This window comes from Schistocerca americana, chromosome 2 (genome assembly GCF_021461395.2).
Source record: "Schistocerca americana isolate TAMUIC-IGC-003095 chromosome 2, iqSchAmer2.1, whole genome shotgun sequence".
NCBI lineage: Eukaryota > Metazoa > Arthropoda > Insecta > Orthoptera > Acrididae > Schistocerca > Schistocerca americana.
Window position 1 is genome coordinate 371,640,036 of NC_060120.1, and position 576,716 is coordinate 372,216,751.

Consider the following 576,716-nt stretch of genomic DNA (forward strand, 5'->3'; position numbering starts at 1 on the left):
TGTCCACGGGACTGTTAACTAAGGTTCGACAAATCCCAGATTCATATCCCCGTTTGTTAGCTGCCATGAACGTATGTTGGGAGAGGAACATAAATGGAAGTTGACTCGATTTTGGTGTTGTGGTCAATTGGTCGATCGCACACCGCTGCAAAATAGTTCTTTTTTTAAACTACAAATTTATAAGATCTTTACAGACTGTTAATTTGCAGTTGTGTACGTGTAGTTGATTATATGAAATGGGTTAGAGACTGCATGGAATACTTTTTATATACGTGGTGACTGTTCTTCCTGACATGTCCGAAAGAGCAGAGACCATTTTAATACTGTAACCGTTACGAATCAAGACATACAGAAATGACTGACATAAGCTGCGAGTGGGCATTGATTTAAATCAATGGGGAAAGTTGAAAATTAGTGCCTGACCGGGACAGCACGTATATAATTAAGGCATGAGCGACCAGTTGATGACTTCAGTGCAGATGCACACCATGTTCGAGCTCTTGCGGAAATCGACGATATTCCGCGAATAACAAGATTAATGATGAAGGGCACTACGTTAATAGTGTGTGGGTAAGTTGAGGATTTGGGTCTGACGGCAGGCGTTCTAAGATAGTCCGTGCGTTGCGACTACTGTGTCTGGTTGTCGCAATGGTCAGTGCATCTATCCAGTAAGCCGGAGACCCGCATTCGAATCCTGATCCGGCACAAATTTTCAACTTTCCCAATTATTTAAACTAATGCCCACTAGCAGCTAATGTCAGTCATTCCTTTTTGTCTTGAAAAATTAATCAAAGCATAGCCCTTTGTAGTGGCATTAGGTGTGCCAGCAACTAGCATAAGTCGCATTGCGGCCAGGACTCACAAAAAAATTGAAGTTTCAACAGTTGCTCTACGCAGCCAGTTATCGCGTACAAATTAAAACACACAAACCCTATAAACGCGCATCCTGGAGACAAGCTCGTCTCTCTTTTAAGTCGCAAAACAAGATCCTGGACAGTCTTAATACTGAAGACCAGCTTTACCCACACTGCTTCTTCCCACTTGCTTCCTATTGGCTACCACTACCGTCTCGTCGCTTCCACACCATTCTCTCGTAGTGATCTGCATTATACTACAATCTAACGCATCATCCAATATTGATAAAAAGGATTTCATAAGAAGTCATTCTCAAGTGCGGATCAAAATTATATGAAACACTATATATTTAAAAATAATAGCTTATTATAAAATATTACTTTAACATCAATATTCTATGGCTAATCTAGGATATAAATAATCTGTGCATTTTATATATGAAACGGGATGGAACTTTAGAAAATAATGTGATCCATGTTATTTTATCCATGACGGATTTCGTGAACCTCATGGCGTTCAGTGAATGTTGTTGAACAACGCGGACAGCCACAAATACTTTTAAAATCTTTTTTTTCAGCACCATAACCGTTTCGGGGTACCGTGCCATTTTCAGATTACGAAAATATTACTGTAATCAGAAACGGGTTATGCCTCTGAAACAAAAGCAATTTAAAAGTATTTATGGCTAGTTGCGTTATTCACCAACTGTAATTTGATATAGTTTTGCAAGGAGTGATGTGTGGATTAAATGTATGTAAGTACGTTTCGATGGAATTTCCACCTCAGTAGCTTGTAACGAGAGTTCATCTGTAAACCAACGCCGGCCGAAGTGGCCGTGCGGTTAAAGGCGCTGCAGTCTGGAACCGCAAGACCGCTACGGTCGCAGGTTCGAATCCTGCCTCGGGCATGGATGTTTGTGATGTCCTTAGGTTGGTTGGGTTTAACTAGTTCTAAGTTCTAGGGGACTAATGACCTCAGCAGTTGAGTCCCATAGTGCTCAGAGCCATTTGAACCATTTTTTTGTAAACCAACGAAGACGTATCGGTGCCTGCTGGCTAAACCTCGTGGACAGGCCCTGCTTACCTGTCCGTATATCTAGTCCAGCCACTAAATATCTTGACTGCTCTAAATGATATACCAGAGGGCTTACAGTGCAACAGCGCCTCTTTCAGCTGGAAATAGTGTGGTCCTAGTTACACATCTTGTACTGCAACATTTCGGGAGGAACTGTCGCCCAAGTTTTCTAAGCCCAGGTGCGAGGCCATGGCTTAAAATTCTTTGTCTTGTAGTGTTGTATATTCATCTTTTCAAGCTGGAATTCTGTAACATATTGAAACACACGCTCGGGAGTTCTTCAGAGGCTATTTGCGCGGCTACGAACATCTGGCCAAGTTAATCAGCACATTGCCCTCCACACAGTAGCTACAAGTCAGCTCAAACCAAAACACTATTAGATGTCTATATAAAACAGCATAAATGCTCCTCATACAATATTTGCTAAAGCTATCCACCATTTACCCCAAAACAGACCACATTACTCAATTAAATGCAGACAACATATTTCAATACAAATAAATGCGATGTCCCCCACGTTGAGCGCCAAAAAATGGAACAAATTAATTCAAAAATGGTAAATACACGGAAACATTTGCGCCTATTAGTGTAATCTTTCACATGTCGTTAATATAAAACAAAATTAAGGCCATTTTGACTGGATGTAGACAAGATTCACTACTACATCTACATCCATACTCCAAAAGCCACCTGACCGTGAGTACTTCTATCGGTTCTCTCTTCTATTCCAGTCTCGTAATGTTCGTAGAAAGAAAGACTGTCGGTATGCCTCTGTGAGGGCTCTAATCTCTCTGATTTTATCCTCATGGTCTCTTCGCGAGATATACGTAGGATTCGTTGACAGCCAGCAGTCTTCACCTTCCATTTTTCACGACCTCAAGTGTCGCTCTGGGCAGCTCAACTGCTTACCTCTTCCATACTTCCAGACTAATGCTTTTACAGGGTGAGGGCGCCCAGCAGCCAAACCGGTGTTCACTTCTGCAGTGACTAGCTCACAGTAATATGTCAGTCTCCTGAAACGATTACTTGTGTGATTCTAGAGCGACCAGAGTTTAAGCTTGTAGTCATCTTGAATCTTTGTCTCACATCGTGAATGTGTAGTACAGCTGGTCGATTCATCTAAGTCTCCAACTGGCTGTATCTTCAGTGCTGCCTAACGCGAAAATAATCAAATAAATAAAAAATACTGGCTGATCCTTTTGGAGTAAAGAATGCCACTCAGTCCTCATTCTTCACTGCTGTCTAAATGATCGTTCTTCGATCATTACTCTCAATGAATGCTCTCACTGAGCCATCCCACACCCGGGTCTGCCCTTGCTCGGTAGTTTTGTTCATCTTCCCCAATATGTCTTTCAGAGCGCTAAAGTCCTCGTCATATCGTGTATGTTCTTGGTGGGTTCCATTCGCAGTCTCAATGAACAATCGACACAATCTGAAATTTCGACTTTTGCGAGTCGAAAAGTCCCTGGGCGGAAGCTGGTATGTAGTATGGTAACTCCCACATTTCACGCTGTTTCAAGTCGCGACAGTTACCACCATTGTTGCTGGTTTCCTAGCGGCTTATGTGTTGGGTTTTCTTTTGAAAACTGCGAAGAATTCTTCTAGGCGTTTATTTCCATTTCCGAGTTGTTGTAACAGCTGCAGCCAAGTAAGAAGCTCCGTTGTGCCAGGAATGCCTGTAAGCCTCCGCTCAAGTGCCTATGTGCTCCGGGCTCGGTGGCTGTCAGTCTGTCTTTAAACGGACAACCCTTTCAGAGCGAAGCAGGCACTTAAGTTAAAAATCACCTGTGTCTTCTGCGACTTTCACGAAAGTCTCATTATTTCCAGGTGCATACTCAATGGAACCTTTTTGGCCTAGCCGGCAAGAGTGGCCGAGCAGTTCTAGGCGCTTCAGTCTGGACCCGCGCGACCGCTACGGTCGCAGGTTCGAATCCTGCCTCGGGCATGGATGTGTGTGATGTCCTTGGGTTAGTTAGGTTTACGTAGTTCTAAGTTCTAGGGGACTGATAACCTCAGCAGTTAAGTCCCATCGTGCTCAGAACCATTTGAACCATTTCTGAACCTTTTTGGCCTTAGCGCCATACTACAATAAAAGTGGTGTTTCGAAGTATTTCCATCAACCGGTCACGTCCTGGGGAACAACCTATGATAGAGACAAAATGTTCACTGATGTTTCCTGGTGACACTAGACCTCTTTTACTGTTGGCTATACCCCTGAGAGGCAGCCGGGCATAGGCGCTCTGTATAAATGGAAATGTCGTGTGGTTAGGGCCTCCCGTCGGGTAGACCGTTCGCCTGGTGCAGGTCTTTCGGTTTGACGCCACTTCGGCGACCTGCGCGTCGAAGGCGCTCTGTGAGGTACATATGCAATGTATTTTGCCTCTGATCCAGTACTCCGTGGGGAACAGCGTAGGCCGTGCAAAATTAAAGTTCCTGATTCGCTTCTAAAATATCTTTCTCTGCTTAGAGACACTCATTCTTAAGGATTTCTTATTGAAAATCAGTCTAGTAATTTTCTTAGGTTGAGAGTATACAGACGCAGCACACCTTGTTAGTAGACCCTACTAGTTCGGTGAAATCTCGTCTTTCCAGGGCCAACAGATTGAATAAATTGACGGCTAGCGTTGCCGTGAAACGTTGTCTCTGACAATAGTTGTTTCCCAAGACGTAATCTGTCACGCTTAGACGTTTGATGCAATGACTTTGAAGCACCTTGTATTACGTTAAGGGCGTAGCCCTCTTTGAACGCATTAAAAATGTGATATCTGTGATTTCTTTTTAAAAAAAATAAACTAATGCGAAATATCATGATATAATTTTATTCCTTACACTTGTGTCTTTCAGAAATGTTTCTTGTGTTCAGAGCGGACGCTCCCTATAACCTCTACAACAGGTGGAAGGACCACTTGCAGCCAGAACATTGGTCATCGGCGGGAATGCCTAATAGACCGGTATCAGAATAATTTTGCGTAAGTCATTTTCAATATACAAGGGTCGCGAAATGGAAACTGCACTGAATATCCGATGAAGTTTTGCACAGATGTGTTGGGCAGTGTCTCTAGTATGCCCGTCGATCGCATTACGTCGTTCTTGCTAGTTCTGAGCATTCAGGGAGCGCATAAAGATACCTAGAACAATAGTGTCTCCCGCCAAGTACGAGGGCCTGGTGAGAAATTTCGCCTGAAGCTGTGCAGCCAAAATTACATAACTGTCATGCGCTTTCTCCGTCAAGACAATTCTCAGCCGCATTCTGCAGGGGCAATGAAGATGCTCCTGCTTCGTTTTCAATTGGAAATGTTTGATTATCCACAATACAGCCCGTAATTGTCTCCCTCTGAGTTTCATCTCTGCTCACATGAACTGCTGGCTATGAAGACAACATTTTGGCACAGACAACGAGTTGCAGGCCAGCGTAGAGAATTGGCGGAATGCACTGGCGGCTGCCTTCTATAACGAGGGTACTGGAAAGTTGGTACAAAACTACGACAAACGTCTAAGTCGGATCGACGACTATGGAGATAAGTAGCTTGAAGTTGTAGCTAACTCTTGCAAATAAAACAGTTTTGGTTTTCACTGTGGGTTACATTTCGCGACCTATCGTTCCTTACATTCTGAATATCCCTCGTATTTTCTATCAGTACAGACAGGATAACTGAAAATTAATAAGTTCTAACAAAAGGTCGATGTGTTACAAAAACATCACATTTTTCGCCGAAACAATCGAGACAAAAGAGTGCACCAAAAATAGAAATTTGAAGATATCCGAAAACATGTATGTATCTGACAGGTAATTCACCTTAGAATGCCGGCATCAAATTCATATCAAAGTCGTATGTACCGACCTAAAGCTATGTGTCCCGCTAATTTGAAAAATAGTGTTTCGATAAAAATTAGTTTAAAGTTTTGGGTTGTATTTTTGGTAGTTAGGTTGAACATACCTCTAGTTAGTGATTACTGAACCATACAGCGATTCTTCCAGATCCAAAAGAAGATCGTCCTGCATCTTCTTCCTGGACATGGTGGTCCTGTGGCCTCTTTGGCGGCTTTTTACATCCGCTGCATTGCTCACCCGATACACTTTTCGTCCGGTTTTGTGAAGAAGTTGTAACAGGATGGTCTGATCTCAAGTTCAAGCACTTTCATAATTCCCATTACCCCTGTCAGCCGTCGTTGAAATTACATACTGCCACATTATCTGCGATTATCCAATGTGAATGGTTTTGGGGGACACTTTTATCACAAATCGCTACGTGACTTGATAACACAGTTTTTGGCGAACTTGAGATGAACACCGCAATAGACAACTTATAGAAGATTTTAAGCCAAAAAATCGATTTTCTGATATTTTCAAAGAGGGGTATTCCCTACAGATAGCTCATAGGCACATTTTCATGTATATTCATAAACATGTCAAAATAAAAGTTATGTGTTCTCATTTTATGAAAACAATAAGCTGTTTCATATTCTCTGATTGCACGTGTTTCTGGTTCCTTTAACCATAGTTTATCGTGACCAACTCCATGGTAACTTGGAATCCAGTTGATTAGTAAGTCGATTAAAGGTATAAAAGTCACTTAAGATTCCTCACACGCTTATCAAACGATGGGTATACAGCGACCGTGGTCTATCATATTAGACCACAAATGTCGATATATTGTAATATTTATAGACGCTGGAAGATCATTGGCACTTTTGGAAAATCGTAAGTAATCTTTAGGTGGCATGTATAGAGAGAAACAGGCATAACTTCGTTCATGAAGAAATTATAGCAAACTATGTTGGTCCTCTGGTTTGGAGTCGCTGAGTGGCAGACTTGAACCAGAGGCTGAGGTAATAATATTGGATACGGATTTATCGACCTCGGGTGGAGAATTGTGAAACAACCGTTAATAGGTCAAGCGTGCATTTCACACGCAGGAAGCGGCTACTAGGGTAGCAGAGTACATATGACGTGCCCAAGTGGGCTTTCTGGGAAAGAGAAGTCCTTTCACTGGCCCAATAACATGCGCTCTGATTCCATCCAGGGCATCATTCGTCATACGAATTCGGTGAAAGCAAATATTAATACAGAATTAGCTACTTGCAAGAATGTCTGTTAAAGATCTCGGAATTAGTTTCGCTAGTGCAATGATCACATTCTACTAGGGACGGAAGTCTGGCTGAAACCAGATGTCAATAGCTGTGAAATTGAAAACTACGACTGGAATGAGTATCTCAAAAACAGGTTGAACGCTGTTCGCGGAGGCGTGTTTGTAGCAATAAAAATATACCATAACATCTAGCGAGATTAGTACAGATTCAGAATGCGAAATAATTTAGGAGAAGACAAGTGTTGAAGGTGGATCAAATGGTATCATCGTATGCTTTTATAGATCCCCTAGCTCAGCAGCAGTAGTGGCGGAACATCTGAGGGAAACTAGGAAAACATTTCGCGTTAATTCCTAATGTTACAATTTTAGGTGGAGATTTTAACTTACTGATAAATAGCATGCCTTCGCATTCAACATAATAACCAGAAGATGCGACGTACTCGCTAACACAAAAGGGTATACAATCGAGTTTTTGACCGGTAACCAAGTGAACGAATGAACTAGGAAAGCAAAAAGCACCGACAGTACTAAAGTCACGGAACTCTGCTATGCAGCAAGGAGAAGGTAAAGCTCTGTATAAGGGAAGTATGGCCGTCCTTTTCCCCCACGTTTGCCACTGCCCGCTGTTCAGGACTGGCTGAAACCGCGTCAAGCGACATTAGCAGCCACTGTGGGCCCAAGCGTTGCGTATGAAGCATTGAAGTGTTGTCTATCTTCGAAGTTTTAAGGAGAACAATGCCTCAGTGTTCAACTTTTGGCTGTTCATTTCGACGTGAAAATGGGGGAAAACTGCACAGAATTCCTTCCGAAGGGAGATATCCAACAAGAAGGAGAAGATTGGTCGCAATGGGAAAGGTTGCAGAACTCGACTAAATCATTCAGTTAATTTTATTCATTTCTGGCCTTTTGTCTTTGAATCCTTTTTACATTTCTGTTATTTAGCTTCCATTCCACTCGAACAATAAAGAAAAGTCAGAAGAGCTAATAGGATGGTTTAATAGTAATTTAATTACAAAATAGAAATCTTATAGATAAAACTGCCACTGTTAGCACATAAAACGAAAAATTGTAAGTGGGACCGTACAAAGTTACCATGACCGGTAAAAATTTGACCTGGTTGACTGTACAGTATGGTTCAAAATTACATTTTCGATGCTCACAATAATAAATTGTACTTTGTTCCACACAATATAATGTACAAAAAGATTTTTTTTTTTGTACTAAGTGACTACTGAACCTACGACATTTCATTCAGTAACCATTAACGTTACCAGGAGATTGTAATTACTGCTGCCACCTGGCCCCTAATCTACAATACGAATACAGTTGTTACTGTTTCCTACAGCCTGATTTCGATCGTAGGCCTAGTTTTATTCGAACACATTTTAAAAATATTGTATTCTCTTGTACTTTCGTAATAATTCTCCTAATGTCATAGAACAATTTACAGACAAAATTTTATGGGATAGATCTGACAAAAATACAAAGAATCCGTAATCATATAGGCACGTTCATCAGTTCCATTTACTAAGGTACCGCGCACATATATTTGAATCCAGTGTTTTATTTTGTACAACAAAAGAGACACTGGGCGAATTTTCGTAGTGCCTATTAGCAGAAACAAGAAGTAGGCCGATATAGAGCTTTAAATTAGCATCGGCCGGGGTGGCCGAGCGGTTCTAGGCGCTACAGTCTGGAACCGCGCGACCGCTACGGTCGCAGGTTCAAATCCTACCTCGGGCATGTATGTGTGTGATGTCCTTAGGTTAGTTACGTTTAAGTAGTTCTAAGTTCTAGGGGACTGATGACCTCAGAAGTTAAGTCCCATAGTGCTCAGAGCCATTTTAACCATTTTTTTTAAATTAGCGGTGGATTTTTCCTCGCACTTGCGAAATAATGTTGGTTCCCTTTTGTCCTGCTGATTATTGGATAGGACTAATTTAAAGCTAACTACGAAAACAGGTGTTCAAACTCGATACCGCAACAACAACTGCAAAATCTGTTTTCGCTATTCATAAAGGATAGCAGCGAAAAAACTGTTTCATGTTCGCCATAACAAATGCCTTTCGACTCATTTACCTTAAATTCGTTGAGATTTTTTGTGGTAAATGTCCGACATTTTCCGTTTGAAGCCACTGATCAGTTTTAGCAGTGCATTAGACAGCTGAGTGCATTTCTTTAATATACACGAATAAATATTCTGCAGAAGTCAGTGTATCACCAGGGGTGTAGTGGGCCCAAAATTGCGGCCACTGGTGAGTCGGTCATCCTTTCCCTGTACAGAGCTTTAAGGAAAAGGCATTTCACAGCGCTCCTGGCTGCCAGTGCGTGAACCCTGTTGACGTCTGCCAAACGATCAGCTGCCGCTTGTCGCAACTTCACGACACAGCCCCTCTTTGGGACGAAGCTATGTGTGTTCTAGTTATACACGAAGTGCTACTGGGCTGTGCCCATCTGACTTCGGAATGCGCTAGGGGTTATTTGAAATGAGGGACTGGGGATGTGTGTGTGTTTTCTGTGTGTAAGTTCGTGCTTGGTGTTTTATATGTCTGTTATAAGTCTCTAAAGAGGCGTGTAAGGATTAATTTTGGACGTTTATGAGAAGCTTCTGGTGGTTCGTTTCCTAAATTTTGTATGAGAAAGTGGGGCGAAGTTTGTGTTGTTTCATAAAATTTTGTAGATTTTTCAGTTCCGTTTCAGCCGCGCTCGCGAGTGGCCGCTGTTAACTGTTGCGCTGCACTTCAGTGTTTACATCGCTGTACTTGTGCTCCGCCGAGCGCCGTCCGTCCGTTAATCTCCGTGTTCGTTCCTGCTCCTTCTGATCTGATCGCTCTTTCTGGTCTTGCTGCTGCTACTTGGAATTTCGGTTGTTTAACCGAAATTGCTTCGCTGGATTAACCATGGCTACAAACCTCAGGAAGAATACTCTGGTATTTGCTTTTGACAAGGAATCCCGTCCTGTTCAGCCGACATACCTGGAAATAGATGACTGGATTACACAGGTAATTGGTCTAAATTCTGAAACCGTTCATACCTGGCAACTGGATCAGGAAAAATACTGTGTTTTTGTCAAGTTAATCGGTGCTTCGACTGTTGATAAAGTGTTACGAAAGTGGGGCTATGAAGTCGATTTTGTGCATAGAAATGGTTATAAAAGTAAGGTGTCCATCTATAGAGCGGAAAACCGTTCGTGTCTTGAATCTTCCCATTGAAATTGAAAATGATAAGATTAAGGAAGCTCTTTCAAACTACGGAGACGTTAAATCAATTGCAAATGAAAGAAGGTCGTCTCGCTTTAAACTGACGTGTTTTAACGGGGTCCGCTGTGTAGAGATGGACGTCAAGACGAATATTCCGTCTCACATAACTGTTTGTGGGTATAAGGCACAAATTGTTTATACAGGTCAGGAAGCTACATGTCATATATGTAACGAAACCGGCCACTTCAGACAGGAATGTCCGCGGCGAACTGTTGTTCTTAAAAGTAATTTGATACAGCGTCAGAAGCTTACCTTAAATGCTCTGTTACCAAAGAATAGCCCGGAACAACTGGTTGAGAATGTTAACGCAGCGTGCCAAACTGATGTCTCCCTTCACGATAACAGTCAATTTCCCCCGTTAACAACAAAAGGAAACCCTGTTGCCACTACTCGTGAAACTGAAACGCAACCGAAAAAACGACCTCTGGAGATAACTAATAGTTGTTCAGAGGACGAGCTGTCTTGTCCCACTCCCTCACTTCGCAAGCAAAAACAGTGCGATGAGGAGGCAGAGGAACCTGAAGGAAAATGCGAATGGAAACTAATGAACAGAAAGATAATACACATACGGTACCAGAAAATGAAGGGGGTGTAAGCAGCATTAATTTGCAAGAAACAATAAGTGCAGTAGCCGATTGCAAAGATCAGAATCTATCTCTTAATAAACAAATTCAGGGAGAGATTGCAAAACTGCAGTCTCCATTTGTTTCCTTCGATCAGAAAGTGACTGAAATTAGTAAAGAACGAGGAAGTGGTGGCCAAACTGAAATCACGGTCAACACCACAGGGCAGGCGCCGGCAACCGAAATTGCTAAAGCGTCTGCTGCTGCTCCAGATAAGCCGCGAAGTAAAATACCGACACAACCAAATGAGAATGTAGCTCTTAACCAATGGAAGGGAAAATCCGGTAGCGGCGACCCAAGCCCAAAGAATGTTCAGTCCGAAACGGTCGTACACGAATCACTGGAGGAAAAATCAGAAAGTTTACCAGGAAATCAGTCTGCTTGCGGTACGAGAGAAAACATCAGAAGTAGAAAAAAACGGGACAGTAACTAATAAACTGATTGAAGTGTTATTCCATGTTCAGCCTTCCGAGAAAACTGTTGCAGCTTAACTGAACCCTGAACCACAGTAAACTAAATTAGTTCATCAAAACAACTACATAATGACAGCACAATAACGCAGTCTTATTCTGTCATCACTATAAACATAAATAAAATCACGACCGGTTTGAAATTATCGGCTCTTAAGGAATTTTTGTACGAATCCGCGACTGATATTGCCCTCTTACAAGAAGTTCTAATTTCGGATTTGGTAATTCTCGGTTTTGTCAGTTACATAAGTGTGTCTCTCGAAACAAGTGTTGGAACAGCTATTTTGGTGAGGGAAGGGATTACAGTAAGCAAGGTGGAACGACTGGAATCCGGAAGGGGAATAGGACTAAATATCTATGATGTGACTATCATCAACTTGTACGTCCCTTCAGGAAGTTCTCATCGAGCTGACAGGGCACGTTTCTTCAAAGATGACTTGATATACTTGTTAAGGAAATCGCCAAGACAGTTATTACTTGGAGGTGATTTTAATTGTGTTTTAAATCGAAAAGATCAGTTACCTAATTTTAATTTCTCAGGTGAACTAAAACAATTAGTTACTGGTTCAGAATTAAAGGATATATGGGAAATCAAATACCCATCCACTGTTGAGTTCACTTATGTCACGGCAACATCACGTAGCAGGATTGATAGACTATATATTTCTAAAAATTTTGTAACTTCCGTGACAAAAGTAGAAATCATTCCTACGTACTTTTCAGACCATTCAAGTGTCTTAGCTTGCATAAATCTAACAAGACAGCCGGTTCGCCGATTCAAGAATCAGTGGAATTTGAACACTTCCTTGTTAGTAAATCATGATTTATGATTTAGAAGATCTGATTAAAGAAACATGGGCAATATGCCTGGGAGCCCTTAGTAGAGATGACACTGCTATTGACTGGTGGGTTAAAATGGCAAAGCCAAAGTTGAGGAATGTTCTTATTCAATACAGTGCCCAGAGCGCAAGGGAAATGAAATGCACTATAGAGTATTACTATTCCGTTTTGAGAGATCTATATGATCAAGTCTCAGCAGGTTGCTCACTTCGGATAGCAGACATCAAAAAAAGTCAAAGCCAAGTTACTTAATATCAAGAGAAGTGAAATGGAAGGGTTGAAAATAAAATCGAAGGCAAATTCGGTGTCAGAAGATGAAACTACTTCCCTATATCATTTAGTGAAGCATACGAAAAACGGGAGAAGGACTTTTATTGAAGAAATTCGAACAAAACACGGCACGATTCACAGAACCCAGCAGGATATCATGAACGAGATTTATCGCTATTATTGCGAGCTATATTCTGTACATCAAAGTAGTGATGCTTCCTTGGAACAATTCCTTGACATCCTAGCCCCACAGCTGACAGAAGATGACAACGAAAATTTTCTCGAGGTTGTCAGTGAAGAAGACGTGTATGAGACTCTGTGCGCGTCACCACCAAAAAAATCCCCAGGACCGGATGGTCTGCCAGCAGAGTTTTACATCCGTTACTGGCCAATAGTAGGTGCGAAAATCACGGACATTGTAAATGAGGTTATTCAGGGTAAAATGATTCCGGCTGAGTTTAAGGAGAGTAAAATTGTTCTGGTGCCAAAAAATAATGGAAACAAAGATTTAAATAATTTTCGCCCAATTTCACTGCTGAATTCTGATTATAAATTAATAGCTAGAATAATAAACAAGAGAAGTTCATGCCTTACAGATAAAATTATTAGTCAACATCAGAACTGTGCGTAAGGCAGAACCATTTTTCAAAATCTAGCGGAATTTGAGGGATATCATTGCAATAACTTCTGTAACAAAGATAAAGTGTGCTTTATTGTTTTTAGATTTTTATAAAGCGTTCGATGTAGTAAACCATGAATATCTTCTACAGACATTGAAGAAAATAGGTTTCAACGATAGGATCATACAGTTGATTAAGAACATAGCAACTGGAATAAATGCTAAAATAGCGGTGAATTGTCAACAATCCAGGCCGATGCAAATACAACGAGGTGTTCCTCAAGGAAGTCCTCTGTCCATGTCGCTCTTCGCCATTTCGCTGGAACCTTTCCTCCGACATGTCCATGCTACATTAAAAGGCTTAACATTATCAGGAAATAAAACAGTTACAAGAGCCTATGCTGACGATATAGGGGTCATTATAAGGAATAATAACGAGGTAACCACGCTAGCAACAGTGATTGATTCGTACTGTAGAGCATCTGGAGCCAATGCAAACGGAAAAAAAGTAAGATGTTAAATCTCAGAGGTTTTGATAATATCAGCGTCGAGTGGGCAAAATTAGTCCGACAACATAAAACACTTGGGATCACCCTGACAGTATGCCCTATGAAAATGACGGCTTTAAATTGGAAAGTTGCAGCAGACAAAGTGCAAGGAGCCATTGTAGAGAATTTAACTCGATATATGAACCAAGTTCAAAGAACACAGTATATCAACTCATGCATCCTTGCTAAGGCTTATTATACTGCCCAGCTGTTTCCAATACCGAGAATGATAGCGAGGAGAATAATGTCCAAAATCACAAACTTTTTGTGGAGAGGTGAAGTGTTCAGAGTACCTGCTAAAGTAGCCACTTTAGATCCTAAAAATGGTGGACTGGGATTAACTGATATAACGGATAAAGCCTCTGCTCTTTTTATCAAAAGGCAAGTTAATTTAATAAGATACTCGCGAGAAAGCATAACCAGCCAACTTTTCGAGATCATTAAACCTCCAAGCCTGCTTCTCCCGATTGACGTGCAGAATATCAACAGTCGCTTACAGCACGTGAGGATTTTCTATGTTGAGTTTAGTTATGTCAGTGTCGAACTCAGGCAGTCCCGACACTTAACATCGAGAGCCATAATGCGGGAACGAAAGAAAAGCGAAGGAAGAAACAAAATAGAACGACAGTTTCCAAACATTGAGTGGACTGAGATTTGGAAAAACATTAGTTCTAATGTGCTCACGTCTAATATAAAAACGTCATGGTACAAGACAGTTAACAACATAGTTAGCACCAATGAAAGACTGCACGCAATCGGACTCTGTGAAACAAATTTATGTCAACAATGCCATCTAGTTGACGCAGTAATTCATAGATATACTTGCAGTGGTCACATGAATAGTTGGAAGTGGATCCGGGAGCAAATAGCTCTGATTACAAGAACATCCCCTGAGTATATATCGTTGTCATTGATACACAGGTCTGAAGCACGCTATTTACCAGAAGCAAAAAATAGCACTGTGTACTGGTTGCTGGGAAATTTTGTTAACTACGCCCTTAACAAATTAGGATCCGATAGGATTATAGAGTTCAAGGTACACATGCTGTGTGAGTTCCATAAAATTAGAAGCTATTCGAATCACGAAAAAAAGTTCGATAATATGCTAAAAATTGTATTTGAAAGAATGGGCATTGGTTAATATAAAATAGAAGACTGTGTAGACAGTGATGTATTGTAGTTACCTTAAGGATACTATTTAAGATTTTACAGTATATTTATGATGTGTGCTTTTTCTACTTCAGACAGTAGTTTTTTGAAATTTATAAGCTAATGTACAGAACTTATGTGACATTGAGATTGTGTGTCTAATAGTGCCAACAACAAAACTTTAAAGGTGCATTATTGGCTTATACTAGAAATTTGGAAATAGACAGTTTTTATAGAAATGTCCTTATCGATTGGTTAAAACCATAAGATTCTAACTGATAAATGTAATATTCAATGGCTGGCACATTGCCCTGTTCATTTTTGCAGTGAAAGACTGATTATATAGATCTGATCACTTCAGATAATTAGATTCAATTAATGTCCAGAAAGTGTAGTTGGAAGGCTAGTCAACTTTATTGTATATCTCCTTTCCGCCATTCTCAAATATTTCAGAAATTGTCTAATATAATTATTAAACTGCTTTATACGTAAAATTATCCCACCAACTTGCTGATATCCATCATAAAGAACTAATTATGCTTCTGTAAATATTGCAGCTCATAATTCAAAGTGCAGATTTTACTTTTTCAGGTTGAAGTTTGAATGTCTTTAAAATTTTTTCCTTGATGTTTAATTTCATTCTATCTGGTAATTTAGTCAGTAACACAATCTTATGTTGTCTTTCCTTAACGTCAGCGTAATTGAAATGATCAAACCGTTTTGTTTAAATAACTTCATGTATGCATAACTTAGTATGTATTTGGAATGTGTAACATTGTTTTTTTAATAAAGGTTTTTATAAAAAAAAAAATCGGTTCTAGGAGCTACAGTCTGGAACCGCGCGACCGCTACGGTCGCAGGTTCAAATCCTACCTCGGGCATGTATGTGTGTGATGTCCTTAGGTTAGTTACGTTTAAGTAGTTCTAAGTTCTAGGGGACTGATGACCTCAGAAGTTAAGTCCCATAGTGCTCAGAGCCATTTTAACCATTTTTTTTAAATTAGCGGTGGATTTTTCCTCGCACTTGCGAAATACTGTTGGTTCCCTTTTGTCCTGCTGATTATTGGATAGGACTAATTTAAAGCTAACTACGAAAACAGGTGTTCAAACTCGATACCGCAACAACAACTGCAAAATCTGTTTTCGCTATTCATAAAGGATAGCAGCGAAAAAACTGTTTCATGTTCGCCATAACAAATGCCTTTCGACTCATTTACCTTAAATTCGTTGAGATTTTTTGTGGTAAATGTCCGACATTTTCCGTTTGAAGCCACTGATCAGTTTTAGCAGTGCATTAGACAGCTGAGTGCATTTCTTTAATATACACGAATAAATATTCTGCAGAAGTCAGTGTATCACCAGGGGTGTAGTGGGCCCAAAATTGCGGCCACTGGTGAGTCGGTCATCCTTTCCCTGTACAGAGCTTTAAGGAAAAGGCATTTCACAGCGCTCCTGGCTGCCAGTGCGTGAACCCTGTTGACGTCTGCCAAACGATCAGCTGCCGCTTGTCGCAACTTCACGACACAGCCCCTCTTTGGGACGAAGCTATGTGTGTTCTAGTTATACACGAAGTGCTACTGGGCTGTGCCCATCTGACTTCGGAATGCGCTAGGGGTTATTTGAAATGAGGGACTGGGGATGTGTGTGTGTTTTCTGTGTGTAAGTTCGTGCTTGGTGTTTTATATGTCTGTTATAAGTCTCTAAAGAGGCGTGTAAGGATTAATTTTGGACGTTTATGAGAAGCTTCTGGTGGTTCGTTTCCTAAATTTTGTATGAGAAAGTGGGGCGAAGTTTGTGTTGTTTCATAAAATTTTGTAGGTTTTTCTTGAATGAGTGCGTACATGGTGGGTTGGCCTAGGAGGTCTCTAATGTGTGTGTTAGGGACGTATCTGCCAGCGCCAGAGATGACGCGGAAAACTTTGTTTTGGAGACGTTGCAGTCGGGAAAGTGCGGTATCCGACGCCGTAGACCACACATCCGAGCCATATAGGATGACCGGAACTATGGTCTGGCGCCAGAGAAGGAGTTTGCATTGGATGGTGATACCATCACCTTTCAGGAGGGGATATAGCTTACAGAAGAGGGCGCAGCCCTTACTTGCTGCAGTAGTTAGGTGCCTGTTCCAAGTTAAGCGGCGACCTATTTCGACCCCTAGGTAAATGAATGAGTTTCGCCACATGAGCTCTCGGCCGTCAGTTGTGAGTTGTCAATCCGGGAGTTTGATCTTAGGGGTGAAATAGATCGCTTGGCACTTAGCAGGTTTGATTTTAATCTTCCAGCGGTTGTTCAAATGGTTCAAATGGCTTTGAGCACTATGGGACTTAACAGCTATGGTCATCAGTCCCCTAGAACTTAGAACTACTTAAACCTAACTAACCAAAGGACAACACACAACACCCAGTCATCACGAGGCAGAGAAAATCCGTGATCCCGCCGGGAATCGAACCCGGGAACCCGGGCCAGCGGTTGTACCACTGGGTAATTTTGTCAAGATGCTGCTGTAGAAGACTGATTCCCGGGTCGTCGTGCCGGGAAGTGTACCCATCGTTCAGAAAGCGTTCGGTGTTGAGTGAGAGTTGCTGAAGGTTGGAGTGGAGGCTGCTTGGTTACGGGCGGAGGTTTCGTCTGGTTGTGTGGTAGATGCGGGCGTGAAGATTCTTGTGTGAGCTTTCACTCTGTCAATGAAGACAGTGTTGATCTTTCCGTTTACCAGGATTTCAAATGTTTTCTCGCTTCTATTAATGATGCGATGGGGGAGAGCGTAAGGTGGTGGCAGTGGTGGTTTAACACCATATCTTCACAACGTTATATGCGTACAGTATTGTAACACTCGATGAGCGAAGAATTGCGGAGTACCGTGGTGTGTTGTTTGTCGCGCCGGATCTGCGTCATCCATTCTCTGAGATGAGCGGTGAATTGTGGTGCATTAGCGTCATCCATCGAAAACGCGTGTGGATTGACGAACTCGCCGGGAAGCTGTAGGACCTCGCCGTATACTCTCCCTGTTCGTCAGGCTTCCAGCTCCGGATTGCACACGTTGCATAGACCGAGCAAAACCAATGGCAAGGAAGATGTCCGTTGTGATTCACGGCAACTTAGTGCGGCTTTAAGGGACCGGTGCCAGCGTTTGACCACTACCTAACTTGCAGAATGGGAACTTGTTCTGAGCCACAGACAAGGGAGAAGTTAAAGTAACTAAATAATTGAACGTATCTTTTCCATTCATGAAATTATATTTTCCCATAAATTATTTTTCTAGCTACATTTCAGTACACATCACCCTCTTGTATGAGATGAAATGTTATCACAGTTAATCAAATTTCATTTTGTATTAAAGATGGAGCTTATAACAATGCCGCTAATTACAATTCCACTGCGATTCTACTCTCCGCAATTCTAAATCAGAAGTAAGTTCCTTATACACGTAATGTTCCACATTATATCCACAGATTTCTTATATCACGAGTCGGAGTTAATTTGCCTTTAGCAGATGTAATGAGTCTTTGAGCCATATAAATCACATGCTCGATTATGCGTAACATCTGTGCCACACGCGAAAAAGTGATAGGAAAATAAGTGATACTAGGTTGGCATTTTACATATGCGCGAGCCCATGTTCGACAGTCCATTTGTATTTCAGGCCACACAAAACAGCTACGTATTAGTTTAATTGTTGCCTTCACGCCGGCATGGCACAAACTATGTAAGCTTTCAAAATATTGTTTGTGTAGCGCCGAAAGAACGAATGGACAAGTTTTCCCGTTTGAAACCTCACAGTACAACTTGGTGCTCCAGGCTGGAAAATCGACAGGCTTAAGTTGAAGATCACATGCGGTGCTTTAAAAATCCTGAAGTTCTCGGTCATAATCTTGCTCTTGGGCTAGCTGCATAAAGTCAACTGTCTTCATGACACTGCTCACCTGGGACAGGCAACCTTTCACTACATTGTCAATTCCTGATATATGCCTCATATCAGTGGTGAATCGAGCTATGAATTCCAGATGATTGTGTTGCGTCGAGGAACATCTGTCGTTATTTTGTCGAAAGACATAGGTTAGGCATTTATGATCTGTATAAATGACGAAATCTCTCGCTTACACCTGTGTACGAAAATATTTTAATGGACTCGATAAACCGCTAACAACTCGCGATCATACGCACTCCTTAGTTGCTGTGCCGGAGAGAGTTTTCGTGTAAAGAATGTGAAAGGCTGCCAGGCCTTGTCTACGTTTGTTACAATGCAGCACCAGTTGCCGTTTGGCTACTACGAGCGTGAGAGATGCTTCTAAAGCCGGATGTGCAAGAAGGCCTGCAGCTGCTACACTTTTCTTGGTGCTTCAAACGCATTACTCATTGACTTTGTCCACAGCACTGGTGTTTTGCCTTTTAACATTATGACCAGCTAAAGCTGCGGTAAGAGACTCTTGGAGTTCTGCCACATGAGGCAGATGACGTAGACAAAAGTAAGAACTCCCAGGGATCTTCGCAAGACTCTAGCAGTTTCTGGCCATGAAACATTTAAAATAGTCCCAATTTTCTCCGGTAATGGCAGTGATCCAGCTGGTGATCGGAGGTGATCTAAAAAAGTAATCTCTGCCTGGCCAAAAACGCACTTTGAGGTGTTCCACACTACTCGCTATTTGTCAAGGCGCTTAAATATCGCAATCAGGTGGTGTTCCTCTGGGGTTGCTGAAAAAATGAGCATATCATCAAGACATGCAAAGCAATACAGCAGGCCATGTAAAAGTGAATGCCATGTCTAGGCAGCATTTCTCAGCCTGAAAATTATAAACAGGCTTTCGAATAGGCCGTTTTCGGAATATCCGTTTCAGCTACAGGAGTCTTCGTGCAATCTAGTAAGCGAAACGCCTTTTTCCCACATAATGGATAATTATAATCCCTCGATAGAGGAACAGGATAGCGATTCGGTATTGTTCTAGCATTCAGGGTGCTATATATAACATGACGGCCAAGCATCTTTCTTCTTTGGTATTAAATGTAGAGATGATGACCAAAGTTTTCTGACGGGCGAATGACGCCTTCCTTCAAAATGGTATCAAATTCCGCCTTCGTCCCGCATGAAGTCGATGGGCCTGCGGTAGTGTCGATATAATGTGGAGTGTTGTGGCATACTCTTTGTGTGGTCCCAGGAGGCCTTGTGATACCAGGAAATTGTTTTAGAACTTTGTCGTACCCATCGCCCTCCGACTGGAGCAATTTGGCGTCGTGTACTGTCCGTACGACAGAATCCATCCCAGATAGTCTGGTGACGTTGTCTATTATATGAGCCTTGGCGACGCCCGGCAGCAGACGATAATGCTCTCAAAAATCGGCTCCGATAATAGACTCGGTTACATCCGCTACTGCAGCATTCCACACCGAGGCGCGTCGTAGGCCCAGGTCCTACTCGGTGTGCTGAGTTCCATACGTCGCGCTTGTTGAATTATTAGCCACAGAAAGACAAAACAAGATGGCTGGTCGGTATTTGTGTCACTGGGTCCACGGAAAATTACTTAGGTCAGAACCTGTGCATCCTGTCTGCGATGAAGAGGTGCAAGGACGACTACTGACTGTCCGGAGCGATTACTTCCGCCTGCCGTTTACCACTGACGAAGGTACACGGCAAGGTATAGTCGTGTGTCTGGTCTTTCAAATTCTTGTGATACCAGCACAGGTTTGTTCAGGCTGAATCGTTAACTGCTGAGGAACGACATCTCAACTTCTGCGGAAAAGTCCTCAATCGCTGCGGTCTGAGAGCACTTCGCCCATCTGCTTGCTCACTACATCGGAGTTGTTCACGAGCCACAACGCCGCGTGACGTAGCGCAGGCTCGTGTCGTACAAAAATGCGCGCTGCGCTGCGCCGTGCCACACGCCCTATACGCGTCTCGATTTGCGCCTAGCCTTATAATCAAATTGTGTTACCACCGAGGTCCGTTACGTCGTCGAGTGACATGTCCCTTTGTGATGCAACACTGGCCTTTTTCTTTGCTGACAGACGTGTGCTTCACAATGTGCGCGGCAATGGATCAGGTACCGTGATCGTGTCAACTTCGCTATTTAAATAACGGAGGCACGGGGATGGTTTTCTGTCATCGATGTCCTCATGCGCGAGAATTTGCTGCACTCATTAGTGGACTCGGCAGTCACTCCGGCGCAGAGGAAACTTGCCTCCACCTGTGCGAACCACAGCGCCGGACTGTGTGGACAAAACGCGGTAGCCGCATTGCAAGTCTTGATACTGCTGACGTGTCCGTCATATGACTAATTTCCGATTCTCGAAGGTTCACCGCAATACTTCCGTGTTGCTGGTTTATTTTCTCTAGATGTTATTACGCTGGGGTCACCACTATCGCAAATCTGCTGGTTGCTACACTCGTGAACTCGATATTGTGTTCTAGTTACAGCGAGAATCAGATACAAACGAATGTGTGACTTGGAGTAACTATTCTGATAAATAAGAAGCCTTCACGTTCAACATAATAACCGGAAAATTCGATGTATTCGCTAACACAAAAGCGTATGCAATCAACTTTTTTTGCTCGGTAGCCAAGCTAACAAGTAAAAAAGGAAAGCACCGCCAGCACTGATGCCACGGAACTCCGCGCTGCAGCAAGGAGAGGGCATTTCGCAGCTCACCTGGCAGCCAGTGCGCGAACCCTGTTGACGTCTGCCAAACGGTCAGCTGATCGTCTGATGTCTGCCGTAGCTGCCACTTGTCGTCGCTATAAATCTTTGTGCTTAGCGAGAGCGGCAAGAAACAGATTCGTAAGCGGACGGCATGCAAATTTCATCCCCAGCACTAACAACGTTGGGTTGCATTGCACAACACGCTTTAGACAGATATGCGCCGTGTGAAATTGTGAGGGATGAAAAAGAAGCCTCGCCGTGGCTCGACAGCCGTGTTAGCAAATGGCTACGAAAGCAAAGAGAGCTTCACTGCAAATTTAAAGGTGGCCAAAGCCTTACAGACAAACAAAAGCTAAACGAAGCCAAAATTAGTTAATGTGTGAAGCATTCAACGATTTCGAAACTAAAATTGTGCCTACCGACTTGACAGAACATCCTAAGAAGTTTTGGTTTTACGTTAAGTCGGTAAACGAATCGAAGTCATCTGTTCAGACACTCTGTGACTATAATAGAAATGAAACGGAGGACGACAAATAAAATGTCGTTTTTCAGAACTGTTCCACAGAAGAAGCTCGCACTAAAGTTCCTCTTTTGAATCGTCGCACGAACGACCAAATGACTGCAATCGAGATAAGTAACCATGGGATAGGAAAGCAACTGAAATCACTCAACAGAGAGAAGGCCATTGGACCTGACAGGATACCAATATGATACCACATAGGCCATGCGAAAGAACTTGCCACTCTTCTAGCGGCAGTATTCTGTAGGTCTGTGGAGGAGCGAAGTGCTCCTTATGATTGGAAAAAGCACAGGTCATTGCCGTTTCCAAGAAGGATCGCCAAACAAGCGCAAAAACTATAGGCCCACGTCACTGACGTCAGTCTCTTCTATAATTTTGGAACATTTTTTTGCTCATGTACTATGACATTTCTGTAGTAACTAACATGGGTGCCGAAAACAATGACAGAGTGAAATACAGCTTGCTCTCTTCGTCCAGGAGACCCAGAAGACGGTAGATACAGGCGGCCAGGTAGATGCCAGGATCCTTGACTTCCGTAAAGCATTCGATACAGATCCGCGCTACGTCCTATTGAGCAAAATATAATCATACGGAATAGTACAACATCTCTGTGATTCGATTTTGGAGCTTCTAGCAAAACTGAACACAGCATGTAATTTTCAATGGAAGGAGTCTTCAGACGTAAAATTAATTTCGAGCGTAAACCAAGAAAATTTTATAGTTTCCTTACTTTTCACAATATATATAAATAACATAGTAGACAACATAGGAAATTCCATGAGGCTCTTCGCGGATTATGCTGTTTATACAGTGAAATCCCAAGCCGGAGAATTGTAGTGAAATGCAGGAAGTCTTAATAGGATCGACGCTTCGCACAGGAAGCGGGAATTGACGCTCTGAATGAACAAATGTAACGTATTGCGCGTACGTTATGAACCCCCAATAGACTAGCTGTGGTAATGGAGTGATAAATTAGCCGCCGGCCCCCAAGTTTCGATCGTTAAAAGTCGCCACCATTCGGAACACTTCGTGGCGATTTCTGTCTCAGATACCTGCCACCCGTAGCAAACCAAAGTTCTGCCACTATAATGCCTTGACGAAGTATTGTGTTGTCTGTGTGAGCGGATGATTAATTGATTAGTAACAGCAATTATATTTAATTGCATTATACAATAGACATGATTACAAATTAAAAGTTTGTCTGCGTGGCAATCCTTCACAGCAAGCACAGAAATACTGGCTTCGTAAATAAAACAGCCTTTTCTTGCTGCAACTTAATTTCTTTTCCCCGGACGAGTTTCACCTTTTTCTTGCTCTAAAGCGTCTTCAGTGGGCTCTATAACGATACAGTTGAAAGCGCAGTGTTCGAACAAATAGCTATATGTAGTGGCAAAAGAATAACAGTACACCACACAAAAAGGAGAAACATGGTGAACAGTGTGAAAAAGTTCGCAATAAAAAATTGTGCTTATATTTCGGAAATAAAGTAGTAGTGTGACCACCAGATTAGATGAGAGGAAATGCAGATCACATAAAACTGTAAGTAATTACTTATCTACATAAAAAACGCGACGTAAACTGTTTGATAATCTAAAAATAACATAACTTTATCGTTATAGATCCCACCGAAGATGCCTTAGAGCAAGAGAAAGCCGAAACACGTATGAGAAAAATAATTGAAATGGTTCAAATGGCTCTGAGCACTATGAGACTTAACATCTGAGGTCATCAGCCCTCTAGAACTTAGAACTACTTAAACCTAAATATCCTAAGGACATCACACACATTCATGCCCGAGGCAGGATTCGAACCTGCGACCGTAGCGGTCGCGCGGTTCCAGACTGAAGCGCCTAGAACAGTTCAAGAATAATTTAAATTGCCTTAAGGAAAGGTGGTTTTATTTACAAAACAAGTATGATTACAAATGTTTACCAAATGTTTCGAATGTCAGTTTTCTTCTACTATACCGATCAACTGCTGTGGTATAAATCTCAAACTGATACAACATGGATTCGTGAATGCTCATTAGAGAGACGGCTATCTTATATAGTGCGATTCCGTGATGAAGCTACAAACTTTAAGGGATGTTGGAGAAGGGTAAATGTGTCAATTATAGGTAAGGGACCCTAATCTGGGAATAACCGAGTCGAAAGTTTTAAGCGAAAGTCGTTCTAAGACTTCTGACAGTGGAATACATGTACAGATATTGTTGTTGCTAAGGCTGCTGGTAGACATCTTTTAGAGGAGTCAGTATGGACCAAAACAAGATAAAACTCTTCGGTAAACTTGAGCTCTAAGATGTATATCTTAAGAGTTAAGCGTACTTGTTCACCTTCGCTTAAAATTTAGAAACCAAAGATCTTGCATTAGAAGAGATGTTTCACACTATCGAAGATGAACAAGTTCCCATAGCTCTCAAGATAGGTATTTCAGATCTGATGTTCACTAGACTTTTTTTTTTTTTGGTTCACGGTACCAGCTCCGAAAGTTGCGTACCCTACAACAAGTATACCGATGCATTTATTCCATTGTTGTCAGAAGTATTAGAAGGATTTTATCTTATAGCTTTCGTTTCGATCGTTCCCGGAATAGGGTCCATTACCTCAAACTGATACATTTACTTTTCTCCTACTTCCCTGAAAGTTTGTAATATCATCACGGAATCATCCTGTATGTGCCGCATTTGAAGATAAACGTACCTCTAAGGTGCATTCACGAATCCATGTTATTTCAGTTTGAATATAGCATCTGATCGATACGAATGTCGCGCGCCCTTGAGTTTTCAGTACTGAAAGACACACAATAAAACATCCCCCCTTTCACATACTTTAATCCCGCAGTGGCCGTGTTACTTACCCCATGTCGCTCAGGTACGAACGCTAATTAAAATTAATCACATGTGTAAATATTACTGTTTGTTACTGAGGAGGAAATCTACACTCTTAAGAAGCTCTTAACAGTGGTTGACGTTTTTGGTTCGGCTGTTAGTTGCTAGTTGTATCCTAATATAAAATACGTCTGAGAACCGCGAGACGCACAAGAACACACAACAAAAAAGTTTTGCATTACCCCGGTTCCCAGAAGATAGACTTTGACTGTGGATATTGTATCTCAGACACAGTTCCTTTGACTGTTCAGAGATGTCACTAAGCCGGCCGCTGTGGCCGAGTGGTTCCAGGCGCTTCAGTGTGGAACCGCGCTGCTGCTACGGCCGCAGGTTCGAATCCTGCCTCGGGCATGCTCGTGTGTGATGTCCTTAGGTTAGTTAGGTTCAAGCAGTTCCATGTCTAGGGGACTGATTACCTCAGATGTTAAGTCCCATGGTGCTTAGAGCCATTTGAGTCATTTGAGATGTCACTAAACCAGCCCAAAGATATAAACAACTATGCATAAGCAGCGCCTATTAGATGGAAGGGGTCCGACAGCCGGTCAGTTCCAGCCATTCCACCAGAAAGGAGGTACACGTCTACCGCTGTTCTATCGCATCCGCATTGTTACTTTGTGCCAGGAAGGGTTCTCAACAAGGGACGTGTCCAGGTGTCTCGAAGTGAAGCAAAGCGATGTTGTTCGACGTGAAAGAGATGCAGAGAGACAGGAACTGTCGATGACATGCCTCGCTCAGCCCGCCCAAGGGCTACTGCAGCGGCCGCGAATGATGGCTCGGAAGAACCCTAACAGCAACCACGCCACCATGTCTAATAATGCTTTTCGTGCAGCCACAGGATGTCGTGACACGACTTAAACTGTGTGCAATTGGCGGTATGATGCGCAACTTCACTCCAGACGTCCATGGCGAGGTCCATATTTGCAACCAAGGCATCATGCTGCGCGGTACAGATGGGCCCAACAACATGCCTAATGGACCGCTCAGGATTGGCATCACGTTCTGTTCACCGATGAGTGTCGCATATGCCTTCAACCAGACAATCGTTGGAGACGTGTTTGGAGGCAACCCGGTCAGGCTGAACGTCTTAGACAACACTATCCAGCGAGTGCAGCAAGGTGGAGGCTCCCTGCTGTTTTGGGATGACATTATGTGGGGCCGACCTACGCCGCTGGGAGTAATGGAAGGCTCTGTAACGGCTGTACGATATATCAGTGCCATCATCCCATCAATAGTGCAACCATATCGGTACCATATTGGCGAGGCATTCGTCTTCATGGACGACAATCCGCGCCCCCATCGTGCACATCTTGTGAATAACTTCATTCAGGATAACGACATTGCTCGACTAGAGTGGCCTGTATGTACTCCAGACATGAACCCTATCGAAGATGCCGTTGAGGAGTCGGACAATATGGATCAACAGTGCGTTGATGAACTTGTATGCCACTACGCCACGACGAATACAGGCATGCATTAAAGCAAGAGGACGTGCTACTGGATACTAGAGATACCGGTGTGCACAGAAAACTGGACCACCAGCTCTGAAGGTCTCACTATATGGTGGTACAACATGAAATGTGTGGTTTTCATGAGTAATAAAAAGGGCGGAAGTGATGTTTATGTTGATCTCTATTTCAATTTTCTGTACACGCTCCGGGACTCTCGGAACCGAGGTGATGCAAAACTTTTTTTGATATGCGTACTTGAACCAGGTATCATGTGGCTCGTGAGTCACAGTTTAACAACCATTGCCCTAAAGCTCCTTTACCATTAGGGACGGTGCCTAATGACAAGTAAGCTTATGGTATGTTATATTACAGGACGATATAAATATTTTTACATGGTTGTGCATGTAGTATTACGATGTGTTGATTGGTTTCCTTGTTCTATACTACTTGAAAATGGGATTACGTAGACCCGAAACATGTTGTGATATAAATATCACACATTTCACAACTGTTGCTGTAACATTATCAGTACCAAATAAGAGCTCCATCTCATATACTATAGGATTACTAAAATTTTGGTCACATCAGCTCTAATCTCTTCGTATTTCACTGAAGTCCACGAAAGCATGCAGTTGAATGAAATTTCGTCATACCAAGAAACTCAGTCTTTGGTGACCAAATAAAAGTGTGTGACTTGGTATTTTCCATGCTATTATGACAGGTGTATGACGGAAGCCAGTGACAGAAAACTTTAATGACTATCGAATCGTGATCTGTTTGCCCCTTTTTCCGGGTTACGGCATCGCAATTTTAGCTCGACGTTTCGCGCTGCAGTTATATACAGTAGCACTCAGGAACAACAGACGTGTTGCGTTGACTCCGTCTGGCAATGGCGAGAGGTATTCGGGCGGGCGACAAGCTGGCTGGGTGTGTTAGCCAGCTGGCGCTCCTGTCCTCCGTGTCGCAATGTGCGCTCGCGACAATAGACGCACTGCGCATGTCACGTGCCGAATGTGCTGAAGTGTCCTCTGTAACACCGCTCCCGATATTATGAACGTGGAACGTACTCAGTGATTATTGTACTCCGTCCTATTTCTTCACCGCATTGTTGAGCGCAGGTAACTGTAGGGGAGAGTGTTGTTCCAGGGAACATTTTCTGTCCTTCAGTTCTCATTTATCATACCCCATAACCTGAAGTCACAGAGTGTGAGATCCGGAGATTGGGGAGGCCATAGCAACGTTTCGTCGCGACCAATCCAACGGTTTGGGAACGTTTCATCAACATAAGTACGAACGGAACGAACAAAAAGGGGTGGTGCATCATCATGTTGGAAGTATCCTTCTGATCTAAGTTGTAGGAGCATGTTATCAACGGAAAACACTTTCAGAATTTGCAACTAGTCATACACATTCATCGCTGATGCTGTAAAGAAAAATGGGCCAAATAAACCAGTAACGGTCACGGCACACCACACATTTATCTTCGGAGATGCATGTTCATGCTCACAAACGATATGCGGATTTTCAGTACCCCAGATATTTCTGTTATGACGATTAACATGACCATTGGTGTAGAAAGGTAGCTTCGTCACTGAAAACCATTTGCCTGGTTGCTTTCGTGACATTACTGCCAGAATCTCTCAGCGTTCTGCTCACACCGGTTTCTGCCGAGCACTCAGACCTTTAACTTTTTATAGGTGATATGGTCACATGTCAAGATCCTTGGATAGAATTCGGTTCATTGTCCTTTGTGGAATCCATTTTTCCAGACTGCAACGTCTCGTCGATTTTCATGGCTTCCGTAGTATGGCCTTCCGCACCATAAGCAATGTTTACTTCACTTCTGCCAGTTCTAGGTCGCCTCGCATTTCTCATTTCCGTGGTAACTATCTGTTACTGATCCAGTTGCTTCACACTTCTGGTACAGGCGATAAATTGTTAAACAAGTTGCTGGCCGTCTATTTGGAAATCGGTCTGCAAACCTTCCACACACTTCTGTCGGCGACTGCTTAACATCCATTAATCTTTCAACCACTCTTCCCAACTCCACTGTGAGTCTGTCAGTCACGGGGACTAACAACCTGGAATAGAAAACGAAGCAAAATTTAGATTAGATTACATTAGTACTTGTTCCATAGATCATGAATGCGACACTTCGTAATGGTGTGGAATGTGTCATATAGTTTCGACCTATCCTTTATTTTCTTGTTGTTGTTTTGGTCTTCAGCCCTAAGACTGGTTTGATGCAGCTCTTCATGCTATTCTGTCTTGTGCGAACCTCTTCATCTCCCAAAAGTACTGCAACCTACATCACTCTGAATCTGCTTAGTGTATTCACCTCTTGGTCTCCCTCTACGATTTTTACATCCCACTGTTCCCTCCAATACTAAACTGGCGATCCCTTGGTGTCACAAAATGTGACATCTCAACCAACCCCTTCTTTTGGTTAACTTGCGCCACATTGTGAAAGACATTCTTCTGATTCAAGGTACAACATGGTGCACGACCGAAAAGTGTGGTTTATGCGTCCACGCGTTATATAACTAGTTTTAAAAATATATAGAATTTTACTTGCAATGAAGTTTTTAGCTGAAGAATAAACATAATATTTCAAATAGATTTAATATATTATACCACAATTAAATATACAGAGCTCGAAATATTTACAAATGCCACACAAAACACAACGGCATATCTAGCAACAACAAAAACTGTAGAAAACTGCTTGTGGCTGTCTCTAGTGCACATTCGTTCGTGTGAGTCTAAAATCAGTTCCTAGACTGAAATAGCAACCAAAAGACATCACGTGTTCCGAGGTACACTAACCTCCAGGTACAACACTACACTAATCCTTTTCTTCCCCACTTTTACGCCCTTACTACTGGCAAAATTGCTCTCCTGCTTCTAATCTTTATTACAGCATAAAACTAATTTCATAACATATCTATTAAATTAACACAAATACGCAACATTGACATATACAAAACTTTATATAATAAGAAATAGTCTCTATTAGTCTTATTGCTGGCTACAAAAATTTTGTTACTAACATGCTGCCAAGTACTAGGCTGTTTGACGCTTCTTGATGTGGATTGTTACTGTTAAATATCATTCGCTGCATAATGACAAAATATATACAATAAATGTTCCCATAATTTCGCCTTTGCGAGTGCTTCTAAATAGTTTGTTTCATTAAAGAAGAGAACGAAGTCTGTAATATGTGTGTTGGTTCAAAACATTAATGTTTGCTGCACTCCGAAAGCCCACGTGTCTCAGTCTGCGTCTAATGTCATGGTTCTCGGTGATCAAAGATGTCTGTAAGTAAGATACACTTACCCCGTCGACGGCCGGTGTGACCGAACGGTTCTAGGCGCTACAGTGTGGAACCGCGCGACCGCTACGGTCGCAGGTTCGAATCCTGCCTCGGACATGGATGTGTGTGATGTCCTGAGGTTAGTTAGGTTTAAGTAGATCTAAGTTCTAGGGGACTGATAACCTCAGCAGTTAAGTCCTATAGTGCTCAGAGCCTCCCTCGTACCGTATGGAGATGGCGAGTGACCTGCAATCTCTAGATCAGCGGTCTCTACTTATTCCAATATACCAACTCCTCGTCCTTAGATATCACCAGTGCACCATTACAATTTTAGATGGTTAGTACATCAATGACGGTCACCATAATCATGCAGTTCATGAGAATCAAATCTGTGTAATACAGTTGGTTGTTGTTGTTGTTGTTGTTGTGGTCTTCAGTCCTGAGACTGGTGTGATGCAGCTCTCCATGCTACTCTATCCTGTGCAAGCTTCTTCATCTCCCAGTACGTACTGCAGCCTGCATCATTCTGAATCTGCTTAGTGTATTCACCTCTTGGTCTCCCTCTATGATTTTTACCCTCCACGCTGCCCTCCGATACTAAATTCGTGATGCCTCAGAACATGTCCTACCAATCGATCCCTTCTTCTAGTCAAGTTGTGCCACAAACTCCTCTCCTCCCCAATTCTAATCAATACTTCCTCATTACTTATGTGATCTACCCATCTAATCTTCAGCATTCATCTGTAGCACCACATTTCGAAAGCTTCTATTCTCATCTTGTCCGAACTATTTATCGTCCATGTTTCACTTCCGTACATGGCTACACTCCGTACAAATACCCTCAGAAACGATTTCGTGACACTTAAATCTATACTCGAAGTTAACAAATTTCTATCCTTCAGAAACCCTTTCCTTGCCATTGCCAGTCTACATTTTATACCGTCTCTACTTCGACCATCATCAGTTATTTTGCTCCCCAAATAGCAAAACCACTTTACTATTTGAAGTGTCTCATTCCCTAATCTAATTCCCTCAGCATCACCCGAGTTAACTCGACTACATTCCATTATCCTCGTTTTGCTTTTCTTGATGTTCATCTTATATCCTCCTTTCAAGACACTGTGCATTCCGTGCAACTGCTCTTCCAAGTCCTTTGCTGTCTCTGACAGAATTACAATGTCATCGGCGAACCTTAAAGTTTTTATTTCTTCTCCATGGATTTTAATACCTACTCCGAATGTTTCTTCTGTTGCCTTTATTGATTGCTCACTATGCAGATTGAATAACATCGAGAAGAGGTTACAACCCTGTCTCACTCCCTTCCCAAACACTGCTTCCCTTTCATGTCCCTCGACTCTTATGACTGCCACCTGGTTTCTGTACAAATTGTAAAAGCCTTTCGCTCCCTGTATTTTACCCCTGTCACGATCAGAACTTGAAAGAGAGTATTCCAGTCAACATTGTAAAAAGATTTCTCTAAGTCTACAAATGCTAGAAACGTAGGTTTGCCTTTTCTGAATCTTTCTTCTAAGATATCTCGTAGGGTCAGTATTGCCTCACGTGTTCCAACATTTCTACGGAATCCAAAATGATCTTCCTCGAGGTCGGCTGCTACGAGTTTTTCCATTCGTCGTAAAGAATTCGCGTTAGTATTCTGCAGCCGTGGCTTATTAATCTGGTAGTTCGGTAATTTTCACATCTGTTAACACCTGCTTTCTTTGGGATTGGAATTATTATATTCTTCTTGAAGTCTGAGAGTATTTCGCCTGTCTCATACATTTTGCTCACCAGATGGTCAGGACTGGCTCTCCCCAGGCTGTCAGTAGTTCTAATGGAATGATGTGTTCTCGCGGGGCCTTGATTCGACTTAGGTCTTTCAGCGCTCTGTCAAACTCTTCACGCAGTATCATACCTCTCATTTCATCTTCATCTACATCCTGTTCCATTTCCATAATATTGTCCTCAAGTACCGCGCCCTTGTATAGACCCTCTATATACTCCTTCCACCTTTCTGCTTTCCCTTCTTTGCTTAGAACTGGGTTTCCATCTGAGCTCTTGATATTCATACAAGTGGTTCTCTTTTCTCCAAACGTCTCTTTAATTTTCCTGTAGGCAGTGTCTATCTTACCCCCAGTGAGATAAGCCTCTACATCCTTACATTTGTCCCCTAGCCATGCCTGCTTAGCCATTTTGCACTTCCTGTCGATCTCATTTTTGAGACATTTGTATTCCTTTTTGCCTGCTTCATTTACCGCATTTTTATATTTTCTCCTTTCATCAATTAAATTCAATATTTCTTCTGTTACTCAAGGTTTTCTATTTGCCCTCGTCTTTTAACCGACTTGATCCTCTGCTGCCTTCACTACTTCATCTCTCAAAGCTACCCATTCTTCCTCTACTGTATTTCTTTCCCCCGCTGTTGTCGATTGTTCCCTTATGCTCTTCCTGAAACTCTCAACAACTTCTAGTTCTGTCAGTTTATCCAGGTCCCATCTCCTTAAATTCCCACATTTTTGCAGTTTCTTCAGTTTTAATCTACAGTTCATAACCAGCAGATTGTGGTCAGGTTCCACGACTGCCTCTAGAAATGTGTTACAATTTAAAACCTGGTTCCTAAATACCTGTCTTACCATTATATAATCTATCTGAAACCTTCCAGTGCCTCCAGGCCTCTTCCATGTATACAACCTTCTTTCCTGATTCTTAAACCAAGTTTTAGCTACGATCATGGAAGAGGCCTGGAGACACTGGAAGGTTTCAGATAGATTATATAATGGTAAGACAGGGATTTAGGAACCAGGTTTTCAATTGTAAGACATTTCCAGAGGCAGACGTGGAATCTGACCACAATCTGCTGGTTATGAATTGTAGATTAAAACTGAAGAAACTGCAAAAATTTGCAAAATTCTACCAGGTGGCTTCCTCTTTCATTCCTTATCAAATGGTTCAAATGGCTCTGAGCACTATGTGACTCAACATCTGAGGTCATCAGTCCCCTAGAACTTAGAACTACTTAAACCTAACTAGCCTAAGGACATCATACACCTCCATGCCTGAGGCAGGATTCGAACCTGCGACCGTAGCGGTCGCGCGGTTCTAGGCTGAAGCGCCTAGAACCGCTCGGCCACACCGGCCGGCCCATTTCTTTTCCCCATTCCACATTCCCCTACTACTTTTCCTTCACGTCCTTTTCGTAGTATCGAATTCCAGTACCCCATGACTATCAATTTTTGTGTCGCTTCACTATCTGTATGATTTCTTTTACCGCATCATAGACTTCTTCAATCTCTTCATCATCTGCGGAGGTGGTTGGCATATAAACTTGTACTACTGTGGTAGGTGTGGGCTTCGTGTCAATCTTGGCTACAATAATGCGTTCACTATGCTGTTCGTAGTAGCTGACCCGTGCTCCTATTTTTTATTCATTATTAAACCTACTCATGCATTACCCCTATTCAATTTTGTATTTATAACCCTGTATTCACCTGACCAGAAGACGTGTTCCTCCTGCCACCGAACTTCACTAATTCCCGCTATATCTAACTTTAAACTATCCATTTCCCTTTTTAAATTTTCTAACCTACCTGGCCGATTAAGGGATCTGACATTGCACATTCCGATCCGTAAAACGCCAGATTTCTTTCTCCACATAACGACATCCTCCTGAGTAGTCCCAGCCCGGAGATCCGAATGGGGGACTATTTTACCTCCGGAATACGTTACCTATGTGGATGCCATCATCATTTAACCATACAGTAAAGCTGCAGGCCCTCGAGAAAAATTACAGCTGCAGTTTCCCCTTGCTTTCAGCCGTTCGCAGTACCAGCACAGTTAGGCCGTTTTGGTTAGTGTTACAAGGCCAGATCAGTCAATCATCCAGACTGTTTCCCCTGTAACTACCCAAAAGGCTGCTGCCCCTCTTCAGGAACCACACTTTTGTCTGGCCTCTCAACAGGATACCCCTCCGTAGTGGTTGCACCACAGTGAATTTGGAGTAGGATACCCTCACAATTTAACCTCTGCTACGTGTTCCTCCTTCCAAACAGTGTATGCACACGACCAGAAAAAAATTAGGTTCCCAATTCATTCAAGATTTATTGTTGGAACAGTGAAAGAAGAGTAGATGAAGTGATTACATTTACAGATGACCAGCACAAGCATTTCTGAGGATGAGGTGTGGACCCACGCTGAAACAGCCAATTTAGTACGTGGTGTAGCTTCCACAGACGGCGATGCAGGTGATGCCACTGGCACCCAGTCGATCGTACAGGTGGGAAATACTGTCCTGGAGTGCGTATACCACGCCTGTTCGACCTATTCGCGTAGGTCTGTAAGAGTTGCTGGTTGACAAGTCATACGAGTCACTTCTCCTTCATTGATACCTCACACGTGCTCGATTGTAGACAAGTCCGGAGATCGTGCTGGCCGGAATAGTTGCTGCAGTTTGACGAGCAGTGTGTAGGCGAGCGTTATCCTGTTGGAACAACACCTTCTTATTGCAAGAACGGCAAAAGAACTGGTTTAACAACATTCAGCACGTACCGAGCGCTGGTTAGCATCCCCTCCAGAAACACCATAGATGAACGAGAGTTGTAGCTTATCGCTCCACACACCACAAAGCCTTGTGTGGCACCAATCTGTCTTGGACGAATGCGCTCTTCGAGACAGAGCTCACCACGTCTATGTCGTACACGCAAACGGATATCACTTGCATGCAGGCAGCATATGCTTTTATCGCTGTAGACCACAGTGCGCCATTCCATCTTCCAAGTGACCCTCTGACGGCACCACTCAAACCGTGCACATCGATGCTGTGGCGTGTGTGGAAGACGGGTAAGAGATGTGGGTGTCCGTAGTCCCACTGCTAATAACCGGTTCGCAACAGTTTGTGTTGACATGTCTGGACCCTCGTACCTGTGCTGTGGTAGATGTACGATCTGCCACTACTGCCCTTACAGTAAGATGAGTCTGGCGAACGTCTGTGCTGCGTGGACGTCCAGAACCTCGTCTACGGCTGTGAGAATGTTCACGTGACCACTGATTGGCTCAAATGGTTCAAATGGCTCGAGCACTATGGGACTTAACTGCTGTGGTCATCAGTCCCCTAGAACTTAGAACTACTTAAACCTAACTAACCTAAGGACATCACACACATCCATGCCCAAGGCAGGATTCGAACCTGCGACCGTAGCGGACACGCGGCTCCAGACTGTAGCGCCCAGAACCGCACGGCCACTCCGGCCGGCCCGTGACCACTGATACCAGCATCGTTGCACAACAGACGCAGCATGTCCAACTAGTGCGGCAATTCTCCGAAGGGAGCCTCCCGCCACTCGGAAGGCCACAATTTGATCCCTTTCAAACTCACTCAGTTGGCTGTAAGAAGCACGAGTGCGTCTCTGCGGCATGGCTGCCTGCTTGCCGCACACGTTTGCATCACACTGTGCCGTCTGTCTGTGAGCGTTCCGTCTTAAATGATAGACACAGATGGCGCTCTGGTAGCTGTGCCACTACTCTGTTGGTCGATGACGTTGAAACCGTTATCAGTACATCTACTATCCCCAGGTGACACATGCCGTCATCGGATCAGAATCGGGGTCGTCTTTCCAGGTGTACTAATTCGTTTTTCACGGCAGTTTACAAATGTCTTTTAAGAGTAGCACACCAGATACATACGCTCTGTATCATATCATTTTAAACATTACCCTTCTAACTCCAGTAATATGAACTCACTTCCCACTACATTCCACACAGATGATTAATTTTTAACACCTACCATTGTAACTTAACGTGTGTCTCGCTGGACACGTCACCAGCTATTCTCACAAAAGCCACCACTTTTCTCTCGTGCAACACTCCCATTCAGTGGTCTACAAGTAACTTCATTCCAAATTATTCACTGATAATTCATTCTTAGTATACTTTTCTACAACCTTTTCTCCTCGCACGTCGTACAGCCAATCAGTCCAACAAACACCCCTCCACACATGTCCTTCAGCCGTCTCCCTCTCTCTATTCTTTTGATTTCACATCGATATTAATTTCTCTAGTCATAGTACTTATACAACAGTAAATGTATTTCTGGATTATGTAATACATAGGTTTACGTATTTCAGATAGCATAAATAATCTTACATAAAATATATAAATAAATGCTCGAAGGAGAATTCCGCCATTGTACGCGGACTAATTTCGTCTGCTGCCATGTGATATCACAGAGCCCTGCAGTTTCCTTCATCTGACTGGATGTTTTCTTTGCGTAGACTGGATCTGAATATTTCCGACGTCACTAGGCTCGCTCTAAGTATACCCTTACTTGGATCTGATGTGGGTCTCGTCACGGCCGTCTTCACCTTCCAGGCAATCACTCTCCTTCTCTTAAAATTCATTGTGTCCATTTCTACACTAAAAGTCGTTTATTCTCCACTAATGGTACTGTCTGTAATATATTAATCTCATGGTATATAGCTACCTAATGTGGGGCGGAAGTGTCCGACAGAGAACTCAAGCTGAATCCGAAAATTATTTCACAAAACTTGGTTACACCGTTCTTTTAGCATGTCTCCCGGGTAAGTCGGAGCTCTTCTAGGGTGGTGGCATCATTCATGGAACTTCTGTAACTGCGTTCGGGCGGGTATTTTCGTCTCAGGGCAGCCTCTAACGTTGTGGCCGGCGTCCTGCACTAAAGACGCACGTAATCCCCCAAAACGCGCGCGCGCGCGCGCACACACACACACACACACACACACACACACACGTATGGTGTTTCAAAGTCTTTACATCAAAAGTCTAGGGGTGGTTGACCACGTCATGGGAACAACATTTTTAAGAGACAAAATGTTCGCTAACGCTTCCTGGCGACGGCAGACGTCGTTTAGTATTCGTCAACCCGGGGACGACGAGATTTCACCGAACTAGCAGGGGCTACTAACAATATGCCTGCATACTACCTAACCCAGTAAATTTCTAGAGCGATTTTCAACAAGAAAATCTTAAGAATAAGTAACTCTATATCAGCAGTTGATATTTTTTGCTATCTCTACAAGGCATTGATTGTGTGGGTCATGATACTCTCTTAGAAAAACTCAAGATTTATGGATTTGTTGGTTTAACACACAACTGGTTTGCATCACACTTGAAAAACAGAATGCAAAAGGTTGTGTTAAATAGTTCAGGTACTGTTGGAAAGGCAGAAACTTTTAGTGACTGAGGTAAATTCACAAAGGAAATCCCACAGGGTTCAATTCTGGGTCCACCCCTATTCCTTGTATATGTGAATGACCTTCCACTTAACATTAAGAAGGAAAGCTGGTACTTCTTACAGACGGTACTAGTGTTATAATAAATTTCATTAGAGCGAAAACAACAGGCGAATTGTTAAATCATATTTTCTAAAGAATTATTAAGTAGTTCTCTGAAAACCGACTCTTCCTAAATTTTGAAAAAGCGTACTAGTCGTACATTCACATCTGTACAACAAATAAAGTCGCACCAACAACTGATTTGGCACATGAGCAGGAGTCAGTAAATAGAGTTGAAAGATCCAAATATTTGGCCGTACATATTGATGAAAACTTGATCTGGAAGAAGCATCTTACTGAGCTTCTCACACAATTAAGGTCAACTACTTTTGTTCTTCCTATAACTGATAATCTTGGAGATTGACGTATCAACCTCCTAACATATTTTGTATATTTGCATCCAGTAATGTCGTACAGAAAATTTTTTGGGTAACTCATCACTTAGAAATAAAGTATTTATTGAACAAAAGCTATCAGTAAGAATAATATATGGTGTTCACCCACGGCCATCCTATAGATTCCTCTTCAAGGAGCTAGGCATTTTAACTGCGCCGTCACAATACATATATTCGCTAATGAAATTCCTCATAAATAATCCATCACAATTTTAGAAGGTCAGTGGTGTACAAACCTGTTACACTTGACGTAAAATTGATCTTTATTACTCATTATTAAAGCTTTCAGGAGCGTAAAATATCTTAAATGTAACATAGCAAGTTTTAAACCTGATATAAAATCATTTCTCCAGGACAATTCCTTCTATTCCATTCACGAATTTCTACTCAAAAATCTGTTGGCCAGTAAAAAAAAAAAAAAAAAAAAAAAAAAAGTTTTTGAAGTGCAGTTGGTTGAATAGGAATAAAAGACTAATGTGTTCATTAATGTTAGCAATAATTATTTATATATACTGTAAACTGACTCGTTCTACATTGTCTCGGTAAAAGAATCGTTCAAATTATCTGCGGAACATGTAACTAACAAGTGAAGAAAGATATTTTAGAAGAAAATCAGGAACTTTAATTTTACTGGGCCTACTGCCTTTCACACGAAGCAGATGACTGGATTACAGGCAGCACACAAGGCATACGCACGCCACAGATTGCGTATGCTCCGACGCCTCTCAGGCGCATAACCATTATGCTACAAAAGGTCGACATGCGACTCCTCGAAGTTTCAGCAAACATTGTCTCTCTAACAAAGGTTTTTCTCCTTGACGTGGTCTATCGTTCACAGACGTTTGATGTAGCGACTTTGGAACGCCCTATCTCTATATTTATACAGGAGGTGGGCAAAAATATGGAAACATCGAAAATACTACACGTGTCCGTGCCCGATACGGTTTAGGAAAACCATTGCCATTCGAAGCAGCTGCATGTCTAATCGAAATGGATAAATACAGGACCAGAATGGTTTTCAAGACAATCTTATACCACTCTTCCTGCAATATAGCGCAAATTCAGGTAACGATGATGGAGGTGGGTAGTGATCACGCACTATTTTCCCCAAAATAGATCACAAAGGGTCAATAATTTTCGATCAGGTGACCGTGGAGCCCACAGGAAAAGCGACAATTCATCCTTGTGCTCACGAAATCAGCCCTGGACAATGTGAGCTATGTGAACAGGGGCCCTGTTCTCTTTGAACGCAGCATCACAATTTGGGGAACAAAAATTGTACATTGGGGTGGACGTGGTCAGCCAAAATGGCTTGGCAGTCATGCGACTTTCCCGAGTAGCCATGGGACCCACGGAATACAGCTATATGGCTACCCAAGTCATCGTCAAAACCGTGCCATGTTCGACTCTTGGCAGTAAGCAGTCTGCATCGTAGGCTTGGGACGGCGTACGCCAGACGTAAACTCGTCCAGAAGTTGGCAAAAGTGTGGAGCAGGACTCACCCGGCCATCTGACTTTCCTCCATTGATCCGCAGTCCATGTTTTATAGCATCGGCACCACTTTTTCCTGTTACGTGGACCTGCATCGCTGGTGAGTGGTTTTGGAATTCCAGATCGCCCTGCAGTTCCCTGACTTTGGAACTCCATTCCTGTCTGTATCAGCGGAGTTCGCGGGTGCGACATTCAATTCCGTAGTGACTTTTGCAGCTGTCGTCATTTTATTTTTTGCCACAGCCCACTTTAATGAGCGTCTGTCACGATCACCCAACTTACATTTTAATCCACGTTGTAACTTGGTGGATTATGTTTCTTCCGCTTTCTCTGTATGCGTATAAATATTTGATATGGTGACTTGAAAAAACAAACGCTTCAACTACTTTGGTTAAGAAACCACACACCATACGAAAACCAACAGTTTGCCCACTTTCTAATTAACTTTTATCTGATGTTACGGCAGATATTTTCTATTTCGTTTTTACAATGTGTTGCTGAAGCCAGGCTAAACAAATCCTGCTCATCACGTCATTAATGCGACGCCCGCTGTCGACTGAAAGCATCGGTTTGTTTCCCAGTATAAACAATATGTTTTTTAAAGCGAAAATACACACATCAAAAAACGTTTTGCATCATCTCGGTTACGAGAGTTCCGGAACCTGTACACAAAACTGGAGTAGAGGTCAACATAAACATCATTTCCGCTCTTTTTATTGCTCATGAAAACCACAGATTGCATGTTGTACCACCATGCAGCGAAACCTTCAGAGGTGGTGGTCCAGATTGCTGTACACACCGGTACCTCTAATACCCAGTAGCACGTCACCTTGCATTGATGCATGCCTGTATTCGTCGTGGAATATTCTCCACATTTTCACCAAGGGACTGTTGGTCCATATTGTTCCACTCCTCAACGGCGATTCGGCGTAGATCCCTCAGAGTGATTGGTGGGCCACGTCGTCCATAAACAGACTTTCCAATCCATCCCAGGCATCTTCGATAGGGTCCATGTCTGGAGAACATGCTGGCCACTCTAGTCGAGCGATGTCGTTATCCTGAAAGAAGTCACAAGATGTGCACGATGGGGGCGCGAACTGTCGTCCATGAAGACGAATGCCTCACCAATATGGTGCCGATATGGTTGCACTATTGGTCGGTAGATCGCACTGAAGTATCGAACAGCCGTTACGGCGCCTTCCATGACCACCAGCGGCGTACATCGGCCCAACATAATGCCATCCCAAAACAGCAGGAAACCTCCACCTTGCTGCAGTCACTGGACAGAGTGTATAAGACGTCCAGCCTGACGGGGCTGCCTCCAAACACGTCTCCGACGATTGTCTGGTTGAAGGCATATGCGACACTCATCGGTGAAGAGAACGTGATGCCAATCCTGAGCGGTCCATTAGGCATGTTGTTGGACCCATCTGTACCGCGCTGCATAACGTCGTGGTTGCAAATATGGACCCCGCCATGGACGTCGGGAGTGAAGTTGCGCATCATACCGCCTATTGCGCACAGTTGAGTCGTAACACGACGTCCTGTGGCTGCACGAAAAACATTATTAGACATGGTGACGGTGCTGTCAGGGCTTCTCCGAGCCATAATCCGTAGTTAGCGGTGGTCCACTGCCCTTGGGCGGGCTGTGCTATGCATGTCATAGACAGCTCCTGTCTCTCTGTATCTCCTTCATGTTCGAACAACATCGCTTTGGTTCACTCCGAGACGCCTGGACACTGCCCTTGTTGGGAGCCCTTCCTGCTAGAAAGTAACAATGCGGACGCGGTCGAACGCGGTATTGACCGTCTAGGCATGTTTGAACTACAGATAACACAAGCCGTGTACCTCCTTCCTGGTGGAATGAGTGGAACTGATCGGCTGTCCGACCCCCTCCGTCTAATAGGCGCTGCTCATGCATGGTTCTTTATATCTTTGGGAGGTTTTAGTGACATCTCTGAACAGTGAAAGGGAGTGTGTCTGTGATACAATATCCATAGTCAACATCTTCAGGAGTTCTGGGAGCTGGGGTGATGCAAAACATTTTATGATATGTGTATCTGTGAACAATCGATAGAGCGGTTCCATATTAGTCTAGTGCGATATCTGCTTTATCGAAATGTATTAATAGGGACAACAAAACAAAACACGTAGGATAATCAGTACTCTAGCAGCGACTGAGCAGCACTACTGCGTGCCGGTAGCAGATAGCGTGGTACAGGCTGCTGGAGTGCTGGTTATTCTTCGGGTTCTACCATACTTCCCCAAACCTATGAAGTGTATCACGTGCCAAAAGTTTGGGCACACCACTACAGAATGGAGAAGTAAAGCCTCGTGTGGTAAGGGTGGTATGGCCACCCATGCCGAAGCACATTTATGTCAATTATTCAAGCCCGCATCCCGCCTGGATCAGACAGTGTTTGATGGTCAAGGAAGAAGAGGAAACCTGGGAATTAAAAGTGACTAAGCACATATCTTGCGCTGAAGGCAGTCATGGAGAAACCTGCAATAGTAAATGTTTCCACTGAGATGTCACCTGTGGATCCTGATACCAAGAAAGGCATCTGCGGAAGCAGTGCTTCAGATGAAACTGTTGTTGTCACTGTTCAAACTCCAATGGTAAGCGCCACTTCCGCCCTGCTGTAGATGCCGTATATGAAGGGAAATTGCTGAAAATTAGTTTTCCTCAACCGAAATCCCTTTCATCATATCTGGAGGAGGAGATTAAGGCGCAGCGTACTGTTAAGAAGGCGGAATCGAAGCAAGTGGACCGTTAGTTACAGGAACACTCGGAGGGTGGCGACTCGATCCTGGACTTCGAAGGCTGCTTAACTGAACCCTCGACTCCTCTCAGTTCTCCGTCTTTTGAAGTGGATTCTCCCACAGGCAGGAGAGCAAAGGAGAAAATTTAAAACCTCACCAGTCAGTGGAACATGAACGAGTACAGAACACGTATGGAGGAGCTTAAACTGTTGGCTCAAGGGAGGCTCATGTGTCTGCCTCTCCAGGGAACACATTTTAAACGTAGCGACATCCCTCTGCTCAGGGGATACAGCCGAAATATAAAAGATGGTCTAAGTGGAGACAGGGCTAATAGCGAGTGGCTATCTATGTGAATGGCACTCACCACTCCACTTTATCGTTCTCTCTATTAAATCAGTTGCTGCTGTAGTGCACAATCCATACGCTGTTGGAATTTATAATGTCTATCTACTACCAGAAGAAATTCTGCATAGAATGGCTCTCTCTGACCTGCTCCCACAATTGCACAGCCTGTCCTACTTGTAGATTCGTAGGGGACTTTAATACACATAATGTGCTACGGGAATGTACATTGTCCTGCTCCTGTGTCGATTGTCGAAAGCCTCATTATATCAGAAGAGTTATGCTTTCTCAGCTCTGGTGGTAGCACACGCTACAGCACATCCACGGAGTCATTCTCCTCATAGACCTTGCTTTCTATTCCGCTAGCGTTAGAGACACAGCTCACTGGGACATGATCGCTGCTTTGCATTCAAATGACCCACATCTTGATCAACCTCTCTTATAGAGCTGTCCCTGAAAGGAAGCCACCGTGGTGGATATTTAGCAGACCTAACTGTACGCTGTAAAGCGATTGAATTGGTTTTGAACATCGCGATAGTGTCCACGACTGTGTGAAACACATCACTTGCGTGATCCACTGTGCTGCTGGTGCATCTATCCCAACATTCTAAGGCTGACTTCAGAGGCGACATGACCCATGGTGGCATGAGCGTTGATCCGTAATTAACGTTAGATGCATGGCCATGCGTCGGTTCAAATGCCAATCATCTGCTACGAACCTCGCAGCCTTTCGGGTCGTGAAGGCAAACGCGTGAAGGTCAATCAAAAAGAGCAAGAAGAGGTTTTGGCAAGTGTTTCTGGACTCAATAAATTTTTCCACCAGCTTTTCAACAGTATGGGAAGGATATCTGCCAAATATGTCAGAGCGCCTATAACTGCTGTACTTAGACAGGGGTGTGTACCGTCTACGCATGGTGACGTCGCGCAAACAATGGCAGAGCAGTTCGGTTACTGTCACAGACAACCTGGATCCTTCTTTTCGCCGCTATCGGGCATTAATGGAGAGGGTTGTTGGAATTTCCACTCAACCAACACTGAGGATTACAGTTTCACCTCTTCTGTGTTGGAGCTTGAGTGCGCATTGTCTTGGGTCAAGGAGACTGCACCAAGTAAGGATTGAATCCCTTTCACCATGTTGCAGAGCCTCAAACGGGAGGCAAAGGAAACCCTTCCATCCATTTTTAACACAACTTCGTTGATTAGGAACTTTCCGGATTCGTGGAAGGAGGCGATTTTAGTGTCCCTTGTGAAGCCCAGGAAAGCCTGCACATTGCCTAGTAGTTACTGTAGTGGGGCCTCACTAGCTGCATTGGAAATACGCTAGAATGCATAGTCAACCCTCGTCTGACTTCTGTATTAGATTAGCGGGACCTACTTAGTCGCAGCCACTTGAGGTTTCGGAGGTGTCACTCAACCCTCGTAACCTCACTATGGTGGAGGTGGATATACAACGATCTTTCCTGCACCGACAACAGTTCATTGTATGCGGCGTCGGTTGTGGTGTTTTCCATACCCCTATATGCTAAAGCCCGATCTCTGCTGACCTGCACAGAAGGAAAGCACTACATATGTTCATGAAAATTAATAGTAATACTGCAAAAAGGAAATGCCTCACCGAATCATAATTAATCGGGGTGGCCCAATCAAAAGCGACAATATGGATGCTTCACCAAGCGCATAGACATATTAATGAGAGGATTATCTAATTTGTAACGGGAAAAGGTGATCACTGTAACAGTCAGATTTACAATCACAATGTAAAACACATGGGTCAGACAATGAGATAAATAATTTAATATTAAATACTTGGCCAAGGTGTTCTAATGCGGAACTGTAATCGTGGCAGAGGTGGCATGATAAATGCAAAGTTATGTTGATTATACAGGAATACAACCAGTGACTGCAAGCAAGGTTAATAAATTACAGGAAGATCACGGAAAAATAGCATCGAACACCAATAAGAATGCTAAAGTACGTATTGAAAGCACACTGTCTGGCTGCAATTTATTAAAACAGAATAACTGGCTCCTGAAGGGAGTGAACCTATATTGCGTCCTACAAAATTGCTAATCGCAACGACGGCGCATCTTACCACACTCTTAGCGTAATGCAGGAGGCAGTGGCGGCAGCGACTGGACACTCAGAAGTAAGCACTCTTTCTACCCCCAGAACTCGAGTGTAAACATCCTTCTCTGCGACCACAAGGCTTCCTCATCAGTCATACAGCAGCCTTGTCATTACTCTTCCGTAGCCTGGTATGAAGTCATAACTTTTCCGTTGTCTAGCGTCAAGTGTTCTCTTCCTGGGTGATCTGTAACTTGGCTGCTTTTCGCCAGAGCAGGAACTCGCCAGACAGTTCAGTTCAGTAAAACTCAAGTAAAGATAAACTATCTCCTCTTCACCTCAGAGCACTATTGGTTGGAAACGGGAAAAGTCCACAAGAGCAGAAGATAGTTTAGCACCTTTACTTGAGTTTTACTGGACTGAACTGTCTGGCGAGTCCCTGCTCTGGCGAAAAGCAGCCAAGTCATGACGAGTAGTTCACTTCTTGCAGTCGCATTCCGTCAGTCAGGAACTCACTTTGGACCCGCCGCAACAACGATGTTTGTCCCCCTCCCCTCTCACTACATGACACACTTTTGAAACAGATCATGAGACGGGTGACATGTAGGCATAACACTAAGAATCAACCAAAAATCTGGCTCATGAAGATTCATATGCTAAACTCTGGTAAGTAACATCTGGTTAGAAATCTTTTATCTTTCTGAAAGGCTTCTATGAACAATAATTTGCCTTTTTTGACAGAAAGTGGCTATCTCATGTCTCGCCTGGAGGGTGTGGGGTGAAGGTACTGAATGCTTGTTCGTCTATCTGAATTTGTGGCTTCGCCTCGGATTCTGAACATTTTTATGATGAAGAACTCCTCTTCAAAGGTCTGTCATGTTTTACTAGCCAGCCTGCAGGCTTCCAACTGTGCAGTCCCCTCATCGTACTGAAACGAGAAATGAACAGAAAGCAATAAAATGGGACAGTCGTTGGAGGTACTGACCCTCGACTGCAATATTATTATGAAGTGTCAGTGATCGACTACTTGTTAAGGGAAATGAGCATAAAATATTCTGAAATATGTTGGGTGACAGTTTCAGAAAAAACTGGCCACCTAACAATTGATATCTTCTTCGACCTTGAGACTCCCTGCGACATCTTTTGGAAACATCACATCCTGTGATAACTTCACAAATGGGGTTTCGGAGGACGACTACAAATATTCACGCGCTCCTTCTTTTCTGCGCGTTTCTTTTTCGATATATTGATCGGTGATGATCTTTCCGAGCGATTCTGACAAGACAATGGTGACCCTTGCTATTGCCATCAATGGTGCTACGGTGCCAGTTAAGTCTCCAACTCGATGTTCGCTGTTTGTGGACGACTTTGTCATATTTTTCTCCTCCTCCAACCTTGCGATGACCACTCGTCAGTTGCAACAAACGGTATGACAGTTGGAGGAGTGGGGTGATAGGACAGGTTTTAAATTTTCCAAGATGAAATCGTTCTTCTCACCATTTTAATCTGCCTATTCTTAAAATAAGGGACGCTATTTTAAATTTTAAAAGTTCTGCCAGTTTTCTGCGACTCCCATTTGATGAGCAGCTCACGTTGTTACCACACACTAAGAATATCGAGGCCAAAGGTTTGAAGGCAGTGAATATAGGTGATGGGCAGCAGACTGAACACGTCTGCTCCAGTTTTACAAGGCGTTTCTGTAATCCCATCTTTAGAATTGGTGCACTGTTTCTGGCTCAGCTAGGCCATCTTATCTTAAGATTATCTATGCTGTTCACTGTTGTGTTCGTCTGGTTTGGCACACGAGAAGTTCTTACAAATACGGTAGAGCAAAGTTAATTAAATAAGAGAGAATACATCTTCTCTGACGTGTATTAGTACACCATAACAATTAATCACTTGGCACGGACAATTACTTCTTGAATAAGGAATAAACAGCATTGAAGAGAAAGTCCCTTCTCAAGTAGTAAAATAACAGTAATATTATTAGGAAGGTAAAGGGACTGAATGAAAACGGCCACTTTTTGGAAGAACGAATAAAAATCAATATTGTCTGAAAGTTGAAGGGCTTTAGGAAGAAAACAAACACTGCCAAAAATGTCACTAACTAGTAAATACACTGTGCACTGTACTAGTCAAAGTCCTAGCCCCCGTGGGAGCATCCAAACTTAAAATTTTGCACACTTAGACACAGTATGAGACAAAAACACAGAAGGGCACTTCAGTTTCAGAGTTCCAGTATAATGAAACACAGTCAATTCCGGGTTGTTGCGGCGGGTCCAAAGTGAGTTCCTGATTGATGGAATGCGACTGCAAGAAATGAACTACTCGTCATGTCTTGAGCGCCGGCCTCAATACAGCCTGTGTACCAGGATATCGCAGATACTACTTTCACGCATGTGGCCCATGGAGCAGAATAGGTCCGTGGGGTCAGCGACCTGAATCGTCATGGTCCATCCCGCCTGAGCGAAGCCGATGTGCGTCTGTCTACAGGACGGCTGTCCCCTACGAGTTATGTAACCGCTTCCCACGGGTGTAATGTTGACTGCGGGCTGGGTAGGCGCAAGGCCTACCCATAGCATTCACCATGAGGGCATTCATGAAATGTATTCGTAACTGCGAACATGGACGACCATCAGCTGTGTAATAGAATGACGACAGGGAAAATTTGTGGTGGATCGGGACTCGAACCTGGATTTCTCCCTTATCGGGAGTGGGCACCTTACCATTAGACTGTCTTAGCACTACTCACAGCCTCACCGAAACTTCCATATGTCGTCAAACATGTATCTACAACCTCTACTCGTACATCCATATTGTACGATAGTGAGTCAAATGAAAACCTTAAATCTGTAATAACAAATCGAAATTTCGCGCCTTTATCCTGTAAGTTGGTAATCGTGCCACAAACAGCCTGCAGAATGGCCTGTAGGTTGCAGCATAGTGCAGAGGTACACATACCGTCGCAGTATCAGTATAAAGATGGCCGCCCCACTTGCGACTTACACCAGGGAAGAACAGCGTTCTGTTATTCGGTTTTTGCGTAGTAAAGGTATGAAACCTATTGAAATTCATTGAGGAATGAAGGTTCAGTACAGTGATGCATGTTTGTCGCAGCAGCAAGTCTACGAATGGAGTAGGAAGTTCGCAAATGGTGTGACTTCAGTGGAAGATGCTCCTCGTCCAGGTCAGGCACAACGAGTTGTGACTCCACAGAACACTGCAGCAGTTGAAGCCATAGTGAAGGAAAACCGCCAAGTGACACAGAATGACATTGCAGCATGTTTACGGATTAGTAATTGGTCAGCACACCACATTGTGCATGATGTGCTCCAGTTTCACAAAGTGTCTGCAAGATGGGTGCCACCGCAGCTGATTCATGAAATGAGAGAACGACGTGTTCATGCTTGTGAAGAACCTCTTCGGCTCTTTGAATGAGAAGGTGATGGATCCCTTGCAAGAATCGTTACTGGGGACGAAACCTGGGTCCACTTCCACCAACCGGAAACGAAAAGAGCGAGCAAGGAATGGCGCCATTCCTCATCACCAAAACCAAAGAAGTTTCGAACAGAACCATTAGCAGGGAAGGTTATGCTGACTCTCGTTTTGGACGAAAAAGGCGTCATTTTGGAGAATTACATGCCTGGAGGGACCAATGTCACCAGTGCATCATACACAGATCTCCTAAAAAATCGTCTGCGGCCTGCAATCAAATCAAAGAGACGTGGATTGCTGTTAGCAGGTGTCCTTTTACAACATGACAATGTAAGGCCCCACACTGCCCGTACAACAGTTGCAACAATCACAGACCTGCATTTTGATTGTCTTCCTCATCGGCCGGCCGCAGTGGCCGTGCGGTTCTAGGCGCTTCAGTCCGGAACCGCGGGACTGCTACGGTCGCAGGTTCGAATCCTGCCTCGGGCATGGATGTGTGTGATGTCCTTAGGTTAGTTAGCTTTAAGTAGTTCTAAGTTCTAGGGGACTGATGACCTAAGATGTTAAGTCCCACAGTGCTCAGAGCCATTTGAACCATCTTCCTCATCCAACAAACTCACCAGAGCTTGCCCCAAGTGATTTCCATATCTTTGGACCACGCAAAGACGCAATGGGAGGAAAGAAGTTCCGTTGTGATGAAGAAGTACGCCACACGGTGCATGAGTGGTTGCGAGGACTACCAAAATAATTTTTTTCTAAAGGAATTTATGCACTTTGTAAGCGCTGGAGGACTTGCATTGAGCGTGGGGGAGATAATGTTGAAAAGTGATACAGCTTTGTACCACTTCTGCACAATAAATAACTTTTTAAAAAAATTTAAGGTTTTCATTTAACTCACCCTCGTATATTTCCATACAGGCGTGACATTTTACTCAGAAGTCGGAGGATAAATACGATGTTGCAGTGCCTGTGTTATTCCAAATTACAAAGCAGTGTTCCTTTGGACATTCGGGTGGCGACAGGAACATATAGGACAAGTCCATCGGAGAAGCATCTTCAGCTGATCGACGACACCCTGTTCCACTTACAGAGGCAGGGCAACAAGGTATGATTCTGCTGGGTACCAGGGCATCTGGGCATTCAGGGTAATGAAGCAGCAAATGACGCAGCTAAGAATACCTGTTTCGATAACGCGATTTATGAATGTGGTGCCCCTGTACATGCAGTTAACTCGCTGTTGAGGCAGAGGGTCAAGCGTCCGTGGGAGGGGAGTGGTTAGGCTCGAGCATTAACAACCTGCGGTGGCTACTTCATCTTTTATTCTCGTATTGCTCAACCAGGCGAAGTTCCCTGTTACACTACTTGAGATCTTGTGTAGGTATAAATTGTGAATTTTAATTACAAACAGCATTGAGGCATACATCTATTGGTGTTCTGTGTCAAAGTGTGAGTGCGATTTGGAGAGAGTGTCCCAGGGTGGCTGAGGATTGCACAATTTTGCACGAAACAAAACCACATTCGTCGCCCATTAGGTGAGTACAGGCGCTTATGATCTCACTGTTGAGTGCTGTATACATACCAACACCACCGCCACCTACTGGAAAACATGGGAAAAAATCGGTCGTCTGCTTTTCGTAGGAGCTTTTTGCTTTGAGACTTTTTTCATTTGGCGGGTGCTTGTGGATGATTTTCGAAGTTCATTGACACATGCTCATCTAGTGCAACCGTACATGGACGGATGGTATGCGTTTTGATACCAGTCAAAAATACAGAGTAACTGGTAAAGCATTTAGCTGTATAGTAACTTTCTCAGTCTGCTCCGTACTGGTACTGAACACAAGAAAACATACTCTCCTTTGTGCAAGAATACGCTAAAATTTTGGGAGAACTTCAGATGTAGAATACGATAATTACTCGCAACTCTGTGAGCTGTCTTAGTCTTATTAATATAATGTTACTACCTCGTTGATTTTTATTTGTATACCATACAAGTGCAAAGGCGGTTGCTTTGTAGCTAGCTTCTTTCACGCATCGCTCCAAGTGCTCACTGGCTTAAATCATAAATGCAATATACACTGAATTTTTTCAACACAAGGGGTTTAGGTTTGAGAACCCTTTTGATGTCACCAAAATCAGTTCAGAACTTTAGCCGTTACTCTAGCTGCGCGTCCACACACCAGCAGTCAGCATTTGTCATAAGTAATAAATTCTATTAGCAACAATTTTCCTAATTAGGGAAACAGGCCAATAACTGGATTCTAAGACAGTTTTCTTCGTCTCCATGAAGCCAATACACCAAAAATAGAGTTTTGGTAAAACATAGCTGGCAACATGATGGCGAAAAGATGTTGGTGAGTATTTATCACTATTAAATCAAAAGCATTGGTGTTGCTGTTATCTTCAGTCCGTAGACTTTTGTGATTTCAGCTTTCCACGCCAGTCTGTTTCAGCTCAAGCCTCTTCATCTCTGCGTAACTACTGCAACCTACGTGCTTTAGAATATGCTTTCTGTGTCCGATCCTTGGTCTCCCTTCATCATTTATACATTTCCTCCATTCTAGAATGAAATTTTCACTCTACAGCAGTGTGTGCGCTGATATGAAACTTCCTGACAGATTAAAACTGTGTGCCGGACCGAGGCTCAAACTCGGGACCTTTGCCTTTCGCGGGCAAGTGCTCTACCGACTGAGCTACCCAAGCACGACTCACGCCCCGTCCTTACAGCTTTAACTTCACCAGTACCTCGTAGCTCAGTCGGTAGAGCACTTGCCCGCGAAAGGCAAAGGTCCCGAGTTCGAGTCTCGGTGCGGCACACAGTTTTAATCTACCAGGAAGTTTCATATCAGCGCACACTCCGCTGTAGAGGGAAAATTTCATTCTAGAAATATCCCCCAGGCTGTGGCTAAGCCATGTCTCCGCAACATCCTTTCTTCCAGGAGTGCTAGTTCTGCAAGGTTCGCAGGAGAGCTTCTGTGAAGTTTGGAAGGTACGAGACGAGGTACTGGCGGAATTAAAGCTGTGAGGACGGGGCGTGTGTCGTGCTTGGGTAGCTCAGTCGGTAGAGCACTTGCCCGCGAAAGGCAAAGGTTCCGAGTTCGAGTCTCGGTCCGGCACACAGTTTTAATCTGCCAGGAAGTTTCGTTTCCTCCATTACCAAACTGATTATTCCTTGATGCCTAGGAAGTGTCCTGTCAACCGATCCCTTTCTTTAGTCCAAGTATGCGATAAATTTATTTCTCCACTTAGATTCGGAACCTCCTCAATAGCCATTCGATCTACCCATCCCATCTGCTGCATTCCTGTGTAGCACCACATTTCAAAAGCTTCTATTCTCTTCTTACCTGAACTGCTTATTGTACACCTTCCCCTTTCGATTACAGCTAAACGTATATTCCATGCTACCAAATTTTTCTTTCGCTAAAATTCTTTTTTTGTTACTGCCACTCTTATTCGGCCATCATCAGGTATTTTGCTGCCCAAAGAGCTTAATTTACTAATCTAATTCCCTCAAAATCGTCTGGTTTAACTCGGCTACATTCCATTACTCTTTTTTTACTTTTGTTGATGTTTAATTATAACCTCTTTTCAAGGTACTTTCTGTTGCTTTCAACCGCTATTCCGTCTGTGACAGAATTCGCTTTCCATTAGTGCTTGCTCATTGTGCAGACAGAATAACTTGGACCGTAGGCTGCCAAGCTGTCTCACACCATTTTCAATTACCACTTCCTTTAGAGGGGGTCCGTAGCTCGTGGTCTTGTGGCTAGCGTTGCTACCTCTGGATCACGAGGTTCCGGGTTCGATTCCCGGCCGGGTTGGGGATTTTCTCTGATCAGGGATTGGGTGTTATCCTCATTATTTCATCATCACCATCATAATTCGCGACAGTGGTTGGATTGGATTGTGTAAAAATTAGACTGCGTAAAAATTGGGACTTTGTACAGGCGCTGATGACCGTGCAGTTGAGCGCCCTACAAACTAAACATCATCATCACCATCCTTTGGAGGGGACTACTGCAGTTTCCTTAAATGAGTAAGTCGATCGTTGATGAGAAGATGGATTTCACCTTAACGAAAATTACAGAAAATCCTGAAACTAGAAGAAATAGCACAACAAGAACCTAAAATAACCCAAAAAAGAAATAAATGCCCTGGGTCTAATAATATTGAGTAGCCAATTAGAAATAAACTAGAAGAAAAAAACGTTTCTTGGCTATCAATATACCGCTTCTGATGTATGTAGTCCTTTGTTATTGTCAGTTTAGTGGCACTAAAAGCCACATCTTCAGGTGAAAATAATGTTTTAGTTACATGTTCACCTGAAGATGTGGCGTTTAGTGGCACGATACTGGGAGTGATTCAATAATAAACGACTGAATACAGAGGGAGCGATTTATTAATACCCAAGATGACAACTCATAACTACACCTCGGATTTTAGGTAAAAACCTATTTTGTTCCTGAGTTCCTATTTGCACAAAACTTTGTATTTATGCGTTTCATGACACTTAATAGCGTTAATTCTATAGGACCTAAAGAAGCCTATTTCGACGTTAGTGCCTATTTTTGCCTATTTCGGCTTTGATATCCTAAGAAGTGCCTATTGCATCATATAAGACAGTGGCTCCAAGTTTTTCCACACTGTACAACAGATGGAAAAAAATATTTTCTGCCCAGCGTGCAGCAGGGTGGCGCTATCCGTGTTAATACCAAATACTCTTTATAGGTGTTTCATTATTCATATGTAAAAAATAGATCACGGGTCTTTAGGTTAAAACCTATTTTTTTTCCTAAGCTCCAATTTGCATATAAACTGGTACTTATGCGTTTCATGACTAACTAAACTGAATACCGTTAGTTCTATAGGACCCAAAATTGCGTATTTCGACGTTGACGCCTACTTTTGCCTATTTCGGCATCAAAATCCTAAAAAGTACCGATTTCGTTAATCTGACACAGAGTTCTTGTGTTTTCAAAGATTAGAAAAAGGAAGTAACCTTAGGGCTTTAAGCCTCGTCGAAGGCGAAGGTCGTTAGAGACTGTTTACAATTCCTTGCTTGCCTTACTACCAACAGCACTCGGCACGGTTGAATGGTCATCCGTTCATGTACGCGCGGAGCCCGACAGTGCTTCGGTGAGTGAATGGGAACCGGTCAAAGATTTGAGTTACACATTAGAATCGAACGTGGGAGTACTAAATGTTATATTTGAAAATATTTCGTTCGTAGGATTCTGACCAACTGTGTATTTTCGCAAAGAAACGGTTTCATAGGCCTTAAGCTGAGCACGGATTAAAAAATCACAATGTTAATTGTAGACGCCCTCTATAGCTAAATTACTGCCCTTCGCGCATTTTCTCGCTGCTGTCTACAGGCAGTCCTACCGAACTACTCTGTTCGTGAAAGGTAATATACGTGAATTTTCCGGTGTGAAAAATAATTTGCCAGTAGTGAGATGTTTTCATCTGAAGCACCGGTAGATTCCATTCGCTTGTTCAGAAGGGGCGGCCATCTGTCAGGTGCCATATGTCCAGCAACGAGTACGGTACTTCCCCTACCGCTCCCACGCACCGCAGTAAAAAAAAAAAAAAGTCATCGTTCACTTTTTTCCAGCGAAAACAAATCAGTACATTGTGTAGCGACCGACGTGTTATGTGTTACTGACGTTCTAAGTGCAAAATAAATTCTAGTTTCTGTGTGAGAATACTACGCCATGCCGAAAACAGCTAGTTCAAAGTCTACTCATATAAGGCAGTGGCTGCAAGATTTTCTGCATTATACAACAGATGGGAAAATTATTTTCTGCCAAGCATGCAACAGGGAGGTTAGTTTTTCTTAGACTTCTTATTTTCCTGTCACGTAGGATTCTTTTTTATCGCTATCCTTTAGTAATACGAAATACTCTTTATATGCGATTCTAAACTGCATTTCCCTTTTCTCTCGTATTAGGTTTCGAGTGTTAAGAAATCTCACTTAACTCAGCATGCAGATGGAATCGCACATAAAGCTAATGTTGAACGAAAGGCAAAATTGAAGCAAACTATTTTAACCAATAAATCTGATGAATCCGCGACAAAAAAAGTTCTGCAGTGATTTGTGCCATGCACTTGTGGCAGCAAACATCCCCTTTCGGAAACTAGAAAACCCTATTTTCAGAGATTTTCTTGAGAAATACTGTAGAGTCAACTTTACGTAAGAATTATGTGGATTCAGCTTACAATGCTGCATTGCACAGAATCCGAGAAGATGTTGGAGAATTTGGTATATGGATTTCTGTGGATGAAACTACTGACAGCCTTGGCCGTTACATTGCAAACCTATTAGCAAGCTAGATCCAGATACTCCATCCAGGGCTCATTTGATTTACTCAAATCAGCTTGCAAAAACTAACCAACAAACAATAGCACAGTTTGTGAACAATGGGCTTAAGGTGCTATACCCAAACGGAGCGGATGAGAATAAGGAGCTTCTGGCCGTCACTGATGCTGCTGCATATATGATAGCAGCGTTTCAACTATTAAAAGCATTCTACCCATTGATGCTGCACGTAACTTGTGTAGTGCATGGAATCAACCGCATAGCAGAGCAAGTAAGGCTACAATTACCTAAAGTAAATAAAGTAATATCTATGGTGGAGAAAATTTTTGTTAAGGCAACATCAAGAATACAGGCATTCAAAGAACAGCTTCCACATGTCCCATTGCCGCCAGAGCCTGTTGTCACCCGCTGGGGCACGTGGCTGATAGCAGCAGAATACTACAGTACGCATCTCTCAGCTGTCCAGAAGGTGGTTTAAAATATACCGGAGGATGCTGCATCCGTAACTGCAGCAATGGAGTTACTTAAAGATTCTTCTTTAAAACAGGACTTATCTTACATTATTGCCCACTACACATTTATGGCAAGAATAATTTCACAATTAGAAGGCTCAGGGAGACCTATCTACGACAATATATCTTTGCTTGAAGAAGTCAAAATGAAAATTTATGAAGCGCCAGGTGAAGTAGGGGAAAAAGTATGGGTAAAAATGGTTTTGCAGAAGAACACTGGCCAGAAGGAGTAGTGTGCCGGTGTCGACATAGTGGAAAATCCAGCACTCCTGACTGCAGCATTCCTGTCCAACATGTGCCGAAAATGAAGTACGCCCCGGTCACATCTGTTGACGCAGAACGTTCTTTTTCAGCGTATAAATTGATTCTGACTGACAAGCGCCACAGTTTTTCACTAGAAAACCTAGAAAAGATTTTGGTTATTTATTCTGAAGCCAACTATGGTCAGAATATGTGAAACCTCGAATGCATTAATTAAACCATTGCCACATCTTTTTTACGGAGATCTTTATCTTGCAGGAACTCAAAAATATTTGGGGTTATGTTCAACATTAATGTTGTAGATTACCGTGCTCTGTAACTTTTTAAATATTCATTCTCCTTGTTTTAATAACTAATAAGATATTCATACTGTCAACACTGCGTATTTTAATTGATTTTTATTTTCTCTGTATCATTTTTATTAGAGCCTATTTTAGGTTTTATATAGCCTAAATGAACTACTGAAGGAGCTTATTTTAGGTGCCTAAAACACACTTTTTTACGACCTAAAAATCCGTGGTCTACTCATAACTGTGGTTGCCCTGTCTGCAAAATATATACGAGGGTTGGAGCTTAAATAGTGGCAACTATTTATTCACAACCGAAACAAAAGAGTTACATATTTGCGCCTGTTACTGTCGTAGAACCCGTTGCCAGCGATGTGGAAGGCGTAGTATACCGTTAGCAGAGCCTGTTCTGTTGATAGTACGAATGGAGCGGTCTACTGCCTGTCGAATCTCTGGAACAGTTAGTTCTGAAGCGAATGCCACGACGTGGTTCCTTCATCTTCGGAATCAAATAAAAGTCACAAGGACTAAGTCTGAGGAGTATGGTAGTTGGTACAGTACTTCCCAGTCCCATCGACCGAACAGAGCAGCCACAGCTTGCGCTGTATGCGCCCGCGCATTGTCGTGCAAAATGATTGGTGGGATGCGCAGTAAGTGTCGCCGCTTCTTTCGCAAAGCTGGTTGCAGGTGATGCTCCAAAAACGAACAGTAATACTGTGCATTGACCGTCTGCCGTGGAAGATGGTAATGCGTTAGGATAACACCATCACAGTCGTACACGAGAATCACCGTAACTTTCACCGTACTGGGGCTCTGACGCACTTTCGACTTCCGCGGCGACCCATAATGACGCCATTAGTTGGATCGGCGTTTCAATTTTGGTTATTACGATGTGGCCCATGCGTTCAAAAATGTTCAAATGTGTGTGAAATCTTATGGGACTTAACTGCTAAGGTCATCAGTCCCTAAGCTTACACACTACTCAACCTAAATTATCCTAAGGACAAACACACACACCCATGCCCGAGGGAGGACTCGAACCTCCGCCGGGACCAGCCGCACAGTCCATGACTGCAGCGCCTGAGACCGCTCGGTTAATCCCCCGCGGCGGCCCATGTGTCATCCAGTGTTACGATACGGCGTAAGTCAAAGTGGCCGTGCGGCTAAAGGCGCTGCAGTCTGGAACCGCAAGACCGCTACGGTCGCAGGTTCGAATCCTGCCTCGGGCGTGGATGTTTGTGATGTCCTTAGGTTAGTTAGGTTTAACTAGTTCTATGTTCTAGGGGACTAATGACCCCAGCAGTTGAGTCCCATAGTGCTCAGAGCCATTTGAACCATACGGCGTAAGAAAGCCTCTGCTTCGCGCTCATAGCGCTCCAAATGCTTCTGAGCAGCGTCGTAACGCATCCATTTCCGCATTTCCGCCAAGTCATGCGGAACCCATCGTGGTGCAATTTTTCGCAAGTCCATGCGTTCCTTCAGAATGCGAAGCACAGTCGTATGCGCTAATTCGGTTTCTTAGGCGAGCTCCCGAATCGTATGGCGTCGATCACTGTCCACTAAGGCGGCAACAGCATGCACTTCTTCTTCAGAAGCGCTAGGACGACCTGCCCGATGCATGACTGCCACAGTTTGCCGACCATTATTGAAGGTTTTTATCCAATGTGCCACGGCATTGCCAACTCCCTGCACGCCTCTTGAAGACCTATACGACACTGTCGTGCTGTACGACCTCTGGCACATTCAATCTTGATCCAACTCCGTTGTTCCTGTTTCGAAAACATAGACGCCGTTACGTTAGACCTCTCGCTCACAAATAACTCCGTTTCCCTCGATTGCGTGCACGCCGGTGACGTGGGACGGGCGAGTCCATTTGCTCGGAGGTAAGGTAGGTATGTCAACAACGTGTGCTATCAGCGACAATTGTAGATTCCATTGCATAGTGTCTCCACAGCAGTGTTGCCACTATTTAAGTTCCAGCCTGCGTATATGTGTTTGACCTAGAACTAAAATCTCACCAAATGCTGTGGAAGAAGCACCTTTGAAACTGACAGTACACAGTGTGTAATACAGCAGATATAATGATGTGTGCTATTCGACACAATGTAAAACATGAACACATTTAACTGCGTGGCATCTCACTCAGAACATTGGCAGTCACGAATGTATGCAGTATGATAACGAGATTAACTGCTATATTACAGAGTTCAAATACGTTTATGTTTTTTTATTATGGAAACAGGAAGCAACTGAACTAATGTAAACAATCGGAGATTGGAAGCAACTAAAGGGGCAGAGCTATGAATCAATAGCTGGCGGCGACTGGCACGTTGAGGATTAATGGCAAGGGGTGACCACTGACCAAGTGACACAGCTAGGCCATTCGGGGCCCGAGACGGGAAAGGGTTTTTTACCCAGAAATGTAACATTTTTCGATGGAAATGAGCTAAAATAATAGTAATAAAAGGCTAATTACCTATTTTAGTACTCTAAATTATGCAATGAATATTTTACTGAAGAGAAAGACTATTAAATTGCTGGAAAGGAAAATAAAATTATAATGCTCGTGGCTCAAGTGATCGTATTGGAATTTAGTCAGAAAACAAAAAATGTAGTGAATATGTGAAACTGTGAGTCTAAGCGAGACAGAAAAAGCCCAAAACTATATGTATAAAATATAATGGACAAGACGACAGAATTTTTGTGCCAACAACTGAAAGATACTTGTTTGGATTGTTCATGACAGATGTTTTTATTCTTGGCGCAAAAAATCATAAATTGCATTTGTGTTCTATTGATGTGTACCTTGTTTGGATAATGACAATCTTACTGAAAGGATTGCTTGCTACTCACCATATAGTGGAGATTTTGAGTCACAGACTGGCACGACTAAAAGAGTGCTAAACAAGTAAGCCAAAAGGCGTTCTACTGAATTAGACAACATACACACACGCACACATTCACCCAAATCCAACTCACACTCACATGACCACCGTCTGTGGCTGCCGATCCCAGACTGCAAGCCGTCTGGGTGATGGGCGTGAGGAGGAAGATGGGGGCAGTAACGGAGAGGGATAGCAGGGTAGGGAGTGGGGGGACGGTAAAGTGCTGCTTGTGGGGGCATGCAGGGATGAGGTGGAGAGAGGATAGGGCAGCTAGGTGCAGTCAGGTGGTTAGATGTAGGGCGGGGGGGGGGGGGGGGGGGGAGCGGAAAAGGAGAGCAGTAAAGAGACTGTGGGTACACTGATGGAATAAAGGGCTATAGAGTGCAGGGGTGGGAACAGGGAAAGGGATAGGTGGGTAAAGGATGGTGACTAACGAAGGTTGAGACCAGGAGAGTTACAGGTACATAGTATATATTGCAGGAAGAGTTCCAAATGTGCAATTGAGAAAAGCCGGTGTTGGTAGAAAGGATACAGATGACACAGGCTGTTAAGCAGTCATTGAAATAAAGAACGTCATGTTCGGCAGTGTGCTCAGCACCTGGGTGGTCCAGCTGTTTTTGGGCGCAGTTCGTCGGTGGCCATTCATGCAGACACGCAGCTTTTTGGTTATCATGCCCACATAAAATGCAGCACAGTGGTTGTTGCTTAGCTTGTAGATCATACGACTGGTTTCACAGGTAGCCCTGCGTTTGATGGTATAGTTGATGCTTGTGACTCAATTGGAATAGGTCGTGGTGGGAGGATGTGTGAAACAGGTCTTGCATCTAGATCTATTATAGGGATATGAGCCATAAGTCAAGGCACTGGGAGTAAGGGTTTAATGAGGATGGATGAAATTTAGTGGGTGGTGGGATACCACTGTGGAAGGAATGGGAAGGATAGTGGGTAGGACATTCCTCATTTTAGGGCACGATGAGAGGTAACCGAAACCATTGTGAAGAATGTAAATCTGTTGTTCCAGTGCTGGGTTGTGTCGAGTCATGGAAATGCTCCTCTGTGGTTGGATGGTGGAACTTTTGGAGGTGGCCCGTGGCTGGAGATATAAGGCACAGAAGATATGTTTTTGACAAGGTTAGGAGGGTAATTATGGTCTGTGAAGGCCGTGGTATGTTTCGAGAGGGCTGCTCGTCACTGCATATGCGACAGCGACAGGTGGGTAGGCTGTATGGAAGGGACTTCTTGGTACGGAATGGATAGCAGCTGTTGAAGTGGAGGTACTGCTGGTGGTTAGTATATGTGATATGGATGGACGTACTTATATAGCCATCTTTCAAGTAGAGGTCAACATCGAGAAAGCGTGGCTTGTTGGGTTGAGGACAATCAGGTGAAGCGAATGGAGGAGAAGGTCTCAAGGTTCCAGAGGAATATGGACAAGATATCGTCATTCATTATCCAAATCACAAAGATATCATCAATGAATCTGAACTAGGTGAGGATTTCGAATTATGGGTGTTTAGGAAGGATCCCTCTAGATGGCCTATGAATAGGCTGGCATAGGATGCTGTCATTCAGGTGCCCATTGTCATGCCCTGAATTTGTTTGTAGGTGATGTCTTCAAAGAAGAAGTAATTGTTGGTGAGGATATGTTGATCATGGTGACCAGGAAGGAGGTTGTAGGTTTGGAATCCATCAGGCTTTGGGAAAGGTAGTATTGTACTTGAAATATAAAAAAATATTTATGTGCGCAACATTCTCTTGCCAACAAATTTTGGTGGTATTAATAATGGTAGTAAAATGTGAAATAAATCTTTTTAATTAACACTAATATGTCAGTATTTCTCATATGTTGAGAGATATTCATTATATTCAGTAAGTCTACTGTGACTGTGAAGATAACTCGTGATGTCCGAGCTAATCACTGGGGCCAAAGCTGCTTTTTTTTCTTTTTTTTAAAAATTGAAACTTTATTTAGAAAACCACCAGTTTTGAAAAAGGACCCACATATCACTGAGAGTAATAGGTTTGTGACATATCCTCGTTACAGTGGATATTTTGTTAAAAGTGGGCTATACTTTCTTCCAAATTATTTTGCCGGCGTGATATTCGTTCGCAACAATGGGCGCAGTTATAACTAACGTATTCCATAGCGCCAGGGGGTGTAGGACATCCTTCAGCACGAGAAGGTTAGATAACAAAAGATGAAATATCATGGGAAAGACTTGTAATTCAGGCGTGAATAATACTAGATTTGTTAATTATCTGTAACATAAAATAGTAATTGTTAATGTGGAGAAAGAGGAGAAAAATCTAAATGCAAACAATGATTACTGTTCTGATACCTTCAAAGTGCAGCAGACAGAGTAATTTATAAGACAATCGACGCCGCTGTCGTCGACTAAACGTGGTCGAATAGCTATTGAAGGTGAATGATAGCAGTCAGATAGCTTTCCAGTGTGTGAAAGTTTGTCGACTTCTGGGAACAGTTCGAGTTAATACTTCTGTCTTCGACAATGTTGATAACGTCCAAAAATGTTCAAGATTTTATTTCTTGTGCAGATCAATAAACTAGATTCAACTTTTAATTCTTAGGTAAAGATTGTATCCCGCCTTGTAATACTAACCGGGGCCCACAAGAAATACTGGCCCGACAACGAACTTGTGACGTCACACTAGACGGCTTCCACCGAACGACCCAATCTTCTGCAGGATATCGTGGGTAAGACAGACGCGTGAATGACTTTAAACACTACTAAAGTGGATTCAATGAGTTGCAAGTCAAGACAGTGAACAACCACGACGAAGTCCCTCGTGTCGCGACTACAGCGTAGGGAATTCAGCCTACAAGGTTGTGGATCGTCCCGGTTTAAATCACGACCCATAAAAGGAGACGTTCTAGTAGCTCCTCAAGGTCAATATAATTTACCGCTTTGCTGCCTACCGTTAGCAACCAGCAGGATTGCCCCTCTATGGCCTAGGCGTCAAGCTAAATTTTGCTGTTTTGATATTTCTTGGGAATTAATCAGGCCGTTAACACATTGCGAACAGACCCAGAGTATACTCACGTTTCGCGCGCCATCCGTTACGGATGGGTCTCGAGATAACTCGTGCTCTCTAAACGCTGTCTGTACATGCCATTTGCTGTGATGTAGTTCAATTACGTCGCCTGTTTAGCTGTTTACACCAGAAGTCAATGCATCAGACTTGATCACGTTCATGTACCGGTACTTATCACTTATTTAGCATTTTGACTGTACTTTGATATTTCAAATAGTTATTGTTTTCGTCTTGAAGATCGTCCTGCATTTAGAGATAGAAGGAAATTAACGAATCCGAAATACTTTCGGAGGTTTCTGACGATAATTATTCAGATGCTCCTAGTGAGAATGAAGATCCGAATGACTCTGTGAATGAATGTTTTTATGGTTCTGAGGACGATTCCTGTGACAATGGTATGCAACAACATTAGACCTGTAAAGAAGCGTGAGATGTCAGTGCTTTCAAGTGATTCTGACAGTGACGAAAAAGGTGATTCTATTCTTGTAAATGATTCGTTTTGTCATAATGTTAATTCTTCGAGACGGCGCACGACTCTCACTCGGGCACTGACTAAGCAAGCCCACAAATGAGAATCGGGCACCGTTTCGAATGTGTTAAGATCTTTCCGGGCTGTTTTATGAAACTAGTTTCATTGTTTGTGCAATGCGACATAGTGAAGAACAAGAACGGACACGGAAACTAGAAAGAAAATAAATTAGGCAAAAGTATGAGAGCGCCCTCTGTTACCGAAATACTGGACCAATGCCTCGTGCAAGGGACGTGACGGTAGAAGCGCCTATTGGTACGGTATTTAATGAATAAGTCTAGAAATTAACTTCTACATCTCGCCGAGGAAGTGCTAACTAACGCTTCTGGTGTGCAGATAACGTTGCGGTGATCCAAACTGGCCATTTTGCTTTGTAATCTAGTAATACAGATTTTCTCGCACGGCTAGCCGCGCGCTCTAACGCGCGGGAAGGCGTGCCGGAACCCGGCACGAATCTGCCCGGCGGATTAGTGTCGAGGTCAGGTGTGCCGGCTAGTCTGTGGATGGTTTTTAAGGCGGTTTTTCATGTGCCCCGGCGAATGCGGGCTGGTTCCCCTTATTCCGCCTCAGTTACACTATGTCGGCGATTGCTGGGCAAACACTGTCTCCGCGTACGCTTACACCATAATTACTCTACCACACAATCATTTGGGGTTACTTTCGTCTGGTTTGAGACGTTCCCGCGGGTGGGGTCCACTTGGGGCCGAACCGTACAATAACCCTGGGTTCGGTGTGGGGCGGCGGTAGGGTGAGTGGACTGCTGTAGCCTGTTGTGGGCTTGTAAACCACTTACGGCTGCAGTGGGGACAAAGCCTCTCCGTAGTTTCTAAGTCCCCGGTTCAGCACACAATACAGGTTTCATTTTATGCTGTTTCAAATTAAAGTGGTAGTAACACATTTCATGTGTAGGTGACAAACAATTGCTAAATTACTCTCTCAGCAATTATGAGAAATGAGAGATTTCTCGCCGACGTGTAAAATAGTAGTGATCTTTACTTCTCATTTTATGAGTGGGAACTATGTATATCGAGATCTCAATCTACTGAAAATATTGCTGGTGATACCTGAAGTAAAGAAGACTAATTTTTAGATGTAACTAATGTGGATGGTCTACTTACTTAATGTTCTCTGCCAATAAAGTCTGCAGCGGTTTGGAGCGCTGAGCTACGCATTTGTGATGATAATGTATCCAAAATCTGTTGCAACAGAATATTAATAACTCAACACGAAATTTGTTCATGTTTTATGCATGTGGATTTGATGCTACTTAAATTAAAATATTTTCAATGTAATCAGTTACCTTATGACGCTAGTTGTATTAGTCACGAAATGCCATCTGTAGTTTCGGATGTAAAAGATGTCGGTTTTAGCCATCACTGATGCCATTAAGCTAGTATTATATCGTTAGAAACGTGTGGCATATCTCTTTCTACGTCTTGTGTAGTTTTATGAAGCAATCAGCTAGGTCAGTGCGTTATACTAACGTTGAAACTGCGTCCAGACTATGTGTTCTGCATCAGAAAGAGAGCGAAGGGATGTTCGGTTCCTCGTAAGGAAACTGTAAACATCAATTACACTTTCTGACTCACTGGAGAAGATGACAATTTTGCTTAACTTCTTAATTAACACTTTCAGTTGCGACAAAAGTATAGATTATGAAAAAAAGAAAAATAATCTAAGAAATTTCATTGGTAACGATTCTTGTACGTAATTTAACTTTCGATATTAGGGACACACCGAAGCGTGGATCTTAATAATCGCCCGTTTTTGGCACTGACTAGATGATTTTCCAACTAACATATTGTTAGCTTTCCCTTTAAGAGGAGTAGCCCCATATACACTGAAGCGCCAAAGGAACTGGTATAGGCATGCATATTCAAATACAGAGATATGTAAACAGGCAGAATACGGCGCTGCGGTCGGCAACACCTATATAAGACAAGTGTCTGGCGCAGTTGTTAGGTCGGTTACTGCTGCTGCAATGGGAGGTTATCAAGACTTAAGTGTATTTTAATGTGGTGTTATAGTCTGTGCACGAGCGAGGGTTCACAGCATCTCCGAGTTAGGGATGAAGTGGGGATTTTTCCGTACGACAATTTCTCGAGTGTGCTGTGAATATCAGGAATCCGGTAAAACATCAAATCTCCGACATCGCTGCGGCCGGAAATAGGTCTTGCAAGAACGGGACCAACGACGACTGAAGAGAATCGTTCAACGTGACGGAAGTGCAACCCTTCCGCAAATTGTTGCAGATTTCAATGCTGGCCCATCAACAAGTGTCAGCCTGCAAACCATTCCACGAAACATCATCGATATGGGCTTCCGGAGCCAAAGGCCCACTCGTGTACCCTTGCTGACTACACGACACACAGCTTTACTCCTCGCCTGGGCCGTCAACACCGACAATGGACTGTTGATGACTGAAAACGTGCTGCCTGGTCGGACGAGTCTCGATTCAAATTCTATCGAGCGAATGAACGAGTTCGGGTATGGAGACAATCCATAGACACTGCGTGTCAGCAAGGGACTGTTCAAGCTGATGGAGGCTCTGTAATTGTGTGGGACGTATGCAGTTGAAGTGATATGGGACCCCTGATACGTCTAGACGCGAATCTGGCAGGTGATACGTACGTAAGCATCCTGTCTGATCACATGCATCCATTCATGTCCATTGTGACAATGCGACACCCCGCACGCCCGGAATTGCTACAGAGTGGCTCCAGGATCACTCTTCTGAGTTTAAACACTTCCACTGGCCACCAAACTCCCCAGACATTAACATTATCGAGCATATCTGGTATGCCTTGCAACGTGCTGTTCAGAAGAGATCTCCACCCTCTCGTACTCTTCCGGATTTATGGACAACCCAGCAGGATTTATGGTGTCCGTTCCCTCCAGCGCTACTTCAGAGATTAGTAGAGTCCACGCCACGTCGTGTTGTGGCACTTCTGCTTGCTCGCGGGGTCCCTACATGAAATTAAACAAGTGTACCAGTTTCTTTGGCTCTTCAGTGTATTACCTGCATTTATCATAAATGAGTTCTGTTTTCGCGTTTGCTAACAACTGTAATTAACCTCATAACTTTTTAGGAAAGTAGTAGTTTTTGCCACAGGTTTTAACAGGAATCTCTCTTTGTGTGTTTGCTTGTATTATATTATACGTAGTTAGCATCTTTTTAGCTCAACAAATAGTCAGGGGCTTAATTTAAAGTTATTTGTTCACTGCCTTATAATACTTTGCACCAGCCAAAACGCAGCCCCACAGTGAATGCTGTTCTCGAACCTGGTATGAGTTGACTGACTTTCGTAAGCAGCTGGAAATCTCCCTGACTACTGTCAAACGATTTGCAGCTGCTGTTGAAAGAGCTCCCGAGAGTTTTGGGGAAACCTGTTTTCTTCGGTGTTGGGAGAAGGCAAACACAGAAGGGTAGAGATCTCTTAATTGTCAAACGTAAGGCGAATGATGGTACCCCTTAGGGAAATGACAGCAAGGGACAGGAAAGGACACCAGGTGCACTCTGTGTGTATGCCTGCAGGACTCATTCAGCATATTGACGAGGCTATGCCAGGAGCCGCTGAGGGAACAGGGTGCAGCCAACTGCAGAGTGTGGCGCACGTTGGAACAAATGACGCCTGTCGTCTGGGCTCTCGGACCATTCTTCTGGCAGAGAAGGTTGAGGAGACCAGCCCTGCGCATGGAGCTTCAATAAAGCTCACAATTTGCAGCATTGTCCCTGGAACTGATCATGACCCCCTGTTTTTGAGTTGAGTGAATGACTGAACCAGAGACTTCAAAAGTTTTGTGAAAAGGTAGGCTGCAACTTCCAGCACTTGTGCCACAGAGCTGAGAACTGTAGGGTCCCCCTAAATGGGTCAGGTGTACACTACACATCAGAGGTTGCTAGTCAGGTAGTTGACTGTGTGTGTGGTGCATACAAGGTTGCATCTAATCCTGATAAAGATATCTGTTGGAAACCCAGGAGTATCAGTGTAAGATCGAAAGAGATGTTTTCCGCGGGAGAGAGTATTAAAATCCAAATGGTATACTGCCGAAGCATTTGCAACAAAGTGCCATGGAAAGCAGTGAAGATCACGTAATACTAGGTGCAGAAAGCTCGTTGAAACCTGAAACTGATAGGAGTGAGATTTGTGGGGAAAATTTAAGTGTATATAGAAAGAATAGGCAAATGGGAAATGGAAGTGGTGTATGTGCCTCAGTAGATGCGAAACTCAAATCCATTAAAGAAGAAACCGAAGCTGCATATGAGATTGTTTGGGCAAGACTCAGTATCAGGAGTGGGCATAAAATGATAATTGGATGCTTCTATCACTCAGCAGACTCATCTCATGATGTAAATGTCACATTTAGAGAAAACAACAGATCACTTGTCCCTTTATTCCCCTGGTATCTATATTCACCAGTCATACTGTAATCATTGGTGGACGCTTTAATCATCCAACAATTAATTGGGAAAATTAGTTTTCTTATTGGTGGGCGTGATAAGACATCCTGTGAAATTTTACTAAATGCCTTCTCTGAAAACTACCTATAAAATATGGTTAGGAACCCCATTCATGATGTCCACCCCTCTGCCCCTGAGGTAAGCAGCCACACTTACGTAGCTCACGGCCGAATCCACCAACGTCAGTTAATGTTCAGCACATCTTAAGATATTATTGTCCCTCTAAGTATTTTAGTTTGTTGCTGAGCAGGGCAACTACACTCTTAAGAAGATCTTAACATTAGTTGCTAGGTGCATATCGTTACACTGAAGAGCCAAAGAAGCTGGCACACGTACCTAATTTCGCGCAGGGCCCCCACGAGCATGCAGAAGTGCCGCAATATGAGTGGCATGGACTCGACTAATGTCTATAGGGACCTGACACCATGAATCCTGCATGGCTGTCCACAAATCCGTAAGAGTACGAGGGTGTCGAGATTTCTTCTGAACAGCACGTTGCAAGGCATCCCAGATATGCTCAATAATGTTTATGTCTGGGGAGTTTAGTAGCCAGGGGAAGTGATTAAGTTGAGAAGAGTGATCCTGGAGTCATTCTGTAGCAATTCCGGACGTGTGGGGTGTCGGATTGTTCTGCTGGAATTGCCCAAGTCCAGCGGAATGCACAATGGACATGAATGGGTGCACGTGATCAGACAGGATGCTTACGTACGTGTCACCTCTCAGAGTCGTTTGTAGACGTATCAGGGGTCCCATATCACTCCAGTGCACACATCCCACATCATTACAGAGCCTTCATCAGGTTGAACAGTCCCTTGCTGACATGCAGTGTCCGTGGATTCATGAGATTGTCTCCGTGCCCGTACACGTCCATCCGCTTGATACAATTGAAACGAGGCTCGTCCGACCAGGCAACATGCTTCTAGTTATCAACAACCCAATGTCGGTGTTGACGGGTCCAGGTGAGGTGCAAAGCTTTGCTGTGCGTCCATCAAGGGTACACGAGAGGGCCTTTGGCTCCGAAAGCCCATATCGATGATGTTTCGTGGAATGGCTTGCACGCTGACACTTGTTGATGGCCCAGCACTGAAATCTGCAGCAATTTGCGGAAGGGTTGCACTTCTGTCAGTCTGAACTATTCCCTTCAGTTGTCGTCGGTCCCGGATCTTTTTCCAGCCCCAGCGATGTCAGAGATTTGATGTTTTACCGGATTCCTGATATTCACGGTACACTTGTGAAATGGTCGTACAGAAAAAAACCCACTTCATCGCTACCTCGGAGATGCTGTGTCCCATCGCACTTCCGCCGACTATATCACCACGTTCAAACTCACTTAAATCTTGATAACCTATCATTGTAGCAGCAGTAGGGCCTAACCGATCTAACAACTGCACACTAACTTATATAGGGGCTGCCGACCACTGCGCCGTATTCTGCCTGTTTACATATCTTTGTAGTTGAATATGCATGCCTATACCAGTCACTTTGGTGCTTCAGCGTATAAAATATGGCTGAAAACCGCAGCTTTGAGGAGATGCGGCAGTCAAATGTTATTTTAACTGGAACTATGCATGGATGGACTCATATCTTAACAACAGAATATAGGAGTCATATTGTCAAACGATACTATAAGAATGAGGATAAATTCAGAGTGATGCAACATCAAATACGATTCCTGGCAAGGATCGGTTTTCTGCCCACATATGTTTATCAGCTCCATAAATGATTTGCTCGAGACAATTGAGTATCTTCAAAAACTTTGTTGTTAACGAATGATAGAAGCATACTAGAAATGGAACAAACACATGTACACTAGACATAACCAAAAAATGATGGAACAGTTTTACAACTGATTTACAACAAATAACAAACCCTTCATTTTACAAAGATTCTTATTATTCAATTAATCGATTACATACAGAAATGACTTACCAGTACTAGGACTAGAGATCAATGGACTTATACTTGATGGAACTCCTCGTCTGAAATTCTGGGGAATCCAGATGGATAATAAACTGAGGTGGCACCAGCTTGTGGATAAGTTAACCAAAAATTTCAGTTCTGCCTGTTTTGCACTTAGAAAACGATCTCATTGCATCGGTTTGCACACGTGATCGTTGGTCTACACTGTAGCGTAAACTTCTGGAGCAACGCCATTCAGATTAAAAGAAATAAAGAAGACATTCTATAGAAATTTGCAGGAAGACTATTGTGTGAAGCTAATAACCCAACATTTTTAGGGAACTAGGCAATTTTACTCTTCAGTGCCAATTCATTTACTCCGTAATGTTATCTGTGATTAATAACAAGAGATCTGTAAATTACCTCCAAAATGTATAATGGTTAGCTTTGAGAGATGAAATAGTGAAGGCAGCAGAACAGAGGATCAAGTAGGTAAAAAGACAAGGGCTAGTAGAAATCCTTGGGTAACAGAAGAGATATTGAATTTAATTGATGAGAGGAGAGAATATAAAAATACAGTAAATGAAGCAGGCAAAAAGGAATACAAATGTCTCAAAAATGACATAGACAGGAAATGCAAAATGGCTAAGCCGGGATGGCTAGAGGATAACTGTAAGGATGTAGAGGCTTATCTCACTAGGGGTAAGATAGATACTGCCTACGGGAAAATTACAGAGACCTTTGGAGAAAAGAGAACCACTTGTATGAATATCAAGAGCTCAGATGGAAAACCAGTACTAAGCAAAGAGGGGAAAGCAGAAAGGGCGATGTACTTGAGGACAATATTATGGAGATAGAAGAGGACATAGATAAAGATGAAATGGGAGATACAATACTGCATGAAGAGTTTGAAAGAGCACTGAAAGACCTATGTCAAAACAAGGCTCCAGGAGTAAACAACATCCCATTAGAACTACTGATAGCAATGGGAGGGCCAGCCATGACAGAACTCTACCGTCTGGTGAGCAAGAAGTATGAGACAGGTGAAATACCCTCAGACTTCAAGAAGAGTATAATAATTCCAATCCCAAAGAAAGCAGGTGTTGACAGGTGTGAAAATAAGTCACAGCTGCAAAATACTAACACGAATTCTTTAAAGATGAATGGAAAAACTAGTAGAAGCCAACCTTGGGGAGATCAGTTTGGATTCCGTAGAAATGTCGGAACATGAGAGGCAGTACTGACTCTAAAACTTATTTTAGAAGACAAAGGAAAGGAAAACCTAAGTTTCTGGCATTTGTAGACTTAGAGAAAGCTTTAGACAATGTTGACTGGAATACTCTCTTTCAAATCTGAAGGTGGCAGGGGTCAAATACAGGGAACAGAAGGCTATTTACAATTTGTACAGAAACCAGGATGGCAGTTATAAGAGTCGAGGGGCATGAAGGAGAAGCAGTGGTTGTGAAGGGAGTGAGACAGGGCTGTAGTCTATCCCCAATGTTATTCAATCTGTATATTGAGCAAGCAGTAAAGGAAACAAAAGAAAAATTTGGAGTAGGGATTAAAATCCATGGAGAAGAAATAAAAACTTTGATGTTTGCCGATGACATTGTAATTCTGTCAGAGACAACAAAGGACCTGGAAGAGCAGTTGAATGGAGTGGACAATGTCTTGAAAGGAGGATATAAGAAGAACATCAACAAAAGCAAAACAAAGATAGTGGAATGTAGTTGAATTAAGTCAGGTGATGCTTAGGGAATTAGATTAGGAAATGAGGCACTTAAAATAGTAAATGAGTTTTGCTATTTGAGGAGTAAAATAACTGATGATGGTCGAAGTAGAGAGGATATAAAATGTAGACTGGCAATGGCAAGAAAAGCATTTTTGAAAAAGAGATGTTTGTTAACATCGAGCATTGATTTAAGTGCCAGGAAGTCTTTTCTGAAAGTATTTGTCTGGAGTGTAGCAATGAATGGAAGTGAAACATGGACAACAAATAGTTTAGACAAGAAGAGAATAGAAGCTTTTGAAATGTGGTGCTACAGAAGAATCCGAAGATTAGATGGGTAGATCACGTAAATAATGAGGAGGTACTGAATAGAACTGGGGAGAAGAGGACTTTGTGGGACAACTTGACTAGAAGAAGGGATCGGTTGGTAGGACATGCTCTGAGGCATCAAGTGATCACCAATTTAGTACTGGAGGAGTGTGGAGGGTAAAAATCGTAGAGGGAAACCAAGAAGGGAATACACTTAACAGTTTCAGAAGGATGTAGGTTGCAGTAGGTAGGTGGAGATGAACAAGCTTGCACAGGACAGAGTAGCATGGAGAAATGCATCAAACCAGTCTCTGGACTGATGACCACAACAACAACAACAACAATATTGGAAGTAAGAATAATTTCTTTGTAGAAATGCAATCATGTATAAGAATTCTAAATTGTGTTTTATATTCTAACACAAATGTCTGTAACAGGTTGCTAGTAGATATAGGGCAGAAAATTGAAAATCTTCAGAGAAACAAAGAAAATCAAAAAGCATTAGCCACTCTTTCTATAATTTATAAGAATATTTAGACTCGAGGATGTAAATTGTGCTCAGTTCTAATAATCACATTGTACACATTTTGATTTCCTCAATATACACAAGGCCTAAGTGTACTGTGTAAAATCTGGTAACCAGTTAGTATGAACCTGGCGGTAGATAAAACAGCAAGTGAGTGTTGTAAGAGGAGGAACAGTAGCTTTTACAAAGTACAGGTACCTGCTTTTGTTTTAACATGCAAGTATAAAGTAGTGTAGAAGTAATTAAGCGTGAGTAGACTAACACCGATTATAATTATGCTGTTAGTATACTTTACACAAGTAGCCTGAAGTGACTGTTTCTTCTTGTTAATGTGAAATGTGACTCTTTTTAATGTCACTCTTTTTTTTTTTCTTTTTTGGAGGCAAGGAAGTAGTTGTTAAGCCAATATTTATATTTCTTCAATCTTAAGTACATGATAAACCAAAGTTAACACAGAGCTATGCATTTCAATAGTCACATTCTCATCATCCGGCTGCCCATGTTAAAATCACCAATCAGAAGTACTTGAACATGCAGGGTGATACTCATAATAAAATATTCATCTGGGAAAGAAAAATCTTCATTTTATTTTAAAATTTCAATCTCGAGTCCCTGTGTTTTATCCCATCACACTACAGTTCGTTCACCAATGTGCCTCCTGTTCTGCAACAGGGACTCGGACAACAGCCATTCTTGTGACATCAGCTGATTTACAGTACAGCATTGTTTTCTTTTCTCCAGTGAACAGAATACACACACCATCACATGAATCCAACTACTTGACAGCTTTTCTTCTCATCCCATGAGTAACAACATGTGGTATTAGAAGGCACATATTTACATAAATTGCATGAAAATTTTACTGCATGTGTGATATTTGTTCAAATATCATAAAAAGTCCATAAAATTGTTAAGGAATCCGTCCTGGCTCATACATTAAAAATGTTATTAAATCTGTTCTACTGAACTGCTATTTTGAGACCTTCAAGTAGGTAAAGTTTTCTTTCCTTCTTCTGTAGGAGCAATATTTCTAGTTTCTGTTCATTTCCTTTTAAAGGATGGTTTATGTGAGATATAAAGGTGTCTCTATGTTCTTTATATCTAATCGAGAATGTTTCCCTTGTTTGATGTATCTTACACTGCATGACGTAGATTGTTTTTACAAACTCCAAGTTAGTCTACAAATTACCAACAGTATGTTTGAAGCTATGTTTTACCAAATTTTCCACTAGGAATGCTAATATCATATTGTATGGTTAAAACGTATTCCTCAATTTATCAGATTTTTTTCCATAATATGGCACACTGAGCATCATTCTTTTGTCCTTATCGTGTGACACATCTCTCCTTATGCACAAACAGATACATCATGTTTACATAATAACTGTTGTTCATTGCTGTCTGCCTAGTAACGTTTAGCTCCCTCAATCTGTACCCTTTGCCCTTTGTAGCATTTGCTGTCCTGAGTGATAAACTTTTGAAAGCAGCTTATTTATAGGTTTATAGGTGATTCATTGGGAATCACATAATCTATTTGAAGTAAGCTGTGCACTCTTGAAAGCCGCATTAGCAGTGTGTTGTCATCCAGGAGAGAGTGCCGCGAAAGAGCACTACTGTGAAGTTCTGATAGAGCCCGCCACGGGCGACTGCCTATTTTAAACATTGCTGTCCTAGACTCACGCACAGTTCTCATGTTGTTACTGCTTACATACATTTGTCTTATCTTGGTGATAGGAGTACATGCCACAGTCTAATGAAGTTACATTAACATTCTTGGTTGTGTTGTGTGCCCAAGTCACAACACAAGTGACGACGAGAGTGAGATTGTTCTCCGTGATGTTTTTCAGTTTATGATGTCTGATGCTACTACTGATGAGGATTTACATCAGCTGGTTGGTCAGCAAATGGTTCTTACTGTGGCATTGCAGCATTTGAGTCAACAGCAGGAGGTGTCACCAGACATTGCAAACGCTTGCTTCTGTTTTGGCCAGTTCAGGACTGTCTCAATCAGCATCGCATGTCACGTAGTTCCTTGAACCTCCTGTCGCTACTCTGGTTATTTATACCCACCCTTTCTGGCTTATGATGAGTCTGTCGAAGAACAGGAAGCCTGCAAAAAAAAGCTGCAGCAGCATTTTTGTGCATTTGGATTGACTGATGTTACCTTACGTCATGCTTCCTTTTTGTCTTGGTTATCGCCTTGCGTGTATCAACTCCTTTGCCAACTGCCCCCCCCCCCCCCCTCCCTCAAGGATCTGTCTTTGCTCTCTTCTGATAACATGTGTGACCTTCTTTCGAAATACTGTGGTAAACGGCTGCATGTCATTGCCGTTTGAGTTGGTCCTGTCGGTCTCATAAGAAACTGGAACATTCCTATCAGGCGTAGGCAGCCGAGCTTCACGATTTAAGTGTCGTTACTTTGTTACTGATGTTGGTTTACATAAGGAGTAGTATGCTGCCCAAATGGTTCATGATGCAATCATTCGGTAGGCCCCCAACTGTGAGGTTCATGAGGGGGCCCTTCAATGTGAAAACCCCTCCCATGTGCTGACTATTGCAGACTCATTTGAGATTTCAAGGGCTGTGTCATAGGTGTTCCCCTCCTTCTGCAATGCCCACAGAATACCAACAAGCTCTATCTTATTTGGACCCCTTACAAATTTGGATATAACCTAAATAAGGTTGAAAAAGCCACACTAATTAAAACACAAATAACCAGCAGAAGAAAATTTAAAACGAATATAAAAAATCTACATAAATGAATTTAAATTCAACACAATAATCTGTCAAAATACTGATAAATTAATATCAATCATTAATATAAAAAATATTTTACCAATATGGTCGTTTCGTACTAATATCGGTAAATAATCTCAGGATGCATACCAACCTGGCTCACACAGTCTGACTCATGTAAGAATTTATAGGTCAAACAGACTACTGTACCCAAAACTGTTCTTAATCCAACACTGAGGTTGTGATCTGCTTTGTCAATGTGAGCTCTAGAAGACAATTAAGCTGTTATCCCTAGGTAACTTAATCTTATGATCGTAAATAATGGTTCAAAACAACAAACATAGATCAATGATATAATAATGAAGAGTTTATTTACTCTTCATGTCACTCCAACAAAAAACCATGTAAAAATAAAATGTTAAACTCTATAAAGTCTTCTCATCCTAAAGGTAAATTTAAGCCTTTTGACTTAAAAGTTAAATTCAAAAATTTATTAAGGGACAATTGATTTCTCATCAAGCCATTCATTCCAGCCACTAATTAAGAGACTAATGATTATGCTACCTTTGCACAGTCAAAATATGCGGCTCTTTAAATATTAATCAGTGAGTAACCAGACATCAAAATATTTTCAAGAGGACATGCTTTTGATAAACATGTGGAAATCAATTTTGCCTATTTCCTTATAATAAGTTGAAAACAACAAACTTATTAATATCTTTATCTCACAGGAACTTGAGATAAAATCATAATAATATAATTCCAACCACCAAAATTTAACATTCTAGCAATTGAAATTAAAATAACATCACCGATTCCAGTAGACAAAGCAGTTAATGTACGTGCACTACAAGACTTTACATTCTGATAGTAAGAAACCAATCCCAAACCATCTCAATCTAATAAAATTCTAATCAAATTAGGACTAATAATTAAAAACTCTATTGAAGGAATAAATATTAAAACAATAATAATAAAATGATTTATATTTTTTCACCAGATAAATAATCCTCTGTATAATAAATTACCATGGAAGAAATATAGATAACATAAAAATAAGATACATTCAATCCGCAATCAAAGTCATAACAACCATAGAACCACTTCAATTAAAAAGCTCCCACTCCACAAAAACTCTATAATCAATTATTAAATAATAAATACCTAAGATAAAGATTATAGTTCTCAAAAAGAATAAAAAAATAACTCAGTGAACAAATAGAAAACCAATACATGGCCTAAAATGAAAAACTTCATATCATTGTTCCCACAAAGTAAAGTTCTTAGTTACAATACTTAAGCAATTTAAAAAAAGAAATATTCACCCTTCAGACGAATAATATTTAAAGGCAATCAATGTAAAAGTAAAAGATGATACTCCCAAAAATAGCAGAGAACAAGTATAAACTCCAGTATAGTAAGTACCATGTTGAGAATAAGAATACATACCGGTATACGAAAGCAGCTACATTCTGTATGTACTGGCTCACTAGCTCACTCACAAGTTCGTTCGCTAGTTCACCAAAAGTTAGCCAGAACCTACAGAATGTAGCTATTATAATACATATTTTTCAGCTTAAATTCAGTATATTTTTAAAAAGGTGAATGTAAGAAAATAAAGTTAATGTAATTTTTGTATAAAAGGTGAGCATAAGAAAATAAAAGGGTGAACGATTCATTCACATTAAAAAACTGGAAATTATTCACTTTCTGCTTTAGAAGCCATGAGATTTTTTATGAACAGCTGTTTGTAAATGTTTTTTTGGGATAAGGTCTGTTCACAGTTTTTTAACATTTGCATGTAACTTTAATTTCCTGGTATCTCTCATATAGGTAATAAAATCACTTCACTTTACTTTCAGCTATCCAATTTCAACTACTTTTGACTTTATATATTTTTTAAATCTTTTTTAATCCTAGCTACTTTGTAGCAAACCTAATAAATTTTTTCTTCTATAAATGAAAGCTGAAAATAAAATGTGCACTACAAACAATAAAATTCTATAACAGAACTGCTTGGAAATAAAGTAAAACCAACCAACGAAAGATTTGGATTATGGTTACTTACAGAAAATTTAAATAATAGTAATCTTCTTTGAGATGTTTAAACCAATAACCAAAGCATTTTGCTGTAACATTACGGTAGTTAAAATAACTGATTTTGTAGACTGTGAAGGAGAAATGAAAGAATGGAAAATTTCTTGTAATAAAGGAAGCATGTGGTGGTTTCAACAGCATTTTTAGATCTAGATTTTCTAAATTTAATGTGGCAAGACATGAAGTTAAAGCAAAAATACCATATTTATTAAATTCCAATACACAAACGATTAAAAATACTAAAAAAATTATAAGCAAAAGATATAAAATTATAAAGCAAAAATATAAAAATCTTGTAGTCATTCCTTACAAAATAGGCCATAATTACAAACAGCAGTCCATCCTATATGCAGCACATGTTTACTTATTTCACACAGTCAACAGTGATGTCACAATATGCAACTGAAATCCTACCATTCATTCTGCCAGATCCTCTATGTACATCTAGGTGTAAAAATTGATACATTTATTACTTTTGTGCTCTTTAGTGAAGCTAATTCTCTTACAGAACCCGTTAAATTTACTGCACAAATACTATAGAAAACTGATGCGTGGATCACAGAAACGCATAACAGAAAACGTCATTCACATCAGTTCTTGAGCTCTTACTTTTTTTCAACAAAATGACACATACAGCCCCACAGACACCAAACACACACTTCAGTGACCATGGCAAACTAACATGAATGCTGCTTCTTGACATGTGTTTGTGCTCCACACATTGGTCCACTATAGGTTAGTGGCTGCCTTTAGATTATTTTACATATTGCTCCACCCAGGAATATCCATTATTGTTGCACCAAGTACTATTAAATAATGCAATTAATTCAGTCTCTGTATGTCCATGTTTTCAGAGATTGTTGTGGGACTCGGCTGTTCGCTGCAGGGTGTCAAATCAAACACTTTTCAGCCGTCTTATTTCCAAACTGTTATTTTATTTGGCTACCAGTTTCAGTGATTTACTACACTGTGGTGTGCAGATTACTTGTCTGAGAGGTTTTTCTTTTTTACCTGCCCCAGGCAACTAGACATTCTCTTTCTTGGTAGGAGCTACAGAACATGATGAATGAGCGAGAAACTGTTCAAATTTGGTTTTATTAGTGAGAGTATTTGTATGATTTTTCTGCTGTGATCTTAGGTTGATCTTTTCAACTTTTATTTATGTTTCTATTTTTCAGTGTTGTTATCACAGTATAGTATATATAGTATATAGGTGATCTACTTTTCAGTTTTGGTAAGAAAGTGGCATATGCTTATAGTTATATTAGGTGATTAATCTTATGCAGAATCTTCAAGTAACAGTTCTGTACAGTGAATTGCATATGATGTAACACCCAAGTCTTTGCCCCTACAACAAATGGAGTTAACTGTTCTTCAGCATCTGAACAGACATTGAAACTCTTGATAAAGGAGCATGCTTTAGCAGTACATTTGATATTCACCCATTTGTTGTGCGCACTTTATGATTTGGCTTCAGCACAGTGTGACACTGAGATGATATGAGGATTCTCTCAGCCATAATGATACCCACAGATAAATAACTAGTTAGTTTTATTCATATAAGGCAAATACTCAAGAACAGATGCAGTTATCTATAATGAAGTAATGTCTGAAAAAAGCTGCACAAATATTGAGTTAGATCTTGATTAGATCTAAAAGTGGTGCAAAGAATGTCAACTAGGTTTTAAATTCTCAGAAATGTAAAACTGCCCACTTTACATAACAAAAACTAAATATCCAATCACAACATCAATGAGTCACAACTAAAATAAGTCAACTAATAAAAATACCTAGGTGTAGTAACTCATGGTGATATGAAATTTTGTTAAAGTTTAGTTGTAAGTAAAGCAGGTGGTACGATACTAAGGGACTGCAGCCAGTCTATGAAGGACATTGTTTACAAAACACTTGTGTGATACATACTAGAATATTGCCCAAATATGTAGGACATATGCCAGATAGGATTAAGTGAGGATACTGAATGTGCACAAAAAAGGTGGCAAAAATTTGTACAGCTTTGCTTGTCCTATGGGTGATCAATAAAAATCTGCTGAAAAACCTAAACTGGTAGGTGCCATAATGTAGATGCCAGTTATCCTGTGAAAACCTACTTACAATTTTTCAAGCACTAGCTTTACATGGAGAAAATACTACAATGCTCTGTATCAGTCCTGTAGGACTGTGAAAACAAGATTAAATTGATTAAAGAGCACACAGATGCTTACTCAATTATTCTTCCGAGGCTTCCTACTCAAATGAAATGGGAGGAATCCCAAATAAGTGAAACAGTGTGAAATAGCATCTGTCATTCACATCACTGATGTTTGCAGCATATCTACATTTGTACTCTGCAGAAGTAGTCAAGTTTTTGGCAGAGGGAATGTCCCATTGTACCAGCTATTATGGTTTCTTCCCATTCCATTGAATGCAGAAAGACTGATTGTTTAATTACCTCTGTGCATGCTATAATTAATCTTTGTTGTTCTCACGATCCTTATGTGAGTGATACATTAGGGCTTGTAGTGTATTCCTAGAGTTATAATTTAAATACAGTTCTTGAAATTTTGTAAGTTGGCTTTCTCAGGATAGATTATGTCTATCTTAAACAGTCTTCCAGTTCAGTTTTGTCAGCATCTCTGTGATACTCTCCAATTTGTTAAACAAATCTGTGACAATTTGTGCTGTCTTTTTTTGCATATGTCCAGTACCCCTGTCACTCCTATTTGGTATGAGTCTTGCACACCTGACACTTAAGCAATATTCTAGAGTGGGTTTGATGAGTGATTTGTAAGCAATCTCCTCTGTAGACTGATGGCATTTCCCCAGAATTCTACCAATAAACCACAGACTACAATCTGCTACACCCATGACTGAGTCTATGTGATCATTCTATTTCATATCCCTACTGCAGAGTGTTGCACCCAGGTATTTGTATCAGTTGGCCAATTCCAGCTGACTCATTGATATTAGAGTCATTGGATACCATGTTCTTCATTTTGTGAAGTGCACAGTTTTACATTTCCAAACATTTAAAAGAAGTTACCAATCTTTGCATCACTTTGAAATCTTATCAAGATCTGGCTGACTATTTATGTAGCTTCTTCCAGACGTTACTTCATTATAGATAACTGCACCATGAGCAAAAAGCCTGAACTTTGTCCGCAAGATCATTAATACAAAACACGAACAGCAAGGATCCCAACATGCTTCCCTGGGACACATACAAAGTTAATTCAACATGTGACAATGATTCTCCATCCAAGAAAACATGCTGCATTCTCCATAACAAAAAGTCCTCAATCCAGCCACAAATTTCACTTCATAACCCATATGATGGTACTTTTGATATTACGGTATTATGAAAAGGATAGATGCTGTCACAGATAGGCACAGCAAAAAAGACTGTCGGAAAGTGAGTTTTGGCCAGCAAGGCCCTCTCCAAAACACACACACACACACACACACACACACACACACACACACACACACACACACACACACAATGACCAGTCTCTGGCAGCTGAAGCCAGACTGTGAGGAGCAGCGCATGATGGGAGAGGCAACTGGGTGGTGGGAGTAAGGAGGAGGCTAGGGTGGGGAGGGGAAGGGAGAACAGGTCATAGTTGGGGGATGGTAAAACGCTGCTTGTGGGAGCATACAGGGATGAGGTGGAGAGAGGGTAGGGCAGCTGGGTGCACTCAGGACGTTAGACGGTGGGCAGGAGTGGGGGGGGGGGGGGGGGTTGTGGAAAAGGAGAGAAGTAAAAAGATTGAGGGTCTGTTGGTGGATAGAGGGCTATGTAGTGCTGGAATGGAAACAGGGAAGGGACTACATGGATAACAACAATGGCTAACGAAGGTTGTGGCCAGGAGGGTTACAAGAGCACAGGATATACCACAGGGAGAGTTACCACTTGTGCAGTTCAGAAAAACTGATGTTGGTGGGAAGGATCCAGATGACACAGGTTGTGAAGCAGTCATTGAAATGAAGAACATCATGATGGGTGGCATGTTCAGCAACTGGGTGGTCCAGCTGTTTCTTGATCACTGTTTGTTGGTGGTCATTCATACAGACAGACAGCTTGTTGGTTGTCATGCCCACATAGAGTGCTGCATAGTGGTTGCAGCTCAGCTTGTAGATCACATGACTGGTTTCACAGGTGGCCCTGCCTTTGATGGGATAGGTCATGTTTTTGATCAGACTGGAGTAGGTGATGGTATGTAGATGTATGGGACAGGTCTTGCATCTAGGTCTCTACAGGGATATGAGCCATGAGGCAAGGGGTTGGGAGCTGGGGTTGTGTAAGTGTGGACGAGGATATTGTGTAGGTTTGGTGGGTAGCAGAATACCACTGTGGGAGGGGTAGAAAAGTTAGTGAGTCGGATATTTCTCACTTCAGGGCTTGTCAAGAGGTAGTTGAAACAGTGGCGGAGAATGTAATTCAGTTGCTCTAGTTGTGAGTGGTACTGAGTCACGAGGGGAATACTCCTCTGTGGCTGGAGAGAGGGAATTTGTGAGATGCTGGGTGACTGGAAAGATGAGGCATGGGAGATCTGTTTTTGTACAAGTTGGCAGGGTAAGTATGGTCTGTGAAGGCCTCAGTGAAACCTTCGGTATATTTTGAGGGGAATTGCTCGCCACTACTGATGCGATGGCCACGAGTGGCTAGGCTGAATGGAAGAGACTTCTTGGTATGGAATGGGTGGCAGTTGTCGATGTTGAGATATTGCTGGTGGTCTGATATGGACAGAGGTACTGATGTAGCCATCTTTGAGGTGGAGGTCAACATCAAGGAAGGTGGCTTGTTGGGTAGAGTAGGACATGGAGTGAATGGGGGAAGAGCTGTTGAAGTTCTGGAGGAATGTGGGTAGGGTGTCCTCACCCTCAATCCAGACCATGAAAATGTCATCAGTGAACCTGATCCAGGTGAGGGGTTTAGGATTCTTGGTGCTTAGGAAGGATTCCTCTAGATGACCCATTAACAGGTTGGTAGAGCCATACACCAGATTTATTTGTGGGTAATGCCTTTAAAGGAGAAGTAGTCATTGTTGTTACCAGTGTAGCCCCTTCCCTGTACCTACTGCATCACTACACCGCTCTCCATCCCACCAGTGCAGCCTCCAGTGTTTTACTTCTCTCCTTTTCCATAACTTCCCCATTACCCCACCCTCCGTCTAACCCCCCAATTGCACCTAGCTGCCCTATCCTCTCTCCCCCTCGTCCCCGTACACTCCCATGAGCAGCACTTTCTGTCCCCAACTCTCACCCTGTCCAGCCCCCTCTTTACACCCATCACCTGGTTGCCTCTCCCATCACGTACTGTCACTCTCAGTCTGGCTTCAGCTGCCAGAGGCTGTTATCATGTGTGTGAGTTGTGTTTGCATGAGTGTATGTGTTGTCTAATTTTGAAGAAGGCTTTGTTGGTTGAAAGCTCACTTTCTGACAGTCTTTTTGTTGTGCCTATCTGTGACTACCGCATCTCCACTAAAAAGTGAGTAGCAACTATCTGTTTCATGATATTCTTACATTCCATCCTGAATTGTCCACAGCTTATTTTTTACATTAAGTGTAGATGTGGTACAGAGTCAAATGCTTTTTGGAAGTCAAGAAATACTGCATCTCCCTGACTGCCTTGATATAAAACTTTCAGTATATAATGTGAGAGTTTTTTTTCACATGATCAATGTTTTTGGAATCCATGCTGGATGGCAAGTAGAGGGCATTTTGTTGAGATGTCTCATTAAATTTGAGCTCAGGGTGTGTTGTAAGATTCTACAAAAAGCTGATGTCGAGCTTATTGGATGGTAGTTTTGTGGAGCACATCTAACCATCTAACCCTTCTTGTGAACAAGTGTGACTTGTGCTTTCTTCGAACAACTGCGCATAGTTTTTTGTTTGAGGGATGTATGATAAATTATAGTTAAAAGAGGAATTAGGTCAGCAACAAAGTCAGTGTAGAATCAGATAGGGATTCCCCTGGCACTTTGTTCAGTTGGAATGAGTTCAGCTGTTTCCCAAAACCACTGACTCTAACACTTACTTCACACATTTTGACAGTGATACGAGGAGTAAACTGTGGCAATTCTCCTGGGTTTTCCTTTATAGAGGAACATTTGAAAACAGAGTTAAGTATTCCAGCTTTTGCTTTGCTATCCTCAATTTTAGTTCCTGTCTCATTCACGAGCAACTGGACACTGACTTTGGTGCCCCTATTTATTTCACTTTTGTGAAAGATCATTTGGCAGTATTCTACTTCAGTAGTCATTGAAGGCTTCACACATTGCTCTTTTGACAGCCAAACACATTTCATTTAGCATCTCTCTACCTATAACCCTGTGCTTTGTTTTATACTTACTATGCAGTAGTCTCTGTTTCTTTAGAAATTTGTTTATAGTGACAGTATACCATGGAGGAACCCTCCCGTTATGAACTGTTCTATTGGGTACATATGTACTCAGTTCATGGTCAACTACTCTTTTAAACTTAATCCATAGTTCCTCTATATGCTCCTGTCCTGCGTTGAAAGTGCCAAGTTCCTCATTGAGATATAACTCTACTGCTTTTATATCTAGTTTACTGAACATATATATCTTTGTACTTGTTTTAGTTGCCCTTTGTACTTTGAAAATCATTGTTGCCACAACTCCCTCATGGTTACTGATACCAGTTTCATTGTAAACATCCTCAGTGAGGTTGATCAATGTCTTGTCCTGAAATCCAATATATTTCCAACTTTTCAGACAAGGCATTCAGTAATGTTTCACAGGAAGTCTTGTTGTGGCAACCACTAACAAAACTGTAATTTTCCCAATTGGTTGTTGCGTGATATAAGTCTCCACCAATGAGTGAGTCTCATGGGTGGTGGAAGGATCAAAATACCATTTTATGCCCTTCCCTGATGCTGAGCCTTATGCAAACTGTCTCACATTCAGCTCCAATTTCTACCTTGATGGTCACTTGCATTTCCCATTAGCCTAGCCTTTTGATATATACTTAAGTTTTCCCCAAAAATCTCACAGCTACCAGTTCATATTTCAAACAGCTTTCTGTGTCTAGTATTATGTGAGATTCACTGCTTTTCAGGGGCACTTCAGATTCCTGCAGTTTGTTGTGAATGCTTCAGCAGTGAACTACTAGGTTTTTAATACTCTCACCTGTGTGCAGCATTCTTGTAGATCTTACACTTATAATTCTGAATCTCCTAGAGATGTTGTTATCTACAATGGATGAAGAGTCGCCTAATGTAAAAAACCTTTGCATGTACCCCACATACAACTGACTATCTGAGTAGCAGTCTCTGATGTATAGTGCATACCTAACACATTTATGGGGACCCTACAGTTCTCAACTACATGGCACAAGTGCAGAAAGTTGCAGCAGAACTTTTGAAGTCTCTGGTTCAGTCCTTCCACTCAACTCAAAATAAGAGGGCCATGATCAGTTCCGGGGACAATGCTGCAAGTTGGGAGCTTTGTTGAAACTCTGTGCACAAGGGCTAGTCTTCTTAAATCCCCTGTCAGTTGCTGGAATGGCCAAAGTATGACCTTGGAGCCCAGACTGTTTCATTTTCAGTGGAAGACGGCACCTCAACGTTGTTGGTTAGGGGAGGATCAGGGGGTCCTCCCTGGTCCCCCTCTACCCTGTACAGGATGGCTATATCTACCACTGAAATGCCATTCACATTCAAGTGGTCGAGATCCCATATTTTATGCAGAGCAGACAGGATCCACAGGAGATGATAATAAGTGAGGTAACACCAATATACAATTCTTGGGATCTCTTCCAACACACTGATTCACAGCAGGTGCCAATCATCTGACAGTAGCCATGGTGATTTCCAGTTGCTTCCAAGTGTCAACTAATTCATCCTGTGCTACAGAACAGCATTCACAGTGAGGCTACACTGTGCATGGTGCAGTTTTTTGCAGAGCAGTGAACAAATGACTTAGAACTAAGCATGTTGACTATCTTTCAATCTACCAAGCTAAAAAGTTACTAATTCCCTATAAGAATTGAAGCAAATATATGAACAAAGATTTGTGCTTCTCTACAGCCAGAACTTCCGTGTCGGCGAATTTTATTACGTGGTCGGTCTCATTCAGTGCGTGCTCTGCCTCGGCCGATTTCTCCACCTGCCCCAACCTGCAATGTCGCTTAATTTTTTTTTTTTACACCAGATAAATTGTTTCTGGTACTGTTTTGTGGATGACATGAAACATCTTTCATCTGTGGATGATTCAATATTTCAGTATTGTGGCGTCCTGTCTAATAGTTTTGTTGCTTGTCTTCTTTCGATGCAGTGATAGGATAAGGAATTCGCTTTTAGCAGGGGTATTGGGCAAAAAAGAACACACACACAACACACACAGACACACAAACAAACAAACAAACAAACTTTTTCCAGCAGCAATTTAAGAACATGGTAAATATTCCAATTTGCAGTTTAGATGAAAATTTTTTTCTTGTTATCACTGAATTACATGAAAACAAAAATAAATTGTGGGAAAATAAAAATGTTTTGTCATCTTTCTTACATTGTCTCAAGGCAAAATATGTAGATCAATGTAAGATTTAGAGAGATATGATCATAAATCAGCTGATTTTAATGAAATCAGTTTTTTCAATTAATACAAAATTGTTAAGGCTTTCGTGGCCACTTGTTGACAAGCTGCCTATTGGCTTCTGTCTCGGGTTCTTCGGCCGACATTCATCTAATGATTTTTCTGACATTTCGCCAGCACGAGTGGCTGGCATTGTCAAAGCTTCACCCTCCATTGCGTACTAATCATGCCTCTTTTCTGGCTCGGGTGGTGCACAAACTGTCAAACCACCACCCGAGCCAGAAAAGAGGCATGATTAGTACGCTTGTAACGAGAGCAGGACGAATATGTGAGCCGCAACACCTCAAACGAGAAATGCAACACCTGGAAACTGTCCTGAGGAGCAATGGGTACTCCAAAAATTATATTAGAAGTGTAACAGAGCCAAACACTCAGCGAAGTAAGGAACCAGAAAAAGAAATGTCGGATACGGCCTTTCTGCCATACATTCCCAGAGTGACGGACAGAATCGGCCCTATATTGCGTAAACATGGTGTAAAGACGATTTTCAAACCGACAAGGAAGATCAAAGAGTGTCTTAGATCAGCGAAGGAGAAAAGAGACCCACTTGCAATGTCGGGAATATACCGTATACCATGCACATGCGGAAAAGTTTATGTCGGAATGACTGGATGATCCATCAACACCAGGATCAAAGAACATAAGTGACATTGCAGGTTGGGGCAGGTGGAGAAATCGGCCATGGCAGAGCACGCACTGAATGAGACCGACCACGTAGTAAAATTCGCCGACACGGAAGTTCTGGCTGTAGAGAAGCACTATCACATGCGCTTGTTCAGAGAAGCTGTAGAAATACAAAAACACGCGAACAGTTTGAACAAGAAAGAGGAAAGCCTTAAGGTCAACGGATCCTGGCTTCCCGTACTGCAATGAACGACCGTCGCAGGTAGCAAGAGGAGAACCGCACCGGAAATGACCGTGGAGAAGCCCTCGGACGTTGACGCACCAGGTACATATAGTCTGCGCCCGCGAGCTTGGCTCCAGTTCACCACTGGCAATGGACGGTGAAGCTTTGACAATGCCAGCCACTCGTGCTGGTGAAACGTCAGAAAAATCATTTTTCAATTAAATTTCCACAGTCATGAATTGCTGTATGTTAAAAGGTGACATCACTTTAATAAATAACTATACTATTTATTTTTACAAAACATACTTCAACAATGAGTATCCTCTTTTGTACATTGTTTACAATATTTACAAATTTTTACATGATTTTTGTGTCACATAGAATTCAATGAACATTACTGTACACAGATGATATATGGTATGATGCAAAAAAATTGCCCTCTAGCAAAGAAAGAACACAATAAAATCATTTACACTCAGCCAGTTTTATATAAAGATAAAACTAACATTACATTTCGGTTTGTTCTTATTATAACATACACATTTTTATATATTTTTAGATTGCCATACTTTGTACATACAATTTATTTGCTGTCATTATATCAACCATTATAAACAATTGGCAGTGTTATGCAATAATTATACATCTAAGTTGTTAGGTTTTACTAAATTCAGAAATAAACTGATCAGAGAGGAAAAGAGAACAGATACGAGTGTAAAGGAGGAAGATAGAACACTTAATGTAAATTTTGAGAGCTCATGGCAAGATTTCAGAATGCTTCAATAGACCATTCTCAGTTTATGTAGTTTAGTATCTCAAAGTTCAGCATTAAATCAGTTCTCTCTGTTACTGAGAACTGACTTAAAGAGACCACATAAGATACTGTTAATTGTGTGGACATATTACTTGCTTTTGCACTGTAGACTGAACGAAAAACATCTGACTGTAGTATAATTAACTGCAAGTTCAAATCAATCCAGTGCCTAGTAGATGGCTCCTTCAGTGTTTTCCATTCTCATTATCTCAAATTCCACAGTCTCTCATTATCTCTTTTTCTAGTATATATATTTTGTTGTTTCAGTCTTTTTCAGTTATCTACCATTTGCATAGGCCTATTTAATTCTCCTTTCAAGCTTATGATTTTCTCCCTCATATAGTCTTTAATCCCTTCTTATTGAACTTTTCATTACAGATACCTCGAACTTGAATTAAAATAATGTTATCAACCTAAGAACCAAACTATTGGAAAGCCAACTGTAACTAATCATTTAGTCTTCTCTATATTGTAACAGTCTCTCTCAAATAAATGCTTTAATTTTTTATGTTTATTTCACTTCTCTTTTACAGTCTGTGTGTATAACACGCAGAAATGTTGATTAAAAGGCCAGGAAATTTAATTTAATTTTCATGAGTACTGTATATTGCCAGACATCATTTCTCTGTCACATATCATCAAATATTTTATATCACTTCTTGATTTTTCATTACAAGATTCTGTGTAGCTGTCTCATTTACAACATACATTTTGAAACCTTGCTGTAACTACTGGAAGAAAGAGTAGAATAAGTTTACATCTAGTAATGCAATGAACACACACACATTGATTGTAGCATCTTCTATGGCACATAACATTTTAACACATTTACTGCACTTCCACACTGTCCAGTTCCATTCCTTCACTATCACATTACAAAAATAATACAAGGAATTGAAAAAATGGAAATATTTTGCAGTGAAACATTACATCTTATTTAAATAAATATATACTTTTTCCTAACATTTAGAAAAAAGCTCCCTTTATGATATAAAAAACCTGTTGCTGCTGAAACAAATCCTTCTCTTTTCTGATATTTCTAAGATAGTTTACTCATTTGAAGCTGTTACAGGGAAACTGTCATCTCTCAGAAAATCTCAATTTACTCTTATTGCATACTGACAGTATTTTGAATGAGAATCACTTCCACAGAAACTGGGTCTCTCACTTCAAAACTGAATTTTCTGTGTATTTTAAAGTCATAAAACTGATTCTACTAAATTATGGAACAGGCGAATTAAACAAATTTCTGCATGTATAATCTTCTTTGAAAGATTTTCAGAGGACTTTTGTGGGTCATTCAAACACCAAGATTAATTACACCAATAGGCTTAAGATTCCCTTCAACAGAAGGAGCCAAAATCTTAAACTATTTAGTTTTCATCCACTCTGTATCTATTTCCAGCCCTTCAAGATCTAACTGTGTAACTTAAAAGCGTGGTTTCTGAGAAATGCGTACATTTATTTTTTACATTAGATTTTGTTTTGCAAATGGAATGCCTATAAATATTCAGAAATCACAAGAATGGAAGTTTCATAGTTTCCGTCATGTTCCTTCTGTTTTCATAATACAAATTTGTACAGCAACAATCAAATCTTCATAAATGAGCAATAAGAGTTCATGTCATCAGTAACTACAAATATTGAGCTCATATAGTGAACACCCTGAGGAAATATATGTTCTGTTAGTAAACTTACAAAACAGTTTCTTCAGATTTATCCTTCTCATGTCATGCCAGATAGTTCATCTGAGTAATTTGCTGTCATTCTTAATAGTACATTTTGGAGACTGTTTTAGGAACAATGTTTCTGATCATATAGCAATAAACATACTCCAATGGTACATGAATCTCAGAGACTGTTCATGCTATTGCACGATCAAATGGTTACACATCATGTCACAGACATGAAGCTGAAGCATGTGTTACGATACAGTGCTGAGGCAAAATCGTAAAGATGACTTATTGTCTGTAATGTAGTCTCTAAAGTTTATAAACCTATCAGATAGTTTCACATTACTGATGCACCCTTGAAAGCCAGTGTAATAGCTGGGATGTAGTCCAGTGGAAGTGGCTGGAGATCCTCCTGTAAAACAACAAGAAATCCTGCCTGTAGTTTTGTGTAAGAAGTAATCATAATGTCACATTGACAGTGAGCAGCATTACATAGAATTTGAGAAACACAATTAGTGTCTGTTACAAATTTCACTGACAAACAAAAAGGCATCCTTGAACAGACAGTCAACTATCAAGAAAAAGAGTCTTGTGATTATACTATCTACATCTACATCTATACTCCGCGAGCCACCTTACGGTGTGTGGCGGAGGGTACTTATTGTACCACTATCTGATCCCCCCTTCCCTGTTCCATTCACGAATTGTACGTGGGAAGAACGACTGCTTGTAAGTCTCCGTATTTGCTCTAATTTCTCGGATCTTTTCGTTGTGATCATTACGCGAGATATATGTGGGCGGTAGTAATATGTTGCCCATCTCTTCCCGGAATGTGCTCTCTCGTAATTTCGATAATAAACCTCTCCGTATTGCGTAACGCCTTTCTTGAAGTGTCCGCCACTGGAGCTTGTTCAGCATCTCCGTAACGCTCTCGCGCTGACTAAATGTCCCCATGACGAATCGCGCTGCTTTTCGCTGGATCATGTCTATCTCTTCTATTAATCCAACCTGGTAAGGGTCCCATACTGATGAGCAATACTCAAGAATCGGACGAACAAGCGTTTTGTAAGCTACTTCTTTCGTCGATGAGTCACATTTTCTTAGAATTCTTCCTATGAATCTCAACCTGGCGCCTGCTTTTCCCACTATTTGTTTTATGTGATCATTCCACTTCAGATCGCTCCGGATAGTAACTCCTAAGTATTTTACGGTCGTTACCGCTTCCAATGATTTACCACCTATGGCATAATCGTACTGGAATGGATTTCTGCCCCTATGTATGCGCATTATATTACATTTATCTACGTTTAGGGAAAGCTGCCAGCTGTCGCACCATGCATTAATCCTCTGCAGGTCCTCCTGGAGTACGTACGAGTCTTCTGATGTTGCTACTTTCTTGTAGACAACCGTGTCATCTGCAAATAGCCTCACGGAGCTACCGATGTTGTCAACAGCCGTGTACCGCAAGTCTCTAGAGGAACGGAGGGTTCCAAATGATTGGAAAAGAGCACAGATAGTCCCAGTCTTCAAGAAGGAAGGATCGTCGAGCAGATGCGCAAAACTATAGACCTATATCTCTTACGTCGATCTCTTGTAGAATTTTAGAACATGTTTTTTGCTCGCGTATCATGTCATTTCTGGAAACCCAGAATCTACTATGTAGGAATCAACATGGATTCCGGAAACAGCGATCGTGTGAGACCCAACTCGCCTTATTTGTTCATGAGACCCAGAAAATATTAGATACAGGCTCCCAGGTAGATGCTATTTTTCTTGACTTCCGGAAGGCGTTCGATACAGTTCCGCACTGTCGCCTGATAAACAAAGTAAGAGCCTACGGAATATCAGACCAGCTGTGTGACTGGATTGAAGAGTTTTTAGCAAACAGAACACAGCATGTTGTTATCAATGGAGAGACGTCTACAGACGTTAAAGTAACCTCTGGCGTGCCACAGGGGAGTGTTATGGGACCATTGCTTTTCACAATATATATAAATGACTTAGTAGATAGTGTCGGAAGTTCCATGCAGCTTTTCGCGGATGATGCTGTAGTATACAGAGAAGTTGCTGCATTAGAAAATTGTAGCGAAATACAGGAAGATCTGCAGCGGATAGGCACTTGGTGCAGGGAGTGGCAACTGACCCTTAACATAGACAAATGTAATGTATTGCGAATACATAGAAAGAAGGATCCTTTATTGTATGATTATATGATAGCGGAACAAACACTGGTAGCAGTTACTTCTGTAAAATATCTGGGAGTATGCGTACGGAACGATTTGAAGTGGAATGATCATATAAAACTAATTGTTGGTAAGGTGGGTACCAGGTTGAGATTCATTGGGAGAGTGCTTAGAAAATGTAGTCCATCAACAAAGGAGGTGGCTTACAAAACACTCGTTCGACCTATACTTGAGTATTGCTCATCAGTGTGGGATCCGTACCAGGTCGGGTTGACGGAGGAGATAGAGAAGATCCAAAGAAGAGCGGCGCGTTTCGTAACTGGGTTATTTGGTAACCGTGATAGCGTTACGGAGATGTTTAATAAACTCAAGTGGCAGACTCTGCAAGAGAGGCGCTCTGCATCGCGGTGTAGCTTGCTCGCCAGGTTTTGAGAGGGTGCGTTTCTGGATGAGGTATCGAATATATTGCTTCCCCCTACTTATACTTCCCGAGGAGATCACGAATGTAAAATTAGAGAGATTAGAGCGCGCACGGAGGCTTTCAGACAGTCGTTCTTCCCGCGAACCATACGCGACTGGAACAGGAAAGGGAGGTAATGACAGTGGCACGTAAAGTGCCCTCCGCCACACACCGTTGGGTGGCTTGCGGAGTATCAATGTAGATGTAGATGTAGATTTATGTATATTGTAAACAATAAAGGTCCTATCACGCTTCCCTGCGGTACTCCCGAAATTACCTCTACATCTGCAGATTTTGAACCGTTAAGAATGACATGTTGTGTTCTTTCTTCTAGGAAATCCTGAATCCAATCACAAACCTGGTCCGATATTCCGTAAGCTCGTATTTTTTTCACTAAACGTAAGTGCGGAACCGTATCAAATGCCTTCCTGAAGTCCAGGAATACGGCATCAATCAACTATTAAATGCACATTTTATGGACTCTGTTATATATAATTGAATCCGTACTGTTAACAACGCTGTATTAAAACCACTACACATTAGATCTAAAATTAGTCAGAACATTAGTGTCAGTAACAGTACAGTACCATGTACCTCCACTTATGAATTACCTGTATTGTTTATTTTTCTTCAATGGACATCTGTGATGTTGGTTAATCATAGAACAAGTCATTATACATGTGGAAAATTTTTCAAATAAAAACATCAAAATTATGAATTACTGTATTCCATAATAAAAAACATTGATAACAAACATTCTACGCAAGAATTTATTTTATTTCGTAATACTTGATAATCAGTAAGAAATGAGATAGGAGCTGGCTTGTAAACTAGAATAATTTCAATATTCATCTAGAATGCTTCAGGAAAAGCACAGAAAAAGCATATCACACTGGCTGGCTCAGGTAAACAAACATGAACCATCCTATAATACAGTTTCTTATTACTTTTTACTACTTTGAAGAGAGAAACTGTCAGAGAGAGAGAGAGAGAGAGAGAGAGAGAGAGAGAGAGAGAGGTGGGGGGGAGGAGGAGATAATCTGTTGAAATATTGCTGCATCAGATATATTACTGATCTATCAATTTTTGTGTTAAGAGTTTCTACCTGTTCTTTCCAGTATATTATTTTGCCTTTCTCTGACCACTTTATAATTAGAATTCTTCTGCATTTAAATACTTCTAATGTATTCCATTTTGTTCTTACCAGTTTCCCTATTCTACTTTACCTCTCCCTACTAAGTCACTGTTTTCTTTTCTGTTACTTTTAATTACTGCATTGTTTATTTTTAAAACAAATTGTGTGATAAGTAGGTGGTTTGTTTTTGTCATATTGAAACTGATTAGTTTGATTTTATCATTTTAGTTATCATGTTAAAAAAGAAGCAGTAAAATAGTCCGATTGTGTCAAATAAATGGTAATCCACAGAATATTTCAATTTCATTTATTACATAAGACTTTCCCAAATGTGAGATGTGGCCATAGAGAGACAATATCTATCAAGATTGATTTTAGCATGAACTGTTGAAATGCATAAACATGCTGTCTCAGTAATGAAGTGCCACATCAGGTAAAAACTGTTAAGCACAAGCAAGAAATCTGTATATTTGAATATGAGGGCACCAAATGATGAGTTAAATCACAAATAATGGCAGAAATGCTGGGCTACAGGTTAAGTGTTTCATAAAACACTTTTTGGCAAATGCTAAGCTTAAGAGCATTCCAGTAGTCACATACTGTAAAAAAGACATTTTAGCCCAGCAAATTGTATATATATGTGTAATTATATACAACAGAATGACTATGGGTGACAAATGTACATGCTGCTGCAAGTTAGTTAATAGTTCACGATTGGTTTGTGGGTGTGTGGGGGCAGTGAGTTGCAGTTTCACTGCAGGTGACTGCAGTGGGACAGAAGAAGGAATTCCCAATGAGGTCCTCCTACAGATATACAGGTTATATTTAAAAACAGGAAGATGACAGAACCAAAGGAGAGACAGAGGCCTTGAACCCTGAATTAAAGCAGTAGGAGGGAGGGGGGGGGGGGGGGGGAGGGAGATAAGATTACAGGAAAGAGATGAAAAGGGTGTAGTTTGCATACTTCTATTGCTATCGCTGAACTCGAGAACAGATAAGCCTATTATTTTTCAGCTATAGAAGGAAGTATGACACAGCAAATCATTATAATAATTTAAGATATGGATCAGAAAAGATGTTGAACAAAAAAAGAAATGTTTTACTGCTTGGTACCAATCATGGGAGAGGTGTAGGCTAACATTTGCAGGAAAAACTTGAATCAGGGTGCCAGACCACAAATATTGTAAAGTCTTGTGCTACACTTGGCAGGTATAGATGTTTTATGGGCACTAAGGATTTGAGTAAGGACAAACTGGTATTAATACTTGGAGGAGCAAGCAACTGGCTGGTGGAAAATGGAGAACATAGTATCAGGAGGGGCCTGGATAAGCTATGTGCAGCAACTTCACACATAAATACAGATTTACTCAAGTTCTGCAGCAGCAGGATCAACCCTCGATGAACAAATCCATCAGTCAGGTTAAGCAGGGACTGATGAGACTGGTACTCAGTTCGAGCAGGGCTCGCAGCTGTGCTGCAACAGTTGCTGCTATTGGGAGGCAGGGATACATAAAGCATGGTCTATACCTTGACATGAGTGAGAAAAATATATTAATTCAACTCATAGGTGAAAAGATAAGGGAGGAAAGTTAGGGGATTGTTACAATGGTAAAATTCCTGTTGTTTGGATTCAGATTCTTTATTTGCCATTGGCCACATGTAGTGAAATGGGCTTTGCAATTATGATATGAAACAACAGCAAACACTATATTAATTAATATTCATGTTACATGTACAAATGATTAATCCTACTTTAATCAGTTGTACAGAATTGCAGTTATAACCTCAAAACTCAACTTCTATACTAAATGTATCCCAGAATTCTCTTCAGCTGCAGAATGGATTTTTTATTAACCAATTATACAACTTTCTTGTAAAATTATGAGAGGCATATCGAGTGCAGAATATGGCAGTTTATTAAATAATTTCAGACAGTTCACTTTGTGAAAGTTGCCTATTTTCATCAGCCTATGCCTAAGAATGTCAATACTCTTTTTGCTTCCAGTGTCATGACAGTGTATATTCTTTCTGGTGTTAATTCTGTTATGTTTTTTCTCTTTGGTGTTAACTCTGTTACTCTGTTTTTAGCATCTATCAGTGATGCATCGATATAGAGGTTTACCACTGTCAGTATTTTGATCTTGGCGAATAAAGGACGGCAGTGTTCCCTTGGACCAAATTTATACATTATTTGTGACCTCTTTTCTGAATAAGTACTACATCACTGACATGATATGGGTGACCACATAGCAACAGCCCATAAGATATGTGAGACAGAAAAAGCACAAAGTAAGCTGTCTTAAGATAATTATTACTCACTATATCAGCTAATTTCCATATGAGAGAGGACACCTGTGATATCTATTTGCAGACATGGTTGATGAGGTGTTGCCTGATTACTTTGAAACCAGTGGGTATTCCAAGCAGTTTCACAGATTTTGATTCTATGTTATTAGCTAGTCACAGTTGAAAATGTTGAGTTTTCTCTGGATTACATAATAGTTTATTAGATAAGAATCTGTTTAGTGTTGGAGGGTAGAATACTGTAATTCTGGGGTAAGTCTGACATATCGCTATTTGTGGTGATTAAAGTTTTATCACCCACATAGCAGATGACTGACAGAATGTGGCAAATCATTAATTGCAACAAACGAAGAAGGATTGTCCGAGGACAGAGACCCAAGGCACACCAGATGTGACTTTCTTCTAGGAATAATGTCTATTTTGAAATGACAGCGCGTGTACGCTATAACGCCTGCCTGCTCGCGCTTGCAGAGCGCTTGCAGAGCGCGTTACGTAATCAAGGTCACTTGCTCTCTATATAAGCGGGCAGTGCACGCCAGCAGAACCATTCCGCTGTGAGCTCCATCTGCAACAGCATTGAAGCACTATGCCTCGTCCCATCATCAACGCCGCTACCGCATGCCTGTCTACAAACATATTATTAGCTTGGAGAATAAACTAGGAACAAATGGAACAGCCCACTCAGTGGTATTAAATGGACCTATATTCTTTCTTGGGTGCAGGGTTAATTTTACTCTCGATGTTGCTACTGGAAATTCAGGTAGTGGTTGGTTTACTCTAGCCATTGTTCATTGTGAAAACTCCTCCCTACCTGGACTTGAATCTTTTGCTGATCGAGATGTCATCGCCTACAAGACCTGGCATTGTGGAATCGACCCGAAGACTCAAAGTAGACCTAGTTGTGTGTATAGTAATATGCCTTTTACATTGTGTACCCGCTTCTGAAGAAAAGTTAGAAATGATGAGAAAATACATGTATGGATGAAAGTACTTGGTGTACTTGCTGAAAATGTAACTGTAACTGGTGATATTAATTTGTAATATAATTATTAATAAAGTGTGATCCTGGGCTCCTGTAATTGGATAGCGTCAGCTGAGAACCGCTAAATGTATATCTGGTAATCGGGGGCCTCAAGGATGCAACAGTTTGAAAAACTTCGAAAACATAGTGCCGCACTGCCCGCTGAGCACCTAGCGAGTCGGTGACACAACCCGTCCGACTTGGCTCGGCACTCCAAGAGACGTGCGCTGTCAATTGTTATTTATATAAGAATTAATTATAACACAAATGTTTTTTTGTTATTTAGATAAGAATTAACTATTTCTAATGCTGTATTATTTATTTCATAATACTGTAGTTTGGCTAGTGAGATGTAAAAGCAGACACATTCAAATGCCTTACTCAAATCAAATAGTTCAAGAGAGACCATATTCTTATTTTCAAATGAAATTACTGTCTGATTAACAGTTTCCATGTCTGCAGAAGTGGCATTTTTCCCTTGTCAAAAACCATGTTGTCTGTTACAAAAATCATCATGTTCTTCAAAATAGTTAGTAAGCTGTTGGTGAAAAATTGCTCAAATATTTTGGAAAAGATAGGAGTGGCAGACACTGGTCTATAGTTCTGGTAGATGCATTTCTCCCTTTTCGTACATAGGTATAACTTATGAAATTTTGAGTTGATCAGGAAAAACTCCAAATTCTAATTCATAATACAAGCAGACAGTTTGCAAATATGATGTTATGTCCTTTTTTGTTGTGTAGATAGACAGCCCACACCTTTTGACTATGGAAATTTTAAAACAGCATGTACTATATCTATGTGTGTGACAAGATCCTGATGGAATTCATGACCTCTAAGAAACTGATATGATTGGCTGTTTAATTTTTAATCTTAATTTATTTACTGTAGTAATAATGTAGTTACTGAGTATTTCTGGCTCAAGCAGAAGTCTTCCGTTTGGGTATATGTGGATTTTTGTGTTGTAAGACTCCAAGTAGTCTTGCATTTGTTGGGAGCTCCTTCTCTGTTGTTTCCATAGGCAATCAGTTTGGAAAATTTAAGCTCAGCTTGTCAATGTTTTTTTATACATATCCCAATGCTCTGTGCCACATTTGCAATTATTTATTTTTACACATTTTGTTCATTGAAAGCACCTATCCTCTGATACCGGAGAAAGATTTAAGATTTTTCCCTTTTTCGTTGGTTTAGTAATTTCTTTTCAGTAATGAGAAAAAGTACCATAAGTCAGTAACTGACTTAAAGAAATTATTAAAGGGAGTTTCAACAGTTGATCTGAAGACATTGTACTCATAAATATATCGCCCATTTGCTTTTCTAGGGCAGTCCATGAATAACATAAAAACATTCTTGTTTTTGACTTTTAACTCGTGTCATGTGTGGCTCCTTATTTGCAGCCACATAATCACTATCTGACTGTGCATAATGGTGTGCCAGGATCATGAGCTGTGAAACATTCATTTGCTGTATAGGTCTCGTGAGAAATTAACTATAATATTGTTCAAGCAGGCATTCCCATGTGTTGTGAGTACAACATAAATTTAATGATCTGAGTAGGTTTAAAAATGTTTTTGAGTTGTGATCATCTGAGCCTTGAGCCTAACAATTCTATGCTGAAACCACCACATACTGCAACATTTGTTTTGAGTTTTAAAATTTTTCTTATCATTTGTTCAAATTTCTCAATAAATAAACATCACATATTTTTATCTTACAAAAGAGTTCTAACTCTAATAATTTACTCCTGATATAGTGAATGTTGATTTGCATGAGGGTAAGTAATTCATGTCTGTTTTTCTTTCTCTCTAAACCATTGGGGTCCTGTTTTTTACATGATTGTACCAAGTAATGATTCTGGAACTGAAGGCTTACAATTTTCTCTATGTGATGACTCTGGAACTAAAGGTTTACAATTTTCTTTCTCTAAGACACTAAAATTCTGATGGAATATGGTCACTTGATGCCTTCCAGAGGCAGTTGAAGTGTTTTGTCTAAAAATAGAGTGTGTACTGATTACAGGTATTGGAGGTAAACCTTTACAGGCTAAATACCTACAGTCAAACAGTGAGGCTGAACGACTGGTCCACACATTTAAGGCTCAGATGAGGAAACTTCTGACTTCTTCTGCTGCTGCTGATGCACTTCTCCAATTTCTGGCTTCTTACCGTTTCACCCCCATGGGCGACCACATCCTGGCTGAGCTCTTACATGGCCGACAGCCCCGCACGCTACTTCATCTTCTGTGGCCTTCCACCTCATGGCTGCGGGTGCCTTTGCTTGGCCGGTTCACCGCCGGCAACCTTGTACAGGTACAGGGATATGGCAGGCGGCCAAAATGGAGTCCTGGCCGCATCTTACGACACCATGGATGACGCCTGTATGAAATCCAGACAGACAAGGGTGTTGCAGTGCATCATTCGGACCAGCTTCAGCCTCGTGTGCCGGCAATGCCTGTTCCGAATGCTGCTACACCACCTTCGGCTCTATCTGATGCTTGGGATCTTGGAATCTCTCATTACTCACAACGCAGCCCTCTCACCATCATCTCAGTGCCAGCACAAGAACTGACACCACCAGGAGACGTGCCCATGCAGGAACCAGATGACCATTATCTGTCGGAGCAACTCTACTCGCCTCCTTCTCCTACGGATGCCGACACATCACCCATGTCTCCTGTTATAACAACTGGACTTGCCACAATGGGCAGATTGGGGCACGGGGCCCCAGCAGATTTGACCCCCATGTCTCCTGTCATCTTGACCCGTTATCATCGGGGACACTTCCGTCCGTACGAGAAGACTCCTCCTTGAGACTTTACGGCCAGTCAAACAAAACCTATGGGCGTTTGCAATCTACAGGCCACCTCCATCAAGACCAGTGCAAAAAATTCAAAGGGGGGAAAAGTGATGTGACTCGCTGATCTTTCAAAGTGCTGTCTCACAGTTACGCGTGTCCTCTACATGCGGCGTTGTCTGCCAGCCATGCAGCAGCCGTGCCACCTAAGCGGCCAGTCAGCCAGCGGCTGCTAGACTTGGACTCAGTGCTGATTTGACAGTTACAGTGTGCACACGTCTTACTTTGTTTACTTGATCTGTGACTTACATGTATTGTGTTGTCCTTGAAATATATTTGTTTAACTTGAAGTTGTAACAATATCTATGTAACAATTTTTTACAAACTATTGATATAATACATACCTTATGCACTACACTTCAAAGAATCTCGACCATCTGCACAATATATCATGTCACATAAAAAGAAATTTCAAGAATATGTAAGGTTTAATATAATGCCATATCATAAGTAAAACTCATACATAAAATATCATGCATATTACACTGGGTATATATGCTCATGTTTGCTGAAGAGCTGAATGAAGATTGAGATATTATGATCAACCACCAGGTGTCACCGAAATAGTATGAAACAGAATACATCATCGTATGACATAAAGCATAAATACAAACATATTGTCACATAAAAGAAGGTGTATTTAGATGAATGACAAACACTACTTTCACTTAATGAAGGTTTATTCAGCACTTGCACACACAAGAGTGTGGAGCGAACTGCCTCTGGCAAGAACACATACAGTATATATACAGCTACAGAACATTCCAGTAAAATGATTCTTGACATTTGTGGACACTTCTAGAATTTACTCAAACTGAATATAGAAATTAAAATGGTACACTCCAGATGAGCTCTGAACTCACAACCCTACATTCAACAGTCTAGTAGCATAATCACTACACCACGGTACTACTCAGCTTCTTCTGTGACATTGCTCCCTCCTTAACAAAACGTCCTCCTAGTCTGGAAATAAGTCATCAGTCCTGCATACTCCAACTTCTGATGACTGATACTTGCCCTGGCGGTGATCTTCTTAGAACTTCTTTTGCTGCTACACTCTTCGTCACCATTCCGCTTGTTGCCTGTTGCCGAAGCTTCGAATTTACTCTGGGTGGCAGGATCCTCATGGGGCTTCATACAAAGGACATGGACCATATCTTCAACTTCATAAGTAACATCAGACAACTGTCTTACAATCTTATAAGGTCCAAAGTAGCACCTGAGGAGCTTCTCAGAGACACCAACCTTCTGAACAGGAGGGAAGATCCAGAGGAGGTCACCAGGCTGGAAGATAACAGGGCGGTGACCTGTGTCATACCTTTGGTGATCATTTTCTTGAGCCTGCAGCATGTGGAGTCGAGCTAACTGCCGAGCTTCCTCAGCTCTGGTTAACACCTAGCCGATGCAGTCGTCATCCACATCATTGGGATGTAATGGAAACACAGTATCCTCATCGTAGTCACCTCACATCCATGCACCAGGAAAAATGGCATAAATCCTGTGGTGCCTTGTTTGGCGGTGTTGTAGGCAAATGTCACGAAAGGTAGCACCTCATCCCAGTGGCTCTGCTCAACATTGTCGAACATTGATAGCATGTCGACCAAGGTCTTATTAAGGCATTCAGTAAGCCCGTTAGTTTGCAGATGGTAGGCAGTCATTATGTGATGAGTAATGTTGCATCAATGGGTTATCTCTGTCACAAGATTCGACTGAAAAACTTTCCCTCAATCTGTAATTAATAACCTTGGGGCACTTTGTCTTCCATGATGAATTTGGCTACATTCAATGCTTCAGCTACTTTCATGGCTTTTGTAGTGGGATAGCATGTCAGATAATCAGTGCAACAATAATCCGTCTATTGCCACTAGTAGACAATCATCTGAGGAGCTCAATCCCTGCACGCTGGAAAGGCATTTTGGTTGATGGAATTGGTATGAGTTGGCCAGGTGATTTCTGAGGAACTGCCTTTCTCCTCTGGCACTATTTCCAGTGCGACACATAATGACGGACACTCCTAAATAAACCTGGCCAGAAAAATCTCTTGTGGATTCTATCATAGGTCTTAATAAATCCTAAATGTCTGGCCTCAGGTGTGCATGGAATTTCTGTAGAACATCTAAGCGCATGTGTTTAGGAATCACTGGTAGCCAGTTCTTTCCAAACGGATCAAAGTTTTTCTTGCAAAGTAATCCATTAACTACCTTAAATTGTCCTTCCACATCATCTGACTGATTTGAGGCAGACATAATTTGAGATATCTTGCTGTCCTTCTGCTCAGCAGAGAGATCCTGGAGTGCAGTGAGACAGTCACTATCTTCATCAAAGTCTTGATGGTCTTGCACAGGGTTTATTGAGAGACAGTTGACAACTTGGTGTTTTCTTCCACTCTTGAACAGTATGGTAATGTCATACTCTTGAAGACATAGCACCCACTGGGTGAGTCATCCTATTGGATCCTTAAGACCTGTCAACCAACAAAGTGAATGATGGTCTGTAACAACTGTGAATGGCCTTCAATAGAGATACTGTCGAAATTTGCACATGGCCCAGATCACAGCAAGACATTCTCTTTCTGTAGTTGAGTAGTTTCTCTCAGCTTTTGTAAGTGTCCTAGAAGCATAAGCTATAACTTTCTCTTTTCCATCTGAAATTTCCACCAGAACAGCACCAAGCCCATACCCACTGGCATCTGTGTGTAGTTCTGTAGGTGCTTTCTCATCATACAGACCAAGTGCAGGGTCAGTCGTCAGAGATTTTCACAGCACATTGAAAGAATCTTGTTGAGCACCACCCCACATAAATTTAGCAGCAGCTTATAACAACTCTTGGAGTGGCCTTCATTTGACACAAGATGTCCAAGTATTTTGATTTCTTTTGCTTCAAAGAGACACTTTCTTGGATTAAGTTTCAGTCCGCCATGTTGGAGACAGTTAAGAATGGCCCTCAGTCTTTTTATATGTTTAGCAAATGTCTCTGAGAACACTGTAATGTCATCTAAATAACAAAGACACATCATCCACTTCAGGTGACATAGAAGATTATCCATCATCCGTTCAAAAGTTGCTGGTGCATTACACAAACCGAACTGCATTATCTTAAACTCATATAGGCCCTTGGAGTGATGAATGCAGTTTTCTCATGATCAACCTCATCTACTTGGATTTGCCAGTATCCCGAGTACATGTCCATGGTTGAGAAAAATGTAGCCCCCTTCAGGCAATCTAGTGTATCATCAATTCGTGGAAGACGGTAAATGTCCTTTTTAGTTACCTTACTAAGCTTCCTGTAATCAACAAAAAAGCGCCAACTGCCATCCTTCTTCCTGATGAGGGCCACTGGTGACAACCTTCAGCAGAGATGTTTTGTTGTTGACAAATACTGTTTTCTGCAACTGGCGATGCTACTTCTCTGAAATGACTGAATATGATGCTCCAGAGTCCACAAGAGTATGGGCTGGTTGGCCATCCATGAGATATCAATGTAGTTTCCTATCATTTTTGTAGTGATCGACGGTGGAGTATTTTTCTCTTCAGCAGCCTCACCTCCAAGGAAGGTCGCACCCTTTAGTTTTCCATGTTGCGGTGGCTAGGTGATTGGCTGGAGCTTCTAAACACCAATAGAGACCTTTATCGGTGTGTTAGGGAGCGTCCTCTCCAGCGGCTAGCTGGCAGCGATTGTGGCCTACGTCGTCCTGCACCCACATCTTGTTGTTCATCTTCGTCATCCCAGAGTTGGTGTCGGCTAAGATCAGTCTGCTGTCTTCTGGTGCGGGTGTCATCAAATATCCGCTGCCTTTCTCACCAATAGCGCACCACATGTCCCGGTAGTGCGCAGTGGAAACATACTGGTTGGTTATCCTGGGTCCTCCAGACGTCAGTCTTCCTTGGAGCCCAAACAGGTTCCTCATGCAGCATTGTAGGAACTTAACTCCATCTGGGTCTCGACTTTTTCACCATTTTAAAGGGAAATGAAGGTTGAGAGATTGGGTTCAATGTCTGTTCCATTTCCTCCCTTACGACCTCTTGAAGCCTCTCGGTTTTTTGCTCACCGTGCAATCCAAGTGCCTTCTGGACTACCTCTCTCACTATCTGATGAAGAACACTTACGAAATCATTTGCTTCCTCCATCAGAGACATTGATATGATGTTTGGAAGCTGATCAAACTTCTTGCATGTCATTCTTTTTTGATGCATTGTCTCGATATACTGGCACCATTTTCTGAAGTCGTCTGCTGTCGAAACCTCCACCTCCTTCAGGAGAAGGGCTTTATACATGTCCTCAGTAACACCCTTCATGAGATGTGCAACCTTATCTTCCTCCTTCATTCTAGGATCCCCTATTTTACACAGCTCCAAGACATTTTGTATGTAAGATGCTGTAGTTTCTCCTGGACGCTGTGCCCTGCACTTTAATTTATCTTCAGCCTGGCACTTCTGTTGTTGTGTGTCGCCGATGGCCCGGTGGGGGGGAGGGGGGCACTGTGTTGTTGATAATGTGCGCTATCACAAATTCCAATACCCAGCATCTCCACCAGAATAATGTCACGTAGAAGAAGTCATCCTTAGATGAATGATGAACACAAGCTTCACTTAAGAAAGGTTTATTCAGCACTTGCATATACAAGAGCACGGAGCAAACTGCCTCCAGCCAGAACATGTACAGTATACATACAGCTACAGAACATTCCAGCACAGTGATTCTTGACATTTGTGGATACTTCTAGAAAGTACTCGAACTGAATATACACTCCTGGAAATTGAAATAAGAACACCGTGAATTCATTGTCCCAGGAAGGGGAAACTTTATTGACACATTCCTGGGGTCAGATACATCACATGATCACACTGACAGAACCACAGGCACATAGACACAGGCAACAGAGCATGCACAATGTCGGCACTAGTACAGTGTATATCCACCTTTCGCAGCAATGCAGGCTGCTATTCTCCCATGGAGACGATCGTAGAGATGCTGGATGTAGTCCTGTGGAACGGCTTGCCATGCCATTTCCACCTGGCGCCTCAGTTGGACCAGCGTTGGTGCTGGACGTGCAGACCGCGTGAGACGACGCTTCATCCAGTCCCAAACATGCTCAATGGGGGACAGATCCGGAGATCTTGCTGGCCAGGGTAGTTGACTTACACCTTCTAGAGCACGTTGGGTGGCACGGGATACATGCGGACGTGCATTGTCCTGTTGGAACAGCAAGTTCCCTTGCCGGTCTAGGAATGGTAGAACGATGGGTTCGATGACGGTTTGGATGTACCATGCACTATTCAGTGTCCCCTCGACGATCACCAGTGGTGTACGGCCAGTGTAGGAGATCGCTCCCCACACCATGATGCCGGGTGTTGGCCCTGTGTGCCTCGGTCGTATGCAGTCCTGATTGTGGCGCTCACCTGCACGGCGCCAAACACGCATACGACCATCATTGGCACCAAGGCAGAAGCGACTCTCATCGCTGAAGACGACACGTCTCCATTCGTCCCTCCATTCACGCCTGTCGTGACACCACTGGAGGCGGGCTGCACGATGTTGGGGCGTGAGCGGAAGACGGCTTAACGGTGTGCGGGACCGTAGCCCAGCTTCATGGAGACGGTTGCGAATGGTCCTCGCCGATACCCCAGTAGCAACAGTGTCCCTAATTTGCTGGGAAGTGGCTGTGCGGTCCCCTACGGCACTGCGTAGGATCCTACGGTCTTGGCGTGCATCCGTGCGTCGCTGCGGTCCGGTCGCAGGTCGACGGGCACGTGCACCTTCCGCCGACCACTGGCGACAACATCGATGTACTGTGGAGACCTCACGTCCCACGTGTTGAGCAATTCGGCGGTACGTCCACCCGGCCTCCCGCATGCCCACTATACGCCCTCGCTCAAAGTCCGTCAACTGCACATACGGTTCACGTCCACGCTGTCGCGGCATGCTACCAGTGTTAAAGACTGCGATGGAGTTCCGTATGCCACGGCAAACTGGCTGACACTGACGGAGGCGGTGCACAAATGCTGCGCAGCTAGCGCCATTCGACGGCCAATACCGCGGTTCCTGGTGTGTCCGCTGTGCCGTGCGTGTGATCATTGCTTGTACAGCCCTCTCGCAGTGTCCGGAGCAAGTATGGTGGGTCTGACACACCAGTGTCAATGTGTTCTTTTTTCCATTTCCAGGAGTGTAGAAAGTAAATGGTACAGTCGAGATGAATTTTGAACTCACGACCCTCTATTCAAAAGTTTAGTATCATAACCACTACACCATGGCACTACTCAGCTTCTTCTACAACAATATAACCATAAAATTGTTTACAAAGCAATTGTACAATTTTACCATACAAGGAGTCATAGTCCAGGTGAGTTTTGAACTCATGACCCTCTATTCAAAAGTTTAGTATCATCACCACTACACTATGGCACTTCTCAGCTTCTTCTATGTAATTTTTGCATTCACAAATTATTGGATTTATCACATAGACTACAGATCATTATATACACTTATGCATCACTCTGTTGACTGTATATGAGACACTATAGTGGTGTTCATACACTAACATATTAGCTTTGTGATTTCAACTCTTTATTGGGGATTTATATTATATTGTTCTGTTCATGATATTAAGAACTTACATTCTTTCTGTGTTTCCTTCATACTGTTTGAAGGATCTGCATTGGTGTCTTTTATGTAAAAAAAAGTTTATATTTATGTATTATGCTTGGCATGGACTTCAAATATTATATAATGCAGTACATGCACTTAATGTGTGCTGTGCACTGTATTCCAATTATCGGTGGTTCCTTTCTGCCCTTTTCTTCTTTGTATAGTTATGTGCTGCACCTAGATATTGACCACTATGGCTCCTAGACTTTGAGTTTCATGCTAATATATTTGAATCAATATGATGGCCTAATGATTTCACAGTAGTGCAGTTTTACTATACACTAAGAGATGTATATGGGATTTTATCGTGAAACTACTGATTATCCTTCTGTGTTTTATTAAAATATACATAGGCACTGAGTGCTAGCTTTATGTAGTACCTGAATTTCGTGCTATAGTATTTATGAGACAGAAATCAAACAGGGACCCCATGTCGGAGAAGTAAAATTTTCAGTACGTGAAAAAATGCTCGATAATGTCTAAAATACTTATTTCCAGTTTTCTGCATATTGTAATAATTTACTTCATTCTGTACACATTCATATTGATTTTAAAGTTGTTTGAATCTGACAGGTGTCAGTAATACATTAAAAGCGATCGACGACAGTCTTCTGGAAAAGATCACTTGCCACTGTGGGGAAATAACATTGGCCCCTTTTCTAAAACTCACAGCTGCTTACGAAGTACTCCACAAAATAATATCTTCTAAATTTTACAGACTTTTTAAGGAGCTCAGAATAGCTTTGTATAAAAGAAGAATGTTTTCTGAATACAATAATGCCAAACAAGACAAGTGGTCCCTTCTTATACAAAAGTTATATTGCCTACAGATGTTTCCAATTTGCAGTTTGCACCCCTAAAATGCCACCTGACAGCTGGCGCTACTGTAGCAACAAAAACATTCACCTACAGAATATATTAAATCTGCTATTGCTGCTAGAAACGAAAACGGTGAAGTTCCTGACAGGCTAAATGTCTTTGTGAATAGTAATTCAAACAAAACAACTTAAAGAACCAAATATATCTACTTTGACTTCATCATTAGCTACAAAGTTAGTGTACATTGTAGAATGGATGCTCATGGAAATGATTTTGCACACCGCATCTTTCCCAAAGAAAATGGACCTGGTGGGTTTCCTGGTGCAGTAATTCCAGCAGGGATGACAAGACAATCAAATGATTTGCTTTTTAAAAACATCTGGACCTATTACAAATAAGAATGAAAAGACATTCTGTGCCTCAAGTAGAACCTGAACCAGAAGCTCAAGTCAGTGGCAATGAGGATCCTGAGAAAGACCTGAGCAGCCAGCTATTCAAGAACCAAAGAAGAAGAGGCAAAAATGCTATTTGTGAGCAGACACCTTCAGACAGTATTTGAGAAATAGAAAATCAAATCCCTTGGCCACTATAAAATCTCAGTAATCAATTTTTGCGGGTTCTTTGAATTAAAAATTTTAGGTCATTTTGGTCCAATTAAGGGCTTCAAAATCAAAATTTGGTCTAAGAGATGCCATAACATACAGTAAAAATAACATATTTTGGAGAAAAAAGACACAGAAAAACGAAAGAAAAGAAGCTGTGGAGTGTACACTAATTTTTATCAGTTTGGGGCCAATTTATTTGGTTTTAATGTTTCATACCCTATAATGTGCTACAGGTCTGAATGGTTTAACCATTTAATATGTAAATTTAACTTAAAAAACTCTGTGCCATTTGATAAAGGACATTCTAGGGGCATATATATGCAAAATTTGTTTATAAAATATCTAAAATTAAGCAATGGTAATAAAGGTAAACTTTAAAGTGCTTTATCTCAAAAAATATACTTCCCACCACCAATATTTGCCATATCATAACTCACTCAAATTTAGAGACAGAAATCAATTTGTTTTTCTTTACAAATTGCACAGAATTTAATGTAGAAAGTAAAAATTGCAATAGCTCAAAATCCAAAATTTTTGACAAGAGATCCCTTTTCGCTTTCCATCTCACATTTGTTGTATTTCATATAAATGATTCCATACAATGGTGGAGGATATATCAGGTAATTCTCATCACAATGCTGTCCATACTTGACGTGTGCTGTCTGTATTGTATTTACATCCTTGTTTCTAATCCTTAAGTGAGCTCCTGGAAAATGTTTGTTAACATAAAATTCAACCATATATGGCGTTGCACTTATACTTTAGTGTGTATTATGCTTTTAATGCTACTATTTGGCTTACAAAATTCTTTACTCCCTTATTTCCTCTTATTACACCTAGGCCTCGTTTACCATGCTGGTGCCTAAACTTACATCTCACCAGCTCAGTACTGAACGGTGTGTACAATAGCTTATATGATTCTCTTTGTAAAACTAATGATTAAATTATTTGAACATGTAACAAAAATAGTTTTTTGTTTTCCCTTTCAGTGTCTACACACTGGTTAAATTCACCTAGACATCAAGCAATATTTTGCCTTGTACCTTGACTTCATATTTCATTTCTGGTAGCATGTAATATAGATTACTTACATATAGCAGTTAATTCTTTTTATGTTACCTTTATCATTTTTTTTTAACTTTTAGGGGAGCTATTGCATCTATTTCTTGTCTTTTAAACGTTAGGTGGACTTTTGTGACTTGTTTGTCAATGTATTTTATTTGTACATGACATATGTTTGGCTTCATTACAAATATATTAAATGATAAATATGAATATACAAAACTCTCTCTTACATTTGACAAAGAATTACATAAATTTAAGATATTTAAAAAAAAATTATAATGTTTTTCCTTATGTACTCTGATTATGATGACTCCTTATACAGCAAAATTGTATAATTGCATTACAAACAATTTTATGGACCTATATTTGTACTTATGCTTCATAAGATACAATGTATCCTGTTTGTTATTACTACAGTGCCACTGCTTGATGGTTGATCATAATATCTGTAATGTCTACGACATGCCAAGATACTATGCCTTGCATGTTCTTGAAATGTTTTTTATATGAACTGACACAATATATTGTGCACATGGATGAGAGTCTTTGAAGTGTTGTGTATTAGGTATGTTAGACATACATATTTTGTAAAAAATGTTATGCACATATGTCATACGTGCTTTGCATATCCACACTGTGCTTCAACTCGGTCTATGTTTTGCAGATCCAAAGATGGCAACATAGTTTGCCCAAACCAGTAATCCAAATAAATGCTCTACACAATTGTGGATATTAGAAGTTTTTCCTTTTGTATTTAGAGCATACAAATAACTAACTAATTTACCATAGTTAATATTGTAGGACATGCTGGCCCTAGGAGCCCACTGCCTAGCTGAGTGGTCAGTGCAATAGAATGTCAATCGTAAGGGCCCGGGTTCAACTCCTGACTGGGTCGGAAATTTTCTCCACTCAGTGACTGGGTGTTGTGTTGCCCTAATCATCATCATTTCATCTCCATCAACACACAAGTCACCAAAGTGGCATCAAATCAAAAGACGTGCACCCAGCGAACGGCCTACCCGATGGGAGACCCTAGTCACATGACATTTACATACAGTCTATACTTTTTTTAATTCTTAGAAAAAAATATTAGTATGTAAAGTTCATTACCAATCCAAAAACTGCCCTTTAATCTTGGGATAGGCTTGCTGATCGTAATTGTTACAGGGTCTTCTTCATCCACCTGCAGGGCTGCATGATACATTCGATGAGATGCTGTGAGGCGATGCCAAAGACCATCAGCCACTTTCACCTGGGCACAGTTGTGAAGATGATTATGATGTTAGCAATAATGGAAATTCCTGGGTGATGAAGTACAAAAAATAAGCGAAAGGCAACAACTCACCTATAACAGATCAATGCGTGGATCACAGAAACACAACAGAAAACAGCACTCACACTAGCTTTCAAGCACTGGCTCTTTTTCTAGCAATAGTACACACATTCACATATGTGTGAGAAAGTGTGTACTACTGCTAGAAAATGGGCTAGTGCTTAAAAGCTAGTGTGAATGTTTCTGTGCTCCTTTCTTTGATCTGCTTTAGGTGAGTGACTGTGACATAATATTTTGGTATTTATGTACCAAAATAAGTCTAACAAAACGGGTAGTGCTGTACTTAACTGCTAAGTACATGTGTAACATTTGGCAAATTCCTACATTAATACCATAGATATACAACCACAAGAAATTGTTGTATCAGTGTCTATCCATTTATTATTTCTGACATGACCACAGTCACAGTTTTGTGCCATTTCTGTTTTATTTTAGACATACAATAAAGACAAGAGATAAACATTGGCTTAAATATAACACTCCAGATGTTGTTTTCTTCATACTGAACTTTGGTCTTTAATAGACCACCTCCCTCAACACAGCCTTCACTGTACATAATTACCCCAACAGCCTAGTTCAAAAGCAGATTTCCTGGACCATCTCATCCAATCATGGGATTGATGACCCCTTTAAAAAGAAGCAACTTCAGAGCACACCACTTGTTACCAAGTAGTATCCTGGCCATGAATGTATTAATCAGCTACTTCGACATGGCCATGACTTCCTAAAATCATGCCCTCAAATGAGATCCATTCTGTCTGAGATTTTCCCCACCACACCTAGAATAGCTTTTCATTGCGCCTCCCCACCCCCCAATCTTTGCAATATCCTTGCCAGACCCTATGCTATTTCTGGACCCATCTCCCTACCTTATGGCTCCTACCCCTGTGACAGTCCCCATTGCAAGACTTGCCCTATATACTCTCCTACCACCACCTATTCCAGTCCTGTAACTGGCAAAACATATACTATCAAAGGGAGAGCCACCTGTGAAATGAAATGTCATATACCAGCTGCTATGTAAACACTGTTTAGCCTTTTACATTGGCATGACTACCTCCCAGTTATCTATCAGGATGAACAGACATAGACAGAGGGTGTGTACTAGTAACACACAATATCGTGTTGCAGAACATGCTCTACAACATGACAATCATGACCTCAGCGCCTGCTTCTCCACATGCGCCATCTGGATTTTCCCACCATACACCAGCCTCTCAGAACTCTGCACATGGAAACAAGCACTACATGTCCGTGGTTGTTGTCACCCATCTGACTTAATTTACGTTAATTTCTTCCATTTCAGCACTACTTCATAGTAATGCCTCCTTTCTTCACTCCATTTTAGTTTTCTACATTTTTTCATTTTCCGACCTGTCTATTTTTCACCATCCCCCTTCCCACCTCTGCTACATACCATGCACTTTGCTTTTCACTCTTATTAACTTTTGCATGATGTTTTAGTAGTAATTTCTGTCTTGCATAATATCCTGTCTTCCACCTTTAAGCTCTCATGATTTCATATCTCATCCGGCGCAGTCCCCACCAATCAGTCTTTCCTTCTCATCCCGTCTGGTAAGTCTTCTCTGATCAGGGGTACTTGGTCACTTTTCTGAACTGTACCCCTTTCCCTGAGCCTCTCCAGTGCTTTTCCTTCACCCCTCTTCCTTCCCCTTCAACCCTTTCATCAGAAGAAGGAGCCATTATATCTGAAAGCTTGTGAAAGTTAAATTCTTTTGTGTGTGTGTGTGTTCCCCTGCAGCCACTTGATTTTTTGTCTGCCCATGTACATTACATTTACGTTATATGGTCTTTCATCATTGATAGAGTACAAGGTAACTTTAAAGTTTCTTAAGTTTCTTCCCTGTAGAAGTGTAGTACCTGTGTCTGTAACATTAGTTTGTTCTTGACTGATACTTTATGAATTTCTTTGGCTTTTGTCGTTACAGAAAACTGAACCTTCCATTAAATCCTGTACCAATAACTGAAATCATAACTTTTTTCTCGTTGACATTTAAAAAAAATACCAAACCAACCACATACGAATCCAGTTGAATTTTAAAGCTCAAAATTTTCCTTTAGGGTACTGTCATATACTGCTCTGCTTCATGAAAGAACATCTTTCTAGTGATCCATATAGTAACAAGGCTGGCATATTTTTGGTTTAAAGTCTGATACCAATGCTAAGAAGAATAGCAGTAGCCATCATGAAGCAATTGAATTTTCTCCATCACAACCACTCAGGACAATATTCTTTACATCAAAAAATTTATTCACCTTGAATAATGATGTTTTGTGTATTAGAAATTTATTTTACTCATCTTGCAGCAGGCAGTTTTGAGCAGAGTACTGGGAAGGATCCATATTACTTAAAATCAACTATTATAAACAGGAAAATGAATATTTTGTGATCAAGATTAGAAATCAACATGTATATGCTAACTGAAATTAGAGTGTGTTTGTATATACAAGACACAACAATACATATAAATTACACGTGACAATTTTAATAAGTTTTATGTAGATATAATAATGGAAAGTCCTTGATGGAATATAAATATTGGAAGAAGTGAAGGTAACGACTAACCATGCAGTTGAGATGGTGAGTTGCTGATAGGCACATAAGCTAGACTTAGTACATTGCTAGCTCCAAGAGAAATCCTTCTTCAGAACTAATAAAATACACACATACTTACCTAGATACATACGCATACACCAGCATGGCTACATTGTCCCAACCGACTACACTGTGCCAGCACTGCACCTTGACTAGGTGAGGGGTTCTGTCAGGCCGAGTGGACAGTGGGAAAGAAGAGGCCATGAATGAGAGGGAGGGTTGGGGAAGGGTGACTGGAAGGGAGAACCAGCAGGCACACTGGATGGGAAAGTTGTACAAATTAGCTCTTCCAGCTGAAAGTGGAGATTGTGTGCAATGAACAGTGACATGAGATGTGGATTAGGAGGGGGAGATAGAACAGAGAAAGAGGGAGAGTTTGGAAAGGAGAGTGTGACTACAGGATGAGCAAAGATATGGGGTGTGAGGCAGGAGTGGAGGTGGTGTGGGGCACAGCCAACTGGAGACTGAGGCCATGGAGATTACAGGGCCACATATCACTTCCCCTACCTGCATCCAGAACAAGCTCATCAGTGCCACATTTCTATCCCATCAGCCTGCTAGCTCTGTCTTCCAGCTGTCAATGACCCTTCCCCAAACTTTTCCACTTCCTGCCTCCTTTTTCCCTATGTCCACTTCATCTGATAGAGCCCCTTCCCCCCACTCAAGCTGCAGTGTTGAAATAATGTAGTCACCCAGGACAATGTAGTTGCAAAGGTGTATGTGTATTCTGTTTGCCCTGAATAGGATTTGTCCAAAAGTTAGCAACATTCTCAGTCATGTTAATTTATCTATCAATTACTCAGTGCCTCAAATACATAAGGCCTGTCTAAAAAGTATCTGACCTTTGGCCGGGAAAAATATTTTGGATGCCTGACGGGGTTGGGACCCTAATTCCCTTCAAAGTAGGCCCCTTGTGCTTGCACACACACTTAGCCCATCAATCCTTCCACTGCTGGAAACTCCTTTGGAAGTCTTCTTTTAGAATGGTGTTCAGCTGCGTCATCGTATTCCACATTATCTCTTCTCTACCCTCAAAACCGGATCCTTTCAGTGGCATCTTCAATTATGGAAACAACCAGAAGTCACAAGGAGCCATGTCTGGAAAATAGGGAGGTTTGTGAATGGTTGTAATTCCATATTTGGCCAAGAAATTTTGGATCAAGTGGGATGAATGTGCAGGGGCGTTGATATGATGCAGTTGCCAGTTTTTCACCATCCACACACCTGGTCTTTTGAGGCGAACTGTGCCATGGAGTCACTGGAGAACATCTTGATAGTACTCCTTTGTCACTGTTTGTCCTTCCAGTGCATATTTGTGATGCACAATTCCACAGACTTCAAAGAAGACAGTCATCATCACCTTGATTTTGCTTCGCACCTGCCACACTTTCTTTGGCCTCAGAGGTTCTGGACACTTCCATCGCGATGATTCTCTTTTTGTTTCTGGCTCATATCTGTACACCCATGACTCATCTCCAATTGTCACAGTGTTCAGAAACCTAGGATCAGTGTTGGTGGTTGCCAGAAGGTCCTGTGCAACACCAAAACTGAGGGCTTTTTGTTCTGGCGACAACAACTTGGGCACAAATTTCGCAGCCTCTTGGTGCATGTTCAAATCATCATGCAAAAGTGCATGTGCAGAACCTTTACTCACTCCAGCCTCTTGGGCAACCTCCCGCATGGTCAAACAACAACCTGTCATCACCAGATTTTGCACCCTCTCAACAACAGCTGCCAGAATGCTGGTCACTCTCCGCTGATGTGCGGCCATTTTTGAATAGGTTGAACCACTCCTTAATTTTCGGTACACCCATTGAATCTTCTCCAAACACCTGCTGAATCTTGTTTTGCTTTGAAAATCACCAAGCTTTTGACAAAATTTGCTGCAGTATCTTTGCTCAACTTGTTCAGTCATCTTGAGAGAATCGGTAATCCGACAAACACATTGTGTAGCACCTCGCTAAGCAACCGACAGGCAGCAACTGATGTGCTGGAAGGTGGGGACAAAATTCACGTGTGTGCATAAAGATCTCTTCCTTTACTGTGTACAGTGGTGCCACGCTATTGTCTCTATTTTGCACTGGAAAATTAAAGGTCGGATACTTTTTAGACAGACCTCGTATGGTGACAGTGCAAAATTTGACTGGAACTTGATGTGTCCATAAAAATTAAAACAGTTATTCCATATCTGGTAAATATTTTAGGGTAAACAGCGTATGTAATGATTGATATAGGAACAAATCTTTAACTCATATGAAGAGTACTCAAGGGGAAATAGTAAATATTTTAGAAAAATTCACGTTACTTCACATATTTAGCTAAGCAGCCAAATAATATCACAAATAACAGGTGTATATTTGATACCATACACAACATCCATTTACTGATTAGTAAACAATAAGAGGTAATTTTAGGTAATATAAATGCTTCCTAGACAACTTTATTCTGTACAGGTACAACATGAAAATGAGCTCTGCTTGAAACTAGCAGTAGAAAAATAAATTGCAGCTGCTGTTAAATAAAAAGCAAGTAATGAAAAATATTACTTAAGTTTGATCTTAATAAATGGTTCATGGAATGGCTTCAGCAATTTTAGAAACATTGGTGTAAGTATGTTAACACAGCAATAATGACTTTAAAGGAAATATAGCTAAAAATTCAGTAACAATTTTGTTTTTAAGTAATTTGTTTTTGATTTTGTTCGTGTCCGAGATATCAGAAACTATAATCAACGTTGATACAGGGTTCACAGCTGCAGTGATATTTTAAAATGCTTTTGTGATGTATTTTAAAATGATTTTGTGATGCCTTCAGATGACATTTTCTATCTTTGATGTACAGTTGTACAACCACAGCCTTAGGCCATTTTCAGGTATCTAAAACAGAAGCATTATACATTAAATGAATTAACATGTAACACATGAACAAATTATATCCCAAGATATACTAAGAGGATTATAACTTACTTTACAGAAGATCTGTTAATGGTATATTTGCCATACACATATTTGCTCCTATGTTGAAATTATGATAGCATATTCACTTTTTTTTCTTCTTTTTCTCATGCTTTTGTCCTGCATCACCACAGGGTCAGCATGTTTATTAACAGATGTGTGACACAACTGTCTATGTCTAGTTGTTAGTCATATGAAAGTGAGCAAAAGTTTTTCTAAATGTTTGAAAATCATGTAACTGAGGCATAACTTTGGTACCAGTCTGGTATTCACATAGGGTCAATGTCCAAGAAGTTAGTGCAATGGGTAGTGCAGGATCAGGTGAAGGAGAGGAGAGAAAATGTATTGAGGTTGTGACAGAATGTGGACAGAGTGTCTTGGCCCTACTTCCAGATAATGAAGATATCAATGAACCTCAATCAGTCTAGGGGTTGTGAGTTTTGAAAGTCTAAGAAGGTTCCTCTAGATGGCCCATATACAGGTTGGCGTGGGAGGGTGCCAAATGGGTGCACATGGCCGTGCTGTGGATTTGTTATGGGTCAGGATATATGAGGGTAATAACAAAAGTAAGGTCTCCTATTTTTTTTATAAGTACAGAACTCTGTTTGTGTGGCAGTTGATCACACTGTTATGAAGAGTGCTTGACATTCTGTGTGTAAACATGAGCATGCTGTGCTGAGGCGCTCAGTCTTGGCTTGGCAGCCGTTGAGAATGGAGCTCCTGATGGATGTTACCGCCAAGTGTGACTTGCGTGCATTTATTCCATTTTTGAATCCAAAGGGCACTGCGCTGATTGAAATCCATCACCAATTGACAGAAGTGTATGGTGAGCCATGCATGGATGTCAGAAATGTTCGTATTTGGTGTAGAGATTTTGCAGCTGGTTGGACCGAAATTCACGATGAACAATGGAGTGGGAGACCATCAATTTCTTAGGAGACAGTGTTGAAGGTTGAGCAAAGCATGCGTGAAGATCGGCAGATTACCCTGGATGATCTCTGCACATTGTTTCCTGAGGTTTCCCGAAGCACCGCTCACAGAATTTTAACAGAAACATTGAACTACCAGAAGGTGTGCACAAGATGGGTGCCACACATGCTGACTGAGGACCACATGTGGCAACGAGTTGAAGCTTCCTGTGCATTTCTTCACTGCCTTGCAGCCGAACAGGACAACTTCCTGGACTCAATTGTCATGGGTGATGAAACCTGGGTATACCACTTTACACCTGAGACCAAGCAACAATCACACCAGTGGCAGCATCCTTCTTCGCGAAAGCTGCGGAAATTTAAACAAACACAGTCTGCTGGCAAAGTCATGACAACCGTTTTTTTGGGATCGGAAAGGGGTATTGATGGTCGACTTTATACCCAAAGGGACCACAATTAATGCTGACAGGTACTGTGAGACTCTGAAAAAACTCAAACGGACAATTCAGAACCGGACAGGAGGAATGTTGAGCAAGGGCGTACACATTCTCCATGGCAATGCTTGCCCACACATCACTCAGCAAACCGTTGCTCTCCTGAAACAGTTTCAGTGGAACATAATCACCCATCCACCCTATAGTCTTGACTTGGTGCTCAGTGACTATCACCTGTTCTGTAAGTTAAAAGAACATTTGGCTGGAAAGCGATTCAGCTGCAACAACAAGGTGAAAGAAGAGGTTCATTACTTTCTGAACAGCATAGTGGTGAGCAGGTATGACATGGGCACACAAAAACTGCCACAGCATCTACAAAAATGCATCAACAGAAATGGTGATTATGTCGAAAAATAGCTAAATGTTCAAGCTGTAAACTGATGTAAACCATTGTAGAAATAAACAAGTCTACGTACTTATAAAAAAATAGGAGACCTTACTTTTGGGATTACCCTCATAGCTGTGTAAGGAATGAGGTGGTGGATTTGGAGTATGAAGGGCATTTGGAGAGGTAGTGATTGATAGCAGCAAGGTCTTGAGTGTGAGGAATGTTGGTATATTGTGTGATGAGAACGGACCCAGAAGGATGGTGGAAAGTCAGTGAAGGAAGTGGTTAGTGTCTTTGATGTTGGAGACTAGGTTCCAGGCAATTATTTTGAGGTAATGGTCAACAAGAGCAGAAATTCTTGCAGTAGGAGCATCCAGGATTGTTGGGTTTGTGGATTTTGGGGGGCACATAGGAGGTGTGTGTGTGGGGTGCTGTTAAGTTCTGGGAAGGACCTATGCATTTCAGTAGGGACTGGAGGTTTGTTCAACTTCCAAGGTGGGAGTACTGTGGCAGAACTTGTAGATGGAGGTATCAGACAGTTGGAAGAGGCTTTCCTTCAAGTAGTCACCATGACTCATCACAACAGTGGTAGAGTATTTGTCTACAGGGAAGATGATTATGTCTGGATCTGTTTTCAGATTGTGTATGGCTGTCTTTTCTTCTGCTGAGATATTACTTTTCTTAGGAAGGGACCAAGAGCAGGGTGGTTGCTCCAAATCCACCCATCCCTCCTCACACTTTCCTCCTGTCAGAACTTTACATCTTTCTTTCTTCTTTCACATGCATGATGATAACTTAAATATCATCATGTCACAAAACCACATTATTGCTCCCAGCACAATTTCTTCTGTACTTTTCACTCCATGAACTCACACTATATTATCCAATCCTCCCTATAACTGCCTAATGTTTTTGCTTGTCCATTTCCTGCATAATTTCCTATTTTGTATCATCATCTCTACCCCAAAGGGCCCCTGCTCCAACTTCCTGCACCAGTTCAGAAAAGTATTCCTTTCCCCAGCTAAAACCCTGTCCCATACACTGTTCCTTAAATGCTGTCTAAACTGTGGAATACCCCCCCCCCCCCTCCCCTAATCCTAACCATAAAGAAATCCTTTCTCTGGATCCCATGCCTCCTTTTTCACAATGATCTTCAATCTTCATCTTTTCAGATTCCACCATTCCCTATACCTCAAAAACCTGGTACTGCAAAAACACCTCTCCATGACACAAATATCCCAGAACCATCCTCCAAAATTCCCTCCCAGCATCCCACAAAACCAAGAACCCAAGCAAATCCAAGAAGCTGTTGTTAACCTCTCCACCCAAAACCTCAGTCCCACAGCAGTTTCAGTTTTATCTAAAGGCCTAACCTTCAGCCATACACCCAGATTTAATCATGTTGAACTTCTCAAACACCTTCTCCCAAACCCTACATGGAAACACATCTTTGCCATCAATCCCTCCAATCAAATCCAACCTGATCCCAACATTGAACCTTGCCTCTCACAGTTCATACAACCATTCAATCATGACCCTCCCCCCCTCCCACCTGACCACCTCTTAGTCAGCTTCCAGGAATTACACACCTACAACTTGGCCTCATCATCCTTCTCCAGTTTCCTTTCTAAGAACACTAACCTGTCAGCAGAAGAAAAGACAGCCATACACAAAATGAAAAAAGATTCAGACATAATCATCCTTGATGCAGCAAAGGCTCCACCACTGTCATGATAAGTCATGATGACTGCCTGATGTAATGCCTTTGCTAACTGTCTGACTCCTCTGTGCCATAGCGATCCCATCCCAGAACTCCAACATAACCTCCAATCCATACTGAAATCTATAGGCCCTTCCCTAATCTCTTCCCTGTCTTCACTCCAATGCATCCCACATGCCCACCTTTTACATGCTGTCCAAAATCAACAATCACAACAATCTTGGACACCCCATTGTAGATCGCTATTGCACCCCCACTGGAAGAATTTCTGTTCTTGTTGACCAACACATCCAACCAATTATCCCAAACCCAGACTGCCACTTCCTTCACTGACTTTCCACCGTCCTCCTGGATCCCCACTTGTCACAGTTGATGCTGCCCTCCCTATACGCCAACATCTCTCACGCCCACAGTCTTGCCACTATTGAAAACTACCTCTCCCAATATCCCTCAGACTCCAAATCCACCACCTCATTCCTTATGCACCTTACCAGCTAGTCCCTAACCCACAACTACTTTTCTTTTGAAGGGAAGGATTATAAACAACTCTACTTCACCATGGGCATGCTCAGGGCACCCTCCTATGTCAACCTGTTTATGGGTTATATAGAGAAAACCTTCCCAACCTCCCAATACTGCCAATCCCTAGCCTGGTTCAGGTTCACTGATGCCTCTAACCACACCTCTGTCCACATTAAACCCACTAACCATCAACAGTACCTGCATTTCAACAGCTACCATCCCTTCCACACCAAAAAATCTCTCCCATACAGCCTAGCTACCAATGGATGACATATCTGCAGTGATGTGAACTCCCTTCCCAGTATGCTGAAGGCTTCACAGATAAACCAAGTCCACAAACAGATTTCCTGTGCAATATACTCACAACCCCATAATTCTCCCATCATCCCCAACAATCAGCTACTGAGGGGTCCACTTCACCACCCAGTATCACTCTGGACTGGAACAACTGATCCATGTCCTTTGTCAGAACTTTAATTACCTCTCATCCTTCCATGAAATGATGGACATCCTACCCAAGATCCTTCCACCTCCCCTAGACTTATCCTATCCCATGAGAGGCTTGGCCACCTGTGAAAGCAGCCTTGTCATATACCAACTCTGCCACTGCACAGCTTTTTATGTTAGTATGACTACCAACCAGTTGTCTACCAGGATGAATGGCCACCACCAAACTGTTGTCAAGAACAAAATTGACCAGTGGGTGGCACAACATGCAACTGGGCAAAACATGCTCAATTTCAATGGCTACTTCTCAACATGAACCATCTGGATCCTTTCTTCCACCACCAACTTGTTTGATTTACACAGATGGGAATTATCCTTACAACTCATCCTCTGCTTCTGCAATTGTCCTGGCCCCAATCTCAAGTAACCCTCTGTCCCCGCAACAGCAACCCAACAGTTTCCCCTTCGTCTGTCTTGTCACCTCTTCCCAATTCACGTCCTCACATCACACACAGTATTTACATTCTGCAAGGGCTGTCTACAACATTTAACATATATTACAGATCCACATAAAAGAATGATAACCATTATCCACTGTCTGTACAGTTTAAATACATCGCCTTTATGTATAAGTACAAAACAAATATTTCCAACTTATCGTATGGAAATTAGATTCATATTTATAACAATGATAAATGATAATTAAATATTATATAAGCACAAAGACTTATATGGCTAGGCTTACCATACTTTTTTAGGTCCAACCCACAACATGTTACCACCTGGTCTTTCCACACTGAGACATTTATACACAATTAAGGCAAGGATGGCCATTTACCTCTTCAGAGCAGATATACACCAGGTTCGAACTCTTACAAGAATCAGTGAAATGCCACAGGCAAGGAGGATGATGGGCAAGGAGCACTACATTAGTGGTGTGTGGATAAATTGAGAAGTTGGGTCTGACTGGAGGTTGCTAGGGTAGTCCGTGCAGTTGCGATGACCACTGTGTCTGGATGGCTTAGTGGTCAGAGCATCTGCCTGGTAAGCAGTAAATCCCGGTTTGAATCCCCATCTGGCACAAATTTTCAACTTTCCCTATTGATTTTAATCAATGGCCACTGGCAACTTATGTCTTTCATTCCTTTGTGACATATTTTTGCAATTACTGAAAGGTCTTAACAGTTTATTATAGCATAAACTTTATTTACTCAGCTGCATTTTTCTCTATACATCACTATTTTTCAGAAATTGTTTGTCTGTTTTAAATGCATCATAAAATTCACAAAAAGAATTTTCTGTATTAGTTGCAATAGTTTAGGAGTAAATACTGAAAGTCTACCCCTTTCTGCAGACCAAATGCTCCCCATGATTGGAAAAACTTCAGCTGGATTTTATGTCTCAGGTAAAGGCATTGCAAACTCAACCATTTTAAAAATATTGCAACATGGTATATCAGTCCTTTGACACAGCCATAAAAATTGCTCTTATTTTTGGTGAAGCAGTAGCATTAAGAGCACTCCTGTGTTTATCTGCTTTCATGTGGTCTTCAACATCACCCCTTTTTTATATGCACCAAATATTCTCCAGTGCTTGGAGTGCAATAAACATGTTCATTGTGACTGTCATAATACCGTTTCAAAGATTTGTATTCCAGTTGCCAGCTAACGTTAAACACACACTTTCTTTTGCCCATTGTTAAATGATAAGAAAAAAATTAGTATAGATGAAATGATCAAGAATGTGTACACACACACACACACACACACACACACACACACACACACACAAAGGAACATCATAAACACACTGCCCCTGTTGTGCTGCCAAATGACTAATTGAAAAGTTGTGTTGCAACTGATAGCCATGCCTCCACATCGTCAGCACTTGCTCCAAAATCAGCTGAAAGAGGCACAGCCATAACAGAATGTTTAGAAATAAGATTTTGAAATATAGATCTAAAGTTTGAAAAAAAAAACCAAATTCAAACTCTGGATTTTTGCAACTCCATATATTACCCAAGGCAGTGCTAAAAAACCAGGACTGTCTGAGCTAACCCCAGATGTATAGTAAGCCTATATATGGCATAATGTACCACTAAAGAATTTCTGTAAAATAATTTACAATCTTCCTAGTACATGTATGTTAAAGACATCAACTCTATATATAAGATATTTGCAACAACTGCTCAAAAGTAACGTGCTTCCATATAATGAAAAAATATTTCCAGTTTATTTTATGACAATTATATGCAGCCATAATTACAATAAAGGATCAAGATGTATGCAGCATAATTTACCATTGATGAGTCTTCTGTAAAGTAAGTTATAATTCTCATAGCGTATCTTGGAATGACTTGTTCTTATGTTAAATTCATAATTGATGCTAATACATTCAACATATACAGCTTCCACTTTAGATGTTTGAAAATTGCATTAGGCCCAGATTGCAGACTTGTACATAAAATAAGAAAAATGCCAGCTGAAGGCATCATAAAATCATTTAAAAATATGGGAAACTGCAACTCTAACCTGACATGCACTATTTTTAAATTTCCTAATGTGATCTTTCTTATAATTTACCAGCTAAACTTAACTTGTTAATGTTTGGTTCTTCCAAACGTCTTATTCTTTGTGTATTGTTCTGGTGATAATTACATTTATAGTTTATGAAGAAATTAATTAAGAATGAGACTGACTAATAAAGTGTAATCAGAACTGATAAACAAATAACACACAAATTCTTAATAAAAGTTTTTTTAGTCATCACAGATTTAGTTTTTAAGGCTATAGGAAATAATTATAATGAAATAAATTAATGATGTAAACATTATAAACTTCTCAAGAGACATTTGGCAAGAGATGTTTGGCAAGAATCTCTTTCGACAAATGCAAAAAATGTGTTGAATTTTTTTGTGGTAAGCAAATATACTTTCAAGCTTTCAAAAACTTTTATTTGATAATATTCTGTTACACACCTGTGATTTAGCTATGACAAAACTGTGGTGACTGATGCTGAGCTGCATGTACCCTCCAACAACAACTAATGCCCAGTGGCCACTGTAATCTTCTTCCAAGCTGTGCCACAAAAGTAAACCTTCAGTCTCTTCTGTTCGAAATGAAACCTCATAGTGACTCCTTTGTGAAGCTTCATGCCTAAAAGAAATAAAACCGAAGTGTGTTATTTAAGAATATCTGTTTAATACTACATCTGCAATGAAAACATGAACATTTCCTGTGTTGTTTGAATATTGCACTATCTTGTGCGACAGGGAGGGGTCAGACTCAGAACAATTTCACATTACAGAAATTCTGATATACTGGCCACCTTAAGTGTGGTTCTTAGGTCATTCTCCACACTTCTTTACGCAAATGTTTGGCTGCACCTAAGAAAACACAAGGCACAAACAGCTCAAATATGGTAACACACAGAATAAAGCTTACACAGTTCAAAGGGTGATGTCACACATGCCTTCCATTCCTGAGGTTAACTGACAGCTCTGGTGACAGGAAGGGCAGAATTAAACAGTGGGTCTATAACAGCTGGTTACATACTAGGAAAGAGAGAGAGATATCCAGGTGAACAATTTTATTTGTGGTAGTTTAAAAATATCTTTTTTCAGCTCATAAATATTAGCAAAACATCTCTTTTTTACTATCTCTGGCAGCACTCTAGCAGTATAAACTACAGTACACACAAATACAACTGTCCGTCATAGCACTCACACATCATGTTCTTCTGATATGTCAGGTGGTGGATAAGAGAACATTTTCCACCTAAAGGTAAATGCAAATTATGGCAATGTAGTACTATCATGATCCTTGCATGTCTTGGTCATAACATCACTAACAAATATGCATAGTTTGGAACTTCTAAAAATTCATAGAGAGGTTGTACTTTTAGCTGGCACTGGTTGCATAGCTGTAATTATGAGGTCTGTTCAAAAAATTTTGAAACTTTACTAATTTCACACCAATGGTGTGTTGGAGTGAAATGCAGTTGACATCTCTGCAAATGCAGGCATGTGATGTGTAACTGCTGGAAGTTTCATTGTTGTATGTCTTTTAGTTATTGTTCAGGGCTGCATTGAGTAGAATGTTGTGCTGCACAATTTGCAAATTTCGAGCTGGTATAGTTAGAGGAGCAACATAGCTGCATTAAACTTTGTGTTAAACTCAAGAAAACATTTAAAGAGGCACATCAAAAGATTAGGAAGTCTATAGTGACGAGTACTTAAGCCATATTCAGTGAAAAAATGGTTCACGAGAATTAAAAGTGGCTGGACTGAAGTTAAAGATGACCCCCTTTGATGTCTACTGATGTCTACTGATGATGCTCATGTGAGGAACATCAGTGAAATTGTGCAGACCAATGGAAGCCTTGACTGTCCAAGAGATTGCAAAAACATGTAACATTTTGGTTGGATCATGTCTGAAATCCTGCACAGCATCTTGAAATGTAGCATGTTGCTGCCAAATTCGTCACACAGCTCAAGAGTCACAATCTGTGAAGAGCTTTTGGATTGCAGAAATGAGAACAAGATATTCCTTAAAAAACTCATAACTGATGATGAGACATGGCTCTATGGTTCTGATGATGTTAACAAAGTGTTGGGAAAGGCCATTCAAGACCAAAAAAAGCTTGTCAGGTCACATCAAATGACAAAGCCGTGCTGAAGTTTTCTTTAACTTTGAAGGATTAGTTCGCCATGAATTCATGCTACAGAGACAAACTCTTAATCAAAGGTACTATGGGGATGTGTTGTGATGCTTGCGAGAAAATGTGAGAAGCAAATGGTTCTTGCATCAACATAATGCACCTGCAAATTCATCCCTGTTGGTGTGTGACTACTGCACAAAAAAACAAAACCATTGTCCTACCTCCTACTCCGTGCTCTCCAGATCTGGCCTCTGTGGACTTTTTTCTATTTCCAAAGTCAAAAACCCCATTGAAAGGATGAAGATTTGCAATGACAGCTGAGATAAAATAAATTCTGCAATGGTGCTTTGTGTGATCCAGCAAGAGGCGTACCAAGATTGCTTCCAGAAGAGGAAATGGTGTTGGGAGTGTTGTATCAGTTTTGGCGGAGAGTATTTCAGAGACTGTGCACAATAAGTAAAAGGTAAGCATAGAAAAATTTTGTGACAAAGTTCCAGAATTTTTTGAACAGACCTCATACATGGTGAGACTCAGCAGTATACTGTTTCATAGTCACAGCTTGTATGCTACATATTCATAAACAAATTTTATAACAGTCAAACAGAGTTGGAAAAGAAAGATAATGTTGAGAGTCAAGGACTGATATGATAATATGACTGCTTTTCTAGTGAAAAATTCATCAATTGTTGAAACCACAGTGTCAAGCAGAGGAAACAATCCAAAAACTGCTTTGGAAAAACAATCACTGTAGTTTAGGCAAAACCAAATACTCCACATGCAAAGGAGTAAAATTGTGCAATCCACTAACTCTTTTGGGTAGAATATGCTTTTTAGTGCACAGCAGGATTTGCAGACTTATTGCCGGTTCTACATCTACATCTACATACATACTCCGCAATCCACCATACGGTGCATGGCGGAGGGTACCTCGTACCACAACTAGCATCACCTGCAATCAAAACACTCACCATGAATCAGTACAAAACTACTACATGGACTAATTACTAAAATTACTATCTTACATTTATTAGATTGTAGTAAATGATGATTTATAATTTCTTCTTCTTCTTCATTTAATGGAGTGCATTTACAGCCTGCTCCATCTTCACTGACACCATCTGCTCCTCAGTCATTCTACATCTCTCTTTGCTATTGGTTTCTATAAATGATTCCTTGTTTTATTATTCTATCTTCCGGTATTCTGTTGTTATGCTGTTCCTGTTTTATGCAATCTTGATGTATTTTTTAATTGATATAGTTTAGTGTCATGAGCTTTTAAAGCCATGTCAGCAATACTGTGTAGTGTGCAGTCAGTTCTTTGCTAACATAAAACTGTTGTACAGCATGTCTTGTTCCACAGCATGTAAATAGTCCATGTTTTTTAGTTGCTCTCATACATTTATTATAGTCTGATTGTAACAATCTGCAGTGCACTTAATAAAGTGACATACGTGAGTTAAGCCAGTACTCTTGTGCTGGAGGAAGAAAAGCATTCTAGGTGTACAACTGGAATGTGTAAAGGGACACCCTCCTCTAGCATAACTTTTCCTCAACAGAAGTAATCGATACCATAAGAAGAAATTACTTTATTTTCTTTATTACAGTTGATATGTACTAGCTCTGAATGCACAGTTGAAATTAATTTCTTTTAGAAACATTTGAAATTATGAAATATTTGGTATGCTTAAAATTTCTATTATTAATTACACAATTTTGTACTGTTTATTTCTGGATTCATTTATAAAATAATAATATAAATTAAAAGAAATTCATTTGTCAAGAGAATTTGTAAACCCTTTGGAATATTGTTACTACCACAGAGTGAGGTTGTGGTGGGCATGCCTCTGATGTGATCAGATGTGTTTTTAGATTTTGGAATAACAATGTAATTTCGGCTTTGTTAATGTGAAAATTCAAAAGACAGTGTGATATAGAAAAATGTGAGAGAATATGATATTCGTGAAAACAAAAAATACAGCGTAGGCTTACTTCAAACTTATGTCAATTGGAACCATGAGAACCTATAATGTCAAAAATTTCAGCTTCAAGAATCAGCCCCTAGATGTGAAGAACTGTATGCAACTACGAGAAAAGAAGATAGGTAAAAAGTTTATTGTAAATCTTATTCCTCTCAAAACTTATTAAAAGAGTTAACCATAAAGCCAGCGACAATCAACGAATTTGAGGGAGGGGTAGTTTACAAATGCTTAACATATAACCCAAAAAAAGCAGATCTAAACAAAATTTGCAGAAATTCTAGTAGGATTAATGCTGTAATGATACTTTTTACTAATGTGTCTGACTCTACACACTTGTTTTTAGAAACTGCTTCTAATCATGGGACATACCAGTGGAGGCTCTATAGTGCAAGTACATTAAATAATAAAATGCAGCAAACTGCTTCCACATAGTAACACATACATAATTTGTTCACAAGTTGCCATTTGATGCTATAAATTTGTGTGTTGGAGTGTTAGTGCTGTCTAAAAGACTCTTCATTATGAACAGATTTGATTATCAGATCCAGTTAACTGACAAGTAAGTTGGAATTTAGACTTCCAGCAGAGCCTTTCTGGAGCAAACGAAAGGGGCAGACATGTTGCTGCAATATACCTTACTAGTGAATAAATGACAGTTTTTGACTAGTGCACTCTCTCTGATTATGTGTAGTGCTATCACAAGATGCAATGAGGAAATGGATGAAGCAATTATTTGAGGTCATCCATATTAGAAAATAGTTCATTTAATTTATGCTTTTTGTAAAGTATTTAGTGTCATACCACTGTTTATTTGCAGAAGTTTTGTAGGTCTGCAATGACTTTTTAGTTAAGTAGAATTAGCTAACAATGTTATAACACGTGGAAATGCATAAAAAAGAATTGTTCGATATCTCATCTTGAAGGTTAATATGATTATGATAGCAGTTTTCTTAGGTCATTGTGACTATTTGTCAAAGTGCAAATAAATTATCAATATCTATAGCATATAAAAAAAGTATCTAAAGTGAAACAGATGTGGCACCTGTATTTTGAGACCACAGAGGCCAGCTGTTTGTAATTCCTTCATTCCCTATTGAACTGGTACATCCTGAGCCTCCATCTGAAATGGCACACAAGCTCAACCTCCAGAAAAACCATTTTGTGACCAACAGTAGTTATGAAACTTTTAAAATCACTTTTGGTGATCATCTGATTCACATAAAGTATTGGTTACAAAAGTTAATGCATGATGACAAATTCTTGACAATAATTGTATCTGATTTAAGCTAAGTTGTAAAAATGGTAAAATCTGTCCTCTTAAACAGAAGTAACCATAAATAAAATATATTCAATCTTTCAAAACAAAAGCAAAACTTTTTCCCTTACCAGTGGAACAGCTGGTTCCAAGCTGCATTTTCAGTTTGAAACATTATTTTCATGATATTCTAAGTAATTTTAAATTACCAGAAATAAGGTGTACTAATAACTGTGGCCTAAATTTTATGTCAAGTATCCCTAACGGAGATGTTAACCGGAATTATAACCATACGGTTTTTGTGAAAGATCATTCCAGTCATCTAATCTAGATTCTAACCTTACCAAAGGGCTCTAATTGTCCAGCCACAGGTTCAGTATTCCAAAAACTTGAATATATGGAATTTAATTTTACAATTAAATATGAAGGACTATATTCCGTGAACCTGACATGTTCCACATCATTACAAAGTGTCGTATTCGTGATCTATGGAACAAGTACTGATCTAATCCGATCTAATCTTCAGGACAAACATTAGATGAACTCACTTCAATAGAGCCCCCTGCATGGGAAGGTCCCTTTGGCAAGGCAGTTTATTCTGCAAAAAGCAAAGTTGCTACATTGAAAATTAAACGCTGAGGTAAGAAGTTTTAGGCCTTAGGTGAGACATTTCATACAATGTTGTAAGAGATGCCAAAATCAATAATTTTTTTTTTTTTTTGCCTTTTTGAGTGTAATTTGCCATTTCATATTTTGTTTCAAGAAACTAGTTGAAACTCAGTTAAACACAACAGAAAATTTTATGTGACTAATATCTTGACTGCTGTTTGCACTGTGTATGAAAAACCAGTTTTGAGGTTTAATACAAAATTGTCTGACCCTTGGTCTAGGAGTAGCATCTTTGACATTATGGTTCCTGGATCATTTCAACCACTGCTTAAATTTTGAAAAAATTCATCCGCAATGGCAGTTGAGCACTTTCAGTATAAGGAGTCCTGCTCTTTCTGCCAAGGGTTTTTGTCCATGAGGGGAGAGAAGTGTTTCAGGGTAACATCTTGCCAGTGGAGTGGGAAACTGTCTCTAAAACATGAAAGAATCAGCAATAATCAGTGGGGTGAGGATACAGAAGACAATGGAAACAACTGCATTGCAGACACTTAACGTGTATTTGTAGAACATGTGGCCTTTAACTGAAAGAAATGTCATGTTGATTTCTCCAATGACAAAATATTGTGGATTAGTTCCTCATTTGGATCTTGAGAAGGTGACTGTCAAGAAGGCTGAGATGGCCACAAGGAGGGGGAAAAAAAAAGACTAACTAACGAAGTGGTAACCTTCTACAAGTTAAGTTGGAGCTTGCTTGTCAGAAGTTTGAATGTGATAGGAAAATTAGAAAATCTCAACAGGGATATAGGGAAATGCAAAGGCTTAGTCTAGATACAGTGGAGGTCTTTAAAGCAAAATGGAAAGACGACCATTCCTGATTAAATGAATGTAGGAGTAATATCAACAATTGAAGAAAATTGTGTAATGGTAGTAGGATTTACTGTGAATGAATGGCAGAGAGTGAGTTACTCTGAACAGTTCAGTGATAGGGTTGTTCTCATCAGAATTGGTACAAAATGAACACTAACAATAATAGTTCAGGTATATGTGGGTTCATTATCATGCTGCAAGAGTCATGAATTGTCTTGCCACACTTCAAGCCATTTGCTTCTCGCATTTACTCGCAGGTGTCTCACAACATCCTTGTAGTACCATCGATGAATGGTTTGTCCCTGTGGCATGAATTAATGATACTTCAATATCAAAGAAAACTATCAGCATGGGTTTTGTCATTTGATCTGATCTGACAAGCTTTTTTTGGTCTTGGAGAATCTTCCCTGACCCTCTGTGAAGAGTGAACCATGGTCTCAACATCATAAACATAGACCCACATCTCATCACCAGTTATGAGTCTCTTCATCTCGTTCTCATTTTTGCAGTCCAAAAGCTCTTCACAGATTGCGAGGTGAAGATCTTTCTGGTCTTGACCTAGGAGCCATGAGATGAACTTGGTGGCAACACACTGCATTCAAAGATGCTGTGTCAGGATTTCATGACATGATCCAACTGAAATGTTACATCTCTCAGACAGACAGTCTTCAATTGGGCTGCACAATTTCATTTATGTTCCTGACATGAGCATTGTCAATAGACATCAAAGACGGTCCTGAACGAGTGTCATCTTTAACTTCAATACAGCCACTTTAAAGCCTTTCGAACCGTTTGTAACACCAAGTACAGCTTAAGCACTCATCACTGTAGGTTTTCTGCATCATTTGGCGTGTCTCTGTAAAGGTTTTCTTGAGTTTCATGCTCACACTGCTCCTCTAACTCTACCATCTCAAAATTTGCAAACTGTGTGACACAACATTCTACTCAAGACAGCACTGAACAATAGCTAACAGACACTACTATAACAAAACTTCTGGTAGTTACACATTAAACACAGGCGTGTCAACTGCATTCCATTCCAACACACTATTGGTGTGAGATTATGAATTTTCTGGAATTTTTTGAACAGATATTGTACACTGTTTGAAAATAACAAGAGGAGGAGGTATTTTTGGAAAACTGCTGGACGTGTGGGAAGACTCCATCTGGATTACATCAAGGTGAAACCGACATTCTAAAAGCAGATATTGGAATGTAAGGCATGCCTAGGAGCAGGTATAGATTCAGACAACAATTTAGTAATGATGAAAAGTAGGCTGAAGCTGAACAGGATCATCAAGAAGAATCAAGATGAAGAGAAGTGGAATACTAAAGTACTGAGGAATGATGAAATGCATTTAACTTCTCTCTGGGTGTAGATACTGTGAAAATGAATACCACAGTAGGCTGTTCAGTTAAAGTAGAATGGACATCTGTACAAAGGGCAGCCACGGGAGTTGGAGACACAAGTATACCTGCAAGGTACATAACCATGAAGAAGTCTTGTGTACCATAAGAAATACCCCACTTGATCAATGAAAGAAGTAAATACAAAAATGTTTGCAGAAAGACAGGAACACATCTACATAAGTCACTTGGGTATGAAATGAGTAACCCCTGTCCTTTGATTCTTTCAAGAATCACATTCTACTGTATAAAACAGCTTCAAGCATCTGACTACTTAAGCTAGCTTTTCAAACATATCAGTGCTAATGATGTCATATCTCCTGAACTATGTATTGCACAATGATACAATTTTCCAGATACATTCAGTGGTATATGTGGATACTGTCTGGCAAGACATTTTGTAAACAGAGAGAGTACTGAAAAAGTAGTAAATTAAAACGATATGCCAAATGTTGAAGTTTTACTGCTCGAACAGCAAAAATGTAATAAGTGATAAACATTTTTCCTTTCCCAATGTTGTCAGGGATGTCAGTAACAAAGAGTTTCATAAAGGTTTGATATTATGTATAAAGTTAGTTGGGAGTCATAAAGTGCTATGACTCCAAAATACTGGATGAATATAGTCTTGATAATTTTCACACTGAGTTATGCTGCTTCAAGACATATACACAGCTTCTAACTGTAATATTTGATTTACTGCCTTAAACTTTTAATGTAAGATTATACCTCTTAATTGTGTAGATCAAAACAGTACTTAATATTCTTAAATTCAGGCAGTAACTATATGACAAAACGAAAATCAAATTGTTGTTGTCCCTGCAATCCATTAGGCAGGTAACTGGCAACTGGGACCATGCTCCTTGTACTGGGTTAGCCATTTAGTAATACAGATAAATAGGAAATACAGGGAAGCCAAGGTGAAATGACTGCATGAAAAAAGTGAAGAAATAAAAAAGGAAGTGGCTGTCAGATGGGCAGATTCAGCATACAGAAAAGTCAAGACACTCTTTGGTGAAATTGAAAGAAAAGGTGTCAATACTGATATTGCAGTAGGAATTCCACTGTTAAACATAGAGGAGAGAGAGGGAATGAGTGGAAAGAGTACACTGTCACAGCCTCTATGAGAGGGCAGCAGATTGGAGGGTGGGTGGGATGAGGGGGGTGGGATGGCAGGGGGGGTGGGGGTGGGGGGGTCTGTCTGATGACATGAAATGATAGAAAAAGAAATGCAAGTCAATATGAAAAGACATAGGGAATGCAGTATTAGAGTCATTATCTATCAGAGCTTTGGAAGACCTACACTCAGATAGGGCAGAAGGGGTAGATAATATTCTTTTGAACTTTCTAAAATGACAAAATGTGGAAGTAATTGACTATTCAAGTCGATGTGTAGAATCTATGAACTGCAGACATGCCATCAGATTTGGGAAAATATTATACACACAAACATGAAGATAGCAAGGACAGATAAGAACAAGAACTATCGCACAATCAGCTTAATAGCTCATTCACCCAAGCTACCAACAAGAATAATACAACACTAGAATCGGGAAAAAAGAAAAAAAAATTAAGGAGCTGTTAGATGACAATCAGTTTGGCTTTTGGAAGGATAAAGCCAACAGACAGGCAGTTCTGACATTGTGCTTGATAATGAAAGCAGGAGGAACAGCACTTCTGGTCACATGAATACTGTGTTATAAATGCAAAATCAAATATAGGTAATGTAGGAGTAAATTTAACAATGAATAAGAATATAGGAACGCAAATAAAGTACTATAAACAGCATAGTGAACACTTTATTGTAGCCAAGATGGACACAAAGTAAACACCTACCACACTAGTACAAGTTTATCCGATTCAAGAAATGTATGATGAGATAAAAGAAATTATTCAGATAATTAAGAGAGTCAACAGCTTAATTGTGATGAAGGACTGGAATTTAATAGTAGGAAATGGAAGAGAGGGGAAAATAGTAGGTGAATATGGACTGGGTGAAATGAGTGAAAGAGGAAGCCGCCTGGTAGAATTTTGCATAATTTAATCATAGCTAACACTTGGTTCACGAATGAGGTTGTATGTGTGGAAGAGACCTGGAGACACATATATAATAGCAAGACAGAGATTTTGGAACCAGATTTTAAATTGTAAGAAATTTCCAGGGACACATGTGGACTCTGACTACAATTTATTGGTTACTGACTGTAGATTAAAACCGAAGAAATTGCAAAGACGTAGAAAATTAAGGAGATGGGGCTTAGATGAGTTGAAAGAACCAGAGGTTTTTGAGAGTTTCAGAGGATGCATTAGGAATTGTTGACAAGAACAGGGGAGAGGAATACAGTGGAGACGACTGGGCAGCTTTACGAGATGAAATACTGAAGGCAGCAGAAGGTCAAATAGGTAAAAAGACAAGGCCTAGTGGAAATCCTGGCTTGATGTGGGAGATCTTGAACTTAATTGATGGAAAGAGAAAATACAAAAATCCAGCAAAGGAAGCAGGTGAAAGGGAATACAAATGTTTAAAAAATGAAAATGAAGTGCAAAATGGCTGAAAAGGAGTGGCTACAGGGTTTAGAAGCATATTTCATTAGAGGAAACATAGATACTGTCTACAGGAAAATTAAAGCAGCCTTTGGGGAAAAAAGAAGCAGCTGTATGAACATCAAGACCTCTGATGGAAAACAAGTCCTCAGCAAAATAAGAAAGCTGAAAGGTGGAAGGAATATATAGAGGGTCTATACAAGGGTGAATGTGAAACCAGTATCATAAAAATAGAAGAGGATGTAGATGAAGATGAGATGAGGGATATGGTACTGCAATAACAATTTGACACAACAATGAAATGAAGGTCTAACTCTTGGGGGGGGGGGGGGGGGCGGGGGGATGCTGGGAGTAGACAACATTTCATGAGAGCTACTGTGGTAGCCTTGCGAGAACCAGTCGTGACAAAACTCTTCAATCTGATGTTCAAGGTATATGAGCATGTAATAATTCCCATTTCAAAGTAAGCAGGTGGTGACAGACGTGACAATTACTGAACTATGAGTTTAATAAGTCATTGTTGCAAAATGCTAACACAAATTCTTTACATATTGGTAGAAGCCAACCTTGGGGAAGATCAATTTGGATTCAGAGAAATATAGGAACGTACACAGCAATGCTGACTCTATGACTTACCTTAGAAGGTAGGTTAGGAAAGGCAAATCTATGATTATAGGAATTGTAGACTTAGAGAAAGCTTTTGACAGTGTTGACTGGAATACTTCCTTTGAAATTCTGGAGATAGTAGGGAGCGAAAGACTACTTACAATTTGTACAAGAACCAGATGGCAGTCATAAGAGTTGAGGGGCATGAAAGGGAAGCAGTGGTTGAGAAGGAAGTGAGACTGGGTTGTAGCCTATATCCAACGTCATTGAATCTGTGCACTGAGCAAGCAGAAAAGGAAACTGAAGAAAAAATTTGTAGCCACCAGAAAGATCGCGGGAGGTGCACATTGGCACTGCGTGTCACGGACGGTAGTTACTGCAAGTAGAGTCCCGTCCACCAGACGGCACGCGAGAATTCGGACGTGACCTCTGCCGGCATAACAACAACAACAACTCCGGCAGCATGGGCCGGGCCCAGTCAGTTCACATCGGGCAGGTCTAGCAGTCAGTTCCCGGTCTACACTAGGTGAAGTGCGACGGAAACGTGCATCGTGTTACTACACAATTGGCGACGAGTAGGGTCGTTCTTTCGCGTGTTGCGTCGTTGTTCTGGTTTCGCAGCTTCTCCACGGCATGGAGGATTTGGTGCGGGTTTTGGTTGCGCAGCAGACGGAGCTCATGGCCACCATGAAACAAGTGCTTCCGGCGTTGCTCTCCACGCTGTCTGCTCCGGCCCAGTTCCCTCCTCCCTTTCCCCTGTATGACGAGACGGCGGAGGATTGGGACGCATATGAACATCGCCTTCGGCAGCATTTCCAGGCGTTTCATATTGCCGATGCGGAGGTATGTCGTGCTCTCTTCTTGTCTTGGATATCTCCCTTGCTGTACCACGTTTTGTGGCAGCTAGCGCCATTGCAGGAACCCTCGTCCTTGTCTTTTGACGCATTGTGTTCCTTGCTGTCTTCATATTATCGCCGCCTCACGCATGTTGTGGCGGCTAGGGTCGAGTTCTATCAATGCAAGAAACAGCTCCATCAGTCTTACCTGGCGTGGGCAGCTACCCTGCACGGTCTTAGTCGCAAGTGTCATTTTGTCACGGAGCAGTCGCGAGAGTCATATGCCCACGTTATGGTACGCAATGTCATTGTTCGTTCGGCCCCTGATAGGGAGGTCCGGCAACGGGCCCTGCAGTTAGGAGACCCTCCCATCGAGGAAGTCCTGTCCATTGCTCAATCATATGAAGTTTCTCACGCAGCAGGTCAACAGCTGGAAGCGTGGTGCGACGTCGCGGAGGTTCAGGGCAGCGCGGCCGCGTCCACTGTGTCCGGGGTCGACGACGTGTGAGCGGTACAGTCCGGCCGTTATGGCTGCTCCCGCACGGCGCGTAAACAAAATTCCGGCCGCTGGCCCCTGTTGCCGTCCTGTGCGTCGTGCTATATACATCATGATCGGTCAGAGTGCCCCCAGCGTTGGGCCGTTTGTCGCAAATGTAATAAAAAAGGTTACATTGCTAAAGTTTACCGCTCAGCCTCAAAAGAATCGAAGGAAGCAGGTACAGCGGTCATGGACGTTGACATTCAGGAAGTTTCATCGGGCCAGGCTCCCGATGCATCGGCACGCAAACTCTTTATCGAGGTGTCGGTTCGGTCGCGCCGGTTACAACTGCAAGTAGATACGGGCGCGGCAGTTTCGTTGTTGAATGCACAAACTTTTTCCGACCTTGGATCGCCCCCGTTGGCGCCAGTTTACCGGCGTCTACGCGGTTATGGTAAACAGTTCATTCCCCTGTTGGGTCAATTCACTACCGACGTGACTTACAAATCAGTCACTCGGCCTATTACTTTTATTGTTGTCAGTGATGCGAGCTCCGCTAACCTTTTTGGCCTGGATGCCTTTCAAGCTTTCGGTTTTTCTATCGCTGACACCATACAGTTGGTCTCCGAAGATGTTCCCTATCAATCATTGGAATCTTTGATCTCAGACTTTCCAGATATTTTTGAGGAGGGCCTGGGGCGTGTTTCAGATTTTGAAGCTCACTTAATGTTGAAGGCGTCGGCTCGCCTGCGTTTTCTACGCGCGAGGCAGATCCCCTTGGCTCTCCGCCCTCAAGTCAAGGAAGAGCTAGACCGTCTGACAGCCCTAGGGGTCGTTCTTCCCATTTCTTCCAGTGAGTGGGCTTCGCCTCTCGTTATTGTAAGGAAGCCCTCGGGAAAATTACGTCTTTGTGGCGATTTCAAGGCCACCATTAATTCACAGTTGGTGGTGGACACCTATCCTTTGCTTCGTGCTGATGAATTGTTCTCCGCTGTGGCGGGAGGCCAATATTTTTCGAAAATCGATCTGTCGGAGGCTTATCATCAGATACCACTTGATGAGGACTCCAAACGGCTGGCGGTCGTCAACACTCCGTTTGGCCTTTACCAATACCAGCGGTTGGCCTTTGGAATATCCAGTGCCCCGGCGATATTCCAGCGTTATCTTGAGCATGTCACGTCGACAATCCCTCATTGTATTAATTACCTGGATGACATAATTGTCACAGGCCGCAGCACGAAGGAACACTTGCACAACCTTTGCACCCTCTTTCTCAAATTCAGGTCTGTGGGCTTGCGTTGCAACCTGCATAAGTCAACCTTCTTCCAACTGTCCATTGAGTATGTGGGCTACACCATATCTCGGCACGGCATCCAGCCACTAGGAAGTTTGGTCCAAGGTATCGTCAACCTTCCTCGGCCCGCTTCGCTGAAAGATCCTGTGCAAGCTTCTTCATCTCCCAGTACCTACTGCAACCTACATCCTTCTGAATCTGTTTAGTGTATTCATCTCTTGGTCTCCCTCTACGATTTTTACCCTCTATGCTGCCCTCCAATGCTACATTTGTGATCCCTTGATGCCTCAAAACATGCCCTACCAACCGATCCCTTCTTCTAGTTAAGTTGTGCCACAAACTTCTCTTCTCCCCAATCCTATTCAATACCTCCTCATTAGTTACGTGATCTACCAACAACAACAACAACAGCCTATTACCACCGGTTCATTCCCAGGGCTTCTACTATAGCCCACCCCCTGTACTGCCTTCTGCACAAGGGTGTTCCTTTTGATTGGTCGCCTGCATGCGAGCGAGCGTTCACCTCGTTGAAGGGCTTCCTCACGTCAGCCCCTTGTTTGGCTACTTTTGATCCCCATAAGCCGTTGGTCCTGGCTACAGACGCTTCGCAGTATGGGGTGGGGGCGGTCCTGGCCCATCGCAACGCAGATGGTTCCGAGCAACCACTGGCGTTTGCGTCTAAAACGCTTAGTCCCGCGCAGGCCCATTACTCACAGGTGGAAAAGGAGGCTTTGGCCATTGTTTACGCTGTTACCAAGTTTCACCCTTTTTTGTATGGCACGTAGTTTCAGTTAATCACTGACCATAAGCCGTTAATATCGTTATTTGGCCCCGCCTCTCAGATTCCGGATAGGGTGGCCCACAGACTACAGCGCTGGGCCTTGTTCCTCTCTAAGTACCATTATGACATTCATTTTCGCCCTACAGGACAGCATGCCAACGCCGACGCTCTTTCCCGTCTTCTGGTGGGCCCGGATCCTATGTTTGATCGAGAGGAGGTTATGTGTTTTCATTTGGATGTGGCATCCTGCCAAGCGGTTGATGGCTTTCCGATCACTAGTTCTCGAGTCGCCAGGGAAACGGCTGCTGACCCGGTTCTCCGGCAAGTAGTTTGCCTCATTCAGCAGGGGTGGTCTTCCCGCCCTCCGGGCCGGGCCTCGGACCCTCTTCGTAATTATTTTCTTCTACGAGACCGCCTCTCGGTCTTGGAAGGAGTTCTCCTTCTGGCTACCGATGATACAACTCCTCGCGTGGTTGTTCCTGCAGGTTTACGAAGGGAGGTCCTCACGTTATTACATGCAGGGCACTGGGGTGTTTCCCGTACTAAAACCTTGGCTCGCAGACATGTGTACTGGCCCGGTATTGACAGAGAAATTGAGCACTTGGTGGGTGCCTGTTCCCAGTGTGCGAGCCAACAAGCATCTCTTAGGGCAGCGTTCTCTTCATGACCACCGGCAACCCAAGCATGGGAATGTGTTCACATCGATTTTGCGGGCCCGTTTCTCAATGGCTTTTGGCTCATTGTCATTGATGCTTATTCCCGATTCCCATATGTGGTTCGCTGCTCCTCAACCACTTCAGAAGTTGCAATCCAGGCACTAGCAAAAATCTTTTCTGTGGAAGGTCTGCCAATCACCCTGGTCTTGGACAATGGACCGCAGTTTATTTCGCAGACCTTCCAGGATTTTTGTAGGCGCTTCGGTATTCGGCACATTTGCTCTCCCCCCTTCCATCCACAATCGAATGGGGAAGCCGAGCACATGGTGCGCACATTTAAGACGCAGATGAAAAAGTATGTGCATGAATTTCCTGCGGAGGAAGCATTGACGTTTTTCTTGATGGCATACCGGACCACACCAATGGGAGAACGCAGCCCCGCAGAGCTCCTCCATGGGCGTCAACCTCGGACTCTGCTGCACCTCCTCCGGCCTGGTCCTCACCAGTCTTCACAAAACGGAGTGCCTGGCTTTCCACTGGGTACGTCAGTCTGGGCCCGTGGGTTTGGTCGCAATCCACGTTGGATACCAGCGGTGGTCCTGCGCCGACATGGCCGCCGGCTCTATACCTTGCAGGCAGGGGACCGGGTGGTACGTCGTCACCAAAATCAGCTACGTCCACGTTCGGGCACCCACCCTCCGACCTCTCGGACACCGGCTTCCCAATTGCCGGCACCTGTGTTGGTTTCACAGGGGACGTTACCTCCTCTCTCCGCTGTGACTCTGCCGCACTGCGATGGTTCTCAGCCTTGGCAGCCTCCAGTAGCTCCAGCACCGGCATCACCATCGTTCGAGATGCCACAGCGAGAGCCAGCCCCCCTAGCAGGCCCGGTTTCTCAAGAGGCTGGTTCACCTGGGGTCGTCCCATCCCCTTCGTCCTTGCCACTGGGTCTTGACCCTCCCGAGGTGGAACAGGCAGGATCCGGCGTTCGACAGCTTGTCGCCCGTTCTGTCCCGGGCTCCGGTTGTGGGACGACAGGGGCCTCTTCGTGTGGGTCACTTCCAGCCGTATTCGAAGGTTCCGGCTCGAGGGTTGGCAGATCCCCTCGACTCCGGCCATCCAATGGATGTGGAGGTCATCGCTCCGGCCCGACACTCCACCTTCCGAAGCAGTGGATCACAGTGGCTGCACCCCCCAAAGGAGGAGGAGTGCTGTAGCCACCAGAAAGATCGCGGGAGGCGCACATTGGCACGGCGCGTCACGGACGGTAGTTGCTGCAAGTAGAGTCCCGTCCACCAGAGAGCACGCGAGAATTTGGATGCGACATCTGCCGGCATAACAACAACAACAACAACGCCGGCAGCACAGGCTGGGCCCAGTCAGTTCACATCGGGCAGGTCTAGCAGACAGTTCCTGGTCTACACTAGGTGAAGTGCGACGGAAACGTGAATCGTGTTACTACAAAATTGCAGCAGGAATTAAAGTTCAGGAAGAAGAAATAAAAACTTTGTGATTTGCCAATGACATTGTAATTCTGTTAGAGGCAACAAAGGACTTGAAAGAGAAGTTCAGTAGAATGGACACATTCTTCAAAGACAATATAGGATGAACATCAACAAAAGCAAAACAAGAATAATGGAATGCAGTCAAATTAAATTAGTTTGGACTGAGGGCATTAGATTAGGAAATGAGACACTTGAAGTGGTAGACAAGTTTTGTTATTTGACCAGCAAAATAGCTGATGATGGCCATAGTACAGAGAATAATGTATACTGGCAATGGCAAGAAAAGCTTTTCTGAAGCAGTTAACTTGGTTAACACCAGGTATACATTTAAGTATTACGAATTATTTTCTGAAAGCATTTGTATGGAGTGTAGCCATATATGGTAGTGAAACAAAAACAATAAACAATTTAGACAAGGATAGAATAGAAACTTGTGAAATATGGTGCTACAGAGGATTGCTGAAGATTATATGGGTAGATCATGTAACTAGCGAGGAGGGACTAAATAGAATTGGGGAAAAAAGAAATTTGTGGCACAATCTGACTAAAAGAAGGGAGCAGCTGATAGGATACATTCTGAGACATCAAGGGATGACCAATTTAGTATTGGAGGGAAGTGTGTGGGGTATGAATCACAGAGGGAGACAAAGAGTTGAATACAGTAAGGAGATTCGGGATGTAGGTTGCAGTAGTTATTTGGAGATGAAGAGGCTTCACAGAACAGTGTAGCATGGAGAGCTGCATCAAACTAGTCTTCTGGCTGAAGACCACAACAACTGCAGCAATGGAAGTGTGACTTAAGGAAAATCAAGACATGCTCATAGGATTTGTCAAACTAGAAAAAGCATTTAACAGTGTAAAATGATACCAGATGTACAAAATTCTGAGAAAAATAGGAGTCATCTACTGGGAAAGATGAGTAATATGCAACATGAATAAAAATAAAGAGGGAACAAAAAGAATGGAAGATCAAGGATGAAGTGCTTTGAGTAGGAAAACTGTAAAATATAGATGCAGTCTTTCACCCTTAGTGTTCAATCTACATACCAAAAATCAATGTAGGAAAGGGAGGAGAGGCCCAAGAGTAGGATTAAAAATTTTGGGTGAAAGTATGTCAATGATAAATTTGATGATGGCATTGCTATCCTCAGTGAGAGTGAAGGAGAATTATAGCATCTGTTGGATGGGATGGACATTATGACTACAGAATATGGATAAGTGGATGTAGGTTGCAAGTGTTCCTTTGAGATGAGAGTGTTGGCACAAGAAAGGAATTCATGGAACGCCACATCAAACTAGTTCAAAGGCTAATGTCTTAAAAAAAAGGATGTAACCTTAAAGAATGTTCAAAGGAAAGCTTATTATAGCCATCAACCATACACATTCAACTTTATTCTTTATCAGTTTTGGTTATTATGACGATTATCACTGGAAGAAAAGCAGTACATGAGATGAATCTAAGATGCATATTATTCATAAACGGCTCAGCAGTATATAAAATACAACAATATTCCACAGTAGTATGTAAACTAGCCATAGTGGCTAATGTCATAAATCACACAAGTAGCCTAAATTCCAATGTATAACAAGTTCCATTAAGACTGCTGACAGTAAATACCTCTTAATTGTCAGCAGTCATTATGCAACCTGTTATATATTGGAGTTTAACCTACTTGTGTGATTTATGACATTAGCCAATTATGGCTTTTTTGTGTACCACTGTGGACATCATTGCATTTGGTACATTGTTGAGTCATTTATGGGCAGTGTCCATTTTTGATCTATCTGATGTACAGCTTTTCTTGTTACAATAACTGAAACCAATAAAGTGGAAAGATGAATGTGTACAGCTGACGTCTACAAAAATGCTTTTCTTCAGATACACCGGGCTGGGGAGGAGGAGTGGGAGTGGGAAGATACAGCATGAAGGAATCATCTGAAAGGAACAGAAATCAGTAGATGTGATGTACGTATACAGACAAACTATTGATTACAATTTCAGAAAAATTGGTTATTCAAGAGATAGAGCTTCACAAATTGAGCAAGTCAATAATGTGTTGGTCCACCCCTAGCCCTTATGCAAGCAGTTATTCACCTTGACGATGACTGATAAAGCCATTGGATGCCCTCCTGTGGGATATCATGCCACATTCTGTCCAACTGGTGTGTTAGATCATTAAAATCCTGAGCTGGTTGGAGGGCCTGCCCATAATACCCCACATGGCCTCAATCGGGAAGAGATCTGGCAACCTTGCTGACCCAGGAAGGGTTTGGGAAGCACAAAGAAAATCAGTAAAAAATCTTATCAGTAAAAAATCTTATGGGATGTGGGTGGGCATTATCCTGTTGAAATGTATACCCATGATGGCTTGCCATAAAGGGCAACAAAACATGGCATAGAATACTGTCAACATACTGCTGTGCTATAATGGTGCCAATGATGGCAACCAAAGTGATCCACCTATGAAAACAAATGGCACTCCAGACCACCACTCCTGGATGTCAGGCTGTATCATGGGCAACAGTGTGTCCGCCCCGATAGCTGAATGGTCAGCATGACGGACTGTCATCCTGCCCGAGTACGATTCCTGGCTGGGTCAGGGATTTTCTCTGCTCAGGGACTGGGTGTTATGTTGTCTTCATGACCATTTCATCCCCATCTGGTGCACAGGTTGGCCAATGTGGTGCAGTAAGACCTGTACCAAGGTGGCCGGACCTGCCCTGTAAGGGGCCTCAAGGCCAATGATGCCAAAAGCTCATTTCCAGACACATCTTCATCCTGAAATCTCCTTGGCTGGTGCAGAGCTGTCTTCATTGATGAGTCCTGCATTACACTGAGCCACAATGACCAATGAAGACATATCTGGAGATACCCTGGACAGTAGTGGGTTACTCACCTGTGTGTTACCTGACAACCTGGAGTGATGGTCTGGGGTGCCATTTATTTCCATAGCAGGATACCTTTGGACATCATCCGCAATATCCTTACAGCACAGTGGCATGCTGATGATATTCTACACCCCATTTTGTTCCTCTTCATGGCAAACCATCCTGGGCTTACATTTCAGCAAAATAATGCCCACCTGCACACAGCGAGAGTTTCGACAGCTTGTCTCTGTGTTTGCCAAACCAAACCTTGGCCAGACAGGTCTACACACACACAAACACACACACACACACACACACACACACACACACAGTATCAGCCAACGTCAAACCGAATAACCGTTCGCGTAAGGGCCAGAGATGGACTAACACATTACTGACTTGCTCAATTAGTGAAGCTCTTTCTCTTGAATAAATCATCCAAGTTTTTTGAAACTGTAAACAGTTGTTTGTCTGTACATGTACATCACATCTATTGATTTCTGTCACAAATGGATAACTCCTTTGTAGTGCATGTTTCTTTATTTTGTCTCAGAGTGTTTTCAGCAGCTGTAGCAAGTTATCTACATTATGTTGGCTTAAAAAGAAAAACTCATATCTGAAAAATAAAACAAAATTATTTTTGTTGGATTATTATGTTGAAAACCTTGTATCTCAATTAGTAACTGAATGAGAGGTAATGGCCAATATGCCCCTTCTTGTAGCGGTGTACCGTAGGTCTCTAGATGAGCATAGCGTTCCAAAGGATTGGAAAAGGGCACAGGTCATCCCCATTTTCAAGAAGGGACGTCGAACAGATGTGCAGAACTATAGACCTATATCTCTAATGTCGATCAGTTGTAGAATTTTGGAACACACATTATGTTGGAGTATAATGACTTTTCTGGAGACTAGAAATCTACTCTGTAGGAATCAGCCTGGGTTTCGAAAAAGACGGTTGTGTGAACCCCCAGCTCGCGCTATTCGTCCACAAGACTCAGAGGGCCATAGATATGGGTTAACAGGTAGATGCTGTGTCTCTTGACTTCTGCAAGGCGTTCGATACAGTTCCCCACAGTCGTTTAATGAACAAAGTAAGAGCATATGGACTATCAGACCAATTGTGTGATTGGATTGAAGAGTTCCTAGATAACAGAATGCAGCATGTCATTCTCAATGGAGAGAAGTCTTCCGAAGTAAGAGTGATTTCAGGTGTGCCGCAGGGGAGTGTCGTACGACCGTTGCTATTCACAATATACATAAATGACCTTGTGGACGACATCGGAAGTTCACTGAGGCTTTTTGCGGATGATGCTGTGGTATATCGAGAGGTTGTAACATTGGAAAATTGTTCTGAAATGCAGGAGGATCTGCAGCGAATTGACGCATGGTGCAGGGAATTGCAATTGAATCTCAATGTAGACAAGTGTAATGTGCTGCGAATACATAGAAAGATAGATCCCTTATCATTTAGCTACAATATAGCAGGTCAGCAACTGGAAACAGTTAATTCCATAAATTATCTGGGAGTACGCATTAGGAGTGATTTAAAATGGAATGATCATATAAAGTTGATCATCGGTAAAGCAGATGCCAGATTGAGATTCATTGGAAGAATCCTAAGGAAATACAATCCGAAAACAAATGAAGTAGGTTACAGTACGCTAGTTTGCCCATTGTTTGAATACTGCTCAGCAGTGTGGGATCTGTACCAGATAGGGTTGATAGAAGAGATAGAGAAGATCCAACGGAGATCAGCGCGCTTCGTTACAGGATCATTTAGTAATCGCGAAAGCGTTACAGAGATGATAGATAAACTCCAGTGGAAGACTCTGCAGGAGAGACGCTCAGTAGCTCAGTACGGGCTTTTGTTGAAGTTTCGAGAACATACCTTCACCGAAGAGTCAAGCAGTATATTGCTCCCTCCTATGTATATCTCGCGAAGAGACCATGAGGATAAAATCAGAGAGATTGGAGCCCACACAGAAGCATACCAACAATCCTTCTTTCCACAAACAATACGAGACTGGAATAGAAGGGAGAACCGATAGAGGTACTCAAGGTACCCTCTGCCACACACCGTCAGGTGGCTTGCGGAGTATGGATGTAGATGTAGATGTAGATGCTGGACTCTAGTGAGGAAAAAAAGAAACAGTGTAATGGGTGGTTACAATTAAGCCAACAGTGTTCTGAGTACTGAAGTGCAAGCTGTACGCACTGCAGGACACCAAAACGTGGTAGGTATCTTCACTAATCAATGTGCTCACAGAGTATGCTGAAAAAAATGATAGTTCCACTATCTGTCAGCAGGTGAAAATAATGGTGCTGAAAGCAGTCAGAATATGAAATGTTTCTGGTTTTAATGTCAGTAGTCTGTTTGCCACTTGGTGACACATTTTGATTTCTTTTTTGAAGTGATTGTAGGTGTAAAGTGTTAAGAAGGCTGAAGTTTGCTTTACAAGATGTAATGGCTATTGATAAGAGAGAGTGTATCATTATAAAACACAAAACGTAAAAATAAATAAATAAATAATACAGATTATAAAAATTGAAGCTGCCTGTTACTGTTTCAATAATGACATTAACAGATTGAAGACAAAATAACAGATGAACTGAAATGCACCATCTCTGTAACAAAAAGAATCCACAAATGTGGACATGAGGTATAATAAAGGAAGAAATCTCTCCAGTAAATTCAGTTCAGAGAATAGTGTCGTAACAAATTCTCTTTTATCACCTTTATCTAAAAGATATTTGAAACTACAGAGTAAATATGTTTTATTTTAGAAGAGTATTTTAATTTAATTTATTTTTGTTGTAAGAACAGGGGGGGGGGGGGGGGGGGGATAAAGGGGTGCCTAAAGACACATAAAAGGAAAACTACATGACACTACCATTGCCAGAGTTGAGACCTCTCATCCTGGAGTCTGAGTGACCTGTCTGCCCTTTTTAACTGTTCTCAACCTATCTCCCTGGGAAAGGGAAAGAAAGATAGGATAGTGTCATGTGCTATCTCCTTGCCACGTGTCTTTTGGCAGTACTAAATATTTTGTCTCTGGTAGTAAATGCTGGTCAGAAATTCTGTCTCATAAGTTAATAGTTTTCATGAAGGAACTTTCCTTTTGATAGTGTAGGTCAACATGTACTAGTCACAGGAGCAAATAGAAGATAATGGATGAAAACATCATGTATGTTTTGTACCATGGCCATCCACAAAGATATGGGCCAAGTGAAGTGACAATTAGCTAGAGTGAGAGAACAATGTACTAGGATTCTTACAAGTTGTCTGGGTGGTGGTATATCTTTTGGGAGTGATAGAGACCATTTTAGGAAGGATATTACTCACTTCAGAGCTTGATGAAAGGGTTTCTGAGTGTTGACATAAGCCATTGTTAAGCTTGCCCAGTCTGGAGATGCTTTTTAACAGATGTGGTTGGTATAGGAGCTGGGTGTATGTGTATATGACACATTAGATGTGCTTATAGACTGCATGTGGGACTAGGTTCTTTTGTGCATGTTTGTAGAACATTATGAAGGGATTCCTCATCCCCACAGATTCACTATATACATGTTGCAAGATAGTATGGGAAATACTTTCTGATCTGGAAGTGGCAGCAGTTGTCATCGTGGGAGTATTATTGGTTCTTCAGTGTTGTAATGTGGATTTAGTTTCTTATAAATTCATCCCCTAGAGAGGTAGAGGTTGATACTGAAGAAGGGGGCACATATATATTAAGATCCATAACTGAAACACATTGGTGGTGTTCCCGACAAGTGTGCCCTCACTGGACGTGGAAGACGTTGCACGTACTGATACATCTGTGTTTTCCATTCACATGTCATGGAATTACTAGAGAGAGGACAGAAGGTTAGCTGAAAACAAATAGGAGAAGTATCAATCTAAGAAAGAGCACCATAACATTTGCCTACAATTTTGTTGGAACTGCTCACTGTGTTGACAAAATTTGAATATCTGGAGATAGTATTCGTGAAAAAGGGGGGGGGGGGATATATAATAATAATAATCCAAAAAACAGAATGTGATGGTGTCTTCCAGTGAGAGGTGTATACTGTCAGGCAAAAAAGAGCTTCTTTCAGATAAAACAAGCAATGTGGACTAGTGGTTCAGACATTTGAATTTTATTTAGGAGGAGTATGATTCAAATGATAATCTGACCATTTAGTTGTACATATTCTGTTGTTTCCCTAAATTGATTTAGATGAAAGCAGAAATGGTTTATTTGAAAAGGACACAGCTGATTTCCTTCCTCATCCTTGTTCTATCTGAGCTGGTGATCTGTCTGCAATGATCTCTTTGTCAGTCGGACATTAAACACTAATGTTCTTCTGACATTTGAAGGACTGCTCAAGAAAAGTGAAGCTTAAGGGATAATGTTCCTAGGTTACATATTATATATTAATGTTCTGTATGTCAGTCACTAAAAATGTACAACAAAGAGCTTCACATTTTATGGAGGGAAACTTCTGTGCTGTAATAGTTAAATGACCTGAAATAGGTTTCATCCACCAATTGCATGAAAATATTTAGCTTGAAGAATAGCTTCAGTGCATGAGTGCGTAATGAAGAAAGCCAGTGTGGAAGAATGGAGGAAAAGTGAGTAGCTAGATTATGCTCATAACATAACTGAAAGTATGCAAAATGATAGAGACCAGTGGCAATGTATAAGTAGAATCTGTGTATTTATTTGTATATATTATGACAGAAATATGAAAGCTTCACTATAGTACTGTATAGTTAATTATTATGTAAAATAAAAAATGTGCAAAAAAGAACATCATTAAATTGAATTATATACAAGAACAAAATTTTATAAAGGACTTACTCTTCACTAAAGTATTCAATATCTTCATAGTATGCATCATATTCATTGCTTATATCATAGTCCAGGCTCTGTAGGATTCCATGGAGGCCTGTCAGATTTTCTGTGATACTTCCACTAGTAGTGTTGACTGTTTTATCTCTAGTGTAGTTCATGGAACTAGAAGAGAAGAAATAATTCATCCTTTCTTCAGTTACATAATTTATTAGACTCATCTGTAATTTTGAGGTTAAATTCTAATGGAGCTTGTGAATTGTGGTTTATTGGTCTCATAAAATACATAATCAAAATCATTTGATTCAGGTACAGGAGACACGTCAGAAGTTTGGTAAAATTTAACGTAAACACATAAAGCTGATGTTTACATACAACATCATAACAATAATACAATTTTGTTTTATATACACAAAAGGCAGAGATCATAATAATAACAATAATAAAAAATAGTATCTAAAAATCTAACACTAAATTACCCTAGCTCAAATTATCATGTCATCCTCTAAAAATTCTTCTATCAAATAGTAACATTTTCCCCCCAGAATGTGATGTAGCCTTATTTTTAGGATCTCTGGGCTTGTGTTTTGATACAAATGGATATGCTGATTGTTGGGACACAGATGCTGTTATAAATATTATCAGGTGAGCACCAGCATATTTTTCTCATGTATTAATTATGGTATATACAAACAATGTTTTCATAGTTTGTTCAGTCATTTTATTGATGGGCTTAGTTAGGATCTTTTCTTCAGCATCCACTTACCATAGCAATTGTCACTTTTTTTTAAAGGCTCACAGAATATCTGGACATAATTTCAAGAAGAACCATTAAAATAAAACTGAATCCGAATCAAGTAGCAAAACTACCAGTTTTAGAGAAATAGATGTTCTCTATGTTGTTATTTGGTTGTTATTATTGTTTTCAGTCTGAAGACTGGTTGCTCTTCTACATAAGTACTGTAATGTACAGTACAGTAATCACACAGAAACAAAAAGACTTGCACAGGATAAAACGGTTGGAAGAGCTTCATCAAACCAGTCTTTGGTTAATAGAGAAATATCTGACAACGCAAGCCACATACCTGATTAACTAACAAGGAACCCCTTGAGTGGGAGGTTGCAAAAGGTCAATGATGTTTACAGCATTTGACACCCCACATATTGTCTACCATGCAACCATAATATTAGCTGCTAATGGCAACAGGGGACAAGAATGGAGGTATCCAATGGTGAGCACAGCATGAGGCTATGGAGCGTGCTTGAACTACTTACTTGACTGGTAACTCACAACGGTGTTACAGCGCTAGTGGTGTTGACACAAAGCAGAGCAGTGGCAAAGATAAACACAGAGAACATTGCATTATATCTACAATAACAGTTGCCGAGGTTGGAATTTTGCGAAGTGAGAAAGACGTGTCACATGAAATATTAGTGTTTCTGCAACGCATATGCTCAACTGCATGGACAATGTCCATGGGAGTACAATGATGACAATACATGTTTAACAAGTGAAAGTGATACTGAAACAGGTGTCAGGCCATGTAATTCATCATCCTTGTTGGACTGGGAGCCACAAGTCACGTCTCCTATGAAACATAGTTCAGGAAAATCGTTGTCTAAGGAGCAGGTACTAAACATAGCTACATACATGGAAGATTATCCAGTTAAAAAACAATTACGAACAGATTTTGAATAAATCCACAGCAATACAACTGTGTGTATTCAAGGGAGAAGAAGGTGCACTTGTTACAAAAACTTGTGTTTGTGCATTTCAAGAATGCTCAATACAATTTAAAGGATGTGCACGATAGTGACCTACTATGTTATGCACATCAAATTGCATATGATACAGATTACACTGATTTCAAGGGAAACAGTGGGTAGTTGCATAACTTCAAACAGTGCTACAGAATTGTTGGACATAAAATAACAAAATTTCAAATGAAACGTCAACTTGACAATGCAGAGCAAACTTCGAAAATTAGGGACACCAAGAGAGTTGTATCAAGGTCAGCTAACATCAGTGCCTTGACACATTTGTATAGTTATGCCAACTGTAAATATGGGCGTATGTCACAGCAAGCAAGGGTGGGAAAATGGGCATAAGAGTATTACATCCATGATATGAGCACTATTTTTGGCCATAGCTGGTCAAAATAACTTGCTTTTCCTTGATTACTGGTCTGCATATGAAAATCATACTCCTTTACAGCAAACTATCCCTCCTGTAAAGTGCGCGACATTTCAATTCATACCACCTGGATCACTTACCAAATTCAGCCTCTGGATATTTTTTCCCATCTCTATAAACATGTTATCTCACTACCTTCAGTTATGATTTAAAGGATAGCCAGCTTCACGATAAGCTCTATCACAAACTGTTTCACATCCAGTTGCATATCATCACGTTCCATTAGTTCTCATCACCCCATTACACCAATGTGATTATGTGATTCTACATGCCTTCTTTAAGAGTGGATACCTACCGGAATATTGAGGACTATCAGTCTTGATGATGTGAACCTTTGTGATTACTGTGGCATGCCATTTTTCATTCGGTGTTCATGGTGCTAGTTAATGGCTTGTTTTGAACATTTCTTGAATCTCAACAATGTCCATTTTGTGAAGTGTAATACACACATCTGATAGAAGGTTGATCTCTGCACCTCCCAGACACTAATTTTCTGTTGCCCTCCAATCATTAGCAGCTAATATTTTTCCTGTCATAATTGTTAACACAACACTTTCAAATGAGCCTGAACATGCAGCCCTGCACTCAAGGAAACTCATTTGTAATTACAGACATTAAATTGATGTGCTTGGGAGATAGTATTACAATTTACCCAGATATGTTTCGAACTTGAACAAAGAAGTGATCTAATATATACATGAAAAAAAGGTTGTATGTCATAGTTGTATTTTTGCACTTGACAGTTTGCTAAGTAATTTACAGTCAAAGCACAAATCAGATGCTAACATTCATATATATTATAATTTTCAAGATGCTAGTAGGAAATAATCATAAGCTTCTTGTGAAACTGGAAACATCTAAAAGTAAGTGATGACTCATAAACTGATTTTCTGGCAGAAAACTGATCAATCTGAAACCATTAGTCACTGAGGTTTCATTTAAAGTGCTTTCAACAGTGACACTTGCAATAATAGTTGTTAATGTTATTGAGAAAGGCACTGATGATTTACACTGGTTGCCATAAATTGGGGAAAAGTTATGACAACTAACAACTACTTGAGCAAACTTAAGGAAGTGACACAAAATTGAGTATCTTGATATGTGAGTAGTACTACACGAAACAACAACATGTAAACCAATAATACAATGACCAATTCATTTCTTCAGTGCAGAACACAGATCTGCATGGGATAATAGCAGTGTTACATGAAAAATAAAATCAACTCTGTTGAACGGCAATAATGTGTCACTTACCAGGTGAAAATTACGGGGAGCCACTGGCAAACTGGAGGCAGATAGAGATGGTCCAGAGGTTAAATATTCACCATTATCTTGTTCATAAGCTGTTGGGACGATGTCTAACTACTGGTTCAGCATCCAAAAGGTGCTGAGGGTGCTATGCCTTGCATGACTAGGATTGTGACATCACCCAACTTACACCAAACTTTGCTAAAACTAAACTAAACTCCACCCACACAGGCCATGAAGGCCCAATGGCACTGATCAGCCACTGTTTGATCTGGCATGTGGTCAGCGCACCACTCTCCCAGCCGTATGTCAGTTTACAAGATTGGAGGCACTACTTCTCAATCAAGTAGTTCCTCAGTTTGCCTCACAAGGGCTGAGTGCACTCTGATTGCCAACAGTATTCGGCAGACTGGATGGTCAACCATCCTAGATCTAGCCCAGCCTGACAGCACTTAACTTAGTCTGACAAGAACTGGAGTTACTACTGCTGCAAGGTCATTGGCCACCAAACTTTGCTACACTGTCCATAAGATTGATATCTCTGTCTACTATGCACAGAGAAGGGTTCATGAAAACGTAGGTGATCAGCTACAGGTGTGATGCTCGCCCGTCATATTATGAGTGAGCTCTTCTAGAATGCACTTTGAAATGTACCCAGTGATGTAAATAAATGGATAGCAGTTTTTTTTCTGGAGTAAGTTATGGGTTTAACTTGTAAAGTGACAGTGGGCATGGTCTGATTTGCATGATTTGTATTTATCTAAACATTTATAAAAAATGCGTCTTCTGACAAGGCGTGTCTTTGTGCATGGTGGTGTGTCTTCACATGTGGCAATGCAGACCTCCATGTTCTTCATCACAATACTGCGGTAATGCCTCTGTAGAGAGATTATTATGTATGTAATGATTTTATCCTACTAGATTACAATTCTCAACCACTCAGGTCTTGTCTTGTGATAGAATATAGTCTAGAAGAAACAATCTGTTTATCTGTGTGTGATGAAGCAAGCTGGGATATTTTTACTTCCCCTCTTGTTTTGCCATCTGCCTATTAATTTTTTTTTTCTTTTTTGACTGATTACCATTAACATATGTGAGTATAATCTGCATTTTCATAAAAGAGAAAGGTTGGCCCTCAGTTTTAAAGAATATAACACCAGCTCTAATTTTGTGCTTAGTTCTACATACATAATTTATTTTCTAATTTATTTTGACTATTCCTAGTAAGTATCTTTTGTTATAGGGTGAAATCAGTAATTGTTTTTTGACTTAAATTCTATTGTTGAATTATAAACAAAAATAAATTCTGTACTAATTATAACATTTGGAGGAACAACTAATAGTTGTCTTAAAGGATCTATTTGGCTCTATTCGAAAACATGTTAGCAAAGCCAGCCCTTAATTAATTCCAACATAATTACCAGTCTTGTTCAAAGTATTGTTTGAGTAACTATATTTGTTGATTTCATCATTTAAACAAATAATTTGACCTAACTCTTGTAGTAGAAGAAACTGTTAAAAAGACAGAATTTTTTGTTGTATTCAGTTAATTTAATGAGTTATGTTTTAATTGTAATTTCTGTAAATTAAACATCAAGCAATGTGTAGTTTAAGTGCCTGTTATTGTGATGATATATAAGGACCTGATTTTTGGTCCCAAGATAGTCAGTCCACGGCCGAGTTTCAGGCAAGAAACCTGTGTTGGTCAGAACAACAACAATGCATCAACTTAACTGTGAAATAAGTGTTGCATCAATAGGCCATGTGTTAAAACAATGACAGTGTCTGTTCAATTTATGTGAAATATTGTGAAATGTGTGGTTAGGTTTTAGCAGTATGTTGATGTTTGCCTGCAAACTATTAATGAGGCTTATTGAAAGTTAAACAATAGTGCACTGGCCATATAACTGTGTAATATTGGGGGGGGGGGGGGGGGGGGGGGGGGGAGGAGGTTGTGATCGGTGAAAGTACAGAACTGTGAAATGCAAATGTGTACCTGTCAGCTACATCATTTAAAGTAGTCAGTGTTGTACTTCCACCCAACATTTTTCAGAAAGTGTAACATTGTTGCTGTATGTTGATACCAAGGACAATCAATGAGAAAATAAAGCAGGCAGACATCACATGTAGGAACATTAACAGTGTCATAAGCTGTTATTCATATGTAACCCAACTCAGTACTGGCTCTGTTGTCACTGTTATTCAGAATAAAACGTAATAGTACGTGAAGACTTTGAAAATTTAATTATTTTGTTGGAGGTGTGGTGAATGAGAAATCTTTTCAGTTTATCTTTTACAGACTTTAAGTTATTAGCTATGTCTCTGTGTATTCTTGACAGACAGTGCTTTGTATTGTTGTAGCTGATGCTTAGTACAACAAAGAATATGAGAGAGAACGACAACAGAAATAATTACATTCGATCTGTGTGAGATGCTAAAACCTGTGCAGCCTAGTTTACTGCCTGCACAGAGGACAATTAACCAGCCAGTAACACTGTGGAATTTGCACACTGTGATAACCAGGTGGGTTAGGTGTTTTTAGATCTTCTGGGACTCTCCACTTTCTTGAATCATACATGGAAGGATTTGCTAAAATCTTTTACTCTAGAGACAGCACACATAAGTAGAGTCTTTTAATGTGAAGAGAATATTGCCATTTCACTGCAAATGCTTCATGCAGATGAGTACAAAGTATACTAAATACGCTAAATTCAACTGCTGAAGTTAATTTCATATCCTAGATTTCAGGTACTTGTCAGTGATTCTCAGTTTTCTAATCCCACGAACTATTTACATTGCTGGCTATTAAAATTATACCATGGAAGACAGCAAGCAAGAACATCAGTTTGGCATGAAGTGTACTACATGCTTAAATATGCAAATGATTAGCACTTTAGTGCAACTACACTGTTTGTAAACAAGTAACGATTAAACAGCTGGTTTCTTATGCAGAAATAGCATTTGAATGTTGTTTGTTTGTGAAAATGTTGTGTTATGCCTCATGTAAGGAGAAACATCTGCCAGCATGTGTCAGAATGTGATAGGATGGTGGCCTAGTGAGATTGAGGTTTATCATTTTGCGATAATGTTGCCCTTGCTGATAGGAGACCCATGGCTGTCATGAGAATATGGTATCAAAGGAGTTCACAACAGCCAAATATAGTGATGTGCAGCATCACAATGGGTCCACATGCCTAGAGAGGCGTATTGTTCACCTGGTTAAGTGGGATTGTAGAACTGTATATTTACTGTATATTAGTCCCTGTGAACCATTTATAGCCTTTATTCTTCATTTTTTATGAATCACCTTACAATGCTGTACCAAGTAAGATGGTCTGCATTGGTGTTAGAATACTCACAAACAGCAATACAAATTTAGTGTCATAAAACTTGTCATCTCTTTTCTTTCACTGGATGAATACTATTCAAATATACTGAAAAACCTTGGTCTGCATTTTGAAATTTCTTGCCTCGCTCCAGGCCAGAGGGTCACATCAGTAACAGTGGAGTAAAGTAAGAAAAATAATCTTTTCATATTTTTGGGCCATAGTCAAGTAATAATGTTTGAATGATATTCTGCCATATTACTGTACTATTTCTTTATTATATGTTACTATCATAATTTCAGCCTTAAGCCACTACCAAGTTGAATTGAATTTGAATTGATTTTTTTGAATTGAATTTTATTTGATCCTGTGAGATTACATTGTGTACAGTAAATGTACGTGTAATATAGGACATGTCAAAGTATTAACATTCTTTATCACTTATTTTTCTACACCTATAGCTTACATTTGTACATCACTGATAATGGGTAACAATATATACAAATTTAATGGCATAAGTATTCTGCAACACTGTAAAACTCTTTTTCAATGAGGTAGTCTTTAAGTTTCTTTGGAAAGTCATTATGAAGTACACTATCTTGCAGGTTTTTGGGCAGACTTCTTAATAGTCTGATACCAGAGTACTGGGGTCCTTTTTCTAGCATTGCCAGTCGGTGGGGTATGCTCCGTACTTCATTCTTCTTTCTTGTATTGTGGGTGTGTACACTAGCATTTGTAATCCAGTCCTCACTACCTTTTGTGATGTACATTATTGTATTGTATATATACAACGATGAAAAAGTTAAGATACCTAAATTCTTGAAACAGTTTCTGCATGTTTCAGAGGTCTTTCTTCTTAAAATGGTCCTAATTGCTTTTTTTTGTAATGTGAACACTCGTTTTGTCTCTTGTTTGTTTGAGTTTCCCCACACAGTCACTCCATACTGTAAGTATGGTTCGAAAAGTCCATGATACACTGTACACAGAAGGTTCTTGTCTGAATACTGTGATAGCTGCATCATTAAGAATATGACAGAGCTCAGTTTCTTACAGACATTATTAATATGTTTTTTCCATTTCAGGTCATTATCCACAAGAATACCTAAGAATCTAGCAGAGTCTACTTCTTCCAGCCTTGCTCCATCAACCTCTAAATCCATGTCTACAGCCTTTTCCTTGTTTTTAAACACTGCAAACATAGTCTTTTTTAGATTTATAACCAGTTCATTTTCCAACAGCCATTGAGCTGTGACATTTGCAGATATGTATGCTCTTCTCTCAAGCTGTTCCATATTTTGGTCACTATTTAGTATTGTCATGTCATCAGCATACAATATTTTCTTTTCGTCCTCCTCAACACCTATATCATTAACAAATACATTAAATAACAATGGCCCCATTACCGAACCCTGCGGCACTCCATATTTGATGGATTTGGTTTCTGATTGGTACGAGTTTCCTAATGATACATACTGCTTGCGGTTGCACAAGTATGATTTTATCCATTCACCTGGTTGCCCCCGAATGCCATAGTTGCTTAATTTTTGTATCAGCATTTCATGGTCAATGGTGTCAAATGCCTTTGAAAGATCCAGAAACATTGCAGAGACAACCTTTTTCTCATCTAAGGACTGTAAAATGTATTCTGTTAGACTGACAATTGCTGATTCTGTAGATTTACCCTTTCTGAAACCATGTTGTGAGGGCATGAGAATGTTATGTTTGTCCAAATAGTTAACTAATCTGGTATACATAAGCATTTCTAGGATTTTTAAGAAACCTGATATCAGTGAAACTAGTCTGTAGTTGTTGGGATCATCCTTACACCCTTTCTTGTACACTGGCACTACCTTCACTATCTTCAGTTTTTCTGGAAAAATTGCATCTCTGAAAGAACAGTTTACTATGTTCAGCAGTGGTGTTGTTATCTCCTCACATACCAGCTTTATTACATGATTTGATATTTCATCATCACCAGCTGATTTCTTGGACTTCAGTTTCTGTATAGTTTTCCGCAATTCATCTTCCGTGACTGGTCTTAAGAACATAGTACTGCATGATCTTTTTGGTACCTTAATACCCTTCTGTTTTTGACTATTTCTTTCCAATTTTAGGTTTTCTACTACACTGATACAGTTATTATTCAGTATGTTTGCTATTTCCATACCATCTGTGACCACTGTGTTGTCTATTTTAATTGACCTAATACCTTCTTCTTTGTTTGACCCATCTTTTTCCTTTCTTTCAGCATTGATTGCATTCCAAGCTGCCTTTGCCTTGTTTCTTGAGTTCGCTATAGTGGTGTCAATTGCTCTTGCTTTCGCTTCTCTTATTGTTTTTCTATACTTCTTTTTTAACATTTTATATTTTTCAGCTTCGCCCATCCGTCTCATGTCCTGAAGTACAACAGTGTTGGATATAATTAGACTTTGTTAAGTGAAGTCATTATCAGGTTCTACTGAACTAGGTGTCCCAATGTGTAGATGAGAACCAAATCAACAAAATGTATGGCAGACAGGTAGCAAACATGTTTTCCAGACATAAAACAATTGAAACACAGAAAAACACCAATACACTGGTTACATGTGCAATGAACCATGTTGATTTCACTAAACCATGTTAACAGCACGTGAAACTGCCGTATTGGTGTTCATTCTGTGTTTAAGTTGTTTAATGGCTAAAAAACATGTTTGCTACCCATCTGCCATACATTTTGTTGACTTTTTACTTATCTACATGCTGGGACAGCCAGTTCAATAGATCCTGATGATAACTTCACTTAACAAAATCTAACTGTACCCAACACTGTTGTTGTACTTGATAATGACTTATGGCCAAAATCATGATAGTAATATAAAATAAAGAAGTTGTACAGTCAAATGGCAGAAATATCATTCAAACAAAAAAATAATTCTTGCTTTTGTTATTTTTTGTTTGCAGCTTTAACCAACAATATGAAAGTAAATCATTTGACAGTGAAATAATTTTACTGCATTAATAGTGAACTTCCAGGTGTTCAGTCAAGTTGTTGTTACCATTTTCTGCACAATATTTTTGATGACTGACCTATCCATCTTCTTCAGATGCTGTGGGTCTTGCTATTATGTGTACTTGCTGCCTGGACTCCAACCATACTGTGAGATATTGTTGCTCTCATGCTGCTATTTATAGCCAAGTTCAATTCCTAATGTCCACTCCACCCTTGAATGCACTTTTGTGTTATAGAGTATGCACTGATACTCTCCAAAATGCCAATTCCCTTCTATAAAACAAAAGAGCATCAAAGGGTGAAGTGGACATTAGAAAACAAATTTGCCTGTAAATAATGGCATTAGACCAACAGTAGCTTGCAGTCTAGTTGGAGTCCAGGGAGAATGTACACATAATAGCAAAACTCACAACACTGGAAGAAGATGATTAGGTTGGTCATCAAAATACGGTGCAGGAAATGGAAACAACAACTCAGCTGGATACCTGGAAGTTCACTATTAATCAATCATGCAGAGAAAACCTAAAAGATTACAGTTTTACTGCAGATAAATATTCCTTTTAACATCAGTGTGCAATGTAGAAAAGGGCTTGATCCTTTTATCTGTTTGTTGATAAAGCTGAAGACTGCCATTTCTACAAAAAAGAGAAACTCAGCACCACCACATGCAATTTTTATTGTTTATGACCATTGCCTATTTTTGCTTGTATGTGATGTCTGTAAGAGCATTGCAGAAAATAAATTACAGGAGCATATCGCTTCTCAGGTTTCCCAATTCTAAATTCCAGTAACAAACACAGGATTATTTGACATAAAAAACAGTACTGTTCACCAAATTCTATATATTTTTTAAAGACACAAACAATTAGAATATTCACATAACTCCTTTCATAACATTATATATCTGTATGTGTGTGTGTGTGTGTGTGTGTGTGTGTGTGTGTGTGTGTATGTATGTATGTGTGTAGGAGGTAGCTTTTCAGCATGTAAAAAATAAAAAACTTAAATGAGTAAAACTGAATGTGAGTGGAATATACTGGTCCCTACAATGGCACATTGATTAAAGCCATCCTTACTTGGGGCGTATTCACCATGAAGCATGCCAAATGCGGTTTGCATAATGGTTGGTGTGCACTTACAAACTAGCTGGTACATCATATTACATTTTACATAATGTATCAGGTACATCAAAAGAAATTTGGATGCTCAAATGTGTACACATAAAACCAATAAATTAAGAAATAAACATCAGGATACTATCTTTAACATTTATGCTTATGTATCTTTAAGATGTTCAGTTTACATTCTCGTGAGTTAAAAAAGGAATCAAAGGTTTCTAATGAACTGTAATTCAACTGTGTTTGCAATGTATAAATATTAAAAAATAATATACTGAGAAGCAATTTAACTGAGGCTAGCACTTCATTTAGTTTGATAATGAGCAAGTGTAAAATGCTGAAGAACCACTCAGTCGCAGACTACAAACTGAAGCATAGTCTGAAAAGACATTTATCTTCGAAAGTTAGATATTCGTATAATGTCATTGCATGTCAATAATTTACAGCTCATTAGAAAGCTTAGAGGACAGAATTAACACAATGCACATTGATGGAATAGGTCACAAGTGAACAGCCAGATGCCAGTGTCCAATGGACACAACATTTTGGCAAGCAAGCTGATGAGGAGACTGCCTTGTAAGAGTTGCCTCACAGGTGTCATCTACAATCTTGCTCCACCTGTCTCAGAAGTCAGTTCATTTTGCAATACCTCCTTCCTGTTCTGAATCACACTAAGTGCAGGCTCTAAAGCCTTACTAAGGATGTAGCCAATATCATTAATGATAAATGGTTCCATTAACTGAATCAAGATACATTCTTCAGTGACACAGTCTAGAAGTTAGGCATCTGTGTCAGAAACATACGATGGTTGTAATCCGTTCTGTGTAATTCTCATAGACAGTGTTCTGTGACTGCTGGCTTGTTAAACTGCTGCTGTGTAGTGTCACTGGTGTTCTCAGCAATGATCTCTGACTGTATGCACCATCTGACCTATGTATGACATGCCACATTTATAAGGAATCTGACGGATCTCAGATTTCCATTGCCAAAGACTGTCTTTGACACTATTGTTTTAGTAGATCACATGGCTGCTTTCATACATGGCCTTGCCTTTGATGGGGCTGGAGATGCCTGTGACTGGACTGTAGTAACTGGGTCCAGAAGTATGTCTGGAACAGGTCTAGTGACTAGGTTTGTTGCAAGGATATGAGCCATGTGGCAAGGTGTTGGGAACAAGGGTTGAACTGTAATGGACAAGTATATTACACAGCTTGAGTGAGCAGTGTAATACCACCATCAGGAGGAAGGGGAGGATAGTGGGGAGTATATTTCTCATTTCAAGTAAACAACAAAGCTAGTAGTACAAGACGTGAGGGCTATGAGAGGTGCAGTGTGCGGATCAGACCATTTCATGCTAATGTCTAAGATATTATTCAAGTTTATCAAAGACACAGAAATTCAAGTGGAAGCCAAACCAGAGAAAGCCAGTAATATTCAATATAATTTACAAAGCCTTGACCATAGTTCTACCCGCTTCTTGTACCAGCAAAGGCTAGCAGAAAAACTTGCTGCCATTGAAGAAACCTCTGCAGATAAGATGTATGAGATGGTTAAAGAAGCCATCCATAATGCAGCTTATAAAGCACTGAAAAAAAAAAGAAATCCAAAAGAGTAATAGAATATGTGATGAGTGGTGGGACCACTCGGTACAAGAGAAGGCAGAAAGTAAGAAGAAAGCTTATAATAAATGGTTGAACTCAAGATCAGACAATGATTGGCTGGAATACAGAGAGTGGAGAAAAGATGCACAGAAAACAATAATTAAGGCACAAATCGAAGCCTGGCAGAAAACTGGTGAAGAGATAGAAAAAAGCATGGGGGAATACACGAGCAAATAAAGCCTGGTAGGTATTAAAAACAATGAGAACACAGAATAAAGATAAAGCAAATATAAACCTCATTAGCATGCAGGAATGGGTACAACACTACCAAGGACTACTAACTGAGAATAGAGCTGCATTCACTGAGAACCCACCAGGCATTGAAATCAGTAATGATAAAATACCACCGATAACCCCAAAGCACATCCAAAATGCAATTAATCAATGAAAAGCAGAAAGTCGCCTGGTTAAAGCAGCACTGTCAAAACTCTTTGAGATATTGGCAGTGATTTTTGACAAATGCCTTAGAGGTGAAAGCTCCAAAGGAGTTGAAAAAGGCAACAATTACATCAATATTTAAGAAGGGCAACAGGAGGAATTGTGCAAACTATTGTGGTATTAGTGTGATGCCATCCATGGTGAGAGTCTATGGCCGTATCCTTAAAAAGAGGATAGAAAAAGAAATAACTGAATCTGGAGAACAAAGTGGATTCAGATCTGGTCGCTACTGTACTGATGGAGTATTTACCCTCAAAAACTAGTGGAGAAAAGGACAGCAAGGAGCCTTACAACCCACCTTGTCTTTGTAGACCTCCAAAAAGCTTATGACACAGTTCCACAGAACAAGCTATGGACAAGTCTAATTGATAATGGTGTGTCACTGAGCTATGTGAAAGCCTTCAGACTCCTCTACCAAGATTGTACGACAATGGTTAAAGTGAGAAATCAACTATCTCAAGAGTTTGAGGTGACAAAGGGACTACGCCAGGGATGCACACTTGCCCCTACACTCTTTAAGATCTACCTAGAGGAGGCACTAAAATCATGGAAAAGTAAATGCGGAGGAATGGCTGTCCCTATAGATGACGAGATCTTGTTCACTCTATTTTTTGCTGATGACCAACTGTTAGTAGCTGGAGATGAGGAAGTTGCAAATTACATTCTCCACAAATTAAAAGAAGAATATGAAAAATGGGGTCTTGTCATAAACGTATCTAAAACAGAATTTCTGAAAGTAGAAGAAAATACTATTAACGACTTACAGCTCGGTTCTGATACTGTTAAAGGGTGTCATAATTTTAAGTACTTGGGAGTGACACTGTCGTCCAATGGTAGAAGTATGGATGATGTAAACAATAAAATAGGCCAGGGCAAGCGACCCATAAAGCAACTAAATGGTATTCGCTGGAAAAAAACATAACGTGCAGAACAAAACATACGATCTACCACACAATTATTGAAAGTATCAAAACATATGGTGCAGAGTTCTGGGAACTAACTCAGAGGCAGAAAGATTGCCTGCTGGCTGTCGAGATGGATTTCTGGAGATGGAGTTGTGGATACTCCAGACTTGACCATATTAGAAATGATAGGATCAGAGAGGTTATGAATGTCAAAAGCCCAATCCTAGACTACATAGAAAGGAAGCGCATACTCTGGTATGGTCAATTACAGCGTATGCCAGACACAAGATAGCCAAAATGGGTATGGCAATGGACTCCACATGAAAAAAGAAAGCGCGGTAGACCTGCGAGATGCTGGAAAGACGACGTCAACCAAGCAATGGTGGCGAGAGATCATAATGAAGGAGACTGGAATGACCTTGAACGATGAAGATTGGAATGCAAGAGGCTGCGGCTGCCGTAGAAACCTCGCTCATATATATAAGAGGGCTATCCACAAAGTACATTATGTTTTGGAATTAAAAATAAATAAAGTATTGGAATTTTTTAAAATTATATACAGATGAAAGCCACACTTAAATACTACTTCTCTACATAGTTGCCATTTAAATTAAGGCACTTATCGTAGCGATGGACGAGCTTGGAAATTCCTTCGTCGTAAAATTCGGCCGCCTGCGCCTTCAACCACGTGGTTACCTCTTCTTGAAGCTGTGCATCATCATCAAAACGCTGCATAGCCAACCACTTCTTCATCGCTGGGAATAAGTGGAAGTCGTCGGTGCCAGGTCAGGACTGTACGGCGGATGAGTAAACAATTCCCACTTAAAAGATTCAAGAACTTCACGAGTGGCATTTGCCGTGTGGGCCCGGGCGTTGTCGTGAATCAGCAAGATCTTTGAGCCCAACTTTCCCCTGCGCTTGTTTTGTATTGATCTTCTGAGGTTGTGCAGAGTTTGACAATACCTTTGAGAGCTTATTGTAGTGCCTCTTTCCAGGAAATCCACAAAAATCACACCTTTGCTGTCCCAAAAGGCAGTTGCCATCACCTTCCTTGCCGACATTGTCTGCATGCATTTATTGGGTTTTTGGGGGGAATTTGTGTGCCCCCACTGCTTAACCCATGTTTCGTCACCAGTAACGATGAGATTGAGTATGAGTCGCCATCTTTTTCGTAAGCGTCCAAAAACGTTAACGCTGCACCCATTCGCTGATTTTTGTGAGTCTCTGTCAAGATTTTTGGTATCCATCTTGCACAAAACTTGTGGTAACCAAGCTTTTCGGTAATGATTTAGTGCAACAAACTTCGTGAAATTTGTGGAAAACTCATAGAGAGTTCCGTTATTGTGCAATTACGGTTTTCACGGACCGTGGCATCGACTTTTCCGACAATTTCGGCAGTCACTATGCTGGGTCTTCCACTTCGCTCTTCGTCGTAAACGTTAATTCGGCCATTTTTAAATTTTATGACCCATTGACGCACTCCACCTTCAGTGATTATGTTGCCCCCATACACTTCACAAAGCTGCCAATAGATTTCTATCGGTGTACAGTTTTTTGCAGTCAGAAACCTTATTACAGCACGCATTTCACACTTCGTGGCATTTTCAATTAACGCTGACATTTCAAACTGTCACAGTAACTCAACGGAGTACAGCACGAACCTCTCACTAGCACGGCAGGATGCCGACTGAGCGGTGGAATGCCATGACACAAAGATGGCCGCACTAGCCCCGCCCCTAATGGACACAAATGAAAACGTAATGTACTTTGTGGATAGCCCTCGTACATAAATACTCTGCAAACCACTGTATGGTGCATGGTAGTCATTTCTTCTCCTGTTCTACTAGCAAACAGAGCAAGGAAAAAATGCTTATCTATATGTCTCCATATGAGCCCTACTTTCTTGTACCTTATCTATGTGGTCCTTATATGAAATGTATGTAGGCGGCAGTACGGCTGCCCTACAGTCAGCTTCAAATGTCAGTTCTCTAAGTTTTCTCAATAGTATTCAAGAATGGGTCACACTATTTTTCTATATGTGATCTCTTTTACAGATGAACCACAATTTCCTAAGACTGCTCCAATAAACTGAAGTCAACCATTTGTGTTCCCCACTACAATCCTTGCATGCTTGTTCCATTTCACATCACCATGCATTGTTACACGTAGATATTTGATCAACTTGACTGTGTCAAGTAGCACAGTATTAATGCTGTATTTGAACATTGTGAAATTGTGTTTCCTACTCATCTGCATTAACTTACATTTTTCTATGCTTAGAACTAGTTACCAATCATCATCACACCAACTAGATATTTTGTTTAAGTCATGTTGTATGTGCCTACAGGCTATCAAGGCTGACATCTTCCCATATAGTACAGCATCACCAGCAAACAGCTGCAGATTTCTGCTCACCCTGTTCATCAGATCATTTATGTATAATACTGGTCCTATCATACTTTCCTGGGGCACTCGTGACAATACACTTGTGTCTGATAAACACTTGCCATCAGGACAACATATTCAGTCCTGTTACTTAAGAGGTCTTCAAACTATCCACATATCTGGAAACCTATTGTCTACAGTGGGGCAGCATGTCAAATGTTTTTTGGAAGTATAAGAATATGGAATTGAATATCATGAGCAAGCTGAGTTCATACAAGAGATGCTTACTAAAACTGTGCTGATTTGAGGAAAAAGGCTTTTCCACCTCAAGGAACTTTATTATATTCAAACTGAGAATATGTCCAAGAACTCTGCAGAAAGGTCATATTAAGGGTATTGGTCTGTAATTTTGCAGATCAGTTCTTTTATCTTTCTTATAGACAGGAGTCTCCTGTACTTTTTTTCCAGTGACTTGGAACTATGTCCTGGGTGAGATTCATGATAAATACAAGGTAAATAAGGGGCCACTGCTGTAGAGTATTCTTCATAATACCTGAATTGGGATCCCATCCGGACCTGGCAACTTATTTATTTTCAACTCTTTCAGTTGCTTCTCTATTCCAAGAATGTCTATTATTATGCCCTCCACATGAGAGTCTGTATGATGTTCAGATGACAGTGTATTTGTATAATCCTCCTTGTGAATAGTTTCTTAAACATGAAATTTAAAACTGTAGCTTTCCTTTTTCTATCTTTGATTGCCACACCAGACTGGTCAATGAGTGAGTGGATAGAAGCCTTCAATCTGCTTAGCAATTTTAAATATGACCAGAGTTTTTTCAGGTGATGCATGACGGTGGTAGTTCTTGTATGTTTTTATAAGGATATTTTTATGGACGCATGAATCTTTACTAACTTTTGCTTGCCGTTATTTGTGCATTCTCTGTTGAACTGAGAATGCAACAGTCTTTGTTCCCTCAGTGTTTTTCAGATTTTGTTATTAATCATGGTGATTATTTTCCTTTCTTAGTCCACTTACTCGGCACATACCTCTCTGGAGTGTGATTTACAATCTTTTTAGCTTTGCCCATAATTCCTCTGCTTCCATCATACTGGAACTAAATGATGTCCATTCACTGTCTAAATAGGATGCTAGCAACTGCTTATCTTCTCTTTCTAGAAAAAATACTCACCTATCCTTCTTGACTGGGTTATTAACTTTTGTACTCATTATCACCATGTTGACATATGCCTTCTTATATCTACAAGCTCAAAATATTTCCATATCATGTGTCGGACTGGCTGCTCAAAACAGCTTTTGGAAAACATATTCAAAAGCACTTCACAAGACTGTCTGTAGTCCCTGCAGTGAATCCATAGATTTCCCAGACTAAACTTGCTAGGTTAAATTCACCTCAAATTAATATTGCATGCTCAGTATTTCCGCCTTACCGAGCATATACATTTCTTGAATGAATCCAAAAAGCATTGTGGTGGAATCGGGTGGCTGGTAAAAACATCCAACAATTAACTTGATTTCAACTAGATCTGCCCAAACCCAGATAATGCAATGGTCGTCCGCAGCTCGTGGTCGTGCAGTAGCGTTCTCACTTCCCGCGCCCGGGTTCGATTCCCGGTAGGGTCAGGGATTTTCTCTGCCTCATGATGACTGGGTGTTGTGTGCTGTCCTTAGGTTAGTTAGGTTTAAAAAAGTAGTTCTAAGTTCTAGGGGACTGAGGACCATAGATGTTAAGTCCCATAGTGCTCAGAGCCATTTGAACCATTTTTTTGTAATGGTCACATTTGAAATTGACTTCATTAGAGACAATATTTTTGTCAGCTGCAGTGAACACTCCACATCCTATGGTGTCTAATCTGTCTTCCCATTATGTGTTCGACAACTCACTAAATATTTCAGAGCTTTCTTTTTTGGGTTTCAGCCAGCTCTTGGTCCCCAGAATAATTTGAGTGTGGCAGATTCCTTGGAGGGCAACATTCCAAAGGAAGACTTCCCTAAGTTTCACAAGTTTGTATGAATGTGCAGTGCATTTGGCATGGGGTGGGGGTGGGGGGGGGGGGGGGGATAGGTAGAACTTCAGAAGCATTAACACCACCATCCTAACATTTCCCTGTTTTTTATTAATACAGTCTCAAAATATTTTGGACTCACAGTATACAAGGCTTTGAAGGATTAGGTTAGTGAGGGCTATGGACTGTCAAAATCTGACCACATATAGAGGTCATTAGTGGAAGTACAAGTTGCAAATGAGGTGGGTAATGTGATGGTCAGATCATTTGGGGAGATTTCAAGAGCTAGGCAACAATGCAGAAACAGTATTTGGGACAGGGTTGCGGCTATTCAGGAGATATAAACTTTTTTTTCAATTTAGCAGTTTTCCTGCTAATTTTTATTTGTTAAATTTAGTCTGCAGTGTAGAGTTTATTGTCAAGATAATGTCCAGATTTAGTTTCTAGCAGCTACAAGGGTGGTTTGATAAGCCTGGTAAATTTCCATGAAAGATGAAACATTTTTGTTGTGCCTTCATGGTTGGTAAGTTTAACTGTTACAAGGAAATTTATAAAGAATTTCAACAATGTACAGTACACAGTTTATTACTGAGAGACAACTGAATTGGTCAGTGTGCCAACTGCAATTGAAAATGGAAAAAACTGAGTTTTGTGCTGTTATTAAGCTTTTTCATTTGAAGTGTTGGACTGATGCACAAATCAAAACAGGACTGAAAGTTCATGCAGGCTCTGAACAATCACTGAAAACGATTTACTTCTAGGTTAATGAATTTAAAAGTGGTCATACAAGCACTGAAGGTGAAGTGTACTCTGGCTGTCCAGTTGATGTCACCACAAAGGAAACCATTCACAAAATTCATGATATGGTAATGCAACACTGCTGAGACTGTTGGCGTGTCAACTGAGCAAGTGCATAATATTCTCCGTATTTAATCACGATCTACAAGACTTTTTGCACCAATTTATTCCTACTGAGGAAACCTGGATCCATTATTAAACACAAAAGTCAAAATAGAAGTCAAAACAATGGACAAAGGCTGGTGAAAGTGCACTGAGGAAGGTACAGATGATTTTCTCAGATGATAAGGTGATGGCAACTGTCTTTTGGGACTCCCAATGAATAATCCTCATACATTATTTTTAAAAAGGCAGAACCATAACTGTACCCTATTGTACTTCATTGTTGGATCATTTTAAACTTGCCTTGGCTGAAAAAAGACCAAGGCTGGCATATAAAAAAGTGCTCTTTCACTAGAATATGTGCCATTCCGCATATTGGCAATAACAATGGTGTAAATGCACAAATTTGGTTTTGAATTGGTTCCTAATCCACCTTATTCACCAGATTTAGCCCAAAGTGACTTCTTCTTTTTCCCTAACTTGAAACTTAGCCTTGCTGGGAAGAAATTTTCATCATTTTCCCATTGGGTTGAAAAAGCTGGAGGATTGCTGGACTAGGTGCATATCCCTCTAAGGAGACTACCTTGAGAAGTAGAGTGAAACAAACATTTTTTATCAAATTTATCAAACCATCCTCACACTTCTCTGTTGTTAATATATTCGACTTACTCTATTTGACTGCATGTCCTCCTTCATTATGGGAACCACTGATTGAATTAATGAAAAAGAAAACATTGGCTGTGAGACAGAACAATGAGAAAAGTATGGATACACTGTAGCAAGCTTTTTCATACTATCAGCTGAAAAACTCTCACCCTGACACACAAATTTGTGGTTTGAACAATCTTGGCTCTCTTCTACAGCAAAGCAACATTGTTTATACTATTAGAGCCATACTTTACAATCCTGTTAACGTGTCAGATGATACATACTGTGCCACTGTCGGTTTCCTCCCTCCACCTGTTATGGATCATGCATGGGAAGAACGACTATTGATAAACTGCCACTGACACATAAGGCTGAATCCTTCCAATTTTGGTTATCATGTTTATTTTGAGGAGCACATACTGAAGGAAGTAATGAGTTTCTTAATTGGTCTTGGAATGACCATTCTCAAAATTTTGAATGTCTGTATTTGTGTCATGTACAATATATTTCTTGTAGTGCTTACCACTGGTGTTAGTTAACCATCTCTAAGATGTTCTCAGACTGACTGAAACATTCTTATATTTTCAATAGTTATGTTAAAGCTTAAGCATATGTCTATTTTCCTACGGCATTGCCATTTTGGTTGATACATTTGTGCAGGAGCTAGGGCAATTTTTGTGTGTTCTTGTCATACCAGCTTGTTGCCTCCAGTCGAGGAGCATTTTGATTTGTCATAATTGCTGAAACACCTCCCAACCAAATGTTCTTTTCATTTTCGAAACAAGTAGGAGTTGTTATTAGAGAGTGACGTTTTTGATGAGCAATGTGAATGTGAATGTTTGTGTGGAGAAGATTTATGAACTTTCTCAGGATGTCTCCTCTCTACTTCAGAATCTCTTGGCTGTATTTGCTTGAACTTTTGCAGTTTGTGCACAAATAAATGTCACAACTCATGTGACTGCTGTTTGGTCTCAGGTTTTGATACCATAGTAATCAAATGCAAAAAGTTTGTGCGGAGAGCCTGTATGTTGCCATTATGCCCACACAGAAGTCTATATTTTCAGTTAATCATATGAATGACCCTTTGAGAAATCTCACATACCAATATGCAAAGTTCAGCACACTGATTCTCTGATCTTGCATGATCTGTCCAACATTAGTGACTGTGTTGTCAGTGTTTGAAGGTTTTCATTTCTTTCATCACTGTGAATGCACCAGCTATAAGTGACCTATATCACTTCTGAACATTTTTTCTATCAATTTTCGATGAATTTCAATAGATTTAATGCGTTTCACATTTAAAAAACTGAATAACTGCTCAAACTTCGCACCTCAAGAAACTCAATTACAAACATTTGCTGAGCCAAGTCTGAGCATTGTGGTGAGTTTGGAAATGTGGAAAGAAACAAACACAGCAATCTGAATGACTGTTAAATGTACTATTTCACTGCAGCCTCAAGACTTCAAGAGCCTTAATAATTTTATGGCTCTATGTATGAGCATTTGTTTCAGTGATAATCAAATGAACTGATTTTACACTCACTAACTCCTTAAATGGTTTAATTTTGTCATGACCTGAATAGTTATCAGTTCAATGGCCAAATAATCATATGTGAATTCCCTAACTCACCCCTTCTCTGCAACCGAAAACAACGTCAGATATTTCTTCAAAGAGTAGTGTTTTAGAATTAATGGCTTAAATACATACAATTGAAAGTACATGATACTAGAAGCAAGAAGTCTCAGAAAACATAGATCCATAAATGAACTGTTTGAGAGATTAACTGTGCCTTTGTGGTTTGCGAGATAACTGAGACTTTGTGGTTACTGACTTAATTCTGTGTAAATGTCATCTCAGTTAGGAAAAGGTAATAATACTGCACAAAATTAAGAAATGTTATTAGATATACTATGGTAGAAGCGCACATGTTCTGAATGGACATGACAACAGTTACATGACTGTACTCATAGAGAAAAGCACCTTTAAGGTTGCCCCAAACACAGAAATCCATGGGAATCAGATCAGGTGATCTTGGAGACTGTGGTACAGGTCCTTCTTGCCCTATCCATCTTTTGCCATATTGCTGTGTTAGATGTCATCTCATCATAGCAGCAAAATGTGCCAGAGCTCCATCATGCATGTACCACATCCTCCGGTGTTGCTCTAAGCAATCCTGCCAGATGATGCCACAGTAACTGAAGGTAACTCCCACTGAATTTGTTTGTATCACATACAGACCACTAAGATGATCACCTAGTACCCCTAACCACATATTCAGTGGAAACTCATGCACAGGATGTGGGTTGGAGCCTATAGTGTACTTAAAATAGTTACAACTTCTGACAGTTCAGTACAGAGCAAGTGGACGGAAGCATAGTTGCCAGCATGGGCTGAGTGCATCAGCAGGAGATGATAATGTCAGGCTTACTTGGCACAGAACCCGGCAGGCTCACTTGACTGCATGAACAGCAAGTCACACAAGCTGGCTGATCTGTGATCTTTCTCAAATGATATTAAAGAAATTATTCAGTAGTAATCTCTGCTTCTCACACATCTTATGGATTAAGTTGTCAGCTTCATGATGAACTGTGTATCATATCACTAATGATCATAGTAATTGTTATTTTTTGATGGTAGATAAACTACTGCAAGAAATTCTTAAAGTTTTCAGTGAAAAATAATGATCACTCTTGCAGTAGCCACCGGAAAGATCGCGGGAGACGCACATCGGCACGGCGCGTCACGGACGGTAGTTGCCACAAGTAGAGTCCCATCCACCAGAGGGCACGCGAGAATTCGGATGCGACCTCTGCCGGCGTAACAACAACAACAACTCAGGCAGCATGGGCCGTGCCCAGTCAGTTAACATCGGGCATGCCTAGGACACAGTCCTGGTCTACGCTAAGTGAAGCGCGACGTAAACGTGAACAGTGTTACTACAACTATGAGTTTGCTTTTGGTGCTGTGGGTATTGCAATTTGTCTCCAGTCTTGCTATCGTGGCAAATGACAGCACGCAAAGAGGAGAGTATTTTGCCATATAATTAATATGAGGAACTGTTGTTATCTACCACGACATTTAACCAACTACAATTTTTTTCACTGAAGTAATGTAATTTTTAAGGACCATCAATAGCTGGTGAAATGAGAATTGCTGTGAATTTTACAATAATATAAATGAAGAAGTTACATGTTGCTTTTTTATGCTGAGAATAAGCTTTTTCATAAACTATTGACCTGTCTTGCCCTCAGTTGCTAGTTTAATATTATACTGTTTCAGGATTCTGTCACAATTTCAATGGCATTAGAATGATAGTGACATGAATTTTTGTAAACTCTGCTGTGTTTTGGCAAAAGAAGCAGATTTTAACATGGCAACAAGACAAGTTACATTTACTCAAAACTCGCCACAGTCCTTCATTAATCTGTCTCCTCGACTACCTTCTTGGTATTTCTGACAACTCAAGACTAGTCCTGTAATGTAACATTTGCTATGGCTTCTTTTGTCAGCATTTCAGGCTCACTGAGTGTAAACTTCTTGTTATTTTTTGCCACATTACTATTCACATAGGCCCATGTAGTCTCAGTCAGATTTAAATGAGCTTGATATGGTGGAAGCCTGATCAAATTATGTCCTTCAGCATTTGCCAGTTTGTCAGCCTGGCAGCATGGATAATTTGACTTGTACAACATTACAAGTTCCATTAACTTTGCCTTATACATGCTACATTCAACTTTATAAATGAAACATTGGTTTCTACCCAGAGGAAAATATCTGCTTTTTCCACTTTATTATTGGAGCTTTGTTCATCACAAAAAAGTGGTGCACACATTATCTATTACTATTATCAAATGTGAAGTAATATTTCATAGCAGAAGACTGACTTCATAACTGGTAAATGTGTTCTTGGATGATCACTTTTCATGAGAACCTCATGTTCAGATGTGTTGCACTGTTGTTATTAATTCAACGCCAGCATAAAACCCTTCAATACCTGAATGAAATTTTCACTCTGCAGCGGAGTGTGCGCTGATAAGGAACTTTCTGGCAGATTAAAACTGTGTGCCGGACTGACACTCGAACTCGGGACCTTTGCCTTCTGCGGGCAAGTGCTCTACCAACTGAGCTACCTGAGCACAACTCACACCCCGTCCTCACAGCTTTACTTCTGCCAGTACTTCGACTCCTACCTTCCAAACTTTACAGAAGCTCTCCTGCAAGTTTTGAGGCAACCCGTTCAGGCTAAATGCCTTAGACACTCTGTCCAGCAAGTGTAGCAAGGTAGAGGTTCCCTGCTGGTTTGGGGGGGCATTATGTGGGGCCAAAGTATGCCGCTGGTGGTCACGAAAGGCGCCGTAACAGCTGTACAATATATGTGAATGCCATCCTCCGACCGATAGTGCAACCATATCAGTAGCATATTGGCAAGGCGCTCGTCTTCATAGATGACAATTTGTGCCTCCATTGTGCACACCTTGTGAATGACTTCCTTCAGAATAACGGCCTCTACTAGAGTGGCCAGCATGTTCTCCAAACATGAACCCTATTGTACATGCCTGGGATAGATTTAAAAGGGCTGTTTATGGATGACATGACCCACCAACAACTCTGAGGGATCTACGCCGAATCGCTGTTGAGGAGTGGGGCAATCTGGATCAACAGTGCCTTGATGAACTTGTGGATAGTATGCCATGACAAATACAGGCATGTATCAATGCAAGAGGACATGCTACTGGGTATTAGAGGTACCAGTGTGTACAGCAATCTGGACCATCACCTCTGAAGGTCTCGCTGTATAGTGGTCCAATATGCAATGTGAAGTTTTAATGAGCAATAAAAAGGACAGAAATGACGTTTATGTTGATCTCTCTTCCAATTTTCTGTACAGGTTCCAGAACTCTCGGAACCGAGGTGATGGAAAACTTTTTTTTGATGTGTGTATAATGTTCCATGTTACCATCAGCACTCATACAACAGAGTTCATGCTCCGCAAACAACTGACATGAGTAGAATTCTGACTGTGTGCTGCACAGCTGTATCCATTCTGTTTACAACTCCACATCTCAAAAATGTAAACAAAGACTGCACCATTGACTAGCGTTCCCAGTTTACACAGAATCACATCAATAGTGGCTGGTAGACATAAAGTTGCAATTATCTCTCAAACAGCCCATTTGCAGACCTATGTTTACTAAGAATTTTTTGCTTCTAGTATTGTGTACTTTTAATTATATTCTTGTATGCTATTAATTATGATGCCCCCTGCATAGCTTGTTTCTGTACAATGATGTTAAACCTTCATATTTATTTTTGACCTCTGTACATGGCTCCTTTCTATTCATGATTCATTAAACTTCACACTCTGTTTCCTTTGACCAGTCATATCACACTAAATTCTGAATATGTAGCTAAGAAAAAGTGCAAATTTCATATGTGCCTTGAGAACTTATACAGGGTGACAATTATTGAACTATATGATAAAAAAACAAAACATAAATCAATTACAAACTATGGCATGCACACATTTTATTCAACATGTAAACATTGCTACAGATGACTCTTCAAGCTTTTCCAGTGGATATATTGTAAATAGTCTTCATGGGTTTGCTGCCAGAAAACATTGTGCAAGTTCCACAATTTCCTTGGAGCAACTGTCAGACATCTTTAGGTGGTTCAACCTTGCTGGTGGCTAGGTACAACTGACGGTATCCGCACATCAACACACCATTTCTAGAACATGCACACGAAGAACGTGCAGGCACAGAAATCATGCATGCGCAATGATTTGCAGATAGATGGTGCTATATTCAAACGCCCTCTGCTGAAAATCACAGAGTGGCTCTCCTGCGTGCGTGCTGTATGCTGCATTAACTAACAACGCAGCCAGACATTACTCACTAAAGACCATACTAAACCAATGTTATGATGGTTCTGTTATCGAAAAATCTTGATTTTCATGTCGTGATTTTATAGCAGCCAATGCAGCATTCCAGACTGTGCTCAGTTGAAATCCCGCACCCCTGTTCATGAGATTATCGGCAGTACGAATATTTATTGCTTCCTTAAAGACACAATCCCAGAGAGATGGCCTGCATCTCGTGGTCGTGGGGTAGCGTTCTCGCTTCCCACGCCCGGGTTCGATTCCCGGCGGGGTCAGGGATTTTCTCTGCCTCGTGATGGCTGGGTGTTGTGTGCTGTCCTTAGGTTAGTTAGGTTTAAGTAGTTCTAAGTTCTAGGGGACTGATGACCATAGATGTTAAGTCCCATAGTGCTCAGAGCCATTTGAACCATTTTGAACCAGAAAGATGATGCCAGGGATAAAATGGTTATTCTGAGAGACAGGTATATAATGCATTCAGGTCCAAGCGAGTTCAATCTGTGGAGCAGAATGAAGATATGACGATATCCACCACTTTGGCCTTTTTGCCATATTTTGATGCCATGTCATCAAGAATAGGAACAGTCCTCGAAAGATATGGCTTTAAGTGTGTTTTTCAACCATATGCAAAACTGAGAAACCTGTTGGGTTTGGTTAAGAATGACCTTGGCCTGAGGAAATGTGGTGTGTACAAGATTCCTTGTCAATGTAGGGCGGCATATATAGGCCAGACATGTCGCACTGTGCAAGAACACTACGATGAACATCAGCGTTATTCACGCCTTTGTCAACCAGAAAAGTCGGCAATTGTGGAACACTGAATACAGGACATCACATGAGTTATGAAAAGACGGAAGTTTTATTCCTCGCATCATCTTTTTGGGATTGCATCTTTAAGGAAGAAATACATATCCGTACAGCTGATAATCTCATCAACAGGGATGCGAGATTTCAACTGACACAGCCTGGAACCCTTCATCAGCCTGGAACAGTGCATTGGCTGCTCATAAATCATGATGCAAAAATCAAGATTTTTTTGATAATAGAACCATCATAACATTCGTCTAGTGTGGTCTATAGTGAGTAATGGCTGGCCACATTGTTAGTTAACACAGCATACAGCGCACGAGCAGGAGAGCCGCTCTGCGATTTTCGGCAGAGGGCATTTGAGTATGGCACCACCTATCTGCAAATCATTGCACATTCATGATTTCCACGCCTGTGTAGTCTTTGCACACATGTTCTAGAAATGGGGCATTGATGTGCAGATACCGTCAGTCATAACTAGCCACCAGCAAAGTTGAACCACCTGACGATGTTGGACAGTTTCTCCGAGGAAATATTGTGGAATTTGCACAATGTGATCTGGCGGCAAGCCCATGAAGACTATGTACATCACTACAGGTATTTGGATTTAGGTTATGACATGTTTGATGTGCTTGCCATTATTAGTGATGATGTGGAGCAGACGAATAGCGAAATTTTGCATGACCCACTGAAGTGTCGGAGCATTGTTGCTGTTGATGATCTCCTAAATGGCTGTCTCCAGCTCAGCAATGGTTTTGGGGTTATTGCTGTACACCTTGTCTTTAATATAGCCCACCAAAAAGTAGTTGCATGTGTTCAGATCCGGAGAATATGGTGGCCAATCAAGGCCCGTTCAGTGGCCTCTGGGTAACCCAGAGCCAGAATGCAATCCTAAAAGTGCTCCTCCAGGACATCAAACACTCTCCTGCTTCAATGGGGTTGAGCTCTGTCTTGCATGAACCACATCTTGTTGAAATCAGGGTCACTTTCGATAATGGGGATGAAATCATCTTCCAAAACCTTTACGTACCTTTCAGTAGTCACCTTACTATCAAGGAATATCGCATCGATTGTTCCCTGACTGGACTTTGCACACCACACAGTCATCTGTTGACAGTGAAGAGACTTCTTGCTTGTAAAATGAAGATTCTCGGTCCCCCAAATGCGCCAATGAATCCATCCAAATGAAAGTGGGCTTTGTCACTAAACCAAATCATACTCACATCAACGTCCTGTTTGTCAGTTCTGTGGGCAATAGTGCTGGGCAAACAAACACAACTGCTGTTCCATGGCCCTGGGGTTTAATGTCTGATGGGCTTGAATTTTGTATGGGAAGAGATGCAGGTCTTCAACAAAAATTTGTCACAGTGTCCTCTGGTAGACTCCCACCTGTTGTGCAGCTAGTCTGATCGATTTCCTGTGGCAGGTTTGAAACACAGCATATCTTTGCTCAATGTTTTCTGGAATTTTCACCCTTTTTGGACAACCAACATTGCCAACACTGTTATCATGAACACTATCCGTTCTTGACTATGAGCACACTTCGACTGGTTGACATCAGCTTGACCTCCGTTGCAAACTTCCTTTGAGCCACAGTTGAGCTGTGGTTGCTTGCATAGTAGGCCTTCACAAGCACTATATGCTCATGCACGCTGTACCATGATATCTTTACATGCAAATGGCCGACAACAATAAGGCACATGCACAAGCGCATACTAATCTCCATCATGCACTGCAGCCAACCGTGCAGTCTGAACATCGTAATGCAAACCATTCAGAAGTTTTGATGATTTTATTTCATACAGTTCAATAATTGTCATCCTTTACTTTTATTACTTCTCAAAGAGCGACAATTACTTTATAATTTCACCACACACATAACATTATTTCAGATGTTGTTACATACCTTTCCTCAGTTTCAATTTGTAGATGATAAAATGTACTGCCACTTAGTAGAATAGGTGTGTCAAAGGTAATGTCGTCAGAATCTGGAAACAAATAATGTTATAAGACATTGGTATGTTGATCAAAGTCTACAGAATAAATAGTAAAATTATTAGAAAATGTCATTTCTGTACATATTTACATGGAAATCTGATTCCATATTATAATACAGAATGAAATTGTACCAGTGGAACCTTCATTGTTATGAGTAGATGCATGATTTATCTTCTAAATGGTACAATGAATCTCAAAACTTGCTTGGATACAACTTCAGATTAATCATTACATTGACTAAAAATTTAGAAAACAAGTGATGTTAAAATTAGTAATGACCTGCACTAGTCTATTCACTGGAAACTCAATCAGACATCCACCTAGTAGTGTGAAGCATCCCATTCTGCCCTAATGACAGTGGTAATGCCTCATGGCAGGGACACCATCGGAAGGGGGTGCTGTCTTGACCCACAGGTACTAAACCACCATGTAGTTTAGAGATGGGCATAAGGCTTGCACATCTTGCTCAGTGGCCTCCTAGATACAGCCAATAGGACAGAGTGCATGTGACCTGGTGGCCTCACAAACACCCTCATGTCCATGGAGCATTACTTAATCAACATATAATTCATTATTTGGGAATTATAGGAAGATTCATCATCTTGCCGAAGTTACAGGTTACCTACAAATGCTGCAGGAAAGCAAACAGATGTATATAATTGGTCAGTAATTACCTGTCTCATTTGGTTCTGATAAATGATGACAGATCCCAGAGAATACATCAGTTATTTCTTTACATTGATTCTAGACAAATTTTTTCTATGATTATAGTGTTCAATGGCAGTGGTCTTGCACTCATGCAAATTTCTGTGCCCCATAAACAACAATGGTCCATAAGTTGGGCAACATCTTGAATACCTTGCAGCAAGAATTTTTGTTTGTTGTTCTTGGCTATTTAGTCTGATGGCTCTGAGTATCTTTAAATTGATGTTCTCACATTAGAACCATGCAGCAGTGCCACTTAAAAAGCCCAACACCTTGCAGATATAATGTTCCATGAGATGGGCAGTCATGATCTACTTGTGATAAAATGCTCTTTTACATGGCCATCCCACAGGAAAGGTGACTGATTTTATTTTTGCATTACTGTTAATGCCATCTGTGAATGGAAGCATGAATTAACTACTGCAATATTGAGACTACTTTCCATTTTAATTTAAGAGCACTGGCATCATAGACTGCTTGTAATAACTGAACTTAACAGTATGTCCTGTACTACAGTCATGATACGAGCAATGGAGCAACATGAGAACAAATCCATGGCAAGAATATGGGCCATGACATCCTATCCTCATTCTTTTACAACCTCAACACCTTCTCTCCTATCCACTTCTCCCATACAACCTGACCACTTTGGGACGGTATATCTGCAGTGGCAAGAACTCCCTTGCCCAGTATGCTGGAGGCCACACAAAGTCCTTCAGAGACAACCACTACCCCCAGACCTAATCTGCAAATTTCCTGTGTCATATCCCCACACATCCCCAATCCTCCTACCACCCAGCAAGAATCAGTGCGACCCCGTACTGGAAAAACTGCACAACATCCTTCATCAGGGCCATGGTTATCTATGATCATGCCCTTGAATTACAGATGTCCTACCAAATATACTTCTCATAGCTCCTAAAGTGGTTTTCCTTTGCCCACCCAACCTCCATGACATCCCTATGCCACTCCAAATCCAAACCCCTTGGCACAGGGATCATATCCCTATGTAAGACCAGGTGCAAGAGTACCACATCTACCCACCCACCACTTCCTATTCCAGTTCTGTTACATGCTTAACCTATCCCACCAGAGGCTGGGCCACCTGTGAAAGCAGTCATGTTATATACCAGCTCTGCTGCAATCATTGCACAGCTTTTTATGAAAGAAAGGAAGGAAGACTGTGTTTAATGTCCCATCATGATTGAGGTCATGAGAGACAGAACAGCTTTTTTATATTGGGACGATTACCAACTGGCTGTCCAACAGGATTAATCCCCACGACCAAACTGTGGCCAAGGGCAAAGTGGATAATCCTTGCATAGCATGCAGCTGAACATAACATGCTTGAGTTCAATGGCTGCTTCACAACCCGGATCATCTGGATCCCTACTCCACCAACATCTTTTCTGAACGCTGCAGATGGGAATTATCCTTATTACACATTCTCCATTGCCAAAATCATCATAGCCTCAACCTTTGCTAATCTACTGTCCCAAAACCCTCCAACCAACAGTTTCCACCCTTCCATCCTATCACCTTCTCCCAATTCGAGTCTTCTCACTCTCATCGTGCATGGCTCTATGCCAATGCACCTACTAGTCTTTTACCCTTCTCTACCCCTCTCCTTTCCCACTCCCCATCCCCCCCTCCTCCTCCTCCTCCTACATCCTCCCAACACTGCACGTGACAGCCTTGTCTAGCCACCATCTAGTCCCTGCACACTCTGCCAGGCTACATTGACTTCTCTTTCCCCACCCATATTCTGCTCTCTCTCCCCATTCTCTGCCATACTCCAGATTGCTATTTCTGTCAACACCACACAGTCACACTCTGGCTGGAGATATTAGTCATTTGTGAGTGAGGTGTGCTTGCTTGTGTGAATGTGTGTGTTTTCCCCTTTTGGAAGAAAGCTTTGGCTAAAAGCTCAATGTGTAACAGTCATTCCATTGTGCCTGTCTGCACCTCAACATGTCATCTTTATGGTAAGTAGCAGTCTATTCTTTTTATAATATTGTAGAACACTACACTGTTTTGAACTGGGTAAAAGTGCCACAGACACTTTTGAAATTAATCAAACTCTTCATGGTAGTGAAATAATGAGTTGTGAAGATATTTTTAAGTGGTATGCAAAGTTTTGTAATCAGGGAGGGAGCACTGAAGATTATCCACATCCAGGAGCACAACTGAAAATTCGAGTTGAGGAAAATGCTCAAAAGTGCCTGAACTGAATATGGCAGTGAAAGGAGCATTTTGACACAATTCCAGGTACCCAGAAGGCTGTAAGAAATTTCAGTGGCTCATTATCAGAATTGTTTCAAGTAATTTTTACAGTGCTTCTAGTTGTGTATTGACTCATAAGGAACCTATATTTTGAATAAAAAGTCAAGTAAAATAAACAAAAACAGTATCTTGTATTTTATTTCACAGCAGTCACCTTTGTCAGACAAGACATCTTGCCTATCTGGCACCTGAGTGTTGCAGCAACAGGTATGTAACATACTGAACTATGCCACCTGCCATGATGACAGGAGACCTCCCCTCCCCCGACCATTTCTCCCTCTCTACAACACAGCAGCTATCTCCAATTCAACTGCTTATAACTGTATATGAGTTGTTATTTTTCTACATAATTTTTTATAGAACAAATAAGTTAATAGATGTAAATGTTTCACTAGGGGTTTTCTATTTCTCTACACTTGTTGTCTTTGGCACAAATCAAGATTCACAATAAAGCTGCAAAAATTCAACAAATGTTCTAGTAAACAGTTCCTCTAATAGTATCTGGCCTGCTACAAGAAAAATTCAAGTGCTAATCTTAAATAATCATGTGGTTATTACAATATTGGTGTGAAAACTCCGTATCAGAGTATACATTTATCTAAAAACAGAGAAGATGTGACTTACCAAACGAAAGCGCTGGCAGGTTGATAGACACACAAACAAACACAAACATACACACAAAATTCTAGCTTTCGCAACCAACGGCTGCTTCATCAGGAAAGAGGGAAGGAGAGGGAAAGACGAAAGGATGTGGGTTTTAAGGGAGATGGTAAGGAGTCATTCCAATCCCGGGAGCGGAAAGACTTACCTTAGGGGGAAAAAAGGACAGGTATACACTCGCATACACACACATATCCATCCACACATACACAGACACAAGCAGACACAAATGTGTATGTTTGTGTTTGTTTGTGTGTCTATCAACCTGCCAGCACTTTCGTTTGGTAAGTCACATCTTCTCTGTGTTTAGATATATTTTTCCCATGTGGAACATTTTCCTCTATTATATTCAGAGTATACATTTAGTTATCCTATTGAATGCAGTTGTTTTTGCTTTGCACAACCTCCCAGGAGCGTGCTAAATTTGGAGCTGCCTGGAAATGCTCAACATGGAGCCCAGATATGTTCTTCCATTGTCTTCTAGTCTTCACTGGGGATGATCAGTGCCAGATTTTGTTGCACTGTTTACTCATGTTATACCATTTTTACATCTAAAATGCTGTCTGCTAGACATTCCTTCACACTATCCATCACTGGGCAGTAAATTTGGTTCCGATAGATGATTTTGTTCCTCTGAAGCCACCACGCCTTGAGCAATTGTGACAGCATAGAGTAGAGTTGGTTCACTTTTACTAGGTGACACAAATGAAAAAAATAAACTGTGAGAAATAACAAACAGTTCTTTGCTGAAATCTCAAGACAGTGACCCTGGATAACGCTCCTCAGCAATACAGGCAGTACTGACACCTGTGTGGATGCAGTAATAGACTTTTATACTTGTGTTACTGGAAAAGTTGATGAGAAAAATAGTGGATTTTTCTGGATATTAGAAAATGAAAATGTCTACTCAGTACTAAATTGCTGAAAATAAGAGTGTTCTAGGCAATGTATTATACTCTAAAATCAGTCATTTTAATGATTGCTTTGATGCTCTTGAAAGGCAAAAATTAAGACATGGTACACTATGTAGACTTCTCACTAAATACAAATACACTAGAAACATAAGGTCGCACATCCAGGAACAATCTAGAATAAATACTGTCTTGGCATCACAGTTGCAAATCTCAAACTGATATGTGGCAGTCCCACTAGTTCACTCCAGTAGCTAAATGGTGCAGGAAACATCTTTGGCATAAACGATCTACATAAAACCTGTTGTGAAGCCAATGATCATTTAGAAGAAACCAAGATCCATATCTGAATTCACTTGACATATTTAAGTCTATGTCATATAATAAATTCTTGGATATTTCTAGAATGAAATTTTCACTCTGCAGCTGAGTGTGCACTAATATGAAACTTCCTGGCAGATTAAAAGTGTGTGCTGGGCTGAGATTCAAATCTGGGACCCTTGCCTTTTGCGGGTAAGTGCTCTACTGGTGAGCTACTCAAGCATGACTCACAACAGGTCCTCACAGCTTCACTTCTGCCAGTACCTCATCTCATACTTTCCAAACTTCACAGAAGCTGTCCTGTGAAACTTGCAAAACTAGCACTCCAGGAGTGCTAGTTCTGCAGGAGAGCTTCTGTGAAGTCTAGAAGATAGGAAATAAGATACTGGCAGAAGTGAAGCTGTGAGGATGGGTCAACAGTCGTGCTCGGGTAGCTCAATCGGTAAAGCACTTGCCCATGAACGGCAAAGGTCCTGAGTTCAAGTCTCAGTCTGGCACACAGTTTTAATCTGCCAGGAAGTTTTAATACCTGGATAATCTACTATGTGTTTTAGGATACTACATCTCACACCCCAAAAGGGCAAAGGGATAAAAAGGTACAAGATACAGAAAATTTTAGTGTGCAATATAATGTGACAGACAGTATAATGTATCATATCCATGGCACTATTAGAAGTACACAATATGTCTCTTTAGTACCCATCATGATACACAATAGTTTCATTGCATGTATACACATTTGTGATGTCTCTTCAACTTGCACTAATATCATTGTGTAATGGAACTGGGAATAATAATGAACCTCCATAATAAAATATGTTAACATAAATTTCATAAAATCTACATCCATATCTACACTAACATAATGACTCTGCAGTTTACAGTTAAGTGTCTGGCAGATGATTCATTGACTCACCTTCAAGTTGTTTCTCTACTGTTCCAGTCTCGAACAGAGCATAGGAAAAATTAGCACTTCAATCATTCTGTGCAAGCTCTGATTTATATTATGTAACTACAATTATCATTTCTCCCTATGCAGGCAGGTGCTAACAAAATATTTTTGCATTCAGATGAGAATGTTAGTGATTGAAATTATATGAAAAGATACTGCCACAGCAAAAAATACCTTTGTTTTAATGACTGCCACCTCAAGTTGCATATCATATCCATGGTGCTTTCTCCCATATTTTGCAGTAATACAAAATGAGCTCCCCTTCTTTAAATTTCTACAATGTCTTCTGTCAGTGCCATCTAATGCGGATCCCACACCATGCAGCAATATTTCAGTAAAAGGCAGCCAACATAGTGTCAACAGTCTCTTTAGTTGCATTTTCTAAGTGTTCTGCCAATAAATCACAGTCTTTGGTTTGCTTTCCCCACAACATTACCTATACGATTGTTCCAATTTAAGTTATTCACAATTGCACTCCCTATATGTAATGTTGAATTTGCAGCCTCTAGATATGTGTGATTTATCATGCAACCAAAATTTAGCAGATTTTTTTTAGTGGTCATGTGAATGACTTCACACTTTTTGCACCATACAGATATCTTGACTAAATTATTTTGTAATTTGTTTTGATCATCTGATTTTATAAGAGCATAAATGACAGAATCATCTGCAAACACTCTAAGAGAGGTGCTCAAACTGTCTCCTAAATCATTTATGTAGATAAGGATGAGCAGAGGGCCTATAATACTTCTGTGGAGAATGCCAGATATTACTTTTGTTTTACTTGATGACTTTCAGTCGATTATTATGAACAGTGATCTTTCTGACAGAAAATCACAAATACAGTTGCCTAACTGAGATGATAGTCAATAGGCATGTGACTCGATTAGAAGTTGTTTGTTAGGAATAGTGTCAAAAGCTTTCTGGAAATCTAAAAATATAGAATCAATTTGACATGCCCTGTTGATAATACTCATTACTTTTCAAGAATAAAGAGCTAGTTGTTTTTTGCAAGAATGATATTTTCTGAATCTGTGTTGTTTGACAATAAATCATTTTGTTTGGGATAATTCATAATGTTTGAACATAGTATATGTTCCAAAACCCTATTGCAAATCAACATTGGTGATATAGATCTCTAATTCAGCAGATTAGTTCTATTTCCTTTCTTTGATATTGGTGTGACTTTCCAATCTTTTGGTATGGGTCTTTTGACAAGTGGGCAGTTGTATATTGCAGCATAGTCTGAAAGGAACTTGACAGATACACAAACTATATAAGAGGCCTTGCCCTTATTAAATGATTTAAGTTGCTTCACTGTATCAAAAATACCTATATCTAAGTTACTCATGTTGACTGTTGTTCTTGATTAAAATTCTGGAAAATTTACTTCAATTATGGAATATTAACTTCATCTTCTTGGGTGAAGGAATTTCAAAAAACTGATGAGAGAACAATATAATCATCATGCAAACAAATGCAACTTTTACAGCATTCAACGGGCACTAGGCACCTTTCATTGTATAAAACATAAAGACTTGAGACTGCAATTATTGCTGCTGTAGATAATTAGAAAGGGAATTTGTTTTTGATGAAATATTACATGTTTATATATTAATTGTTAAAGGATTCTGAGAAATTTACCATTGAAACAGGTTTTGTTTCATGAAACAATTTACTTAAAATCTGTTTATTATTAATGAATATGTTGTCACATTTAAAATCAACTAGAACAAACTTGTTTTCATTGGAAAACAATTGAATTGTAACAACATAAAAATAATTATACATCGTCATAAATGTACAAGGGCATTTCGGAAAGTAAAGATACACCGTACGCCAGAGGAACAGAAGAGTTTTGGCGAGCAAGTTGGCAGCACTGGTGTTAACCCTGAACCGTTAGCTTTCTCCTCACGGTCGTTCAGCAGTTGAATGTTCCTTCTGGTTGGAGTAGGTCATCTTTAAAATGGCTGCGCCAATTCAGAATCCCACCAAATGCGAAGTGTGCTCTGTCATATGTTTTCTTCATGCAAAAGGTCAGCAACCAGCAGATATTGACAAACAAATTGTTTCTGTTTATGGGAACATTATGAATTGACAAAATGTAACGAATTGGTGTCGTCATTTCTCTGAAGGTAGGACCGATGTTCATGACGAACAAAGAACAGGTCAGCCATCTGTGAACTCTGATGCCCTTCTTCGGAGAACGGAGGAAGCAATTTGTGCAAATAGATGTCTCACATTGAAAGAATTGCATCAGATCATACCGGACATGTCAACGACAACTCTTTATGACGTTGTGATTGTCAAGTTAGAGTACAGGAAATTGTGTGCACGCTGGGTTCCAAAACTGTTAACAGAAGAACACAAAAAGAAAAGGATGGGCTTTGCACTCGACTTCCTCACACGCTATGCTGAAGCAAGTGATGAGTTCCTTGATCACATTATGACAGGTGACGAGATCTGGTTTATCACCATACATCTGAATCCAAGCAACAATCAATGCAATGACGCCATTCGAATTCACTGAAAGCCAAGAAATGCAAAACGTCGATTTCAGCGAAGAAAATCATGGCTTCTTTTTGTGACAGACAAGGCATTCTTCTGTTGGAATTTATGCCTCCTGGAACGACAATTAATGCTGCTGCATACTGCCAGACTTTGAAATGTCTTCAAATGGCAATTCAAAACAAACTCAGGGGAATGCTGACAAGTGGGGTCCGCTTGCTTCATGACAGTGCTCGGCCTCACACAGCGCTCGTAACCAAAGCATTACTCACACCATTCAAATGGGACGTATTGGACCATCTGCCATACAGTCTGGTCCTTGCACCCACCGACTTCCATGTCTTCTGTTACCTGAAGTCACATCTTGGTGGAAAATCATTCCACGACGATGAAGAGATCAGAGATGAAGTTGAAATGTGGTTCTGACAACAGGCAGCAACCTTCTACGACTGTGGGATACAAAAGCTTGTGCACCGACTTAACAAATGTTTGGATAACAGGGGAATTATGTTGAAAAATAACAAATAATCCAGTTAATAAGATGTAACTGACGTTTTCTAAATAAATTTTCTATTTAAGGACTGTGAGCCATTGTATCTTTACTTTTCGAAATGCCCTCATATAAGGGCAGATTGTAGGCCTGTGTGAGGGGCAAGTTTAAACTCAAGGTAGTTTGTAGTTGTTGGAGTGAAAACTGTTAATAAAAGAGCAAACATAACATGCCTGTCAAAATAATTTGAAAAATATAAAACCTGTTTCACATCATGTATATAATCAAAAAAATTGAAAATCCAGAATGAATTATCAGCAATTGTTGGGTGCATCTGCCAATTCATGTTAAGTGTGTAAGAACTATTGTTATATTTCCCAATCCAAAACTCAAAAGAACAGTGCAATTTGAGACTAAAAACTTTTTGCACCAGTTATGACAAAAATATATGAGGCAGGACCATTATAACAGTTGAAGCAGTAGCATTACAACACTTACTATTCATTTAGAACCATTTAATGGGAAAAAAATTGTAGCATACAAACTGGTCAGAAAAAATATATGCAAATGCTACAGAATCACAAAGAAAGTTACCAACTATGAAAGGCAGAACAGTATGGTACGAAAACAGCTACTACTGTAATATGACAATGCATTCAGCTCTCACTTCAGGTGTGCAATGCAATGTGCTTCATCAAATAGAAATGAGCCACCAGACATCAAAAGCACTACAAACTATTCTCACATCATATGACATTATGAACAATAGAACTGATTAAACAATAGATGTGAAGCAGAATTAGACAGAAGTCATCACTTAGATTAGGTTTACTTTCATTCCAGTTGATCCACAGTGAGGAGGTCTTCCAGGATGTAGAACATGTCAGAAAAACAATAATACATGACAAATATTAACAACTAAAACAAATAAGCTAATGTACCTTCCACAGGTCTCAAGTCGAATGATTGTTTTTTTCTTTTTTTAATGAATGCTATGAAAGGATCATTTTACAACCCTCATTTACTAAGATCGCATTAATGCACTGAATTTAAAATTTTAAAAAGTTTTTTTATTTATAAGGTAATAAACATATAATAGAACTATTTCAATACTTATTTACAATGAATACATTACTGCACTGAAATGGTGCAGAAGTTAGATAGATTGTGCTTTATATGTAGACACACACACACACACACACACACACACACACATACACACACACACACTCACACACACTCACACACACAAAATCAGTTGGTTCTACTGAGAAATTCAGCAGTTGAGTAGAAGGAGTTGGCCACCAATAAATCCTTTATGCTTCTCTAAAACTGAATTTCATTGGTTGTTAAGCTTTTTATGGCTGCTGGCAAGTTGTTGGAGATGTGTGTTCCTGAATAATACACACCTTTTTGTACAAGAGTAAGTGACTTTAAATCCTTGTGAAGATTATTCTTATTTCTAGTATGTCTTCCTATTGTTCAAGTACTTTCAAAACTCCGCGGTTAGGGCTATATGAACTATTTTTATTGTTTCTTACAGATTCTAAATTGTGAACCTGTGACAGTTTACAGTACATTAGCAATAGGAGGTGAGCTAATAAATAACTCTAATACTGTGAATTTGAACATTGATGACATAAGATTAGATTAGAGATTAGATTTACTTTCATTCCAATTGATCCGTAGTGAAGAGGTCCTCCAGGATGTAGAACATATCAGAAAAACAACAATACATGACAAATATTTACAACTCAAACAAATAAGCTAATGTACCATTCCACGTGTCCCAAGTGGCATGGTCGTCATTTTTTAATGAGAGAAGATTTTATTAATAGTGTTGTTGTTTCTTCCAAGAAGAAATCGAATAAGACCTAGAATGGACTCATAATGAGCTTAATTTGTTCAAGAGAATGTTGTGTTGAGAACATATTGTGATGTTGATATATGTGGCAAATATCAGAGTTTTTTTGTGCCATAATGGTAAGAGATAAAACTCACACACTGTACAGAGGAATGAATGAATGGCAGACAGGCTACAAAACTAGAGAAGGTTGCTACTCAGCTCATTCCTACCCTCAGATGATGTAATTTTTCTGAGATAGTTGGTGGAAGCACAAATTTTTGAGGCAGCAACAACAGGAGAAGGAAACCACAGAGAAATATTAGATGTTCCGTCTCAGCTGCTGCAGATAAATGCACAATGACAAAATGAAGATCATTAACCATTTCAGCATTTGTTTTGAACCGTCTTGCGTATCTTTCCACACACTCGCAAAAAACTACTATGTTGTCACAATGTCCATATACAATTCATTGACAGATTAGCTGATTACCTAGCATTACCCAATTATTTAGTTATCCCAGTATTACACCACAAAGGAAAATAAAAACCAACATGTCTATAGCTTAAAAATAAACTGGATAAAATCGCTCCAAGCATGCCACAGTTGCACTTTATGTGTCACCCCTTCCTACAACCATTATCATCCTTAAGGGTTAAACATCACCAGGACTGTCATTAATCAGCCTAGCTACTTTCAAAAAATGCATTTGACATCCATGTTACATTTTACATGTTTTTACATTTTACACTCATGCTCTATCCTTAAGGGTACAAAGGATATCATTCAAAAACAGTATGTATTTCTTCAGGTATAAAAAGTAACATGTGTAAAACTTGCTTAAAACAAACACACACACACACACACACACACACACACACACACACACACACACACACACACACGGCAAAATCAAAGTTTTTATATGTATAGTAGCTAATAGGGGGTATTAGATGACAATCCACATGAATGGTATGGATCTAGTGTGACAGTCATTTGGCAGTAGAATGGGTGGAACTAAGAGGGTCAGTAGACACATTATCTGCACTTGGAAACAAAAAGCATTTCTAAACTCCAGTGAATCTGTGTATGCGAACTAGATGGTGATAGTTTGTGCATGCGCAGAATGGAGTACTCTGAGTATACATTCTGCTTGTTACTGGTTATGGTTTAGACTCGTTGTTGACATCTGTGGCCAGCAGCTAACTTTGGGTTTTCATATTGGATATATTGCACTGTTTTTGGTGATTGAATTTTCATAAATATAGTAACTAAACAAAAGAAATATGTTTTTTTAACAAATTGTCTTTCATACAAGCTGTTTGGGAAAAGCATTCTTTGTACTGATTGCTTTGTATTTTAAACATGGAATGGACCAAACAAGCATTTAGCATCCTAATTCAGGTGTTTTGTAAGGAAAGTTTATGTATGATCATAATACAGCCCTGGATCTACGATATTTCCAAACTGGGGCAAAAGCCTGATAGTATCCGCCCCCTTCCTCCCCCACCTCCACTCCCCTCCTTTTCTCTCCCCCCTCGAGCATTTTAGATTTAAAAAAAAAAATCAATTTTTCAAAAATATGTTCATTTTGTAGTGCACATGCTTCAGAAGAGTATGATACATGAAACGTATTTGTTTGAGGAAATGTAAGGCATGTCATTTGGGCTTAAGTGTGCAAAAGTGCAGTGCCATGATTCATCATACAGAATTCTTCTATCAAAATTCACTGTACTTCGCTCTGTGGAATTCAAACATGTATATTTTGTAATGGAAGCCATCAAACCTCTATTCAAGACAGCAGAAATTAAAATGTTCTGTGCTGCCTCTCCTGCTCCCAGTAGGCCAGTTTGACACCCTACCACTGTTAAAAAAGACTCAAGTTAATACTGGATGGGATCATTTGTGACCATGAGAATAAGAACTCTTCAGAAAATTACCACATAAAGTTAAATATAGGAAACACAAAACAGGTAAAGACATAAGACAAGCAAGACAGTATACATTTCTTCAAGCTGTAGGTCTAAGCATTTTTTCCTCCTTTATCTTTGCTAAAGCTTCACATGGTGTGATTTCCTTTCTGCAAAAGAATCTGTTACCTCATCAAAGTTCATCAAACATTTTGCTACATGGAAAATCAAAAAGACGTTTTGTCTAATACTGAAAAAGCTGTTAATATGCATATTAACCAAGACTGATGTGATTTATCATATTGATTATGTCTATTTTGAGACTGTCTGCTAGATAAAATGAAACAGGCCTAGATAAAATGAATAGGCCTGTCTCATATTGCAGCAACTGTAACATACACCACATAAGCGAGACAGTTTTGGCGCAAGTGGTCATTTTTATCTATCTCATTTACATCAATAACATGGCAGAATATAATTCACTAAGTACTAATATCAAATGCCTATTATGCCAACTACAAGCAAAATGTTTTATGTTAGAAAATAGTTTTACATTTCATTCAAATGCTCCAGTTTCTCAAGCATGAGATCAAAAAGTAGTAGCAGTATGAAATTTTAATATAAATTGGGAATTGTCATGTTCTTCCATATAATTTGTGTTATGTCCCTGTTTTTTTCTCCTTCCTTGTTCTAACAAACAATCTTGTCATCACCAATTCATTAACTATTCCTGCCATTGTTAAAACTTATGCTCTGATTCACTTCACAGTCCTGCCAGAATCACTGGTTTAGTTATCCCACATTTAGTCTCTGGTTAAGCATTACTACATGTTCATACAATGTGTTTCCACACTACTCTGGGAAAAGAATTAAGTGGCTGCTAACCAGGGACTGTACACTCGCCCTTAGGAGTGTAGCAATCTAGCAAAAGTTTTCTGTCAAAATTTCATTTTCTTGGATACCTCAAGAAGATAATATGTAATCATTCTTACCTATTATTCCTGTTAGTCACTTATTTCCGCTCTCGTAGTCTGAATCTATGGATTTCATTAATAATTATAACTACACTTATCAATCACACACCCAGTCAACCACATAAACAAACAGCAACTGGTTTTCACCCACACATGTTTATTTGGCTCAGCTCGTGTAGCCCCATCGCCTTTTGTTTGTGGGAAAGTTTTTTTTATTTCTAGATGCAGCATGGATTCCCATGGCAGAGATATCACATACACTGTGCATGCATTCAAACATCAACTTATGTTTTGTTCAGATATCAACTTAAAATATGTTCAAAAGCCAACAGGGATGCATTTCAAAATCATACGAACAATCATTATGCCAACATGTGCTGGATTCTAGGTGCTTTGTGAAACAACTTCCCCCTGAAGAATGTGTATTTGGCACCCCCTGAATTTGCCACCCAGGGACAGATACCCCAGTTTGCTCCCCCCCCTCCCCCCCCCCCCACCACACCCACCTGTCATCATGACCCGCTGTATCACAACAACATATGTCGGCAACTGTTTATTTATGAGTAAATATTTGTATAACTTTATATACCTGATTTCCAATTTGTATTTATAGTATCATAATTGACAAAAGATTATGTTTGATTTTATTCCATCTTTCGTTGTATTTCTGCATTCCAGGAAGGAGAAACTGGTAATAGCCACCAAGAGACGCCAATCACAAAATGAATAAAAAAATTGTTTTCCAACTAGGTGAAACTACTTCCTTCATTACCATGCTACTTGCGTGAATTACTTCCTGTATCATTGACAGCAGCTTGTCAAAATAAGTGACATGCCCATGTCCATTCTTATAAAGTTCTGAAATTCCTGTGTATCTTTGGCCCTCAATTCCTTCATTAACAGAGAATATATGCCACTGCCTTTGCCCCTCCTTCTCAGCCAGGTTCGAAACCAACAACTTCTGGCTTTTTATCACTGTTATCCTGCCCTAAGCATTACAGGGACTTCCTGGGTAATAGCTTATAATAATAATAATAATAATATTACTTTGTGTGGACACCAGCATTAGTAACTGATCAGAGGGCACATGTGACTGAGTGGAATATCAGGTTAGACTCCAGAAGTCAGTTTAGAACCATGTACTGTGTAACCATGCTGTATGTTTACAAACAACTTATGGGAATTCAGCCAGGTAGTATTAACAGCTGAAATATCGGCGATTGCTGTTAATACTACCTGCCTGAATTCAAGTTGTTTGAAAATTGTATACACCAGGAGAAATTCAGGTCTCACACACTGTATGTTGTGTTATGAGCATAAAGCAATATCGTCACACCAATGTGTTATCTCTGTTAAGGGTATGATCCTTACACCTAATAGGGAAAGCTACCATATGGGTGTCCCATGACAACTGTATAACATGACAGGAAGATATTTTGTTCCATATTGCAGTAATGTGCAGTACCAATGCCAGCCATCTTGAATCAGTTATGCCACATCACCAGCCCCTCAAGACCAAACTCCAAGTATTGATGTGAGTGATGTGTTTATTGAGTGTTATCTGTGTAACAACTATCAACCAGTGCTCAAATATGAACTAAATACTACTACAGCTGTCGCTTCTCAAAACAAAGCATGCTATGACATGCGACAACAATGACTGCCACCAAACAATCTACTGTTGGACTTCGTACAAGATTCTGCAGCCAGTCTATCAGTTCATGATTCAGCAGGTCAGGTTGCACTAAATAGGAACAATAATGTGAATTGTACTTCAGTTGCAATGTGAACAATATGACCACCATGTATGGCAGAGTACAACAGGCGACACATTACATGGATGCAAGTACCAGATTTGCACCCAGGCCCTGATTGTTCCATGATACTTTGTCACTTATTCATTCTGCATGACAGCATCAGTACAGCCACAACCAGCTTATACCTCAGTTTAGAGTCATGGCATGCAACCCAAGCTGCTGCTGTCCCAACCAAAACAATAGGCACTTTGGGTAACAACAGTAGAACATGCGTTTGCTTCATTAGGAATTTTGGATGATAACTCTCAATTTGTGGCATTAATTTTGCCAGTTAACAGAGTATGCTGACATTATCAATGTTGCCATCCTTGAACTGCCAGCATGAAATGAATTTGAAGTGACAAAATCTGACTTGCTCCATTGTTTGTCACTCGCCCATGAACAACAACTGAAGCAGGCCATCTTTGGTGAATAACTTGTGGACAAGACTTCATTTCAACTGTGGCATTGACTACAGACACTACTCAACATGAACCTCACGCCAACTGTGGCATTATGGAACCTATGGTTTGTCACGCTCCCACTGGAGCTACAACTTCCAATGATCACTCATGATGCAGATCCACTAGAGAAGAAGCTTTCCCTGGTAGACAGAATCTTCACTGTACTACAGTACTAAACATCAACGTTGTGGAAAATAACATGCAGTGCAGTGCTAGATCTCAGTTGAATGCCACCGACACTGAACTGCTCTGACATATGTTGAGAGGGCACAATGGTGATGTCAACACCCTTACCCAGGATACCGAACAGCACGATAAGCACTCCACTGCTCTCTGAGATCGCAATGATGCAGCAACTGCCACACCAAATTGTTGGTGTCATGCCCAGTTTGGTGACTTCGCACGGAACTGCAAGCCTGCTTGCAGTTACTGCAGACACTCCAGAGTAGGAACACCAACCTGCACTGACACATCAAGCTCTCAATGCCCACAACACACAGGACAAACATACTGAACAACACTTCACCCCCAGGGAGAAGGGTCTGTATGTTCAATCAAAGCATGTGTCAATAATTCCTTATTGATAAGGGGTCAGACATCAGTATGGTACCAAAGGAAACAAATGCAACACTATCTGGTGCAACATCTCTACAACTCCACACCGCAAATAACTTACATATGACTATACATGACATCACTAAATGTACCATGGAATTATGCATGGATCAACAGTTTCCATGGACTTTCTTCACTAGAGATGTGAGTGAATAAGTTTCCTATAGAACTTTCACCAGATTTTAAGAAAAGCAGGGCTACTTCATAAGGAGAAATGATCATTGTAATGAAGAAGAGAAATCAGAGTTTCCATGAAAAGATTTGAATGTTCATTTTTTTATGCTTTGTTCATGAGTGGAATGGTAGAGGAATAGCTTGAAGGTGGTTCAATGAACCCTCTGCCAGACGTTTACTTATGAATTGCAGAGTAGTCATGTATATGTTTGTTTATTAATCTTCAACAAATCTTTGTCTTATACAATAACGTCCACACACTTTTTAAGCTGCCTTTCAAGCATAGAAGAAATCTCAAATTTCCCATGTACTATTCAAAATGTTATCGCCAGACACCAGAATATACAGGACTAAAAATTTATAATAAACTATAAAGTACCAAAAACACTGATATAGGTTCTGTGAATACTATTAGCAGAAAAGTGCTATGATTCATGGAGGACAATTTTACAATTTGAGATACAGAATAGTACATTTATCTGTATACTATTTAACTATAAATGATTCTGCAGCAGGGGGCTTAAAATGATGTAAAACATTCCATTCTGCTTCTCTTTTGCTAAATAGTAACAGTTCATTGTAAATTTGACAGGTTTCCTATATAAAAAAGAAAAAAAGTTTTAAGTCTAAACAATTCTGCAATAAACAACAATACAGAAATTCCAGGATGAAATAATACATAAAATAAAGGGAAGGCAACCACTCACTTCTACATCTACATATATACTCCGCTTGCCAACAAGTGGTGTGTGGTGGAGGGCACAATTCGCGCCAAAGTCATATTTCCCCTGTTCTGTTCCACTAACGGATCGCACAAGGGAAAAACTACTGTCTGAATGCCTCAGTTCGAGCTCTTATTTCCCTTATCTTTGAATGGTAATCATTGCTCGATTTAAAAGTTGGTGGTAATAATATATATTCTACATCCTCGGTGAAGATTAGATTTTGGAATTTAGTGAGCACCCCCTTCTGTTTAGTGCGCCATCTATCTGCAAGTGTGTCCCACTTCAAACTTTTTATGAGATTTGTAACGCTCTCACGATGGCTAAATGTACCAGTCACAAATCTTGCCACTCTTCTTTGGACCTTCTCAGTCTCTTGAATCAGACGCAACTGGTAGGAGTCCCATACAAACGAACAATATTCCAAGACTGGATGAAGTAACATATTGTAAGCTATTTCCTCTGTAGAAGGACTGCATCGCTTCAGGTTTCTACCAATAAACCGCAATCTAGAGTTCGCCTTACCCATTACTTGTGTAATCTGATCACTCCATTTGAGATCATTTCGAATAGTCACACCCAGATACTTGACTGATGTTACCGATTCCAAAGACTGATCATTTATTTTGTACTCGTACTCATACATTAATGGGGATTCCTGCCTTGTTATATGCAGCAGGTTACACTTACTAATATTGAGAGATAACTGCCAGTCATTACACCACGCATTTATTTTCTGCAAATCCTCACTGATATGTTCACAACTTTGTAAACTATAGCATCATCGGCAAACAGTCTAAGGCCACTGTCAGTTCCATCAACCAGATCGTTTATGTAAATCGTAAAAAGCAGAGGACCTATTACACTGCCCTGGGGCACACCTGCAGTTACGCTTGTTTCTGTTGAAGATACCCCGTTCATGATGACATACTGCTCCCTGTATGTTACAAAACTCTCTATCTAACCACATATGTCATCGGATAGACCATAAGTGCGCACTTTTTGTAGCAAGTGACAGTGCGGAACTGAGTCAAACGCCTTTCGAAAGTCGAGAAATATGGCATCAACCTGGAAGCCGGTACCTAGAGCCTGTTGTATATCACGCACAAAGAGGGCCAGCTGTGTCTCGCATGACTGCTGTTTCCTAAAACCGTGCTAGTTTCTGCAGATGAGCTTCTCATCGGAGTCTAGAACACAAAATATGTTCCATGATTCTACAACAAATCGATGTCAGTGAAATTGGCTGGTAATTATGTGCATCCGATTTTCTACCCTTTTTATAGATTGCTATGACCTGGGCCTTCTTCCAGTCCCAGGGAACTATCTGCCATTCCAATGATCTCTGATAGATGATGGATAAGAATGGTGCTATATTTGCAGCATAGTCAACATAAAATCTTACGGGGATACCGTCTGGACCAGATGCCTTCCTGGCGTCTAAGGATAACTGTTTTACAATCCCAGATACACTAAACATTATGTCAGTCATCCTTTCATTTGTTCGATAATTGAAAGGGGGAATGGTGCTGCAGTTCTCTATTGTAAACGAGTTTTTGAAAGCTAAGTTTAGAATTTCGGCCTTCCATTTATCATCATCAGTTACATTACCCGTACTGTCAGCAATAGAAGGTATTGAATTATTTGTAGCGTTCAGAGATTATTATTAAGGGCAGCTGCCTGAGTACAGGGAAGAGGGGATGACATAGGGAAGGCTGCACAAGACAAGGAAGGAGTACCTTCACTTTGACAGCTGCCATCCATTCCACATCAAAAAGTACCTTCCTTACAGCCTCACCACCTGTGGAAAGCAGGAGCTGCTGAAATATATGAATAACATTAGGAGAGAGCCTTCATTGACAGACAGTATCCTATTCAATTCATCCATGACCAGATCTTCTGAGCCATCTTCTCCTCTGACACCATAAACCCGCTCAGAAGCCACTGACTAGCACTCCTCGGATCACTTTCTTCACCAAGGCTTTGACTACCTTTCATCATGCCCTGAGATGAGGGATATCCTACCCAAAATTCTGCCCATGTCACCCAAAGTGTTGCTCACTCAACCTATAGAATATCCTTGTCCAGCCCTACTCCAGTCCTGCTCCCAATCCTGCACCGTATGGGTCACGCCTTTGTGGTCGACCCAGATGCAAGACCTGTCCCATACAACCACCTATCATTTCCTACCACAGCCTAGTCATGATCATTTCCTTCCGTATAAAAGACAATGCCCTGTGTTAAAGCAGCCATATTATATATGACCTATGCTGCAATTACTGTGCAGCATTCTATATGGGCATGACAGGTAACTGAGTGTCTGCTTGCATGATGGGTACTGCCGAACTGCGGCAAGCTGCAAACTTGGCCATCAAATCGCCAGACATACTGCATGCACAACACAAATGTATTCAATAGCTGCTTCACTATGCAGGCCATTTGAATACTCCATTTCAGCACTAGTTCCACTAAACTAAGCAGGTGGGAATTGTTTCTCCTGCAAGTCCTGTGATCTCGCAATCCTCCTGGATTAAACCTCCACTAACCTGTTTCCCACTGGGTCACCTTACAATTTCACTCTCTCTTCAGTCTCCACCACTCCGTTCCTGTCCAGATCATGTACTCCCCCCCCCCCCCCCCCCTCTTCCTTTCCTCCTCTCCCCGCCCCCTTTCCACCCCTCTCCCATTCTCTCATCCCAGTCTCCCCCTTCATCTCCATTCCTCCACTTCCTTCCCTTACCCCTACCCTCTTCCTAACCCATATGCTCTATCCCCAGTACCTGCCTCTCACCGTCCCACTACCCACTCCCCCTTCCATGCCTCTACATCCTTCTCTACACCTTCACAACTCCCTCTAACCAGCCTACTGCTCTCAATAACTGATAATCAACAGTCACAGTCTTGCTGCAGCCATGGATGCGAGCATTTGGGTTGTGGGGTGGTGTGTGTGTGTGTGTGTGTGTGTGTGTGTGAGTGCGCGTGCGCGCGCACTTGTGCTTGTTTTACTTTTCACAAAATTGAGGGGAGTAAATGTTATCCATTTAATGAGATGCTGACGAACCTTAAGATCTGGACCTGTTATTCTGTCACAGATGCATTACATTGCCCATCAAGTCCTGGTAAGTAGCGTCCAGCATAGAACCCAGCACTGAGAAGACACAGGAAAAAGCTCATCTCATTGTACAGCACTAGCAATCACATAAGAACTTGTGAACCACACACTGACACGGAAAAAGTGGCCAGCATCGACTTTTACAACATGTGCAAGTTTTGCAGTCTTGTCACACTTTCACCTCAGTATCTCCCTTCACATTTCTTGATTTTATGAAAGTCACTAGCCCTGCCATTTACCACTATGGGAAAAACAATATTCATTTTGTTGCCTCAACTGGAAGACATGGTATGGTGCTACCCTCATTAATTTCTGGACTCCACTAAAAGTTTCACAAATAACAAATATAAATTAAACAATAGAAAATCCGTAATGGAATAACAGCAATATGGAAAGATAGGTTGCTGCTCATCACATAAAGGAGGCACTGAGTCACAGAGAGGAACAATGAAAAAGAATGCTAGAAATATTCAGCTTTTGGACTAAGTTGTTCATCAGACACAGAAAACTCACACATTCACACAAGCATAACTCACACACACACACACACAAGACGACTGTAGTCCTGGGAACTAAGGTCTGACTGTGACTGCATTTGGTATAAGCAGCAAGCCAGCTGTAGTGGGTAGTGGAGGTATGGAAGAGGTATGAGGTAGGAAAAGGGAGTGATGGCAGAGTGGGGGTGGGGGAAGATGCTAGTTCTGCCCTTGTGAGCATGTAGGGACAGGACAGGAAAGGCCTTTTAGTTGCAGCAACATTTCAGAAGGCTGTGATTTGCAAGGTTAAGGGGGGGGGGGCGGGGGGGGGGGGGGGGGGGGGGGAGAGGATGCTGTGCTGGGTGGAGGAGGAGGACCTTCCAGCCTGAAATGCTGGAAGTGGTGGTCATATGTGCAAGAGGTATGCTTGCTTGAGTGTATGAATGGAATGTGTTTCTCTTTTCCTGATGAAGGCTGTGGCTAAAAGGTATATATAAGCATCTTTTAATTGCACCTGTCTCCATCTTAACATGTCTTCTTTTGTGGTAAGTAGCAATCTATCTTTTCCTAGACTGTTGATATTCCTGTCTGGAGTTTCCATTGCTTGAAGGAATTAGTCTGAAAGATGAATATTTCTAACATTCTTTTCCACTGTGCCTGTCTGCAGCTCAACATCTCCTCTATGTCATGAGTAGCAGTCTATCTGTTCCATGTTGTTGTTACATACCATAATTTGGATGTCAAGTACAAACTCATCCAAATATATTATTCTATTATCACTTAAATTTGCAGATGCACTGAAAATACAATGTATGTCATTTGACCAAAAAAAAAAAAAAAAAGTCTTTTGATTCTGTTTACTTACCTATTTCACAGAACTGTCCCCAGTGTCTTGGGGAGCACTTGCAGTGATATTGTGCCAAATGTGGTTGGCAAATGCCATCATTCTGACAAGCACTAAAATTGCAAGGTGGTCCTGACCATTGTTTAATATGTTTCTTGTCTACAATTTCTAAGACTTCACCATTCACAATGACACGCTGCACTGCCCCATTCAATCCAGGTCCAAGGCCTAGATGTTCATATTCTCTCCTGTTAAGGGATGTCAGATATGGAGATTTATTTACATGCTTTGCAATTTTGAAATATGTAGTAATATGAAAACAAGAGAGGAAATTTCACAGTTCAATTCTGTAATCAGTAACTAGATTAGTTTTTCACAATCTTCCATTTCTGGATATCTATCACAAAAACATCCTCAGCTATTTCCATTATACACTCCAAACTCCTAGTTTCCACAGGATCTTATAATGGTATTACTCTTTAAGATTGTGCATATAGGGTGTACATCACTGTCATATTACTCTGCTCTTAAACCAAAATATTTGCTGTTGTTGCATTTACATATTTATGGATTGTCCAGGTCTTCAGTATCAAAATTATACAGGTGATGAAGCATCCTAAGCCATGTATTTTGAGATAAGGCTCATGTGTCATAAATGAATATGTCTTGAATGAGCACTCCATGTAAGACAAATGTTTGCAAACTGCTTATGTTTCATAATAAACAGCTGCCTGCCACATGAAGATTAGTCACTCTACTCTGAAAAACAATACACTGACATCTGTGACGTGTCCACAGGGCAGTTTATTACAGTGTACAGTACATAAGAGGTTGTTGATGATGGAGCATTAGTCATTACAGGAATCCACAGACATGCATTTAATTTATGGTATAGCAGGACATAATGCTCAGAAAGCTGAATGCAGGCACAGAGAAAAGTTATGCAACAGGCATCATCCTAAATGAAAGAGATTTATGCCTGTGCACAGAAACTAACAAACAACAAAACTGAATGAGTCAAGCTTCAGACAGATTCATGCAGCAGAATCTGAGGTGGAAGAAGATCCATCAATAAGCACCTGTCAACTGGCCCAATGAAATGCACACTTCAAAATATGTAATTATCCCAGTCATGCACAGAATGTGCGAACAGCTGGATCAAATGATGAGTGGCACAAAGTTGCATTTAATGAGGGGAGTGGATTTTAGACTGTTAGTCAGATTATATCAGTCAGCAACATAAAAAAAAACTTTCAGGCATTATTGTGTGCAGATGCATAAGCCATACTCCTCTGGCATTTGTTGGAGGAACACTGAACCGTGTGTGATATGTGCAGCCCATTCCCACATAGAATGCGTCACAGTGTAGGCAGGTCAGTTGGTAGATCACATGGGTGCTTTCACACGTGGCTCTGCCTTTGATCGTGTACACCTTCCGGGTTACAGGACTGGTGTAGGTGGTTGTGGGAGGGTGCGTGGGACAGGTTTTACACCGGGGGCGGTTACAAGGGTAGGAGCCAGAGGGTAGGGAAGGTGGCTTGGGGATTTCACAGGGATGAACTAAGAGGTTACGAAGGTTAGGTGGATGGCGGAAAGACACTCTTGGTGGAGTGGGGAGCATTTCATGAAGGATGGATCTCATTTCAGGACAGGATTTGAGGAAGTGGTATCCCTGCTGGAGAGCCACATTCAGAATCTGATCCAGTCCCGGAAAGTATCCTGTCACAAGTGGGGCACTTTTGTGGTTCTTCTGTGGGAGGTTCTGGGTTTGAGAGGATGAGGAAGTGGCTCTGGTTATTTGCTTCTGTACCAGGTCGGGAGGGTAGTTGCAGGATGCGAAAGCTGTTGTCAGGTTGTTGGTGTAATGCTTCAGGGATTCCGGACTGGAGCAGATTTGTTTGCCACGAAGACCTAGGATGTAGGGAAGGGACCGTTTGATGTGGAATGGGTGGCAGCTGTCGTAATGGAGGTACTGTTGCTTGTTGGTGGGTTTGATGTGGACGGACGTGTGAAGCTGGCCATTGGACAGGTGGAGGTCAACATCAAGGAAAGTGGCATGGGATTTGGAGTAGGACCAGGTGAATCTGATGGAACCAAAGGAGTTGAGGTTGGAGAGGAAATTCTGGAGTTCTTCTTCACTGTGAGTCCAGATCATGAAGATGTCATCAATAAATCTGTACCAAACTTTGGGTTGGCAGGCCTGGGTAACCAAGAAGGCTTCCTCTAAGCGACCCATGAATAGGTTGGCGTACGAAGGGGCCATCCTGGTACCCATGGCTGTTCCCTTTAATTGTTGGTATGTCTGGCCTTCAAAAGTGAAGAAGTTGTGGGTCAGGATGAAGCTGGCTAAGGTAATGAGGAAAGAGGTTTTAGGTAGGGTGGCAGGTGATCGGCGTGAAAGGAAGTGCTCCATCGCAGCGAGGCCCTGGACGTGCAGGATATTTGTGTATAAGGAAGTGGCATCAATGGTTACAAGGATGGTTTCTGGGGGTAACGGATTGGGTAAGGATTCCAGGCGTTCGAGAAAGTGGTTGGTGTCTTTGATGAAGGATGGGAGACTGCACGTAATGGGTTGAAGGTGTTGATCTACGTAGGCAGAGATACGTTCTGTGGGGGCTTGGTAACCAGCTACAATGGGGCGGCCGGGATGATTGGGTTTGTGAATTTTAGGAAGAAGGTAGAAGGTAGGGGTGCGGGGTGTCGGTGGGGTCAGGAGGTTGATGGAGTCAGGTGAAAGGTTTTGTAGGGGGCCTAAGGTTCTGAGGATTCCTTGTAGCTCTGCCTGGACATCAGGAATGGGATTACCTTGGCAAACTTTGTATGTGGTGTTGTCTGAAAGCTGACGCAGTCCCTCAGCCACATACTCCCGACGATCAAGTACCATGGTCGTGGAACCCTTGTCCGCCGGAAGAATGACGATGGACTGGTCAGCCTTCAGATCACGGATAGCCTGGGCTTCAGCAGTGGTGATGTCGGGAGTAGGATTAAGGTTTTTTAAGAAGGATTGAGAGGCAAGGCTGGAAGTCAGAAATTCCTGGAAGGTTTGGAGAGGGTGATTTTGAGGAAGAGGAGGTGGGTCCCGCTGTGACGGAGGAACTGTTCCAGGCAGGGTTCAATTTGGATAGTGTCTTGGGGAGTTGGATCATCAGGGGTAGGATTAGGATCATTTTTCTTCGTGGCAAAGCGATACTTCCAGCAGAGAGTACGAGTGTAGGACAGTAAATCTTTGACGAGGGCTGTTTGGTTGAATCTGGGAGTGGGGCTGAAGGTGAGGCCTTTGGATAGGGCAGAGGTTTCGGATTGGGAGAGAGGTTTGGAGGAAAGGTTAACTACTGAATTAGGGTGTTGTGGTGCCAGATTGTGTTGATTGGAATTTTGAGGTTTTGGAGGGAGTGGAGCTGGAAGTGGGAGACTGAGTAGATGGGAGAGACTGGGTTTGTGTGCAATGAGAGGTGGTTGAGGTTTTCTGGAAAGGTTGTGAAGGGTGAGTGAGTTGCCTTTCCGGAGGTGGGAAATATGTTGTGTGTATGTTTGTGTTTGTTTGTGTGTCTGTCGACCTGCCAGCACTTTCATTTGGTAAGTCACATCATATTTGTTTTCATATATATATACACACAGCTCTTTTGACATAGGGCCTTTTTGCTGTTAAAGTTAATCTTCTGTTAACCATGTGAAAGTCTTTTTTGTGCCTTGTATCATCATTGTGGTGCTGTCTTCCAGCTAGGGAATGCTCATGTACAAATTTTTTGCATTACCCAACACAATCTTCAAGATGTCTTCGTAAGTACAATTACCAGGCAACATCTCTTACCAACAACATCCTTTCGCCTTTTGTGACCGCAGGTAAACATAGTGAAAAATACTGTTTCCCAAAATGACATCTGACACCATTGTGACTGTTTCTCTACATAATTGGAAAGCTAAGTTTTCGATACAGGATACTGTAACTGTCGTCCCAGACAATCTGTCTGTATGTGTGTGACCCTGTGATTATGATTGTATACTGTGTACAATAAAAATTTTCATGTTGTAAAATGATGCATGGTGTTCCTTTTTCATTTTACAGTCATTTTTAAAACCACAAAATTTAAGGTGTCTGGTTTGGTGTGAAAGAGACCCAGATGTGATTATGCTGCCATGGTAAACAACAAATAAGTATATGGCCTGAACCAAGAAGAGCTGTATAAGATGCTGATTAATCCAAGAAATGAACTTCAAGAGGAATAGTAGATGGAGTAAAATAGAAATGTTAAAAAGAACTGTCCAAGTAAAATATATATTTGACAGGAAGAAAATGATTTTAATGTCCCAATGTAGCAGTCTAACAACTGTGAAAATGTTTTTAAATGTATGCTTAAGGAGTTTTGTTCTCTGTGAGTATGAAACTTGGACCACAGAGAAGATGGAGCTGAATTTGAGGTATTGCTACAGACATGCAATAAAGATCAAATTGTATAGACTGAATAAGCAGATAAAGTTAAGGAGGTAGCACAAAAAGACACATTCTGTTAAAATGTAATATATATTTAGAAGTATGTTGATTACAAAGGTGCAAACTATTCAGAGCTATGCCACCATGCAAAATGTGTAGCTGTAATAATCACAATAATCAAAATGAAAAATCTGGATCAAAACAGCAGGAAACTCCTACTGAAGATGCAATATGGTACACTCCTTCAAATACCTCATAGGAATCTTACTATTCTCAGTGGTGGACAGTTGTGCAAACATGTAAAGAGCCATGAAAGTTCAAAACGCATTCAGAACCACTAAAACAAAAAGCAATATCATGCATCACCATAATAACAAAAGTAATATCATGAAATGAAATGTGAAAATGCAACATTACAGGGCTGTTCCTTTTACAGGAAGCACTACATGCATTGGAGACCATAACTGCTGGAAAGCTCAAGATTTAGTTCAGTAAGTGAAGGTCCAGAAGATCCTTTTGCCACTGAAACCATGTCAAGCTGTAAGGTACCATCTTGCTCAAAACAACTAACTTTGACACTAAAGTTGTAAAACATGAGAAACAGGAGTGGAAAAATCTTTGAAAAATATATGGATTCACACAAGAAGATGAAATTTGGATGAAGGGGAGAACATCTGACCTCTACACACAAACATAATGTTTCACCAACATTGTACACAAGAATTACTTGAAATTTAATATATTTGCAGACTGGACAACAACAGACTCACTAAATGTCTACTCAACATTATTAATTTAAAGAAGGTCAAAGTCACCTGGTAAGAAGAAACTAGGGAAGATTTACGAGACATGAACATTACAAAACCTAAAAACAAAAAGAATGCTGGCAACAATTGGTTAGAAAAACAGACAAAAAACATAATAATAATACAATAATGTCAGACAGGATAAATTGAGGAAGTTCTTTGAAGAGTAAGAGATAGGGGAAGTTCAAGGAAAAACATAATAGTCAGACAAATGCAACTAATTAGAGATTTACTGAGGTGTGACAGAATGCCTAAAAGTATCATGTAAGGATGTACGAATGGGAAACTAAAAGAGCACAAATGCAGTGTGTAAGATGTTATGAAAGATGCAGGATGTGAGAGTTACGAAAATCCAAATATAGTTTGGCTTCTCATCTTGGATTTATCAAGTAAATGCAGCAAATTCTTCTGAATATAATGATGTTGATTCTTCTGTGAAAAGCTAGAGTTAAAAGCTAATACTTATTAACAGAAAATCTCATATAAAGATGTGAAACAAATACTAACAAAGAGATAGAGAGGCTGACCAGTACTTACCTCAGCTCAGTACAGCCGATAGATACACAAAACAGAACAGAAAATTTATGTTCCTAGCTTTCGGAACTTTGTTCCTTCATCAGGGAGGAGAGAGGGGAAAGAAAGGGAAGAAGGGAAAGTGGATTCAGTTACTCACAACAAAGATATCTTTGGCTTCCCTCTGACAACCATGCCTCCATCCTTGCTACCCTCCCTGTTTTCCTTTCCCTGTTGCTTCATAACTTGAGTTGTGAGTAACTGAATCCACTTTCCCTTCTTCCCTTTCTTTCCCCTCTCTCCTCCCTGATGAAGGAACAAAGTTCTGAAAGCTAGGAACGTAAATTTTCTGTTCTGTTTTGTGTATCTATCGGCTGTACTGAGCTGAGGTAAGTACTGGCCAGCCCCTCTATCTCTTTGTTAATACTTATTAACAGTAATTCCAAAGCTAAACTCTCTTAAGATCAGCAATGCCACTGTGGTTAGTTGAAACATTCATTGTCATTGGTTTATTTCTAGCAAAACATTTCACATACCCTATGAAACTTCAGCTAATTATTACTTACGGAACACCACCAATGTACAGGGGAAGCTCAAGATTTAGTTCAGTAAGTGAAGGCCCAGAAGATCCTTTTGCCACTGAACCCATGTCAAGCTGTAAGGTACCATCTTGCTCAAAACGACTAACTTTGACAGAGTGCCACTGCCCCACCATTATGGTGTCCTCAGAACTGTCAAAAAATATAAAATTATTTAACATTTTTAAATAAGGTCAATGTGGGAACATGAATATTATGTAATAATTTATATATCTAAACACTGTGGTGCACATACAGTCAACCAACAGACTTTATGCACAATATTGATCTTTCTATGATATATTCATTTTTTTAGCAAAAGAACTATAATTCTGGACTTAATTTCTCTGTTTAATATGAAATCTCTCAAGGCCTAAAACCTTTCCAAGTACACTATCAGGAGATATTCTTCCAACCAGACATTTGGAAACAGAATACAAACTGGATAACTGGCTATTAGGCTGTGATTTAACACTGTACCAAAACACATACTACTGGGATAAACAATAGCTAGAACTGATTTAAAATTCTTTGAGAGGTAAAAACATGTATTCATTATAACAAAACTTGGTGAACCCTCCAGGATTACATTACTTTAGTTGCAACAGATTTGAGGTCTTTTTCAAAATCATAGATCTTTAGCAAAAGAAATTTCTAGAAAAGACATGATAATTTTGTAGACAGGAAGGGCATATAAGGTGAACCTTGCTGTGGTGATGTTTAAAAGGCTATGAACTACATACAAAGGAAATGAATTCATAAGTAGCACAGGTCTGATTAGGATGTTGAAGAGATTGAGAGGGTGAGAAAATGCTTGTTTGAGAGATGAGGAGATAATATTGGGCCTCGTATTAATACATAATTTTAAACAATAGCAGCTTTGGTAGAGAGCTTTGCTCATATAGCCAAGTCAGGTGGATGCGTTTCTGGCCAAAAAGTATTACGTGACAGAAAGTTTTGTTTTTCACATTTGTAAGGAATCTGCAGTTCTGAAGCTGGCTAAGATGGCACTCACGTTAGCTGTGTATTCGTACATCAAACAAGCAGTCAAACAGATATGTTTTTTCACAACTAGAATGCTATATTATGTGATAATTTGGTAGTTCCTGGAAAATACAATAGTTGCCTAATTCAGCTTCTGGTAAAATGAAGATCAATATCAAGTAAAATAGCATGAAATTCAGAGAAGGAATTTGAGAATCATGTTTGCGGTAATGAGTTCAAATGTTTCATGGAGCTCATCCTGACTGTACATTCAAATACAGGCAATACTGTCACTCTATTGACCATATCCAAGGACTTTAATGAAAGCCTTCTTTAAGCAGCCCAAAACAGTAAATGAGGGAGCCATCCTGATTTTTTATGATCACATCCATAATTTGTTTGTTTGACTCTGATTCAAAGAATAAAAAATGTCTTCTTTTTTCTGGGTGAGAATGAAGTATTATTTTAGGTAACCTTTCTTTACTCTTTGAGTATTTCAACCATTCATTTCTGTAACATTCAATCATTTTAAGTTTACAGTTTTAAACTACTGCCATACACCTATGTTTCTCCTTCTCTCTCTCACTCTTATATCTGTTACTTATCTCAAAGTCTCATTTAGCAGCCTGTACTCTGATTCTGTCATTTACTTTTATTAGTCATTACTCACTGTCATAGAGGCAGTTAGTTATAATCATGGTTTTATGGAAGTGTACTTTGCTAGATGTTTTGTCCAATGAGTTTCCATGAGTTACATGCACTTATTTTTGAAAATTTCCAGCTTACGACTGATTTAGATTCTTGAATGTCTGACACACTTCAGAAAATTAAATTTGATAAATAGTGCAATGCCATTAGTTGCAAGAGTTAGCGAGTATTATATCAATGAGGAGTCTATAATTAATATTGCCTTAATTAAATGTATAGAAATTTTGAGTTAAAATGTCTGTACAATTTTAACATAGTTCATAAACTTGTTTACTGGTCTGATTTGATAATTTGATTCTCTATAAATATAAGAGTGAAAAAGACATTATTGTTACACTATATTTACTAAAATCTAGAAGTTTAAGTTTAGTTTTCAACTCTATAATTGCACTGTTATAATGCATATAAGTTTAAAGGAGTGCTTTACACTTCCAGGTCAGTTTTTGTAGTTAATAAAGTTACACCTTTTTTTCTATATGCATAGTTCTGTTTCCAACAGTCCATTTACACACTGCCAAAAGTATCTGAATAATATACAACTATATGCCTCTTTACTAAATTCCTGTTTATTTTCTATGAGCAGTCTTGGCATGAAAAATTTCCAAAAGCCATTCTTCTCTCCAAGGACAATATTTTCTGTATTTATCAATCTCACTGTTATAAAACTTGGTGTCCTACAGCTGACTGCATTTTCATAAGCTTCAAAGAGGAAATGGAAACAGCTACACGGCATCCTAGATTTCTGTATATCTGGAAGAAAGTAGGGTTGAAATATATGACTTTGAGTGATGCGAAGCCTTGGGAGGGGCTTGTCTCTTTCATTGACTGAAAACATACCATTAAAACAGGCCCTACATTTGATCAAATGTGATGAGCAGACATTTCATGTGATCTTTTGAGTTTTCTAAGCAAAGTTGATAGTTTGCAAGTATCTGAGTTTGCGGCCAAGTTGTAATTTTTTCTTTACACAATATTTCAACTGCTCCTCTGGTTGTCTTTGTCAGGCATTGAATGCAGATTTTGTTTTTTGCTGTTTGGACTCTAACCAAACTGTGAATGGGACAAGCTGCATGCTGACTTGTGATTGTGCCACTGAACAATAAGACAACCAATAGAAATTTAAAATCAACTAAAAGGATATCCCAAAACCCAAAAAAGGTTATATTACTTAATACAAGCTATACATGAGCCGAGTGAGAGAGGGTAGATAGATAGGTAGATAGATAGAGAGGGAGAGAGAGAGACAGAGAGAGAGAGAGAGCACTGAGATGTTTTCCACTGTGATTTAAGCAAACTTAGTGTTAGTTTCCAAGAATCTTGGTTAACACCTTTATTGCTTTGAGATTTTTTGTTACCTGCACCCACAGTATTGGTATTTTCATGTTTCATTTCTTGCTCACAGGTGAAGCAGTGTTCATTTTTTACATCTTGTCCATGTGTTCTTATTGTCTGGCACATTTGTATGATACATGATACACAGCCAGTTTTTGGGGCCCCAGATTACCTTGCATGCAACAAAATAAATCTTTTAATTTCACTAGTGGAATCAATATACATTGGATACTCTATTTTTGAAGTATTCTCTTGATCCTCCCAGGAAGGGCACAAGCACATGGCAAATATGTGATTCTAGCTTTTTCCTCACTGGTGTCTTCAAAAATTCCTACATCTCTAGTGAATCCACCCATGAATAAAATTCACAATGGAAATAGAATGAGATGTCAGTTACCTTTCCACGATGTTTTAGTGAAGAGAAGAGTGAATGGATCCATGGGAAAGAATGACTACAAGAAATCCACCCACACCAATACTTATCTGCATGCCAAAAGCTATCAACAACAATCACAGTGAAGTTCCACATTGAGAGCAATGGTCCACAGAACAATGGTCCACAGAACATGTATGCTGTCAGATGAAGAAAGCCTTACTGAGGAACTAAGACATGTGAGGGATTTTTTAAAAAAAATGAATAGGTGTTCAGAACAACAGACTGAGTGTCTCTTCAAACACAAAATGACCACTCTGCTGAGGGAACTGACACCTATGAAAACAGGTAAAATCACATACCTTTCATACACTAGTACCATTTCTGTGAAAATAAGAAGAATATGGTGTCCCAAACAAAAATGATCTATGAGGTGCGACAATAAAGTAATGAGACTGATTTTCTTTGCAGGATGTGGCAACCCTGCAGGCTTGCGTAGGCACAATATCTTTGATCTTGGTCTATAAGCTGCTTCTAGTCCAAGCAGCACATCAATGCAATTGCTCAGTTGTGGGTTGTGCTGTAATAAGTTAACATGTTTGTGTCTCTCATCATGGAAATGGAACCGTATAATATTGCTCGATGGTATGCCGTTTCTTTTTCGTTAAATTGGGTGAAAATGTGGTGACAACTTAAGGTAAGCTTCAGAACGCTTTTGGAGAGGAGGTTTTGTCAAGAGCTCAAGTTTCTCATCGGCATAAAATGTTTGGTGAAGGCAGAATGAATGTTGAAGATGAAGACCGCAATGGACGACCACCAACTTCACAGGCGGATGTCAACTAGGCCAGGGTGCGTGAACTCGTACGATCTGATTGAAGATTATCCATGAAAATGATTGCAGAAGAACTGAACTTCAATCAAGGAATGGTTTGTCTAATAATAACTGAAGATCTTGGTATGAGAAAGGTTTGTGCAAAATGGTCCCCAAAAATCTCACACCACAACAGTGAGAAACACGGAAAAATGTGGCAGCCAATCTGTTAGAGCAAATGCAAATCAATCCAGAATTGTTGAGCCATGTTATCACTGGTGATGAAAGTTGGTTTTTTCAGTATGATCCAGAGACAAAACATCAAAGTTCGCAATGGTGCTCAAAGGGATCACCCAGACCAAAAAAAGTTCGCATGTCAAAGTCAAAAGTGAAATGCATGCTTGTGTGCTTCTTTGATTCCAAGGGAATTGTTCATGAAGAATGGGTGTCTCCTGGACAAACATTTAACCAATATTACTACAAAGAAATTTTAGAAAGACTTCGTAAAAGGGTTCTTCATGTCCGTGTGAATAATGACGATAATTGGATTCTGCATCACGATAATGTGCCATCCCATACTGCTCTGTCAGTATGGCAATTTTTAACCTCAAAACAAATTTCAGTACTACCACAGCCGCCTTATTCACCACATATCACTCCGTGCGACTTTTTTCTATTTCCAAGAGTCAAAACAGAAGTCAAGGGACACTATATTCAAACAACACAAGATGTCCAAAAAACTGTGACGAGGGTCTTGGAGGATATTACAGAAGATGAGTTCCAGAAATGTTACCATCAATGGCAGAAGTGCTGGAAAAAGTGTGTGCAATCAGAAGGGAACTACTTTGAAGGAGACAACACTAAACTTGACTAAAACGGTAAGCAACATTGTTTTTCACATCTGTCTCATTACTTTAGTGTCACACCTCATATAAGAATAATACATAAAGAAGACCTTCCCTCCCAATACACTTCTCCATGTCATCATGCATTGCAAGCTTGAGCTTACTGCAGGTGTCCGCGTTGCTTTCCTATCCTATGCAACTGCTGGCTCTCCCTCTACATTCTTACCCTGACACCTGCTGCCATTACTTCCCATATTTCTATCCTGCCCCCCCCCCCCCCTCCCAATCCCCACCTGGGACAACCCCTAACCTATTTGAGCAGCAGAGCTACAGTGTCAATACTATGCAGTCATACAGCACAATATGGTTGTACAAGTGAGTTTGTGTGTGTGTGTGTGTGTGTGTGTGTGTGTGTGTGTGTGTGCGCTTGTGGGGGGGGGGGGGGGGGGACGAGAAGGAGGAGGAGGGGGGGTGTATGAGCTCCAGGTGCACCTTTCAGAACCCTGTAGACTAAGTCATGGTGTTCCACAGGGCTCTATTGTAGGTTCCTTTCTTTTTTGGTATGCATTAATGATTTCCCATTACACAATAAGGATTCTGAACTAGTACTGTTTGCAGATGACACCAGTCTATTGATTGAAGGAAATAAAGAAGAAAATCTTACTGCATCTGCAAAAGATATAATGAAAGAAGTGTCTCAATGGTTTACCAGGAACAAGCTAATGTTAATCCCCAAGAAACAGTACTTTTGAATTTCCACACAGATCAAAATAAAAATGCAACACAACTAGTAATATATATAGATAATCAAAACATTAGTGCTGTCACTGAAGCTAAATTTCTTGGGATACATATCCAGGAAAATCTTAAAAATAGCTCTCATATCACATCCCTAAATTCAAAACTAGCAAAAATGAGCTATGTAGTAAGAATAGTGCAGAAACAGTTAAGGCTGTATACTAGGCTCGTGTACGTTCAATACTGAAGTACGGTATCATTTTCTGGGGAAATGTACACCGAGTCAAAACAGTTTTCAGGGAACAAAAGGCAATTATAAGAATAATGAAACAAGTGAGCAGCAGAAAACCATGCAAATCTTTCTTTAAAGACCTAAATATCTTATCCCTTCCCTACATAAATACATGGAAGTAGTCATGCCTGATGTATTTTGTATCTTTAATTGTAGAAGGAAGTTATAAATATACAATATTTAATAAAATTTATAATTATTAACAGTATAGATCCAATTTATTACAAAAATTTAAATGATTTACATTTGACGATTGTAAAACCGTATGGCTCAAGAATGTTGTAATAAGGCGTTTTTTTATTCCAGAGATCAACCGGTGCCCCAGTAAAATAGACTCTGAGATCAAAAATCGGGACCATGGATTATCAGATAAAAAGAACATTAGTGATAACAGCAATATGCCATTAGTAATCGTGAGTGTATATCTACAGTGCTTAAGAACCAAAGTGGACCTTTTATCGTTCTTTGTAGAAGAAGTGAAACCAGATGTTTTTTTGTATCTGTGAGCACTGGTTGATTGAAGCAGAGGGTGACTGTTACAAATCTGTTGAGTATTTGGATGTGGAAAATTTATGGTATAGAACTACTGCAGCTCACGGTGGTGTGTCTGTGTATGCAAACAAAAATCTTAGTGTAAAGGAAATTGATTTTAAAAACTTTTGTACAGATATGGATCTTGAAATAGCTGCATCAACGTTACCAAATATTGATCTCACTGTTATCTCTGTATATCATTCACCTAATGTTAACTTCGAAAACTTTATTGCACTGATGGATAACTGTTTATCTTAACTTACACACACACACACACACACACACACACACACACACACACACACACACACACACACCTTAAGTCTAAACTCACATTGTGTAGTGACTTCAACATAAAGATAGCATGTGGAAGTACTAAAGAGAGGGTTTTCATGAACTTAATGAACAGCTGTGGGTTGTTTGTAGCAAACCAGCTCCCAACAAGAGGTGTTGCCTATCTAGACACAGTTGACACCAACCTCAGTACTTGGGAATATAATATCAGTGTAGTTGAACCAATGATTGCAGAACACAGTGTACTAGTAATGGAGCTTATTATGGAGAGCAAAAGTAAATTGCAACCAATCACATGGCACTCAAGTTACACATTCAGTAAAAGGGTTATCAAAGAAGAAAGATATAATGACCTTAAACCAGCACTGTCTAATGTAAACTGGCAACAGAAACTAGCAGAAATGGGATCCAGTGACTCATTTGAATGTCTATTCCAAACCTTAAGAACAAAATTTGATGACATTTTCCCAGAAATCCCCAAGAAGAACTCTGCAAGCAAGTCACAAGGAAGGGAAAAACACATTAAAGGGAATATATGGTATACAGCTGAGCTAAAGAAATTACGTACAATGCATCAGCAAAATATTCAGAGACCATATGAAAATAGTCATAGACCTTTCAACTAAAGACCTGCTTCACTGTAACTATTTAAGAGCCAAAAAAATCTACAGAAAGGCAGTGGAGGATGCAAAAAAGAAACACAATGACAAGTTCATTAAAGAGGCTCATAATCCATGTAAAGCAGAATGGAATCTGGTAAATGAGCACTGGAAGAAGCCTACTTCCATCTTAAATTCTGGTAGTCCTGATGCCTTTAACCAGTACTTTGTTAGCGTAGTGTAAAGTACGGAAAATGAAATTCCAGTATCAGGCTTAGATCCAATGGGCTTACGCTGCACTGCCGGCCGGAGTGGCCGTGCGGTTCTAGGCGCTTCAGTCTGGAGCCGAGCGACTGCTACGGTTGCAGGTTCGAATCCTGTCTCGGGCATGGATGTGTGTGATGTCCTTAGGTTAGTTAGGTTTGATTAGTTCTCAGTTCTAGGCGACTGATGACCTCAGATGTTAAGTCGCATAGTGCTCAGAGCCATTTTTTTGTAAGCTGCACTTTTAAAAACTGGAAGGAAAAACACCCTGAGGACCTTGTAAAATATAGTGAAATCTTACAAGCATTCAGAGAGTCGAGATATCTATGGCATGCCCTGCACAATACTGAAGAAAATAATTCCACAGCTCAATCAGCCACAGTAATTAACAAGTGTTTATCTTCTGGTATCTTCCCAGATTTTCTGAAGGTGGCACAGACAGTACCAGTCTACAAAAAAAGTAACCCATGCAAAGTGCCGAGCTTCAAACCTATTTCAATAATACCCATTCTTGCTAAAGTCATGGAGTCCGTAATGAAACATCAGATACAAAATTACTTCAAAAACAATAAACTCTTCCAGGACACACAGCATGGTTTTCACAATGGAAAGTCAACACTTACAGCAGTACAGGCCTTAATCATGAAGATAAGGGAGGGGTTTGAAGATAGAGAGAGTGTGGCACCGACACTCTGCAACCTAAGCAAGGCAGTTGATTGCATCTCACAAAAGATACCGATTAATAAGCTCAAGTGTTATGGTATTGAAGGTGTAGTCCTAGCTACTCTTCAATCTATCTAGAAAACCAAAGACAAATAGTATCAGTCCATGGAGCAACCTCCCTAGAGCAAAAATTAGAGCATGGTGTATCCCTGGGATCCATCGTAGGACCCCTCCTGCTCCTTATCTATGTCAATAAGATAGAGTGTATCTAGAGTTTGCTGATGATACCACGCTCTTTGCCAAGGGGAAAACATCTGAACAAACTCTGTTGAGAGCAGATGCACTCTTTGAAAGCATTAAAGAGTGGTTCATTGAAGATAAAATGAAAATGAATCAAGAAAAAACACAACATATGATATGCAGTCTCAGCAAAGTTGGCTGCCAGGACAACATGGAGGCTGTCAAACTACAAGGTTTCACGACAGACAGCAAACTGACAATGACAAGCACACAGAGTATTTGTGTTCCAAGCTCTCTTGTCTTATATACCTGCTAAGAAAACTAAAAGGCATATTAACTCACCAGTACCTATTAACAGTTTATTATGCACTCTTTCATAGCCATATTGATTCTGGTGTGCTGATTGGAACACAAGACAGTTTTCCAGTGGTAGTCCTAAAAATGTTCAATACACTGGACTGAGAAGTACAGACTCTGCTGCTAGGACTGTTCAAGAGGACAATTGCACAGGACTTGAAAGAACACCCATTATATCCTATTGAAGAATTTTCCAATATTGATCAAAGTGGATGGACAAAATAATATTGTCTTAATATGTTATACCTGCCCTTATTTTGGATACTTTTCTGTATGTTGTATAAAATTTTAACTAAATCTTATATATGTAACCCTGATGTAGTCTGTTCAGTCACGACTGATAAATGACGCAGACCTAGTAATAAAGTAATATCCATGTCCTGAAAATGAGATTTGTATGGACAAATAAATAAATAAATAAACATAAATCAAGAAAAGAAGGGGTTTCAAAAAGGAAGTCTGAGGAACTGCATGTTTGATATTAGTAATTTTGAATTTGAATAACCCACTGTTTGTTTCAAGTAATGATAATTGTTTCCAGTTGCTCATATACCATATACTATTTTATCAACCCATAGCTTGTTCCTCCAACATGCAGATTTCATAGCTTGTCAAGTAATATGGCAATGTTAAGACAATCAAATGTTTTTTTCCACAATCAAGGAACATTCCAGTAACATACTTCTCACTCTCATTTTCTGTGGCAGTTTTATTTTATCTATTAGTTGTGTTATTGCTACTGAATTTGACTTGTTTTTCAGAAAGCTGTTCTGATTTTCAAATATTAGATAGTGATGCATGAGGAATGTCACCAATTTAGTGTAATTATGTTTGAAAATACAGCTAAGATTGAGGTTTGATTTGATTTTGAAATGGGTTGACAGTTTTCTGGTTTAGATTTATCACATTTCTGGCAAACTGGGAATATTTGCAGTATTTTTAGATTGTTTGGGAAACTACTTGACACAATTACATAATTTAATATTGGGGTCATGGCATCAGACACGTTGACTGAGCACCTTTTTTTAATATGATAACAGAAATTTTATCATAACCTCATGATTTCAATGGTTTTAGTGGCCTGACTTTGTAACTTATATCCTTGCTGTTAGGTGGGGCAAAGTATATGATTTGTTTAAATGGAAAGACCTTATATTTATGATGTATATTGCTGAAGTGGTCACTGATGGATTTTTACAGGAGAAGAAAAGTACTTGTTAAAAACATGTGAAACCTGATGTTGGCATCCAGTGATAATTCTATTACGGTTTATTGTAAGATCACTACTGGACATTTCCTTATAAATCTTAAAGTTGTTCATAACTTTCTGAAAATTTGTGGCAGTGTTACTCAAGTTTCTTAACTTTGTCACTGCATATTTGCTTCTAATTTCTAATGGTAGATCTTTGTAATAATCATGGTAGCTCCTAATTTCTACCTTTAGTCTATGATTATTGCCAACCTTTAGCATTGCACATTGGAAAAATATAAGTTTTTCTCTTGCTGCTTATATTTCATGATTTATACTTTCATGATTTGTATTTTTTACACTCATTTACTAACATGGTCATTTCTGAGTATGAGGCACTGCAGCAATAATAACAGTTTGATGCAATTTCACTGAAAGTAAGGCAGTACTTTTCATACGATGGAAAAATTTTTAGCCCAATGCTGACATTTTCAACACTATCATCATGGGTGGTTCTTTTTGAAAAATATATATTTTCTTTCTGCTACTGGCATAATGATTTTCAGGCTTTATCAGTACCTGAACAGCATGTTGCTCAGAATGGAAAGCTTCAGAACTAAACATAAATGAAGCATGTTATGATGTTGTTAATGCATGATTTGCTACAACTGGCCTCTCCAGTGGACTCATTTAACAGGAAAATGAAATTAAACTGATGTAATATTAGCATTAGTTTTTTGAGCTGGAGTCAGTACACAGCAAGTGAATGTTTATATCACCTGTTGACATGATGATAATCTATCATTTTCATTGAAGTATTTACTGTCTATGTCAACATGTACCTTTTGTAATTTATGCTATTATGATTAGTTTGAGCTTTGCCTCTGGTAATCTGTAACAATATGATATAGCATCAAAATTCATAGAATCAGTGACCTATTGTTATAATTGGCTGAGATCAAATATTGTTACAACATACTCTTAGGACTTTATTAAAATTTCTCATCAGACTGAAACTACTTTCTGTGATGACCCCAAAGGGTTGAGATATCTTTCACTCTTTTAAGTTTTGGGAGTTGACTCTTTCTGGAAATGAAGTTCCTGAAGTTTTAAATTGACTGGAGTGCAAATACATTTGACATTATTTGCTATATCTCACAGCTCGATCGTACAAGAGCTGTGTCACATATAAAAGTGCTCTGCAAGCTTTTCATTCTAATCTGGTAACAAGATTCCCAGCTTTCGAAAATACTCTCCATTGTTTTCAGTAGGAAAGAAATAAGTAATCAAAAACACAATAGGAATTGCCAAAGGCACAATATTTATTGTTTACAGATGGACAAATAAATAAATAAAATGGTAACTGATGCAATGTGACCCTTTTCAGACAGAGAACAGAGGCATCACAACTGATGCCCATGTTCTACCAGTGGTGTTTTTCCATGCTTGCATGACAGTAACATTTCTCAAATATGTAGTGGCATACCTGTGATCATTTATGGAAACAGACCTACACAAAAGCAACAAATGACTTCTCTAATTCAGATATTAGGCAGCTTGACACTTTACAGAACCCTCTTTCATCTCAATTATTCCCTGAAAGTTACAATTTTTTTATTAGCACATTATAGCACACAGAAGATTAACACTAAATACTTACATAATGTCTGCTGCTCCACTGCCAAGATCAAACTGGAATTGCACGTGCCCTCCAGTGAGTATGAGAGCTATGAAATCACCCTTGCCATGCAGTGTCTGCCCATTATAAAGGATAATACCATTAAGTGATCTTGACAGAAACCACACTTCCAATGAAAATGCTTGAACCACACCTTCTAGGCGTTGCATTTCTATGTAAGTCTCTCCACTGAATTCAGGAACAAATGTCTCTTCAAACTCTGAATTAACTGTAACAAAAGACAAAAGCCTTACTACACGAATCTAAAAATACTTGGTCACAACCAATATAGGCAGTATGTTAATGGCGCACTGTAATGGTCCAACCTTTATTTAGAGATTAACACTGCAAAGAAATGATTACAAAATGGAATTGTTTGCACTGGCCAAGAATATGGTTATACAAAATAGCCAATGACTGCAAAACAACAAAAATAAACTGGCCATGAGTTCAATGTGTGCAGGAAAAACTACTGGCATAGTATGCAGAGTCCATAATTTTAGATAGTAGTTCAAGAGCTGAGACATAGCAAAAGTTAAACAGGCAAGTTGATACAATGTGTTTATGTTATGACAGATGAATGTTACTGAGATTTCCATGTAGTGCTTTGACAGAACCTTACCTGTTTTCAGTGGATGACCACAGATGTTAGCAATGATATAGTTTGCATTAATGGTTTGTCCCACCTGATGGACATGTCTCCCATGATGAGAAACAGCTGTTAGAATTCTAATTCATGGTGGCAATACTCTATTTCCATCATGACTAATGAGAAATTAAATTGACATTTTCAGGGGAGAAAATGAGTATAAAGCTGTATAGGTTTATTTTGAGAAGAGATGCACATACTTTTCATCTATATCCAAACTCTACAAGCCACTGCAAAGTGTATGGCAGAAGGTACATCCCATTGTACCAGTTACTAGGATTTCTTCCCATTCCATTCATGTAGGGAGTGCAGGAATAACAATTGTTTGAATCCCTCTGCATGTGTTTTCATTATTGTAATCTTGTCCTCACAGTCCCTATGTGAGCGATACATAAGGCATTGTATATTGCTAGAGTAACCGTTTAAAGCCAGTGCTTGAAACTTTATTAATAGACTTTCTTGAGATAGATTATGTCTATCTTCCAGAGTCTTCCAGATCAGTTCCTTCATTATTCTGTGATACTCTCCCAAGGATTAAACAAACATGTGACCATTCATGCTGCCCTTCTCTGTATATGTTCATATCCCCTGTTAGTTCTATCTTTGCAGGTCCTACACACTTGAGCAATATTCTAGAACTGGTGATTTTTAAGCAGTGATCTTTGTTGACTGATTACATTTCCCCACTATTCTACCAATAAACCAAAGTGTGCCACCAGCTTTACCCAGGACTGAACTTACATGATCATTCAATTACATATCCCTACAGACACTTACACCTAGGTATTTGTGTGAGTTGGTCAATTCCAAATGTGATTCATTGATATTATAGTCACTGGATACTATGTTTTTTTGTTTCTTGAAGTGCAAATCTTTACATTTTTGAACATTTAAAGCAAGCTGCCAATTTCTGCACCACTTTGAAATCTTACAAGGTCTGACTTAATATTTATACAGCTTCTTTCAGAAAGTGTTTCATTATAGATAACTGCATCATCTGCAAAAACTCTGAGGTTACCATTAATATTTTCTGCAAGGTCATTAATATACAACATGAACAGCAAGGGTCCAACACACTTCCCTGGGGCACACTCAAAGTTACTCTTACACCTGATGATGACTCTCCATCCAAGACAACATGCTGTGGCCTCCCTGTCCAAGAATTCTCAATCCAGTCGCAAATTTCTCTTGATACTCCATATGATCAAACTTTTGACAAGAAGCATAGGTGCTATATTGAGTCAAATGTTTTTTGGAAATCAAGAAGTACTGCATCTATCTGGTCTCCTTGATCCAATGCTTTCAGTATGTCGTGTAAGAAAAGTGTGAGTTTGGTTTCACATTACTGATAGTTTCAGAATCCATGCTGCTTCTCACAGAGGAGATCATTCTGCTCCAGATACCTCATTATGTTTGAGCTCAGAATACGTTCTAAGATTTTACAACAATAGATGTCAAGGATACTGGATGGCAGTTTTGTGGATCACTTCTACTACCCTTCTTGTGGATGAGTGCGACCTGTGCTTTCTTCCAACAATTGGGCATGGTTGTTTGTTGAAGGTCTCTATGATAGATTATTATTTGAAGAGGGCCTAACTCAGCTGCAAATTTTGTACAGGATCTGATAGCAATTCCATCAAACCCTTGAGCTTTGTTCAATTTTAACTATTTCAGCTCTTTCTCAACACCACCAACACTCATCATTCCAGTGGTATGAGGATTTAATTGGGGCAATTCTCCTCTGTTTTCCTTGTAAAGCAACACTTGAAAACAGAGTTAAGCGTTTCAGCTTTTGCTTTGCTACCCTCAATTTCAGTTCCACTGTCATTCACTAGGTACTGGGCACTTTACATTCAACAAGGAATTCTTTGGGCTTTGTGAAAGATTGTTTGACAACATTCTGATAGGGTAGTCACTGAAGGCTTTGTAACACTATCGACCTATTGAGAGTCAAGAGACTTTGCAGTAATGAAGCAAAGAATGAGATTTGAACAGTATTTAGCGTATAAGTGTGTCTGCAGAAGACAATATTCTTTGACTATGCGTAGTTTAATGTTTATATGCAATTAACAAATGTTTGCAATATTATGTAAGTAACAATAATTACCTTTATTTAACTATTTATAATTGTTTGTAAGGTGAAGTCAACACCAGCTCAGGGCTAAAGTTAAAAAATGGGTGGAAACCATTAGGGATTTACCGATGTTCTGGAAGGTTGGAAAAGGTGGACATTTTTTGCTGCTAACAGAAGCAGGTAGGAGAGGGGAGAAGTGAAGCGGGTCAGACAGGCGCAAGACATTGATGCAGGTGACGAAAGCTGATGCGCGCTGTACTCCGCAGTATTGTTTAAACAAAACAAAAGTTTAATTGCTTAATACATGTGAGTGAAGGGGAAGTGCTGAGGTACAAGTTTGCAACGCTTTAGAGGAGATATAAAACGACGTCTGCAACAAGTGTTTGTTCCTGGATGTGAAATGGTCTAAGGCATCCGTTACTTAGACTGATGCAGATCCCCAGGAAAGACTAACTCATATTTGTGATGGGACAAGTCACATTATTAGATGCCACGAGGACAAGAAAACATTTCCACCGCTGCAAAACGGTATGTGCCTTCAAAGCACCTAAATCTACAGCAACTGTCCTCACAACAACACTACTGAAATTAACCATCCACAGTTCTGTATATGAGCTGTGTTGACAAGTTTTTGCATGTTTTGTTCAATATTCATTTAAGTGTCTTTCTTATGCAAAACTACTCATTTAACCTCAAGTGTTCCAAGTAGGAATCCTTTCCTATACTAAAGAGAATGAAACTGAGAATCCATTGGTGTGGAGCATTATTGCGCAGCTGAGTGTTTTCTTTTGATGTAAATTTAAGTTATCACACAAGTGCAACAATTAATGTAAATGTGGAGAATTGTAGATTACATTGAAAGTTTGTAAAGTAAATAACAATCTGACCCTGTTTGTGAACCTGGTTATTGGGACCTTCTGGCCGTGAAATTACGTAAAGTAACTATTTCAATAAAACTGATAAAAACCAAGTATAAAACGTTTTGCAATCATTTTGATCCTAATAAAAGTAATGTAAAAATATTTCTTGTCTATAATACATGTTTTCAGAGTCAGTGTTGCTGATCTTACCTTCAGAAACATAAGTAGGCATTTTTGTTGTACTGGCACTGTTTTCATGGACCAAAACTTTCTAAGTGTGTGGGTGTGACCAATTCTGACTGCAGTCATGGTTCAGCTATCTACATGCATTAGCCTGTTCCTTCAGTGATAGAAATTATTAAAAGAGAAAAAGTTTTGAAAAGAACCAAAATATAGCAAAGACAAAATTTGGTGAATTTGTTGAATAACATCAATCGATTTGTCATTTTGGCTGTCGACCATGATTTTCAGGAATAACGTCAATTGATTTGTCATTTTGGTTGGCAACCATTTTTTTCAGTAATACTATTACTTGCAAAAAGTAGTAATCTGACGAAATAGAAAAGCTGCAACCAAGACTAAACAATAACTACACATTTGACCAAGCTTTATCCATTACGCGGCATCTGAGGTCACTAGTAGTTGTTAAGGAGGTAGTTGTGTTTAAGTGCTTCAGTTACTGAAGCTAGAATAACATATGGAGTACCAAACATAACTGGAACAGTAGAAACGGTGAGTGTTGTAAGTGGCCTTTAGACAGGACTAGAACAAATACTACATGTACATACTATCCTTATATATGTCTTAAGGTGACAGAACAGCATTTACCTCGCCATGCTACCATTATAGCTTCTTGCATATTTCTCTTGATAGCCAAATGCGTTTCATTAAGCTTCTCTCTATCCACAGTCCTGTGCTTTGTTTTACACCAATTATGCAGTAGTCTCTGTTTCTTTAGAACTTTCTTTACGGTGACTGTATACCATGGAAGTGTTCTACTTGGTACATATGTGTCCAGTGCATGGTTAACCATTCTTTTAAACTTGAGTCATAGTTCCCCAACATGTACCTTCCCAGTGGTGAAAGTTTTCAGCAAACTTAATTTAATGCTGTTTGTTCACTTTCCTGTAATACGTTGCACCAGCCAAAATGCAGCCTCAGTGTGAATGCTTTTCTTGAACACAGGATGAATTGGCTGATGTTTGTAAGCAGCTGGATATTGCCATGACCACTGTCAAACAATTGGCAACTGCTACAAATTGGTGTGTTGGAAGAGCCCCAGAGACTCGTGCCTGTGATACCAGTACCAAAGGTACCTCAAATATTATCCTCACCTGTGGATCCATCTCTTCTCCAGAAAGTACAGGATCTGTCATTACACACCCACTTTTTAAAAAAAATGTAACAGTGCTTTTTTATGCTAACCACTTTTTTATTTCATTTTGTTCATTACTGTTCCTTGCATTTGTTCAGGGTGGATGTCCTGTGACACCCATCCAAGTTCACCACTGAGCCATTCACTCAGTTTTTTAATGAAAGAGGGCAGCTAACACTCCAACCAAACATGCTGAGATAGTGTGCCAGTATTCCACTTGACTGTGAGTGGTGTTTCAATGGTAGATGTAGGCATCCTGTACAATGTGGACAGGGACCAGGGAGGACTTAGGGTGTTATACTGATCCCCAGAACCAAGAAGTTCAAGGTGCTGCCTTTCGCGGAAACTGAGCCAGTAGGACTCACTTCACCTGTTTTGGGGACACCCACTTTGTCCTGTGTCCAGAGTAAGTAAATGCAAAAGGGTAGGGGTTATTAATCATTGGCAGTTCAAATTTATGGTGACTAATGGTACCCCTTAGGGAAATGGCAGCAAGGGACAGGGAAGAATACCAAGTGCACTCAGTGTGTATGCCTGGGGGCCTCATTCAACATGTTGAAGAGGTTATTCTGGCAGCCACTGAGGGAACAGGGTGCAACCAATTATTGATTGTGGTGCACTTTGTAACAAATGATACCTAGCATCTGGGCTTTGAGGTCAGACTTGGATCATTCCAGTGACTCGTAAACAAAGTTAAGAAGTCCAGCTTTGCTAATGGAGTTCTAACAAAGCTTACAATTTGCAGCATTGTGCCCAGAGCTGATTGCAGCCCCCTGGTTCGGATTCGAGAGGACGGGCTGAATCAGAGACTTCAAAGGTTCTGTGACAAGCTTTGTGGGCTCATTTTTGGGAAACGTGTGGTGACTCTTTGTTGATACATGCTCAAAGTAACTGCAGACATGGTGTCCACTATGATGAAAGCCACACTAAATGTATTGGCCCAGGTCTCGTTCATTGAACGTTTTCTACGCATGCTTATTACAATTTACAGAGGCTGCCTTCAAGGACTTCTGTGTCACCAAGAACATAAAACATAACTTCAGCCTTTGGTTCCATCCTTCTTCTAATGACAAAGCTCAATGCTAGGTATTGACATTTAAGGAGCAAAAGTTAAAAGCTGTAGAATCTGCTGAGATGTCATCAGCTGCCACACTCTTTTTGAATACCCACAGGATCACACCAACTGAAGATTGTAGCCCAACTGAACTACCCCAGAGAAGACAGCCATGGAATTTGCTTTATTTGCTGACACCAACCCCTCTGAAACCTGGATAAGACACCCCACAGCATTACTCATCAGGCACCGCCCTCTGGACTTCTTCCAATGGGAGTAATGACAAACAGACACCAGCAATAGTATTCATGACAAATGGACAGTGCTTCATATCAGTGCAAATCCCAAACTTAGTCACTGTTTGGAATCTGTTTGGTTTTCATTCATTTGTCCATCTCATTTTCTCACTGTGAACACTTGCCTAGGACACTTGTCATTTATCGATTGAGCACAATGTAGGGAGACAGGAATGTGTGTGTGAGTGAGTAACTGAATGAATGTGTGTGTGTGTGTGTGTGTGTGTGTGTGTGTGTTTGTGTGCATGTTCCTCCTACATCTCCTAAGGAAGTGCATTCCGAAAGCTAGCCACACTTTTTACCTGCTGTTTGTGTACCTAAACAGAAATCACAGTGTACAGAGAAAGTGAAAAGTTCGACAACTTTTCATGCAGTGCATGTCCTTTTGTTTTGTGTACGGTATATGCTAAGCTTCTACATAGTAGACACGTATGCTGAATGCACAGTACATTTTGTATGTCCATGATTCTGTACTGTGCCTGTGCTGCTCCATATCCAAACTATGCATAGCCTGTAGCATTTAGCCTAACAGATTTGAGTAAGAATTTTTTGAGAGTAAATTACATTAAGTAGCTGTGAACAACAAAATACACTTATTTTACACAGCAGTAGACATATCACTTGTACTGTTGTGTATATACTATGTGTCCTGAAATTAATATTAACAAGAATGTATGTTTTATTATATACTGAAGAGCCAAGGAAACTGGTACATCTGCCCCCGAAAGCACGCAAAAGTGCCACAACAAGACATGCAATGGACTCAATTAATGTCTAAAGTAGTGCTGGAGGGAACTGACACCATGAATCCTGCAGGGCTGTCCATAAATCCATAAGAGTACGACATGGTGGAGATCTCTTCTGAACAGTAATAATGTTCATGTCTGCGGAGTTCAGTGGCAACTGGAAATTTTTAAACTGAGAAGAGTGTTCCTGGAGCCACATGTGGCGTGTCACATTGTCCTGCTGGAATTGCCCAAGTCTGTCGGAATGCACAACTGACATGAATGGATACAGGTGATCAGACAGGAAGCTTACGTATGTGTCACCCATCAGAGTCGTACCTAGACGTATCATCGATCCCATGTCACTCCAACTGCAGATGTCCCACAGATTACCGTGCCTCCACCAGCTTGAACAGTCCCCTGCTGACATGAAAGGTCCAAGGATTCATGATTTTGTCTCCATACCCGTACATGTCCATCCACTCGATTCAATTTGAAATGAGACTCGTCTGACCAGGCAACATGTTTCCAGTTGTTAACAGTCCAATATCAGTGTTGATGGGCACATGCGAGGCATAAAGCTTTGTGTTGTGCAGTCATCAAAGGTAAACGAGTGGGCCTTCGCCTCCAAATGACCATATTGATGATATTTCATTGAATGGTTCACGTGCTCACACTTCTTGATGGCCCAGCATTGAAATCTGCAGCAATTTGACTAAAATGTTGTCATCTTGGATAAATTGCCAAACAAAGGAAAGTTTGATCCTAAAGGCTAAGAAGGGATTTTTGTAGGCTATTCTGACTGTTTGAAAGCCATGTAAAAAGATGAGATAAGTCAAATTTTCTCTTCAGCTGCTTCGCATATGAAGTTACATCAGACAGTCATTTCATTAAGCGACAATTTCTGACATAGTTAGCTGCTTTGATGGATTCAGCCCAAAACGATGGTCGTAGTCCTGATTGAACAGCATGTAATGAGCCACTTTGGCCAACAAATGGTTCGTTTATTCAGCAACACCTTTTCTGCTGTGACATGTATGGAACTGTCAGACATCACTGTATTCTTGCCACTCTGTGTATGGGGTCCATCCTTTCATTGCAGTACTGCTTATCATTGTTTTAACTGAAAGGATTAATTTCATGACCAGTTTGATTTTCAACTAGGTTTTTGAATTCAGTGAATTTGTCAACTTCTCCTTCACACTGAAATAAATAGACTTGATACCATTTGGCGTGGTCATCTATAAAAGTCACAAAAAATCTCACATCACCTTGAGATGTTTCTCTCATTGGCCCACAAACATCAGAGTATATTAACTTCAGGAGTTCATTTGAGTCCCTCCTCATATAGTGATCGGATTGGATGTGATTTTTCCTTTTAAGAGAAGTGGTGCATCTAGCGAGACTGACATCACTGAATTTCAAACCTGTCACTTACTCATTTCTGAGCATTTTGATCATATCTTGCATGTCCAAGTGGTTGAGCATTTCAGATTTGCATATCAGTCTCTGTAACTTTCAGCTCAGCAACAATACAGACTTTTGGACCTTCTTCTTGTAAATAAAAACAAATTAACAATGCTGTTTACAATCATTTTGACTTTACTGTTGTATCTCATATAACTGCATGAGTATTCTTAAATGGCACTGTGTGGTGTTTGTCTGCAACTTTTGTCACTGGAATGAGACTGGTTCCAAGTTTTGGCACGTATGGAATGTTTTTCAGCATTATGGAGGTGGCACCTTTGGCTGGGTTTGTGATACGTACATGACCTTTAGCTGTTACTTGCATGGCACTGTTGTCCGCAAGCATTTAATTCTCTTGTGTTCTTATCACATGTGTGAACACTTTAGAATTATTACACATGTGTGACGTGCAGTCACTGTTTATGCCCCAAAATAATGTTCGAATCACAAAACCTTGGAGCAGGTTCATTCATAGAGAAACAGCAATGAGCTTCATTGACACTAAAAGTAAAGCTGTGAGTACCGGGCATGAATCGTGCTTCGGTAGCTCAGATGGTAGAGCACTTGCCCGCGAAAGGCAAAGGTCCTGAGTTCGAGTCTCGGTCGGGCACACAGTTTTAATCTGCCAGGAAGTTTCATTGACACTGTTTGCAGCTTGCACACTCAGTTTCTTCTTGAAAAAGCACTCATCTTCTTTTTCTTTTTTCTTCTTACAAAATCTCCATTTGTACACTGATTTTTCCCTTTTGTTTTCACTTTTTTTTCCAATTTTGTCACTGTCACTCCCAGAAAGTTTTGGCTTATTCACAAAATGTTTATCCCGTTTAACCAGCATTCAACCACTCACACTTTCATTGTCATTCTGTATCCTTGGCTTGCGTCCTTCAAAGATTTACTTTTAGTGTCTACACAGCCGACAGATTGCCATCGGATTCAACACTAAGTTTCAACATGTCAAGACTGTAGAGCAGCATTATTGACAGCAGATCACCATTAATGTCAACAGCAATTGCTTGTGACTTATCCACAGCATCAAAGATCCTTAGGATCCATAGACTGGTTTGAGTTTAAGCCTTACCTGACATGATGTAGTGCAGTTCTTTACTTGATTCAGCTCAGTGAGATCGATGGATAAAATCAAGCCTGCTTTTACTTTTCTCTCTTCTGCTAGCCATGCTTTGTATGCAGCTTCTGCAGCAGGAAGCACTTTGCCTTCATCACACACTGCAGGTTGTGGTATGTCTCTAGACACATACCAAGTGTCATTTGTGATGAGTAGTGCTTTGACTTGTAGTGTCCATGAGTCAAACTCTGTGTGCAGCAGTCATATGTGCCATACTCATCATTTTAACGCTTTTAAGATTATGAATTAAAGTTTTTGTGCAATCAAAAAAGTCAGTTTTGCTGAATGTGTAACCTGGGTCCATAACCTGTTGGGATGTGGTTTAAGAGGACAGGCACAGAACAACTTCATTCACACCTCACTGCATGCAGAATAACAGAGAACTACTAACAATTGACTTGAAGAAAATGTGCATAGTGATATCTATAGAAGCTGAAGATATTACATGGAAGTAAAATCTGAATCTCAACAATGTTCAAGAGATGAATCATAAACACAGATACTTGATAAAAAAAATAATAAAATGAAGAAATACCTGTACAGCCTTTTATTACCATTTTAATTTTAACAGTATTTTCAAATTTGCTCTAATTTCTGGTAAATACTCACATTTGTGACACTGTCCTTCAGTTGCCTCTGACGGACATTCGCAGGTAAATCCTCCACCTTGAATAACTTTGCAAACTGATCCTGCTACACATGGACTAGATGTGCAGATATTAATTCTATCTTCACAAAGTTGACCTGTTGAAGGAGAATAATTTAAATTAACACACAGAGGAAAAAGTTATTTATTAGCAAACAGAAAAATAATATCTGACAATTAATGTTTCCACAAAATTTATAAATACATGAATGAATAGAGAAGATGAATATGTACAGCATTAGTATCAGTAATTTATAAAATAGAATTAAATGAAAGCATGGAACTATCGTACCTCTGGATATTGCTACACATGTCAGTATAATGAAACATATCCTTGAAGCACATTGCACTAAATGTTGACAAACATTTAACCATAGTTTTAATTGGGCACACACAATAGTACAAAATTAAAGAAATCAGATTGTATAAAGAATCTAAAATTCCTACATGAATCTATGAATTCTAGGAAAATATGTAGGACCTATATGTGTTGTTCAGAGACACAAAATTGTAGTGCTTCCTAACAAAGCACAAATGTAACAGGAAAACGTACAGGAGATACCTGAAGACACTATAAACACACTATTAAACTGAACAGATAAGTGATCCAGTAATGTTAGTAAAACAGCCTGCAATATAGTACACGTGTAATATGAAAATAGAGAGTATTCACGTTACACTAATACAGCACTAGGAGAAAATGGAATGTTGGTGAATGAGCCAAAAACAGTATGTGAGGCCTTCATAGAAAATTTTAATAAGACATGCAAAGAAGACATTGAGAAATAAACACTACAAACAAAGACACTTAAAATGAGCAATTCATTTTTAAAAAATAAAATCATTCCACTTTAGGCTGTTAAAACATTATTTGCTATAAATAATGTTTTAACATCCTAAAACAGAATGATTTCATTTAAAAATGTCAAGAAGGTTGTGGACCCAATCATCATCAAACTTCTGGAATATGAAAATAACCCCAAAACTCAAAAGAAAAATGCCTAATGGCTGGGATGATGTATCATCTACAGTACTTACAGAGCAAAAAATGAAATAATAAAACCAATACCAAATTTAATGAACATTTCAGCCAGCCAGGGGACTTTCTATTGCCTTTTAAACATTCCTGTAATACCACCAGTGTATATAAAGGCAGCAACCACTGGCACAAATAATTACAGGCCAATTTCCTGTACTTGAAAGATTAATTCAAGACCAAATGAAATCTTTCTGCTGCAAATACAATATATTGAACATCCACAGTATGGTACTGAAAAGGGTGATCCACAATAACAGTAGTAATAAATTCCTTCCATGAACTGCTAAAAAGACTGGTTGAAAGTGAGAAACTCAATTTTTTCTAAATTTGTCTAAGACTTCTGATTCTGTGGATCATGCAGTACTTTTATCTAAATTAGAAACTTATGGTATATGAGGAGTAGCACTTAATTTCTCAAATTCTTACCCCAGGATAGAAGACAAGTGTGCTAAACTGTGTTATAAGAATGAAGGTAATATCCTAATAGTAAAATCAACATACAAGACTTTGGAGTCCTGGGGACGTATTCTTGGCAGTTTCAGTTTCTGCTATATATAAATGACATAACATAGCTCAACTTTTAGCTGGGGCTTCACTGAGCAGCTGGTGTTTCAAAATAATAAAGAGAACTTTGAAATGTTCACAGAATATCTAATCATGAATAAACTTACACTGAATAAGGACAAAACTAATGTGATCAAATTTTTGTTAAATTGGCTACAAGTGTAACATACTATATGTGGCAAGCTCATGCTTTTTTTTTCAATTAAAGAACACCCCCCTTGGGATCAGGATGAATTGCCTGCCAAAATCAAAGTTATTTTGGCCACAATGTTCTCAGAGAATGTCTGTCCTAGCAGATCAGCTATAGAAAAGGTTAATATGATATTAGCAAACTGTAGGAGCATCCAAGGAAAGACACCAGAATTAGTATTGCTTATTGAAGGTTATAATGTCCAAATAGGGAACAGAAAGTTGGTCTAAACCGGAAGTGAATACCAATGGCATCCTAAGTTTGGATTGGAATCTTTATCGTAAAGACAGGTTAGTTGCTGCTGGTTTATTTGCTGCAGTTCATGATTCAGAAATATCTACTGAGGTTATCATGGATTCTGTAGGTGAATTAATCCAAGTTAAGTTAAGCAAAAAAAAAAAAAAAAAAAAAGGGGGGGGGGGGGGAATTGTCTTCCTTTATTGGCCACCTGGGACAGGAGCTGTAGTGGTAGTGGTAAAGCACTTCAGAGAGAACTTGCAGAATCTTATTAAAAGTTTTCTGGATTATGCTGTTGTAATAGGAGGTGACTTCAACTTGCCAGGTATAAACTGGGAGACTTATGCCATCAAAACTGGTGCAGGGGGCAGGGATTTGTGTGACATTTATATGAATGTGTTGTCCAAAAATTACTTTGAGCAGATAATTAGAGAACCAAGTCATGAAGGTAATGTCTTAGGTCTCCTAGTAACAAACAGACTCCCCTGAAATTATTGAATCAGTTGATGAAGAGGGAGGTATGAACGTCATAAAGATGTGATAGAAACTATGACTATAGGTTTTACAAGGAATGTTAAAATAGGTAGGAAAATAATATTGCTTAGCCAGAATGACAGAATACAAAATGCAGAGTATTTGAGTAGACAGCAACAAATACTCAGTGCTGAGGATGAAGATGTAGAACAGAAATGGAAAACATTCAAAACCATCATTCAGTATGCCTTAGACAAGTATGTTCTGAATCAGGTTTTAAGGGATGGGGAAGATCCACCATGGTTTAATAGCAGTTTTAGAAAATTGCTGTATTAAAAAAAGAGAGCTTCATCACTGATTCAAGATAAGTCGAAACCTAGCTGACAAACAAAAGCTGAATGAAGTGAAAACGAGCATAAGGAGAGAAATGAGAGAAGGATTCAATTACTTTGAAAGTAAAATTTTGTTTACCAATTTGAGTAATAATCCTAAGAGGTTTTGGTCTTATTTAAAATCAGTAAGTGGTTCAAAATCCTCGATTCATTCACTCAATGACCATATTGGCACCAAACCAGAAGATAACAGAGAGATGGCCAAAATATTGAATTTGGTCTTCTGGACTTTTTCCACTGTGGAAGATAGTGGCCCCTCCTTTCAATTATTATATGAATGCCGAAATGGCACATATTGAGATAACCAATCACAGAATAGAATAGCAGTTACAGTTGCTAAGCAGTGGAAATGCATCAAGACCAGTCACAGTACCTGTAAGATTCCACAATACCACAAAGATTATGCAAAAGAACTTGCCCTCCCCCCTTCTAGCAGCAGTTTATTGTAGATCACTGAAGTAATGAAAAGTACTTACTCACTGAAAAATGCACAGGTCATTCCTGTTTCCAATAAAGTTTATAGGACATATGCACATATCATTGATGTCAGTCTGTTCCAGGTTTATGGGACATGTTTTGTGCTTGAGAATTATGATGTTTTTGGGGAATGAAAATCTCCTCTATACAAATCAACATGAATTCCACAAACAGAGATCTTGCAAAACTCAGCTCATTTTGTTCCTCTGCGAGATTTGACTTTACAGGTGATCAACAAGATTATCAACGTCCATGAGATTCAAAACACTATAGATAACAGCATTCAGATTGAGCCCATGTTCGTTGACTTGAGAAAGGCATTTGACACCGTCCTACACTACTGTTTAATGGGAAAAAACAAGTTCACTGAGAACCAGACCAAATTTGCAACAGGGTTCAAGACTTCCTTGTAGACAGAAGACAACATGCCACTCTTGTATCGATTTGAAGAATGATCTGCAGAGGATTAACGAATGGTGCAGGCTTTGGTGGTTGACCCTGAAGGTACATAAATGTAACATATTGTGCATGCATAGGAAAAGAAATCCACTACTGTACAAGTACAGTGGTGATGACAAATTGTTGGAAACAGTACCAAGTGTAGAAGTATGAAAAGCCATTTTTGTACATTTTCACATGAACTGAAGCATTGTTCAGTGATACCATGTCCCAGTGATGCAAATAGATGATAATCGGATGGCACCAAGACTGGAGAATAAGCTGCATGTCCTAGTATTTCCAAGCTGAATAGCTTGATCATTTCCCTGGCCCATTTTGCTGTGTGTGATGGGGTATGTGATGGGGCATTATCATGGAGCAACATGATTTGTTTTGCATTTTTTTCACCAGGTTGTAGCAGCTCATAATAGATGAAACCTTTCTGATTCCACTATACACAGAACCTTGTCTTCTTTCCAAAACGATTTTGTCTCACAGTGGATGACAGTGGTTTGCCTGGATTCACTCATGATTTACAACGCTTAGAAATCTAAAAACATATCCATTTTTCATCACCTATCACTATTCAATGGAGAAATGACTTTCTTTTGTATCTGGTGAGCAGTATTTCATAAGTGGTCTTTTGATTTGCTTGCTGTCTTTCATTCAGTTCCTGTGGAATCCATTTTCCCACTTTCTGCACCTTTCCCATAGCTTTCAACCAAAGAGAAATGGCTTTCTGCATCACGTTCAATTGTTCTAAGATTTCCTGTTGAGTCTGAGTATCTTCTTCATCCAATAAGGCTTGCAATTCATTGTCTTTTAACTTTTTCCGTGGTTTCCCATGCTCGTCAAAATCACCATTTCTGAATATTTTGAAGCACTAAAAACACTGTGTTTTCCCAAGAGCATGTTTGCCAAAAGCTTTGACAAGCATTTGATGTGATTCTGCAGCAGTTTTCTTCAAATGATAACAGAAAACCAATACTGTCTGCAAAACATAGTTCGTAGGCACAAAACTCGACATGTATATGGGTTTGAAACAGATTTCGATGTATGGAACTTGGGTTACTGTGTGTTGACTTTCACCATCAGCCGTTATAGGAAGCAAATGGCACTGCAGACATGGTCTCATGGGCCCTACACTGACAGTTCGCAGTGTCTACATGGAAATTCCAGTTTCATACTTCTACAACTGGTATCTACCATAAAATATTTAGGAGTAACTATCCCGAGTGACCTTAAGTGAAGTGACCACATAAAGCAAACAGCAGGAAAAGAACATGCCAGACTGAGATTCATAGGAAGAATCTTAAGGAAATTAACTCATCCACAAAGGATGTTGCTTACAAGGTACTTGTTCAACCAATTATTAAGTAATGTTCATCAATCTGGGATCTTTACCAGTTAAGACTGATAGAAGAGATAAGATCTAATGAAGAGTGCTTTGTTTTGTCACGGGATTGTTTCATTGGTACAAGAGTGTTACAGAGATGCACAGTAAACTCCAGTAGGAGATATTACAAGAGAGGCATTGTGCACTATGGAGAGATTTACACTGAAATTTCAACAGAGCTCTTTCCAAGAAGAAGTGGTCAACATACTACTTCCTTACACATACATCTCATAAAATGATCAAAATGCAAAAATTCAAGAAATTAGAGCTAAGAAAGTGGCTTACTGGCAATCATTCTTCCTATGCACCATTTATGAGTGGAGCAGGTAAGGAGGGATCAGTTAGTGGCATCAAAAGTACCCTTCACCACACACCATTACGTGGCTTGGCTTGCAGAATATGATGTTGATGTAGAAATCAAAATATTTAGGAATTATTATGTAAAAAGTAATGGGAGCAAGTTTACTGTATTGGAAGTATATCTGAGAAAGTCAATATCTTTTTGATAAATTAAATATAATTTTGATGTAGCATTTCCACTTAAAACTAGCAGGTAAAAACCAGTCACATAAATAACTAGGTCACTTCAGGTATCACAAAATCATATACATTGGAATTGTTCCTGCATAGCACACAAAACCTGAAATTGATAATTATTTTAAAAAACTGTAAAACAATACCCAGGAAGGTAATAAAAACAGCATAATGGTGTAAAATGACAGATACATCAGAAATATGCCAAATAAAATGAAACCTGTTTGGAATATTGTAAAGAAAGAAACAGGTCGTAACAAAATGAAAATTAACAGTACGCAATTTAATCAAAATTTGCAAACTATCACCAAACCAAAGGATGTATCTAATGTGTTTAACAGTTATTTTGTAAATGTAGTGGGAGCAAAATGTTACCTATAAACATTACACAGACCTGACATCAAAAATTTAAGAATTAGGTAACACAATATTTCTCAGTCCAACAAATATGTAGGAAGCACAGAAATAAACCAAGCTACTAAAAGCTAAACACTTATTAGGAATAGATAATATACCAGATTTTGTTGTATAAAATGTACACACATAATCTCTGAACCATTGACTTATCTTTTGAACCTTCCCTTCTCAACTAGTAACTTTCCAATGTGCTTAAAATTGTTAAATAAATCAGGAAGCCAAGAACTATCTAACGATATACCTGTTTCTCTACTGTCTGTATGTTCAAAAACTCTAGGACACCTTATGTCTTTTTTTTTTAAATAAAAGACTGTCTAATTTCTTAAATAAGTATGAAATACTAAATGAACCACAATGTAATTTTAGCAAAAATAAATAAATAAATAAATAAAAGCCTGTCAACCAAAACAGTGATCTTATCTTTTCTATACAAAATGCCTCAAACACTGGATGGACAGAAACATACCTAAAGCACATTCGTATATGTATCAAAACTCTTTGATACCATCAATCATGATGAATTACTTAGTAACATTCAGAATTGAGAATTGTGGTATTAGGGGAGCAGCATGTAACTGGATTAAGTCATACTTCCATGGAAGGAGAGGGGGGGGGGGGGGAGGGAGGAGGGGGACAGTTCATAACTATAATGCATGAAGTAAGTGGCACAGTCAATATCCACCAGTCAGACTTATAGTGGTTAAAGAATGAGTTTCCCAAGGACCCAAGTCTAATCCTGTTTTCACTATGTGACAGACCATCACTGCACATTGATCTTAACATACTGTCCCCATTCCCTATGCACCTGTTTCACTACAGCCATTTGCTATTGCAGTGAGTTTCTTTCTCCATGTGCCTACTTCCACCCAAAACCCTCAATTTAGGCATGTGAGTGGATACCCATCTACTACAGTCACAGGTTATCAGGACCAAGACAATAGCTCCAGACCTGGCTAGGATTCAGCTGGGGTAATCTCATCTTCAGTTTGTATCTTTCCTTCATGGTGATAACATAGGAGCACGTGTCATGACGAACATGTCATTTGGCTGTACACTTCATATTTGAGACCCTCATTGCAAAGAATTGAGACTCACTCCCAGTGTGCTGCTTCATGTCAGCAACGCAGCTCAGTATGTAAAACAGTGCTCTGTGCCACAAGACATTCCCTCTGACCAGCTACTGCATTTACCCATGTGGGTACTAGCAGGGGTTTAAGCTCCTGCCCGCCACAGTCAGTGTGCTCACTTAATAAATGTGTTTCATTTCTTTGGATTTGCCCAGGCAATTTCTCCCATGAGAGACATTATCATCCCCAGTCTTCATGTTGAAGCTGGTGAATATTTAGTGACCAGTTAGAGACTTTGTTCTGTGTCCCACACTCATGTGGAACACTTGTACAGTTTATTTTCTGGGTGAGTCAGCACTATAGAATGTTATTCTAACAGCAACTCATGGCTTCATTCTTATATTTAGTGTTGTCGTATCAGCAAGTGACTTTCTCTAAGAACTATTAATTGTTGAGATCATTTCAATGCTCCCAGTAGTAATTTAGTTATTTGAATAACTCTGTTGTCAACATTATACTTTGTGCTAGTACTGAATATACTTGTTCTCACATGCTCAGTTTCAGCTGATTTTTTGTGATTAATTAACTTATGCAGGGACACACGCCTACAACTATTTGTAAATGATGTATGTATAAACAGCAGTAACAGAAAACTAAACTAATCTGCGGATGACGCCTGGATCTTAATTACTGGAAATACCAAAGAGACCTTTGAAAATAACATTAAGGCCTCACAAAGAATATGGTACAGTACTTTGATGCTAACAGTTTGTTTATAAATTTGGAAAACAGCCATTGCAGTGGACATATTCCCCATCCACATGAGGACACCAGCTAGTCCTCATACTGAAATAAATGGGTATACGCTGGAAAAACAGAATGTACAATATATCTTGGTATATAGAAACAACAAAAGATGAAATGAGCTATGCATGTAGACTTCATAACCAGAAAACTAAGGAAAATGTATTTCAAATTGTACAAACACTAAGACAGTTTACATTGGACAATAATCTTTGGACTATATGTTTTGATTATGCTCACTTAATATTGCTGTAGCACTTAAGAGAAATTGTGGACCAAGTTTGAAATCATTTGGATTACAGAGAAAGATTATTAGACTAACAGAAGGGGTAGATCAAAGATCATCATGCAGGCAATTATTTAGGAAAAATAAAATACTGCCACTTCCATGTATTTACATAAAAGTACTAGAAAACATCATTATTGTAAAAAAGAAATTAAACAGTAACCATTCACATGTCACTCATATTGAATGTGTGCACAGCTACAACACAAGACAAATGCAAGATGTAAGGGCATGCTCCAACCCAACATCAAGCTGTATAATGCATTTCCTAAATTCATGAAAATAGTAATGGATGGGAACAGTTTCAAATCACTGAAGGATTATTTGGTCAAGCACTGATTCTATACAGGCTTGTTCTTATATGGGGGTTACATAAAAATGTTACGAGGTTTGAGTGCACATGTCGGTCCCCCCCCCCCATATTTACTTTTGACATGTTTTGATAATGTGACAAATTTAATTTCATTACAAGTAATTAATATTATCCCATGCTGCAATGGACTTAAATATTTAAATAAGGCTTACATACTGAAAAAAGTGTGGGTATTTTATACTGGAATAAACAATTAAAATCTACCGATATATGTTTTGCAAATATGCTTAAACTTATTTAAATGGGAGAAATTTAAGTATTGCTAAGCAACAGAACATAAAAAGTGCATGATTGCAGCCTAAATTGTGAATGCAGTGTAAATCAACACCAATTTAGTTCAATTTTATTTCTAATATGTTTTCTTTGCAACCAGGGTATTGTCTCTGGTGATCTTGCACACATCACAAAATTAATTATTTTTGTTCTTCATTGGCTGTTATTAGTTTATTGAAAACTTCCATTAACTTCATTTCTCTTTCCGCCACATCATTTGTCATCTTAAAATCTTTCATAGCCCCTAGGGCACTAAGGTAGGAAGTGTAGGAATTCCAATAAAAAGAAACCTCATTTAAGAAATCTAAATCTATGCTTAACTGACCAAACTCTTGACTAAAATGAACTCATCAGCCCTTTTCAAGAAGAAAATTGCATTCTGGAAACATTACCCAGGTTACAGCAAGCCATGTCTCCACAACATCCTTTCTTCCATGGTGCTCAACACCCAAGTTTCACACAAGAAATTCTGTGATGTTAGAAAAGTAGGAGATGCACTGGCACTGGCACTGGTGAGTCATGAGCATGCTTGGGTAGCTCAGTCGGTAGTCTGGTTTAAGCAGCTGAGTGGAACGGACATCCTGTACTTCCACCTGTGGAGTGCACATGCTAGTTTCGTTTACCTTCTATAGCGTTATTTGTGTGCTGTCTTGTGCTCTAGATCAATGGTGAACAGATTCCATAAATCAATACTCCATTTCACATTCTGCAATGGCTATGTGAGTCCAAAGATCTTGAAGTAGAGTGCTTTCTTTGTGATGCAGCCAAAATCTCAAAAAACGACATTGAGGGCATCCACTTATCTCTACTGAACAGCTCTGTCTATGTTCAAGCTGTCAATGACATGAATTGTGATAACATCCTTTGGAACATGCAGTAGGGACTCTGTTTCTGCCACACTGATGGTAAAGTTGGGCTGGTGATGGACAAACATGCAGGGTTAGGCATGTGGACAATTTGGATCTTTGAACTGCTGTTTGAACTCTCTGCAGCCAACATCATGTACACCTTCCATCCATATCGCACCATTCATGGCTATGTAGCTGAGCACTGGGCACAATTGTGAACATACCTGGTACTCAATCCTTTCACCAGATAACCTTAGACCTCTGACGTAATGTGCTAGCCTACCTTCAGATATGTGGCTGCCTTGTGGTCATCATTTACCATGGTCAACCTTGGACTTTCTCAGAATGCAGCAAGGAAGGGCATCACAAAACTTCCAGCCTCTAACGTGATACCTGCACCACAACCGATGTTCCTTCCAGTCTCCTACATGACGGCTCTTGTTGCCCCCACAAATCTGCACCACAACTTTGATCCTATATTAGCGTCCTTAGCAGATGCCACCTATATAACTGTCGTACAACACCCACGGCAACAAAATGGCTCTGTTGACGCCACTGACACCACCACTAGTGAAAGCCTATCATCCCTCAGATAACAACATAGAGTTTACGTAAATGACAGTACTGGTGACAAGCTTTGTACCAGAACCATGTGATTTGCTCCTGTCTTCTGACATGGAAAGTCAGTCACAGAAGCAATGGTCACCCAAGTGCCAAAAACACAGATGTTGCACAGTCTCAGATCAGGGTCCCTCTCCTGCTGATGACACCTTGGTTGCAGTTCCCATGGATGATGACCATGTGTCAAAGAGATCAATGTAACACTGTCTCTGATGAACAAATGGCCAGCAAGCGCAGGGGTTGTAGAACCAGAGGATGTGTCTGACCCTTTGGACAATTCTTCGTTCAGTTGAACACCCTAAACCACTAGAGCAAATGGATGATTTGCTAAGACTTCACTCTTCTATGTAGAAATGGACCATGACCCCCATTTGGAGTGGTGCCTTCACAGCCACAACCTAACCATACCCTGGCTACAACTTCATGGGCTGGATGGAATGGTCTATGACCGCCTTGTTTGCTCTCAATTCCCAGCAACGTGATACCAAACCTACCCTCACTGCACCACCAATCATACAGCATTGCAAATATCAATACCAACTACATCAGTTTGCCTGTGAAGATATTGCGAGACATGATTTGGTCATTTGAAATTGACACTGCACTCCTACAAAAAGCACAATTAGCTGTTCTACCTCACATTGCCAGATATGTACATTATACCTCTGCCAATACCCCCTTGCTAGGGGTGTGGTTGCATATGTTTGTGAAGGCATTCTCATTATGGATCTCACCATTCTCCCAACAGGATGAGGCATGGCCTTCACCGCTACAGACATGCAAATCATCAACATCTATGCTCTGCACAGTTCCACTCACCAGCAGGTGAGAGCCATATTCTACTTTGGAAACATCTCTCCCCCCTCCCCCTATTTTTATTACAGCATTATGCTACTTCTATATTTGGAGGGATCTTCAACTGCTTCTTACAACAGAAAGATCAGGTGTCCCACTTTAAAACCTGTCAAGAGCTCTGCTTGATTTTCCGAGACCTCTGGCTCATTGACACATGGCAAGAGAAGTGTCTCCCAGGAGCTAGTGTCTGATGTCCAAGATGCTGATCTATGACTGCTGGCTTTCTCTCACCACAGTGCATGCATCTACATGACTCTCCTCAAATCGCAAACAGTATATGATCGTCACACACCATGAAAAATGAACATCACCCAACTCCAGGAGACGGGATGTCAATGTCACATAACAGAGACTTGGAAAACTTGTGAGTAATGACTTCTCACCTAAAGAATGACTTTAGACTGGTGGTTAGGGTGTGCCAAGGCCTCCTTAAGGCAAACCCTGATGTGATGAGGGAAGCACATTGTGCTGACACACAACTAACTACTATTATGCCATCCTCCAAGACTTCACTGGACCACTAGATACCTACCATGCATCATATCACAACCAATGATCCACGATGACAGTTCATAACCAAACCTTCATGCCACTGGCACAAACCATCACCCAACAATCTGAAATAGTCACCACTTTTGTCGATCACTACTGGAACATCTACAGTGCCAGACTGCCAATGTGACAGTAACTGGGCAGGTCTTGTCTTACATCCCTTCCACTGCCCATGACAGAGAGGATAACGAATTGATGGAACAGATAACCATGGATGAGGTGGTGGCTGCTACTGACAAGGATACCAATAACAAATACCCTATTATAGACATGTTGCCTATAAAGTTTTATTATGCATTCCAGATATTAAAGGTCCCAAGATGGAACAGCATGTTTCAAGAACTTTTCATACTAGGCTATGTTGTCCCTCCTGACTCTGTCCAGGCAGCATCATTCCTATCCACCTGCTAATCCTCTGTAATGAGGACTACAAAATCTTTGCCCGCATTTTGGTGGCAACCCTTCATCCCTGGGTCCTTTCACTAAAACAGATGACCCCAGGTGGTCAGGAGACTATGCAGCCACCAGCTGGTGAATTTCAGAGTATGGTAGCACTGGGTGTGACATACTGGCTCTGTGCAGCTATGGTCACAATCAACTTCGACAACACAAATGACAAAGTACATTGTGGGTTCCTATTCTCTCTGATGACTCCGATGGGTTTCCCAACCCCATTTCCTTAAAATCATATGTGGCATATATGACAGTGCTAACTCCCACATACAAGTCAACCATTGCTTAATGAGTCCAGTTCCAGTATGGTGATATACCCCACGAGGCTATTCACTGTTGACCCTGCTATATAACTTTGAACTGGAACTCCTCTTGGGAACCCCAAATCAATATTCATGTGAGTCAGGCTACAACAACACCAAACATGACAGACCATTGAAGCAATCATGACATCTGGTGCAGCAGCAACTAGTTCAATGAACATAAATAAATTGGCAGCCCTGCCAATAGGATGCAGCCTCTCCAGTGACAAACTAGTCCTCTTCCCATGGGTGCAGACCATAAAGTACCCAGGCATTGTCTTCAGCCCCCAATACATCCCATATGATGGCCACTAATGTTTGGTGTGCATTGCAGCTGAGACCTACAACAATCTTCTTCCGTCTCAACCCTCTTCAGTGGGTTGTCTACCTCAATTGCCATGTTACACACATCCTATCCTTATTGCACACAATTAGACATGATCTGAAAGTGACCTTTGAATATTATCTGATGGCAGGAATGATCCTTAAGGTCCGATATGCAATGTTTACCTCTCCTCCCCCCCCTCCGTCCACATGGAGGACTTGGTCTACTCAGTATACTCAGTATTCAGCAGAGGTCTGATGCTCTGTATATGTTAATGACACGGAAACCATGGACTGGACTGAGAGCATCCATCACACATAGAATGGTGGATGTCCTCATGCTGGTGTCCACCCTGCCACCAGTGCCAATTGGTCACATTCATACCTCGTCACATATTGTGACCTTCCTTGCAGTTTATAGTCATGTGCATCTTGCATTCCTGACCACGCATCCACCTATGGCCAAAGATATCTTTCTCACCCTCTTATGTCAGGTGTCATGTAACATCATTGAACGGAAGTACCCTGTGATCTGTTGGTCAAATGTATGGACAATATTCATCCATTTTACCTCCCCATATATGTTTGAGCAATATGACAGAAGATCCATACATCTGGATTAGCTGACAACCCACAGTGTGCTGCCTGCCAACAACTTGATGAGCAAACCCACCGCCTCACATGCCCATCAACTCTTAACATTTGGGAGCTCAGCCCATAGATGGTTGCCTGATTTCTCCACATCCCCCCAATAATGATTGAACCTAACTTCCTGGCTCCCAAAACCAACACCATACTCTGGGAAAATTTTGGATGCTCAGCTATCTCTACAGCGATGGTGACAAATCAGGGCTCAGCTTTTTGTGCAACTTACAGAATGTCCACCTGGGAGCAACAACCCAGTTGCCAGAAACTGTGGAGTATTTATGCGTGCCCTGTCCAGTTAGGGTGTAATGGACCTTATTCCTACTCCCTCCCACTCTTACCCTGCATCAGGTCCTGAGGCACCATGACTAGATATCAATTATGACTCCTGCCCTTGGGCTTCACCGGCTGCTGAATGTATAGCCCTGATTGTTCTCCTCTCCCCCTCCTTCTCTTATAATGTACATTATACTGTAAAAATGTCCCTCTACTGTTCTTCATTGGTTATGGCAAATTAAAAATAAAGTAATGAGTTCAAGTCTCAGCCTGGCACACAGATTTAATCAGCAAATAAGTTTCATATCAGTACACATTCTGCTTTAGAGTGAACATGTCATTCTGGAGTATGATATCTGTCGAGCACACATATATAAGCAGTAATAAACCAACACACTCCTTCTTGGTCACTGTGGCATGGGTTCCTTGTCTTAAATTTCAACAAAATTTGAAAAGTAAGTGGCCTCCCATTAAGATTCAGTTATTCCACTATGGTTTTGTACATTACATCATGAAGGAAAATTTTCAGGGATGTGGAATAGGTCAAGTAGCACAACAGAAGAGAGGAACAACTATTTTAAACATGTAAAAATAGTTTCTACACATTAAGTAACACAAAGAACACTTGTGGGATTCATTACACCAAAAAAAATTTATTAATAACTTTTATTTTTTTATTTTGCTTTATTTTATTTGCAGAGAACAGCTGCTTATCGAGTCTGTTATTTACATAGTATTTATATATGACTGCTAGTTCATATTTATGTAAATTTACTGTTTACTGTTAATATTTTAATACACTGTTCCTCAGGTTCAACTATATTTATCATGTAGATAAGAACAAATACAATCTACCTTTTGAAATCAAATTTTTATCATTGTTTTTGCCAAATATGTTTTTCCTATCTGTATTAGCCATCTTCAGTGGTTTTTGTGTCTCTCATTTTGTGTGTCCACTGGCATTTTCATCAAATTAAGTGCATTGTACAGCAAGCAAGGTTATGTGGAATGAAATTTGAAAAAAGATCTTTGCATCCCCTTATCATTACAACAGGTGAATGGTTTTAATCCGGGGGTCTGAATGACAACTTTCCTCCCTCTCCCTATGCTGAGAAAGGATCTGTCTGCTTAGCTGAGTGGTAACCTGTTTGCCTACCCTGCAGCTGGCCTGGGTTCGATTCCCGGCTGGGTTGGAGATTTTCTTCACTTGTGGTCTGGATGTTGTGCTGTTCTCATCATTATTTCATCATCACCAAAACACAAGTCACCCAATGTGGCTTCACCTGAAATAAGACTTGCATCCTGGCAGCCGAACTTCCCCAGACAGGGTCTCCTTGCCACCAATGCCACATGATTATTTCATTTTTCCTGAGAAAGGAACTAACCAAAAGTATTAAAAGTTAGGATATTCCTGTGTAATACTATATCTCTATTGGCAGTACTCAATATTTCATCTCCTACAGGTAAATACTGGACGGTAATTCTATCACACAATTTTATAGTTTTCTTGAATGAATTTTCCTTTAATGCATAACATTTAGTTTATGTTCATCATGTGCTTACATGAGAGCCAATGAGCATACAGAAAGAATAGTATATACAAAAACCACTGAAGGTGCCTAATACGATTAGGAGAAACATGTTTAGTAAGACCAACAATAAAAATTCAGTTGAAAAAGAAAGATAATATTTATTCTTATCTACATAATAAACATTAATTACTGAACTGATATTTATAATGAACAAATATTAAAATGTTTCAAGAATATACATATTTCTTACAACCCTAACAAAAATTTCTCTGTAACTGAGATGGCTAAAGAGATGTGCTTGTTTTTGACACAAATATACTAATTTAGCAACCAACCAAATGACACTAGCCTCAGCCCAGATGATAATTAAAGTGGCCTACAGCCAACTGACAACTGGGTAGTATGTTTCACTTGCAGCCATTCATTCTCATTCTGACATATAATACTGTTTCTCAACATTAAGGACTTAGCTTGCAATGGTGCAATATACTGCAGTATTGAAGGTACTGTGCATGTGTCCTTGGCTGCTGAATCTGTTAAACTGAGAAACAGGTCCTGCCCATTAAGAATATCCTTATTGACTTACATCCTCTAGGGTAGGAGGTGATATTCTGTTGGGTACCTGATGCTCAGGTATTCCTAACAGACACGGTGTGTTTCACTTTTTGGTTCATGTAATGGATCAGAGTGCTATTTGGGAGTCAGAGTACATGAGGAGTATTGTAGCTTAAATAATTATCAGTTGCTTCAATTCCATCAAGGTCTTGTATAAATTATATCCAAATGGAGCATACATTCAGTTAACAGATTTTGAGGACCCACATTGAAAATCAGCCAAGGTTGCCCCCTGCATCTTTTCATCAGTGTAGACTGGTATATGGAAGTCCACATAGTCAACAAGAGTAGCAGTCAGCTCAAACCCTTGCTAAGAGAGCTGAAAGTCATACGGATATGAGCTTGTATGCACTGTGAGGAGTTGTTGCTGGGTCGTTAATGGCAGCTCACCAAGCTCAATGCAGAGAGATGGGACCCCTCCTGTTAGCCTCAAAAACTATAACAACAACAATTTTAAAGTATGTTGGTCCATCTGATACAAAGACAATATACATGACAGTCATCATCTAGTGTTAATTATATGTAAGACTCACTTAACTGAAAGTCTAGGTTGGGGTACCAACAATATTAGGAAAAGGATAAATTGCTACTCACCATAAAGATGGCACGTTGAGTTGCAGACAGGAACAACAAAAAGACTGCATTAAGCTTTGGCCAAAGCCTTCTTCACAAAAGAAAAAACACACTCTTTCACACAAGCAAGCACACCTCACACACACATGATTGCAGTCTCTGGGCACTCCAACCGGCATTTTCATTCCAGCTGGAGCTGCTGGAGACAATGGTCATGTGTACATGAGATGTGCTCGCTTGTGTGAATGCAGTTGTTTTTTCTTTTCTGAAGAATGCTTTGGGCAAAAGCTAAATGTTTGCAGTCCTTTCATTGTGCCTGTCTGCAGTTCAACATGTCACCTCTACAGTGATGAATAATCTATCTTTCCCCTGTACTGTTGATATTCCAATGTAGAGTTTCCATTGTTTATATCTAATGAAGATTATATTGAAGTGGATGAAAAAATAAAATTCTGTGCAAAAAACAAAAATTCTCATATTTTTCTGAACAAACCTTGTATATTTGTGTGTTTGTGACAATTTTGGTATTATTTCTTGTATGAAAATATGTTTGAGATTTTTGACTTATTCCAAATCCATGAGAACTATTTACTTAGGATTTTTGGAAGGAACATTACCAAATTTCCTTTTTTGTTTTTGTTGTATTTTTCTTTATATGAGATGTTATACAGGACCTCCTCATGTTAGATCTATGGAATGAAAATTACACCTAATCCTAGTTGAAACAAGTCATGGGAGTCAATCAAACTAGAACAGTCTATATCACACAAACCACGTTTCTTGGTGACTGGTTACAGTCAAAACGCAGACCTCCCCAGATTGTACTCCAAAGGTGATGTGGAGAGATTTTCGCATGAAGAAGAAACTGCAGAAGTCTCTAGATGCTGTCAACTGCTCAGTTGACAGCATCTAGAGACTTCTTTAGTCCCTGTTCCATGGATCTATCTCCACACATCAACTTTGGAGAACAGTTTACAATTGTGGACTCTCTCCTCTCTCTCTCTCTCTCTCTCTCTCTCTCTCTCACACACACACACACACACACACACACACACACACACCACACAAACACACACACATGAACTGACTTACGCAGCCAGTTTTATGCGGACTCCAAACTACAAAAGCATTGACAGAGGTGAAAGAGAAGTGATAAGTGCAGGAGATATCTTAAAACCAACTGAGGACTGACTCATATAGCTACGGATTTGCAGGTACTTAGCCATCAAGTCACACTCCACAAGAAATAACAGAAGTAAACTGAAATTAGTTCCTTACAGTCACTAGCAGAGTTTATAAGTTGCAAATGTATCCATACACACCTGTGTAAAGAGGCTGACAATGGCAAGAAAAATGATTGTCATGAACACTGAGACGTTCACATGTCCCTTCATGGAAGCAAGGCATACTAGCACAAGGATCATGCCTACATTCAGTTAGCCCAAAAGTGTGAATCACATGTGGATCACGACCTTCATGAAGTCTGATACGATGCCTTCCCACTTGGAGGAGTCGTATACATCCTACTAATCCAGATGATGTACCAGCGTTCTCAAACACTCTGAAACACACATATCAAGTAGAAAAGAGAAAATGACAAACAAGTATTGAAGAAATGTCTGCACAAGCAATATGGCAACAGTAAAAATGGAAGAGAAAGAAAGAAAGAATGAAAAAAGATTCTTCTCTTCACCATTGCTGTAAAAATAAGTATCAAATAGTAATAAAATGTCAAAAGATTTTCTTATAATGACATTCCTAAGTGCACAAAATTTAATACTTCATGTTTAACACCAAATCTCACATAGAGGAATGTTCCTGATCAAAATATTTGAACCAATAAAGTAAAATAAAGACTGTAATGTAAAATGTAGACAGAAAAATTAAGTATTTCTGCAAATGGATCATAATTTGGCCAATCACAATAAAAAAAGTGTATACAAAACATGTCAAGCTTCTGAAAACGAAAATTATATACTGGAATACAGGGATGGAAATAGAACTCCTGTTCTTTCACACTGTGCTTATACTATTCTTTCCACTCATTGATCTGTTTGCATCTAGTATTTTCTCTCACTTCTCACTATCTTTTGAGAAATCAGCAATCCCTATTCAGAGAATGAGATTACTTACTGTAGTTAACCAGTGCTTCTTTTCTGGGGGAAAAAATGTGCTGGTAGTCACAAAGATGTTATTCCAGTAGCTTCCACACTTTTAACATATCCTGTGATGTACGCTCATCATTTCTAGATTGCTGCTTGCTTTTGCTATCAGCTGCAGAATGATGACCTTGGAGCAGCCATGAATCCACATATTTGTGGTTTGAACTGTGTGTGAGGAGGCCCTACAATTATGATGAATAGCACTGCAGAAGTTGGCCATACAAGCATAGATGATCTAGATGAAGTAACTATAAAATTAATTTAAGAGAAACCCCTTTCACATTCACTAGAAGATATTGCAATTGCGCCCAAAGTGTGTTTCAAAGGAAGTAGCATACTTGGGAATTTATTTTCTTGATGATCTTTATGGAAATCACAAATTGCTCCTACTTCATTTAAGTCAAATTTGCAGGCTAACTCCCTAATTTTGGCATCATCGAATGTCAGATATTTCACAGAATTTCTGGCCAATACTTGGAATCTAAAATCTTGGTACCTTCAGGCATACCAACATCATCTCCTTGATGCAGATTCTTTTGAACAGCTTAGCTTCTTTCAGACTTTTATAAAATGCTGATGAACTACTTACAGGACTGTGTCTTTCATTTTTGTGAAGGTCAGTCTATGTCTGCATCTACATCTATACTCTGCAAACCACCATGAGGTGAATGGCAGAGGGGATGTCCTATTTTACCAGTTATTAGGGTTTCTTCCTGTACCATTCACATATGGAGTGCGGGAAGAATGATTGTTTGAATGCCTCTGTGCATGCAGTAATTATTCTAATCTTATCCTCACGATCATCATGTGAGCGATACATAGAGGTCTGTAGTTTATTCTTAGAGTAATAATTTAAAGCTGGTTCTTAAAACTTTGTTAATAGACTTTCTCGGGATAGTTTACCTCTATCTTCAAGAGTCTTCCAGTTCATTTCCTTCAGTATCTCTGTGACGCTCTCCCACAGATTAAACAAACCTGTGACCATTTGTGCTGCCTTTCTCCATATACGTTCAATATCCGCTGTTAGTACTATCTGGTACGGGTTGCACATACTTGAGCAATATTCTAGAACCAGTTGCATGAGTTATTTATAAGCAATATTCTTTATAGATTGAATGCACTTCCCTGTATACCACCTGCTTTACCCACAACTGAACGTATGTGATCATTCCATTTCATATCCCTACAAAGTATTACATCTAGGTTTTTCTAAGAGTTGGTCAATCACAACTGTGATACACTGATATTACAGTCACTGGATACTATGTTTTTTTTGTTTTGTGCAGTGCAAAATTTTACATTTCTTAACATTTGAAGCAAGTTGCCAATCTCTGCACCACTTTGATATATTATTAAGATCTGGATGAATATTTATGCAGCTTCTTTCAGATAGTACTTCGTTATAGATAAATACATCACCTGCAAAAACTCTGAGATTACTATTAATATTGTCCACAAGGTCATTAATATGCAACATGAACAGCAAAGGTCCCATCTCAACACACTTCCCTGGGCACACCCGACATTACATCTACACCTTACGATGGCTCTCCATCCAAGATAACATGCTGCATCCTTCCTCCCAAAAAGACCTCAATACAGTCACAAACTTCACTTGATACCCCATAAAATCATACTTCTGACAATAAGCATAGGTCTGGTACTGAGTCAAATGCTTTTTGGAAATGAAGAACTACAACATCTACCCGACTGGCTTGATCCAAAGCTTTCAGTATGTCATGTGAGAAAAGTGTGAGTTGGGTTTCATATCACTGATGTTTTCAAAATCCACATTAGTTGGCACTGAGGAGACCATTCTGTTCAAGATACCTCATTATGCTGAACTCAGAATATGTTCTAAGATTCTACACAAATCGATGTCAAGAATATTGGATGGCAGTTTTGTGGATCACTTCCACTATCCTTCTTGTAGACTGGCGCGACCTGTGCCTTTTTCCAAGAACTGGGCATGCTTTTTTGTTCAAGGGACCTACAATAGACTATAGATAGAAGAGTGGCTAACTCAGCAGCAAATTCAGTACAGAATAACAGGGATTCCATTGGGCCCTGGAGCTTAGTTCAATTTTAATGACTTCAGCTATTTCTCAACACCACTGACACTGGTACTGATTTCATTCATCTTTTCAGGGGTGTGAGGATTAAATTAGGGCAAGTTTACTGGATTTTCCTTTGTAATGAAACATTTGAAAATGGAGTTAAGCACTTAAGTTTTTGCTTTGCTACGATCAATTTCATTTCCTGTCTCATTCTCTAGCAACTTTGGTGTGGCTTAAAGCCTTTACATACAACCTGAATTTCTTGGCTTCTGTAAAACATCATTTGACAATATTCTGATTCTACTCATTTTGAAGACCAATTTGAACTGATTTAGGCTAGATTAACTCAAAACTGACACAAACACCTCCCAACTGCAATAGAGAAAACTCTGAAGAAAAAGAAACACTGATATAGCAAGTGAACTGAATGCAACTTCCTGTTCCCAATACCAGTATATGTAACTAAAAAGTGGTGTCAACTAATAAGGAATAAAACTCGAAATTTTACTTGCAAAAACAGTGCCATCTGCTGGGATATTTAAAATACATTTTACTCTAAATAAATCAAACACTTTTTAAAATGTAAGAAGAAGTTGCCTGTACTGTGTGATGTTACATAACACCAGAGAAAAGGGTGGCAGTCACCTTACTTGTACTTTTTGAATTTATTATTAACTTCTCATTATCATATTTAATGTACCCTTTAGTTGAAAGTAATAAACAGATAAAAGATAGACTTTCAGCATTGAAGTCTTGCGGGAAAAGGTACCAATAGTGAATAGAAACATTCACATATTATTGAAAATTTGTAATTAAAAAAATCTAACAAATTATATGTGACAGAAGTCTTGCAGGAGTCATAGAACAGAATAGAAATGGATTACATATTTCATTTGAAAGAAATTGGATACTTGAAAAATTTATGTTGTCTGCTAATTGTACAAAATGTTATAAAATGTAGAACAAAGTACTTTTTAAATGGCATTAGTAGTTTCATTTTACTAATTAGGCCAATAGACAAAGCTTCAGTTTTTACAGTTTTCCATTCAGTATCACCAATGAACTTGATCAGCATCCTCTTAAACATACTGATTTTTGCATATGTGTTTTACCTTAACTTCTTGTACTCCTTTGATATTTGTTTCAACTGTGTGTAACTGTTTCCACTTTACTTATCTGTACTTCACTCATTAGAAAGTTTCCATGTTATTCTATTTCTGTTTCCATAATCACAGGCTTTCTGTATTTTTGTTCCTTGTATTATCCTTTAAAATATTATATAACAAAGTTTATTCTTCTCTCTTACACTAATAAAACTACATTCTGATTATCACTGGTATGCAGCAGGTAGGTTTTATGATTTAAATAATTAATAAAATAGCACGTCAACAATCTTTATTATATTTCCCATCCTCCTGGTTTTATTCACTGCTCCATGTTCTGAACCATATAGTCGAAGAATAAGGTAGCTGGTCTCTTTTTAAGCTTCCCCTTAGAGAGTTCTTGCAATGTTGCGGTGTACCTTTTGGTAGGTGTTTGTCTTGTCAATTATATTTTTGTCTTCTACGAACATCGAAAAAAGTTTTGCATCACCCAGATTCCCAGAATTCCTGTTGACATTGTATCACAGACACGGTCCCTTCGACTGTTCAGAGACGTCATTAAACCCACCCAAAGATGTAAATGACCATGCATGAGTAGCGCCTCTTAGACGGTGGGGGTCCAAAAGCCGATCAGTTCCAGTCATTCCACCAGGAAGAGGCACATGGCTCGTGTTATCTGTAGTTCAACCATGCCTAGATGATCAATACTGTGGTTTGATCGTGTCCGCACTGTTACTTTGTGCCAGAAAGGGCTCTGAACAAGGGAAGTGACCAGGCGTCTCAAAGTGAACCAAAGCGATATTGGTCCAAAATATTTCTGGCATGCAGCTGCTTACATTCGACTTATTCCTCTAATATTTTGGCTGAATACTGTCCAGCCATCTTCAGAGTGAGCCGAGGTGACTGACGCTCCAGTACTTGCTCCTCCTTTTAAACCCATGGACTGCACTACTGTGCATGCGCCCACAGACACACAAGGCGCCAAAGACATTAATCGGTGGCATGGAGGTATGGAATAGGCATGGAAATAGATCTATGGCTGTGCAATCGACCCACATGGTGATATCGATGTATCACTGTGAGCTGTACCGTCATGATGTCTTTGTGATATTATTACAGAAATTGCCGGATTCCACGATTTGTCAAAGCTGAAACCACTATCTCTATTAATTAAATTCCTCGCCAACCGAATTTAAATTGCTTCCTTCACTACTGAGGCTCAGACAGATGATGTTGAGGCTAAAATTTTGATGTTATTGTACACCATAGAATGCCCAGTGTCAATACAGTGCTCTGCCACCACAGATTTATTAGGTTGTAAGAGCCGGGTGTATTTGCGGTGCTCTGTGGATCTCTCCTGGACAATACATGCTGTCTGTCCGATGTTTGAATGGGCACATTCACAGGGGATCTTGTAAACCCCAGGCTTATGAAGCACCAAATCATCTTTAACAGAACCCAGGAGTGCTGCTGTCTTTGGCGAATGGCGAAAAATCACTTTCACTTTATGCTTACTGAGGATCTGTCCTTTTTTTTACAATAGTCTTCCCACATATAGCAGAAAACCCATCGATTTAAAACTTTCCCTGTCTTCTTCTGGTTTTCTTATACCCATAGTTGGTTTCATTGGTAGGGCCTTGCGTATCTGTTGTGGAGAGTACCCACTGGATTCGGAAACTCTTCTCAGGTGTAGAAGCTCGTCCTCCAGACTGCTCTCGTCAGCAATGACATTTGCTATGTGTACTAGAGTTCTGAGTACACTCATCATCTTTGAAGGATGGTGGCAGCTATTTGCGCATAAATATAAATCCATATGGGATAGTTTTTTATATACTGCATGTCTCAAAGCGCCATCATCTTTGGGCCCTACCTACACATTCAAAAATGGAAGGCATCCATCTTTTTCGATTTCCATCATGAACTGAATTTGTCTTTGTATGGAAATCAGATGATCTAAAAAGATTCTTCACCATGGGCCCACACTACAAACATGTCATTAACATACTTCCAAAACACTGTGAGCTTAAGATAGCAGATTCCAGCATCTTCTCCTCGAAGTCCTCCATAAAAAAGTTTGCCATCATAGGCGACAAAGGACTACCCATGGCAACACCATCAGTCCGTTCATAAAATTCATTATTGAACAAAAAATATGTTGAGGTCAAAACATGTTCAAAGAAAGCTGAAATCTTTTTATCAAAAGTTTTTCCAATAAGAAACAATGATTATGAAAGAGGAAACTTGTGAACAATGACACTACATCGAAACTGACTAACATATCAGAATTGCTCAGTTTGAGTGATTTCAGTTTGCCAATGAGGTCCACAGAGTTATGTATATGATGAGCGCATTTTCCCACCAGAGACCTTAATAACGATGCTAAATGTCTGGCAAAATCATAGGTTATAGAGTCGATGTTACTCACTATTGGACTCAGAGGAACACCATTCTTGTGGATGTTTGGAAGTTGACAAAGCCTTGGAGGCCCCACACCACTTGGTTTCAATCTCCGCACAACTTCTGGTGGAAGGGGGCAGGCATTCAGAAGTGAAGCAGTCTTCGTTACCACCTGGTTGTTGGGGTCTTTACTGATCTGCCGGAATGTGCTGTCACTCAGTAAACTGTTCATTTTATCATGATAATCGTCACAAGACATTAAAACAGTGGCATTACCTTTATCAGCTGTAAGAATGCGCTGGGAAAAAGGAACACCTAAATCTTTATGTTCAAGCTCTGATTTCTCTTATTTTATTGTGATGATCATTTCTCCCTATGTAGGTGGGTGTCAACAAAATATTTATGCATTTGGAAGAGAAAGTTGGTGATTGAAATTTCGTAAATAGATCTTGCTGCAAAGAAAACCACCTTTGTTTCAGTGACTGCCACCCCAACTAGCGTATCATATCAGTGACACTCTCATCCCTATTGCGCGATAACATGAAACGGGCTGCCCTTCTTTGCACTTTTTCGATGTCCTCCGTCCATCCTACTGGTAAGGATCCCATACCACTCAGCAATATTCCAGCAGAGGATGGACAAGTGTAATGTAGGCTCTCTCTTTAGTGGGTTTGCCACATCTTCTAAGTGTTCTGTCAACACAGCACAGTCTTTGTTTCACCTTCCCCACAATGTTATCTATGTGGTCTTTCCAATTTAAGTTGCTCGTAATTGTAATTCGTAGGTATTTAGTCGAATTGACAGCTCTCAGATTTGTGCGATTTATCATATACCCAAAATTTTGTCAGATTTCTTTTAGTACCCATGTGAATGACCTCGCACTTTTCTTTGTATAATGATAATTGCCACTTTTCGCACCATGCAGAAATACTCTCTAGATAATTTTGTAATTGGAATTGATCATCTGATGATTTTACTAGATGGTATATTACAGCATCATCTGCAAACAATCTATGGCGGCTGCTTGGATTATCACCTAGATCATTTATATAAATCAAGAATAGCAGAGGGCCTATGACACTACCTAGCAGAACATCAGGTATCACTTCTGTTTTACTCGGTGATTTACCATCTATCACTATGAACTGTGACCTCTCTGAGAGGAAATCATGAATCCAGTCACACAACTGATACAATATTCCATATGCATGCAACTTGATTAATAGTCATTTGTGAGGAGCGGTATCAAAAGCCTTCTGGAAATCTAGGAATATGGAATCGATCTGAGATCCCTTGTCGACAGCACTCATTACTTCATGCGAATAAAGAGCTAGCTGTGTTGCACAAGAATGATATTTTCTGAATCTGCATTGGTTATGTATCAATAAGTCATTTTCTTCAAGGTGATTCATAATGTTTGAGTACAGTATATGCTCCAAAATCCTACTGCAAATTGAGGTCAGTGATATGGGTCTGTAATTCAATGGGTTACTCCTACTTCATTTCTTGAATATTGGTGTGACCTGTGCTACTTTCCAGTCTTTAGGAAGAGACCTTTCATCACGTGAGCGGTTGTATACGATTGCTAAGAAAGGCGCTATTGCGTCTGCATACTCTGAGAGGAACCTGACTGGTATACCATCTGGACCAGAAGACTTGCCTTTCTTAAGTGATTTGAGTTGTTTCGCAACACCTAAGATATCTACTTTTATGTCACTCATGCTAACAGCTGTTCTGGTTTCGAATTCTGGAATATTTACTTCGTCTTCTTTCATGAAGGAATTATGGAAAACTGTATTTAGTAACTCCGCTTTAGTGGCATCAACATCGGTAACATTTCCATCGCTATAGCACAGTGACGGTATTGACAGTTTTTTGCCACTGGTGTACTTTACATATGACAAAAATCTCTTTGGGTTTTCTACCATATTTTGAGACAATGTTTCATTGTGCAAACTATTAAAATCATCTTGCATTGATGTCTGCACTAAATTTAGAGCTTCCATGAAACTTAGCCAGTTTTAGGAATTTTGCATTCTTCTGAATTTGGCATGCTTTTTTTGTTGCTTTTGCAACAGTGTTCTGACATGTTTTGTGTACCATGGTGGATCAATCCCATCTCTTATTAAGTTATGTGGTATGAATCTATCTATTGCTGTCGATACTGTATCTTTGAATTTGAGCCATATCTGGTCTATACTTACATAATTAGCTTGGAAGGAATGGAGAATCTCTCTTAGGAAGGCATCAAGCAAATTTTTATCTGCTGTTTTAAATAGATATATTTTGCATTTATTTTTAGAGGTTTTGGTTGATGTGATTTTGAGCCTTACTACAATGACCTTATGTTCACTAATCCCTGTATCCGTTGTGCCGCTCTCTATTAGATCAGAATTATTTGTGGCTAAGAGGTCAAGAGTATTTTCGCAACTATTTACAATTCGTGTGGGCTCATGAACTAACTGTTCAAAGTAATTCTCAGAGAAAGAATTTAGTACAATTTTGGAAGATGTTTTCTGTCTACCACCGGCTTTGAACATGTATTTTCACCAACAAATTGAGTGTACATTGAAGTCTCCACCAATTATAACTGTATGAGTGGGGTACTTATTTGTAATGAGATTCAAGTTTTCTTTGAAGCGTTCAGCTATTATATCATCTGAGTCGGGGGGTCGGTAGAAGGAGCCAATTATTGTTTTGGTATGGTTGTTGAGTATAACCTCTATCCAAAGTAATTCGCAGGAACTATCTATTTCAACTTCACTACAAGATAAACTACTACCAACAAACACGGAGAGTTGAATAACAGTTTCTTGCTGCGAAGACATCTCAAGATGCAAAACTTTGCCATCTGCCTCGATGTGGCTAGCTCACGAACACAGTCTAACTTGGCCAATGTTACGCCATAGATCCAGTTCCATGAATTATAGGGTAACTCCACAGATATCCTTAGATGCAGCCAATAGAGTTGTTCCGAAGACAGGTCCAATTTTTGGGGGTAAAACAGATCCTCTCCTTAACAATAGCAGCACCAGCTTTCCTTAAAATCTTATTCATGGCAGTCAACTTTATAAAATGTTCTAACCTGGCAAACTTTGGAACAATGCCATGGTCATGGCATCCTAATAAAAAACTAAAGAGCTCAGTAACCTCACTCTCAAGTGTCTTAAATTATCCAATCGGTGAACACTTATAAGCACCTCCTTCCCGAAGAGGTATTTGATGTGCATCTTCATATTTTCACGGCGAAAACAGTGATGCATAAAATTTCGGGGGTGCAGCTGCATAAATTCGGCTTCTTCCTCCAATATTTCAGCTGAATACTGTCCAGCCATCTTCAGAGTTAGCCAAGGTGACTGATGCTCCAGCACTTGCTCCATCCTTTTAAACCCATGGACTGCACTCCTGCGCATGCGGCCACAGATACACAAGGCGCCAAAGACATTAATCGGTGGCATACAAGTATGGCATATGCGTGGAAATGGATCTATGGCTGCACAGCCAATCCACACGGTGATGTCGATGTATCACTGTGAGCTGCACCATCGCAACATCTTTGTGATTTCATTACAGAAATTGCCAGATTCCACGATTTGTCCAAGCTGAAACCACTATCTCTATTAATTAAATTTGTCACCAACCAAATTTCAATTGCTTCCTTCACTACTGAGTCCCAAAAAGATGAAGTCGAGGCTAAAATTTGTCGATGTATCACTGTGAGCTGCACCGTCGCCACGTCTTTGTGATTTCATTACAGAAATTGCCAGATTCCACGATTTGTCCAAGCTGAAACCACTATCTCTATTAATTAAATTTGTCACCAACCAAATTTCAATTGCTTCCTTCACTACCGAGTCCCAAAAAGATGAAGTCGAGGCTAAAATTTTGATGTTATTATACACCATAGAGTGCCCGGTGTCAATACAGTGCTCTGCCTCCGCAGATTTATTAGGTTGTAAGAGCCAGGTGTACCTGTTGTGCTCTGTTCATCTCTCCTGGACAGTATGTGTCGTCTGTCCAATGTATGAATGGCTGCATTCACAGGGAGTCTTGCAAACACCAGGCTTCCGAAGCATCAAATCGTCTTTAATGGAACCCAGAATGGCTGCTGTCTTTGGTGGATGCCAAAAAATCACTTTCACATTCTGGTTACTGAGGATCCATCCTATTTTTGACAATAGGCTTCCCATGTATGGCAGAAAAGCCATCAATTTAAAACTTTCCTTGTCTTCTTCTGCTTTTCTTATACCCACATTTGATTTCATTTGTAGCGCCTTGCATATTTCTAATGGAGAGTAACCGTTGACTTCAAAAACTCTTCTGAGGTGTAGAAGTTCGTCCTTCAGACTGCTCTCATCAGCAATGATATGTACTCCGTGTACTAGAGTTCTGAGTACACTTATGATCTATGAAGGATGGTGGCAGCTATTTGCATGTAAATATAAATCCATACAGGTCTGTTTTCTATATACTGCCTGTCCCAAAGTGCCATCATCTTAGTGCCGAAGCAGCACATTCAAAAATGGAAGGCATCCATCTTTTTCGGTTTCCATCGTGAACTGAATTTGTCTGCCGATGGAATTCAGATGATCTAAAAATTCTTGGGAAATGGTGGCAAAAGTCGCTCATCATATAAATCTGTGGACTTCATTGACAAACTGAAATCATTCAAACTGAGCAATTCTGATATGTTAGTCAGTTTCGATGTAGTGTCATTGTTCACAAGGTTCCTCTTTCAGAATCGTTGTTTCTCATTGGAAAAACTTTTGATAAAGAGATTTCAATTTTTTTGAACATGTTTTGACCTCAACATATTTTTTAGTCAATAATGAATTTTATGAACAGACTGACAGTGTCACCATGGGTGGTAATCCTTTGCCGCCTATGGTGGCAATTTTTTTATGGAGGACTTCGAGGAGAAGGAGCTGGAATCTGCTAGCTTAAGCCCACAGTGTTTTGGAGGTATGTTAATGACACGTTTGGAGTGTGGCCCCATGGTGAAAACAAGTTAAAAGTCTTTTTAGATCATCTGAATTCCATACACAGACAAATTCAGTTCACGATGGAAATAAAAAAAGATGGATGCCTTCTATTTTTGAATGAGTAGGTAGGGCGCAAAGATGATGGCACTTTGAGACACACAGTATATCAAAAACTGACCCATTCGGATTTATATTTACACGCAAATAGCTGCCACCATCCTTCACAGACGACAAGTGTACTCAGAACTCTAGTACACATAGCACATCATTGCTGATGAGAGTCTGGAGGATGAACTTCTACAGCTCAGAGCACTTTTCAAAGCCAACGGATATTCTCCACAACAGATATGCAAGGCGCTAGAAATGCAACCAACTGTGGGTATAAGAAAAGTACAAGAATACAAGGAAAAGTTTTAAATCGATGGCTTTTCTGCTATATGTGGGATGCCAATTGTCAAAAATAGGACGGATCCTCAGTAAGCATAAAGTGAAAGTGATTTTTCACCGTCCATCAAAGACAGCAGCACTCTTGGGTGCCGTTGAATATGATTTGGTGCTTCAAAAGCCTGGGGTTTACAAGATTTCCTCTGAATGCAACCTTTCATACATCGGACAGATGACACGTACTGTCCAGGAGAGATGCACAGGGCACTGTATGAACACCCGGCACTTACAACCTATTAAATCTGTGGCGGCAGAGCACTGTATTGGCACTGGGCACTCGACGGCGTACGATAACATCGAAATTTTAGCCTCTACTTCATCTTTCTGAGACTCAGTAGTGAAGGCAGCAATTGAAATTTGGTTGGTGACAAATTTAATTAAGAGAGATGGTGGATTTAGCTTGGACAAATTGTGGAATCAAGCAATTTTTGTAAAAAGATGTCACGACAGTGCAGCTCGCAGTGATACATCGATATCTCCATGTGGATTGACTGCAAAGCCATAGATCAATTTCCATGCATATGTCATACCTCTATGCTGCCGATTAACATCTTTGGCACCTTGTGTATCTGTGGCCACATGTGCAGTCCACAGGTTTAAATGGATGGAGCAAGTGCTGGAGCGACAGTCACTTTGACTCACTCTGAAGGTGGCTGGACGGTATTCAGCCGAAATATTAGAAGTCGAATTTACGTGGCTGCGGTCACGAAATTTTATGGATCACTCTTTGCGCCTTGAAAATATGAAGATGTACATTAAGTACCTCTTTAGGGAAGAAATGGTTTTAAGTGTTTGCCAATTGTATAAGTTAAGACACTTGAGAGCAAGGTTACTGAGCTCTTTAAGTTTTTTATTAAGATGCCATGACCATGGCATGGTTCCAAATTTGCCAGGTTAGTACATTTTACAAAGTCGACTGCCATGAATAAAATTTTAAGGGATGCAGATGCTGCTATTGTTAAGGAGGGGAACTGTTTTACCTGCCAAAAATTGAGCCTGGTTTCAGAACAACTTTATCGCCTACATCTACTAAGGATATCTGTGGAGTTACCCAATACTTCATGGAACCGAATCCATGGTATAACATGGGCCAAGTCAGACTGGGTTCATGAGGTAGCCACATCGAGACAGATGGCAACGTTTAGCTGTCTTGAGACATCTTCACAGCAAAAAACTGTTATTCGCTAATCCGTCATTAAAGTGCCGGATAAAGATTTGGACAACACTGCAATGATGGTTTTAGCTAAAGGACTGAACTTTGCACACACACTGAAGGTTTTACCAATAGCAGCTTTCATCAGTGCTGTTGAAGAAGCTGTTCGTCCTTGTTCTACAGAATCAGGAGAAGAAATAAGATGTAAAACTTGTCGAGCAGTTATGAAAGCTTGCCCACAAAGGAGTAACATATGTGTGGCAGAGAGGGCTGCACTATGTAAACTTTGCCAGGATACGGAGACAATGGTTCTTCCAGCTGATAAAGGTAATGCCACTGTTTTAATGTGTCATGACGATTATCATAATAAAATGAACAGTTTACTGAGTGACAGCACATTCTGAAAGATCAGTAAAGATCCCACCAACCACGTGGTAAGGAAGACTGCTTCGCTTCTGAACACCTCTCCCCTTCCACCAGAAGTTGTGCAAAGATTGAACCAAGTGCTGTGGTGCATCCAAAGCTTTATGGACTTTCAAACATCCACAAGCATGATGCTCCTCTGCGTCCGATAGTGAGTAACATCAGCTCTCCAACCTATGATTGTGCCAAACATTAGCATCATTATTGTATGTGAGGGAAAGACTAAAGGAGGAACCAGTACAGGACAGGATAGAAAAATCAAGACTGCAGTGGTATGGACACATGAAGAGAATGGATGAGGGAAGAATTCCAAAGAGGATGTTTGATCTGGAACTGGAGGGGAAGAGGCCCAGAGGAAGACCAAGAGATAGATGGGTGAAGGGAGTGAAGGAATGTGTGACGAGAAGAGGAGAGAACTGGACGAAGGTGGAAGAGGGGGAATGGTGGAAAGACAGAACACGATGGAGAGGCTTGTGTTCCCGACAGACCCAGCCAGTGGCTGGAAACTGTCCAAGATGATGATGATGATTAAGGCCTCTGTTCAGAAAATGTGCTCATCATATACGGAACTCTGTGGACTTTATTGACAAACTGAAATTAGTCAAACTGAACAATTCTGATATGTTAGTCAGTTTCAATGTACTGTTGTTGTTCACAAAGGCTCCTCTTTCAAAATCATTGTTTCTCATTGGAAAAAGTTTTGATAAAGAGATTTCAACTTTCTTTGAATATGTTTTGACGGTGTCGCCATGTGTAATCCTTTGTCACCTTTGGTGGCAAACTTTTTTACAGAGGACTTCAAGGAGAAGGCGCTGGAATCTGTTAGCTTGCAGCCACAGTGTTTTGGAGGTATGTTGATGACGCGTTTGTAGTGTGGCCACATCGTGAAGACAAGTTAAAAAGAGTTTTTAGATCATCTGAATTCCATCCACAGACAAATTCAGTTCACAATGGAAATTGAAAAAGATGGATGCCTTCCATTTTTAGACTTGCTGGTATGGTGCAAAGATGGCACTTTGGGACATGCAGTATATTGAAAACTGTCCCATACGGATTTATATTTACACGCAAATAGCTGCCACCATCCTTCACAGACGATGAGTGTACTCAGAACTTTAGAACACAGAGTACATATCATTGCTGACAAGAGCAGTCTGGAGGACGAACTTCTACACCTGAGAAGATTTTTTGAATCCAATGGTTACTCTTCACAACAGATACACAAGGCGCTACAAATGAAACCAACTGTGGGTATAAGAAAAGCAGAAGTTTTAAATCGATGACTTTTCTGCCACACATGGGAAGCCTAATGGCAAAAATAGGACGGATCCTCAGTAAGCAGAAAGTTAAAGTGATTTTTCATCCTCCACCAAAGACAGCAGCAGTCCTGGGTTCCGTTAAAGATGGTTTGTTGCTTCGGAAGCCTGGTGTTTACAAGATCCCCTCTGAATGCGGCCGTTGATACATTGGACAGATGACACGTACTGTCCGGGAGAGATGCACAGAGCACCGCAGGTACACCCGGCTCTTACAACCTAATAAAGCTGCAGTGGCAGAGCACTGTATTGACACTGGGCACTCTATGGTGTACGATAACGTCGAAATTTTAGCCTCGACTTCAACTGTCTGGGACTCAGCAGTGAATGAAACAACTGAAATTTGGTTGGCGATGAATTTGATTAATAGAGATAGTTGTTTCAGCTTGAACAAATTGTGTAATCCGGCAATTTCTGTAATAAAATCACAAAGACATGACAACGGTGCAGCTCGCAGTGATACATCAATATCACCATGTCGATCGATTGCACAGCCGTAGATTCATTTCCATGCCTATACCATACCTCTATGCCACCGATTAACGTCTTTGGCATCTTGTATATCTGTGGCTGCATGCGCAGTAGTGCAGTCCATGGGCTTAAAAGGATGGAGCAAGTGTTGGAGCGTCAGTCGCCCTGGTTCACTCTGAAGATGGCTGGACGGTATTCAGTCGAAATATTAGAAGAAATTTTATGGATCACTCTTTGCGCTGCGAAATTATGAAGTTTCACAAAGTGATGTTGTTCAGACATGGAGGAGATACAGTGAGACAAGAACTGTTGATGACATGCCTCACTCGGGCCACCCAAGGGCTACCTACTGCAGTGACCCCTATCTACAGATTATGGCTTGGAGGGAATCTGGCAGCTACACCATCATGTTGAATAATGCTTTTCGTCCACCCACAGGACATCATGTTATGACTCAAACTGTGTGCAATAGGTTGCATGACGCGCAACTTCACTCCCAATGTCCACGGCGACGTGCATCTTTGCAACCACAACACCATTGAGCGCGGTGCAGATGGGCCCAACAACATGCCAAATGGGCCACTTAGGATTGGCATCACATTCTCTTCACCGGAGAGTGTCACATATGCCTTCAACCAGACATCATCAGAGATGTTTTTAGAGGCAACTGGGTCAGGTTGAATGCCTTAGACACACTGTCCAGCGAGTGCAGCAAGGTGGAGGTTCCCTGTTGTTTTAGGGTGGCATTATGTGAGGCTGATGTATACTGCTGGTGGTCATGGAAGGTACCGTAGTGGCTCAATAATATGTGAATGCCGTCCTCCGACCAACAGTGCATCCATAGCCGTCCTCCGACCAATAGTGCATCCATATTAGCAGCATATAAGGCTTTCATCTTCATGGATTACAATTCGCACCCCATCGTGCACATCTTATGAATGACTTCCTTCAGGATAGTGACATCGCTTAACTAGAGTGGCAAGCATGTTCTCCAGACATGAACCCTATCAAACATGCCTGGGATGGATTAAAAAGGGCTATTTATGGACAATGTGACCCACCAACCACTCTGAGGGATTCACACCAAAGCACCATTGAGGAATGGGATAATCTGGACCAACAGTGCCTTTCCAGTCAATTGGCATTATTAACACTTCATGGTAGTTGGTAACTGTAATGTGTCATCAAACAATGATCATTTAATAATAACTAAAACTGCTGAACTTTCACACACCTTCACCTCTCTTCTTTCCTTGTTTTTGAGTAAGGGAAGCTCTCTTCTCTCCACTAATTTTGTATTAATATTTTGGTTAGATGCTGTATGGCAGTTTTTGCTCCCACAAAATTAAGCTGTTTCAGTGATGTGTTAAATATTTGTGTGTGATACTTTAAGAATATATCATGCAATAAATAATAATGAAAAGAATTTCCTCGTTTGTTTCACAATGAATACCCGTGATAGCAGTTGTCCCACACACTTGGAGGCGTTGGTGGGCACATGGCCAATGAAGGCATCCTCCTGCAGGTCCAATGATCTAAGTGCTCCTTGTGACTGGCCAAGAGTAAACTCTCCATTATCCAATCGCAGCATGCCATCTCTTTGGTACCTCTTAGCGCTCACTTTATGAAAGTGGTTGAGTTTCACACGTTCTGTTGACTTGATGACAACTGGACCATTACCCAAGTTGTACCTGAATTCCACATACCTGCCAGAACAAAAATGATTTCTTAAACCATTATGTTAATGAGGTGCACACTGCATTTATATTAACAGAAGATTATATGAAAATTTAAAAAAAACATATTATGCAATAAAATTGCATAAATGTTCATAGAGGTATTGTGTAACATTTTCGAGTGTTTAATCGAGTAAAATCTGTGTAAAACATCCACTTGTGGAAATGAACTGGGGTGTGACAGCTTTCAACAATATTATCTTACTGCTCAATTTCCTATAGAAAAATGACTCAAGTAAGTATCTGAAATTACAGTTATACTATTACAAAATTGTTGCGGTTTTCATGGCCACTTGTTGACATATTGCCTGTTGGCTTCTGCCTAGGGATCTTCAGCCAATGTTTGTTTAACAGTTTTCCTGATATTTTGCCAGCATGAGTGGTTGGTACTGTCACAGGCTCACCCTACAATCTCCCACCAGCAATTGAGGGTGAACGTCTGACAATGCCAGCCACTCATGCTGAAGAAATATCACAAAAACTGATAAATAAACATTGGCCTGTCAGCTGAAAATCCCAAGATGTAAGCCAACGGGCAATGTGTCACTTATCTATTGACTAGTTGAAATAATTAGTAACCAGATCTGCAAGAGATGAGAAGGTTTTACTTCCAGTATGATTCGTAGGTGCATTTCACACTAACCCCCCCCCCCCCCCCCTTTCTCTCTCTCTCTCTCTCTCTCTCTCTCTCACACACACACAATTACCATAATTGAGAACAATTTCTGTTATTAGTTTTTTAAGTATCACAGATTTATTTTGAAGTCTGTGCAGTGCTAATTACTTGCAGTTTTGGATGTTGTAACATATTCCCTTCTCAGTTATCAGTAACCCACACAAACATCAGAAGATTAAACAACTGCATAGCAATAATAACAAATATGGACTATGAATATGAGATTCTCTCTTTCCTAGCCATTATCCTATCATTCGCTGCCACTTGTTGACATACTGTCCGCTGGCTTCTGCCTTTGTATCTTCAGCCAATGTTTTTATTTTCATCTTTCTGGTCAGATGCCAGTTATCAGTTAATCTAAGTGAATGAAGTCAAGTGTACAATCTGCTTATTGCCCAAACTTTGCTCTATGCATTATCATATTTTAACAGTTTGTGTTCTATATTTTTGGGAACAAGTCTGATATACGTCTAAATGAACATAGAAAACTACCTAAAACCCAAACTCAGGCTGACTTGTGTACCAAACCAACTGTCATCAATCTAGTGCACAGTTTGATCTCTTAAGGCTACACAGAATTTATATCACGAATGGCCCTGTCCCCCTCTAAACTCCTAATCTTCAGAAGTTGAATAATGCTCATTCTGTGCCTGCAGACAAACACCCCAAATTACTAACACAAACCATTAACCTATGGAAGTTTAATAGAGAATATTGAGATAAAAAATTATTTCTATCATTCATCCAGCATTATTTTTTCGGAACAGTATATGAACAGTAGCTGGAGTGGTCTGGAAATTTTCATCCAAAAAACTAACATCTGAAAAAATTACAAAACAGTATCAACTGATCACCTCTTCATCAGTAAAGTTAACCTCCATTGTGCAGCTCGCATGGAAAATGAGCACAAAACTTTTGTAAATACATCTGAGATCAATTTTAAATGCTATCATATTGTACAAACATTATGTAATACTAAAGTATCTTACCCATTAACAACAGCAAGTGACACAAAATCTCCAGTACCATCTGCCATCTGCTGGTTATAAAGTATAATTCCATTATTGTTATATGTGCTGAATTCTACATCCACACTTAGTCTGTGATAAGCCTTTAGACGTCTTATTTGCACATATGAATGTCCATCAAAAGCAGGCACCAGGTAATCTGTTAATGAAGTTAGTTATTAATTTATGTTTTTGGGTACAAAAGATTTTTAATTTTCTCCCTGTGTGTATTATTAAAACTTACCTACACAATCTTGCCTGTCAGGAGTTTCCACATATTCATCCTTACACATGCATGTTCCATGCACACACCAGCTGTTTCTCACTCTGCATTCTGAGTCTGAGGTACATAAGTCACCCAAAAGACTTATTATATGAACAGTAGCTGGAGTGGGCTGGAAATTTTCATCCAAAAAACTAACATCTGAAAAAATTACAAAACAGTATCAAACAGACTGAAGGATCTGACCATCAGCCTAAAACTACAATGTATATATTCTTCTCGAATGACTCGCAGCTAATTTTTCAGTATTCTCAGAACTCCTTTCTGTTATACAATATTCATTTTCCAATACAGAGCCAATGGCTCAGTAGTGCACTTGACCACCTGTCTAAAATTGAAAGATATACATTCTCCTCAAATCATTATCAGCTAATTTTCAATATCCACAGAGTATGCTGATGAAATAGCTCCATTTTTATCAGTAATATACAACTGCTCACTTGATAAAAAATGAAAGAATGAAAAGCTGCATAAGTTACACCAATACACAGGAAAGAAAATAGAAGTAATCCACTGAATTACAGACTAATATCACTGGCATCAATCTGTAGTATGATTTTGGGACATTTACTGTACTTCAACATTATGAAATACTTTTAAGGTGATGATCTATTGACACATAACCTGCACAGACAGAAAATAATGTTCATGTGAAACATAGTTGGCTCTTTATTAATGGACGATATTGACATGGTATCTCAAGATGATTACATATTTCTAAAAACACAGATGATGTGACTTACCGAACAAAAGTACTGGCAGGTCGATAGGCACACAAACAAACACAAACATACACATGAAATTCAAGCTTTCGCAACAAACTGTTGCCTCATCAGGAAAGAGGGAAGGAGAGGGAAAGACAAAAGGATGTGGGTTTTAAGGGAGAGGGTAAGGAGTCATTCCAATCCCGGGAGCGGAAAGACTTACCTTAGGGGGAAAAAAGGACAGGTATACACTCGCACACACACACACATCCATCCGCACATACACAGACACAAGCAGACATGACAAATGTCTGCTTGTGTCTGTGTATGTGCGGATGGATATGTGTGTGTGTGCGAGTGTATACCTGTCCTTTTTTCCCCCTAAGGTAAGTCTTTCCGCTCCCGGGATTGGAATGACTGCTTACCCTCTCCCTTAAAACCCACATCCTTTCGTCTTTCCCTCTCCTTCCCTCTTTCCTGATGAGGCAACAGTTTGTTGCGAAAGCTTGAATTTCGTGTGTATGTTTGTGTGTCTATCGACCTGCCAGCACTTTCGTTCGGTAAGTCACATCATCTGTGTTTTTAGATATATTTTTCCCACGTGGAATGTTTCCCTCTATTATATTCATATGATTACATATTTCTAGATTTTCACAAGACTTTTGACACTATTCATCTCAAGTGTCTCCTAATCAAGTTGTGGGGCTATAGACTACAGCCAAAGATATGTGATTGGATATGTGATTTTCTGCCAGAAACATCACACTTGTAGTAATTACTGGAAAGTCATCTAGTGAAACTGAATCTGTATCTAGGGTTTGAAAGTATGCTTTATAGCCCTCTGCTGATCTTAACCTACATGCCCTAAAAACGAAAGCAAAGCACCCAGAAGGGGAGGAGGGCCTGAAATGAATCTTCACAGTCTAGGAGGGTATGTGATATTATTTCAGTGATTACAAAATCCAGTCAAATTCACAAGGAACTTGGCAGCATTTGCCCACTTATCAGTATGACATTGCCCGCATTCTGACCTGAATGCTCACACTGACTCAGTCAGGAAGCATACTGTAAAGCCCTTGTATCCCCTCCTGAGGTAATCTGGCTAATGACTGCTGCAACTGGTGCACGAGATCCTAGATACAGGCACTTGGATGGAGATGACGCCTGAACTGGTCCCATGCTTGTTCCTGCTGGCCATGCGAGTACCTCAGCATCATGCAGATATTTTATAGAGACATGTGTCATATGTGAATCAGCGTTGTCCTGTTGAAAAATAGCACCACAAAACTGTCACACCATATGTAACCCATGAGGACACAGGGTGACCTCAATGTACTGATGTGTCTGAGTTCTCTCAGTCACTACCAGCCATGACCTGAAGCCATACCCAATGGTCCTCTACACCATGACACCAGGAGTAACATTACTGTACCTCTCCAAATCTTTGCAAGTGTGGAACCATTCCCCAGATCACTGACACACTCGATGACAATGGCCACCCAGGGTGGGGCAGAAGCACAAACATAGTTCATCGCTGAACACAACGCGATGCCATTCATCTGCTGATCATAATCATGCCAGTCACAACACCTCTCCAAATGCAGCCTTTTTTGTTGTGATGTTAATTCCAGTCATTGCATGGACAGTGATTCCCCAGTCTGCCTGGTGGTAGCCTCTGACCAGTGGTGCGAGATGACAAAGAATGTGTGCACAGATGGCAGGCACAGGTGAAAGGGTTACAATGTGCTTGGTTCACAATAGGTCGATCCTCCCTTGTGATGGTCAGATGTGGTCGACTGGGACCTTGATGACGAGTATGTCTGCTGTCAGTTTCCCATGCAGTACAAGACTGGGCCACTGTCACATCCAAATGCATCACAAATAAGGACATTGCACAATTCAACCAGCCGAGCGAATGGAGACCAATGATGATGCCCCTTTCAAACTGTGTCAGGCACTCATAATGCTCTCTCATACAGGTACATAGCTTGTGTCCTTCACAGTGATGACTCAACATCTGATCCCGTTCCTGTACATACCTGCTAATGGTGCATACATGTACAAAGTTATATTGACATCTGACTATGTCTTCTGTGTGCTTCACTTCTTTCTCATGCATTGTATATAAATGTTTTAGTAAACAACAAGACCAGTCCTATTACACTGTTTGCAGATGACATTGTTGTTTACTCTCTAGTGAAGTCATCAAAGAATCAAAACAAATTACAATTATTTCAGCTTCATTTAATGATGGCAGCTAATGTTTCTGAATTTTCTTGGGATTGGGCGAACGGTGCCTCTTGGTCGCAGTCTGACTGGGAATTTCAATCTGTAACTGCTCATCATTCGGCGAACTTTGAACGTTTCCTTGGCTCAGTGTCTAATTCTAATTTTAATTCTCGACTTTCTGTGATCAATCTCACAGAGAAAACGTTTGACGTCGCAGCTTTGTCTGTGCTGGGGAAAGGTTTGAACTTTGCACCGACACCTAAGAGTTTGCCAATTGTTGATTTTATTAGGTCTATCGAACAGGCTATTTATAAACTACCTTCCGAGGTTGCGGAAGAGGTTAGGAGGGAAGCTTGTCGTGTGTTGACTGGGGCCCGTCCACCCAAGTGTAACATTACAGCAGCTGAGGAGGCTGCTTTACGTTCACTCAGAATGGATCCTGATATTGTTATTTTACCTGCTGACAAGGGAAACACCACCGTTTTGTTGAACAAGCATGATTACATTCAAAAGATGCAGTGTCTACTTTCTGATTCGGCGTATCGCAAAATCGGTGCTGACCCTACTAAAAGTGTTGAGAGAAAGACAAATAACCTTCTGAAGAAAAGTTCTTTGTCACAGGAGACTGTCAAGAGTCTTAATTCTTACTGTGCTGTACCACCTAGATTATATGGCCTCCCTAAGGTCCATAAAGAGGCTGTCCCATGGAGGCCTATTGTTTCCAATAATGGTACTCTGACACATTGTGTAGCTAAACATCTTGCTAGTTTGGTGAGCCCACTAATAGGTAGGTGTGAATGCCACATTAAGAACTCTGCAGATTTCTTACGTCGATTGCAGGGTTTGCGTTTGAATGACTCTGATATTTTAGTCAGTTTTGATGTGGTTTCTCATTTCACTCGCGTTCCTCTCTCTGATTCATTGCAGCTAATTGAGGTTAAGTTTGGTGTCGAGTTAACAAATTGGCTTCGACATGTGCTGACTTCCACTTACTTTTTATTCAATGGTCCGTACTATGAACAGACTGTTGGAGTAGCAATGGGAAGCCCGTTGTCACCTATTGTGGCCTATTTGTTTATGGAGGACTTTGAGGAACGTGCATTGGAGTCGGCGACCTTGAAACCTGCACAATTTTTCAGATATGTAGGCGATACTTTTGTTGTTTGGCCTCATGGTAGTGAGAATTTAAACTGGTTTTTGGAACACCAGAATTCAATCCACCCGAATATTCAGTTCACAATAGAGGTGGAAAAGAATGGATGCCTTCCATTCCTTGATGTGTTGGTCAAAAGGGAAACTGATAGTGCGTTGGGACATTCTGTTTATAGGAAGCCTACTCACACTGACTTGTATCTGCGAGCTGATAGTTGTCACCATCCAGCTCAGCGTGAAGGAGTACTTCGTACCTTGGTTCACAGAGCCCACGTTATCTCAGACCCTTAAAGTTTGACAGCTGAGCTATCACATCTCGAAGTCACCTTTCGTCAGAATGGTTATAGTGAGAGGCAGATAAATGTGTGTTGTGCTATCAGCCTTCTGTGCAATGCGTGAGTGACGATAGCAACGAAGTGGCATCTAAGTCTACGGCCTTTTTGCCTTATGCAGGAAGCATTTCCAACAGGATTGGCTGTATTTTGTGGAAATATGACGTGAAATCTTCTAAGATTAAGGTCCTGTTGGCGTTCGTAAAAGATGATCTTGTTTTGTGTAAGGCTGGAGTCTGTCATATTCCTTGCAGTTGTGGCATGTCATATATTGGTCAGACAATCAGGACTGTGGAAGACCAGTGTATTGAACATAAGCATCACACATGCTTACAACAGCCAAGCAAATCCGCTATTGCAGAACATTGCATTGACACTGGTCATCCTACGGAATTCAACAACACGGAGATTCTGGCTTGCACGTCCAGCTATTGGGATAGTGTTATTAAGGAAGCTGTTGAAATCAAACTATCAAGCAACCTTATTAACAGAGATGGTGGATTTTGTTTAAATACTGTTTGGAATCCAGCTCTGTCTCTCATCAAAACACAGAGGGACAGAATTAGTGCTACTTCACCTGCTGATTAATAGTCACTATCGATATTTCTGGTGTTGGTTATCTTTGTTTGTGTTGACACTTGTTCTGTGTGTGGTATCTTCCTTGTTTCTCCTCAGTGAACTGAGGTATTAAATTTCCTTGCACATTTCTCCCTCCTTGCATTTGTGTGTTGAGAAGGGCTGGGTGTGCTCCTGTCGAAATGTAAGTGTGAGACAAGTCACTGCAAAAAAGAAATGCTGGTGCATTAATGATCAGTGTAACTGCCAGTATGTTGAATGAAGTGTTACACAGGAGCTGGATGTCAGTTTGTGGGATGGAGTTCCATGCTTGTTCCATTTTGTTGGTCAATACAAGGAAGGTTAATGCTGTTTATGGATGACATTGGAGTTGTTGTCTGATGATGTCCTACATATGCTTGGCTGGAGACAGATCTGATGATTAAGCAGGCCAAGGCAACATGTTGCTGCCATGTAGAACATGCTGGTTTACAAGAGAGGTATGCTCACAAGCCTTGTCCTGTTGGAAATCAACCCCTGGAATGCTGTTCATGAACAGTAAATCAGTGGGTAAAATCATCAGACTGACATACAAATTTGCAGTCAGGATGTATGGGATAACCACAAGAGAGCTTCTGTTGCCATATGAAATTGCACCCCAGATCATAACTCCACATGTAGGTCCAGTGTAACTAGCATGCAAACAGGTTGGTTACATGCCCTTAGCTGGCCTCCTTCTAATCAGTACACAACTATCATTAGCACTGGGGCAGAACCACTTTTGGTCAGAAAACACAACAGATCTCCTACATGTCTTCCAACGAGCTCTCTTTTGACACCACTGAAGTCACAAATGGCAATGGTTTGGGATCATTGGAATGCATGCTTAAGGATGCCTGGCCTGGAGCTGCCCTTGAAGTAAGTGATTTGTAACAGTTTGTTGTGTCACTGTGTTGCCAACTGCTGCTCAAATTGCTGCTGCAGATGCAGTACATCATGCCAGAGCCGTATGCTGGTAATGCCATGTGACCATCTGGATCCATTTGACTGTACTTTGTCCCAACCACCAATGCCAGCAATCATGTACAGTGGCTACATTCCTGTCAAGTCTTCCTGCAGAATCTCAGAAAGAACATCCAGCTTCTCATAGCCTTATTACATGACCTTGTTCATGCTCAGTGAGGTGCTGATAACTGTATCTTTGTCACATTAAAGGCATTCTTGCTAACATCAACACACCACATCCAGTCTCAAAGATAAGCAATACCACAACTATTACAGCATAATTTAGCAAACCTGATGTTCATCCTTATAGCAGCACTACTAGTGCCACTCTAATGCAACTGGTGTGAAATTGGAACACATACCATCTTTCAGATGTAGGAACAAGACTACCAGTTCTAATTTACTCCTTCTTGATGTGGCAATTTTTTCCCCATCAGTTACATTTGTTCAAAAAGGCACCTAAAACATTCTTGATAACTAATGTCCTTAGTGTGTGCAGCAACAAAGAGCAAAACTATGTTTTTATATCATTATTTATCAGAAGATATTTGTGCATTAATCAAAGAACATTGTGTAATATGGGTCAACTGAACGAGGCAGAACAACTGTTAAGGCATTGACCTCGCATTCAGGAGGATGGGGTTTGCTCTGTATGGCCATTCTGATTTGGGTTTTCTGTGGTTTTCCTAGACCACTTCAGGCAAATGTCAAAATAGTTCCATCACCAAACCATGGCCAACCACTTGTTCTATCCTTTTAAAGAATAGTTTAGTATTCTGTGTGTGTATATACATATTTTGAGCTACTGATTTTTATTGTAATACTGTGACAACTCGTATGTCATTGTGAGATGATTCACAGATGAAATAAATAAATAAACAAATAAAATAAATAAATCACCCATCCACCATTTAATCCAGGCTTGACACCCAGTGACTACCATCTGTTTTATAAGTTGAAAAAACATTTATCCAGAAGACAATTCAGCTCTAACAGGGTGAAGCAGGAATTTCTGCACTTCCTCAAGGACTTGGCAGTAAGTTGGTACAACATGAGTATACAAAAACTGTCACTGCACCTACAAAAACGCATTGACCAAAATGGTGACTATGTAGAAAAAATGGTGTAAATATTATAGAAAATAAAGGGCTTTTTTATCACCAAAAAATAAGACACAGACAATGGAAACTCCAAGTAGGAATATCAACAATGTAGGAAAAGACAGATTGCTACTTCCTGTAAAGAAGACACATCACGTTGCAGACAAGCAAGATTAAAAGACACTCAAATATAGCTTTCAGCCAAAGTCTTCTTTACTGAGAAAGGCTATGGCCGCAAGCTATATGTGAGTGTCTTTTGATCATATCTGTCTGCAACTTTATGTGTCTTTTTTACAGTATGCAGCAACCTATCTTTTTCTACATTGTTAAAGAATAAGATACCTTGCTTCTGGGATAACCCTTGTTTATTTAATACTCCAAGTATTATTACCATCCAAAAATCATGGCTATTATGATAGGTTTTTGGCATTTGAGTATGATGGAATCTGTAGAAATATGTTTGGCTTGAAGTACTTATTAATGGGGATGGCTGGATCAGGCACAGAACATAGTCACTCCTTTAATGTGTTCACAAAGACAAAAGTATATGCCTAGTACCACACATAGCAGCAATTAATAAAATTAATTGGATTATCATGTTTTAAATGAAATAACACAACTTCAGAGACTTTACTAGTCTCATACAGATACAATTTTATGTATACAGACTGCAGCTGTGAGTGAAAATTTGTACCAAGGCTGGGCATCAAACCCGGGTCTCTTGCTTAATAGTCGGGTGCATTGGCCACTATGCCACGTTGGCACAACAATTTACACAATTGTATGGGTTACCCTGGCATGCCTCCCTCCTCAATCCAAATTCTCACTGCCACCACAGTCTGCTTTAAATTCCCCCCTACACACAAACAAAATTGCTGAGACTCTCTATGTTCTGGAAAAGCACCTCAGCAGCAAATGTAAATGATAGTTCTACCTGGATATCAAGCTGGATCAACCATTTACTTTCAATGCTGAGTTGCTATTCCAGAATATGGAGAATCTCAACAATTCTGTTCATGTGTAAGGGGGAATTTAAATTAAACTGAGGTGGCAGTGAGAATTTGGTTTGAGGAGAGAGGCATACCAGGGTAATCCATGGAGTTATATGAACTGCTGTGCCAAGGTGGCTTAGTGGCTAATGCAACTGCCTAGTAAGCAGGAGACCTGGGTTCGATTCCCGGTCTTCTTACAAATTTTCACTCACCACTTCAGCCTATATACATAAAATAATACTGTGATTTAACTCCACTGGCAAGCAGCCTGACAGAGGATGTGCATGCCATAACACCATTATCCATTTGCTGGTGCAACTCATATGTAGTAAAATTCAAAAGAGGTTTCTAAATTTGAAAGGTGGTGACCATGCTACCAAGATTTATGCAGATGCATCATTGCTGATTTTTTTTGTATAAACCCCCCCCCCCCCCCTTACAACAAGTCAGCAGGTGCATTTTTTCTGTTGTTTTGACAAATATTTCCAATCCCATTTCTGCAATGTGTCGATATAGTCAGCCTCACGAAATAATACTCATTACTGGTTTCATGCAACACCCAATGTCAGCAGGAGATGTTTGTTTGTTTCTCACAACAAACTTTTTTTTTTTTATACTGAAATTTATTTTGCTCATTTGATAGAGCAGATCCAGTGTAGTCTTGAGTGATACTTGGTTTAACGATACATGCAAACAGGGAAAGTAGTAGGTGAAGAACAACAAGGAACCAGCAATGAATGAGTAATACTGGTGCATGGCACACAGTGTGGTGCAGACCGGCACACAAGATGGGGCAAGGACGATGTAATAAACAAATGTTTACTGACCTTTCAGACTCTTGTTGTTACTAACTGCATTAGGGACTGGGTGAAAACAAGGCATGTAGTCACAATACAAACATTATGTAGTACAGCATAACTTTCAAGACATTTTCCTGGAATGGTTAGTGTTTCAGTTTCCTACCGTAACATGACGACATCTACAGTATTCCACTACGAATTGTAATTAGAAAAAACAGACAGTTCTAATATCTTCTAGCACTCATCACTTTGGTAACCATTCTTCTGCATGTCCTCCTCACCTGACATGCAATAACAACAACAACAGAACCATAAGGGAAAATGTAGGTAAGACCCACGTAATTTAACTCTGGTGTTATAGCAGAAATGTAATGCACATAAGAGAAATATAATATCTTTGAAGGATGACTGTAATACTCCCAGCAACTACTATTATCTCAGTTCTGTGAGCTGAACTAACATAAAAAAAACACTTTTCTTCTGGAACCAATGCATGAAGAAACACTGATTACATCTTTGATTTGACCTTGATAGAGTTGGCAGAGATAACATAAATTTTTAGATGTTTAATAAGAACATGGGTAAACATATTGTTTTATCAGGTAACATATAGTCTGGAAGTGGAAAATACAGAAAGCTACCCAGTTACATTAGATCTATAGAAGAACTAACAGAAATGAGGGTAGAAAATAGTATTAATAACTACAGTTATCAGAATAGGTGAAGTTTGTCAGGAATTTAGAAATGTGTATAGAAAAATAACAACTGTAATTTTTGCAAAAATGAGAAATCTGGAGATGGAGAAAATGTATGTAGAATGGACTACATGAGACAGTTGCTCAGAGAAACTGTATTAACTATATGATGTTCAAATCCTTATATTTATTAATGACAAATGGAGTCACTGTAGAAGGATAACTTGATAAACAGTATGATGAGGAAAATAACAATGTGTGCAAATAATAACCACGTTTTAAAATTCCTGTGCATTTAGATGCAGTGTTAAAGCCTGGGTGGTATTTTATATTAAACGCAGAGAAATATAATATAATGAAATAATTTACCCATCACTGTCATTAAAAACATGACAAATACAACTAAATACAATAGTGTTACACAGTGAATCAGGCTTGGGTAGCTGAGTCAGTAGAGCGCATGCCCATGAAAGTAACACCCACTGTTCATCTGCAAAGGACTTTCACCAAGCAACAAATTTAGGCTTCTGTCTATGACTGAAAATTTATTTTTACATCCTATATCAAGTACATAAATAGTATAGTCTTACTGTAAGTATAAATGAGCCTCTCACAAAATTTCATCGTCAGTAACAATCTTGAATGAAATTTTCACCCTGCAGCAGAGTGTGTATTGATATAGAACTTTTTGGCAGATTAAAACTGTCAGGAAGTTTCATACCAGTGCACGCTCTGTTTCAGAGCGAAAATTTGATTCTGAAAGGCTACCCCAGGCTGTGGCTAAGCCATTTCTCTGCAATATCCTTTCTTCCAGGAGTGCTAGTCTTGCAAGATTCACAGGAGAGCTTCTAAAAGCTTGGAAGGTAGGAGACAAGGTAATGGTGGAAGTAAAGCTGAGAGGATAGGTTGTGAGTCATGCTTGGGTAGCTGAGGCAGTAGAGCGCATGCCCATGAAAGGCATAGGTCCCAAGTGTAAGTCTCGATCTTGCACACATTTTTAATCTGCAAGGAAGCTTAGTAAAAATCCTACTGACATTGAGATCCAAAGCTTAAACAACATACAAAAACTGGAAGAAGGAAACTGGAAGCAATTACAGGATGAAGTTAATAATCAGGTATTTGTGCAAAATATGAGAAAAATTTTACCAGAAGGGAAGACAAACTGATTAGACATATGCATTGCTGCAAATGAATAAGTTTTTATGTATTTGTTGTGCTTATTATTAGGTTCAACTGAATTGAGACTATCTATTCTTATTTGTCCATGTTGGCATGAACTAAATGTTATTTAGCTATTTCTTTTTTCCAACAATTAAATTTGAAACTTCAAAGAGTCCATATGCAATACAAACTTTGCCTGGCCAGCCAGGTGTTGGTGCTCACTCACTGTTGGTGGCCTCGCCCTGATGCAGGGAGGCTGGTGCAAGTTCAGGTGGCTTGCCCATTGAGTCAGTATGCTCATAATAATAACTGTGGCCACTCCTATGTGATGACAGGTCACGAGTTGATTTAAACAAAGGTGAGCTCACTCCTTCAGCCTCTGGCTGAGTAAATCTCAGTACTGTTGAATGATGTATGGGTCGTTCTGTACCAGCACTTGCTAGATCATCTCCTGTAGAATTAAAATAGGCTGTTGAAATAATATGAATGCTGTGTATGACTAAAAGAGCCAAGTATCTTTTATTCAGTAGAATGAAGTAAAATAATGATAATGGTCTAAAATAAAATAGGTACCTGGAGCACATCCTGATGGGGTAAGTTTAAAACTGACTATAGTACAAACTGTACACTTCTGACCCAAAACTCCAGGCTTGCACATGCAACGTCCTGTCATTTGTTCACAATCATCCCTCACTGAGCCATGTGGGTGGCAATCACAAGCTGAAAGATGGAGAATATGCAGATCAATTAAGTATCATGATTTATTTTGTTGGTACATAATTTTTCATATTTTAGTCTACATAAAACTAGAAAACTAGAGAAACAGACAAAACATTTAAGCCTATACCATTTTTTAAACATTAGCTCACTGTTTCATAGTAAGTTTCAGCTAAATGAAGATCAGACAGATGGGAAAAAGTAAGCAAATCGTTTATTATTTCAAAAGTAATCCCAATAACTGTCAATACATTTATCCCACTGTGAGAAAAAAATAGTCAAATATACCGATAAATGTTTGTGGTTGTCTTCAGATACATAACTACACCCTGGTATGCACCTCCTGGGCTCCAAAAAACTTCTGTAGTTTAGTTGAAATAACTTTGGCATCATAAAAGGTTGGGCATCATCCAGCAACAGAATGATGCCATCTGAAACATCCTGGGTGTTTGCAGTTGATGGCTTGCTTCACTTTTTGCAAAGACTCTGTGTGTCACTATGCATTAATTGTGGTGCCATGTTCCAGAAAGGCAATGAGGATTGGGTCATTCAATCAAAGAAAAAGGCAAAGGCCCCAAGTTCGAGTCTCCGTCCGGCACACAGTTTTAATCTGCCAGAAAGTTTCATATTTGTGCACACTCCACTGCAGAGTGAAAATCTCATTCTGGAAACATCCCCCAGGCTGTGGCTAAGCCATGTCTCCATAATGTCCTTTCTTTCAGGAGTGCTAGTTCTGCAAGTTTCACAGGAGAGCTTCTGTTAAGTTTGGAAGGTGGGAACGAGGTACTGGCAGAAGTAAAGCTGTGAGGACGGGTCATGAGCCATGCTTGGGTAGCTCAGATGGTAGAGCAGTTGCCGATGAAAGACAGTGGTCCCAAGTTCGAGTCTTGGTCCAGCACACAGTTTTAATCTGCCAGGAAGTTTCAGCTGCTAAATGCTTTATTTCTTATGAACATGTATCTGTTGCTGTATTTATTAGATGATGTGCGCCACCACGTGCAAGTTTTATTTTTTATTTTTTTAATGAGAATCTTAAACTATAAATCATGCTGCAGGTTTCAGGAATAATTTTAGTTAACAATTGTGTGGATACAGCAGCACTGAACCTCTTCACCTCTGCCAGTCACTAGGAATCATCAGGTAGCTAACAGCCTCTCCTCACAGCTCACATCCTCTCTCATATCTGTATACTTTTTCATTATGGATGGTCTGATGATGTTCTAGAGCACAGAAATTGATGATTCATCCATTCTTAGACAGTTATGGAAATCATCAAGATTCCAGCTGCTTTAGGTAACAGAATGTGAGCAGATTTCTTTCCTTGCATTAGCCACTTCTTTGTCCAAAGCTTTCTATTGCTTTTTTGGCCTTGTTACCCCTAAAACACCAGGATTTCATACAAAATAAACACACCTAGATTAAAAAATCACAATAACAGGATGGTGATGTAATTGCTGAGTGCAACTGGTCAGACGTGTGCAGGCTGCCACAAAAGTGGTTGGTCGGTCTTGCCTGTGTAGGAGCATTTCAAAATGTAAATAGTTGTGATGTCACATTCACTGAAAGCAGTTTGCTGTTATGAAGTATAGTGTAGTCATCGTGCTAAAGCCTTTGACACATTTTGCTGTCAGCAGATGTTTGTGTGTGCACTGTGTTTTGCTGCTTTAAATGGCTCATTTTATTTGCAACTACAGCTTTAATTTTTACCAGTCAAAATTACAAAGACAATGAAACTAAAACTTCTAAAAAATCTCAGGTTTTTACCAGATGAAAAAAATCCTGCATTTTTTTCAGGATTCCCCAGCTGTCCCAGGCATATACACCATGGCTCTGATGCTTGCTCTCCAGCTCAATATGATCACACCATGTTTCATCTCCTGTGGCAATATGAGATGGGGAATGATGTTCATCATTGTGGTGCCACTTCAGGTGCTGCAGCAATCTCAACATTCTGATCAACTTCTGTTCCTACATCAGGTTGTGAGGAATCCCCCTGCACAATGATTTCTGGAACTTCAGATGCTCTGTCATGAGGGTGTAAGAGGTACAGTGTCTGAGGTGCAACATGATCCAAATATCTTCCAGTGTCTGCCTTGGTCATTTCTGATTACAGCATCCACTGCAGCCGTGGCAGAATGGGTAATGACACAATTATCCAGTCACAGACAGATCCTGTTTTTCAATGGTACCACAGCTTCTCAAAATTGTTTATTACCCACAAACATATGCACTCATGACATACTGTGTTCACCATACACAGTAGGTTTTTAACAGATGAAGAAGATCCTGCATTTTTTCAGGATTTCCCAGTTGTCCCAGGACATATACACACTGGCTCTGATCTTGCACGAGTTTCACTTTCTGTCACTCCTTCCAAACTCAGAAACTGCACTACAAATCACTGTACCTCTTTCCCTGACTCCATAGTGAACTATGATGCACACACGTCTCTCTGACAACATGTTGATAATGTCTAACAGAAAAATGTCATAGTGGTGAACATTCACACTGTTCCTTCCAGATTCCCAATAGAGTGCACTCACCTATCTGAATTACCAGTATCCACACCATGCTTTTTATGTAGTCTGTCTCATTTTCATTTGATTGCCCCATATACTCATAGAAATATTTCAAAGTAAGAATGACTGAACAAATTATTCTGCTCAAATTACTGAGCTCTCGTGGATATAATCTCCCCCTCCCCCTCCCCCCCCCCCCCCCAAACCCCTGGCTCATGCACCCTTTATTTAAGTCCGAGGAATGGTTGCTACCTTTAATCTGAGTAATTTTACAATTTGTGTAACATTATCTAATTTAACTGTGACTGTTCCGTAGTAAACTGCTCTTTCCTGATTCAGTTTTTACATTTACAGTTGTCTGAATGTCTACCTTCCATTATCTTTCCACTGTCACATTTAAGGCAATACAACACTCTCCCCTTCTTCCAAAAACATACATAATATTTTACTAAAAGAACATCAGATTATGTTTACACTCTCATATGAATATGAAAATGATGATGGAAATTTGTCTTGTACCTGTTGTGCGACTGAAAAAAAGGAATTAGTAAAAATAAACTGCACATCATTCCAAGTCTTGCCTGATTAGTCCAGCCATTAGCTATATCATGCTCACATAATAACATCATACTTCTCTGTTATTTTGTTATTAGTGGATGGTAGCCTGTATTAGCTGCATAGCCACATCAACAGCTGGAGTGTACCATGAACATACTTTACGACAGGTACTTTTAGCAGCAATATTTTAATCAAAGTGAAATAAAATATGTTATAAGAGAGACAATAGCACCCATATCCTGTTAGGTTTTTCTCTCAATGTTTTAAAAGTCCATACAAGATTTAAATGTGCAAAATGTATAAGACTGTTTGTGGATTCAGATAGCTCAGTAAATGCATAATTTAAAAAGTTCAGTATGGAGCTTGCAGTCAACAACACAAGTTTAGGTCTTATGTGCTTCTAATTATAGTTCACTAATGAAAATTTCTTCAAAGCATGTGGCTTATTAACATATGACCAGAGGGGTATATTGAATGTCCATGTACCATCTATAGAAAAGAAAATTGTGAAAATTACAGGTATTTTTGTTCAAGAGAGTACTTGTAAGTCCATCATTAAGGCATAAAGTCATATCTCATGAACTTAAATATACCAGAAGACATTTGGCAAACTTTGAGAAACTGTGCTCTAACAAGGCACACAGAAATATATCTAGTGAAGTCCAGAACACTTACGTAAACATCCCTGGTGACCTTCTGAGATCTTTGGTAATCCCCAGAATCCTGGCTCGCAGCGGTCACACTTCAATCCACCAACTCCTGGTTTGCAGACACACTGTTTTGTGAGGGGATCACATGTATCAGATAGTGAACCTGAAAATTGGCATTTGTGTAGAACAACACATTGATAAAGCTGTGCGCAGTTTTGTGTAAATGGTGAACTGTTTTACCAAATACAGGTATATTACTGTAATACTTTGACCTTTTCCATATTATCTATAACCAAATTCAGAACATTTTCAAAATAACACACAAAAATTCTGAACAAATGAGTAAAAATCAGGACACAAGCTTAATAATAAGTGGTGATAAAAAGTTTCCTTTCACATTATACCAATCATTATACCAATCAAATGAAATTGCCATGAGCATAGAGGCACTGCTCTGGATTGAAGACACCTGTTTGGTGAAACACTGTGTCCTGGAGCACAAAGAAGTCCATAACTCCCTGCTGCACATCCTTTTCCAACAAGAGCTGTCAAACCTTCATGGCTTTTTTAAGGGACCAAAGGTGTGATAATTACATAGAGAGACATCAGATCTCAAGTGTCTCCTTCTTGAGATAGCATAAATTCTGCATTAAAACATTTGTGACATGGGGACATGCATTACCATGAAGCAGCAGCATCCTTTGTTGCAGTTTATGTGGAAGTTTTGCCTTGACAGCATGCCATAATTTCTCCAGTGTTGCAGAGTACAATTCCCCAGTAATGGAGACACCAGTTTCCTTGAAATCAATAATCAATAGGCCCTGGTAATCAAATAATACGACCAACATCGCATATCCAGCAGACGGCTGCCTCTTCAACTTCTTGGGATAGGGGGGGGGGGGGAGAGTATGATGGATGGCACCATCATCGATACTTTCGACTCTGGTTCCCAGTGGTGGCAGCAGCTTTCTTCACCTGTGACAATGTGCTCAAGGAATGTGTTGCTTTCCACATTGAAATGCATCAGGTGCTTCATGCAAATAGCCACCTAGTTTGCTTTTTGTTCAGCATACAATGTCTGGGATATCTACTGGCTGCAGAGCTGATGGTAGCTTAACTCCTGCATGCTACCAAAGCTGTTGTTGATATCCTTGGATAGTGCATGAATGATTATGCAGTGGAGTGCCCTAATTGCATCATCAACTACCCACTTGTTGTGTGCAGTGGATGAGGCTGGCCTTCCAGGTTGACTGGCATCTTGTGTCAAATCATGACCAGCACGGAACTTGACACACCATAACACAATAATGGTTTTCAACAGACATGCTTCCCCATACACATTCTTCATTCTACTGGTGTTTGTCTTTCATCAGCCAAGAAAAGAATAACAGCACATTGCTCCGGTTTGGACACATTTGGTAATAACACTGCCATAGTTCACATTTCAGAATATACCACATTCAGTTTTTCCCGAGGGCATGCAGCTTTACTGTATGATTAAATAATGATGGCGTCCTCTTGGGTAAAATATTTCGGAGGTAAAATAGTCCCCCATTCGGATCTCCGGGCGGGGACTACTCAGGAGGATGTCGTTATCAGGAGAAAGAAAACTGGCGTTCTACGGATCGGAGCGTGGAATGTCAGATCCCTTAATCGGGCAGGTAGGTTAGAAAATTTAAAAAGGGAAATGGATAGGTTGAAGTTAGATATAGTGGGAATTAGTGAAGTTCGGTGGCAGGAGGAACAAGACTTCTGGTCAGGTGACTACAGGGTTATAAACACAAAATCAAATAGGGGTAATGCAGGAGTAGGTTTAATAATGAATAGGAAAATAGGAATGCGGGTAAGCTACTACAAACAGCATAGTGAACGCATTATTGTGGCCAAGATAGATACAAAGCCCACACCTACTACAGTAGTACAAGTTTATATGCCAACTAGCTCTGCAGATGACGAAGAAATTGAAGAAATGTATGATGAAATAAAAGAAATTATTCAGATAGTGAAGGGAGACGAAAATTTAATAGTCATGGATGACTGGAATTCAAGTGTAGGAAAAGGGACAGAAGGAAACATAGTCGGTGAATATGGATTGGGGCTAAGAAATGAAAGAGGAAGCCGCCTGGTAGAATTTTGCACAGAGCACAACATAATCATAGCTAACACTTGGTTTAAGAATCATGAAAGAAGGTTGTATACATGGAAGAACCCTGCAGATACTATAAGGTATCAGATAGATTATATAATGGTAAGACAGAGATTTATGAACCAGGTTTTAAATTGTAAGACATTTCCAGGGGCAGATGTGGACTCTGACAACAATCTATTGGTTATGACCTGTAGATTAAAACTGAAGTAACTGCAAAAAAGTGGGAATTTAAGGAGATGGGACCTGGATAAACTGAAAGAACCAGAGGTTGTACAGAGTTTCAGGGAGAGCATAAGGGAGCAATTGACAGGAATGGGGGAAAGAAATACAGTAGAAGAAGAATGGGTAGCTTTGAGGGATGAAGTAGTGAAGGCAGCAGAGGATCAAGTAGGTAAAAAGACGAGGGCTAGTAGAAATCCTTGGATAACAGAAGAAATACTGAATTTAATTGATGAAAGGAGAAAATATAAAAATGCAGTACATGAAGCAGGCAAAAAGGAATACAAACGTCTCAAAAATGAGATCGACAGGAAGTGCAAAATGGCTAAGCAGGGATGGCTAGAGGACAAATGTAAGGATGTAGAGGCTTATCTCACTTGGGGTAAGATAGATACTGCCTACAGGAAAATTAAAGAGACCTTTGGAGATAAGAGAACGACTTGTAGGAATATCAAGAGCTCAGATGGAAACCCAGTTCTAAGCAAAGAAGGGAAAGCAGAAAGGTGGAAGGAGTATAGAGAGGGTCTATACAAGGGAGATGTGCTTGAGGACAATATTATGGAAATGGAAGAGGATGTAGATGAAGATGAAATGGGAGATATGATACTGTGTGAAGAGTTTGACAGAGCACTGAAAGACCTGAGTCGAAACAAGGCCCCCGAAGTAGACAACATTCCATTGGAACTACTGACGGCCTTGGGAGAGCCAGTCCTGACAAAACTCTACCATCTGGTGAGCAAGACGTATGAAACAGGCGAAATACCCTCAGACTTCAAGAAGAATATAATAATTCCAATCCCAAAGAAAGCAGGTGTTGACAGATGTGAAAATTACCGAACTATCAGTTTAATAAGTCACAGCTGCAAAATACTAACACGAATTCTTTACAGACGAATGGAAAAACTAGTAGAAGCCAACCTCAGGGAAGATCAGTTTAGATTCCATAGAAACACTGGAACACGTGAGGCAATACTGACCTTACGACTTATCTTAGAAGAAAGATTAAGGAAAGGCAAACCTACGTTTATAGCATTTGTAGACTTAGAGAAAGCTTTTGACAATGTTGACTGGAATACTCTCTTTCAAGTTCTAAAGATGGCAGGGGTAAAATACAGGGAGCGAAAGGCTATTTACAATTTGTACAGAAACCAGATGGCAGTTATAAGAGTTGAGGGACATGAAAGGGAAGCAGTGGTTGGGAAGGGAGTAAGACAGGGTTGTAGCCTCTCCCCGATGTTGTTCAATCTGTATATTGAGCAAGCAGTAAAGGAAACAAAAGAAAAATTCGGAGTAGGTATTAAAATCCATGGAGAAGAAATAAAAACTTTGAGGTTCGCTGATGACATTGTAATTCTGTCAGAGACAGCAAAGGACTTGGAAGAGCAGTTGAATGGAATGGACAGTGTCTTGAAAGGAGGATATAAGATGAACATCAACAAAAGCAAAACGAGGATAATGGAATGTAGTCGAATTAAGTCGGGTGATGTTGAGGGAATTAGATTAGGAAATGAGACACTTAAAGTAGTAAAGGAGTTTTGCTATTTGGGGAGCAAAATAACTGATGATGGTCGAAGTAGAGAGGATATAAAATGTAGACTGGCAATGGCAAGGAAAGCTTTTCTGAAGAAGAGAAATTTGTTAACATCGAGTATAGATTTAAGTGTCAGGAAGTCATTTCTGAAAGTATTTGTATGGAGTGTAGCCATGTATGGAAGTGAAACATGGACAACAAATAGTTTGGACAAGAAGAGAATAGAAGCATTCGAAATGTGGTGCTACAGAAGAATGCTGAAGATTAGATGGGTAGATCACATAACTAATGAGGAATGAGGAAGTATTGAACAGGATTGGAGAGAAGAGAAGTTTGTGGCACAACTTGACCAGAAGACGGGATCGGTTGGTAGAAGATGTTCTGAGGCATCAAGGGTTCACCAATTAAGTATTGAAGGGCAGCGTGGAGGGTAAAAATCGTAGAGGGAGACCAAGAGATGAATACACTAAGCAGATTCAGAAGGATGTAGATTGCAGTAGGTACTGGGAGATGAAGAATCTTGCACAGGATAGAGTAGCATGGAGAGCTGCATCAAACCAGTCTCAGGACTGAAGACCACAACAACAACAACAACAATGTTGGAAAGACATAAATGCAATGCTAACTTCCTGGTTATGTGTTGGGAGCATATGTATTGCATCAGCACCCTCAAACAGAAACTTTTTGATCACCTATTATAAATTATTTTCACATATTATACCACGCCACTGTGTGAGGTTAAGAACTGTACTGATTTTGTGAATACAATTTGGATGTAAATATAAACACATATTTATCACACTTTCGATTGAAGTAACAGTATGGACTCACTGTTACTTGAGCAGTTCTTTTTAGTGGGGGGGGGGGGGGGGGGGGGGGTGTATTTGCTGTATTAGTTTATTTTCATTAAGCATCAAGTTGTAGAAGTCCATACAAGGGAGGCTAACAAATGTGGTTGTTATCATTGTCAATGTTTTTACTGTTTCTAATTTGAATCTGTTTTTTCATCTCTCATTATAAGTTTAATTACTGAAAGTATTCTTTAGGGAGATGTATTAGAACTTGGAATAGGTGATGAAAATTGAACCAAGATTTTAACATGTTTTAGACACACTAGCTCCTCATGAAAATGAGTAAAAACTTCCTCTATTTTTCACTGACACTGATATTTGATTTCATATTACGGTCCAGTGGTTTAGCTTCACAGAATTTTCTTATATAACAGTACTCATCAAATAATTCTCACTAGTCGACAGTAAAATTCATGATACTAGATTTTACAAAACAATACAATTCTTGAATACTAATCCAGCTGATGGTTTTTGTTAAGGCTATCCACTTTATTGGTAGAATAGGCTCCAGAAATGGTTGACATCATTCTCGAATGTACCCAATGTAGGTATATATAAAGCTGCAGTATTATCATTAAACTGATAAAGTGTCACTAGCTTATCTCTTCCCGATTCATGTAACTGCTTTTTTTTTAAAAGGAGATGGCAAAAATCTTTCAGATTTTCTGATTTCTTATTTGTCAAGGAACATATTTATTTTGTCTGCAACTTCAGTTATAGATACAGTGCACAGAGTGCTGTTGGACAAAATACGTAACTGGCTTGATTGTAAGTATAGGGTGACTTTAAAAAAAATCTGAGTGATAGATCAGTCATCAGTGGACGACAGTAAGTAGGATTTTAACACTTGGAATATATCAACAACTTTTTCAATAGTTGGTAGAAGAGATAAACATCTAGTTTCATTATGACTTAAAAGTTTTGTATGTTCAGCAAACTTCCAGAATCATTTTAGTTTTTCAACACATACTGCATAAGTAAGGAACTGTTGAAGGATTTTACCAAGTTTGAGCTGTAATCAATGGATAAGTTGCCTGTGCCTGTTTGGACAGAATTGTGCATAAAATAAGCAGGGCATTATAAACTTATTAAATTATTTTAACTTTCTTTCTTTTTTTTTTAAAAAAAAAAACTTGAAATAAAGATGATATTGACCTCCATAGTTTGTACTCTGTTGTTAGCCAAAATTATTACAGCCTTTTAATTAAGACTGAACTTTTGAAACACCTGTAAGACATACAGGCACAAAGTCAAACAGTCTGCACTTTCAACACCAGAGTTCACCAACTCCCAACACTCTCAGTACAACGCCTTTATCTGGTTGGTAAAAACCAATCACTAAAGAAAAGGGCTTGAAGCCCACATAGGTGGAAGAATTGGTCATCACTGAAATAAATTGCGTTTCTTTAAATTCCTTCATTACTTATTCCACAGCAAATGGTGCAACTATGTTAGTGGTAACTGTTTTGGTTCTTGCCTGTGAGCATGGAAACCACTTGTTAAACAGTGATTTCATTAGAACAACGGTGCAGTCTATAGACCTGAAACTTGAGTTGTACATCTCTGAGTGGTATGCAAATGTGGCTTCATGTGCCAAAAGCTGTTTATCTATATCTGAAACTACCTTACTGATTAGTAGTTATCAATTTTTGATCCAGAAGAGTTAATCTGAAGTGTAGCTTCATGTTTGTTGGACTTCATGTGAGTTATTATATCGTGTGTCCTCCATGCCCAATGCTAAATTTCACAACATACACTGTACACTCAGCATCGTCACCATGTCCTTTAATAAACAGGAATTCTTTCAGTGTCTTACTCTTTTGTATGCACTTTTGTTTTCCGACAATTTACTCATGTAATGTTAAGACAAAACTAGAGCCTTGGCTGGTTATTAATGATGAGTATGATACCAAACGTTTAAAGCAATTCCCATGTGGCAGCTTGACAGCTTGCCCTACTTGCACTTGCTCATGAAAGACAAAGGTCCCGAGTTCGAGTCTCTATCCGGCACACAGGTTTAATCTGCCAGGAAGTTTCAAATCAGTGCGCATTCCACTGCAGAGAGAAAATATCATTCTGAAATTCTTATCTGTTTGCTATGGTTAAGAATATTAATCAAGAACAAATAAAACAATAGTACTGCAGGCATACTATGCACAGTTCCACTCACTGCTTCGATATGGGATCATTTTCTGGAGACACTTAAGTTCCGGTGCAAAGGTTTTTAGAATGCAGAAAAGAGCTCTAAGAATAATTTGTGACCTTAAAAAGATGGAGTCCTGTAAATCTCATTTTACTGAGCTTAGTGTTCTGAAAGTTCCAAGTTTATTCACTTGTGAAACTATCTTGTTCATTTGAGACTACCTCTTGAAAATAGGCAAACTAGTACAGAATGAAAATGTACACAACTGTTGTTCCAGAGGGAAGTAAAATGTAGATAAAAAACACCACAGAACAACACCCTATTAGCAGAATATACACTCCTGGAAATGGAAAAAAGAACACATTGACACCGGTGTGTCAGACCCACCATACTTGCTCCGGACACTGCGAGAGGGCTGTACAAGCAATGATCACACGCACGGCACAGCGGACACACCAGGAACCGCGGTGTTGGCCGTCGAATGGCGCTAGCTGCGCAGCATTTGTGCACCGCCGCCGTCAGTGTCAGCCAGTTTGCCGTGGCATACGGAGCTCCATCGCAGTCTTTAACACTGGTAGCATGCTGCGACAGCGTGGACGTGAACCGTATGTGCAGTTGACGGACTTTGAGCGAGGGCGTATAGTGGGCATGCGGGAGGCCGGGTGGACGTACCGCCGAATTGCTCAACACGTGGGGCGTGAGGTCTCCACAGTACATCGATGTTGTCGCCAGTGGTCGGCGGAAGGTGCACGTGCCCGTCGACCTGGGACCGGACCGCAGCGACGCACGCCAAGACCGTAGGATCCTACGCAGTGCCGTAGGGGACCACACCGCCACTTCCCAGCAAATTAGGGACACTGTTGGTCCTGGGGTATTGGCGAGGACCATTCGCAACCGTCTCCATGAAGCTGGGCTACGGTCCCGCACACCGTTAGGCCGTCTTCCGCTCACGCCCCAACATCATGCAGCCCGCCTCCAGTGGTGTCGCGACAGGCGTGAATGGAGGGACGAATGGAGACGTGTCGTCTTCAGCGATGAGAGTCGCTTCTGCCTTGGTGCCAGTGATGGTCGTATGCGTGTTTGGCGCCGTGCAGGTGAGCGCCACAATCAGGACTGCATACGACCGAGGCACACAGGGCCTGCCTGAAGTCTTCTTCAGAGGTTCTTACATCTATGGCAGTAACTTATTCGTGAATGACATGAATGCTTGCATTTCAACCTGCTCCAATACTGTCTCAATATGGAGTACATCTGCAGTCTACACTTCCACAAGGTACATCATTTCTGTCACCATTTATGAAAATCAGAAAATTTAGCATAATGTTAGTGCCAAATTCATTTTGCTCTTTTCTTGTCAATCAAGACAGTTTAAACCATTATTTCATTTAAGCTGAAGCTGGACCATAGTATCAAGAAACAATAACTGGTTGACATTCATTTTAAAAAACTGTAACTCTTGTTCTGATGATATAATGGTGTACGGAAACAGGTAAATTTACCTAGATATTTCTGCAGTCCTAATAGTCTTTATGAAAAGATGTAATCAGTCATTAAAAGAAAGTTCTTAAAGACAAGAAAAATGCACACATAAGAAAAGGAAGTTTTATTAAGAGTGCAAAAGAGAGCTGACAGACAAAAACAATTTAAGTGACAGACTGTTTTTTATGAAAAGCGTATCTCAGAAAATGTGACGTCATCTCATATGACAGTGTACCACAACAGGAAACTAAACCCAAACAGCCACTTGCCATCAAGCAGATAATAAATTAGACAGCTCATCAAGACTGACTGATTGATTTTTTGTTGGTCCAGTCTTATCGGACAGCACAAATTGCACAGTTGATGTTGGACAGGGCAAAGAAAAGCTGCAGTAATACATAGCATTAGCAAATAGTAAGAAAATTAAAATTAAGTACCTATTCTTACGATTTAATTTTAAGTAACTATTTTGTTATATGTTCAGAAATTATTTTACGGATCAGAAACAGTACTTTATTAGAAGTGCCTTTAGTTTCATTTGAAATATTGGATACACAGCAATTTTTATTTCCTCTGTATTTATTGTGTGGTACTACACCAGCATTACATACACTCCTGGAAATTGAAATAAGAACACCGTGAATTCATTGTCCCAGGAAGGGGAAACTTTATTGACACATTCCTGGGGTCAGATACATCACATGATCACACTGACAGAACCACAGGCACATAGACACAGGCAACAGAGCATGCACAATGTCGGCACTAGTACAGTGTATATCCACCTTTCGCAGCAATGCAGGCTGCTATTCTCCCATGGAGACGATCGTAGAGATGCTGGATGTAGTCCTGTGGAACGGCTTGCCATGCCATTTCCACCTGGCGCCTCAGTTGGACCAGCGTTCGTGCTGGACGTGCAGACCGCGTGAGACGACGCTTCATCCAGTCCCAATCATGCTCAATGGGGGACAGATCCGGAGATCTTGCTGGCCAGGGTAGTTGACTTACACTTTCTAGAGCACGTTGGGTGGCATGGGATACATGCGGACGTGCATTGTCCTGTTGGAACAGCAAGTTCCCTTGCCGGTCTAGGAATGGTAGAACGATGGGTTCGATGACGGTTGGATGTACCGTGCACTATTCAGTGTCCCCTCGACGATCACCAGTGGTGTAAGGCCGGTGTAGGAGATCGCTCCCCACACCATGATGGCGGGTGTTGGCCCTGTGTGCCTCGGTCGTATGCAGTCCTGATTGTGGCGCTCACCTGCACGGCGCCAAACACGCATACGACCATCATTGGCACCAAGGCAGAAGCGACTCTCATCGCTGAAGACGACACGTCTCCATTCGTCCCTCCATTCACGCCTGTCGCGACACCACTGGAGGCGGGCTGCACGATGTTGGGGCGTGAGCGGAAGACGGCCTAACGGTGTGCGGGACCGTAGCCCAGCTTCATGGAGAAGGTTGCTAATGGTCCTCGCCGATACCCCAGGAGCAACAGTGTCCCTAATTTGCTGGGAAGTGGCGGTGCGGTCCCCTACGGCACTGCGTAGGATCCTACGGTCTTGGCGTGCGTCGCTGCGGTCCGGTCCCAGGTCGACGGGCACGTGCACCTTCCGCCGACCACTGGCGACAACATCGATGTACTGTGGAGACCTCACGCCCCATGTGTTGAGCAATTCGGCGGTACGTCCACCCGGACTCCTGCATGCCCACTATACGCCCTCGCTCAAAGTCCGTCAACTGCACATACGGTTCACGTCCACGCTGTCGCGGCATGCTACCAGTGTTAAAGACTGCGATGGAGCTCCGTATGCCACGGCAAACTGGCTGACACTGACGGCGGCGGTGCACAAATGCTGCGCAGCTAGCGCCATTCGACGGCCAACACCGCGGTTCCTGGCGTGTCCGCTGTGCCGTGCGTGTGATCATTGCTTGTACAGCCCTCTCGCAGTGTCCGGAGCAAGTATGGTGGGTCTGACACACCGGTGTCAATGTGTTCTTTTTTCCATTTCCAGGAGTGTATTACAAAGTTACTTGTCTGCAGCAGAAAATTTTCCACATTTTCCACTATAGGTTAGTGAAAACAGCACATCAGTATAATTACTGAATCTAGGTATATCTCATCAGTCCAAAAAGTTTCAAGCCTGAATGAATAAAAAATTTGGAAAGTTCAGATGGGGGTATTAATGCTTCAGGTATCCTACATAGCCCTCCCCTCTCACTCCTCCGCCCTCTAATTCCCACCACCCACTAGAGTACAACACACAGAATGTTCATATAACAACGTGAAACCATCAGAAAAGCCCTTCTTTGGGAAGTTGTTCAACTCACACAACACATTCGAGCTTCCTTCAGTCTTGGTGAACCATCAGAGACCCAGTCTGCACTTTCTTGTTTTGTGGTAGGTTCATATCAATATGAACCTTGCTCTACTTGCACTTGCTCATGAAAGACAAAGGTCCCGAGTTCGAGTCTCTATCCGGCACACAGTTTCAATCTGCCAGGAAGTTTCATATCAGTGTGCATTCCACTGCAGAGAGAAAATATCATTCTGAAATTCTTATCTGTTTGCTATGGTTAAGAATATTAATCAAGAACAAATAAAACAATAGTACTGCAGGCATACTATGCACAGTTCCACTCACTGCTTCGATATGGGATCATTTTCTGGAGACACTTAAGTTCCGGTGCAAAGGTTTTTAGAATGCAGAAGAATAATTTGTGACCTTAAAAAGATGGAGTCCTGTAAATCTCATTTTACTGAGCTTAGTGTTCTGAAAGTTCCAAGTTTATTCACTTGTGAAACTATCTTGTTCATTTGAGACTACCTCTTGAAAATAGGCAAACTAGTACAGAATGAAAATGTACACAACTGTTGTTCCAGAGGGAAATAAAATGTAGATAAAAAAAACCACAGAACAACAGCCTATTAGCAGAATATATGTAATGCTGGTGTAGTACCACACAATAAATACAGAGGAAATAAAAATTGCTGTGTATCCAATATTTAAAATGAAACTAAAGGCATTTCTAATAAAGTACTGTTTGTGATCACCAATTCTTATCACTAGTGATAATTTTTTCAAGAAAAGAAATGTTGATTTTCATTTCAATGAAGCTGTGACAAGCCTCCTTGGGTCATTGTTTTTGCTTGGGAGTCAATATGTACAGGACAAGCTTTAAGCGTGGAAAATGTCCTGAACAATTGATTTAGAGTAGTTCAGTTTGTTGCTCCACTGCAATTTGTAACACAGACATGTTGGCACACTACTGTCTACTCACAACTGACAGGTCAAATGCACATCTGTTGTTTATAGTTGTTAGTTCAAGCTGCCACCACAGTAGCTATGGTGATATTACTTACACACCAGGAATAAAACCAGTCTCATAACTTTTTGGATGGGTGGCATGTTTATGATGGCCTGTCTTATCTGCCTCACTGTGTATATCGTTAAAAGAGAATCTTCTGGAAGAGAAATTCTAGTGAATTGGTATCAAACAGAATAATTTTACCTAATTTATTGCAACCACATTGTGATGGACAGCCAGCATTCAGTGGTCCGGGAGCAGGTGTCTTCCCATCAGGACAACAACCGTAGAAAGCACCTGAACACATGTCTTGCTTGTTGTCTGCATCTGCTGTGAACATCATCTCAAAAGATCATTACGACGAAGAGCTTCTAGAGGAAAGAAAGTTGTTACAATGTACAGACACTTCGAGCATTTTTAACAATATAATGAAAAGGGTAGTTGCTACTCACCATATAGTGGAGATGCTGAGTTGCAGAAAGGGACAACAAAAAGCCTGTTGGAAAGTTAGCATTCAGACAACAAGGCCTTTGTCAAAAATAGACAACATATACAAATGCATACACTCATGAAAACTCATATGACCACAGTCTCTGGCTGCTGGAGCCAGTCTGTGTAGGTTTATTTTTGATAAAGGCATGGTTGGTCAAAAGTTAAGCTAACTTTCTGACAGCCTTTTAGTTGTGCCTTTCTGCGATTCAGCACCTGCACTGTATGGTGAGTAGCAACTATCCTTTTCATTATATTGTTGCATTCCATCCTGGATTTTCTGGAGCATTCTTAATTTTCATACACTCCTCTCTCTGCCTTTTTACAAAAATAAAAATATTAAATGTGGTAGTGTGTTTTCTTATCCTCGCTTTTGTAGCATTGTAACATACTGTTGTTTGTGGACTACAGTAAAATGCTAAAGACAGCCTTTTAGTAATGAAATCACTAGCAGGTGAACCTACTTATAAAAATGTGCACTGGTCAGAGAGAGGAAATTCAACAACTAAAATCTGGAATGAAAATTTTCTTACAAGTACAGTTAAACAAGTTATTCTGGTTCAGTCATAAACAATTTAGTAGTACATTGGTGCATTTATGATGATGATGGAGCTGTTGGAAATGGATAAAAGAGCAACCTAAAGCAATAGTATGGAACAGCATCAGATTTCCATATTCAGACAAGAAATAACTGAAAGATGTCGTGAAAACAAAGACGGGGAAAATAAATGTGGCTTGCTACAAAAATGTGAAATGTGACAGGGACAAATGAATCATTCATAAAATGTCTTTTCAATACTAGCCAGATCTCACTGTAAAAAGTCTATGAAGGGGAAACAAAGGTCTGTGTGACCTACCATTCCCCAACCAACCCCTCGCTCCTCCAGGGGAAAGAACTTTAGTGACATGAGCCTAGGCAGATGATCTCAGTGACACAAAGTGGGCCACGTAAGGCAATTTGTTGACCCTGTATCACATCAAAGTGCTCACTACACTCACTGTCCACCTGCTGATCAGTGTCTGGATGGTTACCATAACCAGGGACACTTTGGTATGTGGCATACATGGCTTCTGCATCCACAATACCACAAGAAGCCCGTTTCACTGAGAATAAATACTAGCCATCAGACCAGGCCAGATAGGTGTTGAAGCAGTGAGTCATTGTCTAGTCAACTGTCATAAAGTTAGGTGCCACCATGAGATTGCCACTGCTCTGCAGTTGTCCTGACAGGACAGCCTTCTCAGGAGATCCAGCTGCTTCCTGATGGGCCAAGGGTTGAACTGAGGCCCTCCCAAACACCGAGTCACTGGGGTGCTCACAACAGCCAGTCACCACCCACGGCAGCCAGTTTGGTGTATGCTGCCTCAGTGTCTGTATCTGTCGCTTACCACGGTTCGGTGGTCCTCAGCATCCAGAGGTCAGCAGGTCATGAAAGTGACTACACCTGTGCCGGGCTAAGTGTAGCACTGGCTGGAATCCAAATTTAGTACCTTCCAAAGTCTGTGGGTCAAGGCCTACATTCCAGCGCTGCATTATGTGAAGCTGAGTTGGACTACGAACTGCTGGATGTGTATTAAAGAGAGTATACAGTTTCCAAACATCTGATGCACCCTGATCCGGCATACTCCATCGCATCATAGCCACACACACTATAAATGGCATCAGAAATTTTGATGGAGACTGAATTGGTGCTTCAATGTTTGCAACGGCAAATAGCAACACAAGTAGCAGCAGCATGTGCATTATGTCCTTATGTATGTTGTTACTGCACTTCTCCTCTTCCCACAGTCCTATTTCTCATGATACCGGGTATAGATTCACTTGTGGGACATGGGAAGAGCTCAAGGGATGAACCAATGCCACAGACTGGATGCACACAGTGTAACCTACCCAATTACTTGGCCCAAAGCGCCAAATCACACAATGTGATATGCTAGGTAGGCCATTAAAGAGGAAATCACATCAGACAGTGTAGGGAGAATGCATGTCTGAAATGTGGATGACTGTGGATGAGAAACAGAAAAATGTGAAACACAAATTAGTTTGTGTGTTTGTCATATACTGGAATGTAAACCATTTTAACGTATACACTAGCAGTCGCTCATAAGATTACAATGAGCATAAGTCTTGACTGCATATGATGGTGTTGTTTATCATCTCTGGAGTAACTGAAGTTCGTTTCATATTGTTGTTTCTAAGAGCTAAAAAAGCTTTTCGTTTTAACTGATATTACTTGTATAAATTTCCTTCATGGTAGCAATGTGCCAGTTACAGTTATTGACAATACTATCAAAAGAGTAGACTGCTACTCACTATATGGCAATGATGCTGAATCGCAGGCAGGCACAATGAAAAGACTGTCAAACAAATAAGCTTTCGACCAGAAAGGCCTTCATTGGAATTAGACAAAACAGACACACACACACACACACACACACACACACACACACACACACACACACACAAAATGAAACTCACACACATACGTGACCACAGTTTCTGGCTGCCTCCTGTTTGCATGAGTGTGTGTGTCTGTTGTCTAATTCTGACGAAGGCCCTTCTGAACAATAGCTTGCTTGTTTGACAGTCTTCTTGTTGTGCCTATCTGCAAGTCAGCATCTGTGCTATATGGTAAGTAGCAATCTATCCTTTTCATAATGTTGTAAATATTCCATCCTGTGTTTCCCATTGTTTGGTTAAATGATTACTAGTTGCTTTAGGAAACTAAAGGCTTGGTGAAAACTCTTCAGTGTTTTGTCTTTTGACTTAATGGTGAAAATTTGAAATTGGTGATTGTGAGCTTGAACTGTTACACACTGTACCTTCCTATATTTAACAGAAGATGATGTAGTTTTTCAACAAAAATCAAATCCATGTTGAAGACCTCACCAAATGCAATAATTATGCAAGTTGGAATTTTGCAATACAAGCATATTCAGAACATGATGAACTCTAGGACTGTGCGTACCATCAACAGTAATCAAAAGAAAGAAAGTAAGGGTAAGATCTAATTTTATAATTAGATACAATCAATTATGTACACATACAAGTTACAACCTTAGCTAAAGAGATCTGGTAGAAATTAGAGTTAGCTTTCTATGACATTACTGGTAGTTTAAACAGACAAGTGGACTTATTGGAGGAGTTAATTCCCATTACGGAATTTTGGAATAGTCTAAAAGTATTTAAGACATGTGAACAAATTCATGTCAACCAATTATAATTTGAGAAACACTAAATTTGCTGTTTATAACTGTTTGTCAGTTCGACAGAAACATACAAAGCAATGATAACAGGAGTAAAAAGTGTGGGAATAAGATAAATCCAGATACCGTACTAAAAAGAAAACTATTACATGAAATTCTTCACAGGGACATGAGCTGTATAAAGAAAACTGGAGCATGGTCAAAACACCGTGAAAGGCAATAAGTGACCACTGTGGTTCAGTTGCAGTAGATACGGGAATACTCTTAGATAATGATGTGCAGGAAGGAGAAAGACATCAAATAAATTTGAAGAAAATGAAAGTTTCACTTCAAATTTTATAGCTTCTTCACATTCAATGAATATTACTGATCTGTAATCTCAGCTGCCTTTATGTAGTGACAAATCGACATGACCCAGAACTGCTGTTGCCCACAAGCCACCTTCTCTGATATAAAGTATGTGAAATATCAAACTGACACTAAATATACTTCTACATCTACGCTACGTAAACCACCAACGTGCATGGCACTCCATCACTGGTGTGAAAACAGAAAAACTCAGGTTAGAGATGTAGTATATACACCGAAAGTTGCTTCCAATCTTCTGTCAGTGAATGGAAAGATTTAAAACAAATCCAAAATAAATTTTAGGCTTGGCTTCACGGCTGTGCTACATACAACAGAGATGCAACATCTGCATTTCCAGTAGCATTGATAAATACTCTGAACCTATTTCTCATACACACAGAGAGAAGTGATAGCTAATATGTCTGCTTATAATTTAAATATCCTATGACACTGGTGCGCAGGGCTTTTGAATTTTGCAGATGCAAATAAGCTACCCAGTGCATCTGCCTGATAATAGTCGGGTAGAGGATGGGCAACGTGAAACAAAGCATGTGGCTGCGGCTGCTGAAGAAATTGTTGACAATAATAGACAATCCAATACCATGTCTGAAAATCCACCGATAGACCAGAAAACTGCAGAAGCATCCTGTGCAGTACGCACCAAAGGATGTCATCATGTCTTGCGCTGCAAGGAGTAAAGTAGCTGTCACATGCAAGACATGTCTCTAAACAAAGCAAACCCCAATGCTCTTTAACGATTTTGATTCAAGAACTTCACAACCATTACATCTATTACATATCCACAAGTGGTTCTATGGTAACTGCATCACTGTGAAGTATGAAAAACACTAATACCAACACTTCCATTAATGACCATTCCAGAAATGTGCATCAATATTTTCTAAAAGAAAAACTCTGTATACTGGGAGCTTTCAGGCCTTACGGAAGCCTAACTGATAATCAGCTGGAAAAGAAAATACAAATTTGATCAACAACCGAGTACTGTAACAAATTATTCCATAACTTCTTGATTGAGAATGATATTAAGAATTGTATACCACTCACTCTCCTCACACGTCTAGGAGACACGATCAATTGACTGACAACCAGTATCATCAGTTACATTTGCGATGAAAATATCATCGTCACTTGAATACTTACAAATTGGCTGTATTTATTTCGTAATTAAGATCGTAGAACTGCCATAGGTTTCATATAAAAATTAAATTCGAGCGTTTGATAAAGCCAGAAGCTCCCATTATATGTAACAACACTCTTAATACAATCCACTTAAGTGATTTGTCTGAATACCAGTAATAAAAACTTCGTGGAGCTAATAGCAGTGCGTTGTTTTCTTCCCCCCTTTTCATTTTCCACTGCAATGAGTTGGGTGGATTGTTTAAGATTCGGCTAGCTCTTTTCAGCCAGTTTACCATACCAACCGATAGTGGGCATAGATTCCCAATATAGAATTACGGTACTATTAGTTCACAATGTCCTGAATGAGAGGGATCCCTAGTTCTGGATCATCAGAAGCCGGTCGACTTTGGCCCTCAAATGTTATGCCTAAAGCGGCTACGAACAATGGAGTGTTAACAATACAGTACCCTCGTGCACCATAGACATTAAGAAATAATAATGGTGTCATGCTACGTCAAACCAGTAAACACAAGTATAGTGCCAGCAACACAGAACATAAAACCGAGAACGGCATTAGCGTCTTCGAATGTGTGGGCATTATCAAGTGGAAATAATTGCGCTTTATCGCATGTAAATGTCTAAAGAGCGTCTCACATCGAATGACTCAGAAGCTGGTTTTATCACATTGTTTACCTTATAACGACTCTTTTTTTCTATATGCTTTGATTAATACCTCTTGTGTGTAGTGCGCTCTTTGAATTGCACTGTAAATATGTTGCTCACATGCGGCCTGATTTGTGATCGCATCCATAATACCAGATGGGATAAATTATCCCATATTTGTTTTTGTTTCATATAAAATGGAAGCTGGGTTTGTCGCTTGGTGTTCTGTGTACTCATGCACACGTATCCGTGTGTGAACTGCTCGATTTAAACGCGTTGTAAGCATATTGCTTGAATTCCATTTTATTTTTGTTCACAGCTGTTGCTTGCATTTTCTCGCATTTAATGGAGAACTCCCAGTATGTTGATTTCTGTTAAATACATTGCCTGTAGTGCCTGTTAATAACGTGTGGACCCATCTGCGTAACTACCGTTGTATTTTTAGCGTTTGCTCTGGTCACTAAAACAACAAAGCATTCCCATCTACATGTACGTCTGCAAACCATTGTGTTGTGTGTGACATTCAGTGACAATAAGCAATACCATTCAACGGAGAATTAGTTACTCATTCTTTGACAAGTGGTAATAAAGTCGAACAACATTTCTTTCAAAAGTTGCTAATGGAGATATCCATTAAATGCGAAAAAGAATAAAAATGGATGCTAACAAAAATAAAAAAGAATACGAACAATACAGGCTACTCACAACACACTGAAATCAAGCATTCAAAAATTGATTCGTTGGCAGGAACAAATGTCCACAGAACACTATGCGATGAAACCAGCTCCTGTTTTATACAAAAAAAAGTAATCATTTAGACCACCCGATATTACGGATTCGAGCAAAAATCAAGCAGAATGTGAGCAACACGGCCCCGGATCTTCAACATTTCTGGACCAGGGCAAAAACTTGGTAGTGTTCCCACCCTTGGGTGTTTGAGATAGGATTGCCGCGAATGAATTAAGTATCAGCAACCATGTCAGCTATATGACACACTGAGTTTCAGTGGTTTCACTTAATGTGAGATAAACGACTGACACAAATCTGTGACGGTAACATGTTATATGAATGCTTTCACCAACTTGTTTCCCACTCAATCCCTCGAAAGGAATGTTTTCGCTTACATACTTGTGCAGCCCTTTTGGTTGTAGCCTACATGAATAATGGCCAGGGTTATTAACATTTCAGTAGAAAAGGAAACTCATCCTATTTCAAGGAAAGAAAACAAAAAACACGTTTCATCATTCTTCTGTAGCACCACATTTCAAAAGCTTTTATTCTCTTCTTGTCTAAACTGTTTATTGTCCATGGTTCATTTTTGGCTACACTTCATACAAATACTTTCGGAAAAGACTTCCTGACACGTAAATTTATACTCGATGTTAACAAATCTCTCCTCTTCACAAACGCTTTCCTTGCCATTGCCAGTGTACATTTTGTATCCTCCCTACTTCGGCCATCATCAGATATTTTGCTGCCCAAATAGCAAATACTCATCTACCACTTTAAGTGTTTCATTTCCTAATCTAATTCTTTCAGCATTGCCTGATTTAGTTCGACTACATTCCATATACTCGTTTTGCTTTTGTTGACGTTCATCTAATATCCTCCTTTCAAGACACTGCCTATTCCGTTCTAATGTTCTTCCAAGTCCTTTGCCATCTCCTACAGAATTACAATGTCATCGGCAAACCTCAAGGTCTTTATTTCTTTTCTCTGGGTTTTAATTCCTACTCCAGATTTTTCTTCTGTTTCCTTTACTGTTTGCTCCATATACAGCTTGAATAACACTGGGGACAGGCTACAACGCTGCCTCACTCCCTTCCCAACCACTGCTTCGCTTTCGTGCCCGTCGACTCTTACAACTGCTATCTGGTTTCTATTCAAATTGTAAATAGCCTTTCGCTCCCTGTACTTTAGCCCTGCCATATTTAGAACGTGAAAGAGAGCATTCCAGTCAACATTGTCCAAAGCTTTCACTAAGTCTACAAATGCTTAAACGTAGGTTTGCCTTTCCTTTACCTATCTTCTAAGAAAAGTTCCTACATTTTCGAATCCAAATTGATATTCCCCGAGGTCGGCTTCTACCAGTTTTTCCATTCGTCTATAAGGAATTCGTTTTAGTATTTTGCAGCTGTGACTTATTAAACTGATAGTTCGATAATTTTCACACCTGGCAGCAGCTGATTTCTTTGAAACTAGAATTATTGTACTCTTCTTGAAGTCTGAGGATATTTCGCCTGTCTCATACATTTTGCTCACCAGATGGAAGAATTTTGTCATGGCCGGCTCTCCCCAGGCTATCAGTATTTCTAACGGATGTTGCCTACAATTTCTGCTGAGAATAAAAAGTGATAACTATGTGTTTCATAAAACTGAGCTTCTACTGTTCGTTGCAAAAAGAGAAATATGTGTGATAGCATATCTTCATTTGTTGTAGAACAAATCATTTTGTCATAAAAAATAATTTTAGGGGTTGCCTTACAGATCTAAAACTAAAGACGTAACAAAACAATGAACTGAATAATCGGTTATTATGACACAATTAACCGATATATTTAATCGATTTATTTACATAACCAAAAAGGCCTATTAATCTACCCTTACTCATAATGGCCTACCGTAAATACGCGGTCGTAACCGTATAGTTGGCAATACTGCACACAAGGTTACTAACAGAATGCAAGTAAAATAAATCTAGTCTATCTTATTCATGCAAACGTGCTATGAGCATTGCGCTTTGTTGCTATGTAGTATCCTATCGTTATGATTTAGTACGTCATGCACGAAATCTGTACTGCACATAACCGTATCAGAAATATGCACTGATGAGCCAAAACATTATGACCACCTGCTTAATAGACTGTTTTCCGTCTTTGTTGCGAAGTACATAACTGATTCCACATATAAGGGATCCGATAGTCTGTTGGTAGGTTTGTGGAGGTATGTGGCAAGAGATGTCTATCTACAGTTCACGTAATTCGCATAAGTAACGGGCCGCTGATTTGCGTACGCGGTGATGACGCCCAATAGCGACCCAGATGGGTTCCATAGGATTTACATCAGACGAATTTGCTCTCAGATACATTAACGGTCAGTTATACCGCTGAAAGATGATGTCACCGTGGGAAAGATGTCAAGCAGAAGGGATGCAGGTGTTTCGCAGTTGCCAGCGTGTCTTCGATTACTACCACAGGTGCCATGCAAGCGCAGAAGAATGTCTCCTATAGTATCCCACCAGCCTGCGTCCGTGGCGCGCTGCATGTTTCAAGTCGCCGTTCACCTCGATGACGACGTTTGCGGAGACGACCATCGACCTAATGTAGCAAAAATATGATTCAGCCGAAGGGCCGAGACGTTACAATTGATCGACTGTCGAATCCCATTCGTTCCATACCCTCTGAAATCGTAACTGATGATGTCGTTGGGTCAACATGTGAACACGCAGGGGTGGCCTGCCGCGGAGCTCCATGTTCGACAACGTTCGATGAACGGTGTGCTCTAAAATCTTGTACGTGCACCAGCATTGTGCTCTTTCAGCAATGCCACAGATCATCATCTACCCTAATTACACAGCAGACAAGCCTTCGAACCCCACGTTCTGTGAAAAGCCGTGGACTTCCAACCATGGGTTTCACTGTCCCTCTGCCTCTTTCCGTAGATGTTCACGAGAGTAGCACGTAAATATTCGACCAGCTTCGTTGCTTTCGAGATACTCGTTCACCGGATCTGCGTAATAATAATCTGCCCCTTTGTCAAAGTCGTTTATCTCAATCGATTTCCCCCTTTGCAGCCTAAATCTTCGCTAGGGTGATTCCCCGTCCGTGTCTGCTCCGCTTACATACTTTTGCTACCGCGTAATGTGCCTGCAACGTCGCCAGGCGGCATCCAACGTCGCGGTGGGCAGTGCTCATAATGTTTTGGCTTATAATTGTATATTCGTTTGCCCAAAAACCCCTATCTTCTTTCCATTTCAATTCACTCAGTTCTATTATATCTAGCGTGACCTTTCGCGTTTCCCTTTTAAGATTACCTTGCTTTGCTACACATTTTATACTTATGATATCCACACTCCGACTAGCAGAATGTTACCCTTTCGTTGGTTTTCAACATTTTCTGATGATCATCCTTCCCTTGGCAACCTGCTCTCGGGGATGCGATGGGAGCAGTAAACCATAATATTTTGCCAGTTGTGAGATCATCATTTCCTGTGGATATTCATGATGTTTCGTTAATGCAGGATTTACTTAGTCTTCATTTCTACATGCTCGTGCAGCTATTCTTCCGCCCTTTAGGGGCAGTTCCTTAGCCCAGGGGCAAGAGGGTGCCCAAACGTCCACTCCTTTGTCCTCTTTGACAAGGTCGTAGCCCGAAAGATGTTGACTACTTAAACCAGAATTTGCTGATTTCTTTTATTCAGATCCTAAGCAGTGATTGGGATCCAAACACGTGAAACTGGATCATTTGATTACCAGTCAAAGACCACCGTACTACTCTTTAATGGGACATTTGAAACGCTCGTTGATGCCTGAGGCGGCAATAGAATACGAGACTTCCATTTTAGAGGCAGAGATGCTATCTCGAGACCACTGTGGCCTTCGGTGCAAATGGACATGGTCCCCTTTGTTTTCAAGTGTGCGCGTTTGTAACTGCTAGGTACTGAAAACTAGAGCGGCACTTTTATGTCTCCTACGATATCTCTAAGTCAGTGGTCGGCAAACCGCGGCCTGCAAACCTCATACTGATCTTTGATCTCTTGAGTATGTGATATTGCTCACTTTGAAATTCAGTTGCTGGATTTAAGCGACAAATAATCGAGGAGCTTGAAATTTGTATGTCTTTGTGTTGATACATAAATATTAGAAAAAAAAGGGGACTAAGTTCGCAGCACAAGTGATCTGCTTTGAAAGACCTGGAGAAGCACGATATGTTGATTTTTAACTCCTGGAATAGTATTCCTGTATCGTGTAATCAGATGACCGAACTAGTGTTTGCTGCTCTATCCTTATTCGGGTCTACAAATTCGTGCAAACAATCATCTTCAAAGACTAACCTTATCAAGAGCAAATTGACAAGTCCCTCCTATCGATGAGATCTTGGAATCGTGCCTAAAATTAAAAACACCACACAAATTTTACTTGCCCAAACTTTGCAAGGTGATGCAAGACCAATCTTCACATTGGTTGTAGTCAGCCTTTGTCATGATTTAATTTTATTGACACAAACAAATACAATTGTTAAGTTGATATCAATTTTCGTTCAAAGTACCTGTAATTTAACCACAAATTAAAACTTTAACTACAGTATAAGTTAATTTTAGGGAGCACTGTGGAGTGAAAGAAGATGTAGTTTCAAGCAACGAGAAAGGTATGTTGAGATGGTTTGGACACATAGAGAGAATGAACGAAAGGGGACAGACGAAACAAGCAAACAAAACAAGTGTGGACGAGAGAGAACCTCAATCAGATTGACGGGGCTCCTTGAGAAGCTTTATATTAGGTTGGTGCATAATATCGTAGCGTTTTTGATTTGCATGTTGGTATTCCGTTTGCCATGGGTTTATTTATCGACTACCGTTTTTTATTTGTAGTTCATTGTTGCTATTTAAGTTCACTTACTGTCATTTGGAATTAACATATTGTCATTTGGAGATAGTGACTGGAGCTTTGGACACTAGAAAATGGAGTGCCAAATAGAGAATTTGGAACATTTCCGACGTATTATCTGTTTGAGTTTCACAGAGGGGTGACAGCAAGGGAGGCAGCCAGAAACGTTTGCTTCGTGTATGGGGACAATGCTATCGGACAGAGTACGGAAAGAAAATGATTTTCTCGATTTAAGGAGGATCGTTCTGACGTTAGTGACTTTCCACGTTCGAGAAGACCTTCGGGGTTGATGCAGATCGTTTAAACACACTAATTCATAATGATCCACATCAGTGTAGCCGAGAACTGGCAAATGTGATGAACTGCGATCATTCCGCCATCATGCGACATTTGCAGGCAATGGGAAAGGGTCAGAAATCGGACGTGTGGGTACCGCATGCTCTAGCATACAAACCTCCAGATATAAGACACTCAGATCGGTACGAAATGATTTATGTCGATAGAGTACGAACCAAAACACCGATATAGTTCGTGCTGTATGCTATCGTCGAGTGGGGCATGCGTAAACGGTAATTAAAAGTATCGCCATAGCTACGGAGCACAGGAAAAGCGTATCTATAAGTTATCTTTCTGTATATCTTGCGTGGGTGAGAAGGTAGAGCGTTTGGTCATCGTACCAAAGATCCGGCATTCTAGCCCCACTGATGGCATTTTTTTTACCTGTTTAAGCGTGAAACTGTAGTGTGAGAGAGCACTTTCCTGACATGTAAAAGTACTTTTCGGAGTTTGGAGCAATGTTCTTTTGGCAGCCTGCCATCGCTACTTTATTCGAACGTTACGTACTTATTATTGATCTTATTATTTTGTATATTATTAATTATTATTATTACTGTTACTTCCGCATGTGTGATGCAATGGTTTCTTTATTTTTCTGCTCTGATAGTATATTCCGTCCAACTACAAATGTTGTCCATAGGTTTACTACTGTCGAAGAAACAGAGTGAAAGCAGACTGCCAAGAGAACATTACTGTAAATTCCAAACAGCCCTTTTACATGTCATAAACACTTTGTTTCGCGTAACACTTTCACGCACAGTACATTAAAAAAAATTTGTCAGTGAGATTTGAATCACGGTCCGCTTGTATGAGGATCTACCGCTCTACCAACTTCCCCACGGATGCAACACTTATTAGACGCTCACAGTGATGCTTTTGGTGTGCTCTGTAGTTCTAGTGTTACTTTTAATGAACGTTTACGTCCGTTCTGCTTAACGGCAGCGCATATTACGAACTAAATGGGAATTTTTGATGACGCTCTTATCGACGTATAACTTTTGATATAGATCTGAGTGTCTGGCATCTGGAGCTTTGGGTGTAAGCCAAAATCACAAAAATGAGAGGATGGCCCTACGTGTCTCTCTGCTTGCTCGTCATAGATTGGTTCGTGAACAACCCCGACCATTCCTATCCTGTATTGTTGCAGTTGACAGGAAGTGGCGTCTTTGTGGCAACATAAGGAAAAGAAAGGAATGGTTGAGCCCAAACAAAGGAGTAACTCTCTGTACAAAGAACTGCGCGCATCCAAAAAAGAAATTGTTATATATATGACGGAACAGCGACGGTGTGATGTTCTACGAATTGCTTCCCCGAGGTGTAACCTTCACTGCTGACATTTATTGTCAACAACTGAGACGACTTGCGGACGCAATCCAAGAACAGTGACCAGGAAGAATTCGTAAAGAGACACTACTCCACGATAACGCCCATCTGCATTCTGCACACTCTCTGTCCAACAACCTTCAAAGAACTTACTGTCCGGATGAAAATGTGCTCCGAACACGGGTCGACGGGTTCTTCGCCTCAAAACCACGTGATTTGTGCAGTCGTGAAATGGAAAATTTACTCCAGTGTTGGCAGATGGTTGTAAATAGTGAGGCAGAATACATAGTAGATGACTAAGGTTTCTGTTACGTGTAGCTCTCGAACTTACGGAAAAACGCTACGAACATATGCACCAACCCAATAACATTCGAGGGAAACCTTAAAGTAGGACGCGTGCTCATTGGATCTCAGACACGAAGTTCCGTCAGCCAGTCTGTGTAGTGGGGTCTGTGGCTTTGTAACACGTGCTCGGGCTCAGCAAGCTACTGGCGCAGCGGCTCAGGCGCTTACCCTTGCGGCAGCAGCGAGCGAAGAAGGCGGTCTGGTGGCAGTAGCTGCCCGAGGGGCAGTCCTGGCGCGCGGGCCCGCTGCCGCAGTCGTACTCCCTGCCCGTCTCCTCGTCCACCAGCGGCGGCTCCCCGTTGCACGGCTTCACCTCCATCCCTGCAAGCAGGCCGCCGTCACACGGCTGGCGAACAAGCCTCTGCACCAGCCACTTCTTCCCCTACAGTCTCCTGACAAGGGACACTCCCCATCGCACCCCCCGCAGATTTAGTGGTAAAGTGGCCCAGTGGATAGACCGTCGAAAACTGAACACAGATCAAGCTTGAAAACAGGAAGAAGGCGTGCTGAACTGTGGAAAAAAAAGCAAAATAGGTCAGTGAACGGTCCAAGGACAGGAAGTGCAATATACAGGGTGAAAAGTATTTAAGCCGACAAACTATGGGAGGTTGTAGGGGACATCAAAACAAATATTTTTCCCTAATGTCATTTTTTCCTATGAGAAGTATTTAAACCGGTAGAGGAAGATTTCTCTGGCGGCAAATTAATTAAACCAAGAAACACTTTTCTATTTTTTTATGACCAAGAGACAACACATTAACATAACCCAATTTCAATTACAGTAGATTTTCAAAAATGCCTCCATTGACACGTAAACAAAGGTTACATCGTCGGATCATGTTCTGTCTCACACGGGCAAAAACCCCAGGAGTATCCTGAATTGTTCCTGCTGCTGCTACTATCCGGGCAACCAGATCCTCTTCTGATGCAACAAGAGTTGCGTAAACAAGGTTGCGCATCTCTCCCTGCACAAAAAAAGTCCCGACGGGACATATCTGCGGATCGAGCAGGCCATGGAACAGGACCACCTCTGCCAATCCAAGTTGCTGGGAACCGTCGGTCCAGGAATCGACGCACACGACGACTGAAATGTGCCGGCGCCCCGTCATGTTGGAACCACATGCTTTGTCTTGTAGGGAACGGGACGTCTTCCAGCAATTCTGGCAATGCTCTGAGTGGATAATCAACTGGTTCCAGGTTGTGGACACGCTGTAAGTGAAATGGACGTAACAATTGCTCTCGAAAGACTGTTCTTACGTTCGTCTGATTCGTCCCCATGTTACGTGCAATTGCACGAGTGCTGATTGAAGGATCCCGCTCCACATGCTGCAAGACAGCTTCCTGAAATTGCAGCGTTCTTACCGTGTCACGGCGTCCCTGTCCAGGTAATCTGCTAAATGACCCGGTCTCACGCGCTCCATTAGTAAACAGAGACAATGCACTACTACACTGGTGGACAGCAGTTGCCTACAACTGAAGAGCGTAATACGCCCTCTAACAACTGAAGATCTTAATACGGCCTTCAACAACTGAAGAGCGTAATACGGCCTCCACCGGTTTAAATAATCCTCATAGGTAAAAATGACGTTAGGGAAAAATATTTGTTTTGATGTCCCCTACAACCTCCCAGAGTTTGTCGGCTTAAACACTTTTCACCCTGTAGAGCAGCCTCAAAGAGGAGTGGCGTAGCGGCTAAGTGGTTACGGTGTAGGACTGCCAAGTGGGCGAGCTGCGTTAAACCTACCTTGAGCCAATTTTTATTTTGTTTCTGACTCTGGCAACTACTCTGTTAGCAGCCGAAATGAGGTGGCTTTCGAAAGGGAACAGCACACGTTTGATGACAAGGCGACAAGTCATCCCAATCCTCCACCGGAAAACACGTCTGGTGTGTCATATGCGGCATATGTGTCATATGATAGGAATCTCTTATCGACGTACCTAATTTATACACTTGGTAAGTGAGTGAGATATGCCTCCTTGCCCGATGTAGGTGTTCGTATGAATTTGAATGTGATCACTCCCAAGGAAATGATGAAAACATAAGAGTTTGTCACATAAGCTGCAACAAAAGAACGCAACAGTTTCACACACAGTTTCTCTGTGCTCTGTCACAACACCTGTTTTAACGTTTTTGAAGTTGCGTTCCGTTTTGGATGTTTTGACACTTGAATTCCTTTGTTGTAACATAGTTCACACCCGTTTATTTGTTGTTTCCATTTCTGTGAGATGCTTTTGTGGTATCTCGCCTGCTCTCACTATTCATCACATTTACTTGCGACGGTAACGTATTCTTACCACGTGACTCATACTCTATAACCAATGTACTAAATGACAACTGCTAAGACTACACAAAGAGAACAAACATTTCAGTGACAGTATTTACACGTTCCACGGATCGCAGCTACGATTTCGCGCTGTGATGAGGAATGAGTCAGTTGTACAATTCTAGGACTCTTTCTCAGTGTAGAATATGGCAATATTGTGACCATTTACATGATTACCCTCTACGTTAATCTTAAGCTACTTTTATTTTTTCGAGTAGTGTAATTACAGTTTTCTTGCGTACTTTGTTTATTCATACGGACTACATCATAAAATATATATGGTTCAAATGGCTCTGAGCACTATGGGACTTAACATCTGTGGTCATCAGTCCCCTAGAACTTAGAACTACTTAAACCTAACTAACCTAAGGACATCACACACATCCATGCCCGAGGCAGGATTCGAACCTGCGACCGTAGCGGTCACGCAGTTCCGGACTGAAGCGCCTAGAACCGCACGGCCACACCGGCCGGCCATATAAAATATATAGCAACTGGAAAAAAGCCAAGGGCACAATTTAAAATGCACGATAGGTATGTTTGTATAAAAATATACTAGTAAAATACAGAAATAAATAGTAAAAATATAAGATATACCATATTTCGCTCATCCAGAATTCGATGTAAGCTGCAGCCGTCCCGGTATGATTCAGGAGACCCTCTTGAGTACACTCCATTCCATCTTTTTTTTTTTGGTCATCAGTCTACTGACTGGTTTGATGCGGCCCGCCGCGAATTCCTTTCCTGTGCTAACCTCTTCATCTCAGAGTAGCACTTGCAACCTACGTCCTCAATTATTTGCTTGACGTATTCCAATCTCTGTCTTCCTCTACAGTTTTTGCCCTCTAAAGCTCCCTCTAGTACCATAGAAGTCATTCCCTCATGTCTTAGCAGATGTCCTATCATCCTGTCCCTTCTCCTTGTCAGTGTTTTCCACATATTCCTTTCCTCTCCGATTCTGCATAGAACCTCCTCATTCCTTAACTTATCAGTCCACCTAATTTTCAACATTCGTCTATAGCACCACATCTCAAATGCTTCGATTCTCTTCTGTTCCGGTTTTCCAACAGTCCATGTTTCACTACCATACAATGCTGTACTCCAGACGTACATCCTCAGAAATTTCTTCCTCAAATTAAGGCCGGTATTTGATATTAGTAGACTTCTCTTGGCCAGAAATGCCTTTTTTGCCATAGCGAGTCTGCTTTTGATGTCCTCCTTGCTCCGTCCGTCATTGCCTAGGTAGCAGAATTCCTTAACTTCATTGACTTCGTGACCATCAATCCTGATGTTACGTTTATCGCTGTTCTCATTTCTACTACTTCTCATTACCTTCGTCTTTCTTCGATTTACTCTCAAACCATACTGTCTACTCATTAGACTGTTCATTCCGTTCAGCAGATCATTTAATTCTTCTTCACTTTCACTCAGGATAGCAACGTCATCAGCGAATCGTATCATTGATATCCTTTCACCTTGTATTTTAATTCCACTCCTGAACCTTTCTTTTATTTCCATCATTGCTTCCTCGATGTACAGATTGAAGAGTAGGAGCGAAAGGCTACAGCCTTGTCTTACACCCTTCTTAATACGAGCACTTCGTTCTTGATCGTCCACTCTTATTATTCCCTCTTGGTTGTTGTACATATTGTATATGACCTGTCTCTCCCTATAGCTTACCCCTACTTTTTTCAGACTCTCGAACAGCTTGCACCATTTTATATTGTCAAACGCTTTTTCCAGGTCGACAAATCCCATGAAAGTGTCTTGATTTTTCTTTAGCCTTGCTTCCATTATTAGCCGTAACGTCAGAATTGCCTCTCTCGTCCCTTTACTTTTCCTAAAGCCAAATTGATCGTCACCTAGCGCATTCTCAATTTTCTTTTCCATTCTTCTGTATAACATTCTTGTAAGCAGCTTCGATGCATGAGCTGTTAAGCTGATTGTGCGATAATTCTGGCACTTGTCAGCTCTTGCCGTCTTCGGAATTGTGTGGATGATGCTTTTCCGAAAGTCAGATGGTATGTCGCCAGACTCATATATTCTACACACCAACGTGAATAGTCGTTTTGTTGCCACTTCCCCCAATGATTTTAGAAATTCTGATGGAATGTTATCTATCCCTTCTGCCTTATTTGACCGTAAGTCCTCCAAAGCTCTTTTAAATTCCGATTCTAATACTGGATCCCCTATCTCTTCTAAATCGACTCCTGTTTCTTCTTCTATCACATCAGACAAATCGTCACCCTCATAGAGGCTTTCAATGCATTCTTTCCACCTATCTGCTCTCTCCTCTGCATTTAACAGTGGAATTCCCGTTGCAGTCTTAATGTTACCACCGTTGCTTTTGATGTCACCAAAGGTTGTTTTGACTTTCCTGTATGCTGAGTCTGTCCTTCCGACAATCATATCTTTTTCGATGTCTTCACATTTTTCCTGCAGCCATTTCGTCTTAGCTTCCCTGCACTTCCTATTTATTTCATTCCTCAGCGACTTGTATTTCTGTATTCCTGATTTTCCCGGAACATGTTTGTACTTTCTCCTTTCATCAATCAACTGAAGTATTTCTTCTGTTACCCATGGTTTCTTCGCAGCTACCTTCTTTGTACCTATGTTTTCCTTCCCAACTTCTGTGATGGCCCTTTTTAGAGATGTCCATTCCTCTTCAACTGTACTGCCTACTGCGCTATTCCTTATTGCTGTATCTATAGCGTTAGAGAACTTCAAACGTATCTCGTCATTCCTTAGTATTTCCGTATCCCACTTCTTTGCGTATTGATTCTTCCTGACTAATGTCTTGAACTTCAGCCTACTCGTCATCACTACTATATTGTGATCTGAGTCTATATCTGCTCCTGGGTACGCCTTACAATCCAGTATCTGATTTCGGAATCTCTGTCTGACCATGATGTAATCTAATTGAAATCTTCCCGAATATCCCGGCCTTTTCCAAGTATACCTCCTCGTCTTGTGATTCTTGAACAGGGTATTCGCTATTACTAGCTGAAACTTGTTAAAGAACTCAATTAGTCTTTCTCCTCTTTCATTCCTTGTCCCAAGCCCATATTCTCCTGTAACCTTTTCTTCTACTCCTTCCCCTACAACTGCATTCCAGTCGCCCAAGACTATTAGATTTTCGTCCCCCTTTACATACTGCATTACCCTTTCAATATCCTCATACACTTTCTCCATCTGTTCATCTTCAGCTTGCGACGTCGGCATGTATACCTGAACGATCGTTGTCGGTGTTGGTCTGCTGTCGATTCTGATTAGAACAACGCGGTCACTGAACTGTTCACAGTAACACATCCTCAGCCCTACCTTCCTGTTCATAACGAATCCTACACCTTTATACCATTTTCTGCAGCTGTTGATATTACCCGATACTCATCTGACCAGAAATCCTTGTTTTCCTTCCACTTCACTTCACTGACCCCTACTATATCTAGATTGAGCCTTTGCATTTCCCTTTTCAGATTTTCTAGTTTCCCTACCACGTTCAAGCTTCTGACATTCCACGCCCCGACTCGTAGAACGTTATCCTTTCGTTGATTATTCAATCTTTTTCTCATGGTATCCTCCCCCTTGGCAGTCCCCTCCCGGAGATCCGAATGGGGTGCTATTCCGGAATCTTTTGCCAATGGAGAGATCATCATGACACTTCTTCAATTACATGCCACATGTCCTGTGGATACACGTTACGTGTCTTTAATGCAGTGGTTTCCATTGCCTTCTGCATCCTCATGTCGTTGATCATTGCTGATTCTTCCGCCTTTAGGGGCAATTTCCCACCCCTAGGACAAGAGAGAGCTCTGAACCTCTATCCGCTCCTCCCCCCTCTTTGACAAGGCCGTTGGCAGAATGAGGCTGACTTCTTATGCCGGAAGTCTTCGGCCGCCAATGTTGATTATTATCAAAATCTAGGCAGCGGCGGGGATCGAACCCGGGACTGAAGCCGTTTTGAATATGAATCAAAGACGCTACCCCTACACCACGGGTATATCCTTCCATCTACTAATGGACATTTTAGAAGGTGTTCCATTACTTCTTCATTATGTACTTAACCATGCTCATTTTCTCCCTCCCTCCCTTCTTCTCCCTCTCTTCTTCTCCCTTCTTCTCCCTCCCTCCCTCCCTCTCTCTTTCTCTTTCTCTCTCTCTCTCTCTCTCTCTCTCTCTCTCTGTCTCCGTCTCTCTCTCCATCTTCCGTAGAGACATCCATGCATTATCTTATAACATAGTCAAAAAGTCTAGTATGGAATAGGAGAAGTTGTCAACGAGGCATGACTTCAGTTTCTGTTTCAAGTTAATCTTATAATCTGTTCAAAAACGTTCAAATGTGTGTGAAATCATATGGGACTTAACTGCTAAGGTCATCAGTCCCTAAGCTTACACACTACTTAACTTAAATTATCCTAAGGACAAACCCACACACCCACGCCCGAGGGAGGACTCAAACCTCCGCCGGGACCAGCCGCACAGTCCATGACTGCAGCGCCTCAGACCGTTCGGCTAATCCCGGGACCAGCGCACAGTCCATGACTGCAGCGCCTCAGACCGCTCGGCTAATCCCGCGCGGCTATAATCTGTTACATTGGTGTGTAAGACATGGAACAAAAGTAACTTCTCCGTGATGTTTCCCTGTCAAGTAATATAGCTCAATAAAACTTGAACAATGCGTAGAAAAAACTGCTGCAGTATAGTACAGAAGGTAAATCAAATGGTTCAAATGGCTCTGAGCACTATGGGACTGGTAAGGAGTTCTTGTAGTAGGGCGTTCCATTCCTAAGGTCATCAGTCCCCTAGAACTTAGAACTACTTAAACCTAACTAACCTAAGAACATCACACACATCCATGCCCGAGGCAGGATTCGAACCTTCTATCGTAGCAGTCGCGCGGTTCCAGACTGAAGCGCGTAGAACCGCTCGGTCACAGCGGCCGGCTACAGAATGTAAATGAAAGAAATATCCAATGAAACGAACAGAAACGACACTTTTATTCAAAGAAAATAATCACCCAGGTCCGCTGGATATTACAAAAGGCGGGCCATGTTTGTTACCAGGGTGCGTTATTACCATAGACGGCAGTGCATCCTCAGCAAGGTGCTCCCATCATCGCCACAAGATAGGTAAGGAGTTCTTGTGGTAGGGCGTTCCATTCCTCCACAAGCGCGGTAGATGGTCGTTGCTACACGTGCACATGCTGCAGCACGCCTCTCCAACGGTTTCCACATGTGCTCGACGCCATTTAAGCTCCGGATCGGGCAGGCCAGTCCATTTCCCGAATATCCTCTCGTTCCAAGAGGTCCTCCACATGCGCTATTTGGTGCAGTCGTGCAATGTCAGCCATAAACATGAAATCAGGGCGGAATGTACCCGCGAAGAGACGCACACGAGGAGGGAATACATGCCACAATAACGTTGACGATGAGTGTGCCGTGTTCAAAGATTCTGAGATCTGAGCGCTCAAGCCACACTTTGACACCTAGGCACCAGAACGATCATGTTCGGCAATGTTCCTGAGAGCGTTACGCGTTTCCTGCCTCTCGGCATTTGATGATTCGTTGACCATTGTCGAACATGGTTCCTTTGGTGGCCATTACATTCAGAATCTTTGAACACGGAACCCACACCGGTGAACGTTACTTGGATTCTGTGATCCTGTACTCCTTCCCTTGTGCTGTGGTCCTGATTTCATATTTATGTGGATGACAATGCGCGACCGCACAGAACTGCGCAGGTGGTGTTCAAATGTGTGTGAAATCTTATGGGACTTAGCTGCTAAGGTCATCAGTCACTAAGCTTACACACTACTTAACCTAAATTATCCTAAGGACAAACATACACACCCACGCCCGAGGGAGGACTCGAACCTTCACCGGGACCAGCCGCACAGTCCATGACTGCAGCGTCTCAGACCGCTCTGCTAATCCCGCGCGGCCTGCGCAGGTGGGGGAACCTTTGGAACGAGAGGGTATTCGGCGAACGGACTGGCCTGTCCGTTCCCCCGACTTAAATCCATCGATCACGTGTGCGATGCGTTGGAGACACGTACTGCAGCACGTTCGCATGCACCAACGACCCTCTAACAGTTGTTGACGGTCCCTGCGACGGGAACTCCTTACCAGACCCACTGGGCGACATGGGAGCCCGATGCAGAACATGCACTGCCGTCCGTGAAAATCACACAGCTTGTTAAGATTCATATCCCGCCTTTTGTAATGTCTCGGGGACCAGTATGAACCGCGGTGGCTTCAATGTAATTATTGTCTTTGAATAAAAGTGTCATTTCTGTTCGTTTTATTGCTGCCCTCTGTACTATAAAATAGTTGTTCTTTCTATGTATGGTCTATGTTTCATCGAGCTGCTATGACATTTCATGTGAAAGCTACTTTCCTCCTTTAGTTTTGCAAACGAGTGTAGATTCTTTGCATCATTGCGGATGTTGCAAAAATGTTATGGCTATGTATTTCACTTCTTGTGTCACACTCAAACTGAGTGACCCTCATAGGCTGCCATTTCTCCTTATAATAATATGTCCGTGAGTGTTACTACTGTTTTCAAATTGCGATTGATCTTTGAAAGTAAATTAATAATGGCTAATTGTATTGTGAGGCTACTGCCAGTATGCTTAACTGATTAAATAACTGTCTATAAGTGGTTGTTGAGTCGGCACAACCTGTTATTCCTGTTATACGCTTCTGTACACACATGCGCTTTCTTCCTCAATGAAGAGTTAGCCGACAAAATGTCATAATGTCATAAGATTTTAGTTAACGAAAAGATGAAAAGTAAATAAGCATTTTGACACTTTCGTTTGTTGAGTTTACAATGTCCAGTGCTGAAGTTTCTACAACAGGCTTAATCATAGTACTTGCATCGCCAGAAAAGAAGCCTATTTCTACTTCTACGGTGACAGTTGCCAATATGATGGCAACACATGGGATCTTACAGATTTAATTGTGGTCGTATGTATGCGTCTCTCTCCGAAGCCGTACAGAGACTGCCCTGCGCTTTTTACAGCCACGATATTGACGATTAACACTACCATTCTGCTCAAATGGTAAGTACCACAGTGCACTGATGTCCTCAACAGCATGTAGCTGACAAGGACTGTCGTCAGATAGCTCCTAGGGTCGTAGCTGGTGTACGGGCCACAGCGCCATCGCTTGCCAATGCAACGCTGGAGAATAACATGTGAGCAACCACACTATCCAAGAACACCTATATTCTGCTGAAAGCATGTCACAGAGCACGAAGGATGGCAACAGCTAGAGAACACTGCCAATTGACTCACAAAACACAGAGAAAGAGCGCCATAACTGCTGACTACCAACTCTCTTGCAGATGCTTGGAAGGCCTTTTACTCTGCTTTTGCGGTCTTCGGTCCGAAGACTCGTTTGAAGCAGCTGTCTACGAAGTCGATACTGCGCGATCCTCTTCATCTCCACCTGAGTGCTACTATCTGCAGCTGCTGCTTACTTCAGTGAAGGCTTGGTCTACCTCTATAAGTTTACTCACTACCCCTGCGCCCAGCCTACCTTCCACACACACACACACACACACACACACACACACACGCACACACACACACACACACACACTTCACTCCATTAGCAAACTGACGATTGTTGGAAGCCACGAGAAGTGTCCTGTTAGGTGATCCTTCCCTTTAGTCAAGTTATGCCACAAATTTCTTTTTTTCTCCAATTAAATTCAGTTCCTCTTCATTGTGGCGGTGGTGGTCTAGTTGGTAGACCACTAGACTTCAGTCCAGGAGGTTCTTCTTAAATCCCGAATAGGGGCGGAGATTCTTTCCTCGTTCCAGTTGCTTCAGAACTGCCATAGGTACACTCAGCATGCTATCAAGTTAGTACCGGGGATGTTTCCCGGGAAAAAACGCACCTGGGGTGATGGGCTTGCCACCCTCCACCTCCTAGTGATCTCTGCCTAAGGCCAATAGCCCGATAACAGAATTGCGCCACAGACTTTACTTCTACCTCTCTATTAGTTATTCGGTCTACTCATCTAATCTTCACCATTCTTATGTAGCATCACATTTCAAACGCTTCTATTGTCTTCCTGTCTAAACTTCGTATCGTCCACATATTACTTGCGTACAAAACTACACTCCATACAAATATCTTCACAAAATACTTCCTGAAATTTAAATTTATATTAGACGTTAAAAAATTCCTTTTTTCAGAGATTGTTTTCTTTCTATTGCCAGTCTGCGTTTTATATCCTCTGTATTTCGGTGGTTAGCACACTGGACTCGCATTCGGGAGGACGACGGTTCAATCCCGTCTCCGGCCATCCTGATTTAGGTTTTCCGTGATTTCCCTAAATCGTTTCAGGCAAATGCCGGGATGGTTCCTTTGAAAGGGCACGGCCGATTTCCTTCCCAATCCTTCCCTAACCCGAGCTTGCGCTCCGTCTCTAATGACCTCGTTGTCGACGGGACGTTAAACACTAACCACCACCACCTGTATTTCGGCCATCGTTAGTTATATTGCTGCTAATAGACCACAACTCGTCTATTACTGTTAATGTCTCATTTACTAGTATAATTTCCTTAACATCACCTGATTTACACTGTCCACTCATATTAATGTGACTACCTACCAAAATCCTGAATAAGCACCATTTGCAGCATGGACCGCTGCGAGACGTGACGGAAGGGAGTCCGTTAGGTTCTGGAAGGTACGGACAAGCATGTGGAGCCATGTTGACTCTAGTGCCGTGGCCAGCTGAGCTAGTTTCTCTGTTGAGGATCCACGGGGCGAGCAACCTGTCTGAGGTAGTCCCATAGACTCTCGACTGGGTTTCTATCCGGAGAGTTTGGTGGCCAGGAGAGTACGGTAAACCCGTCCTGGTGCTCTTCGAACCACGCACGTTCTCTGCGAGCTGTGTGACACGTTCCACTCTCCTGCTGATTGATGCCACCATGTTGTTGTTGTGGCCTTCAGTCCACAGACTGGTTTGATGCAGCTCTTCATGCTACTCTATCCCGTGCAAGCTTCTTCATCTCCCAGTACCTACTGCAACCTACATCCTTCTTCTGTTTAGTGTATTCATCTCTTGGTCTCCCTCTACGGTTTTTTTTTTTAGCCGGCCAGTGTGGCCGAGCGGTTCTAGGTGCGTCAGTTTGGAACCGCGAGACCGCTACGGTCGCAGGTTCGAATCCTGCCTCGGGCATGGATGTGTGTGATGTCCTTAGGTTAGTTAGGTTTAAGTAGTTCTAAGTTCTAGGGGACTGATGACCACAGGTGTTAAGTCCCATAGTGCTCAGAGCCATTTGAACCATCTACGATTTTTACCCTCCACGCTGCCCTTCAATACTAAATTGGTGATCGCTTGATGCCTCAGAACATGTCCTACCAACCGACCCCTTCTTCTAGTCAAATTGTACCATATCTCCTCTTCTCTCCAATTCTATTCAATGCCTCCTCATTAGTTATGTGATCTACCCATCTAATCTTCAGCATTCTTCTGTAGCATACTAACGAAAACCAAACTGCATGTAGGAGTGGACATGGACATCCATACTTGTGTTGATACATTGCGCCTTCCTGAATAGGGAGATCACCGAGGGAATGCCAGTAAAACATTCCCCAGACCATGACCCTCCTTCCTCCAGCCCGGTCCTCGCCGACGGCTGTTGCAGGGTGTTTTCTTCCATACATTTCAAGTCGTACACGCCAACAGTCGTCTGTCCAGTGTAGCACAAAACGTGATTCAACTGAAAAGACTAGCTGACGCCACTCAGTGGACGTCGAGTTGCGGTATTCCTGTGCAAATTTCAGCATTCGTCGCTGACAAACAGCAGCCAGCGTTGGTGCTTGGACCAGGCACCTGTTGCAGAGGCCCATACTCAGCAACGATCACTGAACAGTCGTTGAGGAGACACCGTTGTTAGCCCTAGGTTCATGTGAGCGGTCAGTTGCTCAACAGTTCCTCGTCTATTCACCCGTACGCATCTCTACAGCCGTCGTTCACCTCTTTTGTCTACCGCTACTGTGCACCACAGTTGCCACCGCACCAGTTCTGGATAGTGCCATCTTGCCATGCGCGGTATACTTTAACCAGGGTGACACTCGAATAGTTTACAAACTTAGCCATTTCGGAAAAGCTTCCACCCCTGGCTCGAAAGCCAATGATCATGCTCTTTTGGACATCAGGTAAATCGCTCTGTTTGCGCAGTATGACTACGACTGCATTGTTTTCTGCGTCAAACCGCCATCCCCCCCCCCCCCCCCCCCCCCCCACGACACGCTTCGTGTACCTCCACTGCTAGTGCTACCACTTGCCGTCTGTGAGTGGTTACAGCTCGTTGATGTCGAACATAGGTGATGCCCGCATTACTGTGACAGGACCGGTAATTTTCCCATACGCCTTTACCCATGTAATACTTGTGTTGACGTTCACCTTATATCTCTTGTCAAGAATTAACCATTCCGTTCGACTGACTAACAAAATTCTTTGCTGTTTCCTATAGAACTACAATGTCATCAGCAAACCTCAAAGTTTTAATTTCTTCTCCCTTTACTGCCAGCACAATGTACAGAGTGGGTAAGATCGATGATAGGGTGCAAACCTGTTTCACTACCTTATCATCTGTTCTTCTATTGTGTTCTTCGACTCTTATAACTGCTTCCTCAGTGGCTCGGGGTAATAAACGACGGCGAAAGATTATCGCACCGTTTTTGCGACTGGGTAAGTGCGACGATGATCTCAGGTGGTGGACACGTACGGTTGCGGAAACTAGTAATCCCTGGACTATGGGACTTAACATCTGTGGTCATCAGTCCCCTAGAACTTAGAACTACTTAAACCTAACTAACCTAAGGACATCACACACATCCATGCCCGAGGCAGGATTCGAACCTGCGACCGTAGCAGTCGCGCGGTTCCGGACTGAGCGCCTAGAACCGCTCGGCCACCGCGGTCGGCCGTATTTCTCTGGATTTGTGAGGATTCCGTAGTCAACAGACCTTTGGAAGATTATGCCATTTATGTGTGCAAAGCGAAAGTGCAGTTACCGCAATGCTTCTTCGACAAAGTGCAGAAAAGTCTTGCTACATATTTGATTACAGGCACTCGGTCCAATCTCGGCCCTCTATAGTCGCCACAGGGACGCCAGCCGTCTGGAATCTTTGGTAGCAAATGAAGGGGAGAAGCCCCGTTGCTTTCATACAAGTTGCAAGCTACAGCGAGGAGCGACTGGGAAGACATGGAAGTACCATATAAATCAAGTTACAGCAGCTGTAGTTAAAGGTGCGAAGTTAAGGCGTGTATCGAAGCACGCCAGCGTTGGGGCGAACTCAGTCATTTGACTGGCGATTGTCAGGGCAGGTACAAATTGTTGATCATCCGCAACAGACGCTCAGCCTTGCGTCTCGCTTGTATGAAGTCGGCTGATTAATTACATGCAATAAGTATAGTGGCATTATACGGTGATCTTTGAACTTGTTTGGATTCAACAACCAACCTTCAGTCAACAGATTCGGAAAAGTCTTCCAACTGTAGACGGGTTCAGACATTTAGGTGAGATTAATGAGCTGATTGGATAAGTCGCGGAGCTAGCAAAAAAAGAACTGCAAAACTACGAAGATTGTATAAATTGACTTGAACCAATTACAATAAAAAAATCTCTATTACAGAATGCAAAATTACGACATTACAATACGCTTGTTAAAACAAGAATTTTGCGCATATGAATCTGACAGCAGATCTCAAATCAAAAATATCAAAAGACTAGAAAGAATGAAATATTTTGAGTAAAATTCTAGGACCAAAATACGAGAATGGAATTCGAATGATCAATAACTCAAAAGAAACCCATCAAGTTACAGAAAAAGTGACAGATACAATCGGAAAATGACGATTACAGTTTTTTTTGATCATTTATGTAGAAAGCATGTTCAACAGGCTCACAAAAGATTTCAGTTTTAGATTGAGCTTACCAGTTGGCTAACAAAAATTCATGATCACAAAAAGAAATTGACATACAGGAAGAAATACTCTATTAAAAAAAGATAGACCAAAATTTCTAATAATGATGAACACTCAGAGATTTGCTGAGAAGCCATCTTGACAATTTTTAGAATGTCTAGAGGAACGGGAAAGGAAAAACACAGCGAATGGATGAAGAGGTATTCGGAGGAAAAAGAGAAAAAAGCGCTACATAGTTAAGGGGCTCCGGAAAGGCTCAAAATCATGAAAAGTTCAATTTTTACTTTTTTCCGTTTTCTGAATCTTCAGACTATTACCTTTTAATAGATATACACTCCTGGAAATGGAAAAAAGAACACATTGACACCGGTGTGTCAGACCCACCATACTTGCTCCGGACACTGCGAGAGGGCTGTACAAGCAATGATCACACGCACTGCACAGCGGACACACCAGGAACCGCGGTGTTGGCCGTCGAATGGCGCTAGCTGCGCAGCATTTGTGCACCGCCGCCGTCAGTGTCAGCCAGTTTGCCGTGGCATACGGAGCTCCATCGCAGTCTTTAACACTGGTAGCATGCCGCGACAGCGTGGACGTGAACCGTATGTGCAGTTGACGGACTTTGAGCGAGGGCGTATAGTGGGCATGCGGGAGGCTGGGTGGACGTACCGCCGAATTGCTCAACACGTGGGGCGTGAGGTCTCCACAGTACATCGATGTTGTCGCCAGTGGTCGGCGGAAGGTGCACATGCCCGTCGACCTGGGGCCGGACCGCAGCGACGCAAGGATGCACGCCAAGACCGTAGGATTCTACGCAGTGCCGTAGGGGACCGCACCGCCACTTCCCAGCAAATTAGGGACACTGTTGCTCCTGGGGTATCGGCGAGGACCATTCGCAACCGTCTCCATGAAGCTGGGCTACGGTCCCGCACACCGTTAGGCCGTCTTCCGCTCACGCCCCAACATCGTGCAGCCCGCCTCCAGTGGTGTCGCGACAGGCGTGAATGGAGGGACGAATGGAGACGTGTCGTCTTCAGCGATGAGAGTCGCTTCTGCCTTGGTGCCAATGATGGTCGTATGCGTGTTTGGCGCCGTGCAGGTGAGCGCCACAATCAGGACTGCATACGACCGAGGCACACAGGGCCAACACCCGGCATCATGGTGTGGGGAGCGATCTCCTACACTGGCCGTACACCACTGGTGATCGTCGAGGGGACACTGAATAGTGCACGGTACATCCAAACCGTCATCGAACCCATCGTTCTACCATTCCTAGACCGGCAAGGGAACTTGCTGTTCCAACAGGACAATGCACGTCCGCATGTATCCCGTGCCACCCAACGTGCTCTAGAAGGTGTAAGTCAACTACCCTGGCCAGCAAGATCTCCGGATCTGTCCCCCATTGAGCATGTTTGGGACTGGATGAAGCGTCGTCTCACGCGGTCTGCACGTCCAGCACGAACGCTGGTCCAACTGAGGCGCCAGGTGGAAATTGCATGGCAAGCCGTTCCACAGGACTACATCCAGCATCTCTACGATCGTCTCCATGGGAGAATAGCAGCCTGCATTGCTGCGAAAGGTGGATATACACTGTACTAGTGCCGACATTGTGCATGCTCTGTTGCCTGTGTCTATGTGCCTGTGGTTCTGTCAGTGTGATCATGTGATGTATCTAACCCCAGGAATGTGTCAATAAAGTTTCCCCTTCCTGGGACAATGAATTCACGGTGTTCTTATTTCAATTTCCAGGAGTGTATAATTTATTCAATTTCGAAGACTACAACTATTTTTAAATTTTTTAGAAATGTGTTCTACATGGGCGAGACCCGCTGTGGCGCTGTTAAACTGCTGTCAAATGGTGTTATTATTAACGTCCGTGTTCATCAGGTACATTTTAGTGATGTGAGATAAAGTATGTGTTGTGGCTAACCTGTGATGGTTCAATATATATCGCTGGTGTGATTGTCGAGTGTTTCATGTTTATTTACTCTGTCGTTATCTCGAAAATATTCGTAATTAATTCTGTTTCTTGAGTCTCTGTTTTGTTGAAGTATAATAATGAGTAAAAGTAAAGTTATTAGAAATCCTCTGAAGGCTTTTAAGAAAAGGAGAAATGTTGGAAAGCCAAAGGTATGTGTTATTACTGTAAACAATACAGACGATAACCAAGTGAGTGAACCTAACCTGTCAAGTACACCTGCCCATAGCAGTCAAAGTGGGAAAGAAAATACTTCAGCCGGCCGCTGTGGTCTCGCGGTTGTAGACGCGCAGTCCGGAACCGCGCGACTGCTACGGTCGCAGGTTCGAATCCTGCCTCGGGCATGGATGTGTGTGATGTCCTTAGGTTAGTTAGGTTTAAGTAGTTCTAAGTTCTAGGGGACTGATGACCACAGCTGTTAAGTCCCATAGTGCTCAGAGCCACTTGAACCATTTTTTGAAAATACTTCACAGAAGAAGCTTGGTTCAATGAGTGAAAACTATGAATGTTTTATGGGCGAAATATTTGATATGTCGGTTCTCAAAGGAATTTTTTCAAACTGTGTAAGATGTATTCATTGTAGTGAAGTTGGTCTGGAACTCTCCGTAATAAAGCCCGTAGGACTTGCTAGTGAAATACAACTGAAATGTGACAAGTGTTCATACATGACCACCTTTTGGAACAGTGTTGCAGTAACTGCAACTGAAGAAAATGGTAGCAAAAGCTACGAACACAACAACGAACGATGCTTGCTTTAGACAAGGAACGCCTTCGGGCTGCAGACAGGGCTGTAAAGAGTCTAGAAATACAAGCAAGAGTAAACAGGAGGAGGAACAAGAGGAAGCTGGAGGAGGAGTTTGCAGAGGATGAAGATAATCCATCCTATTGACCTGGAATGCACTTAAAAAGTAAATCCAATTTTTGTCGCTCGATTCCCAAAACTTTTATTTTCTCATACTAATTACATGTTTTCTAAGGATCTCAAACATATTTGTTTCAAACTTTCAGTAAATGTTACACAGTACCTTCCGCATAATTTAACACAGCCTTTTTCCAAAAAACTGTATATTTTTGAATATATAAATAAAAAATTGCAAAAAAATGTTGTGAATTTTCATTACAATTGAAAAAAAATTCATCTTTAATAACTGAACTAAAATTTTGTAAAATCCCTGTGTTAAGTTGTAGCCCATATTCCAATAAATAATCTGTAAAAAGTTCCACTTCCTACCTCAAATACTTTGTGAGGAAAGATGTAATTTATAAGCGTTATTTTAACATTGCAAGTATAGGGCGTTCCGGAGCCCCTTAAAACATGTTCTCCAGTGGGACACAAAATTAAAAGAATATGTACACTTCACTGTGAACGACCAGCCATTATCCACTTTCTTTTATAGGAGCCACGTTTCGAATGCGTCAGCTGCAACAGGGAGAGCGCCAGATGTGGCGTGATGCAGGTACGCTAACGAACGGTCTGTATTCCTTAATAACAGACCAATAACGCCTTTCATGACGTATCATGAAGTGCCCTGAACAGAAAGTCAAGTGTACGACAAGAACGCTGCGTTAGCCTCTATATCGCAGTTTAAAAAAGAAGTTGAGTGAATGACGTTTCAATACACGGTTTTATGGCGACCACTGGAAGTCCGATATTCGCCTTTCCTATCATTTTTACTAATGCCTTTGATCACCAGACGGTAAACCTGGTAAAGACGAGGATGTCCTCGAAGCAAATTGTATTGACAGAAGTGGGAAATGTTACAACATGAAGTACCAGTGCCCTATTTATCATACTTTGTGGAGATGTTATTACCTAAGAGTACTAAACGATTAAACAATGGAGTCCTTGGATAAAAAGTTCTCCGTTACCGTGAAGTATCAAATGATTTAAGTTTCATTCCATTCGAAAATGGAGTCCATCAACAACATGACAGGCGTGACCCCTACAGACACAAAAATGCCCCAGTATTCGTCGTGGTATGTAACCAAACAGCCTCCAAATATCATTTTGAGAAATTTCTTCCCCTGCCTGAAATGCTTGCTGTGCCAGTACATGAAGTTTGCTGGTTGAAGGGTAGTGTGAAAGTATACAGCCTCCCATCGCATCCCAGACATTCTCTATGCTTGACAAATTAATGAACTGGGAAGGTCATTCAAAGCTCCTTACATTTCTAAAGGTGTTTGTGGTGTGAACTGTAGTGACGGCCTTGCATTATCCTACTGAAAAATACCACTTGCTACTGCGGTCATGCAGAATGTGGCGACAGGGTTTATCATCCTTGCCAAATAAAAATACTGACGAGCATTCAACCTCCCTTTAGTAATTACCAAATCATTCCTGTTATGATACCCAATAGGTCTCACACTACGATTCCAGGAGTTGTAGAAGTACAGATCTCGAGAGTCGCTGCTTTCTGTGGCCTTTCAGCATGTCGTCTACAGACACGTCGATCTGACCGCAACAAACAGAAGCAAGAGTCATCACTGAACACCACTCAATGTGCCTGTTGACTCTAGCTCTGCACCCTGCAAGTCTGTTGTCCGCGGTATGATATCAGCGGTAAACGACGTATCGCAACTCTAGACCTCAGCCCACTTCCACTAATTTTTTTCCCCGGAGATAGGTATCGATATAAAGAGTGTAATGTCTGCCCGAATATGAGCTGTGGTCATCCCTCTGTTGGTTAGAGAGAGAGTCAAACAATCCTACGGTCTTCTCGTGGTGCAGTATTTTTGGAAAGATTCGTGCCAAGTCATCTTGCCACACTGTTGTCGTGCGTCCATCTGGTCGGCCCTTGTTCTGCAGTCATTTCCACTACTGCCTTTGTCGGTATGATGGCCCGGTGTTCGTCATGCAATGATTCGCCCTTGTCCAAGTCCGAAAGATGCTAATAAGCGATTTACACCTGAAATTTCCAGTAACTTTAGACACATTCAGTCGTCATCATGTAGTCACACTAATCTTTATGTGTAGAAAGGTCTTTAATCTGTGCTGAAAATAAGCTTTCTCAAGGATGAAATTTGATCAACGTATCGCACAAACTTGAAAACAGTACATTTTGATAGTGCTGGGTCCAGGTTCTCATGGTCTAACAATTTCCGTTAATGTACTAATCTATCACGCGACTGTACGTGATACGAACCCAGACGAAGACGTGTACGTTTTATGGTAGAGAGGGCTGGGTCTTACCCTGGCAGAGCTCCATGGGCCGTAGGCGCAGCTCCTTCTGGCTCTGACATGCCTCCATGCGCATGGCGCACTCTGACGGGTAGGTGCGCATATCGGAGGCGCACACGGGCCCGCCCCCGCTGCCGGCCGCCCCCGCCTCCGGCTCGGGGCCGCAGTCGAACTGGCAGGTGCAGTGCGGGTACTCGTCGGGCCCCAGCCGACACGTCGCGTCGAAGTCGCACTCGATGTTGAGGCAGGCCTCGCGCTCCGCGTCCACCGTGTTCTCTAGCGACGTCTGCCACGAGTCCAGGTCCAACTCGAAGGCGCCGCCGGGCAGCGGCTGGAACACTACCTCTTCCGCCTCCGTCTGCAGCGTCGTCGGGACCGTAGTCAGGTCTTCTTCTTCTGCGAAAGCATTGCTCGTCAACAGCGTGGTAGCGTCTTCAGGAGACTAGTTGGCACTATGAGAGTAAAAGTGTCATTCTGCGTCTGTCGTCATTGTAGACTGCAGTGTTTGTGGAATATGCAAACCGCAGAAAAATAGACTGAAGGGAAACAAATTGCAACACCAAGAAGGAGTTGTGGGACATAAACGAACGTTAGTAGACGAGTTTCTGCATCTGAAAGATAATGTCTACTCGAGTTTCGCGGGAGTCGCATATGACGCTAGTAGCGCCACTATGAGGAGGAAAATCAGGTTCGCTTTAAATACACGCTGTAACGGTCTTGAGCATTATGTACCTTCGAAATTGGACGTGGTGAGTTGATGCTAGTCAAGAATGCTTTTAAGGTGACAAAGACGCCATTATCAACAGCTCACTGAGTTTGAACGAGGTCGTGTACTAGGGCTACGAGAAGCTGGAGGTTCCTTCTACGATATTGCAGAAAGACTTGGCAGGAATGAACGTAGTCGCTGTACATGATTGCTGGCAGTGGCGGTCACGTGACTGTAGGTCGCAGGAAGACCGGGCTGCAGAGGGCCACGTGGCACTGCGGCGAGGGAAGGCCACTGCGTTCGGCGTATGGCTCTGGCGCATCGTACAGCATCTGCATGTGCAGTTTGAGCAGCATTTGGCACCACAGTGACGCAACGAACTGCTGCAAATCGGTTACTTCAAGGACAGCTCCGAGCCAGACGCCCCGTAGCGTGCATTCCACTCACCCCAAACCACCGCCATTTGCGACTTCATTGATATTAAATGGGACCTCATTGGAAGGCAGGTTTGAGATCTGTTGTGTTTTCTGATCAAATTTGGTTCTGTCTTTGTGCCAGTGATGGATGTGTGTTGGTCAGAAAGAGGACGGTTGAGGACCTGCAACCAATCTGTCTGTGTGCTTAATACATTGGAGCTACACCTGCAGTTATGGTCTGGGATATCCTACGCACCCTGAATGTAAATTTGTACGTGAATGTGGTGATTCGATCTCTTGTGTTTCCATTCGCGAACAGCATTCCAGGTGGTGTTGTCTAACAGGATAACACGTGTCCACTTACTGCTGTTGCAACCCAACATGCTGTACAGAGTGTCGACATGTTGTCTAGCCATGCTTGATCACTAAAACTGCCTCCAATAAAGCACGTATGGGACAACATTGGACGACAACTCTGGCGTCACGCACAAACAGCATATGAATATCTTAGAAGAAATGGAGATATATGCTCATTTGAAAACCAAATCATCAATGCTGCTCAATGAACAATTAGATTTTCGCCAAAAATATTTTTACGACCTTTTTGACGAAATTTTATAATGAAGATGCACCTACTCTTTTGTTTTAAAATATAAGATTAGTTATAGCCATGGCAAAAGCTATGTATGAAAACTATGCTACACAATATATAAAATTTTTATTAAATTGAGATTGATTATTATAAAAACTATTAGATCGATGAGTTCTAAATATTTAATCAGCGGTCTCATCAGTTATTCAGACATACATAATACGGAATGTACTCTTGGCTGCTACCCTACAGCTATAAAGAATGTCACTATGAAAACTACAGTTAAAGTAAGACGATTCTGCAACATCCATCAAAGATGCAATTGTGATGTAGGCGACTCAGTATAATCGATATATACCACAACTCCAAGGACTTTTACATCTTTGATATAACTGACACTGTAATAGTATTAAGGTTGCCCATCGAGGGCACAACTACTACACATCGTAGTTTACGGCTTTTATCTAAAATATTTATGTTTTAGATACATACTAATTATCTGTTAATCAGATATTTTAAATGAATCAATTTTATGTTATTAGTGTATTTAGTACTTTTACACTACGACGACAACGTCATATTATGAACGCTGATTGGCAGTTGTGAAGAGAGGAATTAGGCGGAGCCTCTGCGTATTTAACCCCATGCCCAGCACTCATAACCATCAGCTGACTTCGTAGCAGCTGGGGAGATCTCCACCTACCATCCTTCAAGGAAGCCATGGGTATAATAAGTTTTATTTTATCTTATTAAAATTTTGTCATCATTAGACACTTTTCATTTTATTTTAAGATTGATCTCTAGTATTTTCTAAAATTAATTCACAGATCTGAAGACGGTTATATAAATATAACTGAAACCGGTCACCTATGTTATTGAGACAAAAGTGTTGTAATCAAGACTGAACTTTAGTTAAAATATGCAATGAATAGTCTTTGCAGAAGAAGTGCTAAGGTATGGAATGGAAGTTGTTGCACTGCAGGAAATCACATGGAAGGATTTATAAGCCGAAATTCTTCCTGTACTATTTATGAAAAGACGAAAGACAAGGGGAGTATGGAATTGGGTTTACAGTCTCCAAAGATATGCGTAGATCTGTTATTGCTTTCACACCACATAATGAAACAATATGTACTCTTCGTATGAAAGGCAAATTCCACAATGTGACCTTCGTGAGTGTATGTGCACCTACGGAAGAATCAGATGAAGATACTGTAGACGTCTTCCACGATCAACTACAGGAGGTTTGTGACAGAAAACCCAAATATGATTCCAAAATAGTTCTTAGCGTCTATAATGCAAAACTGGGAAAGGAACAGCTGGCCGGAGTGGCCGTGCGGTTCTAGGCGCTACAATCTGGAACCGAGCGACCGGTCTGGTCGCAGGATCGAATCCTGCCTCGGGCATGGATGTGTGTGATGTCCTTAGGTTAGTTAGGTTTAATTAGTTTTAAGTTCTAGGTGACTGATGACCTCAGAAGTTAAGTCGCATAGTGCTCACAGCCATTTTTTTTGGGAAAGGAAGAGGCATTCAGAAGTGTGTTTGCTAAGGAAATTCGGATGAAACTAATAATAATGGTATGAGTGTTGCCCAGTTTGTTTCTGCAAACAAGTTGAAGGCAGTAAGTGCCTGTTTTCCAAGTAAAAATATCTACGAAGGGACATGGAAAATACCAGGAACAAATGAAGCAAACCAATTAGACCATATGCCATAATGAGACAGAAACTTGGCATGGCTGCCAAAGGAAGTAGTTACTGAATAAAGAAATGGAATACAGAACAACTGAAAGATAGGGCTGCTGTTCAGGAGTACCAGAACAAATTGAGACAGGAGTTATAAACAAAAGATGGTGGAGACAAAGAATGGAACTTTATTAAAGATGCCATTAGGACAACAGCACATGAAATACTGGGGGAAACAAGGAGACTTAGGAATGAAGACTCGTATGATGATGAATGTAGGCAGGCAGTGGGAGAGAAAAACGAAGCAAGGTTGAAGTGGTTCAAATGGTTCAAATGGCTCTGAGCACTATGGGACTTAACTTCTGAGGTCATCAGTCCCCTAGAACTTAGAACTGCTTAAACTTAACTAACTTAAGGACATCACACACATCCATGCCCGAGGCAGGATTCGAACCTGCGACCGTAGCAGTCACGCGGTTCCAGACTGTAACGCCTAGAATCGCTCGGCCACTCCGGCCGGCAAGGCTGAAATGCTTGCAGCGGAACACTAGATCAGATCAGGCACTATACAGCGAAAAGAGAATAGAGGCAGCAGGGGTATGTAGCAGGAAAAAAAAAGAAGCCATGATGAGAAAGACAGAGGAGATGGAAGAGCACTACCATAGGAATGAATATAGAAAATTCTACAAGAAAATTAAAGAAGGAACTCAACAGTATAGGCCGAAAATAACAGCTTGTAGGACAAAGAAGGATATCTACTGACAGATGAACAAGATGTTCTGGATAGATGGAGAGAATACTTCAAGGGAATTTTGGAGGGCAATCCTATCAGGAATGAGCAGCCACTCTATTATTATACCGCAGAACCAGAAGTAGAGGAACCAACGTTAGAGGAAGTACGGAAGATAGTGTATTGCCTAAAAAAATTACAAAGCACCAGGAACTGATGAAAAAACTGCAGAAGTGCTAAAAATGGAGGAACTGGTCTTCATAAGCGGATCCGCAAACTTATCAAGTTGATATGCAATCAGGAAAGAATCCCAGAAGAATGGACCTTAGGTGTAATTCAACCAATGCACAAGAAAGGAGACAAGACCTGCTGTCAAATTAGCAACAACTTACCCAACTGACTGTAACCTATAAGATCTTCTATGGTATTACCTGCAACAAAATGGTTCTAATGGCTCTGAGCACTATGGGACTTAACATCTGTGGTCATCAGTCCCCTAGAACTTAGAACTACTTAAACCTAACTAACCTAAAGACATCACACACATCTATGCCCGAGGCAGGATTCGAACCTGCGACCGTAGCAGTCGCGCGGTTCCGGACTGCGCGCCTAGAGCCGCTAGACCACCGCGGCCGGGTATCTGCAACAGGTTGGCACCATATGCAGAAGAGATTCTGGGGAGTATCAGTATGGATTTCGGCCTAATAAGTCAACAACAGTCCAGATATTTGTGCTGAAGCAAATACTGAAAAGGCAGATGAGTATAACGTTGAGCTTCATAGCTTGTATGTAGACTTCAAGCATGCCTTTGATAGTCTCAGTAGAGCACAAATGCTAAATGATTTGCAGCTGCTTGGTACACCATCGAAGTATGTCTCACTTATTCAAGCAGCACTGGCTGTTTCCAAGGCTGTAGTGCGAGTGGATGGAGAACTGAGCAAGTAGTTTAGCATTAGTAAAGGAGTCAGACAAGAGGACGCCCTCTCTACAATGCTTTTCAATCTGACTCTTGTAGCAACCATGCGGAAGCTTCAGATTTCTGGCTACGTAGGATCAAATTCGACTCAGATACCCGCATATGCTGATGATGTAGCAATTATTACTAGAAGAAGGGTATCATTAGAGAGGACAAATGCGAGCCGAAAGAAGCCACAGAACCCAGAGGCCTTCCTAAAAATGAAACTAAGTACATGAATTTCACCGAAAAGGATAATAATAACTTGGATAGACTTTCAGCAGGTGGTTTCAATTTTCAACATGAGCAGAACTTTGACTTTTTGGGCTCTAATATCAACAGCACAAATTCCATGTCAATTGAAACAAAACTGCGCATCCAAAGTGGTAATAGGTGCTTCCATACGTTTAAGAAATTGTTGGCCTCTAGATTATTAAATAGGCAGCTGAACCTGCAACTATATAAGATCATGATCAGGCCAGTTGTAAACTACGGATGCGAAACATGGACATTAACGAGTGTTGATGAGCACCAGCTCAGGATATTTGAACGTAGACTGCTGTGCAAGATCTATGGGGCAGTTCAGGTTGACAAGGGTTTCTGAAGATCCAGGACGAATGCTGAGCTGGACCGCCTCATTCAAGGAGCTAACATAGTAACAATTATAAAAAGTAGAAGAATAGCCTGGCTTGGACATGTTCTCTCGATGGACACTGGAAGAACAACTAACAAGATTTTTGAATGGAGCTCAACAGGAAGAAGACAGAGAGGAAGGCAAAGAAAACGGTGGGTAGATGATGTGGAAGAAGATACAAAATCTCTCAAAGTCCGAGGATGCGGAGAACCGCGCTGGAGAGGGCAGAATGGAGGAATCTTGTTGATGAGGCTAAAACCCACACAGGGTTGTAGTGCTGTGAGAAGAAGAAGAAGAAGAAGAAGAAGAAGAAGATCACAAGACATGGCTCAATGTAATATATATTATTTTGAGTCATTGTACGTCATAAAGAGGTTAATTATGTTTGTCCTTTTTTCCTTTTCGGCGTATTTTGGGATCATTTACTTTTTTCGATAGGAACAGTTTTCTTTCAACTAATCCTGGCTATTCTCAGTTCGAACCATGATCAGGTTGCCTCTAGTACATATTTTCTCTAGTAAGCAGAACCATCTCTGAAAGTCGAGATTCCTTGCACCTACGAATGTGAAGATGTCTGTTAAACTGCAACGCCAACTAAAGTAAGGTTTTGGAAATCTACTGTCTGTAACTTTAGTGTATTTCAGCCAAATATGACCCCCGTTATACCAATTTTATTTACTTTTTACAGGATTTGTATGTGGTGTTTAAAGTCGACTGAGCCATGTTTTTGTTTCTTTTTTCAATCAATGTTTGCTCTAAATTTAGAAACGCTATATGCTGCTAAAAATCCGCAAGTGCCTAGCACACATATTCACACCCTTGTCAGCCACTAAGTCTTTGTCTTCTATCAAAATATTTGTAGAGTGAGGAAATTGCTGGTGAAAGTTTCAAATATGTCGTAACATACTCGAGGTTCCCGAATGAGTGTTTTGCATTGCGAGACACCTTCCGATGTATTAGAAGCTGCCTCCTAAACACATGAAGACTTTTCCCTTGCTGGACTTGGGCTCTGTTTTGTGAATGCTATACAGTCCCCAGTTCTTAATTTCTCCTCAGTCTCCTTTATATTTGGTTTGTTCATTTTGCTGTTCCCACCGCTATGATAACTGGGCTGCAATGAAACTACCTAAGGAAACATGTAGGTGGCTTGTTACGTTGGACTGATACCGCAACCTGTTGTCAAATGCAACAGGCTGAACGGGTCCCACGAAGCTTTCCAGGCTTGCAGAAACTCAAGTTGGCCACTGTGGTTCAGTACGTATGTACTTTTTCGTCTCCGTTGCGGCGGGCTGAGCTGCTTTAGTGGTTGCGGTGGAGATAGGGGCAGCAGGTAGGCCGGAAGGAGAAGTTGTACACTTCCGTTGGTGGCCTCCAAATACAGTGAGTCGCCAAAAGTGGCGGGAAGGCACAGGATGTGATGTCGGTCGTCAGTAGCTGAGGCCTATGCGCTGCTCTTGTCTCCGTACAGTCCTGACGAAAAATGGTGTCCTGGAGCTACACATTCTAATCGGCGACCATATGACCGAGACTGGAGCGTCTGTCGCCCCGTATGGATCTGTGGTAGCGACGCGACATCCGTTCGTGAGAAACCTGTGGTTGTCCTATGCTGCGCTTTAGATGCACATGGTCTTTGCTGTGTTGAAGATCTAACCCAGACGCTGATGAATTCCGAGACGCGATTTCGTGTGTAATCTACAATGTGTTGTAACTGTTACGTCTTGCCATGGCTTATCATCCAAAGTGCAAACTCGGCTAACCCGCGATCTGCTGCCATGCCCGCTACCCACCTGCCAGTGACAGACTGTTCACACGTCGTGTCTACACCCCCGCCATACGACGCACGTGTCGGGGCGTCATCAATGGCGCATCTTCAAGTGGCGCATTGCATCCCGTGATTTTTCCCGTGTCTTCATTTTGTATGAGCCCTGACAGCAGGAAGAGTATTATCGGACAGCACACCGGGTGTGCTACTCGGCCTTTCTAAGGGTAACTGCATCCGTCCCCAGCCAAAAGAGACGTTCTTTTGGAAGGTCATGATGCATATTGCCCCACACGACTGGCGTACAGCATGATAATGCTCTTCCTACTGCCACAGCCCGTGTAATTACAGTTTCGTAGCCGATACCATGCCATGTAGCTATAATTATCCACGATCTGGCGAGTAATAATTTGACCAACAATGACTCACAATTATGATGCCTGAAGATGGTGGATTAATCGTCGAAAACCGGTAGTTTTTAATGAAAGACATTGTGGCTGCGGCGAATTTTATTTACTGCAGTTACTAACTTCTGCGGACGGATCACTTACATCCATAGTCTAACAAGAGAAACAGTTTTAAGACTGAATATTCCAAAGTGAGAGGTGTCTGTTTTGGAGCTGTTCCTGTTCATAAAAGGATATTCCATGATAAGACTACCCAAAAAAATCAAGGCTATTTTATATCAGATACATTTCAGAGTTTTGGGGCGCTGAAAAACTGACACCTTTTGCTTCCTATTCATCGTCGTAATCCGTAGTGCCATTTGTCCCTCTTCCTAATCATATCTTTATTCCTCATCTCATTTCTAAATGGATCTTTTAACACACTGTTGAAAAGCGGTCATCACAAATTTTTACCATTTACCTTATACACGATACGTTACACACAATAAATGGAAATGCCGTGTGGCTAGGGCCTCCCATCGGGTAGACCGTTCGCCTGGTGCAAGTCTTTCGAGTTGACGCCACTTCGGCGACTTGCGTGCCGATGGGGATGAAATGATGATGACAAGTACAACACCCAGTCCCTGAGCGGAGAAAATCTCCGACCCAGCCAGGAATCGAACCTGGGCCGTTAGGTGTGACATTCCGTCAAGCTAACCACTCAGCTACCAGGACACTCAATGTTTGTAAATGTAGACACCGCCACTCTCTGCATGATGGGTAATATTTTCCGTAGCCCGTACTATATCATTCTCGTATTTGCAACAAAAACGAAATTTGTTGAAACCTGTAGACTTCTAAGAGAAGCTCCTCGTCCGTCTATGTCAGCTAATCTTATAAAGAAAAGTATGTGTTTGATAAAAAACCAAAGCAGAGGCAGCGTTCGCTCTGAAAAATATGCTGGAATTAGACAGAAATATCGATTCATTTTGGTTTATTTTTTATTAGCGTATTTCATAAAAATCATTATACACGGTATTTTAACGTAAACGCAACAGAGGAAGGTTTTAAAATATATGGGCGAATTTCAGCATCTGGTTTCTGTTTGTAAGAAGAATCAAAATCTCATCACAGCTTACACCATAAGATGCTTGTTTTTCCAAGGAAAATGGAAAAATTATTAAAAGAGTTTCTTCAAATAACACATACATCACTTTTAGCGCGTTGAATAAGGGGCGTTCAAAAAGAAACGGGCCGGAGGCATAATTACAGAAACCAATACCTGTATGTTACAAGTATTGACCCTGGCTGTTGAGAAACTTGCCCCACTGTGACACAAGGCGGTGAATGGCTGGGTCATAAGATACCCGGGGCTGCGATGTTAACCACTTCCGCACGTACAGCTGGACGTCATCCTCCGAGGCGAATCGTTTGCCCCTCAGAGCCTTTTTAAGAGGACCAAAAAAGCGTAATGACAGTGGGAGAGGTCTGTATGGAGGGTGGCAGAGAACCTCCCATTTAAATTCCTGCAGGAGTGCCGCGACTGTGTTGGCCGTATGAGACTTTGCATTGTCGTGGAGCAGGATGACCCCACGGGTGAGATTGTCTGGTCGTTTTGGTTTGATCGCTTGGCGAAGGGTGGTCAAGGTTGGCGAGTTAACACTGGGCATTCACTGTTGTCCCGTGCTGCAGGAAGCGGATCAGAAGGGGGCCATCTCGGTCAAAAAAGAACGTCAGCATAATCTTTCTGATTCACCTAGTAAGACGACGTCCAGCTGTACATGCGGAACTGGTTAACATCGCAGCCCCGGAAATTTTATGATACAGCCATTCACAGCCTTGTGTCACAGTGGGACAAGTGTCTCAACAGCCAAGGTCAATACTTCTATCATACAGGTACTGGTTTCTGTAATTATGCCTTCGGCTCGTTTCTTTTTGAACGCCCCTTATATTTCTGTCTCACGTTCCTTTTAAGAGCGCATCCATTGTCACGCGTGATTAAAATAGCCGCTAATCATATCAGGAGCAACTAGAAATTGTCAGATATGATCATTGGAGAGAAAATGATCTGATGCGTACATGTGATTTTTTACAAAACATCAAACCGATTATCAGTGAAAGTGAAGAGGGAGATGAGGACTGCATTTTCGTTAACTCCGGCAACCGAAAAACCCTGATACGTGACGTGGTTGCAGTGTTTGAGGATATGTTTCCAGGTAAACACAAGCAACCTGCCACGGTTTCCATTCGATTGAGGATACATGAATATCATATCTGCTTACCTCTGGATTGAATAATGGACCATTTTAACGGTAGGTACCAGCAAAGAGCGCAAGAGAAAATCAGCACTTGTTGTAGGTAGATACAATTCAAGTGGTATGAGGTTCAACTGATGTCAAAAAATACATTGTTGCTAATTATGGAGAATTTTATTTTCTAAAAAACAAGCGACGGTGCTCCCATTAGTAAAGAACTACTGGTGGTGGCATAAGAGTGAGATACTGTCTCCAGACACTGAATTGTATCACTGTGTTGTGGTAAGATTAACCAAAATGAACCAACTCAGTGGGAGTGAATGAGTAGTGTACTAAAAACATTTTCTTACACTGTGCCTGCAGGTAGAAACGGCAAAACTGCGAAGCCGGGCGGAAAACGACGCTTATAAATGTTTTGAACAGAGGATTTTAATGGGTTCCACTTTGGAGGAGACCATCACTAATTGTAATACTCTGGTAAGTACAGAAATCTGCAACATCAGTCTCTGTTCTTTTGTCTCAACCATCGAACACGACATCTCAGACTGACGACAAGAGGAACATGCCTACAGTGAAGTGTTGCTTCACTACCAATGACCCGATGTAGCTTGATGAAAATATCACGGCGGATCATAGTCGAAAACCAGTCGGTTATTGATACACGATGGCAAGCAGCTCCTTAGTAGCGCGAGCAATCTCGATTATTTTGTCTGAGTTAGTATATAAGGCTACCATTTTATTTACTTTTTGCTCGTTATCATCTTTCGAACAGTGTCCCTAGCCAGCTCCATATTCCATAGATCACACGCACGAACACATTATGATATGCAACCTACCACTTGTGCACCACGTATATCATGAAACATAACCTTTCATCAGACGAGACATTACGACTACCCCGAAATAGCGCGTTTATCTTCGACTGGAACTTAAAAAATCGTGCGGTTCGTCGTGACATGTATTTCACAAGTTCGTCGAACGTGGCTGTAGGAAGAGGGTGCCAACCGTCGACGCATGCGTAAACTGTTCTCATGGATTCAGAGAAACAGGTTTTCTGAGCCCCGAGATGGTACTCCATAGGACTGCTGTTCACCAAGTTTTGATCAACTGTAATTCCCCATCATTTTCCTGAAATGACAATAACACGAAAGAGGGATTACAGTGCCACAATTAACCTGGTCAAATAAATCAAATCTGGCAGGTAAGGTACCAGTCTTGAAGAGATGAAAGTGACCAATAGTTATTTTCATACAATTAATAAAATTTTCCGGGCTACTACGCCGTGGTCGAGTGGATTTCACTTTAAAATCCAACGATTCGTCCCCATCTGCGGAGGACATTACCAAGAGGGATCGTAGCTTTGGTGAATGTCCGATTCACATCCTCGCTTGTTACTGAGTACAGCAAGATTTTCCCGGCTGGGTCGAGGATTTTCCCCGCTCAGGGACTGGGTGTTGTGCTGTCTTCATCATCATTTCATCCCCATCCGGCGCGCAGGTCGCCCAATGTGTCGTCGAATGTAATAAGACCTGCACCAAGTCGGCTGGACCTGCCCCGCAAGGGGCCTCCCGGCCAATGACGCCAAACGCTCATTTCCATTTCCGCAGTAAGATTTCGCTTCCGCGCAGTGGCGTGACGTCACATGTTTTGAATACGCGAGCCCAGTTGGCCATTGTCGACTGCCGTCGTCCGCTGTTGCTATCATCCCATGGTGGAAGACTGATACACTTCTTCTTCAGCACCAGAATCCAAATGCCATTCAATTTCACGATCTCCTCCCTCCTATTGAAATTCCTGGGGCGTTTTGCAATCTCTATGACCTCTTTGTGTAGCCTTTCAACGTGTCCGCTTGTGGCTGTCGGTGCTTGAGGCCTATCAAAATGAATGCGGTTGTCTCCCGGCTGTAAGGCATGTTCCGCAACAGCTGATCTGTCAATCTCCCCTCTGCTGCAATTTCCCTTGTGCTCTTCGAGTCGTTTTTTGACAGTTCTTTTTGTAGTACCCACTTACGCCTCCCCACAACTATATGTAATCCTATAAATTCCAGCTTTTTCCAGCGGTTGGCACGCATGCTTGGACGATTTTAGTTGATCTTGAATCTCCCGCGTAGGTGTGTAGATTACCGCGATGTTCCGCTTTTTTGGGATTTTTCCTCTGCGCTCAGTCTCGTCCTTACTGAATGGCAGGAAAAACTTTCCATTTCACCGGCGCTTGAGCGCCGCTATAATTTCTACGCGGTGGTCTTAACGCTCTTTTCACCTCAATGAACGAATAACCATTCTTGAGCAATGCATTGGGGAGATGTTTTAATTCTGCATCGAGCAACTCTGGTTCGCAGATTTTTCTTGCTCTATCCGCCAACGTTCTTATGATGCGCGAATCCCGATGTAGGTAGCGGTCTGTGTGCGTGGGTTTGCGATAAACCCGCCTGCCTCGTCCTCCTTGGTAAACTGAATCTGAATCGGACTGATCCAGTTCAGATGTTCGTGAAAACGATCTAGTTCCTGTATTTTCATAAAGTTCAGAACTTTCTTGGTTGCAACATTCATTGCTGCGAGAAGGTGTACCTGATTCCTGCACAATTACAACACTGTCAGCAGCAGCCAGTGCACTTTTCGTGTGAGGACAGCAGGTAGGTATTCTGAAACACAACTCTCAAATTTCCAAGAAATCAAATGACATTTGTTGGTATCAGTTAACCCAAGCGCGTCACATTTATACAACACCACCATCAGCTAGCAAATGTCTCAGGATCTGCTCTGACGGCTCTCTAGCTACCAAACAGCTCTACAGTCATTAATACGGAACAATCACCGAGAAAAACAGAAAAGCGGCAAGGAGAATTCCCCGACCATGCCCAGGAGAGCACCTCGAATTATCTGTCTTCCGTTCTGCACGGTTCATCACGAAGGATCACCTACTCTCGACTTTTGATATACACAGTGAAAAGCGCCGTCTCCGTGCCGGAGGGCACACAACCCCGCCATACGAGGCCTGCAGGCCAACCGCTCCATTTGTGAGGTCCAAACCGCTCCACGATTTTGTTTCAGCCAGTCATAATGAGGAGCAGAATGTAAGCATTGCCCATTGTCCATTTACTGCACCTGTTTGCAGCGTTTCTGAAAGATGCTGCTTCCCGGAAGGAGATGAAGAATCTTTTCTGCAATGGATGTTAGAGACGCCATTTCTCATGGGGAAGGTACTCTCCCTGTAATCCCAGCATGTAGGCTCCGGCCACAACCAATTTAGGAAGATGTGGGCAGGCGCAGCTCGTAGTTAAAGGCTTTGAAGCAGAGCCGCCCTAAAATACTTATCAATAATTTATTACAGAATTTGTTTTACCCACGAATAATTAAGATCAACTCGAACAGTCGACGGATGTACTGCTGGCCCGTAGTGTTAAACGGGCACAATATTTCGGCGATCAGACGTGTCGCCATCGTCAGGTGCGTTGACGAACTGAGCTCCTGAGAGTGGGCGGCCGTTTTAAATCCCCTCCCCTCGCAAGGCGTTCTCTCTGCGGCCCGTGCCCGGATGTTCAGATTCACTATCGAGACCGAAGCAGAAAGAAGATTACCATTCCTGGACGTCCTGGTCAAAAGAAGAGCGGATGGCACCCTGGGCGCACCATCTCGGACGCAGAGAGTCTGTCCCAAGAGCTGGAACACCTCAAAACCGTATATCGAAAAAAAAGAAACAGGTACTCGGAATGGCAGATAAGACGCGCTCTCGGACACACCTCTACAGTACAGCGTGTGGAGACGGAAGAAGTCACGGAGAAAGAGATAGCCACTGCCTATACACCGTGTTATGGCGCACTATCGGGGAAAATAGTAGGAATATTGAGGAAACACCGAGTAGGAACTGTCTTTTGCCCGCAAAATAAAACGCGAGCATTATTGGGAAGTGTCAAAGACGATCTCGGTTTGCGGAAGGCCGGCATAAAACAGATTCCATGTCAATGTGGGAAGACTTACATTGGACAGGCAGTGCGCACCATCGAAGATCGTCACCGAGAACACCAGAGGCACACTCGACTTGGGTACCCCAACAAGTCGGCGGTCACAGAGCACTGTTTGTCCGAAAATCACGAAATGGACTACCAACATACCAGGGCCTTGGCTCAGACATCTAAATACTGGGACAGCGTCTTTAGAGAGGCTACCGAAATTCGTACCAGGGACGGACTCATCAACCGAGATTGCGGCTACAGCCTCAGCAGGGCATGGGAACCAGCATTGAGTCTAATTAAAAAGGCGCTCAGCAAAGGAAACGAGCGGGTGACTAGGGCGGATGAGGCAATTACACCGACGCCGCGACAGACGCCGACGCCAGCGTCTCGCCGACCGTTGACGCGGGGGCGCGGACCGCGGAGAGAACGCCTCGCGAGGGGAGGGGATTTAAGACTGCCGCCCGCCCTGAGGAGCTCAGTTCGTCAGCGCACCTGACGATGGCGACATGTCTGATCGCCGAAATATTGTGCCCGTTGGACACTACGGACCGGTAGTACACCCGTGGACTGTTCGAGCAAGAAATACGCTGAAGAAACTGAAGAATCACAACTACAGTCAACGTTTTTGGAGCCGTTGTTATCGACTGACATTTTTCGAACAGGTAGTAGCCAGTCTTAAGACTGCGTCTTGATACGCCCTTTGGCTCAATGTAGTACAGGCTTGGGGGAGTGGCTTCTAGAGAGTACATCTCTCATGGGCTTCCTGAAGGTTCCACTAGCAGAGCGTACGGGTGTTCTATCAACTTCCACACGATTTTCACGTTCCACTGCCTACATCAAAAGCGAATGAACAGTGTGGCTTAAAACTTCGCGATTGAATCCCTGTTTCTGTATGTCTCTATTATGCTCTGGTGCGTCATTAATTGACGTTTAGTATTAGTGTTTTAATAGTGTTAGAGGTAGTTTTTTGTCTATGTTACTGGCAGTTCTATACGCTATAGGAATAAATTTGTATACTGTCTCCCTGGAAGCACTAAAATACGGTAACATTGTCGTTATCTGTCTGAAGTTTCACGAATGAATACAGGAAATAATGACCTGTTACCTTTATTAGCAAGCTTCTTTTTGTGAATATATTGAACCTCAGCTCTAGTAAGTTTTGTTTCCTTGCAAATAACTGCAGCATGTGAGAAAACAGCTCAACGTGAATTCAGTATGAAATTAATTAGGCAAAAATTTGGAACATGAGCTTGAAAAACTGCTATTGAGTCGTCCGAATTTTAACGAATAAGTGATAAAACATTTTGCAGCGCAGAGGGGAGACGAGCTGATTTCATCTATAAACAAATGAATGAAGTTAAGCAAAACGTGCATTAGTAGGAGATAAGAAGTAGTTTATTTGCTGTAACTACCTAGTTAGCCTCCTAAAAGGAGGGCTTAAAATTGGGCGGTAAGATGTTTCTACACTATCAGATTTCACAATGCTTTGGCACAAACAAATCGTGCTAAAAACGGAGCATTTTGGAGAGATCTTTAATGCAGTTTATTACTTAAACTACCTATTTTCGTACATCAAGTGTAAATTCGAATTCCAGCGAACACAGTATGCTAGCTTCGGAAACATATCAACATGGCGGCTGCTCGATTTGTTTCTATCAGCCAATGATAGCACAAGACCCGTGACGTCACGGAAACATCACTGTTTCGTCTCGAGAATTAACAAACGTCGCGGACTGAACAAACACAAAACATTAAATGTCTCAGGATTAGATCAGAATACACGAAAAACAGGAAGCATGCATCGAAGCGAACATACACTCAATAAAAATATCTCTCTTTCTTTTTATTACGGTTTCTTGTGATGAAGTGTCAGGAAATGTGAAGTCATCAGATAAATGTGCTGCCCATAGGTCTTACTGTGGATTTAGCTTTTGGTGTTAGTTAGTAGTCTGTTGTGAAAAGGAAGGAGGATACACTGTGCCAGCTTTTGCTAAAGTGTGATATTGACCCCAATATCTAAAATCTTGGCTATGGTGACAGACTTACCTGTAGTATAACTCGAAGTCTAAGTTAGTTGAGATCGGTGAACGTCGCAGCCTCCCACACTACGGAAATCATGAGCCACGCCTGGATTTGGGGAAGCCAAGAACGGACATGTTATGATTGTGCACGTTGTGACATGACGGACTGCGTCTATATATGTGAAAGAGAGGGATAGGATGCAAGCGGCGTTTGAATGGCGAACGCACGATGACGTGGAGGCTGGACGATGAGTGTGTGTGTGTGTGTGTGTGTGTGTGTGTGTGTGTTTCGGCTGCTGGCTAGAGCTTGGGTCCATGCGCTAACTTGTGTCAGTCTCGTTTTAGGCGCTGACTGCTGCTGCCAGTCGGCTGCGCCATACGCTTCAGTCAAAATTGAAACAGTCATATACGGACATTAGGACAGCTCAGGTGTTGAATGCATAGTGGTAGCTAATTATTGTTCGCGTTTGCGTTCATACAAAGCAAACGATTAACCATACAATGAAGGACGATACATCATATGAAAGAGGGGAGCACTACAATTCTGTCAGTGTGCAGGTATTATTTGTAATCATTATACATAAAAAGATACAGCATCGAGAATTTTTCCTGTGAGCGCCAATCAGGAAAATAATAATAATTTCTTTACAAATTAATGAACAGTGAATATCGGGAAATCAATTTGTAGCTCTTGGCGAGGCGCTTTGACTGGTACATACACGTGATTTATAGCGTAATTAATTCGGCAGTGAGGCACATTTTAATTGAAATTAACTGAATTTTGGTATAAAATCTACCACAAAACAAGTACACTTACAACAAGGCAGTATGTATTGGTGGAGGTCGTAACATACAATTTACGATCTTTAGTTCTTAAGATACATAATTTTTATTATACGTTTCTTTTGTTTGTTATAATTTTTCCTAGTTTCGTCCATACCTAATTAACTATTAAAGATACATTGACTGTGAGTGGTGCAACGAAAAGAGCAGTAAAAATGTGTTACGGGTTCCTTAGAACTTAATACGTCATTTTAGACTATAGTTTCAGTGCACAGCTAATGACGCAGTCAAATCGGTCATAAGTACTATGTATCGAAAGTTCTAAGTGAGGCTGGTGAGACTGTGAACCTCATTACAGAGGTAACGCACAAGGGAATTTTGGGAGGGGATGGACCGAGGCTATATAAGGGCACGGCCGTCATAATGTGGGCAGAGTTCAGTACGACCTGGTTGCGGTAGGAACTGTGCTGGTCGGAGAGTGTTCTGTGCGGCGCGGTTGAAGCAACATCCAGGTCAGGCCGAACGGCGGCTCCAGCTGCGCACGTTTTACGAAGAAAAATTTTTACGGGTAGTCCAGTAACTAAGGACCTAGTCAGGTGCCTGATTATTTTCTTCCAGGTGACCGCCTGCACTTGTGATTCTCGTGGGGTTTGACTTTTTTGGCTCTATTTTTGAACACTGAAGGAAGACTTTGTCTCAGTGTTACATGTGAGAGATTCTGACGATTTTTACCACAAATAGGCACTTAGAATTTTGTGTTGCGCGTCGGTTTGACCCTAATAGGACGCGTTTTAGTCTACGGTTTATTGTCCTTCATTGATTAGCGATGAACATAGTTAATTTTTAGCAGAACTTTTTAAGCTTCTTAAAATTTTACATAGAGAGCTTATCTGCCGCTTTTAACGATTTACTGAAGTCGTTGGTTCCATCGGTTTTCGAGCTGACGTGAAAATTTAAAAGGCGATAAACTTTTGTTACTGAAAATTGAAATATGGTAGTTGCGGGACGTCATTTCACAAAATTTGCACTTGGATAATGTCTAGTGATTAATATTCTTTACAGCACTAGGAGCAGTTTTATTTCATTATTTCAATTGTTATTTTCACGGGAAAAGAAAGCTGAAACTATCATCCCCATTGAAGACAACGAGAGCTATATTGTTAATTTAAAGTTCAACATATTTGTTCCTCGTAACGTCGCACAGTGTAGCGTATTAACCCTGTGGTGCATGAATTTCACTGCAGTGGACATCTTATAATGGCCAATTTTCTGGCGTTTTCAATCAGTCATGAGGCTGCAAATGCACGCAGGACACAACACCAGTAGAGAGTGCCGACTGCAGTGAACTGTGTGCATTTTCAGCCTCAGGACTGATCGAAAATGCCAAAGAAGCGACCATTAACAGCTGTCCACTGTAGTGGACGCTATGCGCCACAGGGTTAAGTAGGTCTACTGAGTCTGTTGCGAACGACACCGAGAAGGAAAGACAGGGGAGGGGCCGTGGACTTACCGGACGAGGAGAGCTGGTCCTGGCAGTCGCCGAAGAAGAGCAGGTGTATGTCTGCGGCGGCGAGGCAGGCGGCGCGCTGCAGGTGGCACACGCTGGGGTAGGTGCGGCCGTCGGAGCCGCAGGCCGGCTCGCCGCGCTCGCACGCCTCCACACACACGCACTCGCCCGCCACGCACTCCGCGCCCGCCTCGCACGACACGCCCTCGCACTCGTCTGCGGACCAAACGAGACCCCGGCGCTCGGTTTCCCGTTCACAGTCTGCGGCAAAAGCGACAGGTCTGCCGGGCTGCAACTCGACCCCGATACTTACCACTCGCAGCCTTAGTTGATGTTTCCTGTGGGATAATTAATTAAGAGTAGCGATCCGTTCCAGCTTCGCACTGTACAAGTATCTTCGGTTGGGCGATTTTTTTTGGCGAAGTGGTAACCCATCCAAACATACACTGAAGAGCCAACGAAACTGGTACACCTGCCCAGTATCGTGCAGGCCCCCGCAAGCAGGCAGAAGTGCCACAACACGTCGTGGCACGGACTTGACTAATGTCTGAAGTAGTGCTGGAGAAATTGACACCCATGAATCCTGCAGGGCTGTAAATAAATCAGCAAGAGTAACAGGGTGTGGAGATCTCTTCTGAACAGAACGCTGCAATGCATCCCAGATATTCTCAATAATGTTCATGTCTGGGGAGTATGGGGGCCAGTGGAAGTGTTTAAACTCAGAAGAGTGCTCCTGGAGCCACTCTGTAGCAATTCTGGACGGTTGGGATGTCGCATTGTCCTGCTGGAATAGTCCAAGTCCATCGGAATGAACAATGGACATGAATGGATGCAGGTGATCACTGATCAGACAAGATGCTTACCTACGAGTCACCTGTCAGAGTCGTATGTAGACGTATCAGGGGTCCCGTATCACTCCAACTGCACACGTCCCACGCCATTAACGCCATTACAGAGCATCCACCAACTTGAACAGTCTCTGCTGACATGCATTCATGAGGTTGTCTCCATATCCGCACACGTCCATCCTCTCGATACAATCTGAAACCAGACTCGTCCTACCAGGCAACACGTTTCCAGTTATCAGCAGTCCAATGTCGGTGTTGACAGGCACATGCGAGGCGTAAAGTTTTGTGTCGTGCAGTCTTTAAGGGTACACGAGTGGGCCTTTAGCCCATATCGATGATGTTTCGTTGAATCTTTCGCACGCTGACACTTGTTGATGGCCTATCATTGAAATCTGCAGCAATTCACAGAAGGGTTGCACGTCTGTCAGGATGAACGATTCCTTTCAGTCGTCGTCGGTCCCGGACCTTTCTCCGGCCCCAACGACGTCGGAGATTTGATGTTTTACCGGATTCCTGATATTCATGGTACACTCGTGAAATGGCCGTATTGGAAAATCCCCACTCCATCCCTACCTCGGAAATGCTCTGTCGCATCGCTCATGCGCCGACTATAACACAACGTTCAAACTCACTTAAATTCTGATAACCTGACACTGTAGCAGCAGCAACCGATCTAACAATTGCGCCAGACGCTTGTCTTATACAGGCGTTACCAATCGCAGTGCACCGCCGTATTCTGCCTGTTTACATCTGTATTTGAATACGCATACCTATACGTTTATCTGGCGTTTCAGTGTATTTTAAATTGCTTATTTATGCATAGACGTGTGTGTGTGTGTGTGTGTACGTCCCACATCTTCTCCTAAACCGTTCTACAGAGTTCAGTCGAATTTGGTACACACTTCCCTTCCTGGTTCAAATGGTTCAAATGGCTCTGAGTACTACGGGACTTAACATCTGAGGTCATCAGTCCCCTACAACTTAGAACTACTTAAACCTAACCAACCTAAGGACATCACACACATCCATGCCCGAGGCAAGATTCGGACCTGCGACCGTAGCGGTCTCGCGATTCCAGACTGTAGCGCCTAGAACCGCTCGGCCACACCGGCCGGCTTTCCCTTGGTGTTAGTCAACAATCGCTATGGAGGAAGACCCACCTACCTGTCACAGTCTCGGAGATATAACGTCAGAAACACTGAGATGCGTCGAAAACTGCGTCACGTTTTAATTTATTACATCTTAGCTACTAACTCTACTCGCAATATACACTGATGGGAAAGAATCAGAACACAAAAATAAATTATTGTGGAGTAATGAAATTTCGAGAATACATTTATCTAGGTAAGATATTTAAGTATTAACATTTCGGGATAAGAGATTTATATAGCCGCGAGGTAAGCCACAGCTAATGTGAAGTGCTGGTACATTAATAAGCGGTGTAATCGACAGAATGTTGAATGCAAGCATGTAAACGTGAATGCAGTTTGTTGTACAGGAGCTGGATGTCAGTTTGTGGAACAGAGTTCCATGCCTGTTGCACTTGGTCGGTCAGTACAGGGACGGTTAATATTAGTACTGGATGACGCTGGAGTTGTCGTCCGGTGACGTCGCATATGTGCTCGATTGGTGATCGCGCAGGCCGATGCAACATTTTTTCACTCTGTAGAGCATATTGGGTTGCAAAAGCGGTATGTGGGCGATCGTTATCCTGATGGAAAACGTCCCCTGGACTGCTGTTCATGAATGGAAGCACAACAGGTTGAATCACCAGATTGACGTACAGTTTTGCAGTCGGAATGCTTAGGGTAACCTCGGGAGTGCTACTCTTGTCATACGAAATCGCATCTCAGGCCATAACTCTAGGTGTAGATCCAGTGTTTCTAGCACTCAGACAGGTTGTTTGTAGGCCCTCAACTGGTCTCTTCCTAACCATCACACATCCATCGCTGACACCGAGGCAGAACTACATTTGATCAGAAAACACAACAGATCTCCACCATGCCATCGGGCAACGTCTCGCTTGATACCACTGAAGTCGCAAATGGCGGTGGTTGGGGGCTGTGGAATGCACGCTACAGGGCATCTGGCTCGGAACTGTACTTGAAGTAACCGATTCGTAACAGTTCGTTGTGTCACTGTGGTGCCAACAGCTGCTCAGATTGCTGCTGCAGATACAGTTATGATTCGCCAGAGCCAGAGCCCTCTCGGTAATGCCACTTGGCGATCCGGAGTCTGGTCTTCTTGTGACCCTACATTATCGTGACAGCCGCTGCCCTCAGTCAAGTACAGTGGCTACATTCCTGTCAGGTCTTTCTGCAGTATCGCGGAAGAAGCATGCAGCTTCCCCTATTTTACAACCTCGTTCAAACACAATGAGGTGCTGAAGATAGCGTCTTTGTCGCCTTAAAGGCATTCTTGACTAACATCAACGCACCACGTCCAGTTTCAAATGTAATTAATGCTCACGACCGTTACAGCGTGTATTGAAAGCTAACCTGATTTGCATCCCCATAGTGGCACTACTAGCGCCACTAACGCCACTCGTATGCGACTTGCTCGAAATTTAAGTGGACATCCTCTTTCCGATGTAGAAACACGTCTACCAATTTTCGTTTATGGCGCACAACTCCTTCTTGGTGTTGCGATTTTTTCCGTCAGTGTCTTTCGCTGATAGTATCCAAATACACCGCTGAAAGCATCTACACAAATACATCAATGCGCGACACACAGTTCAAGAGATATGACGTAATAAACAGTAAGATAAATGAAAATTGCCGCATCATGCAGGAAGTTTTAATGTTTCTGTTCTTTACTGCCGGCCGGAGTAGCCGTGCGGTTCTAGGCGCTACAGTCTGGAACCGAGCGACCGCTACGGTCGCAGGTTCGAATCCTGCCTCGGGCATGGATGTGTGTGATGTCCTTAGGTTAGTTAGGTTTAATTAGTTGTAAGTTCTAGGCGACTGATGACCTCAGAAGTTAAGTCCCATAGTGCTCAGAGCCATTTTTTGTTCTTTACTACTTACACACTCCCACCGTCAAGTTAGCTTTAGGAAATCCCAAACACCTGGCGGCACTTTTGACAGCTTTCAACTGCGAAGATCAAGCAGCTATAGACGAAAACGATAGCCGTCTAGAGAGCTATGAACAGGCGTTGTCACAGAGACATTTACAAAATCGCATTGCAGACACGCGAAGCAGCTGCCCCCAGTGTACAGAAACTACTTGCGATCTTGTTTCTTGATTTCGATACGTTTCTTCATTATGCATATTTCTTTGTACGACTGTTTCAAAAGATAGAATGTGTTTTCACGGATACATGGAAATGAAATTTTTTTCAGACTTCACTATAAGTAGTGTTACTTTTTTTTCGTTTTTAGTAGAAAACTGACAAAATGAGTACCCGGGCAATGCCGGGTTTGTCAACTAGTAAATTAGGCACGCCGGCTGTGGTGGCCGAGCAGTTCTAGGCGCTTCAGTCTGGAACCGCGCGGCCGCTACGGTCGCAGGTTCGAATCCTGCCTCCGGCATGGATGTGTGTGATGTCCTTAGGTTAGTTAGGTTTAAGTAGTTCTAAGTTCTACGGGACTGATGACCTCAGATGTTAAGTCCCATTGTGCTCAGAGCCATTTGACCATTTTTTTTTCTTTTTCGTGATGAACTACGCGGGATTGTCTGTAAACTACTATTTACCCGTTCGCTGTTCTTGTGAGTTGCGACTGCTTCCATCCAAGCCAACCTGTGCCCAACCCAAGCAGGCTACGGGAGTCTAGCTAATCTGCCCGTCTCGTCGCTGTGCCGTGCTGAGTAGCAGTTTATTCTGTAGCGTTACGAGTAGCGTTCGGAAGTTGATAAAAGGAACAGAGTATCACAAAACGTATGTCAATGAAATATGTATTCATTCCTTGTTATTGCAGGCCAGAAAATGGCGGAGTTTATTTGTCTTTTTTTCCTTAATTCAGACTTATTTATTTATTTCGATATGAACGATGTGCTCTGCAACTTCATCCTCTTTCGACTAGTACTGCGTATTCCAATTCGAACTATCATCAGGTCACCCCTAATACACGATTTCTGCAGTGATGAGAGCCATTTCTGAAAGTCGAGATCCTTTGCACTTAAGGACCTGAAGATGTTTATAATAGTGAAACGCCAACTAAAGTAAGGCTCTGGAGCTTAGTTTCTGTAACTTTAGTTCACAAATGTGAGCACCGTTATACCAATTTTAATTTTTTTTTCAGGATGTGTATTGCGCTTCCATTAATTCATTCTAAGTGCCCCAAATAGTTCATTGTAAGTTACCCAAATGCTTTTTAGCAGACACGAAGTCCGATTTTCTTATTATGTTAATCTAAAATGTACACGTCTGCAAGAAGAAGTTTTTCTTTCGTACTAAGCTTTCTTTGCGCTACGTTGCGTACAACTTGAACGTGGTTTTTAATATCCACTGAGGCATTTTTTTTTCCTTTGTCAATCAATGTATGCCCTAAATTTAGAAGGCCTATGTACTGCTAAATGTCGTCAAGTGCTTAGCAAACATTTCCACTAAGTGTTTGTCCTCTTTACAAAAAGTTGTAGACTGAGGAAACTGCTGGTCAACTTTACAAAACTGTCGTAACATACTCGAGATTGACGAATGAGTGTTTAGTAACATTTTTACTCAAGTTGTATTGCGAGACACCTCCCGATTTATATGAAGCAGCCTTACAAGTACACGACGCTTTTTCCCCTACTGGATTTAGGCTCTGTTTTGTGACTGGAAAATACTCCTCAGTTCGTAGTTTCTCCCGAATCTCCTTTAAGCGTAGTTTGTTCATTTTTCTGCTCCCACCGTCATCATAAATGAGCCGCAGTGAAACTACTTACGCAAACACAAACCTGACTGTTCTGTAGTCACGTTGGATTGACAGAGCTACCTGCTGCTAGGTGCAGCAGGCTGAACGGGTTCCGTGGAGCTTACCAGGCTGGCGGAAAACCAACCTGGCCTGCATTAACCACTGTCTTTAACCACTCTTGTGTCTCCGTTGCGGCAGGTTGAGCTGTTTTAATGGTTGCGGCGCATATAGGGGCAGGTAGGGTGGAAGGTGAATTTTTACACTTCTCATCAGTGCAACATGGTGATTGACCTTTATATGGGATGAAATTTGACACTGCATAGTACTAATAGACGCCGCCACCGCCGCTACAACTTGTTTTCAGGGCGCATTTTTCAACATTAAAATAGTCAAAAGAATGTGACACGGCCTGTATGTCTATTGAGCCATCAATTCAGAAAATGTCACAAGAGTTTGAGCTCAACCACTATATTCACTTGGCTCGACATTGGCTATCCTACAATTAACTCCAGTTTTTGTAGAAAAAACAAAGATACGATCGTGAAACGTATGTTGACGATAAGCGGCCCGTCAATTTTTCCAGCTGGTTCCTCACTCCTTATGAAGTTCGCCCATTGTGCTCTTCCTTGTGGACATTCTCACAACGCGTACAGAACATCCACTCACCTGAGAACCACATTTCCAAAAGAGGTCTCCTTTCTCAATAATGCAACAGACACTGAAATTCTATTCCAGTCTTGACTTTTAACAACTGAATCACTTCCTGAATCCCACAATTGACAGTTGTGTTAGACTTTCTTACCGATTTGACTTCCATGAGGGCCAAGTTTCGATAAGGATCTGGGGAAGCAACAATAGCATACTTCTTTCTTGTCAATACGCATTACGTATTCTTGTTTGAAGTGATTGAAAAAGGAAAAAAAATATGCCTCAGTGGATATTAAAAACCACGTTCAAGTTGTACGCAACGTAGCGCAAAGAAAGCTTAGTACGAAAGAAAAACTTCTTCTTGCAGACGTGTACATTTTAGATTAACATAATAAGAAAATCGGACTTCGTGTCTGCTAAAAAGCATTTGGGTAACTTACAATGAACTATTTGGGGCACTTAGAATGAATTAATGGAAGCGCAATACACATCCTGAAAAAAAAATTAAAATTGGTATAACGGTGCTCACATTTGTGAACTAAAGTTACAGAAACTAAGCTCCAGAGCCTTACTTTAGTTGGCGTTTCACTATTATAAACATCTTCAGGTCCTTAAGTGCAAAGGATCTCGACTTTCAGAAATGGCTCTCATCACTGCAGAAATCGTGTATTAGGGGTGACCTGATGATAGTTCGAATTGGAATACGCAGTACTAGTCGAAAGAGGATGAAGTTGCAGAGCACATCGTTCATATCGAAATAAATAAATAAGTCTGAATTAAGGAAAAAAAGACAAATAAACTCCGCCATTTTCTGGCCTGCAATAACAAGGAATGAATACATATTTCATTGACATACGTTTTGTGATACTCTGTTCCTTTTATCAACTTCCGAACGCTACTCGTAACGCTACAGAATAAACTGCTACTCAGCACGGCACAGCGACGAGACGGGCAGATTAGCTAGACTCCCGTAGCCTGCTTGGGTTGGGCACAGGTTGGCTTGGATGGAAGTAAAGCAACCTACTAATGTGCAGTAGCTTGCCTGCCTGGCTAACAGGCAAGCGTGACCAGGTTAACAGCGCGATGTGTACATCTTTGGTACTGAACGAAGCAACGACGTGCGTTCGCAGTGGAGTGACATTTTTGCAACGGCCAATCTGTCGTGTGCGGGAAACGTGCCTTTCGTAACCATCAGGCGCAATACCCAATTCCTCTTGGTGGAACAATATTGAATTGAGTAAGAAACTTCCGTGCAGCTGCCACTGCATCGAATTGAAAGTCAACCGGGCCTTAAAAAGCAGTCGAAACTCACGAGAACAGCGAACTGGTAAATAGTAGTTTACAGACAATCCCGCGTAGTTCGTCACGAAAAAGAAAAAAAAAATGGTCAAATGGCTCTGAGCACAATGGGACTTAACATCTGAGGTCATCAGTCCCCTAGAACTTAGAACTACTTAAACCTAACTAACCTAAGGACATCACACACATCCATGCCGGAGGCAGGATTCGAACCTGCGACCGTAGCGGCCGCGCGGTTCCAGACTGAAGCGCCTAGAACCGCTCGGCCACAGCGGGCCTCTCGTCACGAATATGTGTCCAAACGCTGAACGTGCTACGCATCCAAGTACTCCGTGAAGCGTTTGGTAACCGCATAATTTCCAGACGCGCTTGTGTTGAATTGTCACCTTACTCGCCTGATTTAACAGTGCCACACTGTTACCCAGGGGGTTATTTGAAGGCGAGAGTGTACTCCTACCTGCCGAGAAGCTTGCAACAGCTGAAAGATCGAATTCACGATAAAATTTTCAGAATTCCTCCAGCAGTTACGAAAGATGTGTTCAAAATCTGGGCGAAACGCTTCGAGTATTGTGTAGCCTCGAATGGTCGTCGTTTTTCTGATGTACTATTTCAGAAATAAACTTGAATAAATTTTGTATCTTATATAAAAAGTTCAACTTTGTGTCGCAATTAATTTGTGTGTTATTGAAATTTCAATCGTCTAAACCTTATGAAATACCCTCTGGTACGATCCACGTTGTATAATTCGATCCATAAAGCAATCACTTCAAGACGCATGTTCGAAATTGTAGCTAAATTGCAGTACTGTTAGGGTCGACCAATGGAACTTACTTTCTGAACTGTTCGTCACTAAAATTACAAACATGTAGTTAAGTGGAGACGTGTGTAGAATGAGAAATGATACCTCCAAAGCGTAGAGTGAGCTTCTGGGAGAGGTCGGATGTTCTCGAACTCAGCGAGGAGTGCGGATGGAGCCCTGGAGGGCTGTGGCGAGTACAGGGAGTTGGCTTACCGCACTGTCCGTCGTGCGCCACGGAGACGGGCTGCTGCCTCTCGCACGACGCCTTCTGCAGCTCGCACAGGCTGGTGTAGGTCGCGTTGTCCGTCCCGCACACCGGGCTGGGCGCCTGCGCAGAAACGCCACATCACAACTTCTGATTTCTCACAAAGACTCGTGTTCTAAAATTTCATTTGTACACTACTTTAATGACTGTTATAAAGGGGTATTTCCAGAACATTAATTTCCAGAGAAAGAATTTGTCCCTAAAAGTGTTCATGACGCTCATATACTCTCAAGTATTACGATCACATCCAAGAAACGAAGAGCGCATATATCGTGAGTTGCATATGTCACTTGAAGTAAACCATCCAAGTCATACGGAATGTAACAAATGTAAACCAACAAACATTAGGATTTATGTTGAGGATGTTTAAAGCAACAAATTGAGGATCGGAACCCATGTCTGGGTGACGTAGAACGCGTCACATGAAAAGGCAACTCTTGAAATTTCCGCCGTTTCTTATCGAGTAAGTTGGTAGCACTTAACGTTGCATGAGTTTTCATCTATTGTCTTTGTGGTTAGTACTGGAGCGCTTCACGACGTGTTTTCGTAGTGAAAACTAATTACAAATGTGATGAATGTTGTGCAGAGACTGTTTGAAAAATCCATGGACCCGTTTGATCAACGTAACGTAACCTATATCTATATCTATACTCCGCAACCTACATTACGGCGTGTGGCGGAGGGTGCTTACTGTACCAGTGTCACTTTCCTCTTTTTCCTGTTCTAGTCGCATATCGTTAACGGGAAGAACGTTTGATGGTAAGTCGCCTTGTGGGCTCGAATCTCTCTCATTTTATCTTCATGGCCTTTTCGCGAGATACACATAGGAGGAAACGATATACTGGTTGACTCTTCTAGGAACGTATGCTCTGGGAACTTTAACAGTAGACCACAACGTGATGCTGAACGCCTGTCTAGCAGCGTCTGCCACTGAAGTTGGCTGAGCGTTTCCCTGATGATTTCGAACGTACTAAATGAACCTGTAACGAGATGTGCTGATCTTCTTTGGACCTTCTCTGTTTCCTTTATCAGTCCTATCTGATACGGATGGCATACTGACGAACAGTATTCAAGTATTGGTCGAACGAGTGTTCTGTGAGTAAGTACCGTCCTTGATGAACTACATGTCATAAGGATTCTTCCAAAGAATCTCAATCTGGCATCTGCCTTACTGGTGGTTAATTTTATGTGGTCATTCCACTTCAAATTGCTCCGTACGCAGACTCCTAGATATTTTGTGGGAGTAACTGATTCCAGTGATTGTTCCGCAATTTTGTAATCATACAGTAGAGCGTCTTCCTCTATTTGTATTCGCAGCACTTTATATTTATTTGCGTTGAGGGCCAATTGCCACTTCCTGCACCAAGCGTCGATACTCAGCAGATATTCCAGCATTTCACGAAGGTTTTCTAGCGCCGCGACTTCTCTGATACGACAGCATCATCCGCCAAAAGCGTCATGAACTTCCTATCCACTTGATTATTTGTGTGTGTTAATGGTCCTGTAAAACTCTCCTGGGGCACTCCCGAAGTTACTTTCACGTCTGAAGACTTCTCTTCGTTCAGAGTGACAAGCTGTGTGCCGTTTTCTAGAAACTCTTCAATCCACTCACATACCTGAACTGATATTCCGTAAGCTTGTATTTTGTTCATTAGGAGGCCGTGCGCGACTATATCGAAAGCCTTTCGGAAGTCAGGGAACACGGCATCGACCTGGGCGCCTGTTTCTGCTGCTCTCTGTGTCTCGTGGGCGAACAGAGACAGCTGCGTTTCAAACGCCCGTTGTTTTCGGAACCCATGTTGGTTCCTACACAGGAGATTTTTGTTCTGCAGAAATGTCACAATACGCGAGTATAAAACGTGTTCAAAAATTCTACAGCAGATCGATGTCAGAGATATAGGCTTATAGCTTTGTGTGACTATTCGACGACCCTTCTCGAGAAAGGGAGCGACTTGCGCTTTTTTCCAATCATTAGGAACTCTTCGCTCCTCGAGGGACTTACGGCACACAGCTGCTAGAAGAGGGCCAAGTTCTTTCGCATATTCTGTGTGGAACTGAATTGGTATCACGTCAGGTCCAGTGGCCTTTTGATCTGTTCAGCGATTTCAATTGCTTTTTTATCCCTTGGTCTCTTATTCCGATAGCTGTCATTTTGTCGTTCGTGCAACGATTTAAACGAGAAACTACTGTGTGTCTTCCTATGTGAAACAGTTCTGAAAAAAGACATTTAGCATTTCGGTCTTTTCTGTGTCATTTTCTGCTTCAGTATCATTATAGTCGCAGAGTGTTTGGGCCGATGGCTTTGAGCCGTTTAGTGATTTATTACAAGACCAGATCTTCTTAGGATTTTCTGTCAAGTTGGTAGTTAGAGTTTTAGTTTCGTATTCGTTGAAAGCATATCTCTCCTTACACTAATTTTGGCTTCGTTTAATGCACCGAATAATCTACTGTGATGAGACTGATTGGTAAATTTCAGAAAACCAATTCGGTTGTGTGTCTATTCGACGACCCTTCTCGAGAAAGGGAGCGACTCATGTCAGCCGTTCTGCGATAAACATCGCCATCGTGAGTGATAATATTGCAGTAAGCCAGCGGAAATCTATTCGCTGAAGTTCACAATTATCTCAGGACCAGCATTCAACGAATTCTGAAAGAAGACCTGCACCTTTTGGCCAACAAAATCCAAGTGACACTAGAATTAAGGTCAAACGATTACGAAAATCTACAAGCATTTGCCCATTGGGTGCTTGCGAAATAAATAGCGGACAACAATTTCACCAAAAAAGTAATTTTCACTGATAACGCGCACTTTCTGCTGAATGGCTTAGTGAGTAAGCAAAATTGCATGCTTTTGGACACAGAAAACCCTAGAGTAATTAAGGAGAAATCATTGCAGTCACAACGAATGCGCTACCACAGCATATAAACTGAGTTTTTGTGATCTGAACTGGATAGTTTGACTGCTGCAGAGGTTTGGTTTCAGCAAGATGGTACAAGCTGTCACACATCAATTGCAACAATGGACCAATTACTAGAGACAGCTGACAGTTGATGATTGTAGAGACAAAATCACAGTTACAGGTAGTCTGCGTAAAGCAGTTATGTTGGCCACAGATGCATCGTGTATACGGATGGTATTAACTCCTTCAGCATCAGCTGAGGCCTGAAAATGGCGCGTTGAAGCGCAGACAATGGTAGCTGTAAAATAAATGACATCATAAGGACTGCTGTTGGTGTTTCATTTTCTTACCATAGTGAACGGCCGTAGTCCTCCAGGCCTCCAGTCACAAGGATGGACATACAGAAAATTATGAGAGAGCTTTCCTCTGGGGGCAATTTCTCGAAACAGTGACTTGAACTGGCCGCTCAGGTCTTGCGATGCGACACCATGTGATTTCTTTCTGTGGGGGCATCTGAAGCCTCGTGTGTACGCCAATAAACGGTAATAACTTCCAGAGTCTAAGAACGATAAGCAGCGTGTAATTTCAGAATGAGAGATGCAGTTACGCTGAAAAGTTATGAAATATTTAGTCGTAAGAATAAACATGGAGGGCTTTTGAGTAATATCATATTTCATGCATAACCACAGGTAGCATTGCATTAATATGTAAATTAATTAATTGCAGGAATAAATTTTTATGTTATTATGCACTCAAAAGTTGCGTTTTTTAAGGGACATCCTTTACCTGCACTCCGTCAGGGGTTGCCTAGCGGCAAGTGTTGGTCGGTATAACTTCCACTCTCCGTAATGGAGGTGGGTGACGTTTCCGGACAGAAGTTGCTATCCTCAATTTTTTCCTCAACACACGCTCTAAAGCCCCTCGATGTTTGTCAATGTCGTTTTGCAAACGCTGTACAACAGGGGTTCTCAGTGGGCACATTGCTCTGCTGTCAAGGATAAAGGAAGCGACTTATCTGTAAAGCAAAAAGGGGTAACCGTCGGCTTTCAGACAAGGAGGATGGGGAGGGGGGAGACATTAAAATTGAGACAGGTAATTTTGTGAACCGTGTCTATGTTGATAATGTATCGTGGATGGAGTAGTGACACACTTGTGAATAACCATTGTGAAAACCATGGGTCTGCACGCCTGATATGGACGTTTATACCACGGCTCCCACTGAGGCCTGTTGCCTTGCTACATGTAAACAGTTCAAAGTCTAAGCGGCTACCAGAGCAGCGTTTTTTTACAACAGATTAGAAAACACTGCTGCATATGGAGCTCTGTTGCCCGTGGAAGATGTCTGCGCTCATGATCAAGATACATACATTCAAATTTACGTATGCTGTTTCACAAGATGTATGTACGTCAGCTTATGCAACTAGCGCTGCTGGACGCACTACATCTTTTACTGGGAGAAAAGATGTTGGAGAGCGCAACGTTATGATCTAAAGAATATTGTCATGAAAGCACGCTTCATCATTTTGGTTAAGCTTTCATTCTCGAACATCATGTTTCTCGTTACATGACGTAGCTGTGCGATCTTTTAATAAGATAACATACAACCAGAAGTATTGACTGAAAGCTGGAAGAGCACTTCTCTGGTAACCAAATTCCTGTAGTCTTATCCGACTGACTTTTTATATTCAGATGTATTGATGTTTGATATACATGCCATAAAGCCATGTTACGTATGTGATAGATGAAAACAAATTCATGTAAAGACATACAGATAACATAGGAGTTTGAAACAGAAGAGACTAGCACATCATGATAACTGATATGAGTGCAATTCCTTTAGATTATGGAGAGGAGAGATGAATAATAGTAAAAATACAAAAATTTTTCTGCTTATACGGTGTCTTCCAAAATGTACCGGTGAGGATTAAGCAATAAGTCGTTAGGACGCTATCGTTTGAGAGACAGTCCGTCGTATAGTACAGACCCCCCCCCCCCCCCTGGAAAAAGACAAATATGTATGTAGATTATAATATCTTATGAAGTCCTTGATGATTTTGTAAGTTGTTGCATTTTATGATGCGAAGGTGGTGACAAATCTATTTCACAAAGCAGCGTGCCGATTGCGACACCATTTCCACAAAAAGCTTATGGGATTAAATCACATTCTAATGATGAACGTCGGAAACTCTCTAAACCAGTGGCCGCATGTGGCCCGAACCAAATGTTCTTTTGACCCGTAGTTCTCAGCCGTATTTTATAACGACTAGCATCTAGTTACTACACTATGTGGTCAAAAGTATCCAGACACTCCTAAAACATACGTTTTTCATATTAGGTGCATAGTGCTGCCACCTACTGCCAGGTACTCCATATCAGCGACCTCAGTAGTCATTAGACATCGTGAGAGGGCAGAATGGGGCGCTCCGCGGAACTCACGGACTTCGAACGTCGTCAGGTGATTGGGTGTCGCTTGTGTCATACGTCTGTAAGCGAGATTTCCACACTCCTAAACATCCCTAGGTCTACTGCTTCCTATGTGATAGTGAAGTGGAAACGTGAAGGGACACGTACATAACAAAAGCGTACAGGCTGACCTCGTCTGTTAACTGACAGAGACAGCCGACAGTTGAATGGTTCAAATGGCTCTGAGCACTATGGGACTCAACTGCTGAGGTCATTAGTCCCCTAGAACTTAGAAATAGTTAAACCTAACTAACCTAAGGACATCACAAACATCCATGCCCGAGGCAGGATTCGAACCTGCGACCGTAGCGGTCTTGCGGTTCCAGACAGCAGCGCCTTTAACCGCACGGTCACTTCGGCCGGCGCGACAGTTGAAGAGGATTGTAATGCGTAATAGGCAGACTTCTATCCAGACCATCACACAGGAATTCCAAACTGAATCAGGATCCACTGCATGTACTATGACAGTTAGGAGCGACTGCTTATAAGCCACACGTCGGTAAATGCCAAACGACGCCTCGCTTGGTGTAAGAAGCGTAAATATTGGACGATTGAACAGTGGTAAAACGTTGTATGGAGTCACGAATCACAGTACACAATGTGGCGATCCGATGGCAGTGTGTGGATATGGCGAATGCCCGGTGAACGTTATCTGCCAGCGTGTGTAGTGCCAACAGTAAAATTCGGAGGCCGTGGTGTTATGGTGTGGTCGTGTTTTCCGTGGATGGGGCTTACACCCCTTATTGTTTTGTGTGGCACTATCACAACGCAGACCTACATTGATGTTTTAAGCACCTTCTTGCTTCCCACTGCTTAAGAGCAATTCGGGGATGGCGATTGCATCTTTCAAGAAGATTGAACGCTTGTTCATTATGCACGGTCTTTGGTGCAGTGGTGCAGTGGTGCACAGAGTCCTGACCTGAATCTTACAGAACACCTCTGGAATGCTATGGAACGCCGACTTCGTGCCAGGCCTCACTGACCGACATCGATACCTCCCCTCAGTGTAGCACTCCGTAATGGGCTGCCCTTCCCCAAGAAACTTCCAGCACCTGACTGAACGTATGCCTGCGAGATTGGAAGTTGCCATCAAGACTAAGTGTGGGCTAACACCATACTGAATTCCAGCATTACCTATAGAGGACGCAACGAACTTGTAAGCAATTTTCAGTCAGGTGTCTGGATACTTTTGATCACATAGTGTACCAGCCTGTGAATGTACCTTTCCTGCTCAATAACGAACAGACATACGGAGACAGTAATATTTTAAGATGTTCTTAATTTTAATTGACATTCGTGAATTCGATCGTGAGCTATTGAAAGTTGGTTGCTAGCATCAGGAGCAGAGGGTTAAATAGCGTTGCTACTGCGGGGTGAGGGGACTTGATAGGGGGAGTGTTTTATTTTTTGTCTTCCGGCGCTGACAAGTCATGGGCACATGTGTCTATTACCGATCTACTGCTCTGTTACAAACTTCAAACGGAAGTAATATGTATTCGTGAATATGTATTATAGAGATCATCTTCAAATGTGGTACGTATTTCTGGAAAGAAATATGAAATAAACTTAAGGCTGTTGTAATAAAGAGCAATGAGTAGCAGAAAAATGACATTCAAAACACTTAGTTAAACTTTTGTGATCGTGTTTCATATTGCCTAATGCATTTAAATATAAGTACAATTATTGTTATAACCTCTTGATCATCCGCTCACACAGACAATACAACAACACTTCGACAGGCAATTACAGTGTCAAAACTTCGGGCTCATTGAGGGTGGGAGCAATCTCAAACAGAAAACAGACGACGTGAAGTGTTCCGAAAGGTGCCCACTCCTAACAATAGGTACTTGGTGGATGGCTGCCTAGTTATTGCACTCTTAATATAGTTACTCTATTGTGAGGTCACAGCACACTGATTGATGTAGATTGCCAATTAATAAGAAGATCGGTACATATGCGGCCCTGCAGTCCAGTACTGACTCTTAAGCAGAAATGTTTGACGACCAACCGTGTACTGTGGGAAGTGACTGGGGAAGTTTCCGTGACGGAAATGCATCCATATCATGGACGTTAGGTATCTCTTTAGCACGTTCAGTGTAATAATGAGCAAAACAGAGAACTATAAGGAATCGAGTACCTCTCGAGAAACAAAGGACTGGAATAATAATAATAAAAAAAGAAAACACGTTCAAAAACCAACTATTTGTGCTGGTACAGTCTAGATGCTAGGCGCACGGCGCACTTCAGCCACACAGCTGGCTGGTCACCTAAAACACTCTGTGCTCGGCTGTGGATGTCGCACCAAGACGAAAACAGTAACACAACTGAAAAACTCAACACTACAGAAAACTCGACAAAAAAAATTAATCCTGTTGAACTTACATTGAAATACTATAAGATTAATTTAAATTTCAAGCAGCTATTGTTCACTGCATATTCGGTTATATTTTTCCTACACCCTGGGGAACTTCATCCGAATTTCTCAGTGAATTAAACTGCAAGTGCCGTTTTTCGACTTGCGTCACTTTTCTCGCCGGGGTGCAATGTACCGTGATTGCATCCATAATATGAAATTGATGCAATCACGTGTTACCAGCAACGAGCATAAAAACAGTTTCTGTAAATAAAGCAATTGTTACGAAGTTTGTTGTCAACAACAGATAAATAAATCTAGCCATTGCCGAAATTTCAGTACTAATAAGCAGCTGGGAACAAATTTAGACCAACATATATCCGAGAAACAAGAACTTCTACGTCTCTGTGGTCTTTTACTTACATTATTGCAGGTCTGGGAGCGGTAGTACTTACGTCATTGCACGCATCGGGACAGACACACCGTGGTTTCCCCGATTCTTCGCTTTTGCACTCAGCGTAGTGGCTGCATTTGTGGCCCTCGCAACCATCTGAAAAAACCAAAACATAATTTTTCACGCTCAGTAGGTAAAAAGACAATGAGTTACCAATGTTTTCAACTAGGGCGACGTTTCCTCCAAATGACAAAGACACCAGCACCACGTGCACAAACACAAGCGAAATCACAACGAAAAAGACGAATTTTCTTGAATGTACTGACAATCTACGATTATTCAGGAGATAGCAGAGTGCTAGATGGCTGGTTCAGTCTTCTTCATTGCAGTATACCACAGCCATCAGATATTTAGAGCGACTATTAATTGCTGCACTATATAATAAGCATATATTTTAGTCAACACTGAACATAAATGCGCAATCTTAACACCATATGGAAGTGGGAAGTTTGAAGTTCTACTCTGAGCAAAGATACACTGTGTGTGGGTCTCGCGTGGAAGGTGACAGACTTTGCCGCGGTCAGCACATGCTCTCCAGTCCATAGGCAGCCCCGGTGGCTGTTATCGACGTTTCTGACAAGATGTATTCTCGATTTCGGCAACTCCGCTGAAATGGAAGAATGTAACACTCCCCTATACCAAACCGCACAGGAAGCATTCAAACACTAATCGAGCTGATGAATGAGGTTTCCATGTACTGAAGGTATCAACTATGGCGAATGCATTTAAGTTTACTAATCTCACAAATGTCAATTCTGTTCCGGATGTCCTGTTTGATGTGCGTTCATGCTCAAAAATGAGCCACTTTCCTCCTTCTCTGCGGATGGGATGTGGCATTAAGCAATGTAAATTTATGATCTTGGGATGAATCTCTCAGTGGTGAAAAAGCGGCCAAACGCTAAATTTAATTTTGGGCTCTTCTGTTCGACTACGATGAAGGTGTGACCTTTGCATCCGCCATATGCGGATACTGAACCTACAGACACTTACAGCTTCACTGAATGTCGCTTCGTCTCTTCTAATGATATCTTCAGGAAAATACTAACCCTATTCAGTAGTAGCCATCAGATTGCTACAAAAAAGCTTCCTCCTTTACGGAATCGTTTGGCTGAAGTTTGTGTCCCACCTAAAAAAGTATGAGATTCATATAAATCTCATTTTGCAGAATATGTCTCACCATCGGTGTTTGTAGCTGCATGTCTTAGGTGACCCTCCACAGCGGTTTTCACGATGTGTGTAGAAAACTTTTATGTACGTTGTTTGTAATATAATCACACATGTTTCTCCCGGCAGCAAATACCAGTGGCATTACGAACTGTAATTAAGTTCATCAACATGACGTGGAGGACGAGAAACAGTGATTAATTTTTATTCCGATAAGAGAGCGTCACGAACGTCTTTGAGTAACAAAATCGTCACCAACAAGCACATAAGCTACACGTAATGCTTGCTTCGGATACCCACATCACTTGTCAGATTCCTCACTGTGTGCATCCTACATGTAGAGTATGGCCAAGGAAAAACTTGACACCGCAGCATTTCCAAGAAGTAAGTAAATTGAAGGTAGATGAGGCAGAAAGGAAAGTGAAGGAATTAATGACGTCGGAAATTTCGTGGGTTTATGCGGAACCAGAGTGAGAATCTGTGCTGGACTGGGACTCGAACCCGGTATCTCCTGCTTACTTTTCATTTTTTTCGTTGTTGATCGTTGTGCTTAGTCGTTGCGGACGTCGCATGACATCCGTTCAAGTTCGTTGTTGATCCTTTCACTCATTTTTTTTTATTACGGAGGCGAACCAGCTATCTGACCGAACACGCTGAGCTACCGTGCTGGCAATACAATTTGCATCCAAAAATGGAAATGATCGTATGGCATCAGTGACCGAGAGTTCCCACGCGGGAAGTGCAGCTGCCAAGTGGAAACTCCTGCTTGCTAGGCAGTGACGTTAACCATTGCGCCAACTCGACACAGCGTTTATGGCAAATGGACGGGCTATCTCGGCACGCTCCCCGCTCGAAAACACTCCCATGTAGTGCCACCTATCTGCAGTGTCCGCCATGTCCTTCACGCTCGCTAAATTTAGGTTCCCACAGGAGGTCGAATGTAAATGTGCATCTGCACTGAAGGTTGGGATTCATTACCCTTGGAGGCGAATCAGTCATACGAATCCGCAGTGTCCGTTGTTTTTGACATGTTCGAAGGTACAGATACCACACATTCATATTCTTGCAGGAATGTTGCTAGGATGGAGAAGGTGATTTACTACAGACGTCACATTAGACCTTCTAGAGAACTTGGCGAGAAACTGAATATCGCCAAAGTACTTGTGTTACACACGAGGCACAGATCGAATGCAGACTTCCCTCTTTTTTGAGCAAGAGGGCGCAGTGGTTAGCACACTGGGCTCGCATTCGGGAGGAGAGAATCCGTGCTAGGCCTCCAGATTGAGGTTTTCAAGACTTCCCCAAATCGCTCCTGGCAAATGTCGAAATGGTTCCTTTGAAAGGGTACAGCTGATTTGCTTCCCCACCCTTGAAACGTTCTGCTTCGTTCATTATTACCTCGATGTGAATGGGAAGTCAAACCCTAATCTTCCTTCCTTCTCACTTCTCTCTGGTTGACGTGATAAGACTATGTATTAATGGCGAAAGTTTGTAAAAGACTAGTCTTACGAAATGGTGAAATAATTTGTCTTCGCGGCACAGAGCAGCAGCTTGAGCGTCGGGCCGCGGACTCACCGCAGGGCCCGTCGTGCAGCAGGTGGAGGTCGGCGTCGCGGCGGCAGGCGTCGGCGCGCAGGCGGCACTCGTTGCCGTAGGTGAGGCCGTCGGAGCCGCAGACGGGCGCGAACTCCGCCGGGCAGCGCGGGCACTCGCACACCGGCGCGCCGCCGCGCTCCACGCACTCTGCGCCGCGCGCGCACGCGTGGCCCGAGCAGGGGTCCTCGGTGCCTGCACACCACAGTTGTAAAGTGACGCTACAACCAGAACTATACACTGACAAAAAAGGTTAGGCACCTGGAAGGTATCATCGCACGTAGACTCAGTTTAATACACTACTCGCCATTAAAATTGCTACACCACGAAGATGACATGCTACAGACGCGAAATTTACCTGACAGGAAGAAGATGCTGTGATATGCAAATGATTAGCTTTTCACAGCATTCACACAAGGTTGGCGCCGGTGGCGACCCCTACAACGTGCTCACATGAGGAAAGTTTCCAACCGATTTCTCATACACAAACAGCAGTTGACCGGCGTTGCCTGGTGAAACGTTGTTGTGATGCCTCGTGGAAGGAGGAGAAATGCGTACCATCACGTTTCCGACTTTGATAAAGGTCGTATTGTAGCCTATCGCGATTGCGGTTGATCGTTTCGCGACATTGGTGCTCACGTTGGTCGGGATCAAATGGCTCTGAGCACTATGGGACTCAACTGCTGAGGTCATTAGTCCCCTAGAACTTAGAACTAGTTAAACCTAACTAACCTAAGGACATCACAAACATCCATGCCCGAGGCAGGATTCGAACCTGCGACCGTAGCGGTCTTGCGGTTCCAGACTGCAGCGCCTTTAACCGCACGGCCACTTAGGCCGGCGGTCGGGATCCAATGGCTGTTAGCAGAATATGGAATCGGTGTTTTCAGGAGGGTAATACGGAACGCCTTGCTGGATCCCATGGCCTCGTATCACTAGCAGTCGAGATGACAAGCATCTTATCCGCATGGCTGTAACGGATCGTGCAGCCACGTCTCGATCCCTGAGTCAACAGATGGGGACGTTTGCAAGACAACAACCATCTGCACGAACAGTTCGACGACGTTTGCAGCAGCATGGACTATCAGCTCGGAGACCATAGCTGCGGTTATCCTTGACGCTGCATCACATACAGGAGCGCCTGGGATGGTGTACTCAACGACGAACCTGGGTGCACGAATAGCGAAACGTCATTTTTTCGGATGAATACAGGTTCTGTTTACTGTGTCATGATGGTCGCATCCATGTTTGGCGACATCGCGGTGAACGCACATTGGAAGCGTGTATTCGTCATCGCGATACTGGCGTATCACCCGGCCTGATGGTATGGGGTGCCATTGGTTACACGTCTCGGTCACCTCTTGTTCGCATTGACGGCACTTTGAACAGTGGACGTGACATTTGAGATGTGTTACGACCCGTAGCTCTACCCTTCATTCGATCCCTGCGAAACCCTACAATTCAGCAGGATAATGCACGACCGCATGTTGCAGGTCCTGTACGGGCCTCTCTGGATACAGAAAATGTTCGACTGCTGCCCTGGCCAGTACGTTCTCCAGATTTCTCACCAAATGAAAACGTCTGGTCAATGGTGGCCGAGCAACTGGCTCGTCACAATACGCCAGTCACTACTCTTGATGAACTGTGGTATCGTGTTGAAGCAACATGGGCAGCTGTACCTGTACACGCCATCCAAGGTCTGTTTGACTCAATGCCCAGGAGTATCAAGGCCGTTATTACGGCCAGAGGTGGTTGTTCTGGGTACTTATTCATCAGGAAGTATGCACCCAAATTGCGTGCAAATGTAATCACATGTCAGTTCTAGTGTAATATATTTGTCCAATTTATTCTTGGAGTAGCAATTTTAATGGCCAGTAGTTACATGTACGTACGAGGGGCGTTCAATAAGTAATACATCAAATTTTTTTTGTCCATCAATTTCAGTTGATAAGTGCAGAACTTGCTGCTGGACATCGTGGAATATTTCCGCTTCAGTCCCTGTAGTTTCACGAATTTCCGGTAGTGGCGGCACTGTACTTCGCTTTCAAAATGGCGTCTGTAATGGAGGTGCGTTCCGAGCAGAGAGCTGTTATTGAGTTTCTTTTGGCAGAAAAGCAGAGCATCGCAGATATTCATAGGCACTAGCAGAATCTCTATGGAGATCTGGTAGTGAATAAACGGACGTTGAGTAGTTAGGCGAGACGTTTGTCATCATCGCACCAAGGCAGCGCAAACCGATCCGATCGCCCACGTGCCGACTGGCAGTATACGGACAGTCTCATTCCAGGTGATCAGTGGACTCCAGTCAAACGCCTCGCTGCTCAACTGGACTTCTCTGATGGTAGTGCTGACACACTCGTCCACCAGCTTGGGTACTCACAGGTGTGTGCCTGCTGGGTACCACGGTGCCTAACAGGAGACCGTAAAGGACAACAGAGGACCATCAGTGAGTAATTAGTTGCGCAGTACGTGGCTGATCGTAACAATTTTTTGACAAACATCGTCACAGGCGATGGAACACGGGTTCATCACTTCGAAACGGAAACGAAACTGCAATCCATGGAGCGGCGCCACACCACCTCTACTCCTAAGAAAATGTTCAGAGCTGCATCCTCAGCCGGTAAAGTCATGGCGACGGTCCTCTAGGCCTCTGAAGGCTTTATTCTGTTTGATGCCCTACTATCAACTCGGAAAAGCATTGTGCACCCCTCAGGAAATTGAAGAAACGACTTCAGGATGTTCGTCGCCACAAATATGCAAACGACTTGTCCCTCTCCATGACAACGCGAGGCTTCGCACAACTCTGCGCATCCGAGAGGAGCTCAAGAAACTACACTACTGGCCATTAAAATTGCTACACCAAGAAGAAATGCAGATGATAAACGGGTATCATTGGACAAATATATTATACTAGAACTGACATGTGATTGCATTTGCACGCAATTTGGGTGCATAGATCCTGAGAAATCAGTACCCAGAACAACCATCTCTAGCCGTAATAACGGCCTAGATACGCCTAGGCATTGAGTCAAACAGACCTTGGATGGCGTGTACAGGTACAGCTGCCCATGCAGCTTCTACACGATACCACAGTTCATCAAGAGTAGTGACTGGCGTATTGTGACGAGCCAGTTGCTCGACCACCATTGATCAGACGTTTTCAATTGGTAAGAAATCTGGAGAACGTGCTGGCTAGGGCAGCAGTCGAACATTTTCTGTATCCAGAAAGGCGCGTACAGGACCTGCAACATGCGGTCGTGCGTTATCCTGCTGAAATATAGGGTTTCGCAGGGATCGAATGAAGGGTAGAGCCACGGGTCTTAACACATCTGAAATGTAACGTCCACTGTTCAAAGTGCCGTCAATGCGAACAACAGATGACCGAGACGTGTAACCAATGGCACCCCATCCCATCAGGCCGGGTGATACGCCAGTATGGCGATGACGAATACACGCTTCCAATGTGCGTTCACCGCGATGTCGCCAAACACGGAAGCGACCATCGTCCGCAGCTCGTGGTCGTGCGGTAGCGTCTCGCTTCCCGCACCCGGGTTCCCGGGTTCGATTCCCGGCGGGTTCAGGGATTTTCTCTGCCTCGTGATGACCGGGTGTTGTGTGCTGTCCTTAGGTTAGCTAGGTTTAAGTAGTTCTAAGTTCTAGGGGACTGATGACCATAGATGTTAAGTCCCATGGTGCTCAGAGCCATTTGAGCCATTTGATGCGACCATCATGATACTGTAAACAGAACCTGGATTCATCCGAAAAGATGACGCTTTGCCATTCGTGGACCCAGGTTCGCCGTTGAGTACACCATCGCAGGCTCTCCTGTCTGTGATGCAGCATCAGAGGTAACCGCAGCAATGGTCTCCGAGCTGATAGTCCATGCTGCTGCAAACGTCGTCTAGCTGTTCGTGCAGATGGTTGTTGTCTTGCAAACGTCCCCATTTCTTGACTCAGGGACCGAGACGTGGCTGCACGATCCGTTACAGCCATGCGGGTAAGATGCCTGTCATCTCGACTGCTAGTGATGCGAGGCCATTGGGATCCAGCACGGTGTTCTGTGCTACCCTCCTGAACCCACCGATTCCATATTCTGCTAATAGTCATTGGATCTCGACCGACGCGAGCAGCAATGTCGCGATACGATTAACCTCAATCGCGATAGACTACAATCCGACTTTTGTCAAAGTCGGAAACGTGATGGTACGGATTTCTCCTCCTTCCACGAGGCATCACAACAACGTTTTACGAGGCAACGCCGGTCAACTGCTGTTTGTGTATGAGAAATCGGTTGGAAACTTTCCTCATGTCACCTTGTGTGAATGCTCTGAAAAGCTAATCATTTTCATATCACAACATCTTCTTCCTGTCGGTTAAAATTCGCGTCTGTAGCACGTCATCTTCGTGGTGTAGCAATTTTAATGGCCAGTAGTGTACATTGAACTGTTCTTCCTTATCCACACTACATCCCAGATCTCGCATATTCCGGCGTCCATCTTCAACGTCGATCCTGCAAGTAAGGGTGTGTGAGACCATCCCATTGAACGGAGATCATTTTGAAAAATATGAGTTTGTAGCCAAAACCATGGCGAATAATGTGGTGTATAGGAATCCTTGATAAAACCAAACTGTTTTCCGAAAAAAAGTTGAATTACTCGTACTTACTTAACGCCCCCGTACATACCATCAGCAGAGATGTAAACGATTAGGGTTGCAATGACCTATGACGGTTGTAAGGCAACTACTCTGTCTTAGTGTTGTCACCACATAACCATATTTATCGTGCCCGACAAGGTATATAATAAGTGTGTGCTGCATCATATATCAAGGCAGGGCACCACCTCCTTCCCATCTTTTTCAGTATACCTATGACTCCACTTTCATAATCCTCTGTCCCGTCAGCGAGGTGTACCAACGGTTCCTTCATATCACCAAACGTGAAGCACCTAGAAGGGAGGAGGAAACGAAATGAAACGTCACGGGTTGAGTGGGTGTGTGGTATTATTTCAGTGAATACAAAATCGGATAAACTTTACGAAGAACTAGGCAGTATGATCTCACTTATCAGTATGACGCCGCACGCCTTCTGGGCTGAGCGCACGCACTGATTCGCTTTAGAAGGGTTGCATCCTCTCCTGGGGCAAGTTGGCCCACAACTGTTGTAACTGGTCCTTGATACCCTGGGTACTGGTGCTGGGTCGGTGTTGACGTCCGCCCTGGTGCCACGCATGCTCTACCGGGAACAGAACTGAGTGCCTTGTTGGCCATGGGAATATCTCAGCATCATGGAGACAGTTCATTGAGACACGTTCCTGTATGGACGAGCATCGTTCTACTGAAAAATGGCTCCACCATACTGTCGCATGAGAGGTAACACATGAGGATGCAGGATGTCCCTGACGTTTTGTTCTGCTGTCAGTCACTACCAGCCAGGACCTGAAGTCATATCCCAAGACTACCCAGAACATGACGTCAGGAATACCACCGCTGTGCCTCTCTGAAACAGTGAAAGAATGAGACCTGCCCCCAGGTTGCGACGATATTCAGCCAGGGTACTGGTAAACCACGTCTGATCGCTGAAAACAATGCTAAGCGATTTACCAACAACCCACTGTTCCCAGTTACTGCACCACTCCAAACGCATTCGTTTGTGTTGCCTTAACGGTAACCTAAGCAATGGATATTAATTCTCCAGACCGGCTGTTGTTAGTCTCCGACCAACGGTGCGGGATGACACAGAATGTTGCTGGGAGTCTGTTACTTGTTCTCTAATGCCAAGTTACTATGAGTTACTACGTGCTTGGTGCACAGTACGGCGATTCTCTCTCGTGATTGTGAGGCAATGGCGACTGGAACCTCGACGATGTTTATTTCTGCCCTATCGTTCCCATGCAATCCAAGATCGAGATACTGCCATATCCGTACGTTTCAGAAATCTGGGCGTTACAGAGCTCAGCTGTGTGGCCAAATGGAGGCATACAATGAGGTCCTTTCAAGCTATTTCAGGCGTCGAGACCGCTGTCTCATACAAGTATCCGGCATCTCCGCGTCCTTTACAGTGATCAACCAGTATCTGACGCTGTTCACGACCCTTACATATCCTACGAAGTCTGGTAGCAACAGCAAACACAAACAATATCATGCACTCTGGTGCCTTTCTACCTGCCACAGAGGATTACTCGCCAACTGCGAGTACATTTACGACGTTATGCTCATACTCGTCCATGCATTCTGGGCGCTTCACATTTCATGTCAAGGCCGTGCACGTGCTGATCGAGTAAGGAACTGCATCCCTCCACTATCCCCAACATATACAAAGCCTTGATCTGTTCCACCCCCTGCTATGTTACTGTAGTTTGAATATCCTTTCCAACCAAAAACCTGTCACCCTCTGCACAGCCTTGAACGCCATGCACTCCTCCCTGCTTTCCGCATCCGTTTACCCTCTTCTATTCGAATCATTTATCAGCTCATCAGATTCCCATTTTTCCCTCTCATCTCATACACATCAGGATACCCTACACATCCCGCAAACTCGCCTCTAACAACCCCATGCTTCACTTATAGTGTCCAATTCTGGCATGTTGTTACACCTGTAGCAGCACATCCCACAAACCCTACATTTACACTCTGTCCATATCGTCTCTCTGAGCAGTTTTAACAGACTCCATCTCCCATCCGCCGTGACATTTACTCTTCCTCTCAGATTGAAGACATTTCCTATCCTCTCCACCATTAGGGCTCCCTCTTCCCTTCCCGTCCCATCCTCTACCACCCTCTCCCCTTAAAACCATAGCTTGATTTCACGCTTGTTATTCACATCCGAAATTCCATGTATTCTTATAACTTACCGTCCTTCATTGAAACCATTCCGGATAAGACCCTTCGCTCCATTGAGATCCCACACTTTACGTCATCAGAAACCTGCATCTACTCTTGCAAATTATTCCCACCCTGTATACTCCTTTCGGGTTTGGTGCAGTGAAATAGTTGGGTAGTTTTATCCCTAATACTATCATATGAACCATGGACCTTGCCGTTGGTGGGGAGGCTTGCGTGCCTCAGCGATACAGATAGCCGTACCGTAGGTGCAACCACAACAGAGGGGTATCTGTTGAGAGGCCAGACAAACGTGTGGTTCCTGAAGAGGGGCAGCAGCCTTTTCAGTAGTTGCAGGGGCAACAGTCTGGATGATTGACTGATCTGGCCTTGTAACAAGAACCAAAACGGCCTTGCTGTGCTGGTACTGCGAACGGCTGAAAGCAAGGGGAAACTACAGCCGTAATTTTTCCCGAGGGCATGCAGCTTTACTGTATGATTACATGATGATGGCGTCCTCTTGGGTAAAATATTCCGGAGGTAAAATAGTCCCCCTTTCGGATCTCCGGGCGGGGACTACTCAAGAGGATGTCGTTATCAGGAGAAAGAAAACTGGCGTTCTACGGATCGGAGCGTGGAATGTCAGATCCCTTAATCGGGCAGGTAGGTTAGAAAATTTAAAAAGGGAAATGGATAGGTTGAAGTTAGATATAGTGGGAATTAGTGAAGTTCGGTGGCAGGAGGAACAACACTTCTGGTCAGGTGACTACAGGGTTATAAACACAAAATCAAATAGGGGTAATGCAGGAGTAGGTTTAATAATGAATAGGAAAATAGGAATACGGGTAAGCTACTACAAACAGCATAGTGAACGCATTATTGTGGCCAAGATAGATACGAAGCCCACGCCTACTACAGTAGTACAAGTTTATATGCCAACTAGCTCTGCAGATGACGAAGAAATTGAAGAAATGTATGATGAAATAAAAGAAATTATTCAGATTGTGAAGGGAGACGAAAATTTAATAGTCATGGGTGACTGGAATTCGAGTGTAGGAAAAGGGAGAGAAGGAAACATAGTAGGTGAATATGGATTGGGGGACAGAAATGAAAGAGGAGGCAATACTGACCTTACGACTTATCTTAGAAGAAAGATTAAGGAAAGGCAAACCTACGTTTCTAGCATTTGTAGACTTAGAGAAAGCTTTTGACAATGTTGACTGGAATACTCTCTTTCAAATTCTAAAGGTGGCAGGGGTAAAATACAGGGAGCGAAAGGCTATTTACAATTTGTACAGAAACCAGATGGCAGTTATAAGAGTCGAGGGACATGAAAGGGAAGCAGTGGTTGGGAAGGGAGTAAGACAGGGTTGTAGCCTCTCCCCGATGTTGTTCAATCTGTATATTGAGCAAGCAGTAAAGGAAACAAAAGAAAAATTAGGAGTAGGTATTAAAATTCATGGAGAAGAAATAAAAACTTTGAGGTTCGCCGATGACATTGTAATTCTGTCAGAGACAGCAAAGGACTTGGAAGAGCAGTTGAATGGAATGGACAGTGTCTTGAAAGGGGGATATAAGATGAACATCAACAAAAGCAAAACAAGGATAATGGAATGTAGTCTAATTAAGTCGGGTGATGCTGAGGGAATTAGATTAGGAAATGACGCACTTAAAGTAGTAAAGGAGTTTTGCTATTTGGGGAGCAAAATAACTGATGATGGTCGAAGTAGAGAGGATATAAAATGTAGGCTGGCAATGGCAAGGAAAGCGTTTCTGAAGAAGAGAAATTTGTTAACATCCAGTATTGATTTAAGTGTCAGGAAGTCATTTCTGAAAGTATTCGTATGGAGTGTAGCCATGTATGGAAGTGAAACATGGACGATAAATAGTTTGGACAAGAAGAGAATAGAAGCTTTCGAAATGTGGTGCTACAGAAGAATGCTGAAGATTAGATTGGTAGATCACATAACTAATGAGGAAGTATTGAATAGGATTGGGGAGAAGAGAAGTTTGTGGCACAACTTGACCAGAAGAAGGGATCGGTTGGTAGGACATGTTCTGAGGCATCAAGGGATCACCAATTTAGTATTGGAGGGCAGCGTGGAGGGTAAAAATCGTAGAGGGAGACCAAGAGATGAATACACTAAGCAGATTCAGAAGGATGTAGGTTGCAGTAGGTACTGGGAGATGAAAAAGCTTGCACAGGGTAGAGTAGCATGGAGAGCTGCATCAAACCAGTCTCAGGACTGAAGACCACAACAACAACACAACTATCAGTGAGTAATCATATTTTAAATTATTTTAGAAAACGTGTAAATTTTTCTAATATTTTAAAATTATTTGTGTTAGTATAAAGGCTTTTGAGCGGCAAGTTGTACCTCAGCCGGTTCACCTACACCCGTGAGGAGCCAAGGAATTAAAGAATAAGAACGAAGAGAAGAAGTCAGATTGGTTAAGGAGCACATTAAAGGAGTACAGACCGTGCCACGTGGTAGTGCGAGACAACGTTACCAGCACTTGACAGAGCTTGAAAAGAGCGTCATTATGGGTCTACATAGAGCCAGCTGGCTAATCGTGCAGTATTTCCGAAATGTGGAGCGTTAGAACGTAAAAATGCATAATGTTGGACGCAATGGGAATGTGAAGGGAACTACACTCGCCAAAAGTAGACGGTCAACTTACAGAGGGTCTTGAGACCTCACATTCAGAACACTACCGTCTCGACAGCAGCATACGTCAAGAGCGACCTGAAAAATTTGACAACGCACAGTTAGCAGCAGTCCACTGCCAATCCAGGGTAGTAGAAGAGGAGACACACAGAGGCGGGGACGGAAAGCCTCGGCCGACGGCAAACTTGTCCCATGTAGACTGGGCTGTTGAGTCCGGAACCGCACGACCGCTACGGTCGCAGGTTCGAATCCTGCCTCGGTTAGTTAGGTTTAAGTAGTTCTAAGTTCTAGGGGACTTATGACCACAGCAGTTGAGTCCCATAGTGCTCAGAGCCATTTGAGTGGGCTGTTGATTGCGAAGGAGACCTACTGACTGTCGCAACAGGCGTCGACGTAAGCTCCCATGGCCGATACACATGCGATGGAACGAAGACAAGCCTATCGGCTTCCCTCTATCAATATAAATAACATAAGACCGCAGATTAAGAGGTCATTACTTGAAGATAAGCTACAAGCAGGGACATCGACGTCGTCCTCCTGCGATAAGTATACGACAATGAATTTCCAGTCATTTACGGGTACGAATCCTACATATCAAACGCCTCCAAAGCTGGCAGCAGCACAGCAGTACTTCTCAAAGAAGGCTCCTCGGCAGAGGATGTACTGTACCTGCCGTCGGCGTGGAGGTTAACAATGACAGTACTTGGCGGAGATTTTAATTGTATACTTACATAGGAAGATCAATTTCCTCGATATACCCCGTGCTCAGAACTACGATTGATCGTGCAGACTACTCATCTGGTTGACATTTGGGAACATGTCCATGGCCTCAGCCCTGGATACACCCATACAAGGAGTCACTCCGCAATCCGTCTCGACCGAATATATGTTACATGCAATTTTAATGCTGAGGTCCCGGAAGCGGAGCTGTGGCCTACAGCCTATACTGACCATATGGCGTCTGTACAACCTCCCTCTGGCAGCAGCAAGTGTAGCGTAGCCGCAGTCCTTGAAAAATGAACGTCGCCAACCTGTGGGACACAGCATGTCGAAATACCACTGAAGATAATTGGAGATCAAGAGCCCTGGTACGTTCCGTGGACACGGATGATAGCAGATACTTAACATCGCAAAACGAAATAGGCAACGCCTTTGTAAAACAGTACGCTCAACTTTACAATGCAATGGATATCGATATGGCGGCCATTAACGAAGTTACAAATACGATTTTCGGCTCTATTGAACCAGAAGTGGAAGTACGACTGATGGAGGAGATTACAGAGGAGGAGGTGACGGAGGCCATTGGTAGGGTAGCGGTGAATAAATTGCCGCGACCAGATGGCCTCCCTCTGGAATTCTGTAGGGCCTTTAACTACATGATAGCACCACGATGGACTACTATCTGCCGCGAATTAATGTCACCTGACGTGCCCCGCCGGCTTTTATGGAGGGACTGATTATCTCGATAAACAAACTCTCGGACGGTACACGGATACGGGATTACCGACCACTGACACTCCTTAACCGCGACTTTAATATATTTACCAGATCATTATCAGCACGCCTCTGAAGAGTATTACGTCAAGTGATCTCACTCGATCAGACTTCACTCGGCGGAGATAACAAAATCCAGACGGCGCTTGTTTAATACCGCGATATGATAGCCCTAGCCGCGTCCAAGCAGCACTGGCGTCGATAGATTTTGATCAAGCCTTTGACAGAGTAAGCCACGCCTATCTTGCAGAGATCCTGACACATATGCGGTTTCCACGACCATTTATCGCTGTCGTGATGCCGCTACTCAGCAATGCCTCCTACAAAGTTCTCGTCAATGGACGCACGACCAAATCTCTCATCGTAGCGAGGTCTATCAGACAACGATGTCCATTACTTATGACATTATATGCACTGTCTGTCGGCTCGTTACTTTACGGCCTACGGCAACGCTTGATAACGGAGGATACGCATTAACGTGCAAGTCATATGGGGATGACCTGGTGCTGATAGTGCGAAATGAAAACGATATGAGTGTGGCTTTAGATTGGATATGCAAATATGGAACGACCACAGGCAGCCGTTTAAATGTGGACAAGTCTGTAGCGATGAATTTTGGTGTTGGACTGACGAAAGAATGTGTAGCACCATTACGGCTCATGGATACCTTGTAATTCCCAGGTATTGTTTTTACCAACGATATACGTCGCACAGCAGCGTACAGCTATAAGAGACTTCTACAGTCAGTCGCGGCGGACGTTAGAAGGGACATCACACGGGCATTAGACCTGACCCAACGGGGCACATATGTTAACACTTTCCTGGCGTCACGAATTCCGCACTTTGCTCAAGTACTCTCGATGCTGCTGATGATAGCGCGACGAATACTGGCGGCATTCTGTTCCTTCGTGAGTGCAGGTCTACTATTTAAAGTAAGATACGACGCCCTCACCATCCCTCTTAGTATGGATGCACTTGGTCTTGCGCACGTTCACCATCGAGCGTCGGCGCTACACATTAGCACAAAGTTAAAGTGTGGAGACGATATCAGACTTGTCCGACAGGAACTTTAATAGAATAACTAGCACCAGTTTCTCGAATGGCGCCAGTGGCGGTCCAGCACATTTCACACTCATATCACAATATAAGGGCCTTTTTTTGTGCAGCTGTGTTCGGACGGCTCTGCCGGAAAGCAGACGTGCAACGGCGCTTGGCACCTATCGGATACTAATGACCAGACGACGCAGCAATTCTACTGAGAGGAAGCATCCACATATCATTTGGCATGTGGTATGGCGATCGATACATCATGTTTCCTTAGACACAGAGACACGTGCGATGTGGTACCTAACAGTTAATGGTAAAAATGTTACCCGATCCAGACCCCATGCGATTCGTATGACAGATTCACCACTATGCCCTCAGTGCTAATCTCTGGACAACGATGACCACCGCCTCATATGCAGACCCTCGGCAGAAGTGTGCCGTTTGGCTATACAAATGATCATTTTCTTTCTTCGAATGGGACAATACAACACTAGACCAGGGATTATCTTCTTCCCGGACTGGACGTACTGCCCACGTACTAAAACGAATGCAGTAAAGTGGCTTCGAGGCCAGACGGTGCTCTGTTTGTTCAGAGATGGCCCAAGGAATGTGATGGACTTTTGGACCTTTTTTACAGGAACGACATCTGAAGATTGTGAGAAATCCGAAATACTGACCGTTTTTCTCTAACTTCCTATGGAGTGCGTTTCAAGATCCCCCGCATAGTTGGAATGTCCATAGTAGAAGAAGTTAAATTATCGATGCGATGAAAGAATGAGCAGAAGATGAGAATCGGTGGACACCATATGTCTACGACGAGGCATACTCGGATGACAGAGCAGCGGGGGATTGGAAATACGTTCTCCATTGTGCTGTGTGTTTCTTCTTTATGTTATGCGAAATTAATGTTTAGTTTAATATCTTTCAAGCAATACACAAATATTATTTGTGGCATGGTAATGGAATTGTTGTTACTGAAATTTAACTTTACTTAAATGTTATACCACGATTTGCTTTAATTTTTGAAAGATATTCATTAAAATCTGAGGCATAGTTGGAGAAGTATTTCTTCTCAACATAATTTTATTGTGTTTTTCAATTTCTGATATATGTTTAGCTTTCCAAAGATTACTACTTACTACAATGTTAGTTTTACGTCAGTCTGGTTCATAGTTATACTGTTCAACTTACATAGAAAATTGTTAATGTCATTTTGTAACTCCAACAAAAAGGCAGTTTTTTGTTTTCTGTTGTTCCTGTTCAAAATTAAAAAAGGCGGTAGAACACTTACCTGCATAAAAGGAACTTAAGGCAACTATTCATATTATGTGGGAGATCCGGGTAAAAAGCGGTGTCGGTACAGTTCTTGCCTGCGAAAGGAAAGGATCTCCAGTTCGAGAGAGAAAAAAGTCGGCACAAAGTTTTAATCTGACAGGTAGTTTCAGAACAGCACCTAATCCGCGGCAGAGTGAAATTTCATTCTGGAAATAATCCCTGTACTGTAAGCCAGTTCTCTGCAATATATTTTCCTCGGGGAATGATAGTCCTACAAAGTGTGCAGCAGATTTTTTGTGAAGTTGGAAAGGCGAGACAGATTCACGGATAGAAGTGAGGCGGGCAGGGCAGATCGTGAGCCATGCGTGTAAAGTTGAGTAGGTGAAAGGATTGCCAACGAAAGACAAGGTACCTGGTTCGAGCCCCTGTTCGGTATACAGTTTTAATCTGGCAGTAAGTTTCGAACACGAAGGAGCTTCGCGGGAAACGACAAGCAGAAAAGTTTTGAACAGTGGAGGAAATGTGTGCTTACGCATGTGGAACCAAGTAGGCTCTGCTTTATTGGAGACCGTGACTAAGTGATCGGTTAACACACTGGACTCCCGTTTCGGAGGACGGCGATTATAACTTCCGCACTGCCATCCAGATTTATGTTTTCCGTGGTTTCCCTAGTAGATTAAGGCCAATGCTTGGGTAGTTGCTTTGAAAAGGACGCGCCGAACTTCTTCCCCATCGTTCCCATTCTGAGCTCGCGCTGCGTTAGTGATGATCTCGTCGCAGGCGGGTCTTTTAGTTACTTACTTGCCCCATTCATCAAATTCACGTTAAAAGCTACGATGTGGAACGTATCAACAGAACAGACGTAGAACACTTATATACATAACTAATTAAAAACATAATATTTAGAATGGCCGCATGCTGGTTATTTACAATTTTTTTATGACTGGCTATCTCTACTCAACAATTCCTCTGCAGTAAAGAAGTTGTTAAGGAGTAAGCAATTTAATCTACATTTGGAAGTACTTTTGCTATCTGTCAGACATTTGATATGCATGGGAAGATTGTAAAAGAGTTTTATAGTTGCATATTTCACAGTTTTCTGTGCCTAAGTTGGATTCATTAATTATAATGCAGAGAATTTTTCCTTCTAGTATCGTACTTTTAAATATATCTCTTATTTTCGAACTTAGATGGATTGTTGACAATAAATTTAGTTAGCTAATAAATGTACTGTATGGCTGTGGTTAACATTCCCAGCTGCTTAAAGAAATGCCTGCAAGATGTATATGTGTCAACTCTACACACAATTCTACTTTCTTTTGTACAATTAATACTTTTTGCATAAGTTAGGAATTACCACAGAAGATTATCCCATAAGGCATCAGTGAATACAAATACGCAAAATGTGTTAATTTACTAACTTATGTACCCCTAAAGTTGCCTATTATTTTTATAGCAAAAGTAGTCGAACCTAAATACATCATCAGGTGTAGCAGTTTAAGTTTTCATTGGTGTGCACACCTATGAACTCACAATTTTCTATCCTGTTCAGTATTTCTTGGTAGTACACTGGGTTAACAGGAGGTGGGATTTTTTGACAGTACAAAACCGGACGAACTGCGTATTGTTTCAAACTTTAAAGCTAGTGTATTTAAGCAAAGCTACTCAGTAACATTTCAAAAACATCGTTTACTAGTTTCTCTGTTTGCCGTTCTTTGTTCGGCTTTACAACAGTGCTTGTTATCATCTGGAAATGGTACTAATTCTGGCACCTGCTTGAAATAAAAAGGCATATCATTAACATAAAGCAAGAACAGTGGTGGGCCAGTGATTGAAACCAGTGGGATTTCCATTGTAATTTTTCACCATGCATATGATAAGGCAACCTTCTTTGTATTACTTGAACAGCCTAAGGTAACTTTATAAGTTCGATTTCTTATATAGAAACTAAATTAGGTATGTGCTGAAATACGTATGGCATAAAAGCTTGATTTCTCTAATTCAATATTTTGATTGACACAATCAAATGTGCCGCGCGGGATTAGCCGAGCGGTCTAAGGCGCTGCAGTCAGGGACTGTGCGGCTGATCCTGGCGGACGTTCGAGTCCTCCCTCGGGCATGGGTGTGTGTGTTTGTCCTTAGGATAATTTAGGTTAAGTAGTGTGTAAGCTTAGGGACTGATGACCTAATCAGTTAAGTCTCATAAGATTTCACACACATTTTTTTCAACAATCAAATGTTCTTGGTAAATCACAGAAGATCCCAAAGGCTCGTGTTTTATCATTCATAGATTTTGCCAAGTGCTCAGTAAAAGTGTAAACAGCTGACTGTAATTGGCTAAGGGTATCATAACTACACAGTTGGGTGGTAACTGAAGTACATTAACCTCTTAAAAATTTTGGAGAATGGCGTAAGGAGTGACAGTGGGCAATAGTTATTGTCGTCAGAGGAGTCATCCTTTTTAGTGGCCTAACAATGAAATCTTTCAATCTTTCTGGGAAGAAGTGCTGACTTAATGGTGCATTATATAAGTGACTAAGGACATTACATATTATACACCCTCAACTTTTTAGTATCTTAGTGGAAGTATTATCCAACCCATATCAACTTCTATTTTTTAAAGTAATGATGATCTTCCTTATTTCAGCTGGGTATGTGAGATTAATTTATCCTAATCTTACTTCCTTTTTATCAGTTGAGCGTATTTGCTAAATACACTTATTTTCAGCAACAGTGGCGTTTCTTTTAAGTCAGTTCTTCTACACGAAATTTTCGAACGATTCTCATTAACGCATCTTGTTAGCTAACTGTCCACTGTTACTGACATGATTCACTTTAACGAAAACTGTCACGGGTTAAGGACGCAGCTGAAGGTGAATGAACAGCCATGCATTGATATGCAAAGTTAAATAGTTCCCTACTAGTGTGAGCAATCTCATTCCTCATGTAGCAATTGGCAATGAAGTGCAAGTTAACCAATAATAAGTCGTAAAATGGTAAGAAATTAAGGAGAAAGGTCTTGGATAAGTAGAAAGAACCAGAGGTTATTCAGAGTTTCAGGAGAGCATCAAACAGCCAACGTTTGACTGAAACAGGGGAAGGGAATATAATAGAAGACGAATGGATAGCTTTGAGAGATGAAATGCTGAGGGCACAGAACAAAAACGCAAAGAGACAAGGCTCTCTACAAATCCTTGGATAAGACAGGGTATATACAGTTTACTTGACAAAAAGAGAAAATATGAAATCACAGCAAATGAAGCAAGTGAAAGGGAATACGAACGTCTAAAAAATGAAATGGGCAAAAGGTGAAATATGGCAAGGAGGAATGGCTAGAGGAGAAATGCATGTCTTTAGAAAGGTTATAACTAAGAGAAAGATGGGTACTGCCAATGAACAACTGAAGAGACCTTTGGGGAAAAGAGAAGTAGCTGTATGAATATCAAGCTCACTTTCTTCAGATGTGTATTCCGTTTGTGGTTAATAGTTAAAATTCCAAATATTTGGACAATGTTCGCTTTCTGCATCTCCTAGACATGACCGCAGCTCTTGTTGTTCACTATTCTTCAGGGGCATGACATACACTATTTGATGAAATTCTGTGCCATGAAACTAAAAAAAAAGTACACGGGCACTATTCGAACCCTTACAACCAGTGATGTAGCCGTGAAAATTAGCCTTGGCACGAAAAGCCGCTTTCCAGGTATTCAACACAGGTCCCTCTGCAAGAAACATAAGACTCATCAAAACCGCGATTTACAGGTCTCATGGTCCCTTGTGAGATAGACGTGTCAGCCATCGTAAATTCTGAAACAAATTCGTATCACTGATGCTATCATAGAATTCAAGGAAGACTGTTAGGTGCTCTAACGAACGTACAACAGTTTAACGGTTTGTGACTCAAGTACATTTGCATCTTCATGGTCGGGTAAAACCGCAGACGTCGGGTTTAGTTCTCTAGAATGAGCCTGTAGGCAGCAAGAAATTTTCCGGAGGCAGTCAGGAGAGCGCACAATAGGAGGTTGCTTGTTGTGCTCCGGAAAGTTGCAGGAGAGTTCGCGATGGAAGCAAGAAGCCATCGCCACGGTTGGACTACTGACGCAGCAGCAGTATCCGTGGGAGACGCAGAAAACATTCCGCACAAGGTTTCGGCTTTAGCAGTGGAGAGACTACGCTTGGTCTGAGAGGAGATAAAAAATTATTGCATAAAAGTAAGGGAGAGGGTATGATAAAATATTTCTATGAGTACGTTTCAACTACCTCACTCGTTATTAACTCTTAGTTAATGAAGTGAATGTTTCCTCGATATTAACTTACGATCTACCCTTCGAAAACCCCTTACCCACCAGCAGTTAATTTGCGGTTTCTTATGGAAACTGTCGCGTCACATGCGCATTGCAAGCTATGTCACTCGTTCCAACTTTAAAAGGCAAGAACTTGATAAGCCGACATTGCAGGAAGCAGCTATATGATCCAAGGTATAGACTCACATCCAGCTGCGTGGCGTTCTCAGAAAATATGTGGATGAGAAAGACTTGTGAAATGTCTATCCATTTGTGTAAGGTATAGGTTTTTACGTGTTTCAAATGTATCAACTCGTCGAACACCTACTCTGTTAAATGTAGTGTAGTTGTAGTGTAAATGAAGTAGGTTTATGTTTCCAAGATTAGAGTGCCTTCGTTATTTCGAGATCTCTTTTTGTTAAGGTTGTTACAGAGAGCGAATCTATCTAAAATTCCAATCATTTATGTATTTAACGGAAAATAATTTGGGAGAGAGTTTCAAAATTTTGTTTCCATTCCAGTTCACAACTTTTCGATCCCTAAGTTTTTATGGGAAAGATTATATATAGAAATTATTCATATTTTACACCTAACGTAAACGATACGAAAAATAAGAGCACGCTTTTGGTTTATTTGGTATTTTAAATGAAACATGTAAAGGAATAAAATTTCTGATTGTTTCTAAAATTTCCGAGTTCGGATCCTTTTCGTTTGATGCAGAAAGTTGAAAAATGTGCTTCTGCCGCGCATTGGGCAGCGTCACCCACATGCGGCTTTCTCAGTTGCAATTCTCGCGTAAGGTCTGACAAATTAGACAGCGATCCATCTGCAGACGAGGCTTTGCGCTTTGGCCATCTTATGGACACCATGAATGGAGTTTAAAAATAGGATGGACCCTATTTATGAGTATGATCACATACACATGCAAACAGATTGTCACAGATCTAGTACGTTGTACAGTCTGTTATAACTACAGTGAAGTCGTGAACCTCCTTAACGACATGATCAGCTTAGAAGATTATGTTTCACGCAACATCCACTTGTTGTAATCGGCCAAGGGGTGTTTGACATCACTTTTCCATAGTAAGGTGGTGGTTATTCGTCTACCACGACCATTTGATTTCAGTCCCTATGGCCAATATCTCGTGATACTTGTGTCGTCCTGTTATATTCCTCGTTGCTCCATGGGCGACAAGGTAGATGACAGAGTGGGCCAAGGAAGTTGACGACTGATACGAGAGTGTGTACACCCGCATGGTCGTGCAGGAAGCGCTTTTATCTTGCCGATGTAAAAATGGCAACAGAGTGGGCTGTATGATATTACGGATGTATCCTGCAACGGTCAGTACAGAGTATCAGTTAATGTAAGCTGAGTATCGCCTTAGTATGGGAGTTGGTACTGTTTGCCGCTGCTTGATGTACTATATTGTGATAACACCTGCCCTTTTCACCCATTCAGCACTAGAAAACCACGTTAGAACGGGTGTCCATAGGATGAGTGACATTATTGGCATCACTTTTCCATAATAAGGTGGTGGTTATTCGTCTACCACGACCATTTGATTTCTGTCCCTATGGCCAATATCTCGTGATACTTGTGTCGTCCTGTTATATTCCTCGTTGCTCCATGGGCGACAAGGTAGATGACAGAGTGGGCCAAGGAAGTTGACGACTGATACGAGAGTGTGTACACCCGCATGGTCGTGCAGGAAGCGCTTTTATCTTGCCGATGTAAAAATGGCAACAGAGTGGGCTGTATGATATTACGGATGTATCCTGCAACGGTCAGTACAGAGTATCAGTTAATGTAAGCTGAGTATCGCCTTAGTATGGGAGTTGGTACTGTTTGCCGCTGCTTGATGTACTATATTGTGATAACACCTGCCCTTTTCACCCATTCAGCACTAGAAAACCACGTTAGAACGGGTGTCCATAGGATGAGTGACATTATTGGCATCACTTTTCCATAATAAGGTGGTGGTTATTCGTCTACCACGACCATTTGATTTCTGTCCCTATGGCCAATATCTCGTGATACTTGTGTCGTCCTGTTATATTCCTCGTTGCTCCATGGGCGACAAGGTAGATGACAGAGTGGGCCAAGGAAGTTGACGACTGATACGAGAATGTGTACACCCGCATGGTCGTGCAGGAAGCGCTTTTATCTTGCCGATGTAAAAATGGCAACAGAGTGGGCTGTATGATATTACGGATGTATCCTGCAACGGTCAGTACAGAGTATCAGTTAATGTAAGCTGAGTATCGCCTTAGTATGGGAGTTGGTACTGTTTGCCGCTGCTTGATGTACTATATTGTGATAACACCTGCCCTTTTCACCCATTCAGCACTAGAAAACCACGTTAGAACGGGTGTCCATAGGATGAGTGAAATTATTGACATCACTTTTCCATAATAAGGTGGTGGTTATTAGTATACCACGACCATTTGATTTCTGTCCCTATGGCCAATATCTTGTGATAATTATGACATAAAACATACAAAAAATTTTACAAGCTATCTGAGAATACATTCGATTGATGCATAAGTTCGTAGCTTTTTTCCATATGTTAAAGAAACACAACAAATACATCTACGAGGCTTTAGTCATCAATAATATATTCCCCTTCACTGTTTACAACAGTCTGCCAACGCTGGAGTAACTTTTCGTTTGCCCGCATCTCGTGGTCGTGCGGTAGCGTTCTCGCTTCCCACGCACGGGTTCCCGGGTTCGATTCCCGGCGGGGTCAGGGATTTTCTCTGCCTCGTGATGGCTGGGTGTTGTGTGCTGTCCTTAGGTTAGTTAGGTTTAAGTAGTTCTAAGTTCTAGGGGACTGATGACCATAGATGTTAAGTCCCATAGTGCTCAGAGCCATTTTTTGAACTTTTCGTTTCCGCGGATTTAGAAATCTCGTGTTTTTAAGGGGAAGAGCTCTTCGAATTATTTTAATTTTATCCATTGTTTTTCAGTGTTTCGTCCGCGACTGTTTTACTTTCGTAAAATGAAGAACAAACCGCCTTCAGTCACAAGTTGCGTTTATTTGCTGCACTATGCATTTCGAGCCCTGGAGGCTCATCTTCAGGTGCTTTTTAGTGATTTACATCAGATTTTGTTGTTGCTTGCCTGTTGATATTACATTTTTGTGTTACAACATGGTATATTGTAGATATAAGTTTAACAGCGTTAATAATATGAAACTAACTTACAGTTTAACTTTGTATGATGTCTGCTTCTGTTGTGCGGTTGGTATACACACTACACATCTTTAATTTTGCAGTACATACTGGGATATTACTTTTTCGCACATTGTAGTAGCAGAACGTAAACATGCCAAAGATTCTCGTTCATACAGATGTTCTACTTCTAAATATAATCGATTTTCTTGTTTCACAGAAGATAATATGACATAGTATGTTCGGAGAGTATTTTCGTCAGGAAAGAAAGTTCCTTGAAGGTTTTTCGATAGAGAGCGTAAAAGATGAAACTTGAGGGTGCACGATTACTTGACGGAGGTGGGTGCTGAATGACATCCCACCCCAGCTCATATAAGTGTTTTTAGTCAACCTAGTAGACTGCGGGCGGGCGTTATCGTGTAGTATGACTTCGCGCAGACCTCCTGTTCGTTGTCCTTCGGTTGCGTCTGCAAGATGTCTCAGTTGTTGACAATATATGTCAGAGTGATGGTTACAGCTAGGGGAAGCAGTTCCACCAGATGAATAATATTATCTTTTGTGCATTCACACAGGTCTTTATACGAGGAGTTTCTGCTTTGTTTTGGCTCAGCCATTCCTTTCTTTTCCTTACATTAACGTGAAGACACCATTTCTCATCACCAGTAACGATACAGGACGGGAATGGTCGGTGTTGTTCACGAGTCAATTGATGACGAGGAAAGAGTGATTTTGGCTTAGAGCATCGATACGCACACATCCGATTTTTAAACCTTCACCATTGCATGCAAATTTTGCACGATGGTGAAATGATCACGGTTCATCACATTTGGTAGTTCACGACTACACTGACATGGATCGGAGTGGATTAATGCGTCTAAACGATCTTCATCAAAACCTGAAGGTCTTCCTGAACTTAGGAGTCACTAATGTCAAAACGATCTTCCTTAAAGCGAGAAAACAATTTTCCTGTTTTCTGTCCAATGACATTATCCCCATACATGGCACAAATGTTTCTGCTGCCTCTGCTGCTGTCATCCCTCTACTGAACTCAGGTAGAAGAACATGTAGAATATGTCGGAAATGTTCCGATTTCTACACTTGGCACTCCGTTTAAAGCGTCCACAGTTCCACTCATTATTTCCTGATGACAAAATGACAATATGTACACACAAACAGCAACAGTGAACTACAAATATTACAAAAACTACAAATAAATAAACCCATAGCAGCCGCTACGAAATTACGCACCAACCTAATAAAATCACGTAGGAATATCTGTAATGAGTTGATCATGGTAGACTATTAAATACTTGAAGGTAAAATCTCCTCGGTTGTTAGGCTGCATGCTGTTTCTTTTACAAGTTCGACATTTCGACCCCTTTGCTAAGATCTTCTTGAGAATCTTGTGGTGTTCAGCTAATCGTGAACACCACAAGATCCTTAAGAAGATTCCAGAAGAGGGATCGAAACGTCGAGCGTGTAGAGGAAGTATGATACCACCTAATAGTCCAGAAGATTTTTGCCTTTAATGACAAAAGTCACGAAACACTGCATACTTAATAAATACTTATCGAAAATTAGAGTGCACACCGTCAGCATTTATGAAAATGTTTGTTACTGTTACCAGTTTCGATTTTTGAAAATCGTCATAAGGTACAGGACGATTTTCAGTCACGACATTTGTATGGACGTATACATGGCATTCCACCTCTAAGTAACATCAAAGACGTGAACTGGACAACAGAATTTTAAATATTGTTCAGATGATTCAATGTCACTAATAGTACGCTGCAAACAATATCTGGAGATATTTACAAGTCTCCAGATGTTGTATGCAGTGAGATGTTATATTAATAACATATTTGTCAGAAAATTTAGTCTATATACTGCGTTATATTTACTAATTTACGTTATTGAGGTTACATTGTCCTAGTACGTCTACAATTTTTATTAACACAGCACGATGCGCGAAACGAGCGACCACTCTTTCAGCAGTAGTCATACGAAGTAAGTCTACACCTACATGTAAAACTATATAAATACTCCGTAAGCTGCCTTTAGATGTGTGGCGGAGTGTGCCCTATAATATTAGTAATCATTTCCTTTCCTGTTCCACTCGCAAACAACTATTTGTATGCATCAGTATGAGCTCTAATTTCTAGTATCTTATCTTCGTGGACGTTATGCGAAATGTATGTCGGCGGCATTAGAATCATTTTGCAGTCAGCTTCAAACGCCTGTTCTCCAAATTTTCTTAATAGAGTTCCTAGAAAAAAAACGTTTCCTCCACTCCAAAATTTCCATTTGAGTTCCCGAAGCATCTTCCAAACACTTGCGTATTTTTCGAAACTATTGGCAACAGGTATGGCAGCCCACCTTTGAATTGCTTCGATGCCCTTTAATCCAATCTGGTACGGATCCCAAACACTAGAGCAGTACTCAAGAATACGTCGCACTAGCGTCCTATATGCGGTCTCCTTTACAGAGGAACCACACTTCCCGAAAATTCTCCCAACAAACCGAAGTCGACCATTCACCTTTTCTACCACAATACCCGCATCCTCGTTCCATTTCATATCGCTCTGCAACGTTACGCCCACATATTTAAATGACATTATTGTGTCAAGCAGGAGACTACTAATGCTGTATTCTACATTACGTGTTTGTTTCCTCAACTCATTCGTATTAAATTACATTTTTCTACATTTAAAGCTAGCTGCCGTTTATAACCAACTAGAAATTTTGTCTAAGTCATCCTGTATCCTTCAACAGTCACTCAACTTCGACACCTTAACACCCTAGCATCGTCCCCCAACAGCCGCAGATTGCTGCTCACCCTGTCCACCAGATTGCTTATGTATATATAAAATAATAGTGGTCCTATCACACTTCCCTGGGGCGTTCTTGGCGAAACCCTTGTCGTCGTTTCTACTGCGCCCACTACATGGCGCTCTGAATCACTGTCTTTCTGTTGTTATTCTTGTAGTAACCAATCAGATGACTGATTTGATGCAGCTGCCTATGCTACTCTATACTGGCAACTTTCTTCGCTTTTGTGTAGCTATTGCACCCTACATCGATTTCAAACTGGTTAATGTACTCAGGCATTCGTGTCCCACTACAATTTTTATCGCTCACAGTTTTCTCCATTACCAGCCTACGTATTCCTTGTTGACTCGGCGTGAGCCCGATCGATATGACCATTCGTTCAATCAAGCTGTGCTACAAACTTCTTTTTTTCTCTGACTTGCTTCCGTTTTCTATTAGTCGTCTGATCTACTCATCTAATATTCAGCATTGCACTGTGTCATCACACTTGTTATCTTGTTCTCCGATCTGTTTGTTGTCCACGTTTCACTTACGCAGAGGGCTATATGTAAGAAAATATACCTTCAGAAAAGATTCCTAACGTTTAAATTAACACAAACGTTAATTTGTTTAATAAATTTATCTTTTTCAGAAGAGCGTTTCTTGCTGTTGTCAGCGGAAATGTTATATCCTCTTCACGTCTGCTAAATCTGAATCTATATCTACTGGGTGGTGACAAGCAGTCTGAAAAGCTTGCAAGAGTGTTACAGGTTAGACTGAGCTGAGAAATAATTGTTAAAAAAAACGTTGCGCCGTTTCCGATTTAATTATCACTGGAATTGGCCAATCAGGCCCTTCCACGCCCAAATTCGAGCGTTCTCCCAGAGACGGTGTTGCCAACGTGTTCTTCGTTTGGTGTTATAAGCCGAAGAAGAAAGCCATACAAAAACCGGACGTGGGCCGCCAGTAAAGATCTAATTCAAGCTAGAGGCTGAGCAGTCTCGTGCGCTATCATCTTCGCTATGAAGACAACTATCATTAATTGAATCTGGTAGGTAGTTTGCATTTGGACGAGTAACGACCTGATGGGGTAACTTCAATGCTAATTAACTCGGGAACGGTGCAACGTATCGACTTTTATTTTTGGCAACTACACTCCTGGAAATTGAAATAAGAACACCGTGAATTCATTGTGCCAGGAAGGGGAAACTTTATTGACACATTCCTGGGGTCAGATACATCACATGATCACACTGACAGAACTACAGGCACATAGACACAGGCAACAGAGCATGCACAATGTCGGCACTAGTACAGTGTATATCCACCTTTCGCAGCAATGCAGGCTGTTATTCTCCCATGGAGACGATCGTAGAGATGCTGGATGTAGTCCTGTGGAACGGCTTGCCATGCAATTTCCACCTGGCGCCTCAGTTGGACCAGCGTTCGTGCTGGACGTGCAGACTGCGTGAGACGACACTTCATCCAGTCCCAAACATGCTCAATGGGGGACAGATCCGGAGATCTTGCTGGCCAGGGTAGTTGACTTACACCTTCTAGAGCACGTTGGGTGGCACGGGATACATGCGGACGTGCATTGTCCTGTTGGAACAGCAAGTTCCCTTGCCGGTCTAGGAATGGTAGAACGATGGGTTTGATGACGGTTTGGATGTACCGTGCACTATTCAGTGTCCCCTCGACGATCACCAGTGGTGTACGGCCAGTGTAGGAGACCGCTCCCCACACCATGATGCCAGGTGTTGGCCTTTGTGCCTCGGTCGTATGCAGTCCTGATTGTGGCGCTCACCTGCACGGCGACAAACACGCATACGACCATCATTGGCACCAAGGCAGAAGCGACTCTCATCGCTGAAGACGACACGTCTCCATTCGTCCCTCCATTCACGCCTGTCGCGACACCACTGGAGGCGGGCTGCACGATGTTGGGGCGTGAGCGGAAGACGGCCTAACGGTGTGCGGGACCGTAGCCCAGCTTCATGGAGACGGTTGCGAATGGTCCTCGCCGATACCCCAGGAGCAACAGTGTCCCTAATTTTCTGGGAAGTGGCGGTGCGGTCCCCTACGGCACTGCGTAGGATCCTACGGTCTTGGCGTGCATCCGTGCGTCGCTGCGGTCCGGTCCCAGGTCGACGGGCACGTGCACCTTCCGCCGACCACTGGCGACAACATCGATGTACTGTGGAGACCTCACGCCCCACGTGTTGAGCAATTCGGCGGTACGTCCACCCGGCCTCCCGCATGCCCACTGTACGCCCTCGCTCCAAGTCCGTCAACTGCACATACGGTTCATGTCCACGCTGTCGCGGCATGCTACCAGTGTTAAAGACTGCGATGGAGCTCCGTATGCCACGGCAAACTCGCTGACACTGACGGCGGCGGTGCACAAATGCTGCGCAGCTAGCGCCATTTGACTGCCAACATCGCAGTTCCTGGTGTGTCCGCTGTGCCGTGCGTGTGATCATTGCTTGTACAGCCCTCTCGCAGTGTCCGGAGCAAGTATGGTGGGTCTGACACACCGGTGTCGATGTGTTCTTTTTTCCATTTCCAGGAGTGTTTCTTCCTTGCAGACGCTTACAAACTATTCAGACTGTTTATGACCAACCTGTCTATTCCAAAGGCCAACTTACGGTGTGTGGCGGAGAGTCATTCTGGTCTAATTACCTTTTCACCTTTTTTCCTGTCCCATTCACGAAAGATGCATGAGAAATACACATATCAAAAAAATCAGAAAATTGGAATAGAGATCAACATAAACATCATGTCCGCCCTTTTTATTGCTCATGAAAACCACACATTGCATGTCGTACCACCTGCTATACAGAACGATACCTCTAATACCCAGTAGCACGTCCTCTTGCATTGATGCATGCCTGTATTCGTCGTGGCATACTATCCACAAGTTCATCAAGGCACTGTTGGTCCAGATTGTCCCATTCCTCAACGGCGATTCGGCGTAGATCCCTGAGAGTGGTTGGCGGGTCACGTAGTCCATAAACACGCCCTTTTCAATCTATCCCAGGCATGTTTGTCAGGGTTCATGTCTGAAGAACATACGGGCCACTCAAGTCGGGCGATGTCGTTATCCTGAAGGAAGTCATTCACAAGATGTGCACGATGGGGGCGCGAATTGTCCTTTATGAAGACGAATGCCTCGCCAATGCGCTACCGATGTGGTTGCGCTATCAGTCGGAGGATGGCATTCACGTATCGTACAGCCGTTACCGTTAGGTGAACCACTAGCGGCGTACGTCGGCCCCACAAAATGCTATCCCCAAACATCAGGAAACCTCCGCTGAACTCGCTGGACAGAGTGTCTCAGGCGTTTAGTCTGACCGGGTTGCCTCCAAACACGTCTCCGATTATTGTCTGGTTGAAGGCATATGCGACGATCATCGGTGAAGGCAACGTGATGCCAATCCTGAGCGGTCCATTCGGCATGTTGTTGGACTCATCTGTACAGCGTTGCACGGTGTCGTGGTTGCAAAGATGGACCTCGCCTTGGACGTCGGGAGAGAAATTGCGCATCATGCAGCCTATTACGCACATTTGGAGTCATAACACGATGTCCTGTGGCTGCACGAAAACCATTATTCAACATGATGGGGCTGCTGTCAGGTTTCCTCCGAGCCATAATCCCTAGGTAACGGTCATCCACTGCAGTAGTAGCCCTTGGACGGCCTGAACGAGGCATGTCATCGACAGTTCCTGTCTCTCTGTATACCCTCCATGTCAGAACAACATCGCTTTGGTTCACTCCGAGACGCCTGGACACTTCCCTTGTTGAGAGCCCTTCCTGGCACAAAGTAACAATGCGGGCGCGATCGAACAGAGTTACTGACCGCCTAGGCATAGTTGAACTACAGTCAACACGAGCCGTGTGCCTCCTTCCTGGTGGAATGACTGGAAGTGATCCGCTGTCTGACCCCCTGGCGCTGCTCATGCATGGTTGTTTACATCTTTGGGTGGGTTTAGTGACATCTCTGAACAGTCAAAGGAACTGTGTCTGTGATACAATATCCACAGTCAACGTATGTCTTCAGGAGTTCTGGGAATCGGGTGATGCAAAACTTTTTTGAGGTGTGTTGCCACAATTCTTCATGAAACTTGAACTCACGAAATTTGAAGAATAAACCTCTCCGTGATGTGCAACGCCGCTCTTGCAGCCACTGGAGTGTGTTGAGCATCTCCGAAAGGCTCTCCCGCCGTATATACGATCCTGTAAAAAACGTGCTGCCCTTCGCTGGATTTTCTCCATTTCTTCTGTTGCTGCTACTTCATAAGTGTCCGCGTCTGATGAACAATAGTCAAGAATCGGTAGAACTGTTTGCTGTCCACGTTTCACTTCCGCAGAGGACTATATATATAAGAAAAATACCTTCAGAAAAGATCCCTAACATTTAGTTACTTCTTTCGTGGATGAATTACGTTTTCTTAAGGTTCTTCCACTAAACCTCAGATTGGCATCTGCTTTCCCTATTATTTGGACATTCCACTTTAGGTTGTTCTCGACGGGTATCCCTAGGTATTTTGCTGTAGTAACTGTTTCCAATGACTTTTCGTCAGTAGTGTAATTCAAGAGTAGTGGATTTCTTCGCCTATTTATTCGCAATGCCTTATACGTATTTACGTTCAGTGTCAACTGACACTCACTGCACCAATCATCGATCCTCTGCAGATCTTGCTGCATTTCTCGATAGCCTTATGGTATTGCAGCATTCCTATACACGAACGAATCGACTGCGAATAGCCTCATGAACCTCCAACGTTATCCATTAGATCACTAATGCAAATTGTAAATTAGTTATTTTGCTTCTTAAATGTCAGAATTCATCTATTACTTTCAGTGTCTCATTCCCAATCTATGAGGGCGTGCTGAAATGTTCTCAGTATCGGTTGAGGATTCACTTTTCCTTCTTCTTTTTTTTCTTTTAAAAAAAAGAAAGAACCACGCAGTAATCATCCGAATATGACAGAAATCGGTAGATGTTATGTGGATATAAGTACAAACAAACGATCACAATTTCATAAATATTGGATGATTTATTCAAGAGAAGGAGCGTCACAAACTGAGCAAGCAATTGTTCGGCTTGAAATTGATTGGTAGCCTCATGAGGAATATCGTACTATATTCCGTCCACAGGTATATCACATCAACCGATTTCTGTCCCTTTCGGATAGTTCCTTCGAGATGTTTTTTATCTTGGAGTGTATCACATGTCATGCATATTACTCAGTCGACTTTCCTGCTTCGCCGATGCAAGTTGCAACCCTCTGCCGGTAGAGGGCTCCGAAATGTAGCGTGTGACATGGCGGTACTCAACGTAACTATGTCCGTGCATGAGAAACAGCGTGCTGTAATCGACTTTCGATATCTAAGAGTTCGTCCACACATAGAGCACCCTCTCCTTCAGCATGACAATCCCAAACCACACATGAGCGGCGCGACATCTACAACAGTCAGACGCCTTGGGTTCACTGCCATCGATCATCCTCCACACACTCCCGGCTTCTTGAGTTATTGTGTCTTCTATATCTTTTTTATTACGCAAATGTTTGTCATACCATCGTGTTCTCCATATTTACACTGCATCAGTATCAAACATTTCGTAACACTTATGTAGTTATTCAATGAACCGTTCACTATTTTGCCAGTGACTTTATTGGAATGTTGATCGCAGAGTGCTATTAAAGAAACTGTGCTAATTTAAAAGCGATCAGTTACATGGGTTAGCGGACACCACAACTGGAAAGAGAACCAAAAGACACTTCTGTCAAGTATGAATAATTAATTATTTAATTAATATTTAAGGACAATCTGTTGTCATTTATTATGAGCGACCTTGTACAAGAATACTGGCTTATTTATTCATGGACATACCTTTATTTATATTCATTGTACATGGTCTGTACGTGAACAAATGTTTATAACATTTCTTTTATTTAAATATTGTTATAATATATTAGTTTAGTGTGAGGAAGTAGTCAGGTGAGTCGAATCATGTCTGTAGAACATAAGAACGATATATTTTTGATGGGGACGGTCTTTAGCTAATGGAAAAGCAGACTTTAGTCTGGGGCTTTTAAAGTGGAGAACTCAAGTGGGCGGTACTGGACACGTTATGTCAAGTTCTTGCAGAACCTGGGGTAACGTGTTTGATTCTGGATGGTGAACGTCCATTACCGTAGCTTAATTTCTGAAGGGACTTTATATTTGGACAGGTCTGAATGTACTCCAGAATAGGACTCTTAAGTTACATCGCATGTATTACGGAAATGAGGATACACAGGGTATGAGTTACTATTCTTTGTATCACTTATGATAATTTGTAAATCATCAGGTTGAACACAACTGTTTTGATATGGTGAATATCTCATATACTGTGATTATGAAATGGACTTAGTTTTCGAGTCTGTTCGATGACTGTTTGACTTGGGGATTTTATTGCCATTCTCATAACGCTCTCAACGTAACTTTACTGCATTTGGTAAAAGTATTTTTGTCAGTATTTTAACTGAATATTTTAGGACACTTCCCGCTTATCTGACGTGTCTTGAATAAACATTATTCAACATAATTCTCTATCGTTTACATAAATTACAGACGTTGGAATTGAACCCTTGCTATTAAATTATGCATTCAACTTGTACTTTTATTTATTTTATTATCTCGCAATTATGGCCAATGCATAGACTATTTGACTGCAGGATAACAGCTACAGGTTACTGTTACTTACAGCGAACTAGGTGCTGGATCCTATGACTATGTCGAGCTAATCTTTTTAAACAGAGCCGTGCTTAGCCCAAGTACCTAAACTAGTTTTCTCGTGTGGGATGCTGTGTGGAAGAACAATTCAGCAGCAGTAACCGTTAGCCACCGTTGCATAGCGAAATATGAACTTCGTGGAAACCTCGCAGCTTCTAGCTCAGAGAACAAGGGTAGCTAAGAAACTCTGTGGAAATATTGTTCCCTTTATGGAATTCGGTTTAAAAAGCTGCCAGAAAAAACGAATTAGTGTGTGAGAAAGAGATTACATAGTTTCAAAAAAGCCATAACATTAGATTCCTGAGAGAAACTGAAGCATCAAAGTAAAGACGCCAATGCTTCATGCAGACGAAACATTGTTTCAGGTCCTTCACTCTGTGAGTAAATATTGCCACAATGATAGTGTACAAGACATTTTGTGCAATAAAATATGCTGGCCAAAGTTTAGTGGAAATGCTATGGAGGACATAGTCATGGTGGAACAACATCTGTAAATGTACTGTTGCTGTTGATACCTTCGCTCCCCATCACTAGGGAGTAATCACGATGAGGCTGCCACCAGGCAAGGCCTTCAGTTTGCTTTGCTACATAATATGCTAGTAAGTAGCATGTTGTGCTCTTAGAGGCGTATGAGCAGTGTATAAAGGCCAATGTCATTTACTTACATATTGTCCACTTGTGCACTCACCACTTAGCTTTGGAATTATTTTTTGGGGACCAATGGCCAAGGTATGAACACAGTTTTCAAAATACTGAAAAGACCCATAAGAGTAATAACCGAAAGTAATAAACGGGATTATTGGAAAGACCTGCTCAAAATACTGGGTATTTTAACCATACTGAGTGAGTACTTTTACAAATCAGGTACGGACATAAAAATTACCTTGACAGTTACGGCACAAAATGCTCTGTCCACGACTATGGAACAAGCAAAAATCATAAGCATGAAACTCAAACTTCATTTTCTACCAAAGAACAAAACTGTATAATAAATTTTCCAATGAGATTAAAGAGATTACTAAGACGAACTTATTTATAAAGGCTATTTAGCAATACATTCTATATATTTGGGGAGTATTTAGATAACATACTAAGGGTTTGGTAAAAAATGTAAAACAACTAAACAATAATAATTTCAACAATAATAAATCAGCTGTGTTACTTCACATAGCACTTTAGCACTATATAATTTCTTTTCTGTTTGGGAAACTTTACTCTCCAAGTTCTGCAGTGGTAATACTAACGCCTTACTGTCTTTCTGAGATCAGCATCTCGATCCTTATGGAGAGATGCTGACTAAATTTTCTGGAGAAGCAAATGGGAAATTACCGTACAATAAATAGATGTCATACATCGTGGTCCCCCCCATGAACCACGGACCTTGCCGTTGGTGGGGAGGCTTGCGTGCCTCAGCGATACAGATAGCCGTACCGTAGGTGCAACCACAACGGAGGGGTATCTGTTGAGAGGCCAGACAAACGTGTGGTTCCTGAAGAGGGGCAGCAGCCTTTTCAGTAGTTGCAAGGGCAACAGTCTGGATGATTGACTGATCTGGCCTTGTAACAATAACCAAAACGGCCTTGCTGTGCTGGTACTGCGAACGGCTGAAAGCAAGGGGAAACTACAGCCGTAATTTTTCCCGAGGGCATGCAGCTTTACTGTATGATTACATGATGATGGCGTCCTCTTGGGTAAAATATTCCGGAGGTAAAATAGTCCCCCATTCGGATCTCCGGGCGGGGACTACTCAAGAGGATGTCGTTATCAGGAGAAAGAAAACTGGCGTTCTACGGATCGGAGCGTGGAATGTCAGATCCCTTAATCGGGCAGGTAGGTTAGAAAATTTAAAAAGGGAAATGGATAGGTTGAAGTTAGATATAGTGGGAATTAGTGAAGTTCGGTGGCAGGAGGAACAAGACTTCTGGTCAGGTGACTACAGGGTTATAAACACAAAATCAAATAGGGGTAATGCAGGAGTAGGTTTAATAATGAATAGGAAAATAGGAATGCGGGTAAACTACTACAAACAGCATAGTGAACGCATTATTGTGGCCAAGATAGATACGAAGCCCACACCTACTACAGTAGTACAAGTTTATATGCCAACTAGCTCTGCAGATGACGAAGAAATTGAAGAAATGTATGATGAAATAAAAGAAATTATTCAGATTGTGAAGGGAGACGAAAATTTAATAGTCATGGGTGACTGGAATTCGAGTGTAGGAAAAGGGAGAGAAGGAAACATAGTAGGTGAATATGGATTGGGGGACAGAAATGAAAGAGGAAGCCGCCTGGTAGAATTTTGCACAGAGCACAACATAATCATAACTAACACTTGGTTTAAGAATCATGAAAGAAGGTTGTATACATGGAAGAACCCTGGAGATACTAAAAGGTATCAGATAGATTATATAATGGTAAGACAGAGATTTAGGAACCAGGTTTTAAATTGTAAGACATTTCCAGGGGCAGATGTGGACTCTGACCACAATCTATTGGTTATGACCTGTAGATTAAAACTGAAGAAACTGCAAAAAGGTGGGAATTTAAGGAGATGGGACCTGGATAAACTGAAAGAACCAGAGGTTGTACAGAGATTCAGGGAGAGCATAAGGGAGCAATTGACAGGAATGGGGGAAATAAATACAGTAGAAGAAGAATGGGTAGCTTTGAGGGATGAAGTAGTGAAGGCAGCAGAGGATCAAGTAGGTAAAAAGACGAGGGCTAGTAGAAATCCTTGGGTAACAGAAGAAATATTGAATTTAATTGATGAAAGGAGAAAATATAAAAATGCAGTAAGTGAAACAGGCAAAAAGGAATACAAACGTCTCAAAAATGAGATCGACAGGAAGTGCAAAATGGCTAAGCAGGGATGGCTAGAGGACAAATGTAAGGATGTAGAGGCCTATCTCACTAGGGGTAAGATAGATACCGCCTACAGGAAAATTAAAGAGACCTTTGGAGATAAGAGAACCACTTGTATGAATATCAAGAGCTCAGATGGAAACCCAGTTCTAAGCAAAGAAGGGAAAGCAGAAAGGTGGAAGGAGTATATAGAGGGTCTATACAAGGGCGATGTACTTGAGGACAATATTATGGAAATGGAAGAGGATGTAGATGAAGATGAAATGGGAGATACGATACTGCGGGAAGAGTTTGACAGAGCACTGAAGGACCTGAGTCGAAACAAGGCCCCCGGAGTAGACAATATTCCATTGGAACTACTGACGGCCGTGGGAGAGCCAGTCCTGACAAAACTCTACCATCTGGTGAGCAAGATGTATGAAACAGGCGAAATACCCTCAGACTTCAAGAAGAATATAATAATTCCAATCCCGAAGAAAGCAGGTGTTGACAGATGTGAAAATTACCGAACTATCAGCTTAATAAGTCACAGCTGCAAAATACTAACACGAATTCTTTACAGACGAATGGAAAAACTAGTAGAAGCCAACCTCGGGGAAGATCAGTTTGGATTCCGTAGAAACACTGGAACACGTGAGGCAATACTGACCTTACGACTTATCTTAGAAGAAAGATTAAGGAAAGGCGAACCTACGTTTCTAGCATTTGTAGACTTAGAGAAAGCTTTTGACAGTGTTGACTGGAATACTCTCTTTCAAATTCTAAAGGTGGCAGGGGTAAAATACAGGGAGCGAAAGGCTATTTACAATTTGTACAGAAACCAGATGGCAGTTATAAGAGTCGAGGGACATGAAAGGGAAGCAGTGGTTGGGAAGGGAGTAAGACAGGGTTGTAGCCTCTCCCCGATGTTGTTCAATCTGTATATTGAGCAAGCAGTAAAGGAAACAAAAGAAAAATTCGGGGTAGGTATTAAAATTCATGGAGAAGAAATAAAAACTTTGAGGTTCGCCGATGACATTGTAATTCTGTCAGAGACAGCAAAGGACTTGGAAGAGCAGTTGAATGGAATGGACAGTGTCTTGAAAGGAGGATATAAGATGAACATCAACAAAAGCAAAACGAGAGTAATGGAATGTAGTCTAATTAAGTCGGGTGATGCTGAGGGAATTAGATTAGGAAATGAGGCACTTAAAGTAGTAAAGGAGTTTCGCTATTTGGGGAGCAAAATAACTGATGATGGTCGAAGTAGAGAGGGTATAAAATGTAGGCTGGCAATGGCAAGGAAAGCGTTTCTGAAGAAGAGGAATTTGTTAACATCCAGTATTGATTTAAGTGTCAGGAAGTCATTTCTGAAAGTATTCGTATGGAGTGTAGCCATGTATGGAAGTGAAACATGGACGATAAATAGTTTGGACAAGAAGAGAATAGAAGCTTTCGAAATGTGGTGCTACAGAAGAATGCTGAAGATTAGATGGGTAGATCACATGACTAATGAGGAAGTATTGAATAGGATTGGGGAGAAGAGAAGTTTGTGGCACAACTTGACCAGAAGAAGGGATCGGTTGGTAGGACATGTTCTGAGGCATCAAGGGATCACCAATTTAGTATTGGAGGGCAGCGTGGAGGGTAAAAATCGTAGAGGGAGACCAAGAGATGAATACACTAAGCAGATTCAGAAGGATGTAGGTTGCAGTAGGTACTGGGAGATGAAAAAGCTTGCACAGGATAGAGTAGCATGGAGAGCTGCATCAAACCAGTCTCAGGACTGAAGACCACAACAACAACAACAACAACAACAACATCGTGGTTATGGTTATGATGTTCAGCTGATACTGTGTGTAATTTTACATTACAAAATATGCGCGTAGAGTGTACAGTGTGTGTAGTGAATGGTAATGAGAAATGAACTTTTCACTTTATTAGATAACCTATTTTCAAAACAGTATTGTACACTACGGCTAAACGGAATAAGATTGCGCTGTTTTATACAGACAGAACATGAATTTGGGTGTATGGAGGTACAGTCTCTAAGAGGTCATCTCCTTTGGTTCTTCCGTGCTTTCCCCAAAATACTTCAAAGAAATGTAGGATGGTTCTAGTATAAGGTTATGGTCGACTAGTTGTCCCAGCATTGTGAAACTAGCCGTGTAAGTATGTAAGTGTTCTGTATACAGGGTGCACTTTTATCTCGACCATCCCAAATAACTTTAAAAACGGATCACAGCCTACCAGCCTCATACGCATGAAGGTGTCGAAGATGCAACACAAAAATGACATTTACTCTTGTTTTCTAGCGTACACTGGAGGTTCTCCGGCATCGATATCTCGTTCACGTGCTGGAACTCACAGTAAACAAATGGAAACAGATGAAAAATGCACTCTGGTCATTCAGTCAACAGTCTTCAACAGAAAGTTTGCTCGAGAGAACGCCTACGCCGACGAAGAAAAGGTAGGAATGCTCCTTATCTATGCATAATACAAGTTTGGGGTGATATTTCTTGTTTCCTGAAGCGCGACAACAAGACGAGTAAGCATCAGTAAGTAACGTGGGTTCTTGTCAGGATATAGCTCTCAGTATAGTACCACTGAGTAGCACTACTCCTACCTTCCAGTACAATACAAAAAGCAATGATGATGTGGTTTTTTAATCGACTATGTCTTTATCCCACGTTTCATTTGTAAGTACTACAGCACTGTATAACGTATACCCGTATTGTAAATAAGAAAACATTATTGCAATTACGTATCTGGTAACTTACATCTCCCTGGAAGAGCAGCATTTGTTCCTTTTCTTCGTTGGTGTACACTGTGCTCACTCAGACCTTCAGTTGAAGACGACTGACTGAATGACCGATGTGGGTTGTCCTCGTGTTTCCGTTTGTTTACTCTCAAATCCGGCACGTGGACGAGTTTACAATGGAGTGACAGAAGCCATGGGATAGCGATAAGCAAATATACAAATGACGGCAGCATCGCGTACCCAAGGTATAAACGGACAGTCATTTGTACTCAGGTGATCCTTGTGAAAAAGTTTCTGACGCAATTACGGCCACACAACGGGAATTAACAGGCTTTGAATGCAGAATGGTAGTTGGAGTTAGAAGCATGGCACATTCCATTTCGAAAATCGTTAAGGAATTCAGTGTTTCGAGATACACTGTGTCAACTGTGTGCCAAGAGTACCACGTCTGAGGCATTACGTCTTACCACAGACAACGCAATGGCCGGCAACCTTGACTTAATTATAGAGAATAGCGGAGTTTGCGTAGGGTTGTCAGTGCTAACAGGCAAGCAACATAACCGCAGAAATCAGTGTGGAACGTAGGAGGACCTATCCGTTAGATTAACGGGGCGAAATTCGACGTTAAAGGACTATGGCAGCTGACGACCGACAGGAGCGCCTCTGCTAAAAGCACGACAGGGACTGCAGGGCCTCTCCAGGGTTCGTGACCATATCGGCTGGACGCCAGTAAACTGGCAAACAGTGACCTGGTCAGATGAGTCCCCATTTCAGTAGCTAATAGCTGACGGTAGTGTTCAAGTGTGATGCAGACTCCGCGAAGCTATGGACCTTGGTTGTGAACAAGATAGTGTGCCATCTGGTGGTGGCTCCATAATGGTGTGGTCTGTGTTTACGTGGAGTGGCTTGGGTCTTCTGGATGTTCGGCTGGTCAGAGAGCATTTGCAGCTATTCATGCGCGTCTTGTTCCCAAAGAACGATGGAATTTTTAAGGATGAGAATGCGCCATGTCACCGGGCCCCAATGGTTCGCGACTTGTTTGAAGAACATTCTGGACAGTTAGAGCGAATGATTTGGCCAACCAGATTCCCGACATGAACCCCATCTAACATTTGTGGTACCTAATCGAAAGGTAAGTTAGTGCAAAAAATCCTGCACAGACAACACTTTCACAGTTGTGGAGCGCTATAAAGACAGCATGACTCATTAATTTTGCCGAGGACTTCCAATGACGTTTTGAGTCCATGTTGCTTTGAGCTGCTGCACTACACTGGGCAAAAGGACGTCCGACACGACATTAGAAGGTATCCCATGACTTTTGTTACCTCATTGTATTTTACCCTGGGTACCTAAACCGTACGCTAGAACAGGAGAGTCGTGTTACGTTTTTAACAACTTCACGTGTTTGTAACTGGTACTGTGATACGTATTAGAATAGTTCTTGAGATGAGGAAGATGATTACAGAATAAAAAATGCAGGGTGCTGTTTAAAAAAGACGTAGTGCTGTTCATATCTTCATAACGAACAAAGTTATAAGAAAGACAATCAAGCTGGTTAACGTGACATGTCCAATTTCCCTGTGAAAGACATGCACGGATGAATAAAAGCAGTGCTAGTACAGGGCGGGGCAAATAAAAATGGCCCAGACGAGAGGATACAATTGGACGTGAATGTGTGCATACACTCCGTGACGCGCACACTATGTGTACGTCCACGCTGGTTCAGAGCGTAGTTCGGGCTATGTCAGTGTGAGTCCAGCAGTGCAAAGGGGCGATGGTACTCTTAGCGAAGCAACGGGTGTTCGTTGCGGAAAGATACGTGATAATAAAGTCGCGGAAACGGTGTGGTCAGTTGTTTGCTAAGGTTTAATGGCGTCAAAGTGCCATCAAAGAATGCCATGCAATACTTAACCCGAAAGTGGTGTCAGTCAGAGTCTATTTTGACCAAGTCAAAAACATGCTGAAAATGTGGCTGCAGTTCACCAGAAGATACTTCAGAGAGCTACCAAATCAACCCGACGCCTGCCGCAAGAGACCAGTATATCTCGTCGATCATGTGGATGAACCTACAGTCTGGTCACGGCCCTAGCTGGCCACCCAGGTCGCATGATCTGTCAGTGTGATTATTAGGGCCCGGATTTTAATGACAAGTGATATTTATTTCTGAACTCTAGGGTGAATTTTAGAACAATTTACACACAAATCTAGGCATGTTAGTGCCGAAAAATGTATTTTGATTGTGCACATAAAGTCATATTTCAACAAATTTTAGTAATAGATCATATTGCGGCTAACTTTTAATATAATAGGTCATATTTCCGTCAACTTTTGCCAAAAATGCATATACCGTTTTTCTCGTATCTTACGGGACACACGAATAAGAAAATGAATATGTTGCTCACGAGACAATATTTAGCGTGCTATTATGAAAGATAAACACATAAATTAGTACACAGCTTTATTTCTCAGGACTGAGCAGAAAATCGGTGTACCACAACAGTCGTTTCACGAACATAAACACTGTTGCGCAGAGTCGACAATACGCTCTCAGAACCCACAAAGGCGGCTTCTGCTGCAATAATCATCGCAGTCGCACAGGTGTTCCCAGTAACCAGTTTGAATACAGTCTTTGCCTTGTTCAACATGCCTAAAGCAAAGTGCTCCGACAGCGTGAAGTTGCGAGGATATGTTCGAGAATTTGGAGAGAAGTTCTTTAGTACTGATGGGAAAATATTATTTTGTAAACAGAGTGCAGTTAAAGTTAATGCAGAAAAGCGCTTTAATGTGCAACAACACTGTAATACCGCTAAACACAGCAGCTGTGTGAAACGAAGTGCTGAAAATAACAGCAGGCAAACTCTGTTATTTGTGCAGACAGGTCAATCGTCAACCGTGCAATCATTCTGCAAGGATTTTTGTGAGATGATGGTGTCCTGCAACATCTCATTGGAAAAGCTGAAGAATCCACGCTTCAGACCGTTCTTGGAGAAGTACACAACACATCCAGTTCACCGAGCGAGGTGGCGCAGTGGTTAGACACTGGACTCGCTTTCGGGAGGACGACGGTTCAATCCCGCGTCCGGCCATCCTGATTTAGGTTTTCCGTGATTTCCCTAAATCGCTCCAGGCAAATGCCGGGATGATCCTTTCAAAGGGCACGGCCGACTTCCTTCCCCGTCCTTCCCTAATCCGATGAGACCGATGACCTCGCTGTCTGGCCTCCTTCCCCGAAACAACCAACCAACCAACATCCAGTTCCATATGAATCTACACTGAGAAAGAACTATTTATCCGTATGCTACAATGATGTAGTCAACAAAATACGAATTACTATTCCTGAGCAAAAGATCTGGCTGTCGATAGAAGAAACTACGGATATTAATGGGCGGTATATTGCAAATATTGTTGTTGGTGTCCTAAAAGTTGATGGCCCTGGAAATATGTTCCTACTAACGTGTGAAGCTCTCGATAGAGTAAACAATTCGACGATTGCTATTTTGATTGACAACTCTCTGAAGCTACTGTGGCCGGATGGTGTGAAAAGAGACAACGTTTTGCTACTTGTAACAGATGGTGCTTCATATATGACTAAAGCAACCAAAGGGCTTCAGATTCGCTACCGCAGTATGGTTCACGCCACTTGCCTTGCACATGCGTTGCACAGACTTGCCGAAGAGGTGCGATCATATTACTCTGACGTGGACAAATTAATTTCCTGTGGCAAGAAAATCTATGTGAAGGCTCCGCTACGGGTGCAGAAATTCAAGGAACAAGCACCTTGAACGCCCCTCCCACCTAAACCTGTTCTTACACGATGGTGTTCTTAGCTTAACGCTGCTGAGTATTACTGCACGAAGTACACCTAAATAAAGACAATCTTCTGTGAGCTTGATAGCAATGAATCAAGTGCCATCAAAATTGTGAAAGAAGTTTTTACAGATACATTGTGTCGAAATTTGGCATACATCAACGCCAATTTTTCAGTGATATAAAAAGCCATCAAACGACTGGAAGGTGCTGTCACTCAGCTATGAGAGGCCCTGAGTATTGTGCAACATGTGCAGAGGGAGTTGGGACGACCTCGTGGTCATGTGGCTGACAAAGTGAAAACCAAATTGCAAAGTGTTCTCCAACGGAATCCTGGATATTCTACACTGTGCAAAATTAATGACAGTCTTTGAGGGAATGCCGCAACATTTGAAGATACTGAAACAAAGCTGAACTCCAGTGACCTGGCTGCCTTCAAATACGCCCCAGTGACGTATTGTGAAGTGGAGAGGAGGTTTTCCAGGTACAAAACTATCCTCAGCGACAACCGAAGATCTTTGACAATGGAAAACCTGAAAATGCACCTTGTGATCCAGTGCAACTTTGCAGATACTGAAGATTGACATACGGTAGTAAATAATGTGAAACGATTTAAATACTATGTAGAAGTAAAAAACATTGTTTTACTGTTTGGATAGACGATCTTTCCACTGTACTTCGTGTTTAGAAAATAAAACATTCAGACATTCAAAAAACAGGTGAAAATCAGCCACAAAACCTACAGAAAGAAGGAACTATATCTACAGTATTTTGAGAAGTGAATTTTGTATTATTTTATGGTGAATAAAAAATTAAATAAACAAATAAGAATGCTTTAAATAAGCTTCTATTAAGTCATATTTTATTTTTTTAGGTCATATTTATGTAAGTTTTAGGTCATAAATGCTTTTATATTTCACTGTTTTTTAGGTAATTAAAATCCGGGCCCTAGTAATTACATCGTGTGGGAAGTCCTACGTCTAAGTTGTATCGCAACAGCCCTCGTAGTCTTCAAGAGCTGCAGCAGAACACTTCGGATGAGACTGCAGTCTATCTTCGATCCGCCTTCAGCAACTTGCTGACCAGGGCCCAGAAGCGCCAAGAGATGAATGGTGTCACTTTCAGCATCTTCTATAGTGGGATTATTGGGTGTATTTCCTCTCTTCTGCTGTGTTTGTAGCCTGGAACTCTTTTCTCCGGGCCACTTCTATTTGCCCCACCCGTACTGCTAGTGCTAGTGCTAGTGGTGGGTGCTGGAGCGAGCGGTACTGACCGCAGGGCCCGTGGTGGGCGACGGCGACGTGCTGTCGGGCGAGGCAGGCGGCGCGCGCCAGCTCGCAGGCGCTGGGGTAGGTGAGCGCGTCGCTGCCGCAGACCGGCCGCAGCACGGGCTCGCAGGGCGGCGGGCACTCGCAGCGCGCCAGCCCCAGCTTGCTGATGGCGCACCGCTGCCCGGGGCCCGAGCACTGCAGCGCCGCGCACGGGTTGCTCCCTGCGGCCGACACGTCAACAATCAGGCGTGCCTGCAGCTGGCAGCAAGTGGCAGCTCCAGTACTACGCAACCTTTCTAGGAATATGACCCCTGAACGAGATCAGGTTACAGCCAACACTCTTCCTCCCTCTTTCATAAGGACAACACATAAGCAAACTTTTGGTTGTACGGGGTTGCCCAGAAGGTAATGCATCGCATATTTTTTTTCTCACCCAAAAAACAATGTTACGAATGCGAAACGTTACGCACGTATTATTTGAAGTCTCCTGACAAGGGAACCTCCCCATCGCACCCCCCTCAGATTTAGTTATAAGTTGGCACACTGGATAGGCCTTGAAAAACTGAACACAGATCAATCGAGAAAACAGGAAGAAGTTGTGTGGAACTATGAAAAAAAAAAAAAATAAGCAAAATATACAAACTGAATAGTGCATGTGGAAGATAAGCAACATCGAGGATAATGTGAGCTCAGCAGCGCCGTGGTCCCGTGGTTAGCGTGAGCAGCAGCGGAACGAGAGGTCGCTGGTTCAAGTCTTCCCTCGAGTGAAAAGTTTACTTCCTTTATTTTCGCAAAGTTATGATCTGTCCGTTCGTTCATTGACGTCTCTGTTCACTGTAATAAGTTTAGTGTCAGTGTTTTGCGACCGCACCGCAAAACCGTGCGATTAGTTGACGAAAGTACGTGCCTTGTTATTGAAGTCACGAGCTATATTTGCTGGATTCATATTACCCACGGAATACATCTCACGTATTTAGTGCACTCTCGTCCAAAGTAGCGAACAGTCAACTGCCAACCAGGGAACCTCGTTAGCAGGAATACTCTCTCTTCCGTGCGCTGTAGTCGACTGACGTCATGTGTTTCAATGTTTGTTTAGGTGTAGCGTCCCCATACTACGGCGCAGTTACCTCGCATCGGACGGACGGACAGATAATAATTGTTTGGAAATAAAAAAAAATTAAACTTTTCTCACGACGGAAGACTTGAACCAAGGACCTCTTGTTCCGCACCTGCTCACGCTCACCACGGGACCACGGCGCTGCTGAGCTCACATTCTCCTTAATGTTGCCTATCTTGCACATGGACTACTCAGTTGTATATTTTGCTTAATTTTTTCATAGTTCCACACAACTTCTTCCTGTTTTCTCGATTGATCTGTGTTCAGTTTTTCAAGGCCTATCCAGTGTGCCAACTTATAACTAAATCTGAGGGGGGTGCGATGGGGAGATTCCCTTGTGAGTAACCGCGCCAAGTTACGTCACTTCCGACAAGCTGCAGGTCAGTTTCAAAATGGCGTCTGTAGGTGCTGTACGTTACAAGCAACGTGCCGCCATTGAATTTCTCACTGCAGAGGAAGAAACTGTGAGGAATATGTACGAACACTTGTGTAAACTCTGTGGAGCATCTGCTGTCGACAGAAGTACAGTTAGTCGCTGGACAAGGAGGGTGAGGTCATCTTAAGCGGGTTCGGCGGAGCTCCACGATTTGCAGCGGTCGGGGAGACCATCCATGGCTGTCACACCTGACATGCTGCAGCGAGCTGGTGTTGTCATTCGCGAGGACAGACGCATCACCACTCGGCAGTTGGCGCTGCATCTGTTAATCAGCAAAGAAAGTTCACACAGTGAAGCACTGGCTCCACTACCAGGACAAGCACTGGTACCGACAGGGCATACACGCCCTTGTTTCGCGCTGGCGGAAGGCCATAGAACGGGATGGAGATTACGTGGAAAAATAGGATGTGTAGATACAACACCATTACTTCGTGTGTGTAATTCTCATTCTCTTCAATGTAGAATTGTTGAAGAAAAAGATACGGTGCATTACTTTTTGGGCAACACTCGCAAATAAAATTCAACACTAGTATTAAAAAAAGATGAAAGGTGTATAATCTTTCAGAAAATCCAAAGAGATAGTCGTATGTTAAGTAGGCTACACCAGCGGCAAGACACCATCAGTACCTTCACTGAACGATACCAGTGGTTATGTTACCTATGACAGCCTTACTTAATCTCTGTTATTAAACATAATTTTCCGAAATTTGATATTTGAATGAAGAAGTCTTGGTTGCAAATTATTCTTTTATTAACAACGCGTTTCACCTTCTTAGTACGTCTTCAGATTATCTTACAATTTTCCTGTCACAAAATATCAAAAACAATAAAACGACTATTTGCTAGACTAAAGAATGCATCGACTCCGATGCTTCACTGTAGCACACACGCGATTTATTGTTTTTAATACGTTGTAACAGGAAAATTCTAAGATAATCTGAAGATGTCCGCGAAGGCGAAACGCGTCGTTAATAAGTTCCAACCAACGTTGTTTTAATGCATGTATTCTATATACGGTTGCTGTACCAGACGGCCTAATGCAGCGCATGAAATTTCAAAAATTCCTTTGCCAAAGAAGATGAAGTAAATATTCCAGAATTCGAATCAAAAATAGCTGCCAACGTGAGGAACTTCGGTGTAGCCAAGGAGCTTAAATCATCTACGAGGGCTATCCACAAAGTACATTACGTTTTGGAATTAAAAATAAATAAAGTATTGGAATTTTTTTTTATTATATACAGATGAAAGCCACACTTAAATAATACTTTTCTACATAGTTGCCATTTAAATTAAGGCACTTATCGTAGCGATGGACGAGCTTGGAAATTCCTTCATCGTAAAATTCGGCCGCCTGAGCCTTCAACCACGTGGTTACCTCCTTTGGGACAGAAAAGGTGTGATTTTTGTGGATTTCCTGGAAAGAGGCACTACAATAAACTCTCAAAGGTATTGCCAAACTCTGCACAACCTCAGAAGAGCAATACAAAACAAGCGCAGGGGAAAGTTGGGCTCAAAGATCTTGTTGATTCACGACAACGCCCGGGCCCACACGGCAAATGCCACTCGTGAAGTTCTCGAATCTTTTAAGTGGGAGTTGTTTCCTCATCCACTGTACAGTCCCGACCTGGCACCGAGTGACTTCCACTTATTCCCAGCAATGAAGAAGTGGTTGGCTATGCAGCGTTTTGATGACGACGCACAGCTTCAAGAAGAGGTAACCACGTGGTTGAAGGCGCAGGCGGCCGAATTTTACGACGAAGGAATTTTCAAGCTCGTCCATCGCTACGATAAGTGCTTTAATTTAAATGGCAACTATGTAGAAAAGTAGTATTTAAGTGTGGCTTTCATCTGTATATAATAAAAACATTTTCCAATACTTTATTTATTTTTAATTCCAAAACGTAATGTACTTTGTGGATAGCCCTCGTAATAAAGGCTTCCTTTCAGAGAATGCTGATACAACAGCCTCATAATTCGCAATCATATACAAGAGATCGTTTTCCGTACCAAAAGCATGGAATATTGCACAGGTCGTACCAATACTCAAGAAGACAGCTAGGAGTAATCCGATGAATTAAAGACCGATATCACTGACGTCGATTAACAGCAAGTGTTTGGAACATATTCTCTGTTCTAACATTGTGAATTATCTTCAACAAAACGGTCTGCTAACATACAGCACGGATTGACGAAATATCTTTAGTCTCATGAAGTAATGACTGCTATTAACAGGGGTCCTCAAATTTATTCCATATTTCTGTATTTCCGGAAGGCTTTTGACGTTTTCTCACAAGTGACTTACAATGAAATTTCGTTCCTACGGAGTAACACGTCGTGATTTTGTATCAGTAAGATCACAGAACGTAGTAATCGACGGAAAATCATCGAGTAAAACGGAAGTGATATCCGGCGTTCCCTAAGGAAGTGTTATACGCCCTCTGTTGTTCCTAATCTACTCGTACATAAACGATTTGGCATATAATCTCAGGTCGTTAGCAGATGATACTGCCATTTACCGTCCAGAAAAGTCATCAGAAGATCTAAAGCAATTGCAAAACGGCACGATATCTACATCTTGCGGATAAGTTACAATGGTCTCTGAATGAGGAAAAATGTGACAGCTTCCACATTAGTACAAAAAGAAACAAGTTGACCACCGATATCAGTAGGCGGTAGACTATTAATTTGAGTTTTATATGTACGGTTACAATGACGGAAAATTAGTTGTGCGACATAAACTAAAGTTGGCAGGAGTCTTTCTACATCTGAAATGTGATGTGTATTCGAATTTCGCGTCAATCGAATAAGAGTGGCACTAGTAGCGCCACTATAAGGATACAAAAATACACGATGTAACAGTCATGAGCGTTAGTTACGTTTGAGATTCGACGTGATGAATTGATGTCAGTCAAGACTGCCTTTAAAGGCAAAGACAGGTCACTATCATCACCTTACCGAGTTTCAACGAGGTCGTATAATAGAAGCTGGATTATGTTCCTTCTGCGATATTGCAGAAAGATTTGGCAGGACCGTAGCCACCGCTCATGATTGCTGGCATCGATGTTCACGAGAATGTTCGGTGCAAGAAGACCGGGCTCCAGACGGCGACGTGGCACTACCAAGAAGCAAGATCACGGTGTTCGGGGTATGGCATGGCATATCGTACTGCACCTGCAGCAATTTCAGCACCCCAGTGACACAACGAACTGGTACAAATCGGTTACTTCAGAGACAACTCCGATCCAGACGCCCTGCAGCGTGCATCCACTGATCCCAAACCACCGCCATTTGAGACTTCAGTGGTGTCAAACGAGATCTCTTTGCAGGGCAGGGCGGAGCTCTGTTGTGGTTTCTGCTGAAAGCTGGTTCTGCCTCGGTGCCAGTGATGGCCGTGTGTTACAAGGAGGCGATTTGAGGGCCTGCAACTAACCTGTTTGTGTGCTAGACACATTCGTCCTACACCTGGAGCTACGGTCTGGGGTGCAATTTCGTGTGGCAGGAGGATCACTCTCGCCGTTATCCGACGTACCCTCACTGCAAATTTGCCTCGTCACTCTGGTGATTCGAACTGTTATACTGCTATTCATGAGAAGCATTCTAGAGGGTATTTTCCAACAGGATAATTCTCCCATAAATACTGCTTTTGTGACCTAACGTACTCTACAGAGTGTCGACATGTTGATTTGGCCTGCTCCATCACCAGACCTGTCTCCAATAGAGCACATATGGGACATTATTGGATTACAACTCCAGCGTCATCCACGAACAGTATTAACTGCTCCCGTGTTGATCGAGCAAGTTCAACAGACATGAAACTCCGTCCCACAAACTGACATTCGGCTCCTGTACAGCACAATGCATGCACTTGTGCATGCTTGCATTCCACAGTCTGGCAGTTACATCGGTTATTAATGTACCAGCAATCCAAATTTGCAATGGATTATCTTGCGCTTGCATTAGCCTGTGATTCTGCAATGTTAATCACTTAAATACGTCACACTGACAAAAGTGTTCCCGAAATTTCACGACTCTACATTAATTATTTTTTGGCGTTCCGATTTTTTCCGTCAGTGTATACAGGATGGTCCATTGATAGAGACCGGGCCAAATATCTCACGAAATAAGCATCAAACGAAAGAACTACAAAGAACGAAACTCGTTTAGCTTGAAGGGGGAAACCAGATGGCGCTATGGTTGGCCCGCTAGATGGCGCTGCCATAGGTCAAACGGATATCAACTGCGTTCTTTTAAATAGGAACCCCCGTTTTTATTACATATTCGTGTAGTACGTAAAGAAATATGAATTTTTTAGTTGGACCACATTTTCGCTTTGTGATAGATGGCGTTGTAATAATCACAAACGTATAAGTACGTGGTATCACGTAACATTCCACCAGTGCGGACGGTATTTGCTTCGTGATACATCAGCCGTGTTAAAATGGACCGTTTACCAATTTCGGAAAAGGTCTGTATCGTGTTGATGTATGGCTATTGCGATCAAAATGCCCAACGGGCGTGTGCTATGTATGCTACTCGGTATCCAGGACGACATCATCCAAGAGTCCGGACCGTTCGCCGGATAGAAAAGTGTTCAGCGACTTGTGAAACGTCAATCAGGACCTGCAACAAATGATGATGCCCAAGTAGGTCTTTTAGGCGCTGTCGCGGCTAAACCGCACGTCAGTAGCAGACAAATTGCTCGAGAATCGGTAATCTCAAAAACGTCGGTGTTGAGAATGCTACATCAACATCGATTGCAAAAAATGGTCCAAATGGCTCTGAGCACTATGGGACTTAACATTTGAGGTCGTCAGTCCCCTAGAACTTAGAACTACTTAAACCTATCTAACCTAAGGACATCACACACATCCATGCCCGAGGCAGGATTTGAACCTGCGACCGTAGCGACCGCTCGGCCACACTAGCCGGCAACATCGATTGCACCCGTACCATATTTCTATGCACTAGGAATTGCATGGCGACGACTTTGAACTTAGTGTACAGTTCTGCCACTGGGCACAAGAGAAACTACGGGACGATAACAGATTTTTTGCACGCGTTCTATTTAGCGACGAAGTGTCATTCACCAACAGCGGTAACGTAAACCGGCATAATAGGTGCTATTGGGCAACGGAAAATCCACGATGGCTGCGACAAGTGGAACATCAGCGACCTTGGCGGGTTAATGTATGGTGTAGCGTTATGGGAGGAAGGATAATTGGCTCCCATTTTATCGATGGCAATCTAAATGGTGCAATGTATGCTGATTTCCCACGTAATGTTCTGCCGATGTTACTACAAAATGTTTTACTGCATGACAGAATGGCAATGTACTTCCAACATGATGGATGTCCGGCACATAGCTTGCGTGCGGTTGAAGCGGTATTGAATAACTTATTTCATGACAGGTGGATTGGTCGTCGAAGCACCATACCATGGCCCGCACGTACCGGATCTGACGTCTCCGAATTTCTTTCTGTGGGGAAAGTTGAAGGATATTTGCTATTGTGATCCACCGACAACGCCTGACAACATGCGTCAGCGCATTGTCAATGTATGTGCGAACATTACGAAAGGCAAACTACTCGCTGTTTAGAGGAATGTCGTTACACGTATTGCCAAATGCATTGAGGTTGACGGACATCATTTTGAGCATTTATTGCGTTAATGTGGAATTTACAGGTAATCACGCTGTAACAGCATGCGTTCTCAGAAATGATAAGTTCACAAAGGTACATGTATTACATTGGAACAACCGAAATAAAATGTTGAAACGTACATACGTTCTGTATTTTAATTTAAAAAACCTACCTGTTACCAACTGTTGGTCTAAAATTGTGAGCCATATGTTTGTGACTATTACAGCGCAATCTATTACAAAGTGAAAAATGTGGTCCAACTAAAAAATTCATATTTCTTTACGTACTACATGAATATATAATAAAAAAATGGGGGTTCCTGTTTTAAAAAAAACGTAGTTGACATCCGTTTGACCTATGGCAGCGCCATCTAGCGGGCCAACAATAGCACCATCTGGTTTCCCCCTTCAAGCTAGACAAGTTTCGTTCTTTGTAGTTTTTTCGTTTGACGCTTATTTCATGAGATATTTGGCCCGGTCACGATCAATGGACCACCCTGTATATTCAGGAGATGATACTGTTTTCTCTCGTCTAGTAAAGCCATCAGAAGATCCAGTCTAGTCATCTATGTGATACGAAAAGTGTCAATAATCTCTGAATAAGTGAAAGTGTGCTGTCATCCACATCAGTACTGAAAGAAAGCCATTGAGCATCGGCAGCAATAATCGAGTGACTGTTAATATGTGTTTTGTACGTACAGTTATCTCAATTTAGACACTAAAATGGAAATCTGTAAATGCCAGACGGGAAAGGAAGGTGTATCACGAATACTCTCGCACACGGGTACGTTTAGGCTGAGGCGACTGACCGGAGCTGCACATGCCGCGGTAGATGACGCGCAGCGGCTGGCGCGTGCGGCACGCCTCTCGGCGCAGCTCGCACTCGTTGCCGTAGGTGCGGCCGTCGGAGGCGCAGACGGGCGACACGTCCGGCGAGCAGGCCTCGCCGCAGCGGCACACGGGCCGCCGCTCCTCGTCCAGCTGGCACCACTCCGTCTCCAGGCAGCGCACGCTCGCGCACGGGTCTGCAACACACACACACGCGCACTCCTTAGCACCTGCAGAACCTCCTAATAGCACCTTACAGCTACCGAACTCCGCCCACAGTGTCACGCGACATTCGTTTCGAAACACTGAAAAGCTTCTTTCGTTTCGTTCCGGAACTTCCATGGCGATGTACCGAGACCTACTTACTGGTTGGGTATGCACTGATACCGTTCTGCGGTGCGCGAGCCAAATTCTGAGACGTGCTACACTGCACATTAACTTCGGAACGTTTGCTGCAAATGTCACTAAGAAGCATCTCGGAAATACGAGAAGATCAGCCAAGCGATTGTTCTGCGAACACTACATTCCATCGCATTTCATCATCTTCACATTTCGCTGTATCTGCAGCTTCGTGGCAATGACTTCCAAATTCCATTTGCACAGAATTCGGCAAGATATCCCTCAGAAGGACGTCCAAAACTCTATCAACTAATGACAAACCGAATAACTTCTTGCATAAGGGCTAGATGAAGACCAGCACGTTACTGACTTGCTCAGTTTGTGGTCTTTCTCCTGAACAAATAATCCACTTTTTCTGAAACTGTAACGATTTATTTGTCTGTACAGTTACATCACATCTACCGATTTCGGTCCCATTTAGATAAAATTTTGTTTAAGAGAAAAGCATCGTTTAGAAATCACGAGCAAGTGAGTCTTCGCAATGGGCACTAATCGTCACTTGAAAATCCACATTGACTCAAAGAGGTGGATAAGCAAATATGCTTTGGACGTTTGGTGCAAGTTTTCAAGATCCTCGTCATTAATCCCTGTTTTACTGGTGGGAATCTATATACATTCAAATATCTCTCGTTCCTACGATAAACGGTAATTGGAAAACATCCCACTGGACATAAAGAAGAGTGGTACTAACATCACGGATGTCCCTTTCATTCCACACATGTAATGGCAATCCCTCTTAAGGAAACATTTGGAGACCACTGGAACGGTCGTTCAGGAAGATGTGACGTATATCTACAGACAAACAAATGATTACTTTTTCGGACGAATCGGATGAGTTATTCATGACAAAGAGCTTCACAAATTGAGCAAGTCAGTAATGCGTTGGTTAATCTCTGCCCTTATGCAAGCAGCTATTATGCGTTGGTTCACCTCTGGCCCTTATGCAACCATTTATTCGGCTTGAAATTGATTGTTGGATGTCCTCTTTCATATATCGTGCCAGTTTCTCTCCAATTGGCACGTAAGACAGTCAAAATACCGAGCTGGTTGCAGGAACCTGCCCATAATGCTCCAAACGCTCTCAATTGGGAAGAGAGCCGGCTCCCGTGCTGGAAAAAATAGGATTTGGCCTAAAATTTCACTGAGTGGAGTAGTATTATCTTCAGTGATACGTCCCCTTCGAACTGAGCCACGATGACCAGTGAATACGAGTCTGACGCCCCGGACACCGATCATATACCAAGCTGACTGTCGCCCACCATATGGTCTCTGTTGTCATTTCTTTTCATAGTAGGACAACTTTGGTTGTCCTCCAGGTGTTTGCCAAACTCCACCTTGGCCAACAAGTTCGCCGTATCTCTCCCCAATTGAGAATGTTTGGAACATTATGGGTAGGGCTCTCCAACCATCTCGGGATTTTGACGATATAGTTCGTAGTTGCACAGAATTTGGCAAGATATCCCTCAGCAGGACGTTAAAAACTATTAACTAATGATAAACCGAGTAACTACTTGCATAAGGTCTAGATGTGGACCAGCACGTTACTGACTTGCTTATATTTTCTTCTTTCTCCTGAATAAATAATCCAGTTTTTCTGAAACTGTAACAGCCGGCCGCTGTGGTCGTGCGGTTCTAGGCGCTCCAGTCCGGAACCACGAGGCTGCTAGGGTCACACGTTCGAATCCTGCCTCGGGCATAGTTGTGTGTGATGTCCTTAGGTTAGTTAGGTTTAAGTAGCTCTAGGTCTAGGGGACTGATGACCTCAGATGTTAAGTCCCATAGTGCTAAGAGCCAGTTTTTTGAAACTGTAACAATTTATTTGTCTGTAGAGTTCAAAATGGTTCAAATGGCTCTGAGCACTATGGGACTTAACAGCTGTGGTCATCAGTCCCCTAGAACTTAGAACTACTTAAACCTGACTAACCTAAGGACATCACACACATCCATGCCCGAGGCAGGATTCGAACCTGCGACCGTAGCAGTCGCGCGGTTCCGGACTGCGCGCCTAGAACCGCGAGACAACCGCGGACGGCCGTCTGTAGAGTTACGTCTCATCTACCGATTTCGGTCCCATTTAGATAATTACTTCGTGGTGTGTCGTTTATTTGTCGTAGAGTATATATATTGCGATGATCACAGTGAATTAACAGAATGATTAAAAATACTAACATTGTCAGCCTGCACAGGAAATATTGCTCATACAAGCGAAATAATGTATATTTCAGAATTTGGAGAAAGATTCGTTATCGAATAGGTATAGAGACAATAGTTCAAGAACTCGACAAACCAATGCACAAAATATCCCCGCCTAGGTGTGCAGATCTTGTAGATGTGAAGCAATATTAACGGGAGAATAAAGGTTTCAAATATACGGGGTGTTCAAAAAGTCTCTCCGCAGTGCCGTATGTTTGTCAGCTGCGCGTGCCGTATGATTGTTCGCCTACCTGGGTTACTTCCCTTCAAGTGGACTCTTCCAACATTCCACTGTTTTGTTTATCTCAGCCAGCGTCAGTAGTATCGTTGGTGTGTGTCGTTCCGTGTTGACGTGAACGTTTAAGTTTAGTTCGTTTCTTTCGTTTTTGTCACTGTTAAAATGCTGACAACTGAAGAACGTGTGTTTTTAGTCTAACAAGCGTTCAAAGCTGGCGGTAAATACACAGTTTCAGCTCGTCAAACATTTAATTCAGTTTTCCTGGACACAACACTCCCACATCGCGATACTGTGCGAGGTTTGATTAACAAATTTCGAAGTACGGGTTCAGTGACAGATGCACCGAGAAGTGGTCGTCCTAGCGTTTTGTCTGAGGATAAACTACTCTATATTTCCGATAAAATGTCCATGAGTCCGAACAAGTCAGTAAGAAAACTCTCCCAGGAAATCGATGTTAGTGTCGGCACACACAGCTGTAAGGAAAAAAATTAGAACTTTTCCCATACAAAGTAACAGTCGTGCAAGCACTGAAAAAATACTGATCATGGCAAGAGACTGCATTATAGTCGATGGTTCAAAAATTTCGTTCAACAAAATGGAAGGGATATTCTTATTGAAACGTTTTTCACTGATGAGGCGTGGTTTCATTTATCCGGGCACATGAACTCGCAAAATTCTCGTATGTGGAGTACTGCAAATCCATTGTGTATTCATGAGGAACCACTTTATTCTGTGAAAATAAGAGTCTGGATTGCAATTTCTAGTCGTCGGATTGTGGGTCCCGTATTTTTCAACGAAACAACAAACGCACAACGATAATGCAGTGATATTCTGTACCCATTCATAGGAAAACTTGTGTTAAGTGAAATACTTAACGTTTATTAACAAGAAGATGGTACAAGCGCGCATACAGCTCGCGTTTCATTGTCACTCCTTGCTGATGGTTTTGGTTATCGCATAATTTCACAAGGACTTTGGTCTCCACGATCGCCTTACCTAACACCACCTGATTTTTTCTTCTGGGGTGCATCGATAGCAACTGTCTTTACAAACCGTCCAAAATCAATCAATGAATTGAAAACTGCAATATCCACTTTCACTGCTCCTGTTACAGAAGAAATGTTACATGTTGTGTTTGAAATCATGATTAGACGGATTGAATTGTGTATTCAACAACAAGGGGGGGGGGGGGACACTTTCAACATTTAATGTGAAAATTTGTACGTAAAAATGAATATTCAATAAATTAATAACTTGTATTTCACTGACTTTCATTTCGGTATGTTCACTGCGGCGTACGGCAAGCGCGGCTAACCATCATATGGCACTGCGGGAAGACTTCTTGAACACCCCGTAGTTTAGTGGTCATTAATGCATATTCCAAATTCGCCGGGGCCTTACTTGCAAAAACAAAATACTGTAAAGAAAAGGAGGGGGACGGAAATCAGCTGTCGTTTACAGTCCAATAAAGTGCTCGACTATAAAACCTTGGAAAATGATTTGCAAGATGTGACGGGACATCCTTCTCTAGCAGTACTTTTCCTGAACAGTAGCTGTCGATACTAGTATTATTTTTCGAATTTTGGTCAGGTTACTATTATCACAGATGCTTTTCTGAAAACTTTCATATAATTTTATACACAATATGTTATATTACAAGCTAAAATTTACGAAAAAGAATTACTGTATTTTCGATCTTACAATCGATAAGTACTAGCTCTGAATGCTAGTTGAAATAATTATTTTAGAAACATTTGAAATTACGAATTATTTGACACAATTAAAATTTCTATTATTACTTACGCATTGTAATACTGTTTACGTTGTTTATTTCTGAATTCATTTATCAAATAACAATCGAAATTAATAGAAATTCATTTGGCAAGAAAAATTATAAACCTTTTGGAATATGGTTATTACCGCAGAGTGGTGTAGTAGTGAACATGTCTCTGATGTGATAGGACGTGTTTTTGTATTTTGGGCGAACAATGTAATTTCGGTTTTGTTAATGTGAAAATTCAGTATTTTGGGCACGAATTGACCTCTCCGATTACGTCGCATTAGTGTTCGATGAGATTCATGTAGGGCGATCTAGATGGCCAAATCGTTCACTCGAATTGTCCAGAATGTTCTTGAAATCAGTCGCGCACACTTGTTGCCCGGTGACGCAGTGCATTAGCATCCATAAAAATTGCATCGTTGTTCGAGAACATGGTCCATCAATTGGTGCAAATGGCCTCCAATTAGCCGAACATAACCATTTCCGGTCAATGATCGGTTCAGTTTGACCAGAGGACCCAGTATATTCCATGTAAACACAGCTGACACCATTATGGACGACCACCATCTTGCACAGTGTCTTCATGACAACTTGGTTCCATGGGTTTGTGGGGTCTGTGCCGCCCTCGAATCCTACTTTCAGCTCTTACCACCTGAAATCTGGGCTCGTCTGAGCAGGCCACGGTTTTCCAGTCAGCCTGGCGGGGTAGCCGCGCGGTCTTATGGGCCTCGTCACGGTCTGTGCGGCTGCCACCGTCGGAGGTTCGAGTCCTTCCTCGGCAATGAGTGTGTGTGTGTTGTCTATAGCGTAAGTTGGTTTAAATAGTGTGTAGGGTTAGGGACCGATAACCTAAGTAGTTTAGTCCCATAAGATCTTCCCACAAATTTCAAATTTTTTTCCAGTAATCTAGGGTCCAACCGATGTGGTCAAGATCCCAGGAGAGGTGCTGAAGGCGACATCGTGCTGTTAGCAAAGGCACTCACATTGGTCGTCTGCTGCGATACCTCATTAACGCGAAAGTTCGCCGCTCTGACCTATAGGATACGTTCGTCGTACGTCCCACGTTGAATTCTGCGGTTATTTAACCCAGGGTTGCTTGTTTGTTAGCACTGACAAATCTACACAAATGCCGCTGCTCTCGGTCGTTTAGTGAGGGCCATCGGGCATTGCGTCGTCCATGGTGAGAGGTAATGCCGGGAAGATTGGTATTCTCGACACACTGTTGACACCGTGGATCTCGGAATATTGATTTCCTGAATGGAATGTCACATACGTCTAGCTCCAACTACCATTTCGTGTTCAAAGTCTGTAAATTTCTGTCGTGCGGGCATGACCACATCGGAAACCTTATCACATGGATCACTTGTGTACAAACGACAGCTTCACCAATGCTCTACCCTTTTGTACTTTATGTACGTGATACTACCGCCATCTGTGTGTATGCATATTGCAATACGGTGGCTTTTGTCACCTCAGCGTAATCTAGATGTAGATGCAGAAAATATCAAAGCTGGCGGACGTGTATCCGACTACAGTTCACATTCTTCAGTCCACCAGCTGCAGTCTGAACATTCTCGTCCGTGACCCTTTGTGCACCCCACCGTGCGTACAGCCGGTGGTTCGCGCTGTGCTTGGTGCAGCCAGCAGCGATTCGGCACCCAGCGGCGGCTGCCACCTGTTGCTCCGCGACGCGACAGCCACTCTGGTAGAGGGCCATTTCCTCGATGAGAATGGGCGCCAATATGCGGCCCGGCCTGTGCGAAATAAACTGTCACGGGGCGGCGGCAGCTGTGGCGGAGGAAGCCGGTGGGGCCGTTGACAACACAGGTGTATCCACCAGCTTATATCTGGTCCACAGAGTGCCTTCCAGCTACGCGAAGGCACAGTTTATTCTTGGTTATCCCTCTCTTTCACCAGAAACGACAACACGACTAATTTAGTACCGATTCATTTAAAACAATATACATTTTATTCGTTATTAATATTTACAGCTTTCACCAAACATTTGGGTGAATGCGACAGGAGTGTAATTATGCTACAGACTCTGCATCAGTCTCTACAGATACGAGGAATTTCAGATACGACATTTTTCTCTGCAACCCATAAAATATTAAGTGAAAAGAATAGTTATTGAGACAGTTAAGCCGCGCGGGGTAGCTGAGCGATCTTAGGCACCTTGTCACGGTTCGCGCGGCTCCCCCGTCGGAGGTTCGCGTCCACCCTCGGGCGTGGGTGTGCGTGTTGTCCTTAGTGTAAGTGAGTTGAAGTTAGATTACGTAGTGTATAAGCTTAGGGACTGATGACCTCAGCAGTTTAGTCCCATAAGACCTTACCACAAACTTACAAATTTTTCCTAGGCAGTTAAATGTAGAAAAGGCTACCGAATTATGAACACAGATTAGCTATTTTGGAGAGAATTACAGAAACTAATTACACTTTCTAACATTATTTTTTCTATCATGTACCTGGCGTATGGGTTGGTGCAAAAGCGTTTTTCATCGCCCCGGTTAGCATAAGTCCTGAGTATAGACGTTGACTGTGGATATTGTATAACAGACACAGTCCCTTAGACTGTTCAGAGATGTCACTAAACCTGCCCAAAGATGTAAACAACCATGCATGAGCAGCGCCTACCAGACGGAGGGGGTCCGACAGCTGATCAGTTCTAGTCATTCTACCAGGTAGGAGGTACACAGCTCGTGTTGTCTGTAGTTCAACCATGCCTAGGCGGTCAGTACCGCGGATCGATAGCGCCCGCATTGTTACTATGTGCCAGGAAGGGCTCTCAACAAGAGAAGTGTCCAGGCGTCTCGGAGTGAACAGAAGCGATGTTGTTCTGACATGGAGGGTATACAGAGAGACAGGAACTCTCGATGACATGCCTCGCTCAGGCCGCCCAAGGGCTACTACTGCAATGGATGACTGCTACCTAGGGATTATGACTCGGAGGAAAGCTGACAGCAACACCATGTTGAATAATGTTTTTCGTGCAGGCACAGGACGTCGTGTTACTACTCAAACTGTGCGCAATAGGCTGCATGATGCAGCATCTTTGCAACCACGGCACCGTGCAGCGCGGTACATATGAATCCAACAACATGCCGAATGGACCGCTCAGGATTGGCATCACGTTGTCTTCACCGATGAGTGTGCATATGCCTTCAACCAGACAATCGTCGAAGACGTGTTTGGAGGCAACCCGGTCAGGCTGAACGCCTTAGACACTCTGACCAACGAATTCAGCAAGGTTGAGGTTTCCTGCTGTTTCGGGATAGCATTTTGTGGGGCCGACGTACGCCGCTGGTGGTCACGGAAGGCACCGTAACGGCTGTACGTTACGTGAATGCCATCCTCCGACCGATAGTGCAACCACATCGGCAGCGCATTGCGAGGAATTCGTCTTCATGGAGGACAATTCGGGCCTCCATAGTGCACATCTTGTGAATGACTTCCTTCAGGATAATGACATCGACCGACTAGAGTGGCCAGCATGTTCTCCAGATATGAACGCTATCAAACATGCCTGGGATAGACTGAAAAGGGCTGTTTATGGACGATGTGACCCACCAACCACTCTGAGGGATCGACGCCGAATTGCCGTTGAGGGCCGGCCACGGTGGCCGTGCGGTTCTAGGCGCTTCAGTCCGGAACCGCGGCACTGCTACGGTCGCAGGTTCGAATCCTGCCTCAGGCATGGGTGTGTGTGATGTCCTTAGGTTAGTTAGGTTTAAGTAGTTCTAAGTTCTAGGGGACTGATGACCTAAGATGTTGAGTCCCATAGTGCTCAGAGCCATTTTTGGCGTTGAGGAGTGGGACAGTCTGGACCAACAGTGCCTTGATGAATTTGTGGATAGTAGGCCACGACGAATACAGGCATGCACCAATGCAAGAGGACGTGCTACCGGGTATTTGAAGTACCGCTGTGTACAGCAGTCTGGATCACCAACTCTGAAGGTCTCGCTGTGTGGTGGTACAACACGCAATGTGTGGTTTTCATGAGCAATAAAATGGCGGAAATGATGTTCATCTTGATCTCTATTCCAATTTTCTGTACCGGTTTTGGAACTCTCGGAACCGAGGCGATGCAAAACTTGTTTTAATGTGTGTATATTCTGTTTATAACAGTCTGCCAACGCTGCAGTAACTTTTCGATTACAGGACTGTAGAAATCTGTGATTTTGAGACGAAGAACTCTCGAGCCATGTTCGAAGCGCATTTTAATCCGGAAAGGAAGACGGTTATTTGAGAGGGAGCGGAAAGATGAAAATATGAGGGTGCAAAATCAGATGAATAAGGAGGGTGCGAAATGACTTACCAACCAAACTCCTTTATTGTGTTTTTTTGTCACTCTAGCAGAATGCGGGCGGAAGTTAGCGCGGAGAGGCATCACTCCCCGCAGTCTGCATGGTTGTTGTTCTTGGACTGCGTCTGCAAGACGTCTCAGTTGTTGACAGTAAATGTCAGGAGTGACGGTTGTACCTCGGGGAAGCAATTCGTGGTAAACCAACCATTGCTGTTCCACCATATGCATAACATTACCTTTTGTTAATGCACGCACGTCTAATGTTAGCATAAAGGCACCATTTCTTGTCACCGGCAACAACAAAGGATAGGAATGGTAGGTCGGTGTTGTTGTTGAAGACGAGCAACCAGAGAAGCACATTCGGCTTCCGCTGACTTTTGTGATTTTGGCTCAGAGCATGCGATACCCATACAACCGCTTTTGTATCTTCCCCACAGCATGCAAATGTCGCATGATGGTGGAAAGATCACAGTTCATCACATATGCTAGTTCTCCAGTACAATGACGTGAATCATACTGGATTAATGCTTTCAAACGAATGTGTAGAGTCATTAACGTCAATAAGATCCTCCTTAAAACGAGAAAAAATTTTCTTGCCTTGTTCTGTCCAGTGGCATTATTCCCATACTCGGCGTGAATGTTTCTTGCTGCCTCCGCTATGTCACCCTTCTATTATACTTAGACAGAAGAATATGTCGGATATGTAGCGATTTCTGCACCTGACACTTCAATTTCTAGGGTCCACAGGTACACTCACTATCTCCAGGCGACAAAATGACGCTACGTAAACTCAGGTAGTTACAATAAGCTACTAATAATAAATGACAACTGATGAATTAACCCATAGAAACCAGAGTAACAATATGAAAAACGAAAACTCTACGAACTTATCCGCCAACCTAATATTTAAGCCATCTGAGTAAAAATCAATTAAAATAAAATTTTTGTCACTTTCAGTTACGGAGCTAGAAGTGTTGTAACTTTTAGGCGTGGCTGCAACATGCTGTACGTAATTGACTGTGCTCAGAAGGATGTGATGTTGGAATGTTGATATAGGTGAGGTGTTGAAACATGAATGCACGACTGAGTGCGCCTTCTAAACGACTTGCGGACGAAATATAAAGCTTCTGATACACGTAACGAGAAGTTTACTCTCTGCGCTGTTTGAAGTCATTTGGGACTGTGGGTTCGGTGACACTAACACGATGCTTTAGATATGCCCATAAACAGAAATCCACTGGTGTTAGCGAGCGTGCAGGTCATTCCTAAGGATCATGGCCGGCGTCCTAACTAGTTTCCAGGAGACCAGTAGATCTTACGATGACCTGCAGTGTTTAGCCACCTCTATGTCTTTACCTGACATATTACTGTAACTAAAACGGCTCTTTTCAGTGCTCCGAAGACTTGAAAATGACATCTTCCACAGCAAGCAAACAAGTTATAATAGGAAAAGCACCAAATACGAAAAGACGTTAATTACCGACATCCTGTTTCCTGTCATTTTGTTATAACAAATCGAAGCAAAAATGCCGCGCTTTCGGTTTATATTAAATGTCCCGCTACTTTTAAATGGCCTATAATCATTGCATGTCAGTTACAAATTGAAAGCCTCGAAATACAGACTTCATCCACAAGGGACTTAGGCCAGTATGGCATTTCCTGTTTTACACTTGGGACGTATATAGCGATCGTGCAGCTCATCGGCCACGTCCTTCTCCGAGCTGCAAAATACTAAAACGTCTGATTCTGGGTTTCATGTTTGGAATAAACCTGAGAATCTACTTTATTCTCGGAATTTCGGGGAAGATTCTCAGAATCGCATGAATAAAGTGAGCCAGAGAACATATTTCGCCTAATAATGCACTCACCTTGAGTAAAAGTCTGAGGGGAGTTGCTCAACGGGAAGAACATTCTCCGGTTTTGTATGAGCAGAACTAGACAAGTTTCCCACAAGCAGATAAAATTCTCTGTTTCTTGAAGTGAGTTCTGTAGCATACTTCAAGCTCAGTATTTTTGCTGAGATTAAGTTTTACTGAGATTTTTGCTAAAAATGGCAGAATTTATGTTGCTCGGAAGGCAAAACGGATATACTTAGCCCAAAGAAATACTGAAGACAGAAACTATAGAAGTTTATACAGGTTTAAGAATAAAAACATTATTTGGATTACTTCTTTCCCGAAGATTATGAAGGACGAGCGGGCGATCTTTCAGACGAAGCGAAAATGAAAACATTTTCTGCGCTATTTGGCAGACCCAAGTTTTCAGACTGAAGGAGAAGATCTAGGTGTACATCAAACAACTGTGTAACTGACATTTTCAGATGTTCTTCATCATATTTTCTCACAGCATAAATCATATTTTTTGTGCTAGAAGTAAGTGTAAGGATCAAAAAAGGTTATAACTGGATTATTACAAACATAGCGATGTGCTGATTGTAACGAAACCACGAGGGCTACCGTTAAAGTATTTGACACGTGATCGGAGCTTTATGCATCATATTTAACCAAAACCATCTCTTGTTAGAAAACTCTGACAGAGTTCCTGTTTGGAGTGGGCGAAAATGCGACGTGTCCTTGTGTTACCTAGCTTCAATAACAATAAAAGCTTCCCAGAGTTCGAAATTTATTTCCATAAACTGTCCGTGTGTCACCTTAATGATTTGTTGCCACTCATAAAACTAAAATCGAAATGGAGTGTCTTTCTTCCGAAACACACTGTTGCAACATCCATATTTGTACACTGAATAGTTTGCCTATTTGTGCGAGTTGAATGAAATGTAAGATTACACTTGTATTATGTGTCGGACGCCGCAGACGACAAAAATCGAGAAACTTTCTCAAGGAGGGGAGGTAGTAAGTAAGAATTCTCTCGTGCGAAACTGAGAACTTTTCCAGGGAACGTAGTCTTGCTGAGATTCTTCTCCGCAGAATGATCCCTTTTTTATTCATACGATCCATTATGTAACATCCAGCACGACGGCAAATCAACACAACACCACAATGTTCACATACGGACACTTCCATGGCTATTGTGGTTCAAGGGGAAATGGAGAAACTATGTATGCGTGTTAAAGCTACGACACAAATGAAGCACAGAAAGTATTTGTACTGGGATTTTACGCGGCGTATGCCGAAAGTAAGATCCGATCGGTAGTGAAATGGAAACTACAGTGAAAATCAAAAGTGTTTTATTTGCAATAGTTATCCACCCTTTCCAGCAACATCCCTACATAGTTGCTGCTCCGTCTGAGACATTTGTCGTAGCGTTGTACCAACACTCCAATACCATCGTTATAGAAGGCAGCCGCTGCACTTTCCATCGATTCTCTACGCTGAACTGCAGTTCGTTGTCTGTGCCAAAACGTTCTCATTGTCCCTGCAGAGTGCGACCGAGAACTGCCATGAAGAAGGAAATGCATGACTTACGTTGTGTGGGCTGCATCAAACCAGGCGGAATCTCTCACAGACACTCATACTTGGTGGGAGACATCTTTACGTGCTCACTGTGAGCTCAGAACTGGAAAGACGGAAGTGAGGCGATCAACGGGCTTACTAGAGACACAGTCCAACGCACCTATCAAACCTTTATCAGATATTTGCTGTGGTTTCCATTTCGCGACCGATCGGACCTTACTTTCGGAATACGCCACGTATTATTTCTCAATCGTGAATGGAACAATAAGTCTTACGTACATTCTCAAATCTGTCAGAATGCCTCAAAGGGCCACTCTCTGCTTACTATCAGACAATGTCGCATTGTCAGCACTTGTCAGAATGGGGTTCCCTGTCGAAGTGGCTTATACCATAGAGACGTCATTTGGACATTAACATATTGTTGTGAGACACAAAACTTCGAACTTATGCCTCGCAGCGGTCGCCAGCAGTCAACATCGTAAATAATGACCAGTTCCTACAAATTACGGTTCATGGTTACCTCAAAGAAACAATGGGAAGTATTGGTTTCGTAGGCAAGCTATAAAAAGCATATAAAAGCACACAAAAATAATAATAAAAGTTGGCGTCTCGTAGACTTTCCCGGCGTAATAACTGCTGATATTCTTCACGGGTTTGCAGCCGGATCATGTCGTCGTCCAGACACAATATTTCGGTGGACCAGCTGGCCGCTATCTTCAGGTGAGTTAATGCTCGTGCACTGCCTCGCCGGAACTGAATTCCAGCCACAACGACGGAAACCTTTATACACCACGGACAGAGCACCGCGCGTGCGCGAGATGATGGGCAGCGCCTCCTGGCGGCAAGTAGACACGCAGCGCGCCGGTGGGAAAAGAGCGAGTTGAATGAATTGTAAGATTACAGGTGTATTATGTGACGGATGCCGCAGACGACACACACTGAGAATCTTTCTCAAGAAGGAGGGGAGGTAGTGAGTAAGAACGATTAATCGCAACAGCACTAGTTAGAAGAATCCAACGACCGAAAAAAAGACCGTTGTTGTTTAATGTCGGAAAAAATCGATTTCCATATCTTACTTAGAGGAAAACCTTTATCCCTGTTAATAATATTACTTGCTAATCTAATTTCAATGAATTCTTTAGAAACGCATTCCCAATAGCGAGAAGCAGGAGAGATCAATTGTGTCTTGTCATACATCATCCTGCGTCCTTCGTTAAGGCAGTGTTCCGCCACTGCCGACTTCTCAGGCTGGAATAACGGAGTGAGCCGATGATGTTCCACACACCGGTCCCGAATAGTTCGAATAGTTTGACCAATATACTTCTTTCCACAGTGACACGGAATTTCATAAGCCCCGGGCTTCCTCAAGCCCAAATTATCTTTAACTGAGCCAAAAAGGGCTCTATAGTCTTGGCCACCGGCGTAAAAATACTTTTAATATTATATTTTTTTAAAATTCTTGAAATTTTGGATGATATACTTCCCGCAAAAGGTCAATAAGCAACAGCTTCAAAAATATGCTCTATTGGCTCGTGTGGCGGACCAAACTGAAGAGCACGGCATATTTGTTGTTCCGTATATCCATTCTGTTTAAAAACAATCTTCGGATGATCAAGCTCTTCCTTTAAATGTTCCTCGTCAGAAATGGCATAAGCTCTTTTCACCAGAGTCCGCAAAACTCCACTACGTTGGAGTGGTGGATGACAGCTGGCCGCATGAAGATAGCGGTTAGTATCTGTAGCCTTCCGATACACACTGTGACCAAAAGTCCCATCGTCCCTTCTTTGAACTAAAACATCAGGAATGGAAGTTTATCATCACTTTCAATTTCCATAGTAAATTGAATACTCGGATGTAGACAATTAAAATGATCTAAAAAACGATTTTAAGCATCAATTACATGTGGCCAAGCAATAAAAATGTCATCAACGAATCTCAAAAAACACTTTCGTTTAAGAAACGAAGTTTTGAGTGCCATGTCCTCAAAGTCTTCCATAAAAAGGTTGGCGACTATGGGGGAGGATGGACTCCCCATAGCCACGCCGTCAGTTTGCTCAAAGTTTTGCGGACCTTAATGAATGTGTGACGCTGCAGCGCAATTTGACCGCGCAGCTGGCATCGACAGTATACACGGGGCATTTCGATGCCAGGGCAGGCAGCTCTTTGCGAATTTGTTTACGTGTGCGTGCGTAGCTGGCATGAACAGTATGGCTAATTTGGTCCTGAGCACTATGCGACTTAACATCTATGGTCATCAGTCCCCGAGAACTTAGAACTACTTAGACCTAACTAACCTAAGGACAGCACACAACACCCAGTCATCACGAGGCAGAGAAAATCCCTGACCATGAACAGTATGTAGGGGACATTTCGATGCCAGGGCAGGCAGCTCTTTGCGAATTTGTTTACGTGTACGTGCGTAGCTGGCATGAACAGTATGCAGGGGACATTTCGATGCCAGGCAGGCAGCTCTTTGCGAATTTGTTTACGTGTACGTGCGTAGCTGGCATGAACAGTATGCAGGGGACATTTCGATGCCAGGGCAGGCAGCTCTTTGCGAATTTGTTTACATGTATGTGTGTAGCTGGCATGAACAGTATGCAGGGGACATTTCGATGCCAGGGCAGGCAGCTCTTTGCGAATTTGTTTACGTGTACGTGCATAACTGGCATGAACAGTATGCAGGGGACATTTCGATGCCAGGGCAGGCAGCTCTTTGCCGATTTCTTTCGGTGTACCCAGTTGACAAATGCATAGGCAGTGTATGAGGATGTCAGAGAGATGCATTTGAGAAAGGACGTGTGGTTGGGCTCAAGAAGCCGGTTGGAGTAACCGGAAAATCGCTCGACATTTGAATAGGAGCGATGCCACTATTCGACGATGTTGGCAGGAATGGGTGACCAGGGCTGTACACAGTGTCAAGAACGAAGCGGTCGACCTAGAGAGATGACAGAACCCGAGGAAGCATCAAACATCAGAGATCCTCTCAGAGCCAGGGATTCATCATTATCATCGATCCGGCGTGCAACTGGTGCTTCAGTGACTGCAAGAACCATATTTTTAGGTGGTCATAGGAAGTGAGCTGAGCTCATAGTGCCCCTTTCGCTGACTACCACCAACAAGCCAGTCTTCAGTGGTGTCCGGCACATTCGACCTGGTATCTCGTTGACTGGAGTAGAATTATCTTCATAGATGCGTCCACCTTGGAACTGACCCCATATGACCAGCTCAAGACGTGTCTGGAGGCTCCCCGGACAGCGATGGGATACCAACATGATTGTCGCCCACCATGCGGCCAGACAAACACGGTTGATGATCTGGGGTGCCATTTCGTTTCATAGCAAGATCATTTTGGTTGTCATCCACGGCACTCCTACAGCGCAGCGTTACGTCGACGATATTTTACGCCCAGTTTTGTTGCCCTTCTAGGCGAGAATTCCTGGACTTACCGTCGTATTTGTCAAACCCTACCTTGGCCCGCAAGTTCGCCTTATCTCTCCCCAACTGTGAACATTTGGAGCATTATGGGGGATTTCTCCAACCAGCTCGGAGTTTTGACGATCTACCGCGCCAGTTACACAGAATATGGCACAATATCTCCCAGGAGGGCATCAGTCAGCTCTATTAATCAACTCCAAGCCTAATAACTGCATTTATGTGGACCAGAGGTGGATCAACGCGTTATTGACTTGCTCAATGTGTGAAACACTTATTCTTGAATAAATCATAATTTTTTTTCTGAAATTAGTCAGTTATTGTCTGTACATCTCATCTACCGATTTCCGTCCCATTCCGATAATTCCTTCATTGTGTGTCGTTTTCTTCGTCTTAGAACGAAATTTTTTTTTCAATGTTGGTAAATGTTATTGCTTCATTTTCCCGCTAGTCTTAAATAGAAGCCCACGCAGGTCCCGTGATATGCAGGTGTTATTGGGGAGTTTAGATGGCGTTTGTCAATATACAGTTACACGTCGCAAATGATACAGAAGAAAGCTCGCGAGAGAGTTTGGGCACAGCAATAAGGAAGCTTTCCGTGTGCGAGCAAAGTCATGCCGTCTCCCAGGAATTCTCATGACTAGCGCAGCAGGGAATGAATGACGCCCTATTGTCGGTGACGTCACCCAGTGCTCACCCGGTAAGCAGCCATTAGCTGCGAAGGCAGCACGCGCCGCTGCGACACGCGACGAGCAGTTAGGATCAGGATAGCGTGACATGACGGCCGGGCATCGCCCGCCATCGCAGCACGGCAGCGCCGCGCTGTGGAACCGCCGGCAACGTAATCGTATAGCCGCGACTATCGTATCAGCCGCGGCAGAACTCAGCAATTTGCGAGCGCACATTAAAGGCGCTGTAAATGGGGCAGTTTACGGCTCAGCGCAGGTATTCCGGTGGTACGGAAACTACCAGGTCAACGGTATGCTTTCTTTTATTTGCAGGGAGAACGTAAAATGGTGCTTGCGTGGAAATATAGGAGCTGTGCGCAACACCCGAAGAAAGTAGATTTCACATTTGTAAGAATTTCACTACCACGCATATTCCACGACATTTCGCAATCGGCGAATGAATCTTCAGGTGGTCTTAGCGAAACGAATGTGTGTGTTTGAAGGAAGACCGACCAGATCAAATGTACATAAAGGGCGTCCGCAATGTTTCCAGAAACAAGTTCTCACATAGGACGTGAAGACGAGGGTGAACGTGGAGCTGGACGAGTTTTGTGACTTCAGAATGTGGAATGCAGGAAGGTACTCCACCACTTCCTCCAACGCATCACAAGGAATTGTGCAATTGGTGTACTAGGAGCAACGTAAAATAACACTATTGAGAAATGAGTGTTGATAGCGTATATTTTTGAAATAACTGACGCTATTTTTGATTGTAAAGGTATCTTTATATCACTTCAGGTCAGTGTTCGTATCATTTGCGCATTCCCTGTAGCCTGCAGTACAATACTGGCGTTGCCATTATAGATCTAAAATGAGTTATCCGTAGAAGGTTCTGCGAAGAGATGAAGTATGGAGCGAAGTGAACGTTCTGATTTATCCCCAATGTATTCCACTGAGACAAGGTCAGGAGTCAAGGCAGGCCAGGCCAGTTTAGGTATGTTATAGCCCAGAAACCATCGTCTCACAGATGTTGCTTCATTACAGGTTGCTTTGTCATGTTGATACAACCATCGCCTCCGAACTGTTCCTCTACTGCTGATAGTTCAAATGGATGGTTCAAATGGATCTGAGCACTATGGGACTTAACATCTATGATCATCAGTCCCCTAGAACTTAGAACTACTTAAACCTAACCAACCTAAGGACAACACACAACACCCAGTCATCACGAGGCAGAGAAAATCCCTGACCCCGCCGGCAATCGAACCCGGGAACCCGTGCGCGGGAAGCGAGAACGCTACCACACGACCACGAGCTGCGGACGCTGCTGATAGTGCACTATAAAATCTATTCAAACCCTTCTTCATATACAAGGTACCACATCTTGACCAGAAAGAAACACTTCATGCCATAACATCACCTCCAACTTACGCCACTGTTGACACTGCACACGATGGCTGGTGTCAGACCGCCAATCCCAAACCCTTCCACCATATGGATGAGCAGTGCGTGGCTCATGTTCCCACCATCATGTATTTTACACCCTGTTTTTAATGTACTTCCACCTCACTACGTTAATTTAAAATTACTACTGTCACTGAGTCGCTGCTTTGCCTGACCGTGACCGGTGTTAGTAGCGCGTATCGATATATCCCCTCTCGTAGTATCTTTACTCGACCGCTATTACTTCCCGGTCGTTGTCCGTCGTAAAGCAGTTCGGGTCTCGAGTTCGGGCTGCCAGTCAGTTGGAACGCGTCTGGAGCGCAGTCTGGAACTGCCAGTCAGGGAGTTGCAATACGGCACTCGTGCAGTCGGGTTGCAGCATCGACATGGCTCACCCCACCATTGCCGCCACGCATCACTTGAGCTGGGCCACGGGCTTGGTGGATCGTCGATCGGTCGTCCTACCGGAAGATGCGTTTTGGCTCGCCAGTCCTCATGAGTCGGCTGTGTGTGTGTGTGTGCATTGACTCCCGATTTGTCTTCGCGCGTGCTTAGTCACTGTTGGGTATCGTTCAGGCCTTCGTGCAATTGTTTTTCAGGTTGTGTGTGTAGTTGGGGTGTGTCCACTGACGACTGTTTTAGATGTTGTCGGCATTCTGAGGAGTCGGTCGGTTGCTGCGGACCGGGGAAGTTATCTCCGCGCGATGCAGTCAGCTGGGTCCGCTGGCGGTTCCTGCGCAGTGTCGGAGCGTGTGCGGAGCTGTCCGATCACTACGAGCTTCGTGGTTGACGGACCCAGGACGTCAAAGTTGAGTAGTGGTTTCAAGTACCCAAGCCACGTCCATTCATGTTGTGTGGTTCGTTTCGGTGGTTCACAGTTTGGGAGGTTTTCCTGTGAGCGACACCGAGTGTTTGTATTGCTGAAATTTAACCGCTATGCGGTGGAATTAACTATACTGGTTGATACTGGCAGAAGTAAAGCTGTGGGGACCGGCCGTGAGTCGTGCTTCGGTAGCTCAGATGGTAGAGCACTTGCCCGCGAAAGGCAAAGGTCTCGAGTCCGAGTCTCGGTCGGGCACACTGTTTTAATCTGCCAGGAAATTTCAAGTCGTTTGTCGGTCGGTCCGTGGCTGTCCCTTGGTTGGGTTCCGACGGGTCAAGTGTAGTTGGGCTCACCACATGTCTCACCTAAGTTAACGAGGCCAGACCGACGCCCTGGAGGCTTCTGAGTGCTGTTGTCTTTATTGTCTTTCTCACCGGTGTTTAATTGTCTGTTTATAATCAATCATAGCCAATGATAAAAGAAAAATTCTTGGTTTTACTGTGTTTTATGTTAGTAAGTTTGAATTCCGGCAAGTGGATATTTGCTGAAAGGTTATTGCCGTTCTGTTGTCTTTTCTTTTAGTTAGGTTTCAGCTACTTAAAACTTAAGGCTTATGGTTATATTTTTTTTTAAATTTTGGAAGTTAATTGTGACCCTTCAGCCATTTGTATTGCATCTTGTTTTTGTTTGTCTTTCCACCCTTGCCTTGAGGCTTTCAGCCTAGCTGAAATATATTTTAATTATTTTATTTGCTATTTTAACTGCACTTTTATCTTGTTGATTTTTAAGATTTCTTGTTTGGAGGCCTTCAGCCATTCTGCCATGAAATATTTGTATTTTGAATCTCGTAGTTGTAAAGGTTCGGCTATGTGCCACTTGTGTGGTAAATGTGTTATTAAATTAGAATAAATTACAATATTAAGGTGAAACAGACCCCAACCTTATTTGGCCCTTTCCACAATCCTAATTACCTGTTCTGCCCAGCGGGTTTAGCGGGCGTTTCAATGGACACAGGGTACAGCAAGACTCATCACTTCAAATCACTCGTTTCTAGTCATACACTGTCTAGCGGCGTCGGTCTTTAAACAGTCCCAATTATCCTTTAACACTGTCTACGAAATATATGGATTATGAGGAGATGCTCGACCAATGTGCCCCATCCTTTTTTATACCCCGTGCACAGTAATGTGCTAGCTGGAGCGCTGGTAGCACTTTGGAACACACGAGCGAATCCATACGCTACTTTCATGCGATCTTTTACAACCACCGTCCAAAATGCTCGGTGATCCCTGTACGTTAATCCAAGAGATCTGCCTGACCTTCGTTTAACTTTGACTGTTTCTTGATGTCTCCACTTCACTGCCACACCACCAGTAGTCGACTTAGGCGGTTTTGTAAGGACTGCGATGTCCGGTATGGATTTGATACTCGAGTGATCTCCCTTGAACTCTCCTGACCGACCCGTTCTTCCCTAAATGCAGGTGCCCCTGTAGTAACATCTAGTGAGGCACTGATAACCTAGCCGTTGAGCGCCCCTAAACCATAAATAAACACACACACACACACACACACACACACACACACACAGACAGACACACACACACGACTCCTACTGGTCAATTCCGTAATACGTCGAGATGTTCGAATGGTTTCTATCAGACAGAAACCAATGATACCTGAATCAGGATAGCATGGCAGGTATTTGTAGCTCTCTTCTGCTGAATGCGAGTGTAGTGTGCGGGTCACAGCGCCGTATTGCTCAGATTTACCGTTACAAGTGTGGCGAGACTCTATTCTCAGGAGTCAAGAAGGCAGCGGATGTCAAGTGAAAAGTATGTCTCTTACAATACTCGAATGCACGACCAGTACTTAATGTATGACGCAACCAGACACCAGATGCTGAGTGGTATAGCGATACGGAATGCTTCTGACGACGAGTAGCCCATTTTGAAACTAATAATGCTCGTATAATATTAAATGCGTTTTGTAATGTAGCTGAATAAAATAAAAATTCAGAAATCCAAACTTAAACTGAACTCCAAAAGACAAAAAAGAAGAAAAGATCTACCACGAAGGAGTTATACGAATGGGACACGTCTCCGGCCACCAATCTGATTGAGTGGAGTGGAATAGTCTCCAGTAACGAGTCCCATTTCGAACTAAGCCTCGATGACGAGCTAAGACGTGTTTGAAGACGTCCTGGACAGTGGTGGGATACCAACTTGACTGTCGCCCGCCTTACGGCCCGATAACCAGAAGTGCTGAGCTGGTGTGCAATTCATTTCATAGCAGGACCGCTTTGGTTGTCAACCGCGGTATCCTTACAACACAGCAATACGTTGAAGATATTCTACGCAACGTTTTGTTGCCCTCCTTGGCAAGCCATCCTGGGCTTACATTTCAAAAAGATAATACCCGCCCGCATACGGCGACGAGAGTTTCTACTGCTTGCCTTCGTATGGCCAAACCCTACCTTGGCCGGCAAGGTCACCGGATCTCTGCCAAACTGAGAACGTTTGGACAATTGTGGGCAGGGCGCTCCAGCCACCTCGAGATTCTAACGATCTACCGCGCCAATTGGACAGAATTTGACACGATATATCTCAGGAGGACATCCAACAACTCTGTCAATCAATGCCAAGCCGAACAGCTGCTTGCGTAAGGGGAGGAAGTGAACCAACGGGTTTATTGCCTTACTTAATTTGTGAAGCTCTTTCTCCTGTGAAACTGATCAGTTTTTCTGAAATTGTAAACCTTTGTTTGTCTCTACATGTACATCAAATCTACCGATTTACAACCCATTCTGCCGGCCGAAGTGGCCGTGCGGTTAAAGGCGCTGCAGTCTGGAACCGCAAGATCGCTACGGTCGCAGGTTCGAATCCTGCCTCGGGCATGGATGTTTGTGATGCCCTTAGATTAGTTAGGTTCTAAGTTCTAGGGGACTAATGACCTCAGAAGTTGAGTCCCATAGTGCTCAGAGCCATTTTTGAACAACCCATTCTGATAATTCTTTCGTGGTACGTAGTTTTTTTGTCTTACTATGTATTTTCAGTAATTTACTACACTGTCATACAGTTACTACATTAACATGCCATATAAGATGTATATCAGTGTATAATAAATTCACTACTTAATAACAACAAAATATTTTGTAATGTAATATACTTAATTGCATATTACTGCACTTTATACTACATATCACATGCAGTTAAAATAACTGTATCAAAGATAAATGATATATTAAATTTAAATTTCTTTCTTTTATAACAAATGCAATAATTATTATTATATATTACATTTATGTATCTAATAATTTTGGACCCATTCTTTCCTTTATGTATTTATTAATAATTAAAAAGTTATTGTTGGACACCAGGGAGGATACGTTATTATTATTTCTTTCTATAAGATTGTTATAGTAATCGAGTTTTAGTGAATTAATACATTTTAAATATATTTGTGTTGTATGCATGTATTTATAATTAGTAAGTTATTCTTGGGCAACTCGGTAGATGCGTTAGTATTATTTCTTTCTTTATGATTGTTATAGTAATCGAATTTTAGTGAATCAATACATTTTTAAATATATTTGTGTTGTGCTTAAGTTTTATTTTTGCTAATTTATTATCTTTTCATTTGTACTGTGTGTCAGTTTTGCTGAAATAAACGGTCTTATGTGTAATAATTAGACTGTAATTGAATGATCACGATGATTGCAAGATAAAGGTAGGCATAATGCGTGCTGAAATATTTAGCATATTAAACACGCAGTAACAAATAACAATACTGAAACTTAGCTTGTAACTAGATGAGGAAAAAACGAAGACGCAGAATAAACAGGGATTAGGAGTATTTACAATACTTTATGGGAATTAGTTACTAACCTGTGTTCAAAAACGTGTAATTAGAGTGAGACACAGTTAGTCCGAAAATTGCTACGTTAATGTCATCTTTTGTTCCTTTACTGCAGAAAAAATCCAGTTGGAACTACAAGATCATCTGATGCAGTTTTGTTCGCAGAAGTTCTTGTTGGACTCCATGTCGTGCACAATTTCTCACTTATTTCAGGGGTTCCATTGTGGTGTAGATTCCGCTGCGTACATGCACTTGTTCACATCTTAGGAAAGGAGATGTATAAAAATAAAGTTGCTGTGGATGCTGAGTTACACTGCAGTATCTGTCTGAGGCAACAGTTAATTACTGAGAATATTTAACATTGATCAGAAAAACACAGATAGCAGATGCGGATGGTCGCGGCAATGTGGCAAAACCGATGGTTCATGTCGATTCGACGGTCTGTGTCGTGATCGCCTGGGAGAACGTCCTCACCATAATTTGTGTTTTTAAATGATATAAATTCTGTTTCACACTACTCAATATGTGCCGTTAGATTCACAGCGTTTTGTAGTGCTTTCGGAAATGTGTGCAAAAGGCGTCGAAAAGTCGCTGTGCATTTTTGTGTCTTTTACTCTCTGCCATGGAGCAATGGGTGAAACCATTAATAACCATTTCTTGTAATTTATTACGAGCAATGGGTGAAACCAGTAATAGCCATTGCTTGTAATTTATTTACGTGTTTACTACGCAAAGATTTTAAGGATTATTCCGCGTTCATCATAAAAAATGTAAATAATTCTTTATAAAAGTTGATATGTATATTATGAGATGCTTACGACCATGTGCAATGCTTTACTGAACAGTAATTGAATAAAATATGAAAGAAAAAATTTACTCATAAATCACACCCACTATATAACTGAGAGAAACGCTAAAACAACTTGGTAATTGAAATGATGGTCGGGAACAGTACAAGACCAAAGAAGGCAGCAGCAAAACATCCTTCCCCACAGTCTGGATACACTCAAGAACGACAATTAATTATAATAAAGTTGTCTCGGAAACTACCAGCTGGAAAGAAAATTTAATTAATTTCAAGAAGCGGAAGGGGGGGAACTTTTCGAGGTTTGTATCTTGTTTTAACTTATCCGAACAGTGAGAGATAAAACAAAGGACCAAGACTTAATTTGGCCGAAACCGAGATGACATCTGCGGTGCTTTGAGAGTGGAGAGAATATTTTGCGAAGGACAGAATTAGAACTTCGTGTTTGCGCGAGATACGCTCTGCGGTTCCCCTATCCTGGCATGCAGTAATCACAATCAGCTACAAAGCAAAATGTTGCTTGTTAGTCCTAAAAATCAGAAACTGTTATTATATTCGCGATTTGCTCTTCTTCATCAGTTCTTACGTTTCAGTCTCATAGGGCAAACCAAGATGTATTTTCAAAACATAACAACATTTATTGTATCCAGAGCAACAAGTCTTTTCACATAGTCTTATCATTGAGGTAATCCGGCGATTAGAAGGAATTCTATCTATTAAAATTAAATTATATGTCTATATACCCATGTGAATAACTGAGCGGTCTGCACATCTAAATGCTATACAGGGACTCAGATTCTAACTCCCTATGCAGTCAAGACATTTTTCGTTGGTGAAAGGAATAGGAATGTCATCACTGAGAAACGGTTCGAAGAAGAAACAGTAGCACTGGTTGCGCAGGCTGACATCAGCGGCTGGGAAAGGGCAATGCTCAACACCTGCACTCCGGCACAGCCACCACTGGCGCCCTGGGTATGACAGTTCTCAGCTGGAGAGCCCGCGCGAGGGTTGACACTGCACACGGCCGGCTGCAAACACGTCAAAGCCAGCTACTGGTCAGAGAAGAAGGTGTTATTCACGAAGTATGTTGGTAACAGACTCTATTTAACACTCACATATTCAAACTGAAGCAAAACCACAAGTTCTTTACTATGTTTATGAAATGCTGAATGTGTTTTCAATTAAAAGCCACCAATAAAACTATAACACCAAGAACGATAGCGAATATCGAAATTTTACTCTTTTGAGCACGCAATATAATAGAAAGGATATATGTAGTCTGAAAACAAAAACTGAGCCACATCCCAAACTTTAAGTTTTGAGAAAATGGAAGAAACATTGTCTTTATAACAGTTTTTTTACATCTTCTTTAGAAACATTTACAACAGTCAGAATATGAACGCATGAAAGCTTAATGTTACCTGTAGAATATTATTCTTGTAAATACCTCTTTGGTCTGAACATTTTATGAAAGCAGGTATGTGTCAACTTTTGTGTCATTAAACATGGTCAAGCGCCCTGAAGTATACATCATCAAAGGCAAAATACACAAGTAAAAAGTAAGCTAAAAACAAGTTATGGACAATATTTTGGTAAAAGTGGGAGAAAATAGTTGTTTTTCTACAAGTTTTATTCATAAAAAGTCCGCAGCTCGTGGTCGTGCGGTAGCGTTCTCGCTTCCCACGCCCGAGTTCCCGGGTTCGATTTCCGGCGGGGTCAGGGATTTACTCTGCCTGGTGATGACTAGGTGTTGTGTGATGTCCTTAGGTTAGTTAGGTTTAAGTAGTTCTAAGTTCTAGGGGACTGATGACCATAGATGTTAAGTCCCATAGTGCTCAGAGCCATTTGAACCATTATTCATAAAACGTAAGAAACTAGTATTTAAGTCTTAAATTGTAGGTCCTAAGTAAAAAGTAGTGTTCTTGAAAACTCTTGTATTGAAATATCTACTTTGAGAAAATGTAGGATACAGTACTGATCTTTAGGGTACATAAAATATTAATATATTATTAAAAGTTTTAATACGTAAAGAACAACTTTCAGACCGTCGTTACCGTGTTAGTTCACTGTAGAAAAGTTTGTTTCCTCCGTTTGTGTATGAAACCATTTCAGAATTCAATACTGACGTCATTCTCAGCCGTGAACGTTCAAGGATTTTTTTGTTTGTTTCATGTTTTAAATTGTTTTGTTTTCACCCATGGTTCAATGCCACTGAAAGCTTTTTTCCTAGTTTCTCCTTGTCGATTTAGACCCAACAGCCTCAGAAATCTCTAAAGTTGTTGCATTAAGGCGACTTTTCGCTGATGCACTGAACTCATAAAATTCTTCATCATCCATCAAAATTGTTAGAAATGATATTTTCGTTCAAACATACGGAGAAGATTGACAACATCCAACGGAACCTCACATTCCTCATCTCTGTTTCTTTTTCCATGAGACCAAAGTCGCCATCACAGTGTAATATCTCTTTATGTTCGATAAATTATTCTGATACAATTCTACCCTTGAATGACGTTTATAATTTTCTATCTTCATACTCGCAGAATCCATGCGCAAAGTAGTTTCATACAATAGCTATGCCATGAGCGCATAATCATTCTTTGTAGTACACTCTCTGGTGGTTGTTAGAAAAAAGCTTCCGATATATATATATATATATATATATATATATATATATATATATATATATATATATATATATATATATATTGCTCCTTCATACAAAAGGTGTGTAACAATTTACATTATTTGAGATTTGAGAATTAATGATATTCATCGATATATTGCATAGTTCCGAAAGACGGGATACGAACCTGCATTTAATAATCTAAGAGCTCCATTACTTCTTCGGAAGGTTAAACTTCGTCAAAGCCAAATATCCGCTTGATCTGAGGTTTCCCGACTGATTATACAACGCTCCCAAAAATACGAGGCATTTTATTTGTACAGATTAGCAGACTGCCGCAAAGCACGAGCCTGCAGGGAAGAAGAATCATCGCCTGATTTCATTCTAACAAGTAACATTTCTGAATCATTTTGAGTGACTGAGTTATGACTGTGTTTCCTATTATGAATGATTGATTGCTCGAACGAATTGAGAACTACATAACTACATAATTACATAGATAGGAGGAAAAATTACATCAGATTAAGCAGGGATGGCCTGGCATAATGTATTTATGTTGAACCTCGACAGCATGGTAGTTAGACCCCAAATATATCGAAAGAAAAAAATGGCATTATTATTTTGAATACTAAAGTTGTCGCTCCATACGATTATTTCTTTCTTCTTTGTTATTTTATTTTTAATGCCTCTCAATATTGAACTGGCGCTTTCACATTCTCCTTGGCCACTCAAACGGTCACGTGAAACAAACAAAAATCATGGTTGTTGCCGGCCACGTACAGACCCAGATTAAAAGAAGACAACTGTCGTAAGTAATACATTTGGAAGTGGTTAATGTTGCTACAGAAAAAAAACTTGCAGCAAGTCGATTGTGCTATGGTGAGCAGGGGCATCCGCAACCTTGACAACAGTTTCGATGCTGGGGTCAAAGTAGGCGACGCTCGAGCGCTCCGTAACAGCCACGCGGGAACATCAAATATAGATCCATATTGTCAGGAGGCGCACTAGGAGCTGCGGACCACAGGGTACCTCGCCAGGCATTAACAAGAGGTCGCTGGCAGCATCACAAAATCACGCCTCCATCCGGTCACGAATGACGAGGGGGCAGTGCGTTTCTTCCTGCAGACTGATTATTTAAACCGACCCAGGGACCGCTGCGGACCCACATAGTCATACTCATCATTGCACCTTCATCATGAAAATTTTTGATGCGTCACCAGCACCATCATTACACCATGGCGTCATCTACATTGATCAATAACTCTGTCTTACTTGTAATATAAAATCGTCAAAGGAGTCTTAAAAACGATCAGTACTTTCCATCTATGTGTGTTTTAGAAAATCCTCGTTTATTGTGCCTTGGTTTTACGTAAACATCATCAATATTGTCCACTTGTGTATTTTTTACAAAATCATCTGTTATTGTCAGCTTTTACATATTTTAACGATCTTTACAGTTTATATAAAATTCTGCTGAAGAGCGGTTTTTACCCGCTGCCAGCGAGCCACCACTGTGGGGATTAAAATAACAATAAAGGAAAAAAAAAGAAAAAAAGGAAAGAAAACTACTGCGGACAGTTCCCGTCGGCAAAAGCAGTCCGAGTCGTGTGCCGACTGATTGCAATCCATCACTTTAAGCTGTCGTCGACGTGCCATCGGTGAAGACTGCATCACGCCAAGAAGCTAGACTTCATAGTAGGCAGCAGTTCTCCGACTGCTAGTTTACCGTTTTAGATCTCGCTCCCGGGAAATAGTTGAAGCCTATACCTCAGAAATGTACTTAGCTCGGACCGTTGAAGAGATTCTTGTTAGCCGTAGTGCATCCACCAGTTTTCTGCGAGCTAATAGACAAGTTGTTTGCGTCATCTACCGGGGCTCTCCTCAAATAGTAACAAAAAGTAGGATTTGTCCGACTGAAAACGTACAGGTGCCTCTTATAGAAGCTGTTAATTCTTCATCATTTCTCTAGCTCGCTCTCTTTTCCTGTCGTGGATTTCAACGATGCTTCAGTGTAGTTCTTTGTTCCTCTGGCTATTTTGTATTTTGTTGTGTGATAAATCGCACATATTACATGTGTCTTTTCTCGACTTCAGAAATATCAGTTTTGGAAAGCTTTTCCCTCACTTTTTCTAGGTAAAACCGGTAATCAACATTAATATTACGACATGAACATTAGTATTATGATGTCTAAAAACTGTATGTAACTTGTTGTAGTTCATATGTTCACTTAAAAACAAATCTGAACTCCTTGCCTTGGCGTAGTGAGTTTCCTCTTTCGGTAACTTACAATATGATCAGCTATTAGCTCTGCATCTTTCTGCGGTATACTTATTGTTTCTAGTTTTGTTACCCCTACGTTCAACATAGGTGACGTCACCCCGCTTTTTTGGTGCAACTAGGGTTTCGACTTTTTCCCCACACCTGTGTGCGTTTCCTTTTGCCATTAGAAATTGTGAAGAAAACAGCTGCCAACCCACGAGTTCCTTCTGGAGCTGTGTACGAACCACGTCGCCCACTACGTTCAACGACGCTAACACCTAACAGTCCCATTAGATGTTAATTTTGCTTCAAGTTGTCTTACAGGCAATAAAATTAATTAAATATATATTCGTAACCAATGTTCCTGTATTCATAACAGCACCGACGTACAACATAATTGTAAACCAACAAGACATTAGAGGCTTTGCGGCTATTGCCAGTAATAACGTGTTTGATATTCTGCACAGTTAACTACTAAAAATATTAAAGCGTTAAAACTACCATAGTGTGAGTAGGCTTATCTTGGAATACAGGTAACCTAGAGCGTTGACTTTAACAGTCAAGACCTACCACACTTGGAGGAACAGTTTGGTTGTTATTTCCCTCATAAGTTTTCCACTTAGACCTTCACTTCCCCTTAAATTGTTAAAAGCTTCTTTCTTCCATTATCAAGCTATGACGTCAGACTGTAAAATGTAAAAAATAATTTTTTTGCCGAATAACTTCCTCAAAATTGAATATCAAAGAGTACTTAGCAGGGAACACGCGCGAATCTCAAAACAGTGGTATTTAAGTTTCTATGCGAAAAGTAAAAATTTTCCTGAGACAAACATCTATAGAGACGGATGTAGCTCTGCTTCATCTCTATAAAACAATTTTTGTGAGGCACATCGGATGACTTGAAATTTCCCTCATTGTCTGCGCCCGTGTTGCGTGTCGGTGCGTGTCCCGGCGTGTACCGGTGTGAACCAGGGTCAAGTCGCTCCCACTACGTTTTATACGCTCTGCCGATGAACGTTGTTTCTGCGTCGTATCCAGAGACGCATAGCACATCGTATCGCATATCGTCTACACTCAGTGAGAACTGCACCTAATAGTTTACATAAAATATTTGATCAGGCGAGCATCCACAACTGAGTAACGTACCCTATTTATAGAGTAAAAATCCACTTCAGTTGCTAGTAATTTTTCTAAATTTATTCCACGACTGGTTTCTAAGCTTAAGGCTTCATCTTCAGGTGATACCATGTGCGAAAAAGAGGAGGGGCTTCTTACTTACCAGTACTACGGGGCTGACACAGTCAGTTGTGGAGAGTGATGTACTCCACAATTATTAACCATAAATGTACGGCGGTCTGGTCAGTCTGTCAATGAGAATCGCACCCACCTCAAACAACGGCATGGGAACGTGTGACCAGCAACCACAGGGTCTCCCCTGGACATCACGACACGGAAGCGACTAAAACAGACGCCCCAGAAAGCAGCAGACCGCGGCAGCGGGAATGAATGACGTCAGGCGGGCGCTGTGGTTGCTCGTCATACGTTCCCATGCGGTTGTCTGACTTGGATGGCATCTCCGTTGACTAACTCGCTCGATCACCATGCATTTGTGGTTTCGTAATTGTGTGAGTACACCACTTTCTACAACAGAATCTTTCATTCGAGTATGTCAACGCCATAGAATCTGTACGTTGGAGGCCCCTCCTTTTGTTCGCAGTTGGTAGCACCTGAAAATGAATTTTTAAGCTTCGAAGCTAATTGTGGAATAAATTTAGAAAAATTACTAGCAGCTAAATCGGATTTTTATTCTATTGTGTAGCCAATGAGCTGACTAAAGGATTCTTCTAAGAAATATCAAATTAAGGTATTTGCTCTTTCAATAGTTGATCTGTTTATACATGCTTATAGGTTATCCAAGTGTGCACAACGCGATCGCGATTCTTAAATAGATGTATTTGTTCTTTGTTTTCTATGTAGATAACCTGAAGATGCTTAAATATGGCGAAACGCGTCGTTGAAAAATAAAAAACTAAAATTGCAACGAAGACTGTTTTTAACCAATACTTTTAAAATCATGTAGAGTGCTTAAGACAGGCATCTCTCCATTCATGTTGTATGTCGTGACGTCAGAAGCTTAGCACACCGGTACAGGGGCGGGGCGGCCCAGCCGCCGCTATGGCGGACTACTCACCACAGGGCCCCACGAAGCGCAGCTTGAGGTCCGAGTGGTTGCGGCAGGTGGCGTGCCGCAGCGCGCAGTGGCTGTCGTAATCGCGGCCGTCGGAGCCGCAGACCACCTGCGGGGGCGGCGCCGCTCCTTCCTCCGCCCCCGCCGCCCCCGCTGCCGCCGCCTCCAGGTCCGGGCAGTCCGCCGAGCACTCGCAGGAGGCGGCGCCGCCCGGCGACGTCGGCACGCAGCGAGAACCCGGCGGGCACGTCACGCGGCCGCACGGGTCGTGGTCCTCTGTAAGAACACGGGTGGGGCGCGCACTGTCAGCACGGGGATCTGGTGGACATTCGTAGCGAGTCACATACACATCAGAGTTATGGAAATTTGTTGCGACAAATAGGCAAATGCGGCGTAGTGGCGCATTTTATTAGGCGACACGTTGTAAGCAATTTAATGAATCTGGATTATAGTCTTTCTTTGTGAGACCTGCCTGGATAGCCGTACGTATTAAAGCGCCGCTTCCAGTATGGGGAAATGCACCGGCCCGGGACCGAATCCGGCAACTGGATTAACTACGAGGGTCTGTTTGCTGGCCAGCCTGGATGTGGTTCAAAAATGGTTCAAATGGCTCTGAGCACTATGGGACTTTGGTCATCAGTCCCCTAGAACTTAGAGCTACTTAAACCTAACTAACCTAAGAACATCATACACATCCATGTCCGACGCAGGATTCGAAACTGCGACCGTAGCGGTCACGCGGTTCCAGACTGAAGCGCCTAGAACCGCACGGCCACATCGGCCAGCCCTGGATGTGGTTTTTAGAAAAAAATGTGTGTGAAATCTTGTGGGACATAACTGCTAAGGTCATGACTCCCTAAGCTTACACACTATTTAACCTAAATTATCCTATGGACAAACACACACACCCATGGCCGAGGGAGGACTCGAACCTCCGCCGGGATCAGCCGCACAGCCCATGACTGCAGCGCCTTACATCGCTCGGTTAATCCCGCGCGGCTGGTTTTTAGACTGATTCCCACATTCCACTACGTGAATGCTGCGCTGGCACCGAAGTTTTGTTTACGTGATTCACAAATATTTACAAAATTTTGGCTGAATTTCACATGAATAACACTAAGCGCAGCCACTTGGGGTACACATATTTTGCCCCAGGAGGAGGTTGAGGTAGCAGGTTGGAGGCAGGAGGAGCATCCGCCCCGGTCCCGAACCGAATCCGTCCCGCGGCTTTAGGACAATGGCCGACGTGTCGGACAGCCTGGATGTAATTTTTAGGCGGTTCTCGACATCGTACTGGGTGAATACTTGGCTGGTATCCACATCCCGCCTCAGTTATACGATTCGCAGACATTTCGTAAACGTTCTGACAATTTCACATGGATAACACTCGACGCAATCTGATGTGGTATACAATTTCCGTTCTGTCTGGAGGGAGGCTTGCGAGGGATGGACGAGTGGTGAAAGGAAGGGCATTCCGCCGGCCTGTACCAAAATGGTTCAAATGGCTCTGAGCACTATGGGACTTAACATCTCTGGTCATCAGTCCCCTAGAACTCAGAACTACTTAAACCTAACTAACCTAAGGACAACACACACATCCATGCCCGAGGCAGGATTCGAATCTGTGACCGCAGCAGTCGCGCTGCTCCGGACTGAGCGCCTTGAACCGCTAGACCACCGCGGCCGGCGCCGGCCTGTACCAGTAACACTGCTAAATCCGGATTAACATGATAACTCAGTGGAGATACGAGGTAATGGCAAAGAAAAAAGAGGAATCCATTAACATGATCACTCAGTGGGGATACGAGGTAATGGAAAAGAAAAAAGAGGGAAACAATCATGAATGTATGAAATGACTGGATATTGTCCTATGAGATAAGGGTTTCTAGACGTCGGTGCCGGCGGTCAGATTCCCTTCAATACTGAAACTTTCTGGCAGATTAAAACAGTGTGCCGGACCGAGACTCGAACTCGGGACCTTTGCCTTTCTCGGGCAAGTGCTCTACCAACTGAGCTTCCCAAGCATGACTCACGCCCCGTCCTCAGAGCTTTAATTCCGTCAGTACCTCGTCTCCGACCTTCCAAACTTCACAGAAGCTCTCCCGTGAACCTTGCAGAACTAGCACTCGTGGAAGAAAGGATATTGCAGAGACATGGTTTAGCCACAGCCTGGGGGATGTTTCTAGGATGAGATTTTTCTCAGATTTCATCTGCCAGGAAGTTTCATATCAACGCACACTCCGTTGTAGAGGAAGTTTCATATCAGCGCACACTCCGGTGTAGAGTGGAAATCTCATCCCTTGAATACTTCTCACGATATAGCCAGTAGCGTGCGGAGCTATTGCGGTTAGAGTTTATGTAATACGATGCTCAAGTATGCAGTCGTCTAGTGGCAGCGTTCATTCGTCTTCTGGAGCCAGACGTGTGTATTATTTCTAGAATGCGCATGGCGACTCAGTGGCATGTTTGGAACCTGTTAAGCTCGCTGAATAAGGTGTCCAACTGTCGACATAGCCTAGTGGAAACGAATTGCAGAACGACATCGTAAACTCAACACCGTGGGCAAAACTACACGTTCAATTAAGACAATTCGGAGTAGAAGTCAATCACCCCGTACCATGGCTACAATGCGTAATTCAGCATCCGTTCTTCGATGCATAGGAACTTGTTGTATCCACTGACTGAACACATAAGCATTGTAGTAGCAGCAATGTAAACAGTCACAAGAGAGACACTGCTGTCTGGACTGTGTACCGACTGTCTGTGTAAGGACCTAATGCTTGTAAAGTTGGCCTGATGGGATGTCTGTGGCCCTGAACTACAGGAGGTAGGGTGACAGAAGACATATGGGGGTCTTGTAATGAGTGGTACTAGTGAGACGTCTGTAGATGGACGGTGGAAACCAAAGCGAGAGGGCCTTGTAGTATCACTGTCAGACAGGAAAGCAGATGTACATGTCCAAGCTTGTTTTTTGGCAGCTATTGAACTTAATACAGCTTGCTGCAACGAAATAATGCTGTAGGAGGAAAGTTTTCTTGCCTAGTGGTTATCTTGTAGCTTTGAAAAGAATTCGTTACGGAACCACTACAAAAGTTGTAAATACACTGATGGCCATGACAATTGTAACACCAGGAAGGATAGCAAACAACGAAATTCAACTCATTGTGCATGTGCAACCCAGTAGGAAGAATTGCCTTTGTAGGTGGTATAACTGTGTACAGTTGCGGTTACTGGTACACACAGCTGCCACCTATGACTTCAACAGCTTTCTACATCTACATCTATACCCGACAAAGCACCTTATAAAGTGTGGTGGAGGCTGCTTTGTGTACCCTTTTCCTGTACCAATGACGTATGTTTCTTGGGAAAAACGACTGTTCGTATGCCTCTGTGGGGTCTCGCAGCTCTCTAATTTTATCTTATGGTATTTTCGCGAGACACACTTAGGAGGAAGCAATACACTGATTGCCTCTTCTGGGAATGTACTCCATCGGAAGTTTACCAGTAGACTACAAGGCGACGCAGACGCCTATTTTACGGTGTCTTCCACTCGAGTTGGCTGAGTATCTCCGTGAAGCTTTCGGCTTGCTAAATGAAACCTGTAACGAAACGAGCTGGTCTCCTTTGGAGCTTCTCTATTTCCTCTATAAGTCCTTTCTGATATGAATCCCGTACTGACGAGGAATATTCGAGTATTAGTCCAGCGAATGTTTTGTAAGTTACTTTCTTTGTTGATGGACTACATTTGCTAAGGATCCTTCCACTGAGTTTCAGTCTGGCATGTGCCTTACTCGCGATTATGTTTGTATGGTTGTCCCACTTTAAATCGATCCGTACGCATACTCCTAGACATTTTATGGAAGTAAATGCATCCAGTGATTATTCTGCAGTTTTGTAATCATACAAAAAAGACCTTCCTGTCTATGTATTCGGAATACGTTACTTTATGTTGAGGCTCAGTTGCCACTTTTTGCACTAAGCACCGATCCTCTGATGCACATCCTGCATTTCGATACAATTTTATAGCGTGGTGACTTCTCTGCATACAACAATCTGCGAAAAGCCACATGGAAGTTCCGACATTATCTGATGGGTCATATATATATACTGTGAAAAGCAGTGGTCGTATAACACTCCCCTGGGGTACGCCAGAAGTCACTTTTATATCTCAACACTTCTCTGCGTTCAGAATGACATGCTGTTTGGTAGAAACTTTTCAGACCAGTCACACAGTTGATCTGATATTCCATAAGCTCGTATTTTGTTCATTAGGTGGCAGTGTGGGACTGTATCGAATGCCTTACGGAAGACAAGGAACACGGCATCTACTTGGGCACCTGTAACTACTGATTTCTGTGTCTCATGGGCGAACAGAGCGAGCTGGGTTTTGGCACAGCTGTTGATAGAGTCGAACTGTCATTGAATGACGCACAGGTGTGTACATCATTCCACTGTTATGCTAGAATTCACCAATCACAACGGCTAGCGAGTGATAGCGTGTCAGTATCTCGGCAGTCTTTGACCAGATTTTTCAATGGGTAATAGATGTAAAGAACTTGATTAAGCGAACACCCACATTGTGTTTACTATGGACAGCACTGGCATAAGGGAAGATAGGTCACATCAATCAGACTTACGAAGCTAGAAATGTAACTTTTTCTGTTGAAATTATCAGGTATGTCAATCGGATGCGATAATGTTGTTTACCAAATTGGATCCTGTACAGTTATGCCAGGTGCTGTACCCGTATGACGATGACGAATACAATTTGGCAACATTCGCTCTCCTCAGAGCCTACACACACAGATACGTCCATCGTGGTCCTATTCCGCTGATCTGCGACTTTTCTGAAGAAATCCCAATATTGTCACTGTGTGCGCCAGTGTCAGCGTGCCCCTTTCTGTTCCGCGTCAAAGAAAGACGAAATGCCACTGTATCGAGAGTCAAAGATACTACGGACGTCATTGCACTGTGCGAGTGGGAACTTACCTTGTTGCAAACAAGCCCATTTTATGACTAAAGTGCGTGACATTGTTAAACCCTCTCAGGCACTAATCGCGTAGGGCCACTGAGGTATTGTGTGGCTTTCAGTATAGCCCTTCTAAGCTCTCCGATATCATATTCGAATGACATCTTTGCGTTTCCCGACCAGCTTGGCCGCAATATCGCAGGAGGATAAACGGAAAGATCACGATCCTATCGGTGTTGAGTTCCTACAAGTTGTGGGAGCCGTTTCTCTTTCTTACACGAGCTATTACACAGTTATCTCACCAACAACCAACATTCAAACTCGATTTTTGAAGCATAAACCCGCTGCAATATCGTTTCTTATCTACAGAAAGCAGGGGGGGCTACTCCCATGTACTTTGTGCAGTTCTGCTGAAGTGCTTACTGTTTGCATAACCAAGAATGTAGAATACGAGAACGAAGTGTTTCGCGACGACACTGTCGTATAAAACCTCGTGACGCGTCAGTGGAGTGTAAAGTCTCGACCTTTCGACAATTACCTACATCGCTTTCGTCAGGAACGACTGACTGTCTAAGCTATTGCTATAGTGGCCTGACTGATCGGTAACTACGTAATGCTGTCGCAGATGGTGCCAACGTCTGCACTGGTGACACCACCGCTCCCGTGGTAGCGTAAACATTGAGACGAAAATCTCTGCCTCTTCTCTGCATCGAGAGCTTGTTTCCATGCAACGCTAAGAATATATCCGTTGTCACGGCTGGCAGTACAATGAGTAGCCGAGACGTCCATCCGACTTTCGTTGTACCAAAACATCTAAAAATGGTAGCCTTCCTTCTCTGTCTGTCTCGAAAGTGAACTGGATGTTCGGATGCATGCTGTTCATATGTTCAAGGAAGTGATCACGAGGTTCTACACCGTGTGACCAGACCATAAAGGTGTCGTCAACATAGCGATAAAATGAGGATGGACGAAGGGCAGTCAAATCTAATGTACTCTCCTCAAAACGTTCCATTTAAAAGTTGGCCAATGCTGGAGACAGCAGAAAATCAATAGCTATTCTGTCCGTTATTTCAGATAATTTACCGCCAAACTTTCAGTTCATTGTACAGACAAAGAAGGAAGGCAGCTATTTTTTGGGATATTTTAATAACACGTAACTCGGATGGACGTCTCGGCAACTCAGTGTACCGCCAGCTGACGCACACCGGCTTATATATTAGCGCTCAGAGTTTTCATCATGCAATCCCGAAGAGAGAAGTGTTAAATACATTGGTACACTGAGCAAAAACTATTTCTGACGAAGACATCTTGCATTCCGCCACTAACCATCTGAAGTACGTGCTCCGAAAGAACGGCTATGTTTCACGTGATATGACATATGCGTACTCCAAGAGACCTGTCCAAGGAGAAAGATTAATGGTGGATTTAAACCCGTGTCCGAAACCATCAACCATGGTGGCAATTGAGCATCACATACATAGCAGAGAAGGCGTTTCTACGCACCAACCAGCTCTATCTTCTCCACTATCGATCGTGGCAATCAGTCGTGGTTCGCGATCACTAAATACACTACTGGACATTAAAATTGCTACACCAAGAAGAGATGTACATGATAAACGGGTATTCATTAGACAAATATATTATGCTAGAAATGACATGTTATTACATGTTCACGCAATTTGGGTGCATAGATTCTGAGAAATCAGTACCCAGAACAACCACCTCTGGCCGTAATAACGGCGTTGATACGCCTGGGCATTCAGTCAAACAGAGCTTGGATGGCGTGTGCAGCTACAGCTGCCTATGCAGCTTCAACACGATACCACAGTTCATCAAGAGTTGTGACTGGCGTATTGTGACGAGCCGGTTGCTCGGCCACCATTGACCAGACGAGAGATCTGGAGAATGTGCTGGCCAGGGAAGCACTCGAACATTTTCTGTATCCAGAAAGGCCCGTACAGGACCTGCAAAATGCGGTCGTGCATTATCCTGCTGCAATGTAGGGTTTCGCAGGGATCGAATGAAGGGTAGAGGCACGGGTTGTAACACATCTGAAATGTAAGGTCCACTGCTCAAAGTACCGTCAATACGAACAAGAGGTGACCGAGACGTGTAACTAATGGCACCCCGTACCAGCAAGCCGGGTGATACGCCAGTATGGCGATGACGAATGCATGCTTCCAATGTGCGTTCACTACTATGTCGCCAAACACGGATGCGACCATCATGATGCTGTAAAAGAACCTGGATTCATCCGAAAAATATGTTTTATCATTCTTGCACCCAGGTTCGTCGTTGAGCACACCATCGCAGGCGCTCCTGTCTGTGATTCAGCGTCAATGGTAACCGCAGCCATGGTCTCCGAGCTGATAGTCCATGCTGCTGCAAACGTCGTCGAACTGTTCGTGCAGATGGTTGTTATCTTGCAAACGTCCCCATCTGTTGACTCAGGGATCGAGACGTGGCTGCACGATGCGTTACAGCCATGCGGATCAGATGCCTGTCAGTCGACTGCTAGTGATACGAGGCCGTTGGGAACCAGCACGGCGTTCCGTATTACACTCCAGAACCCACCGATTCCATATTCTTCTAACAGTCATTGGATCTCGACCAACGCGAGCAGCAATGTCGCGATACGATAAACTGCAATCGCGATAGGCTACAATCCGACCTTTATCAAAGTCGGATCCGTGATGGTACGCATTTCTCCTCCTTACACGAGGCATCACAACAACGTTCATCAGGCAACGCCGGTCAACTGCTGTTTGTGTATGAGAAATCGGTTGGAAACATTCCTCATGTCAGCACGTTGTAGGTGTCGCCACCGGCGCCAATCTTCTGTGAATGCTCTGAAAAGCTAATCATTTGCGTATCACAGCATCTTCTTCCTGTCGGTTAAATATCGGGTCTGTAGCACGTCATCTTCAGGGTGTATCAATTTTAATGGCGTGTAGTGTAGCATGGCTTCCTCTCATGTTAAATCAGTGTCCGGAGGTAAAATAGCCCCCCATTCGGATCTGCGGGGAGTGGGGGTGGGGGGAGGGGGACAACTTGAAAGGAGGCAAAAAATCAAAACGAGAATTGGTACCTGGAATGTCAGAACTCTGCTACAAGCAGGAAAACTAGAAAACCTTAAAAGAGAGATGGAAAAGAATCATATGGACATCGTAGGAGTTGCTGAGGTAAGATGGAATGGACATGGAGAGTTGCAGTCAGATGAATATGTATTCTACTACTCAGGAGGAGAAGTAAAAGGAATTATTGGAGTAGGAATGATTATGACAAAGGAATTGGCTAAATGTGTGGAATATGTAGACTTTGCAAATGACCGGGTTATTGGTATAAGGCTGAAAGAAGCACAAAAAGATTTACTGATTGTCCAGGTGTATATGCCAACTTCAGAACATGATGACCAAATTGTAGAGGAAACGTACAATGTAATAGAGAGAATAATGGACGAAAATAAAAAATGCTGCAAAATAGTAATGGGAGACTGGAACCCCATTGTGGGAGAAGGGAAAGAGGGAAACATACGCAGTCATGGTCTTGGAAAGAGAAATGACAGAGGTGAATGGTTAATTGACTTCTGCAGGGAAAGGCAGCTGATAGCGGCAAACACATGATTCAAGAACCATAAGAGGAGGCTCTACACTTGGAAATCACCAGGGGATAAATGTAGAAACCAAATCGATTTTATACTGGTAGAAGAAAGATACAGGAATGGAATCAAGAAGGTACACACATTACCAGGTGCAGATATTAATAGTGACCACAACTTACTTATGGCAGAAATAGAAATAAGAATGAAAAAACTGAAAAAGGCGACAATGGTGAAGAAGTGGGATCTAGAGAAGATAAGGTGCAACAAAGAACAAATTACAGAAATGCTGTCTCGGGACTTTCTAAACACATTACGAGGCAAAGAAGCACCTGATAATGCCAACGAGTACTGGAATATGCTGAAAGGAGGAATCATTAAAGCAGGACAGCAAAATATAGGATATGTAAAAGGGAAAAGGTCAAAAAAACCATGGGTCACACAAGAAATGATTTCCAAGATGGAGGAGAGAAGAAAATTGAAAAACAAGAACACTGAAGATATAAGAAAGATATACCGAAGGTTAAATAACGAACTGCGAAGAGAAACAGAGCAGGCTAGGAAAAAATGGCTAAAAGAGGAATGTGATGAAATTGAAGAACTGGACAGGAAGGGAAGATACGACTTACTATACAACAGAGTACAGACTATGACATGGGAACAAAACAGAGCAGGAAGTGCTACTATGGAAATTTTGAGTAAAGGCGAAGAGGTAGTGTACAAAGATTCTGTCGATGTCCTCCAGAGATGGGAAGAATATATAAAAGAGCTATATGACACAAATAGGAAACCAGAAACTCTGGAACTTGAATCACACAACAGTGTAAGTGATGAAGAGAAAGGACCGACCATCATAATGGAAGAAGTAAAGTCTGCCATTGCTGCAATGAAAAATGGCAAAGCAGTAGGTAGAAATACAATACCGGGAGAAATAATAAAATGCTTGAACCACAATGGAATAAGAGAAATATTGAGGTTATGTAATAAAATATATGACAGTGGTGAATGGCCTGAAGACTTTTTGACAACAGTAATGATTCCATTACCGAAAAAACAAGGAACCAAGAAATGCAGCGAGCACAGGACAATCAGACTCATTTCACGTGCAGCCAAAGTGATGTTAAGAATAATTAATAAAAGACTTGAAAAAGTAATAGAGGAGAATCTCGGCGAGGAGCAGTTTGGCTTTAGACGGAATACGGTCACCAGAGATGCAATAGGGCTCCTACGAATCTTGGGAGAAAGATTTACTGAAAAAGGAAGAGACCTATATATGTGCTTCATCGATTTGGAAAAGGCATTTGACAATATGGTTTGGGACAAGCTGGCGACTATTATGAAGGAAAAGAGAGTGGACTGGAAAACCAGAAGACTTATAAACTCATTGTACCTTAATCAAAAAGTTTCAGTTAAAGTGAGAGGAGAAAGTACAAACTGGATCAGACTAGGGAAAGGAGTAAGACAAGGATGCTGTTTATCACCTACTTTTTTCAACCTGTACCTGGAAAATATGATTGACCAATGCTCATTAGATGACAAAGGAGTAGAAATTGGAGGAAGAAGAGTAGGGTGCTTGAGATTTGCTGATGACATGGTCCTTCTAGCCACAGGGGAAAAAGAATTACAGGATTTGGTGGACACCATTGCAACTAACGGAAAAATATATGGAATGAAAATTAACACAAATAAAACAAAATTATTGGCAATAGGAGGAAATAAGGAAATAAAAATTGTGGTGAATGGAGAAACACTAGAACAGGTGCAAAATTTTAAGTATCTTGGAAGCAGGATAGAAACCGACTGGAAGTGCACCACAGAAATTAAAACAAGGATAGCAATGGCAAAAGAGGCGTTTTATAAGAAAAGGAGAATCATCTGCAGCGGTCTGGACAGAGAACTCAGAAAGAGACTCATAAAATGTCTTGTATGGAGTGTTCTTCTATATGGTGCTGAAACATGGACTATGAGGAAAAAAGACAGAGAAAGGCTGGAGGCTTTTGAGATCTGGACATGGCGGAAGATGGAAAGAATAAGTTGGATGGACAGAGTAAAAAATGAAGAAGTACTGAGAAGAGTGGGAGAGAAAAGGCAGTTACTAGATGTAATAAAGTGAAGAAAAAGAAATTGGATTGGGCATATATTAAGAAAGAATGACGGACTGATAAAAACAGTTTTAGAAGGTTATGTAGAAGGGAAAAGGAAGCGAGGCAGGAAGAGATTCCAGATACTGGATGACATGATGGACGGTACAACATACAGCAGCCTTAAGAAGGAAGCAATGGATCGCAGAAAATGGAGAGGCAAAGGACCTGCTAATATAGCAGATAACTGATGATGATGATGATGAGTGTAGCAGACAACACTGCGAGATGTTGCGCCTACGGTCCACCAGCGTTCAAAGTCACGTTAGCTGCCGAAAATGTAGCCTAGCGGCAGGAGGCGGCTCGTTTAACTTCGCCGCTCTGTAGCGTCGTTGGAAGACAATTTCTGACACGGATTCCTATCCTAGATTTGTTGCTCAAGACGCCCTCTACAGCCCCTCGAAGTCTGTCGCAATATTTCCTGGATGCCCTGCATGGGCTCTACGGTAAATGAAATAACAGTAACTGCAAAGGGTGAAGTCTTCTCGATAAATTAAACCAAAGAGCTCAGTGATAATATATGCAAATTGTCTTTATGTCTCAATAGAGTGTTATGTAGTAACAGTTGTAAATATTATAACAGAAGAACAGATCAACAAATGGACAGTCCAAAAATAGGTATATTTGTGTGATATAATGCATTTATTGTTGTGCACGCTAATATGGTGGATCATGATGATTATTTTTTAAAAGTATTTTACATTTACATCATAATTATAGTTTACAAAACGTGGAACTTTTCTACACGCATTTAAAATTATTCTTTCACAATGTGGAGAACCTTTTTATGTTGTGACAATTAAAAGTTTAAAATAAAAACGAAGCAAAGTAAATGAAATGTAAATTTTTCGTGGTTACATGCAAACACCGAACAGCAAGTCGAAAAAATACGTTTCTGTAAAGTCAAACGACTGTACCGAAAGGAGGTGAGAGGTCCTGCAAGACAGATACATTGCTTGGGCACTATGAATCAGACAGCACGCAGTTCCCGGTCACTTTGGTAGGTCGGAACAAAAGGATCTGGTCCCTAACGTATTAATATTTACGAGTTTCATATGTGTCAAAGTAAAATTAAAGAGTTGATCTGTGATTTAATGTTAACAGTAAGGTCCGTTGTGTACACCATGTTATTCACATATTTTCAAGGCTTTGAATTTCGGATTATTGCGGCCAAGACAAACGTGAGTTCACGCCCAATCCAGACTGGCTAATCAAAAAACAAATTAAAGATCTAGAAGTTAGCTAATATTTGTAATATGATTATCAAACATTTAATATTAGTGACCAACACATCAAATCTCAAAGCAGAGTTAATGTCCCTACCTATGTTGGTTCCACTGTGACTCACGACCGTGTCCATTTATGTAAGTACGAAAAGAATGAGGCCATTGTGACACAGCTACCATTACGAGACAACTCAAGAAGTACTGGGTACAAATGACAGCGATAATGTCAGAAAAACAATGACTTAAACCGGAGGACGGTGGCCGCTCAATAAGTCAGATTTATTTAAAAATTCCTCATTAACTTACTACAACTTTCGTGATTCAATAAAAATAAAATTCTCGGATATTTGATCATAATATGTTCTAACTACATATTTACTAATATCTCGAAATTTACGCACATGTTGCGTTTTCGACGCGTTCCAAATTGTAACTTTTAAAAACATTGACAAAGTTTTCTGACTATTTCTCAGAAGACAGAGGAATTTGTACTAGAAAAACAAGGTATGTGATGTAAGCACATGGGGCATTTAGTGGTTGCTTCCTTAAAAAATCACACAGACAATAGTGCCAGTTTAACTTTCAACATGTTATGCTACAGTATAACTGAGCAACTTAAAAGAAAAAGAAAATTCGCCATTTGTCTGTAAATATTTGTCCACTGCAAGCCGCACCTTTCCATGTTATAGTGCCGTGTATAGCATTTGTGATTCCTTCACAGCGTATTGTCGCACGACACATATTAACTGACCGACCAACGTGTGAATGGCGACCACCATAGTCCTTCAAACGCACTGACGGAAAAAAAATCGCAGCACCAAGAAGGAGTTGTGCGACATAACGAAAATTGGAGCCGTCTTTCTACATCATAAAGATGATGTCTATTCAAATTTAGAGTCTGTCGCATAAGAATGGCGCTAGTAGCGTCAGTGGAAGCATATCATGTTTGCTTCATATATGAACTGTAACGGTAGTGAGCGGTAATTACCTTTGAGATTGGACGTGGTGAGTTGATTTTAGTCAAGAATGCCTATAAGGCGAGAAAGACGCCATTATCAACACCTCATTGAGCTTGAACGAGGTCGTGTAATAGGCTACTAGAGCTTGATGTTCCATCTGCGGTACTGCGGAAAGACTGTAACCACTGTACTTGACTGCTGTCAACGGTGGTGAAACGAATGAACGGACACAAGAAGACGGAGCTCTGGGTGACGATGTGGCAGTAGCGAATGGGAAGACCATTGCGTTTGACATATTGCTCTGGAAGCCGCAATTTGCATCTGAAACAACAGTCTGAGCAGAAGCTGGCACCACAGTGACACAACGAAGTGTCACAAATACGTTACCTCAAAGACACCTGCGAACCAGACGCCCTGTCGCGTGCATTCCACTGACCGCAAACCACCACCATATGCGACTTGAGTGGTGTCAAGCGAGAGCTCACTGGAGTGCAAGATTGTGGTCTCTGATGAAAGCTGGTTCTGCCTCGGTGCGAGTGATGGCCGTGTGTTGGATGGAAGGAGGCCAGGTGAGAGCCTGCTACCAACCTGTCTGCGTGCTAGACACACTGGACTTCCACCTGGAGTTGTCGCCTGGGGTGCGAATAGTATGACAGCAGGTGCGCTCCCGTGGTTATCCCATGCATACTGACGGCAAATTTGTACGTCAGTCTCGTGATTCTACTTTTTGTGCTGCTGTTGATGACCAGCATACCAAGGGGTATTTTCCAATAGGATAACGCTCACCCACACATCACTGTTAACCCAACATCCCCTACTCGACACCAGATCTGTCTCCAACCGAGCACACATGAGACATCATCGGACGACAACTCAGGGGTCATCCACAACCAGCGTTAATCGTCCATGTATTGACCGACCAAGTGCAACAGGGGTAGAACTCCATCCTACAAACAGACATTCGGCGCCTGTATGACACAATGCATACACGTTTGCACGCTTGCATTCAACATTCCGACGGTTACACCGGTTATTAATGTGCCAGCATTTCACATTAATTGCAATGGCTTATCTCGCGCTTACATTAATCTGTAATCTTTGCAATGTTACTCAATAAAATATATTATGCAGACCAAAATAGGTATTAAAATCCATGGAGAAGAAATAAAAACTTTTAGGTTCGCCGATGACATTGTAGTTCTGTCAGAGACAGCAAAGGACTTGGAAGAGCAGTTGTACGGAATGGACAGTGTCTTGAAAGGAGGGTATAAGATGAACATCAACAAAAGCAAAACAAGGATAATGGAATGTAGTCGAATTAAGTCAGGTGATGCTGAGGGAATTAGATTAGGAAATGAGACACTTAAAGTAGTAAAAGAGTTTTGCTATTTGGGGAGCAAAATAACTGATGATGGTCGAAGTAGAGAGGATATAAAATGTAGACTGGCAATGGCAAGGAAATCGTTTCTGGAGAAGAGAAATTTGTTAACATCGAGTATAGATTTAAGTGTCAGGAAGTCTTTTGTGAAAGTATTTGTATGGACTGTAGCCATGTATGGAAGTGAAACATGGACGATAAATAGTTTAGACAAGAAGAGAATAGAAGCTTTCGAAATGTGGTGTTACAGAAGAATGCTGTAGATTAGATGGGTAGATCACGTAACTAATGAGGAGGTATTGAATAGAATTGGGGAGAAGAGGAGTTTGTGGCACGACTAGAAGAAGGGATCGGTTGGTAGGACATGTTCTGAGGCATCAAGGGATCACCAATTTAGTACTGGAGGGTAGCGTGGGGGGTAAAAATCATGGAGACCAAGAGATGAATACACTAAGCAGATTCAGAAGGATGTAGGCTGCAGTAGGTACTGGGAGATGAAGAAGCTTGCACAGGATAGAGTAGCATGGAGAGCTGCATCAAACCAGTCTCAGGACTGAGGACCACAACAACAACAACACATCAATATATTCCAGAAATTTCATTTGTCTACATTAATAATTTTTTGGTGCTGCGATTTTTTTCCGTCAGTGTAGTTTGTGATGTTGCAAATACTTCTAGCAGAGATAAAGTTAACACTGTCAAGTTCCTAATGACCTATAAAATGACATTGGTGGTTGTCAAGCAGCAGAAGATTTTTTCCTGTTTCTTAGCCGTAGGTAACCCTAGGGTTTGGCTTCCTTTGCACAGCGTGTTTCTTGTTATTCCAAAATACAGAATCAGCATTTAGTGTCATCCTGATGTAGAAAACATTAGTTTGACAATATTGCTAGCCGCTATTTAGTTAGCATTATCGTGGAAGAAAGACAATTTAACGACATAAAATGAAATTCGTTGCTTCTCTGCGTAAGAAATTTCCACTTTCCTCCAATTCGCACCAGGCGATCCGTTGTCACGGAGGAGAAGAGGAACAATGACAGAGGGCTTGACAAGAAAAAGTCTCGCGCGAAGGCAAGGGAGGTCGCGGTGCGGTGCGGCTGCGGCCGTGCCTCAGACAAGGCGGTTTTAAAACGTTCCTTCCGCTGTTTGCAAGTAAAAAGCCCTCATTCTGTAGGAGAATTCTTTTATAAGTCCCTCCGCCCTTCCACACCTCGGTGGCGACAAAGGACCAGGGTGGGCTGCGCAGATGAGGTACTTAGTGCGTCAGAGTGGGGGAGGGATAGGGGGAGTGGCAGAGTCTGGGGGTGAGAGGATGTGGGGGTGGGAGTGGGAAGCAGGCGGCCCAGTGGGGGCGGCTATTACGAGGGCCTGCAAAGGAGGACGGAGCCGGCTACCTTTTGCAATAGCTCCACGTCTCTCTAGGGAACCACAAACTTTGCATCCACGGTGCATTATGTAGAGCCTCTTACGCTTGAGGAACGCCTACATTTTCGCCCTTAAAGAACATGTTAACCTTTCGTAGAAGGAGAGAAGTTCCTTACCCACTTTATTGGCGAATGTGATAATACATTTATCAGATATCTGTAAAAATATGGTTAGAGAAGCGTGCGCTTACGCTCTATGAGACTAGTATCAGCACTAATGACTTCTTTGAAATAATGTGTTATTTGAAGGTTATGTGGTACTAGTTTCTGGCTCGGTGTCGAGTGAGATAAGTTTATTGATTGGCGACTCCATGGCGTGTTGTGTGCACCACGACCAAATGGTGGATAGAATTGGAAGGAAAATCAGCATTGGGCGTATTTTGTTGTTTTATTGTCAGCAAAATCGATTTTCGGTCACTTAGTGACCATCCTCAGTGCTAGAAGTTAAAAATTTTCACATAACGATCAGAGAGTATAAAACCGAAAACCACAACTACACCTGCGTATGAACATAACAGTTGGCAGGAACATACCTGTAATATACAATTAAAATTGGTAGGCACTGGTATCAAGCTACAACCACAAGCTTAGAGCGATCACATAAACTGAGGCCGCTCTTTACATGCACCTGTACAGCAGACCTCGATGTGACAGGGTTTGGAATGCCCTCTGTGTGGCATGTGTCACGTGAAGACTTAATATTACTGGTTTTGCAAGATATTAACACAAAATACTTCTTGTGGATTTGTGGCTCATGAAGTAACTCAAATTTAAAATGTACGTAAAAAACGTAGCAGACGAAGGGGGAAGGAAACATCTAAAATACACTGTCGTATTGTTTTTGAAAAAACCAACTTACAAAACATAAGACAGATCGATAGTAAGTTGTCAGAGTGCAGGACAAGTAAAAGAGAAAAAGAAAAGGAAGCAGAGTAATATATGAATAACACGAAATGAGGTATAACACAGTTTTTTAAAAAACGTAGTACCACCATCTGGCGTGGGAAATTAGAAGTGCAACGTTCGTGATTTACTTAAACTGTTACGTTAAGACTAAGGAGTCAAATATATAAAAATAGTAATAGTGCGAAAAGTGCCATTACGTAATAATTAAAATTGCGGTGAAACACAACATTCATTATAAAAAAAGTTTTGAAGGTGCAGACAAACAATTTTGTTATCATATTTAACCGACATGATGATGTACATCTCGTTTGTCCCTTTGGACAAGCTAACATTATTATAACAATGTTTATATGCTACCGCATAAGCACTGGGTCAGAAACCATACATACATGACATCAAACATACACGGTTTCTTAATGTAAAACATAGCACCCGCAATTTGGCGTGGGAAGTTAGAAGTATGTCGTTCTTGATTTACGTAAAATTTTACGTTAAAACTGAGAAGTCAAATATATAACAAATAGTAATAGTGCGAAAATTGCCACTAAGTAACAATTAAAATGCCATGAAACAATATTCATTACAACAGCAAAGATATGCGTAATCTCTGCAGTCCAAAAATATGTGGTTTGCTTCTTGGTTGGCTCTGGAGTTTTTTCTGGCTCTTAATGCAAGTATTAAAGAGAGGTAAAAAGTTTCTGAATTTGCGAGCATCCGTGCTGAAGCGTCCTTCAGTTTCAGCGTGGATCTGTGTTCCCAGTAACAGCTGACAGACTGAACTGTTGTTACCCAGGTACAAAGAAGGCTTGCACTACGACCAACACCAGTAACCCACTGTCGGTTTCGAATCAGTTTTTGGTTTGTTGGGTGCTTCATATTTTAGTGTTCATATAGAAATGCTATTAACGAAAATATATTTTTGAAACAGCGTTGTTGTTGTGATCTACAGTCCGAAGGCTGGCTCAGTGCTGTTCTCCACATTAATCTACCCCGTGCGAACCGCTTCATTTCTGCATAATTTTTGCAACCTTCATGCATCTGAACCTACTTACTGTATTCCTCCCTTGGTCTGCTTCTACAACTTTTGTTCTTCCCTCCTCCCCCCCCCCCCCACCCAATCCGTTTCCTCCCTACACTTCCCTCCATTACAAAATCACCGATTTGACAATTACTTGTTGCTTCAGGATGTTTCGTATCAACCGATTCCTTATTTTTGTAAAGCTATGCCATACATTTATTTTTTCCCTAGTTGTATTCAGAACCTCTTCATTAATTACTCGAGCTATCCGCATAGTCTTCAGCATTTTAAAAGCTTCTATTATCTTCTTGTCTGAACCTTCTATGATTCACTTTTCACTTCCACACAATGTTACACTTCAGACAAATACCTCTGGAAATGACTTCCTAACACTTAAATTTATATTAGATGTTCACAGATTCCTTTTGTTGGGAAATCTTCTGCTTGCTATTGCCTGTTTGCATTTTGTATCCACTCTACTTCGGTATTAGCCGCATTTAATTGTACTATTAACGAAGAGAGCACACATGGAGAGATAAATAGACAGTTAGAGGAAGAGAGAGAGAGAGAGAGAGAGAGAGAGAGAGAGAGAGAGAGAGAGAGAGAGAGAGACAGAGACAGAGAGGAAGAGAGAGAGAATAGCAGAAAAACTGGGTTGAACTTGTTAGTAATTGGTATGGAAAAAGAGAGAAAAGAGATAATAAGCTAATTTCTAGCTTCACAGAGCGCTTAGGCTCAAAAACTAATGACGAGACATAGTTCAGAGAAACCTAACCATTTGCACACGATCGAGTGAAAGCTTCAGTGTAACTTTGCTGCGATGGAGGGCAGAAAGTAGACCTTTGGTGGCATTGATCGGCAGCACAAAAGAAACATACGATTGTAAGCAGGTGTTTTTAACAGTGGTCACTTTTTATCATGGACACATGTACTATGCTGCAAATTTACTTCTCCTCCGAATGTAGGCACTATGTCGGTGATATGACCTATACCCTCTTTAAATTCGTATGAGAATGCATTTTAGAGCCCGTTTTTCCTTTACTATTATGAGAATGAATTTATTCATTGATTATCACTGACGTTTAACTAACCAGTGTAATGTTTTATCGTAATTTAGAGAGACGGCAGCAAATCTCGAGTAGCTTTCAGTATTACAAACTTATGGCTACGTCTGCCTAACATATTGAGAGCAGTTAAATCTGTCCTCGGAGTCTTTCGCGATAGCAAACGTGTATAAAACGTTCTCAGTTTTCAAGCCGCGTCAATTCGAATAATCACTTGCATACATTCATGTCCATTGTGCATTCCGACGGACTTTAGCAAAAAATGGTTCAAATGGCTCTGAGCACTATGGGACTCAACTGCTGTGGTCATCAGTCCCCTAGAACTTAGAACTACTTAAACCTAACTAACCTAAGGACATCACACACATCCATGCCCGAGGCAGGATTCGAACCTGCGACCGTAGCAGTCGCACGGTTCCGGACTGCGCGCCTAGAACCGCGAGACCACCGCGGCCGGCCGACTTTAGCAATGCCAGCAGGACAATGTGACAGCTCACAGGTCCCGAATTGCTACAGAGTAGCTCCGGAAACATTCTTCTCAATTTAAACACTTCTGCCGCCCACCAAACTCTCCAGACATGAACATTATTGAGCACATCTGGGATGCCTTGCAACGTGTTGGTCAGAAGAGATCTCCACCCCGTCGTACTCTTACGGATTTACGGACTGCCCTGCAGGATGCATGGTATCAGTTCGCTTCGGCACTATTTCAGACATTAGTCGAGTCCATGCCAAGCCGTGTTGTGGCACTTGTGCTAGCTCTCTGGGGTCCTACGCGATATTAGGCACGTGTACCAGTTTCTTTGGCTCTTCAGTGTACAAGTACGTAGATACTCCGGAGGCCGCCGTACGGTACGTGGTAGAGGGTACCCTCTACCACTACGTGTCATTTCCTGTTCGACTCGCAAATAGAGCAAGGGAAAAACGACTGTCTCCGTGAGGCTTAATTTCTCGTATACTATCTTCGAGGTTCCTACGCGAAGTGCATGTTGGCGGCAGTAGAATCGTTCTGCAGTCCGCCTCAAATGCCGGTTCTATAAATTTTCTTAATCGTGTTTCTCGAAAAGAACGTCGTCTTCCCTCCAGAGATTCCCTTCTGAGTTTCCGAAGCATTCAGTATTTGATGTATAATGTATAGCTAAAAATAGTCCAGTTACGATATGAATTACCAAACACTGTTGGGCCGTACCGGTAACAAATCCGGCAGCCCGCCTCTGGATTATTTCGATGGCTTCCTTCAATCCGACCTGGTGCAAATCCCAATCCCTCGATCAGTACTCAAGAATAGGTGGCACCAGCGTCCTATACTGGTCTCCTTTACAGGCGAACCACTCTTTCTTAAAATTCTCCCAATAAACCGAAATTGATCATTCGCCTTCCCTACTACAGTTCTCACCTCCTTGTTCAACCTCATATCACTTGGTAACGTTACGCCCAAATATTTAAACGAATTGACTATTGACTTATCACCACAAATGTGGAAGACTACATTGAGGAACAATACATCGAACGCAGTGCGACGCCAGTAAGCATTACTAATATTCAGAGACTTATATAAATTTATCAACACTCAAGACTATTTGTTACAATCAAAAACTTCACCATCTCTGTGTATAAATCAGCACCACAGAAGAAACAGTGTTTAGAGTTATGTATAAATCATTTTTAAGAGTACATAGTTTAAATAAACTTATTAATATGTTATCTTTAAATAAAATTATTAATTTGTTATCTTTATGTGCATGTCTGATTTTATTTACTGGCCGTCTCAGCTACCGATACAACACAAACGACGTAGAATAAAATGGAGGGTGATTATAATTACTGGCCGGGATGGCCGAGCGGTTCTAGGCGCTACAGTCTGGAACCGGGCGACCGCTACGGTCGCAGGTTCGAATCCTGCCTCGGGCATGGATGTGTGTGATGTCCTTAGGTTAGTTAGGTTTAAGTAGTTCTAAGTTATAGGGGACTGATGACCTCAGAAGTTAAGTCCCATAGTGCTCAGAGCCATTTGAACCATTTTTTTATTATAATTAACGTTCCAGAACTCTGTAAAAATGGATCACTGCTCAGAACGAAGTCAAATTTGAACGGAACAGTATCTAAGAAGGGGGAAAAGGTAAGGAAACATAAAAAATTAACAAAAATTTTACCAGTAGATGACATTGTAAGTGGTAGAATGTGCAATTTGCGTCTGACTCGCTCAGCGTGACTGTCTCAATGCAGGATCGCGCCCTTCTGTTAAAGCTCTGTTACAAGTACGGTCACTGTGCGACAGTATCTCTGCAGAGGTTCGGGACGCTCAAGTGTGTCACTTATGAAAATAGTATTACACTCAGCAGATACAAATAATTGTTTTCTCTTCTAAAAAACATTCTAGAGAATGACAGCACGTTCACTACATAACGCTGCCTGTTCAGAATTGACTGGTCGAGTGCATATCCATTCTTTGCCGAGAGATATAATTCATCTAAACATGAGTTAACGTATGTTATGTTCAAGACCTTACTTGGTTATCTCAGAGAAATGCCTGCAGGGACCAGAAGATATAACATAATGGTGGGTGCAGTACCGTACATGCCCCACCCCCTCACACACACACACACACACACACACACACACACACAGGCAACAGTTGGACAAAAGAGGAGAGAGAGAGACGGAGAGAGGACACTCACCTCTCTGTCTCTATTTTTGTTTCTCTGACTGGTTTGATGTGGTCCCCCACGAATTCCTCTCCTGCGCTAGGACCTGTTCACTTCATCTCATGGTACCACTTACATTCTTCAGTAGCATCATATCTCAAACGCTTCGATTCTCCTCTGTTCCGGTATTCCCAATGTCTATGATTCACTACCATTCAGTGCTCTGCTCCAGGAGTACATTGCCAGAAATTTCTTCCTCGAATTAAAGGCTATGTTTGATACCTCTAAACGTCTCTTGGCCAGGAATGCCCTCTTTGCCTGTGGTAGTCTGCTTTTTATGTGCTTCTTGCCTCATCCGTCATGGGTTGATTTGCTTCCACGGTAGCAGAATTCCTTAAGCTCGTCTGCTTCGTGATCACCAGTTCGGATGATTAGCTTCTCGCTGTTCTTATTTCTGCTGTTCCTCGTAACGTTTTCTTTCTTCCGGTTTATTCTCAATCCATATTCCGTACCCATCGGACTGTTCATTCCAGTCAATAGATCCTGTAATTCTTCTTCACATTTACTGTGGATAGCAATGTTATCAGTAAGTCCTATAACTGAATTTTAATTGCATTCTTGATCCTTCTTCGATGTACAGAATGAACGATATGGATGAAAGGCTACAGCCATGTCTTGCACTCTTTTTAATCCGATCACTTCGTTCTTGGCCGTCGACTCTTATTATTCTCCTCTGGTTCTTATACATGTAGTAAATTACCCGCCTTTCCCTAGAGATTAACCCTATTTTCCTCGAAATTTCGAACATCTTGCACCATTTTTTACTGTCGAATTCCTTTTCCATGTCGTCAAGTCTTGTTTCCAGTGTCAACGGCAACGTCAGAAAACTGCCTCTATGGCTCCGTCATCTTTCGTGAAGGCAAACTGATCATCATATATCAGATCCTTAGTTTTCTTTTCCATTCATCTGTACATTATCCTTGTGAGCAGCTTAGATGTGTGACCTGTTAAGCTGACTGCGCAATAGTTCTCGCACATATCTGTCCTTGGTATCTTCGGAACTGTGTGGATGATATTTTTCCGAAAGCCTGATGGTATCTCGCCAGTCTCATAGATTCTACACAGCAACTTGAATATTCGTTTGGTTGCCACTTCCCCTACTGATTTTAGAAATTCCTATGGAATTTTGTCTATTCTTTCTGCCTTATTTGATCTCAAGTCTTCCAGAGCCATTTTAAATTCTGATTCTAATACTGGATCCCCTATGTCTTCCATGTCGACTGCAATTTCTTGCTCTATCACTTGATCGGACAAGTCTTGCCCCGCACAGAGGCCTTCAATGTACTCTTTCCACCTATCCGCTCTCTTCGCTGCATTTAGCAGTGGAATTCCCATTGCATTCTTACTGTTACCACAGTTAATTTTAATATTATCGAAGGCTGTTTTGTCTTTTGTATATCGTGAGCCAGTCCTCTTGACGATCATTCCTTTTTCGATTTCTTCACACCTTTGCCGCAGTGATTTCGACTTGGCTGCCCTGAACTTTTTGTTTCTTTCATTCATAAGGAATTTATATTGCTATATTCCTCATTCCTGTACTCATCGTATCGAAGATGTTTCCACAGCATATAGTGTCAAGTCAGAGAAAACTTACAGAAAGAGAAATAACCTGAGAGACCAAAGATGAGTGCGTGAGGATTACGGGCTTATGATCGGCAGGGAATGTTCGAAATCGGCATTTTGCAACAACCAATAAATTTTTTACGAGTGATTTATTCTTATCAATTGAATTTTAACGTACGAACAAATTTGAAAGGACCACCGTAGGTGTGTTGGTAGCTTCCCACCAACAGTACAGCAGAACAGTACTTGATGATACGAATTTTATATAGCACCCTGCTATTATTTCCTTTGTTAGCCGTTCTTAAACGAAACGCTTATTGTTTCCTTTTATAGCTCCGCAAGTTGAGCCAAGAAAATTTCTCCGCGTCGAGGTCTATTGTCTGCGCTCGGGACCTAAAAATAATACCTAAAAGGCTGTATAATAAAGTCTGAAGTTGTCGGGAGAAGTTCCCTAATTTGAACACAAAAGAGCTCACGGAGATCTTCTCGGCAGCCAATTGGCCGGGCTCGCAGAAAGCCAAAGGCAACACGAGGAGTTACGGCAGTGGAAACTTTGAAATACACTACTGCGAATGATGGGAGTGAGCTACTACGGTAAGCTTTCAACACAATGCTGATGTCGCATTAGTACTGGATATGATGTATCAGTCATTCTATGACAAACTGTATGTCGAAATCAGCTGTGCGTTGTTTTTCACGTGGAAAATCAATGCATTAGGGGGCTCGAGGAGCACCTGTGGAATCGCAGGTTTATTACTCTTTCAGTTATATAGCTAAATCATTGTGATGTAGTGATTATATTTCCTTTTATCTTAGGACTACATAATCCTTTGTAGAAGTGAAATAAGCGAAAAATATATAAAGAGGGTTGCTGGATCATGGTCTCGCCAGGGGTGATGTACTGTTCCTGCGACTCTCAGGTGAACGACGTCATAGAGGAGGAAGCAGTCGTCAGGCCGAAATCCAGATCCGGTTTCGCAAGAAGGTGTATTCAGGATGCTGACAACGCCGACCAGTATCTCTGGGAGGGGAAGTTGGGAAATCTTACAGGACTCTTGAGGAGCTGAACAAACAAGGTAACCAGAGGAAATGAAGCCATCGCCGCCCAATGGTGACGCCCTGGTGCTCGAGGCCGCTAGGAATCCCGGGATGGCAGTGCAAGCGTAGGAGAAATATTTACTAAGCTGTTCACATATACAAGACTATTGTTGCAAAACAATTTATTTCAAAACCGTTCATATTTAGTTATTGTGACCCTCAATATAATCTTTTCCTCTGCCCCTACAATACTCGTTGCGAATTTTCCGTTCATGGAAACGTGTTGGAAGTCTTCCTCTGTGAGCTCCTTGATGATACGTGCCGCTTTTTTTTTCGCCGCTTCAATGGACTAAAAATTTGTTCATTTAAATGCAGACATGTCCCTGGGGAATAGATGAGTCACATGGTGCTAGGTCAAGCGAATAAGGTGGGTATTCTAACACTGGGATGCTGTACGTCGCTAAAAATCTCTTAACAGACAATGCAGTATGAGTCGGTGAGTTGTCTTGGTGCAGAACCCATGACTTGTCTTCCAAGATTCGGATCGTTGTTTCCTTAATTTCTCATGGAGTTGTAGAAGAAGATCAAGGCAACAATATTGTTTAACAGTTTGACCTTCAGGAACACAGTTAAGATACACAGTGCCACAAATATCGAAAAAAACCATCATCATTTCGAATCTTTATTTGCTCATTCAAGCTTTTCCGCTTATGGTAAAAAATGTCGAGTGACTAGGGCCTCCAGTCAGGTAGACCATTCGCCGGATGCAAGTCTTTCGATTTGACGCCACTTCGGCGACTTGCGCTTCGATGGGGATGAAATGATGATGATTGGGACAACACAAGACCCAGCCCCTCAACGGAGAAAGTCTCCGACCGAGGCGGGAATCAAACCTGGGCCCATAGGATCGACTTTCTGTCGCGCTGACCACTCAGCTACCGGGGGCTATTAACATCACATCAACAATCTCTGTAGGAGGATAGTGAGCCATGTTTCGCTAAAGAATCATTTACTTTAATGAGTTGATGTTTATGGTTCACAAACTGAAAGTGAAGTGACGTCTGATCGCATTGCACCGACCTTTACATTTAGCCATAGTTCGCAGTTTGACCGCGGTAGTGCCACAGTCGGGTGAGTAATTCAATTGTGAAGAGTTCCGTAACGAGATTTTAATACCATTCCGCCTCCCTCCATAAAAAACTGTGGCGGGTAGGATACATTTCGTAAAAAAATAGCTTAATTTGGCGTAATGAAAGAATTTGTGCACATTTTGTATCGATTCGGTCTTTCTCGGATCATTCTAAATAAATCAGAGTTCTTCCCCAATTTCAATTTTTCTAGATTTCAGTGCCATGTGTCAATGATTTAAAAAATGTTTCAGACAAAACCTGATTACTTTTTTTATGGAGAATCCGAATCTGCAATAAAAAAATGGGGGTTTCCGTTTAAGATTTAAAAGTTGCCCCCGCCCTTCCCAAGGGGGCGGGGCTGTAGGTCACGTGTAGTATCACTTGATGTCCCCCTTTGAGCTTACGAACTTGTCTCACCCACTATTTTTATCCGATGTATAGGTTTCGAGATAATCTCATCCGAAACTTCAGATGGACCACCCTGTATATAATCGACCCGCAAGAAGATGAAGTAGGGAATAGATCATCTATATACGTTTTTTTACATCAGCGAACATAAAACACGATAAAAATTATTAAATTTGTTGCATAATTTACACATTGTGTAATGTGTATCTGATTCTGTAGCATGATGAACAGATGCGAAAGCCTGCGGTGGGCCCTGCATCACACACACCATTCGTGAGTGATGCAGCGCGTGCATTGGGACAGCTGGGGAAGCTGGGGGAGGGGGGAATGCACACATCTTTCCCGAACAGGTAGGCAGATGAGGGCAACTAATGTTATTCCACGTACAGTAAGTTACTTACTCACCATCCCTCATCATAACGAAATTACTCTATGCGCACGCAGGCTCGGGTAACAGTGTTTTTCCTCTAAATGTTCCAGTGTTAGGCGTCCACACGTTTTATGAATCGGAGGCCGAGAAACTGTATTCGACTAGCAGGCTAATACACGTATGAAGCAATTGGATTTTAAGTAGCAGGGCAAATGTTAAACGCCCCATCCATTTCAAATCGATGACCCAGTTTGAACCAATTTTCGAAGCGTATCTGCGAAGCAATTTCTTGCGATGAGGACGAACCGAGAGTAGTCGGAAGGACTGAAGCAATTTTGCCTCCAAGTAGGAGAGCGCAAAGTAATTTCAGGGCTCCGACCTGTGTCCCCTTCCTAGAATGAAGGGCTAAAGAGCTTAGGCGGCAGCAGCAGAAGACAGTCGCCGCGGGCGGAGATGGTCCACAAAGCGGTGCGCTGCAGCGGCTGGGTATTATTCCCCTTTGCTGCCGATCCACACACACACACACACACACACACACACACACACACACAGCCCGGAGCAGGGTGGCAGTCAAAAGCGATTCCCCGCGACACAGTGGCCACTAATTCCACCAGGGAGCAAACAGACCGACTGTTTTTTTAGGCCGTGGGCCGGATTAGGCGGGCTGAGTGCACACGCCACACACCACACACGATTCCCCTGGCACGTGCGGGACTCCCTTTAAGATACACATCTCGCGGCCAGCGCTCTCTTCTCACCAACCACCCTGTCTCACCCCCCCCCCCTTCTGCACACGCTCTTAAGCGCTCCTCTTGTACCCGTGACAAGACATTTGACACGGTTTATTCCGCACAAACACTTCCTATGGTCTTTTTCCGCAACACGTTAGGCCTTTTATCTCTTTGTCTCTGTGTGTAGGGAAGTTGAGGAACCAGAAAATCTACAAAGGGTTTCAGTTCCAAATGCGTCTCTAGTGCTTCCATTGTAAGAAGAAAAGGCCCAGAAGGGCAGCAGAGCCTGAAGAACAGGGCCTTACTTACGGAGTGGAGGAATGGAATCCCGCCAATGGCACTGGCAGCGAAGGTAGCAATAACTGACTGACAAAAAGAATTGGCATGGAGAGGTACGCCGGTTGTCCCATCCCTCGTGTTCCTATATTTTGCCTCACAGGGGGACCATATGAACTTCCGCTCACCGATTCGATGCATATTGACAGGGGCCGTAGTGCACAACTAGCACTTCACTATACACTGACGGAAAATCGCAGCACCAAGAAGCGGCTCTGCAATACTGACAAAAGTTGGTAGGTGCGTTTCTCCGCCTGAAACATGACGACTATTCATATTCACGCCAGTCGCATAAGAGAGCCACTACGAGGATGCAAATCAGGTTTGTTTCAAATACTCGTAACGGCCGTGAGCGTCAGTTACCTTTGAGATTGGACGTTGTTGGAGGTGACTGGACGTGATGATGCCTTTAACCCTACAAGGACGCCATGATTAACACTGATTTTTAACGAGATAGCTTAATAAGGCTACGAGAACCTACGACATTGCAGAACTACTTGTCAGGAATGTAGCTACTGTACATGATTGCTGGCAGTTGTGGTCACACGATTGTACAGTAGCAAGGAGACTGGGCTCCGAACGGACAAGTGGCTCTACCGAGAGGGAAGACCATTGTGTTCGGTTTATGGCTCTGGCGTATCATACTACATCTGCAGCGGCAATTTCAGCACCAATTGGCACCCCAGTGACAAAACGAGTGTTATCCACAACCAGCGTTAACCGTCCGTGTACTGACCAGCCAAGTGCGACAGGCATGGAACTCCATCCCAGAAACTGATATTTGGCACCTGTACAATACGATGCTTGTATGTTTTGCATCGGTAACTTCACGGGTTACTTCAACGATAGCTCCGAGCCAGGCGCCCTGTTGCGGCGTGCATTCCACTGACCTCATTCCACTGCCATTTGGAGCTCATTGGTGGCCAGGGTAGAGGTCTGTTGTGCTGACTGATGAAAACTGGTTCTGCCTCGGTGCCGGTGATATTTAAAAGGAGGCAAGGTGAGGGCCTGCAGCCAGCCTGTTTGCATGCTAGACACACTAGACGTACATACATCTGGAGTGCGATTTCGAATCACAGCGGGAGCAGTATCTTGGCTATCCCACGTACCCTGACTTTAAAACTACGTCAGTCTGTTGATCAGAACGTTTATGTTCCCATTCGTGAACAGCATTCCAGGGAGTGTTTTCCAACTGGATAACACTCGTCCGCATATCGCTGTTGCAACCCAACATGCTCTACAGAGTGTCGACGTGTTACCTTGTCCTGCTCGATCACTATGTCTGTCTTCAGTCGAACATATGGGACATCACCCGACGACAAGTAGAGTGTTATCCACAACCAGCGTTAACCGTCCGTGTATTGACCGGCCAAGTGCGACAGGCATGGAACTCCATCCCAGAAACTGATATTTGGCACCTGTACAATACGATGCTTGTATGTTTTGCATGCTATTTTTCAATATTCTGGTGGCTACACCGGTTATTAATGTATCACCATTTCACATTTGTAATGGCTTATATCGCGCTTACATTACCCACTGGTCTTGCAACGTTAATCGGCAACGGCCTTGCCGCAGTGGATACACCGGTTCCCGTGAGATCACCGAAGTTAAGCGTGGTCGGCACTTGGATGGGTGACCATCCAGGCCGCCATGCGCTGTTGCCATTTTTCGGGGTGACCTCAGCCTCGTGATGCCAATTGAGGAGCTACTCGACCGAATAGTAGCGGCTTCGGTCAAGAATACCATCATAACGTCCGGGAGAGCGGTGTGCTGACCCCAGGCCCCTCCTATCCGCATCCTCCACTAAGGATGACACGGCGGTCGGATGGTCCCAGTAGGCCACTTGTGGCCTGAAGACGGAGAGCTTTTGCTACGTTCATCACTTAAATACGTTACCCAGAGAAATGTATTCTTGGGACCTCATCACTCTACATTAGTTAGTTTTTGGTGATGCGATTTCTTTCCATCAGTGTGTATAAACAGGGAAACGCAACAGTCTGCTAATTTTAGGGTCTTTATATACTTCATACGATGGCCACTAATATTTAAGGAGTCCACAACCGAGCGAGAAATCGCTTTGTTTTATAACCGCGAGGTCTCTGAATGGACACTCGCTTCAGGTATTGTTTTTCGTTTCTTCTAATTCTAACAACAGATATGCGTGATATGCAACGAAATTGTGCGATGGTTGAGAACCGTTTACGAATGTAAACCAAATGTGTTTAGCAATAGACACACTGAAAAAACCATGCACATGCAAAATTCGGCTTTATTATATATACTGTATATCCTGATAATTATTGTTTTCCATATTGCTATTGTTAATATCATCCTGATTCGTGCAGTGCTCAATAGGTTACAAGTTATACTTTCCACAAATGTAGATACAATAATGCAAATAAAACTGTTACACTGATTTTGCTGGAATTGTTGTATATCCGATTTTTATAGCTAGCCTCCTTACGAAAAATGTTTCTTCTCCTTTTCTCAATACAATAATTGTGAAAAAAAATGAAAGAATTATTAAGTATTGATGATTTACAGTATCGTGATAAACATGTTGTTAGAATTACGTGTGAATGGAAAAAAGATGTACCAGCATTGAGATTCGATCCACAGAACTCAACTTTATGAACCTAAGCACTTACTTGTTATTTTTTTAAATTTAATCCATGTATACGTTCTAGTTACTTCTTACAAGAAAACTGGCTTTGGCAAAAACTGGGCGATGTATGTTTGGTATGACTTTTCACAACAGTATGATGTGACAACAATAAATGTGCGCTGTATAATTATGTATCTCATTAATATCCTGTTAACAATTGATGTTCCACTTAGTTCTTCTTTGTTAATGGAATTTTCAGTCATTAGTCAATGTGAACTGGCAACAGCTACCTCCAGAACCGAAAATGGCTAAAATGGTTCAAATGGCTCTGAGCACTATGCGACTTAACTTCTGAGGTCATCAGTCGCCTAGAACTTAGAACTAATTAAACCTAACTAACCTAAGGACATCACACCGTAGCGGTCGCTCGGTTCCAGACTGTAGCCCCTAGAACCGCACGGCCACTCCGACCGGCACCGAAAATGCTTTGCAGTATTGCATTTAATTATGTTGGTAGGAATACATGACCATTGAGTAACAGTTTGAAAATATACCAAGCTCGTATCTCAAATCTACAACATATTGTATACAAAAGTCTGTCCATTTTTTCAAGTTATATCCTAACCAGTAACTTAACATGGCTATAGAATGAACAGAAAACTAAATATTGGTACGACATGAAAGCTTGTGGACTCAATAGAATATTTTCAACTGTCAAGTAAAAATTGTCCGATGAATGCTTCTAATTTGTATCCACAAGAAAACTAACGTACACATGGCTGAAATAGTGGTGAGAATTCATGCATAACGGAGATTCAAGTCCCTACGAAGTTATTATCCTGATGTGCATGCAACGAACTTCAGTACAGTTGGGGAAAGAAACTAGTGATGCTGAGTTTAACACAATGGTTATCTTCTATCTGAAACAGAGAACTTAGTACAGGCATTAAAGATACAATTTGCAACAGATATTACTGATACAATTATGAACCTCCATATCTGTACGAAAGACGTCCTCTTTCTTTATTCATCACAGTATGGATATCGATACTTTGGTCTCCCAAAATAATGAAAATTTGGTATTCTTGTTTGCAGAGTTGTTTCCACTAGAGTAAACAATGTCAAAAAAGGACAGCAACAAGTGCCACTAAGCCAAGCCTCATTGTGTCCATTACCACCGTCAGCAAAGAAACGCATTCAGGGCACTACTCGTTCCGATGCGGACTCCTTGAGTAATAGCGAACATAATTTTCAAACGCGACCTTCTCGGAAACGATTAAGACTTCCGTCTTCCCGTTTGCATGTGTTGAAGTGTTAGTCGTGGCCTGCACACCCTATCAGCAGAAATCAAATCGGTGCGGGGAGGTTCGTAAAGATCCGCTTATAAGAGAAACAGCCTTTCCCTCGTCCCGCAAGTATAAATTCCCTCTGTTGCCGCAGTGTCATTTCCTCTATGTAGCGTCATAAAGGAACGACTACTTCTAAACGTGTCTCTGTTGCTCTAATGTGTATTATGTGGTAACCGTGGGCTTGTTCCTCCAGCTCTAGGCCACACAGCTCCCTCATATTCAACAATGGACTTTTTGCTGCTACTTCACTAGGTTATTGTATGGTCTCAGAGGATGGCGCGCGGTGCTGAAGGTCATATGTTATTCGAGCGAAGACTTCCGATTTTCACAATTTCTGTGGAATGAGGACTTGAAGTGGTCGTGACGGTGGAGGAAGCAAGCAAAAGGTGCAGGTCGTATGTAATTTACTTGTCCCAATATCCAGTACTGTTCCCTTTCCCTAGTTTCGTCTGATACTATCTGCTGTGTATATAAAAATAATTCAACGATGAGCCTTCTGCAGTTTAGTATTTTACTCATCCTCAACAGCTGTAAGAGCAGCTATCGATAAAATCAACAACGAACTGCACAAAAGAAATTTTATTTCTTGACCAGTTTCAGGCAGCTACTGCCCTTCTTCTGAACAGAGGCATTGGGTGTTTGACACAGCTCAACAAATACAATTTCTGTTGTGCGCTGATTACCATATGCGTTTTTCTTGTAATTTCAATAGATTAGCCAAATTGGAGCTTAGCAATGAAGTCATCAACAAGGAAAACGACATGATTGTTCTGGCGGATCTAGCCAATCGATATACAAAAGAAATATATCCGAAAAATGTGCGAGAGAACCATTAACAGACAAGATCCCAAATCCCAAGCAAGTGAAAAAGCAAAACCTGTTTCCGTTTCCTATCATGGCCCATGTTAAGAAAAAATCACCTCTGCTTTTAAGGAAGCAACAGTGCAAGTGGATTTTCGCACTCGTAGAAAACTGGACTAGCCTTACATCACTTTATTAAGTATTGGGAACCTGGCGTCTGTAAAATCTAATGTGGCTCTTGCAGTGACATTTATGGAGGGGAGAGGAGAGGGATTTCATCATTAGGTATAGAGAGCATACAAACATATATAGTAGTGTGCTTGGATGCCATTTGAGAGTCAAATCTCATATTTTGCTACTCATGGATAAGGGTTTGAGTGTCTTACTTGTTGGGCCTAAAGAACGTTATCGTGATATTCTTGAGAAGTTGGAAATTCAAGAGCACCGTTCAACCAATCACTCCGTAGTAATTAATGATCAAATAGGCTCTAGTCCATAGCTTATTAATAACATCTCCAATGATCTGTTGACTGTGACATTTGCCCTTTCCTGGCTTCGTTGCCTGTATGTTATTGATTTAACACACGTCCCTGCTGCTTCTCGTTGCTCAGGTGCCCGCTAAATCCCACCGACTTGCCTTGTAAGAATCCCTTACATCATGCGTGTTTCATCATGCCCTGAGTGAGTTAACTCCCATTACAGCTCCCTATAGTTACCGGAATCGCAGACGATCAGAAGACACTAGCCGATCGTCCCAGGACGTCGATGGTGAGTCGCTGAACTCCACAGGAAGATAACAACAGTGATGGACGAACAACGAAGTCCTGTTGACAGAATGACAAGTTGGGAGAGTGAACCGATTCACTCGAATCGTACTAGGCGTTGCAGTATCAAGAACCAAGCAACGCTGAGTACTACGAACAAAACAGGAGCGCAGTCGGAACACGACTGAGGTTTGGGACCCTGCGCTGCGTGGCTGCGGGCGCCGATAGGCTGGCGTGTGGGCAGGGTTCGCCCCTAGCGCTGAGGCGGCGACAGCAGCGCTCGCAAATATCAGGAACGCCGCCTGCAGCTGTCGTCTTGGTCAGTGCGTTCCGGTGGGATTTCGAATTCGTCGGGCCAGGATGTTACACTTTACACTCTGTTTTTTCTCCCATCCTCATTCTTATACCCTGCTTACGGGTATTATGTCTTACTGTTATTATGTCTCGCTTGATACGCAGTTTTGTATTGCTTATTGAAATTCACGCACCATCCCTTCCTTCCTCTCTCTGACTTGCTCATAATGTCAAATCCCTTGCCCTGTGGCAGTTTTTCTGATATGGGCCTTGTAGCTTTAGCTCATACATACCTGCTTTCACCCGACAACAAGGAATACAAAAATACTAATGCCTACTGTTCACAGGTATCTCTGTTTTAAGGTAACTAAGTTTGTTGTTTAGTTATCTTAAAACAGAGATATCTGTGGACAGTGGGCATGTATGAGCCTGCTCAGCCCGAGAAAGTACATGGCATATTAACAAAATCATAGATCGTTAGGAGTCACAGGATTCATAAACAATATCTGTGGACAGTGGGCATGTATGAGCCTGCTCAGCCCGAGAAAGTACATGGCATATTAACAAAATCATAGATCGTTAGGAGTCACAGGATTCATAAACCTGGAGAGCGATCTGGCGATCTGAGGAGCAATGGGTACTCCACCAATTGTGTAAGGAGTGTAACATGTGAAGTGACACGTCGGAAAAAGAAATGTCAGGTTCCGCCTTTCTGCCATACATTCCCAGAATCGGCCGTATATCCTACAAACACGGCGTAAAGACTATTTACAAACCGACAAAGAGGATCAAAGAGTGTCTCAGATCGGCAAAGGATAAAAGGGACCCCTTGCAACGTCGGGAATATACCTGATAACATGCACTTGTGGAAAAGTTTATGTTGTAGTGACTGGATGATCAATCAACACCAGGATCACAGGACATACGCCGCGCTGCAGATTGGGGCAGGTGGAGAAATCGGCCGTGGAAGAGCACGCGCTGTGTGAGGTCGAGATTAGTAAAATTCACTGACATGGTAGATCTGGCTGTAGAGTAGAGCTATCACACCTGCTTGTTCAGAGAAGCTATAGAAATATACAAACGTGAGAAAAGCTTCAACAAGAAAGAAGGAAGCCTCAAGGATTCCTGTGCTGCAGCGAACGACCGATGCAGGTAGCAAGAGGAGAACCGTACCGGAAATGGCCACGGGAAAGCCCTCATATGTTGGTGCGTCAGGCAGATACAATTTGCGGCCACGAGCTCGACCCCAGCCCCCACCAGTCATAGAGGGTGATGCTTTGAGAGTGCCAGCCAATCGTGAAAGCGAAACGTCAGAACAACCGTCAAACAAACGTCGGCCGAAGAAGACAAGACAGAACAATAAATTGTAACAGTCAAACTAGTGGGGCAACTAATGTTATAGAGAACAGGGTGTGACATGGTTCAAATGGCTCTGAGCACTATGGGACTTAACTTCTGAGGTCATCAGTCCCGTAGAAATGAGAACTACTTAAACCTAACTAACCTAAGGACATCACACACATCCATGCCCGAGGCAGGATTCGGACCTGCGACCGTAGCGCTCGCGCGGTTCCAGACTGTAGCGCCTAGAACCACTCGGCCACCCCGGCCGGCTGTGACAGTTATGGTCAATTGCATTTGCTCCTGCCTGGTGCCGTTGTACGGCTCTCATTTCTGCGTTATATACGGAAGCCAGTCTGCACGCCAGCCTGTTTTTAGGACGGTGTGTGAGCCGATGCACAGCCACTGTGTCTACTCGATGAATGGGACTGCCGATCACCCGTGTGCTGCGGTGAAGCGTACGATTGGAAGAGGCTTTCAAAGTTTCTGAAAAGGCACTGTTAATAAAATCGTTCTGCTGACGTAATTTTTTGCCAGTTTCTTGCAGGTGGTGTGTAAAAACTCAGTTTTTACCAAGAATGCCGTGAGGTGTACTTTAGGTTCACTGTGCAGCACTTTCAAATGCGTATCAACAGTTTCAGCAGCAGGCTACGATGTTAGGAGATGCTCACAGAATGCCTTTTTAGAACTATGAATTGAACCGTGCTCATTGAAGCGGATTTCTAACGCCCCCCTTGACTGACCTACGTAAACGTTTGGACAGCTGCAACACTTAAATTTATATACCCATATTGCCGTGAATTTGGAGGCTTTTCTGTCTACGCGGTCTCAGTCTAAAGCGAGTCATTAGTCTTATACCATTTGCGCAAATGAAATGATGATCGTATGACATTTATTGGCCGGGATATCCATTTCGGGGCTCGGCCGCCGTATTGCAAGTCTTTTTAGTTGACGCCACTTCGGCGACTTGCGTGGCAGTTGAAACGTCCCCCTTGAACAATTATACATGACTGTGCTTAAACTGACACACAATATTTTTAGCGTAACGCAATCTGACTTTCAAAAATTCCTACAAAAGAATGGCCCTGACTAACATTAATCTATACGTTTCACAAATCACTTACCTCACAAAAATCTTCGTTACCCGAACTACTGCAATACAGCGAGCGCCATTACTGCCAGCTAAATAAAAGATTCAAACTACTGAAGGCACTAACTACTGATGGGCACAGTTAGCAAAAGAAAGATTTTGATAGAGAAAAAACAATGTATTTACCTTAATATTGTCCAAAAGTCATATTATATATATCAGTTCATGACATCCAGTCTTACAAATGTACTGTCTCTGATGGACACACGTCCAGATCATCCGCTCTCAAAAATCCGCCATCTCACTCCCCCACATCCACCACTGCTGGCGGCTCACCTCCAACTGCGCAACGCTACGCACTGTTAACATCCAGCTGCCCACCACTACAACAGCCAACAACAATGCAAACCAGCCACAGACTGCACACAGCACAGCCAGTGATTTTCATACAGAGCGCTACGTGGCGTTACCAATAAGAAAACCTAAACAGCCTACGTACACAGTATACGCAAATTAGTATTGCGAAACTGTCTATCAATAATTGCTGAAACGCGTCCTGTATAACTCTTGGGCATGTACACTACTTTCTTGTCTACCTGCTCACCTGCCGTTGTTTTTACTCGGTTGTTATCTTTTAATTTTCTGTAGTAACTTAGTTACTGCTGAGACAGGATAAGCGTTGCTTTCTGCACGTTGCTTTGTAATAGGAATTTCTTTATTCCTCTCATGCTCGTCGAGATAATCGATGGCTCGTTTGTTTTCGTGCTCAGCTGTAAACCTAACTAAACAGCACTCACTCTCTCCCCTATATCATTAACATCGTTTCGATCTGCTTTAATTAATTAACAAAATAACATCATCCCGATAGCATAATAATAGAGAAGTTTGCTGGCTACTGCAGGGTTGCTAGTGAGAAACTGGTTTTCTAAATGATTAAGTAAAATCACAGCCGTAATGCCGACTAGGGAATTTCCGACGCCTACCTCTTCAGATTGGTGATACATCTTACCGTTAAACTAGAAATAGTTGTATGATAACGGCATTTCTAGAAGCTCCATTAATTCAACTCTTTCTTCTACAGCTATTTTATTGTGTTTTATAAAGCTGTTCTTAATTATGTCTAATGTCTCATGGAGAGGCATGCATCTACGAGGGTTATTCCAAAAGTAAGGTCCGATTGATTGCCAAATTGAAACCACAGTAAACATCAGAAATGTTTTACTTGTAACAATTAGCTACACCTTTCAGCTACTTCTCTACGTAGTCGCCGTTCTGACTTAGACTTTTGTCATAGCGTTGTACCAACTTTTCAATAGCCTCATCATAGAAGGCAGCCGCCAGTGCTTTCCGCCAATTCTCCACGCTGGCCTACACCTCGTTGTCTGTGTCAAAATGTTGTCTTCAAAGACAGCGGTTCATGTGACCAGAGATGAAACTCAGGGGGAGACAATTGCGGACTGTATTGTGGGTAATCTAACATTTCCATTTGAAAACGATGCAGGAGCATCTTCATTGCCCCTGCAGAATGCGGCTGAGAATTGTCGTGAAGACGAAACAGCACGACAGTTATGTAATGTTGGCTGCATAGCTTCAGGCGAAATTTCTCACCAGGCCCTCGTACTTGGCGGCAGACACTATTTTCTAGACATCTTTACGCACTCACTGCGAGCTCAGAAATGAGAAGAGCGACGTGATGCTAACTGGGGTTATACTAGAGACACTACCCAACACATCTGTGCAAAGCTTTATCGGATTTTCATAGTCGTTTCCATTTCGCGACCGATCGGACCTTACTTTTGGAATAACCCTCGTAGCTAGGTACGCAAAGATAGAATCAGATGGTATGACTGTATCCTTAACTTTGTCCGCAAACTCTTACGTAAGTTTGAAACTATAATGCTCGTAAAATGTGTAAAACGTTTTTAGCTTTTGTGCTAGTATTGTATTTATTCAGGCAATAGGACTCTGTCTCATGTCTGATACAAACCAATTTGAGTTTTTTATACACCTTTTGCAAAAGCCTGGCAGCATATTGAACCAGGAGAACGATTTCATTAAATTTTGAAAGCCTCTTCCAACCGTCCACCGCACCGCAGCGCACGTGTGGTCAACAGCCCCACTCACCGAGAAGACACAGTGGCAGCACATCGGCCACTCACCGTCCTAGCAGCACACCGACGTGGAGAGTGACTTCCGTACATACTGCAAAACTGAGCGACGTACAACGCCACCAAGCCTGAGCAAATGCAACGAACCGTAATTGTCACGTCCTGTTCCCCGTTAACTTTAGTCGCTGCACACAGTTTCACTTTTATAACTTATTGTTCTTTTTTTTTTTACGCTTTTATACTTTCTATGTTTTTAAAATTTATGATATTTAATGATACTTCACGAAGTTATAAGTTCTCTACATAATTCTACTTGTGTAATTTTACGATCTTTATCTCTCATTATTTGTGCATTCATTGTTCTACGTTTATATTTTCAATATTTTAACGAAAATTTTTTCATACAGTTTGTATTTTCATGTTGTTGGAATGAGACCTTCAGACTTTATGCTTTCAACATTTCTCACCTTGAATATCTTAAGATACTAATTTTGTTTTCACTACTTTATTTTTAAGTTTATAATCTACTTCTCATCCCACTTTTACAGTTTTACACATCCAGTTTGATGCTTTAACAGAATATAATTTTACATAATTGAATTTTTGCAATTTTAGTATAAGACTCTCTCTTGTTGAGCCCATTCCATCCCTGCCACTGTCCCTCCATCCCTGGTCCCTTTACCTTTTTTACCCGGTCTCAGTTCCATTTTGTAATTTTACTATTGCATGCCATTTACATATCACAATATCACAAACCGATTGTTCTATACTATTATTATTTCAACGAGAATTTTTACATAATTATACGTTCTATAATTTTAGAATTGCATGGCCCCTCTTTTTAAACTCATGACATGCCCCCCCCCCTCCTGTTTCATATTCCTCTCAAAATCAGCCTCATTCCATTTTCCGTCTCTCTCCCCCCCCCCCCCCCCCCCAAATGCATCTACTTAAAGCGATGACTGCAGTTGCAAAACACAGTACCCTGGAATGTCGTTCGGAGTAGATAAGATGGACTGCTGACGCTACTATTTAGATAAATTGTAAATTTATGTACAATTCTTTTCTTTTCAAATTATTGTGAAATATTAGGAAGGTATGTATTTAGTTTTACTTTGTTTTAGAACCTGAAGGTAATCTAATTAAAAATGTGCAGATGAGAGTGACATAGTAGCTGAGAATTAGCTTAAATATCAGTGCAGTAGCTGAATCTCTGAAGACGAATATGTCGGCTATAGATAAATAGAAACCATGTTAATGGTGTCGTTTGTAACCTACGTATATGTAATTTATTGCACCTTATGTCTACATGCCAGATACAGGGTGTTTCAAATATGACCGGTATATTTGAAACGGCAATAAAAACTAAACGAGCAGCGATAGTAATACACCGTTTGTTGCAATATGCTTGGGACAACAGTACATTTTCAGGCAGACAAACTTTCGAAATTACAGTAGTTACAATTTTCAACAACAGATGGCACTGCGGTCTGGGAAACTCTATAGTACGATATTTTCCACATATCCACCATGCGTAGCAATAATATGGCGTAGTCTCTGAATGAAATTACCCGAAACCTTTGACAACGTGTCTGGCGGAATGGCTTCACATGCAGATGAGATGTACTGCTTCAGCTGTTCAATTGTTTCTGGATTCTGGCGGTACACCTGGTCTTTCAAGTGTCCCCACAGAAAGAAGTTACAGGGGTTCATGTCTGGCGAATAGGGAGGCCAATCCACGCCGCCTCCTGTATGTTTCGGATAGCCCAAAGCAATCACACGATCATCGAAATATTCATTCAGGAAATTAAAGACGTCGGCCGTGCGATGTGGCCGGGCACCATCTTGCATAAACCACGAGGTGTTCGCAGTGTCGTCTAAGGCAGTTTGTACCGCCACAAATTCACGAAGAATGTCCAGATAGCGTGATGCAGTGATCGTTTCGGATCTGAAAAATGGGCCAATGATTCCTTTGGAATAAATGGCGGCCCAGACCAGTACTTTTTGAGGATGCAGGGACGATGGGACTGCAACATGGGGCTTTTCGGTTCCCCATGTGCGCCAGTTCTGTTTATTGACGAAGCCATCCAGGTAAAAATAAGCTTCGTCAGTAAACCAAATGCTGCCCACATGCATATCGCCGTCATCAATCCTGTGCACTATATCGTTAGCGAATGTCTCTCGTGCAGCAATGGTAGCGGCGCTGAGGGGTTGCCGCGTTTGAATTTTGTATGGATAGAGGTGTAAACTCTGACGCATGAGACGATACGTGGACGTTGGCGTCAGTTGGACCGCAGCTGCAACACGGAGAACGGAAACCCGAGGCCGCTGTTGGATCACCTGCTGCACTAGCTGCGCGTTGCCCTCTGTGGTTGCTGTATGCGGTCGCCCTACCTTTCCAGCACGTTCATCCGTCACGTTCCCAGTCCGTTGAAATTTTTCAAACAGATCCTTTATTGTATCGCTTTTCGGTCCTTTGGTTACATTAAACCTCCGTTGAAAACTTCGTCTTGTTGCAACAACACTGTGTTCTAGGTGGTGGAATTCCAACACCAGAAAAATCCTCTGTTCTAAGGAATAAACCATGTTGTCTACAGCACACTTGCACGTTGTGAACAGCACATGCTTACAGCAGAAAGACGACGTACAGAATGGCGCACCCACAGACTGCGTTGTCTTCTATATCTTTCACATCACTTGCAGCGCCATCTGTTGTTGAAAATTGTAACTACTGTAATTTCGAAAGTTTGTCCGCCTGAAAATGTACTGTTGTCCCAAGCATATTGCAACAAACGGTGTATTTCTATCGCTGCTCGTTTAGTTTTTATTGCCGTTTCAAATATACCGGTCATTTTTGAAACACCCTGTACTTATAAATTCCTAAACAGGGTAGTAGCTTCAAATTGATTCACTTGGATATATTAGTCTCTCGTGATTCTCACTATTACCTGTGAAACAGACTTCGATTTAGCGACAAATAAACAACATTATCTTCCATATGGAACATGATGTGCGCCGGTCGCAGGTTCGAATCCTGCCTCGGGCATGGATATGTGTGATGTCCTTAGGTTAGTTAGGTTTAATTAGTTCTAACCTCTAGGCGAGTGATGACCTCAGAAGTTAAGTCGCATAGTGCTCAGAGCCATTTGAACCATGATGTGCGTTGTGAGCTGGTTTGATATACGACTACATGCTACTATATCCTGTGTAAGTTTCATTTATGTATAACTACTGCAACATATGTCCACTTTAATTTGCTTACCGTAGTCAAATATAGACCTACCTCTACATTTATAATGGTTCGCCTCATAATTTCCGCCATTATCAAATTAAATATTCCTTAATTTGTCATGCTGTTTCCATTGAAAATTGCTTGCAGTATAGAAGGTGTAATGCAGGAGAAACGCTTGTAGTTTAGTTTAAAATTTGCTTTTTTATCCATTAGACATTTTGTATTGTGGATGCATATTCAACATTGTTCTTAGACAATGGCATCGATGGTTATTTACAACGAATTTCATTCGGCGAACGTGTTATTCAGACTGCTTTTTTTTATGGAAACAATAGTTTCTTTGTAAACGACGATTTGTCGAAGAAGACAATAATGAGTTGATATAGGGAAAATATGTTACAGTATTCATTTATTTGTTTCTAAAACTGGCAGTTGCGTAATGAGCACAAGCTGCTGTACCTAGGAGAAGATTAAAACTATTTTTGAACTATCGAATGCTACTACTAAAAAAATAGTTACATCTAAAAATTACAATTGCTTCCGCGTTACAAGAGCTATGAAAGTTACGGACCTTAAGAAGACTTTAAAACACTATGAGTTGCAAAAACCGAGTTGTATTACACTGTCATCTATTTTGTATTTTGAATTTCTAGACCTATTTAAGAAACGATCGACCTTAACAGCACGCTGAAACTACCAAAGACGGAAGTCTTTGACAAAGATGGCTATGGAGCACAAGGAGATATATTATGAATAAAAACTGCAGTATATTTTCTTTTTTCTGCAACAAAACGACGGAAAACCCTTCGAAAAGTCCATCGAAGACCCAACTAGCATATCAGCCGTAGCACACACAAGAAACCCACCCTTACGGACCAGTATCTGCACATTCTCGCCCATGGCGCCCCAGCTCAGAAGTGCTGTTTTCCGACAACCCTGGTGCATCGAAGAAAAGAGTCTCAGGTAACCTCGCGCGTGAACTCAAAAGAAATATCTTTTGAAAAATATAACTACAATACTGCCAAATATCGCAGAAGATTATGACCGAGCCAGTAATCAAAATATCACCGAGCTGTAATGCGATGTTTTCGTTTAGGCTGTTCTCTGGCTCTTTGGTGGAGAATGTTACACGACTGCTGAAGAGACGCAATAGTAAATCAGTTGCCTCCGGTAAGGCAAGAAACTTCTTAAAATGGATGTAGGAATCAGAAGACCCAGTGTGTACAAAATTCCTTACGAATGTGGACACTTATGTTGGGCAGGCAGAGTATAATACAGAGCGGAATCGGATGAAAAACGGTATGTACGCCTAAAACTGACATACTTTACAAAGTAAACTTCATTTCCAAACACTTAAATAGTATGATTAGACTTTTTCGCTGTTGATAGCTAGCAATCAAAATGTTTACGTTGTCTGTGGAGCACCTTACAGATATTACTTGTCATGTTATGACATATATTGTAATTAATTAGCTATGAGTAGGAATGCAATGGACATTCCAGACCAAGCAGAGTACTTTGCCAACCTTAAAAAAAAAAAAAAATACTGCCAACGCATTCGGGTGTCCACTGCAGATGCAGAACTGACAATTGTGGCCTAGAAACTCTACTGCTCTACTACCCACTGCGTTCTTACAATGAGGTCATAATCATCAAATAACAAACTATGTCCCCTAATCTACGATGTAATTCGCATTCGAAGAAGCTACACGTCATATCTTGGAATGATGGCTGTCATTAAAACGAAATAGCCAGTCACATTCCAGTACTTATAGATGACTAAAATGATACAGCCAATCGCAATGTAGCCCCGGAACAGTGATCTTGGATGTGTAAAAAAGTATTGTAACGATGCCGGTATTTTTCTCCACATTCAAAACCATTTGTGCAAAAAAATGCGTAAAGGGTGTAGCTTGTAGTATTTCCACACATAAAATACATGAGGAAAGTACACTCACGCACACACACACACACACACACACACACACACACACACACACACACACACACACACACACACACACACATGTTAATAATAGACCAGGAGACATTCTGGTATGTTTACATTCATCATAATACGACCAAAGTCAGTGTTGGAACAAGATAGATATGAAATACAGCTACAGACAATATTGTAGCACGACGGAGATGGAAAGTCGATACGTCGAAAGTGAAATCTTTACATAGAAATAAAATTATTTATCATGGTGTCTATTGATTTCGAGTGCAAAACATATGCAGGCTGCGTAAAGTGATATAAGAGTATAAGTACAATTCCGGATCTCTGACCGTGAACAAAAATTTCAACTTTGCTCCAAAATATAAGTGTACTATTTCTCAAAATGTGTAAGATTTCAAGCACAATACACATTCGACACTACTGTTGTAATATATTTATTGTGTACATATTATATTATAATGCCCCCCAGGGGCTCAGCATTCATTTGCTGAGTACGGGCTTGGCGACCCCGGGGTCCTGAGCTGGGGACTGGTCAGCGCCGCCAGTCTCCTGTCACCATAACCCCCGGACATGCTTCAGCGACCACCGCATGGCGCGGCGGTGGAATGTTGTGTGCTGCGGGGAATGGTAATCTTGGTTTGACCGCCTGGATTGCGAGGAAGGTAAACCTCTATAAAAACCCCTCAATCTTACGGTGTGCTGCGCGCCTATAAGATGCATGACTGTTGGGGTGGAACAGTCGCAAGCGGGCATCCTCTGGGGCACCTGCCGCACCCGAGTTGTATAAGGCTTACCTAGGCACGCGGGGCTCTGTCTAGGTGGACTTCTAGTCCCTAGCTGTTCGTGGGACCGAGATGGAACCCTCGAACTTTTATTCTTCTCCTGCCAGCTGAAAGGGTGGACCGCTGGTGGGTTCTAACACCCAATCCAACAAGAGGGCTCGTGTAGCCAGTCCTCCTGATTCAGGTAGTAGTAACAGAACGCATGCTGCTTCGCAGAATGTGTTTTTCATAATTAAAAGAAAAGATGGGAGATTTGAAAAAGTTGCGCCATTTTATAGACAGAAGGGCTTAGAAGGTATTGCTGGCACATTAAAATCTGTAAAGCGCTTGGGAAATGGCTCCTTGTTGGTTGAAACATCTAGCTTCCAGCAAGTCCAGAACCTTCAGAAGGCACAATTTCTTGGGGAGTTTGCGATAGAGACTGAATTTCACAACACCTTGAACTACAGCAAGGGTGTTGTGACTTGCAAAGATCTCGTTGACATTCCCCAAGACGAACTGAAGGCTGAATGGTCCCGGGAAGGAATTGTCGACGTGCGACACATTATGAAACGGGTGGATGGTGCTCTCATAAAGACTGACTCATTTATCCTTACATTTAACAGCACCAAATTGCCAGAGCACGTGAAGGCAGGTTTCCTACGTCTCAGTGTACGACCTTATTACCCCAACCTCATGCGGTGTTTTAAATGCCAACACTTTGGACACACTACTCTCGGCTGTAGAGGGGAAGCCACTTGCGGGAATTGTGGTAAATCCACCCATGAGGGAGTTGGTTGCTCCTCTCCTCCCAAGTGTGTCAACTCCTCTGGGGATCACCCTGTGTCGAGTAGGGAATGCAGAGTTTTCCTTGAGGAACGGAAGATCCAGGAACTAAAAACTACAAAACGCATCCCGTATGGTGAGGCGAAGAAAATCTTTCGTTCTCAAACAACCAGTCTTGAAAACCGATGCCGCTACACAAACGGAGGTTGCTACTGTCAGCACTAGCACCTGCGCTTGTCAATGTACGTGTGCTGCTGCCGTTCCTGCGAAGCCTGCTGCTTCCCCCCCCCCCCCCCCCCCCCCCCGGCCTTCTGACCAGACTGTGGTAGCTGACATCATGGAACTTCCTGCCCCTTCCCGGGTCCAGTCTTGTGCACTGCCCAGCGCTGCTACACCCCGTACTGCTTCTGAGGTTTTGGCTCCAATGCCACCTCAGGCCAGAACATCGAAGCCAAAGACGAAGGTGAAGACTCGCCCACTAAAGGAGACTGCAGTTATACAGTCTCCTGATGTGGATGTCATTCTCTCTGACGTCTCTCTCGACTCCTCTTCTGAGGTGATGGAGGTTGATGTCAGACTGGGGCAATCATCTCGCCCCAAAACTGAGCCTCCACCTGTTGTGGGCTCTCCTCCCCGACAGAAAGTGAGAATGAAGGTACTCCCACCCTGATAGAAGGCTCCCATTATACAGTGGAACATGAATGGATTCCGGGCACATGTGGAGGAACTGAACCTCCTAGCATGGCAACGCCCCCTGTGCTTGTGTTTACAGGAAACGCATTTAAAACCATCTGATGCTCCTGTACTAAGGGGCTATACGTCATATCGCAAAGATGACCTGACTGGAGAAAGGGCCAAAGGCGGAGTCGCTGTGTTTGTCAATAATGATCACCAATCCTCTGCTCTCCCCCTGGATACTGACCTGCAAGCAGTTGCAGTTGAAATTCATTCACCTCGGAGGCTTACCGTTTGCTCCATTTATTTACCCCCTCTGGATGCAATGACCTTAGACGCTCTCACAGATCTTATCGACCAACTCCCCCGCCCATTTCTCCTCCTGGGAGACTTCAATGCCCATCATGTCTTGTGGGGCTCCACTTCTCTTTGCGCTCGAGGTCGAATTTTGGAGAGCCTCCTAACATCTCAAGTGTTGTGCATCCTCAACACAGGTACTCCGACTCATTTCTCTACTGCTACAGGATCATTCTCAGCCATTGACCTATCTTTCTGCTCTCCAACCCTCACCGACTCTGTTCACTGGGAGGTCATTGACGACCTTCATTCCAGCGATCACTTCCCTATCCGCATTCATCTCCTGGATGGTGTATTGCTGGAGCAGCGGCCACCATCGTGGATGATTGGCAGGGCTAACTGGCCACTGTTCAATCGGTTGGCTGTCTTTGACCGCCACAATAACGTACAGGAATGGGTGGATCACATCACGCTTGTGGTCCATCATGCTGCTGACCTGTCCATACCACAGTCTTCTGGCACTCTTAAGCAGCGCCTTGTGCCTTGGTGGACAGAAGAGTGCCGTTCAGCCATCCGGGACAGGCGTGCGGCTCTTCGCCGATTTAAATGCCGCCCAACAGCGGTCAATCTTACAACCTTTGGAATCGCGAGAGCCAGGGCACACCGTGTCATTAAAGAGAGCAAGAAAAGGTCATGGCAGGAGTTCCTGGACTCCATCAACCGTTCCACATATTCCACAAGATTATGGGAAGCCATCCGGAGGATTTCCGGTAAACATAGCCGTTTACCAATAGCTGCTGTCCTGAACCAGGGATGCCTCCAAACGACACCCAGAGCCATTGCTCAGACGCTGGCAGAGCATTTTGCACAAAGTACTGCCACTGCAAATCAGGATCCAGCGTTTCATCGCTACCGTGCGACTGTCGAAAGAGCGACCTTGGACTTTCGGTCGAACAGTTCTGAGGCCTACAATTCCCCTCCATGTGGGAACTTGAATCGGCACTTACTGAGACTTCTGACACTGCACCAGGTTACGACCGCATCCGGTACTCCATGCTTCGACATCTGCCAGCGGCGTCAAAGGAAATCCTCCTCGAATGTTTTAATCTCATATGGCAGACAGGAGTGTTCCCCACCTCGTGGAGGGAGGCAATTCTCATCCCTCTCCTCAAACCAGGAAAGGACCGCACATGTCCCGGTAGTTATCGTAGTATCGCCTTGACAAGCTGTGACGGAAAGACCCTGGAACGGATGGTTAACCGGCGTCTGGTCTGGTTGTTAGAGACCAGACAGCTCCTTAGCCGCTTTCACTGTGGATTCCGAAAATTTCGGTCCACGGTCGACAACCTGACCCTCCTAGAGGCGGCTATTCAGCAGGCTTTTCTCCGTCAGCATTACTGTATCGGTATCTTCTTTGATATCAGTAAGGCATATGATACTACTTGGAGACACTGTATTGTTGCACAAATGCATCAATGGAGCTTTCGTGGCCGCCTCCCGATTTTCATTCGGTCTTTCCTGTCTCAGCGGTTTTTTCGGACCCGCGTTGGTAACACACTGTCTGATCGCTTTGAGCAAGAGAACGGTGTCCCCCAGTGCAGTGTTTTAAGCGTTACCCTCTTTGCCATAGCCATCAACAGTATAACGTCTACAGTGAGGAGTCCAGTACAGTGCTCCTTATTTGTGGACGACTTCGCTGTTTTCTGTTCCTCCTCCAGTGTTGCAACCGTGAGCCGTCAGTTGCAGCTAACAGTGCGGCGGTTAGAGGAGTGGGCTGCAAAGACGGGTTTTCGGTTTTCTGCCGATAAGCGTGTTTGTGTTCGTTTTAATCGTTCTCGTCATCTTTTTATTTTGCCTGCCTTGCATATGGGGGATACTGTCCTACATTTTAGAGACACAGTGCGGTTTCTGGGCCTAATTTTTGACTCCAGGTTGTTATGGCTGCCACACCTACGTGACTTGAAAGCCAGAACGCTGAAGGCAAGTGCCTCAGCTACAGGTCTTGGGGCGCGGACAGGGCGCGTCTCCTACAGTTTTATGGAGCTTTTGTGCGTTCACGGCTGGACTCTGGATGCACAGTATATGGGTCAGCGATAGAGTCCTGCATGACCGAGTAAGCGAGCACAAAATACGAGGTGGGGCGAGCACTCCCTAACTGGATAGGCTGCCCGCACTAGTCCTAGTGACCGAGCATAGAAGCCGTAACCGAATACGTAGCACGTAACTTCAAACACATTACACGTGTCATTATCCGTGTGAGACTGCAGCCAGTAAGGGCTTCTCATTTGCGGTGTCTCTCTGTAATCATGCAGCGGGAAGAAACCAGTGCAGTAAGACGTAAGATTGAAACCAATGTTTACACATTGAAGAAACGGGAAGGTCTAAAAAGCCAAGTATGGAGTACATTTCTGTTAGTTGTAGACGAAAACAGTGCGTCTACTGGGTACGTATCGTGCATAAACTGCTCCACATTATTGTGTTTGCAGTCGGGAACCACTCATTTAAAGAAACACAGTTGCAAGAAACCTCACAAAGATACAGCTCCTCCAGGGATACCGGCAGTAATAAAAAATTGTATTACAGCAAAGTGTGTTGCAATGTGTGCTAAAGCTATGAGACCTTTTAATACTGTTTCCTGTGAAGGTTTCAGAGAACTAGGCCAAGAATTAATACATCTAGGTGCGCATTATGGAGAAGTTAACGTGGCAGATGTCATACCACATCCCTCTACTATAAGAAGACATGTCAAAGAACAAGCTGATGCAATACAAAACAGCATAATGCCTTCTGTTATTGCGGAAGTTATTAATGAAACATGTGCTGCGGCAGTTGATATGTGGACTGATTCGCATAATAAGGTGCACTATTTGACGTTTACAACACATTACATTAACACAGATTGGTCTCTTGTGAACAATATTTTATATACAATGATGATATCTTAAAGTGGTGAAGCAGACATGAAACAAATCTGCCAGGCCTGGTTGCAGTTTCAAGACGTATTTTACGTATCCCAGCAACAAGCGCACCTAGTGAAAGATGCTTTAGTAAAGCCGGCATGTTACTAACAAATCGCCCCAACCAAATAAATCCGGAACGCGTTAGTGATTTACTGCTGATCAACAATAACTATAATTTTGTTTCTGTTGGAAACAAGTGCAAAGTATGACAAGTTAAGTATGTAAATGTTTAGTGTTCTTTGTATGCTTTCTTTATGAAGATGGTTGTCTTCTAGATTACAGGGCAGCACTTATTTAATGTTTTCTCTTAATGAAAGAAAAAATACATTTTCTGTTTGGAAATAAGACTCGTCCTCTATCCGCGATTGTATTTAAATATCATTTTACTTTCCAAGCTTTATGAATTTAGCTGTGTCACGTACCCGTTCATGGAAACGTTACTTTTCTATCAAAAGAGAGAGAGAGAGAGAGAGAGAGACAGAGATAAATACATTTTGTGTGTGTGTGTGTGTGTGTGTGTGTGTGTGTGTGTGTGAGTGAGAGGGGGGGGGGGGGAGAGAGAGAGAGAGAGAGAGAGAGAGAGAGAGACGTCAGATTTGTCAGTTCAGTGCAGCGAGCCGGGGCGAGGCGAGGTGAGGTGAGACGTCAGCGGTGACCGGTCACGCTCGGTTATCCGCGTGTCCGGAATCCGGACAACAGACGTGGGGCGAGTACGTGACCGAGCCGAGTCGTGTGGGGCCGGACAGGAGCGGCTCGGTCCCCCCGTCAACAGGCGAGCCGTGACCGGTCAAACACTGAACGTTGCAGCACTCTAGTCAGCGAGGCCATCTTATTTGCGGATCCTTGACGCTGTTCACCGTGCTGGGATCCGACTGGCCACGGCTGCTTATCGGACCAGTCCCGTACCCAGCCTCTGTGCTGAGTCTGGCAAACCGCCACCTACCATCCGGCGGCAGCTCCTGCTGGTGCGCCAGGCTTAAAAGTTTCTTGCAGCTCCCAGCTCGCCTGCTCAACGTCTTGTTGCCCATCCACCTCTGGACCGCCTTTTTTCCCGCCGTCCCCGGGCTACGTTGCCGTTTGGGATCCGTGTGCAGCGTGTACTAGAGTCCCTCGGTGTGGAGTCTGTACAACCCCAAATCCAAGGTTTTAACCGCCTGCCACCCTGGTTACTGAAGAGGCCAGGAGTGATTTTAGATTTATTGCAGTACAAGAAAGACTGCACTCCTGCCACCGTTTTTAATGCAGCATTTTCTGCCATTTTACCTGAGCACCACGACTATGTAGCTGTTTTTACGGATGGGTCGAAACAATGGGATTCTGTTGGTTGCTCAGTTGTTTTTCCATATCGTGTCCTCAAGGTCCGACTGCCTCAGACTTTCACTGACTTTGATGCAGAATTGTTTGCGATCTTGCGGGCACTGGAGCACATGAGACATTCTTCCTCTCCTAAATTTCTTGTCTGTTCCGATTCACTCAGTGCCCTTCACTCATTGCAACGTTTGTATCCGGCAGACAAAATTGTCCAGACCATCCAGGATGCCCTCCTCCGACTACAGCGACTGGGGAAGGTTGTAGCTTTCTGCTGGGTTCCGGGGTATGTTGGCATTGCTGGGAATGAAAGGGCAGATCTCGGAGCCAAGGAGGCGTGTCTCGCCCCACAAGTATCTCAGTGTGCTATCCCCTTGCACGCACTCACCTCGCTGTTGAGCTCACGGGTCATGCGTCGGTGGGAGGATGAGTGGCTGGAAGTGACTGACAATAAGCTCCGTATAGTCAAGCCCACAACGCGTGTGTGATGATCTTCCTTTCAGCCCCATCGACGGGACGAGGTTCTCCTCACTCGGCTTCGAATAGGCCACAGCCCTATGACGCATGGCATCCTGCTCCGGCGAGAGGACCCTCCAATGTGTGGTGCTTGCGGCGTCCAGGTCACTGTGCGCCAAGTTTTATTGGATCGCGTTTTATTTTCTGACCAGCGGGTCGCGGCTGACTTGCCAGCGGACCTGCCGTCTCTTTTAGACAACACTCGGACGAATGTGGTTAAGGTTTTAAAGTTCTGTGCCCTGTCAAATGTTTTTACAAAGTTTTTAGCGAGAGGATTTTAATTTGCTCACTGTGAGACAAGCTCGCCCATATTTTATGTAAGTGGCCAGCCAATAACAATTTGCTGCGACATTCTTGTTGCTATGTTTCCCCTTTCCTTAGGTTTTACATTCTTATGTAGCATTTTCCTTCTTTTCCTGCTTTCTTTGAGTGTGTGCTTTGGTTTTCTTAGGTCTGTCCACATTCGTTCCTTTTAATGTGTGCCAGGGCGCTGATGACCTCGATGTTGAGCGCCCATAAGCCCCAACACATCACCACCACCACTGTATTATAATGTTGGTGCATCATTAAAGTAAGTGTTACAAACAGAGAAAAAAGAAATTCACTTTATGAATATATGAGATAGATTATATCAGATACTAGGTACATCAGTTAGTGGAGGAGGTGTCAGCTGCTGTCTAAAACTGCATTCCTTTCCTTCCTCTGTAATATATTGTAATGTTCTACCTCATTAAAGTAAGCATGCCGAACAGAAAGAGAGAGAGAGAGAGAGAGAGAGAGAGAGAGAGAGAAAATGTTTGTGTGTGTGTGTGTGTGTATGTGTGTGTTTGTGTGAAAGAGAGAGAGAGAGAGAGAGAGAGAGAGAGAGAGAGAGAGAGAGAGAGAGACAGAGAGAGACAGAGAGAGAGACCGAAGAAATTTACTGTGCTGTGTACGTTCGAGAAATAATGTCAGATAATGAGAATGTCAGCTACTGGAGGGTTTGTCGGCTACTATATTCCACTCACTCCCTCTGTAATGTATTATAATGTTGTTGTCTCATTAAAGTAAGCGTTTCAGTGAGTGAGGTAAAATTTACTGTAGTGTGTAAATCAGACAGATGGAATTTACTGATGATGATGATGATAATGATGTGGCAGATGTGGAAATACTGTATGTAATTTTTTAATGTTCTGTGCACTCATGTGAGATGAAATTTAATGATGAAGCAGTTGGTTCAAATGGTTCAAATGGCTCTCAGCACTATGGGACTTAACTTCTGAGGTCATCAGTCCCCTAGAACTTAGAGAACCACTTAAACCTAACTAACCTAAGGACTTCACACACATCCATGTCCGAAGCAGGATTCGAACCTGCGACCGTAGCGCTCGCGCGGTCCCAGACTGTAGCGCCTAGAACCGCTTGGCCACTCCGGCCGGCGGATGAAGCAGTACCATAATTATAGCGTGTGTGTGTGTGTGTGTGTGTGTGTGAGAGAGAGAGAGAGAGAGAGAGAGAGAGAGATAGAGAATATGTATCAGTTTGCAAGGCAACTATAACAACTTGCTCCAAAACCATAACAGCTTATCCCAAAATTACTTCATCTTGCTCCATTAACTGTATCAACTAGCACCTGAAATTGTGTTAAGTTGCCTGTAAACTATATCAACTTGCACTGAAAATGTATCAGCTCATCCCAAAACTGAATCAACTGGACTCCAAAAACTGTATCAACTCGTCACTGAAAGTGTATCGGCTTGCTCCTGAAACTGTGTCATCTTGCCGCAGAAACTGCACCAACTTGTCACCAAGTCTTCATCAACTAGCCCCTCAAAATGTAGCAACTTGCCAGGAAAACATATCCACTTTCCTTCCTAGCGTATTAACTTACCCCAAAAATGTATCATCGAAACATCCCTGGAGATAGTAGTGGATGAGGCTATGATAGTCAGTTTTGAGTCAAGTCGATACAGTTTCAGGATACAGTTTAGGGGCTAGTTGATTCCTCATCAGCTGCAAGTTGACACAGTTTCAGGGACACATTGATATATTATCGGTGTAAGCTGATATATTTTCTGGACTGGTTGATACACGTTTCAGGCAAGTTGATACAGTTTTGAAGTTGCAAGTTGATATAGTTTCAGGGGCAAGTTAATTTGGCTTTGAGGTAAGTTGTTAAAGTTTTGGGCTCAGGTTGCCACAGATTTGTAGGCAAATTGATATAGTTTCAGGGTCAAGCAATACAGTTTTGCGGTAACTTAATAGAGGTTTTGGGGCAAATCGATACAGGTTTGGGGCAAGGGGTACATTTTTGGGGTAAACTGATACAGTTTTGGGCAAGTGGATATATTTTTTGGGGCAAGATGATGCAATTTCAAGAGGAAGTTGATACAATTTTAGGGTCTAATTGATACAGTTGGGGCAAGTTGTTACAATTGTGTAGCAAGATGATATACTTTAAATGACAAGTTTGTTCTAAATTTTAAAGAAACACAAAACGCACGCACACACATGTATGCGCGCGCGCGCGCGCGCAGACACACACACACACACACACACACACACACACACACACACACCATACTGGTATATGTCTGTTAATTGGTATGGCTTCATTATTAATTTCATCTCACATATGTGCACAGACAATTAAAAAAATCACATTTGTCTTTCCACATCTGTGACATACTAATCATAATCAGTGAATTTCATTTTTCTCAAGATTTGCAAAACATCTTTCTTGGTGTCGAATGCCTGCTGTATTACAACTGCTCTATATTCACGATTAAGAATATAGACACTGTATAAATATGGCTTGAAGTTTATTTTTGATGTTTGTGGTCTAATTTTGAGTGTAATTAGTAGGTGATAAATTAGGGAGAGACATGGGTGTTGACACATTTGGTTACTTGAAATTACGAGTCCTAATCCTCAGTACAATGTAATACGTTTTTCGTCCAAGAATAAAAATATATTCACAGCGATAATCCCTAGCGTCTTTTAGTTATTTATTTCTGACGATAAACTTCATGTAATTTACCCCTAGTACTATACGATTACCACTGTGATAGAGTCACAGCATAGAACAGTTATTACCACTTGTTTAAGTAATGCCAGGAAAGGTTTATACAGCCACAACAATAACTCCACTGTCAAAATTTAGAACGTTGTTCAGGAATAGTTTCTGAATATTTTTGTAAAAGTGAGCCATACCCGCTGGAGGCTCTTGATAATGTCATTATTATTTATTTGGTTTGTTAACCCAATTAATTTATTTAAACTTATCTGGTTAGGGCCATCAGGCCTTCTCCTACAGCGAAACAGGGTCTGACACATACAGTATTATTACATCATACTCACCTAACAAAATAACGAGTTTAGTGTGACAACTAGTATTAAAATGATATGAGTGTCCGCAATGGCGGTGTGGGTATTTGAACTAATAAAGCTAACACTGGCATTTCTTATTCTACTGCAGCTGCAGTCACTATAGTTAATATAATAATAATAACAATAATAATAATAACCTAATAATAACAACAATATAATAATGACAATAACTGTGAAATTAATAACAATAATGATAGTGGCAGATAAAAGAAGAATTTATAGATTTACAAAATAGATGTTTTCTGATACAACGTGTTCTAGGAAAATACCTCCACAACCATGAAAAGGCCCATAACATGCAATCCATTCTCTCACGGAAGGATATGGTTTCTCATAGATGCCTACGGATAGACGCAAAATTTGCTACAATGCCGTTGCCATCAGTGTTGAAGCAGATTGGCAGAGCGTCACTGCACTGCTCTTAATCTGGATTGAGTCAACCAATACACAAAGTGCATATTGGTCAATTATTCATCAGTAAATCTACGCATAATGGCTCAAAATGGCTCTGAGCACTATGGGACGTAACATCTGTGGTCATCAGTCCCCTAGAACTTAGAACTACTTAAACCTAACTAACCTAAGGACATCACACACATCCATGCCCGAGGCAGGATTCGAACCTGCGACCGTAGCAGTCGCGCGGTTCCGGACTGCGCGCCTAGAACCGCTAGACCACCGCGGCCGGCCACGCATAATGCTGTGTGTGGCTGTTAATGTAGTACTAACACTGCCGGTGAAACAAATCTGAGACAAAACCGAGCAGTACTGAATACTAACTTCAGGTCGCAGAGTTAAGCAGGCATTACTACTATCAGCAGCAATTACCGTGAGTGAACGGAACAATTTCTCTGATAAAGACACACATGCTCTCCACAGTTTCACTGTTGTGCAGACAATTTTAGTGTAATGAAGATATAAAAATATATGAGGTAAGAAATCAAATGAGATGTAATTACTCTGTAACGAATCTTCGGAGTCCAATGGTATTTTATAATAAAATACATCCTTGAACAACCTTCGATATTATGTCGGTGGAGTTGGGGTTCATCATATATTATTGTGTATTTTGCAGTGACAGTATGTAATTAAATGCTGCGATTGATATTTCCTAAATGCATTGTAAACATTCCAAGTAATTATGTAACTCGTAAACATACGGAATAATTATGTAGGAGACTAAACAGTTGGACATGTAGAGGCCACACAAGAAAATAATAAATTAAAAAAATGGGGTATAGAAGGATGCAACAGTAGACTCAGTGTTTATATTTTTGTCATCCATCCTGATTAGCAATTACTGCTGCAGGTAATTCCATCACGTAATTGAAGTACATTCTAAAATTAAAAAAAGGGTTTGTTACAGCGTCGGCTAAACGCTTTTTAATTACATTTAATTAAGTTTAATTATTGGAACGTGAGACCCTTGATTACATGCACTTTTTTTCGTCGTTGCTTCGCAGACTGGCTGGTCTGGCGTATGCGATACTGTAATTACTGAGAATTCATTTTGTGAATTTCAGATGAAATTTTATGAACTGGACCTGGCGCGACTGCTTGCGCGAGCTGTGTGTGTGTGTGTGTGTGTGTGTGTGTGTGTGTGTGTGTGTGGTGCGTGTGTGTCTGTGTGTGTGGCGTGAGCATCCGCCGCAGGTCTCCAGCTGTATGGCGGTGTGCAGCAGGTGTGCGGTTCTCTTCCATACTCGCTCAGTAGGTCTTCTGATTCTGGTGGAGGACGATAGAAACCGATAGAAACGGAGCGGAGGATAGAACCTGATAGAAGCGGAACCTTTCTGCACTTGAAGGGTTCTGAGAGACTCTATGAAATGACAAATTCATTATTTATACACTGAAGCGTCAAAGAAACTGGTATAGCCATGCGCATTCAAATACAGAGATATGAAACAGGCAGAATGCGGCGCTGCAGTCGGCAACGCAGCAAGTGTCTGGCACAGTTGTCAGATCGATTATTGCTGCTACAATAGTAGGTTATCAAGATTTAAGTGAGTTTGAACGTGATGTTATAGTCCTGCAAGAACGGGATCAACGGCGACTGAAGAGAATCGATCAGCGTGACAGAAGTGCAACACTTCCGCAAATTGCTGCAGTTTTCAATTCTGGGCCATCAACAAGGGTGAGTGTGCAAACCATTCAACGAAACATCATATACATGGTCTTTAGGAGCCAAAGGCCCACTCGTGTACCCTTGATGACTGCATGACACAATGTTTTACGTCTTGCCTGGGCCCGTCAACACCGAAGTTGGACGTTGATGACTGGAAACTTGTTGCATGGTCGGGCAAGTCTTGTTTCAAACCGTATCGAACGGATGGGCATGTACGGGTGTGGCGATAACCTCATGAATCCACGGACCCTGCTTGTCACCAGGGGACTGTTAAAACTGGTGGAGTCTCTGTAATGTTGTGGGGCGTGTGCAGTTGGAGTAATGTGGGGTCGCTGATATGTCTAGATACGCCTCTGATAGGTGACATGTACGTAAGCATCCTGTCTGATTACCTGCATCTACTCATGTCCGTTGTGCATTCCGACGGACTTCGGAAATTCCAGCAGGACAATGCGATACCCCACACGTTCAGAATTACTACAGAGTGACTCCAGGAACACTCTTCTGAGTTTAAACACTCCCGCTGGTTACCAAACTCCCCAGACTTGAACATTATTGAGCATATCTGGGATCCCTTGCAACGTGCTCTTCAGAACAGATCTCCTTCCCCTCATAGGCTTACGGATTTATGGACAACCCTTCATAGTGTCAGTTCCCTCCATCACTACTTCAGACATTAGTCGAGTCAATGCCACACTGTGTTGCGGCACTTCTGCGTGCTCTTGAGGGGATGGGCCTTAAATGATATTAGGCATTTGTACCATTTTCTTTGGCTCTTCAGTGTTTATTACTGCGGAAGGCAATACTCATTGATCTTTAAGTTTGTGCAGAAGTTAAACGCTGACGACGTACTTTCTGTCATTGTCTTAGTAAAAAAAAAAAATTAAAATTTAAAATATGGCAGTGAAAAATTACAGTAGTGCAGCGAACGTGTAGCCTGATACTCAGAACAGGACATTGTCCGTGGACATTCGGAATGCCAATTTTTCCGTTAGAAAAATCATTAGAGAAAATACGATGCATATCTTCAAGACACACCATGCCAATTACAGGTCCAAAGTAAACGAAAAGTAATGAAGTAACCTTCATTCACACCACTCTCTTTCTTGCACGTAGACTAACCGTGCTACTACTATCCTAAAGCTAGCGAACCTATAATCAACGTTAGCCAAGATTTTCGCGGTAATTTCTACATCTGACTGTGATAATTATGATCTAGTTCCACCATTGTCTTAACAATCGTCGAGCAAGTTGTCGACTTTACTGATTCACAATAACACAAATACCCATGATAGGCCTTCAGTGGTTGTTTCAGACAAAAGTTGCTTCAGAAACTAATTATAAATCAACATTTTTCGGCCAAAGTTTCATGGAGGTTTTCCTAGTTTGTAAGGCAAATGCTGAAACTGGTTACTGCCTTACATTTTAGTGATGGAGAACGCTTCTGCTTCATTCCCAGATCATTGGAGTTTAACTGTGAAGAATCTAGCTGCACAATGGGCCGGATCATAAACAGTCCGTTCTTCTCCTTAGAGTATAGACTGAAGAGTTAAAAAAAAAAAGGTAGACGACGGTCAGCCGTTGCCAAATGATGTGTTACAGTAGGTTGGTGGCTTCGGAAAGAAATTGCGCAGGAATTCCTTCTAAAGGAAGTGGAGAGATAATTTGCACTACATAATATTTTACAGATGGAAGAAGAGCGATATGCATGTTACAGACAAAGTTAACTGTCGCTCTTGGTAATGGCGCTCCGAAGAATATTAAACTAATATCCTAGATAAGACCTTATACCAGTGCCACAAAGCTCGAATCGGTTCTAGTATTTTTTTTTTAAATTTTTAATTCGAGGAGCCGGTCACTGTGGCCGAGCCGTTCAAGGCGCGTCAGTCCGGAACCGCGCTTCTGCTGCGGTCGCAGGTTCGAATCCTGCCTCGGTCATGGATGTGTGTGATGTCCTTAGGTTAGTTAGGTTTAAGTAGTTCTAAGTCTAGAGGACTGATGACCTCAGATGTTAAGTCCCATTGTGCTTAGGGCCATTTGAAGCATTTAATTCGAGGACATGCTGAAACGTATGCCTCAGAATTTATTATTCTGCACTCAATATCAGTTGAGGAATTTACATGTTATGCATATTACCCGGTAGATTTCCCTCTCCGTTCAATTCCCCGCTTTGCTGAAACAAGCTACAACCGTCTGCCGCTAGAGAACTCAAAATTTTGGCATGTAACATGGCGGTGCGTAACGTAACTATGTCGATCCGAGAGAAACGACGTGCAGCAGTCGAGTTTTTAATTGCAAAAAACGTGTCTCCATTTGAAATTCATAGTAGAAGCAAAGCAAAGCTTGTACGGTGATGATTACATCGACATCAGTAATAGGCGACATTGCGCTGTTGTGCTCGTAATGAGGGAAACATGCTGTTCACTTCAACGTGTGTGACGGAGCTCAGATTGGACGAGCTCGTATGGCAGCCGACGAGACTCATCGGAATCAGGTTGATGAACTCATCAGCGAAGATCGTCTGGTAACACAGACACAGCTCTGAGGTATGTGTGGCATATCACGAGACAGTCTGCAGGCCCTCACTGGAGAACGGCGGTACGGAAAACTGTGTGCGCGGCGGGTGCCTCGAACGTTCACTCCAGGAATGAAACGGAGGAGACTAGACAACTGTTAATAATTTCTTTTGCTTTTTGATCGTAAGATTGATGGGTTCCTTAGCAACATTGTTACAGGTGACGAAAGCTGCGGTCACCATTTTGATCTCAAAACAACAGAGCATCTATGGAGTTCGACCACAAAGGGTCACAGACTCCAAAAAAGTTTAAGACCGTGTCATCAGCAGGCAAACTCATGCTCACTCTGTTGTGGGATGTTGAAGGTGTGGTGCATTTGGAATTCATTCCTGAAGGCATCACAATAAACTCTGCAAGCTACTTTGAGACCCTCAGAAAAGTAGGAATTCGAAGAGTTCGTCCACGTATGGAGCAACCTCTTGTTCAGTGTGTCAATGGCAGACCACACATGAGTGCAGTGACACCGGCAACAATCCAACGACTTGGGTTCACTGCCATCGATCACCTTCCACACAGTCCCACCTTCGCCCCACCCGATTTTAATCTGTTTCCAGAACTTAAAGAACACATTCGAAGACTTCACACTGATAGTGATGAAGCGGCGCAAGTACAGGTGAGGTTGTGGATCCGTCAACAAACAGGTTTCTCGTTTGGACAAACGTGTTCGCCGCCAGGGTGACTGTGTGGAGAAATGAATATACACACACGAAAAACAAAGACGTAGAATGTTAATAAATTTTGTTTTATTTAAAAACCTTTAAGAGTTTTCACATTCGGAGGCATTGCTTTTCAGTGCGCCCTTGTGTGTAATGACGAATGTACTACTCACATTCACGATTCACAGCCTACACTGGAGGCTCACCCCAGCACATGCCGGGAAACAGCACTGTTGCTGAGAGACGACTGCGAAGTCGTCGCTCACGGTATTTAGCAGTGCTTTTGTGTTGTTGCACACGTTAAACAAAGGCTTGGGAGTCGTTTGTTAGCGGTTACATGACGCGCTGCACATTGCATTATGTGATGTTCAAGATCATATACACAGATTTTTGACCCCTGTACACCTAACACTAAATAGTTTTTAAATATAACAAACACAGTACTTATAGGGCACAATTGTATGTGACGTAACACTAGTTGTGATTTGAGAAGTGTAACGATAATAGATTGTTTTATCTTTTTACTTTGTTGATACTGGAAGCATCTGAAAGTGGTCAGAGGCCGAAACTGGCTACTGATGTAATAAATGATGCAATAACCTTTATGTGTATAAAGAAAAATGCCGACAGCGTGTGGTTGCCATTTAAAACCGTTTTATCATTAGAAAGTTAAGTCGAAGTTGTGTACCCACATCTGACGAAACTAACGGTTCTTTTTATCTATTTACAGTTTGAAGATGACCACCATTGGCTGGCCGAAATCGGTTACGGCATCTTGAAGCGCTCAAGTGACTCTTTGGTGCAAAATAAAATAAATAAGTAAATAGCAGATGTGGTATGATCTGCTGGCTGAAGATTGCCAGAGAGATGAATATCTATCTCGCCGCGGCGTTTTGCTATCAGAAGCAAGCAGTAAGAAACCCCCATCGGCAACGCAAAACGAATCTGTGTCGGCGATTTCCGCTCGTACGTCAGTTAGCGCTGGGATTGCGTGCGCGCCATCGGCAGCGAGGGCGTTATAGCGCCGCGACGGCCCGCTCTGTACATTTGATTACCGGCCTCGCGGCGTCGCTCGGGAACGTCGCCACGCCATTTGGCCCGCTAACATCGTTCGACCATTTCGACGTCATCGGAAAAGCCGGTAGAGCAACGCTCACCCAAGAAGCCGGGCCTCGCCAATGCCGTAATCGATGTCGACCCGGTTACACTATTCGTGTTTCTCTCCACGCATTGTGCAGAAACCGCTGAATAACTTAGGGAAATTCGCTGACTAGCAGTTACTTTGTCGATTTGTTTGTGGACTATACAGCGCGAGGAAAAAAATGCCGCACTTGCGGATAGATCGGCATGTGATTCCTCAATCACATTTAAGACAAAAGTTTATCTAGGAAAATCAGATCGGGTGCATTTTGAAAACACATGTCTGAAAACGAAGAACTGGCAAAATTGTCGTCACATATAGCGCATCGAAATCTCCAGAACGACGTGTGTCACATGAGAATAGGCTGTCATATGATAGTGGAACCCATTAAACTGCTTGCTCGTGTCTACTAACCTCGCAGTGCACAACCATAACTAGTCACATTCACCTATGGTAACTTCTCGATGGAATGCGCAAACGATGAATACGTCGATACGCTTTGGTGTTGGCTGCATCCGATAAGCAAGCTCCTGCTGGTGCTGCTCCTAGTTCTGGAGGATTTTCTGCATCCCGGTAAGAATATTTTTCATCTTCTGGAGCAACGCCTTCGGGAAAACGGTAATCGTCGTCCAGAAGTAATAGACGAAGGTCATCCAAGGACTAGACGTACTCCACAAGCAGAGGTTACAATTCTTGAAAACATTTACCAGTCATCTCGGAGACGTAGCCGTGATATTTCGAGCCAGTTCCACATATCTCAAAGACTGGTCGTTGAGGTGCTGCACGATAAAGAACTGCATCCATATCATTAAACGCTAACTCATTACTAGCCGAAAGAGGATCGCATTCGACGTGTAGAGTTTTGTGAATTGCTTCTGCACCAAGTGGAAGATAACGGACATCTTATAAATGTCATATGAACTGACGAATCTAGCTGCACTCGCGAAGGTATTTTCAACCTTCACAACAGCTAGTATTGGCCGAAACAGAACTCATAAGTCACCGGTGAACGCGGCTTTCAGACACGCGTGGTGTAAGCCTGTGGGCTGGAATCGTGGGAGAAGTGCTTTTGATTTCTTACCTATCGCCCGACAAGTTGAATGCTACCCTGTGACGTAGATTAGTTTGGAATACTTTGCCTGACGCATTAGAAAACGTTCTACTTGATATTCGGCGATTGTTATGGTTTCAGCATGATGCTGCACCGCCCCACATTGTCATGAATTTGAATGGATTGGTCGTGGATGTCCAATGCTCTGTCCTCCAGGTTCCCCGGACCATAATCCACTAGACTTTTGGTTGTATCAACGCTTAAAGGAACATGTTTATAGTTCTCCACCAATGGACGTAAGCGACCTAGTAGCTCACGTGCATGCCGCTTCGGCAATGGTAGGTGCAGCTGTATTGCGTAGGGCTCAGCAAATTACAAACATAAAAAAATTTTTGCATCACCCTCGTTCCCAGAACTCCTGAAGACAGGCGTTGACTCTGGTTATTGTGTCACAGACACAGTCCCTTTGAATGTTCAGAGATGTCACTAAACCCGCCCAAAGATGTAAACAACCATGCGTGAGTAGCGCCCTTTAGACGGAGGAGGTCCGAAAGCCGGTAAGTTTCAGTCATTCCACCAGGAAGAAGTACACGGCACGTGTCGTTGGTAGTTCAACTATGCCTAGACTGTCAACACCGCGGTTCGATCGCGTCCGCATTGTTACTTTGTGCCAGGAAGGGCTCTCAACAAGGAAAGTGTCCAGGCGTCTCGGAGTGAACCAAAGCGATGTTGTTCGGACATGAGGAGATGCAGAGAGACAGGAACTGTTGATGACATGCCTCGCTCAGGCCTCCCAAGGGCTACTACTGCAGTGAATGGCAGCTTCCAACAAATTATGGCTCGGAGAAACCCTGAAAGCAACACCACCATGTTGAATAATGCTTTTCATCCAGCCACAGGACGTCGTGTTACGTGCATGATGCTCAAGTTCACTCCCAGCGTCCATTGCGAGGTCCATCTTTGCAGCCACGACACCATGCAGTACGGTACAGATGGGCCCAACAACATATCGAATGGACCGTTGAGGATTGGCATCACGTTCTCTTCACCGATGAGTGTCGCATTGCGTTCATCCAGATAATCGTCGGACACGTATTTGGAGCAACCCGGTCAAGCAGAATGCCTTAGATACACTGTCCAGCAAGTGCAGCAAGGTGGAGGTTCCCTGCTGTTTCGGGATGAGATTTTGTGGGGTCGACGTACGCTGCTGGTGCTCATGGAAGGGGCGGTAACAGCTGTATGAAATGTGAATGTCTTCCTCAGATCGGTAGTGCAACCACATCGGCAGGGTATTGGCGTGGCATTCGTCTTCATGGGCGACGATTCGCGCCCCCTGCATGAATGACTTCCTTCAGGATAACGACATCACTCGACTAGAGTGGCCAGCATGTTCTCCAGACATTAACCGTATCGAACATGCCTGGGATAGATTGAAAAGGACTGTTTATGGACGATGTGACCGACCAACCACTCTGAGGGATCTACGCCGAATCGCCGTTGAGGTGTGGGACAATCTGGACCAACGGTGCATTGATGAACTTGTGGATAGTATGCCACGACGAATACAGGCATGCATCAATGCAAACGGACGTGCTGCTGGGTATTAGAGGTACCGCTGTGTATAGCAATCTGAACCACCACCTCTGGAGGTCTCGCTGTATGGTGGTACAACATGCCATGTGTGGTTTTCATGAGCAATAAAAAGGGCGGAAATGATGATTATGTTGATCTGTGTTCCAATTTTCTGTACAGGTTCCGGAACTCTCGGAACCGAGGTGATGGAAAACTTTTTTTGATGTGTGTGTTATCCAGCGATTGGCGAAGTGTCTCCAAATGTAAGTTGGTCGCCTCGAATATCTTCTCTAAAGTGAACGTTGCTCACATATGTACGTACCGGCTCTGTGAAGCTAAGCCTGGTCGTCAAACGTACAATACGGAATTATTGTGCGTAGTATAACGTGCAATCTGGTGTAGCTTACCTATTGTGTATTTTGCCTCTCTTTGTCTATATATCTGTTCCGGACGCTATTGCCTCGGCTCAAAGAGCTAATGGGACAGCTCGGGCAGAGCGCAGAGGTCATGTTACCTGTTCTTGGCAACGCTGCACGCAATTGCAGTATTGCCAGAGCCTCGTTTTTTAAATTGCATTTTTGTTAAACCTGGTACACTCTTTTGTATTGCATTTGGTTGAGGAATCGCATGCCGACCGCAAAGTGCGGCATTTTTTACTTCACCCTTTTTGTTGATAGGGGTAGTGCTTAGTGACAAGACCTGAGCAGATGGGATGAGAGTCGGGGCGATACCTCGGATCGCAAGCAGTGAAAAGGGCCCGTCTGACATGTTTACTAAACATTTTAAAAGAAGTGTGAATTAGAGAAAGACGATTATATTATTATTATTATTATTGTCACTACATCTCTTAAATGAATTCTGGGTGATACGAGAGTTGTAGGAGAGAGCGGAGGTGATACCTCTCTACAAAAACTGAGGAACAAATCTTTACGAGAACTGTAAACAAATAGTCCTTCTATACGCCGTGGTCTAGGGGTAGCATCTTTGATTCATAATCAAAACGTCTTCGGTCCCGCGTTCGATCCCCGCCACTGCCTAAATTTTGATAAATATTCAGCATTGGCGGCCGAAGAATTCCGGCATAAGAAGTCAGCCTCATTCTGCCAAAGGCCTTGTCAAAGAGGGCGGAGGAGCGGATAGAGTTTCAGGGCACTCTCTTGTCCTAGGGGTGGGAAATTGCCCCTAAAGGCGAAGAATCAGCAATGATCAAAGACATGAGGATGCAGAAGGCAATGGAAACCATTGCATTAAAGACACGTAACGTGTATCCACAGGACATGTTGCCTGTAATTGAAGAAGTGTCATGATGATCTCTCCATCGGCAAAAGATTCCGGAATAGTCCCCCATTCGGATCTCCGGGAGGGGACTGCCAAGGGGGAGGTTACCATGAGAAAAAGATTGAATAATCTACAAAAGGATAACGTTCTACGAGTCGGGGCGTGGAATGTCAGAAACTTGAACGTGGTAGGGAAACTAGAAAATCTGAAAAGGGAAATGCAAAGGCTCAATCTAGATATAGTAGGGGTCAGTGAAGTGAAGTGGAAGGAAGACAAGGATTTCTGGTCAGATGAGTATCGGGTAATATCAACAGCAGCAGAAAATGGTACAACACGTGTAGGATTCGTTATGAATAGGAAGGTAAGGCAGAGGGTGTGTTACTGTGAACAGTTTAGTGACCGGGTTGTTCTAATCAGAATCGACAGCAGACCAACACCGACAACGATAGTTCAGGTATACATGCCGACGTCGCAAGCTGAAGATGAACAGATAGAGAAAGTGTATGAGGATATTGAAAGGGTAATGCAGTATGTAAAGGGGGACGAAAATCTAATAGTCATGGGCGACTGGAATGCAGTTGTAGGGGAAGGAGTAGAAGAAAAGGTTACAGGAGAATATGGGCTTGGGACAAGGAATGAAAGAGGAGAAAGACTAATTGAGTTCTGTAACCAGTTTCAGCTAGTATTAGCGAATACCCTGTTCGAGAATCACAAGAGGAGGAGGTATACTTGGAAAAGGCCTGGAGATACGGGAAGATTTCAATTAGATTACATCATGGTCAGACAGAGATTCCGAAATCAGATACTGGATTGTAAGGCGTACCCAGGAGCAGATATAGACTCAGATCACAATATAGTAGTGATGAAGAGTAGGCTGAAGTTCAAGACATTTGTCAGGAAGAATCAATACGCAAAGAAGTGGGATACGGAAGTACTAAGGAATGACGAGATACGTTTGAAGTTCCCTAACGCTATAGATACAGTAATAAGGAATAGCGCAGTACGCAGTACAGTTGAAGAGGAATGGACATCTCTAAAAAGGGCCATCACAGAAGTTGGGAAGGAAAACATAGGTACAAAGAAGGTAGCTGCGAAGAAACCATGGGTAACAGAAGAAATACTTCAGTTGATTAATGAAAGGAGGAAGTACAAACATGTTCCGGGAAAATCAGGAATACAGAAATACAAGTCGCTGAGGAATGAAATAAATAGGAAGTGCAGGGAAGCTAAGACGAAATGGCTGCAGGAAAAATGTGAAGACATCGAAACAGATATGATTGTCGGAAGGACAGACTCAGCATACAGGAAAGTCAAAACAACCTTTGGTGACACTAAAAGCAACGGTGGTAACATTAAGAGTGCAACGGGAATTCCACTGTTAAATGCAGAGGAGAGAGCAGATAGGTGGAAAGAATACATTGAAAGCCTCTATGAGGTTGAAGATTTGTCTGATGTGATAGAAGAAGAAACAGGAGTCGATTTAGAAGAGATAGGGGATCCAGTATTAGAATCGGAATTTAAAAGAGCTTTGGAGGACTTACGGTCAAATAAAACAGAAGGGATAGATAACATTCCATCAGAATTTCTAAAATCATTGGGGGAAGTGGCAACAAAACGACTATTCACGTTGGTGTGTAGAATATATGAGTCTGGCGATATACCATCTGACTTTCGGAAAAGCATCACCCACACAATTCCGAAGACGGCAAGAGCTGACAAGTGCGAGAATTATCGCACAATCAGCTTAACAGCTCATGCATCGAAGCTGCTTACAAGAATGTTATACAGAAGAATGGAAAAGAAAATTGAGAATGCGCTAGGTGACGATCAGTTTGGCTTTAGGAAAAGTAAAGGGACGAGAGAGGCAATTCTGACGTTACGGCTAATAATGGAAGCAAGGCTAAAGAAAAGTCAAGACACTTTCATAGGATTTGTCGACCTGGAAAAAGCGTTCGACAATATAAAATGGTGCAAGCTGTTCGAGATTCTGAAAAAAGTAGGGGTAAGCTACAGCGAGAGACGGATCATATACAATATGTTCAAAAACCAAGAGGGAATAATATGAGTGGACGATCAAGAACGAAGTGTTCGTATTAAGAAGGGTGTAAGACAAGGCTATGGCCTTTCGCCCCTACTCTTCAGTCTGTACATCGAGGAAGCAATGATGGAAATAAAAGAAAGGTTCAGGAGTGGAATTAAAATACAAGGTGAAATGATATCAATGATACGATTCGCAGATGACATTGCTATCCTGAGTGAAAGTGAAGAAGGATTAAATGATCTGCTGAACGGAATGAACAGTCTAATGAGTACACAGTATGGTTTGAGAGTAAATAGGAGAAAGACGAAAGTAATGAGAAGTAGTAGAAATGAGAACAGCGAGAAACTTAACATCAGGATTGATGGTCACGAAGTCAATGAAGGAATTCTGCTACCTAGGCAGTAAAATAACCAATGACGGACGGAGCAAGGAGGACATCAAAAGCAGACTCGCTATGGCAAAAAAGGCATTTCTGGCCAAGGGAAGTCTACTAATATCAAATACCGGCCTTAATTTGAGGAAGAAATTTCTGAGGATGTACGTCTGGAGTACAGCATTGTATGGTAGTGAAACATGGACTGTGGGAAAACCGGAACAGAAGAGAATCGAAGCATTTGAGATGTGGTACTATAGACGAATGTTGAAAATTAGGTGGACTGATAAGGTAAGGAATGAGGAGGTTCTACGCAGAATCGGAGAGCAAAGGAATATGTGGAAAACACTGATAAGGAGAAGGGACAGGATGATAGGACATCTGCTAAGACATGAGGGAATGACTTCCATGGTACTAGAGGCAGCTGTAGAGGGCAAAAACTGTAGAGGAAGGCAGAGATTGGAATACGTCAAGCAAATAATTGAGGACGTAGATTGCAAGTGCTTACAAATGTTGTATGAAAACCGCTGCAGCTAATGCAAATCCTTTAGTAAAGGCGTGCGTCCGGTTTCGTAACTTAAATTACATCATCAGGTGCAGATCTGGATAAAAAGAAGAAGGAGACCGTACACAATGTTACGCAAAGACCACGTCACAGTGATAAAAAGTGTCCGCACAACTCAATACTTAACATGGTAGTGGTGAAGCCACTTCTACAGTCAGATCTCAACCCTTTCTTTAAAATATCTGAAATTTCTAAAAGCGACACTCATGGATTAAATCGCAGCAATAAAATTGAAGCTATGAACAAATGAGACGAGAGAAAAGATTTTAAAAAGCGCCGGAAAGAGGGAGGGGGGAAGGCGGAGGGGAAGACGAAGTATAAGCAATTCCGCAGCCGGAGCAGGGTGGGGCAGAACGCTGCAACTGCCATGCACCAACTGACAGGATATCAAAACAAAGGGCCCGAGGGAACCAGTGCCTGTGTGGATGCATATATAACATCCGATAAATTTTAAGAAAACGCTTCGGAATCTGGCGCACAGGAATAAACGTATTAATAAAGACAGCAAATGTCAAGTGAGTAACTTATAGAGGTAGGGATAAAAGTCTAGAACCTATTGTGCTCCATTTATAAATATAACATCTAGAATTAAAATCTTAAAAATTCTTACAACAAATTTTTAATTTTTTTTTTCAAGTAGGAGAATGGTCTTAGTAAAGGCACAAAGGAAGAAGACGTAAGGGGAAGAGGGCGAAAGAACTAGGCTACTCATTTTTAAAGAAGTTTTTAAATTTTTTTTACAACAAGGAGAATAGCCTTAGTAAAGGTACCAAGGAAGAAGAAGTAAGTCGTAGAGAGCAAATGAACCAGGCTGTTAATTTAAGCAATCAAAGTTAGCCAAAATGACTTTGTGCCCTAGTTCAGTTTTACAATTAAGTGTTTGGTTTGAATATTTTCTCAACACACCAAAGATTGGAGCTCTTCATAGATATTAACGACGTTAACCTTGAGTTGCGTATGCAGAATAGTAATACGAGAAACTGAGTGACTTGTTTTGGGTAAATGTGAACTCAAGGCAGAACTGGAACGCGAGTCAGTAATAGGTTTTTTAAACCTAACTTCAAAAAAACTTAGAGTTTGGCCTACATAGTTAGACTGCCAATCATCACAGGTGATGTTGCAAACATCTGCGACTTGCGGAGATCCCGTTTCGTCCTCTCCCTGCGTTTAAACCTCAGCTCATTACTCCTAGGAATGAAATGTAGCTCACATCCTGCTAACAGAGAAGAAATTCCTTTATAAAGGGACGATCTCATAGTGACGATGTTAGTATCGAACACCAACTAACTGAAAAACTCCGAAAATACACACTGGAGATTCACATCGCATTCATAGATTATGAAAAGGTTTTCGATAGAGTGAGCAGCAGCGACTTTTGGAACATCGCAGAAAAACGTGGGTATCCGTGACATTTAATACAAGTAATAAGAAATTGGTATCAGCACGCATAAATTATACTAACTACAAGAAAAGGTTAAACAATACCAATAAAGATTAACAGAAGAGTGCGACAGTGGTGTAGGCTATCACCTGCAGCATTCAGTGTATACTTTGACGACATTGTTAGTGTAGATGAGAAGTTAATCGAGGTTTCACTTTAATACTAGGACATACAAACACATAAATGATCTTTGTCGATGACCAGATAATAATTGAAAAGAAAGAAAATTACCTCCTTCATGGAATATATCGCGTAAACAAAATGTGTAGGAATTATCATCTAAAAAAAAAACAACAGTAAAAATGAAGTAATGTCCTTCAAAGGGAAGTTTCCAATGCACAACAAAATAGTACTAGATGAACAATCAATAGACTATATATCATATTTCTAGCTGTTATGATGCGATATTAGCGGTGAATATAGGAACTAATTCAGTAATAAATTAAATAAATGCCAAGTTATGCGTGACACGATACACAGAACAATTGGTGGCAAGACAAGGAAGGATATAATGTCAAACCTTTACAATGTGACGTCTACGCGTATTCTAATATCTATGAGCTTAACTTGAACATTAACTAAGAAAGACAAAAGAAAAATACAGTCAGCGGAAATAGAGTTTTTAAGGAAAATAAAGGCTGTACGGTTAGAGACCAAATAAAAATCAATAAGAGAAGAACTTCATATGTACTGTATAAGCTAAAAAATAGAGAAAGTGTGCATTAAATGGAAACGATATATCAACAAAATGGGGGAAAACAAGTTAGTTAAACAAGTAATCAGTTATAAACAAACAAGAAAGAGAGATGTAGGATTTACGGGAAACAGTTGGCTTCAGTGAAGACGGAACAATGTGTAAGCCTTCTCCATGAAGAGTTTCTTCTCTACTGGAGCTCATGACGTGCAACAAGAGCATTTTCAGAGTTTTGTGCAGCTTTTACTTGTATGTACATTACTTTCAATTTCTCAGAACGGGCTCCTTTCAAATCATCAGACATTCTTTTAATATGTTCAGAGAATTTTTAGGCTGCATTTTTTCAAGTCTGATGAATGTTGGTACATATTTAAATTTACTTATTTGGTCTTAATCTCTATATTACTTCTTCAGTTCAGTTTAGATTTAGATTTTCCTGATTATTTTTCGTTCACTCTTTCTGATCTCTTCACTGTCTCTCTTTTAAAATGAGTGTTTCACCCCCAGTAAATGAATTCTAGTTTGATGACTGTCATATACAGTCTCAGTTTAGTGTATTTTGAAATGCATTTTCGATTGTAGGTGTCTTTTGCAAGTTTGAAGACTGTTTCCATTCTGTGACAACGAATTTCGTTACCTGCATATGTTGCATAAATAGATTCTAATAAATTAAATATTAGTTATACTTGTTCACCTTTAGAGAATTACGTTTCATTATAATCCAAATATCGTCAAATAATTTTAATTAGTTTTGGAAATGAAGAAAATGGCTCACAAATTATTGAAAACGTATATGGAAGTGAGATTCTGTACAAAATGTTTCCATGTTGACACTTGTTTTCAGGAGCGCTTATCTGACTAATATGTGGGCTACAGCGCCATAAGCAGCCCAAGAGGTTGAGTGAAATCGTTAAGGCAGTCACTGAGGAGACAATAACAATTCATTTAATCTAAATGGGGTAGCAGTGCGAATTGTGGAAACTTCGGCAGATTCAGAGTGTAAGTATCCCAGCAAAAAGTCTCCAAAGCCGGTCAAAGCGATCGTGTCTTGACTGTCATACTTACGGTACATTTGGCTAGGGCTGAGTTTAGATGAGTTTTGAGCTCACAACTCTTTAGCTGCAAACATACTTTGATATAGCCATATGTATAGTTATATTTTCGTAGGGCTCACGCATTACATTTTTCTACTTTTGCATACGCGATTTGGTCTCTGTTTCATGACAGTGACTTTTAAGCATAGTGTGTGAAGTAATTGCTGGTCGACCTACACAAACATATGTCAATATATTTATGTATTTATAGATGGTTTATTGGATTGTGGCTAGAATATATATAAGACCTCGTGAAAAAAGTGGAACTGCAGTGCAAACCGTCATGAGGAGATATCTCAAGAATGGCTGATGAACGCCCATGTATTGCTTACAACACACCAAATTTAAATTGACTGGATAGTACAGGGTGTAATGGGTATGAGCAAATATTTCTGTTGATGACTGAGGACAATGTACAACATCATATCAGTATTTATGTCATTTGCACACTAATAATTATAAGCATTACAATTCGTATGTTTTGAGGTTGGTTATTACATGTGGCAAGAGCAAGCCAATAATGCTTATTTTCGCCTGGGCAGCACGTCAAGTGTTGAGCTGAGGACACGTGGACGCAAATCGATTAGTGTGTACTGACAGGCATAGACCACTTAGTGGTGCAGTGCGACCGTGAAGAAAACATGGGGCCATAAACTCTGTGACGTGTTTGTGGGAAGACCGTTAGGCACAGAGGAAAAACGCCCAACACACTGATGTGTGTAGATATTAGAGTGTATTAAAGCAATATTAAAACATAAGTGAGGTTAATCGTTGGTTGATGCAGTGCCAGCAAAGAACAGGAATAACATCTGTTATAAATACTCTAGAATTATTTTTAAATGTGCGTCCTTTAATAAATGAAAAGCACCAGTTTGCTTTTGTTCTACAATATTACTTTTATTGTGTTAACCGGTTTTCGGCTTACAAGGCTATATTCAGCCATTTACTGAGTATTGTCACCAAATGAGTTACAATGTTTGCAAACAACATTGGGAGAGAAGTAACAGGTCTAGACTGAAGCAGAAACATACAGTAAGTAACATCACGTCCAATAAGGTTACGTTGATGTTCGTCTTTAAGTTACAGTTTCACGTTTGTTACAACTGCAATTTAACAAGGCAAATCAGTTTTCATTTAGCTTCTTGAAGATTAATAGTATGTAAGATTATTCTCCTGCCGTGGTGCATCGCTGATAGCTCTTCTCGCAGTATTCACACTTCCCTTGACAGTCTGCAAGGGTGTTCCGGCACCCCATTGAAGCCGCTTGGACCACATTACTCTTCCCGCAATGGTGACTTTTCAGGCTCCTTGCAATCTGAAAAGATCCTTAATTCATCGCAGCAAGTGGATTCACTGTAAAGCAAATTTTGAGAGCACGACGTCGATCGACTGTTAAATAACTGCTAACATCACTTCAGGAGCCATCTACACACTCGTAGGTTTCAGAACATCCCGCTTCATCAATCCTTCCAAAGATACCGCCTTCCAACTCTTCAAATTGACAGAGAAATCAGTCCTGATACATGTGAGAAATATTCTGTGGTGGTAATGAACTCTTAGACCGTTATTAGTCAAGTTTTCGGAAACTACACAGCATCACAACTACCTTGGATGGAAATTTTATGAAGTAGATTTTTCTTGATTGTCTCAGATTTTTGAATATACCGATTCTGATACTTCAGAAAAAGAGGAACCTAAAATACTTAATTTTCCAGAAATAGTTTGAAGCATTACTTAGGCTAAAGAAAATTCGTCTAGTGAAAAAAAAACAAAGAGTAATAGAGGTACACATTAGCTATTCCTCAATTTCTTATATTACATATTTTACAAAAAAAGTGCATGAATTAATGTGCAATGTTCGTGAAGATTGTTTCTGGTGGCTTTATAAACAAGAAATGAGTTAGAAACAATTTTATTTAGTGTCCAACACACAAAACACTAACGTAATGTGGATTTTCTTTTAGTGTTTCTCATCTAGAATTTGATTTCATTCTTACAACCACTGTCCGTTAATTCCTTGAAACACTAATTACCACGTTCTGTTATTTTCTTGCTTTCACTGTAATTGTTATGTGGCTAATTTTGTGATTTTAAATGTAAATGTGGATTGAAAGGCGTGGTTGTTGTCATATAGTAAATTGAATCTCAGTCAGATGCATTTTGACTTATCTCTGACTCTCAAAATTTCTGGTATGACCGAATGTGAAACATGTTTTATTGGTGCCGATTAAACTATTTTTATGGGATTAGGAAGCCATCAGTAAATAAATAATGATTTAACAGTATTTTATATCTTGGCAAAACCGCAGTTTGTTGAATTAATGTCCATCAGTTGCAATAAGACTGCATTTACTTAGTCAAAGCTCGTAAAACATCCTCACATACGATGTGTAGATATAGCCCACGAATAATATGATCATTTTGGGACACATTTAATTAATTTACTGTTAGCGCTGCTATTTTTAACAGGAGTTGTTGTCTTTCATTTTTTATCTAATTCTGATTGTTCGCATTAATGAAGCTTCAATGGATTCGTTTAATATGTTACTTTATCTTTCTGTTGATCGTCTAAATAAATTATTTACAAACATTACGCTTGTGATTAAAAAAGCTTATATTAAAAGATAATGTCGTAAACATATGGCAAACAGTCTTATCGCTTCAAAACGCATAAATAACAAATAACTGGGAAAACAGTTCATTAGTCCTTAATGAAGCTGTACACGTATAATGAAACGTCCGATTTACAGGAAGCTCTTCATATGCACACGAAAAATGTTCTTTTCATTCCGTAGTTCCCTTTTAAGCACGTATTTAACTGTGCCTGCTGCTGTATTGGAAAAATCACACCGGGCATTTGCAGTGGTGGTTCGTGGGTTTAGAGATTATCAGGAGTATTGCAAAAACCCATAGTAGACATAATGTGTAGTACGAACCTGAAATACAAGAAGCTCATTTAATGCATTTGACAACTTTGAATAGACACGTCAAGCCATGGCAGAAGAATTGTTATGGTGACAATTACCAATCTTACTAAGCTATATTGTTTATGTATTTATTTGCTGTGATATTTGACGTTAGTTGAATGCGTGAAAACTGATGTGAACTGTTTCTAATATGCTTCCTAATAAGCGTTTATTGACACTCCTTTCGTAAATCTACGATTGGCATTTTCTGCATAGTATCAGACATTTCTGATTATTTACTTATCACAATTTCACGTGTCCGCCTCCGGTAGCTGAGTGGTCAGCGCGACAAGCTGTCAATCCTAAGCGCCCGAGTTTGATTGTTTCCCGGCTGGGTCGGAGATTTTCTCCACTCAGGGACTGGGTGTTGTGTTATCATCATCATTTCATCCCAATCGACACACAAGTCGCCGAAGTGGCGTCAAATCGAAAGACTTGCACCCGGCGAACGGTCTACCGGACGGGAGGCCCTAGTCACACGACGTTTACAATTTCACGTGACATGGAGTCATGGGATATTAGTATCTTCCGCAGTTAGTTCCTTCTAGGAAAGTCTCCAATGTTATTGAGATTGCCACAAATTAAGCTACTGGAGATAATTCTTAATGGGTCAAATTAAATGGCACAATTAGTGCCGATTGAGCAGACGACGAGAGGGTGTGGCGAGGATGAGTCTGTAAACAAGCGTATGGTCTAATAGAGGCCAGAGTGTTATCAGTTTCCAGATCATGTATTAGCTGCAGTGTAGGAGTGAGACTCTGGCCTGTGGTGGGATAAGGTGCGAGATTTCGACATACCACATGCTGGCTGAAAACGGTCTCGCCGCTCTTGGTGAGCAAAGCGTCCCTATTTCCAGACGAGGAGCTCAATGCGTAACGGGATTTAAGCCCACCTTTGCGCTCGAAGGATCCAAGGTTTCGGTGCGAACCAACATCCACTGTTACCGACCCAGAAAGATCGCCACACTACTAGGCTGTAAATTGTCCAGAACAGCCTTAGCTCGTACAAGACCTTGTTCACCTCATGAAGAATCGGCCAAGCAAGCAGACGTTTCCTTTCGGTCAGCTATGGTAAATGGGTGGTAGACGCAGGTCAAGACCGCTGCACAATGCAAGTTGTTTACTAGTTTACTGCCTGCCTCGAGGGCAACAATTGTAGTTTCATTAAAATGTTATACAATTTTGCTAATTAAGCTTAATTTAGAGTCGGTTTATTGTATGCTTAAGTGATGCAAGTCAACCTTTCAGAATGACGTAATAAAACCTCAGCCATAGTCTGGCCTCTGTCGTCTATTCTTTTTATCAGCCTCACTATTTAGTTGATATTACACACAGACGGAGTCGGTTGCAACTCTGTGGAGTCACCAGGTCTTAATGTGTTTCGTTTTCACGAACTTACTTCTGGCTCAAACCGCTGCGTAACAGATTTCGAAACAATGTCACTGATTTATGAAGTAATCAGTGACGAGGAGCACCTGCAACCACAACTAACAGCCGATGTAAAATTACCGGAGCCGCGCACTATCGACCTCGAAATGTAGGAATTCAGCGCTAATATCAGGTGTTTTAGATTTATCTTACGAATCATGCCCTCCCAAACACACATTCCCACTCCTAGGGTTACTATGGTTCTTTCTTTCTTTCCCTTGTTTCGGTTTACGGTGTTTGTTTCAAATGGTAAGTCATATATTTGCTGAACTGGGTGGACATTGCACCTGTCGTTCATGACCCATGATGTATTATACACATCCACTTATACGCTAAATAGTGACGATTGCTCGGCAACATAGTACTGAGAGAGTTTAAAGAAACTGTTTTTGAAAATACATTTCAAACAACTGTAGAAGTAAATATCAGCAACGACATTAGTGAAAAAGCCGCGACACAGAAAGAGTGAGTTCTGACTATCCAGCCTAGCTGAAAATTCAGTTTCTGTGCATAACATTTCCACAATAACGCCATTACCTTGACCCCATTGTGCCAGTGCGCGGAATATCGTAAAGAATAGCTCCTTATGATTCGGCATGAACCAGGTGAATTCGTAACACCTACGTATTCAAAGCCCTAAACTGAAAACTACTGGGCAACTTTTGGGAGAAATGCAGCTAAGTGGTGAAGTTAAACATAGTGAATAAATGAAAGTACATGGAGTTAAGAAGATGCTGTAATGGCTACACAATTCTTTCTTTCTTCCTTCTTCTTCTTTTTATATATATTTTTAAATGCTCAGCTGTCTTCAGACTCGTTTGAAGCAGTCAACCACAGTCTCCCCCTTTAGTGCAATTATTTCATCTGAAAGTAGCACTAACACACAACATCCTCCATTAATTTTTCTGTGTATTCTAGTTTATGTCTTCCGAAACATTTCTTTCACTCTGCGGTTCGCTCTAGTAGCATGGACGGCATTCCCTCACGTCCTAGCTCTTATTTTAATTAGTGTGTTCCACACATTCTTTTTTTCAGTGATTCTGTGTCCTACGTCCCCATTTATTATCGATAAACTTAAGTATCAGCGTGCATTTGTAACATCACAGCTCAAACGCATCGATTCCTTTCTTTTCCAGTTTTTCCACCGTCTTTGATTTCACACTTTTTTTTCATTTTTAGCTAATATGGACATGAGTGAATGTGTGCGGAAAGCTGGTGCACATTTCTTATAGTAACTACTTTAATCAAAGTTCGGCAATACTAAATAAATGAATTAATACACAATTTGCAGAAAGAGGGTACGGACTTAAATATGGAAAATGCTCTACTCCACCCGAAAATTTTGACAAATTTCTTTCTCAAGTTAAGGCTTATGTCTGGTACTTCCTGGCAGATTAAAACTGTGCGGCGGAACTAGACTGGAACTCGAGACCTGCAGTTTTCGTGTGCAAGTGCGCTACCGATTGAGCTACCCAAGCACGGCTGACCATGGGCCCTCAGAGCTTTAACTTCTGCAGTACTTCATCTCTTACTCTCCAAAATTCACAGAAGGTCTCATGTGAAGAAAATGTATTGCAGAGTTTGTGCTCCTGGCGAAAGTAAACCTGTGAAGAGGCGTCGTGACTCGTGCTTGGGTAGCTTGGCCGTAAAAGGTTAAGGTCCCGATTTCGAATCTCGTTCCGACACACAGTTTTATTCTGTCAAGAAGTTTCTCATCGGCGCACGGACCGCTACACGGAGAAAATTTCATTCCTATGTTTGATCATAGCAGACTTCTTTCAGCTATTCTTCTTCTTTATCCTCGAAGAGCTTGCTTCCTAGGCAGTAGAATTCCTTCAACCCTTTTATAATGTTCTATAACACTTTAGTCTTTCTTTGGGCTACTTTCGGTCCATATTTCGTATTCAATCGATTGTTCACCCTGTTCAACAATTACTGTATTTCTTCCGCAGAGGACTGGAATGCCGTCAGCCAATCTTATCCTTGATGTACTTTTACTCTATATTTTGAAATCATTTGTCAATAACAGTTCTAGATTTGATTAGAAGACTCAAAAAACACCAAAGTGCCCGTAATCAGTGTTTAGAACATTTCTGAAACCGTTCTTAGAAGTTATAAATAAGAATCAAAACCAGAAAACAGTTAATAACTGATACGTTTGTCGCCGAGCTGTTCCACATACTTGGAAGTGGCGTGCCACGGTTTCTGTGAGGTGACTAGAGAGCTGTACTGGCGATCGATGGCAGTGCTGACAGAGAGCTATGCGTAGATCCGACAGGGCCTTTGATCTCGGCTGACTGCTTGCATTCGCATCCCAGACACGCTGTATACGATTAAAACCCGAGGTCTCGCCGGCCACCCCATCCGGTTGACTAACAGAGCAATCTGACGGGACACACATCATCGTCGAGCAACAGTACCACTGAAAAATAGCACATGTGGCTGTAGTATCCCGCCTTTGTACCACAATACGTAAACGGATTTATTTCAAGAGCGTAGAACGATGTCACATTTTCCACGTCCATCTATCTTTCGTTATCGTGATCTCACTACCACCAGACTGGTCTCTTTCCACGAGGTATCTTTAACTACATCGTGCACCACTTATTCTCTTGACGAACGTTCGACGAGATTCGTATGCAAACTTAAGCGATATCTATCTTTGAATAGCACATTCTTCGATTCATTTATTGGCCTAAATTCAACGTTTCCGACTCTTCAAGAAGCTCTTTACTGCAATGTATAGGATATCTGACATACACTATCAGCTTTGAACTCGAGTTACTAACTTTCTTGGGAAACTGTAATCTCTGAGGCATCTCCAAGTTACGCTGAAGTCACAAAATTTCATTAATAGCAGATATCGTCTGTGCTGCTGAAGGATTCCTCTTAGTATTCGCCAACGGGCAATATTTGCAGTGAAAGGGAAGTACTGTCAAATCTTTGAAATTGCACATTCAGCGGCTTTGAAGTGTGTTCGGAAACAAAGTGCCTGTAGAAGTCGGTTAATGCTACCCTGCAAAGAACGGGTCCTCTACATCCTAATCTACATTCTCTACATCTACGTCAATACTCTGCAGTTTCTCTTTCGTCGTCTGACGCTGTTTGCTTATGGCACCATTCTGATTTATACCCTGTCCTGTTCCAATCACAAACGGCCAGCGGGAAGAACGACCACTTGTGAACCTCAGCATAAGCTCGAATTAGTCTTATTTTAACGAGTTTGTTATTTAGCGGGATGTAAGTACTTGATAGCGTTTCGGTACACCTTTGGAACGTAATACAGCAACGAATCTTCGAGGTGTAGCTTAGACAAGTCCTTGGTAGGTTTCCAGAGGTATATGGCAACAGGTGTCTTCCCACCGACCACGCAATTTCCGTAAATTAAGGGCCAGTCGTTCGTGAGCACTGAACTGGGCCCCAACAGCTTGACAGGTATAACCCATCGGGGTCACATGAGGTGAATACCGTGGTCAAGGCATTAGTGTGAACTCACTATCATTCTCCTCCAACTACTGTAACATTATTCTGATTTTGTGTCACGGACAGTTATCCTGCTGAAAGATTCCATTGCTGACGGCGAAGACATCAAGCATGATGAGGTGCGAGTAATCGTTGTACTGGTTGGCATGATTGTGCGAATACAATCGGTTTTTGCTATCGATTACCGTCTAGCATCTTTTTTCTTCAGAGGCGGAGCCGAGGGGCCGTGGGGAAAGCCGAGTGGCAACAACAGAAAGCGCGTTTGCCGTTCTGTGGCGAGAAACGGCGGACTGGGGAAGTTGTTGAGTACATTAAGTGAATTTGTGACCAGGATTCATGTCTTGGCACTTTTGGGTCACGATTACCAAGCCGCTCAAGGCTGGAATTGCTGCAGTCTCATCCTAAATGTTGTGCTGTAGTTCTTGAAGAATATGACGGTTGTTGTGATTCTTCAATTTCTCCAGGCGTATTTTATCTCCCGAAGTCGGTACACTCTGGGAAATATCCTTTTTCTTCTTAATCCGGGTGATCGCGGGTTCCCACGCCTTGCTAAGGATATAACCGTTGTCACGATTTAGTTGTGGATCTCTATGGCTTCTTTGATGACACAGTCCCAGTATTTGGAAGTCTGTGTCAAGACTTTGGTTTGGTCATAATCCGTGCTGTGGAGAAGGGAAGAATAACGAGAGTGGTGCCGGCAGACCCTCCTGAACGAGAAGACCTAGGACGCAGCGCCCAGACGGCGGGAGAACGGACTCTGTACCTGGACCGCGAGCGGGGCGCGGATCGCACCGACTCATAGGAAACGCCTGAGGGAGGAGCGGGAGGGGGATTGTCCTATATATACGTGGCGCTGTCCCACCGCCTGTCAGTACATCAGCGTACCTGATGATGGCAACGTGGTCGATTGCCGAAGTATTGTGTCCTATGCACATTCATACCAGGTTGTTCACCCGAGATTTATTTCGTCATGAAGGTTGTTGCTATACACATTAGACTTCAGGCCTCCCCACACAAAGCAATCGCACACTGACATATCAGGTGACCTGGCTGGCCAGCTAGGGCTGCGACCAGACTGAGTGACCTCTCCTAATAACTCTGGCAGGCGTGAAGATTGCGTAAACGTGCTCCAAGGTTCGGCCAGCTGTTTGGGCAGTTGCCCCATCCTGTTGGAAGTAACTACAGGTCTTTTCCTCCTCTGGCCAATCGCATCCATTCGTTTGGGATACTTTTATTTGTCCAAGCCTGATAATGCGTAATTAAACGAAAAGGTACTAGATGACGTGCGCTAAATGGCAGAACCCTGATTAACGTGTGGCAAATGCTTCACAAAATTACGGTAACTATTGCTGGCGAATGGAAGGCTGTTTTAAGAACTGTAGGGTCACGGAGTAATACATATCTGTATTTCTCAGATGCCTCTATCACAACAGACAAGCACGCTTCTCATGAACTTTGTCTGCTCATCCGACTGACCGCTCTGTTCATCTGTTAATTATGTAACTGAATTAAGCAGCTAGACGCAGGCAGTACGCCTTCTAATCAATCGGGGCCCTGGCGTAGATAGTTGGAAGCGTCGGCGAACAAAGTAGAAGTCCGGATTGTGAGGCAGCAAGTAAATAGCGAGCGCAAGGCGGAGCCGGCTAACTCAATCAGAGCAGAGTTCGACAGAGGTGCGGCCGAAAGAGACTACGGGGCCTAACGAAGTTTATTTTGCGTTATTTGCAGTTCCGTCGCAGATTAAATAAATCAACGCGGTGCCTCAGCGGGAATAATCCAGTTTGGACGGCAGGAGGGCAGTTGTAAATTTACCATCGATCCGCACATCGGTCACGCCGCTGTTTGCGGAACGTTGCCGCGCTACGCTCATCCGTTTGGATAATTGCCGCGTATTTCGATCTCACGCGCGGTGATTGTCAGTCGATTCTGGTGACGGCGTGGTGGTCGGACGACCAGTCACGTATGGGTTAGTGCTTTGTCACTCGTGACGCCGTAACTGTGACGTCCTCTGTGGAAACCGGCGGCCGCTGTGTCGTTACAGTAGTTACGTTTTCATCGCTTTCTGGCAGCTGTCACCTGTTCAGTTCCGAGCGAACCGCGACTGCTAAATCACGAGGGCAACATTCCTTTTGTAGTGTGATTTTCAGGTAATGAAAACGAAATGTTTCTCAGCGTCCTCGGTCTGGATGTGTACTCGCTCACAACCAAGTCTCTGGCAAGAGCATTGCAACCGCAACCCACGTTTTTTTGTCCAAGTTTAATGCGTGGCCGCTTTGGTAATGATTAATGCACTTGGATCATTCTTATAAAGACAATAGCCTAGAACTTTTAATAATATCTCTTTGTTTATAGCGACGTTTCGGCTACTACCTCCATGAGGCTCAAATCCAGCGCCCGTGAAACAACGTTCTATGTCAGTTTCAACGAAAACCTCAAATGAGCTGACGCCTCGTTATGCATAAATTTTATAGAAACTGACATTGAACGTCGCGTTACAAGTGCTAGATTTTCATCTAATGATAGTGGAACTGAAACATCGTTATAAATAAAGAGTTGTATACAACGATCTCGATATCTTTATTGACAAAAATCTACCATGATCGCAGACTCATTCAGTAAATTGAATTCCTTTATTAATAAGCTGTGGTCAGATACGGCAGTTAGTAATGCAGGGATTATTCGCCCTACTTGAGGTGGTATTTGCCTCACAATTAAGAGTAAATATACAAGATGTTTGCATACAGTTTTTGTAATGCCAATTTTGTAACTGGTTTTATGCAGCCCGCAACCTACTTCCAATTTGAGCTAACCTCTAGTTTCCTCAATTATTTATTCTATATATTCCACTCCCTGTCCCCCCCCTCCACACGCTTACAGTTTTTACCCTTTACGGCTTCCTCTGCTACCCTGCCGCCTTCACAGACGTTCTATCACCATGCCATGGCCATTTTCCTCGTCAGTTTTTATTTCCATACATTCATTTCCTCGTCGATTTTGCGGGTCCTCCTTATTTCGTTTCTTATCTCCTCTGACCATTTATTTTCATCACCCTTTTGTAACACTCCGTCTCAAAAGTTTCGATTCTCTTTCTTTTGCAGTTTATTGTTTATAGATTATGGTTTGTAGATAATTGTGTGGAAGCCATACAATGCTGCAAATCCTACGGCCATTCTTTCACTTAGTCTGCCTTCCTATTTTTTGTTTCAATGTGTTGGCTATCGTTTCATGCCCATTCAGTCATGTCAGTAAAGGAAAGACGATGCGAAAGCGTATTGTAAACGATTTTCTTGTCAGTTACGACGATACGAACGTAAGGACAGCACAACACCCAGTCCCCAAGTAGAGAAACTCTCAGACACGCCCGGGTCTGTCGCACTGATCGCGCAACTACCGAGGCTGATAGCCTTCTTAATTCTTTATCGTTCTTGATAGTTCATTCCTCCCGTACCGTCAAGGCTCGTATCGCAGTTTAATTTACGACAGTGCACAGACATATCTGAACCGGCCGAAAAATGCTCCTATCGGAGCACAAAAAATGCGAATATGTTCCTGCTTATTTAAAATACTCTTACTGGAAAGCGAGGTGCTAGTTGCCTCAGTCTACCTTCCTCCGATAGGATCATTTTTCCGCCTGTTCCCTTCCTTTTCCTGCTGCAGCAGTGCATGTAACTCATATTAAAAGAGATGTATTGGTCAGTAAAATTTAAACAATTTACTTAGATTGAAACTGAAATAACACAAAACTAATTTTACACCTCAGGCCGTAATTTACGTGCAAAAAAATTTTGCGTTAGCTTTAGTGTTACAACATGGGATTCCCAGATGATAACGGGAACATTTTACGGCATATTTCTAAGTCATTTTATAAAATACACTTCCGCTTCACATCGGATACTGAGTGCGTATTTTACGTGTACAATTAGAATAACTTTGAAACTCTGTACCTCGGAAACGAATAATGATGTGAGGAAAATTTTCGTGGTAGTGCATGATCGGGATTTTAGGAATACCTCGTAGAAATTACAGCCATTTGCTGAGCATAGCCGTCTCCGAATCCGCAGTTGGGTTTTGGTACCCAAAATTTGCACCTCTGCATCTTCGAAAAGGACAAAGATGTCAAAAAAATTTTCAAGGTTGTTAGAGATCGGAATATTAACAACATATCATTAAAATTTCAGCCATTTTCTGTACATAGCCTCTTGAAATCCTATGCAGGATTTTGGTAAGCTAGTGATGGCGAAAACATAGTAAAAAAACCTTTTTGTAAGGTTTTTCGAGAAACCACCAATGAACTAATGGTGTTCCATAAATCCCATCAAGCCCACCGTAGGCCATATCAAACACGGAAAGAACTAACCGATTTGCTCCATTTGTCTAAGCATCAGGAAGAGTGTAACATTCATAATTTTATCCTGTACTGTAAGATAATAACCATGAGACGACATTCCATTGGCTGCACAAATGGTTCCTGGTCAAAGGGTTATCAAAACACTTGACCCTATCTTTTTATCAGTAAGCATACTGTAGCTTGCATACTGAAACCCCCCCCCCCTCCTCCATGCCAAAACAGAAAAAAGTAGTAAAATATTTCCTCGGGAAAATTTTGAATTTCGGACAAGGACCCATCCGCTCGTGAAAATCCCATAGCCGACATCCACAACTGCGTATTTCCAATTTCATTTCAGCAATATAGGGTAAAGTAATATAAGGTAAATTATAACACCCAGCTCTGTTGAGTGTTACGATTTATCACAGAAGTTCAGAGACACCACATTAGTCTCCGATTTTAACCACGAGAGCCCAGAATGTCATTAAAACGTGAAATTCGCATGTGGAACGAATATAATTGAAATATTTGTCTTGTCGTTGCCATTTTTTCTCTGTACTTTTTCCCTGTACCCAAGTCACTTCAGCTATATTCACGATGGACAGCAGAAAGATAATCAACGAAGACGAATCAATGGCCGTCTGAAGCTCAGTCTTCAGGGACTGTTCAGACAGATCAACAGGAGAAACGCTGTCCACCCTGTAAGCACCTGTCCTTTGCACAGTTGTAGCTTTCCAGAAAGCTTCAAATTATGTCATAACCTTTACGCTAGCAATAACGCATTACTGGCCATTTATACCGAAATCATTTAACTCGGAAGAAAATGTGCAGCTGATCGCAAATACCACCACCAACTCTACGATAAAGCTTATTTAATACTTGAACTTCGATTTCCTGAGGTCGCATTGAATAATATTGTGGTGGAATACAGTACAGGGCCGGCCAGAGTGGCCGAGCGGTTCTAGGCGCTACAGTCTGGAACCGCGCGAACGCTACGGTTGCAAGTTTGAATCCTGCCTCAGGCATGGATGTGTGTGATGTCCTTAGGTTAGTTAGGTTTAAGTAGTTCTAAGTTCTAGGGGACTGATGACCTCAGCAGTTAAGTTCCATAGTGCTCAGAGCCATTTGAACCATTTTTTTTTTCGGGTTATCTCACTAACGTCAAGCAGGCCTCAATGTAACAAGCTGCGTAGTAGTCATATACTGAGATAACAGAACAACTACACGCTTAATACGTTTTCATTGGTAACACGAATTTCTTTAATAGAAGCAGCTACATCGATTCTGTGAAAAGAAGTCAGACGAAATATCTAGATGCGGTGAGCACATTTTGAAGTACTGTTCAGAAAGTGCTCACTTTCAACGTACTTCACGTACGAATCATTGGTTGACTAGTCTGGAATTATTAAACAAATGTTGAAGGTTTCTCTCATGACTAACGCCTTCTTGTTTCGGTAACAATACTTTAACTATATGGCGCATAGCGTCCAGTACATAGGAAAGCTGTTAACGATCGCTTCTTTGGAGTTTTCAATCAGTCCTGAGGCTGCAAATACAAACAGTCCACTGCAGTGGGCACTCTCTACTGACGTTGTGTCCTGCATGCATTTGCAGCCCCATGACTGACTGAAGTGATCATTAATAGCTGTCCACCGCAATGAAAATTGTGCGCCACAGTGTTAGGTCTACTTCATTGTGTTAGGAGAACTGCAGCTCATCGAAATATATCGGAGAGTAGGAGCATGCTGCTCATGTAAACTTTTAGATGCGCTTGATCTTTTATGGTAGTTATGTACGAAACAAATGACCATGTAGAGTTTCTGTCTTGTTTAGGCGACCTAGACACTATAATTTGGGTTTTCCATAGTTTTTATCGAATTATTTCAGCCGAATACTCAGTTACAGAATAACATACAGCGAAAATTAAAATAATCTAATTTACTGAATCTAGATGTTCTGCTGTTACTGACAAACTCATGCCTGACGCCTCCCACTTCTCATTTATTAATATGGTTTGTAAAATGAAGCAAATTATTGTACTAATTGCTTATTATTATGCGAATTATTTTTCCTCCAGTATGTTGTACTCCCTTTTAACACATAAGTATACGAATTTCCTCCTCAAATATTCTGAATATCGAATGTCGCATCTCATGATCAGCAGTCTCAGACACTGCGATTCTCCAGATCAAAATTGAAAACTGATATGCGAGATACCACACCTCCTAACTGAGCAAGTTGTGCAATCTTGGGATGATGCCTTGGATGTGACTGATTAGACTGAGTATTCAGCGATCGTGTAATGAAACAGTAACAGGTCTGCATGTACACTCCTGGAAATTGAAATAAGAACACCGTGAATTCATTGTCCCAGGAAGGGGAAACTTTATTGACACATTCCTGGGGTCAGATACATCACATGATCACACTGACAGAACCACAGGCACATAGACACAGGCAACAGAGCATGCTCAATGTCGGCACTAGTACAGTGTATATCCACCTTTCGCAGCAATGCAGGCTGCTATTCTCCCATGGAGACGATCGTAGAGGTGCTGGATGTAGTCCTGTGGAACGGCTTGCCATGCCATTTCCACCTGGCGCCTCAGTTGGACCAGCGTTCGTGCTGGACGTGCAGACCGCGTGAGACGACGCTTCATCCAGTCCCAAACATGCTCAATGGGGGACAGATCCGGAGATCTTGCTGGCCAGGGTAGTTGACTTACACCTTCTAGAGCACGTTGGGTGGCACGGGATACATGCGGACGTGCATTGTCCTGTTGGAACAGCAAGTTCCCTTGCCGGTCGAGGAATGGTAGAACGATGGGTTCGATGACGGTTTGGATGTACCGTGCACTATTCAGTGTCCCCTCGACGATCACCAGTGGTGTACGGCCAGTGTAGGAGATTGCTCCCCACACCATGATGCCGGGTGTTGGCCCTGTGTGCCTCGGTCGTATGCAGTCCTGATTGTGGCGCTCACCTGCACGGCGCCAAACACGCATACGACCATCATTGGCACCAAGGCAGAAGCGACTCTCATCGCTGAAGACGACACGTCTCCATTCGTCCCTCCATTCACGCCTGTCGCGACACCACTGGAGGCGGGCTGCACGATGTTGGAGCGTGAGCGGAAGACGGCCTAACGGTGTGCGGGACCGTAGCCCAGCTTCATGGAGACGGTTGCGAATGGTCCTCGCCGATACCCCAGGAGCAACAGTGTCCCTAATTTGCTGGGAAGTGGCGGTGCGGTCCCCTACGGCACTGCGTAGGATCCTACGGTCTTGGCGTGCATCCGTGCGTCGCTGCGGTCCGGTCCCAGGTCGACGGGCACGTGCACCTTCCGCCGACCACTGGCGACAACATCGATGTACTGTGGAGACCTCACGCCCCACGTGTTGAGCAATTCGGCGGTACGTCCACTCGGCCCCCCGCATGCCCACTATACGCCCTCGCTCAAAGTCCGTCAACTGCACATACAGTTCACGTCCACGCTGTCGCGGCATGCTACCAGTGTTAAAGACTACGATGGAGCTCCGTATGCCACGGCAAACTGGCTGACACTGACGGCGGCGGTGCACAAATGCTGCGCAGCTAGCGCCATTCGACGGCCAACACCGCGGTTCCTGGTGTGTCCGCTGTGCCGTGCGTGTGATCATTGCTTGTACAGCCCTCTCGCAGTGTCCGGAGCAAGTATGGTGGGTCTGACACACCGGTGTCAATGTGTTCTTTTTTCCATTTCCAGGAGTGTATATTAATACGCAGTTTATGTTTAGGAGAACTGCCGAACGACGAACCAAGCGTTGATCCTTTGTAGGTCTTCCTGCATTTCGTTACAATTTTGCAGCGTTGCCACTTATCTGAACAGGGTGAACATTATTACAGCCGAAAAACTGCAGGGACGGGCTCCTTACGGAAGTGGAGGAAAAAATGTTCCATTAATGTGTATCCAGAAATGGACGGAGTGCGTGCAACTACAACAAATCCTCTCGGAAAGCAATACAGAGCTGCATCGCACGCACGTGACAACAAACGTTCGAAGTGGCCTCCGTGGGATGCAATGCACGCGTTCACGTATCCTATCGTAGATTGCCGGACTCTTTCGCACGTTCTGGCCTCTCTCCGATCCGCGTCACAGGCCTCCTGGAAACGATTTTGAAGGGTTTTCACATCAGGGACTGTTTCAGCATGCACAACACTTTTCAGATGCCCCATGAGGCAATAATCCAGGGAGTTTAAGTCCGGTGATCTAGCAGGCCATTCTCCCCACGTCAGGGGAAGACGTTGTTGATCTGCCGGCGAACTATAATACGGAAGTGGGGTGGTGCTCAGTCATGCAGAAACCAGATAACTTGTCGTACTGCCGAAGGCACACTCTCAAGCAGCTCAGGCAGACTATTCCGCAGGAAGTCCAGTACGTTCCTCTGTTGAGGTTTGTGGAATAATTAGCGGTCCAAGTACGTGGTCGCCAAGAGCCCCTGTCCACACACTGATGCTGAACAGATGCCGATGAGACACCTCAACCATTCCCCAAGGATTATCTATAGCCTGTAGATGACGATTATTCAGGTTGATAATGCCAGTTCTGGTAAAGTTTGTTTAATTGGTAAAGAGCACTGAGGGCAGAAATCCAATAACTGTGATGGTCTGGTGCAAAAACCAACGAAACAAATCATTCCTGTAGAGGGAAATCCACTGCTGATAATCTTTGCACTCGTTTCCATCTTGGTTTGTTCCCGACATGAATACCGGTCTATTCTGCTGCCTACAGTACGCTGCGTCAATCACACAGCCTATAACATATTAGGAACACACGGCACGTGGTCAAAGGAACTTTCATTCGTCAGCATCATCTACCGTGGCGACGATGCATTTCCGGAAATATGTTCACAGGATCTCTTTTCCTCCATTTCCAGTCAGGAATCTGTCCCTGCAATTCGTCAGTTTTAATAATGTTCACCACTAATACAATATTACCATCCGCGAAGAGCCTCACGGACCTTGTTGATTGCTAAATGATTTATATATATTCTCAACATTAGTGGCCCTATAACAGTCCCTTGGGATAGGCCTGAAGCAATTCTTACGTCTAAAGATATTTCTCCATTAAGAATGACACCCGTTATTCCATTCGCCCAAAATTCTCAATCTAACAATAACGTTTGTGTGATATTACCTCATATTTAGTTCATTCTGCCACGCAAGATATTTCATCTGGGCACCTCCAGATGAGCTGTCGAAGACTGACCAGCTACCCATCTCACAGAATTTATTCTTGCGTTGCATGCTGCGCATGCAGTTGAGAGGTTCCATGCCCTCTTTAACATGTCGCCTTTCATTTTCATCAGTTTTATTAATGTTTTATGTCATTGCACGGTGGTAACGGGCCAAATAAGGTTATTGTAATGAGAGTATGTGTGCTGAGAGCTCAAAATTCTTTTCACTTGATTCCTATGCATGTTTGGTTACTTCCCTGGGTGGCCTGTGCGAGGCGAGCATCGGAGGACGCGGCACACTGCGTTTCCAGTTCGGGGCTGCACATCTCCAAATACTGAGAGGGTCGAATATCAATGAGCTTAAGCGTCTGGCGGAATGACTGACGTTGGTCGAGTTTCGCATATTGTACGCAGGGCAAAACGAGCTGCGAGAAGTCTGAGTGTCGCCACAGTTTATGTATTTACCGTTTCGGCGCGTCCGGAACGAAGACTGCTGGCACCAACTGACTGCATTAGCCTCATGATTCTGAGAATACTTGTGGACCGTGCCCTGCTGGGCGCGACTGTTTGGCGCCAGATGGCCGGTGGTCTAGGTATGTTGTTTTCGTAGCCGGTCAAACGGCAAAATCAATGCCCTCAGTTGAATAGCAGAGGCATGGTTGGTCAACTTAAACTGAGACTAGTTGACGCCAGAAAGCCCTGCTCGAAATTGGAGGGAACGGTCGCTATTGGCGTGACAATGTGGGGGAATTTTTGAATCAGCACTGCATGCTGATTCGCGGTTTTCGAGGATGGTAGGTAGTGGAGCAATGTTGGCTCTGCTCTTGCGTTGCGCGGGAGCAGGATTTCGGGATCTGATCTTCGTCGGAGTCGGACGGTCTTACGACGTAGTCGCACTTTTTCGGCAGAATTCTCGGGCAGCCTTCGAGGCCAAGCGTTGAAACAGAGTTGCTGCACAGCAGAAGTCGGTGCCTACATAATCAGAATGCTGCCTACCGAGGACCTGCTACAGATTTCAGTATTGGTAAAGTATGTTGTGGCTCCAGCATTGTAGAACCTATCAATTTTATACTGAAGTCCTCAACAGCATTCGCGCTCGCTTTGGTACAAGTCCACATCGCTCGTCTATCCATGTGATCCCATTTGAGCTCTCACTATTAATCGCGATACTGCAATATAGTCGGGAGAATAATATTTGATTCATTAGGACCTCCAGTCATTATCGTCAGTCTATTGCATCACAGAGAGTAGGAGCCCCTTTTTCTCGAGCCAACTCGTATTCTCATAATAGTTCGGTATGCCCTATCCTTTAGCCTACTGTTTGTGTCGATGATCATGTGCGTTTATGTTCTGATGTATAATAAATCTCACTGTAATGTTTAATCCGCATATAATTTCGTAGATATATGCAGAATCTCATTTCCTGCTGTTTATTATGATAATATTCTCTATTTTTTCTCTGAGTAGATTACGATTTTTATTAAATTATTGTGAGTGTGCACTCCTTATTTTACCAACTAGCAGGGTCCACCATCATTTCCTTTCGTTACCGTTGTGCGCATAATTAATTAGGTGGTAGGTAAGGAAGGGGACGAGTGCATGTCTCTTTCTCAGGCAAAATTCGTCAGAATTAAAGAGGTACAAACTCTTCTCCACCCCGGCACCTGGCATAGTGTGATCGTAACTACAAGATCGACCACACTGCCAACAAGCAGCACTCTCGATGGCAGAGATGTGAAATTCAGCTATCCGCTAGCCCTAGATGATGACCTACCCTGTCGTTTTCTTACGTTTATGTCTAAAAGTGCAGACACTGTTGATGATTCACAGCTGTATGAAATACTTCGGAAATTAATTCACTGACTGCAAGTTCCTTGACATGAGCCATATTAGGCATAGATCTACTACCCATTGGTAACACATGAAAATTTTTACCCGACCAGGACTCGAACCCGGATTTCCCACTTATCGCGAGCAGTTGCCTTAACAACTTCGGCTATCCGTGCACGCTGCGCGGACTGCCCCAAACTTCCATATGTCACACAGTCTGCAGATTTATATCGTACTCAATTAAATTTATCACCTAATGGTCGCAGCATTACTAGGCTTCCCGCAGCAGGGAGAATGAGACAACTATAACAACACTGGTCTCGATTACTCGTTGTTTCATTCTTCAAAAAAATGTTCAAATGTATGTGAAATCTTATGGGGCTTAACTGCTAAGGTCATCAGTCCCTATGCTTACACACTACTTAACCTAAATTATCCTAAGAACAAACACACACACCCATGTCCGAGGGAGGATTCGAACCTCCGCCGGATCAGCCGCACAGTCCATAACTGCAGCGCCTTAGACCGCTTGGATAATCCCGCGCGGCTTTCATTTTCCTGTCGCGCGAATCCAAGTAATGTTGCGAGGTGATGAATTTAGTGGACCACTATAAAAGGATGTTTACAGTATGACAAATGGAATTTTGTGTAGGCCAGGAGAGCGTGCACGTATATCTCGGATCTTCAAAGTGGTTGCGAAGACCACTCGCGATTAGTGGGAAATCCACGATCGAGTACCGGTACGGAAAAAAAATATTCATGTGTTACTATTGGGTAGTAGAACTATACCTAATGCAGATATTGTCAAGGAATCGCAGTCGGCGTAATAATTTAGATGCCTGTCGTTTTTGCTAAGAGCAAATCGTGGAAATGATGTGACTGCTTGTGTTACCCAACAGATAGATTCTGTCCTGGATCACAATGTCTTCCGCTTGCGTATATCCAACGGGCTCTTTAAAAATGTCCGAAACTGCATTTATAGTAGTCAGAAACGGGTGTTTCTTCGTATTAAGTTGTGTGCAGCAATGGCACAAATTGTGGGTCGAACAAATGGGTGCTGCGTTGATATGCTACGCAATGTTCTTCAACCTCGCATGTGGTCTGACGTCTATGTGACAATAAACCACGACTTGATGCAGTTCCGATACATCTTCGAGTAGTGCATAGGTGTACCAAACGTCTTCCAGAAGTCAAGAAATACGGCATCAAACTCTATCCTCTACTGCCTCCTGGATTTCATTGGAAGTTTTTGGAAATTTGTGGTAAGTTCCTACAGGACCAAACTGCTAAGGTCATCGGTCCCTAGGCTTACACACGACTTAATCTAACTGAAACTAACTTACACTAACGACAACACACACACCCATGGCCCAGAGAGGACTCGAACCACCGACGGGGAAGGGGGGAGCGAACCGTGGCAAGGCGCCTTTAGACCGCACGGCTACCCCGCGCGGCATTTCATTCTCGAGGAAAGCGTGGCAGCTGGGTGAAAACATGAAAACGTGGTACACACATGAGCCATTAAGTGACATATTTTACAAGCTGAATGCTCTATTCTTGACTGACTGTTTCATAACCGTGGTTTTGTTGCGAGCGCACGGAAAGCGCTTCTGCAGGTCACAGAACAGCCTGCGCTGCGCCGCAAGCCGCAACACGTCCACAGGGCCTGTCGGACCGCCCAGCGCCTGCTGCTGCTGCAGCCCGCAACACGCCCAGCTGGCGGTCGCTAGCCCGCGGCGCAGACTCACGGTCAATTATTTTATATAGGCCCGCTGCCCCATAAAATATGCGCCCGCTCCTTCCAAATTCGTCCCCAGGCGAGCATCGGGAAGGATATGGAGGAACGACAGCAGGAAGAGGAGGCTGCCGGAAGAACGCCCGTCGCCGGAAGGCGCCCCCGGCCGGCAAAAGTGGATTGCTGCTTCGCCTTCCTCTGCTGTTGACAATAGAGGGTAAACGTATCGGGCCGGTTCCCAGACAGCCGTGCATTCGACCGGACAGCCATCTTTCTCAATATCGGGAATACTCGCAGTTTATCTGGATTCTGCGATTCTCGACTGGATGAAGCGCCGTCTGCTATAGGCACAGATGGATACACTGAAGGGAAAATGTCGTGTGTTCCAAAGGGACTCCTTAATTCTCTGCTCTCTTTCGGGCAACCAGTTATTTGCCGTTTGTTCAGTCACCGAACCATCCGGTAACTAATTTAATATTCCTGTCACTATACCTGCCTCCCTCCCTGCCTCCCTTCCACCTTTCCTTTCTCACTCCGACTGTCTCTCTTTGACTACAGCTACCAATTTTTCAGTTTATCTATCTATACAACAACCTACCACTCAAGGTGGTGCACTGGTTAAAGGCACTAGAGTTGCATATAGGAGGAGTGAGCCACAAATCCCTGTCTGCTCATCACAATTTACGTTTTCTCTGTTTTTCGTAACGGGGATGTGAGAACTGATGGAATGTGGGAGCATGAAACCGGATGCGAAACAGTGTGTTGTGCAGTATATTGTGAAACGGGTTATCCTTTAAGGCTTAGTTTCAGATAGTGCGATGTGTGTTTTATAGGCACGAAGGAAACAAACATCTAGAGACTGAATTCGTCCAGTGGTTCCGGGTGGTTTGAATTGCACTGTCACACACTTTTCAGAAGGGATAGTGTGCTCTAAGGCAATATGATTTTTGTACGCGCACCAAGAATCAAGCAAGTTATTTTGATCAGATATTGGGCAAATATAGTGCTCATACCATAGTTATACAACTCTTGCTTCCGTTTTCCCACTCTCGCTTGCTGTGGAACAGATATTCCCCGCTGCCCTTGCAAGATCACGCACACGAGAAAGAATCGTAGGGGACAGAGCAGATTCGACTTCCCGCGGCACAATAAATAACCTACAGCCAATTTATCATTGCCGGCCGTTGTGGCCGAGTGGTTCTAGGCGCTTCAGTCTGGAACCGCTTGACTGCTACGGCCGCATGTTCGAATCCTGCCTCGGGCATGGATGTGTGTGATGTTCTTAGGTTAGATAGGTTTAAGTAGTTCTAAGTTCTAGGGAACTGATGACCTCAGAAGTTAGGTCCCATAGTGCTCAGAGCCATATGAACCATTGAACCAATTTATCATCCAGATTAACATTCGGCATAATTGTACACGAATGCGTTAAGGCATTGATGTTAGTTGATCTTGATACAACTCTCTTGATAGCTCTGATTTCCAGGGTTCCTTTCACATGCAATTCCGGTTCAAATCCCCTGCTGAAAACAAATTCCTTATTGAACGAGGGGATACGTTTGTTTATCTCATCTAATAATTTTTGGGCCGACTCCGCTGTTTTCTGTGCATCGTCAAGTTGACGCTTTCTTTGAAATTTCGGTATGTTACGTCTTCCAATTCTGTAGCACTGTCTAATGTTGTGCAGCTATCCACTTCTTCCCTGGAAATCATTGTAATCTATTTCGCGCGCAATTTAGTGTGCATAATGTAATCAGACACTATTATGCCCATCCTGTAATTTGTGTCGAGCATCCTTGAAATGCGTAGAAACCAATTTTTGTAACAAGTGTGCCTTGTCCTCCCTTGAACATCCACAATTTTTCTTAAGCGCTACACAGTCAGATTGCTGCGAACTTATTCTAAGTATGTTCATTTCACTATGTCACACATGATCTTCCATAAACGTAATTATATTTAGTACCTTCTCCTTGGACAATGACTGTTCTTTACTACGTTTCACTGGAGACCGGATTTGTGGCTCCGTGTCCGACAATGACGATGAACTACATGGCTCGACACCTGTTTCAGTATCACTTTCACTTGTTAAACACGTATCGTCATCATTTAACTGGCCATTTACATTGCCGCATAGTCAGGCGTATACGACACCACACATTCCACTGACTCATCTTGCAGAAACGTTAGTATTTCATCTGCCATTTCTTTCTCACTCTGCGATATTCTTTGGGTTCCGTTCTGAAGAAATGTCAATAATGGCAACTGCTGTTGTAAATATAATGAAGTGTTTGCTTTGTCTATAGTTTCCATTGATCTGATTTGTATCAACACCACTAGATCACTAGCATTGTAGCACTTTTGAGTTACTCTGCGACTAAACAGTTCAACTGCGCTCCATAGCCTCATGCTGTGTTCACCATAGGATACCTGATACCTTCAGTCGTCCCCCCCCCCCCCCCCCCCCCCGTTGCCATTAGCAGTCAATATTGTGCCTGCATGGTAGATAATATGTGGGGCGTCAAACACAAACACCGTAAACATCATTGCCCTTTTGATATATCGTACACAAGGGGTTCCTTGTAAGACGGAAGTTGTAAGATAACCCTGTTTGCGAGGAGGTTATACATTCGCCTTACTGCTGATGATAAATATACAGTGAAATAATTTTCAGACAAGAAACATAAAAATATGTGTTTCTCAGGGTAGTATACAGGGTTCTTTTTAAGACATGGAGAAAAAATTCTCCTTGCCGATGGCAGCAACATCATAGTCGCTAATAAAACATCGGAACTCTTATTAGAGGAAGCAAATGAAACACTCAGAGATGCTTACTGTTGGGTAGTATTTAATAGATTGACGTTGAACATAAAGGAAATGAACAATATATACTTCAGCATAATGGGGGGGGGGGGGGGAGGGGGGGGAAGCAATTCTGTCGGTTTAAGTATAAGGAATAGGTGATAGACTGCGAAGCAAACACCGAGTTTTAGGGTTGTCATCTAACGTAGTATGAACATACAGAGGCACTGGCAAATTGGATGTCATCAGTATGTTGTGCCCTTAGGGTGTTAGTATAAATTTGTAACAGGCAATGTCTTGCGGTGACGTACTATGTCTTCATACACTCAGTTCTCACCTACGGGATTCTTCTCTCGGGATCGAAGGCGCAGGACATAGACAAAGTTCTTAAACTGCAGAAAAGGATCATAAAATAATAACTGGAGGTAGTGGTCGGGCTCGTTGTAAAGAGCTATTTTAAAAAATTGGGAATCCTTCTCATACAGTGATTAATTTTTATTATAATAACTTTGACTTATGATAGTCCCATTACCGTCGTTAATTTGTCGTTTAGTATACATATCTGCTGGTATGTCGCGCAAAATTTTGCCCGTTGTTAGAATTTGTGGTATCTGCCCCATCACAGTTTCTGAATACAACCCACTTCAGTACCAGGTAAAAGTTATGTAAATAAAACGAATACTTTATAAACTCAGACGCTGACGGGAAACTTTGCAACGAACTAGAATACAGGAAAGATCAAAAGTAAACTGTTCCATCAAATAACATGACTCGCTCTTGTCTTTCTTAATATCAACTTCTTAAAAGACGAACAAGTCTGTCCCCTCGAAGATAAAACCGTATGTTTACGTACAATCTAAAATCGCAACTGCAGACCTTGATTTTGATTAGTGTCAATACCAACTGCAACATAAATTAAACATGATGAAAAAATAATATCCAGTATCACATAAAAGTAACCTTTGAATGGAACGCGCTACAGGAAATAAGATTTGTGCCCATATATCTCATTCCACACGTAAAATATACATTGGAGCTCTTAAATTTGCTACTTATGTTATTTTTATTTGGAAATGACAGAATCAGATGTAATCATCATGAATGGATTTTTCCTGGAAAGGATTGGCCCTAGGATGGTGTAACTCTCAAAATTAGCCAACGCAACGGAAAAGGCAGTTAACTGCGTGGAGATGATTTCCGCACAGGACGCAGGAAAGTGAAGAGAAATAGCAGCGAATTACATTTCTCGTTCGCACCATTTACGCTGTTGTATCGAAATTCTTAACGTCTTGGGCTTATTAAGTCTCAGCTTCCGGCCTGTTATCTGATGAAGGAAATGGGAGGGAAAAGATCAGGTCCATATAATGCTATTCATCTGATGCCTTCAGCAGAATATTTTACAGATAATTTTTAAGAACTTGTTAGTAACCGAGGCAATGAAAGGAATTTCTGGCATACATTAATCTGGAAACGAATTAATCTTTTTTCCGATGTCTCTCTGTTAGTGGCTAAACAACGAAACACATATTTCTCGGTTAAAACAAGAAGTCAAGATACAGCAATGAAGTAGTGTAACGAGGAAGTTTTGGTGCTGCACAATGAGTATTTTTAGTTATGTCAGGTACGAAAAAAATATTTTAAGAAAAATTTTGGCATCAGTAAAAACTGAAAAGCGTGAGTAATGTTCTTTGGCAATATAGCGAGAAGGAAGAATACAGGACTAACTGGACGAATTTAGTCAAGAGGCAACCAGTGGATCCAAGGAATAAAGAAAGACATGACATAAATGTGTACAACCGAAGATGTGTGGAAGCAATGTTATGCAAAATTTGATGCATAATTGCAACTATTTTCAAGTTAAACAAAAGAAGAACATGCTACTAGAGACAAGAAAGGGAACAAAGAAACAAAGCAGAATTATTGCAGAGTGAGAAACAGAGTGGGAGACAAGCTGAAATCAGTGGGGTATGTTAGGTAGTAATAGACAACCCAAATTGAAAGAATATGTGAAACTGCACGCAGTGTACTAAGAATATTTATGGCTGAGTGGAACCGTATTTGTAGCCCACTGGTATTACAGTCAAGACCGATAATGATTTTTAAGCACATAAGTTATATATGAAATCTCCTGAATGACGCAACATACGACTAGAGCGGCCGATTAGGTAATTAGACCTTTGGATCACGGATACTTGCTCAGCTTGCACAATAACCGATAGATTGAAGTGTAAATCATGAACTACGTCTGTGTTCATCCATAGGGAAATAGCGATGTAATCGCACTGTACATAAAAGACAGATAAGAAGGATTTATCAAGGCACCAATTTCGCCATCTCAATAATGCCATCTACGGGCGCCATATGCACTTCATGTATAGACAGTCAGCTGTTTGGCGATTTTCCTTGGCAAATATTTGGTCAGGTGCTGTGTCGCACACACATTGGATCGACGGAGATGAGAAGGCTGTTTTAGAATGAATGTGGGGTCTTTCTAGAGCCAACAAGAAATAGAAACAACCTCAAAACAACCATTGCATTGCGGTTCTGTGTCACATCACCATTTGAACTGTAATGTGATAACTTTTATTTTCATGAAGTAAGTATACCGTTGAGTTTTTGGGTGGTGGTATTCAAGTAAGGGAATGTTCGGCTTCATCTGCGTCGAAAAAATTTTCAAAACGATCGTCCGAATGTACAAAGGTGCTCATGTCGGTCGCGTAATTTTTTTGAAACTTTGGATTATAAAAGTCTACACGTTGGTCACATTCTCATCACGACCTAATTTACATTTTAATGCTTGTTGAAAGACTATAATATTAGTCCAGATCCCTTGTACTCAGCACAATCACTGAAACAAATTATCAGATCTACCTTCTTTTTGCCATTCTTATTTTGGTCAAAATAAATTTCACTAATTTTTTGGGAAGTGACTAAGTTAATGCAAACGTTTATTCACTGAATTTCTGTATGTGCTCGATGACCCAGCTGACACTTACATACGAAACACGGTATTGATTATGAGTGAATATGAGGTTTTTGCGGTCTGCAATGAGATGATAATATTTTGCCGTATTCAATACGCAAGTTGTGTAAGGAGATATTGTTTCCGAGCTGAAGTGATTTATTCTGCGAGGGAAGAAACAGAACCATTTCCTGGAAGGACAGGAGCACCCTTGTCCCTAGAAAAGATGGAAGTCATTTATGATTTTAAGTAGTCATCACCGTTGTGTTTCTCATTTGCCTGTGTCAAGAACTTTCTGTTGATGTGGAAATATTTAAAGTACTGCAAGGAACTGTTCACAAAGTATAATTTTCCACCTTCAGTGGCCTGGGAAACCACTACTGTCTCTTAAAGCGGATGTGGCAGGTTGCAGCCCCGCGTCAGGAAACCGCGTTAGCCTTAAAGGTGCCTTTTCTGCATGTCTCTCGTCTCCATTTAATGAAACGGTAACAGGAACGATCACATATCTGCATTCTAGTACGGAATGTGTCTAAAATCGAGTAGCCAGTCACAATGTTTAAAGATTATTGATCTTATAATATTAATTCACTTACAACGCGTCTCGAGCTGGTAGTGCTCATCATCACACATTAAGGCATACATATCATTACGTTACTAATACTGCGTTATTGCTAGTTCGTTGAGTTGTCCGGATCTTCGCTAGATCCAGATCACATGCCTCAGAATACAGAAAATAAAAAAGGTATGTATATGTCTTTCCATAAAGTCTGTATTTACGAGAGAAAGTTATAAAGCTTTAATTGAAGCTGAAAGTACGGAGACCTAAGCAGTATTATCAGCGTTCTTAGTTAATCGAATATTTAAACCTCCACTTTTGGTTGGGCCAGTTTGTACACTGCTTATTCCTTTTGTTCCTCCTCACATCTGTGCGGCGTCTATAGTGATTGTTCCTTTAGCTAACACATATTTCATGCTTGGTATCACATACAGGATGTCATATATGTTACCATTATGTTTATTTTTACATCGTTTAATAAGGAGGCCAAGGTCTATTACCATTACTATTGTACTTGGTGGTAAAATCCTCTTTATATGCTGACTCTTAAAAATCCGAGGTAAATAGCTCCGTAATACTGATATGATCACAAAGAAACTGTCGTAATACTTTTTCATGCAACTTTTGATTGGCATTTAAGGGTTTAGTAACGCGCTTGTGTGTTTCACACTGCTTTAAATTTTTCTTTAATCGTAACTTAGTTTATTAACTGATATTTTGCGGTTATCGATTAATGAATTCATCCGAATTCATTAATGCATTGTGTGATAAAACTGTTTGATGGATGTCCGTTGAGGTGCAGCTCCGTTTAAAAAAAATTCTCTAGCGTTACAAAAAGCATAAAATAGGAGATACGCTGCGTGCTGCGACGCTCCTTTTCTGTAACGTGTCATTCTGACCTGACCCTGGAATCGGGTAGCAGCTATGCAGATAGAAGAAGGAATAAAAACAGACATTTACAGAGTAATACGCAAGCAGCAGGCAATGGATTAATACACTACTGGCCATTAAAACTGCTACACCAAGAAGAAATGCAGATGATGAACGGGTATTCATTGGACAAATATATGATACTAGAACTGACGTGTGATTACATTTTCACGCAATTTGGGTGCATAGATACTGAGATATCAGTACCCAGAACAACCACCTCTGGCCGTAATAACGGCCTTGATACGCCTGGGCATTGAGTCAAACAGAGTTTGGATGGTGTGTACAGGTACAGCTGCCCATGCAGCTTCAACAAGATACCACAGTTCATCAAGAGTAGTGACTGGCGTATTGTGACGAGCCAGTTGCTCGGCCACCATTGACCAGACGTTAACAAATGGTGAGAGATCTGGAGAACGTGCTGGCCAGGGCAGCAGTCGAACATTTTCTGTATCCAGAAAGGCCCGTACAGGACCCGCAACATGCAGTCGTGCATTATCCAGCTGAAATGTAGGGTTTCGCAGGGATCGAATGAAGGGTAGAGCTACGGGTCGTAACACATCTGAAATGTAACGTCCACTGTTCAAAGTGCAGTCAGTGCGAACAAGAGGTGACCGAGACATGTAACCAATGACTCCCCATACCATCACGCCGGGTGATACGCCAGTATGGCGATGACGAATACAAGCTTCCAATGTGCGTTCACCGCGATGTCGTCAAACACGGATGCGACCATCATGATGCTGTAAACAAAACGCGGATTCATCGGAAAAAATGAAGTTTTGCCATTTGTGCACGCAGGTTCGTCGTTGAGCACACCATCGCAGGCGCTCCTGTCTGTGTTGCAGCGTCAAGGGTAACCGCAGCCATGGTCTCCGAGCTGATAGTCTATGCTGCTGCAAACGTCGTCGAACTGTTCGTCCAGGTGGTTGTTGTCTTGCAAACGTCCACGTCTGTTGACTCAGGGATCGCGACGTGACTGCACGATCCGTTACAGCCATGCGGAAAAGATGCCTGTCATCTCGACTGCTAGTGATTCGAGGCCGTTGGGATCCAGCACGACGTTCCATATTACCCTCCTGAACCCACCGATTCCATATTCTGCTAAGAGTCATTGGATCTCGACCAACGCGAACAGCTATGTCGCGAAACGATAAACCGCAATCGCGATAGCTACAATCCGACCTTTATCAAAGTCGAAAACGTGATGGGATGCATTTCTCCTCCTTACACGAGGCATCACAACAACATTTCACCAGGCAACGCCGGTCAACTGCTGTTTGTGTACGACAAATCGGTAGGAAACATTCCTCATGCAGCACATTCTAGGTGTCGCCACCGGCGTCAACCTTGTGTGAATGCTCTGAAAAGCTAATCATTTGCATATCACAGCATCTTCTTCCTGTCGGTTAAATTTCGCGTCTGTAGCACGTCATCTTCGTGGTGTAGCAATTTTAGTGGCCAATAGTGTAGTTGAAAGAGTTAATTTGTGTCACTGACGTCTTAGGCACAATGTGCGCCACTACAGATTGCGTGTCTGGTTCCTACTTCAGAGTACTGGCTGAGGTTTATCAGGGTTCAGCGCTCACGCGAACCAAATTGTTAGAGGCAGTAACAAGGCTGTTCACCAGAATTCTAACATAATCTACTGTGAAAAGATAGTGCCCTGCTATAAAGGTAACGCAAGGGCCCTTACAGGGAACGAATCGTGAAAACCATACTTTGCAGCCGAAAGAAAAGTGTGTTCATATCAGTCTCTATGTGGCGACGACGTGAATTGTAGTGTGAATTTTAACTTATGTAATGAATACAAGCCGGATGATTGTGTTTAAACTTCTGCACACGTCCGTGAAAAATTATATAATTTAAAGTTCTTGAGGATTCAAACGGACAAACAGTTTGATCGTACGTCTGATGTTAACGGGTCGCATTGAATAGCTCATTAGTCGTGAAAAGTGTGCGAACTAACGCCACTTATGGTCCAAGAATCATAATACGAGCATACGTTTAACCTATCATAAGAACATTATTCTCTAATCAGTTACCGTACTGAATACTTCGATTTTGTCACATTGAAACATTATATCATTAGCTCCGATTGTCCCCTGATCACCTTTGGGCGTATTTAGCGATGTAGTTTGACGAACAACGGAGTTTCGTTTGAGGAAGATCGGACTGTAACTCCCGTGTACCTATGGGGTTTCATATTCTGCATGGTTCCCCAACTAATTTTAAACCAATCATGATATGGTAAATTCTAGGACACTACTGCCGATTTCCGACGCCGCCACTATCCAACTGAGCTCGTGAACGGTCTCTAATGATGATTATGTCGATGGAACGTTGCTCTCTAACCATATTCGGTTTTGCACTTCCCTTCGGGGTTTTCACATGCGCCCAGCGACTAATAGATTCATAGATTCTCTGAAAAAGGAGAAAGCATTTGCGTGCTAAAGCGCTTGTACTACAGCTAGCTGAAAGGTAAAGAAGTAGACGTACTATGTCGAGACTAATCGCATTGATGTTTACGAATATGTTTCAAAAGAATGTTGTGGAAGAGATATCGTAATGTCACTTGATGAAAATATGACAATTGCAGTGAAGAACAAATCGACACGATATATAAAACTTGTAGAGTATAAAATAATTTTTGACCCCAAAAAAGTTTTCTTTTTTTCTTTTGCGGTGAAAGACTGATTTATATCCTACAACTTCACGTGCAACCAACTGCACCCAATGGAAAGTGATATTAGGAAGCAGTTGTGTAATACATAAATACTGAGATTTGCACCACTGTCATGGCCCTTTCTATATCACTTTCTCTTTCTAACCTTCGGACTAATTTCAAAATTTATGTGTGCAGTCAAATATGATATCTTGTCGAGAATTAACTTAATTGCTGTCAATTTCTTCAAGTTAAAAGTTGACTGCGTCATTGGTGAATTGACAGAAAGAAATAATCACGAATTCTTGGAGCACCCAAATTCTGCCTGGCCTTTGCTGCTTTGTTATTTTCCGATTTAGATTATTTTGTCGTTTATTGATGAAAATAATTGATGAGCCCCACTCTTCATTTACCTTGTTATTCGTGCACTACATACAATTTCAGAAATCAAAAAATTGGTTATACAGATTGATTCATCTGCTCCTAACTATTGGTTTTATGCAACCCGCAACACCTTCTGAAACAACGAGCAAGATATATATATTCTCTCCCTCGCTACGTGTAAACTATTAATCTTTCATAAAAAAATGAAAGGGTCCCTTTCGTAGGAAATGTAACCTAGCTGAATTTTTTACTGGGATACGTTTTCGCCGGAGGCCACAGTTTCCGAGTTATTCAAGGAAAACGCACTTAAAGGTCACTTTTATAAGTTTTTCTTGAATAATTCGAAAACTACGGCCTCTAGCGAAAACGTGTCCCAGTACAAAATTTAACAACATTTATTTTCATACAAAAAGGTCTCGTTCGTTTTTGTATAGGATTAATACACTAAAGTGGCAAAATGCATGCGATACCTCCGAATATCGTGTCGGGCCTCCTTTTGCCAAGCGTAGTGTAGCAACTTGATGTGGCATGGACTCAACAAGTCGTTGGAAGTCCCCTGCAGAAACAGTGTAACAATCCATAATTGCGAAAATATTGCCGTTGCAGGATTTTATGCATGAACTGACAACTCGGTTATATCACATGCTGACATCGCCAGTAGTTAGCTTCGCGCCGTGTAGTACCTTATATAGTTGGCCGAAATATGTCATAGTGACGGCAAGATGTCGCGGATCTTTCATATGCTAACATGGAGTATGTCATCGTCTGTGATGGAGGAACATTGGTAGCGCGTCTAATCTGTTTGAACGGAGAATAACTTAGTTCACATCTCTGTATCCTTCCGACATCAAGCGCTTATTTCCACACAGCACTAAGCAGCTGTCCCTATTAATATCATTGTTGAATATTCTCAGGGACTTCTTTAATGACAGAATTCCTGTAGGTAGACACACGGGATAAGATTTTCGTTTCATCGCAGAAATCATAGACATCGAGATGAACTCTAATAGCGTAAGGAAGTTCTATGATTTCGTGACGCGTCCGTGACATAATTCGACGAAATAAATAAAACACAAACGACCTATAGGTAGCTCCTGAGAATGACGCCGAAAATTTGAGTTTACATAGAAATCTCACTGGGCAAGAATCCGTGAAAGATTTATCTGAAAATGTTACTGCGAAAAACTACACGGTCCAGTGAAATTAATGTGACCACCACTTATTTTCGACGTCGACGTACAGTAATCACTCACAGATGGCAGGTGGCAGCACTATGAGAGGATGGTATATAAATCGTGTCGGAAGGACACGTGAAACAGTACAGTCATTGTGGTAATGAACAAACGAAGCGATTTATCTGACGTTCAGTAGGGCATGATCATCAGCTTTTGGGCCAAGGAAACGGCTAAATTTGTAAACTGTTCACGTGCCACCGTCGTTTAAGTATACCGTGCATGGCAAAATAGAGATAATCAAAACCGCACTGAGGCAACTGTGTCGTACCACGAGACAGATGTGCAGAACTATAGACCTATATCTCTAACGTCTATCAGTTGTAGAATTTTGGAAGACGTGTTATGTTCGAGTATAATGATTTTTCTGGAGACTAGAAATCTATTCTGTAGGAATCAGCATGGGTTTGGAAAAAGACGATCGTGTGAAACCCAGCTCGCGCTATTCGTCCACGAGACTCAGAGGGCCATAGACACGGGTTCCCAGGTAGATGGCGTGTTTCTTGACTTCCGCAAGGCGTTTGATACAATTTTCCACACTCGTTTAATGAACAAAGTAAGAGCATATGAACTATCAGACCAACTGTGAGATTGGATTGAAGAGTTCCTAGATAACAGAACGCAGCATTTCATTCTCAATGGGGAGAAGTCTTCCGAAGTAAGAGTGATTTCAGGTGTGCCGCAGGGGAGTGTCGTAGGACCGTTGCTATTCACAATATACATAAATGATCTTGTGGATGACATTGGAAGTTCACTGAGGCTTTTTGCGGATGATGCTGTAGTATATCGAGAGGTTGTAACAATGGAAAATTGTACTGAAATTCAGGAGGATCTGCAGCGAATTGACGCATGGTGCAGGGAATGACAATTGAATCTCAATGTAGACAAGTGTAATGTGCTGTGAATACATAGAAAGAAAGATCCCTTATCATTTAGCTACAATACAGCAGGTCAGCAACTGGAAGCAGTTAATTCCATAAATTATTTGGGAGTACGCATTAGGAGTGATTTAAAATGGAATGATCATATAAAGTTGATCGTCGGTGAAGCAGATGCCAGACTAAGATTCATTGGAAGAATCCTAAGGAAATGCAATCCGAAAACAAAGGAAGTAGGTTACAGTACGCTTGTTCGCCCACTGCTCAGCAGTGTGGGATCCGTACCAGATAGGGTTGATAGAAGAGATAGAGAAGATCCAACGGAGAGCAGCGCGCTTCGTTACAGGATCATTTAGTAATCGAAAAGCGTTACGGAGCGTGCGGGAGAGACGCTCAGTAGCTCGGTACGGGCTTTTGTTGAAGTTTCGAGAACATACCTTCACCGAGGAGTGAAGCAGTATATTGCTCCCTGCTAAGTATATCTCGCGAAGAGACCATGAGGATAAAATCAGAGAGATTAGAGCCCACACAGAGGCATACCGACAATCTTTCTTTCCACGAACAATACGAGACTGGAATAGAAGGGAGAACCGATAGAGGTACTCAAGGTACCCTCCGCCACACACCGTCAAGGGCTTGCGGAGTATGGATGTAGATGTGGATGCAGACACAGATGACAGGGGTGACCGACTGCTATGGAGATGTGTACAGACGAATAGACGTGCAACTACTGAGCAACTAACGGCCCGTATGAAACAAAAGGCTATCAACAGTGCCTCCTCAACGAGCGTTCATCAGATGTTGCTGCATATGGGCCTCAGAAGCAGGCGTCTGGTTTACGCACCCCTGATGACGAAAGCTGGAAATTGACGCCAATATCGCAACTGGACGTCCAATGAGTGGCGACAGATGGCCTTTTCAGATGACTCAATGGGACAGTTGGCTGTTGTGGTCGGAAGGGTTCAGACCGAAGGAGGGAGCGTAATGGTCTTGGGAATGTTTTTGTGTCATTCCCTGTGTGATCGTATCATTCTGGAAGGCACCATGGATCAGTAAAAGCTTACATGTGGCACCCTTACATACAGTTTGTTTTTCCTCGACACGATGGCATCTACCAGCAGGACAGTGCAACGCACCACACAGCTCACAGTGTACGTGCGTGGTTTGAAGAGCATCGGGATGAGTTTACAGTAGTTCCCTGGTCACTAAATTAACCGGATTTAAACCCAATCGAGAATCCGTTGTGTGGTGTCACCGCCAGACACCACACTTGCTTGGTGGTAGCTTTAAATCGGCCGCGGTCCATTAGTACATGTCGGATCCGCGTGTCGCCACTGTGTGATCGCAGACCGAGCGCCACCACAAGGCAGGTCTGGAGATACGGAATAGCACTCGCCCCAGTTGTACGGACGACTTTGCTAGCGACTACATGGACGAAGCATTGCTCATTAGCCGAGCCAATAGTTAGAATAGCCTTCAGCTAAGTCAATGGCTACGACCTAGCAAGGCGCCATTAGTAACATTGCATGTATCTATGGAGTCTCACTTATATCGTCAATAGCGATGTACCAAGGATGGATTAAAGTTAAGTATCCCAGAAGCTACGTACTTTTCTTTATAGCATTCATTACGTATCCTGTTACAGACCTATCTCTTGCCTGCGTGAACTAAACGCGTGCCTTTCGGCTACTTCCGTGGCGTGGCTGTCTTGCTACGCCACAACACGTTGCATCACTGCGATTGAGCCGCACGTGCCATGGATCCTCGATCGAGAAGCCTAACGCAGCTGGTCACGGCTGTATGGTTCCACATTCCTGTCGGTACCTTAAAGAACCTCACTGATTCTCTTTCTGCATGTCTCGAAGAGGTCAGCTCTGTAGAAGTTGGTTAATCAGGCTTTTGACAGGTCGTCACGTAAATGTGACTGAAAATTGTACATTCTCGTAGCCAAGCCATATTGACTAAATGCGACAATGCGACACTCGATTAGTCGATCATCCGGACTGCTCCCCCTGCAACTGCTTTGAGATTGATGGCCTTTCCAGGAACAGTATGTTTGTCTGGCCTCTCCACGGAGACCCCTCCTGCACCTACCGTACGTTTTGATGAGCACGCAGTCCGCACCCCCTTCCCTCACACACCCCTCCACTCACCGTGACTGTGGATGGGGGGGAGTGCCTCCTTTACCTGTAGACGCCGTCCTTTGCATGTAATCGATGAAGACAGTATTCTAAAATTACCACCGGTACTTCTCATGGAGTGACGCGGAAAGTCGCAGTATTTGCGGGGAAGACGGGTAAGACAATAGCTTCTGTAAAGTATTGGCTGTTGCAGCTACGGCCACGGCGAGCGTCACAGTGCTATAGGCACGACAGGCATTTGTTTGCTGCGGGCCAATAACGCGCCGCCCCCCCCCCCCGGTCCCTGGCAGCAACACGCGGGCCCGCCGCCACCAGCGCCGCATTTTTATTCTGCGGGCGACATCCGCCGCCGTCGCCGGAACTGCCGAGTCAGCTCCGCAGGAGGGGGCCGCGCCACAAATTCCATCAGAAGGCAGCGCACAACAGGAGGCAAAAGAAAAAAAACAACGAGTGGCGAGTAGCTGTATTCCCTTTTTTTATTCTCTCGCTGTCATAGTTTCAGACAGCGACACGAAAAACGCGAAAAATGTACAATGGCCATTTATCTTCTTGTTTTAGGCTGCAAGAGTGTATTGTTATCCGCAACGTACAGCCTTTAAGCCCCTGTCGGCCCACCCACATTCTCCGAACATTAAGCGTCTAATATACTGTAGGCTGTATTTTTCGGCACAAATTGCCGGTGTTGTTTCAGGTTTTCAGAATCGGATTCTCTGTTGGCTTCCAGCAATCCTTATACACGCGAGTTTTTCGTTTACAATGTCGCTCGTGAAATTGTTTCAATTTCATCGCAACTCAAGCATGGTCTTTTTATCTTAATAAAAATTGCAACGCTAATCATCATTTTTTTATTTAGTACGATTTAACATAAAGGATGATTAAACTGCCACTACCTGTGGGCTTTAAGCGACCCGCAATGCCTCCAGAAACATGGAACTTCCTGGCAGATTAAAATTGTGTGCCGGACCGAGACTCGAACTCGGGACCTTTGCCTTTCGCGGGCAAGTGCTCTACCAACTGAGCTACCTAAGCACGACTCAGGCCCCCTCCTCACAGCTTTAATTCCGCCAGTACCTCGTCTCCTACCTACCACACTTCACAGAAGCTCTCCTGCGAACCTAGCAGAACTAGCACTCCTGGAAGAAAGGTAATTGCGGAGACATGGCTTAGCCACAGCGTGGGGGATGTTTCACTCTACAGCGGAGGATGCGCTGATATGAAACTTCCTGGCAGATTAAAACTGTGTGCCGGACCGAGACTCGAATTCTTGACCTTTGCCTTTCGCGGGCAAGTGCTCTAGAATCCTTCAGAAACAACTATGATCAAACTACACTGATCTGACAAAAGTTATGGGTCAGCGACGTGTACGTATATAGATGGTAGTAGCATCACGTACACAAGGTATGAAGGGCAATGCATTGGCGGAGCCGTGATTTGTACTCAGGTGGTTCATGAGAAGAGATTTCCGACGTGATTACGGCCTCTCCATGGGACTTTGAACGCGGAATGGCAGTTGGATCTAGACGCATTGGACATTCCATTTCGGAAATCATTAGGGAATTAAATCTTCCAAGACACAAACCGTCAAGAGTGTGCCGAGAATACAAAATTTCAGGAATTACCTCTCACCACGGACAACGCAGTGGCCGATGGCCTTCTCTTAACGACTGAGAACAGCGGCGTTTGTGTTGAGTTGTGCTAACAGACAAGCAACACTGCGTGAATAACGGCAGAAATCAATGTAAAACGTACGACGAACTTATTCGTTAGGACAGTGAGGCGAAATGTGGGGTTACTGGGCTATGGCAACAGATGACCGACTCGAGTGCCTTTGTTAACAGCACGACATCGCCCGCAGAGCTTCTTCTAGTCTCGTGGTAATACCGGTTGGACCCAGAGAACGGAAAACAGTGGCCTGCTCAGATGGTAAGAGCTGATGGTACGGTTCGAGTGTGATGCAGACTTCACGAAGCCATGGGTCCAAGTTGTCGAGAGGGCGCTGTGCAAACTAGTGGTGGCTCCATAACGCTGTGGGCTGTGTTTACACGTATTGGATTGGATTCTCTGATCCAACTGAAACTATCACTGACTGGGAAAGGTTCTGTTCGGTTACTTAGAGAGCTTTTGCACCCATCCATGAATTTCGTGTTCCCTGCCAACGATGGAATTTTTTGTGGATGATAACGCACCATGTCACCGGGCCACAATTGTTCACTATTGGTTTGAAGAGCATCCTGAACAATTTGAGCATATGATTTGGCCATTCATATCGTCCGACATGTAATTCGTGTAAGATTATCCATGACCTTAGTGTGATGCAAAGAATAGCGGATAGGATGGAGGTAGCTATAGTGGGAAATGATGGAGTGTGGTGAGAGGAAGGCCAGAATTTCCGGTCAGGTGAGTATAATGTTATGAAAACAGAATTAAATAAGGATAGGTGTAACAATGAATAAGAAAGTAGTTATGCAGGTCAGATACTGTGAACAACTTAGCGAACACAAATTCATGACCTAGAAAAGATACAGTACAAAGCTAACACTCATTGTAGTACACACTCATTGTAGAAGTATAGGTTAACCCTCCTACTGGCTCCAAACGTCGTGAAGAGCTTGAAATCATGTAAATGAAATTATTCAGATAGTAAAGGGACACAAAAATTTAACTGTGATGCAGCACTAGAATTCGACAGTGTTAAAAGGCGGAAGAACAAGAGTAGTAGCGGACAACGATGAGACAGGAAGACGATTGCTAGAATTTTGAACAAGAACAAATTTAATTATTCGGAAAATATGGTTTAAGACTCATGAAGGGTGATTTTATACCTGGAAGCGCTGTGAAGGCACCACTAGGTTTCAGAGACAAAGATTTTGATTCAAGGTTCAAAACTACAAAGATTTGCTGTGGCAAATGTCGATCTTGTCTGTAACTTATCGGTTATTAACTGCAGATTAAAACTTAAAACACTGCAGAAAGTTATATGAGAATAAGGTAATGGAACCTAGATAAATTTAAAGAAACAAATGTTGATGAGACCAGTAAATGGAGCGTTAGTCAACGACTTCCCGAAACAAGTGAAAGAAATACAACAAGACAAATGCATGGATTTTAGAGATGAAATTATGGAGTCTGCTGAAAGACAAGACCCAGAAGGAGCCCTTGGGAAATCTTCGAGGTACTGAATTTATGTAACAAAAGGAGAAAATATAAAAATACAGCAAATGAAGCACGCAAAAGAGAGTACAGTCGTCTAAATCATGAGATCGACAGCAAGGGTAAAAATAACAATGCTGGATTGATAGGGGAGAAATGCAAATCTGTAGAAGCATGAGTGGCTATGAGAATTATAGCTGTCTCATGTGGGAAAATTAAGAAAAAAGCAGTTGAAAAAAAAGGTCATCTGTGTGACTATCAAGAGGCTGTGCAACGAAATAAGGAAAGACTGACGGGTGAACGGAATATAAAGAGTGATTCAGCCCCCTAGGCATGGGTTTTACGCAACCTGCAACGCCTTAAAAAACAGCGTGCGAGATTGTCATATTCTCTGGCTTGCTAGCTGCATACTATTAGAAAAATGTGAGCCTTTTTGTAGGAAATTTAATGTAGTTTAATTTTGTACTGGGATACTTTTCCGTTAGTGGCCATAGTTTAACACGAACATACAAAATTGACCTTGAAACGCGTTTTTCGTAAACCACTCAATAACTGTGATCTTCAAATACAACTTATTCCAGTATAAAATTCAGCTACATTAAATTTACTACAAAAGTACTGTTCATTTTTTCTGTAGGACTGATAGTTTGCATTCGATGAGGAAGAGAATATGAAAATCTTGTAAGTGGTTTTTGATGGCATTGTGGGTTGCAAAAAACCTATTGGTAGGGACAGCTGAATCGCCCTATAGAGAAGCGATTGACTAGGGAAACGAACTTGAATACTACAGCAAAGAGGAAGCAGATTTAGGTGAGATGGGAGATGTAATGGAGCAGAAGAATTCTACAGAGCAGTTGAGCTAGGCCAAAAACAGGGCGCCTATAGTAGACAACATTTACTCAGAATTTTTGCAATCCTTGGAAGAACCAGTGATGATAAATCTATTCTGCCTGGTAAACAAGAAATACGAAACTCTGGAAAAACCCGACGCCCTGAGGAAGAATGTAAGAATCCCAATTCCAAGAAGGTAGGTCATTACAGTAGTGAACATTGCCGTACCATGTGTTTGCAAAATACGAGGGCGTGCTGAAAACTAATTCTTCCGAATATTTTTATATAAAAACTCTGCCCGCATCTCGTGGTCGTGCGGTAGCGTTCTCGCTTCCCACGCCCGGGTTCCCGGGTTCGATTCCCGGCGGGGTCAGGGATTTTCTCTGCCTCGTGATGGCTGGGTGTTGTGTGCTGTCCTTAGGTTAGTTAGGTTTAAGTAGTTCTAAGTTCTAGGGGACTTATGACCACCGCAGTTGAGTCCCATAGTGCTCAGAGCCATTTGAACCATTTTATAAGAACTCTAGAAGCTTTTTAAATAAGACGAACGTTAGTAATATTTTACATCTATATTCTTCATGTCTACATATTTGCAGCCCTCTGCCATCAGAGGTTCGGTGCAACTTGGCGGTGTGTAATGTAACGATGTTGGCATCTGAGAAACAGCATGCTTTGATCGAGTTCCGAATTCGAAGAGTTTGTCCACACATGAAACACCTTCTTCTTCAGGATGACAATGCCAGACAACACAGGAACGCTGCGACGTCTGTAGCAATCCGACACCTTGGGTTCACTGTCATCGATCTGCCTCCATACAGTTCCAACTTGGCCCCATTCGGTATTCGTGTTACCATAACTTAAAGAACATCTTTGAGCACCTCAGTTTGGTAGAGTTGACACGGTGCAAGAAGAGGTGAGTCTGTGGCTCCTCCAACAAAGTCAAACATTCTACAATGACGGCGACGGTTTCAAAAAAATGGTCTCTCGTTGGGAAAAAATATGGTCGTCGTCAGGGTGATTATGTTGAGAAATAGTTAATATGTAGACACGAAGAGTAAAAGTTTGTTTTATTTAAATAGCTTTAAACGTTTTCAGTAAAAAATTCCGAAGCGTTGGTTTCCAGCACTCCCTCGTACGGCTCTATCAAGTGATGGCTGCAGTGACAAAACAAGAATGTATTAAAATGATGGCCTACACTCTTTTCGTGTTCGCATTCCTGTTAGTTAACCAGAAATTCTACTTAACATCCTAATTTAATATGTTTTATATTTATAATGGTTCAAATGGCTCTGAGCACTATGGGACTTAACATCTGAAGTCATCAGTCCCCTAGAACGTAGAACTACTTAAACCCAACTAACCTAAGGACATCACATACATCCATGCCCGAGGCAGGATTCGAACCTGCGACCGTAGTGGTAGCGCGGTTCCAGACTGAAGCGCCTAGAACCGCTCGGCCACCACTGCTGGCATATTTATAATATTTGCTTGTATAGTGTGGTGCACTTGCTTTACTTGGCTATCAATAAATTTAAAAAGCTGATGTTTGTTCACCGACTGATCTAATTTTTCAGTTTTTTCTTTTGAAACGAAAAATGCGATTGGTGGAACCTAATATTTCTATACAAGTTGATACACTATCTGATCAAAAGTATCCGGGCACCTGGTTGAAATTGTCTTACAAGTTCGTGGCTCCCTCCATCGGTAATGCTGGAATTCAGTGTGGTGTTGGCCCCCCTTGATGACAGCTTCCGCTCTCACTGGCATACGTTCAATCAGGTGCTGGAAAGTCTCCTGGGGAATGGTAGACTATTCTTGACGGAGTGCTTTACTGAGGAGAGGTATCGATGTCGGTCGGTGAGGCCTGGCACGAAGTCGGCGCTCCAAAACAGCTCAAAGGTGTTCTATAGGATTCAGGTCAGGACCCTGCGCAGGCCAGTCCCTTACAGGGATGTTATTTTCGTGTAACCACTCCGCCAGAGGCTGTGCATTATGAACAGGTGCTCGATCGTGTTGAAAGATGCAATTGCCATTCCGAGTTTCTCTTCAACAGTGGGGAGCAGGAAGGTATTTAAAACATCAATGTAGGCCTATGCTGTGGTAGTGCCACGCAAAACAACAAGGGGTGCAAGCCCCATCCACGGAAAACACGACCACACCATAACACCACCGCCTCCAAATTTTACTGTTGGCACTACACATGCTGGTAGATGACGTGCACCGGGTATTCGCCATAGCCATACCATGACATCGGATCGCCACATAGTCTACCGCGATTTGTCACTCCACACAACATTTTTCCGGTGTTCATTCGTCCAATGTTTACGCTTCTCACACCAAGAGAGGCGTCGTTTGGCATTTACCGGCGTGAGGTGTAGCTTATGAGCAGCCGCTCGACCATGAAATCCAAGTTTTCTCATCTCCTGCCTAACTGTCATAGTACTTGCAGTGGATCCTGGTGGAGTTTGGAATTCCTGTGTAATGGTCTGGATAGATGTCTGACTATTACACATTGTGACCCCCATCAACTGTCGGCGGTCTCTGTCATTCGCTTTTGCGTAATACGTGGCCCTTCACGTTTCCACTTTACTATCACATCGGAAACAGTGCACCTAGGGATGTTTAGGAGCGCGGAAATCTCGCGTACAGGCATTTGACACAAGTGACACCCAATCACTTGACCGCGTTCGAAGTCCGTGAGTTGCGAAGAGTGCCCCATTCTGCTCTCTCACGATGTCTAATGACTACTGAGGTCGCTGATATGGAGTACCTGGCAGTAGGTGGCAGCACAATGCGACTAATATTAAAAACGTATGTTTTTGGGGGTGTTGGTATACTTTTGATCACATAGTGTAGCTTGTTCGAAACTCGGTATCGATTCTGTAGTGTGACTGGTGTTTTACTGGGTGAACAGCAGTTTTACAGCGGCTTATCTGTCTTGCGTGACTTGTAAAATTGTGCTGAAGGGAGCTGACGTGCACCTCTGCATTCACGTCTATGCAAACCTGTAGTGACCGTATGGGCTGTCGTGATAACTGCTTATCTGAACCTGTGATATGGAACTCCCATTCTAGAAATCCACTAAGTTTATAACGTGCGCGTAAGGCGACAGAATGTCACGAAGAAGCACTGAAAATATTACGAGAGTATTCTTGTTCCAATTTACGAAATATGTCTCTCGTCTTGCGATGACTGCTGAATAAATAAAAAAAATATGTTTACAAGCGCAGTGACGTATTAAAAAGTAACCGCATGCCATGTACCTACGGAAAATAGGCTATTCCATGCCATGCACGATTTCTGGAACGCGGATGGCACGAAAGGCGATGATATTCCAATAACCAAGTCGTTTTACTGAATTTTGTAAAGTTCTGGAATCAGTACGATTCACACACGCGGAGGAACACCCTTAATGTAGTGCATTACGTGACTTGGCTGCTGACATCCAGGCATGAAGAATCCAACTAATCTATCTGTCAACTCACAATTGATGGTTGGAGAGCTGACACATTATCTGCGAATCCAGTAGTGCTGGCAACTGATGGGTTATGCATGGGGACCATATCAACCTGTACCGCATCAAAACAGTCTCAAGATGACGCAATGAAGCGTCGAAACTGGAAACGACAAAATAAAATAAAATCATATCGACGGCTGTAGGTGTTTTTATTTGTCACGATTTATGCATAGTGTCTTGCGTATTTATGACAGTCATATTAAGCAACAGTTATGAATGCATTGAATCAAACTGAGATGGTGAAGCGCAGATTTGAACGTAACTCTTTAGTAATTAGATTCCAACTTTTTTGTACCGTTGTTTACTGTTAAACAGCGAGTCCCCATCAGCAGGTTCCCAGATCCACAACTCCTGTGGATATGTTATGTAATCTGAAGGTGGAGGGGGAGAGGAAGGAAAGGAAAAGGAAGGGACTGATAGTATCTGCTGCATTGGGACTTTATGCGGAATCAGCGGCGATGAGTCTAAATGTGTACCGGACTGGGACTCGAACCCGGGATCTCCTGCTTACTACGCAGCTGCCTTAACTGCTCGCCACCCGGACACAGTGTGTATCGCAAATGCTGGACCATCTCGGCACGCTCCCTGGCTGACCCACACTCTCACCTAGTGCCACCTGTCTGCAGTCCTCGTCTACGTTCTCCATGCTCCTTAACTTTAGATTTTAGCTGGAGGTCGAACGTAAAGCTGCATCCGCACTGAAGATTGTGAATTCATTGCTCATTGAGGCGAATCAGTTATGTGAATGCGTGGTACCTGTTCTTTCGGACATCACGATTTCCCATAATCCTGTTGATGATGATAATGTTTGGTTTGTGGGTCGCTCATCTGCGCGGTTATCAGCTCCCGTACAAATTCTCAACCGTTGCTCAGTCCAAACTCACCACTTTCACGAATGATGATGAAATGATGTAGACAACACAAACAGGTGAAAATCCCTGACCCCGCCGGGAATTGAACCCGGGACCCCGTGCTCGCGAAGCGACAACATGACGGCGAGACCACGAGCTGCGGACTAATCCTGTGGACATGCTTATCTTGTGGTCGATGAGCTTCCGGGATAGAGGGTCTACATATACATTTACTGTTTGTCCGTCATGACTTCCTAAATAACGAACAAAACCTGTGAGTAACATTTGTTATTGTACTGTACAAAAACCAAGACACTTGGCATCTGACTCCGTCACTACTGACAAACTATTATTCTACAAAATATAACAATCAGAATCACTGACCTAACCAACTGAACACTATTGAAAACTGCTCGCACTCAGCTTAGCCTGCTTCTTGTATTCTGCTGGCATCTAACAAATTCCGTGTCAGTTACGATGTGCCTAAAAATTCATGTTGAGTTGCATATAATTTTTAGCTATGATGATGACCAATTACATGGATAATTCAGTATCTTTAACTGAAATTAGGTGTTTCTCACGAACTGCTAGTTTTATTTGGATGCAAGTTCTCTTTATAATATACTAATTGAATCGGACTGAAAAGGGCTAAAAACATACAACAGGAAAAAGGTCACTAACAGAAACAAACAAACAAAATTCTATCACAATGTTGTAGCGATGTGTATCAAACGAAATAAGCTTGATCATATTGAGAACCACAGCTGACACTAATAGCAATGATTAACGAAAAGCACCTCAGCTATATTGTTACTCATTTATTGTGCTACGACAGGTCTCCATCAAAGAAAATCTTCAGGCTGTCGAGTTGTGCTAAAGTCAGTAAACTGTTCACTATACGCAGCATGTCATGCCTGGTCGCCATACTTCTGCCATGCAGTCGGCATAAAGTTTATGATAAGCGTTTTTGGATCTGGTCCATAACACTGCACTAGACAACAATTTGTGTCACGATATTAGGCAGCCTAAAGATGTTCTGCAACGAAACTGGCTGCAATCCACTAAATGTGTAATAATATGGCTAAGGTAGCTTTCATTAATAATTATCATCACTAGTATACAAACGATAATGATTCGCCAGAGAACTGAGAAACTGATACTGAATTTTGTGTGGGAGACGCATTACGACAGTAAACGATATAATTTAGCAATGTTTTAATTGATTAATAGTAATTAAGTATCGCCTTTTAGTTAAAATTCGTTATCAGATCAGGTATTTTGAGATCGTGCTGCAACTGAAATACTACTACTTCAAAAGACTTTTCTAAATAAAGTGTCAAAGTTAAGATGAGCAGTGCTCTCGTATCATAGAAGCGAGCCCCCCCTCCCCTCCCTACCTGCACAAAACCTATTATTTACTGTAAATAAAAGGTGGTTATGACTTTCAATACCTTAGCAAAGGTGGGGATGATTTCCAAAAGAGAACTCAAATACGAAAACTTGAACTGCACGACTAGGGCCTCCCGTCGGGTAGACCGTTCGCCTGGTGCAAGTCTTTCGGTTTTGCACCACTTCGGTGGCTTGCGCGTCGATGGGAATGAAATCATGATGATTAGGACAACATGACACCCAGTCCCTGAGCGGAGAAAATCTCCGGCCCAGCCGGGAATCGAATTCGGGCCCTTAGGATTGACATTCCGTCGCGCTGACCACTTCTTTTTCATTTTGTTCGATATAGTTCGTTGCGTTCGGTCTGGGCGGACGTCACAAGACATCCGTTCAAGTTGATCGTTGATTCCTTGGCTCAGTTTTTCTATTGCAGAGATCACGCAGCCCTCTGACCGAACACGCTGAGTTACCGTGCCGGGGGCTACTCAGCTATCGGAGGCGGACAACTTCACGAAGAAACGTTATAAACTAAATAGAAGTAAAAAGATCGATATCGAAAGGGACGAATAATTTCAAGTAATTTTATGTAGTGACCGGAAGTGTCTGAAGTTAAAACAGAACCAATTTTTGTTACGTAAAATTTTAGATTATACTTCACGAAGGGTTTTCGTCTCAAGTAGGGTAGAATCGATGGACTGGCCGCAATTGATACCCGATTTTTGAAAATTTCAATAGATTTGTACTACAGTGTGTCGAATGGTAGGATTATCAGGCCTTAATATCGTCTTCCTGTGACACGCACAAAATCACACAGTCTGGGTGTGTACGTGTGAGGGGAAGGGGGGGGGGGGGTAATTCGGCTATTGCTATTTGTTGTTACGTAATTTGTAATCCTTTAGCATGTATTGCCTTTTACGGTCTTTTACTTTAGCCTTTACTGGCCAACGAAAATTCAGAGCTTTATGAAGCAGAAGCACTTATACCTCCCATCGAGCAAATGTTAACTACCGTGAACGACTTAGCTTCGCAATTTTCTAAACTGAATCTACATTTTTTTAAATATAGCTTTGGGACAGCTAACGGCAGGCACAGAATAATCACAAGGGTCTCTCTCCTTTGCCTGCCACGCCCGCGTCGCTTTCCGCACGTGTCTGGCACGAAAGCTGCAGTCCCCTGTAGAAGCTCCCGTGGAACATGAGATTCGCAAATGAAAGCAATCACTGGCTGGGGCCGACTTTACTGCGTCGCTCCTCCAGTTTCCGGGTTTCGTGATGTTGAAAATCTCAGAAGGGAAAGATGCTGAATCGCCCAGCATATTAGGCAGGACATAATTCTCCCGGGCAATGGGTCCTGGAAGGATTCTCCATCCATTTATAAGATGCAGGTCGCTAGTCGAAAACAGCGTGAACGACGTGGCGGTGTGGTAAGGCATTGGACATTTGGGACGGCGGAGGTTTTCCGTGGTTTTCCGAAGTCACTGAATGGAAATGACAGTATGTTTCATTCAAGAACCACACGACCCATTTCGGCCCCCTCCTCTGGTAATGTGACTTAGACGTCCGTCTCCAACGATTGCTTTATGAGAGGACGTTAAATCCTGATTTTACTTCTTCACCTCCAAACCTATTTCAGGGAATCAATTGCAGTCAGGTGATAAAATTTCAAGACCTTGCAATGGTAAATAAATCACGTGAGCGTATCAGTTGCTCTTTCCCGAAGTTCGTTCAGTTTGTATCACAACAACACAGTGTCTTGCATAAGAAATTTTCACAATATTAATATTTTAATGCTAAGTAATCGAGTAATTTTTATGTAATATATTGTGTTACTATTTTGTAAATAAAAATTTTAAACATGGCTGAAGCAGCAACTGTTGAAAATCTTCACGGTAAACGAGAACAGCCAAACAGTTGCAGAATGAAGATTTATTGAAATTGGGTTGCCCATTAGCTAGTATCTTAGCTTACATCTTTGTGAATGCTTTAGAAGGGAATTTTTTCAGAAATAATCCTGTGTTGAGTAATATGATTTCTTTCTATGCTCGTTACGTTGGTGACATGATCATAATATTTAAAGAGAGTGACCAAGATCTGCAACTAATGTTCCATGTTCTTCACAGTTTTCACGAAAAAATGAAGTTCACACAAAAGAGATGCAAAACGATTAGAGAGAACTCAATTTTCTTGATTTGAAGCTTAAGTTATTTGACAATGCCATTAGTTTCGACATTTTTCGTAAAAATACTTTTTCTGATAATATTATCCCAGCAGATTCTTATCACCCACAAACTCACAAAATTGCCATTTTTCACTGTGCAGTTCATCGTGCAGTGAACACACCTTTAGAACAGGATCGTTTAGAAAAACAAATATCTTTAGTAAAGTCCATTGCTATTAATAATGGATACGACCCTAAGTTACTTGAACAACTTTTTAGAAAAAAAACAGCTGTAAAATGTTCAACCTTAGGAGATAACAGGGCGATAATGAGTGAGGGTAATAACTTTATTTCCATTCCATTTTTGGGGAACGTATCATACGAGATCAGGAGACTTCTACAGAAGGAATACGGTTACAAAGTTGCCTTTTCCATAAACAATAGCTTAAAACAAAGAGTGATTCATACTATTGGGGCACGGGAAGAACATGGCATTAAATCCTGAGTTTACAAAATTACTTGTAACGACTGCCCAAACTATTACGTTGGAAAGACAGGTAGACCCATTAAAGTAAGATATAAAGAACACATGCTAGGTAAACATGGGGAAAACGTGTACAATTTCACGTTTGCTGAACATCTATTGCTCTTACAACATACGCCACGTAAATTGGATGACGAAGAATTGCTACACGAAGTGAGTAAGGATTAAAAACTGGACTTGTTTGAGGAATTAGAAATTTTCAACCATCTATCTCAAAAAGATGGATTTATTTTTAACGAACTGTTGCAGCTTAGAAACAAAAATTTTTTGGGTTGTTTCAGATCCCTTCTTGCTCTAACGTAATATAGTCTGGCTGACTAGAAGCTAGTTTTTTTTGTCTGTTGATACTGGTGAGATGCTCCTTTCCAGTCTTGTTCGGATTTTACGTATTTTTAATGATTGTTGTTCGCGGTTTTTGATGTGTATATGTGGTTTAAATGTTTCTGTTATGTTTTTTATTCATGACGACAGATAGTTTCGATTTACAACATTTTGTTCGTTTTCCCTAGTACATATCCTAGCCTTTAATTGCGCAAGATTCTCGCGCATAACACTAGTTCCCTCTCTCGTGGGATATGTTCCATAGCGCAAGCTTCACCTGTTTAACACTAGGATAGGACACAGGCAAATTGGTGTTCATATTTTCTACGTATGCGAGTGTTTTAAATGGTTATCATATGTTTTATTTATTAAGACAGAGGGTTTAAATTAGCACAACCTTTAAAATTTTGATGGGTATGAGTATACATATATCCCGGTGTTTTAAGGTGCGCGAGTGTCTCACGCATACCACAAGTGCTCTCTCTCTGTGAAATTGTTTGCCCTAGTGCTTCCACACCCTCTTCGCGCCAGTTCACAGGCTAAGTAGTGATAGTATGCCGTGTTCGCATCGACCATCTCATTACAATTATGCTGTACAGATGCAGGTGGTATTTTATTTTAGCTACTGACAATGCCTTTGGCACCATTGTTTTATGCATCTCCACTGCAGGATGTGATTTTAGTAAGTGACTAAAAGTTTTTGTGCTTGTAATACTTTGGTAATTTTTATGGTTACTTAAAGCTATAATTGTTTTTTTTTCTTTTATATCAGTGATGCTGTCAAGTTGTCCTTTTCAAGTGTATGCTTGCTTCTAATGAAGGTATATATAGATATAGCGAAGCCGTGGTCGAGGATTTCAATAAATCTTTATTCTGCAACTGTTTGGCTGTTATTATTTTATAAATTTTTTCTTATAAATGAATGTGATTATGTAATTAAAATGCAATGTTCGAAAAAGAACTGTATAAAACACGGTGGCCTGGTGAGGGCGATATGCTGTTGTGAACAGTCAAAGAGTATTTTTGAAGTAGAGACCATTGTCGCTGGGTGCACATTTTCTCAGTTGTGCAGCTGAGTCTGGTGCAAACTCTTATGCAGTAGAGACGGACAGAAGCGCTCAGCATGTAGCGCGACACATTGTAAGCGAGAAACTGGAAGAATTGTGCGTTATGGCCAGGCATAATCGCAGTGTTAATTGGGCACCGTGTAAAAATCATCAACAGGAATTAATACGGGAGAAGATCGTTGTGGGTACAAAATTGTTCATTGAAAAGTGATACTAAGAAGAGTCTGTTGCTATGCATTGTCGGCGATTATTACCTTACGCAGCACCAGCAGTCACTCACAGAAGTAAGACCAGACCAACTTTAATGTGTACAAGTGTATCAAGGCTAGCCAGCACAGTAGTCTCATTTTGTGAATAATTACTAACTTAATGTTCACGCTGTGTAACAATTGCGTAAACCTGAATTATTACCAAGTAGGATCCTAGCCTGTCATTATTAATTAAAAGCGAGTGTAACTGTTGATGATAAAAAGACTAAAATTGCTGAACTAATTTAATTTTGATAATGTGTTTAAAAAAGAGAAAAGTTATTATAACTTAAAAAATAATTGATAATGGTAGTTAAAGATAATGGATCTTGCTGCTCAGCGCAATCTGCAATTAAAAAAAAAAGGTATTGACATTCAGAGATTATGCAAAAGTTATTTCTGTGAGTTGTTAAAAATTATTATAAATTAGAATATTTAATTTCTTTGTGTGATCAATAATTTCTGATCCCAATTTCAAAATACGTAACGGTGTTATGGAAAAGTTAATCACTAGTTATTTAATGAAAGTTACGCGCTAGTAAGACATATTTTGCTTAACAGGAAATATTTATTTAAGAATTGCAATAGTAGAAACATTAATAATACCGATTATATTAGGCTGCGCGAAGCTACTTATTACGCAAACTGAGTGCCGAACAATTAGCAGTCAAGTGGATATGCTTAGCGCTTTTTGCTTTACTGATTTCACTATTAATTTTATTTCTTGTTGATAACCGTGATTTTGAATCTGAGCTCAAGTCAGTGTTACTGCGCCCTTTCGCCCCTGATTTTCTTGCATTAATTATACTGTTGGAAATTGATCAACAACTGTACAATGCTGCACACTCACAATTAGCTGACGACCGTTTTCTGTAACCATTGAAATCTATACTAAAGAATATTGAACTGCATTATCTGTAATTTCACAAACTACTTTACAGTTTTTACCATTTGTAAAAATTCTTTCGATCGTAATTGCATAGAAGTAGTCGACCAATAACGATTCGGTTCTATCTGATTCTACATTTTTTTGGATTTACTTTGTTCTTCGGAACCGATGTTTTTTCCCATGCAACAGGGATATTAGGAACACTTGTCACCAACTGTTTCAATTATGCTAAAATGTAGGTCTGTTATGTAAGTTCATCTAAATGGTATTACATTGTCCATTAGTTGTGACAGTGAAGTACTGTAAGCATATTATTGCATAATTTTCTAAACATTATATTTAGATTGACTATGTCATTTTTTTAGGTTCATGGAATTGGAGGAAACATTACTCTCTTACCTGGAAGCTGCGGCGACAGGTATGGTTTTACAAACTTATCTTTGCGGTGTTTTCCGGCTGATGGCATACGCGAGATTGACGATGAATATTTGGAAGCGAGAGACGTACGTACATGTGACAGATGAGTGTTTAGGCAATGGAAATCTCGCATTTTATGTAGTGGCAGTAACGTGATCAATGCAAAGACTGCGAGTGTGATTCAGTGCATATTATGTTACTAGCAACATAAGAATGGAAAGCGTCTGAATTTTGTTTCGTTAACATTTATACTTCACTTTAGAAATTGGCATGTGGGATCTTCATATTAAATCCAATGGCGAACATCAGACATCGACCTGATATGAAGAACAGTGACCCATCATGTGGAGCTAATGTCCGTGGAAATAGAGGGCAGACAGAGATAATATAATCTAAATAAAGCATTAACAAGCCCTTTCAAATGTGAATCATTGCTTTTTGCTGACATGAGCTCTGTTAATACATGTCAGTGAATGTTCATCGGTCCGCCCTTTGAGATAGATGAACGAAGACACGATCCTTGCATAGAGTGCGATAATATTCTCTTAGCTTTAAATTAAAACCTATCTCAAACTTATTCTCCCGCCCCTTGGTCACAACCAAGGGAGTCTTCCGATTTTTCAAGGGAAATGCTAGAAATGGAAATCTCGTCGCAAATATTCATCATTCCACTACCATCTTGCTAGAATTTGATCTCAGAATTGTTCTAAGGGTCGAGGTCCTGAGTATTAAATTAGCTCATCCTGCCCACTTGAGTAGGTTTTACTTTTTTGGAAACCCTGTCAATTTTTTCCATAGTGACGGAGCTCTAAATTTGGCTCGGAGGTGCCTGCAATCTACCTCTGCAATAGCACAAAAGCGTGGCCTCCTGCTACGTCACACTCGGGCCCGGCGATGTTTCAAGCAGAAAGGTGTCGACACTTACGAAAAAAAAAGACCAGAGCATAGAAATTCGTGTGAGATGTAAGTTGGATTAATGATCTCACGCCGGCCGGGGTGGCCGAGCGGTTCTAGGCGCTACAGTCCGGAACCGCGCGACCGCTGCGGTCGCAGGTTCGAATCCTGCCTCGGGAATGGATGTGTGTGATGCCCTTAGGTTAGTTAGGTTTAAGTAGTTCTAAGTTCTAGGGGACTGATGACCTCAGCAGTTAAGTCCCATAGTGCTCAGAGCCATTTGAACCATTTTTGAATGATCTCACTTTAGCACCAAACATCATCACATTTCTGTCCAACGCCACCGTGGTCTTGTAACCGAATGAAGATCGTCACCCCTCTCCCTTCCCCACACGTCAATCCTTTCTTGACGCCTCAGCGATGGAGGGCAGAACGGCGACGCCCAGCGTGTTGAAATCACACGATTTTGTTATTAGTAATGAAGGAAAACGTTACAGACATTCCACCATTCAGAATCGTCACGAAAAGGCCTCAAGAGATGTCACAGAAGATGTCAGTAGAACCACCACTTCTCAATGGTCGTTCATTTACCACCATTTCGCGGTCGAAGACGACAGTTTGCAGTGCGATGTGTAACATAACGATGTTATTGACAACCTTTTCCACTCCTAACACCTCCTAGAGCATTCAACCCTTCTCTAAGAAGATCGTGGCATTACGACTCCACTGAAGAAGATCTGACTCCATTGGAGTGTAGTGCAACCGCAGTTTTTGATTTGGTATGCAGGAACCATTCAAAATCCCTCGACGAAATATGAAACAGAAACAGATGTTTATGCTTCTTCAGTGCTCCTGTTCCGTCTCCTACTGTAGCAGGATTGCTGGGTGTGTGGAAGGGAGGGAGGGGGAAAGGCGTGGGAGGTGGACAAGCACATGAATAAAAATGCAATGGATGGCTCTAAGACCATTACCCCTTCCCAGTGTGACAACACCCTCAGTGACACACACGCATTTTTGATGGGCACTTGAAAAATGTCCCTGTACGAAGACATGCGTTCACCGATGAGTACGTGCCAGCCGCATTGGCAGCCTTATCTCCACATCGTGCGCTGAGTGTCGCGACATCGCTGTATTAGCGCCTGCTAGCGGCATGCGCAATGTGAAAGGTACTAAAAGTGTGGCCTGTCCTGCTAGTGCGCAGTCATCGGTAAATGAATATCTACACACAGGAATATTTTTAAAATGCTCACCAAAGGTGCTTGGGTGCCACCATGGATGCTGGCGAACTGGAGGATCTTAGAGGGACCCTTTGCCGTTTTATTCACGTACGTGTCAATGTCGCACTTGCCCTTGATCATAACACAGGAGGACGCGAGAAAGGAGGACTGACAAGCCATAAACACTCCTTTCTGCTTCGGATCATATTCAGATTTCGCAGAATTGTTTCGAAAGGTCCCTAATGGTTCCACCGTGTACACCAACCACCCAACCAGCCACCCATAAGAAAAGCGTGTTATTTGAACCCTGGGTGTCGTTGTTATCTCAGCTGCAAAGCCGTCAAGAGAATGGGTGAGATGTGGGTGAGAAAGAGTGTGACGACCTTCCCAAATTGTCCACGGAAGTGTTGTGCAGAAGCATGGCAAAATTTTCTGTTTGAAGCTATGTCGAGCTTGAGGGTGACTTCACAGGGCGCACGTTTCCGCACAATTACAGAGGAAGGCTACAGCCACATTTTAGTCAAGTTTCAAACTTCTACGTCGGAATGGGAGAAAATTGTGAAGTTAAAAAAAAGTGAACCTTCAATAGTGTTGCGCAGTGTAGTATACTTTGAGACAAGGGTACGGTTCTTAGTACCAGGCCATCCGAACGTCCATGTTCTCTTTCGAAAAGAGTACGGCATTACTTTACATAAAATGAAGTGCTCTATGTGCATATATTGATTGTTTCCTTGTTAGTTAGTTTCTTTTCGTTTTTGTAATCTAAATGATCTATTCTAAATGCCATTCCTTACTTCTACAACCGGAAATTGTGTGCACATACGTATGGGGGAGGGGATGTCTCAAAATATAGAACAGTACGCAGATGAAAGAGATAATATTGGTTTAAAATACCTGTTGCTTCTTAGCTCCGAAATTGTGGTCAGCATTTCGAGAACTGCCATGAGATACCATCGACTTTTTCTCTGTCGCTTCTGTGCCCGCGCTTTCTTCACAGACAGTGACGGCTTAAGGACTAGTGCAACTTGCTGTCCGACTTTGCCGAAGCATCCGACAACTTTAAGGCTCTAAATAAGAGCACGCTGCGTTCCTTCAGAAAGGAGAAGGATGTAATATTCGATTTTTTTCGCTTGGTATTAAGAAGAGCGCAGTAGGAGCTCTAATATAGATGAAAAAAATAGACGAGAAAATTCATGCTATACTTCGAGGATTCACAATGAACTCGCATGAAGTGACTTACGGAGATCACAGAAAACGTATATGAGCATGGCCGTGCTGGGACGTCAACTCAGACTTCCCAAATTCATATCCAGTCTGCTCACTACAGTGTCCTTGGAGACCGATAATGGAGACCGAGAGTGTGCTTACCTACTGTTGTTAATGATTGACAGGCAATTTATTTGTCACGAGCCTCCAACATTGACTGTCGAAGTGTTGTGGATGCGTGTGCAAATGGCGTGGGGGGGAGGTGTTTGCCAGGAAAATGTCCACGCCTTGACTAATTATATGTCACGACATTCAGAAGATTGTAGCACACGAAAACTTAATACCAACTGAATCAGGGACCTTGTATATTTTTCTAATCCCATTCAGTGGTTGTGTAGTATTCATTTGTGCCACATGTAACTTTCTTACGATAGTGCGTGTGTATTCGTAGACGAGAGTGGGTCGATGCTGAAGAGAGAAATAAATTGAGAGAGAGAGAGAGAGACAGAGAGAGAGAGAGAGAGGGAAAGGGAGAGGGAGGGGGGGGGAGGAGGGAGGGAGAGAGAGAGAGAGAGAGAGAGCGAGAGAGAGAGAGAGAGAGAGAGAGAGAGAGAGATAGTGTGTGTGTGTGAAAGGAGGGGGGTGGAGGGATGCGGAAGGTATGATACTGACAACTACGGAAATATGGTCCATACGTTATCATTTGTTTCTTGAGAATGACCAGGTAGCTGGTGTATGGGAGTGTTAGGTTCAAGGAAGATGCGGATGGCTGTCACGGTTGATCTCATAATCTGACACTCCTTTATTTCCTGTTTGTTTAATTTTTGTGGCACGGTGTTCAGCAGTCTTGATACAGAAATAGATATTCGGTTGATACCATTTCAGGCTAACAGCACAACGTAAAATTACGGGAAAGCATCCTTATGTTGTTGGTGTATGGGTCGAGGTATTTCAAAAAAACGCTACTTTTCCGTTCTACTCTGGGCTACATAGATCTGTAACTGTTTTACCATTATTATGCTTTTTATAACTAAGTATTATCCCACTTTAGCTGAAATTATTGTGGATTTTCATGTCTTACATTAATGTGCGTTATATACTAAGCTGCGAAATCTTACGTCTGCAGTAGTAATTCACACGAAGAGATGAACCAAACAGAATAGGTAAAAAGGATAAAAAAATATAATTAAAAATAAAATTATGCGTACTTACTTTTTACGAATGAACATTTCTCCCACGCCCATATGACTGGTGCAACGACCTCTCGAAACGTAAAGAACAAATCTGTCATCATCGTAATCCCAAGACGCGTTTCACGTCTTAAAACGAATAAAAGGTCGTAATACAGGTCCTAGTGAAAACGACTTGTTGGCGCATCTGTTTATTCACGGTGAACACTTTTGCTGAGAAGACAGCAGAAAAGGAGAAATTAAAAAACCAACGGAAAGCAGCCAACTGAACAAACAAACAAATGTCACTGGGTCACAACCCGGTAGCCACACGACCGAACAAAACCTCGGAAAATTAATTTGAAAAAAAGAAAAGGAAAATAAGCGGAGCTGTTTAGTATATCACTGCAAACGAATGAGACTGTGTTTATTTCGACCCGTCTTGTCCTCAGCAATCCTTTTAATAATTCACTGAATTTGTTTTGGTAAAATTGGGTTTGAAAGCGAAAGTCGTCATGTCTGCGGCGCTTCATGCATGTTTTTTGTTCATTTCCGAAAACAAGCCTCGTATTGCTAGCACCTGTAGAATCTTACAGATTTCACAGGTAAGGCCCCGATTCTTCAAAGACTCGATATGCTCTGGATGAAACAGCTTTAAACTCCTGATTACTTTACAACTGAGCTAATGTATTACATATTTGACGTCGTGCTTGTAAGCGACAAAAAAGTTTAGAAAAGTTTTGAAATTATATTTAAAGTTTCTTGGACGTCGCGAAGTGCTCTAATTATCAAACACTGGGTGAGTATAGCGAGGGTAATTTAAGCTCCGTTTTAAGAAACAGCTAGTTTTTCACGATTCTCAATGATTTTGTCGTCATATCTGCTGAACAATGTGTCGTAAAGTGATATAATTTTGCAGGTATGGTTCAAATGGCTCTGAGCACTATGGGACTTAACATCCATGGTCATCAGTCCCCTAGAACTTAGAACTACTTAAACCTAACTAACCTAGGGATATCACACACATCCATGCCCGAGGCAGGATTCGAACCTGCGACCGCAGCGGTCACGGGGTTCCAGACTAAAGCGCCTAGAACCGCACGGTCACATCGGCCGGCCTTTGCAGGTATATCCAGTGATATAAATGGACGTTGTGTGTAAAATACGTTGCGAATACAGTTAGCAGTACAGCAGAAATAAATTAAAACTTCATGCGTGATGCTGTAGTTTAACTGCATGACCAGTGATACTGTAGTAAGCGATAAACTTTTTTCTTTGCGTAATTTTATGGATGGTGTCAGCGACAAAAAGTTCCGTGAAGGTTGTAAGTTAGGTGCAGGGTTTACTGCAAGTCGATAAGTGCTCTCATTCCCAAATACTCGATGAATACACTTTGGGTGTTGGCGCGCAGTAACCTAAGAGACCTCAAGATATACACCAAGTTTATAATTGTTATACTTGTCTCACTGTATTGGACTTTCCACATCAGATTATACTTCTTAGTGAGTTGATTATTTCATGATTTTAAATATTTAACTTCGATCGCTATTTATTTGAAATATTGGAAATCTAATGTTTGTTGCTCCTGGAACACGTTAGAGAGGTACAAGTTACAACTGGTTTTGGTTCCGCCTCCCAGGAGTAGCTTAGTGATGTACGGGGTGGTTATCATTAAACTTTCGCTACTTGAGAGGATCCCTATGAATAACGAGTCATAGTAGAACAATGAATTTTTGTGGAAAAGTTTGTGAGCACACGATGAGGAAGAATACCGAATAAATCACTGAATAAACACATTTTAATTTCCACAGATGAGGGTAAAATTTGGTAATTGCGTACAATATTTACATTCGAGTTACAAACGGTACTCAATGTGGCGACCATCTGCATGCACGACAGCCTGGAACTGCAATAGAGGTATCGTTTCCGACTGTCGAAGGGTCACCCATGAAACCTTCAGCTCTGATGGCACGGCTCGTCCACTGCTTGGAGATCGCACATTGCGTCCGTGGCAACAGTAACTTCTTCAACAATTTGTGGTGCAATTGGGTGTCGGCCTCTCCCTGTAGCCATTCCCAAATCCCCAGTTAATTTGAAGTTCCGAATCGTGTCCTTCAACCCCGGCGCGGAAAGAGGAGCTCTCCGTATTCCTGTAATGCGTCGATACTCGCGAAGATCAGCAGCACTGTCGCTGCTAGTTTGATAAAACAGCTTTACGAGTAAAGCCCTGCTTACCTGTCGAGACCCATGCTGACGTCTGCAACTGAAATGCACACTGATGCTTGTGTTCCAACCCTATGTCGCCGCACCAGCACCGGCGCCTGACGGCAAGTCATGACACTAACACCTCTAACGATGGTTCAAATGGCTCTGAGCACTGTGGGACTTAACTTGAGGTCATCAGTCCCATAGAACTTAGAACTACTTAAACCTAACTAACCTAAGGACATCACACACATCCATGCCCGAGGCAAGATTCGAACCTGCGACCGTAGCGATCACGCGGATCCAAACTGTAGCGCCTAGGACCGCTGGGCCACTCCGGCCGGCACCGCTAACGACACAAATCCCGCATCCGAAGTGTGAACATTGTTCCTGTAAAGTTGAGTACCTATATGTAAATAGTCGTCTTATACCCTTGCTCAAGTAACGGAAATGTAATTATAACCACCCTGAAGGCTGCTTACGCACTCCCCTTTTATCATGAAGAACACACTTCATTTTTGAACGTTAATTTAATAATGCGCCTTTTTTAATAGTAATCTAATGAGTTCTTATTTCCTAGCGCCAATCTAAGAGTCTTATATTACTTATATCGTCAATAAACAAACACCTCTGAAGCTAATACGTCATCATACAAGAAAAAATTGAAGTAAATTGTTTCTGGATACTTTCTCACTTCAGTAATCAAGACTTAGGTGAGTCACTGATGTTCCATTCTATTACTACAGCGCAGAGGCGAGCTGCCGAACGGCATATATGGTTTTCTGGCCTCAAAATTCAAGTTAAGGATTAATAGAACAAAGAGCAAAGCACTATTGAGTATAAGAAGCTAATCAACAAATTGCAGAAGGCAGAACAGAATATGCAAAAGCAATAGTCTGGCTAGGAATCTAGATCACATACGACGTCTGGAGAGAGGAATGCTTAGGAGACAACTGCTGCAGGCGAGAAGCGCCCTCATCTCGCTGAGGAATCTGCCAGTATCGAACATCAAACCTTAGTCGAGGAAGAAGCTTCTGAAGTCTGTGTACAAGCGATACAAGGGAGAACATCGCCGAGGAAGAGAACGGAATATGGTATCGATAGCTACGAAGCCACGGCGTAGGTGCAAGTTCGTAGGTTGGCACTACGAGAGCGGACGATCCACACCGACGACAGCGCCCTCTAGCCGGCGCTGTGCAGCTCTACGGGCGCCGCTCTAGATTCTACCCATTTGATCACGAGTAGACGACCAAACAACACCGTTTCATTTTCATAGTGGGCGAGCCACTACCGATTTTGCTTGTGTAACTTCTGTCAGCTTTGATACATCCGGCTTCGCAACTACGTGCTCCTCAGTACAAGGTTATGTATTCACGTTTATTATTGTGTTGAGATATAGTAAAACCACTTTTACTTTACTTCCGGTACCGACACTTCTACCTCACCTGCTCCTCCTAGCTTCCTACATTCGGCCTACCCTCTAAATTACAGGAGCAGTCCCACGCGCCGCCTTCCAGGCGGGATACAAAACGGAACTGTTCGTTGAAGAAGATGGATAAAAAGTGGGTGAGCCCACAAACTATGAAATGAAATAACCGTAAAAAGGATATCGAAAAAAGGTTATTGGAAATCACTAACAATAATCAAAGATGCATAAATTACGTATTAGTTATGGCCTCAAGGATTGATTAACTCGTCACTGAAGAATGTCGTAGACATCAAAAAATGTAAACAGGAATGTGTATCACAAACTATATAAATGATATAGCATGTTGAGCTTAAGTACTTATCATGCAGCTGGATTTAAAACAATGCGTAAATTTTTTGGGTTTGAAGTATTATCGACGAGATGAGTTTCGCAGTAGATTAAAAGTAGTAAAACAATACCTAATGTAACTGTAGGATAATTGTATTGCAATATTTGGACATCTATAATAATTTCATCTGTCGTTTAAATTCATATATTTATGTATAGTCACGATCAAGTGCTACATAATTATATCCGTAAGGCCTGCGTCACAGATAAACGATAGTTCACGATATTTGGCGAAGTAACAAATCAGTTTATTCCCCAATTATGACGTGCTCCAAAGAAAATGAAAACCATTCGATCAGTTACAAAAGATGCAGATTTAAGTCTTGAAACTTCTACGGGGTGACATTTGTCGACTATCTGCAAAATGGAAACCAGCAAAGATCAGTCCTTTTTATCGCACACATTTCACAAGAAATATGTGAGAACAAACAATATTTTTCGAAGAAAGTTTTTCTTTTACCACAGCAATGCGTATGCCAATCATTGCAGATGCCACGATAAAAACTATCGAGCAGCTACATCATTCATCATATTCCACTACCTAATTTGAGAAATGCCTCGGTGTGAAGATGATTACATCGGATGGCAAAATGAAGCGGCAACTCATCTCCACGCAGATGAATGGCGCCACTGGGGCTCAAGAGATGACAGTGAGCTTGTTTTATCATTTTATGAACGATACAGTTTACATCACTTTTTCCTATAACTTTTACGACCGGGTTTCCGCCGAATTAATCCCTGTGCAAACTTAAAACTAAAGAAGTGGAGGACTGTTTCCACCACTAACGTCATTTTATGTCCATTATTGTAACTCACATACTGAATTAATTAACATTTAATTCTACGTCAGCCGCAAAGTTTTATTTTATCCATTACGTGTTTCAATGGTTAACTGTTATCATCAGGTAGAAGATATTTTCTAATTGTAACTGATTGTGGGAAGCGGTGATGATTATGTACAACAGCGTGTGAGGTGGTCAAGAGGTTATGTTGTGATACGGGCCGTTGGTAATTCAACGAATTAAACACAGAACTTAAAGATGTAATAAAAGCAGATGGTTTAAGGGTATTAAAATGACTAACAGTGCAAGTGAATCAGTATTTGTGATGCATTCTACAGCTGAAAATCGCAACTGCGTCCCACTATACACCACGCAGGCCCTGATTAAATTATGTCTTAATCTTGCACCGTTAAACTGTAATAAATTTCTCTTTAATACCATAATAAAAATTAAATATAGTCATGAAAATTATGAAATTCTTTGCAAGTAGATGCTAAAGACTCTGCTTATACATACCTTCATTATAATGTTTATGATTAAAAATGTGGGAGACAAGATAAATATGATACTTAAGTTACGTGTTTTGATAAGCACACAGTTCTAGAATTAGTGCCTATATGATAACATGTATGAATGTACTGGTAGCTAAGTTGTATATCAAGAAATAGTTACACTCATTATAGACACACATATTCAAAACTGTATTGGACACTGCGTCGAAATTTTCAAAGAGAATGCTTTATTTGCTTGCAGAATAATTATTGAGTGTATTTTGGCATACTTTCTTTTTATTGAAAGTATGCAGTACCTTGAGATCATCATTTATGTCCTCGAATGTGTGATCTGCAATCAGGACCAGTTCCAAAACATTTTGATCCACACAAGCAACATATCATTTGGTGCCCCTTGCCCCCTCCTTTCTTCCACACTGGCGACATTCATTTGGTGCCCCTCACCCCTTCCCCTCTTCCCTTACACGGTAGGTACCTTGGGCTCCTGGTAAGACCGTCACAAATAAATATGGTGAGAGAGGAAATCGTTTGTTTAAGCTGCTAATTATGATACACCCTGAGTACAAATTTTGCACCTATCAGATTAGCACTCCAAGCGACGGCTTATTTCGCTTGGGCCGTAAACAGGCCGTGCCTGTAGCTTCGATGTGTGTGACTGTTGCTGATTTTTCTGGTCTTATATCACAATGCATTTCTATGTTTCTTGAACTTAGTGTGAGAGCAAGAGGCAGGTTTTTCTATTCCTATGTTGTAGTGAGCATTCATTAGAAAGTAATTTCCTAAATTAGTTTTTTTGAATTTCTCATCATTACTTGGAAGATAACGGATTAGTCAGTGAGAGAGTTTGTTGTTCCTTGAAAAAGCTATTCTCATTTTATGTGGTTTATAAACAACGCCTTTTTTGTGAAACGTCTCCTAAGTACATGCTTGAGTATTTTTCTTGCTTTTTAATGTTTTCATAATTTTTTTATTTTTCAGCTAAATTGTATATCAGTGTGGATGCTTAACCACTAACTTCAGCAAGCTGTTTAGTTATATCCACTTCCTCGTCATGATTCTCTGCACAGAGAGGGATTCTAAATGCCCTATCGATCATGGAGTTAGTTGTATGCTGCTATTCTTCGTATGGTTGGATGACAGTTGGTAGAATGCGTATTTATGTCAGGGATAGTGGGCTTCCTGTAAATATTAAGAACATTTTTATCATTTCGCGTGTATATATTTAGATCAAGGAAATGTGTTTTGTACTTCATGCTCACAGGAATGGTTAATATTCTTGTGGATTTTTTTGAAATTGAAGGATACTGTGACATCATCTCTTCGTCCCCATCAACGATAATGGACGTATCTCTTGCAGAAAATAACACTCTGCATGCACGTAGGATTTTGGTTGAATAATTTATGTTCCAATTAATTTAAAAATATTTCGACAATGAGGCCCGATGTACAGTCATCCACGGGAAAGCCGCTAGTTTGCCTATAAACATTACTATTGGAGAAGTTATATTTTAACACTTGATCAAGAGGATATATTAGTCCTACGATAGTTTGATATGTCGGTTTCTTAGATATCACTGTCAGGGTCTGCTTTATTACCACTAACGCGTCATCTATGGGTTGCTGGTGTAAAGCAGATGTCATTGGTGGAAACAATCCTCCTGTTCTTTACACGCCTTAGAGGGTCTAATATGGTCGAAGCCGTTCATAAAAGGTAAGGAAAAACATGACATTGGCTATTATTTTCATAACAGAATAGCAACGGGCAGTGAAAGTCAATACAAAGTGCTTACAGAGTGGCCTTATCCGATTGTTGTGGACATACAGTGTTTTGGAGAGCGGGCCCTACCAGGAGTTCCGTGTAGCCTGTTGCATCTGGCGACGTCGCGGCCAGGGTGTGGCGTAATGTTTTGTCAGGAAGCAGTGGCCTCTGCGGTTGGGGAAAAAGGTTGGGTAAGTGTGAGGGTGAGCGGGAGAGGTGTTGTTATCGGGGCAGCACGGGGGGCTGGTGCCGGTTTATCTGCCACTCGACTGGTAGTTGCGGGGGCGCCAACCACCGGCTGTCGGCTGGCGTGACGTGCGGAACCACACGTCCTGTCCTCTCAGTGCCGACTATCTCGACAAGTGCCACTTACTTCCCCAACGGGAAACAGCTGTCGTTATATTGCGCCAACCTGCTTTCAGAAGTTATCCACAGAATCTGGGAGCACTGCCTCGAGCATAACGCTCAACGTGAGGGTAATGTCCAAAGACAGATTTATGTTGACGTCATGTAGAATTTCTGTGGTACGTAGCTGGTACTGATTAACTCTCTTATTAAATTGTAATCGTAGTCCACGTTTACGCTGTAACCGAAGGAAAATCCCGTGACATTAACACCCCCTAAATCCTCACTCAGAATATTTACTTTTTCTTACGAGTGGCTGGATGTTTAACCTTCAAGGACAACAGGGAAATTACTCTGCAGCAAATTACATATCGAAAAAAATAAAAAGTACGTCGCAGTCTCATACGTGACTGAAGTGTTTTAAAAAACAGCGTATGCGTTCTGCAACAAACAAGTTAATACTGGTTTCACTACTAACAATATACTGAATTCTTGCCGTAAGCACAAAATTGATGTCCCTGTTTCATCTGTCCGGCACATGCAAGCTAAGATATATTGATTATGGGGAATGCAGCTACGTTGGCCAGATGGGACGGAAGCTCATCACAAGATATAGGGAACGTGTTAATTTAAGTGAAAATAACACTTCGTCTTTTGGTGGTCAGCCCTCCATAGCGTAGAAAACAATATTAGTATTTTCCACAAAGCTGAAAAAGCTACATGTGTGAATATAGTGGAAGAGCTACAAACATTCACACTTTTAGAGAGGCAACCAGAAAGTGTGTTAAATGAGCAAACAGCATTATATAACAGTAATTGCACTGTAAATTTCAAACAGATCCTTAACGAATTTTAAAATTCCTGTTGTGCCCTGAATGTTATTCCGTTGCCGTCGTTTTTTTCCTTGTTATATTTGACTTTCAGTTTTTTCACTTTCTTCAGATGTTTATAATTACATCTGAATACATAGTTTTAAGCATAATACACTTGTATAGTGCCTTATAATTGTCACGGTAGAAACCACGTATTTTATATTCGTGAGTTCGTACTTCGGTTTCACACGATGTATTTGTTTGTTTTGTATTAGTAACTGCCGTTTGTTTTTACTCTCTTTAATGTATTTACTCTGCTAAAAGTGCCCGACCTCCTTTTAATGTTGTTTATCGTTTTGCGCAGTCTGTTCCCCGATAGGGAGTATTACGATGTAAAGCCTATTTGATTTGCAGTTTTTAACTACTTTTTATTTCTTTACATAAGGGTATCGTAAAGTGACAAATTTGTACCTTGTTATGTTTGCATTTCTACATCTGACAGACATGACTGTGTCCTGTGACTACATTAATTTTTCTATGTATGTACCGACGCAGCAAGTGATATGAATCTTTGAAAAGTCCTAGTTTTTAGATTATGAGTGATTGAACTCGTTATCCTTGAAGTGTTCTTTTCTATTTCCATTCTCTGATAGGTATTAGTGTTCTCAACTGTATACTGATGTTCAATCAAATGCAGAGGCGCTGCAACTGATGTTTAGGTGGTTCTTAGTACGAGTCTAGTCACTCTGTTTATGATGAAGTTTTATGTTTTATATATTGCTTTATACTTTTTCACCCATAACGTTAATGGTGCAACTTTCTTTCAGACGTACGTTTTGTAAGTATTTTAAATCCCTTTTTTTATAAAACTCTCATTTTTTAAAAAAATTACGTTCTTTTATCTCACATAATGGCGACGGAACCATCAGGGGTTTTTGCGTCATGGTCTTTTGTTTAATCATTTACTTACTGACGTATCTGTTTAACGATATTACAGCTTTGTGCAACCACTGGTCATTTCCTCTTTTGTGGTACATAATAGGGGTAACTATAACACTGTTTGATCTTAGTTGTTAACACACTACTGAAATCATCCAGCTTAGTTAGTTTAGCTTTCCGTATTTCCAATGACAACACGATTTTTATAATCGCTTTTATTCGTTACTCACGTTCACTTTATAGTTATCAACCTAATGGTAACACAGATTTGTGTGACCACTGGTTTACGTTCTCTTCCATTGTAAATAACTAGCTAATTTAACAGAGTTCACTTGTCATTTTATGAACTGCATAACATAAACACTAGTTTTGTTGCTTTAGTGTTTTACATTTTCAGAGATAATGCATGTTTTGTGACTTCGTTATTAAGGACTGTTCCTGATGTTTTATTCAATTATTTTCCAACTTTATTTTATAATTATTCACTGAATGTCATAATTGTCAAATGACGATGAAGTATGGTGTAGGCACTGTCACTCGTTCGCTTGTTTTTGTGAATATTGCGTTGTTAACTTTTTTAGGTTCTACTTGTAAATTGTTTAGATTAATTCTGCATTCTTCAATGTCAGTTCTGTACCTAAGGTTTCGTCATTGCTTGTGACAATTATGATCGAACAGTAGACCATCCCAGTCAACTACGACATTTTAATTTTTTACGCCTGATAGACCTTACTGTGTCATAATTCGCGTACAATTTAACAGCTATATCATGAGACCATGAGGTCTTGCCGTTCTGTAATTAACTATTTGTTCAGTCTGTCACATATACAAGGTGTTTTTAAACCTTTGTATCTCAATAATTTAGGTAACATTGCAAAAGTCATGTTCTTTGTTTCACATGGCATGATGGAAAATTAACAAAAATTCATTTTGTTTCCGGATTGAAAAAGGTTCGTGTCGCAGTTCTGCAACGTTCCAGTATTAGGGTACAGTTTTTATATGAGAGGAAGTTGTGTTACACGATATGGAATCTCGCGAAACAAACAAAGGTTTTATTTAAACAGAGTCCAACACCACACTTTTCACGCCTGGTCTTTTCATAATTTCTACATTTAAGGAAATTGCATTTAACCTTCTTGTAAGTACATATTGGTCAGTGACCTGACGTATAGGTTTTGGTGATAAATGCTCTATGGGGCCTTTACGTTCCTTTGCTGGAATTTTTTTTTTTTCTATGGAGCCAATTTTTTCTGCTTCCGTCGTCTTCTATGTTTAGTTTGTACAATAATTCTGCCAAGCCAGCCGGAACTCTGCTGAGTTCATTATTTTCTCTGAAAACCCTTTCTCTTTTCGTACACTTTAGCATAATGATTAGGAATTCGCTACAGCTACGAAAAAAAGTGGTTAAACATACGAGCATGCCAATTTTTCCTCATCAGTAGTATTTTATATCTCCCTACGGTACTATCTATCAGATCTACCCCATCAATGTGCCATTTACCAACAATGAACGGTCTCACAATGGTAGTATAACTTTTTGTGAGATTTATCATACCGCTAGTACTGTGGTTTAGGCATTTCCCCTGAAATACTGAAGCGAAATTTACTACATTATCATCCTTTCAATCAGGTACAGTAACATCTGTCCCACTGTTGTCACCGTACACTTTAACAAATACCCGCCTACATTTTCCTGTACCTCCTCCACTCTGGCATTTTACAATTCGAAATTCAGTTTCTTCTAATAGTGCCCAAGCTAAGAATACTTTCTAGGTGCAGGTACTTTCACAAAAGAATTGAACCAAAGTACTTATAAAAAATCAGACGATAATTTTGATTTTTTTGAAATATCAGTTGCTAGGCTGAACTTCAGACCATTTCCAGCCACAAATCTTTTTTTTAATTGGGCTTTAAAACTCTAGCCATTCTACATAATAAGTATCCATAATGTCTAAAATATTGCGAAAACGTAAAATAGCGTGTAACCAGATTGGGTGTCAGAAATTAACTGATTAGTTTATCAGGGCCGTATTTACGAAATGTTGTATTTCCGCAACAAAGAAAGAACTTCACTTAAAAAAGAAAAACTATGTACTTTCACAAATAACTCTAACAGACTGTGTAAAATGAAAGTTTACCTACTAAATGCGGTGTCATTCTATCTTACATGACACTTCTTTCCGATTTCTCGTGCTTGCAAAACAGCTGACTTCACAACCATGTAGGAAAACAACTGACGAATCCTCGCAGCAGGGTCATCTGGTGGAATCTCTCAGAATTTAGAAAGACACCGGGAATGTTGCAATACAGCTGCAACGCTGCGTGTTTCCTGTTCTAAGATTAGAACGTAATTACTTACAGGAAACTGGGTGGTACATAGCAGAACTGCAACACGGCAATAAAAAGGGTTAAAACTATGGTGACTCGTACTATAAATTAAACAAATGATACATAATTCTTTAAAATCACAGTAATAAATCAGGATCCAAGTAGTCTCCTCTGCTGGTACCATGTCTGAGAATTGTCCAGCCATCTTCTAGGCCGTAAACATTGACAGTGCAGCCCAATAAAAACATTACTCGTAGCAGGTGCAGAGATATCGCTCGGGATGCAATGAAATAGACTAACAAGCCCCTTATAACGAACATCATGTTAGATGTTCTAGTTCGGTAACACAAGGCGTAGAAGACAGGAGTGCTGAACCGTTACACATGAGAGCTGACTATTTTAAGTACGGAGCACTGTATTTTATTCAGGTTTAAGCTATCATCGCTATGAAGTAAATCGTTTTCTGGACGAAATTCGATGGGTCCCGTAGGGGCAGAGTCCCAGAAAGAATCTTGACGTTTCCGCAGCCTATCTCAGTGCACTGCTGTTGATTTCTCAGACAGTATCAGAGGGTGGTGGTGGTGGGGTGGGGGGAGAATGGGGGAGCATCGATTTTTCTCACAATGTTTATGAACAGTTCGTTATGTTTACCCGACATATGAAAGTCCACACTCACTGGGACTATTTGCCCCCAGGGGCTCAGCATTCGTTTGCTGGGTACGGGCTTGGCCACCCCGGGGTTCCTGAGCTGGGGACTGGTAAGCGTCGCCAGTCCCCTGTCACCGTAACCTCTAAGCATACTTCAACGACCACCGTGCGGCGCGGCGGTGGAATGTTGTGTGTCTCAGGGAATGGGGATCTTGGCTTGACCGCCCGGATCGCGAGGATGGAATAAACCTCTATAAAAAAACCCTCAATCTCAAGGTGTGCTGCGCGCTGATGAGATGCATGGCTGTTGAGGTGGAACAGTCGATAGCGGGCAACCTCTGGGGAACCTGCCGCACCTCAGTTGTATAAGGCTTACCTAGGCACGCGGGGCTCTGTCTAGGTGGACTTCTAGTTCCCTAGCTGCTCGTGGGACCGAGATGGATCCTTCGAAATTCTCTTTTCTTCCTCCCAGCGGAAAGGGTGGGCCGCTGGAAGGTTCTAACACCCAGTCTCTTAAGAGGGCCCGTGCAGTCAGTCCCCCTGACTCCGGCGCTTCTTTGAAAAGTCCTGTCTTAGGTAACAGAATGCATTCTGGTAATCCGAATGTGTTTCTCATTGTGAAACGGAAGGAGGGTAGTTTCGAGAAGGTTTCGCCCTTCTATATACAAAAGGGATTGGAGGGAATCTGTGGCTCCTTAAAATCGGTGAAGCGCTTACGTAATGGGACCTTGCTAGTGGAAACTTCCACTTCTCAGCAAGCAACTAACCTCCAATCTGCTAAATGCCTTGGAGAGTATGCCATAGACACCGAACTGCACAGCACCTTGAACTATAGCAAAGGTGTTGTGACATGCCGGGATCTAGCTGATATTCCCAAGGAAGAACTGCAACGTGAGTGGGCTCCGGAAGGTATCGTTGATGTCCAACACATCATGAAGAGGGTTGATGGCACTCTTGTCAAATCCGACTCCTTTATTCTGACCTTCAGTAGCACAACACTTCCTGAACATGTTAAAGCTGGCTTCCTTCGCCTTAGTGTGAGGCCTTATTTCCCGGCCCCAATGCGCTGTTTCAAATGCCAGCGTTTTGGGCATACCACCTTAGGCTGTAAAGGCGATGCGACTTGTGGAAACTGTGGTCAGGCTGCTCATGAAGGAGTTGGTTGCTCGTCTCCGGCTAAATGTCTTAATTGCTCTGGGAACCACCCTGTTTGGAGTAGGGACTGCCGCATATTTTTAGAGGAACGCAAGGTCCAGGGAATAAAAACAACCAAGCGTATCTCCTATGGTGAGGCCAAGAAGATTTATAAGTCGATGCAACCTCCCACATTTGCTACATCTTTTGCATCCCTGGTACAGAAGCCTACTCCAAAAGTCGATGCCTCAACGCAGACTGAGGTGGTGAGTGTTGGCACTAACACCTGTAGCTGTCAGTGCACTTGCAACGCAGCCAGTGTTCCAGAGCCAGTAGCCCCTACTCGAACGGCAGACAAAAGTACAGTGGCGGACTTGGTCCAGCCCCTCGCACCTCCAACAGCTGAGGTTGTCCCCAAGCCCAGTGCGCCACTTACCACTCCCACATCCGCTCCCCCAAAGTCCACCAAGCCACAGAAAGCTACTGTGCAGCAGCAACAGCGGGTCAAATCCCGTGGTAAACCATCTGACCATGCGGATGTTGTTTTACGCGAGGCTTCATCTGACTCTTCCCCAGAGTTGATGGAGTACGATGTATGTGTGGGGCAATCATCTCGTCCCACGCCTGCCCCTCCACCTGCTGCGGTCTCCCCGCCCCGTCGGAGAGACAGGATGAAGGTGCTACCCCCAACATAGATGGCTCCCATACTCCAGTGGAACTTGCAAGGGTTCAGGACGCATGTGGAGGAACTTCGTCTACTTTCTCAGGGTAGACCACTGTGTCTCTGTCTCCAGGAGACGTATTTCCATCCATCATACTCCCCTGAGATACGAGGCTATACACTCCACAAAAAGGACGACCTGCGTGGAGAGAGAGCTAGAGGAGGCGTAGGTATTTTCGTCAGGACGGACTACCATTCCTCGCCTCTCTCACTTACG

The 576,716-nt window shown here is 41.9% G+C and overlaps 1 pseudogene; it reads right to left on the reverse strand.

The window, feature by feature from the left end:
- Positions 1-84,896: 84,896 nt before the first annotated feature.
- On the reverse strand, positions 84,897-437,724 carry LOC124594029 (annotated as a pseudogene).
- Between the last annotated feature and the right edge of the window lie 138,992 nt (positions 437,725-576,716).